This window comes from Homo sapiens, chromosome 2, assembly GCF_000001405.40.
Source record: "Homo sapiens chromosome 2, GRCh38.p14 Primary Assembly".
Lineage (NCBI taxonomy): Eukaryota > Metazoa > Chordata > Mammalia > Primates > Hominidae > Homo > Homo sapiens.
The window spans coordinates 219,310,733-219,854,875 of NC_000002.12; the positions used below are offsets into that span (position 1 = coordinate 219,310,733).

The 544,143-nt window shown below is 49.1% G+C and overlaps 13 protein-coding genes, 8 long non-coding RNA genes, 1 other non-coding gene and 3 pseudogenes across 135 annotated transcripts, besides 105 other annotated features; 14 read left to right on the forward strand and 11 right to left on the reverse strand.

The window, feature by feature from the left end:
* Positions 16,675-22,445, reverse strand: RESP18 (regulated endocrine specific protein 18). Of its 2 annotated transcripts, NM_001007089.4 has the most exons (7): positions 22,429-22,445; positions 21,792-22,006; positions 20,039-20,143; positions 18,905-19,032; positions 18,431-18,520; positions 18,192-18,276; positions 16,675-16,831 (listed from the first exon to the last, which is right to left on the reverse strand). In NM_001007089.4, the coding sequence occupies exons 1-7, from the start codon at positions 22,443-22,445 to the stop codon at positions 16,785-16,787; spliced, it is 687 nt and encodes a 228-aa protein (NP_001007090.3). In that variant the 3' UTR covers positions 16,675-16,784. The 2 variants fall into 2 exon arrangements, with proteins under 2 accessions (NP_001007090.3, NP_001428628.1); NM_001441699.1 differs by lacking the exon at positions 22,429-22,445 and having other exon boundaries at positions 21,792-22,012.
* Positions 23,991-25,190: an enhancer, noted in NCBI's record as "CDK7 strongly-dependent group 2 enhancer chr2:220199445-220200644 (GRCh37/hg19 assembly coordinates)". NCBI's record gives its function as "activates an origin of replication core promoter dependent on BRD2, BRD4, P300/CBP, MED14 and CDK7 cofactors, with strong dependence on CDK7, by STARR-seq in HCT116 cells {active_cell/tissue: HCT116}" and the evidence as "EXISTENCE:reporter gene assay evidence [ECO:0000049][PMID:35650434]".
* LOC107985835 (uncharacterized) lies at positions 39,935-44,433 on the reverse strand. Its single transcript, XR_001739232.1, has 3 exons — positions 44,274-44,433; positions 42,760-42,892; positions 39,935-40,085 (listed from the first exon to the last, which is right to left on the reverse strand). It is a non-coding gene; the product is annotated as an uncharacterized LOC107985835 (long non-coding RNA).
* Positions 41,765-41,974: an enhancer, noted in NCBI's record as "active region_17150". NCBI's record gives its function as "activates an Ori minimal core promoter by ATAC-STARR-seq in GM12878 lymphoblastoid cells {active_cell/tissue: GM12878}" and the evidence as "EXISTENCE:reporter gene assay evidence [ECO:0000049][PMID:35858748]".
* On the reverse strand, positions 51,770-59,320 carry LOC105373883 (uncharacterized). Its single transcript, XR_923917.3, has 2 exons — positions 57,619-59,320; positions 51,770-52,076 (listed from the first exon to the last, which is right to left on the reverse strand). It is a non-coding gene; the product is annotated as an uncharacterized LOC105373883 (long non-coding RNA).
* Positions 51,831-51,880: an enhancer, noted in NCBI's record as "active region_17151". NCBI's record gives its function as "activates an Ori minimal core promoter by ATAC-STARR-seq in GM12878 lymphoblastoid cells {active_cell/tissue: GM12878}" and the evidence as "EXISTENCE:reporter gene assay evidence [ECO:0000049][PMID:35858748]".
* A 1,990-nt stretch (positions 59,321-61,310) lies between the features above and the next one.
* On the reverse strand, positions 61,311-89,275 carry DNPEP (aspartyl aminopeptidase). 9 transcript variants are annotated; one of them, NM_001319121.2, is made up of 16 exons: positions 78,102-78,144; positions 77,970-78,016; positions 76,338-76,431; positions 76,160-76,216; positions 75,933-76,046; positions 75,554-75,679; positions 75,236-75,366; positions 74,899-74,974; positions 74,692-74,799; positions 73,634-73,711; positions 72,399-72,482; positions 71,247-71,407; positions 70,813-70,852; positions 70,603-70,704; positions 64,123-64,290; positions 61,311-63,610 (listed from the first exon to the last, which is right to left on the reverse strand). In NM_001319121.2, the coding sequence occupies exons 3-16, from the start codon at positions 76,338-76,340 to the stop codon at positions 63,560-63,562; spliced, it is 1,299 nt and encodes a 432-aa protein (NP_001306050.1). In that variant the 5' UTR covers positions 76,341-76,431; positions 77,970-78,016; positions 78,102-78,144; the 3' UTR covers positions 61,311-63,559. The 9 variants fall into 9 exon arrangements, 8 of the variants coding, with proteins under 8 accessions (NP_001306050.1, NP_001306045.1, NP_001306051.1 ...); NM_001319116.2 differs by lacking the exons at positions 77,970-78,016; positions 78,102-78,144 and adding an exon at positions 89,134-89,275 and having other exon boundaries at positions 76,160-76,248; NM_001319122.2 differs by lacking the exons at positions 77,970-78,016; positions 78,102-78,144 and adding an exon at positions 77,027-77,180.
* Positions 75,861-76,707: an enhancer, noted in NCBI's record as "H3K4me1 hESC enhancer chr2:220251315-220252161 (GRCh37/hg19 assembly coordinates)". NCBI's record gives its function as "activates a minimal SCP1, AML or CMV promoter by ChIP-STARR-seq in naive H9 embryonic stem cells {active_cell/tissue: H9 hESC(naive)}" and the evidence as "EXISTENCE:reporter gene assay evidence [ECO:0000049][PMID:30033119]".
* Positions 76,972-77,211: a silencer, noted in NCBI's record as "silent region_12354". NCBI's record gives its function as "represses an Ori minimal core promoter by ATAC-STARR-seq in GM12878 lymphoblastoid cells {active_cell/tissue: GM12878}" and the evidence as "EXISTENCE:reporter gene assay evidence [ECO:0000049][PMID:35858748]".
* Positions 77,232-77,751: a silencer, noted in NCBI's record as "silent region_12355". NCBI's record gives its function as "represses an Ori minimal core promoter by ATAC-STARR-seq in GM12878 lymphoblastoid cells {active_cell/tissue: GM12878}" and the evidence as "EXISTENCE:reporter gene assay evidence [ECO:0000049][PMID:35858748]".
* Positions 77,832-77,981: a silencer, noted in NCBI's record as "silent region_12356". NCBI's record gives its function as "represses an Ori minimal core promoter by ATAC-STARR-seq in GM12878 lymphoblastoid cells {active_cell/tissue: GM12878}" and the evidence as "EXISTENCE:reporter gene assay evidence [ECO:0000049][PMID:35858748]".
* On the forward strand, positions 77,838-92,900 carry DNPEP-AS1 (DNPEP antisense RNA 1). 2 transcript variants are annotated; one of them, NR_183823.1, is made up of 4 exons: positions 77,838-78,064; positions 78,155-78,316; positions 89,591-89,672; positions 91,857-92,900. It is a non-coding gene; the product is annotated as a DNPEP antisense RNA 1 (long non-coding RNA). The 2 variants fall into 2 exon arrangements; NR_183822.1 differs by lacking the exon at positions 89,591-89,672.
* Positions 88,977-107,681: a locus control region, noted in NCBI's record as "18.6DESbeta transgene fragment". NCBI's record gives the evidence for it as "EXISTENCE:transgenic organism evidence [ECO:0001131][PMID:16545539]".
* Positions 88,977-107,720: a biological region, named in NCBI's record as "desmin locus control region". NCBI's record gives its function as "regulatory_interactions: DES".
* Positions 89,675-90,285: a DNaseI hypersensitive site, noted in NCBI's record as "HS5; the nucleotide coordinates are approximate for this feature". NCBI's record gives the evidence for it as "EXISTENCE:in vivo cleavage assay evidence [ECO:0001075][PMID:16545539]".
* Positions 91,634-93,016: a DNaseI hypersensitive site, noted in NCBI's record as "HS4; the nucleotide coordinates are approximate for this feature". NCBI's record gives the evidence for it as "EXISTENCE:in vivo cleavage assay evidence [ECO:0001075][PMID:16545539]".
* Positions 92,358-92,457: an enhancer, noted in NCBI's record as "active region_17152". NCBI's record gives its function as "activates an Ori minimal core promoter by ATAC-STARR-seq in GM12878 lymphoblastoid cells {active_cell/tissue: GM12878}" and the evidence as "EXISTENCE:reporter gene assay evidence [ECO:0000049][PMID:35858748]".
* Positions 93,696-94,269: a DNaseI hypersensitive site, noted in NCBI's record as "HS3i; the nucleotide coordinates are approximate for this feature". NCBI's record gives the evidence for it as "EXISTENCE:in vivo cleavage assay evidence [ECO:0001075][PMID:16545539]".
* Positions 94,320-95,034: a DNaseI hypersensitive site, noted in NCBI's record as "HS3ii; the nucleotide coordinates are approximate for this feature". NCBI's record gives the evidence for it as "EXISTENCE:in vivo cleavage assay evidence [ECO:0001075][PMID:16545539]".
* Positions 96,081-96,675: a DNaseI hypersensitive site, noted in NCBI's record as "HS2; the nucleotide coordinates are approximate for this feature". NCBI's record gives the evidence for it as "EXISTENCE:in vivo cleavage assay evidence [ECO:0001075][PMID:16545539]".
* Positions 97,476-98,230: a DNaseI hypersensitive site, noted in NCBI's record as "HS1; the nucleotide coordinates are approximate for this feature". NCBI's record gives the evidence for it as "EXISTENCE:in vivo cleavage assay evidence [ECO:0001075][PMID:16545539]".
* Positions 97,674-98,174: an enhancer, noted in NCBI's record as "H3K4me1 hESC enhancer chr2:220273128-220273628 (GRCh37/hg19 assembly coordinates)". NCBI's record gives its function as "activates a minimal SCP1, AML or CMV promoter by ChIP-STARR-seq in primed H9 embryonic stem cells {active_cell/tissue: H9 hESC(primed)}" and the evidence as "EXISTENCE:reporter gene assay evidence [ECO:0000049][PMID:30033119]".
* Positions 106,664-106,782: an enhancer, noted in NCBI's record as "KpnI-HincII -973 to -848 fragment". NCBI's record gives its function as "enhancer in myotubes" and the evidence as "EXISTENCE:reporter gene assay evidence [ECO:0000049][PMID:8387519, PMID:8186686]".
* Positions 106,664-106,939: an enhancer, noted in NCBI's record as "KpnI-HindIII -973 to -693 fragment". NCBI's record gives its function as "enhancer in myotubes and myoblasts" and the evidence as "EXISTENCE:reporter gene assay evidence [ECO:0000049][PMID:2007603, PMID:8387519, PMID:8186686]".
* Positions 106,664-107,720: a transcriptional cis regulatory region, noted in NCBI's record as "1 kb region from Des1-nlacZ transgene; includes the -973 to -693 enhancer, the -693 to -228 silencer, and -228 to +75 DES promoter". NCBI's record gives its function as "drives developmental expression in skeletal but not cardiac muscle" and the evidence as "EXISTENCE:transgenic organism evidence [ECO:0001131][PMID:8186686, PMID:8325245]".
* Positions 106,710-106,738: a protein binding site, noted in NCBI's record as "Oligo 4 MEF2(des)-binding site". NCBI's record gives its function as "required for full enhancer activity in myotubes" and the evidence as "EXISTENCE:protein binding evidence [ECO:0000024][PMID:8387519]".
* Positions 106,737-106,743: a transcriptional cis regulatory region, noted in NCBI's record as "Mt (GGTATTT) site". NCBI's record gives its function as "required for full enhancer activity in skeletal muscle" and the evidence as "EXISTENCE:reporter gene assay evidence [ECO:0000049][PMID:9497371]".
* Positions 106,743-106,766: a protein binding site, noted in NCBI's record as "Oligo 1 MyoD1(des)-binding site (PMID:8387519)". NCBI's record gives its function as "required for full enhancer activity in myotubes and for MyoD1 or myogenin transactivation in fibroblasts" and the evidence as "EXISTENCE:chromatin immunoprecipitation evidence [ECO:0000226][PMID:20412780]" and "EXISTENCE:protein binding evidence [ECO:0000024][PMID:8387519]".
* Positions 106,783-106,939: an enhancer, noted in NCBI's record as "HincII-HindIII -849 to -693 fragment". NCBI's record gives its function as "enhancer in myoblasts" and the evidence as "EXISTENCE:reporter gene assay evidence [ECO:0000049][PMID:8387519, PMID:8186686]".
* Positions 106,815-106,836: a protein binding site, noted in NCBI's record as "Oligo 6 K1 Krox20/24-binding site". NCBI's record gives its function as "required for full enhancer activity in myoblasts" and the evidence as "EXISTENCE:protein binding evidence [ECO:0000024][PMID:8387519]".
* Positions 106,845-106,871: a protein binding site, noted in NCBI's record as "footprint 3 Krox20/24- and Sp1-binding sites". NCBI's record gives its function as "required for full enhancer activity in myoblasts" and the evidence as "EXISTENCE:protein binding evidence [ECO:0000024][PMID:8387519]".
* Positions 106,897-106,917: a protein binding site, noted in NCBI's record as "Oligo 8 K3 Krox20/24-binding site". NCBI's record gives its function as "required for full enhancer activity in myoblasts" and the evidence as "EXISTENCE:protein binding evidence [ECO:0000024][PMID:8387519]".
* Positions 106,940-107,415: a silencer, noted in NCBI's record as "HindIII-PstI -693 to -228 fragment". NCBI's record gives its function as "negatively regulates the DES promoter" and the evidence as "EXISTENCE:reporter gene assay evidence [ECO:0000049][PMID:2007603]".
* Positions 107,416-107,720: a promoter, noted in NCBI's record as "-228 (PstI site) to +75 promoter fragment". NCBI's record gives its function as "promoter for DES gene" and the evidence as "EXISTENCE:reporter gene assay evidence [ECO:0000049][PMID:2007603]".
* DES (desmin) lies at positions 107,645-116,002 on the forward strand. 7 transcript variants are annotated; one of them, NM_001927.4, is made up of 9 exons: positions 107,645-108,308; positions 109,363-109,423; positions 109,519-109,614; positions 109,763-109,924; positions 110,096-110,221; positions 110,608-110,828; positions 113,045-113,088; positions 114,931-115,013; positions 115,217-116,002. In NM_001927.4, exons 1-9 carry the CDS (start codon positions 107,731-107,733, stop codon positions 115,256-115,258), a joined length of 1,413 nt encoding a protein of 470 aa, NP_001918.3. In that variant the 5' UTR covers positions 107,645-107,730; the 3' UTR covers positions 115,259-116,002. The 7 variants fall into 7 exon arrangements, with proteins under 7 accessions (NP_001918.3, NP_001369641.1, NP_001369640.1 ...); NM_001382712.1 differs by having other exon boundaries at positions 115,821-116,002; NM_001382711.1 differs by having other exon boundaries at positions 110,629-110,828.
* Positions 118,418-121,507: an enhancer, noted in NCBI's record as "VISTA enhancer hs2169". NCBI's record gives its function as "enhancer in: heart[3/8]" and the evidence as "EXISTENCE:transgenic organism evidence [ECO:0001131][PMID:17130149]".
* On the forward strand, positions 124,111-182,897 carry SPEG (striated muscle enriched protein kinase). Of its 43 annotated transcripts, none has more exons than XM_005246239.3 (43): positions 131,311-131,351; positions 132,376-132,418; positions 133,293-133,327; positions 133,921-134,010; positions 134,093-134,252; positions 137,242-138,539; positions 140,404-140,547; positions 140,893-141,075; positions 151,150-151,325; positions 151,566-151,654; positions 153,701-153,876; positions 156,442-156,702; positions 157,846-158,004; positions 158,127-158,316; positions 158,424-158,647; positions 161,136-161,255; positions 161,495-161,599; positions 162,158-162,364; positions 162,772-162,895; positions 162,996-163,171; positions 166,138-166,250; positions 166,545-166,713; positions 166,957-167,053; positions 167,173-167,373; positions 168,412-168,469; positions 169,051-169,128; positions 169,230-169,408; positions 169,939-169,965; positions 170,572-170,724; positions 170,906-170,948; positions 172,052-172,120; positions 172,366-174,340; positions 174,614-174,745; positions 177,462-177,578; positions 177,766-177,933; positions 178,046-178,168; positions 178,322-178,489; positions 178,604-179,207; positions 179,677-179,916; positions 180,001-180,224; positions 181,062-181,137; positions 181,379-181,528; positions 181,862-182,897. In XM_005246239.3, exons 8-43 carry the CDS (start codon positions 141,012-141,014, stop codon positions 182,052-182,054), a joined length of 7,428 nt encoding a protein of 2,475 aa, XP_005246296.1. In that variant the 5' UTR covers positions 131,311-131,351; positions 132,376-132,418; positions 133,293-133,327; positions 133,921-134,010; positions 134,093-134,252; positions 137,242-138,539; positions 140,404-140,547; positions 140,893-141,011; the 3' UTR covers positions 182,055-182,897. The 43 variants fall into 43 exon arrangements, with proteins under 43 accessions (XP_047298847.1, XP_011508781.1, XP_047298848.1 ...); XM_047442898.1 differs by having other exon boundaries at positions 134,150-134,429; XM_005246237.3 differs by having other exon boundaries at positions 133,298-133,327; positions 134,093-134,429.
* Positions 138,392-138,999: an enhancer, noted in NCBI's record as "H3K27ac-H3K4me1 hESC enhancer chr2:220313846-220314453 (GRCh37/hg19 assembly coordinates)". NCBI's record gives its function as "activates a minimal SCP1, AML or CMV promoter by ChIP-STARR-seq in primed H9 embryonic stem cells {active_cell/tissue: H9 hESC(primed)}" and the evidence as "EXISTENCE:reporter gene assay evidence [ECO:0000049][PMID:30033119]".
* Positions 140,458-141,262: an enhancer, noted in NCBI's record as "H3K27ac-H3K4me1 hESC enhancer chr2:220315912-220316716 (GRCh37/hg19 assembly coordinates)". NCBI's record gives its function as "activates a minimal SCP1, AML or CMV promoter by ChIP-STARR-seq in naive H9 embryonic stem cells {active_cell/tissue: H9 hESC(naive)}" and the evidence as "EXISTENCE:reporter gene assay evidence [ECO:0000049][PMID:30033119]".
* Positions 141,263-142,066: an enhancer, noted in NCBI's record as "H3K27ac-H3K4me1 hESC enhancer chr2:220316717-220317520 (GRCh37/hg19 assembly coordinates)". NCBI's record gives its function as "activates a minimal SCP1, AML or CMV promoter by ChIP-STARR-seq in naive and primed H9 embryonic stem cells {active_cell/tissue: H9 hESC(naive and primed)}" and the evidence as "EXISTENCE:reporter gene assay evidence [ECO:0000049][PMID:30033119]".
* Positions 141,263-142,871: a biological region, named in NCBI's record as "P300/CBP strongly-dependent group 1 enhancer GRCh37_chr2:220317062-220318261".
* Positions 141,608-142,807: an enhancer, noted in NCBI's record as "P300/CBP strongly-dependent group 1 enhancer chr2:220317062-220318261 (GRCh37/hg19 assembly coordinates)". NCBI's record gives its function as "activates an origin of replication core promoter dependent on BRD2, BRD4, P300/CBP, MED14 and CDK7 cofactors, with strong dependence on P300/CBP, by STARR-seq in HCT116 cells {active_cell/tissue: HCT116}" and the evidence as "EXISTENCE:reporter gene assay evidence [ECO:0000049][PMID:35650434]".
* Positions 142,067-142,871: an enhancer, noted in NCBI's record as "H3K4me1 hESC enhancer chr2:220317521-220318325 (GRCh37/hg19 assembly coordinates)". NCBI's record gives its function as "activates a minimal SCP1, AML or CMV promoter by ChIP-STARR-seq in primed H9 embryonic stem cells {active_cell/tissue: H9 hESC(primed)}" and the evidence as "EXISTENCE:reporter gene assay evidence [ECO:0000049][PMID:30033119]".
* Positions 149,950-150,130: a silencer, noted in NCBI's record as "fragment chr2:220325404-220325584 (GRCh37/hg19 assembly coordinates)". NCBI's record gives its function as "represses an EF-1alpha promoter that drives an FKBP-Casp9 reporter gene in an ReSE screen in K562 erythroleukemia cells {active_cell/tissue: K562}" and the evidence as "EXISTENCE:reporter gene assay evidence [ECO:0000049][PMID:32094911]".
* Positions 154,407-155,074: an enhancer, noted in NCBI's record as "H3K27ac-H3K4me1 hESC enhancer chr2:220329861-220330528 (GRCh37/hg19 assembly coordinates)". NCBI's record gives its function as "activates a minimal SCP1, AML or CMV promoter by ChIP-STARR-seq in primed H9 embryonic stem cells {active_cell/tissue: H9 hESC(primed)}" and the evidence as "EXISTENCE:reporter gene assay evidence [ECO:0000049][PMID:30033119]".
* Positions 155,075-155,740: an enhancer, noted in NCBI's record as "H3K27ac-H3K4me1 hESC enhancer chr2:220330529-220331194 (GRCh37/hg19 assembly coordinates)". NCBI's record gives its function as "activates a minimal SCP1, AML or CMV promoter by ChIP-STARR-seq in primed H9 embryonic stem cells {active_cell/tissue: H9 hESC(primed)}" and the evidence as "EXISTENCE:reporter gene assay evidence [ECO:0000049][PMID:30033119]".
* Positions 155,988-156,530: an enhancer, noted in NCBI's record as "H3K4me1 hESC enhancer chr2:220331442-220331984 (GRCh37/hg19 assembly coordinates)". NCBI's record gives its function as "activates a minimal SCP1, AML or CMV promoter by ChIP-STARR-seq in primed H9 embryonic stem cells {active_cell/tissue: H9 hESC(primed)}" and the evidence as "EXISTENCE:reporter gene assay evidence [ECO:0000049][PMID:30033119]".
* Positions 164,518-165,225: an enhancer, noted in NCBI's record as "H3K4me1 hESC enhancer chr2:220339972-220340679 (GRCh37/hg19 assembly coordinates)". NCBI's record gives its function as "activates a minimal SCP1, AML or CMV promoter by ChIP-STARR-seq in primed H9 embryonic stem cells {active_cell/tissue: H9 hESC(primed)}" and the evidence as "EXISTENCE:reporter gene assay evidence [ECO:0000049][PMID:30033119]".
* Positions 165,555-165,849: a silencer, noted in NCBI's record as "tiled region #8597; K562 Repressive DNase unmatched - State 8:EnhW". NCBI's record gives its function as "represses a minimal TATA promoter and a strong SV40 promoter by Sharpr-MPRA in K562 cells {active_cell/tissue: K562}" and the evidence as "EXISTENCE:reporter gene assay evidence [ECO:0000049][PMID:27701403]".
* Positions 165,933-166,640: an enhancer, noted in NCBI's record as "H3K4me1 hESC enhancer chr2:220341387-220342094 (GRCh37/hg19 assembly coordinates)". NCBI's record gives its function as "activates a minimal SCP1, AML or CMV promoter by ChIP-STARR-seq in primed H9 embryonic stem cells {active_cell/tissue: H9 hESC(primed)}" and the evidence as "EXISTENCE:reporter gene assay evidence [ECO:0000049][PMID:30033119]".
* ASIC4-AS1 (ASIC4 antisense RNA 1) lies at positions 171,000-206,354 on the reverse strand. The gene is made up of 2 exons (XR_923921.2): positions 205,964-206,354; positions 171,000-171,677 (listed from the first exon to the last, which is right to left on the reverse strand). It is a non-coding gene; the product is annotated as an ASIC4 antisense RNA 1 (long non-coding RNA).
* Positions 173,527-174,328: an enhancer, noted in NCBI's record as "H3K27ac-H3K4me1 hESC enhancer chr2:220348981-220349782 (GRCh37/hg19 assembly coordinates)". NCBI's record gives its function as "activates a minimal SCP1, AML or CMV promoter by ChIP-STARR-seq in primed H9 embryonic stem cells {active_cell/tissue: H9 hESC(primed)}" and the evidence as "EXISTENCE:reporter gene assay evidence [ECO:0000049][PMID:30033119]".
* Positions 184,704-184,884: a silencer, noted in NCBI's record as "fragment chr2:220360158-220360338 (GRCh37/hg19 assembly coordinates)". NCBI's record gives its function as "represses an EF-1alpha promoter that drives an FKBP-Casp9 reporter gene in an ReSE screen in K562 erythroleukemia cells {active_cell/tissue: K562}" and the evidence as "EXISTENCE:reporter gene assay evidence [ECO:0000049][PMID:32094911]".
* Positions 184,704-185,580: a biological region, named in NCBI's record as "Sharpr-MPRA regulatory region 15624".
* Positions 184,735-185,029: an enhancer, noted in NCBI's record as "tiled region #15624; K562 Activating DNase unmatched - State 8:EnhW". NCBI's record gives its function as "activates a minimal TATA promoter and a strong SV40 promoter by Sharpr-MPRA in K562 cells {active_cell/tissue: K562}" and the evidence as "EXISTENCE:reporter gene assay evidence [ECO:0000049][PMID:27701403]".
* Positions 184,763-185,580: an enhancer, noted in NCBI's record as "H3K4me1 hESC enhancer chr2:220360217-220361034 (GRCh37/hg19 assembly coordinates)". NCBI's record gives its function as "activates a minimal SCP1, AML or CMV promoter by ChIP-STARR-seq in primed H9 embryonic stem cells {active_cell/tissue: H9 hESC(primed)}" and the evidence as "EXISTENCE:reporter gene assay evidence [ECO:0000049][PMID:30033119]".
* Positions 185,399-187,555, forward strand: SPEGNB (SPEG neighbor). Its single transcript, NM_001286811.2, has 5 exons — positions 185,399-185,485; positions 185,623-185,750; positions 186,077-186,384; positions 186,988-187,129; positions 187,319-187,555. The coding sequence occupies exons 2-5, from the start codon at positions 185,623-185,625 to the stop codon at positions 187,455-187,457; spliced, it is 717 nt and encodes a 238-aa protein (NP_001273740.1). The 5' UTR covers positions 185,399-185,485; the 3' UTR covers positions 187,458-187,555.
* Positions 185,581-186,398: an enhancer, noted in NCBI's record as "H3K27ac-H3K4me1 hESC enhancer chr2:220361035-220361852 (GRCh37/hg19 assembly coordinates)". NCBI's record gives its function as "activates a minimal SCP1, AML or CMV promoter by ChIP-STARR-seq in primed H9 embryonic stem cells {active_cell/tissue: H9 hESC(primed)}" and the evidence as "EXISTENCE:reporter gene assay evidence [ECO:0000049][PMID:30033119]".
* Positions 186,399-187,216: an enhancer, noted in NCBI's record as "H3K27ac-H3K4me1 hESC enhancer chr2:220361853-220362670 (GRCh37/hg19 assembly coordinates)". NCBI's record gives its function as "activates a minimal SCP1, AML or CMV promoter by ChIP-STARR-seq in naive H9 embryonic stem cells {active_cell/tissue: H9 hESC(naive)}" and the evidence as "EXISTENCE:reporter gene assay evidence [ECO:0000049][PMID:30033119]".
* Positions 187,129-187,208: a silencer, noted in NCBI's record as "silent region_12357". NCBI's record gives its function as "represses an Ori minimal core promoter by ATAC-STARR-seq in GM12878 lymphoblastoid cells {active_cell/tissue: GM12878}" and the evidence as "EXISTENCE:reporter gene assay evidence [ECO:0000049][PMID:35858748]".
* Positions 187,217-188,034: an enhancer, noted in NCBI's record as "H3K27ac-H3K4me1 hESC enhancer chr2:220362671-220363488 (GRCh37/hg19 assembly coordinates)". NCBI's record gives its function as "activates a minimal SCP1, AML or CMV promoter by ChIP-STARR-seq in naive H9 embryonic stem cells {active_cell/tissue: H9 hESC(naive)}" and the evidence as "EXISTENCE:reporter gene assay evidence [ECO:0000049][PMID:30033119]".
* Positions 188,039-188,228: an enhancer, noted in NCBI's record as "active region_17153". NCBI's record gives its function as "activates an Ori minimal core promoter by ATAC-STARR-seq in GM12878 lymphoblastoid cells {active_cell/tissue: GM12878}" and the evidence as "EXISTENCE:reporter gene assay evidence [ECO:0000049][PMID:35858748]".
* GMPPA (GDP-mannose pyrophosphorylase A) lies at positions 188,159-196,257 on the forward strand. Of its 15 annotated transcripts, XM_047444030.1 has the most exons (14): positions 188,159-188,206; positions 189,224-189,283; positions 189,389-189,486; positions 190,744-190,847; positions 191,119-191,305; positions 191,650-191,709; positions 193,351-193,481; positions 194,122-194,136; positions 194,496-194,630; positions 194,726-194,823; positions 194,983-195,029; positions 195,248-195,340; positions 195,522-195,690; positions 195,966-196,257. In XM_047444030.1, exons 2-14 carry the CDS (start codon positions 189,244-189,246, stop codon positions 196,064-196,066), a joined length of 1,278 nt encoding a protein of 425 aa, XP_047299986.1. In that variant the 5' UTR covers positions 188,159-188,206; positions 189,224-189,243; the 3' UTR covers positions 196,067-196,257. The 15 variants fall into 15 exon arrangements, with proteins under 15 accessions (XP_047299986.1, XP_047299982.1, NP_001361224.1 ...); XM_047444026.1 differs by having other exon boundaries at positions 188,159-188,522; positions 194,726-195,029; NM_001374295.1 differs by lacking the exon at positions 194,122-194,136 and having other exon boundaries at positions 188,159-188,522.
* On the forward strand, positions 196,361-228,040 carry ASIC4 (acid sensing ion channel subunit family member 4). Of its 6 annotated transcripts, none has more exons than NM_018674.6 (10): positions 203,750-204,574; positions 221,026-221,170; positions 221,269-221,396; positions 221,583-221,745; positions 222,151-222,207; positions 224,439-224,592; positions 226,334-226,425; positions 226,510-226,589; positions 226,900-227,004; positions 227,201-228,040. In NM_018674.6, exons 1-10 carry the CDS (start codon positions 203,993-203,995, stop codon positions 227,312-227,314), a joined length of 1,620 nt encoding a protein of 539 aa, NP_061144.4. In that variant the 5' UTR covers positions 203,750-203,992; the 3' UTR covers positions 227,315-228,040. The 6 variants fall into 6 exon arrangements, with proteins under 6 accessions (XP_047300873.1, NP_061144.4, NP_878267.3 ...); XM_017004439.2 differs by lacking the exon at positions 203,750-204,574 and adding an exon at positions 206,473-206,536; NM_182847.3 differs by lacking the exon at positions 222,151-222,207.
* Positions 199,228-199,277: an enhancer, noted in NCBI's record as "active region_17154". NCBI's record gives its function as "activates an Ori minimal core promoter by ATAC-STARR-seq in GM12878 lymphoblastoid cells {active_cell/tissue: GM12878}" and the evidence as "EXISTENCE:reporter gene assay evidence [ECO:0000049][PMID:35858748]".
* Positions 199,472-199,616: an enhancer, noted in NCBI's record as "145 bp enhancer 279/280 fragment used in the MPRA reporter construct; PK_construct_4319". NCBI's record gives its function as "activates an SV40 promoter by MPRA in K562 cells {active_cell/tissue: K562}" and the evidence as "EXISTENCE:reporter gene assay evidence [ECO:0000049][PMID:23512712]".
* Positions 199,535-199,552: a transcriptional cis regulatory region, noted in NCBI's record as "GATA motif; enhancer activity is reduced when this motif is scrambled". NCBI's record gives its function as "necessary for full MPRA enhancer 279/280 activity {active_cell/tissue: K562}" and the evidence as "EXISTENCE:site-directed mutagenesis evidence [ECO:0005528][PMID:23512712]".
* Positions 200,975-201,269: a silencer, noted in NCBI's record as "tiled region #4906; HepG2 Repressive non-DNase unmatched - State 20:ReprD". NCBI's record gives its function as "represses a minimal TATA promoter and a strong SV40 promoter by Sharpr-MPRA in HepG2 cells {active_cell/tissue: HepG2}" and the evidence as "EXISTENCE:reporter gene assay evidence [ECO:0000049][PMID:27701403]".
* Positions 201,747-202,388: an enhancer, noted in NCBI's record as "H3K27ac-H3K4me1 hESC enhancer chr2:220377201-220377842 (GRCh37/hg19 assembly coordinates)". NCBI's record gives its function as "activates a minimal SCP1, AML or CMV promoter by ChIP-STARR-seq in primed H9 embryonic stem cells {active_cell/tissue: H9 hESC(primed)}" and the evidence as "EXISTENCE:reporter gene assay evidence [ECO:0000049][PMID:30033119]".
* Positions 203,673-203,848: a silencer, noted in NCBI's record as "fragment chr2:220379127-220379302 (GRCh37/hg19 assembly coordinates)". NCBI's record gives its function as "represses an EF-1alpha promoter that drives an FKBP-Casp9 reporter gene in an ReSE screen in K562 erythroleukemia cells {active_cell/tissue: K562}" and the evidence as "EXISTENCE:reporter gene assay evidence [ECO:0000049][PMID:32094911]".
* Positions 212,178-212,678: an enhancer, noted in NCBI's record as "H3K4me1 hESC enhancer chr2:220387632-220388132 (GRCh37/hg19 assembly coordinates)". NCBI's record gives its function as "activates a minimal SCP1, AML or CMV promoter by ChIP-STARR-seq in naive H9 embryonic stem cells {active_cell/tissue: H9 hESC(naive)}" and the evidence as "EXISTENCE:reporter gene assay evidence [ECO:0000049][PMID:30033119]".
* Positions 212,679-213,179: an enhancer, noted in NCBI's record as "H3K4me1 hESC enhancer chr2:220388133-220388633 (GRCh37/hg19 assembly coordinates)". NCBI's record gives its function as "activates a minimal SCP1, AML or CMV promoter by ChIP-STARR-seq in naive H9 embryonic stem cells {active_cell/tissue: H9 hESC(naive)}" and the evidence as "EXISTENCE:reporter gene assay evidence [ECO:0000049][PMID:30033119]".
* Positions 221,511-222,108: an enhancer, noted in NCBI's record as "H3K4me1 hESC enhancer chr2:220396965-220397562 (GRCh37/hg19 assembly coordinates)". NCBI's record gives its function as "activates a minimal SCP1, AML or CMV promoter by ChIP-STARR-seq in primed H9 embryonic stem cells {active_cell/tissue: H9 hESC(primed)}" and the evidence as "EXISTENCE:reporter gene assay evidence [ECO:0000049][PMID:30033119]".
* Positions 226,932-227,486: an enhancer, noted in NCBI's record as "H3K4me1 hESC enhancer chr2:220402386-220402940 (GRCh37/hg19 assembly coordinates)". NCBI's record gives its function as "activates a minimal SCP1, AML or CMV promoter by ChIP-STARR-seq in naive H9 embryonic stem cells {active_cell/tissue: H9 hESC(naive)}" and the evidence as "EXISTENCE:reporter gene assay evidence [ECO:0000049][PMID:30033119]".
* Positions 227,487-228,042: an enhancer, noted in NCBI's record as "H3K4me1 hESC enhancer chr2:220402941-220403496 (GRCh37/hg19 assembly coordinates)". NCBI's record gives its function as "activates a minimal SCP1, AML or CMV promoter by ChIP-STARR-seq in naive H9 embryonic stem cells {active_cell/tissue: H9 hESC(naive)}" and the evidence as "EXISTENCE:reporter gene assay evidence [ECO:0000049][PMID:30033119]".
* Positions 228,222-233,077, reverse strand: CHPF (chondroitin polymerizing factor). Of its 3 annotated transcripts, none has more exons than NM_024536.6 (4): positions 232,493-233,077; positions 230,884-231,457; positions 230,214-230,393; positions 228,222-229,910 (listed from the first exon to the last, which is right to left on the reverse strand). In NM_024536.6, exons 1-4 carry the CDS (start codon positions 232,804-232,806, stop codon positions 228,651-228,653), a joined length of 2,328 nt encoding a protein of 775 aa, NP_078812.3. In that variant the 5' UTR covers positions 232,807-233,077; the 3' UTR covers positions 228,222-228,650. The 3 variants fall into 3 exon arrangements, with proteins under 3 accessions (NP_078812.3, NP_001182660.2, XP_011510140.1); NM_001195731.2 differs by lacking the exon at positions 232,493-233,077 and adding an exon at positions 232,181-232,365; XM_011511838.4 differs by lacking the exon at positions 232,493-233,077 and having other exon boundaries at positions 230,803-231,457.
* Positions 232,509-232,598: a silencer, noted in NCBI's record as "silent region_12358". NCBI's record gives its function as "represses an Ori minimal core promoter by ATAC-STARR-seq in GM12878 lymphoblastoid cells {active_cell/tissue: GM12878}" and the evidence as "EXISTENCE:reporter gene assay evidence [ECO:0000049][PMID:35858748]".
* Positions 232,609-233,318: a silencer, noted in NCBI's record as "silent region_12359". NCBI's record gives its function as "represses an Ori minimal core promoter by ATAC-STARR-seq in GM12878 lymphoblastoid cells {active_cell/tissue: GM12878}" and the evidence as "EXISTENCE:reporter gene assay evidence [ECO:0000049][PMID:35858748]".
* On the forward strand, positions 232,931-239,863 carry TMEM198 (transmembrane protein 198). 3 transcript variants are annotated; one of them, NM_001303098.2, is made up of 6 exons: positions 232,931-233,279; positions 233,414-233,645; positions 233,992-234,161; positions 236,774-237,349; positions 238,420-238,622; positions 238,985-239,863. In NM_001303098.2, the coding sequence occupies exons 3-6, from the start codon at positions 233,996-233,998 to the stop codon at positions 239,120-239,122; spliced, it is 1,083 nt and encodes a 360-aa protein (NP_001290027.1). In that variant the 5' UTR covers positions 232,931-233,279; positions 233,414-233,645; positions 233,992-233,995; the 3' UTR covers positions 239,123-239,863. The 3 variants fall into 3 exon arrangements, with proteins under 3 accessions (NP_001290027.1, NP_001005209.1, XP_016858856.1); NM_001005209.3 differs by lacking the exon at positions 232,931-233,279 and having other exon boundaries at positions 233,296-233,645; positions 233,957-234,161; XM_017003367.3 differs by lacking the exon at positions 232,931-233,279 and having other exon boundaries at positions 233,296-233,645.
* Positions 233,359-233,498: a silencer, noted in NCBI's record as "silent region_12360". NCBI's record gives its function as "represses an Ori minimal core promoter by ATAC-STARR-seq in GM12878 lymphoblastoid cells {active_cell/tissue: GM12878}" and the evidence as "EXISTENCE:reporter gene assay evidence [ECO:0000049][PMID:35858748]".
* On the reverse strand, positions 236,474-260,807 carry OBSL1 (obscurin like cytoskeletal adaptor 1). 15 transcript variants are annotated; one of them, XM_011510857.3, is made up of 21 exons: positions 259,489-260,807; positions 257,323-257,592; positions 256,986-257,237; positions 256,541-256,843; positions 256,098-256,394; positions 254,510-254,782; positions 252,623-252,895; positions 251,670-251,942; positions 248,493-248,765; positions 247,452-247,727; positions 247,091-247,378; positions 246,611-246,886; positions 245,722-245,991; positions 245,288-245,560; positions 243,742-244,008; positions 242,842-242,954; positions 242,136-242,292; positions 241,804-241,965; positions 241,380-241,484; positions 240,797-241,066; positions 236,474-238,789 (listed from the first exon to the last, which is right to left on the reverse strand). In XM_011510857.3, the coding sequence occupies exons 1-21, from the start codon at positions 260,498-260,500 to the stop codon at positions 238,716-238,718; spliced, it is 5,757 nt and encodes a 1,918-aa protein (XP_011509159.1). In that variant the 5' UTR covers positions 260,501-260,807; the 3' UTR covers positions 236,474-238,715. The 15 variants fall into 15 exon arrangements, with proteins under 15 accessions (XP_011509159.1, XP_016859188.1, XP_016859187.1 ...); NM_015311.3 differs by lacking the exon at positions 236,474-238,789 and adding an exon at positions 239,996-240,110; XM_017003697.3 differs by lacking the exon at positions 236,474-238,789 and adding an exon at positions 239,996-240,136.
* On the reverse strand, positions 238,341-238,415 carry MIR3132 (microRNA 3132). Its single transcript, NR_036082.1, has one exon. It is a non-coding gene; the product is annotated as a microRNA 3132 (primary transcript).
* Positions 241,644-241,803: a silencer, noted in NCBI's record as "silent region_12361". NCBI's record gives its function as "represses an Ori minimal core promoter by ATAC-STARR-seq in GM12878 lymphoblastoid cells {active_cell/tissue: GM12878}" and the evidence as "EXISTENCE:reporter gene assay evidence [ECO:0000049][PMID:35858748]".
* Positions 241,902-242,402: an enhancer, noted in NCBI's record as "H3K4me1 hESC enhancer chr2:220417356-220417856 (GRCh37/hg19 assembly coordinates)". NCBI's record gives its function as "activates a minimal SCP1, AML or CMV promoter by ChIP-STARR-seq in naive H9 embryonic stem cells {active_cell/tissue: H9 hESC(naive)}" and the evidence as "EXISTENCE:reporter gene assay evidence [ECO:0000049][PMID:30033119]".
* Positions 242,024-242,113: a silencer, noted in NCBI's record as "silent region_12362". NCBI's record gives its function as "represses an Ori minimal core promoter by ATAC-STARR-seq in GM12878 lymphoblastoid cells {active_cell/tissue: GM12878}" and the evidence as "EXISTENCE:reporter gene assay evidence [ECO:0000049][PMID:35858748]".
* Positions 242,403-242,903: an enhancer, noted in NCBI's record as "H3K4me1 hESC enhancer chr2:220417857-220418357 (GRCh37/hg19 assembly coordinates)". NCBI's record gives its function as "activates a minimal SCP1, AML or CMV promoter by ChIP-STARR-seq in naive H9 embryonic stem cells {active_cell/tissue: H9 hESC(naive)}" and the evidence as "EXISTENCE:reporter gene assay evidence [ECO:0000049][PMID:30033119]".
* Positions 246,957-247,147: a silencer, noted in NCBI's record as "fragment chr2:220422411-220422601 (GRCh37/hg19 assembly coordinates)". NCBI's record gives its function as "represses an EF-1alpha promoter that drives an FKBP-Casp9 reporter gene in an ReSE screen in K562 erythroleukemia cells {active_cell/tissue: K562}" and the evidence as "EXISTENCE:reporter gene assay evidence [ECO:0000049][PMID:32094911]".
* Positions 249,415-249,709: an enhancer, noted in NCBI's record as "tiled region #8831; K562 Activating non-DNase unmatched - State 13:Ctcf". NCBI's record gives its function as "activates a minimal TATA promoter and a strong SV40 promoter by Sharpr-MPRA in K562 cells {active_cell/tissue: K562}" and the evidence as "EXISTENCE:reporter gene assay evidence [ECO:0000049][PMID:27701403]".
* Positions 249,893-250,756: an enhancer, noted in NCBI's record as "H3K27ac-H3K4me1 hESC enhancer chr2:220425347-220426210 (GRCh37/hg19 assembly coordinates)". NCBI's record gives its function as "activates a minimal SCP1, AML or CMV promoter by ChIP-STARR-seq in naive H9 embryonic stem cells {active_cell/tissue: H9 hESC(naive)}" and the evidence as "EXISTENCE:reporter gene assay evidence [ECO:0000049][PMID:30033119]".
* Positions 254,205-255,066: an enhancer, noted in NCBI's record as "OCT4-H3K27ac-H3K4me1 hESC enhancer chr2:220429659-220430520 (GRCh37/hg19 assembly coordinates)". NCBI's record gives its function as "activates a minimal SCP1, AML or CMV promoter by ChIP-STARR-seq in naive and primed H9 embryonic stem cells {active_cell/tissue: H9 hESC(naive and primed)}" and the evidence as "EXISTENCE:reporter gene assay evidence [ECO:0000049][PMID:30033119]".
* Positions 255,067-255,928: an enhancer, noted in NCBI's record as "OCT4-H3K27ac-H3K4me1 hESC enhancer chr2:220430521-220431382 (GRCh37/hg19 assembly coordinates)". NCBI's record gives its function as "activates a minimal SCP1, AML or CMV promoter by ChIP-STARR-seq in naive H9 embryonic stem cells {active_cell/tissue: H9 hESC(naive)}" and the evidence as "EXISTENCE:reporter gene assay evidence [ECO:0000049][PMID:30033119]".
* Positions 255,929-256,790: an enhancer, noted in NCBI's record as "H3K27ac-H3K4me1 hESC enhancer chr2:220431383-220432244 (GRCh37/hg19 assembly coordinates)". NCBI's record gives its function as "activates a minimal SCP1, AML or CMV promoter by ChIP-STARR-seq in primed H9 embryonic stem cells {active_cell/tissue: H9 hESC(primed)}" and the evidence as "EXISTENCE:reporter gene assay evidence [ECO:0000049][PMID:30033119]".
* Positions 258,913-259,750: an enhancer, noted in NCBI's record as "H3K27ac-H3K4me1 hESC enhancer chr2:220434367-220435204 (GRCh37/hg19 assembly coordinates)". NCBI's record gives its function as "activates a minimal SCP1, AML or CMV promoter by ChIP-STARR-seq in primed H9 embryonic stem cells {active_cell/tissue: H9 hESC(primed)}" and the evidence as "EXISTENCE:reporter gene assay evidence [ECO:0000049][PMID:30033119]".
* Positions 259,751-260,588: an enhancer, noted in NCBI's record as "H3K27ac-H3K4me1 hESC enhancer chr2:220435205-220436042 (GRCh37/hg19 assembly coordinates)". NCBI's record gives its function as "activates a minimal SCP1, AML or CMV promoter by ChIP-STARR-seq in primed H9 embryonic stem cells {active_cell/tissue: H9 hESC(primed)}" and the evidence as "EXISTENCE:reporter gene assay evidence [ECO:0000049][PMID:30033119]".
* Positions 261,275-261,569: an enhancer, noted in NCBI's record as "tiled region #8639; K562 Activating DNase unmatched - State 1:Tss". NCBI's record gives its function as "activates a minimal TATA promoter and a strong SV40 promoter by Sharpr-MPRA in K562 cells {active_cell/tissue: K562}" and the evidence as "EXISTENCE:reporter gene assay evidence [ECO:0000049][PMID:27701403]".
* On the forward strand, positions 261,578-264,979 carry INHA (inhibin subunit alpha). Its single transcript, NM_002191.4, has 2 exons — positions 261,578-261,910; positions 263,962-264,979. Exons 1-2 carry the CDS (start codon positions 261,643-261,645, stop codon positions 264,792-264,794), a joined length of 1,101 nt encoding a protein of 366 aa, NP_002182.1. The 5' UTR covers positions 261,578-261,642; the 3' UTR covers positions 264,795-264,979.
* Positions 265,833-266,408: an enhancer, noted in NCBI's record as "H3K27ac-H3K4me1 hESC enhancer chr2:220441287-220441862 (GRCh37/hg19 assembly coordinates)". NCBI's record gives its function as "activates a minimal SCP1, AML or CMV promoter by ChIP-STARR-seq in naive H9 embryonic stem cells {active_cell/tissue: H9 hESC(naive)}" and the evidence as "EXISTENCE:reporter gene assay evidence [ECO:0000049][PMID:30033119]".
* Positions 279,955-280,252, reverse strand: RN7SKP213 (RN7SK pseudogene 213; annotated as a pseudogene).
* Positions 287,077-287,296: an enhancer, noted in NCBI's record as "active region_17155". NCBI's record gives its function as "activates an Ori minimal core promoter by ATAC-STARR-seq in GM12878 lymphoblastoid cells {active_cell/tissue: GM12878}" and the evidence as "EXISTENCE:reporter gene assay evidence [ECO:0000049][PMID:35858748]".
* STK11IP (serine/threonine kinase 11 interacting protein) lies at positions 287,125-305,719 on the forward strand. Of its 9 annotated transcripts, none has more exons than XM_011510526.2 (25): positions 287,125-287,191; positions 287,362-287,448; positions 290,503-290,708; positions 290,909-290,983; positions 291,256-291,351; positions 291,736-291,843; positions 291,973-292,044; positions 294,876-295,002; positions 295,224-295,327; positions 295,463-295,558; positions 295,744-295,785; positions 295,980-296,126; positions 296,321-296,405; positions 297,315-297,698; positions 297,851-298,056; positions 298,365-298,481; positions 298,631-298,808; positions 300,872-301,102; positions 301,223-301,326; positions 302,396-302,493; positions 303,020-303,198; positions 303,429-303,510; positions 303,744-303,814; positions 304,362-304,609; positions 304,975-305,719. In XM_011510526.2, exons 2-25 carry the CDS (start codon positions 287,388-287,390, stop codon positions 305,056-305,058), a joined length of 3,201 nt encoding a protein of 1,066 aa, XP_011508828.1. In that variant the 5' UTR covers positions 287,125-287,191; positions 287,362-287,387; the 3' UTR covers positions 305,059-305,719. The 9 variants fall into 9 exon arrangements, 7 of the variants coding, with proteins under 7 accessions (XP_011508828.1, NP_443134.3, XP_011508829.1 ...); NM_052902.4 differs by having other exon boundaries at positions 305,312-305,719; XM_011510527.4 differs by having other exon boundaries at positions 305,087-305,305.
* Positions 287,507-287,566: an enhancer, noted in NCBI's record as "active region_17156". NCBI's record gives its function as "activates an Ori minimal core promoter by ATAC-STARR-seq in GM12878 lymphoblastoid cells {active_cell/tissue: GM12878}" and the evidence as "EXISTENCE:reporter gene assay evidence [ECO:0000049][PMID:35858748]".
* Positions 294,330-295,529: an enhancer, noted in NCBI's record as "CDK7 strongly-dependent group 2 enhancer chr2:220469784-220470983 (GRCh37/hg19 assembly coordinates)". NCBI's record gives its function as "activates an origin of replication core promoter dependent on BRD2, BRD4, P300/CBP, MED14 and CDK7 cofactors, with strong dependence on CDK7, by STARR-seq in HCT116 cells {active_cell/tissue: HCT116}" and the evidence as "EXISTENCE:reporter gene assay evidence [ECO:0000049][PMID:35650434]".
* Positions 297,535-298,034: an enhancer, noted in NCBI's record as "H3K4me1 hESC enhancer chr2:220472989-220473488 (GRCh37/hg19 assembly coordinates)". NCBI's record gives its function as "activates a minimal SCP1, AML or CMV promoter by ChIP-STARR-seq in primed H9 embryonic stem cells {active_cell/tissue: H9 hESC(primed)}" and the evidence as "EXISTENCE:reporter gene assay evidence [ECO:0000049][PMID:30033119]".
* Positions 305,720-307,630: 1,911 nt separating the features above from the next.
* Positions 307,631-317,278, reverse strand: LOC124908064 (uncharacterized). Its single transcript, XR_007088701.1, has 2 exons — positions 317,208-317,278; positions 307,631-308,399 (listed from the first exon to the last, which is right to left on the reverse strand). It is a non-coding gene; the product is annotated as an uncharacterized LOC124908064 (long non-coding RNA).
* SLC4A3 (solute carrier family 4 member 3) lies at positions 316,898-331,239 on the forward strand. Of its 10 annotated transcripts, none has more exons than NR_048551.2 (23): positions 316,898-317,013; positions 317,168-317,311; positions 317,673-317,838; positions 318,412-318,689; positions 318,848-318,963; positions 319,421-319,620; positions 321,236-321,384; positions 321,530-321,710; positions 322,142-322,277; positions 322,542-322,725; positions 323,123-323,247; positions 323,688-323,872; positions 324,539-324,764; positions 324,941-325,159; positions 325,570-325,718; positions 325,948-326,142; positions 326,849-327,079; positions 327,432-327,521; positions 327,971-328,137; positions 328,750-329,003; positions 329,698-329,867; positions 330,057-330,230; positions 330,919-331,239. NR_048551.2 is itself a non-coding variant. In NM_001326559.2 (23 exons), the coding sequence occupies exons 2-23, from the start codon at positions 317,261-317,263 to the stop codon at positions 330,994-330,996; spliced, it is 3,780 nt and encodes a 1,259-aa protein (NP_001313488.2). In that variant the 5' UTR covers positions 316,898-317,013; positions 317,168-317,260; the 3' UTR covers positions 330,997-331,239. The 10 variants fall into 10 exon arrangements, 9 of the variants coding, with proteins under 9 accessions (NP_001313488.2, NP_005061.3, NP_963868.3 ...); NM_001326559.2 differs by having other exon boundaries at positions 319,340-319,620; positions 323,148-323,247; NM_005070.4 differs by having other exon boundaries at positions 323,148-323,247.
* Positions 317,401-318,103: an enhancer, noted in NCBI's record as "H3K4me1 hESC enhancer chr2:220492855-220493557 (GRCh37/hg19 assembly coordinates)". NCBI's record gives its function as "activates a minimal SCP1, AML or CMV promoter by ChIP-STARR-seq in naive H9 embryonic stem cells {active_cell/tissue: H9 hESC(naive)}" and the evidence as "EXISTENCE:reporter gene assay evidence [ECO:0000049][PMID:30033119]".
* Positions 318,104-318,805: an enhancer, noted in NCBI's record as "H3K4me1 hESC enhancer chr2:220493558-220494259 (GRCh37/hg19 assembly coordinates)". NCBI's record gives its function as "activates a minimal SCP1, AML or CMV promoter by ChIP-STARR-seq in primed H9 embryonic stem cells {active_cell/tissue: H9 hESC(primed)}" and the evidence as "EXISTENCE:reporter gene assay evidence [ECO:0000049][PMID:30033119]".
* Positions 332,066-332,115: an enhancer, noted in NCBI's record as "active region_17157". NCBI's record gives its function as "activates an Ori minimal core promoter by ATAC-STARR-seq in GM12878 lymphoblastoid cells {active_cell/tissue: GM12878}" and the evidence as "EXISTENCE:reporter gene assay evidence [ECO:0000049][PMID:35858748]".
* Positions 332,774-333,545: an enhancer, noted in NCBI's record as "H3K4me1 hESC enhancer chr2:220508228-220508999 (GRCh37/hg19 assembly coordinates)". NCBI's record gives its function as "activates a minimal SCP1, AML or CMV promoter by ChIP-STARR-seq in naive H9 embryonic stem cells {active_cell/tissue: H9 hESC(naive)}" and the evidence as "EXISTENCE:reporter gene assay evidence [ECO:0000049][PMID:30033119]".
* Positions 334,317-335,087: an enhancer, noted in NCBI's record as "H3K27ac-H3K4me1 hESC enhancer chr2:220509771-220510541 (GRCh37/hg19 assembly coordinates)". NCBI's record gives its function as "activates a minimal SCP1, AML or CMV promoter by ChIP-STARR-seq in naive H9 embryonic stem cells {active_cell/tissue: H9 hESC(naive)}" and the evidence as "EXISTENCE:reporter gene assay evidence [ECO:0000049][PMID:30033119]".
* Positions 335,088-335,857: an enhancer, noted in NCBI's record as "H3K4me1 hESC enhancer chr2:220510542-220511311 (GRCh37/hg19 assembly coordinates)". NCBI's record gives its function as "activates a minimal SCP1, AML or CMV promoter by ChIP-STARR-seq in naive H9 embryonic stem cells {active_cell/tissue: H9 hESC(naive)}" and the evidence as "EXISTENCE:reporter gene assay evidence [ECO:0000049][PMID:30033119]".
* Positions 351,295-351,462: a transcriptional cis regulatory region, noted in NCBI's record as "candidate enhancer chr2.6714 targeted for multiplex CRISPR interference". NCBI's record gives its function as "positively regulates CHPF gene expression with high confidence in K562 cells {active_cell/tissue: K562}" and the evidence as "EXISTENCE:mutant phenotype evidence [ECO:0000015][PMID:30612741]".
* Positions 352,554-353,087: an enhancer, noted in NCBI's record as "H3K27ac-H3K4me1 hESC enhancer chr2:220528008-220528541 (GRCh37/hg19 assembly coordinates)". NCBI's record gives its function as "activates a minimal SCP1, AML or CMV promoter by ChIP-STARR-seq in naive H9 embryonic stem cells {active_cell/tissue: H9 hESC(naive)}" and the evidence as "EXISTENCE:reporter gene assay evidence [ECO:0000049][PMID:30033119]".
* Positions 361,853-362,353: an enhancer, noted in NCBI's record as "H3K4me1 hESC enhancer chr2:220537307-220537807 (GRCh37/hg19 assembly coordinates)". NCBI's record gives its function as "activates a minimal SCP1, AML or CMV promoter by ChIP-STARR-seq in naive H9 embryonic stem cells {active_cell/tissue: H9 hESC(naive)}" and the evidence as "EXISTENCE:reporter gene assay evidence [ECO:0000049][PMID:30033119]".
* DNAJB6P3 (DNAJB6 pseudogene 3) lies at positions 373,174-374,301 on the reverse strand (annotated as a pseudogene). The gene is made up of 2 exons (XR_007088093.1): positions 374,001-374,301; positions 373,174-373,868 (listed from the first exon to the last, which is right to left on the reverse strand). The product of XR_007088093.1 is annotated as a DNAJB6 pseudogene 3 (transcript).
* Positions 373,279-374,478: an enhancer, noted in NCBI's record as "MED14-independent group 3 enhancer chr2:220548733-220549932 (GRCh37/hg19 assembly coordinates)". NCBI's record gives its function as "activates an origin of replication core promoter dependent on BRD2, BRD4, P300/CBP and CDK7 cofactors, and independent of MED14, by STARR-seq in HCT116 cells {active_cell/tissue: HCT116}" and the evidence as "EXISTENCE:reporter gene assay evidence [ECO:0000049][PMID:35650434]".
* Positions 373,615-374,178: an enhancer, noted in NCBI's record as "H3K27ac hESC enhancer chr2:220549069-220549632 (GRCh37/hg19 assembly coordinates)". NCBI's record gives its function as "activates a minimal SCP1, AML or CMV promoter by ChIP-STARR-seq in primed H9 embryonic stem cells {active_cell/tissue: H9 hESC(primed)}" and the evidence as "EXISTENCE:reporter gene assay evidence [ECO:0000049][PMID:30033119]".
* Positions 373,955-374,249: an enhancer, noted in NCBI's record as "tiled region #8386; HepG2 Activating non-DNase unmatched - State 4:PromP". NCBI's record gives its function as "activates a minimal TATA promoter and a strong SV40 promoter by Sharpr-MPRA in HepG2 cells {active_cell/tissue: HepG2}" and the evidence as "EXISTENCE:reporter gene assay evidence [ECO:0000049][PMID:27701403]".
* Positions 376,999-377,562: an enhancer, noted in NCBI's record as "H3K27ac-H3K4me1 hESC enhancer chr2:220552453-220553016 (GRCh37/hg19 assembly coordinates)". NCBI's record gives its function as "activates a minimal SCP1, AML or CMV promoter by ChIP-STARR-seq in primed H9 embryonic stem cells {active_cell/tissue: H9 hESC(primed)}" and the evidence as "EXISTENCE:reporter gene assay evidence [ECO:0000049][PMID:30033119]".
* Positions 376,999-378,442: a biological region, named in NCBI's record as "CDK7 strongly-dependent group 2 enhancer GRCh37_chr2:220552697-220553896".
* Positions 377,243-378,442: an enhancer, noted in NCBI's record as "CDK7 strongly-dependent group 2 enhancer chr2:220552697-220553896 (GRCh37/hg19 assembly coordinates)". NCBI's record gives its function as "activates an origin of replication core promoter dependent on BRD2, BRD4, P300/CBP, MED14 and CDK7 cofactors, with strong dependence on CDK7, by STARR-seq in HCT116 cells {active_cell/tissue: HCT116}" and the evidence as "EXISTENCE:reporter gene assay evidence [ECO:0000049][PMID:35650434]".
* Positions 377,563-378,126: an enhancer, noted in NCBI's record as "H3K27ac-H3K4me1 hESC enhancer chr2:220553017-220553580 (GRCh37/hg19 assembly coordinates)". NCBI's record gives its function as "activates a minimal SCP1, AML or CMV promoter by ChIP-STARR-seq in naive H9 embryonic stem cells {active_cell/tissue: H9 hESC(naive)}" and the evidence as "EXISTENCE:reporter gene assay evidence [ECO:0000049][PMID:30033119]".
* On the forward strand, positions 387,081-387,482 carry RPL23P4 (ribosomal protein L23 pseudogene 4; annotated as a pseudogene).
* Positions 387,710-388,909: an enhancer, noted in NCBI's record as "MED14-independent group 3 enhancer chr2:220563164-220564363 (GRCh37/hg19 assembly coordinates)". NCBI's record gives its function as "activates an origin of replication core promoter dependent on BRD2, BRD4, P300/CBP and CDK7 cofactors, and independent of MED14, by STARR-seq in HCT116 cells {active_cell/tissue: HCT116}" and the evidence as "EXISTENCE:reporter gene assay evidence [ECO:0000049][PMID:35650434]".
* Positions 392,178-392,678: an enhancer, noted in NCBI's record as "H3K4me1 hESC enhancer chr2:220567632-220568132 (GRCh37/hg19 assembly coordinates)". NCBI's record gives its function as "activates a minimal SCP1, AML or CMV promoter by ChIP-STARR-seq in naive H9 embryonic stem cells {active_cell/tissue: H9 hESC(naive)}" and the evidence as "EXISTENCE:reporter gene assay evidence [ECO:0000049][PMID:30033119]".
* Positions 396,491-397,259: an enhancer, noted in NCBI's record as "OCT4-NANOG-H3K4me1 hESC enhancer chr2:220571945-220572713 (GRCh37/hg19 assembly coordinates)". NCBI's record gives its function as "activates a minimal SCP1, AML or CMV promoter by ChIP-STARR-seq in primed H9 embryonic stem cells {active_cell/tissue: H9 hESC(primed)}" and the evidence as "EXISTENCE:reporter gene assay evidence [ECO:0000049][PMID:30033119]".
* Positions 419,261-427,196, forward strand: LINC02832 (long intergenic non-protein coding RNA 2832). Its single transcript, NR_185880.1, has 2 exons — positions 419,261-419,449; positions 426,722-427,196. It is a non-coding gene; the product is annotated as a long intergenic non-protein coding RNA 2832 (long non-coding RNA).
* An 870-nt stretch (positions 427,197-428,066) lies between these two features.
* On the forward strand, positions 428,067-434,444 carry LOC105373887 (uncharacterized). The gene is made up of 3 exons (XR_923923.2): positions 428,067-428,223; positions 432,222-432,267; positions 434,105-434,444. It is a non-coding gene; the product is annotated as an uncharacterized LOC105373887 (long non-coding RNA).
* A 46,417-nt stretch (positions 434,445-480,861) lies between these two features.
* Positions 480,862-483,810, forward strand: LOC105373888 (uncharacterized). Its single transcript, XR_923924.3, has 5 exons — positions 480,862-481,080; positions 481,645-481,730; positions 482,614-482,685; positions 483,339-483,438; positions 483,685-483,810. It is a non-coding gene; the product is annotated as an uncharacterized LOC105373888 (long non-coding RNA).
* Positions 538,415-541,847: an enhancer, noted in NCBI's record as "VISTA enhancer hs1507". NCBI's record gives its function as "enhancer in: limb[3/5]" and the evidence as "EXISTENCE:transgenic organism evidence [ECO:0001131][PMID:17130149]".

Consider the following 544,143-nt stretch of genomic DNA (forward strand, 5'->3'; position numbering starts at 1 on the left):
TCTTTTTAGTATTTAAACATGAATGATAGACATCATGACATTTCTCTTCTAAATATTTCATTATGCATCTCCAAGAAATAAGGACATTTTCCTGCATAACCTAAGTGCTGTTATGACACCTAAAAAAATTTACAATAATTCCTTAATATAATTTTTTAAATTTTTTTTTTTATTTTTTTGAGAAGGAGTCTTGCGCTCTTTTGCCCAGGCCAGACTGCAGTGGCACTATCTTGGCTCACTGCAAGCTCCCCCTCCCAGGTTCACGCCATTCTCCTGCCTCAGCCTCCTGAGTAGCTGGGATTACAGGTGCCTGCCACTGCACCCGGCTAATTTTTTGTATTTTTAGTAGAGACGGGGTTTCACCGTGTTAGCCAAGATGGTCTCGATCTCCTGACCTCGTGATGCACCCACCTCGGCCTCCCAAAGTGCTAGGATCACAGGCGTGAGCCACCGCGCCCGGGCATTCCTTAATATAATTTAATGCTCAGTTCATATTCAAATTTCTCAGATTGTTTCCCCAAAAATGCCTTTTCTTTTCAGGTGTTTTGTTCAAAATAACAGTCAATTAAGAACAACCACGGCCTTTGTTATGTTTCTTAATCTCTGTAAATTAGCATAGACACCATATCCTCTCTCCCCTCCCCCATTTTTGACATTGTCATGTTGATAGACCAGGTCAATTTTTCTTTAGAACTCTTCTTCTGGGTTTATCTGATTTTTTTCTTCATGTTGTATTTCCCTGTATTTCTCCAGTGTATAACCTGTATATCACCTGTATTTCCTGTAAACTAGAAGTTATATATGAAGTATTGACTGTATCAAATTAAAGAATTTTTAAAGCAAAATGCCTCTCATTGCATCATTTCAGGAAGTACATGATGTCTGACTGTTCTATTAGTGATGTTAAAATTGATCACTGGTTTAAGGTAGAGACAGCCAGATCTCTGTATGTAAAGCTGTGGTTTTCTAATGTGACCAGCATGTAATTCTTGGATGATACTTTGGCACTGTGAGACTATCTAGTTCCTCATCAACTTTTCACCTAATGGTTTCACTATTCACTGGTGATCCATCCTTGACTAAATGATTTCATTAGAGGTTGCAAAATGGTGATTTTTATAATCCTATCATTCAATTCACGTTTATCGCTTATTTTACTTTGTAAAGAAGGGCTTTCTCTCATCAACTGGGTTTAGTTTACACTAAAATGCAATTCCAACTGGAAAGGTAACATATATTCTCAGCTTTTTCTCTTTACCCTTCTGCAAAATAATGAGTCTGTGTAGTGTAGTGACCTCTAACAGTGACTAATACATTTTTAAACATTTATTTATTTATTTAGAGTCAGGGTCTCACTCTATCACCCAGTCTGGAGTGCAGTGACAAGATCATAGCTCACTGCAGCCTTCAACTCCTGGGCTCAAGCAATCCTTCTGCCCCAGCCTCCTGAGCAGCTACCATTGTGAGCAACCATGCCTGGCTAATTTTTTTTTTTTTTTTTGTAGAGGCCAAGCACAATGGCTCATGCCTGTGATCCCAGCACTTTGGAAGGCCGAGGCAGAAGGATCACGTGAGCCCAGGAGATTGAGACCAGCCCGGGCAACATGACGAATCCTTGTCTCTACAAAAAATACAAAAATTAGCTGGGCGTGGTAACACGTACCTGTAGTCCCAGCCAGGTGTGGTGGCTCATGCCTGTAATCCCAGCTACTCGGGAGGCTGAGGCAGCTGAATTGCTTGACCCTGAGAGGTGGGGGTTGCAGTGAGCCGAGATTGCGCTATTGCACTCCAGCCTGGGTAATAGAGAGAGACTCCGTATCAAAAAAAAAAATTTTTTTTAATCCATTTTTCTGCTGATGGACATTTGGGTTGTTTCAGGTTTGGTAGTATTATGCATAATGCTATTGAGAGGTGACAGCATGCTGGCAGCCCTCACAGCCCTCGCTCGCTCTCGGCGCCTCCTCGGCCTTGGCGCCCACTCTGGCCGAGCTTGAGGAGCCCTTCAGCCCGCCGCTGCACTGTGGCAGCCCCTTCCCCGGCTGGCCAAGGCCGGAGCCGGCTCCCTCAGATTGCGGGGAGGTGTGGAGGGAGAGGCGCGGGCGGGAACCGGGGCTGCGCGTGGCACTTGCGGGCTAGCGCGAGTTCCGGGTGGGCTTGGGCTCGGCGGGCCCCGCACTCGGAGCGGCCGGCCAGCCCCGCCGGCCCCGGGCAGTGAGGGGCTTAGCACCTGGGTCAGCAGCTGCTGTGCTCGACTTCTCGCCGGGCCTTAGCTGCCTCCCCGCGGGGCAGGGCTCGGGACCTGCAGCCCACCAGGCCTGAGTCTCCCCCTCCGCTGTAGGCTCCTGCACGGCCCTAGCCTCTCTGACGAGCGCCGCCCCCTTCTTCACGGCGCCCGGTCCCATCGACCACCCAAAGGCTGAGGAGTGCGGGCACATGGCTCGGGACTGGCAGGCAGCTCCACCTGCGGCCCCGGTGTGGGATCCACTGGGTGAAGCCAGCTGGCCTCCTGAGTCTGGTGGGGACTTGGAGAACTTTTATGTCTAGCTAATGGATTGTAAATACACCAATTGGCACTCTGTATCTAGCACAAGGTTTGTAAACACACCAATCAGCACCCTGTGTCTAGCTCAGGGTTTGTGAATGCACCAATCGACACTCTGTATCTAGCTAATCTGGTGGGGAGGTGGAGAACTTTCGTGTCTAGCTCAGGGATTGTAAATGCACCAATCAGCACCCTGTCAAAATGGACCAATCAGCTCTCTGTAAAACAGACCAATCAGCTCTCTCTAAAATGGACCAATCATCAGGATATGGGTGGGGCCAGATAAAGAATAAAAGCAGGCTGCCCCACCGGCAGTAGCGACTCACTCGGGTCCCCTTCCACGTGGGGGAGGATTTGTTTTTTTGCTCTTTGTATTAAGTTCCTGCTGTTCAGTTGTGGGGTCCACACTGCTTTCATGAGCTGTAACACTCACGATGATGGTCTGCAGCTTCGCTCCTGAAGCCAGCGAGACCACAAACCCACTGGGAGGAACGAGCAAGTCTAGACGCGCCACCTTAAGAGCTGTAACACTCACTGCGAAGGTCTGCAGTTTCACTCTTGAGCTAGCGAGACCAAGAACCCACCGGAAGGAAGAAACTCGGAACACATCTGAACATCAGAAGAAACAAACTCCAGACACGCTGCCTTTAACAACTGTAATACTCACTGCGAGGGTCCAGCACTTCATTCTTGAAGTCAGTGAGACCGAGAACCCACCAATTCTGGACACACTATTATGAATTTTTTTTTTTTTTTTGAGACGGAGTCTCACTGTCACCCAGGCTGGAGTGCAGTGGCACAATCTTGGCTCACTGCAACCTCTGCCTCGGGTTTAAGTGATTCTCCTGCATCAGCCTCCCCAGTAGCTGGGGTTACAGGTGTATGCCACCAGGCCTGACGAATTTTTGTATTTTTAGGAGAGGGGGCTTCACAAGGTTGGTCAGGTTGGTCTCTAACTTCTGACCTCGTGATCCTCCCGCCTTGGCCTCCCAAAATGCTGGGATGACAGGCGTCAGCCACCGTGCCCAGCTGCTATTATGAATATTCCTGTACACACGCCTCTTGTGTACATATGTGTGCATTTCTCTAAGCTAGTAGTTCTCGAACTGTGGCCTCTGGACCAGCAGTATCAGTATCTGAAAATTTCTTAGAAATGTAAATTCTTGGGTTCCTGAACTATTGAAGCAACAACTGTGAATGTGACTCTCTGACTTTAACAATCCCTCCAGGTGATTCTAATGCATGCTGAAATTTAAGAACCACGGTATACCTGGGAGTGAAATTGATGGGCCATAGTAAGTATATGTTCAACTTTAATGGCTAATATAAAACTGTTTTCTAAGTTAATTTTACCAATTGGCTGACCTAGCTAACATGGTGAAACCCGGTTTCTACTAAAAATACAAAAATTAGCCAGTCGTAGTGGCGTGCACCTGTAATTCTAGCTTCTCAGGAGGCCGAGGCAGGAGAATCACTTGAACCTGGGAGGCAGAGTTGAGGTGAGCCAAGATTGTGCCACTGCAGTCCAGGCTGGGCGGCAGAATGAGACTGTTAAAATAGAATAAAATAAAAGTAAAAAAATAAATAAATGTTACCAATTTATACTCAGGCCAGCAGTATGGAGCTTTAGTTAGTTAGTCCATATTGTTGCCAGACCTGGTATTGTAAGTTTCTAAAAAAATGTACCAATCCTGTTGGAATGAAATGTTATTTTGTGGTTTAAATTTGCATTTATTTGATGACTCATGATGTTGAATGCTTTTTTTTTTTTTTTTTTGAGATGGAGCCTCGCACTGTTCCCCAGGCTGGAGTGCAATGGCGTGATCTCGTCTTACAGCAATCTCCGCCTCCTGGGTTCACGCGATTCTCCTGCCTCAGTCTCCCAACTAGCTGGGATTACAGGCGCACACCACCACACTCGGCTAATTTTTTGTATTTTCAGTAGAGACGAGGTTTCACTATGTTAGCCAGACCGGTGTCGAGCTTCTGACCTCAGGTGATGCACCCGTCTTGGCCTCCCAAAATGCTGGGATTACAGGCATGAGCCATCGTGCCCCGCCGATGTTGAATACCTTTTATGAGTTTATAGATTATTTGAAGATCATGTTTTAAAGTACCTGTTCAAGTGTCTTGCCAATTTTTTATTGGGTTTAAAAAATATTTGTCTTACTGATTTGCAGGATTGTTTATATATTCTGGATACCAGCTTTTTGTAGGCATATAAGTAGGAAATATATTCTCCAATCTGTGGTTTCCTTTTTCACTCTCCTAATGGTATCTTTTGATGATGAGGTATTCTTTTTTTTTTTTTGAGATGGAGTCTCGCTCTGTCGCCCAGGCTGGAGTGCAGTGGCGCGATCTCGGCTCACTGCAAGCTCCGCCTCCCGGGTTCACGCCATTCTCCTGCCTCAGCCTCCCGAGTAGCTGGGACTACAGGCGCCCGCTACCACGCCCGGCTAATTTTTTGTATTTTTAGTAGAGACGGGGTTTCACCGTGTTAGCCAGGATGGTCTCGATCTCCTGACCTCGTGATCCGCCCGCCTCGGCCTCCCAAATGCTGGGATTACAGGCGTGAGCCACCGCGCCCGGCCGAGGTATTCTTAATTTAATGGGTCAAATGTACTATCTTTTCCTTAATTTTCTAGCACCTTTGTTCCCTCTTTAAGAAAACTTCACGACCTTTAATTTTGAGGTCATGAGGTTATTCTTACACTATCTTCTAAATTCTTCATTGTTGAATACTTGGTCTATAATCCATTAGATTCCATTTTTGTGTATGCTGTAAGCTACGGGTAAAGGTGAGTTTTTCTTCTACAAAGATACCTAATTGTTTCTGTACTCTTTTTTTTTTTAATTTATTTTTTTTATTTTTTTGAGACGGAGTCTTGCTCTGTCGCCCAGGCTGGAGTGCAGTGGCGTGATCTCGGCTCACTGCAAGCTCCGCCTCCCAGGTTCACGCCATTCTCCTGCCTCAGCCTCCCGAGAAGCTGGGACTACAGGCGCCCGCCACCACGCCTGGCTAATTTTTTGTATTTTTAGTAGAGACGGGGTTTCACCGTGTTAGCCAGGTTGGTCTCGATCTCCTGACCTTGTGATCCGCCTGCCTCGGCCTCCCAAAGTGCTGGGATTACAGGCGTGAGCCACTGTGCTCGGCTCTGTACTCTTTACTGAAAATATTACCCTCTCCTCTCTGTAGTGCCATCTTTAATATAAATCTATAAATCAAGTGTCCACATCATTGTGGGTCTATTTCTGAGCTCTTTATTTTTGTTTTGTTTTTGAGACAGGGTCTTGCTTTGTTGTCCAGGCTGGAGTGCAGTGGCATGGTAATGGCTCACTGCAGCCTCGACCATTTGGGCCCAACTGATCCTTCCACCTCGGCCTCTCCCGAGTAGCTGAGACTACAGGTGTGCACCACCATGCCCAGCTAATTTTTGTACTTTCTGTAGAGATGGAGTTTCACCATGTTGCCCAAGCTGGTTTATTTTGTCTTCTAGATCCACCTGACTGTCTTTACATCAATAGCACACTTTCTTAAATACTATGGCTTCATACTAAGTCTTGATATCAGGTAAAGCAAACCATCCATCTTTTCAAAAACATCTTTTATTCATCTTTCACATTTTTATTTTGAAAGGTTCTGTTATTTTGTTTTCTTAAGGCAGGTAGATATGATTTATTGTTGAAGTCCAATTTACATTCAGTATACAAACTTATGTTTACAGCTCTGTAATTATATACACATAGCATATATATAAAACCCTGTAACCACCACCTAGATCAATATGTAGGATATTTCCAGCATCCCAGAAGTATCCCTCATGCTCCTAACCAGTCAGTATACCCCTACATAGCACTATGCTGATGTCAATCAGATTAGCTTTGCTACTTTTTGAACTTGGTTTAAAAAGTGTGTACTCTTTTGTGTCTATGACATTTATATATGTTGCTGTGTCTATCGGTGTATAGTTTAATATTTCCTTATATGAATATACCACCGTTTACCCACTGATTGATGGACTTTGGGGTGATTTCCAGTTTGGAGATTATTGTATAAGATTACTAATAACATTTTTGCATATTGTTTAGTGTGTATTGTGTGTGTGTGTGAGTGTGAAAATAGTGCTCATTTCCATTAGGAATATACTAAGCGGTTGAAATGTTACCTATCTTCTGGTACCAATTCTCTTTCAGTAGTTAAGCCCATTAATGAATTACAAATTTTAGTTCTTGTATTTTTATTTTTTTGAGATGGAGTCTCACTCTGTTGCCCAGGCTGGAGTGCAGTGGCACGATCTCGGCTCACTGCAAGCTCCACCTCCTGGGTTCATGCCATTCTCCTGCCTCAGCCTCCCAAGTAGCTGGGACTACAGGTGCCCGCCACCACACCCTGCTAATTTTTTGTGTTTTTAGTAGAGACAGGGTTTCACGGTGTTAGTCAGGATAGTCTCAATCTCCTGACCTCATGATCCACCCACCTTGGCCTCTCAAAGTGCTGGAATTACAGGTGGTTCTTGTATTTTTAAGTTTTAGAATTTCTATTTAATTCTTTTTTTTTTTTCAAAGAACCAGCTTTTGAGTTTCATTGATTTTTTTCTATTATTTCCCTGTTGTAAATTTTATTGGTTTCTACCCTGATTTTTATTATTCATTTTCCTCCACTTGCTTTAGGCTTAAATTATTGTTTCTTTAGTTTCCTAAAATGTAAACTTAGTTTATTGATTTTATTTAATAATTAATGATAATAATTTTTTTTTTTTTAAAGAGATGAGGTATCACTATGTTAACCAGGTCTCGAATTCCTGGTCTCAAGTGATCCTTCCATCTCGGCTTCCCAAAGTGCTGGGATTACAGGCATGAGCCACCATGCCCATATTTTTTTATTATTATTATTATTATTATTATTATTATTATTATTTTGAGATGGAGTCTTACTCTCCAGCCCAGGCTGGAGAGCAGTGGTACAATCTTGGCTCACTGCAACCTCCGCCTCCCGGTTCAAGCAACTCACCTGCCTCAGCTTCCCGGTAGCTGGGATTTAAGGCCCACACCACCACGCCTGGCTAATTTTTTTGTATTTTTAGTAGAGATGGGGTTTCACCATGTTGGCCAGGCTGGTTTTGAACTCCTGACCTCAAGTGATCCGCCCACCTCGGCCTCCGAAAGTGCTGGGGTTGCAGGCATGAGCCACTGCACCCAACCAACGCCTGTATTTTTTTTGGGACAGGGTCTTTCTCTGTTGCTGACAATGGAGCACAGTGATGTGATTATGGCTCATTTCAGCCTCAAACTCCTGGGCTCAATAAAGCAATCCTTCTGCATAGCTGGGACTACAGGTGTGTGCCACTAAGCCCCGCTATTTTTCTTTCTTTCTTTCTTTTTTTTTTTTTTTTTTAGAAACTAGGTGTTACTATGTTGACAAGGCTGGTCTTGAACTCCTGGCCTCAAGTGATCCTCCCACTTAAGCCTCCCAAAGTGTTGGTATTACAGGTATAAGCCACTGCACCAGGCCAGTGTCATTGATTTTAGATTATTCTGATTTTCTAATATATGCATTCATCACTATACATTTCCCGTTAAGCAGTGCTTTTACTGCATCCCACAAATTGTGATAATTTGTATTTTCATTTTTGTCTAATTTAAAAATTTCTCTTGGGGTGGGGCACAGTGGCTCACACCTGTAATCCAAGCACTTTGGGAGGCTGAGGCTGGCAGATCACTTGAGGTCAGGAGTTTGAGACCAGCCTGGCCAACATGGCAAAACCCCATCTCTACTAAAAACACAAAAATTAATTGGGCATGGTGGCACATGCCTGTAATCCCAGCTACTCAGGTGGCTGAGGCACAAGAATCGCTTGAACTCGGGAGGTGAGGTGGAGGTTGCAGTGGGTCAAAATTGTACTACTGCACTCCAGCCTGGGTGACTGAACAAGACTGTCTCAAAAAGAGAAAAATAAAAATAAAATGAAATAAAATATCTCAACTTATTTGACCAACGGGTTATTTAGAAGGGTGTTGTTTTTCACATATTTGAGGATTTCAGATATTTGAGCTGTCTTTTTGTTACTGACTTCTCCAACCACAATGGAATTAAAGTAGAACATATTTTGTATAATTTCTATTCTTTTAAATTTGTAATGGCCAGGCGCGGTGGCTCACGCCTGTAATCCCAGCACTTTGGGTGGCTGAGGCAGGCGGATCACGAGGTCAGGCGATCGAGACCATCCTGGCTAACACGGTGAAACCCCGTCTCTACTAAAAAATACAAAAAATTAGCCGAGCGTGGTGGCAGGTGCCTGTAGTCTCAGCTACTCGGAAGGCTGAGGCAGGAGAATGGTGTGAGCCCAGGAGGCAGAGCTTGCAGTGAGCCGAGATCGTGCCACTGCACTCCAGCCTGGGCAACAGAGTGAGACTCCATCTCAAAAAAAAAAAAAAAATAAAAATAAAAATAAGTAAATTTGTAAAGGTGTGTTTTTATGGTGGTCTGTCTTGGTGAAAATTTGTGAGCTTGAGAAGACTATATTTTGGCTGGAAGCAGTGGTTCATGCTTATAATCTCAGCAATTTGGAAGACTGAGGCAGAAGGACCACTTGAGGCCAGGAGTTCAAGACCAACCTGGGCAACATAGCTAGACCCCATCTTTACAAAAATTTAAAAATTATCCAGGCATGGTGGCACACTCTATAGTCCTAGTTACTCAGGAGGCTGAGGCAGGAGGATCTTTTGAGCCCAGGAGTTCAAGGCTGTAGTGAGCTATGATCACACAACTGGACCCCAGCCTGGGTGACATAGTGAGACCCTGTCTCTAGAAGAAAAAGAATGTTATTTTGCAGTTTTGGGACGGTGTATTCTACATGTCAGTTAGGTCAAGTTGATTCACAGTTCTGTTCAGATCATTTATAGCCTTATAGATTTTCTGCTTGCTTCATCTATTACTGATAGAGTGGTGTTGACATCTCCAACCATAAAAGTGAATTTTTCTATTTCTCCTTTAAGTCCGATTAGTTTTTGCCACATGTATTTTGGCATATTTAGTTCTTTTAAAAAACTTTTTTTTTTTTTTTTGAGACCAAGTCTCACTCTGTTGCCCAGGCTGGATTGCAGTGGTGCAATCTCGGCTCACTGCAACCTCTGCTTCCTGGGTTCAAGCGATTCTCGTGCCTTAGCCTCTTGAGTAGCTGGGACTACAGGTATGAGCCACCACACCCAGCTAATTTTTGTTTTTGTATTTGTTTTTTTTTTGAGACGGAGTTTCGCTTTTGTTGCCCAGGCTGGAGTACGATGGCGTGATCTCGGCTCACCGCAACCTCTGCCTCCTGGGTTCAAGCGATTCTCCTGCCTCAGCTTCCCGAGTAGCTGGGATTACAGGCTTGCGCCACCACGCCTGGATAATTTTGTATTTTTAGTAGAGACAGGGTTTCTCCATGTTGGTCAGGCTGGTCTTGAACTCCTGACCTCAGGTGATCTGCATGCCTTGGCCTCCCAAAGTGCTGGGATTATAGGTGTGAGCCACCATGCCCAGCCTAATTTTTCTATTTTTTAAATAGAGATGGGGGTTTCACCGTGTTGGCCAGGCTGGTCTCGAACTCCTGACCTCAGGTGGTCCACCCGCCTTGGCCTTCCAGAGTGTTGGGATTACAGGCATACGCCACCATGCCTGGACACTGCACTCCAGCGTGGGCAACAGAGCTAGACTCCATCTCAAAAAAAAAAAAAACTTTGTGGTTTCTGGTTTCCTGTCAAAAATTATAGTTTGGTCTTTGTAGGTTTGAACATAGCAAGCACAGATGTTTTATGTTGGAACCAATGTTTTTCATTGAAATCACTGTGAGTCTGTTTTTGTTATCTATTGTGCAGAGCATAGTATTTGGAAAATTATCTGTAGAAATAATTTAAAGTTTTGATGGATTTTCATTTATGTCTGCAGGTGCCTGAAAGCACTAGCAATCTAATATAACCTTAATCCAATTTCACAGCCATACTGCAGACTGAGCAAGGGTTACTACTTATTTATTTATTTATTTATTTATTTATTTATTTATTTATTTATTTTTGAGACAGAGTTTCACTCTTGTTGCCCAGGCTGGAGTGCAATGGCACGATCTCAGCTTACTGCAACCTCCACCTCCTGGGTTCAAGTGATTCTTCTGCCTCAGCCTCCCAGAGTAGCTGGGATTACAGGCATGAACCACCATGCCCAGCTAATTTTACTTTTTTATCTTTATGCTTGGAGTTTGTTTCTTGTTCCCAGGCCAAAACACGGAGAAGTTTACTAGAATTCTTCCTTTCACAAGCCCTGGATTCTAACATCTACTCCTCTAGCTCCACAGGCTGTCTAAATCAGTCTTTTCTTGGCTTTTTCCCCCCACTGCCGAGAGAGGGTCTTGCTCTGTCACCCAGGCTGGAGTGCAGTGGTGCAACCTTGGCTTTCTTGCAGGCTTGACCTACCAGGCTCAATCAGTGTTCCTGCCTCAGCCTCTCAAGTAGCTAAGACTACCAGTGTGTGCTGCCCTGCCCCACTAATTTTATTTTTTGTTAAGACGAGGTCTCACTGCATTGCCCGGGCTGGTCATCTACCTCCTAAGAATGGAAAATTTCTCCATTGCAACCCTGAACATTGGATCTTCTATCTCTGGATTCTGTTCCTTTCTTGGATCTTCTTCTGTGTCAGTTTCTCCTCACTCTTGCTCGCTCCTTGATGGTTTAAAAAATATTTTGGTAATTTTTCACCCACATTTTTTTTTGAGGCAGGATTTCACCCTGTTGCCCAGGCTGGAATGCAGTGCTGTAATTTCAGCTCACTGCAACCTTGAACTCCTGGGCTCAGGTAATTCTTACTTCAACCTCCCAAGTAGCTAGGACTACAGGCACGCACCACCACGCCTAGCTAATTTTTACATATTTTTTTGAAATGTGATTTTGCTATGTTTCCCAGGCTGGTCTCAAACTCCTGAGCTCAAGCAATCTGCCTGCCTCGGGCTCCCAAATTGCTGGGATTACAGGTGTAAGCCACCTTTCCTGGCCTGAGTTATCTTTTAACTCCAGCCATTGCTGCAGCCACCTGCACTAAATCATTTGACACCACCTGCCTCACCTGCACTAAATATCTCTTGTTTTTGATTTGAGTCTGCTCTGCTACAACAGCATTAGGCACTCCTGGGAATCTGTTCAGTCATTCTCATCCATGAAAAACCTGGAAGTATGAGGAAATTAACATCCCATAGGTCAACTCTTGATCCAATGGCGGATGGAAACTAGATAAATACTTCTCTTTCCGAAGGACAATTGTAGGGTATATCTTGTACCTGATGCTTAAAGAGTCCCCAGAAGAACTGATTCCCAGTGGCCTACAACTCATTCTTGCACCCTTAAATTAGCTTTCCAAGCCCTCCTGTTTCGCTCTTTTCATTCTTCCACTCTTGATCTTGTGATATCTTCCCAAACTAAACAACCTCTATACAAGCCCTTATTTTGCAGTTTGACTTTGGGAGGAATCAGTCTAAGACAAGTTGTCTTCAGCAAGGGCCTGAGGAGTATGAGCTTGAGGTAATGACCTAGTGCATTATTACCAGAAGCAGAAATTGAGGAAAAAATAAATATGGGAGATATAACAACATGTGTTGATGAAAATGATCAGACATCCAAAAGGCTTGAGGTAATGACCTAGTGCATCATTACCAGAAGCAGAAATTCAGGAAAAAATAAATATAAAAGATATTACAGCATGTGTTGACAAAAATGATGAGACATCCAAAGAAAAGGTAATGAAGTAGGAAAGAGACCGGAGGACACAACTGTGTGATGTCCTTAAATGAGCTCCCAGCTTTAACTCTTAAGAGTAAATCAATTTTCCTTCTCCAACTAATTCTCCAGATATTCGTATTCTGTGAATGGCACTTTTATTCCATCAGTCACAAAATCTCTAAATTCAGGTAAGCCTCCTTTCTCAACAAAGCCCAGTCATCTGTAGTAGTTTGCTAGGGCTGCTGTAACAAAGTACCATAGACTGGGTGGCTTAAACAACAGAAATTTATGGTCTCACAGCTCTGGAGGCTAGAAATCTGAAACCAAGCTGTTGGCAGGGTTGATACCCTCTGAGAGCTGTGAGGGAGAATCTGTTTCAGAACTCTCTCCTTGCCTTGTAGATGGCTTCCATCTCCCTTTATCTTTTCACATCATCGTTGCTCTAGCTATGGCTGTCTTCAAATCCTGCCCCTGCTTTTTTTGAGATTGGGTCTCCCTCTGCTGCCTAGGATGGTCTCAAACTCCTGTGCTCAAGCGATTATCTAGCCTCAGCCTTTGAGTAGCTGGGACTACAAGCACTGGCCACTGTGTATTTCCTCTTTTTATAAGGATACCGTGATTGGTATTAGAGTCCGTCCTAATGACCTCATCTTAACCAACCACATCTGCAACAACCCTATTTCCAAATAACATCACATTTGGAAGTACTGGGGATTAGGACTTCAACATATGATTTTTTTTTTTTTTTTTTTTTTTTTTGGTGGGGGGACAGAATTCAACCTGTAACAGTTGCAAAGGCTTATTAACTCATCCTTCAAAATATCTCTCATACATGTCCTCTTTCAGTCCATTCAGGTCGTGTATGGGACACCCCCACCATTGCAACAGTCTTTCTAAAATGTTTCCACTTTCTCCTGCTCTCTAATCCATCCTTAAACAGAAATGTAAGGCTATGCTTAAGCACAACTTTCATTGTGTTCTCTTGCTCAAAAACATTTAGTGTCTCCTCATTACCTATCAGATACTACCCAAATCAGATAACCTGGTCCTCTGCAATAGGAACTGAACCTGCCTTCCTTTCTAAAAACTCCCCATCTTTCCTACCCATTCACCATGTCCCAGAATTATCAGATTATTTAATGTCCCCTATAGGTTTTATTTTTCCAGCCTCTGCAACTTTGCTCTGGGCATGGGGGTGATGTTACGAGGGTCAGGGAATGGACCACAGAGGAGAATTTAGATTTTTCAGGTAAGACTGACAAGGTGTGCTGGGGATGGGACACTTATATGCAGAGGGAACTGCTGATACAAGGGCCCAGGAGCATAAAACAGCTGGGTATGTTTGGGGAAATGCAAATAGGGCTGAATTGCTGGTGCACATAGGACAGCAGGATGGGGGAAACACTGCAGTTTTGAAGAGGTTGGTGAGACAAGAACTTGAATGCTCTGTGGGCCAGATAAATTGCTTAGATTCTGCCCTATACCCAGGCAGTTAGTCAATGATTTATGACCAAATCCATGCAGTGGATACTCTGACTTGTTCACAACTGTATCCCCAGGGCCTAGAAGAGTGTCTGGCACATAGTAGGCTTGGTCTGGGTGGACCCAAGAGCAGACTGAGACAAGAACTTGGGCTGGGCATGGTGACTCATGCTGGTAATCCCAGCACTTTGGGAGGCCAAGGCAGGAGGATTGCTTGAGCTCAAGAGTTTGGGACCAGCCTGGGGAACATAGTGAGACCTTGTCTCTACTAAAAAACAAAAAAAAATTAGCCAGGTGTGGTGGTGATCATCTGTAGTACCAGCTACTCAGGTTCAAGTGAGGTGGAGGAATTGGATTCTTCCAATTTTTCACAGCAGCCTCAGTCTCTCGGGCTCAAGTGAGGTGGAAGAATCCCAAGAGACTGAGGCTGCTGTGAGCTATGGTTGCACTACTGTACTCCAGCCTGGGTGACAGAGCGAGATCTGGGTCTCAAAAATGAATGAATGAATAATTTGGGTGCAGGTGGTTCCTGTGGGAGATGATTCCAGAAATCACAGATGAAGGACAGGGAAAGTAAGCCAAAGAAGGAAGAAAAGCCAATAATAAGTGTGTTGCTGAACAGGTTACCACTGTGGGCGACTAGGCTGAATCTCACTAGGCACCCTCTGAAGAATCATACTGAACATTTCTCACTAAGGGCTGGTGGAATCTGGGATATTTTTGCACTAAATTTGGCCCTTAACTGATTGAGAGTTGCCTCTAGGGGCATTACCTCCCAGGTGCTTCAGGGCTGCCTGGGGCACAGCTGGGCAGTCCCTTGGCATTCCAGAAAGCCTGCAGGATGAGAAGCAGAATCCCGGGGCATGAGGTGGGAAGGTTGACAGGTTCAAGAACTGTCCACCTGCAGCTGCAGGCAAATGGAGATGCAGGCCAGGAGATACGGGATGGGGCATCCACTGCATTCACTCCTTATAGATAACTGAATGACGCTATGTTATATGTGGCTTGCTTTCTTGACTTTTTTTTTTTAAACAGCCTCACTCTGTCACCCAGACTGGAGTGTAGTGGCACAATGATGGCTCACTGCAGCCTCAACCTCCTGGGCTCAAGTGATTCTCCCACCTCAGCCTCCCAGGTAGCTGGAACTACAGGTGCATGCCACCATGCCCAGCTAATTTTTGTATTTTTGTGGAGATGGGTTTTTGCCGTGTTGCCCAGGCTGGTCTCAAACTAGGTGGGCTCAAGTGATCTGCCTGCCTCAGCCTCCCAAAGTGCTGGGATTATGGGAATAAGCCACCGCACCCCACCCTGACTACTCTTAAAGGTCTTTGAGGGCAGGAACCAAATATGTGACTCAGCATAAAGGCCAGGCACAGTGAAGCACATGATTACATACATGTTTGAAAATGAGTGAGAAAGGAAGGCTTAAGAAGAAAAGAAGGATGAGTGGCAGGGGTTAATTGATTTGATGAGAACTAGGTACGAATGAGTATGACTGATCTAACGTTGGCTTTAGCTACGTTCTTGAACATAACAAGAAGGGAAAGGGCAACCACAGTAGCATGACTGAGAATCTGGATCATTAAGAACTAGTCGTGTAGTTTCTCTGGGTTGTTTAAATGGGGAAGATGTGGTGTGGCCAAGTTCCAATTCCTTAGAGAAACCCAGTTTGTTGTTGTTTTTGGTTTATTTTTTTGAGATGGAGTCTCACTGTTGACCAGGCTGCAGTGCAATAGTGTGATCTTGGCTCACTGCAACTCTGCCTCCCAGGTTCAAGCGATTCTCCTACCTCAGCCTCCTGAGTAGCGCGCCACCATGCCCGGCTAATTTTTGTTTGTTTGTTTGTTTATGATGGAATCTTGCTCTGTTGCCCAGGCTGGAGTGCAAGGGCGTGATCTCAGCTCACTGCAACCTCCACCTCCTGGGTGCAAGTGATTCTCCTGCCTCAGCCTCCTGAGTAGCTGGGATAGCAGGTGTGCACCACTACGCCCAGCTAATTTTTGTATTTTTAGTAGAGATGGGATTTCACCATGTTGGCCAGGCTGGTCTCGAACTCCTGAACTCAGGTGATCCCCTTGCCCTGCCTCCCAAAGTGTGGGATTATAGGCATGAGCCACCGTGCCCAGCCTAATTTTTGTATTTTTAGTAGAGATAGGGTCTTACCATGTTGGCCAGGCTGGTCTTGAACTCCTGATCTCAAATGATCCACCCGCCTTGGCCTCCCAAAGTGCTGGGATTACAGGTGTAAGCCACTGTGCACAGCCAAGAAACCCAGTCTTGATACCTGCCCATTTGCTTACACCTGTGAGCCTCCAACGTGTGTGAAAGTGCTTCAAAATGTATAAAGCTCTGCAAATAGGACATTCTAGTGTTTGGTTGTTGGCTGAACATAGGTGGTGAGATTACCAACTCCCTTTTAAGATTTTAAGCTACCAGGAGCAAACTAGCAAGAATGATCAGAATGTCCAGTGTGCGTACACTCTGACCTCAGCACTGATCTGTTGGTCCTTGTAGACAGGATGGGTGGGAAAGCCTGGTAGGGGCTATAATGCTGGAGGTGGGGACCCTCAAAAAACAGCAGGGTCCAGGCCTGTCTGGCATGAGGGGTAAAAGAAATGAATATGGAGTCCACCTCCCCGTAACGTGAAAGGATGGGCAACTAGACCACACAGTGTGGCTGGGATGTGGCTGGGTTAGGGGGGCTGCCATTCCAGCTGTGGTCTCACTCTCACTTTCCCCACTCCGGGAATTATCAGTGGAAGGAAAACAAGACAGAAGCCAGTCTTCCATCAGCCAAGAGTTGTGCTCCCCTCATCCCCACCCCATGTTTTGGTCCCACCTCCCTCTGTTTGGAGGCTCTGGCCAAGTTCAACCCCCACCCATCTTGCCTCAAGACAAACTCAGTGTTTGCATGAGAGTCTACTTTAATGATTCAAATCTGGGTCATCCAAGAACTGCTCCTCTGAAGGGCAATGGGAAGGGTGCTGGGGCAGGGAGGCTTCACATGAGGTCTCAATCAGCCACAGGGTTGCGGCCCACAGTAGGAAGTGGCCCAGAGAAGCCCTAAAACAAGAAGAAACAAGGGAGCTAGAGTCAGGATGTGAGACAGTGGCTCCTCCCTCATCTGCCCTCCTTCCACAAATACTGTAGTAACAGCCTGATTTGAGTAACCCTTCAGCATGGTGACAGCTCACCAACTGAGAGCCTGTCCCCTTGGGTCTCACATGTAGCCCTGTCTCTCCATGGTTTGCCCTTAAGCTTAGGTCTGGAGAAGAATGGCAGCTTCTTGTTTGCATTATTCCTGGGAGCACCAGGGCAACCAGTCCCCCACAGGTAGGTCTCTGTCACTTCTGTCACTGAGCTCTGATTATGTTGCCCCAGCAACCAATCCAGGCTTAGGAAGCCCAGCTGCCACATTATGGAAGTAGGAATCTGTTTCCTTGGAGAGCATGAGGAGCTGGAACCCCCTGTGGTGCAGGTTGCCTTTAGATGGAGGGTGCAGCCAGCCGGGGGTGCCCTGCTTCACTGCCACCACCCAAATTCAAGCCACCTCGGTCTCCCTGGACCAGGATGAGCCCCTCCTTACAGACCTCTCAGTTTTCACTTTTGCTCTCCTTACAGTTCATTCCCCAACATCACCAGGGTGGCCTTTTAAAATCATATCACGTTGTGACATTCCTTTCCTTAAAATTTCCCAGTTAAATTCCCACTGCACTTAGAATGAAATTCAAACCTTTTGCTATGATCTGTGAGCCCCTGTGTGGTCAGTCCTGGGCCTAATTCTCCACCCTCATCTTTGACCACTGACTTTTCTGTCTGTTCCTTAACATGACATGGTATGGGTGTCTCAGGACATTCGTAGTGGCAATGCTGTCTGCCTCAGATGCCCTTCCTTTACATCTTCCTCTGGTTGCCACCTTATAATTTAGGTCTTAGTCCAAAAAAAAAAAAACCTCTTTTTTCAGTGTGGAGGAGTCTGATGTTTGGAATGGCCAAATCCCACTGCAGTTCTTGAGTGGAAGGGCAGGGACTATGCAGGGGGAAAGAGCTGGAAATCAGGAGACCTGGGTCCAGTCTTGGCTCTGCCACAAACCCATGGTGTTGCCTTGAGTATGTCCCATGGCCTGGGCCCCAATTTCTCATCTATAAAGATGGATGGGAGTACTAGATGGGCGGTTTCCATTCTGGATTCTGAAGAGTTCAAAGATCCCAAGGAGATGTCTCAGAGCCTTGCCTGGGTGACTTGCCCAGGCCATAGAGTAGAGCAAGGGGGAGGCTGAATGTGAGGGTCTCTGAGCTGCACCTCCCATTCATCAAGGGAGTGTTGCTATCATGTGCTATATACAAGGGCATATATGGCAAAAAGGACGTTTAATTTTGAAAACTCTGCTGTTTCAATGCCTATTTTAAACTCAATACTTACGCATGATCTTATAGATAATTTCTTCCTTAGAGGGTCCCGGCGCCTGCATCATGTCCAGCCCCCCATATGAACACCTATAGGTAATCTGAGAGATACAGGAAATTAGAAGTACCTTTGATTAGGAATGGAAAAATCTTTTCTGCAGCGATCTGCCCTCACCTCAATGCCCATTCCCTTCTTCCTATCTGCCTCCCTCATTTAAACAGGTCCAACCTCCCTAGAAAAAGTGAGCCCCTCACCTTGACAGGGTTGGCCACCTCTTGTTTCAGGGCCTTAGAAACCACTTCGGAGGTAAAGCACTGATCCCTGTTCACCTTGGCCAGGGGGCTCTGTGAGGAGGGAAACCAGGAGTCAAGGAGGAGGCAGAAAAGGGTGAGAGGGCCCCACAGGAAAAGCAATTGGATACAAAGTCAGGGATTCACAATTCTTGAGAAGATACGTGAGTCTCACTGGGGAATAGGAGTTGAAGTTTCTCCTCTTGCTAGAAGAGACAGGGAATGACAAATTGGACCTAGGCTTGCCACACCCACCTCCCCTCCCTTTGCAGATATCACTAATGGATCATGAAATTCTTCTCTGCTGATTCCAAACAGGACCTCTGAATTCTCACAGTGCTCCTGGCAACTTCTACCTGCAGTTTTAGCACACATTCCTTCCCTGTTCCGTCTGTCTGCCAGAATGCTTGGAATGACCACAGGCCTCATGCACCTCACCTCAGTGGTTTTAGTGGGGAAAAGTGCCTTCCCATCCTTCAGGCATGGTTCTTGGGGATGCAGTCTGCTGGCATGCTCCATCTTTTGGATCATTGCATCCTGGGTGATGTCATCCTTCCAGAACAGACCTGCAGGATGAAAGGATGGGGGGTGAGTTGACACCTGAGACACTCGGATCCACTCCAGGGATCAGAGTAACCTTTCTCTCAAGTATATATTAGATTACATTTTACAGAGAATTAAACAAGATGATGTATTAAAGTTGCTTAGCATAGTGCCTAGCATATAATATTCAAATTAGGATTATGATTACAGTCTCTTTGCTGGTTCATTTGATGCTATTGTGAGGATTAAATGAGGTTAGGAATATAAAGAGTGCTTAGAAAATGCTAAGGCAGTGATTATCAAACTTTAGCATGTGCATCAGAATCTCCTGCAAGGTCTGTTAAAATACAGACTGCTGTTTCCCACCCCTAGGGCTTCTGATGCAGTAGGTCTGTGGTGAAGTTCAAAAATTCCCATTTCTAACAAGTTCCCTGGCGAGGTTGATGCTGCCAGTCCAGGGGTGCACTTTGAGAACTACTGCTCTAAGGCACTATGCACATATTAGTGTTAGCAGCAGTAATATGAACTCAAGGAAGATTTCCTAGCTGACTGTCTCCTCCCCAACATTCATGAAACTCTGCTGTGAGACAGGGTCAGCCACATGTTGCCAATGGACTCTCCACTCCCTTTCATTCCTCCCATCTGTTTGTCATACAATTTCCTACTCAGAGGCTGAAGTGTGTGTTTTCCTGTCTGAGAACTTGAAGAGTCCTGGCTTTGGAAAAGCTCATATAGTGCTGGGGTTGGGGGGAGACTAGTCTCAAGGAGTTGGATGCTGGCCGTTTTCAGTTTTGTTTTTTTTTTTCCCTAGAAGCCTTTACTGGGCTCTTCCAAGGTGTTCTAGTGCAAATAGTCCACCCATCCAGATCCCACTCCTACTCCTGTCTCATCCCCATGGGGGTAAATGTGACAAAGTTTTAAGTAGAGACATTTGGGGAACAGAAAGCCTACCCTCAGGTCGGATAGCCCCTCTTCCCCCCTCCCCATCTCTAACCAGGCCCCAACCTCTGTTCTCCAGCTTTTACTTACCTTGGGGTATAATCTGCTGGAGCACAACCTGTAAATGCTGGAAGACTGGGGTGGCAAATCCTTGGAGGGGCCAAAGCTGCCCCACTCCTACTTGGTCCTGACCATCTAAGGGCAAAATAGTGGTGTCAGCAAGGAACCTGGCCAGAGCCTTCCACATCCCAGTTGAAGAGAAGCAGCTTCCTTGTACTGTCACTCCTGGACCCCTGACCTCTGTTCCCACTACCAGGCCGCTTTGTCCACTTCAAGTCTTCTTTAATTTTTCCCTTCCTCCATCACCACTTGCCATATTCTTCAACCCCTGGGCCTCATTCACTCTTGGTACCAACTTACAGATAACCAGATTTACAAAGAGCAGCCTGTAGAAGTTCAGATGCGCAGAGGCTCAGAAAGCTGAGCACATGGGAATAGTAATCAGGTGGGTAGGTGGGGCATGGGGAAACAGGTGAGCTTCATCTTAGGGAAGTCATTGAAGCCTGGAAGTGTTAGGGAGGAGGCCTGGAATCATTAGAAAAGGTATTGGTTTGTTTAGGGTTTGAGGCTCTGGATCCTTTTCCTGAAGCCCACAGTTTGCCCAACTGTGCATGAGAGGAAGGACAGGGGTTGGGGAAGAGAACCCCTAATGCTATGCACACCTTCCTTCTTCCAGATCAGTGAGATAGGGCTGGAGGACAGTCTGTTTTTTGCTATAGTGTAGTTACCATGAGCCATTCTGGACAGGTCTTTAGAAAAGGGAATTCTCCTACCCAGTCAAATGGATGTCTAATAATTTCCTGGGGGTAAGCGTGACAAAGTTTTAAGTAGAGACATTTGGGGATGAGAAAGCCTCCTTAAGGAAGTAGTGGAACCTCCAACACCCTGAGGAGAAGGGAAAGAGCTTCGGGAAGGGGAGCTGATTCTCTGAGGCAGCGTTCCCAGGACTGGTGGGAAGGAGTGGTGACCCGCTCGGGCTCGGCGTGGACCCGGAGCGCGCCTGGCGCTGTCCGTGGTGCTGAGAGGTGGGGAGGCCAGCGTGGCGGCGGCGCTGGGCGGAATGTGGGCGAGACATCTCCGCAAGGCTTGGCGGTCCTTCCCCACGGCCCTCATCCTCTCATTGCCACCAGGCCTCCTCCCACAGCTGTTCCTGAATCCGCTGCATTGGCCTCTAAAACCAAAAATCAGGGAGAGGGGGCGACAGACTAGGAGTTTGCGCTCTCTTCCCCATGCGCTCTGCGCAGGAGTTCTCGAGTGTGCGCAGTCTGGCACGTGAGTCAGCGCGGGGTCTACGCGGATTGGTGCGGGGGAAGGGGAGAAGGATGGTCCCATTCCCCCTCCATCCTGCTTTCCCTCAGCGGTCCCCTTATTGGAAACCGGATCACAGCACGAGGAAGCCCTGGCTCGTCTCCTGGCCCAGCCTTCTCCCTGGAGCCAAGACCCCGATACCCGCAGCCCTGGTCAACTCTTTTTCTGGCCTTTCTTGCTTCTCCTGTGGCCACATAGGCCAGTTTTACCTCTCTCTGTTCATTTGTCTTTCTGACCTCTTCCCAAATCCCCAATTTTCACCTGAACCCACTTCTCGTGAGTCCAGACCCCATATGCCCAGCCTATCTGAAGCCTATGCCTCTTTCCGCTAGACGCTGTCTACCTTTTTCTCTTCTCACGTCCTTAAGCACATTCTTTTACTTCCAAGTTTCCTAGCCTTGAGGCCCCCTGCAGACCCCCACTTCTCAGGATCGCTTTCTTGGCCCTGCCCGCACCCCCCAGGGTTCCTCCTGACCGTGGGCACTAGTGTCGCTGCAGCCCCCCGGGCAGCTGTTCAGCAGCAGGAAGCAGACAAGCAGCTGGAGCCCCTCGGAGCTCCCAGGCCACAGTGGGTGCTGTATCCTCCCAGGCTCGGCGCGCTCACTCCCCGGCCAAGTCTCAGTGAAGGTAGCGGCCACGGCCGAGGGGCTGAGCGGGGCTGCAGCTTCCCACCAGCCCGCGACTCCGAATCTGTTTAACCCTCCTCGGCAGTTCAGCCAATCGTGAGCGGGCCCTGCCCCTGCGGTCGCCTCCCCAGCTCCTTCCCCTACCGCCTCCCCACCCTCATCTCTTGGAATTCCTGACCCGGCTCCTTTCGGGCATTAGCTGGGTCCCAAGAACCACCGCCTGTACTCCCAGTCCTAAGGCTGCAGAAACGGATGGCACGTAAGATACGGGTGCAAGTTGTACCTACTCAGGTTTGTTGTGAGAATCAAATATGAACAGCGATGAAACAGTAGGCACTCAAGGAATTTAGTTTATTTTATTATCCTTGACACTCTTTACTCTGGCCCACTTAAAACCCTTTAGAAATCATATAGGTTCGATCTGCTATATATATATATATAATATTATATATTATATATTATATATGGCACATCCATCCACTTTACTCCACATCCACTGCCATCGCCTTGGTCCAAACCACTGCACACTGTACTTTTTTTTTTTTTTTTTTTTGAGACAGTCTTGCAATTTCAGATCACCACAACCTCCGCTCGACCTCTACTCAACCTCAGGCTCCAGAGTAGCTGGGACTACAGGTGCACACTACCATGCCCAGCCAATTTTATTTATTTATTTATTTATTTTTGTAGAGACAGGGTTTTGCCATGTTTCCCAGGCTGATCTCAAACTCCTAGGCTCAAGCAATCCTCCCACCTTGGCCCCCCAAAGTGTTGGCATTACTGGCATGAGCCACCATGCCAGGCCTTGGACACTGTACTCTTTTAAATTGAGTTGTTGTAGTAACTAACTAGCTAACTGACCTCTTGCTTTCACTCTTGTGTACTTACAAGCTAGTTTGTGAGCTTTCTAACTCTTAGACTGGCATTTAAATTTTTTTTCATTAAGCTTAAAACATTTATTAAACTGGGCATGGTGGCTCATGCTTGTAATCTCAGCACTTTGGGAGGTCGAGATAGTGGATTACTTAAACCTAAGGGTTTGTATAGTGAACATTTGGGGTTGATACATTACAAAGGATCTGAATTATATTATTATCTTTAAAGGGTAATAGTTTGAGTTTGTTCTGGCAGGCAATTAAATTTTTGGTAAAAAGTCTTGATCCTGTGGCAGTCTGGTTAGGGAAGGAGTACTTCATCCTATTCTCAATTCTAGCCTGTATCTCTTAGTCCTGGGATATGGTGCTTATGGCTAAGGTGTGGTCCTTTTTGGATTTCAACATAACCCAAAGTCATTTACCAAAACTCTCTATTTTACGGGTCCTGAACTCCAAACTCAGTCACCCTAACACTGTGACAGCTGCCAAAATCTCTGTTCAGATATTTGACTTTTTCACTAGGTTCCTTGAAATCTCACCCTGCGCAAGTGCCATTTAGAAGATAGCTAAGAATTGGAGGGGAGTTAGGATGCAGATTTTGAGTTCCTCTCTCTGTAATTTATTCATTTTCTAAATTTCTTCCTCAATTTCCAGATGCTCTGGCATCTCTGTACTCCAAAAGCTGTTTCCTTAGTAAGACTGCCAGTTGCTGACAGAGCTGTTTCCCTGTGTACTGCAGTGAACTCTGAAGTATCTTCAGAGGAAAAGCCTATACATGTATAAGTCACTTGGTGGACTTCCTTTTTTTGAGGACTATACTCCCTGTAGGTTTCTAACTCTTGATCAGTCTCCATGCTTTCATACAGTTATTTTTATATTTTGCCTAGAGTATATACCCAATGTTAGGAGGATCCGACACAAGTTTCTGTCTTGTCACGCCAAAAACTAGAGGTTTATCTGGTTGTCACTGATTATGTACTGGACATGCTATTTTAAAATAAATTTATAGCAATAATTTGAGGCCTAAGAGCAAATGAACGTGAACCTGCTTTGTGAAGTATAATGCTCCTGGAAAAAGGGAAATATTGGTCTTTGGGTCGGCTGAACAAAGGTGAGTGTGCTCCTCTCTGTATTTTAAGATTTTAAACCACCAGGAGAATGGCTATCAAAATGATAAATGTACAGGAGCATTGATGCTGCTCTTCTTTTTACTGTTCATTGGAAGGGATTCTAATGCTAAGAGTAATACCCTCAGAAGACTTAGCAGGTTTTCAGGCCTATTGAACCAGGGGTTCGTAGGAAGGAACTTTCTTTCCCAAGAAGAAAGAAAGACTACCATAAAGTGTAGCTGGGGAGAGTGGGCGAAGGAAGATTGTAATTCAGCTGTGGTCCTACTCTGTCTTACATTCATGTTACAAATGATGTCCGGAAGGAGAAGGAGATCAGAAGCCTAGGCTCCATGTGTACCAAGGAGTTTTACTATTTCAATCCCCACCCCAAATGTCCTCTCTGTTCTGGCTTTACATATTTTAATTCAGAAGCTCTGGCTGAGGCCCACTGTCTTACTTGCAGACAAGCCTGCTTAAAGAATTTTCATGAAAACTCACTTTAAAAAATCCAGTAGCAAGTTGTCCTAAAACTGCCTCTCTGCAGGGTAATGGGGCTGGGAGAGGAGGAAGGCCTCAATCTGTGACAAAGTTTTGCTCAGAGAAGGAAACAGTTCAAAGAAGCTCTAAAATGGGAGGAAAATCGGATTTGGAATTTGTGTGTATATGTGCCAGGGGCTCCCCCTCCACAGTGTAAGCTCCCCTCACCCCACTATATAAGGGCCTCTAGTTGCAGTCTTGACTTGGGCAAGTCTTGAGGAATAGTGACTCAGCAACCACCTGACAGCTAGCCTCCCCTTGGCTCCGACGTCATGATCTTCTCTCTCTCCCTGATTTTCCCTTAGGTACAGAGCTAGTCAAGGACGCTGAGCCTGCAGAAGAAAGGCAGATTCTTGTTTGCATAATTGGTAGCACCATGACAACCAGTTCTTATTGTGAGGATCAGTCATTTAGTGCTGATGATGCCACTCCAGCGACCAATCCAGGTAGGAGAAGTGTAGCTGCCATGGTGACAGGAATCAAGAAGCAGTTTCCTTGGAAGCATAAGGATCTAGAGCCCCCTGAGGTTCAGGCTGCCTGTTGGGGCAGTGCAGGGCCAGATAGAGGTGCTAGGCTCCTGTGATTGCCTCGCCCAGGCCACCACAGTCTTTCTTGGACCAAGACAACACTTCCTAACTGATCTATTGATTCCACTCTTTCCCCTATCAATATATTCTCAAGTAGCCTTTTAAAATTATATATCACATAATTCTATTCCCTTCCTTAAAATCCCCAGTGATTTTTCCTCTGTACTTTGCATAAGATCTGGACGCTCTACTGTTGCCTACAGAGCTCTGTCTAGGCAATTTTGGACTTATTTCTCCAATCCCATCTCCTATCACTGGTTGTTCTGTTTGTTTTTCTAAAGTGCCATTTGAGAAATGAAAAAATATAATAACTAAAATAAAAACTCACTGGATGAGCTCCAAGCGGGATAGAAATGACAGAAGAGTCAGTCAACTTGAAGATGGGTCAACAGAAATAATCCAATCAGAACAAGAGAGAGAAAAAACATTGGGAAAAAAAAAGTTAACAGAACTTCAGGGACCTGTAGGGCAATATCAAAAGTCCAAAATTAATGTCATTGGAATTCCAGATTAAGAGGATAAAGTGCAGTACACACAAAAATTTTGAAGAAATAATTTCTGAAAAATTCCCAAATGTGTGAAAAGACATAAGCCTAAAGATTAAAGAAGCTTAAGGAATGCCAAATAGAATAAACTCAAAGAAGTCTATACTCTTGACACATTATAATCAAAAATTCTAAACACTGAAACAAAGAAAAAAATCTTAAACAACACACGACTAAAGAACAATGGGATTCAGAAAACTGAATTTTTCATTATAAACCATGTGGGCCAGAAGGAAGTGAAATAACATCTTTAAAGTTGTGAGAGAAATGAGCTGCCAACTGAGGATTCTATATCCAGCAAAAATATACTTTAAGAATGAAAGTGAAATAAGGATATTCTCAGATGAAGAAAAACTAAGATAATTAATTGCTAGTAGAAACATCAGGAATGAAGAAGAGGAACAGAAATGACAAGTGTCTGAATAAATATCATAGACTATTCTTCCCCTTGTGAGTTATGTAAAATATGTTTGGTTAAAAGCAAAAATTCCAGCCTGGGCAACATGGCAAAACCCTGTCTCTACCAAAAAAAACCCAAAAAACAAAAACACAAAAACAAAAAATTAGCCAGGCATGGTGTCACACACATGTAGTCCTACTTAGGAGGCTGAGGAAGGAGGATTATCTGAGCCCAGGGAGGTCAAGGCTGCAGTGAGCCATGATCGCACTACTGCATTCCAGCCTAGGCAACAGAGTGAGACCCTGTCTCAATAAATAAATAAATAAATAATAAGGTTGGGTACAGTGGCTCACACCTGTAATCCCAGTACTTTGAGAGGCTGAAGTAGGAGAATCACTTGAGCTCAGGAGTTGGAGACTAGCCTGGGAAACATAGCAAGACCTCGTCTCTACTAAAAATTAAAAAAATTCCAGCCTGGAAACATGGCGAAACCCTGTCTCTACAGAAAATACAAAAATTAGCTGGGTGTGGTGGTGTGTGCCTGTAGTCCCAGCTACTCAGGAGGCTGAGGCAGGAGGATTGCTTGAGCCTGGGAGGTGGAGGTTGCAGTGAGCTGAAATCATGCCATCGTACTCCAACGTGGGTCACAGTGTGAGACACTCCCCCCAAAAAAAAAAAAAAATTCACTGGGCTGGTTCTGATGGGACAGCATGCCTGTAGTCTTAGCTATTCAGAATGCTGAGGCAGGAAGATCACTTGAGCCCAGGAGATAGAGATTGCAGTGAGCTATGATCACACTACTGCACTCCAGCCTGGGCAACCTGTCAAAAAAAAAAAGCATAAATTATAACATTGATAGGATTTTCAATGTATGTAAATGTAATTGATTCTAATAGACAACTACAGCATAAATGGGGAAGGTAAAGAGATCTGTATGCTGGTAAGATTTCTATATTACATTTAAAACGGCAAAATAGTGATTAAAAGTAGACTTGGAAAAATTAAGTATGTACACTGTAATCCCTAGAGCATCCACTGAAAAAATTATACAAAGAAATATAGTAAAAAATTACAACAGATACATTAAAATAGAATATTTAAAAGTTTTCCAATAATCTAAAGAAGGAAAGGGGAGGAAAGGAACAACACAACAAAAAAAAGAGGAAACAAACAGAAAAGAAACAATAAAATGGTAGATGTAAATCCAAAGATACCAATAATTGTACATTGTCTAAACATATAGATTTAAAGACAAATGACCAGAATGGCTTTAAAAAATAACCCAACAACATGTTATCTACAAGAAATTCTCTTTAAATATAACTATGTATGTAGATAGGTTACAGGTAAACAAATGAGAAAAAGTATGATGTGTTAACATGAATCAAATAAAAACTGGAGTAGCTATATTAATGTTAGATTGACTTCAGCACAAAGAAAAATACCAGGGATAAAGAGGAACATTACATAATGATAAAAGGGTCAAGTCATCAAGAAGACATAGAACTCTTGATGTGTATGTACCTAACACCAGAGCCTCAAAATACATGATGCAAAAATGAACAATTATAAAAGGAGAAATAGACAAATCCATAATAATAATAATAATGATAATAATTATTATTTTGAGACAGAGTCTCGCTCTGTCACCCAAGCTGGAGTGCAGTGGCATGATCTCGGCTTACTGCAACCTCTGCCTCCCAGGTTCAAGCGATTTTCATGCCTCAGCCTCCTGAGTAGCTGGGATTACAGGTGACTGCCACCATGCCCAGCTAATTTTTGTATTTTTTAGTAGAGATGGGTTTTCGCCATGTTGGCCAGGCTGGTCTCAAACTCTTGACCTCAGGTGATCCACCTGCCTCGGCCTCCCAAAGTGCTGGGATTACAGGCATGAGCCACCTCACCTGTCCCAAATCCATAATTATATTTGGAGACTTCAACATTTCTCTCTCAGAAATCAAGAGAACTAGTAGACGTAAAAGCAGCAGGCTTACAAGAACTTAATCACACTACCAACTAGTAGATTCTAACATTTACAGAACACTCCACCCAACAACAGCAGAGTACACATTCTTTCCAAGTGCAGAATGGAATATACCCACATCCTGCATCATACCCTGGATCATAAAACAAACTTTACTAAATTTAAAATAATTGAAATTATACAGATTTGCCCTATGACCATAATGCAATTAAACTAAAAATAAATAACAAAAAATAACAGGTCTCCAAATACTTGAACATTAAAAACCACACTTCTAAGTAATACACAGGTCAAAAAGGAAGTCTTAAGGAAAATTAGAAAACATTTTGAACTGAACAAAAAGGAAAACATCAAATTTTGTGGGATGAAGCTAGAGGAATACTTAGAGCAAAGTTTATGGCATTATATGCTTGTATTGGGAAAGTCATCTAAAGGAAGAAACTAAAGATAAAAGCATAAACCAATAAAATTGAAAACAGAAAAAGAATCAACCAAACAGAAAGCTGCCTTATTGAACAGGTTGATAAAATATTTATCAGTAAGATAAACTTCTAGCAAGACTGACCAAAAAAAGACATAAATTACCATTATCAGGCATGAAAGATATCACAAATTGACCCCATAGACATTAAAAAGATAATAAAGGAATACTACAAACAACTCTTATGTACATATATTTCACAACTTAGTTGAAATGGACCAATTCCTTAAAAACCACAAACTACCAAAACTCATCCAAGATGAAACAGATAACTTAAATGATCTTACAACAAGAAATTGAATTCATGTTAAAACTTCCCCCCAAAGTAGTCTACAGACTAAGATGGTTTCTGCTATGGTTTGAATATATCCCCCAAATTACCATGTGTTGTAAACTCAATCCCCAAATTCATATGTTGATTGGAAGGGGGCCTTTGGGAGGTAATTAGGATTAGATATAGTCATCAGGGTAGGGCCCGCATGATGGGACTGGTGGCTTTATAAGAAGAAGAAGAAGAAGAAAGATCTGAGGGGACACAAACACTCTTGTCCTCTCATCATGTGATGCTGTCAGTCATGTTATGACACAGCATGAAGGCCCTCACCAGATGCCTGTCCCTCCATCATAGACTCCCCAGCTTCTAGAACCATATAAAATCAACTTCTTTATAAATTACCCAGTCTGTGGTATTCTGTTATAGAAATGTGAAATAGGGCTGGGCACGGTGGCTCAAGCCTGTAATCCCAACACTTTGGGAGGCCGAGGTGGGCAGATCACTTGAGGTCAGGAGTTCAAGACCAGCCTGGCCAACATGGTGAAACCCCATCTCTACTAAAAATACGAAAGTTAGCGGGGCTTGGTGGCACATGCTTGTAATCCCAGCTACTTGGGAGGCTGAGGCATGAGAATTGCTTGAACCTGGGAGGTGGAGGTTGCTTGCAGTGAGCCAAGATCATGCCACTGCACTCCAGCCTGGGTGACAGAGACTCCATCTCAAAAAAAAAAAATGCAAAACAGACACAGTTTCATTGGCAAATTCTACCCAATATTTCAAGAAGAAATAACACAATCTCTTCCAGAAATTCGGAAAGAATACTTCCCAATTCATTATATGTACTTACTATTGCCTTGATACCAAAATCAGAAAAAGACAATACAAGAATAGAAAATTGTAGGCTGACATCTTTTATGAACACGGGCACAAAACCACTCAAAAAATTAGCAAATTGAACCCAGCAATATATAAAAGGAATCCTGGGAGCATAAGGCGGGTTCAATATTTCAAAATCAATGTAGTCCACTATTTTCAACAGTTTAAGATGAAAAGCCACATGATCACATCAACGAATGCAAAAAAAGTATTTGATAAAATTCAACATTCATATTTAAAAACAAACAAATAGGCCAGGTGCAGTGGCACATGCCTATAATCCCAGCAGTTTGGGAGGCTGAGGCAGGTGGATCACCTGAGGTCAGGAGTTCAAGACCAGCCTGGCCAACATGATGAAACCCCATCTCTACTAAAAATACAAAAATTAACTGGGCATGGTGGTGGGTTCTTGTAATTCCAGCTACTCGGGAGGTTGAGGCAGAAGAATTGCTTGAACCCAGGAGGCGGAGGTTGCAGTGAGCCAAGATTGCGCCATTGCACTTCAGCCTGGGCGACAAGAATGAAACTCCGTCTCAAAAAAACAAAAACAAAACAAGCAAGCAAATAACAATAAATAAAACAAGCCTCTCAGCAAGGCTGAAATAGAAGGGAACTTCAATCTGATAAAAGGGCATCTACAAAAAAGCTACAGCTAATGTCATAGTTAATGATCAAAATACTTCCCCTGGCTGGTCATGGTGGTTCCTGCCTGTAATCCCAGCACTTTGGGAGTCCGAGGTGGGAAGATCACCTGAGGTCAGGAGTTTGAGACCAGCCTGACCAACATGGTGAAACTCTGTCTCTACTAAAAATACAAAAATTAGCTGGGCGTGGTGGTGGGCGACTTGTAATCCCAGCTACATGACAGGTTAGGGCATGAGAATCACTTAAACCCGGGAGGCAGAGGTTGCAGTGAGCTGAGATCGTGCCACTGCATGCCAGCCTGGACGACAGAGCAAGACTCTGTCTCAAAAAAAAAAACAAAAAAACTCCTTCCCCTAAGAGCAGAAAACAAAGGAAGTACAGTTTTCCCTCAGTATCTATAGGAGATTGGTTCCAGGACCTCCCGTCAAGGTCAAAATCCTCAGATGCTGAAGTCCCTGGTATAAAACGGTGTAGTATTTAACATATAACTTATGCACATCTTTCTGTATACTTTAAATCATCTCTAGATTGCTTATAATACTAATACAATATATGTGGTATGTAAATCATTGCTATATTGTATTGTGTAAGTAATAATGACAAGAAAAAGGATCTGTACATGTTCAGCACAGATGCAGTTTTTTTTTTTTCAAATATTTTTGATCCATGGTTGGTTGAATCCAAGGATGTGGAACCAGAGAGTGCAGAGGGCTGCATGACCCTCTTGCCACTCCAGTTCATCATAGCACTGGGAAATGATTCCATTCAGGATCCTCTTTTTCTGGTAAAAGAACACCCTATGGAATTTCTTCTAGTGAAAGTGTGTTGGCTGCAAGCTCTCACATGAAGATTTTCTGAAAATGTCGTTATTTCACTTTCATTTTTGGAAGATATGCCAGGTATAGAATTCTAGGTTGGGCCAGGCATGGTGGCTCATGCCTGTAATCCCAGCACTTTGGGATGCTGAGGCGGGCAGACCTGAGGTCAGGAGTTCAAGACCAGCCTGGCCAAATTGGCGAAAGCTGTCTCTACTAAAAATGCAAAAAAATTAGCCGGGATTAGTGGCAGACGCCTGTAATCCCAGCTACTTGGGAGGCTGAGGCAGGAGAATGGTTTGAACCCAAGAGGTGAAGGGTGGTGAGCCGAGAACGCCTTGCACTCCAGCCTGGGTGACAAGAGTGAAACTCTGATTCAAAAAAAAAAAAAAAAGAATTCTAGGTTGGTCATTGTCTCTTTTGGCACATTGAGGACATCAGTTTAGTATCTTTTGGGTGCCATTATTGCTATCGGCATAACTGTAACTTGTGTCTTAAAAGTAATCTTCTGGCCGGGTGCGGTGGCTCATGCCTGTAATCCCAGCACTTTGGGAGGCCGAGGTGGGCGGATCACAAGGTCAGGAGATCGAGACCATCCTGGCTAATATGGTAAAACCCTGTCGCTACTAAAAATATAAAAAATCAGCCAGGCGTGGTGGTGGGCACCTGTAGTCCCAGGTACTCCAGAGGCTGAGGCAGGAGAATGGTGTGAGCCCAGGAGGCAAAGCTTGCAGTGAGCCGAGGTTGCGCCACTGCACTCCAGCCTGGGCAGCAGAGCGAGACTCCATCTCAAAAAAAAAAAAAAAAATTAATCTCCCTCTGATCTATACCACAGCTGTTGTATTAGTCCATTTTCTGTTGCTTATAACGGAATAATTGAAAGTGGGTAATTTATAAAGAAAACGCATTTATTTCTTAAAATTTTCACAATTATTGAGACTGAGAAGTCCAGGGTTAAGGGGCTGCATCTGGTAATAGCTTTCTTATTGGTAAGGATGCTTTACAGAGTCTCGAGGTGCCACAAGACATTATATGGCAAGGGGGCTGAGCATGCTAGCTCAGCTCTGTCTTCTTCCTATAAAGTCACAGTCCCACTCCTGTGATAACACATTAATCCATAACCTATTAATTCAGAAATGGATTAATCCATTTATGAGGGCAGAGCCCTCATGACCCGATTATCTCTTAAAGACCCCCTCTCGATACTGTCACATGGGGATTAAATTTCAACATGAATTTTGGAGGGAACAAGTATCTAAACCATAGCAGTTGTATTTAAGATATTTCTCTGTGTCTTTGGTTTCCTACAGTCTCACTATAATGTTTCTAGGTATGGATTTCTTTTTTTTTTTTTTTTAATCCTGCATGTGTTTCTTTGGGATTTTTTTTTTTTTTTTTTTTTTTTTTTTTGAGACAGTAGAGTGACGCGATCTTGGCGCACTGCAACCTCCGCCTCCTGGGTTCAAGCGATTCTCCTGCCTCAGCCTTCCCAGTAGCTGGGATTACAGGCGACCGGCATAATGCCCGGCTAATTTTTGTATTTTTAGTAGAGACGGGGTTTTGCCATGTTGGCCAGACTAGTCTCGAACTCCTGACCTCAGGTGATCCGCCCACCTCAGCCTCCCAAAGTGCTGAGATTACAGGTGTGAGGCACCGCGCCTGGCCGGGAATTTTTACATTGAAGGCTTACATATGTTTTTGTAAAATTCTAAGCAATTAACTCTAAGTATTGTATCTCCCCATTCTGTCTCACCTTTCCTTTTCAGTCTTCAGTGAAGTGCATGTTAAACATTATTGCTCTATCCTATATACTTCTTCTTTTTTTTTTTTTTTTTTGATACAGGGTCTTGCTTTGTGTCACCCAGGCTAGAGGGCAGTGGCACAATCACAGCTCACAGCCTCAACCTCCTGGGCTCAAGTGATCCTCTTACTTCAGCTTCCTGAGTAGCTGGGATTACAGGCATGTGCCACCATGCCTGGCTAATTTTTGTATTTTTTGTAGAGGCAGGGTTTTGCCATGTTGCCCAGGCTGGTCTTGATCTCCTGGACTCCAGTGACCCATCCATCTCAGCCTCCCAAAGTGCTGGGATTACAGGCCTGAGCCATTGCCCCCAGCTCCTGTATAGTTCTTACCCTCACTTTTGCATTTTCAACAGCCTTCATCCAGTATTTTCTTCTTATTTGTACTCCAGTTTATGAATGAATTATCTATTCCACTGTTTTAATCTGTTATTAATCCTATCCCATGAATTTTTTAACTGGGGTAATGGAATTTTTTTATTTTATTTTTATTTTTTATTTTTTTATTTTATTTTTTTTGAGACAGAGTCTCGCTCTGTCGCCCAGGCTGGAGGGCAGTGGCAGTCTCGGCTCACTGCAAGCTCCGCCTCCCAGGTTCTTGCCATTCTCCAGCCTCAGCCTCCCAAGTACCTGGGACTATAGGTGCCCACCACAATACCCAGCTAATTTTTTGTATTTTTAGTAGAGACGGGGTCTCACCGTGTTAGTCAGGATGGTCTCAATCTCCTGACCTGGTGATCCGCCCATCTCGGCCTCCCAAAGTGCTGGGATTACAGGTGTGAGCCACCATGCCAGGCCTAGATTTTTAAATTCTAGAATTTTTCTTTGGTTCTTTTCCAAATTAGTTTTGAAATTTCTAATGGTTTTTAGTTCTGACAATATTTTCAAATTTGTCCTTTATCGCTATGAGCAGAGTAAGCCGTGTTTTTTCATCTGTATCTGGCGACACTGTGGTACTATTTTTGTTTTCTATTATTTTTACTGTTTCTCACTCAAATTGTCTCATTTCCTCTTGTGACTGTTTATCTTTGTGTGCTGGACACACTGTTTGACCAAAAACAAAACAAAACAAAAAAAAAGCAGAAATAATTTGAGACCTACCTGCACTACCAATCTAAAATCGCCTTAATGTAATTTTAGGATTCCTCAGATGAGTTGAAGCTTGACTGCTTTATGAACAAGAGCTAGTGTACCTCTGTTTCGCCCTTCTCGGGTGTAACTCTGCAGTCCTAAGAGAAAATGAAGAAGCTTTTTGTTCTTGTTGTTTTTTGTTTGTTTTAAACCAGAGAACTTCCTCTTCACAGGCTGTGAATTTCCACATTTGATTCTCTAGTCCCACAAGGCTGGCAGAATTCCAGCTCAGCCTCTCAGCTGCTTCTACCCAGTCAGCAAGCTTTCTTATCCCTCTGGATTCTGTCCCCTCCTGGATGCTGACTGGCCCCATTAATTTCTCATTATCTTGATAGTTCCTTGGTGCATTAAGAAGGCACGCTTTAGATTCTCATCCCTAATTTTTAGTTGTATGTTAGACACGGCTTGTGCTCCACCTCACATCCTCCCAGCCCATCTCTTTACTCCAGCCATTGTTGTAGAAGCCAGATGGCAGCAGATGTAGAATAAGAGCAACTTGCCTCTGCTGTGCAGCCAATCCCTAGCTTTCTGTCCTAAAACTTATCTGTCCCTGCGGTGACGGGTGCCTGCAAGAATCTACTCAGCCATCCTAATGCATGAACAAACCTCCTCTATATACAGATTTCCTTGACTTGGGCTATCCTTGACTAATCAGGGACAGAAGCTGGTCAATAAGCACTGCCCTCCCCTCAGTCTTAGGCAAAAAAATCACAGGCATATTCTCCTTGGCTCCTCAAGATTTGCCAGTGAGCTTGAATCTTAGTTGTCCACAGTGGTAAGTAGTTCAATTACACATGCTTAAATTGATTTTCCCTACTTTCCAGTTTTAATTTCTCACTCCCCCGACCAACACCTGTTCTTTAGGATCATAGCCAAAAATAAGGTACCTGCATTTAAGCCCAATTGTTGAACTCTTGGGGGAAGTTGGGGGCTAAACACAAACTAAGACAAGGTGTCTTCAGCAAGATTTGTTTAAATTATCAAGTCTACCATTGCCAGGAGCAGAAATCAAGTTTTCTGTTGTTCTTCTGTTTTTAATATTGGAGCTATTCCAGGATGTTTGTATGTTTATGGGAGGTGTCTAGAAATGAGGAGAAAATGATAAAGAAAAGAGAGGAGATAATTTCTTTCTTCTTCTTTTTTTTTTTTTTTGAGATACAGTCTCGCTGTGTTGCCCAGGCTGGAGTGCAATGGCACGATCTTAGCTCATTGCAACCCCCGCCTCCCAGGTTCAAGCAGTTCTCTTGCCTCAGCCTCCCAAGTAGCTGGGATTACAGGTGCCCGCCACCATGCCCGGCTAATTTTTGTATTTTTAGTAGAGACAGGGTTTCACCATGTTGGTCAGGCTGGTCTCAAACTCCTGACCTCAGGTGATCTACCCGCCTCGGCCTCCTAAAGTGCTGGGATTATAGGCGTGAGCCACTGCACCCGGCCAAGAGAGGAGAGAATTTCTAGAGTGATGATCCTGAATAGGCCTCTGGCTTGCCCCTCTCTCACTCCCCCGCCCCCTCCCCTCCTTTCCCCCTCCTTTCTCCTTTCTCCTTCTTCCCTTCCCTTCCTTTCTCTCTTTCTCTCTCTCTCTCTCTTTCTCTCTCTCTCTTTCTTTCTTTCTTCTTTTTACTTTTTCCCCCTAGAAATGGGGTCCTGCTCTGTCACCCAGGCTGGAGTGCAGTAGCATGATCATAGCTCACTATAACCTCGAACTCCTGGGCTTGAGGGATCCTCCCACCTCCGTCTCCCAAGTAGCTGGGACTACAGGCAGAGGCTACCACACCCGGCTATTTAAAAAATTTTTCGTATATATGGGGGTCTTACTATATTGTCTAGGCTGATCTTGAATGCCTGGCCTCAGGCAATCCTTCTACCTTGGCTTCCTGAGTCACTGGGATTACTGGCGTGAGCCACTGAGCCGGCCTCTGGCTTTAATTCTTAGGAGTAAACCAAATTTCTTTCTCAAATCCTTCCTCCTCCAGTCACCCCTTTTTCTGTAAGTAGCGTGATTATTTTCCCAGGCAATAGTTCTCTAAATTTAGGTGGCTTCTCTCTTTATCTCTTCACTGAAACCCAGATGCTAAGACCAGGTGGGTTGGGGAGACCCTAACCCAGTGGCGCTAGAGGAATTAAACACACACACACAGAAATATAGAGGTGTGAAGTGGGAAATCAGGGGTCTCACAGCCTTCAGAGCTGAGAGCCCCGAACAGAGATTTACCCACATATTTATTAACAGCAAACCAGTCATTAGCATTGTTTCTATAGATATTAAATTAACTAAAAGTATCTTTTATGGGAAATGAAGGGATGGGCTGAATTAAAGGAATAGGTTGGGCTGGTTAACTGCAGCAGGAGCATGTCCCTAAGGCACAGATCGTTCATGCTATTGCTTGTGGCTTAAGAATGCCTTTAAGTGGTTTTCCACCCCGGGCGGGCCAGGTGTTCCTTGCCCTCATTCCCATAAACCCACAACCTTCCAGCTTGGGCATTAGGGCCATTATGAACATGTTACAGTGCTGCAGAGATTTTGTTTATGGCCAGTTTTGGGGCCAGTTTATGGCCAGATTTTGGGGGGCCTGCTCCCAACACCCAGACAGTTGCCAAGGCCTCTCAACTCACTCTTCAGCACAACTCTCAAAGGTGTCTCCTTTCCATTTGCTCCATCTCTGCCCAATTTCAGGCCCTTAGAGCATATGTAAGTCATCATATCACTGTTCTAATTGGCTACCTCCTTTTCATATATTTCCCCCCCTCTCGCCTCCTGCATTCATCCTTCAAATATGTTATTTCTTTGACTACAAAATGTCAGTGCTCCCCATGGCCTCTTAAAAATGAGACCTAGGCCGGGCACAGTGGCTCACGCCTGTAATCCCAGCACTTTGGGAGGCCGAGGCGGGCGGATCACAAGGTCAGGAGATCGAGACCATCCTGGCTAACACAGTGAAACCCTGTCTCTACTAAATATATATATATATATAAAATTAGCCGGGCATGGTGGCGAGCATCTGTAGTCCCAGCTACTCAGGAGACTGAGGCAGGAGAATGGCGTGAACCCGGGAGGCGGAGCTTGCAGTGAGTCGAGATCGCGCCACTGCACTCCAGCCTGGGCGACAGAGCGAGACTCTGTCTCAAAAAAAAAAAAAAATAATGAGACCTAAATTATAAACTTGGCCCTCCATCATCAAGCCCAAACCTACTTTTCCAGACTTACCTCCAGCTGTTCCAGAATTACTCGTTCACCCACTAATCTTCCTGCTTTCCAACTTCTTTGTCTTGTATGCTATTGTCCATACTTTATCACCTCCTACTGAAATCCACCCCAGACCTCCAGGGCCAGCTCAAAAAGTTTCTTCCGTGCTGGGACCTTCCCATATCACCCAGTTGCATGTACAATCAAGGGTCACAGACTGTCAGAGTGGAGAGGTCCATTTGTAAGGACAGAATTCACCAATTTCATGGATGGCGCAGTACAGTCTTCCAGCTGTAGCTCTTTTTCTCCACTATATTTATTTAACTCTACTCCATAAATATGTGTTGAGTACCTGGGCTGTACCTAGGTACTATGCTAGGTACCCATGACACAGAGATGAGTCAGTCATATACAGTGACCCCAAGGAAAAGCAAGGTATACCTACTTACAAGGTATAAAGTTAAACATTGAGTTTGCATGGAGAAGAGTGTGATGAACTCGGGAGAAATGATTGGAAGGTCAGAGAAGGCACAATAGAAAAGGGGATATTAAGCTCATATTTTTAGGATAAGATGGATAAGGTGTGTTGGTGGGTACTTGGGGGTAGAGAGTACTGTGTGTATAAGGGCTGAGCAGTGTGAACTAGCAAGGCCCAATTTGAGAAACACGAGTGGGGGCTGAATTGCTGAAGCATCCACACAGGCAGAAAGGAGAATGCCTTTAAATGAGACAGGAGAGGCTGGCAGGAGACTGAGGGCCATGTGGACCATATAAGAAGCCTGGACTTTTTCCTGTGGGTTATAGCGTCGTTAAATAGCTCCAAGCTCATGGAAGCAAGGACTTTGTCTTGTTCACCACTATATCCCTAGTGCCTAGGACTGAGCCCAAAACATAATAGATCATCTTAGTTTGGATTCACCCAAAAGGAACCTTGAAAAGAGGATCGGGTGCAGGTGGTCTAGGTGGCAGGTCATCCCTGCAAGCACAAGTGAAGGAAGGGGAAAGTGAGAGAAGGAAAGGAGAAAAGCCAATACACAGAATGTTGGTGAGCAGGTTGTTGCTGTGGGCAATTGGGAATTGACCCTGCTGGGGATTCCCGAGGATCCCTGTGGAAGTTGTCTCAAATTTATCCCACCGAGGGGAGGATACATTGGAATATTTATCCAGTAACACAGCCTTTTTTTTTTTTTTTTTTTTTTTTTTGAGACAGAGTCTTGCTTTGTTGCCCAGGCTGGAGTGCAATGGCACGATCTTGGCTCACTGCATCCTCTGCCTCCCAGTTTCAAGAGATTCTCGTGCCTCAGCCTCCCAAGTAGCTGGGATTACAGGCTCCCACCACCATGTCCAGATAATTTTTGTAGTTTTAGAGATGGGGTTTCGCCATGTTGGCCAGGCTGGTCTTGAACTTCTGACCTCAGGTGATCCACCTGCCTCAGCCTCCCAAAGTGCTGAGATTACAGGCGTGAGCCACCACGCCCAGCTAACTCAGCCTTTAAAGTGTTGATGATTGCCCCTGAGGGTGTTAAGTCCCAGGCACTTCAGGGCTGTCTGGTGCACAGGTGTGCAAGTTCTCCTGGTGTTCCAGAAAACCCGCAGGACGAGAATCAGAGTGTTTCCAGGTTTCGAGGTGGGAAGCTGTCAGCACACAGACGTTGTCCACGTGCTTGCTGCAGGTAACCTCAGAGATGGGCCATTGGATATGAGGCAGGGCACCTGCCTGGTCTGCTGCACAGGTGTTCAATATCTGTTGCACAAGTACGTCGTATGTATGTCTTCCTTCCCTGCCTAGCCTTCAATTGCCTTGAGGCAGGAACTATGTATTGCAGAGGCCAGGCACAGTAAAGCACAAATCTTTACAAATGTGGGTTGCATAAAAGAAAGTAAAATGTTTGATGGGGAAAAGTAAAGTGGGTGGTAAGGGTCAACCTAGCTAATAAAAATAGGTATAAATAAATATGACTAGTTGAGCATCATATTTATCGATGTCCTTACAAGCAAAGCGGCAGGGGAGAGGACATATATTGGTGGCATCATTGAGCCTGTATACTAAAGGACTCTCTTGTAATTTCTCTGTATTCCATAGTGGAGGGGCTTGATATTTTCCCTTGTGCTCCCACTTATGAGGATTGAATGAGCTGACTACCCAATGAACACTGAAAATTAACAAAACAAAATAAATGAGCTGAGTGTGCAGGTGCTTTGAGAAACATAAAACTTGAAGCATGGGACCTGCTGGAGCTTGGTTGGGTTGAACATTGGTGGCTAGACTCCCCTTTCCCAGGGGAAAATTGACCATAGGTACCAAAAGTTAAATGTGCATAGCCTTTGGCTGTGGAATTGTTTGTGGATTCTTGGGGTGGGGCTGGTATGACTGCCGTTTAGGGGACCCTAATGCTGAACAGGTACCATGGACCTCTGAAGGCAGAGCAGGGCCCAGACCTGCTTGACCTGGGGTCTGGAGGGGGTGGATTTCCTTCTATCAGGGGAAAGAAGACCAGTAAGACACAACTGAAGGCTGCGTGGGGATGGCTGCCTTGCCACCCTGCCTTTCACCTGCTTTAGAAATGACCCATGGAAGGAAAAAGGCATCTGAAACAAGGCCTTCGGACAACCAGGGGCTGGCTGTCTGCACCCACTCCCCAGGCTTCCCTGCATTTGGCTCCCACCTCTCCCAGCTCTCACCTGGGAGGCTCTGGCTTGGTCCCCCGGCCACCAATTCTGCCTCCAGACAAGTCTGCTGAGTTTTTTTTGAAAATTGACTTTAATAATCCAGATTTGGTTCAGCCTGAAATTGTCCTTCCTGAGAGCATCAGGGGAAGTATGAGGAATGGGAAGCTTCCCATGTGGCCTTAATCAGCTACGAGGTTGTGACTCAGAGTAGGGAATGGCTCAAAGACGTCCTAAAATGGGAAGAAACAAGGGATTTTCAGTTAATGCACTCAGGCAGTGGTTGCCACTCCCCTCCCTCTCCCCTTCCCCCACCAAGTGCAGAACCAATCTCAATAGCAGTCTCAAGTCCCTTCCCTTGTTCCCCATCTCTAATCCCGTCTCCTTCCCAGGATTTTCCAAGAGACACATTAGGGGTTTCTCAGGTTGCCTGAGCCTGAGGCATAGCAGCTCCTTGTTTGCATACTTGACAGAACCATGGCAACCAGTCCCCATCATGGGGTCAGTCACAAGACTAATGATGTGGCCCAGCAGACAATCCAAGCAAAGGAGCCCTGCTGCCATGGTGATGGGGGGCGGGGACCACCAGTTTCCTTGAAGGGCTGAGGGGCTGGAGCACCTCTGAGATACAGGTTGCCCTAATGGAGCCCATCTAGAAGTTTCCCAGATCCACTGCCACGATCATAGTCCCAGGTCCCAGGATCCCACCTGGACAACCTGGTTGCCCCAAACAGGTCTACCTGTTTCCACTCTTGTCCATTTCAAAATCCATTTTCCAACAGCATCAGTGTGTCTTTATAAAATGCTTATCATATTGTCCTACTCTCTTCCTTAAAAATCCTCCAATGCCTTCCCACTACACTTTGAATAACACCCGACCCCCTGTCTATGGACTATAAGCTCCAAGTAGTCATGGGCCTATTTTCCAAGCTCATCTGCTGTCACAGGACTGTGTCTGTTCCCCCAACAAGCCCTGGAATCTCATCTAACAGCAGACGTATTTGAAAGCCTCTTTGCCTTGGAGACTCTTCCTCCAGATCTCCCCCGGGCTGCCTCCTTGTCATTTAGGTCTAAGTTTAAATGTCACCTCCTGAGGCCCTACTTAGCCTAAGGTGTGTGAAACAACCCAACCTTTACTGGGGTCGCTGAGAGGAAGGGTAGGGGCTGTGCAGGGGGACGGCTGGGAGTCAGGATACAGGGGCTAGTCCTGGCTCCACACTTGTCCAGGCTGGACCTGAGCTTCTTATCTATAAAGATGGCTGGAGGTACAAGACGGGTAGTTTTCTATTTGAGCTCCAAAGGGCTCAGTGGTCCCAAGGAGATGCCTGAGAGCCTTGCCCAGGTGACTTAGTCAACACCACAGAGATAAGCAAGGGGGTTGGAGGGCTGATGTGAGAGACTCTGGGCCCTCCTCTCTAACTCAGGGAGAGAAGTGCCCCCCACACGTACATACACATGCACATATATGTGTATACAGCATATGTATATGTAAGGGTGGGTAAGGTTAGGATTGGGGTCATGGCACACTTGGAATTCTCAGAAAAACAGCCCATATGTTTTTGTTGGGGGCGGGGTTGTGTTTTTTGTTTTTTGAGACAGGGTCTCACTCTGTCACCCAGGCTGGAGTGCAGTGGTGCAATCATAGCTCACAATAACCTTGAACTCTTGAGTTCAAGCTAATCTTCTTGCCTTAGCCTCCTGAGTAGCTATGACTACAGGTGTGTGCCAGCACACTTTTAAATTTTTGTAGAGACAGGGATCTTGTTATGTCACCCAGGCTGGTCTCGAACTCCCGGCCCTGAGTGATCCTCCCAATGTGCTGGGATTACAGGCATATGAACCACCACGACCAACCCACAGAGAGCCTATATGTTTTTTAAAAACATTGGAAAACCTCTGAAGCAGATTTCTGCAGACCCTTCAATTTCTGTGCACATGATTGATTGTACAGGACCAAGCCATCGGAAGCCCCAGTCCCTGCATCCTGAGTTGCGGCAATCTACGAAAGGGAGACTCTGAGAGACAGAGAAAGTGGGGGCGCCCTCCAGTGGGGAAATGAAGAATTTTCCTTCCATCCAGAACTGCTGACTGGCCTTTATTACATTGCCTCTAATTCTCACAGCAGCCAGGGAGGATGGCCATTATGACCACTCCACCGATGTGGAAGGAGGGCTTGTAGAGCTTCAGTAAGGTCATGACTGGGAAGCAGCAGTGCCAGGACTGGCCTGGGTCTGTCTGTGTGGAAAGCTGTGTTCCTTCCCATCCATCAGGCCCATGCTTCCAGAAGATTCTCCATGAGGCTCTGCCCTCAGTGAAGCCCTGTCAGTCCTCATGCTGCCAATGTCAATCCCCTCCATCACTCTGCCTCCCTCTTGAAATAGCCCTTGCTGGGCTCAGGCTTCCTGAACAAGGCCAGGCCCTTACCTGGAGCAGGGCCTTGGTGTGGCTGGTCACCTCTTGGTTCAGGACCTCTGAAACCGCTTCAGATTTAAAGCATTGCTCCCTGCTCACCCTGGTCATGGGGTTCTGATGGGAGGGGAGCCAGGAGCCAAGAGTGAGGAGAAAATGGTGAACAGGCCCAGAGGAAAAGAGAAGGGGCCGAAGTGAAGGATTTCAAAATCTCTGAGGGAAACTCACTTTAGGGGACAAGAGTCTCCTTGTGCTTGCTCCTAGAAAACCAAGATTAAGCAGGGATAACAAATGGGAACTGTACTTTCCAGCCCCTTCCCTCTGCAGACATCACTAATGGATCGTGGATTCCTTCTGGTGGAAATCAGATGGGAGCTCTTATTGTTCCATTCCCTGAGCTCCTGATGGCTCCTACCTGCAGCCCTGATAACTCATGCCCTTCCCAGCTACTCTGTCTACCGGCAGGTGCAGTGCGGACCAACCGTAGGCCCAACACACCTCACCCTGGTGACTCTGGTGGGAAAGGCTGCCTGTCCGCTCCTCAGATGGGCCTCTGGGGCATGGAGCCAGGGCGTGTGCTCTGTCTGCTGGGTCCTCACACCTTGAGTGATGTCATCCTTCCAGAACAATCCTGCAGAGTGAAAGGATGGGATGAATTGACACTTGGGGCACTCTGATTGGCCCATCCCAGAAACAAAAGTGTGATTAGAATTTTTCCTTTCCCCAAAATGCACAGGTACCACAATGCAGAGGGCCAGTGGAGGGGTCCGGAGACTGACTGGGGTACAGGAGTTTGCCTTCTGCCCACCGCCATGGCTTAAATCCTTGCTCTTGCTAGCTCTATGGCCATGAGAAACAGTTAAACTTGCTGAAGCTATTTTCTCGCTCATGAAGCGACGAACTTCATAGCATTAAGAGAATGAAAGGAGATAGTGCACACACATTTCCTAGCTTATTGTTTGGCAAGCAATAAGTGATCAAATGAGAACTGTATTTTACTTTTATTTTTAGCTACACCTGCTAGAAAGGGACAAATAGGAATTTTTAAATGATGCTGCTGTGAGAATCAAATAAGGTTGAAGATAGAAAGTGTGCTTCCAGGCCAGGCTTGGTGGCTTATGCCTGTAATCCCAGCACTTTGGGAGGCTGGGGCGGGTAGATCACTTGAGGTCAGGAGATCGAGACCAGCCTGGCCAACATGATAAAACCCTATCTCTACTAAAAATACAAAAGTTAGCCCGGTGTGGTTGTGCATGCCTGTAGTCGTAGCTGCTTGGGAGGGTGAGGTATGAGAATCACTTGAACCCGGGAAGCGGAGGTTGCAGTGAGCCAAGATAGTGCCACTGCACTCCAGCCTGGGTGACAGAGCGAGACCCTGTCTCAAAAAAAAAGAGTACTTCTAGAACCCTAGGACATTACACATTGTATACTATGATTATTAGTAGTAATTTGAACTCAAAGCGGATCTCCCTTCTGAAGCCTGAAGCCACACACTCTGCTTTCAGGGAAGGGTCAGATACTTTTCCCCAGGAAAAATATCCTTCCACCCTCCACTCTGGCCTTTCATGTCTTCCACTTGTCATACTCTCTGAACTGCCCACCTCCTTAATTCAGAGTCTGAAGTATGTGTGTGGGGGTGGGAGGGACCTGGTTCTGGCTGAGGACTGCAAGATTCCTAGCTCTGGAGCAGTCAGACAGCACCAGGGGTGGTGAGCCAGGCCCGAGGAGATAGATGCTGGCCTCTTCTGGGGACTTCCAGTGGCCTCTGCTGTGTTCCTCTAGAGTCCACGTGGGAACGACTCCCCAGCTTAGGTTGCACCATGACTTCTGTCTTGCCCCATCTCTAGCAGAGACTGGGCAGGTGAGGCTCCAGAGGCGGTATGATGAGAAAGTTTCAGGCAGGGAATTTTAAGGGAGGAGGTTTTAATGTCAAGTTGGAGATTCCCTCTATAGTATCTACCCCTATATTTGACCAAACCCAGTCCCTTTCCTCCAGCCCTCCCAGGTCTCACCTTGAGGCACCGGCTGCCGAGCACACCTTGCTAGTATCGGAAGACCACGTGGATGCTGTCTTCGAGGGGCGTGGCCTGCAGTACTCCCACCTGGGTCTGCCCCTCTAAGGGAATGAGAATGAAATGAGTAGGTACCTGGGCCAAAAGCCTTCAAAAGGCAGCATCCTCTCCATTGTCACTCCCATATCCCCACGTCTCCCTTCCTCTGCCGGTCTCCTCCCACTTCCGAGCTATCTATCCTCTCTCCCTCCCTGGCCACCCTCTTCATATTCTGGGTCTCATGCACTCTTGGTACAGACTTCTAGGTAAGAACAGAGTCTTCAGGCAAAGAGGCAGGCTGTGGAGGGACACTTGAACAGAGTCTCAGATGGCTACAAAAACTGAATGGACAGACAGGTGGGCAGGCTAGATAATGGGGGAAGTTCAGTTGCTTCCTGGGAGGAGTTCTGGAATCCTTGGAAGACTACAGCATGGAACCTAGCTTCAGACAGGGCTGGCGAGTCCAGATCATTTTCCTGGAAGCCACGGTATACCCAACTCACAATGAGGGGATGACCTTTCTATGATACAGACCCTCCTCCTGGATACGGATCATCTCCATCCAGGCAGATGGGGCCAGTTGGAAGAGAAGCCAGGCTTTTCCCATCCTAATTTTTCTCCTCCTCCAGTTCACAAGTAGATCCTAATAATGATGCCAAAAAAGGCGAGGGCCCCATGCAAAAAGACAAATAACCCAATTTAAAAATGGGGGCAAATCTGAACAGACATTCTTAAAAAGGATAAACAACTGGCCAATAAGCACATGGAAGGATGCTGAACTCCATGAGCCATCAGGGAAATGCAGATCAAAACCACAATTAGGCTGGGCGTGGTGACTTATGCCCGTAATCCTAGCACTTTGGGAGGCCGAGGCAAGTGGATCACTTGAGGTCAGGAGTTCGAGACCAGTCTGGCCAACATGGTGAAACTCCATCTCTACTAAAAACACAAAAATTAGCCAGGCATGGTGTCGTGTGCCTGTAATCCCAGCTACTCAGGAGGCTGAGGCAGGAGAATCACTAGAACCCAGGAGGTGGAGGTTGCAGTGAGCCGAGATCGCACCACTGCACTCCAGCCTAGGCGACAGAGCAAGACTCCATCTCAAAACAAAACAAAACAAACAACCACAATGAGACACCACTTCACACACACTAAAGTGGTTACAATCAACAGGATGGTTAATAACAAGCATTCGGGAGGATGTGCAGAAACTGGAATGTTTCTACACTGCTGCTGGGAATGTAAAGTGGTCCAGCTGCTGTGGAAATAGTCTGGCAGTTTCTCAAAATGTTAAACAGGCCAGGCACAGTGGCTCATGCCTGTAGCCCCAGCACTTTGGGAGGCTGAGACAGGTGGATCATCTGAGGTCAGGAGTTCAAGACCAGCCTGACCAACATGGTGAAACCCTGTCTCTACTAAAAATACAAAAATTAGCCAGGCATGGTGATGCACACCTGTAGTCCCAGCTGCTTGGGAGGCTGAGGCAGGAGAATCAATTGAATCTGGGAGGCGGTGGTTGCAGTGAGCCGAGATCGCACCATTGCACTCCAGCCTGAGCAACAGAGCCAGACTCCATCTCAAGGAAAAAAAAAAAAAGTTAAATAATAGAGTGACCATATGACCCAGCAATTTCACTCCTAGATGTATACTTAAGAGAAGTGAAAACAGATATCCACACAAAAACCTGTACATGGATTTCATAGCTGCATTATTCATAATAGCTACAAAGTGGAAACAACTCAAATGTCCATCAATTGATGAATGGAGAAACAAGATACAATGGGAATACTCTTCATCAATTACAAGAAAAGAAGTGCTGATACATGCTACAACATGGAAGAGCCCTGGAAATATTATGCTAAATGCAAGAAGCTAGTCACAAAAGGCCACAGGTTGTGTGACTCCATTTATATGAAATGTGCAGAATAGGGAAACCCATAGAGATAGGAAGTACATTGGTGGTTGCCTAGGGCTGAGGAGGGTGGTTGGGGGAGGGAATGGGAAGTGGCTGCTAATGGGCACAGTTTTCTTTTTGGGGTAATGAAAATGTTACAAAATCGATTGTGGTGATGGTTGTGCAACTCTGTGAATATACTAAAAGCCATTTTAAATGGCTGAATTATATGTCAATAACATTATTTAAAAATCACTAATAACTGGCCAGGCATAGTGGCTCATGCCTGTAATCCCAGCATTTTGGGAGGCCGAGGCGGGCAGATCACCTGAGGTCAGGAGTTTGAGACCAGCCTGATCAACATGGAGAAACCCTGTCTCTTACTAAAAATACAAAATTAGCCGGGCATGGTGGTGCATGCCTGTAATCCCAGCTACTCCGGAAGCTGAGACAGGAGAATCGCTTGAACCTGGGAGGTGGAGGTTGCAGTGAGCTGAGATCGCGCCATTGCGCTCCAGTTTGGGTAACAAGAGCGAAACTCTGTCTCAAACAAACAAACAAACAGACAAAGAACGACAAAAAAACACTAATAACTTTAACAAAATGGAAGCACAGCGTTCCCCAAACTTTAGTTATTTGAGAACCACCAACATGATTTTTGACTTATCTTTGTACCATTGTGCTATTACTGCCTTACTCTTCAAGTTGATGATTCATGCTTTTTATTTATGTGAAATTATTTTAAATTTATTATTTATTTAGAGACAGGGTCTTACTCTGTCTCCCAGGCTGGAGTGCAGTGGTGCAATCTTGGCTCACTGCAACCTCCGCTTCCCAGGTTCAAGCAATTCTCCTTCCTCAGCCACTCGAGCAACTGGGATTACAGGTGCGCACCACCAAGCCCAGCTAATTTTTGTATTTTTAGTAGAGATGGGATTTCACCGCGTTGGCCAGGCTGGTCTCTAACTCCTGACCTCAAGTGATCCACCCGCCTTGGTCTCCCAAAGTGCTGTGATTACAGCTGTGAGCCACCGCGCCCAGCCAAGTGAAATTATTTTAAAGGGCAACTTTGCTACTGTAAATGGAAAAAACCGTGTTTCTTGGCGTAAGTAGAAGCTAATTATAAAATATAAAGACAGACTCCAAAGAAAAAGAAGATATGTGTAGAGAGACCCCAGCACCCTACCCGTGAGGAGGGACTTCAGGACTGAGGCAGTAGTCCCAGGACTGATAAGTAAAGAGCGACCTTGGGCGCCCCCCCCCCGCTGTCATCAGCGCTGACGCCCTGGACCCACACAGCGGCGGGGTTTGGTTTGACGTGGCTCCCAAAGGCGAGGGCGGAGCTGGGGAAGGTGAGAGCACCCAGGCATCCGCACAGGCGTGACCCTCTGCCCACCAGGCACCCTGCCCACACAGCGCGCCGCAGGAAGCCCTCCGCATTGGTGTCCAAGCTCGAGCACCAGGTGGAGGAACCCGTGGCCATCGGGTGTGGGGTGTGCAGGGTGCGGAGAAGGCTAGGATTCCTCCCAATCCTCTGCTGCGCCCTCCCCCAGCCGCCTCCCCAGGTTGAGGGGAGGCCCCGGCCCAGGACTGGGCTCTTCCCGAGGTGGGGACTGGATGCCCGCGCTCCGGACTCCTGCCGGAGATGCCAACCCCCCAGCGCTGGGCACCTTGCCTTGACCCCTCAGCGCGTCTCACATGGCCCGGATCTCGGTCCCTTGGGCACTCCCTCTTGCCCAACTCCGAATTGGAGTTCTTGTAGTTCTAGTTTCCACCCCGTCTTCCGACGTTTAAGACCCCGCTTCCAAGACGCCCTCTGGCTTTCTCTTCCCATCCCGCACACTTCCCTAGCTTCTGAGCTGTGTGCACCCACCAACCCGCAGCCCTCCCTCAGGATCGCCCCTGCCCTTCCCCCAGGTTTCCTCCTGACGGTGGGGACTAATGGCGTCCCAGCCCCCCGGGCGGCTGCTCAGCAGCAGGAAGCAGAGAATCAGAGGCACCCCCGCTGGGCCCCGAGCCCCATGCGCGCGCAGGGGCCCCCGCATCTTGTTGGGCGCGCGCTGCCCCGCCTGCACCGCAGCGACCGCGGCCAGAGCCAGGCCAGGCGGCTCTGCGCGTCCCTCTCTCCGCAGCGCGGCCAGTCGGAGGCCGGCTGCAGCAAGGTCCCCAACCCCGGCTCTCCCGTGTCTTGGCGTCAGAGTCCTGCTTTTAAGAGTGGGGTGTTGCCTGAATATGGTCGACCCCTATCTAGAATCCCAACCCCCTACCCGCCTACACACACACACACACACACACACACACACACACACCCCCACACACCATATTGCCTCCCCCTCACTCCCACTTCTTATCACCAGGGATTAACGATGGGGGGGGGGGCTTGATAAAATCCAGAATTGCATATTGGCAAATGGCACTGGGTGTCCTTCTTGAGAAGCAGTGTCCCTTACTTGTTAAAATAGTGTGCTGGGACCGGGTGCGGTGGCTCACGCCTGTAATTCCAGTACTTCGGGAGGCTGAGGTGGGAGTATAGATTGAACCCAGGAGTTTGAGACCAGCCTGGGCAACATAGTTAGACCCCGTCTCTAAAAAAAAATTTAAAAATTAGCCGGGTGTGGTGGCAGGCACCTGTGGTCCCAGCTACTTGGGAGGCTGAGGTGGGAGGCTCATGTGAGTCCGGGAGGTCAAGGCTGCAGTGAATCGTGATCCTGTACTCCAGCCTGGGTGACAGAGCAAGACCCTGTCTCTCTCTTCCTACCCCTCTCCGGGCAAAAAAGACAGTGTGCTGGAGCCAAATCCAAATACCTGCAGGCAGTTTTTTGCTTCCTCTGTGCCCCAGTTCCCTCACCTGTAAAATGAGTTTGACAGTAGCGTCTAGCTTACAGTGTTCTTAGAAGGATTAATAAGTTTAACACCTTTGAAGGATTTAGAAATATGATGGGACCAGCACATCATAAGCATACATCAGAAGCACTCAATTAACGTTGGCTATTACTGTTCTTTTTGATGCTCCCTCTCTGTCAGTGGCACCTCCTATGCATTGTTCAGGTTTCTCCCTGCAAAAATTTTCTCTTACAGTTTACATTTTTCCCAGACCCAATGCCATTGCCCTTGTTCAAACCACCATCATCTTTCTTTTATTTTTATTTTTGTAAATGTTTAATAGAGACAAGATCTTATGTTGCCTAGGCTGGTTTCAAACTTCCAGGGTCAAGTGAACCTCCTGCCTCAGTCTTACAAAGTGCTGGGATTACAGGCGTGAGCCACCATGCCCAGCTGGCCATCGTCTTTCACCTGTTACAGAAATTGAATCTCATCTAGTTGCCTGGAGTAACTAATGACTTGGGGTGTGTTCTAGGAGTCTGGGATTGTGTCTGGTGTACTGTAGGTGCTCAGTCGTTCTTGTTGAATATTTGTTGTTCCACTCTTGCCTCCCTGTAATCTCTTAAGCACCAGGAGAAGCTTTCCAAAATATAAATTAAAGCATGTTATTCCCTTGCTTAACACCATCCAATGGATCACCTCATTTACACTTTTGAATAAACGCTAAATTCCCGACCATGGCCTATGAGCCCCAACGTGATCTAGCCTTGCCTTCCTCTCCAGCCTCATTTCCTTCTCTCATCTTGCTCTCTCTGTTCCCAGCCTCCTTTCCATTCTTTGAACACCTGAGTCCTTCTCAAAGGCCATTTCTGCTTCTCCCCACCCTCCATTGTTATCTCTTTGTTCTAGTATAACCCTCCCCACCAAGTAGTTTCTGGTCCCTAGGAATAATTGTCACTTCATTACCTTCATGACTCTTACCACTGTCCATGACTTCTTCGTTTTTTGTTGTTGTTGTTGTTGTTGTTTGTTTGTTTTGTTTGTTTTGAGATGGAGTTTTTGCTCTGTTGCCCAGGTTGGAGCGCAATGACGATCTTGGCTCACTGCAACCTCTGCCTCTTGGGTTCAAGCAATTCTCTTGCCTCAGCCTCCCAAGTAGCTGGGATTGTAGGCGCCTGCCACCACACCCAGCTAATTTTTGTATTTTTATTAGAGATGAGGTTTCACCATGTTGGCCAGGCTGGTCTTGAACTCTTGACCTCAGGTGATCTACCTGCCTTGGCCTCCCAAAGTTCTAGGATTACAGATATGAGCCACCGCGGCCGATGGACTTCTTCCTTTGTTTACTTGTTTATTTGCGTCTCCCCACTGGAGTGTAAATTTCAAGAGGACAGAAGACATGTCTGTTTGATTTGCTATCACATCCTCAGTGTCTGGCTCAGGACCTAGCTCAGCCTGGATGCTCCAAAATGAAACAGATTTTGGGTCCTGAGGCCCCAGATGAAACACCTCTGCCTCAGTGCTCTTATCTGTTAGATGGGCAGCTCATCAGGGTGACTGTGAAAATGAAATGAGATGATGGATATAAAGCAGCCTCGTGTTGCACAAATGCATTGTGAGTTGAATTCTAGTTCCTTTCAGCTTCAGCCTCTCTGGGTTTGTAGATTTCGGCTATGCCCCAAGGTTTCAAGGTGAAAGACCTTGAAACCCAGAAGGGCAGAGAGGCCTGGTCTGGTAGAGAATCAGGAGCAGAATCCAGGAGACCTGCCTTACAGCTCACCAGGGGGAAGGTGTGAGACAGCCCACCTGACCCCAGGGAACAAAGGCTGCCCACCTTGATAGGGAGAGGGTGGGCCACCATGCCTGTGCCTCTTCTTGGATAGCCAGTGGGGATGGTGCTATCATTGCACTGAGGCCTGCAAGACTCAGGCCACCACCCTTTGTCGGGAAACAAGGTCTTCCCTCAAGGACAGGATCACCTCTGGTGGGAATCTCCTAGAGAAGAGGCAGCTCCTCAGGCCAGGCACGGTGGCTCACGCCTGTAATCCCAGCACTTTGGGAGGCCGAGGCGGGTAGATCACAAGGTCAGGAGTTCAAGACCAGCCTGGCCAACATGGTGAAACCCCGTCTCTACTAAAAGTACAAAAATTAGCTGGCCATGGTGGCATGTGCCTGTAGTCCCAGCTACTCTGGAGGCTGAGGCAGAAGAATTGCTTGAACCCGGGAGGCAGAGGTTGCAGTGAGCAGAGATTGTGCCACTGCATTCCAGCCTGGGTGACAGAGCAAAACTCCATCTCAAAAAAAAAAAAAAAAAGAGAGAGAAGAGGCAGCTCCTCCGAGATGGGTCAGAGCTCTATGGGGAGCCCCAGGTGGGCATCTAGATGGTGAAGAGCCCAAAGACTCTAGAAGTGGGTTCTCGGGACTTGCGCATGCGTACATGTGTTTATATGTGTATACATGTGTTTATATGTTTGTGCATGGGTGTTGTGTCCATGTGTTTATATGTGTGTGCATGTGTTTGTATGAATCAATGTGTACTGTATGCATGTGTGTTTGTGTGTGCGTATGTAGGTTTGTATGTGTGGGAGATGTATTTGTGTATGTAGATGGGATGTGTGTGTCAATGTGTATATGTGTACATGTAGTGTACTTGTATTCATTGTCTATTACTTTTTTTAAAAATCCAGTTTTAGCAAAGAATATCTATGGCTTATTGCTACATGACAAATTACCCCAAAGCTTAGTCGCTTAAACTATAAACATCTATTTCACAGTTTCTGTGGACTGGGAATCTGAGAGAGGCTTAGCTGGGTATTTTTGGTTCAGGGTCTCTCTTGAAGTTGCAGTGAAGATGTTACTCAGGGTTGGCTGTAGTCTTCTGAAGGCTTGCGTGGGGCTAGAGGATCCACTTTCAAGATGACTCACCCTCCTGGCAAGACGATGCTGGCTGTTGGCAGGAGGTCTCAGTTCCCTACCACATCAGCCTCTCCATATGGCTGCTTGAGTGCCTCATGACACAGCAGCTGGCTTCCTCTGGAGTGAGTGACCTGAGAGAGAGAGAGAACCAGGCAAAAGCCACAGTGTTTTTAAAACCTAGCTTTGGAAGTCCCATGCCATCATTTCTGCCATATTATACTGGCCACAGAGACCAACCCTGATACACTGTGGGAGGGACTACACAAAGGCATGAATTCCAAGAGGTAAGGATCACTGGAGGTCATCTTGTAGGATGGCTATCACATGCAGTATGTGCGTGTGGGTATGTGGGGTGTGTGTTTGTGGGTGTGTACATAAAGATGTGTGTGTTTGTGTATATATGTGTATGTTTTTGCATATGTATATATGGATATATAGCAATATGTTTGTGTGACATGTATCTATGTATTGTCTGCATATGTGTATGCATGCATTTATGTATATGTATCTGTGTATTGCACATGTGTGTTTTTTGCGCACGAGTATGCATGCATGTATTATGCCTACATGCATGTCTCTGTGTTTGTATGTTGTGCATGTGTGCATATATGTGTATGCCTTTTTGTATGTATTTGTAGTATGTGAATGAGCATATGTATGCATGTGTGATGGGTTTGTATATGTATCCAGGTGTATATGTGTGTCTATGCCTGTGGCTGTATATGTTTGCAAACATTGTATGTGCATGTGCACCTGTGTTGTGTGTGTGCATGTATGCTTACATGTGTGTGTTTCTGTATAGATGTCCATGTGTAAGTCCGCATGTGTCTGTTTATGTGTGTGTAGGTGTATATATGTTACGTTTATGTATGTGTGTGAGGTGTATGTGTGTAGGTTTGAGAATATGTGTGTGCATTACTATGTACATATTGCACTTGTATATATAAATGTGTGCTGGCACATGCATACAAACTTAGGAATGTCACCTGCTGTGGGAGGAAAGCCTGGAGTCAGGAGTGGGGAGACTCAGGGAGGAGTCCCTATTATTCCTGGGGTAGCCCATGAGTGGAAGGCTCTGGAGCCTGGAGAGCAGGCTCTCCCTTGCATTTAGGATATGTGGATCCATGGTCCTCTGCATCTGGCTTTCCTTTGTCAAGGCTTTCTGTTGTTGTTCATTTTTGTTTGAACATTTCAGTCTTTCCTAAGCTGTCAAATAAAGCAGCAGAGAAAGGGTGGTCTCTATTGCCTGGAAGTTGAGAGTTCAGTGTAGACTAGTGCCCCTTTGGGGCTGGCCTGGGGAAAACAAGGGGATTTCCCTGGAGAGCACGGCTGACCCTCCCTCTCATCTCTTCTCGCCTAGGGCCACTCTGGGAGCTTCTGGAGTTTATTGGGCAAGAAGGGAGGGCATTTCTTTACTTCTAATAATCCAGTCATCTTAGGAGCCACTCTTTTCCTCTTTCCATTTAGAATATTTCTGACACCAACTTTTGTGTTTAGAAGCTTTTATGCTTTTTTTTAAAAAAAGTATTTTTACCTTTTGATTATGAAAGGTAATACATATGAACAGAAGTAGACAGAATGTAAAGATACAGCTCAACAGATTTTCAGAGTGAATAGCCATTTATACTATCCAATAAGAGGGTTCAGGACATGCCACCCAGAAACATGGCACACTGGCATGTTGAATATTTTAAGCTGGAAGGATCTGAGAAACAGCATGTGCAGGACAATCTCTCTGACTTCCCTGATCCTTCTCTCCTGAAGGGATCTCCCTGATCCTTTCCCCATGTGAAAGGTGTCCTTCCTCCAAAGATGGGGACACAGACAGGAATCTGAACACATGGGCCTTGTTAAGTCTTTTGGGTAAATAAAATTAGTTTTAAGATTGTTGGCAGGCTGGGCGCAGTGGCTCACACCCCTAATCCCAGTGCTTTGGGAGGCTGAGACAGGAGCATTACTTGCGCCCAGGAGTTTGAAACCAGCTTGGACAACATACTGAGACTTGGTCTTTACAAAAAGTTTAAAAAGTAGGCCGGGCTTAGGGGCTCACGCCTGTAATCCCCGCACTTTGGGAGGCCGAGGTGGGTGGATCACTTGAGGTCAGGAGTTCAAGATAAGCCTGGCCAACATGGTGAAACCCCGCCTCTACTAAAAATACAAAAAATTAGACTGGCGTGGTGGCAGGCGCCTGTAATCCCAGCTAGTTGGGAGGCTGAGGCAGGTGAATCCCTTGAGCTTAGAAGTTCAAGGCTGCAGTGAGCTGTGTTCACACCACTGCAATCCAGTCTGGGCAGCAGAGTGAGACCTTGTTTATATAGATTAAAAAAAAAAAAAGCCAGGTACAGTGGCTCACGCCTGTAATCCTAGCACTTTGGGAGGCCGAGGCAGGTTGATCACAAGGTCAGGAGTTCAAGACCAGCCTGACCAACATGGTGAAACTCCGCCTCTACTAAAAATACAAAAATTAGCTGGGCGTGGTGGTACACACCTGTAATCCCAGCTACTCAGGAGGCTGAGGCAGGAGAATCACTTGAACTCAGGAGGCGGAGGTTGCAGTAAGCCAAGATGGCTCCATTCCATTGCACTCCAGCCTGGGTGACAGAGCCAGGCTCTGTAAAAAAAAAAAAAAAAAAAAAAAAAAAAAAAAAAAAAAATTGTTGATAAAATAAAAGCAGAAATGTCTTTGGAGTTGTCAGCATTAAATAGAATGCAGAACTACAATTTTATTTTACCTGGGTTTACTGGTCAAACAATGTTATATCAACTAGATGTTTAAGGTTATAAAACTATAAATCTAAACTAAGAATAAAATATACAATAAAAATAAATTGCTTGATGCATATCAAGCATAGCAGTTTTTAAAAAAAGACAGAGAAGAACCATATATTTAAATTTTTAGGTTTTTTGCTTCTGTTATTTTTTTTTAAACAGGGTTTAGCTTTGTTGCCCAGGCTGGAGTACAATGGCATGATTATGGCTCATTGCAGCCTCAACCTCCCAGGCTCGAGCAATTCTTACCACCTCAGCCTCCCAAGTAGCTAAAACTTCAGGAGAATGCCACCATGGACAGACAATTTTTGTATAGATGGGGTTTGGCCATGTTGCCTAAGCTGGTCTCGAACTCCTGGGCTCAAGGGATCTGTCCACTTCGGCATGCCAAAGTGCTGGGATTATAGGCGTAAGCCACCATGCCTGGCCATTTTTTACACTTACCTGATTTGTCAACAAGAAAAATAACTTGAGATGATGGCTAGCTTTGTTTGATGTTACAGTATGTCTGCCTGAATCAGTTTCCAAATCTTATTTGGTAACTTGCAAACTTAAAGTTAGGTTAAATTAAGCAGTAGATATTCATTAAATGTCTGAACCATTTGTAAGTAAGATAAACTACTGAAACATTAACTACTAAGCATAAATTTAAGCGTATATACTTCTGGCATCTTATTTTTATATGATATAGAGAAGCTAAATATATTTGGGTCTACTAATAAGCATGTTCTTTGCCACACTGAAAGACTGTACTATATTAGGAAGCATATGTTCCTGAAATTATAAAATAGTATATTCATAAATTTACTAATCTACTACAAGATGCCGATATATGACAGGCAGTTCACAATTGCCTGCTTCCTAGTTTTCACAGCAAATTAGGGTCACTAAGGGTTAAAACTTATAATAAGTATACATAAATAAAACAATTAGACATCATAGGATGGAGGGAAACAACTTTGTATGCAAAGTATGCAAGGTATGAAGAAATTATTATTATTATTATTATTTGAGACCGAGTCTTGCTCTGTCACCCAAGCTGGAGTGCAGTGGCGCGATATCGGCCCACTGCAAACTCCACCTTCCGGGTTCAAGCGATTCTCCTGCCTCAGCCTCCCTAGTAGCTGGAATTACAGGCACATGCCACCATACCCAGCTAATTTTTGTATTTTTAGTAGAGATGGGGTTTCGCCATGTTGGCCAGTCTGGTCTCCAATTCCTGACCTCAGGTGATCCGCCCGCCTCGGCCTCCCAAAGTGCTGGGATTACAGGCGGGAGCCACTGTGCCTAGCCAGCCGTGGGTTTTTCATAGATGCCTTTATCAGGTTGAGCAAGCTCTTTTCTATTTCTGAATGTTGAATATTTTTATTATGAAAGGGTTTGGGATTGTACCAAATGCTTTTTCTGCATCAATTGAGATCATGTGGGTTTTGCTCTTTATTCTATAATATAATGTATTACATTAATTAATTTTAATATGTTGAAGTAAACCTGCATTCTTGGGATGTCCACTTTATTATAGTACATTACCAGCCTGGCCAACATGGCGAAACCCCATCTCTACTAAAAATACAAAAATTAGCTGGGCGTGGTGGTAGGTGCCTGTAATCACTGCTACTCAGGAGGCTGAGGCAGGAGAATTGCTTGAACCTAGGAGGCAGAGGTTGCTGTGAGCCAAGATTGCGCCACTGCACTCCAGCCTGGGCAACGAGTGAAACTCCATCTCAAAAACAAACAAACAAAAAAAAAACCAAATTGCCACCTTTGTCATAAACCAAGTATCAAATATTCATTTGTCTCTGTTCTATTGGTGAGTTTTATTCTTGAACCAAGAATATACTATCTTAATTTCTGTAGTTTTTATAATAAGCTTTGACAACAAATAAGGCAGTTGTCTTCTTCGATTCTTTTTTAAAAAAAATTTTTAAGATACGGGGTCTCACTATGTTTGTCAGACCGATCTCTAACTCCTGGGATCAAGCAATCATTTCATCTCAGCCTCCCAAGTAGACAGGACTACAGGCACGCACCACTACACCCAGCTCAAATCTTGGCTATAAAAAAGTATCAGCTTGTCAACTCCCACACAAAAAGAAGAAAAGCAAGGAGGAGGAGAGAAACTGTCGGTATTTTTATTAGAATTGCACTGAATCTATGTATCAATTTGGAGGATAACATATTTTACAATATTGAGTTTCACATCATGAATAAGAGATATCTTCCAAATCATTTGGACCTTCTTACATAAAATTTTCTCTATAGAGGCCGGGTGTGGTGGTTCACATCTGTAATCCCAGCACTTCGTGAGGCTAAGGCGGGCGGATCACCTGAGGTCAGGAGTTCAAGACCAGCCTGACCAACGTGGTGAAATCCCATCTCTACTAAAAATACAAAATTAGCTGGGCATGGTGGCACATGCCTGTAATCCCAGCTATTTGGGAGGCTGAGGCAGGAGAATCACTTGAACCTGGGAGGCGAGGGTTGCAGTGAGCCAAGATCACACCATTGCACTCCAGCCTGGGTGACAGAGCAAGACTCTGTCTCAAAAAACACACACACACACACACACACACACACACACACACACACACAAATTTTCTCTGTAGAGATCTTGCATAACTTTATTGACAGATACTTGATTTTTATGCTTGTAGAAGTAAACCTTTTAAAAATTTCGTTTTCTACCCATTTTTTATTGGTATGTAGAAATAAAATTGATATTTGTATGTTGATTTTTCAGCCAGCTGTATTGATAAACTCTCTCATTACGGCCGGGTGCAGTGGCTTACACCTGTAATCCCAGCACTTTTGGAGGCCGAGGCAGGCCGATCACGAGGCCAGGAGATCAAGACCATCCTGGCCAGCATGGTGAAACCCTGTCTCTACTAAAAGTACAAAAATTACCTGGGTGTGGTGGTGTGCACCTGTAGTCCCAGCTACTCGGGAGACTGAGGCAGGAGAATGGCTTGAACCTTGGAGGCAGAGGTTGAAGTGAACCAAGATCACACCACTGCACTCCAGCCTGGGTGACAGAGCGAGTCTCGGTCTCAAAAATAAATAAATAAATAACTTATTAATTCAAATAGTATAACTTTTGGATTTTCTACATAACAAATAATATAAAAAGAAAGTTTTATTCCTCCCTTTCCACCTTTCTTTCATTCCTTTTCTTGTTTTAGTACATAGCTAAAGACCTAGAGTAAAATGCTGAATCGTAATAGAATAGCAGACATCCTTATCTAAAAATCTCAGAAGAATTCTAACTTAGTTTCAGTTTTCCCAGAAGCAGACCCGGAGACAAGGATCTGTGTACAGGAATTTACTGGGAGGTGAAGGAAAACATTGGTTGGGGAGTGGGAAAGGGAGACAAGGAAGGGAAGGTGGCCAATAGAGGCATGTGTTATCAGGCTTATCTCTGGAGCAGAATTCTGCTGGGGGGACTCTGGGAGCCAGTGTAAACTACATGCCTCAGAGTTCTCTCACCCCAGATGGGAGGGAGCTGTGGTATTCAGACACAGAGTCTTGCCAGTTATTGTTTAGAGCTGCTGTGGGATGGAGCTTGAATTCCCCAGCACTTCCAACTGCCATGGGAGTGGAAAACTGTAGTCAAGCAGCAAAGAAAGCCCTCAGGCAAGAAGTGCAGATGCTGGCAGCTGAAAACGGTAGTGTGTACACTGAAATGGTAAAAGTGACGGATACAGGTAAGTTGCCAACAGTGTCTTCTACAAACCCCTTCAACATTTTACTGCATTAACAAGTAACATTTGCAGTCCCCATAGGATAACGGCAGCTGCATAAGTCCAGCCTTTCTAGACACGCTCCTAAAATCATTTTGTCAATGAAGAGAGAAAGAAGGGGAAGAATACACATAATTGCTGAGCATGGTGGCTCACACCTGTAATACCAGGCCAAGGTGGGGGGAATTGGTTGAGTCCAGGAGTTCAAGACCAGTCTGGGCAACATAGTGAGACCGTGTCTCTACTAAAAATTAAAAAAAATTAGCTGGGTGTGGGGGCGCATGCCTGTAGTCCCAGCTGCTCAGGGGGACTGAGGCAGGAGGATCACTTGAGCCTGGGAAGTTGAGGCCGCAGTGAGCCAAGATTGCATCACTGCACTCCAGCCTGGGCAACAGACCAAGACACTGTCTCAAAACAAACAAACAACACACACACACACACACACACACACACAATCCATGCTTACAGCATAATTAGGAGACAGAAAACACCACAAACTATGATGGTAAAATGTTGCCACCTGGCCACTGTTACTCTGAAGTCCTACTATCACCATTAACATCAGGGAGCTCAGTTCTCTGGTAGCATTCCCTACTGTGAACCCTGGCCTACAAAGGACAGCCACCACTCAGTCAAAGTCTAGTAACTGTCATACTACAGCATGCAGGGTTTACCACCACCACACTTAGCATTAACAAACAAATAAGAATCCTGGTACTTAGAAAATACACAGAATAGACTAAGTTAAGGAAAAAGGAGAATGGACAAATACAAGAGAAAGAAGGAGGAGGAGGAGGAAAAAAAAAGGAGAAAGAGGAAGAGAAGATAAAAGGGGCTGGGCGTGGTGGCTCACGCCTATAATCCCAGCACTTTGGGAGGCTGAGGTGGGCAGATCACCTGAGGTCAGGAGTTTGAGACCAGCCTGGCAAACATGATGAAACCCCGCCTCTACTAAAATACAAAAAAAAAAAGCTGGGCGTGGTGACACGCACCTGTAATCCCCACTACTCAGGAGGCTGAGGCAGGAGAATGGCTTGAACCCAGGAGGCAGAAGTTGCAGTGAGCCGAGATGGCGTCACTGCACTCCAGCCTGGGTGACAGAATGAGAGTCTGTCTCAGAAGAAAAAAGGAAAAGAAGAAAAGAAAATTCTAAAAAAGGTAAACTAATCTATAGTGACAGAAAGCAGATCAATGGTTGCTTGGACGTCAGGAGTGGAGAGAGAGATTGATTGCAAAGGGGTACAAGAGGATGATGGAAAGGTTCTGTATCTTGATTGTGGTGGTGGTTTCCCAGGTGTATATGGTATATCTGTCAAAATTCATAGAATTTTACACTTTAAGTGTATAATTTATTATATGGAAATAATACCCCAATTTTTTTTTTTTTTGAGATGGAGTTTCGCTTTTGTTGCCCAGGCTGCAGTGCAATGGCACAATCTTGTCTCACCACAACCTCTGCCTCCCGGGTTCAAGTGATTCTTCTGCCTCAGCCTCCCGAGTAGCTGGGATTACAGGCATGTGCCACCATGCCCGGCTAATTTTGTATTTTTAGTAGAGACAGGGTTCCTCCATGTTGGTCAGGCTGGTCTCAAACTCCGAACCTCAGGTGACACGCCCACCCCGGCCTCCCAAAGTGCTGGGATTACAGGCATGAGCCACTGCACCCAGCCTTCATGTATAACTTTTAACTCCCTGTAAACTTAATTACTGTTGACCAGAAGCTTTACTGATGACATAAACAGATTACCACATATGAAGTATATTCTATGTATTACACACTGTATTCTTACAATAAAATAAGCTAGAGAAAAGAAAATGTTATGCCTGTAATCCCAGTACTTTGGGATGCTGAGGCAGGAGGAATGCTTAGGCCAGGAGTTTAAGACCATCCTGGGAAATGTAGTGAGACCCTGTCTCTTTAAAAAATTAAAAAATTAGCTGGGTATGGTGGTGGGCACCTGTAGTCCCAGCTATTCAGGAGGCTGAGTGGGAGGATCGCTTGAACCTGGGAGGTGAAGGTTGCACTAAGCCAAGATCTTGCTACTGCACTCTAGCCTGGGCAACAGAGCAAGACACTGTCTGAAAAAAAAAAAAAAGGTGGGGGGGGGAGAGAATGTATTTACTATTCATTAAGTGGAAGTGGATCATCATAAAGTCTTCATCTTTGTCGTCTTCATGTTGAGTAGGCCAAGGAGGAGGAAGAGAAGGGTTGGTTGGGGCAACAGTGGGAGAAGAGGCGGAGGAGGTAGAATAGGGGGTAGCAGGGGTGGGGGTTCAGGAGAGCCAGGCATACTTGGTATAACTTTTTTTTTTTTCCAAGACGGAGTCTTGCTCTGTTGCCCAGGCTGGAGTGCAGTGGTGCGATCTCCGCTCACTGCAACCCCCGCCTCCCAGGTTCAAGCAGTTCTGTTGCCTCAGCCTCCCAAGTAGCTGGGATTACAGGCGCCCACCACCACAACCTGCTAAATTTTGTATTTTTAGTAGAGATGGGGTTTCACCATGTTGGCCAGGCTGGTCTCGAATTCCTGACCTCATGATCCGCCCACCTCAGCCTCCCAAAGTGCTGGGATTACAGGTGTGAGCCACCGCACCTGGCCGGTATAACTTTTATTGGGACAAATCCACATGTAAGTGGATGAATTTGAACTGCACAGGTCCATTTATATGTGGATTTTCTTCCACCTCTGGGGTAACATTTCTATCACCCTCTTAAAAGTTTTCTTGCACCCTTTTGCAACCAAACTCTCTCTCAATCCTTGACATTCAAGCAACCACTGGTCTGCTGTCACTATAGTTCAGCTGGCATTTTCTAGAATTTATCCCATGGGAAAAACCAAGGCAAATGTACAATGATATATGTACATTTATCTCAATGTTATTTAGAGTTGTCAACTGGAGAAAAACTTAAATGACCATTATTAACAGACTGAATAAATAATGACCATCTATACAATAAAATACTGTACGCCAATTGTAAGAGTAAATACAGTGTGAGGGTAAAATTTTTTACATAAGTAATACATGGTACATTCTGTTATACAAAAGGAAACCATTACAAAAAGGCTAAGGCCCTTTTGTCACTCCCAACCCAGAAGATCACTGTAAAAGTTTCAGGTGCATTTTTCCAGGCTTTTTCTATACATGTATACATCTACGTGCATATTTATATACACATAAAAATATATAATAATTTTTTTTTTGAGACGGAGTCTGGCTCTGTCGCCCAGGCTGGAGTGCAGTGGCTCAATCTTGGCTCACTGCAGCCTCTGCCTCCCTGGCTCAAGCTATTCTCCTGCCTCAGCCTCCCGAGTAGCTGGGATTACAGGCACCCACCACCACGCATGGCTAATTTTTTTTGTATTTTTAGTAGAGAGGTTTTCACCATGTTGGCCAGGCTGGTTTTGAACTCCTGACCTCAAGTGATCTGCCCACCTCGGCCTCCCAAAGTGCTGGGATTACAGGCATAAGCCACCGTGCCTGGCCATATAATGTTTTGAAGGTACTCCTTGTCCTGTGTCCAGTTCTGCAACCTGCCTTTTCTACTCAACAATGTCTTTGTAATCTCTTCATGTTAGTACACACACTATACAATTTATCTTTTTCTCAATAGCTACCTATAATGGACATTTCATAGTGTATTTGGGCTTGCCTTTACTGAGAAATCTTTAGATGAATTCTAACTTTTTGCCATTGCTAAATTAAATTTATATGTATTGATATAGAAATATCTCTATATTATATTAAGTTTTTTAGAAAGCTGAAGTGGAATATTTATATGGAAATAAACTTTTATATAGGTATCAAAAAGATTGGAAGGACACCAGTTTGCACAATTATTTTAGTGGAAGGAAGGAGGTTGGTTTATAAGCAGGCTTTGACTTTTTCTTTTTCTTTTTTTTTTTTTGAGAGAGTTTCACCCTTGTTGCCCAGGCTAGAGTGCAATGGCAGGATCTTGGCTCACCACAACCTCCGCCTCCTGGGTTCAAGCGATTCTCCTGCCTCAGCCTCCGGAGTGGCTGAGATTACAGGCATGTGCCACCACGCCCGGCTAATTTTGTATTTTTAGCAGGGACAGGGTTTCTCCATGTTGGTCAGGCTGGTCTTGAACTCCCGACCTCAGGTGATCCGCCCACCTCAGCCTCCTAAAGTGCTGGGACTACAGGCATGACCCATCACGCCTGGCCTTTTTTCTCTGAGACAGAGCCTTGCTCTGTTGCCCAGGCTGGAGTGTGGTGGCTCCATCTCAGCTCACTGCAACCTACGCCTCCTTGGTTCAAGCTATTCTCCTGCCTCAGTCTCCTGAATAGCTGAGATTACAGGTGTGTGCCACCATGCCTGGCTAATTTTTTTGTATTTTTTTTTAAGTAGAGATGGGTTTCACCATGTTGGCAAGGCTGGTCTTGAACTCTGACCTCAAGTGATCCACCTGCCTTGGCCTCCCAAAATGCTGGGAATACAGATGTGAGCCGCTGCACCCGGCCAGACTTTGACTTTTCCAATTTTTTCAATGATAATCTTTTTTCCTGATAATATGTTCACAATCAAGTAATACCAGGGACTGCTGAGAAGTGGATGATGAAGGGTGATAAGGTATAGACTGTGCCCTTCTCTTTGCAGCTCCTGAGAGGGGATGGGAAGGGATTTTGGGAGGGTGAGAAACAGCTTTGTCTGCCCAGAGCAGCTCTGAAGGTGGCCCAGTGCAGAACAGGATCTCTGAAGGCAGAGCGGGACACCCATTCTGGGGATGGAAAGAGGGAAGACCGTTGAGGCCATTTCCCAGGTGGAGGACTAGGGGTGGGAGAAGTGACCTTCTGCTTGAGGATCCAGTCCACCCTTCACCCACTTCAGACATGGACTTGAGACAGAGAAGAGATTTAAAACCAGATTTAAAACCATCAGCTCCCAGGAGTGTGGCCTCCTCCACCTGCTCCCCAACTTTTCTGGTTCCAAAGGTTCAAGCCAGGCTCAACTCCCACTCCTCTAGTCTCCAAATAAGCGTAGCACGGAGAGTCTGAGTGACAATCCACTTTAATAATCCAGCTTCAGCTCAGCTGAGAACTTCCCCTCTCAGGTGCAAAGGGATGGCAGAGAAGTCTTTCCAAGAGGGCTCAATCCACTAAGAGATTATGGCTTAGAGAAGGGAACAGCTCAAAGAAGCCCTATAATGGGAGGCAACATGGAGTTTGGAATTAGTGAGTGACCAGATGGAGATGTCCTGCCACCCACCTCCCACCAACATATGTTCCAGCAAGAGAAGCACCGAGGTTTCATCTGTTCTTGACAGCCACCCCAGTCTTCTCAGCCCTGATCCCCTCTTCCCATCCCCTCATTTTCCATTTCTTTGGGTCAGGGCCCCTGAGCCTTGAGAAGAATAAGGACCGTTGTTTTATCTCTTTTTTCTCTTTTGTAGAGACATGGACTTGCCATGTTGCTCAGGCTGGTCTCAAACTCCTGGCCTCAAGCAATCCTCCCACCTCCCCAAGTGTTGTCATTATAGCATGAGCCACTGTGGTTGGCCAGGACCCTTGTTTTCCTACATGGCCCCAGCATGACAACCAGCCCCCATTACTCAGGCCAGTCACTTTGTGATGGCGATGTTGTCCCAGCAACCAATCCAGGCACTAGAGGGGAAGCAGCCCAGCTGCCAGAGAGGGTCTGGGGTGGGTGTTACCTTGAAGAGGGTGAGGGTCTGGAGGACTCCTGTGGTGCAGGCCATCTCCCGGATAGAGTGCATGGCCAGTTGGGGGCTGCCTAAATCCAGCACCCGCAGCCCCAGCCGAGAAGCCAAGATAGGTCCAATGGTGGTTCCACAGGGGGTGTCATTCCGGACCATGAGATCCTAGGGAGAGCAGGAGACCCATGAGCAACATGCAGTGTGTGCTTATCAGAGCCAAGGAGGACGCCATCTTAGAATTGCAGGGTGGGAAGGGGCCTGGGAGATGGTCCATTCGGAGCATAAAATCAAAGCCAATGCTAAATGGCAGACCCCAAAGGACAATATATTCTGAATTGGTCCCATTCTATCTGCATTGCCACCACCCTAGTTCCAATCCATTCTCCACACAGCAGGAAGGGGGATTTTTAAAAGTATCCATCCTTGTCACCCTCTTGCTTAATATCCACACTCACAGAAAAAAATCACTCAGTGGTATCAGTGTCTTTAAAAATATTGCTACTGACATTTTGAAATGATTTTCTTTATATTATGGTAAAAAAATAAGAAAATGAAAATATGATGCTAGATATCAAGGTTTTCAGTGTAAGAGAAAACAGAATTACAAAATCAAATAGGTAGTAACTATTTAACTAAATAAGAATAATTTTATGAATAAGAATTACAGTATTAACTCATGATTTTTATTTAAAAATTTTTATTTTATTTTATTTATTTATTTTGAGATGGAGTCTCCCTGCGATGCCCAGGCTGGAGTGCAGTGGCGCAATCTCAGCTCGCTGCAACCTCTGCCTCCTGGGTTCAAGCGATTCTCCTGTCTCAGCCTCCCAAGTAGCTGGGATTACAGGCACGCACCACCACGTTCAGCTAATTATTGTATTTTCAGTAGAGACGAGATTTTGCCATATTGGCCAGGCTGTTCTCGAACTTCTGACTTCAAGTGATCCACTACCTCTCAAAGTGCTGGGATTACAGGCCTGAGCTACCACACCTGGCTTCATGATTTTTAAAATATGTACTTTTTTCTTGCTATGTCCATGGAAATGGACCCAAAGCACCGTCCCCTCCCCCAAGAACAATGAACACTTGCAGTGCCAGGCTATGGTCTCTAATACCACTGCTTGCCAAAAACTACCAAGTCTGGGGGGCGAAATGAACAAGACATGTCTACAATTTTTGTTGTGCCAAAAAGCAAGGAGACTTCCAAGAGTCAAAGGGCACAGGAGTTATGCTGAAGGGGCTCCCACTGGTCAAAGCCATGGCAATTCACAAATCAAATATAATAATTATAGAGGACACTGAATAAATGAAATTCCATGATTCTAAGATAGTCAGAAAGGGAAAAGCAGGCCAGGTGTGCTGGCTCACGCCTGTAATCCCAGCACTTTGGGAGGCCAAGGTGTGCAGATCACATGATTCCAGGAGTTCAAGACCAGCCTGGCCAACATGGTGAAACCCTGTATCTATTAAAAATACAAGAAACAGCCGGGCATGGTGGTGCATGCCTGTAATCCCAGCTACTCAGGTGGCTGAGGTATGAGACTCTCTTGCACCTGTGGGGAGGAGGTTGCAGTGAGCTGAGATTGCGACACTACACTCCAGCCTGGGCAACAGAGCGAGACCCTGTCTAAAAAAAAAAAAAGAAAAAGAAAAAAAAAGGAAAAGGAAAAATCTTTCTTTGTCACTATTTGAGACGACATTTCACCTTGAAAAGTGGATAACAGAAAGAATTAGCATTTATCCTGCTTTCCAATCAATAGGAATGATATTCCATGATAACCAAAGAACCCTAGTTGATTGGAGGGAAGAAGTTCCACTTCACAGAAGAATGGAAGACTGAAAGAATTCAGGGGAAGCGGGCATTTTTCGGTAAATTCTAATGAAATTACTGATTTAGACAAGGATTATTGTAAGTGTTAAAACCATTAGGTATCTGGTTAATAGGGAACTCATCACTTGTATGGGTCACTGTCAGGTCAATAGGGGAAAAGCACTATATAATGAAAGGATAAGAGGCCATTCCTGGTCCAGTGGTCAATCTTTGCAAGGCTAAGGGTGGCCCACCCAGATATCATGTGTGTGATGCCATATGAATACACCAGCCATGTCTTCTAGCCCAAAATGTTTAACTTGAGGCTAGGCACGGTGGCTCACACCTGTAATCCCAGCACTTTGGGAGGCTGAGGTGGGCGGACCACTTGAGGTCAGGAGTTCAAGACCAGTCTGGCCAATATGGTGAAACCCTGTCTCTACTAAAAATACAAAAATTAGCTGGGCATCGTGGTGCACACTTGTAATCCCAGCTACTTTGGAGGCTGAGACAGAAGGATCACTTGAACCAGGGAGGCGGAGGTTGCAATGAGCCGAGATCACGCCATTAGACTCCAGCCTGGGCGACAGAGTGAAACTCTCACTCTGTCAAAAAAAAAAAAAAAAAAAAAAAAAAAAGTTTAACTTGAATCCATCAAGTCTTTAGAAATTCCAGTTGATAGGAAATACGGGGCTTACAGACAAGCTAAATGACACCATGGGGCAGCAAGGAGACATATCCAGAAGTTTCTTGAATAAGCCAATGCTATTTAAAAAGGGGTGGGGGGAACTGTGCTACACTGGAAGACATTTAAGCAACATATCAGCCAAATATAACGCATTGTCCTGAGTTGGATACTAGGGTGGGCCAAATACCTGTAAAAAAAATATTTTGAGGATAACTGGGGAAAACGGAAAGTGATCTGTGCATTAGATGAGGTACAAGTTTACTGAAACAACAATTTCCTGAAATGGGGTTGGGAATGGTGGCTCATGCCTGTAATCCTAGCACTTTGGGAGGCCAAGGTGGGAGGACTGCTTGAAGCCAGGAGTTCAAGACCAGCCTGGGCAACATAGCAAGAACCCCATTTTTACTAAAAATAGAAAATTAGCCAGCATGGTGGCATGCATCTGTAGTCCCAGCTACTTGGGAGACTGAGGCAGGAAGATCTTCTGAGCTCAGGAGTTTGAGGGTGCAGTGAGCTATGATCATGCCACTGCACTCCAGCCTGGGAGACAAAGCAAGACCCTGTTTCTAATTTTAAAAAAACATTAAAAAAAAAAACCAAACTCAAATAGAAAGGTGAAGATGACTGAGTGAAAAGAGGCAACAAAAATATATCCAATATAATATCATTTTAAAAAAGTGTATATGAAGTTTATGCATAGAAAAAAATCTGGAAGACTATACCAAATTTCTGCAGATTAGTGTTTTATTTTCTCATCTCTATCTGTATTTTCTAATTTTCTAAAATACATGTGTCCTACTTCTGCTGTAAATTATTAAAGAAAAATCTCCCAATGTCTTCTCACTGCCTTAGAATAAAATTGAAATGTCCTTCCATGGCCTAGGTATTCCTGTATCATCACTGAGCTGGGCCTCTCCCCTAACCCTCTCCTGCTCTCATCCTGGCTCTACCATCCTGCCTTTCTCTCCTCCTAAAAGACGAGCTCATTCCTGGCCCCCCTTGGGGCCTTTCTACTTGTGCCCTCTGGCTGGGACCCTCCCATAGCTGCCTATTTCTCAGTGGTTAGGTCTCAGCTCAAATATCACGTCCTCAGAGAAGGCTTCCTGGGGGCAGAACAATTCAGCTTTCCGAAAGGAAGAGTGAACACTGTGCAGCAGAAAGAGCCCTGGGCTGGGAGTCAGGATACCACGGTTCTACACCTGCTATGATTGTCACTGGACCGCCCATGCCTGAGTCCCTGATATAGAGAGGTAGACAGATAAATATAGAAATAGACAGTCATGCACTACATGGTGACATTTCAGTCAAAGATAGACTACATATGACAGTGGTCCCGTAAGATTATAATGGAGCTGAAAAATTCCTGTCGCCTAGTGACATCACAGCTGTTGCGATGTTGTGGCATAATGCATGACTCACTTGTTTGTGGCGATGCCGGCGTAAATAAATCTACTGCCAGTCGTATAAAAGCATAACACGTGCAATTATGTACAGTATGCAATACCTAAGAATAATAAATGACTATGTTATGGTTTATGTGTTTACTATATTATGCTTTTTATTGTTATTTATTTATTTTGAGATGGAGTTTCACTCTTGTCGCCCAGGCTGGAGTGCAATGGCACCATCTTGGCTCCCTGCAACCTCTGCCTCTTGGGTTCAAGCGATTCTCCTGTCTCAGCCTCCTGAGTAGCTGGGATTACAGGCGCACACCACCATGCCCAGATAATTTTTGTATTTTCAGTAGAGACGGGGTTTCACCATGTTGGCCAGCTGGTTTTGAACTCCTGACCTCAAGTGATCCACCCGCCTCGGCCTCCCAAAGTGCTGGGATTACAGGCATGAGCCACGATGCCCAGCCTACTGTTATTTTAGAATGTACTCCTACTTATTAGAAAAAAAAAAAAAAGTTAACTGTAAAACAGCCTCAGGCAGGTCCTTTAGGAGCACATTGTTATCATGGTAGATAGCAGCTCCCTGCATGTCACTCTCCCTGAAGACCTTCCAGTGAGACAAGATGTGGAGGTGGAAGACAGGGACATTGATAATCCTGACCCTGTATAGGCCTAGGCTAATGTGTATGTTTGTGTCTTGGTTTTTAACCAAAAAGTTTAAAAATTTTAAAAATAACGAAAAATTTTAAAAATAGAAAAAAGCTTACAGAATAAGGATACAAAAAAGAAAATACTTTTGAATAGCTGTACTATGTGTTTGTGTTTTAAGCCAACTGTTGTTACAAAGGAGTCAAAAATTTTAAAAATGGAAGGTTATAAAGTAAAAAAGTTGGCCGGGTGCAGTGGCTCACACCTGTAATCCCAACACTTTGGGAGGCCGAGGCGGGCGGATCACAAGGTCAGGAGTTCGAGACCAGCCTGACCAACATGGTGAAACCCCGTCTCTACTAAAAATACAAAAATTAGCCAGGCATGGTGGTGCGTGCCTGTAATCCCAGCTATTCAGGAGGCTGAGGCAGAATCGCTTGAACCTGGGAGGCAGAGGTTGCAGTGAGCCGAGATCGTGCCACTGCACTCCAGCCTGGGTGACAGAGTGAGACTCCATCTCAAAAATAAATAAATAAATAAATAAATAAATAAAGTTAAAAAGTTACAGTAAACTAATTTATTGTTGAAGAAATACAATTTTCAAAATAAATGTAGTGTAGCCTAAGTGTCCGGCATTGATAAAGTCTGCAATAGTGTACAGTAATGTCCTAGGCCTTCACATTAACTCACCACTCACCCAGGGCAACTTCGAGTGCCGTAAGCTCCATTCCTAAGTGCCCTATACAGGTGGACCATTTTAAATCTTTTATACCATATGCTTCCTGTAACTTTTCTTTTTCTTTTCTTTTTTTTTTTTTTTTGGTTTTGTTTTTTTGGAGACAGGGTCTCACTCTGTCGCCCAGGCTGGAGTGCAATGGCACGATCTCGGCTCACTGCAACGTCCACCTCCCGGGCTCAAGAGATCCTTCCCAAGTAGGGAAGGCCTCCCAAGTAGCTGGGACTACAGGCATGCACCACTCCGCCTGCCTAATTTTTGTATTTTTTGGTAGGATGGGGTTTCACCATGTTGGCCAGGCTGGTTTTGAACTCCTGACCTCAAGTGATCTGCCTGTCTTGGCCTCCCAAAATGCTGGGATTACAGGTGTGAGCCAACACGCCTGGCCTTCTGTACCTTTTCTATGTTTAGATACACTGACCATTTTGTTACAGTTACCTACAGTTTTCAGCACAGTAAGAAGCCGTACAGGTTTGTAGCCTAGGAGCAATGGGCTACACCACACAACCTAGGTGTGCAGCAGGCTGTCCGTCTAGGTTTGTGTACATATACTCCATGATGCTCACACAATGACAAAATTGCCTAATGATGCCATTTCCCAGAATGTATCCCTGTTGTTAAGCAATGCATGACAGTATATATGTGTGTATATGTGTATACACAATACTGTCATGTGTTATATACATACATGTATACAACATATATATGTACACACACACACACACACACTGAGGAGAAAGGACTAGATGTCTAATTTCTCAGGCAAGAGAGAAAATGAGTAGTTGGAGTTCCATACTCCCCAGCCCTGAACTTTCCCTGTGGAAGCCCCCAGGGTGTGTAGGAGACACAGGGGAAGTGGGGGTGCTGCAGGGAAAGACAGGCCTACCATGTGCCAGGAGCACACTGTACCTTCAGTCTTCATAGAAATCCAGCAAAGTAGGCATCACTATCACCCCTATTCTACAGATGTGGAAACTGAGACTCAGAAAGGTTAGGAGACTAGTCCAAGGTCACACAGCTAGCACTGCAGCAGAGCCAGCATGGAATCCAGCTGTATCCAAAATCCCTGCTTTTCTCACTCTACTGGGACCCCCCTCCACTCAAGGCCATCTACCAGGTTCCCTGTTCATGGGGGGCCCATCTGTTTGTGCCCCCACCAAGCTCCCTCCATCACACCTTCCCAGGCAGGGCCCACCCTCACCTGCAGGGGGACCTTGACTTTGTTGGCCACCTCTCGGATCAGGGCCTCTGACACCGCGTTTGAAGCATAGCGTTGCTTGCTGTTCACCTTGATCACGGGGCCCTGGGGAGAGTCAAGGTGAGGCAGAGGTAATGACAGGCCCAAAGGGAATGAGTCGGCGCTCGGAACAGCCAGACCTCCAAGTCCCTAGGGAGAAATGGCACGTCTCACCTTGTGGAATAAAGGCCGGTGGTTCTCCTCATGCTTGTCCCTGTAAGAGACAGATAAGGGCCAGACATAGCAAACAGGAGCAGGCCTGTCGACACTCACCACCCTCCCATGGCAGACATCACTAATAGATCACCACTCTTTCCCGCCCAGCCCAGTGGGACTTCAGAGTCATTCCACACACAGGGTTCCGGGCAGCCTCTAGCAATAGATGGAAACAAGTTTGTAGACAAAGGTGTATTCCACACACCTGGGTTAGGCATTGCATGACTTTGACCAAGTTGGTCTCGCAGTAGTGAAAAGGAAGTGCCCGTGAACCTCCCGGCAGAATGAAGAAGGGAGAAAGGAAGAGGCTGGGGCCAAGGCAGAGCCTCAAGGCAGGTTATGCTTGGGTCTCCAGCTATGTGAAGACTGTGTGACTGGCACTAGAGACTCACAGGTAGTTGGGATGCACAGCATGGGCCATGTCTGCGCTGATCATGAAGGACTTGGGTATGGCTTCCTCGAAGGCTGTCGGGTGCTGGCACGAGGCTGAGATCCGCCGCAGCACCAGCTCTGTCAGCAGTGACTGTGCTCCCTGTGCACTCTCAGACCCCACCTGGCGACAGTAGAGTCCTGACTCTGGGAATCTGGGCTTAGGGGCCTGATCTTGGAAGCCAGTGAGAGGGGCCCATTGCCCAACTGGCCCAAAACCCCACTGAGTCACTGGGTGTTCTTAGCAACACCCCTAACCTGGGGTCGTCACTGAACACCAGACAGTGGGCTGAGACCAAACTAACTCACATTCTTAACAGTACTGGTGGGTTTCCTGCACTGCTCCCCTTCCTCCTCTCGTGACCCTCACATCTGGGGCTCAGCACAGGTGCCCCACCACACTGGTCAATTTTCTTTTATGTGTATGACAGAGACTGCTAACTGTCCATGATATCTTTTAGAACACCCAAGTTGTAGCTAAGCACTTAACTACCCAGCTAGAGATGACATTTCCAGGCTCCCCTGCAGCTAAGTTCTGTGGAATGTAAGCAGTGATGAATGTCACTTCTGGATCATGCCCTTAAAGCCAGGGGGTGTCTACTGCCCCTTTGCCCTCTCTTCCCTTCCTACTAACTCAGTGTAGACATGATGGCCAGAGCTGGAACGGCCACCCTGAATCCTGAAATGGAAGTCATGTGTTCAGGACGGCAGGGACCCCTCCTAAACTGCTAACTCTGACCTGGGTTGTTACATGAGAGAGCACTAGCTGTTCAAGCTCTGTTATGCAGCTGAGACTGCAGCCTCACACACGCAGGCATCATGAGGACCTACTCTGTGCTGAGCCCTGGGGCTACGAGGATGGGCTGGGTAGAGTCCCTGTCCTAAAGGAAGAAGCTCACCATGTGGCACAAAGAGAGATACAGGAGAGACGGTCACCCTCGAATAAGCAGATCTATGTTGAGTCAGAGGAGACACCAAGTGCTAAGGAGGCACAGGCAGCATCTCCCCTGTCTTGGGGCCCCCAGAAGAGCCCTGGCTCACGGTGGATGCCTGGCACAACAAGTTGGCTGTGGAAGACTCCGCAGAGGTGACCCTCCCCAGAACCCTCCACGTACCTCTTCGTTGTCATAGAGTGTGACCATGCGCACGTGAGGCTCTGTGGCCAGGGAGCCAGGGCCTGCACAGGAATCTATCAAGGCCTGGTTCAGGGAAGGAAATGAGAGCATCATCTCCAACCTGCTTCTGCTGGAACTCAGCCCACCAGCACCTTGGGTGTGCACGCTCCCCCATCCACCAGCACCTTGGGTGTGCACATTCCCCTGTCTGCCTTCCATGGCCATGACTTTTATCAATTAGGGCACTGCCTGGCAGAGGGTGTGGTGGGGACCTTTTTTTTCTTGCCAAATAAATAGCTACATAGGTAGAAACCTTTAAGGTGTGGTGAGGACCTTTTTTTTCTCTTTTTTTCTTTCTTTCTTTTTTTTTTTGGCCAGATCAATAGCTAGGTAGAAACCTTTTCAACTGGGACAGGAGACACCATCCTTTGGGTGTTGTTCTCTACCTTCCCATGCAAAAGGCAGTAGAAGATGTGGAGGACAGAGAGGAAGAGCTGAGAGTCCTGGAAAGCCAAAAGGCTACACACATCACATAAACTGATTGGCCTCAGGGAAAAGACTGAGGTTCAAAGAGGTGACAGACTCCATCAAGGTGACATGACTGGCTGGTTGCCTGCAGAAGTAGATGCAGGTCCCAGGTCCAGCTCTGGTCTCAATTACAGCCCAAAGCCTATCTCCAGCCACAGGATTACAGGGAAGGAAAGGCAGAAAAAGGCAGAGGGAGATCAAGGGCAAGAGGAGAGAAAGAAAGGGAACTGACTAGGGTGGAGAGAAGGTGGGGAATATCAAGGTGACTAGGAAGAGAGGCTACCTGACTGAGATCCCAAGAAACAGGGAGAAGGCTGGGGTCTTAAGCCTGGGGAGTGGCGTAGGAAGCAGAAGGAGGTGGATGATACTGCCTTGTGGATGATAAAGCCTTTCCCTGAGGCAGAGGTTGTTAACTTCAGGAAAAGCAGCAGGAGCAAGGCTAGGACAAGAGACCATGGTGCCTGAAACAACTTCTCCTCCTTCTTCTTGCCTCAACACCCTGATAGTGCAAGGGCAGAGACCAAAGGTGGCGATGCTGAGGCTGCAACATTTAGGGCCCCCTCCTGGTCCATCCAGCACCAGCAGACTGAGCGGGTAGACAATGGCCCTCTCTCACAACCTGCTGGGGCTTTAGGCAGCTCCCCCGACCCCAAACATACCACCTCTGCTGGTGGTTATGTGCTGCCTGGGGCGCCCCGGCTCCTCACCTGCAGGGCACAGAAGCAGCTGTGCAGATTGTCCAGCCGAGGAGCAAAGATGAACTCATCATAGGCACCACCCAAGACCTAGAGAGGTAAGACAGTCAGCCCGACCTTCAACCCTCCACCCCCACTCACCTTTCTTTTGCTCCCAAGGGTCTCCTTGGTTTCTTGCGCAACCTCTCCCTGACCCCTGGCTTAGGGCACTATTTTGTTTTTTCTTTTTTTTGAGATGAAGGTTCGCTCTTGTCGCCCAGTCTGAAGTGCAATGGCTCGATCTCGGCTCACTGCAACTTCCGCCTCCCGGGTTCAAAGGATTCTCGTGCCTCAGCCTCCTGAGTAGCTGGGATTACAGGCATGCACCACCAGGCCCAGCTAATTTTTGTATTTTTATTAGAGACAGGGTTTCACCATGGTGGTCAGGCTAGTCTCGAACTCCTGACCTCATGTGATTCCCCCCGCCTCAGCCTCCCAAAGTGCTGGGATTCCTTGCTAGGCAGGACCAAGCAGAGATTGGAGAAGGGGGCTGGGTTGGTGCTGAGGAACAAAAGGGTGGAGGCCAATAGCTCTTGACCTCTTCCTGTGGGTCAAGAAAAGGAAGGGCTGAATTGTCATCAAAAAGGCCAAAGAAGTAAACAGAGGAAACCAGCCAAAAAACAGAAACTTAGTACGTGTTCAAGCAGGACACAGCATCCAAAGATTTAGCAATCTCTGACCATCAGCAACCGGGAGACAGAGAACAGATGGCCACATCCAGGCCTCTTTCCCTAAGCAGTTCAGTGTCAGTGTGGGTCAAAGCAGACAGGGCCCACCTGTAGAAGAAACTCTTTGGGAATCTGTAAAAAGGGCCAATTCCCAGATAGTCCTAGTGGGCAGGTCTGGGGTAGGGAACTTGTCTTTTTGAGAACCACCGCCCTAGAAGCAGTGGGGGATGTGTCTACTGGGAAAAACGGGGATGAGAGTTACTGAGGGCTTGGTGGAGGTGATGGGTGCTTCAGCAGGACGGGCTAGGGGTGGCCAGGATCCTGGAGGCCCTTCACCCACAGGTTCCTACAGCCAGTCCTCACCGCAGGCTGGGTGTCTGCAAGGCAGAGCTCCATCTCCACTATGTCCTTGGGGCTCAGCCCCAGATGGGCACAGAGCAGGGACATGAGGACCGAATGGTGCCGCTCATCCTGAAGAGCAGAAAGATGCTGGGAAGAGTCCATTCCTCCTCTCCTCCCCACTTCTCAGGGGACTCTGCCGCCCTCCCCATGATCAGGAGACTCTCTTACCACAGCATTGAGAGGCCCTGGCTCAGGAGTCCCCTTCTCCAGCTCCTCCTGGATGGCTGTGGCAAGAATGGGGACTCTGTGGGGAGACGTGGGTTGTGGGGGGATTGCGAGGAGGGCACAGCTGAGTGCGGCATCCATAAGTTCAGGTGCCTCCTGATGGGCAACTGCCTCTGCCCTTCAATTCCCAGCCCACTCCCCAAATCACAAGGCTGTGAGGACCCTTAGAAATTAACTGGGTCCCAAGAGTAAAATGTGACCTAATGGCTACCATTAGGTAATAATCACCTGGTACCATTCTCCATCCCTCCCAGCCACCGCAGCCCTGCCCCAGTCTCACAGATGCATCTCTGTGTTGGGCCCAAAGTTCTCGTTGATATTTCGCTGCAGATGGATGGCCAGGTGTGGGATGCGAAGAATGGGCCGCTCCACGTGCACCAGCTGCTGCTCCAGCCGACCTGAGGTAGGGCACTGCAGCCAGCCAGGCCAGGTCAGCCCAGGGTGCCTCCTACCCCAGTGGTCAGTCTTTACTTCACTCAGACTAAGCAGGGTGGTCCTCTGACCAGACTGCCCCCACCCCTCTTCCCCACGGGTACCCTGAGGAGTGTGGCAGTCAGTCTTCTGAGGAGGCTCCGCCATCCCCAACCTCGGTTCCCACCTTGACAATGACGCGTCCAGCCAGAGTCAGGTCACGGTCAAACCAGGTGCTCCAGATCCCACCACCATAGGTCTCCACACCGACTTGCTGGAAGCCCACCTGGCTGCGGCGAGACCGACGTTTCACCTGAGTGTAAAGATGGAGAAGTCAGAGAAGGCTTCATGACGATATGTGGAGATGAGACTTTGGCTACTCATAAGTAACAGACAGCGAATATTAGTGTCACATGAAAGGCTCAAGGTGTGAAGGAAGGGGCCAACAAGTTTACCTTCTCCCTTACTCCAGGGGATAGAGGCCCCAGTTTGTACCTCCTAGTTCTCTTTTGCCCTGTACTCCCTCTGACATCTCCTCCCACCCCAACACCGTCCGAGTTCCTTACCCGGAGGCAGGGGCTGTCCGTGTGGGCCCCGATGAGGCTGAAGCCATTGCCAGGAACGTACTGGCCCCCTACAGCAAAAGCTATGATGGTGGAGGAGTTCCTGGTCATGAAGTACTGAGGAGAAGGGGAGGAAAGACAGGGGTGTGAGTTGCATTACTCAGCTGGCACACAGGGCTTGGAGACCAGCCTAGGGACCTGCCTTTCCACCCCCACCCCACCCCCAGTACCTTGCTCTCGGGCTTAATATTCCATTTCTCAGTCTCCTTGAGTTCACTGAAGCCAGCCTGGAGAAGGCGGTTGCGGCATTCAGCCACAGCTGTGGGAAAAGCACCCTCTCACAGCGATGGAAGCTGGTGAAGGGCGCATCAGCCTCCACCCTCCTCCCTTGCCCTGGCCACCGCTTACCATGGAAAGGAGAGGGACTCCGGTTCACGAACTTGAGGAGTTCCTTAGCCGCAGTCTGCACCGCCTCTTTGCGGGCCTTACCGTTCATGGCCACCTAGGGGAGGGGGATGCTCAGACTTTTACAAGGTCTGGGACCCCTGACCTTTCACCCAGGTTCCGAGGATTCTCCCATCCCCACCCCCAGAAGTGACCACTCTAAGGCACAGACCTCTGCTTCCGCCCGTCCCCACCGAGAGACCCAAACCCAGGGCTGAAACTCCGTTGAAAGCTTCAGCCCGCCGGCCCAGGATCATGAGCCAGGCCCGCCCCTTAATCCGAACTTTAGCCCGACTCCCTAAGTCCCGCCCCCATGTCCCTGCCCAGCTAGGAAATCCTGTTCTGCTCCCAAACTCCGGGATCCCAAGCGGGCCCCATACTCTGAGGCGGCCTGCATCACGTGCGCGTACCCAGCCCGGAGCCAAAGCCCTGTACCCCAAGGAGCACCCTGACTCCTCTCTCGCACCCACCTAGTCTCTCGCAGGACTCCCCCTTCCAGTCCCGGGAAAGTCGTCAGGTCACCCTCCGCGGGGCTTTCGGTTTCGCTTTGGGTCAGGCGGCCCCACTGCAGCACCGCGCTAAGCTTGGGCCCCGGAGGGCGCCGGACCCGGTCTGGGATCGAAATTCAAGTGGGGCCGTCGGGAGCCACTTACCTGCATGGCCCCGCGCGTGGGGCTGTGTCCGCTCATCTGGCCTCCGGGCTCGGCCCGCCCCCACCGCGCCGCCTGCCCCGCCCCTCACTAGCTTTGCAGGTCCCCCGCGTGCCCCTTCAGGCCGCGCCGCACTCGTAGGCCTTCATCACGCTTCCCCGGCCGCGCCGCCCCGCCCCATGTTTGGCCTCCCCGCCCACCTCTCCCCGCCCCTCGGCATCCGCCCCGCCCACCTCGGTCAGCCCCGCCCCTCGGCGGGCTTACCCTGTCCGCTCCGCCCCTCGCTGGGCACCACCACCCGCCTTGCCCCGCCCTTGCCCCGCCCCTAGCTTGGCCGCACCGCCCGCCCCGCCCCGCCCCTCGCCAGGAAGCACCGCCCGCCCTGCCCCTCGCAGGGCTGCACCGCCCGCCCCGCCCCTCGTCAAGCTTCCTCGTCCGCCCCGCCTCTCGCCAGGCTGCACCGCCCTCCCCGCTTTGTCCCGCCCCTCACCAGGTTTCCCCCATCCGCTCCGGCCCTCGCTGTACCCCACTACTCGCCCTGCCCCCGCCCTTGCTCCGCCCCGCCCTTCGTCAGGCCTCCTTGCGCTCCCCGCCCCTTGTCAGGCCGTGCCGCCCACCCCGCCCCGCTCCTCGCCAGGCTGCTCCACCCGCCCCGCCGCTCGTCACGCTTCCTCGTCCGCCCCGCCCCTCGCTAGGCTGCACCGCCCGCCCCGCTTCCGCCCCATCCCTCTCCAGGCCGCGCCTCCGCCTCCGGCCCGCCCTCGTCTCCGCCCCTGCGGGGGCTGCTCGTTAGGCCCCGCCCTGCACCCCCGTCACCCACGCCGCGCGACCCGCAGCCGCCGCCAGGGCCCTCTGCTGCCGCGGAGGTGCTAGGACAGCCGCGGACGGCCCGCCTCCCCGTGCCCCGGGCCTCGAGGCCAATAAAAAGCTCGCCCCTCCAGCTCACCGGGTCCGACGGGTACGGTACAAAGTGCTGTCTCTCGCCACAGCCACCTTTGTGACAATAAAAGCAATAAGGCTAATGTCCATGGGGCGCTCACGGTGAGCTTTAGCTTTATGATAAAGATTGGCCTGTTACCTCGTTTAATCTTCACAACTGCCCCATCAACTATGTACTCTTACTGTCCCCAGTTTATGCATGAACAGAGAAAGCTGAGATACGGAGACTAGTGATCCGTCGAGGTAATAAACGGCACAGGTGGGGTTTGAACTCCATCAGTTTGATTGCAGAGGCCTGGAACAACCCTACAGCCTTCTCTCAGATCTTTTCTGGACCTTTTTCTATGCGCTTTGGTAAGTGTTATGTTACACGGGAGGTCCACAAGGGACACAGAAGTTGACTTGCCCAAGATCACATAGCTGTTTGGGTGGATCTGGGATTTGACTCTGATATCTGTGCCCTTTCCATTTGTTAAAAACAACAGAAAAACAAATTCCACATTATTGGCAGTTCCAGTATTCCCATGTCAGGAGTAGTGAGTAGCACGTTTAAACCCCATGCACCTTCCTAGCTGCAGGAACTGATCAGGACTCTTGGTGGCCTCTAGATCCAAAACAGGGCCCAGCTACCAGGGGTTCAAACAAAATTCCAGAGATCACAGGTTTATGGAGCAACCTGCCGTTTATATACCTGGGGTGGGGAGTGACAGGGTGGGATGGGGAGAGGCTGGAAAGGTCCTGCAGCCCTCACTTCAAACTAGTAGATATGGCAGGGGAGTTTTCAAGAATTCACCCACTAGGTGCTGGCTTAAATTCATGGCATTCCCTAACCGTTTGTTGAAATACCATTATGGGCCTGGCGCAGTGGCTCACGCCTGTAATCCCAGCACTTTGGGAGGCCGAGGCGGGTAGATCACTTGAGGTCAGGAGTTCGTGACCAGTCTGACCAACATGGTGAAACCCCGTCTCTACAAAAAATACAAAAATTAGCCGGGTGTAGTGGCACGTGCCTGTAATCCCAGCAGCTACTTGGGAGGCTGAGGCAAGAGAATCGCTTGAACCCGGGAGGTGGAGGTTGCAGTGAGCTGAGATCGTGCCACTGCACTCCAGCCTGGGCGACAGAGTGAGATTCTGTCTCAATAAATAAATAAATAAAATTATGTATAAAGCTCAATGCTGAGCAGGACATGGAGAGAGCATTCTTGTCCTCTACCTCCTGGGGAGGGGACACATTCAAGGAGGACAGTGAAAGGGCCGAAACAAGGCTACAATGTATAAGGGAAGGAGACAACCTGAATAAGGAACCACCTTTAATGTTCTTTCTGATCACAGAAAAGAGTACATGCTTGAGTAAGAGATTCAAACATCACCAAAATGCATAACTTAGAAAGTGAGCCGGGAGTGGTGGCTCACGCCTGTCATCCCAGCATTTTGGGAGGGAAATACAGAAGTGTTCCTATTCAAATCAGAAGTGAGACATTGATGAGCTATTACTGCTGCTAGACAATGTGGAGCTGTAGTCAGAGCCAGTACCACAAAACAAAATTAACAATTCTATATGTGCAAAAGTAAAATTGGTCATTATTTATAGATTATATGATTATCTAGAATCCCCAAGAAAATAAACGATCAAGCTATTATTAGAACTGGTAGGAAGGGTAGCCTAATTTAAAAAACACTGACTTTCTTGTACAATAATCACCTAGAAAATATAAAAGTAAAAAGGTTCTTATTGACCATTTTTGGTTTGGGTAAAAAAGAAAAAAGTAAAAGGGCTATATTTACAAGAGCAAGAAATATTGTTAAATTTCTAGTCATGAACATATGAGACACCTAATCTCACTTTAAACAGGAAAATGCAAGTTAAAAATGAGATAACAGTTGGGCGTGGTGGCTCATGCCTGTAATCCCAGCACTTTGGGAGGCAAAGGCGGGTGGATCACGAGGTCAGGAGTTTGAGACTAGCCTGGCTAAAAATACAAAAAATTAGCTGGACATGGTGGTGTGCACTTGTAATCCCAGCTACTCAGGAGACTGAGGCAGGAGAACTGCTTGAACCCGGGAGGCAGAGGTTGCAGTGAGCCGAGATCGTGCCATTGCACTCCAGCCCAGGCAACAAGTGCGAGACTCCAACTCAAAAAAAAAATTAATAAATAATAAAAATGAGATACTTTTTCTTTTTATTGAGCAGATTAACAAAAATGGAAAAGATGGGTAATATCAAGTGTTGGAGAAGGCTTGGGGTAATGCAAGCATTTTCTGGAGGCTAAAGCAACTCCATCTGGGAAGCTAATCTGCCATGTTGACTTTTCAACAACCTGTTCCAGGAATGACTCTAAGTTTTCTACTTTACCTACTATTACCATAAATCCTGCGCTTAGACAGATTCACATAGCATTCATGACTTTGCCTGAGGGGTCAACTTCAATTGTTTGACACATTGTTTCCCTATGGTATGTAAGCCCTGGGTTTGCAGGGTAATCCACCATTTCATCTCTGAAACTATGGCCTCTATTCATAAGTCCCTATGAAATGTTTCTTTCTGAGAGACTGTATATGTCAGCCTCTTTCGTCGGCTTTTCAGCTTCCCTGAACTTTGGGGGTATGTTTGCACAGACCTTTATACCCAAATTTCTGTGGTGTAAATGTTCCCCGTGGCCGATTTCAAGCTGTCGAGATGATGTCACTGAAGGGAGTTGGGAAGAGCTGTGCGGAAGCATGCCATTATGTAGATTTCCACCATGCAGACACAATGGATAGAAATAACATCAACAGCATAGATTTAAGAAGGCAGTAAAATGTTTGGAAAGGTGATGGATTTTTGGTTTTCATTATCTGTAATATAATTTATTTAATTGTAAGTGTATATAATTTAGTTTTTTTTAATGATTGCTGTGTTTAACAACAAGCTCACCAAATTCCTGGAAATTTGACAATCAGTTCTCATGAGCTTGTCCAAGTTGGCCCCAGCACACTATTCCACCCGTACTGTACATCTTTGCTACTAAATGTGTGATCTGTTGACCAGCAATGTCAATAACATCTGGGAGCTTTTTAGAAATGCAGAACCTCAGGGCTTACCCTAGAGTTATAGAATCAGCATCTGCATGTTAACAAGATTCCTAGATGATTTGAATGCTTGAGACACAGTATTTTAAAGTGCTGTGTAGCAGTTCATAAAAAAAAAAAAAAGGTCAGTCTTTAGGAATTGTTACAGAAAAGAATTCCAAATATACTGTTGAGTGAAAAAAAAAAGCAATTTCTAGAATGTAAGGTGAGGGCCTTTAGATAAAACTCACACAATGAGCTAAATTTATATTTCTAGATGTTATATAAATACATATGTAAATGGATAGAAACAGGTTTGGAAGGATAATGGTCACCTCTGGGTAAGGGAATGGTGATGGATTTGGAGTTCAGGTGGCAAAGTCAAGGGATGACTAGGGATCAAGAAAGAAAAAGTTTCTGAGAATCGTTCTTGCCCTTGGCCTTCTGAGAAAATCTTCCCTGGAAGATCTCGGCTGATGTTTACAATGCTACCATTATTCATTCATCTTTTTGGTTTAACACATATTAAAGTGCAAATACTTTTGCGTGAACATAGAAGTCAGTTACATACACTTCAGTGTGAGTTTATAAGATACATATGTCTTTTTTTTTTTTTTTTATTGAGACGGAGTCTCGCTCTGTTGCCCAAGCTAGAGGGCAGTGGCAACCATCTCAGCTCACTGCAATCTCCGCCTCCTGGGTTCAAGTGATTCTCCTGCCTCAGCCTCCCATGTAGCTGGGATTATAGGTGCCCTCTACCACACCCAGTTAAATTTTTTTTTTTGAGATGGAGTCTCACTCTGTTGTCCAGGCTGGAGTGCAGTGGCGCTATTTTGGCTTACTGCAACCTTCATTTCCTGGGTTCCAGAGATTCTCCTGCCTCAGCCTCCTGAGTAGCTGGGATTACAAGCACGCATCACCATGCCTGGCTCATTTTTTGTATTTTTAGTAGAGACAGGGTTTCACCATGTTGGCCAGGCTGGTCTTGAACTCCTGACCTCAGGTGATCCACCCACCTTGGCCTCCCAAAGTGCTGGGATTACACGTGTGAACCACCGCGTCCAGCCTAGAACTACAAACTATTGATCCTACCTTTCCCTATTCCTCACTCCTGTCTTCATGACTCTCCTACCTAGGATGAGCCATACATTCCACTGTTGTGCTCACTCCCTCGCACACACCTTCAAGTTCCTGCTCTAGATTTGCGGACTTGCCTGGCAAAACCCCAACCCTGACTGCAACCAGCTCCTCCCCTGCTCCAACCTGTGTGGCTGGAGAAACATCCAAGCCGCGCTGCCTGGTCTCACTTTAAACCAGTGGTGTCCGGTCTTTTGGCTTCCCTGGGCCACATTGGAAGAAGTAGAATAGTCTTGGGCCACAAATAAAATACACGAACCCTAACAATAACTGATGAGCTAAAAACCTTTCAAAAAAATCTCATAATGTTTTAAGAAAGTTTACAAATATGTGTTGGGCTGCATTCAAAGCTGTCCTGGGCTGCATGTGGTCCATAGGTGGTGGGTTGGACAAGCTTACTTTTTTTTTTAGTTTTTTTGAGACAGAGTCTTGCTCTGTTGCCCAGGCTGGAGTGCAGTGGCATGATCTCAGTTCACCACAACCTCTGCCTCCTGGGTTCAAGCGATTCTTCTGCCTCAGCCTCTCAAGTAGCTGTGATTACAAGCATGAGCCACCATGCCTGGCTAATTTCTGTATTTTTAGTAGAGACAGGGTTTCACCATGTTGGCCAGGCTGGTCTCGACCTCCTGACCTCAAGTGATCCATCTGCCTTGGCCTCCCAAAGTGCTGGGATTACAGGTGTGAGCCACCACACCCAGCTGGACAAGCTTGCTTTAAACTCAACCACTAACCTAAGTGTGTTCTTTGTACTGCCCAGAGGTCCTATTGCATCTCCTGGGCCATTTGCTTCTTTGCTTTCCTGGAGGAGAGTTTCATCCAGTGTCTTCCTCCATCCCCACTCTCAGCCGAGGACCATGGTTCCCATTTTACTGTGAAAATAGAAGCCTTCAAAAGAGAATTTCCGCAAGTTTTAAGCTGCCACGCCTAGGCTCCTACCAGGATCTGAGCTCCATATTCTGCTGTCCTCATTTCTGTGGGTGAACCATCTGTGCTCCTATCCAAGGCCACCCTCTCCACTTGTGCACAAGATTCCACCCCTCTTGCTTACGTAAGGGCACCATATCAACTCTTCTTCCCTTTCTCCTGCATTATCAATCTCCACAGTTCTGGCGGGTCAAGCTGATTAGCATATACATGTGCTATAATTTCTCCCAAGAAAAAATAATCCTCCCTTAACCCCCAGTCTCCCTCCAGCAGTGGCCTCATTTTCCTTCTCCTCTTTATGTAAATCTCTTTTAAAAAGAACTATCTAGTCTTATGTTTTCCCGATTCCTCTCCTCCCATTCTCTTGTAAATCCTCTAGAATGAGGTTTTACCGCTGTCATTCCACCGCAACTTTTCTTGTCAAGGTCAAAAGCAACCTCCACAATGCTGAACCCAATGGTCGATTTTCAGTCCCCATTGTCGTTGACCCATGGGTCCTATTTGACATAGCCGTTTGCTCTCCTGGGAACACTCTCTTCACTTGGCCTTCCAGACACTTACTACCCTCACCACCACTCCTTTGGGTCTCTTCTGGCTCCTCCTCATCTCCCATCTTTAATGTTGTTATTATTTTATTATATTCATGTTTTTAAAATAGAGATGAGGTCTCACTTTGTTGGCCAGGCTGGCCTCCAACTTTGACCTCAAGCGATACTCTTACCTGGGGCTCCCAAACTGCTGGGATTACAGGCATGAGCCACGGTGCCTGGCCTCATCTCCCATCTTTAAATGGAAGGCCTCAGGGCTCAGTGCTTAGAAATCTCTCTACCCTCACTCCCTTGCTAATGTCCAATCTCATGACTTTAAATAGTATCCATACCCTGACAATTGTCAAATTTATGTATCCCTAGCCCAGATATCTCTTCTGAACTATATATATTCTCATATATCCAATTGTTTTTGCACAGTCTCCATATGTGTGCCTAATAGGAATCTCCAGTGTAATATGTCTTAATCTGAACTCCTTGTTCCCCAAACCTATTCCATCCACATTCTTCCCATCTCAGTGTTGTGCTGAACCCCTGTCCACTCCAATAAGGAAGGCCCCAGGTTCAAGAGGCCAAAGAAGAGACCCAGAGCCAGCAAACAAGACAAGGTTTTTTTTTTTTTGAGAGGGAGTCTCACTCTGTTGCCCAGGCTGGAGTGCAGTGGTGCGATCTCGGTTCACTGCAACCTCCACCTCCTGTGTTCAAGTGATTCTCCTGCCTCAGCCTCCTGAGGATTACAGACATGCACCACCATGCCCAGCTAATTTTGTATTTTTAGTAGAGACAGGGTTTCACTATGTTGGCCAGGCTGGTCTCGAACTCCTGACCTCAAGCAATCTGCCCTCCTCAGCCTCCCGAAGTGCTGGGATCACAGGCGTGAGCCACTGGGCCCGGCCGACGTGGGGTCTATTGAGGAGAACTTACATACAAGATGGTCCAGTGGTGGCGAGCTGGACAGTAGAACCACTGTCACCTGCAGAAAGCACGCATTTTCACTCAACACCTGCTCCCTAACAACCTCTACCTGGCAACCTTCATTTAACCCAAAACAAAGCGCCTTGATCCCCTGTATGGCCCTTGTTCCACAGGATGGGAAGGGGGCTCAGAGGTTCCTCATAGATGAGGATCTCTAGGTTGCCCACTCCAGGATTTCTTAGCTCAGAACTCCAAACACACATCAAGTATATCTGCCATTCAGGGTCATTCTCAGGGTGTGCTTCAGTTATTGCTGTCAGGTGCATCTGCCATACATTCAGTAAATGGCAACTTTGTCCTTCCAGTTTCAGGTCATAACTCTTGGCGTTAGCCTTGGTGCATCTCTTTCTCTTGCACCCCATGTCAGATCCATCAGCAAACCCTGCCTCCCAAGCTCCTTCACAAAGCCTTCCCTAGCATCTCCAGAGGGAAGTGCTTAGGGAGGCCAATCCTCCTCTCCTAGCGCCAGTGTCATCTCCTGTCTTAGGATCCACAGGAAGAAGTCTCTGTCAACTGGAAGTAACCTGCTGGCCTGTGACATGTAATCAATTTTACTTTGCTGCTGCAATCCTCAGTGCCTGGCAGGTAGTGGATATACAATAAACACTTACTGAATTAAAGAAATTTTGAAAAATAATTGTTCTTTGTGAAAAAGGGCCCTCATGGGATAATACTCAGCGATAAAAAGGAACGAGTGGTTGCTAAATGCAACGCTGTGGATGGATCTCAGGTGCCTTATGCTGAGTGAAAAAAATGACAAAATTATAGAGATGGAGAACAGATTAGTGGTTGCTCAGGGCTAGGGAGGATTTGGGGAGGGATGTGTGACTATGAAGGAGTAGCTCAGGAATATCTTGATGGTGATGGATAGTTCTATGTCTTGATTATAATGGTGGTTATGACTCTAACCATGATAAAGTTAGGGTTGCCAAATGAAATACAGAATGCCCAGTTTAATTTGAATTTAAGATAAACAAGGGCTGGGCGTGGGTGGCTTACACCTCTAATCCCAGCACTTTGGGAGGCCAAGGCAGGCGGATCACTTGAGGTCAGGAGTTCGAGACCAGCCTTACCAACATGGTGAAGCCCCATCTCTACTAAAAATACAAAAATTAGCCAGGCATGGTAGCGGGCACCTGTAATCCCAGCTACTAGGGAGGCTGAGGCAGGAGAATCGCATGAACTTGGGAGGTGGAGGTTGAAGTGAGCTGAGATCGTACCACTACACTCTAGCCTGGGCAACAGAGCAAGACTCCATCTCAAAAAAAAAGAAAAAAAAAGATAAGGAATAATCTTTTCAGTATAAGTATGTCCCAAATATTGCATGGGATATGCTTATACTAAAAACAAAATTTAACTGAGTTTCCTGTATTTTCATTTGCTAAATCTGGCAAACCTAGAAAAAAATAGCATCAAACCCTACGCACACACATTTTACCTGTGTCACTTTCCTGAGTGTAATACTGTGCTGTGCTTATCTAAGATGTAACCATCTGGGGAAACTGAGTGGAGGGCACACAGACCTCCATGTACAATTTCTGCAACCTCTTGGGAAGGTAAAATTATTTCCAAATAAAAAGGTTTTCAGAATGGCCCTCAAAGGAAAACCAACTGCTCCTGTTAGTGATGAAAACAAAGAGGTATAGGAAAGTGCTGGTTACTAACCTTGCAAGTTTTATGGAACACTGTAAAACTGGCACTTCACAAAGGTCTTAAGATGTATCCCCCTTGAATGTCAATGCTCTTGTATAGTTAGTGACAGTATAACAAAGTGGTTATGAGCGTGGGCTCAGGATCCACACACCGGGCTCACATCCTGGCTCCTGCATTTATTAGCTGTGGGTCGTATTTGCCGTGTTGTGCCAGAGCCAGCCCCCCTCCCCTCCCCTCCCACCCCCGTCTCTTTCCTGTTCCACATTCAGAGACATCAGACAGGAAGCTTGAGACAGGCCTGCAAGTATTTACACCACTGAGACTGGCAAACACTACAAATCAGGGCATTTTTTTTTTCTTCCAGAGAGCTAATTGGTTTTTTGTTTTGTTTTGTTTTATTTTTTGAGACAGAGTTTTGCTCTGTTGCCCAGGCTGGAGTACAGTGGCGTGATCTTGGCTCACTGCAACTTCAGCCTCCTGGATTCAAGTGATTCTCGTGCTTCAGCCTTCCAAGTAGCCTCCATATGATCAAGAATGTGGGTGGAATAGGTTTGGGGAACAAGGAGTTCAGATTAAGACATTACACTGGAGATTCCTATTAGGCCCACACGGACACTGTGCAAAAACAATTGGATATGTGAGATTATATATAGTTCAGAAGAGATATCTGGGCTGGGGGTATGTAAATTTGACAATTATCGGGGTACAGATGCTATTTAAAGTCATGAGATTGGAGATTAGCAAGGGTTACAGGCATGTGCCACCATGCCTGGCTAATTTTTGTATTTTTAGTAGAGACAAGGTTTTGCCATGTTGGCCAGGCTGTTCTTAAACTCCTGACCTCAAGTGATTCACCCGCCTCGGCCTCCCAAAGTGCTGGGATTACAGGCATGAGCCACTGTGCCTGGATGCTTTTCTTTTTTTTTTAATTTTTAATTTTAGATGGAGTTTCAGTATGTTGCCCGCACTGGCGGCAAACACCTGGGCTCAAGCAGTCCTCCCATCTTGGCCTCCCAAAGTGTTAGGATTACAGTTGTGAGCCATCACACCTGGCCCAGAGAGCTAGCTGTTAAACATCTACCATCACACCACAGACTTAGAGCCTTAGCTTCCTCATCTGTAAACCGGTGGAAGATAGTCATAACCTCATAATGTTATGAGGAGTAAATGGGATAATGCACGTAGGGTGCTCATCACTGAGTTCTTCAAATAGTTAAGTGGGCAGTACTTGTGAGCTAGTATTATCTCTCATTTTGAACCGTGAGCAACTTAAGGGCAGGTCGCTGCGCTAATCATCTTGATATCTTTAGTGCCTGGCCTGACATGTAGTAGGTTCTCAATGAATGTTTACTAAATTAGTGAATAAATGGCAAATAATAGTAACTTGGGGCCGGGCGCGTTGGCTCACGCCTGTAATCCCAGCACTCTGGGAGGCCAAGGCGGGTGGATCACCTGAGGTCAGGGGTTCGAGGCCAGTCTGGCCAACATGGTGAAACCCTGTCTCTACTAAAAATACAAAAATGAGCTGGGTGTGGTGGTACATGCCTGTAATCCTAGCTACTTGGGAGGATGAGGCAGGAGAATCGCTTGAACCCAGGAGATGGAGGTTGCAGTGAGCCGAGATTGCACCACTGCACTCCAGCCTGGGCGACAGAGCAAGACTCCATCTCAAAAAAAAAAAAAGTAACTAGGGTAATATGTCTCTAGAAAACCTGGACTTTTTCAGAAGACTTTTAGGACATACTTCTTAATCTTTAAACATGAGGGTTTTCAGGCCCTGTGGCAGGATGCCAGGGGGGTCTGGGGTGCACTCCTACCACCCAAGGGTAATGTCTGCCCTTGCAGGCCCACCTCTGAGCCCCCAAGGAATGCAGCTTCTGATGCACCCCCTCCAGGTGGCAGGCACAGGCCCTCGCCTTCCTCTGGGAGCCAAGATGGGGCATTTCTGGCTCTCAACCTGACTAGAGGTCATTTAATCCTCGCTGGATTTGTCTTGTTTATTTTAGTGAACAGGGCTGTTTACTTTCAGTTCGTATTTCTAGGGAAGCTTACTCATTTTGCTTCCCGTTTATTTACTCCTTGCAAGCACTTAAGTTTGAGTAAATATGTCTATGAAGTTCCAGGGACTGGGTGATTCTGTGTCTGCTATTTTAATGGCCTTTAAACAGTGTCTGCCCAGGTAGGCATTTTATAGATGGGTTGAAAAGATAGGCAATTCTGTTCTCAGTGGCCTCTGACTCCTTTCCAAGCTGACAGCTGGCCACCAGCAGCTTATGAATCATGGCTTTTCATCAGTAATAAAAATATCAAAGGCCAACACCTATCTCAAACAGAAACCGACCCACCCTGGTCCACCAGGCATGGGGCTTGGAAACTGGCAGGTGTTTAAACTCTAAGGCAGTGTTTAGGGTGCGAATCCCCCGGAGTGCTATTTAAAATGCAGATTCATGAGCCCCATACCTGAAACTCCTGATTTGGAAGATTTGGGCTGAGGCCCAGGGATCTCCACTTTTAACAGGTGCTGCAAGTAATTTTGCCATCTTTAGATCACCCTGAGAAACACTAATCTAAATTATCAAAAAACACTTGTGCCGATGGGTGGGCTGCCCTTGAACTCAGTTGTTGGGCAACGTGGAGAGAATAGGGCACCAGACAGGGTTGTTTGGAAAGATTAAATCCTCCAAAGTTAGCCAAGATGATGATGAGTATTATTCTGTTAAGCCACTTGCTCGAGGTCTGGTTTGTTAGCAGACTGAGAGCAGGGGACCCTATTTCATTCATCTCTTTATCCCCATAATGCCTAAGCCAGTGCGTGGCTCATGGAAGGCTGGTGCCTAGGAACGTGTCTGCACTGGCTGGCCACAGAACTAGACAGGCCCCGGTTACCTTGTGGTAGCCATTGAGCCAGCTGTTGGGGACGAACATGATGGAGAGGCTCCGAGCCATGGTGACCTGCTCACCTCCTCCCAAGGCTGGAGTGGACAGGCCTGAACCGTGTGCCTTTTTTGCCGGATCCTTCCCCTGCCTTGGGCCCCAACTTGCAGGGCTCTCCGACATCCCTAGAGCCCATTATGACATCACCAGTGCAATTTGAAGCAGTAACATCCTCAGGGCACCCCAAGCCACAGGCTGACGTATGGTGGCCAACGTCTAAATGTTGACACCTGACCTGGGGGAGGGGTGTCTTGTATTCTGGGAGGCTAAGAATAGAGACTTTCTTCTTTCCTTGAAGAACTCCTCCCTCATTCTCTATTTTGGCCCCTTTGTTTGCTTCCTGCCAGCCAGTGCTCTAATTATTTCACTTATCCGTGTTTACTTTTTTATTATCTGTCTCTCCCATCAGAATGTGAGCTCCAGGAGGACACGACCCTCCCTGTTTCCTTGTTCCCTGCTGTGTCCCAGTACCAAGCACAGTGTCTGATATAGTAAGTGCTCGATAAAGACTTTCTGGGGCATGAAGACATGAACGAGAGGCTTCACTCACTCTGGTCATCCATTCATTTATTCATTCGAAATGCATGCCTGGTGCATCTGTTGTGGGCCAGGCTCTTGTCCACCTGAATAACTCCCATTTCTGCCCTGAGAAAGCTGCCAGCCTGGTGGCGGGTTGCTGGAGACACATCCTTTGTGTCATGCACTCTGACAGGGGCTATCTCTGAGCTCTAACAGAGATGGGGTTGCTTGGAGGAGCACGCTGTGGCAATGACAGGCTCTTAAACCAGAGCAATGGTATCTCATCTAGCAGGATTTCCCCCGCCTGATTCAGGGAGCCCCATCTGCCCCGAGGCCTCTGCCTGTGCTGACAACCACTGCTGCTTGTTTCTGCTAATATTGCAGCAGGGTGCTTCTATAGAAGCAATCTATAAAACACCATTTACAGCCATAACTGAACCACAAAAATCAATCCCGAACGCTCACTCCCATCAACAAACATGCTTTGAGGGCCTCCTGGGTGTGGGGCACAGTTTGATGGTGCCCTGGGAGTCAGAGGGATGAGCAAAATGAGGACTCTGCCCCTGGGGGAGGAGGGGTTTCGAATCTCCCAAGGGAGACAGGCCACATGGGAATGGGATAATTACTGGACTCGGCAAAATCGTGGATGCCAAGTAGAGAATGAAGGCTCTAGAACTGTGCTGGCTAGTACAGCAGCCACCAGCTATGCAGGGCTATTGAGCCCTTGACATGTGGCTACACCTTCAAGTACCTCTCACATTGAGAAATGCTATACCTATAAAACAATGTGCCACTGGATTATGTACAAAATGTATGAAATATCTCCATTTTAAGATATTGCTTACAGGTTAAAATGATAGCATTTTGGATACATTGTTAAATATACTATCATTGCTATATTAGTAACATTAATTTCACCTGTTTTTATTACTTTTTTTTTTTTGATACAAAGTCTCGCTCTGTCACCCAGGCTGGAGTGCAGTGGCACCATCTTGGCTCACTGCAATCTTCCCCTCCTGGGTTCAAGCAATTCCCCTGCCTCAGCCTCCTGAGTAGCTGGGATTATAGGTGCCTGCCACCACGCTTGGCTAATTTTTGCATTTCTAGTAGAGATGAGGTTTCTCCATGTTGGCCAGGCTGGTCTCGAACTCCTGACCTCAAGTGATCCACCCGCCTCGGCCTCCCAAAGCGCTGGGATTACAGGCGTGAGCCACTGCGCCCGACCTGTTTTTATTACGTTTTAAAATTGCAGCTACTAGAACATTCAAAATGACATACATGGCTTCCATTGTATTTCTGTGAGACAGCACTGGTCTAGGAGTAGAGGACCCAGCAGGGCACCAATAGCCTGTGTGACTGCAGCTGCAAGAATTCTGAGGAAATGGGACAATGAGGAACCTGCAAGGGGAAACTGAAGATGGGTGTGGGGAGGACAGTTGAAAAGTTTGATCATGAAGGGAAGGAGGGAGGCGGCAGTTCCGGGAGGCCACCAGGGTCCCAGGGACAATCAGTAATAGATGTTCACCAGGTCTTCCTCTCCCTCCTGCCATCTTCCAGAAAGATAGACCCTGGGCACTTGCAGACACCCCCCCACCACCCACCCCCTGCACACCCCTGGCAGTGCTCTAGAGTGAGCCTCCTTCATTTCAGTCCTTGGCAAGGGGGAGTGAGCCAGAGATGGCATTAAGCTGCATGTGGCTGCTAAGTCATGGTAAGTAACAGCCTTGGCCAGGCCATCCATTGCAAGGTGGGTTAAAAACACATCTCTCCTCCCTGACTGCCAGCTCTGGGCTCTGGGTAAAGGGCAATGGTGGGGAAGGAGAGATCAGGGATTCTGATATAGATGCAGCTGGGAGTTTGGTCAGTGTTTGAGATCAGGGAGGATTTTTCAGAGCAGCAGTGTGGCCCAGGAGGAGGAAGTCAGTTCCCTGACCTAGCCAGAGAAAGCTCCCATTATGGACACGTTTGGTCGGGGGAAATCAGGCAGCCTGGATCTGATGTTCATTTCTCTGCCTGTGCCCTCCCCCTCAGCCACACAGAGAAGCTGTAAACACTCGAATACAAGGATTAACTCTGCGTGTGGTGTCTGGGACATTATGAACAACTCTTGGTGGCTGTGTTTGTGTCTGTGTTAAATTGATCTTTTTAACCCCCAGCACCTAGGACGTGAGGCTGCCAAGCTTGGTATTCAATAAATATTGATGGATGAAGGAACAATGGAAGAAAGGAGTGCATGGGTAAACAAATGACAAATATGTCAAAGCACGGATGCAGATTCTTAGAATGGGCTAATGCTGTTTTCTGCTGGATTTTTGGATGTGTACAAACGAGTTCTCTCACAATACAGATCCACAGTGTCTGGGTCAGAGGAGAACTGATGCTCCGCATGGCATTTTACCATCCTGCCTGCCTGCCTGGGGCCCTGGGCCCACAGGCTTTGGGGAGAGTGTATGGCCAGGCTGCAGCCTTCCTGGGATAAAGCTCTGCCTTTTAGTCTCTTATCCTACTTTTTAGAAGCCCTTTAAGGTCTTTGTTAAAGGAAATCTAATGTGAAGAATTCCAGGAGAACTGGATAAGCCTGACTATGGGTGGGCGTGACTGAATTACTTCCCGGGCTGGCTAAGGAAGGCCTCCCCCGAAGTGCATCGGAAGCCTGCAGCTTCTCCTTATGGCCACTGGAGGGCACTTGGACCATGAAATACCAGATCGTCTCGGCGTCCCAGGTCTTTGGAAATGTGTGATTCAATTCAGCAAACGTTTCAAAATCATCACTATAAAGATAGCGCTTTTGTGTTGAACATCCAATATGGCGCTAAACACCTTATATATATGTGTGCGTGTATATATGAACTTGCTTAATATTAACTACAATTGTTGTGAGTTACTTAGGCTATTTAGGAAAAAAAAATCAAGGCTTAAAGAAGTCAAAGTACTTACCCAAGATTGCTTAGCTAAATAAAATTTGGGAGTAAGGACTTGAACTCAAGCCCTTGGGCACCAACCATAAGCAATAGGTGCACACAAAGCTGAAATGAGGACTCTCTTATAAGCAGGAAGACGCACACACCACACAAATATTATTGTTCCTCAACAATTTACACATTCTGAAATTGGAAGATGACTTACAATTTGTACATTACATGGTAATGTTTCTTTTTTCCCTTGAAATGATGTTATTAAATAAATGAAGTGTCTCACAATTCATGGTGTCTTAACTTGGAGGAAATAAAGTCATAGTAATACAAGGCAGGGAAAGATAATTTTCATTTAACATTTAAATAGCACTTACTATGTCCCCAGAACTATTCAAAGCACTTTACATCAAGGAACTCAATGAATCCTCACAGGCACCCTCTGAGAAATGCATTATCACCCTCATTTACAGATGAGGAAATGGAGGCACAAGGAGGAAGGCAATTTGTCCAAGGTCACACAGTGAGGAAGAGCTGGGATCAGGGTCTCTGGTAGTCTGTTTCCAGTCTGGGCTCCAAACCACTCTGGGCTCTGAGAAGAACTTGGGAAATGAGGCTGGAGCTGGCCGTGAGAGGGAGACGGTAAGTGTTGCACTGTGGTAAGAAATGCCCTGTGGAGGTGAGGGTGTTCCAGGCAGGGGAAAAGCATGAGCAGGCCAGGCGCGGTGGCTCACGCCTGTGATCCTAGCACTTTGGGAGGCAGAGGCAGGCTGATCATCTAAGGTCAGGAGTTCGAGACCAGCCTGGCCAGCATGGCAAAACTCCGTCTCTACAAAAATATAAAAATTAGCTGGACGTGGGTGGCAGTAATCCCTACTACTAGGTAGCCTGAGGCAGGAGAATTGCTTGAACCCGGGAGGCAGAGGTTGCAGTGAGCTGAGATTGCGCCCCTGCACTCCAGCCTGGGCAATAGAGCGAGACTCCATCTTGAAAAAAAATAAGAAATGCCCTGTGAAGGTGAGGGTGTTCCAGGCACAGGAAAAGCTCAGCAAAGGCTGGGAAGCGGGAAAGCACCAGGTGAGGATTTGGGCTGGGCTTGGAAATGGGGGCTCGGGCCTCAGGCCTGGGCTACTTAGAGGCCGGGACAGCAGAACAGAGTCTTGCAGAGCCAGAGCGCCCTGGGGCCTCCTAGGGGTGGGGAAAAAGAGAGGAGTAGAATGTTGGGGCAGGAGGGTGGGGGTGCTTCAGTCCAGGGAAGAGCTGAGGCCACTCTGCCCCAGCCACTCTCCAGGGAAGGGCCATTTGGGAAGTGCAGCGTGTGCTCAGGAAATGGCCGGATTGGGTTACTGGCAAGATTAAAGGAGCTAAATCGGGCCTGGGCTTGGGAGAGGTGTCCAAGAAGGGAACTGCCCAGGACCAGCAGCTGGAAGACCAGGAGAAGCAGCCTGGGACCTAGGGGTGGGGGCAGGGATCCTAGTCCAGGCCGGAAGCCCTCTCAACACCAAAAAGCTAGAATGTGGGGTCACCAAATAAGGGCCTCCTCACTTAGACGGGGCTGGGGCTGGGGTGGAGCCCCAGAGGAGAAAAGGAGAGCTTGGGAGAAGTTGGAGCCTAGATTCAGCCCAATTCTGAGCTGGTGTCTGGAGCTCCAAGCCCTTTTCTGGCTGGGGAGTGGGGGGCACTCTTGCTTGTAGGGTGTTGGTGGGAGAGCTCACTGCACAGCACAGAGGAGCTGCTGGAAACAGCCTGGGGCCCTCCAGCGCCCTCTCAGTCCCAGCACCAGCCTGTCCGCTCCTCTCTGCCCGATCCCTCTCCCAGCCTGAGTGGCAGCACCGGCTGTGGCCCCTCCCAGCCCCAAGGGCAGGCGGTCAGTGGTCTATTCTGGTATCCAGGGTGGCTGGGGCACCTGGGAGAGGGCAGAGGGAGCACCTGCCCCATCTCTTTGAGGCCGGATGAGGTGGGGGCATTAGGAGGGCCCTTTGGGATGGTTGGGGTATACCGTTCTGACTGCTGTGGGTGGGAAGAAAGAAGGCCAGCACTCTGCTTTCAGCAAATTGTAACTCTGGGGATCTTTAGTTGGGAAGGGAAATGTATCTGGGACACTCCTGATGCGCTCTGGGAGCATCTGGCACTCACGAGCTTGGGCAGTGGGAATCCCCAGGGGCTGGCAGTGGACCCCGGAATCTTTTTGGAAACTTGAGGCCACAGATCAAGCCTGGACTTTGGTCTCAGTCCTCCTGGCAGCCTCTCCAGGACAGAGGTGTGGATGCTGCTACGCGAGGCTGCTCCCAGGCCGGTTGGGGGCAGTCTGGGGCCAGGGTGGACTGAGGGGAGCCTCTGCAGCCTGTGAGGAGCCCCGTGCCTGGCTGGCCTGTGAGTGGCATGGGGCAGAAGGGCCCCCACTGGATTCTTTATCCTTCAGATGAAAAATTTCCAGTGTCCTCCCCACCCGCCTTTCCTGTAGGCTAAAGTTCGGACTCCTCTGTCAGTGGGGCCTGACTCCCTGACAGCCTCCCCCTCCATGCCTAGACCGTTTCTGGAGGGCAAGGGTTTTGGGAAGAGGAGCAGAGCAGAATGTTAGGAGGGACTTGTCCAATGCTGGACAAGGGGCTTTTTCCATGGAGAGTCCCCGATGGGGCCGAGTTAAAAGGGGATGAGCCGAGGGCTGTGTCTGCCAAATCAATATGTGGTAAGGCCTTGGAGACCACACAGAGAAATAAGCAGGACTTCTAGGAGACACTGACTAGGGTTAATCCAGGCTTTGCTTTTTACTTGCTGTGCAACCTTAGGAAACTTACCTAACCTCTCTGAGGCTAGTATCCACCGCTGTAAAATGGGGATAAGAGTTACTTCAGTGTTGTAAGGATTAGAGATACAGTGATTCCATGTGGTAGCTATCCATAATACTGTGCCTGGTATACAGTAGATGCTCAGTGAGTGGTGGCTGTGTTATTCTCAGAGGCACCATAGCCCATAGGAAGAGCTAGTGCTTTGGAGTCAGGCAGTCCTGGCTCTCAATCTTGGCCTTGACCTGCTGACCTGAAGCAAGGACTTGAGCAAGTCCTTGGCTCCCACTGAACCAGTTTCCTTATTGGTCAAAAGGGGATACAAAAAATACTCATGATGGCTGGCACTTACTGAGCACTCGAAGTGTGCTGGGCACTGTGCTAAGTGCTTTGCAGACAAGTTTCTCGTTTAATCTTCCCAACAACCCTATGCTGTAATTACCATTTCACAGGTGAGGAAACAGGCTCAGAGAGGTGAGGAAACTAACCCAAGAGTGGGAGATCCAGGATCTGAACTCTGGCCATGGCCTATCAGATGCTTCTCAAATTCCTCCCCTTGCCCACACCTCTGCAGAGTCCAGTGGAATTGAGGTCATGGGCTGCCTATCTGGCAGACGTGAGAAGACAGAAGGATGATGGGCTGGGCTATAAGAACATACAATGCTGAGGGCCCAAAAAAGGGTGTTGTGTAGAACCCAACACTCATCTTCATTGTGTACTTGGATGGTTCAGAGAATAAAGCATCCAGCACAGCGGCAAGAACAGTTCAGGGTGCCGTGGTGGACTGGGATCTGGAGTGGCAGAGAAGGCCCTGGGGTCTGAGTGGACCCCAAGCTGACCGTGACTCAGCTGGTTGGAGGAAGAGGAGGATGAGCCTATAAGGCTATAAATAGAAGCTGTGCATAGTGGCCCTGTGAGGTCATTGCCAGCCTGCTCAGGCCCTGTTTAAAGCCTCACAGCCTCAGAGGGATGTAGGAAACCTGGAAGGGGCCCAGGAGGGCAGGGATCTGACCAAACTGGAGAGGCTGAACCAAAAAAGCCTATGAGGCAAGATGAAAGGAATGGGGATGAATCAGGAAGAAGAGAGAATGGAGTGATGGCACTGAGATCCCAACAGAGAATTCCAAGGAAGGGGTGCAACCCCTTTTCTTCATCTAGGTTGAAATATAAAAAAGAAAGAAGGGGCCCAGGTGCAGTGGCTCACGCCTGTAATCCCAGCACTTTGGGAGGCCGAGGCAGGTAGATCACTTGAGGTCAGGAGTTCCAGACCAGCCTGGCCAACATGGTGAAACCCTGTCTCCACTAAAATATAAAAATTAGCCGGGTGTGGTGAGGGGGCACCTGTAATCCCAGCTACTTGGGAGGCTGAGGCAAGAGAATCGCTTGAACCTGGGAGGTGGAGGTTGCAGTGAGCGGAGATTGCAACATTGAACTCCAGCCTGGGCAACAAGAGTGAAACTTTGTCTCAGGAAAAAAAGGGAAAAAAAAAAAAAGAAAACAGACCTCTTTCACCCCTCTCTTTGGGGTCAGAGTAGGGAGGTATGTCCAAGGATATTTCACTTTAAGCAAGGATAAACCCAGACCCAGAACGGGGAGGTGACCAGTCCAATGTCACACAGCTTGTCTCAGAGCTGGTCCAGGACAGGTCCCCAGTTCAGCCATGTGCTCCCAATGCATCCGGAAGCCTTCCCTGAGGTGTTTTCTTTTTTTTCTTTTAGAGACAGGATCTTTCTCTGTCACTCAGGCTGGAGAGCAGTGGCTCAGTCATAGCTCGCTGCAGCCTTGACCTTCTGGGCTCAGGCAATCCTCCTGCCTCAGCCTCCCTTGTGCAGTGGACTCCAGGTATGCAGCACCATACCTGGTTAATTGTTTTAAAAAAATTTGTAGAGACAAGGTCTCACTTTGTTGCCCAAGCTGATCTTGAACTCTTGGGCTCAAGCAATGTTTCTGCCTCAACCTCCCAAAGTGCTGGGATTACAGGCATGAGCCACTGTGCTGTCCTGGGACCTTTCTTAATGCTACCAAAGCCCCCTTCCCTTCCGTCCACCCTTCCGTCCCATCCTCTCCTCCCTGTCATCTCTTACTGGGTGAATAACACCTGAAGTTTACAGGGTACTGAGAGTCCACAAAGCCCTTTCATCTCCATCATCTCATGAGCTCTTCCCCCTTGAGGCCCAGCCTCCTTCTCCTCCTAGCCTCCTTCCTGGGCTGAGCTGTCCTATTTGGTGGGAGAAGTTGGGGGCTGGGGAGGAGGTGAGATTAGCCCCAGACTTGTCCTACTTTGGCAGAAAGTCCACAGCACTCTGTGTCTGTAAAAGGAGCGTGGGGCAGGAGGGGCAGGAGTCGGGGCTGTGGGGCCCTCCTTGGAGAAGGAGCAAGGTCGGGGTGTGGGGGTGACGAGGACGATGAAGGAGGGGTTGATGAGAATTGGGGTGGGGGTGCCAGTGAAGGAAGGGGCCCAGGAGAGGGTCTGGGGGCTGGAGGTGGAAAAAGTTAGGAGAGGGAAGATATGGCCCGAATGTCTTAAGCCAAAGAGATGTGGAGCGTGGCCGATGGGAGGGGGGTGGATTGCTGGCTGAGCCTGGGGAGGAGGCAGCGCAGCAGGAGAGGGATGAGTTTCAGGGAGAATCCTGACGCCATCCCGGCTGGGCCCCCAACTCTCCAGCCTCCCCCCGGGTGATATCAGGGAGAAACAGCCGCCTCTGGACATTCCTTCCCTTTTACAGTCACTCCAGCTCCTCAGCAGCCTGTGGAGGTCAAGCAGCTGCTCCAGCTGGGGGAAGGTGGATGGAGGGGATGGGGATGCATGGGAGGGGGCTGCTGGAGGGAGGGGCTCTGGACAGGGAGGCCAGGGGACATTAGACAGTGAGTCCCAGGAAAAAACTCAGCTGAGACCACCCCCTGCTGGGGCCCAGAGTCTCAGGCTGTCAGAAGTTGAGGGGACTCCAGAGGTGACTTGGCCTTGTCCCCTCACACTGGGATCACAACAGGGCCGAGGCCAGGGACTTGCCCAGGTAGCCCAGGTGGTCAGCTGGTGAATCCCCAGGGTGTCCACCTGTATCTTCGCCTCCAATTGACCACTCTACCCCCAACCCCTAAGCTTGTGCCTTTTGCCACCACCTTCTCACCCCCCTGTCAATGACCCAGTGCTACAGTTGATGATGAGGGCCTAGGTCCCCAGAGTTCATCCTTGCCATGCTGTTCCCAAGGCTCTCTCATGCAATGGCTGCCTCCTGGCCCAACCCAGCTCAGGGTGGAAGCATGAGGTCCCCAGCTGGAAAAAAAGAGAGAGAAGAGGGGCCCTGGAAGGAGTGGAAGGTGCCCCTGTGGGTGGGTATTAGTCCACGGAGGGAGGGTGCACCGCAGGAGGAATTAACACTGCCTCATACCTGGAATCCCAGGGCAAGTGAGGCTCTCTCAGACCGGGTAAAGGGCCAGTTCTCTCCTTTTTGAGTTCTTTCAGTTTTTCCTAATCCAAATGCCCTATGCTGGCCAAGCCACCTCAGCTATCCGCCCATACTAGCCACCTGTCCTCCATCCATGCCATTCATGAAATCTGGGGGCTCCTAGGTAGAGCCAGGGCCCTTATTTTCCAGAGAGCCCTCTGTGAGGTTCAGAGATCTGCCGGGGCATCCTGAAGCCCTCCAGACATTGCGCTCGGGGGACAGCAGGGAACAGCAAAGGCCAAGGTCTGGAGGCTGGAGAGAGCTGGGCAGCCTCACCCAACAGAAAGGAGGCTGAAGCAAGGGGAGTCTGAAGGAGAGGTGAGTGACCTGCAGTTGACGAGGTGGGCAGGGCCAGTCCTGTGGGGCCCTCAGAGGCCATGACAAGTTTGGGTCTTGCTGGTTCAATAGGTCAGGGAAAGGAGAGAAGCTGGGAGTGGCAAAACAGGCAACGTTCCAAAAGGCATGAACACTGCCCCCAAATGTTTGCAGGGTAGATCTGTGAAAGGGGGGTTCTTGCTCTGCTTGGCTCCCAGGTTAGAATATGTGGCATAGCAGAGACATGTCATCTGGCTTTGAGTATCAGGAAACGTTTTCTTTCTTTTCTTTTCTTTTCTTTTTTTTTTTTAATTTTGACACAGAGTTTTGCTGTTTAGCCCAGGATGGAGTGAAGTGGTGTGATCTCGGCTCTCTGCAACCTCCACCCGCCAGGTTCAAGTGATTCTCCTGCCTCAGCTTCTCAAGTAGCTGGGATTACAGGCCCGTGCCACTACACCTGGCTAATTTTTGTATTTTTAGTAGAGACGGGGTTTTGCCATGTTGGCCAGGCTGGTCTCAAACTCCTGACTTCAGGTGATCCGCCCTCCTCGGCCTCCCAAAGTGTCAGGTTTACAGGTGTGAGCCACCGCACCCGGCCAAGGAAAGGTTTTCTAACAGCAGAGCTGCGGTGCAGACATGTTAGGTACTCAGGGACTCTTCGGGAATGGAATGTGCTGCCCAGAGACAGTAAGTTCCCAGGGACTGGAGGGATTCAAGCTGATCAAGTGCTTGCTGGAGCCACAGTAAAGAAGACTTCGGACTTCAGTGAGAAGTGGGAGCATGAGACTGGTCAGCCTCATGACCTGCTGAGGTCCAACTGTAAGCTTCTAAAACTCTGAGGTTTGAATAATCTGGAAATATTTCTTTTTTGTTTTTTGGTTTTTTTTTTTGAGACGGAGTCTCGCTCTGTCACCCAGACTGGAGTGCAGTGGCGCAATCTCGGCTCACTGCAAGCTCAGCCTCGCGGGTTCATGCCATTCTCCTGTCTCAGCCTCGCGAGTAGCTGGGACTACAGGTGCCCACCACCATGTCTGGCTAATTTTTTTATTTTTAGTAGACACGGGGATTCACTGTGTTAGCCAGGATGGTCTTGAGCTCCTGACCTCGTGATCCGCCTGCCTCGGCCTCCCAAAGTGCTGGGATTACAGGCGTGAGCCACCACGCCCGGCTTAATCTGGAAATATTTCAAACGGAGAGCAGGACTAACTTATTTCCTTAATTCATTTAACAAAAGTTATTGTCAGTACCCACTGTGCAAGGCACCATCCCACATACACAAATTTATAAATTGTCCCCTTTTCTGGTAAATGCTGAATGAAATCATCTGTCCTGGTGGACCTTTCCATTTCCAATATCAATTAAGGAAGAGGCCTGACTACTAAATACTGTGACTTTTATGTTTTTTTTTTAAAAAAGTGGCCGGGCATGGTGGCTCACGCCTACAATCCCAGCACTTTGGGAGGCTGAGGCAGGTGGATCACCTGAGGTCGGGAGTTCAAGACCAGCCTGACCAACATGGAGAAACCCCATCTCTACTAAAAATACAAAATTAGCCGGGCGTGATGGCGCATGCCTGTATTCCCAGCTACTCAGGAGGCTGAGGCAGGAGAATCGCTTGAACCTGGGAGGCAGAGGTTGTGGTAAGCCGAGATCGCACATTACACTCCAGACTGGGCAACAAGAGCAAAACCCGTCTCAAAAAAAAAAAGTACCAAAATTTGTGTTCAAAGGTGTCCTGAAGATGTTCACAGCAGCATTGCTTATAATAGCAAAACACTGGAACAACATAAATGTCTATCAATAAGGAACTGGCCAAATAAATTATACCAAGTCTATACAGTGAAATACAAAGACACTAAGAAAAATGACTCAAAACCCCACAACAAAGAAAAGTGCAGGACCAGATGGCTTAACTGGTGAGTTCTAAGAAACAAAGAACTAACACCAGGCTGGGCATGGTGGCTCACACCTGTAATCCCAACAGTTTGAAAAGCCAAGGTGGGAGGATCACTTGAGCCCAAGAGTTTGAGATCAGCCTGGGGCAACATAGGGAGACTCCCTGTCTACAAAAAAATTACAAAGTTTGCCAGGTATGGTGGCACACGCCTCTGGTCCCAGCTACTAGGGAGGCTGAGGTGGGAGGGTGAGAGGGTTACTTGAGCCCCGGAGGTTGAGACTACAGTAAGCCATGATCACACCACTGCACTTCAGCCTGGGTGACAGAGTGAGACACTGTCTCAAAACAAACAAACAAACAAACAAAAAACCTAACACCAGTCCTCAAACTCTTCCAAAAATTAGAAGAGAAAGGAATACTTTCTAGCTCATTCTTTTTTTTTTTTTTTTGAGACAGAGTCTCGCCCTGTCGCCCAGGCTGGAATGCAGTGGTACGATCTCAGCTCACTGCAACCTCCGCCTCCCGGGTTCAAGTGATTCTCCTGCCCCAGTCTCCCAAGTAGCTGGGATTACAGGCGTGTGCCACTACACCCAGCTAATTTTTGTATTTTTAGTAGAGATGGGGTTTCACTATGTTGGTCAGGCTGGTCTCGAACTCTTGACCTCCTGATCTGCCTCCCTCGGCCTCCCAAAGTGCTGGGTTTACAGGCATGAGCTACTGTGCCCAGCCACTTTCTAGCTCATTCTATGAGGCCAACATTATCCTCATACCAAAGCCAAACAAAGACACTACAGGAAAACTACAGACCAATATCCCTTATAAATATTGATGTAAAACTCATAACAAAATACTAGCAAACCAAATTCAGCAGCAAATTTAAAGGATTACACACTATAATCAGGTGGGATTTATTCCTGGAATGCAAGGATAGTTCAATATATAAAAGTCAATCAGTGTCATACTTCACATTGACAGAATGAAGAAAAACCCCACATGATCATCTCAATGATAAATGAAAACAACTGCATTTATAATAGCATTAAAAATAATAAAATACTTAGCAATAAACATAAATAATGAGGCACAAGACTTGTACACTGAAAATTATAAAATATTATTGAAATAAATCAAAGAAGACAAAAATAAATGGAAAGACATCTCATGTTCATGAACTGGAACACTTAATATTGTTAAGAATACCATTACTACTCAAAGTGATCTATAGATTCAGTATAATGCCTATCAAAATCTCACCAACATTTTTGCAGAAATAGAAAAATCCATCCTAAAATTCATAAGGAATTTCAAGAGACCTCAAATAGCCACAAATTTTTGAAAAAGAACAAAGATGGAGAACTCACATTTTCTGAGCTCAAAATTTACTACAAAGGTACAGTTATCAAAACAGTGTGTGGTACCAGCATAAAGACAGACATACAGACCAACAGAATATAATAGAGAGCCCAGAAATAAACCCTCACACGTGGTTAAATTATTTTCATCCCAGGTGCCCAGACCATTCAGTGGGGGAAAGGGTAGTCTTTTCAACAAATGGTGCTGAGAAACTGGATATCCACATGCAAAAAAACAAAGCTGGACTCTTACCTTATACCATACATAGAAATTAACTCAAAATGGATAAAACAGCCAGGCCCACATTGGCTCATGCCTGTAATTTTGGCACTTTGGGAGACCGAGGTGGAAGGATCGCTTGATCCCAGGAGTTTGAGGTTGCAGTGAGCTATGATGGCACCACTGTAATCCAGCCTGGGTAACAGAGCAAGACCCTGTTTCAACAACAACAACAACAACAAACAGACATGATACCTAAACATAAGAGCTAAAATATAAAATTCTTAGAAGAAAACAAAGAGGAAAATCTTCATGACATTGGATTTGGCGATGATTTATTGAATATGACACCAAAAGCATAGGCAATAAAATAAAAAATAGATAAATAGGACTTGATCACAATTACAAACTTTTGTTCATCAAAGGACATTATCAACAGAGTGAAAAGGCAAACCACAGAATGGGAGAAAATATTTGCAAATCATATATCTGATAAGGGATTAATATCCAGAGTATATAAAGAACTCCTGCAACTCAACAACAAAAAATCCCCAAACAACCCAATTCAAAAATGGGCAAAGGATTTGAAGACATTTTGCCAAAGAAGATATACAGATTACCAGTAAGCGCATGAAAAGATGCTCAACATCACTGATCATTAGGGAAACGCAAATCAAAACCACAATGAGCAGCCAGGTGTGGTGGCTTGCTTCCATAATCCCAGCACTTTAGGAGACTGAGGCAGGAAGATCGCTTGAGACCAGGAGTTTAAGTCCTCAGTGAGGTATGATCATGCCATTGCACTCCAGCCTGGGCAACAGAGTGAGACCCTATCTTTAAAAAATGAAATAAGGCTGGGTGTGGAGGCTTACAACTATAATCCCAGCACTGTGAGAGGCTGAGGTGGAAACATCACTTGACCCCAGGAATTTGAGACCAGCCTGGGCAACATAGGTTTGGAGACCTCATCTCTATGGAAAAGTAAAAAAACTAGCCAGGTATGGTGGCTTGCACCTGTAGTCCTAGGTACTTGGGAGGCTGAGGCAGGAGGATCACTTCAGTCCAGGAATTTGAGGCTGCAGTGAGTGATGATCGTGCCATTGCACTCCAGCCTGCGTGACAGAGGCCCTGTCTCTAAAAAACAAAACAAAACAAACAAACCACAATGAGGTACCACCTCACATCCATTAGGAAGGCTACTATTAATATTATAAAACAAATAAACAAATAGAAAATAGCAAGTGTTAGCCAGGATGTGGAGAAATTGGAACCCATGTTCACTGCTGGTAGCAATGTAAAACAGTGCAGCTGCTGCGGAAAACAGCATGGCAGTTCCTCAAAAATTTAGACATAGCATTACCATATAACATAGCAGTTCCACTTCTGAGTATCTACAGAAAAGAACTGAACATAAGTATTTGAACAGATATTTGTACACCAAAGTTCATAGCGACATTATTCACAATAACCAAAAGTTGGAAACAACCCAAATATTCATCAACAGATAAACAAAGTGTGGTGTATACATACAATGGAATATTATTTAGCCTTAAAAAGAAAGGAAATTCTGACCCATGTCACAACATGGATGAACCTTGAAGACGTTATGCTAAGGGAAGTAAGCCAGTCACAAAAGGACAAATATGGTATGATTCCACTTGCATGAAGTACCTAGAGTCAAATTCGTAGAAACGGAAAGTAGAATGATGTTTACCAGGGGCTGGGAGGAGGGGAAGGTGGAGGGTTATTTTTAATACATATGGAGTTTCAGCTTGGGACAATGAAAAAGTTCTGCAGATGGATGGTGGGGATAGTTGTACAACAATGTGAATGTACTTGACGCCACTGAACTGTATACTTAAAAAATGGCTCAAATGGTGAATTTTATTTTATGTATATTTTATCACAATGTAAAAGTGACTCAGCTGTCAATGTACTAAAATGGAACCATCTCTAAGCTGTATGTCATTGAAAAAAGATTGATTCAGAAGTGGGGGCTCCACATAAGAAAATGTGGTTGTGTGTACATGAAGTATCTCTGAAAGGAACCGATAACAACCAAAACCTGGTTGTCTCTGAAGCAGTGTTTGGGGTGGCTGGGTGTCAAAGTGGGAAGGAGACTTACTTTTCATTTTATGCCTTTTTGCACATCTTGAATTTTGTACCATATACACTACCCATCCAAATAAATTGTCGGTATTTTTAGTGTGTCCCATCCTGAGTGGTCCTCTCGGGAGGCTGAACTCTCCCTCCAGCGGTGCTGCCCAGCTCACAGCATGTTTTGGAGTGCTCCTCTTTCACCTGCCTTCCAAGCCTCGGGGTGTTGATTTGCAGCCCTCCATGGTAGCAAATCCTCAGGGGTGGAACTGAATTTTGAAAACAGTCCCAAGTGGTTCGGGGCCAAGTCTGGTGGTTGTTGATTTTGACTAGAGAATAGATGGCATGATTTATTTGTCTTCTGCCTCTTTTCACCAAGGAACTGAGGACTTGGGCTGGTCCAAAGGCCAATTTCCTTATGTGGTCTGGAGATCATTCACAGAGAAGAGCTCCAGAAATGTTGTCCCAGTAGCATCATAGAAATAGGTGTAGAGTCCCCTTCAGGAAGATTAATCTGGTTCTTTGGGCTGTAAGTGATCAAAGCAATACCAAGTGCCTTAAATTAAAAAAAAAAAAAAAAAAAAAAACGGAAAGTTTGTTGGCCCAAGGCCAGGAAGGACAGTGTGGGAGCTCAACTCACAAAGTTGAGGGAAGCACTGCAGGAACCAAGGGGCTGGCCTGCTCCTCCTCTCCAGCCTCCTCTGCTTCTTACATATTGACCTCTCTTTCTTCCTACTCCCCCAGGGGGCAGGAAACATGGCTTCCACAGGTTCCAGTTGAAGAATCCCAGTTCCGTCTATAAATTCCAGGGAAGGTCTCTGATTGGCCCTGCTCATTCCCAGGCCCATTCCTTGACCCAGTCACTGAAGTCAGGGAGATGCAGTAATAAGACTGGCTGGAATCAGGGTCTTTAGGGGTGGAGGGATGGGGAGGAGGCACAGCATGTCATCAAAATAAGGAAATTGCAAAAGAAAGCTTGCAGGCTACTTTGAATGACAATGAGAAAGACGGTGCTGCCTGAGTGTGTTAAGGATCCACATGGTCTCCAAAATCCTCCAGGAGCATACAGTCTAGTCTGGGAGATGAGACACAAAAATAACCAGAACACAACAGCTTGCACTGACTCGAGGGCTGGATAAGAATATCTGGAACTCCCCCATCTATTTCAGAAGCTTGTCTCTTGGATGAAAATTAGACACTTAATGGGAAAGGGCTTTGAAAAGAGTGCAGTAACAAAGCCCCCTTTACAATTTACCCGGCACATTCACACCCATCCTGAGGCCAAAGCCACAGGCTGTGAGGTCTCACTGTCTCAGCTTCCTGAGCTATAAAATGGGAATGATGCTAGTGTCTACCTCCTAGGGTTGGAGAATTGGGGGTCATGGGTGTGAAGTGCTCAGCAGCTTGGCCCACACTAGGTGGTCAGTACATGTAAGGTATTATTGTTGCTACATACATTAGTAGGGCCTGGGCCTCTTTAAACCTTTATAGGGTAGCATGGCAAGGCTAACCATCCTCACTTTATATCTGACAAGCTGGGGCTCAGAGAGGACGTGCCTGAGCTGGGGCTCAGACAAGGACACACCTACTAGTAACCCCTCCAGCTGGTGATGGCAGGTCTAGGGTAGGACCAGTGACTGGCTCCTAATCGAGCACTCTATTTTCAGGGTTTGCATTCCAAAAGGGTCAGGTCCAAGAGGGACCTGGAGTGCCAAGTGGAGGTGTAGAGGCACGGCCAGTACCCATGGAGAATGGTGGATGTCCTTAGGGGTTAGCAAGTGCCGTGTGCTAAGGAGGGGGCTTTGGAGGTTGGGCAGGCCCTCTGTGGGGCTCCATTTTTGTGGGGGTGGGGGCTGGAGCATTATAGGGGGTGGGAAGTGATTGGGGCTGTCACCCTAGCCTTCCTTATCTGACGCCCACCCATGCCTCCTCAGGTACCCCCTGCCCCCCACAGCTCCTCTCCTGTGCCTTGTTTCCCAGCCATGCGTTCTCCTCTATAAATACCCGCTCTGGTATTTGGGGTTGGCAGCTGTTGCTGCCAGGGAGATGGTTGGGTTGACATGCGGCTCCTGACAAAACACAAACCCCTGGTGTGTGTGGGCGTGGGTGGTGTGAGTAGGGGGATGAATCAGGGAGGGGGCGGGGGACCCAGGGGGCAGGAGCCACACAAAGTCTGTGCGGGGGTGGGAGCGCACATAGCAATTGGAAACTGAAAGCTTATCAGACCCTTTCTGGAAATCAGCCCACTGTTTATAAACTTGAGGCCCCACCCTCGACAGTACCGGGGAGGAAGAGGGCCTGCACTAGTCCAGAGGGAAACTGAGGCTCAGGGCTAGCTCGCCCATAGACATACATGGCAGGCAGGCTTTGGCCAGGATCCCTCCGCCTGCCAGGCGTCTCCCTGCCCTCCCTTCCTGCCTAGAGACCCCCACCCTCAAGCCTGGCTGGTCTTTGCCTGAGACCCAAACCTCTTCGACTTCAAGAGAATATTTAGGAACAAGGTGGTTTAGGGCCTTTCCTGGGAACAGGCCTTGACCCTTTAAGAAATGACCCAAAGTCTCTCCTTGACCAAAAAGGGGACCCTCAAACTAAAGGGAAGCCTCTCTTCTGCTGTCTCCCCTGACCCCACTCCCCCCCACCCCAGGACGAGGAGATAACCAGGGCTGAAAGAGGCCCGCCTGGGGGCTGCAGACATGCTTGCTGCCTGCCCTGGCGAAGGATTGGCAGGCTTGCCCGTCACAGGACCCCCGCTGGCTGACTCAGGGGCGCAGGCCTCTTGCGGGGGAGCTGGCCTCCCCGCCCCCACGGCCACGGGCCGCCCTTTCCTGGCAGGACAGCGGGATCTTGCAGCTGTCAGGGGAGGGGAGGCGGGGGCTGATGTCAGGAGGGATACAAATAGTGCCGACGGCTGGGGGCCCTGTCTCCCCTCGCCGCATCCACTCTCCGGCCGGCCGCCTGCCCGCCGCCTCCTCCGTGCGCCCGCCAGCCTCGCCCGCGCCGTCACCATGAGCCAGGCCTACTCGTCCAGCCAGCGCGTGTCCTCCTACCGCCGCACCTTCGGCGGGGCCCCGGGCTTCCCACTCGGCTCCCCGCTGAGTTCGCCCGTGTTCCCGCGGGCGGGTTTCGGCTCTAAGGGCTCCTCCAGCTCGGTGACGTCCCGCGTGTACCAGGTGTCGCGCACGTCGGGCGGGGCCGGGGGCCTGGGGTCGCTGCGGGCCAGCCGGCTGGGGACCACCCGCACGCCCTCCTCCTACGGCGCAGGCGAGCTGCTGGACTTCTCACTGGCCGACGCGGTGAACCAGGAGTTTCTGACCACGCGCACCAACGAGAAGGTGGAGCTGCAGGAGCTCAATGACCGCTTCGCCAACTACATCGAGAAGGTGCGCTTCCTGGAGCAGCAGAACGCGGCGCTCGCCGCCGAAGTGAACCGGCTCAAGGGCCGCGAGCCGACGCGAGTGGCCGAGCTCTACGAGGAGGAGCTGCGGGAGCTGCGGCGCCAGGTGGAGGTGCTCACTAACCAGCGCGCGCGCGTCGACGTCGAGCGCGACAACCTGCTCGACGACCTGCAGCGGCTCAAGGCCAAGTGAGGGCCCGGCACCCCAGACTCCTCTTTCTGCGGGCAGGGCACAGGAGGCTAGGCCTGGGGTCTGGGGTCCCGCTGTCAGCACCTGCCTTCTCCCGGGGCCCGGGACCCTCTCCTGCCCCATGTGGAGAAAGGGTCCTCCACCTGTGTGTTTCAAGGGGCCGTGACCTCCAGGTCTCTCCCCCTGCGATCCCATCTTGCACAGGAGTTTTCTTGGGGACATAGATCAGGGGGTGGATATGGGAGAATTTAGGGGACCCGGTGCCCTGTGGACAGCCCCGTTAAAAAGCATTTTAAGATGCTGGGGCGATATTTATGGGGTCAGGTAGTTGATGGGCAGAGGAAGGGCTGCAGGAGGCCCAGAGGGCAGTGTAGCCAGAGGGAGAAGGGAGGCTGATAGGAGACAGGGAAAGCAGGGCAAGGGCCCAGAGTCCAAGCAACAGCTCTCAGCTCAGCTGTGATGAGGCCCTGGGGGAGGTGGGGGGAGGGGGGAGCTTGGCCCTGGGGCCTTGCCGAGACTGTGTCTTTTTACAAGGTGAATGGACAGGCTGGAGAAAAAGGGAGTAGGTGGGGGTCACAGCTCTCAGAGAGCTTGGGAGGACCTGACTGTAGACTTCACCAGGCTCCAAGAACGAAAAGGGCAGCAAGTGTAGCATATTTGTTGGTCCCACTTCTGACAGGCCAAGTGAGCACAGTCACCCTCCTGCCACCAAAGTCATAAATATTAATTGAGCAGCTATATTGGCCAGGCTGGAGCTGGGAACCAGAAACACAGAGGTGGATAAAATAGACACAGTTTCTAACCCCAGGGAGGTCACACAGTCTGGTGGGGACATAGACTTCAAGGGTGTGGCTCCTGGGCAGAGATTGGGCCACTTCCTGTGCCCTCCCTGGGTGGGTGGGGCCTCTCCACTCCCTGTCTCTCCTGCCTCTACCCAGCAGCCAGGCCCTCCCGCTCTGTCCTGGACCCACCCCCTGGTCAGCCCCCGGCCAGTCGTTTCCACTGCCAGCTTTATCACCCGCAACTGTCTGTCTTTCTGTCTGTCCCACCCAGGCTGCAGGAGGAGATTCAGTTGAAGGAAGAAGCAGAGAACAATTTGGCTGCCTTCCGAGCGGTGAGTGCCCTTCTTTTCCCCTTGCATGGCCTCTGGCCTTGCTCTGCCCCACCTGGGTGGCGGTGACCATGTCCTTCTCGCTTGGCCTCTCCCAGGACGTGGATGCAGCTACTCTAGCTCGCATTGACCTGGAGCGCAGAATTGAATCTCTCAACGAGGAGATCGCGTTCCTTAAGAAAGTGCATGAAGAGGTATACCTTGGCCCCTCTTCCTGGGGTCACTGGGCCATGGGGAAAGCAGCCGGAAAGTGGGGTTGGGGTGAGGCTCTGGCTGGGAATAGGGGTGTGAGGGTGCTGTGTGGGCCCTGAGAGGGGACTGAAGCCCAGTCATGCCCTACAGGAGATCCGTGAGTTGCAGGCTCAGCTTCAGGAACAGCAGGTCCAGGTGGAGATGGACATGTCTAAGCCAGACCTCACTGCCGCCCTCAGGGACATCCGGGCTCAGTATGAGACCATCGCGGCTAAGAACATTTCTGAAGCTGAGGAGTGGTACAAGTCGAAGGTGGGTGGCCTCGCCCGGGGACTGGCATCTCCGTCCCCCTGAATCCCAGCTTGGATGTGCTGCCTGTGGTACCATCCATGGGAGGAGAGCCCAGAGGCTTCATGCTCCCTTGCTCATCCCTACCCGTGCCCTGCATCCTTCTCATTTTTGGGCCCCTTTCTCTGCCCTTAGGTGTCAGACCTGACCCAGGCAGCCAACAAGAACAACGACGCCCTGCGCCAGGCCAAGCAGGAGATGATGGAATACCGACACCAGATCCAGTCCTACACCTGCGAGATTGACGCCCTGAAGGGCACTGTGAGTCCCTGCCCACCTGGCCAGGCCCTGCCCCTTCCTGTCTGCAGTTCACACCCTCACTTTGTGACCTTGGGCCCATCATAGATCCTCTCTGGGCCTTCATCTACTTAAATCTACAATAGGGGTAAAACCAGACAAGTGGATTCCAGTTGGATGCTAAGGAATCAGGGGTTCCTGGGCATCTACCTATGTGGGGACTGTGAGGCTGAATGCAATGTTCCTTTGTATCTATTTTATTCTGAGTGTTCACATATAGACTTAATTTGAGTTCAGGGTTCAACATGGCCTGGACCTGACCATCTGGAGTTGCCTGCCAGCCCCAAAGCTTTCTTTGGGCTGCTAGTGTCCTCTTCCCTTCCTTGACCTGGGTTCCCCCTCTCCTGCAGAACGATTCCCTGATGAGGCAGATGCGGGAATTGGAGGACCGATTTGCCAGTGAGGCCAGTGGCTACCAGGACAACATTGCGCGCCTGGAGGAGGAAATCCGGCACCTCAAGGATGAGATGGCCCGCCATCTGCGCGAGTACCAGGACCTGCTCAACGTGAAGATGGCCCTGGATGTGGAGATTGCCACCTACCGGAAGCTGCTGGAGGGAGAGGAGAGCCGGTGAGGGGCCAGGCAGGAGCCCGAGTGGGAGGTGCGGGGTGCTGGGTGGTCCATTTCTGTCCCCAGGAGGCTCGAGATTACTGATTACCTCAACAAGACCTGGAAACAATTTTTTTTTTTTTTGAGATGGAGTTTCGCTCTTGTCGCCCAGTCTGGAGTGCAATGGCACCATCTTGGCTCACTGCAACCTCCGCCTCCTGGGTTCAAGCAATTCTCCTGCCTCAGCTTCCCGAGCAGCTGGGATTACAGGCGCCTACCACCACGCCTGGCTAATTTTTGTATTTTTAGTAGAGACGGGGTTTCACTATGTTGGGCAGCTGGTCTCGAACTCCTGACCTCAGGTGATCTGCCTACCTCAGCCTCCCAAAGTACTGGGATTACAGGCGTGAGCCACCGCACCCGGCGTGGAAACAATTTTATACAAGAGGCCACTGCTCTATTAATTGCAGAGAATTAACCAAGGCCACCTGGGTAAAAAGCAATTTAATTAACAGCATTTATAAAAAGAGAAATATAAGTATTCCCTTATCCACCTTCAGAATTAAGAACCAGCAGCAAAAAAAACCATATTCAGCAACCAATAATAAAATATTACTGCCAGTCAAGGGAGAGATGAAAGCAGAATGGGGAGTGATGAGGAGGGAAACGGAGGGAGCAGATAGAGGCAAATAGAGAGAGGGAGGGAGAGAAGCCTTGCACAGGGATAGGCTAAGAGAAGGTAAAGAGATGCATACAGAAGGCATGAGTTTGCACACACATGCACACATGTCAGCATATGCACATGTTCGGAGGAAAAGACACAGACGTCATGCTCAGAGCAACCCACCTCTAGACACAGAAAACAACATACAACTGGAAAGGGACACCAGGGAACCTTGTGGGATAACAGAAATGTTCTATATCTTTTTTTTTTTTTTTTTTTGAGACAGAGTCTTGCTCTGTCACCCAGGCTGGAGTGCAGTGGTGTGATCTCAGCTCACTGCAACCTCTGCCTCCCAGGCTCAAGCGGTTCTCCTGTCTCAGCCTCCCTAGTAGCTGGGATTACAGGCGTGTGCCAACACACTCAGCTGATTTTTTGTATTTTTAGTAGAGATGAGGTTTCACCATGTTGGTCAGGCTGGACTCTAACTCCTGACCTCAAGTAATTCGCCTGCCTCAGCCTCCCAAAGTGCTGGGATTATAGGCATGAGCCACTGTGCCTGGCCTAGAAATGTTCTATATCTTGATTTGGACTGGTAGTTACACAGACGTGGACATTGATCAAAACTCATTGAATTGTACATTAAAGATCTGTGCATTTCACTGTATGTAAATTTAACCTCAATTTAAAACAGATCAGTTACTCCAAAAACTGGTACCCCTTGATACTCATAAAAATAATATCTGAAATTTTTAAAAAGGAGCAGACATGTTTAGATACAGGTACAAACATAAAGAGAAACTTCAGATTTTGTAAAATCACGTCTACATATGATGGCCTTTGAAGGTAGCTAAAGGCATGTTGCATTTTCCCAGCATTAGGCCTAAATAGTAAGCTCTCAGAACTGGCCTGGCTGGAGGGTGGGCATGAGCAATGGATATCACCCACAGCTGCTACTAGTACCAACTTCAGTGCCAGGAGCAAGAAGGAAATCCTGGTGCTCTGGAGGGCGCGGTGGGGTTGCACATCCTAGTGTCGTGCCAGCAGTTCACAGTTGAAATAATGATCCTTCCAGAAGAGACTATTCCTGGGACAGCTCTAGCTGGCCTTCGACCCCATTCCTTGAGCAGTATGGGTGGTGGGAGTGCTGGGGTCCGTGGGACTGGGACAGCTGAGGATGGTGTTTAGAAAGGACCAGGGTGAGCCTTGATGGGCGGTCTCAGGGAAAGATGGGAGGGTTCTTTTTTTTTTTTTTTTGAGACAGGGTCTTGTTCTGTCCCCCAGGCTGGAGTGCAGTGGTGCAATCTCCGCTCACTGCAAGCTCCACCTCCTGGGTTCGCACCATTCTCCTGCCTCACCCTCCTGAGTATCTGGAACTACAGGTGCCCGCCACCATGCCCGGCTAATTTTTTGTATTTTTAGTAGAGACGGGGTTTCACTGTGTTAGCCAGGATGGTCTCGATCTCCTGACCTGGTGATCCGCCCGCCTCGGCCTTTCAAAGTGCTGGGATTACAGCTGGGCCCGGCCGATGGGAGGGTTCTTAACTCTTAGGAGGTTTTGTCTCTTCCCTTTTAGGATCAATCTCCCCATCCAGACCTACTCTGCCCTCAACTTCCGAGGTGAGTGTCTGCTGGCAGGCGGAGGCTGGAGTTGCAGGGGCCAGGAGTCCAGCATGGGCACTGCCCAAGGCCAGCCAGGAGGGAGGATGGGACCCTGGGGCTAGGGACAGACCTGGAGTCTGGGGAAGAAAAAGGGGACCACTGCGGGTAGGTGGGGGAGTTTAGGTAGAGGTGGATGAGGCAACTTATGACAGAGAGAGCTTTTTATGTGATTATATTGTATTGTATTTACCATGTCCCCTGCACCTTCTTGGAGTATTGGGCCTCAGGAAGCAGCCTCTGTTCTGAATCCCAAACTCTGAAAGCAGGAGTGTCCTTGGGGACCTGGCTTCAGGAGCATCTCATACCACCTGCCCTCTAAGACACCCACAGCCCATTGTCTGTTTGGCACATTGCCAAGCCCCACCTTGGCTGCTTGTCGAACACCTCCAGTTTGCTGGAGCAAGATGTTGGATGCACGTTTGGAAAAAAATGCCAAATCTTAGCAAAGCCAAACAATGAAAAGAACGAGCTCTTAGGGCACTCTGCCATTTTGACATTAGTAATACGCAGATCGGGTGGCTTTCCAACCCCAGAGAGCAGAGAAACACACGATAATGATGCATTAGGAAAGCAAGTCGGAGTCCTTGGCAGCTTCTCCTTTCCTAGATCAAACCTTTTCTATCTTCGATGTACATTTCCATCAGGAAAAAAAACACGCTGCGCTCCAGCGAGTCACAACATTCATCACAGGCTGGTTGCTAGCTAAGGAAATTCGTAAGCACCAAACTCATAATACCAAGGACCTCCATTTGACCTTTCCTACACAACTCAGAGCCTCTCTTTTCAGTTAGTTGTTTATACAGACACCAAGTATGAGTCTTGCATTTAAAACTTCATAGTACAAAAAACTCCACCCACATTGCACAGTGCTTTTCCAAATCAATAGCTTTGTGGCCATGATAAGGTTGGTACCACTTCACTCCGTGTCCTCAGTGAGGAAACTGAGGCACAGAATGGCAAGTGACTGAGCATCAGCACAATGAGTCAGTGCCTTATTCCTGCTCTGTCTCACTTTAAGACATCAAGTTGCTCATCTGAATTTTTTTTTTCTTTTGAAACGGAGTCTCGCTCTGTCGCCCAGGCTGGAGTGCAGTGGTGCAATCTCGGCTCACCGCAACCTCCGCCTCCCAGGTTCAAGCAATTCTCCTGCCTCAGCCTCCTGAGTAGCTGGGATTACAGGCATGTGCCACCACGCCCCCCTAATTTTTGTATTTTTAGTAGAGACGGGGTTTCACCATGTTGGTCAGGGTGGTCTGGAACTCCTGGCCTCATGATCCACCTGCCTCGGTCTCCCAAACTACTGGGATTACAGATGTGAGCCACCGCACCTGGCCCTGAAATCTTAAAGGGAGATAGGTACTGTAAGGTCCTCTAAAGAGTGTCTTGAGACTGGGCTTTGGGGTTCTATCTTGAAGAAGGGGAGTCCCAGGAGACAAATGTGTGCAGGGCTCTCCTGGGGCCTGGGGGTGGAGAGGAACTAGGAGGGATGGGGAATGTCAGTGCTGTGCAGCCTGGGCCTCAGGTGTCCCCTACCCTCCTGCACCATCCTGCACATGGAGCAAATCTGTTGGCTCCTGAGACCATCTAAACTATGGGACAGGCGCTGGGGACTGCAGAACCACCTGCTGGGTGCTGGGCTGAAGGAAAGGTGTTAAAGTCTTGAAGAAGTAACAAGCCTGTCTTGAGGGGGGTTGGGGTCTGCTAGGGCTCTGCCCAATGTGGCCCCAGATGGACTCCCAGCCCCTGGTATAGCCCAGCCTGGACTTGGTCAGGCTGAGTGTGCGATGGACCCTGTTACAGAAACCAGCCCTGAGCAAAGGGGTTCTGAGGTCCATACCAAGAAGACGGTGATGATCAAGACCATCGAGACACGGGATGGGGAGGTAAGTGGTCTGTCTGGGCTCCTTACCCTTGGTGGGGGCTATGGATGTGTCTGGGGGGACTGTCTTCCACCCAGCTGTGCTGGTCTAGGTCCCTGGCTAGTGGGGCAAGAGAGATCCTGCGGCCCTGGGGTGGGGATGGCTCAGGGCTGAGGCTCCATTCTCTGGCTAGCACATGGTTGGACTGGGCTTCTCTTCCTCCCCAGGTCGTCAGTGAGGCCACACAGCAGCAGCATGAAGTGCTCTAAAGACAGAGACCCTCTGCCACCAGAGACCGTCCTCACCCCTGTCCTCACTGCTCCCTGAAGCCAGCCTTCTTCCATCCCAGGACACCACACCCAGCCTCAGTCCTCCCCTCACAGCCTCTGACCCCTCCTCACTGGCCATCCCTCGTGGTCCCCAACAGCGACATAGCCCATCCCTGCCTGGTCACAGGGCATGCCCCGGCCACCTCTGCGGACCCCAGCTGTGAGCCTTGGCTGTTGGCAGTGAGTGAGCCTGGCTCTTGTGCTGGATGGAGCCCAGGCGGGAGCGGTGGCCCTGTCCCTCCCACCTCTGTGACCTCAGGCACTAGCCTTTGGCTCTGGAGACAGCCCCAGAGCAGGGTGTTGGGATACTGCAGGGCCAGGACTGAGCCCCGCAGACCTCCCCAGCCCCTAGCCCAGGAGAGAGAAAGCCAGGCAGGTAGCCAGGGGGACTAGCCCCTGTGGAGACTGGGGGGCTTGAAATTGTCCCCGTGGTCTCTTACTTTCCTTTCCCCAGCCCAGGGTGGACTTAGAAAGCAGGGGCTACAAGAGGGAATCCCCGAAGGTGCTGGAGGTGGGAGCAGGAGATTGAGAAGGAGAGAAAGTGGGTGAGATGCTGGAGAAGAGAGGAGAGGAGAGAGGCAGAGAGCGGTCTCAGGCTGGTGGGAGGGGCGCCCACCTCCCCACGCCCTCCCCTCCCCTGCTGCAGGGGCTCTGGAGAGAAACAATAAAGAGATTCACACACAAGCCAAGCTGGCCCCTGTTGTCTTGACTGCCAGGTCTCCTGTGGGGCCCCTGGGGCCCTGTGATACAACCTGTCACCCTGAGATGGACTATACTGACCTTCTACCCAGCCAGACTTTCCCCAGGGCCTCGCGCCCACTTCTGTTCCCAGAGCCACCTGGCCTTGATGTCTGTATGCAGTGTATGGGGCAGGGAGGGCTGGACAGGGCTTTTGTTGGGGAACCACAAATACCTCTCGTTAGGCCCCAGTTCCAGGACTGCACCCCTTGTGCTCTCTACTACACCTTCAGGTCAGCCAGGCTGGGGGACACCACCTGCTATTCCTTTTGAAGGATGTAGCTGCTCCCCACTGACTGGCTCTGAAGTAGGGCTCCCCCAGTCCCTTCTTCAAAGATGCCAACAGCCCCTTTTTTTTCTCTCTCTCTTTTTTTCTTTTTGAGATGGAGTCTTGCTGTGTCACCCAGGCTGGAGTGCAGCAGTGTGATCACGGCTTACTGCAGCCTGGACTTCCTGAGCTCAAGCGATCCTCCCACCTCAGCCTCCCAAGTAGCTGGGACCACAGGTTCACACCACCATGCCTGGCTAGCTTTTTATTTTTTGTAGAGACAAGGTCTTTCTGTGTTGCTGAGGCTGGTCTTGAATTTCTGGGCTCAATTGCTCCTCCTGCTACCTCAGCCTCCCAAAGTGTTGGGATTACAGATGTGAGCCAATGGCCTCTTTCTATTAACTCCTTCCAATACTATTTTTATACACAGGAGCCAATTCAGGAAAAATAATGTTTGGAAAAATGGAAAGATCTGTTCTGTGCTTCGATAAGAAGGTTCAATACTCTGAAGAGAAGTCAATTCATTTTCCATTCATCTATAATTTCAATGCCATGCAATCTCAATTAAAATACCAAATAAAAATTTTAAGAGAATTGGAGAAGATGGGAGGGGAGTGTAAGACGTATGAAAAAAATTAGGAGGCTGGGCACAGTGACTCCACCTGTAATCCCAGCACTTTTGGAGGCTGAGGTGGGAGGATCTCTTGAGCCCAGGAGTTTGAGACCAGCTTGGGCAATGTAACGAGACCCTGACTCTACAAAAAATAAAAAATTAGCCTGGCATGGTGGTATGAGCCTGTAGTTCCAGCTACTTGGGAGGCTGTGGTGGGAGGATAGCTTGAGCCCAGGAGGTCGAGGCTTCAGTGAGCTGAGATTGTACCACTAACTCCAGCCTGGGTGACAGAGTGAGACTCTGTCTCAAAAAAAGAAAAAGGAAAAAAATTAGGAAATCATAGAAAGAACATCAAAATATATTAGAAGGCTATGATAATTAACAGATTTGTTAATGAAGAGGAAATATACAAATATTAATGAACAAAATAGTGTGTTTAGAACAAGACTCACATACAGGAGACATACACATGTTAAAGGAGGCATTTTGAATTTGTGGGGAAAACTTAATGATTCAGTATAGGGTTTGGAGCACTTTGATAGCTAAGAGGTGGGGTAGGGGGCAGAGTGAAGGCTGTCTCTCTTTTACTCCTTCTAAAAATATTCCAGTGGATCAAAGATGTAGGAAACGATGGATCCATGTAGGCCTCAGCCTTCAAGTTTCTCCTCTGAGATTTCAGGGATTATCCTTTAAAGGAGTCAGGAAGAGGGTAGAGATCACAAAGATAATAAGCTCAGACAGTTTGTATGTTAAATAAACCTCAGGAGGTTTTAGTCTTAAGGTCCTTAATCTGACCTTCCAAACTGACTTTTCCAGAAACTTCCAAAAGCCTCTCTGGTGTCTCTTTCTTCCCCTCCTTTAATGTGGCCCTGGCTCACAAGTCACCCCTCTCTCTAAGAAGTCCCCTTCTCTGTTTTATTCTTCAGCTTTGCCCCAGGAGGACCTGGGGTGTAGCCCCATGTCCCCTCCCTCTGCCACTGGTGACTCATGGTCATTTCATTCCCCTCAGTCCTCAAATAGGGTGAACCCTACAGGCCCCAGAACTACCCCAGTCAACCTGTAGAGAAACTCCACAATGACCCTCACAGGAAATGAAATTGAAAGTCCCATTTCCAATGTCTTTGTACTGGGATGGAGGAGGAGGGATGGGTAAGGGGCTTCTTATCCTTGAGTCTGTTGGGGGCCCTGGAGTCTGAGCCAGCTTCTCTGTGTTGGAAACACCTGGACAGGGCTGGGCTCAGGTGGATTAGAGGGGGTGTGTATATCTGTGAGTAGTTTCTGGAATCCTTCTTTCCCCTGAATGAGTTATGTGCACTTATCTGTCCCACAAAGGATAAAGGGACACATGGGTTAGGGGAGGTTTTGGAGGCAGTTCCCCTCCCACCCCCCAGCCCACCAAATGCTTAGGTATAGACTAGTCACTAAGGTGGAAGGAATGTAGGAATCTCAGGCTCTCAGAGTCAGACCTCAGAAGGCTCCCAGGCAATGATCCTTGAGGTGCAGAAACCCCCTTCTCAGCCCTGCCCCACATCCTTCATGAGCATTCCTCAAACTCTGCCTGAATGTCTCCAGAGCCCGAGAACTCACCGCTTCTTTGGTGGCCCCTTCCAGCTGGGGACAGTTCTGAAATAAAGCTCTTCCTTCTCAGCACACCTGTCTCCTGTGACTGCTACCCACTTGTCCCCAGAGAAGAAAGAAGGCCCAGAGCCACCCTCTATCCCCCAGGTGGGGAAGGATTCTTTGAGCACAGCCTGCCTGGAACTAGAAATTCTGGTTCTAATCTTTGCCTCTCTTCATAAGAGCTGAGCTGTGACCAAGGGAACCCAGAGAATGGGCAAATACAAACCAAAACAGATTTGGGTTTCCACCGGCTGCAGTGGCTCACATCTATAATCCCAGCACTTTGGGAGGCCAAGGTGGGAGGATCACTTGAGCCCAGGAGTTTGAGACCAGCCTGGGAAACTGCAAGACCCGATCTCTACAAAACAAAACAAAAACCCAACAACAGGGGCGGGGCACGGTGGCTCACACCTGTAATCCCAGCACTTTGGGAGGCTGAGGCGTGTGGATCACAAGGTCAGGAGTTCAAGACCAGCCTGGCTAACACAGTGAAACCCCTCTCTACTGAAAATACAAAAAAAAAAAAAAAAAAAAATTAGCCGGGCGTGGTGGTGGGTGCCTGTAGTCCCAGCTACTCAGGAGGCTGAGGCAGGAGAATGGCATGAACCCGGGAGGCGGAGCTTGCAGTGAGCCGAGATCGCGCCACTGCACTCCAGCCTGGGCAACAGAGGGAGACTCTGTCTCAAAAAAAAAAAAAAAAAAAACACCTCCACGGCAAAGCCTCTTCCTGCTCCTTGGGCTCTGGGGTCTTAACCTTCAAGACTCTGAACATCAAGAAGTAACAGGGCTCATAGAATGCTGATCGGCTTCCCACCGGACCCAAAGGATCAGGCCCAGACCAGCTCTGACCCCAGCAGACAGGGTGTAATGGAAGGGATCATGGAGGCAGGCACCATATGCCAGGACTGATGGATCAGCAGACATTTTCCTGCCTGTCTGTCCACTCCAGGTATATTTTCACCCCCGTCCCTTGAGGCCCCTGTCCTATTCTACTCATTCACCCCCTCCCTCCTTCCTCTCACCACAAGCTCACCCAAGGCACATCTGCAAATGCTTCAATAACCTTCGATTTAACACCTAAAACGTCAGCTACCTAAGGGTAGAATTTTAATCCATTTTATTCACTATTGTATCCCAAGTGCCCAGAAGAATGCCTGGAAGAATAGTAGGTACTCATTAAATATTTAAATACTTAATGAATGAATACCTACTGCGCACTTTTACTTACTTTTCTCTAAATTAAATATTCACCAGGAAGGGCTGATGGCCCCCACTTTATTCACTGATTCAATGAACACTTACTGAGATTTTTCCCATGTGCCAGGCATGTGGTACATCATTATGGCTTAAGAAGTGCCCAGTGGCACCTCCAGAGAGGTAGGGTGACCTGCAAAGGTCACACAGCAGTCTGTAGCAAAGGAGGACTGGGCTCCAGGCTCCCTGGCCTCTGGAGCTCAGATCTCTTTCCATGACACCAGAGGCTTGTGATCGCAAGACAGGGCAGACTGGCAGCACACACACCCAGCTAGGCGCCAGGCTGCAGGGCACTGTGGGGCCCATGCTGAGGGACAGACGAGTGACTTGCAGCCAGCTGTCCCAAGTGCCTGGCCTGGCCTGGCCAGAGCCTGACGGCTTCCAGCTGTCACAGCTAGTGTGGGCTCCTCCCAGAAGAGGGCACCAGTGACTTGCATGGACTTGTGCCCTCCCTACCCAGGCCCACAGACTCCTGCACGCAAATCAACGAATGCCCCAATTATGGATCTAGGAAGGCAGAAGGCAAGTCATGTTCCAGGCTCTGTGCCAGGCCCTTTTAAATAGTTAATCTTCATTTGAATATTTAATATAATAATTTAATGTCATTACTACAACGTAAGTCAGATCATGTAATTCTTCTGCTCAAAGCCCTAAGATGACTTCTCATTTCACCAGGAACAAAAGCGCCATGGCCTGCAAAATTCTAGGCCATCTGGCTTCTGCTGCCTGTCTGACCCATTTCCTTCCACTCTCCCCTTGCTCCCTCCATCCTCTCTGGCCTTCGTCTTGGAGCCCACCAGGCATATTCCCACCTCTGCCAGAAGCAGCCCTCCCCAGACATTTGCATCATTTGCTTTCTTACTCAAGATTGGCTCAAATGTTCCCAGTGGGGCCAACTCCAGCCACACCCTATTTGAAAGTGCAATCTCCCACCACACTCACATTTGCCTTAAGCTTTGTCCACAGTGCTTACCTCCTTGTAACAATCTTTACAGGTTCTTTCTTTTCCTTCCTTCCTTCCTTCCTTCCTTCCTTCCTTCCTTCCTTCCTTCCTTCCTTCCTTCCTTTCTCTTTCTTATCTTTCTTTCTTATTGAGATGGAGTCTCACTCTGTTGCCCAGGTTGGAGTGCAGTGGTGCCATCTCGGCTCACTGCAACCTCTGCCACCCGGGTTCAAGCAATTCTCCTGCTTTAGCCTCCCAAGTAGCTGAGATTACAGGTGTGTGCCACCAGGCCTGGCTAATTTTTGTATTTTTAGTAGAGATGAGGTTTCACCATGTTGGCCAGGCTGGTCTTGAACTTCTGACCTCAGGTGATCCTCCTGCCTCAGCCTCCCAAAGTGCTGGGATTACAGGCGTGAGCCACCGTGCGCAGCCTATTTCTTTGTATTTGTTGTTCATCTCTCTTCTCAAGTAAAAGCAGCATGGGAGCAGAAATCTTTGTCTGTTCACTGCTATATCCCTAGTCCCTAGCACAGTGCCAGTACATAGTAGAAACTCAAAAATATTTGTGGATGAATAAATAAAAAAATTATGGATGAATAAATAATTAAAACCCTGAGTTGTGCTACCTCCATTCTATAGATGAGGAAACCGAGGCTTAGAGATGCTAGGTAACTTGCTTGAGATCGCATCGTTCATTTATTCAACCAACTTACTAACCAGCCAACATTTACAGTCTACCCACTGCATTCCACACACATTTAGAGGCACAGTGTTGGGTGGCTTTGGGTTATTTGTTTTTCGAAATACTCTCTATTCCTTTTTTCTTGATGTACCATCTGTTTGCAATGACTTCCCCCATATTGTCACCTTCTAGAATTCAATTTACACTTTAGAATTCGATTCATCATCAGTGGTTGCCAGAGGTTGGTGGAGGGGGTCTATGGTAGAGTCTATGACTCCGAAGGGGGTACATGAGCTAGTATTTGGGGTGATGGAATTGTTTGCTCTGTATGGTCCTGGAGTGGCAGATACATGATTCTATGCATTTGTCAAAACCCAGAGAACTGCACCTCATAAAAAAATAAACTTTAGGCCAGGCACGGTGGCTCACACCTGTAATCCCAGTGCTTTAGGAGGCTGAGGCAGGCAGATCACCTGAGGTCGGGAGTTCGAGACCAGCCCGACCAAAATGGAGAAACCCCGTCTCTACTAAAAATACAAAATTAGCTGGGTGTGGTGGTGCATGCCTGTAATCCCAGCTACTCGGGAGGCTGAGGCAGGAGAATTGCTCGAACCCGGGAGGAGGAGGTTGTGGTGAGCCGAGATCACACCATTGCACTCCGGCCTGGGCAACAAGAGTGAAACTCCGTCTCAAAAAAAAAAAAAACTTTAATGTATGCAAACTGTAAAAAAAATTATTCCTCAAGGTTCTTAACCTCTATGGATGTAATTCAGTGTTTAAATGGTTCCTCCTATACCTTTTACACACTGTCTCTCGCGCTCTCTCTCTTTCTCTTTGACTTCAGTATCCCAGAATGAGGATGGGGAAGAGGAGGCAAGGGTAAGAGTAACATTCTCTGCCTCTGAATACTCATGGCTCCTCTCAGCCCTTCCTGGGTTTCATCCCTCAGGGCTCAAGGTCAGGCCTGGGTCTCCTACTTGGACTTCTTAAAAAATTTTTTACTTTATGATAACTGTAGATTCACAGGCAATTATAAGAAATAATGCAGAGAGATCCTGAATTACCTTCACTTGGTTTCCTCCTAGGGTAACATCTTGTATGACTATAGTACAGCATCACAACCAGGAAAGGGGCATTGGTATAATCCACCTACCTTCTGCAAGTTTTACCAGTGTTACATGTACTGTTAGTGTTGCGTACAAGTGCAAATGCACATTTAGTTCTATGCAACTTTATCACTTGTGTAGATCCACATAACCACCACCATTACCACTGTCAAGATACAGAACTGTTCTGTTTTTGTTTTGTTTTGTTTTTTGAGACAGAGTCTCACTCTGTTGCCCAGGCTGCAGTGCAGTGGTGCCATCTAGGCTCACTGCAACCTCCACCTCCCAGGTTCAAGCGATTCTCCTGCCTCAGCCTCCTGAGTAGCTGGGACTACAGGCATGAGCCACTACACCTGGCTAATTTTTTGTATTTTTAGTAGAGACAGGTTTCACCATGTTGGCCAGGCTGGTGTTGAATTCCTGAGTTCAAGTGATCCACCCACCTCGGCCTCCCAAAGTGCTGGAATTACAGGTGTTAGCCACCGCGCCCAGCCAAGATACAGAACTGTTCTATCACAAAGGTCTCATCTGGACTCTTGATGTTTCTCAACGTGCAACACTTAGGCACATCAGAATCAGTTGAGTCATTTGTTAAATGTGCAGATTCCTCCCAGCTCAGCTGCTGAACCAGTGTGGGGCAAGGAGGCTGGGAATCTGGCCTTTACTTGAACTGGCCGTCATTTCTATCCATCCTCCACTTTGTGGCCGCCAAGAGGATCCTCCTAAGACACAGCTCCCACCGTGTTTTTTCTGCCGCTTAAAGCTGTGTAGTGGCGCCCCCTGCTTTCAGGGTAGAGAAACCAAAGCCTTAGCAAACAAAGCCTTCTCCAGGCCCCACCTCCCTTCTTCCACTCACCCCACCCACTACGCTTCAATCCCTCCAAACCTCTCTAATTCCCAGGACGCCTTTGTTTTCATCAGGCTCATTTTGTTCATGCCGTTCCCTCTGCCTGGAATGTCCTGCCCACTCTTTTCTGCCTATTGCAACCCTATTCCACCACCCATTCTTACAGATGAGGACTTGGAGGTTGAGAGAGGTTTGGTGTCACCCAGCAAGTAAGGGCAGGGCGCAGTGGAGGCCCCAATCCACCTGACTCCCAGGCTCCTGGTCTTACTGTTCGCCAGCTGTAATGGAGGCGCTGGGGGAGGCCATGGTCCCTCTTCGGAGCTGTCTGCTCACCTCCACTTGGGCCTGCCTCCCCATCCACCTCTCAGGCATCTCACCAGGACCGTTCCTCTTCTTCCCCTCCCAGCGAAGCCGGGCAGGGATGAGGGGTCTGAGATGAGGGAGGAAGGGAAATGGGATTGAGCCCAGGGGTAACCTGACTCCCTGCAGTGGGTCGTGTGGGGGCCAGGCACACTACGGAGGGGAAAGCCTGGAACAAATACCGAGGGACTCCCTTAAGCCGGGCCGGCGATGGGGGCTCCTGGAGGGAGAGAAGGAGCCAAGTGGAGTCAAGTCCCTCCCCTGCTGCCCCCTCCCTCCACGGCTCCCTCGCAACCCGAGCCGGGGGGCCTAAAAATAGCCCCCAGGCGCAATCGCCGGCCGCCCCGGTGACCTTCTGGGTAGCACAGGCCGAAGGCGGGCGGGCAGCAGGAAGGCAGGCCGCCGGCCCCCCAGACTTGTCTCCTAGGGCACCGTCCCGCGGGTGCCCCCGTGGCCGCCCAGTTCCGGCGTCCCCCCAGCCCAGCTCTCAGTGGCCATGCAGAAAGCCCGGGGCACGCGAGGCGAGGATGCGGGCACGAGGGCACCCCCCAGCCCCGGAGTGCCCCCGAAAAGGGCCAAGGTGGGGGCCGGCGGCGGGGCTCCTGTGGCCGTGGCCGGGGCGCCAGTCTTCCTGCGGCCCCTGAAGAACGCGGCGGTGTGCGCGGGCAGCGACGTGCGGCTGCGGGTGGTGGTGAGCGGGACGCCCCAGCCCAGCCTCCGCTGGTTCCGGGATGGGCAGCTCCTGCCCGCGCCGGCCCCCGAGCCCAGCTGCCTGTGGCTGCGGCGCTGCGGGGCGCAGGACGCCGGCGTGTACAGCTGCATGGCCCAGAACGAGCGGGGCCGGGCCTCCTGCGAGGCGGTGCTCACAGTGCTGGAGGTCGGAGGTAAAGGGCAGGTGGGGGCCGCGCCCGGCAGGGGCGGGGTGCTCAGAGGTAGAAAAGGGCTGCCCAGGCCACGCGGGTAAGGTACTGGATACTGGTTCCGCCGCCTTCTTCCCAGGTGCCCTGGCTTCTCGGCTGCCCGGCCCCAGAAGTGAGACGAAGAGCCAAGTGCAGGGAATGGGGTGTCAAGGTAGAGAGGCTCCCCACAGGAAGGTCAGAGGTCAAGGGGCAGCAAGCGGTTGATAAGCCAAGCCTGAGACCCACTCCCACCTCTCAGGGAATTCTGGGGTGGAAGTTCTTCTCCTCCTGTGGAGAAAAGCCTCCTGGGGGAAAGGGTGTCCTTCAGTTCCATGATTTAAACTTGAGATTGACACTCCGATCAGCTCCTTAACAGGGGAGTCCATGTCCGAAGGAGGGGGCCAGCTCCTCTGGTCCAGGCTGCACTGTTGAAGGGATGGCTCAGAGCTCCCTGCAGGCCATTGCCGTGGCAGGGTTGATGTGGTCAGCTCTAGGTGGGGTGTGGAAGAGGCCTATGGTTGGCCACGTGTGAACAGGGTCCAGGGTAGGAGGAGGTGGAGCCCGAGCCAGGGCCCCATGGGCATGAATGGAGGTGAGTGCTTGAGAATCCACATGCAGGTGTGTGCCTGCATGGGTGCTGTGGAGGGCCCTGGATTCTGTGTGGTGGTGCAAACAGGTGAGGTATGGGCACGTGGAGCTGGAATGGGAAGCTCCTGGACCATGTCTACCTGAGCTTCCAGAGTGGATGTTTCCAGAGCATGGAAGGGGGATGCTATGGACCAGTGCTTGTCCCCCGCCCATAGATTTCCAGGTGCAGTGTGAAGAAAAGGCTGAGGGTCTGAGGCAGAAGGGGAGGGCAAGAGGCTGGGCCCAGTGCTCATGGTCCAGCTGGGGCTACCATGGAGGCCAGGCCAGGGCCGTTAGCCTTGGATCCATTTGGGGGCTTCCTTTTTGATTTCCTCAGTCCTTGAGTAAGCCAAGTGGTACTTCTCTAGCCAAAGGCAGAGCCTTGGGCAGGCTGCGCCTTGAGAAACAGAATTCTGAGGAAGTAGGCTACAGCTGGGAGAGATGGCAAGGAGCTGGGGGTTCACTCCCTTGGACGTTTCTAAGAGGGACATGTCACTCCCCTGGGTGCTGCTGTGTAGGGGTAAATCCTTGGAGGCTGGGGAGGAGGCACAGGGAGGAAAGCCCTCAGCAGCAGGTGGGCAAGAAGTCTCTAGGACACAGCCAAGTCAGGAGAGGGAGCCGGGCTGGCCTCCCTCCATCGGCATCTCCTCCCCCCAGCCCTGCTCTGCCCACCTTCCTGGAGTCTCTGTGGCCAGGCCTGGGCCAGAGAGGGCCAAGGCTGGCGTCTCCTGGTTGGCCTAGCACCTGGACAAGTACAGGCCTCCCGAGCCTGGGATCAGGGGATGGGGTGCATTCTAGCAGACTTCGGAGCTGGGGAAGGTGTGGACTCCTTGGGGATCTCAGCTCTGGTCCCCCCAGGGGCAAAGAGGGCTGAAAATAGAACATAGATCAAAGGGTAAGATAGATGAGTTGATGAGAATATGACTGGGGGAGAGATTAGGGAAGGGAACGAAAGAGCTGACAAGGAGAGTAACAGTCATAATATAAGTTAAGGTTGGAAAGGACCACAGAGAACTGCAGCTCCAAACACATCCTTTCACAGGCAAGGACACTGTGGGCCAAAGATCAGGGAGCTCTGCCTAAGACGTACTAGTCTAGTTAGAGACATAGCTAGTTATGGCCATCCCAGAACTAAGAACCCAGTCCTCCTGGTTTTGGTTCTGGGGGCCTTGTACTCCTCAAGAAGTTCTGGAGAGAGAGGAAAGAGCGAGAGAGGGAGGGAGAGTACTGGGAAAGTAGCTGTCACATGATTGGCCCAGGCCTGGCATTTCTCAAGATGGATGTCTCCTGGCCTGCCTTGGTCCCTCAAAGTGGTAAGTGGTGATGAGGTGTGAGAGCCCCCAGCAGGGCTGTTTGCTCAGCCTCTCTGCAGTCTTGGTGGTGTGGTCAGCAGCGCTGAGCCTGGCTGGGCGTACCTAGACAGAGGCCAGGCTGACAGTGTGCAGGCTGGGCTGCTCTGGTGGAACAGCAGGCTTGAGAGGCTTGGGGTAAGAAAAGGGCCCTGGGTGTTGTGGGGCTGGATCAGGGGCCCTTTGACATTCATATGAGAATAGGAAGAGGACTGGGCTGCAGCAAATAACCTTTGAGAACATGTCCTGATTGTGTAGATAGAAGGTGGCAGAACAGGTGGAGGCCTCAGTCTGTCCCACTGCAAAGAACCATGTGTGTAACTATTACACCTATCCCACATGCTTTGGAGGAGGGAGGGGCTTTGCTTTGGTGATGCTGGGGGACTGACTGGGTGAATCTGGCTTCCTATCCCTTCTGTTGCCCACCCCCACCAGCCCCTGCCCAGTGATAGCTCCTGCTCCAGGGCAGCCGGGCAAGCAGCTCGGCATTGCTCAGACTTACTCATGGAAAACTTTCTTGGTTGGAAACAACAGCAGGAGGACTTCAGGGTACTCGAGGAAGCCAAGCAAGGACCTGGCTGCAGACGGAAGGACATGCTTTCCTGGCTGGGATTGCTGGCTCAATAAGACAAAGTGATGCTAGGTTCCTGGCACTCCTGAAGCCGGATATGTTAGCTCAAGGATGGAAGGATTTGGGCATGGCTCTGGAAAGTTGGGGTCATGAGAAGGCAAGTGGGCTACAGCCTGGAAAATTTGGAGGATGGGAAACTGGGGGTGGTGGTGCTGAGATTTGGGGGATGTAGAAATGAGGGAAGAATCGGAAACAAAGGAGGTGAAGATAGCAGAAATGCAGGATACTTGTAGAATCCTTAACATGCGTAAGTACCCTGTCTCATTTAATTATTTAATCTTCCAAACCCTAGGTTACTGTTATGACCATTATTCATATAGAAAAACTGGGGTTCAAAGAGGAAATTTACCTAAGTTCCCATGGCTAGTGAGGTGCCAGAGCCAGGTCTGAAAGCCAGGTATCTGAGTCTGGGTCCATACTGCTTGTCCACAGAAAGAGAAGTGTGGGAAGACTGTCAAGGATTTGTCATCGTCACCATCTTTCTCCGTCAATATCTCCAAATCCATCTCTGGCCTAGTCTCCAAGATAGGCAGGCATTCTTCTTTTTCAAAATATCAGGCTCCCACTTGCACAGGCTGAGGAGCCACATGCAAATCCAGAGACCACAGCAAGTGCTACCCTCAAAGCTGTGGGTGTGCGTGTGTGGCTGAAGAGCAGACCTGCACTAAAGGGCAGAGGGGAAGCAGGAGAAGGCACAGCCGAGAGAAGAGGTGAGCTGATGATGCTCACATGGTGTGTTAGTTGGAGCTTCATAGCTAGGGTCTGGAAGATTCTGGTGTTAATCAGAAGGGCCAAAGATCAAAACATGGTAATGAACCATCCTGGGGACTCAAAGGCTTGGAGAGGAGAGCTTAGAGATAGGGAGAGAGGGCCAACTTAGGCAAGGAAAGGGTAGAGGAATGTACCAGAACCTGTGTTGAGGAATATTCTGCAGTTATTCTTTTTCACCTGGAATTTAGAATGTCTGGCTAGAGAAGCCAGGTGGAAAGTAGTATGGAGCTGGGAATGGGTATGGGGAGTGTCAACATGCATGCATGCCAAGTGCTGACCAGTGAGCGGAGGAGAGGCCAGAGTGGGAGCAGAGAGGAGCTCTGGGACCCTCTCCAGGGGAATCCTGAGTGGAATGAGAGATGGTCACTTTTCTGGCTAAAGACCTCTGGGGACAGAATATGGGTTAGGACAGAGAAGGGGGAAGGCTGGATGAGTGGAAGCCGTTGCAGGAAGATTTACTGTCCCCGTTCCCATCACTGCTTACCCTCTCCACCTGCAGCTCTGCCACCCCCTCCCATATTTATTGAGTGCCTACTATGTGCTTTTGATACACGAGTCAGGGGGTTGAGGGAGACCAAAATTTATGTCCTCCAGGGGATAACTTTCTAGTGAGGGGAGACAGACAATACACAATAAACATAGTAAATAGGTAAATTACACAGTATGTCAGAAATACAGAGCAGGGTCGTAAATGAGAGAAGGGAGAAACTGAACTGAGGCAGGAAAGAGGAGACAAAAGGGAGGTGGGGTGGGAGCTTGTGGCATAGGATGGAGATTTGGATTTTCTCTGGTTGGAGGGAAATGCTGGCAGTGCAGAAATTGGAAGTCTGGGTTTGGGGGAGTGGCAGGGAGACACAGCTGCCCAGCTATGGGAGAAAAATGGGGCAATCTGGGGCCAGCTGGGGAGGCCCACCCAGAGAGCATGTTCCAGGCCAGCCCTTCAGGAGTGAGCAGTGCCGACCCAGAGCAGGAACACAGAATCCTGCCGGCCCCTCCTGGGCCCAGCTGTCCCGTCACTCACGCCCGCTGCCCATTGGTTATTTTTGCTACGGAATGTGCCAGCCCCTTGGATTCTCCTGGGGAACAGGGGCTCAAGTTACCCCCTCTCATCACTCAGCTCCCCATCTGTGAGTGGGTGTGTTTAGGGGTGTACATGGAAAGTGCCCATGGGTGTCCAGGGTCCTCTGGCTGGAACGAGTGTGGACACACATATGTGCCCTCTCAGCACACGTCCCTGTGCATGTGTCTGTACTTGTAATTTGCTTTGATGCTCTAGGAAACAAGAACACCTGTATGCACCCAGAATGTACAAGACATGACCTAAACTTTAGAATAAAAGAGCAGCCAGGTGCGGTGGCTCATGCCTATCATCCCAGCATTTTGGAATGCCGAGGCAGGAGAATAGCTTGAGCCCAGGAGTTCGAGACCAGCTTGTGTAAGATAATAAGACTTCATCTCTACTTAATATTTTTTTAAAAATTAGCTGGGCATGATGGCATGCACCTGTAGTCTCAGGTACAAGGGGGGCTGAGGTGGGGGGAATCTCTTGAGCCCAGGTGGTCAAGGTTGCAGTGAGCCATGATGGCACCGCTGCACTCTAGCCTGGACAACAGAGTGAGACCTAGTCTCTAAAACAATAAAGAAATCTAAAATAAGATAAAGGGGCCACAGACTCAAATAACTGCAGGGGTCAAGTAGAAACTGAAAATGAGGGAGGTGCGCTGAGCTCAGGCATGATTGCTCCAGCCCAAACATTGTGCAGGCTGAACAAAACTCATCAGTCTGTCCCTGTATTTATTTTATTTTATTTATTTATTTATTTATTTATTTATTTATTTATTTATTTAAAGCAGAGTCTTGCTCTGTCACCCAGGTTGGAGTACAGTGGTGCGATCTCTGCTCACTACAACCTCGCCTCCTGGGCATAAGTGATTCTCATGCATCTGCCTAGGTTGGAATTCTGGCTCCCTCAATTTATTGGCCATGTGACCTTGGGCAAGTAACCTCTCTGTGTCTCAGTCTTCCTCTTGTCGTGAGGATTAAATGAGCTCATTCACATAGAGTGCTTAGCACAATGCCTGGTACATACCAAACACGCAATAACTGTTAATAGTTACTTAGTAGTCACAGCTCAGAAATCAGGATTGGCACTACCTGTGCTCACTGGGATGATAATTCCCATCTCCAGGACACATGGAGTCCTAGAACCTGTATGGCTTTGACTAAGTGATAGGACTTCTCTGAGACTCAGTCACTTGTCAGTTAAATGGGTATAGGATTATTCATAAGGGTTTCCAGCTCATGGGGTTATTGTAAATGAGGTAACATTTGTAAAGTGCCTGGCACTTAGTAACTGCTAAACAAACATAGCTATAATGGTCATGGGGAGGATAGAATTTTGTGTATGCAAAGTGTGCATAGTGCTGAATAGGGCAGGGATCGGGTGGAACACACAAAATATTTGGTGAGTGTGCTTCCCTGTGATTGAGAACACTGGCCAACTTTGTGAATAATGGGGGTACCTCTGTGCACCTTTGCTTGTGTGTGTGAATGTACGGGGGTAGGGGGCCGCGCATGGGACAATCGCGAGGTAAGGCAAGATAAAGCCCTCTCTGGCTTTCTTGAGAAGCCTTAGGGTTTTCACAGTCTGAGTCCATGTTAACACGCAGTCCACACCCGCCAGGACCCTTGCCCTGCGTTTGACCTAGGCGCCCCCACCCGGCGCTGTGCCCTTCGGCGAGTTCGGTTCTGCCTGGCACAGTGTGTGTGCGCGCATGTTTGTGGAATGAGCAAGTCGAGATGCTGCTGACCTTCCAGAGAGGCCCCGCGGGAGGAGGTGAGGGTGGGAGGAGGCTGCGCTGGGCTGCCAGAAAGTGGCCTGAGCTAGAGGCCATTGCACCCCTTTCTGTGCCTCAGTTTCCTCATGTGCCTAGGGCTCCGGAGGCAGATGCAGGGTGGGGGTCCGTGGCTCTCGGCGTTAGGAGGTGACCGGTGGTCGTGTAGGGAGGCAGGTGAGGGCCTCCCCGGGGGAAGTAGGGGGACAGGACAAGGAAGGGGCCCCAGGTGGGGTGCAGGCTGGCGAGGGAGGGGCGGACTCCAGCGCCGCCGCCGCCGCTGCTGCCGCCGCCGTCGCCGCCTTACCCCCACCCGGCTCCCGAGGCCCCAGGCTCCTTCCGCCACCCGCGCCGGCTCCCGCCCGCTCCCCAGCTCGCCCCCGGCCCCGCCTCCGACTCCGCCCCGCCCCCGCCCGTCCCCTCCTCGCCCGGCCGCCGGCCCGGCCCCCTCCCCCGCCATGAAGAAGCTGTGGGTGAAGAAGCGTTTCCAGGTGAGGGCTCCGGGGGCGGGCGGCGCCGGGAGGGGGCAGGGAGGCCTGGGCGCCCCGGAGGGAGGGCGGGTCACCGCAGCTGGGCCCGGTGGAGGGGGCGCTGGATCGGCGCCTGCCCCACCCGAGCCCCGCCGAGGGCGGCGGGCCGGGCGCGATCTAGGGGCGCCCGGGTCTGTGTCCTGAGCGCGCAGGCCCCTCCCCGCGCTGAAGGGCAGATCCCCCGCTCCCCGATCGCCCGCAATCCCCGCGACCACCGGGGAAGGCCCCCGCTGCAGCGTTCGGCGTGGAGCGCCCACTTGCTTCTTTGCCACATCTTCTCTCTCCTCTGTCCAACCTCAACCCCGGGCCCCGGCCCCCCGCCCGGCCTGCCCCAGCCCCCCACTCTGAAGCTTTCCATCTTCCGGAGCTCCTGAAAGCAACGCACACGGATCCGCGCTGAGCTCAATACATTCCCCAAGCCCTGCCCTGTCCTCCGCGCACCTGGGCCTCCTGCATTCGTGAGGCTCTGGCCCTCTGCCCCCATCATCCCTCCCCCACCCCCTTGACACCTACCCAGGTTTCTGTCCTCCCCCCAGCAGGAATCTGTGCCCTCGTTCCTCCATCTCCCAGTCACTCAAGCACCCCGCCCCCCGCATCCCCATCTTCTCCTTCTCCTCACTGAGCCTGACTACCTCGTCTTCTATCCTCTTTCTCTCGGGCTGTTGCCCTGGTCCCGGGCTGTTGCCCTGGTCCCGGGCTGTGAGCCTCTGTCCAGTGGGATGTTCCAGCTTCCACCTGCAGCCTGCAGTTCTCTCCTTCCTCCCCTGCTCCTCCCAAGAGCCCAGCTGGGTACCCTGGAAGAAGGCAGGGGAGTCATTCCCTACAGGGGAAGCTGGTCACTCTGGGTCTCTGCCCACCTCCCCTCTCACACACACACTGGCCAGGGAATGAGTTTCTGCTTGATGTTGCAGGTCTGGATGGGAGGCACAGGGACCTTAGGAACAAGCCTCCCCCTCAACTACTCATTCTGGCTTTTCTCTTTCAGAAAACCGGCCATTCCCGCCGGGCCTTTGGCCGACTCACCCATGGTGCGTGGACCGTGGGCGTCCTTGCTCTAGCCCATGCCTACTCCTCCTCTTGGTCCCTGTCCCTCTGTGAGGCATCGAGTTCCTGAAGACAGCCCATGAGATGTGGAACCCTCCCACTCACCCCCACACTTATCTACCACCCACCCGACCAGGCCCCCTGTGCCCTACAGCTGAGAGAGGACCCAGCAGAAGGGAGGGCGGCTCACTAGCACACCCCTGCATGGACTGGGTGCCCTGTTCTCCATGTGAGGCCTAATGGGAAGGAGTTCATTGCCATGCTTTGGCAACCAGTACGTGGCTCCTGCTTGTCATGGCAGCCAGAGGGAAACTGAGGCACAGAACCTGCTAGAATCTGGGAAAGTTGAAAATACTCCCAGGAACCTTTTCTCCTAACCTAACCACTGGGCATTTTTGAGGACGATTCAACAGTAGAAGGGAGGGACCTTGAGGAAGGTGCCTGTCACATCATGATGCAGACAGATAAGGGGTTGGTTTGCAAAGAGGGGTCAAAGCACAATGCAAATATTGTAATAGAGGGTGGGCCTGACTCCTAATGGGAGGCCCAGGTCTGCGGCTGGACTGGACACAAGCAGGTGTGTGTGTGTGTGTGTGCATGTGTGTGTGTGGCCAGTGGCAGCACCAGTAAGTGCCAAGGATACCAGAACCACTGGGGCAGCTGGAATAACAAGCCCAAGTATGGGGGTCCCCAGTGCTGGGCACATCCCAGGTATCTCCCTCCCCACCCATTGCCACAGGACACCTCTGGGGACTGGGTGCCTCACGCCCCTTCTGTCTTGACTGCCCTCCATGCCCTGCCCCACAAACGCTCTGATAACAGTCTGTCCCTGTCTCTCTCCTGCTGCTCCTATGGAAGCGAAGTTTTCCGCTCCTGCAGAAAGCAAAGTTACGGTAGGAAACTGGCTCCTGCTCTAGCCCCCCGCATCCCCCCCTTTCCCACCCGGCCCCGGCCTCTCCTCACCCTGCCTCAGCTGCACCCGATGCCTTGCAGCTGGTTTGGGGTAGAGGACAGGCTGGCCCCGCGGTTGGTCGAGTGCCCTGGCAGTACGACTCTGAGGTGACTCCTCTTTGTTCCTGGGGTACTGGAACCCAGACTTTAGAGCCTTGGAACCTAGGACCTGATGATTTTGGGGCTGCACAGGGGCTTAAGCTTTCACTGACAAGGGGAGGAGGGAGAAGGGAGGAGGCTCTGATAATCCATTAAGATATTGGCAGGCGGGGAGGGGGTGGCAGTTTGGAGGGCCCTACGGAGGTAAACGTGAGTAACCAGGGGCCCAGAGATGGAGCCAGGGCACTGGCATGGGAGGGGTTATCCTGAGCAGCCCAGGCTGGGCAGGGGATGTGGGGAGCAAAAGAGAGGAGGTGCTGGCAGCCCTGCCAGTGATAAGATGGAGCCTGCTGTTGGCAGGGAGGCAGAAGGCAATAGGGAAGAGTTGGAGGCAGAGGGAGGAGGGCCCTGCCCACACAGACCCCTTCTTCTCCAGACTCAGAGACGGCTGAGGATGACATCAGCGATGTGCAGGGAACCCAGCGCCTGGAGCTTCGGGATGACGGGGCCTTCAGCACCCCCACGGGTGAGCTCCTGGGGTGTACAAAGAGCAGGCAGGCGGGTTTTCCATAAGGGGTGCCTCAGTCTCACGGTGCTCCTTTCTCTAGGGGGTTCTGACACCCTGGTGGGCACCTCCCTGGACACACCCCCGACCTCCGTGACAGGCACCTCAGAGGAGCAAGTGAGCTGGTGGGGCAGCGGGCAGACGGTCCTGGAGCAGGAAGCGGGCAGTGGGGGTGGCACCCGCCGCCTCCCGGGCAGCCCAAGGCAAGCACAGGCAACCGGGGCCGGGCCACGGCACCTGGGGGTGGAGCCGCTGGTGCGGGCATCTCGAGCTAATCTGGTGGGCGCAAGCTGGGGGTCAGAGGATAGCCTTTCCGTGGCCAGTGACCTGTACGGCAGCGCATTCAGCCTGTACAGAGGACGGGCGCTCTCTATCCACGTGTAAGTAACGGCCTTACCTGGGCCTGAACTGCCCCATCTCACCACGCTGTCCTGCGCTGCCCTCACTGCTCAGTCAGCCTCCACCCATCACCCTGCCCCATCCATCTCTCTGTGCATTTCTTCACCCCCTGCTGCCACTCCATCTTCCCACACTGCTCCCTCCTCCTCCTGAGCCATCACCGCCCACATCCCCCTGCTCCCACCTGTCCTGGCTCACCATGCCATCTCCATGGTCTCCTGGACCCTGCTGTCCCTTCCTTGTCTCCTCCAAGATCTCCAGTTTCTCAGGGGCCCTCTTTTGCCTCACCCATTTGGGCTCCAGTTGTCCCCAGGATCCCTCCCCCGACCCGGGGGCCCCCTTGGTGCCTGCTGTCTCAGCAGCTGCTGCCTTTTCATCTCTCTGCACATTCCTGTTCCCATGTGGGCCTTTTTCTGGGAGGAACAGAACCTTTCCACACGGCAGCTCCCGGGAGAGCAGGAGAGAGCAGGGGAACAAGCCAGCAAGCAGGAGAGAGAAGAGAGTGAGGTGGCCAGGGGCAGATGGGGCAAGGGGCCTGTGAAAGCAGGAGGCCATGGGCTGGGGGTGGCAGGGGGCTGGGAAAGGGAGGGGCTGGAAATGGGGCCAGGCCAGAGGGAGAGGGCGGGAGTGATGGTGGCAGGGGGCTTGCAATGATTTCTCTCATGGGAAACCCCTAAGTCCCTGAGGGTGGGATTCAAGGTTGTCCCAGGAGGGGGTGTGAGGAGCGGAGGTGTTGGAGGCACTGGAGCCATTTTTGGAGATTTGGGGCTCGCAGATACAGGAGGGAGTGCTATAGTGGAAGAGGGGAGTGGCTGAGAATAGAGGGACTAGGGCATTTGGGGAGCTGAGGGGGGCCTGGTTTGTGATGGGTATGGGTGTGGGGGCAGCTACCACCGTGCAGGAGAAAGAAGGGGCCTGGTGGGGGAGGCTGCTTTGAGGGTGGTTAGAGCAGGGCTAGCGGTGGGCAGGGGAGAGGGCCAGGGCTGGGCCACGGCCAGGGGGAGGCTCCCTTGGCTTATCTTCTTGGCCTTACCCGGTGTTCCTGTGCCCTGGACTTGCCTTTCCCTTCCTGCCTTTCTTTACCAGGCCCCAGCCAGAGCCTGGAGTTGCTATGGCAACTTCGGAGGAACCCATTTCCTTAGTGATGTCTATGGTACAGAGACTGGCCTGGAGCTCAGAGCTGCCGGCAAGAGGCCTCCTCTGCTGTCCTCAATTTCTCTCCAGGCCTCACCCACTTCCCAGAGGCTCTTCCCTGGGGACTCTGCGGCCCTTCCCCCAGAGAAGACACTTCCTCCCTGCAGGTGGCTGGCTGGGGTTTCTGTCTCTCAGGCCACTCTGCATTGCCACCACCCCTTTTAGCCCCAGTCAGAGGTGGGTCTGTCATGTGGGTGGCTGACTCAGGTAGGCTAAAACATCCTTAACTCGGGACCCCTAGAACTGCTCATGGCTGGCACCCTACTACTTGTCCTCCCTTCTGTGCCCCTGGAAACCCAGACACTTTGGAGGAAATAAGGGCTCAGGATTCTGACTGCCTGGGTTTCAATCCTAGCACCAATCATTTCCCAGCTGTGTCACCTTGGTAAGGCATTTAATCTTTTTTATGCCTCAGTTTCTTCATCTGTAAATGGGGGTGATCACAGTTCTTACCTCACAGGGCTGTTGTGAGTATTAAATGACTCAATGCATTTTAAGCACTTGGTACAAGCCTGGCACTCAGGAAATATTCAATGAGCCATTTTACAGATTTTTATTAAGCTCTCTCTGATGTGTCAGGTATGATAATACATTTAATTCCTTTTTTTTTTTTTTTTGCTTATCTTTATGTGTGATGTGCCCCCTCACCCACCCCCTCCTCCCCGCAAGGGTCCAGATGGGGAAAACTGAGACCCAGCTCTTGGGCACCAAAGCTCTGTTAAGTGAAAGGGATACTCTGGGGTGACCGGCTCCTTCCCTCCTCCTTTTCTCCCACACTCCCTATTCAGGCCCACTTAGTAGCTATTTCTGAGCTGAGTTATTTCAGAGCATATCCCTGTGGGGGGGGGCCTTCTGTACTTCTCAGGGGGGATTTCTAAGGACTCAAGGTAGCTTTGCCAGGGGAAGCACAAGTCAAAGGCCTATCGGGGGGCAGACTGAGCAAGGAGAGTAGGAGCCTGGGCATCCCGTTGCCACCTGCTGTGTCCCATCAGTGCTCGGGGTGGCGGCAGGTATAGGCTCAGGTCTACACAGCAGCTAGGGAATCCTAGGGATGGGGCACTGCCCCCCAAAAGGCTTGTGCCTGGTCCAGGAGGCTGTTGCTTGGCTTCCAGGGACCACTAGGAAGGGGTGTGCCCTGCTGATGATGGGCAGGGGTGTGGGGGCCAGCTGGGGGCTGGAATGAGTGGGTGGCTGCATTCCTGAGAACGCCCCTCCCCACCCCACCCTCTTGTCTTCCCTCCCCACTTCATCCTTTGGGTCCTAAGCCTCATTCTTTTCTCTCCCTCATGCTCAGTTCTGTTTCCGCTGTTTCTCGGCTTCCAGGGCTGGGGGGAGGAGGCTGGCCCGAGTCCTGGGGCTGAGTCTGTACCAAGACCCAGCCATTAGCCCAATCTTGTGGTTCCAGAGCCGCCGGCCTCTCCCCAGCACCTGCTCTGGCTGTGCGCTCCTCGTGGGGGTGGGGGTGGGGGGCAGGAGGATCTGGCCCATGTCACCCCCAAGCCTGCCCAGCATGCCCACCACCCAATTCCTGTCACAAGCTAAGGGTCTAGGAGAGGAGGCCCCCTGAATCCTCTACCCTTCTCCATCTTGGTTCTGCAGCAGCGTCCCTCAGAGCGGGTTGCGCAGGGAGGAGCCCGACCTTCAGCCTCAACTGGCCAGCGAAGCCCCACGCCGCCCTGCCCAGCCGCCTCCTTCCAAATCCGCGCTGCTCCCCCCACCGTCCCCTCGGGTCGGGAAGCGGTCCCCGCCGGGACCCCCGGCCCAGCCCGCGGCCACCCCCACGTCGCCCCACCGTCGCACTCAGGAGCCTGTGCTGCCCGAGGACACCACCACCGAAGAGAAGCGAGGGAAGAAGTCCAAGTCGTCCGGGCCCTCCCTGGCGGGCACCGCGGAATCCCGACCCCAGACGCCACTGAGCGAGGCCTCAGGCCGCCTGTCGGCGTTGGGCCGATCGCCTAGGCTGGTGCGCGCCGGCTCCCGCATCCTGGACAAGCTGCAGTTCTTCGAGGAGCGACGGCGCAGCCTGGAGCGCAGCGACTCGCCGCCGGCGCCCCTGCGGCCCTGGGTGCCCCTGCGCAAGGCCCGCTCTCTGGAGCAGCCCAAGTCGGAGCGCGGCGCACCGTGGGGCACCCCCGGGGCCTCGCAGGAAGAACTGCGGGCGCCAGGCAGCGTGGCCGAGCGGCGCCGCCTGTTCCAGCAGAAAGCGGCCTCGCTGGACGAGCGCACGCGTCAGCGCAGCCCGGCCTCAGACCTCGAGCTGCGCTTCGCCCAGGAGCTGGGCCGCATCCGCCGCTCCACGTCGCGGGAGGAGCTGGTGCGCTCGCACGAGTCCCTGCGCGCCACGCTGCAGCGTGCCCCATCCCCTCGAGAGCCCGGCGAGCCCCCGCTCTTCTCTCGGCCCTCCACCCCCAAGACATCGCGGGCCGTGAGCCCCGCCGCCGCCCAGCCGCCCTCTCCGAGCAGCGCGGAGAAGCCGGGGGACGAGCCTGGGAGGCCCAGGAGCCGCGGGCCGGCGGGCAGGACAGAGCCGGGGGAAGGCCCGCAGCAGGAGGTTAGGCGTCGGGACCAATTCCCGCTGACCCGGAGCAGAGCCATCCAGGAGTGCAGGAGCCCTGTGCCGCCCCCCGCCGCCGATCCCCCAGAGGCCAGGACGAAAGCACCCCCCGGTCGGAAGCGGGAGCCCCCGGCGCAGGCCGTGCGCTTCCTGCCCTGGGCCACGCCGGGCCTGGAGGGCGCTGCTGTACCCCAGACCTTGGAGAAGAACAGGGCGGGGCCTGAGGCAGAGAAGAGGCTTCGCAGAGGGCCGGAGGAGGACGGTCCCTGGGGGCCCTGGGACCGCCGAGGGGCCCGCAGCCAGGGCAAAGGTCGCCGGGCCCGGCCCACCTCCCCTGAGCTCGGTAAGGCCTCAGGGAGGGCTGACAAGGTGCCTGAACCCCCGTCGGGGGGCGTTTGTGGAGAGCAAGACTGCTCAGCAGGAGCCGGGGGGTCGGGGGTTTCGCCTGGGGCTGCTAGCCAGCTGCAAGGGTGGGTTTGCCAAAGAAGGCACAGACACAGGCTCGACTTTGAGTGAAGGATTGTCAAAGTCCTTGTGCTAGGACTGCTACTGGTGAGGCAGAGCGTGAGTGTTGTGATGGAGGCTAGGTGAGGCTGAGATGTGAGCTAAGACTGGTGCCCAGATGCCCGCCATAGCTCCCCTGGGTCCAGTGGCCTGCTAGGCTGTTGGATCAAGAACCACTACTGGGGGGATGCACTGGTGGGAACCTAAGGACCCCCCTCCATACCCCCAATCCCTCTGTTGGGGAGAGATGGTAGATGGTCTGAAATAATTTTCAAATCCCTGTTACAGACACGCTTTGTGCCAGATAACTCTTTACTCTGCCTCTCCCACCCGGGCACCATCCCCTGACCCATGTGTGGCCACCCAGCCTGCCCTTCTAGCCTCCTCACCTCAGGCTTACACCCCGCATGGCTGAGCTCACTGTGGTCCCTACACAATGCCTGCCTGTGTGTTGTCTCCCAACCTTCCCATGGATGATGACCAACACCACCAACAGGAGAATGGCTCTGCACCCCACCCCTCATCCTGCACATCAACTCGAGGCCCACTCCTGGAGAGAGGCAGAGGAAGGCGTCCTTGACCCACTTCCACTGCTCCTCCAGAATAGATGCCTCTACCTGCTGCTCCTGGGAGACCCTGCCAGGATCTCTTTCATTGCACTTACCATACTGTATTTTTCTTCATCAAAATTATTTTGCATTTAAGTATTACCACCTTAGAATCTTTAGAGATAATTAGGCCCCTGTCCATCATCCTCCTGGACACCATTATTGCAAACACACAACTATGTGCCAGCATTGTGTTAACTAGGCCCTTACAGATGTTATTTCATTTCAGCCTATATGTCAGTTTCAGAGGGTCTTTTCCCCTCCATCTTACAGATAACAAAACTGAGGCTCAGAGAGGCTAATTTGCCCAAGGTTTTGTAGCTAGGAAACAGCAGAATTGGGATTTTCACTGCTTTTTTGGCTATGTACATTGTCCTTTATCTAGCTTATGGAATGTCAGAGTTGGAGAATGCCCAGAGACCCATGACAGTGGAGTTTGTCATCTCTCTGTATGTATGAGCTTCCTGTAAGCAGGGACCACTGGTCCTTCCTCTAGTGTTCTTGGTACCCATACAGTACTCAGTATGCCGGGAGTACAGGGTCACTATTTGGTGAACGGATGAAATCAAATCTGATCTTCGTAGGCCTCTCAGACTGCCTACCATTCACTCTTTTGAATCTGACGGCTTCACACATTTGACAATTCACCTCGTGTTGCTCTGTGACACCGCTGTTATTGCTTAAGTCTTGGGTTGCTTTTAGCTTGTTCTTTGTCTGTTTGAAAGCTTGTGCCCCTCCAGGTGCCTTGCATGGGGCCTGGTACGCCATACATGATGGCTGACGTGTTAAAGACATACACAGTGCAGTCCTGTCTTTCTCCAGAAGCCAACGCTCTAATTGTGGATGAAGTTGAGGAACGGCCACACTAACATGGAGTCAAGGCTGCCCTGACCTGTTTCGAGAATGCTCCTTCTGACTTCCTTTTTTCCCTAAGGACATTCAGGAGGCAGACCCTCTTCTCCCCAAGTCCCTGCTTTCTAGAAGCCCCTCTGTCTGGGTTTGGCTTTCTAGGATGCAGGCCACCAGGACTCTCTCTCCCGCTGTCATCCCTGCAGGGATCATGGCCCCTTACCCCGTTATTCCTGTGTCCGGCAGAGTCTTCGGATGACTCCTACGTGTCCGCTGGAGAAGAGCCCCTAGAGGCCCCTGTGTTTGAGATCCCCCTGCAGAATGTGGTGGTGGCACCAGGGGCAGATGTGCTGCTCAAGTGTATCATCACTGCCAACCCCCCGCCCCAAGGTGAGCTCCAGCACTGGGCCAAGGTGCGGTCGAGGTTGGGAGGGGGTGTGTGAGAAGGGAAGGGGAGGTTCCCCCGGACTCCTCCAAGGGAGGGGTGGGAAAGAGGGGAATTATCCCCTCCACGGGGGCTGCCCTGACTTGGGTGTGTGTTCAGGGACATTTCTCAGGACCCCCGAGAGAAGGGAGGGCAACCTGAGCTTCCCAAAATGAGGGCGGACTCTTCCAGATTCCCTGGGGTGCTGAGAGGAGAGGTTTGGTCTCCTGTGTGGTGTGTGGGGTAGGAGTAGAGATTCTCAGTGGGCGCCTGTGGGCCGTGGCGAGCCGGGTCCCTGTGCCTCCCCACAGTGTCCTGGCACAAGGATGGGTCAGCGCTGCGCAGCGAGGGCCGCCTCCTCCTCCGGGCTGAGGGTGAGCGGCACACCCTGCTGCTCAGGGAGGCCAGGGCAGCAGATGCCGGGAGCTATATGGCCACCGCCACCAACGAGCTGGGCCAGGCCACCTGTGCCGCCTCACTGACCGTGAGACCCGGTAGGGAGCCCATCAACCCTGGGGCTGGGTGGGGGCAAGCCGTGACTCTCCCCTGGCCCAGGCCCCAGTCCACCTCCCTTCCCACTCTCAGCCTTGAGCTTGGGCACCCCGCCAGCATACTTAGTCCATGCAGTCCCTTCTGGGTGTCGGCAGCTTTGGTGAAAGCGTTTTAAATGGCCCTGGCCTCAGGGCAGGGGCCAAATCCCCAAGGCGCACAGAAGGCTGGCCAATTCATGAAGTCAGTGAAATTTGTGTTTAGCCATCCTCTAAATGCCATCCTCCCATGGCATTTCCCTGAACAGGGTCCTGTGGGGAAAGCAAATTGTCCTTGAGTTTCCGAGAAGAAGAATCTCTCCGCTCACAGGGTTTAAGAGCCACCACAAGCCTTCTGAAGTCATTTCCCCTGTAAGACAGTCCCCCCTCCCAGTAAAAAGAGATGCTTTCGAGTGCCACAAGCCACTTCCCCCCTACTTTTCTTGAACCCAAAGTTGTAAAAAGGGTACAGCCAAGAGCACTTCTTGGGCTGGCAGTGCCGAGGCTGCCTTGTTTTCTATTTTTGTGAAAGCCCTTACTTGGTGTCAGACTACTTTCTTTGGGATTCAGCCCAGTTTCTTTCTGGTTCAGCTGGATCAGTGTCGGTGTACATGGCCAGTTCAGCTCATTCAGCTTGCGGGGCCTGACAATGCACTGACCCCGGGCCTGGGGTTCGGGGAGGTGAGGATGGTCAGGGGGTATTACAGAAGGAAAACACACTCAACCCTCAAGGGGGTTCCCACTGGGTGACCAGACCTGGATCAGAGGACCTAGGTTGGGGGACAGTGCGGAGCAGATGGATCTAGTGCCGAGGACATCCGAGCCGTTGCTTAGTGTTCTGGGATGCCTGCGCTGAGAGACGTTGGTGCCCTGAAGGAGGCTGGGATTTTAGACCGGCACGGGGAAGGCGGGACATGCCAAGAGGGGGAACAGCACATGGTGTTCTGTCCCTTCCTTCCATGAAGTGCTGCAGGAGACAAGATGGCAGAGCCTGTGTGCCCATCCCAGGGCCTCAGCACCTGAGCAGTGAGGGAGTTCTTGATGCATCTGATCATAGTCTCGTGCTCCAGTAGAGCCTTTGGTTGCACGGTCTGGCTTGTGCCACTGCAGGTCTTCATCCTCCTTAGCTGCATATCCCTCCCGGGGCCCATTTTCCAGGCTTTCTCCTCCTCCTACCCCTCCTACCCCGCTGAATCATGCCCGTCCCTCCACCACATGCTTCTGTCCTTCCATCACCTCCGGGATCTGGCTTCTGACTCAGCTCCCAGCTCCCCTGAGGGGGCCCAGGCCTGGCTCCAGGACCCCAGTCAATACCTGGCTTGGGCTGAAATTTGGCGAGGGGTGGGATGGGGGTGCCCCGATACTGGCTCAGGGCCATTTGGGAGCCTTTTATGGTTGGAAAGGCAGCTTGGGGCGAGGCAGTTGTCAGCCCTTGACTGAGAGTTCTGTATTTGCGGCATAGAACCTCCTGAGCTTCAGTTTCCTCATTTGTAAACCGGAGATAATGACACCGTCCTCACGGATGAAAGCGAATGTGTGAACGAGCTTTATGAACTGTAAAGCTGTAGACAAATGTTAGTTGTTAGCGTTATTAACGGGTGCTGTTGTGTAGAAGAGCTCAGGTTTCTACAAGGATCTGGGAAGTGCCTTATCCTTCTCTGTCCCTTTCTTCAGCCCATCTGTGCCTTAGGGACTCCACCTCTCCCCTTGGAAGGCCCATATCCTGCAGACCCTCTGTATTTCCCAGCCCCTGTGTCCTCAGCTCATCACAGCATCTCGGCACCTCTGCCCTGGGGAGCCAGAAAGCCTTCATTGCATTAGTCTGTTGCATCAGGCATTACAGCAAGACAGCCACCTCCTTAAGTCAGGCTGGCTCGGGGGCCCCAGGGCCTGGGGGGCAGGCATGTGGGTCCAGACTTGGCTCTGGCTGTTGTGGAGCAAGCTGACTTTCTTACCCTACAAGGCACTGTTTAGTCCAGAGTGGCTGGATGGGGGCCAGTGGACTTGAGAGCAGCAAAAGTGGGTGGAACCTGGGGATGGCACAGACATCTGGCAAGGGGTGGTCCCAGGCCTGGAGTCTGCAGGCAGTGAGGGGTGGGGCCAGGGGAGGGAGTCCAGCAGTTTGCCCGTAGGCCTGGTGGGGAGCAGGTAGAGGGAGGCAGTGGGCAGTGTATTGTGGGAAGAGGCCTGCGTGCAGCCACCGCCCTCTCTTGCTCCTTCCCCTCCCCCTCTTGCTCTTCATGCTGCCCCTGCCCAGTGCTATGGTAACCAGGGCTGGCTGCCCAGTTCCCTCTTGGGGTCCACCCCAACAGGGCCTGCTTTTGAGGACCCACAGATCTCAATTCCTGGTTGGGAGCCATGGTAACCAGGGAATGGATAACTAGAGAATGCGGCCCCATGGACCATGGTTTAGGGGCAGGGTCTGTGCGGAAAGGAGCTGGTCCTCACCAGCTCCCCTGGTCCCTCCCACCCTTTCCACCCCACTGAATCATTCTGTTGAGACCACAGCCATTCTCCCAAAGCGGATGTGTGGATGGGGGCAGGTGGCTTGGGAGTGTGAGAAGTGTGCTTAACCAAAGCATTCCCCACCGCTGCCCACATCCATCACACAAGTATTTATTGAGTGCCAACCAGGTGCCAAGTGCTACAGCTCTCTAAACAGTTTCTTCTGTTTGGACAGTGTCATAGACTTTCCCAAGCCCTTTCACGTCTCTTCCCTGGCGATAACATTGTGCCATACATATCCCTTGGAGGGACGTGTGGCAGGTGGGGACATTCCCATTTTATGGATGAGAAGACAAAAATGTGAATTGAAAAGTGAGGTAGAGCTAGCACCAGGCCAGCAGCCTTTATTTAGCACTTGCCATCTGCCTAGGGATGTTTTCAGCAACAACTGATTTAGGGTGATGGAAATAACTGCCCATGAAGCAAATAAACTTAGTGTGGGGTGCAAATAAAAGTAACATGACTGGGCTGAGTGTGGTGAATCACACTTGTAATCCCAGCACTTTGGGAGGCTGAGGTGGGTGGATCACCTGAGGTCAGGAGTTCGAGACCAGCCTGGCCAACATGGCAAAACCTTGTCTCTACTAAAAATACAAAAATTAGCCAGGCGTGGTGGCATATGCCTATAATCCCAGCTACTCTGGGGGCTGAAACAGGAGAATCACTTGAACCCAGGAGGCCGAGGTTGCAGTAAGCCGAGATCGTGCCACTGCACTCCAGCCTGGGTGATAAAGTGAGACTCTGTCTCAAAATAAATAAATAAATAAATAAATAAAAAATACATGACCAGGTAGCACTTATTGAGTGCTTCATATATACCAGGCCCTGTGTTGATTGGATTATTTTGTTTAATCCAGCCTTATGAGGTAGGTTCTATTATTATGCCTATGTTACGAATGAGGAAACTGAGACTTGGAAAACTTTAGCCAATTGCTCTCTGGACACAGTGGCTGACACCTGTAATCCCAGCAGTTTTGTCTGGAGCAGCATTGATCAATAGACATTTCTGTGATGATGGAGATGCTCTATATGTGTGTGGTCCAGTATGGTAGCCCTAGCTACATGTGGTTAGTGAGCACTTGAAATGCAGCTGCGGTGACTGAGGAACTGCATTTTAAATTTAATTTCATTTTAATAACTGCTTTTAAATAGTCTCAGGTGGCTAGTGGCTGCCTTCTTGGGATGGTCAGCTCTAGGAGCTTAGGGCCAGCTGGAGGCTGGAGCTATGATTTGAAACCCTGTCTCGGTCTCTCAAGCCTACACTCCTAACCATGACACTATCCCACCCCCCTTTCCTGTTGCTCTGAAGAAGTTCGAGGTTGAGGTAGAACTGAGCTCATGAGCTCACTGGGAGGGCACTGGTGATGCCCTCTGTGGGTGGGTCCGACTGGGGGCTTTCTCTTCTTCCTCTATTGACTCCCCACCTCCAGCACAGCTGTGGTCCTTCTGTTTCCTTGCATGCCTGATGTGAGCACACCCAGCTTCCCCACCGTGCGCCCCGAGAGGAGGCCCTCTGGGTGCTGGGCAGGAGGAAGTGGGAGTATGGGAGGCCCCATGGGCCTGGGCCTCATCCTCCCCACCTCCAGTCCTTCCCTCAACTACAGGTCTCCTATATTTGAGCCCAGGATTCTTGCATTTTCCAGCCAAGACCTTGGCCTCTTCATTGTACCTTAGCTGGTCATGGTTTTCTTGGCTGTAAAGTGAGGATCTTCACACCAGCCAGGCCACCTACTTGGTGAGATTCCTGAGGGTCTGTGAGGAGGGCAAGTTGGACACTTGGGACAGAGGATATATAGCTCATCGAAGCCCATTCTGGTCCCACTCATAGAATCAACATGACCACAGCAGAAAATAGGTTGTTTATTGGGGGCCATGAAAACAAAAACAAGGAAGAAAACCTTAGCATCCATGTCAGTCCCTGTCTTCTCTTGCCCCTGGTCTCTGGCCACCTGTGGCATAGTTGCAGATTCTCCCTTGTGATGGCAGTGGCTGCCGTTGGGGAGGATGCCACATGGCCCCCATCGTCAGTCCTCGATGGGGGTTTGGACAACACCAGACAAAGCAGTGTGGCATGGTCCCCTTGCCCAAACTCAGCCCTTCCTCTACCCTCCTGTCTGCCAGAAACAGGCCTGCCTGACAGGTGGCCTCCCCGAAGCTGGTACCTAGAACGGGGGCCATCACTCACAGCCTGTCAGAAGAATTGAGAGCTCATTTACTGTTGTTGCAGCCACTTTTCCTCACCTGGAGCAAACTAACATAGTCATATATAAGAAATTCATCATGACCGGGTGCGGTGGCTCACGCCTGTAATCCCAGCACTTTGGGAGGCCAAGCAGGGTGGATCATGAGGTCAGGAGTATGAGACCAGCCTGACCAACATAGTGAAACCCTGTCTCTACCAAAAATACAAAAAATTAGCCGGGTGTGGTGATGGACGTCTCTAATTCCAGCTACTTGGGAGGCTGAGACAGGAGAATCACTTGAATCTGGGAGGCAGAGGTCTCAGTGAGCTGAGATCATAACATTGCACTCCGGCCTGGGCGACAGTGCGAGACTCTGTCTCAAAAAAAAAAAAAAAAGAAAAGAAAAAGAAAAAAAAGAAAAGAAAAAAGAAAAATTAATCACTTCTGGGGCTAGGTCAGGCTGACCATGTGAAATGATCTGTTGGCTTGTACATTTTGAACTAAGCCTGAAACATTCTCAGTCCAAGGGGAAACATTCATGTCAGCACCCTGTGGAAATGCCCACCTCCTGGCCAGCCGTGTCCTCCCTTTCCCTGACTTTTCCGCAGTGGGGTTACCACAGCAGACATTTCAAGAACTGCCTGTGGAGGACCTACTGAAACAGCACATGTGGAGGGCCAGCTGGGAAGGGCCAAGCCACAGGCAAATGCTTGCTAACCTGCAGCCTATCACTCCCTTCCTCAAGAATCATAAGGAGGAAAAACCGTTTATGGACTGGGTGCCGTGGCTCACACCTGTAATCCTAGCACTTTGGGAGGCCAAGGCAGGTGGAACACTTGAGACCAGGAGTTTGAGACCAGCCTGGCCAACATAATGAAACCCCGTCTCTACTAAGAATACAAAAATTAGCCAGGTGTGGTTGTGGGAGCCTGTAATCCCAGCTACTGAGGGAGGCCGAGCCAGGAGAATCGCTTGAACTTCGGAGGTGGAGGTTGCAGTGAGCTGAGATTACACCAGTGCTTTCCAGCCTGGATGACAGACTGAGACTGTCTCAAAACAAAAGCAAAAACAAACAAACAAAAGAATTGTAAAGAGTCCGCCTTGCCTACAGAGTAAAGGCTGCACACCTTTGTGTGGCCTCTACCATCTGCACCCATAGGGCAAAAGGAGCCAGAGGCCTGAGGCTGGCCCTCGGGTGGCAGTGGGAGGCACCTGCTTGAACAGTGGATGCTCCACTCCTTACTTCTTTACCCAGTTTATAGACAGACAGTTGAGCTATAGTCCTCTGCACACATGGCTTTTGCTTCAAACTTTTCCGCATGCACTTTCCTCTGCCTGGAATACTTTTCCCTTTTTCCTGCAAACTGCAATTCCAATACTGCCTCTTCCTTCAGTTCTCTCTTTTTCCCTGGGCCAAAAGTCATCTCCCGCCTTCTATACTCCCACGCCCCTTACCTGCTGCTCTCTTGCTACCTCATACTTCCTGCTTGCTCTTGTAGTCACTTGTGTATCTGGTTTGTCTTCCCCACCACCCAGAAGGCTCCTGAGGACATGACCATGTCTTTGCCACTCCTTAGCACTGGCAGCTGTGCCTGGGGGCCCTCCTGGACAGTTAGGGGCTGTGTGGACTGCAGAGCTGTATGTGAGGTGGCAGTGAGTAGGCAGAGAGCCCCATGACTTTTCAAGCCCTTGAGCAACGTGGGTGACACACAGAGGTGAGGCTAGGCATGACACCCAGCCACAAGGGTCATGAGGCTCTGCCTATGAGGGGAGCTTGGCAAAGAGACCATGGAGCGGTGGTCCTCAGAGTGAGGCCCCCAGACCAGCAGCATCAGCATCACCTGAGTATGTGTTAGAAATGCAGTTTCTTTTTTTTTTTTTCCCAATAAGCGTTTTGCACTCTTAAGAAATGCAGATTATTGGCCCCAGCCCCGACCTACTGAATCGGAAATTCCGTGGGTGGGGCCCAGCACTCTATGGTCTAAGGAGCCCTCCAGGTGATTCCGATGCACAGAAAACCTTGAGAACCACTGCCATAGAGTTAGAGATTGTGCCCAAGATGGGAGACCAGGTCATGCCAGGGGAAGCACATGGGCTGTGTAGCCAAACCTCCTAGGTTCAAAGCTCTGCTCTGAGGTTGAATGGCCCAGTGAAGGGGGCTTAGTGATACCACCTCTTAGGGCTGTCCTCCTCCCATAAAGATCAGCAGTGGTCCCTAAGCTTTCATGTGCCTAAGAGTCATCTGGGGTGCTTTTTAAAATGCAGTTTCCTGACATCTCATTTCAGAAAATCTAATTCTGCAGGCTGGAGTAAGGTTGAGGAATCTATATTTTAAATAAGCCCGAGGTGGTCCTGATGTGAGTAGGTCAAGTAACATTCTGAGAAGCCCTGAAGCAAAGGGCTGTGTGCGACACCTTTTATGTACTAGATAATTCGCAGTGGTGGCTGCAACTCTGTCTATTGTGAGAACACATCAGGGGACGCTGAAACAGTTGGGGTCGGTGGATGTGCTGGTCTGAGGAGAGGGAGTTCCCTGTGTGCTTCCTAACGCCAGTATTTTCATCAAATGAGTTTGACCTGAGAGTGATGTTGAAAGGGCAGACATGAGCATGGGGTCAGCGTGGGGGATTGGGAGCCAGTGTGAAGGGGCGGTACTTCCGTGGTGGGTTGTTCGGGGCCATTGAGTGTATGTGCCTATTAGGTTTAGGGGGGCACCTGCCCCCTCCTTCCTGGCTGGTGTAACTGTGTTTGCCACAGTGAGAGTTGGGCTTGTGGGTGCAGCAGGGCTGGGATGTCAGGGACTGGTTCCAAAGATGGTTTTTGCTATGTGGCCAGGGAAAAAACTAGGTGGCACCGGATTCTGGTATGGAGCCTCAGGAATCCTCGATCAGCTTCCTTGGTCACTCACTTTTGGAGGTATGGAGGGGCAGAGGCTACTGCCTTGTCTGGAAGAGGCCTGGGCTGCTCTGACAGTCTGTCTCTCCAAGGGGCTTGAGGATGGGGGTCTGCTTCATGGCTAGATGCCCTCCAGCATGCTGTTCCCCTGGGCACCACCAGGGGTCTCTGAGGCTCCCTGCAAACCTTGACCATCTGGCCTTCAGCTCTGCTTCCGTTCCCAGTCCCTGGGCCCGTGAGCCTCCTCAGTACTGTCCAGCCTGGAGGTGACCCTGGGGCAGGACTCCAGGCTCCATAGAGGGGTAGGACCGCCCACCTGCGGAGCCATGCCTGTGATCTCAGCATCAAATGCCTTAAGCACCAAATGCCATTCTGACTTCCCTCCCCAACCCTACCTCAAGACAGCCAGCCTGAACCGTGGGCCCCTCCTCTGCCCGGCCCCCAGCCCTCCTTCCTTACTGGCCATGCTGGGAAACACAGGTCATGGCTTGGGAATGTGGCCCCGGGTTGCGGGGTGAGGTGATAGGAAGAGGGAGAAGGACATGTGACCCCTGCTCAACAGCCCCCTTCTCTCAGGTTCTGTGTCCAAACCCTTTCCCCATCCCAGATACAAATGGGTTCTCATGATAAGGGGCCATTTGGGGGAGGCAGCCCCCGCTGTCCTCTTTAGCGGGGCTAAGGTGGGTGGCGGGCAAGTTGCCAACAGGTGCCCTGGCGGTTTGGGTAGGAAGGCTGGATGTGGGCTTAGGCCCTGTGGTGGCTGCTGGCCAGACCTTCCATGGCAGGGATGAGGGGGCAGAGGTGGGATTCTGGGCCCCCTCAGATTCTTCCCCCACCTCTGTGAAGGAGGGCAAAGATCTTGACAGTTCTCCGATTTTCGGGGCCAAAGAAAACAGGTATGCCCTGGCTCTGTAGTATTTGAGGCTCGTTAGCGCATTCCCCGGTCAGGGATCTTGGTGGTTCCGTCAGAGCAAGGGGCAACACAGGGAACATTTCCCACGGGCACCTTCTTTGGTGGACGTGTCAGAACAAATGGGTCAGGGCAAGTGTCCCTATTGGCACAGCGCAGTGCCACCCCTCCCCTGTCTTGCTCGGGGACGGAGGCCCCACACCTTGAGTCAAGGCACCGCAGAGCGGGCTTTGCTCTTGTCAGGGTCTGAAGCTGTAAGGAGAAGAAAGGCAGATCCCGCGGCTTGGGAGTGAGCAGAGTGGCTAAATCCAGACGGCCGCGCTCCGCCCTCCCTCCCCTCTCCCCTCTCCTCCCCCTCCACACCAGGGCCCAGGCTGCCTGTGGTCTCGGCAGGCACCACCTTCCTAGCCAGCTGCCTGCCGGCCTGCCATCCAACCTCCTCCTTCCCCTCCTCAGGCGCCTTCCCCTCCCCCAGGGCCTTCTCCGTGCAGGGCCTCAGCTGGGTCAGCCGAGTGAGTGGGGCTGGGCAGGCTGGACAGGCTGGGCTCCTGCTCCCTGGGGAGCCACGCTGGGGTGGGCAGTGGGCAGGCAGCAGGAGGGCCTGGTGCCAGGGCAGAGCCTTCAGGACAGGCACAGGCTGGGGTCTGTGTGCAGAGCCTCGGGGTGAGTTGGGGTACAGCCCTGCTGGGGGCTTGGGGTGGGGGGACCCTGGGGAGAACCTAGGGGGCTGTGGCAGTTTCATGTCTGTATTTGGCAGTCGGATAGGAGCCAGCTCAGCGAGACTGGGACCCTGGCCAGTTGCAGGGGAGGGCGTCAGGGCCCTGGGGACACCCCTCCCCCAAGGCTGACTCTGGTGCCCCCCTCCTCTTCCCCCAGGCTGAGCTGCCCTTTTTGGTGGATGACTCCAGCTCTGCTTTCCTATCCCTCGAGCGTTTGGGGGTGCAAGCTGTAGGGCTGTGGCCAACAGGTGCCCCTGGGGTTTGCACGGCAGGAAGCTGAGAAGGGAAAGGGGGAGGGGCAGGCTAGATAGTGCCGCCTCATTGGCCCTGGACCGAGGTCGGGATGTGACTTGTCTGCGGTGTGTGTTCCTCTGCACCAGGCCCAGCTCACCCAAGAAATGGGCGTCCTAGCCATGCTGCTCCAGGGTTCCATAGACCTGCTTCCCCTGCTTTTGGAGCCTGCAGTTGGTAGTTTAGGTCTCTAGTCCATGTCAGGAATGTGGGTGCCCTGCTCCAGTGGAATTCTCCCACCAGGCCCAGGAGTGGCCCCTCTGCTGCCCGAACCCTTTGCCCCAGGCCTTTCCCTATGGTGTCCCCTCCTGGGAGGATCAGCAGGGTCGGTGTTGGCAGAGCCAGTGGCAGAGGAGGTTCCAGGGGCTCAGGGAGGGGAAGAAGCTGGGCGAGGTCGCAGGAGCCTGGGGGTGAAGTCAGGGCAGGGCCGGCCTGCGGGGAGCTGCCGCAACTCCTGGGCTCTGGGCGACATTCCAGCCAGCTCTCCCAGGCTCTCTGCTCGCCTTCCTCCCTGGTAGCTATCTCTGTCTCTCTCCAGGTGGGTCTACATCCCCTTTCAGCAGCCCCATCACCTCCGACGAGGAATACCTGAGCCCCCCAGAGGAGTTCCCAGAGCCTGGGGAGACCTGGCCGCGAACCCCCACCATGAAGCCCAGTCCCAGCCAGAACCGCCGTTCTTCTGACACTGGCTCCAAGGCACCCCCCACCTTCAAGGTCAGACCCCTGAGGCTGGGGCCTAGCCTCCTGTGTGCCCCCGTTCCTTTGGGTGCCCCCTTGTTCTTGGGGCCATGCCTAGGCAACATCAAGACCTGGAACTTTGCTCCCATTCAAACCCTCTTACCCAGAGCCAGTCTCAGCCTGGCTGTGGAAGAGTCCTCCGTCTCAGATTCCACAGCCCCCAGGACCCAAGGCTCTGCCCTGTCTTCCCCTGACACTTTGGGGTACCCCCTTCAGGTCTCACTTATGGACCAGTCAGTAAGAGAAGGCCAAGATGTCATCATGAGCATCCGCGTGCAGGGGGAGCCCAAGCCTGTGGTCTCCTGGTGAGTAGCCGCACTTTCCACCACCCACCAGCGACTCTATGCCAGGCCTGGCTCTGGGAGGTCTGGCTTTGGGTGGAAGGAAATGGAATCTTGGTGGGCTTCCCCATGATCTGCCTCAGGGGCCTCATCTCAGGGACAGCAGTGTACTCCCCCCGGCACCCTGTCCCTTGCCCCATGTTCCAGGCTTATTTAGGGCTTCCCCTTCTGGGGAGGGGTTTGGGTCTCATGTCTGTCCATTTGGGATAAATGACTGGGTGCGGTGGCTCACGCCTGTAATCCCAGCATTTTGAGAGGTGAGGCGAATGGATCACTTGAGGCCAGGAGTTTGAGACCAGCCTGGCCAGCATGGCGAAGCCCTGTCTCTACTAAAAATACAAAAAAATTAGCCAGATGTGGTGGTGCATGCTTGTAATCCCAGCTACTTGGGAGGCTGAGGCAAGAAGATTACTTGACCCTGGGAGGTGGAAGCTGTAGTGAGCTGAGATCACACCATTGCACTCCAGCCTGGGTGACAGAGTGAGACCCTGTCTCAAAAATAAAAATACCCCCTTCCCAAAATTAGCAAGGAGCAAGACATTTCAGAGGCCAAGGAAGGAGGATTGCTTGAGCCAAGGAGTTGAAGACCAGCTTGGGCAACATAGTGAGACTCTGTCTCTACAAAAACTTTTTTTAAATTAGCTGGACGTGGTAGTACATGCCTGTAGACCCAGCTACTTATGAGGGTGAGGAGGAGGATCACTGGAGCCCAGGAGTTTGAGGTTGCAGTGAGCTATGATCATACCACTGCACTCCAGCCTGGACAATATAGCAAGACCCTATTGCTGAAAAAAAAAAGACATGCAACAATTTGTTTCTGAGCTGCCAGCAGCCCCGAGTTAAATGTGGGTCTAAGCAGAGGGGCCTCGCTCATCCCAGGTGCCTGGAAGATGGATTACTCAGCTTGCTAATTTTTTATGGTTTGAATTCTGTTTTTCATTTTTAATTGATTGTCTGGTCCCCACTGTGATTTTTTTTTTTTTTTTTTTTTTTTTTTTTTTTTTTTTTAGCTGGAGTTTCACTCTTTGTCGCCCAGGCTGGAGTGCAGTGGTGCGATCTGGGCTCACTGCAACCTCCGCCTCCTGGGTTCAAGGGATTCTCCTGCCTCAGCCTCCTGAGTAGCTGGGATTACAGGCATGTGCCACCACACCCAGCTAATTTTGTATTTTTTGTAGAGGCAGGGTTTCTGGTCAGGCTGGTCTCGAACTCCTGACCTCAGGTGATCCACCCACCTCGGCCTCCCAAAGTGCTGGGATTACAGGCATGAACCACCGTGCCCAGCCCCCACTGTGATTTTTTTTTTTAACATTGTAAGTTTTTTCATATCCCTTTTGGGAAGTGGGAAAGCTATCTGTCCATTATAAATAAATAAAAATAAGACATGGGGAAGTTTAAGAATTATTAAGAGCTAAATAGGGTCAGGCATGAGGGCTCAATGTCTGTAATCCCAGCACTTTGGGAAGCCAAGAGAGGAGGATCATTTGAGCCCAGAAGTTCAAGACCAGCGTGGACAACATGGTGAAACCCTGTATCTACAAAAAATACAAAAATTAGCTGGGCATGGTGGCGTGTGCCTGTAGTCCCAGCTACTCAGGAGGCTGAGATGGGGAGATCGCTTGAGCCTGGGGAGGTAGAAGCTGCAGTGAGCTGTGATTGTGCCACTGCACTCCAGCCTGGGTGACAGAGGGAAACCCTGTTTAAAAAAAAAAAAAAAAGACAAGAAAAAAGAGCTAAATAGCACGGCTCCACTCTGAATGCAGCAGGGTTCCGAGAAGGGAGAGCTGCAGGCAGTTAGAAGTGACCTGGAAGCTCCTAGAGGTGGGTGGGATGGCAGAGTGGGGGTAAAAACCTAGCCCTGGAAACCAGGGATGCCCACGGTCAGTGGGACAGATCTGGGGACTGGGCAAACTGCACAGGGAAGGAGAGGCCTGCACAGTGCTGCAGCCCCAGTTCCTGTGCACGCACATCAGGCCCCTGGGCCCTGGGACTGAGTTCTTGCCCCTCTGACAGGCTGAGAAACCGCCAGCCCGTGCGCCCAGACCAGCGGCGCTTTGCGGAGGAGGCTGAGGGTGGGCTGTGCCGGCTGCGGATCCTGGCTGCAGAGCGTGGCGATGCTGGTTTCTACACTTGCAAAGCGGTCAATGAGTATGGTGCTCGGCAGTGCGAGGCCCGCTTGGAGGTCCGAGGTGAGTACCTGATTTCTCCATGAATGCCCACCTGGCCCTGGCCCCTTCCTTCCCCCACTGTCTGCTCTCACACAGCCTCAGTTAGAGGATGCCACCACTGAAAGGGCCTTAAGGGGCCCCTAGTCCAGCTGCTTATATTATTGTTGAGTGAACCAAAGCCCAGAGACAGGAAGTGACCTGCCCAAAGCTGCACAGCACATTGTTCCGTGCTCAGCTTACTACACAACACCACCTTCCCTGTTGCTCCATCACGGAGCCCTGGCGGCAGCCAGAGACCCTGCACCTGCCACTGGCCAAGCTCTCTCTACACTCTTCTGAGCCTTTGTCACCCTGCTCTGCCCAGGACCCTCCCTCATCCCCCTCCCCCTCTCCTCTCGCCCCTTTGCCCACCCTCCCATCCCATTGCTGTGCAGAAGCTACTGTGAGGTAGCGGTGGGGAGAGTCTGGTGGCTGGACCCGTTCGGAGGGGCCCTTGGGGTGGCTTAGGCTTGGAGCATCACAGGGACCCTAGGGTGCCAGGGTGAGCACAGCTGTGACGTGTGAAGAGGCCTGGGCCCCCAGAGCCTGGGGCATATGTGCAGGGGCCCTCTCAGGCAGCAGAAATGCCAGGCCCTGGCTAGGGGGCCCTCGAGGGCCATGGGTTTTCCTCCCCAAAGGCCACAACCGTTTATCTTGCCTTCCACCTCACCCTTCGCCTCAATGGCTCCTCGCTTCCTCTCCTCGCTTCTCACTCAGCCCCCAGCCCCTGACCTTCCCCAAGGCTCAGAGCTCAGACCCTGACAGTCATGGTCCCTCTGCTGGCCCCCCTGCCTCAGTTCCCCTCCTCTGTGCCTGCCGTTCCTGTAGTTGCCACTTCCTTGGTCTCCAGATTCTTCAGCCCTCCTCCCCGGCCTGCTTTCTCTCCAGGGCCTGGCTCTGCCTCGCTTCTCTGTATTAACCCATGTCTTGGTGCTTCTTTCTCTTGGGGATTCCTTCCGACACCCCCAGGCTTTGGGGTGCTCCTGATCCCATGAATGCCTGGTTGCCCGGGGTCTCTGCCTGCCCAGGAACCCCGAGGAACCAGTCTCTGGCTAGCTGCCGGCCCTCGCAGCCCAGAGCTGTCCTTGGGGGAGCCAAGAGTGGCAGTGCTGCCCTGACGGTGTGAGAGGCAGCCCTCTATGCAGAAGGGCCCTAGCCAGGTCTGCGTGCCTGTGCGTGCATGTGTGCGTGTGCGTGCGCATGCGTGCGTGTATGTGCATGCATGTGTGTGCATGTGTGTGCGTGTGTGCGTGCGTGTGCATGTGTGCGTATGGGTGTGTGCATGCGTGTGTGTGTGCGCGCGTGTGCGTGCACGTGTGCGTGCATGTGTGCGTGTGCATGCGTGTGTGTGCATGTGTGTGTGTGCGCGTGCGTGCGCGTATGCTGCACTAACCTGCCGCTTGCTGACTGAGGTTTTTGTCTGTACACAGGCGAGTGAGCTCAGGGGGCCACCTGTGCTCCCCCCGCTACCCTCCGAGCCGCGCCCCTGTCTCAGGCACCTCTCGGACCTCGCTGTGTTTCACTGCCTCCTGCCCACAGACCCAGGCCTGCCGGCCCGGACCCGTCCCAGCCTCCCCTCCCCACCCCATGCAGCCCCCAGGGGGATAGCCCATGGGCCCCTGTGGACCCTCCCTCCCCAAGTGGACACATGGCTGTGCAGGCCAGGAGGCCCACAGATGGACTGAGTGCTGGGAAGGGGCGGCTGCGAGGGGTATCAACCCCCCGAGTCTCTCCCTGAAGGGGAGCACCGGGCGAGTGCATGTGCTACTGCTGCTACAGGCCTGTCTATCTGTTTGTCTGTCTGTGTGTCTGTGACAGTCAGGGAAGGATGCCTCGGAGCTGAGGTGGGGTGAGACAGAGTGGGAGAGATTACGGCATGGCATGGAGGGGCCCAAGGAGCAGGGGCTGTTGACAAAGGCCTTACCAGGAAGGGTTAGGACACTGACCATTCTAGAAATGGGTTTCGAATGGCACAACACTTTCTATTTCACAAAAGACCAAAAGCCAGAGGCCCCAGGCTCTGTGCTGATGAACAGCCTGGCTGAGCCCTGGCCCTGGCAGGTTTAGGGCCCATTTGGGGCCCCCTCCTTCTCTGTCAGGGCTGGGGTGCTCTGTCTGGGAATGAGGGAGTTAACCAAGTTTGGTGCAGGAGCAGGGGCAGGGGGCCACTGTAGTGAGCGTGGAGAAATTTGGAAACACCTATTTCTTAACTCAAATAAAGTCCAGTTTGTACCTATCTGGTGTGTTGTGTTTTTTTTTCCCCCGCCGATGTCTCTGCCACCACGTGGCCCTCTCAGTTTCCCCTCCCTCAGTTCCCTCTTGCCTCCATGAATCACCCTCCCTGGCCCAGCTTGGATTGCCATCTCAAAGCCAGGTCTGGGCATGCCTTGCTGTCCTGGCCAGGTGGGTGGGCTTTCCCCATCTCCAGAGAACAAAATGCATCTCTCTCTCTGTGTCTGTCTGTCTCTCTGTGCGTGCGTATGTGTGTCTCCCTCACCCTGTGTGTCTCTGCTCTGTGCGTGGCCCCCGTGGCTGCTTTCCCCTCAGCACACCCTGAAAGCCGGTCCCTGGCCGTGCTGGCCCCCCTGCAGGACGTGGACGTGGGGGCCGGGGAGATGGCGCTGTTTGAGTGCCTGGTGGCGGGGCCCACTGACGTGGAGGTGGATTGGCTGTGCCGTGGCCGCCTGCTGCAGCCTGCACTGCTCAAATGCAAGATGCATTTCGATGGCCGCAAATGCAAGCTGCTACTTACATCTGTACATGAGGACGACAGTGGCGTCTACACCTGCAAGCTCAGCACGGCCAAAGGTAACTCCCCACTCAGGCATTGGGCTGCCGTGGGTGCCCAAGAGCTGGAGGGAGGGGACTGGGGGTGTACAGTAAGATGCCTGGGAAACAGAGCTCCAACCCCGAGGGGAAGCGGGGGAGGGTGGGAGCTAGTACATTGCCTTGGCCTCAATAAAATAAGCACTTAGAATAGTGCATAGCACAAAGGAAAGGCCGCAACAGGGTTAACTGTTCCTAGGAGGGAGTGCATCTGCTGAGGTGAACGTGGGTTCCCACGCCTGCCCTGCAAGTCACCAGCCATATAACTTTGAACAAGTCACTTCATCTCTCTGAGCTTTAGCCTGTTCATCTGTAGAACAGGGATGGTGATCATTCCTCCTCTGTAGAGGGATTGGCAGGATTAATGAGATAGTTTATGTGAAGAACAAAGCACAGGGCCTGTCAAAGGGCCTTTCCAGGAGAGGGTAGGGCACTGAGCATTCCAGAAATGGGTTTCAAATGGCACACCTGCCTAATAAATGCCAGCCATTGTTACCACTGATGCTATCTCTGACCTGGGCCTGCCCACATGGAAGGGCAGAGATTATGGCACCTGCCTTGCTACGTTGTGGGTGATGAAGACCTAAGCGGAAGCTGGAGGGGCTTTAGAAGCAGGAGGGTGCATCGGGTCAACATAAGGGACCCTTATCTCCTCCAGAAGCTTCTTTGAGGGTTGGTAGGTGGGGCCAAGGGGCATCTGCTCTGGGTCTGGGGAAGGTGGCTAGGAGCATGGGCATGACCCCAGCACAGAGGAGAATTCTGAGAAGTAGATGGAGGAGGGGTGGGCTTGGCTTCTAGGACCCTATCAGAGCTGGGCTGTGCTTCATCCAGGGTGGGCAGGGTGAGGGGAGGAGGGGGGAGCTGGGGCCAGGCCCTGGGCTCAGGCCCTGGGCTCCTATGGAGTCCCCAGCCCACCATGGCAGTCTGCACCCACCCTTGCTGACCTCCACCCTCTCGAGGTCTAGTCTCTGGATCTGTGCCCACTTCCTCCCCTGAGTACCCAGAGCCTTTGCTGGGCTCTGCCCAGGCTCCAGCTTCCTGCTCAGCCTTAGGTCAGGAGTGGTGGGTTGGGATGCCTGGGCCTCCTTAGCCTTCCCTATCTCTGAGCTGCCCCCTGCCCCACAGATGAGCTGACCTGCAGTGCCCGGCTGACCGTGCGGCCCTCGTTGGCACCCCTGTTCACACGGCTGCTGGAAGATGTGGAGGTGTTGGAGGGCCGAGCTGCCCGTTTCGACTGCAAGATCAGTGGCACCCCGCCCCCTGTTGTTACCTGGACTCATTTTGGTACGGCCCCTGTGCTGCAGGTGTTGAGGGCCCCCCCAAGGGCCCAGGCGGCGATGGGGTGCACCCAGAGGGCAGGGCCCCTCACTGTGCCTGCTCTGCATTCCCACCCCTCCTTTCTGCAGGCTGCCCCATGGAGGAGAGTGAGAACTTGCGGCTGCGGCAGGACGGGGGTCTGCACTCACTGCACATTGCCCATGTGGGCAGCGAGGACGAGGGGCTCTATGCGGTCAGTGCTGTTAACACCCATGGCCAGGCCCACTGCTCAGCCCAGCTGTATGTAGAAGAGCCCCGGACAGCCGCCTCAGGCCCCAGGTACCACCGGGGCCCCAAATGATGCTGGGGCTGCCTGTGAGGGGCCAGCCCAGCCCTGGGGTGGGAGGCACGGCCCTGGGCCTGTGGGCAGCTGTGTGGTCTTGCAGCTCGAAGCTGGAGAAGATGCCATCCATTCCCGAGGAGCCAGAGCAGGGTGAGCTGGAGCGGCTGTCCATTCCTGACTTCCTGCGGCCACTGCAGGACCTGGAGGTGGGACTGGCCAAGGAGGCCATGCTAGAGTGCCAGGTGACCGGCCTGCCCTACCCCACCATCAGCTGGTTCCACAATGGCCACCGCATCCAGAGCAGCGACGACCGGCGCATGACACAGTGTACGTGTCTGGGAAGTTCCCCGGGAGTGTCCCCTGCAGCACCCACTTGGCTTGCAATGCCCTGCCCCTCTCCCCAGCTCTCCCCAGGCCTTTCCTCTGTAGCCTGACCAGGGACAGGGTGCCTGGGGGAAGGGAACCCGGAGGGACTGTGAGGTCATTGCCTCCCCTGCAAGCCCACACAGCACTCATCTGCTGAGTCACCCCTCAGTGCCCGTTAGCACTGACTGGGCAGGCAGTACTGCCTGCTACTAACCCGCATCGGGCCCATGAGCAAGTTACAGAAGCCCTCTGTGCCTCAGTTTCTCATCTGTAATTGGGTTGTTACGAGACTAAATCAGTTAATGCATATAAGCCCCAGAGCAGGGCCTGGCACCTGGCAAGCAGCTGGGAGGTGTGAAGTCTCAGTATTCTTGTTTTAGTAGCCATTATCATCAGCGGTGGTACTTCCTGGAGACATTGCAATGAAAAAGCAGGTGTGGGCAGTGTCTGGCATGGAAGGGATGCTCTGTCCAGGGTTGCTAACAAATAGCAAATAACGAAGAAGGGGCCAGGGGAGACACAGAGGAACGTATTTGGGTTGGTGTCCTCTTAGCCTGGGATACTTTCTTATGGGAGCATCTCAGTTCCATCCTTGAAGGAATCTGAGTCTTGTGTGAGAAGGTCTGCCCCCCTCCCATAAGACAGTGCCCACTCTTTGACCCACGATGATTTCCTCTTATGGCTGCAACATGACAAAGATCACTTTCATTAAGTGCTTTCTAAGTGCCAGGTCCTGAGAGCTAAAGGTATGACAAGGACCATCTTACCTTGCCACAGGCCTATAAGGCGGATACTATTAGCCCCATTTACAGATGGGGAAACTGAGGCTTAGAGAGATACAGGAAGCTGCCAAGAGGCAAGAAAGGACTGTCTGACCCTGGTGCCCAGCTCTTAACCAGGATGTCCCTGTCACCCATGCTGCATCCTCCCTGCCCACCCGCCTGCCCATCTCCAGTGATGCCACCCCGGCTCCAACCCCTGCCCACAGCCTCCCATGACTGTCATTCTCAGCAGCAGGCCTCCCTGTCTCCCAGTCTGCTCTGAGGCCCTGGGTGAGTGTCTGTCTCAGGATCTAAGCTGGCGTCTCCGCTTCTGCCTGTATCTGGGGTCACTGGCAGCCCTTGGCTTCTCTTCTCTTATAAATAGTGTCAGCAGAGATAAATGAATGGGTGACTGTTCTATGCAGAGATAACTGCAAAGAGAAGGGAAGGGTGTCTAGGGACAGCCCTGACATGAAGGAGGACAGTGCAGGCCTCCTCTCTGTGTCTTCGCCAGAGACAGCCTCCTTATCATCCAGGGAGCAGGGAGTAGGGAAAGAGCTTTGGAATCACATGGTACCAAGGTCAAACTATCATTTATTAGCCGTGGGACCTTGAACAAGTCAATATCTCTGACCTCATTGGTAAAATGGGGATAATTTTGTAGAGTTGTTGCAAGGATTCACGAGGGGGAAAGCATGTCAGGTACCTGGTATAGGCTGGGCACAGAGCAGGCAACTCTTGTAATATATCATAGAATGTATTTGGTACTTACTGTGTGTGAGGTTCTGGGTCTGGTGGGACAAGCAGATCTGACAACGTCAGCCCTCTCTTTAAGGAGCTTGCAGACCAGGTCAGGAGCTATGACTGATGCAAGAGGAAGAGCCCCCGCCCATGAAAAGCAGCGTGGGCCAGTGCCCATCGATGTGCAGGCGAGAGGGTTGGGGTCCTGGGAGGAGTCAGAGGATGAGGGGTAGAGAGCGGGCCAGGGGCAGGGGGGCTTCATGGGCTGTACCCACTTAAACTATGTCTTGAAGGACAAGGAAGCCTTAGGTAAGAGGAGAGCATTCCCCAAGGGAGGAATGTTGTGAGCAATGACCTGCAGATGGAACTCGGTGTCTCGTTCAGGGGCCTGATAGTTAGCCAGCATCAAGATGCAGAGGAGCAACAGAGACGTGGCTGGCAGGGAGTTTGGGTTGAGGGCTTTGCTGTCCTCCTGGAGGGCTTCCCTGCAGCTGTGCTGGAGACAGAATGGCAGTGGCCTTGGGGATGGAGAAGAAGGGCTTAGGGGAGGGGCCTTGGGAACAAAGCTTTGTTCGAGTTTTGACATAGAGGTTGTGACCATGCAGAGGTGGGAAGACGAGGGGCCAGTCAACAGAGGCAGGGACCCCAGAGGGTGGCCCAGTGTAGGAGGAAGAGAAGATGATAAGTTGCCTGGCCTGACACACTGGAGGGACAGACCAGAGGGGCCAGGGCAGATGTAGACTTGGAAGCCAGCCCGGGCCCAGACCCAGACTTTGCTGCACCATGGATGCACTTCTTGCTGCCTGCCCCATCCTTGCCCCATCCTTGCCCACTCGCCTCCTCCCTGCAGTGGATGGGGGTGAGGGACCAGGCCCGGGATGGCATGGGCCTACCCCTCAAGGTATCCTCCGGGCTCAGGCCCAGTGTCACTGTCCCTCCCCTCCCAGACAGGGATGTCCATCGCTTGGTGTTCCCTGCCGTGGGGCCTCAGCACGCCGGTGTCTACAAGAGCGTCATTGCCAACAAGCTGGGCAAAGCTGCCTGCTATGCCCACCTGTATGTCACAGGTGAGGCAGGCACCCTCGTGGTCAGCTGCACGCACAGCCTGGCCTCTGGCACTACGTGGGGGCTCAGGGAAAGGGGCCTCCACCCAGCTCCCTTCCCCTCCATCCCCTGGGGACCCTCTTGCCTTGCCCCTGCCCCTGCGGCTGAGCCCCCAGGCCCTAGCCTCCTGCCCTGAGGCTCGGTGATCCTGTGGGGCTGTTGGGCCCTTGGACCCAGCAGACATTCGAACTGCGGCTTTCAGATGTGGTCCCAGGCCCTCCAGATGGCGCCCCGCAGGTGGTGGCTGTGACGGGGAGGATGGTCACACTCACATGGAACCCCCCCAGGAGTCTGGACATGGCCATCGGTGGGTCAGGGCTGCACAGGGCCATGGGTGGGGAAGGGGTGTGGAGAAGGCAGGCTCAGGCAGGACACCATGGGGGCCAGGCCCCAGAAGCGGATGGGCAGGGGCAGGAGCTGATGGAATGCTGGTGGGACCAGCTTTGCCCGTCTTCTCTCCACGTTGCATGGGGCTCTTGCTCTGGGTGAGGAGAGGAGGCACGGGGCACTGCCACATTCCCTTCCCATCCTCAGAGTGGGTGCCTGGGTCAGGACTTGCAAATGCCCTCTCCTCGTCTTGTCCAGGATCTCCTCCCGCTCTGCCTCAGTTTCCCTACCTCAGGTATCAAGGAATTAGAGTTCAATTCCAGCCCCATCTGTGCCTGTACTGGTACCTTGTTGGCTCTTAACCTCCCAGGGAAGTGGCTGGGCAAGAGCAGATGGGGGGACAGGCAGGAAGCAACAGCAGAGACTGAGGCACGTCATCAGAGCAGACTAATGATGAGTTCCAGGGTCCCGGGCCAGCTGGATGGGGAGGGGTTACTGCTCCTGCAACAGCAGCCTCTAGTAGCTCCTCTCCCGCCAGACCCGGACTCCCTGACGTACACAGTGCAGCACCAGGTGCTGGGCTCGGACCAGTGGACGGCACTGGTCACAGGCCTGCGGGAGCCAGGGTGGGCAGCCACAGGGCTGCGTAAGGGGGTCCAGCACATCTTCCGGGTCCTCAGCACCACTGTCAAGAGCAGCAGCAAGCCCTCACCCCCTTCTGAGCCTGTGCAGCTGCTGGAGCACGGTGAGCCTGGGTGCTCCTGTCGGGTGGGGGTGGGAGCTGCTGGGATGGGGAATGGGGGCCCTGTGGTGGAGGCTCAAGGGATGGCCTGGACATGGTAACTGGCAGGAGCAGCCTAGCCGGGCGGGACCTTGGCCCATCTGTACACTTCCTTCTCCCTCCTGAAAGCAGCAGGGCACGGTGGCTGAAGCTCAGGCTTTGGGATCGGGCCTGCTGGGGTCCAACCCCACAACCTCAGCTTTGCTGCTCTCTGGCTGTGTTCCCCTGACAAATCGCTAAACCTCTCTGAGCTTCAGCTTTCCCATCTGTAAAAACGGAACTCAAGTGTTGATGAGGGGTGTTAGAGGAGTGGTGGGTGCTGAGGACCTGATGTCAAGCCCAGCACAGAGCCTGCGCTCTCCTCCTCCCAGGCCCAACCCTGGAGGAGGCCCCTGCCATGCTGGACAAACCAGACATCGTGTATGTGGTGGAGGGACAGCCTGCCAGCGTCACCGTCACATTCAACCATGTGGAGGCCCAGGTCGTCTGGAGGAGGTGGGCCCCTTTCCCACATGTGGCAGCCCAGGTCTGGCCCAGCCTGGCCGGAATGCCCTGGGGCAAGATCTGGGTGACCTCCCTGTCATGTGTCCCCTAGCTGCCGAGGGGCCCTCCTAGAGGCACGGGCCGGTGTGTACGAGCTGAGCCAGCCAGATGATGACCAGTACTGTCTTCGGATCTGCCGGGTGAGCCGCCGGGACATGGGGGCCCTCACCTGCACCGCCCGAAACCGTCACGGCACACAGACCTGCTCGGTCACATTGGAGCTGGCAGGTGGGTGACAGCGGGCCTTCTTCCTAGCCTCCCTCCAAGGCCCAAAGCTCTCTACTCACACCCCCAGGTACACAACCTGCCTGACACTGCTGCAGATCCAAACCCATGTCCTCTGGTCAGGCCTGTCCATGTCATGGCTATACAAATACCATATTAGTAATAATGACAACAATCATACTAACAAGATTTATTGGCCAGACGCGGTGGCTCACACCTGTAATCTCAGCACTTTGGGAGGCCGACACAGGTGGATTACCTGAGGTCAGGAGTTCGTGACCAGCCTCGCCAACATGGTGAAACCCCATCTCTACTAAAAATACAAAAATTAGCTGGGTGTGGCGGCAGGTGCCTGTAGTCCCAGCTACTTGGGAGGCTGAGGCAGGAGAATCACTTGAACCTGGGAGGCAGAGGTTGCAGTGAGCCGAGATTGCTCCATTGCACGCTAGCCTGGGCAACAAGAGCAAAACTCTGTCTCAAAAAAAAAAAAAAAAAAAGATGTATTGAGCCTAGTATGTGCCAGTCTCAGTACTAAGCACTTTACATGTATTGCCTCATTTAATGTTTACATCAGCCTTGTGAGTTGGGGTTGGTTATTATCCCCATTTTACAGATGAGGAGACTGAGGCCGAGGCTAAGAGTAACTGGCCCAAGTTCACAGAACCTAATAAGTACAGGAGCTGGGTTCAAGTGTGGCTGCCTGACTCCTAGCTCCTGTGTTAAACATAATAGGAAATAGTATCTCAGATATAACAAACATGGGAAGACCAAGTTGGTTTTTAAAGAAACCCATGGGCACATCTTATCACCGAACTGCCAGCCCTGAGAATCCTGGCCGCCCTTCGGCACAAGCCTGTTTGACAGAGCCTCCCAATGTTTGCAGCAGCAAGGATTCTTTTTTTTTTTTTTTTTTTTGAGACAGTCATCTCACTCTGTCACCCACACCATCTCGGCTCACTGCAACCTCCACCTCCCAGGTTCGAGTGATTCTTGTGCCTCAGGCTGCCAAGTAGCTGGGACTACAGGCTTGCACAACCACGCCCAGCAAATTTTTTGTATTTTTTAGTAGAGATGGGGTTTTGCTATGTTGGCCAGGCTGGTCTGGAACTCCTGGCCTCAAGTAATCCGTCCACCTCGGCTTCCCAAAGTGCTGAGATTATAGATGTGAGCCACCGCCTCGGGCCTTAGGATTCTTTTTATAATTTTTCCTTTAAAGATGTAGTTTCTCAAACTAGTTACTACCTAATGCATTAGGTAGTAACTGTTTGGTTTTCTAATTTGTTAATTAACTCTAGACATATGTAACCGCCACTCAGAACTCCTGATCAACATGGGCTAAACAGGGTTACCTGCTGAGTAAATACAATTCCAACCAAAAGCAAAGAAAGTGACATTTTACTTAGCACAGGCAATCTTATCATGGGTAAATGGACATTTTCTGGTGCTTTCAAAAAACCATTGAAGCTCACTTGAAACTTTCCGGTGCTTTGACCTTCATAGACTGCCCCCACCACCTCCCAGCCCATGGGGGACAGGATTCCTAGAGGCGAGGGGAGGCGTCTGTGAAGTGGAAGATAAGTGGCAATAGGGTGTGTAACAAAGAGACAGGGAACGCTTCTGGCCGTGCTGTGAAGATGGTGGGGGTGCTGGGCGCTCTTTTAAGTGTCTCCCTCCTTGCCTGCCCTGTCCCTAGCACTCTCCACTCAGTCACCACTTTACTCCTTGACAGTCCATCTTCAGGACTCACCTTTCTTCCCAGATATAGGAGGAGCCCTGAAGTTTGGGGAGCCCCTGGCCCTGAGAGCCCTGCAGCACAGCCTAGCTGGAACAGTGACCGATGGAGCCCCATTTGAGCCCAGCCAGTCAGGGCTCTGATGGGGCTGGGGCTTGCACTGACACCCCTATTCCACTAGACCCCACCCAGCCACACCCAGACAGGGCAAGTGGAGTGGTGGCCCCCCTTCCTCCACGTCAACCTCACTGCAGTGTCTTCCCCACCCCCGGGATGGCCTCCCCCGTTGTCTGTGTGCCTGTGAAGGGTGGGGGTCCACACCCGGCCGCCCTGCCTTCCCAAGTGCCTGACTCATCCTACTTCTCCTCAGTCTGAGATGCTCAAACACGCTGGGGTGGGGGGTGGGGGCTGGCGGGGGACACCTGGAAGTCACAGGCTCCTTTGCAAAGCACATTGCAATGTGTATTTAATTCCATCATGAGAATTAGAAGCTGCTTTACCAGGAAATCATATGACCATGTGATATGTATGGAGAATGAAATCACAACCACATGTGGGAGATACTGAGAGTCCATTTCTAGATGGTTTGGTTAGTATTTGGGGGTTGTTTGTTCATCTTGCCATCTCCCAGATGCTATTAATAGAAGCCCCTCTAAACATTTTTCAAAGATTCAGTGAAAAAACTTCAAGGTAGAGGCAATGCCATCCATGAGCTTAATTCAGGGTCACAGGCTGAGCCACCTGCAGGGGCCAAGTTCAGGTAGTCAGAAGCCAGCGGGTGGCCCTGTGAAGAAGGGCGGCCACCCACAGGGGGCAGCATTGGGCCACTCCTCTCCCGCGGATTCATGCAGCGAGGGGAGCGACTCAGGATGGCCAGTCCTGATTTTTCAAGAGAGGCAGGAAATCCAGATTTCTTTTGTGTGTGAAAATCTCCTAATTTCAAAGCTGCCAAATTAATACAGAAGGTCAAACAAAGCAAGCCTGCACCTTGTGCCAGGTTTCCTCAGATTTGGAGAACATCACGTTTGGATTTACGGGGCGGGGCGGGGCTTGGTCCAGGCAGGGAACTCTGTTGTCCCAGTTGGTGGGGGTGGGGGGTGGTGGCTTGCAGGGAGGCGGGGGTCTAGCGTTCTGACTGAGCCAGTCACTGATGGGGGATCTTGGGAGGGGCTGAGGAGGCAGGGTAAAGCCAGCCCCTAGCCCCTTCTCTTCCCACCCCTATCCCCATGTGTTTCAGAGGCCCCTCGGTTTGAGTCCATCATGGAGGACGTGGAGGTGGGGGCTGGGGAAACTGCTCGCTTTGCGGTGGTGGTCGAGGGAAAACCACTGCCGGACATCATGTGGTACAAGGTCAGAGTGTGCTGCTGGCTGAGCCTGGGGGAGGGAGGAGGGGCTCCCTGGGGGCGTGGGAGGGTCCTGGAAGGCCTTAGGAGGGCGGAGCCCGGGCAGAGGCGTGGTTAGGAGGAGGAAAGGGGCTGCAGAGGACTGACTAGCTGAGGGGTGCAGGGCTTTCTGTGGGAGATAAGGGAGGAGCTGACTCTGGGTCCTGGTGAGAGATGCGCTGCCCAGAGTAGGAGATGAGGCCCTGGCCCCAAGGTAGAGATGAGGCCAGGCCCAGGCTGAAGGTGAGACCCCACTCTGCAGGACGAGGTGCTGCTGACCGAGAGCAGCCATGTGAGCTTCGTGTACGAGGAGAATGAGTGCTCCCTGGTGGTGCTCAGCACGGGGGCCCAGGATGGAGGCGTCTACACCTGCACCGCCCAGAACCTGGCGGGTGAGGTCTCCTGCAAAGCAGAGTTGGCTGTGCATTCAGGTAGGCAGGAGTTCCGGAGAAAGGTAAAGCGCACACCCCCTGGAATCTGATGTGACCCTCCATGCTCTGCCCAGGAAGCAGCCAGCCCTGGACTCGAGCCACCACACCCCCAGCCCAGCACCCCGCCTTGAGCCCCCAACATTCTTGCACCTCTTCTCTCTTCTTCTTCTGTCCACCTGTCCCAGTCTCTGGCCTGCTTGCTTTCTTCCCCTCCCACCTAACACCATGACATCTCTGCCCCAGCTCAGACAGCTATGGAGGTCGAGGGGGTCGGGGAGGATGAGGACCATCGAGGAAGGAGACTCAGCGACTTTTATGACATCCACCAGGAGATCGGCAGGTGTGGGGCTAGGAGGGAAGCCAGTGGGGGCCGAGAGAGGCTGCTGGGTCTGAGGGTTGGGAGGGGTGGAGAGGGCCACAGTGATGGCTGATCTCTGACCCCCTCCCTGTGTCAACCAGGGGTGCTTTCTCCTACTTGCGGCGCATAGTGGAGCGTAGCTCCGGCCTGGAGTTTGCGGCCAAGTTCATCCCCAGCCAGGCCAAGCCAAAGGCATCAGCGCGTCGGGAGGCCCGGCTGCTGGCCAGGCTCCAGCACGACTGTGTCCTCTACTTCCATGAGGCCTTCGAGAGGCGCCGGGGACTGGTCATTGTCACCGAGCTGTATCCTGGGACAGGCTGGGGGCTAGGGGGATCCATGCCTAAATGACTGGTCCTTGTAACATCCAATAGGCAACATGTTTTACAGTTTACAAAGTAGTCCCAATTGACAATTGGGAGGGATACATCTGGAGACTTCTATGAAAACCAACAGTTTTAAGCCCATTGTTAGCTTAAATTTTCATAGCATTTAATGTGTGTGCCTGGCAGTGTTCTAAGAGTTTTACAAATATTAACCTATTTAATCCCATATATTCCTATCTCCTGGAATTTTATTATTAACTTGTATTATCCCCATTTTACAGATGAAGAGACAGGCATGGAGAGGTTAAATAACTTGCCCAAGGTCACAGAGCTAGCACATGGCCTATGCTTTTCATCATGAAATGCAGTACAATGCATCTGCATATTTGTAGTGACCCCATTTCAGATCAATACTTGGCTTTATTTAGAGGCTGTTTTCATAAGGAACAGATTTTACCCTTTCATGAAGGCTGTGGTTAAGCAAAGGCACATTGAGGTAAGGATGCTGGGTGATTGGCTCATCACCCCAGTAGCAGGGTGACCGTAACCTGCACATGAGCCTCCTGCCTGCACTGTTTGAATTCAAACCTCAGCAAAATGACAAATTATTCCATGTCATGGATCTTCTAGGTCATTCTCAAATAGAGTCAAGAAGTTCCATCCACAGTCAACAAAATTCTGCTGTAATTTGATCCCTATAAATGCTTTACAGGGTGGGCAGGAAAGGAAATGTTATTCCCATATTACTCCTGGGAGAACCTAGGCTCAGAGAAGTGAAGTGACTTGTCTGAGATCCCATAGAAAGTGGGAGTTCAAGCAGGGATGACCCACCTGTGCCCTCAGAGGACAGGAGGTGGGGAGGGGGTACACGTGGAGGAGCGGAGAGGCAGTCTCTGGCTAGTATCAAGCATTCTGTAAGGGGAAGGAGAACCCCGTGCTGAGCTGGGACCTGCCCTGAGCGCTGGGCTGGGCCGGGCAGTTGGCACTGGGCACTGTTCTCCTTGATCTGGGATGTAGCTGCACAGAGGAGCTGCTGGAGCGAATCGCCAGGAAACCCACCGTGTGTGAGTCTGAGGTGAGGGCAGTGGGTGGCAGGGGCCAGGTTGGGCACCAGCCTTCACCCACCTGAGCTTTGAGAACCAACAAATGGGTCCTGAGTGTGCCATCTGTGCCCACAGGAAGCCAGGGGTGGAGGTGGAGAGCACTGTTAGGTAGGCAGCAGAGTCCCCACCCAATGATACCAGACCCCCATCTATCTGAGACTTGTGCTATTCTCTCTAAATCTCAGCAAACCCACCCCAGCTCCTAACTGTTGTTTCCCACTCTTCATCACATAAACATCCCCCAAACATTTCTCCTGGAAGGAGCCCCACCTAGATTTTATTGATCTCACTGCAGTCCTGCCACGTCAGGCTGTACATGTTGTGCACTGCACAATTCTACTTATTACCACGCAATGGCTCCTCCCTATAATTGTGCTGTACCCTCCGGTGCATATGGTAGCCTTGGATCTTTGCAACCCCAAACCTGTTTCAGCCCCTTCCACGAGCCATCTGAAGGCTACTCCACAGGCACAGCCGGACCGCTTGCCGCCCTGGAGGTGTTCAGACATACACCACCCTTCCCCCTCAGACTCTGGGCCCACTATTTCCACAGATCCGGGCCTATATGCGGCAGGTGCTAGAGGGAATACACTACCTGCACCAGAGCCACGTGCTGCACCTCGATGTCAAGGTGAGGTGGGGACTGGAGAGCAGACAGCCCCTGTGGGAGCCAGGAGGTGAAGCATCCTTCCTTGTTCATTTGGCCCGCACACCTCGCCTTGTGTCTTCCAGCCTGAGAACCTGCTGGTGTGGGATGGTGCTGCGGGCGAGCAGCAGGTGCGGATCTGTGACTTTGGGAATGCCCAGGAGCTGACTCCAGGAGAGCCCCAGTACTGCCAGTATGGCACACCTGAGTTTGTAGCACCCGAGATTGTCAATCAGAGCCCCGTGTCTGGAGTCACTGACATCTGGTAAGGCTGGCATGCTGGGCTGGGCCGACCAGGGCAGCTGCCCTTGGGGCTGTGCTGGGGACGCGCTCACTGGCAGGGAGATTTACCGAGCCTGAATTCCTCCTGAAGGTGGGCTGGAGGCATTGTTTGCAGGGTCTCCTGCCCATGTTACTCCTTGCCCCTTGTGAGTCAGGGCTGCCCCATTCTCTCAAGGCCTCAGCCCTGTTAGTCCTTGACTCCTTGTCTCCCCTGGAAGCCGGGCCTTCCCCTCAGCATTCAGCCTGCCTCCTCCAGTAAGGCAGGCATGGTCCCATTGGTTCCCAGGCTTCCCTGGGCTTCCTGGGCCAGCCCTGCCATGACCCTGGACTTCTCCAGGCATATCTGGACCTGTAGGTTCAGGGTCCTCCCTGAAGAAGCCACTCCTGTGCCCATTGTCCATGGCAGTGTTCCCAGGGAGGTAACAGCTCACTCAGGTCAGCAGTAGCAAAGAACTGCTCCCTTCCAGTCAGAGAGGGGCGGTCCTCTTACCTATCACTCTCCTTTTCCCACAGGCCTGTGGGTGTTGTTGCCTTCCTCTGGTAAGGACCCCTCTGCAATGTCCCAGCAGTCTCCTGGCAGGTCTACCCCTAACCTTTGCAGGGCTGCAGCCCACCCCCTTCTCTTCCGCACCCCCCACTCCTTCTTGCACTGCAAGGAGCCTCATGTGCATGAAGGTGGACACCCCTGTCTGCATGCCCACACTCTGCCTGTCCCCACACCCCTCCATAAGAGGTGGGCACCCTAGATGGAGAGAGCCCAGCGCAGGCTCAGGGCCATGGAGGCAGGGAACTCCTTGGCTCTGAGTGTCCAAAACTTGGACTAGATGGGAGTGGAGCTCAGGGTGGGCACATCCCCTTGGCACAGACTCTTCACTCATGGAGAGGCCACACTGGAGGAGGGATGGAACAGGTCCTCTAAAGCACAGGCCACTAGGCCCCAAGGCAGCACCACCTCCCTGCCCATCAGGGGGGCTGGGGAGGGGACAGGGCAGGAGAGAGTCCGCAGCCTCACCTCTTACCCACATTTGCCCAGCCTCTGTCATCCTCACAACCCCAGAGCCTCCATCTGTCCCCAGCCCTGTGCCCCCACTGACATTCCCCTTTGTCCCCGCCTGCCCCTCATGACAGCCCTCTTCACCCCTGCAGTCTGACAGGAATCTCCCCGTTTGTTGGGGAAAATGACCGGACAACATTGATGAACATCCGAAACTACAACGTGGCCTTCGAGGAGACCACATTCCTGAGCCTGAGCAGGGAGGCCCGGGGCTTCCTCATCAAAGTGTTGGTGCAGGACCGGCTGTGAGTACAAGGCCCTGGGAGCCCCCACCTGCAGGGTCACCCTCATACCACCTGCCTGCTACTCCCAAACTCCTGCCCCTCGACATGCAAGCCCCCAACTCCTTAGGAGCCCTGTTTGCTCAGTTATTGACTCACTGATGACTGAACGATAAATCCCTTCTTAATCCTCATTCATTCACAGGAGACCTACCGCAGAAGAGACCCTAGAACATCCTTGGTTCAAAGTGAGTCTAGTCTGCAAAGTGGTGGCACAAAAGGTGGAGGGAGAGAGAATGTTACTAACAGCTCTATTTATTGAGTACCTACTGTGTGCAGTAACCACGTTAGGCATTGTATGTACATATGACGTATTAGCCTCACAATAGCTTTGCAAAGGAAGGCATTATTAGTCCCATTTTGTTGACAAGGAAACAGGCTCTAATCAGTGATGGAGTTGGGGGTATACATACTGGACTCCAGGGCATACGTCTGGACCTCTCCATCCTGGGCGTCCTCAGTGGAGTTCTCCCCCATGCTTGAGACCAGACCCTGGTCTTCCTGACTTCTGTCTGTCCATCTCTGTCCTGCACTGGTCCCACACAATAGCGTTGGGGGTGACCAGGCAGTCTCAGCCCCTTGGTTATGAGCTTCATGTGAGCAGGTTCTCGGTTCTCACTCATTCATCTTCAAACCCCAGTGCCTCAGGGCACAGTGCCAGGCATTGATGGGGTCTTGGGGATTTGGGAGGGGGGGTTCAGCAAATGAGTCTGGAAAGAGCGCCTGAATAAACTGTTCATGGAGGGTTGTGCCAGGTCACTTGAAGGCTGAGGTCATTCGGGTATCAGGAGTTGAATTAAGAGCCTTCTTTCTCAGACCGGAAATGAGCTCCAGAAGAGAGAGCCTGGGTGGGTAGCTGAGGGAAGCATCCGTCTTGGTCTGGACCACCAAGGCTCCAGATGTCTGGGGTGTTGGCCCTACATGGAGACAGAGGGGAGCTGGGGAGCCAGGACCCGGGTAAAGGGCCTAAGATCACAGGCCTCCCAGGGCAGCTGGTTTACCAGGACAGGGCCATGAGCCCTGGTGGAAGCTCAGAAGCCTACCTAGGGGAGCCACCAGTTTCCTGCCTCTCCCCTGGGGGGTTCAGGGGATTTGTCTTTAGGTGTGCATCTTGGCTGTAGGCATTGTCCTGACAGACCCAGGGGGAAGGGGACCCCCAGGAGCCCAGACTCAGTGCTGCTCGATCCACTCTCTCCTGCCACCCCGCCCCATGGACTTTGTCTCTCTGTTGCCAAACCTGGAGGGTCTAGGTTGACAGCTTTCCCTCAAGCCCTCTTTCCTGGGTTTGCAGACTCAGGCAAAGGGCGCAGAGGTGAGCACGGATCACCTGAAGCTATTCCTCTCCCGGCGGAGGTGGCAGGTAAGTGTGGCAGGCCAGCCTCTGTGCTTTCCACCTTCTCCTTTTCTCTAGCACTGCCTTCCCCCTCCCGTGGGCCTTCATCTCCTGCTCCTGTCTTCTCGCTTTCACTGGCTCCATGCCTAGCTTCCTGCCTGTTCCCTGACCCTCTGCATGCTCAGGCCTCTTCCCCAGGGCTGAGGTGGGCCTGGGGGGGACAATCCTGCCCCAGGGGTCCCTCAGGTCTGACTCCAGTACCCTGTCTCCAGCGCTCCCAGATCAGCTACAAATGCCACCTGGTGCTGCGCCCCATCCCCGAGCTGCTGCGGGCCCCCCCAGAGCGGGTGTGGGTGACCATGCCCAGAAGGCCACCCCCCAGTGGGGGGCTCTCATCCTCCTCGGATTCTGAAGAGGAAGAGCTGGAAGAGCTGCCCTCAGTGCCCCGCCCACTGCAGCCCGAGTTCTCTGGCTCCCGGGTGTCCCTCACAGACATTCCCACTGAGGATGAGGCCCTGGGGACCCCAGAGACTGGGGCTGCCACCCCCATGGACTGGCAGGAGCAGGGAAGGGCTCCCTCTCAGGACCAGGAGGCTCCCAGCCCAGAGGCCCTCCCCTCCCCAGGCCAGGAGCCCGCAGCTGGGGCTAGCCCCAGGCGGGGAGAGCTCCGCAGGGGCAGCTCGGCTGAGAGCGCCCTGCCCCGGGCCGGGCCGCGGGAGCTGGGCCGGGGCCTGCACAAGGCGGCGTCTGTGGAGCTGCCGCAGCGCCGGAGCCCCAGCCCGGGAGCCACCCGCCTGGCCCGGGGAGGCCTGGGTGAGGGCGAGTATGCCCAGAGGCTGCAGGCCCTGCGCCAGCGGCTGCTGCGGGGAGGCCCCGAGGATGGCAAGGTCAGCGGCCTCAGGGGTCCCCTGCTGGAGAGCCTGGGGGGCCGTGCTCGGGACCCCCGGATGGCACGAGCTGCCTCCAGCGAGGCAGCGCCCCACCACCAGCCCCCACTCGAGAACCGGGGCCTGCAAAAGAGCAGCAGCTTCTCCCAGGGTGAGGCGGAGCCCCGGGGCCGGCACCGCCGAGCGGGGGCGCCCCTCGAGATCCCCGTGGCCAGGCTTGGGGCCCGTAGGCTACAGGAGTCTCCTTCCCTGTCTGCCCTCAGCGAGGCCCAGCCATCCAGCCCTGCACGGCCCAGCGCCCCCAAACCCAGTACCCCTAAGTCTGCAGAACCTTCTGCCACCACACCTAGTGATGCTCCGCAGCCCCCCGCACCCCAGCCTGCCCAAGACAAGGCTCCAGAGCCCAGGCCAGAACCAGTCCGAGCCTCCAAGCCTGCACCACCCCCCCAGGCCCTGCAAACCCTAGCGCTGCCCCTCACACCCTATGCTCAGATCATTCAGTCCCTCCAGCTGTCAGGCCACGCCCAGGGCCCCTCGCAGGGCCCTGCCGCGCCGCCTTCAGAGCCCAAGCCCCACGCTGCTGTCTTTGCCAGGGTGGCCTCCCCACCTCCGGGAGCCCCCGAGAAGCGCGTGCCCTCAGCCGGGGGTCCCCCGGTGCTAGCCGAGAAAGCCCGAGTTCCCACGGTGCCCCCCAGGCCAGGCAGCAGTCTCAGTAGCAGCATCGAAAACTTGGAGTCGGAGGCCGTGTTCGAGGCCAAGTTCAAGCGCAGCCGCGAGTCGCCCCTGTCGCTGGGGCTGCGGCTGCTGAGCCGTTCGCGCTCGGAGGAGCGCGGCCCCTTCCGTGGGGCCGAGGAGGAGGATGGCATATACCGGCCCAGCCCGGCGGGGACCCCGCTGGAGCTGGTGCGACGGCCTGAGCGCTCACGCTCGGTGCAGGACCTCAGGGCTGTCGGAGAGCCTGGCCTCGTCCGCCGCCTCTCGCTGTCACTGTCCCAGCGGCTGCGGCGGACCCCTCCCGCGCAGCGCCACCCGGCCTGGGAGGCCCGCGGCGGGGACGGAGAGAGCTCGGAGGGCGGGAGCTCGGCGCGGGGCTCCCCGGTGCTGGCGATGCGCAGGCGGCTGAGCTTCACCCTGGAGCGGCTGTCCAGCCGATTGCAGCGCAGTGGCAGCAGCGAGGACTCGGGGGGCGCGTCGGGCCGCAGCACGCCGCTGTTCGGACGGCTTCGCAGGGCCACGTCCGAGGGCGAGAGTCTGCGGCGCCTTGGCCTTCCGCACAACCAGTTGGCCGCCCAGGCCGGCGCCACCACGCCTTCCGCCGAGTCCCTGGGCTCCGAGGCCAGCGCCACGTCGGGCTCCTCAGGTGAGGAGGGGCAGGGGTAGGGCAGCAGGTGCAGAGGAGGGTGGGGTGCGCTGGAGAGAGGCTGTGGGAGGAGCAGAGGGCTGGGGACACCCACCAGGGGCAGGCTGAGGCCCCGAGGGTGGAATCAGCAGGGCTGGAGGGGAGGAAAGCAGGAATGGCGGCAGGGCTGGGTGGGCTAGGGGTTCCTTCTGGTTCTCTGGGCTGAGGGCTGCAGAGAGGTGGGAACTTGCTGGTACTGACTGAACAAATACTCACGGGCCTGAGTCTTCACAGCCCCAGGGGAAAGCCGAAGCCGGCTCCGCTGGGGCTTCTCTCGGCCGCGGAAGGACAAGGGGTTATCGCCACCAAACCTCTCTGCCAGCGTCCAGGAGGAGTTGGGTCACCAGTACGTGCGCAGTGAGTCAGGTAATAAGAGGCCTGCTGGGTGAGGACCCTCCTCCCCTCCTGCCCTCCCCTACCCCCATCAGGGAGCAGTCATGGCTGGTGAGAGGTGGGCCACCTTGACAAACCTAGTGGAAGGGGTCTGCTCAGACAACTATAACAATAGCAGTAGCTGACATTCATTAGATAAGCTGAGTGTTCTATTAAACACTTTACAAGCACTGCCTCATTCAATCCTGCAGCACTGTTTGGGAAATATTAGTATCATTGTCTCTACTGTACAGGTGAGGAAACGGGCTTAGTGATGCTAAGGATCTGTCCAAGTCACAGGGCTAGTAAGTGGAGCAGCTGAAGTTGGACTGTGTGACCTTCTGCAGCCAGGTCCCTGAAACGGCTTCAGGACACCACTTACGTCTGTCGGGCTGGCCTCCTCTCTCCTGGGAGACCCTAGAATGTTTCTGTAACTGGCTGTACTTTTCAAGGAGCTCAAGATATAGGGCCCTCCTGCCTCCACAGTCCCCCTTTAGATGTGTGTGTGCTTGGGTGTGTACCCAAAGACACTCACTTTCTCTCCAGCCTAGAGGACCACGACCTGGATTGTGCCCCCTAAGTCTCCATTGCTCTGCAGCTCCGAACACCTGACTGCCCCTCCCTGACCCTTCTGCACAGAAAAGCAGCCTTTGGAGCTCTTTGCTAGCTCTTTGCCCTCTTCTGTTTCTCTGCCTGAGTGTCCTGGAGCTCCAGATAGGGAGGCATTCCCCATGTGGGGTCACCCCATCCCCCCTGAAAAAGGGGCATTACTCAAGGACGACAAGCAAAGGCTTCGGGAGGTTGGGTTTTCCAGGCCAGCATGCAGGAAGGGAGCGAGTCCATGAAGCCAGGCTGTGTGCAGGATCTTGACGAGCCACCAGTCCTGTTCTTCCCCCATTTCCTGGTAAAACTCAGAATAGAGTGGCTGTCGAGTCTTGCCTCAGCTGGGCTTATAGGGATTGTGTCCAGCCTTGGCCAGGGCAAAGGGGGCTGCAGTGAGAGAAAAGGATGGAGGGAAGGGCTGCTGGTGGGGAGGGGAGGGTGGAGAGTGAGGGGGAAAGAAAGCGATCAGCCAGCAGAGAGGCCTGGGGACAGCTGATCCCTTCCCACCTGGGGCCTCCCTCCCGGCCCAGTTTTGCTTATGCAGCTGATTTCCTGCTGAGGCAGTGTCCCCTTACCTCATCCGCTCCCCGTTCCCTGCAGAAACAAGGCTGTCCCAGGCTACTTTAACAACCAGGGCTGGCACCTAGGAATGGGGGTGGGGCTGGCGGGGCTGGCAGGGCTGGGCCCGGGTCACTTTCACCTCTGAGAGAGGTGGCCTCTCTCTCTCTCTCCCTGCTACCCAGTACCCTCACTTGGCCTGGAGGCAGCCATTGAGAAACTGTGTTCACATTGCCTTGTTGGAACCTCAGTGTGGGACCCCTCCTTGGGGAGCAGTGGGGTACAGCGGGAAGGGGGCACACTGCCATCCTGATCACCACACCTGCTGAGTACTCCTCTTCTGCCTGGCTCATCCCCACTCCCAGTCCCCCACAATTCTTCAGACAGGCAGCAGCTGGGGCTCACAAGGCTCCTCAGCTTTCTCTTCCCAGGTGAATAAAATCCACCCCCAAGTCCTCCCCTATCCCCACCCTTCACCCACCACCCCCATGGCCCAGCTGGGATTCTTCTAAAGGGACATTCCCAGGGATCATGCACTCAAATCCTCAGGGCACTAAAGAGGCACAGGCTGGCTACATTGGAGGAAGGAAAACTGGTCGCATCCCTAGCCCTGCATGTGCACAGCCACCAGCTAGCTGTGAAGGCAGCTTCTCTGCTTTGCTGGAACAGCCTTTCTCTGGGGGTCTGTCTGCTCCAGGCTTCTCTGCTGGCCATATTATTGAGAAAATGATAACAACAAGAGAAGTTAGTATTTATGATCAGTTACTCTATGGCAGACACTTTACATGCCTCGTAATTGTCACAGCAAGCATCCTGTGGGCGTGGGATTATTTTCCTTGATTTACAGATTAGAAATGGAGCTTCTGAGAGAGTAAATGACTTGCCCAAGGTCAGGCAGATACTGTCTCTTGCCCCTTCAAAAGCTCTCACCACTTAATTGACCTGAAGGAGTATACAGAAGACCTACGACCCTGTCCCCCGATGGCAGGTGGGAAGAGGGGCCAGGAAGCCGACACGCTTCCAGGGTCTGCCCACAGTTTTCCTAGACTGCAGCTCTTTTGAGACTGCACATTCTGATAGAACATTCCTCATTTGGTCCCATCTCAGCTCGGGTCACTAACTCATCTCAATTCTCTTCTCACTTGCCCTGTGGTGCCCCAGAGAGGGTAGGTCTTGCAGGATCTTAACCATTATAGTTTTTCAGTATTTGTTTGCTTTTATTTTATTTAACAAATGCTTATAGACCACTTACTTAGTGCCAGGCCCTGCTCTAAGTGATTTACAAACCCATGACATAAGTAGCATTGTCAGCAGTCAGTGCAAGGAAAAAGCAGTTCTGCACACAGTGAGGGCCTGGGGAAAGTGATGCTTGCCCCAAAGAAAATTATCGAAGGCATGGCGTGGGGTTCCACTTTCCACATCTGCCTGGGAAGAGACAAAGTTTCATGCTGCTTCCTGATGGCTGTTTGCAGGCCTTCTCCACCCCTCCCTCAGCAGTAAGTGGGCCAGGGTCCCTACAGATAGATGGCTGTCTCTGCTTTTCCTCCAGACTTCCCCCCAGTCTTCCACATCAAACTCAAGGACCAGGTGCTGCTGGAGGGGGAGGCAGCCACCCTGCTCTGCCTGCCAGCGGCCTGCCCTGCACCGCACATCTCCTGGATGAAAGGTAAGGAGACTCTGTCTCCCACAGAGAGGGAGGCCAGCAAGTGGCCCTGAGCCCAGGGGATGGGAGGGGCTAGGCCGGAGTGGGGACTGAGCACGGTTAGGGGGGATGCTGGAGTGGGGAGTGAGTGAGGGGGCCTGGACATGTGCTGCCTCACTCAGCAGCAACTCCTGCTCCTCCCTGTCCCCAGACAAGAAGTCCTTGAGGTCAGAGCCCTCAGTGATCATCGTGTCCTGCAAAGATGGGCGGCAGCTGCTCAGCATCCCCCGGGCGGGCAAGCGGCACGCCGGTCTCTATGAGTGCTCGGCCACCAACGTACTGGGCAGCATCACCAGCTCCTGTACCGTGGCTGTGGCCCGTGAGCCTGGGGCAGGGCCCCAGGGGGGTAGTGATGGGGATGGTGGGACAGGGCTTGAGGGGTTCTTAGCTAGGGTATAGGGGCTCACTGGGACTCTTCTTTCTCTTGCCAGGAGTCCCAGGAAAGCTAGCTCCTCCAGAGGTACCCCAGACCTACCAGGACACGGCGCTGGTGCTGTGGAAGCCGGGAGACAGCCGGGCACCTTGCACGTATACGCTGGAGCGGCGAGTGGATGGTGAGGATGGGGCAGCTGGAGGGTTGGGGGAGCGGCAGGGGGAGGGTAGAGGAGTCTGGTAAGGCCAGTGCCCTCCCAGGCTCCACAGATAGCACCGTGGGAGCTGGGGCCACCGCTTCTGTGACCTCAGCCCCTCCCCCATACTGCCTATAGGGGAGTCTGTGTGGCACCCTGTGAGCTCAGGCATCCCCGACTGTTACTACAACGTGACCCACCTGCCAGTTGGCGTGACTGTGAGGTTCCGTGTGGCCTGTGCCAACCGTGCTGGGCAGGGGCCCTTCAGCAACTCTTCTGAGAAGGTCTTTGTCAGGGGTACTCAAGGTCAGTGCAATGGTATGGGGTGGGAGGAGGAAGGGGGCTCTGAGCCTAGGGTTCTTGTGGAGCACCATGGCCTTGCCCCAAGGCACCACGGTGATGATTTTCTCTCTCTCTTAGATTCTTCAGCTGTGCCATCTGCTGCCCACCAAGAGGCCCCTGTCACCTCAAGGCCAGCCAGGGCCCGGCCTCCTGACTCTCCTACCTCACTGGCCCCACCCCTAGCTCCTGCTGCCCCCACACCCCCGTCAGTCACTGTCAGCCCCTCATCTCCCCCCACACCTCCTAGCCAGGCCTTGTCCTCGCTCAAGGCTGTGGGTCCACCACCCCAAACCCCTCCACGAAGACACAGGGGCCTGCAGGCTGCCCGGCCAGCGGAGCCCACCCTACCCAGTACCCACGTCACCCCAAGTGAGCCCAAGCCTTTCGTCCTTGACACTGGGACCCCGATCCCAGCCTCCACTCCTCAAGGGGTTAAACCAGTGTCTTCCTCTACTCCTGTGTATGTGGTGACTTCCTTTGTGTCTGCACCACCAGCCCCTGAGCCCCCAGCCCCTGAGCCCCCTCCTGAGCCTACCAAGGTGACTGTGCAGAGCCTCAGCCCGGCCAAGGAGGTGGTCAGCTCCCCTGGGAGCAGTCCCCGAAGCTCTCCCAGGCCTGAGGGTACCACTCTTCGACAGGGTCCCCCTCAGAAACCCTACACCTTCCTGGAGGAGAAAGCCAGGCAAGCAGGGCTGGGGAAGGGAAGAGGACAGAGGGGAGTGGGCCAAATGTCTGGAGCACATGGCTTCGGAGAGAAGACCAGACTGTCCTGGCTGGGGTGGGGGGAGGTGCTGAGACCTGGGTTATTAGAATGATTGCGTTCAAATGTGCCAGACACTGCACTGCGTGCTTTAGCCATATGATCTCATCAAATCTTCACAACTCTGAGAGACACTGCGCTATTAGCATCACCCATTTCACAGGTGGCAAAGCTGAGGTTAGAGAAGCTATGGGATTTACCTAAGGTACAGAGCCAGTGAGTGGCGAAGGTGGGACTCGAACCCTGGTTTCTAGGATTGAACTCTGGAGCCCACACTGGAACCACTGCATTCTTGCCCCTAGGGGTCCCTGCTCTCCTCCGTTAGCCCTCACTATGGAAGTGTCCCCCTCCTCTCCTCTGAGCCGGTGGTGTCCCTCCCCCCGACACACAGGGGCCGCTTTGGTGTTGTGCGAGCGTGCCGGGAGAATGCCACGGGGCGAACGTTCGTGGCCAAGATCGTGCCCTATGCTGCCGAGGGCAAGCGGCGGGTCCTGCAGGAGTACGAGGTGCTGCGGACCCTGCACCACGAGCGGATCATGTCCCTGCACGAGGCCTACATCACCCCTCGGTACCTCGTGCTCATTGCTGAGAGCTGTGGCAACCGGGAACTCCTCTGTGGGCTCAGTGACAGGTAGCTGGGAATTCTAGGGGAGTAGGGAGGAAGAGGTAGGGGAGGCTGGGCCGGGTATCATCTGCTCCATCCCTGCCCTCCCAGGTTCCGGTATTCTGAGGATGACGTGGCCACTTACATGGTGCAGCTGCTACAAGGCCTGGACTACCTCCACGGCCACCACGTGCTCCACCTAGACATCAAGCCAGACAACCTGCTGCTGGCCCCTGACAATGCCCTCAAGATTGTGGACTTTGGCAGTGCCCAGCCCTACAACCCCCAGGCCCTTAGGCCCCTTGGCCACCGCACGGGCACGCTGGAGTTCATGGGTGAGGGGACCAGCTGCCAGCCAGGGTGGGGACAGGGCCCTGCCAGAGAGGCAGCAGCCAGGGCTCACCCCACTTCACTTACATATGTGCCACTTATTGAGTGATTACTGTATTCAAGCAATGAACGAAGTATGTGGATTGATCTTTACAATAACCCTGGAGTGTGGCATAATATTAGCCCCCTTTTACAGATGAGGAAACTGAGGGGTACTGATGTTAGGGATTTGTGCAATCAGACAATTATAAATGCTAGAGGCAGGATTCACTACAGCCAAAAAGACAGGAGAATCAATTATTATTTTATTTAAATAAGGAGAACCAGCTACCATCGAGCACCCTGCTAAATGCTTGACGTTCATGATCTCTCTTCCTTGGTGTGGTTCTACAGGCCACACTTTACGGATGAGGCTGTGGAGAGCCAGGCAGGTTTAGTAAATCGCCCAGGGTCCCATAGCTAGAAGGGGCAGGTCTGGGATTAGAGCCAGCCAGGCTGATTTTGAAGGCTTTTAATCTTGGTGTCAGCCACACTCTTTGTGAATGGGAGCCATACCTTGGAGCCGATCCAAGGGAGCTTGTCACCCTGCTTCTCAGCCCCTCTGGAGTTCTGGGGACCCCGCCATTTTGTGCCTGGGTTAATTCCTCAGGTGACCCATATGTCTCTTGGGGTATGCCACCACCTCTGTCCTGCCTACTGGCCTTCAGGGCCTGCCACTCTGGACATTCCCATGGTCTGGTGACCAGGACATTGTCCTGCTGCTCAAGCACCCAGGGACCTCCCCCGCCCCCACTTCCCTGCCACCAGGAAGCTGGGTCAGCTTGGCCTCTGTCTCCTGTCAGCTCCGGAGATGGTGAAGGGAGAACCCATCGGCTCTGCCACGGACATCTGGGGAGCGGGTGTGCTCACTTACATTATGTGAGTGTCCCCTACCCCACCGCAGCCCTCTCTGCCCATACAGTGAGCTCCCGGACTCACCTTCTGCCAACACCCTCTCCCCCGTGCCCCACCTCCCCTGTACACACATCCACACTGCACACTCACACTCAGGTGCACAGTAGCATGGCCCTGAGCACTGTGCACCTGACACTAATGTCCTTCTGGGTCTGGGTGTTGGCCTCCGGTCTGCATACGTCAATCAAGCTATCTTCCCCAACAGGCTCAGTGGACGCTCCCCGTTCTATGAGCCAGACCCCCAGGAAACGGAGGCTCGGATTGTGGGGGGCCGCTTTGATGCCTTCCAGCTGTACCCCAATACATCCCAGAGCGCCACCCTCTTCTTGCGAAAGGTTCTCTCTGTACATCCCTGGTGAGTGAGCCCCACACCTGCTATCCCCCAGTGTTACCTGCCCCTGGCCTGGCCTGTGCCAGAGATCTCCCAGCTCCTCCCCTGCTCCTAGGAAGAAGTCTGCTGCTTCTACTAAATGGTCATACTACCCACCATTTAAAGCCTGAGGCAGCCCCGTGCAAGGCAGACTCACTGTCCCCATTCCGGAGACTGGGGAACTGAGCTCTTGAGCTGCCCAAGATCACACATGTAGGGGTGGGATCCAGGACTGGGACATGGGTCTGCGGGAGGACAGAGCCCCGGCAGCTCCCAGAGCTTCCTTCCAGGTTCATCATCCCTGGCTCTGCCTGGCAGGAGCCGGCCCTCCCTGCAGGACTGCCTGGCCCACCCATGGTTGCAGGACGCCTACCTGATGAAGCTGCGCCGCCAGACGCTCACCTTCACCACCAACCGGCTCAAGGAGTTCCTGGGCGAGCAGCGGCGGCGCCGGGCTGAGGCTGCCACCCGCCACAAGGTGCTGCTGCGCTCCTACCCTGGCGGCCCCTAGAGGCACGGACCACAGCCAGGCCTCGGGCTTCAACTGGGGTTCCCACCAATGCCACGGGACATTCCAGGGCCCACGCTGAGCCAGGCGGGCCTGGGGCTTCGGTTACCACCAGCAGCAACATCTGGCTGGGCTCTTACCTCATAGACCTTCAAGGACAGAGACCCCAGGGCCTGGACCTGATGCCACCCCAGGCCAAAGCCAGAGTGGGAGACCCATTGGTCAGGCTCAGCAGGGTGGGAACAGGCAGAGGGACAAGAGGGGAATGGAGAAGTGGAGAGGAAAAGGAATCGAGGGACAGGAAGGGGGAGGCTCTAGGAAGGTTCTGGGTTGGGGGTCAGTGCATCTCAGGGAGAACCAAGGAAGGTGGGCATGGCTGGAGAGGAGGAAAAGGAAGGAGCCCCAGGTGTCAGGGCAGTAGGCTGGGAGTCAGTGTGGCAAAGCGGGGGCAGGACACAGATACAGTGGCAGGGGCCCAGGGCTGGGACATGAGAGAAGGCAGCGAGGCGGCAGAGGGAGAAGAGAGGACTCAGGTGGAGGTGGGGTGGGTCAGCTGTCAGCATCCCTCAGAGGAGAAATGTGGAGAGCTGGAGGCCAGCAGTCACTCACACTCGCTCTGTCCTCCTGTCCAGTGGATACAGCCCTGGGCGCTCTGCTGGCCCAAGGATGTCCCCACTGCCCCTCCATGGCCTCTGGCCTTCTTCCCATTCATATTTATTTATTTATTGACTTTTATGAAGTTTCCCCTTCCATCCGATCCCTACTGCCCATGTTGTCCTGACCATCCCTCCCAGCCATCCAGCTGTCTGTCTGTCTGCCACAAGGAAATAAAAATGGCAAGCAGCATAACCTGTGTGTCTATTGGGAGGGATGGCTGGAGGGGAAGATGGCTGGTGAGGGGTGAGTCCGGGACAGGGGCATTTAGCCCTCTCTGGGTATTCCCCAACACACACATTCAGGAATATACCAGCTAGCACTTTGGGTCCTTCCAACCCCCTCCCGTGACCCTCCTGGCCCCTCACCTCTCCTTATTCCTGGAGGGAGGGGAGACTGTGGTCTGCTTCTCCCCTTGCAGTTTCCGGAATGTTGGCAGATCCACTGAACCCCTGCAACCAGGCTCTAGTAGCCCCCACCTCTTGTCACGTGTTCCCTCATCACAATGTGGGGGATGCTGGGCTCTGAAATAGGCCAGCCCTCACCCCAATCCTGGCTCAGCCTTGTTCACTCTCCCCAGAAGACAGGCAGGAGCTCTGGTCCTGACCCCTGGAGCAGAGTGGGTTTCATCCTGATGGTTGGTGAGAGTAGGTAGTGTGAGGAGCTGCAGAAGAAACCAGGACAGGGAGGCTAAGGTGGCTGGATCACCTGAGGTCAGGAGTTCAAGACCAGCCTAGCCAACATGATGAAACCCCGTCTCTACTAAAAATACAAAAATTAGCCAGGCGTGGTGGTGCACACCTGTGATCTCAGCTACTCAGGAGGCTGAGGCAGGAGAATCGCTTAAACCTGGGAGGTGAAGGTTGCAATGAGCCAAGATTGCACCACTGCGCTCCAGCCTGGATGACAGAGTGAGACTCCATCTCAAAAAGAAACACTAGGACAGGCTCACACCCCTTGCCCTCCATGTCACAGCACATATCAGAGCACATGGAGAGCACCAGCTGGGAGTGCTCTAGTCTGCTGTGTCCAGCATTTTCCTAGGGCTGAGGGACACACCAGCCTGGACCTTCTTGTCCACATGGCAAGTTAGGAGGTCTGCTGGGTGCTAAAGCACCTCAATTCTAGCCACACCCGTGCCATAGAATGGTCACTGGGACCTAGGACTGAGCTGCTCTGCCCTGAGGTTGGGGACGAGGGATTGGGGGGTTGGCAGGGACCCAGACCTCCTTGTCTCCAGAGGAAATGTTTCCCTCATCCCCACCTTCAAAATTCTGTTCTTGGCAAAGTAAAAGGAACAAAGCCTCTGACCAGGGTAGACAGAGTTGTCACTGCTGTGTTGCTGATGGAGGTTGAGGGCCCCTTGGCTCCAGCCCAGACAACCCTTTTGCCCAGCCCAGCCCAGCCTCTCTAGCTTCTCAGGACCCCAGGGAAGAGGCAAGCCCCATCATCATAAAATAACAGGATGTTAAAGCCAGCTGGAAGGGACCAGAACGACACCTTGCCTACCTGTCATTTTAGCGATGAAGATATACAGTTTGCCTGTAAGAATCTCCAATCCCCTACACACTGCAAGTGTTTTGTATAAAAATGAGGTGCCTGAACTCATATCTTGATAAATGGTAAAATTCCTCTCCCGTCCCCGCTCTGATCTTGAGCTCCCTTCCCATCTCCATTGGAAATGGCATGTGAACTGCTTGTTCCAAACCCGGAGGAGCAAAGGTAATTTATGTCAGCAGAGCTATGTCAAAATTGCTCTGATCAAAACGTGACAGTGCCCCCACACTAGGGCGGGTAGTTCCAATGAATGGAAGCAATGCTTCTGCCCGGTGCCCGGCCTGGGCAGACTGGCCTCCAGGCAATCCCCAGAGGGGTTAACTGAACCCCTTCACCCCAGGTGGTCTGATGCCCCTATGCACCAATTTATGCCCCCAAAAAGGAATTGGGCAGACCTAGGGTTGGGGCCAGTAGTGGTGCTAATCTCCAAGGACAGTGCAGTCTAAACAGCCCCCACCATGTGACATCGAGGGGAGTGAGTGGGGATGGGGAAGGCATGGAGGGGCTGCTATTCTCAAAAATCTTTCCCGTCCCCTCCCGGTTTATCTCAGTTTACCGCCAGGGGGCACAGTGTGGAAGTGACAACCCTGGACTCCTGGGGTTGGGGGTAGGGGAAGAGTAAGGAGCTTCTGGATTGGTCTTGACAGCCACGTGGCCCTGTTGCCGTTAGCTGTAGGGGCCCTGAGGACCAAGTCCGATGCTACTCTGGCTGTATTCAGGGAAACCCCAGAAACACTCAAACCCCTTAACCAACAGGGTGTGTTGTCTGACTATCCAGAGCCCAACCTGATTGAAAAGCTGCCCCAGCAGGAAGCTGGATCTCTTGTCAGCTAGGGGCTGAATCTGGTCCTCCTGGGAGTGGGATGGATACCCCCTGCCCTGGGAGGGGACAGGGCAGCATCCAGCTGTCCAGCTGTCCAGGTGCTGACGCAAGGTGCACCTCAGAGCTGCTCGGGTTTCTCCCCACGGGCCTAGCCCAGCGGCTGAGCCAGCATCCCAGGCATCCACAGGCTAAATAAAGAGCCTGCCTGAGTCAGAGGGAGGCGGATGGGGCCCCGGGGGGCTTGGGGCAACCACGCCAAACAAGGCAAGGAGGGGAGCGATGTATAAAACCGGGCCCAGGGCTGAGCACCTGCCTGCACCCCTACTGTGCCATCCAGAAGGGCTCTGTGCTGCCTGCAATCCAGCCAGTCGACTCAAGTCCCTAGGTCAACCCCTCCACGGTGAGTCTGATCCTCAGAGAAGCCGCAGACACCCCCATTCCTCCATCTCCCTGAATGTTCTGACCAGGGAGGAAAAGGGCTGAAGGTGGGAGCCTCTGTCTCAACCTGGACCCCCATATTTGTCGCCCACTCCCCAGATGTCTAAAGCAGCTCCTGCCAAAAAGCCAGTGGCTGTGGCCCCAGCTCCTGGATGTACCCTGGACATCAATGACCCACAGGTCCAGAGTGCGGCCATTCGTATCCAGGCCTCTTACCGGGGCCACAGGTGAGAGGGAACCCCGGAGCCCTGTGGAGGAAGGGAGCTGCAGAGAGCGCACTCTTGAGTAGGGTTTGAGTAAGCGCTGAGCAGCGTCAGGAGCCTTTAGAATGAGTGGTCTCAGGGGAGGGTCGTTACTGAGGTATGGGGGAGTGGCCGGGAGGAATGCATCATCCTATCAGGGCAGCAGTTCAGGAGCAGTCCTCTTCCCTACCAAGCCACACGTTTAGGGGTCTGGCCGGTCCAGGGGGCAGGTAGGAGATGGTGCGCTCGCGGTAAGGGCTGTGGCCGGGCCTGTCTTAGGAACTCTGGGCCCTGACTCGGCCCGCGGGTAGGTCCCGGAAGGAGCTGCGCGAGAAGGGGCCGCCGCGGGTGCTGGAGCCGCTGAAGGACGTGGTGCTGATCGAAGGCAGCGCGGCCAAGCTCACTTGCCGCATTTCGGCTTTCCCGGACCCATTCATCCGCTGGAGTAAGGACGGCAAGGAGCTACGTGACGGTCCCAAGTACCGCTACGTCTTCGAGGACCCTGACGTGGTGGCACTGGTGGTGCGCGACGGCGAGCTGGCAGACCTGGGCCAGTACAGCATCAACGTCACCAACCCCTTCGGCCAGTGCTCCGACTCGGCGCGCATCCTCGTGGAAGGTACGCGCGCCCCGGGCGCAGCGCCAGGGCGCAGACCAGCACCACTCAGCCAGAGCCCGCAGCCCGGTCCAGCTGCGCGTGTTTACCTCTGGGCCTAGCTACAGGGTCCCCGCCAGCCCAGCTCTGGGCACGGCCTGGGGCGCATCGCCGCGCCAGCCAAGTGCGTCCTTCCCTACCTCGGGATCCAGCTCCACCCGGGCTGAGCAGTCAGCTGTGGACTTCCATCACGCGGCTCCGGGTCCCCAAGGTCACACAGCAAGCCAGAGGCAGAGCCAGGGTTGGACCCGGGTCTTCTGGCTCCCAACTCTGGCAATTTCCACTACCCGGAGCGGTCTCTGAGGCACCGCGAGATGTGTGAACATTCAGGGGCTTTCGCCCGCCTTATCTCTCTTGATCCTCTATTCGACCCCGAGAAGTAGGAGAGGCAGGGATAAGTCCCTTTAACAGCCAAGGAGATGAAACCAGAGAGGCTAATGATTTGCTCAACGTCACACTGCGAGTTTAAATGCATCTGTATTTAGTGCCGGGTATTAGCCGGTGAGGTGATGCCCTGCCTCATCTCCGGGTCCTTCACGGGGTTTCGCTCCCCTTTCCTTCCGCTAGTCCCGACGAAGATTCAAAAGGGACCCGACAACACTAAGGCGCGCAAAGGCACCACCGTGACGCTGACTGCGGAGATCCTGGGAGAGCCTGCGCCCGACGTAGGCTGGACCAAGGACGGGGAGGACATCGAGGAGGATGACAGGCGAGGGCCGGGACCTGCGGCACGGCCAGGGCCTGGGGCTGGAACCTGGGTGGGACTGAGCCCAGAAATCTGGCTGGAGTGACGGGGGCGGGGACTGGGCAGCGAGGAACAGAGCTGGCTAAGGAGCCCCGCCCAGTGCGCCCGTGTACTGACCACGGCTCCGCCCTCCTCCCCGCCGCCCTTCCGCAGGGTGTTCTTCGAGATCGGCAGCACCACCACGACGCTGACCATTCGCCGGGCCACGCCTCAGGACAGCGGCAAGTACGAGGTGTACGTGGAGAACAGCCTGGGCATGGACCAGAGCTTCGCTCGCGTCGACGTGGCCTGAACGGCACCCCCGGACCTTCCGCCCTGGCGCCGAGCCCGGGGGTGGTGGGACCCACAGCCCTCCACCAGCTTGCTTAATAAAGCTGCTCTCTGACCCTCCGCGTCTGTCCTGCTCTTCCGCGTCGCCATTCCCTCTCCCCCGCACCAGCGCCCACACGTATTCCAGACCCCCACGCCAAGGTCACAGCCTGTTGGAGTCACAGGGAGGTCTGGAGAGCGCCTAGCGCCGTGCTGCATTTCAGACAGTCAAACTGATAAGAGTTGCCCTCGCCGTCCAAGGCGCCCTCACTTCCCAGCGGTACCGCCGGCTGGGCCTGGGACTCCGCCTTCTCCGCTTTTGAGCGCCTCCAGCCCCAGCCCCTTGTGGCTGTTTGCCCCTGGCCCCGCCCCTTCCAGGGCTGGCCACACACCCCTGCTGTCCTTAGTCCCGTTTTCCTGTGGGACCCAGTTCCTCACTTCGGCTGCTGCCCCGAGGCCGATTCCCCAACAGCTCGGGTCCCAGTCTTAAGTTCCAGGCTGGGCTTCTCAGGCCCCACCCTTCTTCGCATTTAACCCCGCCCCGCGATCCCTTGGTCACACCCCTGGACTTCAGCACCTCTTTCCTCTCCCATAAAGTTAGAAAGCGGGTAAAGGGTCAGACTACAATTCCCGGCAGACCCTGCGAATGAGTTCTCGCGACTTGCGAGAAGACACGTGCGCGGAAGGAGCTTGCAGTAGCGGGCGGCAGAGCTGGAGTGAAGGGAGCTAGTGGTAAAGGGAGCTGGTGGAGGGGTGGCGGCAGGGGTAAGGGGCAGGGGACACCCTCTAGACGGAGAGCGGGCTCCGAGGTCCTGGCTGGCCCTCGGTGCGCCCGCCCCTGTGTTGGTCCCACAATCCCTGGCAATGAGAGGCCAGGGTTTATTGGACAGAGTCAGTTGTGGGGTTCAGAGGGTCAGCAATCAATCAATCCTCCGAATCCAGAGATTTAGACCCAGTCGTCCGTATTAGGACTGGAGGGGGGTCAATAGGTTCAGTGTTTGAGATGCCAAGGGAACCTGTCTTTTGATTTGGGGTTCAACATACAGAGGTTAGTTTTAGGATTCATGTTTAGCATATAGAGGATTTTTGCTGGGATTAGGGGTTCTTCAAATTCAGATCAGTGTTAGTTCAGTACTTGGGGATTACGTTCAGGATTTAAGTTAAATATCTGAGGCTCACTCAGGGTTTGCTGTCCAATATTCAGGGTTCACTATTGGGGTTCAGGGCTTAATATCTAGAATGAAGACGCAACACTTTGGGAATTTGAGGCTTCAGTATTTTGAGGTTTGGGTCTGAGAAGGGAGTCTCTGCCAGGTTTCTGAATTTGCAGAATTTGTTCATGGCCAGAGGGAAGTCTTTTAGAGATCAAATTGTGGGGTGTGAATTTCAGAATTTGGGAGGAATCACTGTGAGGTTTGAAGGCCGACTGGAATCTGGGTTGGGATTTGAGATGTGTGGGATTTGTGAGGTTCTGTCCAGGCAGGGACTATATTGAGCTTTGGGTTTACATCTTGGGGGAGGGCTAAGTGCTGCTATTTGGGGTTTGGGGTTTGGTTGGGGTGTGAGATCTGAGCTTGATTTCTCTGCTGGGATTTGAGATGTGTGGGATTTGTGAGGTGTTGGGTCCAGGCAGAGACTATATTGAGCTTTGGGTTTACATCTTGGGAGAGGGCTAAGTGTTGCTATTTGGGTTTTGGGGCTTGGTTGGGGTAGGAGATCTGAGCTTGATTTCTCTGTTGGAATTTGAAGTTTAGGTAGCAGTCACCATTATGCTCAAAGCGGTGATCCTGATTGGAGGCCCTCAAAAGGGTGAGGTGCCAGGGGAATGGGGGGAGGAGGTTGGGCTGGAGTGGTAGGCGGGATGGGGGCAGAGGAAGGCAGGAGGCCGAAATGTTCTCCTCTCTCCTCTCCCAGGAACTCGCTTCAGACCTTTGTCTTTTGAGGTGCCCAAACCATTGTTTCCTGTGGCAGGGGTCCCTATGATCCAACACCATATTGAAGCCTGTGCCCAGGTAACCTCAGGGGCTCCCCTCTCTCACCTCACTTCCTGCTTATCTTCATGCTGTTTCCCCCTTTCCCAACCATGAACTCTTCCCACCAGGCATAACTCCAAGGACCATCATTCACAGATGACAATGTGAATGGCGCCCCCTCAAGTTATGCTGTGCAGCTGCCCTGCTGTCTTCCCCTAATCTAGTTTCTCATCTGGCCTCTTCCTGCTCAGATTTCACTCCTATTTTTAAAGTGTGGAATGTGAGATCAGGCAAGGATCTTGGAGACAATGTAAAGCCGTAGCATGGAGACTCTTAATGATAACCAAGCACAAATTCATATCCTTGATCACATTGTTGCTCATTTCTTTATTGCTTTTCGTATTGAGCCAGGCAAGGTTTTGGTTTGAATTCAGTCTCTGCCTGCTGTGAGGTCTGCAACAAATAACACACCCTCTCTGACACTCAGTTTCCTTATGTGTAAAATGGGGGTGATTAGACCTACCTTGTTGGGTGGTGAAGCTTAGAAATGATATTTGTAAAATGCCTAGTACAACGCAGACCCTTGATAAATGGTACCCTTACCTCATGCTGATCTCAAGCTTAGGCTGACAGATAATAAAAATGGCCGGGGGGGAGGGGGCGGGGTGGAAATGGATTAATGCAGCTTGGTAGGCAAAGTCTTTCTTAGAGTGAGTCCCAGTTCAGGTTGGTGGGGGTAATAATTGATTGAAAGATCAGGCCTGGCATGGTAGCTCATGTCTGTAATCCCAACGCTTTTTGAGGCCGAGTCAGGAGGATCGCTTGAGGCCAGGAGTTCTAGCCTAGCTTTGGCAACATCAAGAGACCCCTTCTCTACAAAAAGTTTAAAAATTAGCTAGATGTGATGGCCTGGCTGTAGTCCTAGCTGCTCTAGAGGCTGAGGCAGGTGGTGACATGGCTGTAGTCTTCAATACTCAGGAGGCTGAGGTGGGAGGATCGCTTGAGCCCAGGACGTGGAGGCTGCAGTGAGCCAAAATCATGCCACTGCACTCCAGCCTGGGCAACAGAGCGAGACCCTTTTTCACAAAAATAAAACAAAACGAAAAAAGATCAGGCCTCCGACTTCCTCCAAATTCCTCATTGTCCAGAGGAGAAAATAGCCCAGAGTGGTGAGTGCCCTGGGGCCCCACAGCTGAGACTGAAACTGGTTTCTGGACTTTGGGCCAGCACCAAGGATTTCCCCAACATCCCCTCCTATTAGATATTCTTCATCCCAGCCTCTTCCCTTGTCCTCAGGTCCCTGGAATGCAGGAGATTCTGCTCATTGGCTTCTACCAACCTGATGAGCCCCTCACCCAGTTCCTAGAAGCCGCCCAGCAGGAGTTTAACCTTCCAGTCAGGTGTTTGTGCACACACTCGTATATGGGGGGGTGGGGATGCCCTAGGCCTCTGAGTTCTTGGAAGTGGGTTGAGTCAGCATTTGCTGGAGTTCATCCTCGCCTACTAGAAGGATTCTTGTTTGGACATCAATGAATCTCTGAGTATATAGAGTTTCTCTGTGGGCCTTGGGCAGGAGTAGTCCTGGGAGCAAGCGGTGGCGGTCAGGTGCCCTGGCTCATGGTATCTGTTTCCTAAGATCCACTGAGCTGGCTCTCGGGTCCCTGGGGACAGGTACCTGCAGGAATTTGCCCCCCTAGGCACAGGGGGTGGTCTTTACCATTTTCGAGACCAGATCCTGGCTGGGAGCCCCGAGGCATTCTTCGTGCTCAATGCTGATGTCTGCTCCGACTTCCCCTTGAGTGCTATGTTGGAAGCCCACCGACGCCAGCGTCACCCTTTCTTACTCCTTGGCACTACGGTGAGGGGGTCAGGAGGGCTGGAGGGTGTAGAGGAGGTGATCCCAAGAGCTTCCCGGAATTCAGGGTGTTGGGGAGGCAGGGGCGCCCCGGGAGTTGGTGTGGGAGCTGGCGTCAGGAGGGAGATGCGCTGCTCTGGCAGCATGGAGGTGTTAGTGGAGACCCCGAGCCCTCTGGCTGTTCAGAAGTAGGGAGGGGGAGGGCAGCTGTCAGTTTCCACCCTTGCTGAAGGCCTGTCAGTGGCAGAGCTGCATGCCAGGTGCTGTAGCGGAGGGAAAGAAAGAAAAAACAGACGTGGCTGCCCTGGAGCAGGCGGGTCACTGTCTCGGGTGTGTCTGTCTTTCAGGCTAACAGGACGCAATCCCTCAACTACGGCTGCATCGTTGAGAATCCACAGACACACGAGGTGAGAGCAGAGTGGGGGCTGGGTGGGTGCCTACTCTGTGTCATCATCCCCTCTACCTCAGGCCTCTAGAGAATGCTGGCACAGTATGGGGTGGGCTCTAGTCTTGTCAGACAGGTGAGACACTCCCGATTAATCATCTTATATCCCTTTAAGAGAGATTGACCAGGGGGAGGGGGGGAATGGTTAATTTCCCTGGGGGTGGTGCTGTAATAAATGTATGCACAGTGCATGATGGGAACACCAAGGGGGCCCCAACCCAGCCTTGCTGGGGTGGGAGTAGAGAGGGCTTCCTGGAGGAAGCAAGGTCTGAGCAGAGTCCCATTTGTCTAGATGACAAAGGAGACAGGAAGGTACTACAGGCAGAGGGAATGGCAGGTATAAAGGCCTGGAGGCAGGAAGTAACATACCAGAAGCAGGAGCATGATAGGCAGGGCAGCAGGGCTCTGTCCTGTTTTGTGAAACTCCCTTCTCCTAAGCCCCTTGACTTTCACATAACCCTCCCTCCTTTATTTATTTATGTATGTATGTGTTTATTTATTTATTTTGAGACAGAGTCTCACTTTGTCTTCCAGGCTGGAGTGCAGTGGCATGATCTTGGGTCACTGCATCCTCGACCTCCCAGGTTTAAGCCATCCTCCCACTTCAGCCCCTCAAGTAGCTGGGACTATAGGCATGAGCCACCATGCCCAGCTGATTTTTTTTTTTTTTTGAGACAGAGTCTCACTCTGTTGCCCAGGCTGGAGTGCAGTGGTGCGATCTTGGCTCACTGCAGCCTCTGCCTCCTGGGTTCATGCCGTTCTCCTGCCTCAGCCTCCTGAGTAGCTGGGATTACAGGCAGGTGCCAGGCTAATTTTTGTATTTTTAGTAGAGACAGGCTTTCGTCATACTGCCCAGGCTGGTCTCGAACTCCGGAGCTCAAGTGATCCACCTACTTCAGCCTTCCAAAGTGCTAGGATTATAGGCATGAGCCACCACCATACCTGGCGTCACATACTCCTTTTATTTGTTCGTGCTTTAATATAAAACATACATATAAACACGCACACACACATGCATGTACACACCTACACACATATAGTTTTGTGCTCAGCACCAGGTAGCTGTGAGAGAAACAGAGCCAAATGGGTGCAGTCCCTGCCTCTTGGTTACTGTGAGTCTAATAGGAGTGACAGAATCAAAAGGCAACCTTTGCAAATGATACAATGCCATGGGTGAGGCGTGGCCAGAGTTCAGGAGTGCCCAGGCATGAACAGCTAACTCGGGCCAGCAAGAGAGGACGCACAGAGAGAGTGACAGTGTCAACTGGGTTTGGAAAGGTGGGCTTTCCAGATGAAGAGATGAGAAAGGCCATTCCAGGCACAGGCATGCAGTCGGGTGGAAATGCGTCTGAGAGGTAGGTGGTGGGGAGGATCAGGCAGGGAAAGCCATGGACTTTGGATTTATCTGAAGCTGAATCAGGTGAAGGGCAGTCATCTCAGGGTTTAAAGCCAGGCAGCAGTAGGATGCGGATGCGCACTGCATTTTAGCCAGGCCACCCTGGCAGCAGGGAGGAGAGGCAAGAAGGGCCTAGAAATCAGAGGGTCTTAGGGGACTGTGGCGGTAGTCCCTTCTTCTACTGAACCCAGCCTGCTCTGTCCTCAGGTATTGCACTATGTGGAGAAACCCAGCACATTTATCAGTGACATCATCAACTGCGGCATCTACCTCTTTTCTCCTGAAGCCTTGAAGCCTCTTCGGGATGTCTTCCAGCGTAATCAGCAGGATGGGCAATTGTGAGGCAGGCCCCATAGCCCTGTGACCCCAAGTACCCCCAGTCACGGACCCCAACACATACCAGTCTCTGCAGGCTCCATCTCAACTTGCTCACCTTCCTCCTCCCCTCTCCCTTCTCCACTTGCCATCTCCAGCAGAGCCTCCTGAGTCCCTCCCCTTCTAACCTCATTCTGTCCCTCTTCCTTATCCATCCCAGTTCCTCCTCTGTCACTGCCTGCCCACTCCCCTTCTGGTCCATTTCTCCTAAGCCCTGAGTGTCCCAGAGACGTCTTTCAGAACAGACAGCAACACACAGTTGGGCGCACACATGCTCGGGTGCAGACGTGTGCACGTGCACACACAGACAGACATGCATACTCTCAGGCTGAGGCTCCCCTTGGAACATAGCACCAGAGCCCTGCTCACCAGTCCCAGGGTCTTCCCTCCTGGGGCTAGAAGCTGTTCCCTTCTAGGGATCCTTGCCTTAACCCCCCACCGCCCCATCTAAGGCCTCCTCTGCTCATAGCCATTTCTCACTCCCACCCGTGTCTCTGCTTCCCTCTCCATCTCTCCTGGCCTCTCTGTCTCTGTCTCTGCTGAGCTGGCATCTCTACCATCTCTCTCTCCCTTTCTTTCTGTGACTGTCTCTGCCCTCACCAGCTGCCTTGCTCTGGGGTGAGTCTGTCTGTGTTTCATTCCATCCAATGAGGGGGAGGGTAACTTGGAGGGGGTAAAGGGCTGAATGGGGATGAGAATGTGAAAATGGGGGGAACTCCTTATGGAAATGGGGCAGGGATGGGAAGCAGGCCTCTGCCTGGGGCTCCCTTGTGATAGCACCCACCCAAGTGGGGGCTGGGTGGGAGAGGTTCCTGGGATGTGAGCAGCCACATCCCAGAGAGGGCCGAACCAGACCTGGAGAGAGGGGCTTAGAGAGGTGGTGGGAATCCTCCTACTCCTGTCCCTGGGAGACTGTGTTAGCCCCACAGTCGGGGCTCAGCTGGGGGACTAATGTCAGCATTCTTCCTCTCTGCCAGGGAGGACTCACCAGGCTTGTGGCCAGGGGCAGGTACCATCCGCCTAGAGCAGGATGTGTTTTCAGCCCTGGCAGGGCAGGGCCAGATATACGTGCATCTCACTGATGGTATCTGGAGTCAGATCAAGTCCGCAGGGTATGGAAGGCTGGGTCCCCTGGGGATTGAAATTTTGGGGTGGTGGGCACAGGCCCTGCTGACCCCTGAGCCCCTGTCCCCCTTGCGGTCCCCAGTTCAGCCCTCTACGCCTCCCGCCTCTACCTGAGCCGATACCAGGACACTCACCCAGAACGGCTGGCCAAGCACACCCCAGGGGGCCCATGGATCCGAGGTACCCAGCCTGCCCCAATTCCTAACCTTTGGCTTCCACCCCAGCCCTCTGAACCAGGATTCTTGACCTCGAGTCCAGAGTTAAAGCCTCAATCCCTGCCCCTTCCTGATCAAATTCGGTTTGGGATATTTGCCCCCAGGGCCTCTCTTCTGCTTCTAGGGAATGTGTACATCCACCCGACCGCCAAGGTGGCCCCCTCGGCTGTGGTGAGCACTGGTCCCAGCCCCAGGGAGGGAAGGGTGGTGGTCGGATGGATGGAGGGTGCCCACGCTGCCTGAGTTCTGGGTGCCGGTTTCTTCACTTTGTCACAGCCTATTGTGTGTCCTCGAGCAGGTCACTTATGCCTTATCTGTTCTAGAAGGGAGTTGGGTTTGGGGATCCTCCAAGTCCCTCCAGGGCTTATGGTGTGTGCTTCTCTCCACAGCTGGGCCCCAACGTCTCCATCGGGAAGGGGGTGACCGTGGGTGAGGGTGTGCGGCTCCGGGAGAGCATCGTCCTCCATGGAGCCACTTTGCAGGTAGGTACCAGCATACACAGCAGCATGTGACACCCCAAGAGGCTGCGGGGAGGGCCCAGGCATCCCCCCAAGAACAGAGAAGGGTGAACGCCGTGGGCTCTGCATCTGGCCACACCTCACACCCTCCGGTTCCTGCTGCCTCCTGCCTCTTCCCCTTACCTTTCACTGTCCTCTTTGGCAGGAGCACACGTGTGTTCTGCATAGCATCGTGGGCTGGGGGAGCACCGTGGGACGCTGGGCCCGCGTGGAGGGTACCCCCAGTGACCCTAACCCCAACGATCCCCGAGCCCGCATGGACAGTGAGAGCCTCTTCAAGGACGGGAAGCTGCTGCCTGCTATCACCATCCTGGGTATGGCTTCCTGGGGGCCAGGGCTGGGGGAACCCCTCAGCTGATGGCCAGTGGCCCCGGGGAGCATTCGTTCCTCTGTGTGCACGCGTGTTTCTTCTTTTAGCAAACAGTTACCAAGGGCCTGCTGTGTGCCAGGCCCTGTGTGAGTCACCGGGGGCATGAGACCAGGGGCACAGATGGGCAGGAGGGCTCCCTCCCTGCTGGCAGTGGCCCCCAGCTCCCTGCCCCTGTCTCCCCTCCCATGACCTCCCCTGGTGCCCTCATCCATGCTGCAGGCTGCCGAGTCCGGATCCCTGCCGAGGTGCTCATCCTGAACTCGATTGTTCTGCCACACAAGGAGCTGAGCCGAAGCTTCACCAACCAGATCATCCTCTGAGTAGGGCTGCCAGAAGGCCCCCAGCTCCTACCCACTCCCCTTGAGGCTGCTGCCTGCTTGGCCAGCCTCTGTCCAGAAAGGACCAGAGAAAGCCAGGCTGGATCGTCACATGCCGGGGAGCAATGTGGATGGCCTGGGGACTCCTGGGTTTTCTCCCTCCCGACTCCCTAATAAACCCCGTGAACCTTGGAGCCAGCACAGACTGTACTTATGTCTGGGCTGGGGGTGGGGGCGGAAGCGGGGCAGCTGAGTCAGGCCCCCCCACATTAGCATTTAAATTGGAGTCGTTGCTGTGGGCTCATGAATAATGAATCTGGAGCCCTGGTAAATCTCCCCCTCCCACTGCCTCAGCCTCGTGCTGCTCGGGAGGAAGGCCCTCTAGGCTCCCCTGCCAGCCTGGTCCCCCCCTTCACCCCTGCCTCCCTGCCTCCCTGTTCCTCCTCACCGGGCCTGGCTCAGGCCCCCATGTGCAAGGATTCCGAAGGGAAGGGTGAAGGATTTTGGTTGGGCAGCAGGCAGAGGAACTGGGGCCACAGGCCTAGAGGCTGATCCCCACAGCCCGCTCTGCTCGGTTCCCGCTGAGCCCAGCCCTGGCCGGTTTTCCGCTTTGCCAGCTCCATCTGCTCCCAGCTTGGCTTTTGGCAGGGTGGGGGTTTTGCCTCTGCCCGAGGCCTCATGTCTCTGTCTTCTACTCCCCTGGCAGGCTGGGTGGGCCTGAGCTGGTGCCATTCTCTTCGGAAGCACAGTGGGAGGTACCCTGTTCTGGGAAGGCCCTCACCACCTCCTGTCCCCCTGGCCCTGCCCTTTGGTAGGTCTCAGCCCTCCTCTCCCAGCCATCTCTCATGTTTGCCCATGACCCCCATGTGCCCCTCTTGGTGCCCCCCTTCCCCAGCTGTGGGTGTGGAGCTGTGTTGCCAGATGAGCTGGTAATGATCGTAATCTGCTAATTGAGAGGAATCTAATTACCCGAAGAGAATGGGGGGTGCAGGGCATGGGTGGGAGAAAGGAGGGGGTCCTGGCAGCAGGCAGGGGTGGCAGGCAGCAGGGTGCTGGGGCCTTGTTATCAGCACCAGGCTCTGGGACAGAGCCCAGGGTTTCATAGCTTCATAGCCTGGCAGTTAGGAAGCTGCGCCTTCTCAGGAGCTGGACTGAGGTTGACTTGGGGATTGGGCCAAATGTGACCTCCCAGGCCCCTCAGGTCCCGTGGGCTGTGTGCCAGCATGTAGGGAACGATCTACACAGTGTGGGGTTTAGCAGTCCTGACCTATAAGCTGTCCCTAGTTCCTCAGTTCCTCCTGTCCTGGCCTCCAGCCCAGACCTTCATTATCTCTCTTCATGGGAGTGGGAGGGGGCTGCAGGTCCCCACTCTGGGCTGGGGTCATCACCCCAAGGAAGGGGCTGGGAGAGGGTGGGCCATAGGACCAGGGGCTAGGTCCCTTCCCTCTCCTCCCCCCTAGTCCTGACCCTTCTGTTCCGAGTGGTTGGCAGAGGCCATGGCAGCTCCATCATAAATATGATAATTTAATTATTTTCTCAGCAAAACACCGTGAAATCCAATAAGTCTGTGTCAGGCCCTGGCCCCCGGGATCCCCCTCCTAGACCCAGTGGGGGTGGGGACATGGTGGGGAGAGGCAGTGGAAGGGGAAAGGGTCAGTGTTTGAAGGGGGGTGCCGCTAGCAAAGCTGAGGTCTTTGTAACATGCCCCCCAGAGGTCTTTGTAACATGCCCCCGAGATTGAAGGAGTCACCATTGTTGGGGGGGGTCTAAGAAGGACATGCCCCCCCCACTCCTCCCCAACCCACTTCTGTGCTGGGAGGGACCTAAAGTCCCATCCATCTCTGAGAGACCCAAGATGGAGCACCTGCCCCTGGACGGGGTGCAGGGGGCCCCTTTGTCCACCGCTGCTGGGACCCTGTGCCCAACCATCATTGGCTGTTTAGGGGTAGGAGGGCGCCAGCCCGGGGAGGGTCTGGGAAGGGAGAAACAAGAGGGAACTGGGGTGGGAAGTGGGGGATGAGCGGGGGAGGGATGCGGGGGAGGGGTGCGCTCCTGCCATTAGTGCTTTTTTCAGTTTCCATAAAAAGATTATTCTGTAAAATCAGCGAGGGGGAGCAAGCTGGGGGCCGGGGAGGGGGGTGGGTCCCTGGCACCAAGCTGGATAGGGCGACAGGGGAGGAGAGCCGGGGACAGGGACCGAGTGTGGAGAGAAATTTGGATGGGCTTCAGGAGCCAGCCGAGGGGGAAAGGCTGAGCCAAGAACACAGACTTGGGGGAGGCTGGCCAGGACAGGGTGGGGTGGGGGCAGAGCCCTCATCTCCCTCCAGTCCCCTAGGCCAGGCTGCCAGGGGGCCCAGTCCCACCTCCATCTCAATCCCCTCCCCCTGGCACTTAGCAGCCATTATCGGGGGAGCAGATTGCAGCCCCCTCCCCCTCTCTGGGAAGCAGGCACAGCTGGGGCCCCACCACATCTGCTGCATCCGCACGGAGCACAGCTGGGTGTGCCCAGAGCTGCACTCCCCAAAACACAAAGGGGGTGGAAAGGGGTGGGTGGGGGCCAAGGAGAGCCCAGACCCCTGAGACAGACACACTGACACCTCTGCCAACAGACACATACTCTTTGAGGCGAAGCTACACCCACTGACACACGCTCCCTCGTGTGCAGAGACGGGAGAACTGGCAAACATGCAATTACCCGGCCCCGCCTGCCACCCCCGCTCCCCTTCCCCAGCCCCTCCTGCTCCCCTTCCTTCCCTGAGGCTCCCCTCTGCCGCCATGGCCACCTCTGAACTGCCCTGGGCTCTGGTGTGGAGGGAGTGGGGGACCTCACACACCCCAAGTACATCCTGGGAGGCTCAGAGAGCAGGAGGGCAGGGGGTGGTGAGGGGTGTCTGAGTTCAAGGGGTGATCTCTGGGAAGCCATCTGCCCTCCTTCCAAGCCCACACCCCTCCCCATGAAGAAGCCCCCTCTGAAATTGATCTTTGCCACAGCCTGGGCACTACAAGGTCTCGGTGCCAGCGCTGATCGCTGCGGCACCCTTGTGCTCCACTGGCCACCTCAAGGGGGTGCTGTGTGTTCTCAGTCTAGCCTTCAGCTCAGCTGCTAGGGTTGGCCCCTGCCACTGCCCCCACCCCCAAATCCGCCCGTTCTCGATCCTCGGTAGTGCGTCCCTCTGCTGCCCCTGACATGCATGGGGTGTGGGGGGCGGGGGCTCTGTCAATGGCAGAAAAGTCCCCCTCTCCTAGGACAGAGGAGAGAAGGATCAGGAATTCCTTCTCTCCTCTCCCCGTCGATGACCACCTCTTGGCCCCTGATGAAACCCTGCCGTCTTCACAGCCCTCACTTTTCCCACTTATCTCCTTGGCCCTAGTGTCTTGCCCTCAACCTTCTCCTCCCTGCCCCACCCCCCAATTCCCACACCGCTCCCCACATGCCCCTCGGAGCTCTAATCCCTCCTGCTGCTGTGCCGCCTTATCTGCTCCCAGCAGCTTTCGCTGCTGCAAAGCCCTCTCCCCCTCCTTCCTCAGCTCTCTCCGCTCTCTGACCAGCACCCCCTCCCGGCCAGCCTGTCTCTGCCACTCAGGCCCCCGCTGTGGCTACTGGCTGACACCGCCTCTGTACCCCATGCCCTTTGCCCTCTGCAGCCTCAGCTCCGAGGTTGTCGGCTGCACACCCACTCCCACGATGGCTGCGTCCATCCCAGCCCTCCCCCGCAGGCCCCACAGACTTTGTTAGTTTCTGGCCAGCCAGGATTTTTCATCTTCCTGCCCTCCCTTTCCTGGTGTCTTCCCCACTTCCTCCTGATGCCCCCATCCCATCTTGGACCTGGTGTCCTTATAGTCCCAGGGACCCGTTGCCTTGGCTTGGGAGTACCCGAAAGGAGATGGGAAGTGTTGGTATGAAACTCGGGAGAAGGTGCTGGGCTGGGTTGGCCCTAGAAAGATGGGGTGGGGGTGCAAGGAGTACTGGCGGACAGTGGGGGCAGGGCCTGGCGGTGGGACGCTAACCCTCTTCAGTCGCCTCAGATCACGTTCGGGACTCCCCACCCCCCTTCTCTGGGACTCTCATTAACCGCTTCTCCTGCCTCGTCCGCGGCATAAATAACCCAGATAAATCAGCCGCCGTCCGCCCCCCGCCCCTCGGCCCCTGCACAGCCCGTTTGTCACCGCTGTGTGCTCACCAGCCAGGCCTGGACCAGCCCAGCCCCAGCCCCCCCATCCTTGTCCCTTACCGCCCACATCTGTCCCACACTGGCTCATCACTTGGTCCGCACCAGGGCCAGGTGTCTGGGCTGGGGAGGGTGTCCTCTGGGTGCAGGGGGAGGGAGGCTGGGCATCTTTTGGAGAATGCTGTCTAGGAGTTCAGGGGGTCACAGCATTTTTGAATGGGGCCAGCCAGGCAAGGAATCTGGGCATCAGCTTGGGGGTTCCTGTGCTTTGAGAAAGCACCCTTGGAACCCCCCAGGTTGGATCCTGGGAGGTCTCTGGGTCTGCCTTTGGGGCACTTTGCCCAAACAAAATCTCCATGCCTCCTCCCAGGAACCTTGAGCCAGAAACCCACTGCTCTCCCTGTCTCTCCCCCCGACTGCATGCACTGCCCCCCCCCCACATTCTGCCCTGTTACCAAACCTCGTCCCAGTCCATCTACCACTCATTCTCACTGTCAGGAAGCTCATCCCCTGGGGGGCGGAGGCAGGTGAATTGGACTGGGAATAAATCTGAGGAATGGGGACAACCAGAGAGCAAAGGAACCTGGGATGAGGCTTCACATTCTGACCCCGCAACACCCAGCTCCCCGGCACTCCCAGTCCAGGGTCCCTAACAGCCCTGCCCCCTTTGCTCACACCCAGCTCAGGGCCTGGCCAGCCACACTTGTCCCTGATGCCTCACTGCAAGGGGCAGCTGGTCCCCCGGGAGTGGGTGGGGGAAGCAGGGAGGGGTGGGGGAGCTTGGGCGCAGGGCCGGGGTGGGGGTGGGGAAGAAGCTGGGCCGGGCCCCAGGGACCAGCTGGGCAATGAGCCGGGGAAGCAGCCGGGAGGCTAAATGAGGGAGATTATCACCCAACTGCAGCCGGGCAGAGAGGGAGGCAGGCAGGGAAGCGGGGAGAGGGAGGAGAGAGGGGACGGGGCCAGAGGCAAAGGGGGTATAGAGAGACAGGGAGGGGGCCAGAGGGCCTGGTGAGAAGCGGAGGGAAAGGTCAAGAGATGAGCTGGAAGTATGGGGGCACTCCCTCAGAACATCACCAGATTCCTGGAGATCTGGGAGACTGGAGGCTGGGGGCTTGGGGACAATTGGAGACAGCTGGCTGTGGGGCAGTGGTGGGGGTGTGCATGCAGCTAATTGCTGCTCCACTTCCTGGCAGCCTGGAGCTCCCCTCACAGCACCCCCCGCATGCCCCTTATACCCAGTTACCACCCGATTTCTTTCCTTATAGAGGTTGAAGGCATCCTGCCTACCCTCAGGAGGAAAGAGGATGTGATTTGTCTCATGATGGAGGCCAGTATGTTGTCGGGGAAGTGTGACCCCAAGATCTCAATAGATGGTGGGTGAATTTAGAGATATGTATGCACTCCAGGGTAGCAACGAGTGCTGCGGAGAGTTTGGGGGGCAGTTTCCCGCTTTCTTGGCAAAGCCCCAGACTAAAGTAACCTTAAAAAGCAATTAAATCACCTTTTAAAAAAAACAGTAAAGAAAAATCAATATTAGGAGAAAGGAGAAGAGAGAGAAGGATGGGGAGGAACAGTGGGGGGAGTTCTGGAAAGGTTTGGAAGTCTACCAGGGAGGGGAGAGCATAGGAGGCGGCTGCCTGGGCATGGGACAGAGAGAGGGGGCTGTCTGTGGTCACTTGGCCACTTTCAGTGCTAACTCAGCGGCTTTGTCCAATGCCAATCCCACTTTCCCTTCTGGGACACTATGTCCCAGCCAGATGCATCACCCTGCCCCAGGGGTCTTATCTTCCCAGCTTGGGGAACCAGCTGACCCAGACTCATTGGAGGCTTGTGGGGAAGCCCAGCTGTGGGGTCCCTGGGGAAGCCACTTTGCCTAAAGGCTAGGGACAACCTAAGCAGGGCACCACGCATGGTCAGGGCTGGGTGTGTGGGCAGGCTCCATGCTGGGGTGACCCTGATGGGGCCTGACCTGGCCTTGCAGCCAGGGTGGGCAAAGTGGCTTCCAGCTGCTAAGGGAGCCATCCCTAGGCCCCTCCCCTGGGGCCAGGCAGAGGCTGCGGGGCCAGGCCTGACGCAGGGGGCGGGGTGGCCGTTGGGCAGCGGGTGGACCTCGGGCTCTAATCCCCAGCAGCTGCCGTTTCCCTCAGATCGATTCCTTTCTCACTTTTTTTCTCAGCTGCTGGTTCTGCGGCTTGGATCGATGGAGCCACCTCCCCCCGCCCGTCCACGCTTCCTCTCCCTGCTGCTCATTAGCGCCCCGATTAATCAGCCCCCCTTTCCTCCCGGGGACAAGGGCTTCCTCCCCCGTGAGGGCACATGCTGTCGGATGGGGCCCCAGAGCACAAGCACTGATTCTTGCCACCCCCACCCTGGGGGCATGGATGCATCCCCTCCTGGCCAGTCAACTGAGGCTCCCACCCCCACCTATGATGATGGCCCACATGCCTGTTCCCCTCCACGAGAACACAGCAGACCCCTTAGGGCTCTCCTGCCCCACTCTGCCAGGCACCCCTCAAACCCCTTTCTTTAGGAGAGCATTCGCTCCCATTGACGCCCAGCACATCTTCCTGCTCCCTTCCACGCCCCCACTGGGGCTCTTCCTCTCCCTCCATTGCATGCCCTGTCCCCCTACATATAGAGCACCCCGGAAGCACACCTCCCCTTTGCTCCCTGGCTTGCTTACCCAACAGCCCTCCCCCGAAGCCTGGTTGTGGCAAGGGATTTGGGGAACATTTGGGGAAGCAAAGTGGCCACAGATATGCAAGCTGGCCAGGGTGCTGTCTGTCCCAGACATATGAATGACTGAGATTGGGGTTGGGGGCAAAATGAGGGTGAGGGCAGCCAGCCTCCCAGAGGGGGCAGGGGCATGGTGGGTGTTGAAGTCTGGAGCAAAGCTCCAGGGAAGCTGAGAATCTTGAAGTCACAGTTGTCCCCTGGTCTGTCTAGCCTGCCCTCCTCTGCCCCCCTCCCTCCGTCATTCAAACAAGTGGCTCTCTCAAGGAGTTTCTGGAAGCTGCTGTGAGTCGGGTAGTGGGATCAGGTGGTGGCTGGGTGCTGGAGTCAGGAGTCTCAGAGGCCAGGAGGTGGGGGGATAGAGTTGGCTGACCCTTCATGGGGTGTGGGCCAGGAAAGTGGCAAAGAATGAGCTGAGGACCCTGGGCACGGCACCCTTCCCTGGGTGGCCAGGAAGTGGGGAGATCTGGGGACCCAGTGAGCGGCTAGGGTGCAGCAGGAGTTTGGGGGATAGCCCCAGTCTTGGGATCTCTGTCCTGGGCTGGGGACTGCCCCCTCCCCTGGCCTGGCTCCTGACGCCCGTGCTGCCGGTGAAACGCTGTTGACATGTCCTGAATTATTAAGCGTGGGGAGGGCTCCGGAGCACATGCTGAGCGGAGCGGCTGGGGCTGCGCGGCGTGGCGGAGCAGCGCTCGCTCCCTCGCTCACTCGCTCGCTCGCAGGGACACACGCAGGGGCTGACAGCTGTGCTGGTGCTGATAAGGGAAGCCACAAGGAGACGATCGAGGAGAGAGACAAGCGGCAGCAGAGGCAGCAGCGGCAGAGGCAGCACCAGGGCTGCGGAGCTGCTGGGAGTGGGAGTGACTCCCCCACCTCGGGCCCCCACCCTGTCCCTGTCCTCTTCCCGCTTGCCCTGAGTTTAGAAGAGCAGCCGCTGCCACCACTGCCACTCGGGAGGGCACCAGGGCTGCTGGCTAGGGAGGGACAGGGCAGGGAGGCTCTGGCCAGTCCCAGCAGCCGGGGACAGATGCCGATCGAGATTGTGTGCAAAATCAAATTTGCTGAGGAGGATGCGAAACCCAAGGAGAAGGAGGCAGGGGATGAGCAGAGCCTCCTCGGGGCTGTTGCCCCTGGAGCAGCCCCCCGAGACCTGGCCACCTTTGCCAGCACCAGCACCCTGCATGGACTGGGCCGGGCCTGTGGCCCAGGCCCCCACGGACTGCGCAGAACCCTGTGGGCACTGGCCCTACTCACCTCGCTGGCTGCCTTCCTGTACCAGGCGGCTGGCCTGGCCCGGGGCTACCTGACCCGGCCTCACCTGGTGGCAATGGACCCCGCTGCCCCAGCCCCAGTGGCGGGCTTCCCGGCTGTCACCCTCTGCAATATCAACCGCTTCCGGCATTCGGCACTCAGCGATGCCGACATCTTCCACCTGGCCAATCTGACAGGGCTGCCCCCCAAAGACCGGGATGGGCACCGTGCGGCTGGCCTGCGCTACCCAGAGCCTGACATGGTAGACATCCTCAACCGCACTGGCCACCAGCTCGCCGACATGCTTAAGAGCTGCAACTTCAGTGGGCATCACTGCTCCGCCAGCAACTTCTCTGTGGTGAGTTCTGCCAGCTGGGCTGCCTGGCCTTGGATGGCCGGAGGCTGGGGAGTGGGGAGGAGTGGTGGCAGTGGTGTACAGGGGCATCCTCAACAGGGCTTCCCTTCATTCCACCACCAGAGGCTGGCCTCGTGTTTCCCCAAGCCTGGCGTCTCCCTCTGGCTTCCCAGCCATGGAGCAGTGGCCGCTCATAGGGGCTTACCCTGGGGCGCCTGCTGCTCCTCTTCTTGGTTTTGCTGCTGCTGCAGTGCCCAGGTCTGGGAGTTGGGGTGGGGGTTCCTAGGCATGGGCCCAGGTGTCCTGGAGCTGGCTGGCTTGCAGGGAACGCACGCACCATCCCAAGGCCAGACCAACTGACTCTCACTTTTCTCTTGCTCCCTTTTTCTTCTGAGGCTACTGGATTCTTCCCACCAAACGAAGGAGATAGGGAGGGGAGGTTTGGGGGGCTCCATCTAGGGAAGGACCCCGGGTGGCCTCCTGGGGAGCTGGCCTGGTGGGCAGGCTGGAGAGACCCGGTCTTCAGGACACTGGGTGCCAGTGTCTCTTCTGGATCTCTGTGTGTCTCTCACATGCCTGCCTCACAGACTCCCTCACACATCCCTCTTTCATTCTGCCCTCCAGCCCTCCTGGGGTCCAGTCCCCCTCTGTCTCCTGTTCTAGCGGCTCCCATGCCCAGCTCTGGCTCTTACACTGGGAATCACTGGTTCACTCTTATGTGCATAACTCACCCTCACTGCTGCCCCAGCACGGGTGCATGCACACATGCACACGCACACACGCACACGCACTGCTGGGGGACACAGTTTCCTGCACACTCCCTCTCTCACTCACTGTCCCTGTCACTACACTCACATGCACACCTGCACACCCACACCCAGAGAGCTACTCATCTCCATGTCTAGCTCCCAGCTCTCGCTTAGCTGCCAAGGACAGGGTCCCACTGTGGATGCCATCCCTTCTCATGACACCCCCACCCCCATCTATCCCAACCGCTGCTCCCCATTTGGAGACTGCTGGCGCCATCTGTCACCTACGTGTGAGCACAAACACAAGCACCCTCTCCGGGAGAGGGGTGTGAGCTTGGGCTGCTCTGCCATGCACGCCTCCCACAGTCAGGTATGTGAGGGGGTGGGCGTGTCTTGTACACTGCCTGTCTGTCAGGGCTCCATTCACCCATAGTCACAGGGTATCTAGTATTCATGGCGCTCGAGATGCTTGTCCCTAGTCCACAGTTTGCTCCCAGCATTGTGTGTGCATGCGTGTATGTTTCATCCTCGTTGCCACTGCCCAGTGCATATGCAAATGTTTGGCGTCAACATGGTGCCCACTCCAGCCCAGCCTCCAGCAGCCAGCCCCAGTGATAGGGACCCCCGCCAGGTTCTCACTCACCCGCTGCCTCAGGATCACCAGGAAACATGCTCCAGCCAACGAGGTTCCTGGCCCCCACCATGCCTGCAGTGTCTGGGGCCTCCCGCCATTGGGCAGGGGAGTTAGGTAGAAATAGAGGGACAGGAGCAGGAGCATTGTGCAGGGAGAAGAGTCGGGGGCATTGGCCTGTTGTCCGGCTGTACACCCCCTTTCCTAGGGAAAAGCACTGCTCCCCAAAGCAAGGGTTGGTAGAGTCCCCGAGGAGGAGGTGGGATATGGAGGGTGAGTGTGGCCTTTGGGATCCATAGGGCTCTGCTGTCCTCAATCCTCACCACTCCGTATTGGGAGCTGGGCAGAGCTCAGTCTTAGCAGGTGCTGTTGGGACAGAAATCAATGGGATCTTTGTGTCCCCGAGCGGGAGTTGGGGGTGGGCAGGAAAGGGGAAGGGTGATGAGACCTCAGTGAGAGGAAAGGAGAGGAAGAGCTGGAGGGGGTGAGGAAGTAAGGGGAGGGAGGCAGAGGGTTCTGCTTGGTCTCCAGGCTAGGAGGCGGTGCCTGGAGGATACAGGAACGGGGATCCTCTGATCAAGGCTGGTGAGTCCCCGGAATCCTGGGGATGGCCTGGAGGAGTGTGGGTGGATTTCCCACAGGCCCTCTGGTACCCTGGGGCTGGAGAAAGGAGGATGGTAGAAGTCCGTGGGCTGAGGTTCTGGCCCTGGTGCAGGACAGTGGGGGTAGAGGGCATAGCTAGCATTGGGGGACAGGAATTCCCCTTTGGGATTTCCATTTCCCCTGTCTCCAGCCCAGCCTCCTACTCTTCTGCACATACTGCATCCCCCGTCTGCTGAGTGTAACTCTGTCTTGGGTCTGGCATTCAAGGGCTGAGTCTGCTGCAGATTCACCAGGGTCTGGAATTACAGATTGGGCTGGGGGCCCATGATCCATGGTAGTGGGGAAGATGGGGTGTATTACAGGGGAAAGACTGGAGAATGGGCATGGAGATGAAGATATGGGGTCTCCAAAAAGGACGTGAGGTCCATAATCAGCTCTGTGGTGAGGACCTGGAGTCAATGATGGGGATTTGGGGTCTATGGTGGGGAGATGGGTATGTGAGCTGGTTGGTGGGGAGCCTGCCGGGGTATGGGTGGTGAGATGGTCAGAGACAGGGACAGGCTTCACCAAGGGGCTGTTATGTGTTTTCTGTTGCTTTCCCTGTTTCCTCCTTCCCACTCCCCACTCTGCTGTGACCTTTCCTCTGGAATCCAAGTTAATAAATGTCACATTTTCCAGCCTATTTTTACTCCGGGTAATGTGCCCTCCCCCAGTCCCCTCTGCTGCTGCTCTTGCTTCTGTTACCACTGCAATCGCTCTCCCCCCACGCTCCCTAATATCCCTTCATGCACTCCCAATCAGTCAGTCAATCAATCAACATGGAGTTCTGGGTGCCTACTATGTGTTGGGCTCCCTGCTCAGAGCTGTGGAGGACAGCAAAGATGGGAAGCCCTGTCCCCAGTCCCTGTCCTCAAGCAGCCTATAGTCTCGTAGAGTGGGGACAGGGACACTCAGAAGTTTAAGCAACCATGCAAGAGTTAATCAGCCATGCAAGTGGTGTCATAAGGTGCCAGGATCAATTGCCAGACGAGGTGCATGGGTAGTAAGAGGTCGAGTTCAGAGAAGGAGAGGCCATTCTGGGTGGAGGAGAGCTGGGAGGGCCTAGGGGATGAGGCAGGCTGGGCAGTTTGGAGAAGAGGGAAGAGAGGAAAGAGGAGAGGGCCCTGGGAGGTGGGCCCCGTATGTTTGCTCTGCATGGTGGCTAGCTCCAGCTAGTTTACCTCTGCTCCTCTCTTCTCCCTCCCCTCTTCACTCAGTCTCATACCATCTCACTCCCGCCCATTCTACCACCTGTATGTCCCCCACCCCCAGCCTTGTAGACAGCTCTCCCTTCCTCCCTGATTCCTGCCGCCATCTGCTACCCACACCCCCTTCCTCCAAGCCCCAGTTCTACCTTCCCCACTGCGGCCTGCTCTCAGCCTGCCCTCTTACTAAAAGGCAGAAATCACTCTTTCTCCCTAGGCTTCATTTCTTGAGCTGTAAAATGCAAGGGTGGCTCTAAAATTCAGCATCTCCTCTCACCTGGGGACCACCAGGATTCGAACCTCGGCTCTACGCATTAAGCTGTGTGGCCGTGGGGAAGCCAAAAAGCTTCTGTGAGCATCGGTTTGTGTATTCTTTTTTTTGTTTGTTTTTTTGAGACAGAGTCTCGTTGTTGCCCAGGCTGGAGTGCAGCGGCGCGATCTCGGCTCACTACAGGCTCCGCCCCCCGGGGTTCATGCCATTCTCTTGCCTCAGCCTCCTGAGTAGCTGGGACTACAGGTGCCCGCCACCTCGCCCGGCTAATTTTTTGTAATTTTAGTACAGATGGGGTTTCACTGTGTTAGCCAGGATGGTCTCGATCTCCTGACCTCGTGATCCGCCCGCCTTGGCCTCCCAAAGTGCTGGGTGTATTCTTTAAATAGGATATTAGAACCTAAAAATTGGGGGTTGTTGTGAGGATTAAAGAGATGCTCCTAAAGAGCTTAGCACACTACCTGGCACACACATCGTATACTCTGTGTAAGCGTCAGCTGTTATAAATGCCGCCACCCCAACTGCTGGCTATCTTTAACCTGACTGTTGTCAGCACCACCTACTGGTTTCCGACCCATGTGCTGGCATCTTCATTACTCTCCATTACCTAGTCATCGCCCCGCTTTTGACCCTCTGGCCCACACCCTCCTCTGCCCTGTACTAGCATTTCCATTCTATCCAGCCCTCCAAAATATGCATGCACGTGTGCATAGGTGCAGGAGTGCGCACACACTGTCTAGATCAGTGCTGCCAATAGAACATTCTGTGGTGATGGACACGCTCTGCACCTGTGCTTGTCCAACTTGGTAGTCACTAGCCACATGTGGCTGTTGAGCACTTGAAATGCGATTAGTGCGACAGAGAAAATGAATTTTACATTCAAATAGCCATACGTGGCTATAGGCTGCCGTGTTGGACAGCGCAGCTCTGGATGGCCCTAGGAATGAGATTGTCTGGGTAGGGCAGGGCTGGGATTACAACTGGGACCACAGGATATAAAGGGTAGCTGCGGGCTGTGACTGGAAGTCGGGCCATCTACTCTGTGGGCTGTGATCTCAGGTGGAGCTGAGGATAGGGCCTGTGTCTGGGGGCTGGGGGCTGGGGGCAGTGGGGTGTCTGGAGACACCACGTGAGCAAAGGTGCTTTCTTCCCAGGTGCAGGACATGACCTTGGTCTTTTCCACGCTACTGTCTGGAAAATTGAGGCTGGGGGAGGCGAAGAAACCCTGAGGAGGCATGGGTAGGAGCCAGCCCCACTCCTCAGGGTCCTCAAGGGTCCAGGCAGCCCCGGGGGGCCAGGAGCCTGGGGCCCTGTGGGCGCCTCACTATCTCCATCCCCTATGGGCTCTCCGGTCTCCCTCCCCCTCCCGACCCTCCTTCTCCACATGCTGGTGACTGCCATGACTATTAATCACTCGCCCTGTTCTCTTCCTCTCTACTAATCAGGCACAATTAGACAAGGCCTCTTCCAGCTGGGCAGTCCCTCCCCTGCCCTCCTCTCTCCTCTCCCTGCCCCACCCAGCCGCCAGCCAGGACAGCTCTGAGGCACAGAAAGCATGCAAGCCCTCTCTCTCTCTGGCTGTCCCAGGACCCAGTTTCGGGCTCCTTAGCACCCACTCCTTCTGTCCCAGCGACCTCCTTAGCTCCTTCTCTTCCCAGTGTGTGGTCAGGCCACTACTGACAGTCTCTGCCCTCCACCCCCTACACTTGGCCCTGGGAGGAGCTACTCCACACTCCATCCCAACTCTACATCTTTGCCACTGGGTTGGAGGTTCCAAGGGCTGCCCCTTGCCCCGTTGGCTGTGGAAGGGAGAGGGTGCCCACTGAGGTGGGTTCAAGCCTCTTATCTACCGCACAGGCTTGCCTCTGACTCCCCCTGCCTGTCCAGCCCTCTGTTCCCTGTGGTCCCAGCTTCTCCTGAGGCATGAGCCTTAAGCACATTTAGTTCAACATCTGGTTCAGGGCTGATCCTGCCCTCAGGAGCCAGGCAGGTCAGGTTGGGGTGGGGGGATACAGTAGGGAAGGGTGGGGTCTGAGGAGAACTGAAGACCACTTAGTCTTGAAGGACGCAGCTGCTTCTCAGCCCTAGCTAACTGTTGCCCTGTGTGAGGAGCCCAGCATGGCTGGGTCTTCCAGTCTGTCAAAAGCAGCTCCAAATCGTGATTATTTTAATAGAACAGTAACTGATTTAAAAAATACTGAGGGCTGCCAACCCCTCAGATTGCAGAACCAGGTGCACCCACCCTCCCCACCTTCCACCCCACACCAGCTGCGGCTCAGACCCTCCTGGAGGGGTGCTGTCAGCCTGCCTGCTTGGGCAGTGGAGTGGGTGGAGGGGATGTAAGTGGTGTGGCCTGGCAGGGAAGGGCAGTGACTGTTACTGTCTCAGAGGGCTGGTCTTCAAGGGCAGTGGGAGGGCCATGAGGGACATGCCCCACCCAGCCCCACTCAGCAGCCCCGTGGCCTCTTCATTAATCAGGAATCAGCCCCGAGCTGGGCTCATTATCAGCTCAGCTTCTCAGACACTGCCGGAAGATGCTGATTAGCGTTTGAAGAAATGGCCCCACGTCCTGTCCCCCTCTGATCCTCCCTCTGTCTCCCCTGCCCGCACTCCTTCCTGGACCCCCACCCCTGCCCTTCTGCTTCTTGGGAGGAATCTGCTCCCTCTTGTGGCTGGCGGCAGGGCTGCCTCTGCTAGGTCCAGGCAGGGGGCAGGAAGGATCAGGAATGGAGAGGCAGGGGCACCCAGGAAGCACTACAGGGAGCATTGGAATGCCAAGACCCAAGCTACTCAGTCCCCGAGTCGTCAGTGGGTCCCATGGGCAGGCAGGAGGGAGTGAAGGGGGTGGAGCCTGAGGTGGTCCAGGAGAGATGGACAGCCACCCTGCAGGAGGGGACAGAGGCCGGCCTCAGGCTGCCTCTGAGTTATAAGTTATAAGTATTCCTGAGTTATAAGTATTCCTTGCCCTTCCAGGCTGGCCCTGCAGCCCACCTCCTTTGAGCAGCTGGGAAGAGGAGGTGGGAACGGCCAGCACTGGGGGCAGGAGGCCCGAGGGGAGAAGATCTGCCACGTTTGTTTGTTTTTTAATTTTTTTGCAAATCATGGTGGAAACTTAGGGTCTTCAGAAGGATGAGTGAGGATGGGAAGGCAGGAGGAGGACAGAGGGGCAGAGATCCTGAGAGTGGAGATGGGAAGGTTCAGTGGTGTGTTTTCTAGGAAGAGGTGGGCAGGGGTCTGCACTTCTTCCCCTGGCTCCTAGGCTGGGGCTGGCAGCGCTGGAAATCCAACCCACCCCTCAAATGCTCACCATGCCCTTGGGACACCCGTGGGTGTTGGGTTGGAGGGGGAGCAGTTCCAGAGAGATAGGCACGGGCTGCAGCAGCCGAGGCGGCAGCAAGAGTTCAGAGAGGAGCCACGGGATGATTAAGGGGAAATGGAGGATTGATTTAGGAGGAAAGATTAAAGGAGCTAAATCCGTGGCGCTTGGCTCAGCGGTGACTAAGCGTGGACAGGATAATAGCTTACAAATGTGTGGAAGGTGTAAATACCAAACGGGGGGAGGGGAGGCGGCTCGGCGGGCCCGGAGGGTGGGGTGGGGGCTGGGCAGGTCCCCGGGGAGGGCTGGGAACCCCTGGGCGACTGCCCGGTGGGGTCGGCCCCTCCCCAGTGGGGGCTCACGGGGGAAGGAAACGGGACGTTGGGGAGCCCCAGGTTCCCAGTAGGGGTTCCGTTTCTGGTCGCAGCCTCCCGGGCCTCGTGCTGATCATGTCTCACTCCCGCCTGGCTGGGGATCTGAGGTCGCGGGTTCAAATCCCACCCGAGCACCCAAGTCCCTCAGTGCCCCCGGCCCCGGGCCTTTTGGCCGCTTCAGGCCCGCCAGCCAGGCCCAGCTCCGCATCCATCTCCTCGGGACCCCCGCCCCCGTCGCCCCCTCCCCGGCCGCCGCGGGGGCGGGCGGCGGTGTTTCCCTCCGCGGTGGAAGCCTCTGGCGCTGCTGTGTGCGGAGGTCACTTTGCCGAGGAGCCGGGAGCCGGGGGAATGCAAATGAGGCAGACCCAGGGAGGAGAGCGGAGGAGCCCGCAGGAGATGGGAGGGAGGGCGCTCGGGAGCCGTGATGGATGCCTGGCCCGCGGGAGGGAGCGGAGGGCGGCGAGGCGCGCGAGCCGGTGGGTGCGGCCCTCTGGGTGCGGGTGGGCCAGGCCTGGGCGGCCAGGCTGTGTGTGCGGGAGAGGGCGGGGGGCCAGGGATCCTGGCAGGCGCACACCCACCCACCCACCGTCCCCGCCGCCTCTTTCTGTCTTGTCTCCTGAACTCCCGCCTGGCTGTGGGAGTGTGCTCCACTGTATAAGCAAAACTCTTGACGAGGAACTTTGCATCGAGGGGCGGGAATGTCAGGGAAGGACTTACTTACCAATTCACCAATTAAAAACTGACTTTCTAGGGTGTAAGGCCTAAGCGGTCGCTGCCTGGGGAATGGTTTTGACCGTTTACCTGGGTCCCGGAGGCCTTCATCCTCCCGTTCTCCTCTCCCGTGGAAGCGCGGCGCCCGCCGGGGACCACAGCCTTCTTCCACGGCCCCCAGCCCTCCCTGGCTCCTAGGGCTCCCCTGTCCCTTCCACCACAGCTCACACATTTACATTTGAACAAACACCTCAGCCATTGCCTCCTAGATCCACTGTAGGGAGGAAGTGGCCCTGAAAAGCTCATGGGTGGCGGTGGAGGTGGGGGGTCCCTGTATGCACGTGTAGAACTAAGCCTGCTGAGGGCGCTGTGTCTTCCTCTTTCTTGAGTGTGGCATTGTCTGATGCCCCTCCTGGGTGAGCCAGGTGGCTTGTTTAGAGAAGTTTTTCCTGACCCTGCAAGCCAAATTGAGCTCCTGTTCCACCGTGGTGACCTTGGCTAGGTCACCCCATCACTACAAGGATCACAACTAGTAACAATTTATCCATTTGTGTGACTGGTGGATTTGTGAACATGCCTGGTGCAGTTCAAAGTGTTTATGTTGTAAGTGCCCCATAAGCACTTTTTTTTTTTTTTGAGACAGGGTCACGCTCTGTTGCCCAGGCTGGAGTGCAGTGGTGCCATCACGGTGGCTCCCTGCAGCCTCAACCTCCCAGACTCAAGAGATCCTCCCACCTCAGCCTCCTGAGTAGCTGGGACTACATGTGTGAGCCACCATGCCTGGCTAATTTATTATTATTTGTAGAGACGAGGTCTCGCTATGTTGCCTAGATTGGTCTCAAATTCTTGGGCTCAATCGATCCTCCTACCTTGGCCTCCTAAAGTGCCGGGATTACAAGTGTGAGCCACCGTGCCTAGCCCATAAGTACTTTGAATGAATGAATGTCTCTGCAGCCAGACAGCAAGCTCCTTGAGGGCAGAGGCTGTCTGTTTTGTTCTCTGTTGCATGTCCAGCACCAAGCACACAGTGCCTGACACTGTTGAGCACAGGCTCAATGAATAGTGTTGGACAAAGTAAGTGTTGTTTGAACATTCACCAGTTCTTGAGCGCCTACTATTTGTAGGTACTGTGTGCCAAGTGTATGTCACACAGTGGCTATGGGTGGACTCCAGGGCCAGACTGCCTGGTCCCCTGTCAGCTTCCTTATCCTCTCTGTACCTCCGTTACCCTGTCTGTAAAATGAAAACGATAGGACTACTGCCATATAGGAGTTTTGTGAGGGTTAAGGGGTTAATCTATATAAAGTGCTTAGAACTGTGCCTGGCACAGAGGTAAGCACTAAGTAAATATTAGTGGTTGCTATGATTTACGTACATTCTGTCTTTCCTCATAACACCTTTGAAGGGCGCCTGTTGTTACTGCCATTTTACAGATGAAAAATGGAGGATCAGAGAGGTTAATTGATTGAATCTGAATCCCACAGACTTAACTAAGGGCAAGGCCCAGATGTAAACTAGGTTGGGCTTTCCATCTGGTAGGAGAGCCATATCTCAGAGCCTGGGGGTTTCGCTGTGACAGAGCTCCATCCTCTAAGCCGCTCCCAAATTGCAGAGAGAGCCTGCAAGGTGCTTGATGCCCTGTGAGGTTGCGCCCAGTGGGGATCCAAGATCAAAATGGCTGCACTGTCCTGGCAGGAAGCTCCATTCCCCAAAGGGCCTCACCCCTCCCTTGAGCACCTGCCAGGAATCACTGAATTGATCTCTAATCCTCTCATGTAACTTTAGGAGGAGGAATTACCATTCCCCTTTTACAGATGAGCAAACCGAGGCTCAGAGAGGTTTAATCACACATCTGAGGTTGTTTGTCCAAAGTTGGTGGGAGAGGCTGGATTTGAACCCTGTTCTGTCAGCCTACAAAATATATGCCCCTTTCCCCATGTTATGAGCCTCCTGTGTATCCATTTCCAGCACCACATAGTGATCAATCTCTGCCCTAGCTTGGTTCATGCTGGTCTCTACAAAACCTTTATTACTGGTGCACGTATATGACTGCACTTTGCAAATGCCTTTCACATACTTCCTCTCTTTTGAGATGTACAACTAATCTGTGAAATAAGCAGGGATTTCTGTCTCTACTTGACACATGAAGAAACTGAGGCCCAGAGAAGTTGATAAATCACTTTACTAACCTAAGTCACACAGGCTATCTGTGATGGAGCTGGAGCTGAAACCAGGGCCTGCTGACTCCCAGGGAGGTGATGTTGGCCCGTGAACCTGGGGTCCACTTCTGAATCTGCACCTGTTTTCTGCATGCCCTTGGATCTGAACCTTGCCGTCTCTAGGCTTGTTTCTGCCTTTGTACAATGAGTGATTGGACTGAGTGACCTCGAAGTTCTGAGCAGCGCAGACACCTCAGGCATTTTGGTTGGTGCCATCTTCCTTCCTCTGCACCTGGAAAGGATAGGGAAGGAAGAGGCTTTGAACCTGGATACTGGGCCACCCCTGAATAAAGCTAGGCCCTGGGAGCTGTTCCACCCCAGGGTGCTGGTCACAGTCCAGGGCAGATGAAGATGCACCCCATTCCACTGGCCCTCTCTGGACCTAGGGGCAGAAGAATTCATTCCAGGGGTACCTAAGAGAGAGGCATGGGGGTGGACCCCATCAAGGGGAGAGCTGATAGAATTTGGGGGAAGGGATACCATGGAAGAATGTCAGGGGAAGTGCCGGGACCAGAGGCAGGGTGCCCAGAAGGCAGTGGAGATAAAGCCCAGGCCGAAGATTAGCTCTGGGATTAGCCTGGCCTCAGCATCTCCTGGCTGCTTCTTATCTCCTGGAGGCCCAGGGCCCTCCCCCTGCCACAGCTCTGAGCCCTGGCCCCGCTAATTGCCTGTTAACCCTGTGGGCTCTGCGAGGGAGGGAGGATGCAAGCAAGCCAGCCAGGGAGAGAGCTTTCTGGAGAAACGGAAGCTGTGAATAGATAGAGTTCCGAGGGCTGAGAGAAGCCACTGCTCTCAGGAGGAGCAAGCTCTGGACAACTCTCTCCCAACCCCTCATCACTGTCTCAGGCAGACCCTGAGAGAGAGGGGCCAGGGAGAAGGAGGTGGAGGGCACCTGGAGAGGGGTTCCTGGCATGTTGGGTCAGGGTGGGGAGCCTCAGGCCCAGGGAAAAGTCTAGGAGGAAGACAAGAGGCTGAGACTCGACAGCCAGACTAAGGGATGGATAGAGAAGAAAGCAAATAGGATAGAGAGTGCAGTGGGCAAGGGACAAAAAGGTCAGGGGGCATCCAGGACAATGGGAGAGAAAGAGGCCAAGGGGATGGACAGGTCAACAGAGGGCAGGGGCAGAGAAACAGAGTCCAAGTGGATAACTGATCAGGGGCAGGGACAGACGGGTCAGGCGGATAGAGAAGGACTCGAGAGACAGACTGAGATCAGGAAACAGAGGCTAGCGAGGCAGACAGACCCAGGCTGGGGTTCAGGCCAACACTAAAGGGGAGGTGATCAGAGAAGGACAGGCAGGTGCTGGCCAGAAGGAAGGTGGGGGAGGGGACCTGAGTGTCAGTGTACAGCACAGACATAGTCCTGTCTAGGAGCTGTCAGCCAAGGCCGGGAGGGGCTTTGGGAGGACACATGCCCCAGCTAGGGCCAGGAGCGTGGACCTGGAGCTAAGGCAGAGAGAGAGGGAGGGCCAGACCAAAGGAGGACATGGGGGTCTGAGATGGGGACACGGCCCAGAGGCTGAGAGCTGGTGATCTGGAGATAGCCCCTCTGCCATCAGGACACTCCCTGGCCCACGACCTTCCCCTTTCCGTGACCGGACCCTGGACTCTCAACTCCTTTGCATACTGCCCCCTCTTCCTGGGCCAGTCCATGGGGAGGGAGCAGTGGACAACCTGTGGGACCTTGTGGCAGAGCTGCCGTGCCGTCTCCATGGAAGAAGCTGTGGGCTGTGCTGCCACCAGAGTTCTGCCACTTAGGAGCTGATGGCTCCACCCACCCCTGCCTGCCTGGCCCAGGGACTGTCTCCTGGGCAACGCTGTGCTCTGACCAGCAGTCAGGACTGACCCGGGCTGTGCAGGTGGCCTCCTCCTGCCAGTCTGGCCAGTCCGTTCCCTGCAGAGTATCCCTGAGACCCAGACAACTTCCACCCATCTCCCTTTGTCACCCCGACTCTGCACAGCCACCTTGAGGGTTTGTGTGCCAAGGAACCACCACCCTCGCCAGCTGGGCATTCGTTCTGCCCTGTGTAGGGTGGGCTCGGTTCCATGTAGCATGTGTCTGTGTGTGTCTGTTGGAGGTACCAGGTAGGGACGCTGCCCCAGCCCCTCCGAGAGTCAGGAGCCTCCAAGAGCCATTCATTCACTGAACACCCACCAGGTGTTCTATAAGCACCTACTGTGCTTTGACCTGGGGTTCAGTTCTGTTTGAATCTCGGCTGTCATTTATTTGCTGTGTGCCCTTAGCCAAGTCACTTTCCTTCTCTGAGCTTCAGGTACCTAATCATTAAATGGGGGCAAAAATACTTAGCTCATATGGGTTTCTTGGAGACTCAAAGGAGAAAATAGATCAAAAGCACCTATCACAGGACTTGGTACAAAGTCGGGATGTTTGATAGTGTTTGCTTTCCTTCCTCCCACCTCATACCTCCTTCTGCAAATCTCGCTGGGCTCTGGGGATGCCAAGAGGGAAACAGGACTCCTGGTCACATGGAGTTCATGGTCCCATGGGTGAGGCTGAGCTTCAGAGACACCACAACGGTGCCTGGCAGTCAGGGCTCCGCCGAGGTGGTGCTGAATGCTGAGGGACATGAGTGAGGAGCTCATAACGTGGGTACCCCACGTCGCCCATGCCTTCTTTAGCCTTTCAACTGGAGCATATACGCAAAACTGGCTGTGTCAGCAAGAGCTGATTCTAGCATCTTCTTGGTTTGAAATAGGAAGAGGTTGAGTACTTTCAGATTTCTACAAATACTAATATATGCCTCCCATCAGCATTTCCCACACCACCAGGACCCAGGAATTTTGTTTTTCTGTTTTTTTGAGACAGAGTCCTGCTCTGTCACCCAGGCTGGAGTGCAGTGGCGTGATCTCAGCTCACTGCAACCTCTGCCTCCTGGGTTCAAGCGATTCTCCTATCTCAGCCCCCTGAGTAGCTGGAACTACAGGAGCCCGCCACCACACCCAGCTTATTTTTGTATTTTTAGTAGAGACGGGAGTTTCACCATATTGGCCAGGCTGGTCTCAAACTCCTGACCTTGTGATCTGCCCTCCTCAGCCTCCCAAGTGTTAGTGTTGGGATTACATGCGTGAGTCCTGGGGTCTGGACTTTTTGTTGTTGTTGTTGTTGTTGTTTTTTGAGATGGAGTCTCACTCTGTTGCCCAGGCTGGAGTGCGGTGGTGTGATCTCAGCTCACTGCAACCTCCACCTCCTGAGTTGAAGCGATTCTCCTACCTCAGCCTCCTGAGTAGCTGGGATTACAGGTGCCCACCATGACACCCAGCTAATTTTTGTATTTTTAGTAGAGATGTGGTTTCACCATGTTGGTCAGGCTGGTCTTGAACTCCTGACCTCAAGTGTTCTGCCCTCCTTGGTCTCCCAAAGTGCTGGGATTACAGGTGTGAGCCACTGCACCTGGATGGGATAGAGGAATCTTGCACCAGGCCCATTTCAGAGTTCCTCCACCTCCAGTGACTTGCGATAAGAGCACAGGTCTAGAGTCGGGCTGTCTTGCTGGGTTCTCCTCCTTTACCTAGTGCCTTTCTACTCACAGTGTGGCCCATGGACTCTCAGCCTTGTCCAGCTCCCTCCCCACATCTGTTCTACCAGACTCTGCACTTTAAAAAGATCCCCCTGATTTGTGTGCACAATAGTGTTTAAGCCCTGGGCTTGAAAATCTTGGGAAACCAGTTGAATTCTCTGAGCCTCCATTTCTTTCTCTGTAGAATGGGGAGATAATAGTACCCACCTCACAGGGTAGTTGTGAGGATTCATCCAGATAGAACATGTGAAGCGTTTAGCACAGTGCATGGGGCATACTGAGTGCTCCTGAGCTGTCCATGACACCCACTCCTGCCCCACAGATGGATACATAGCAGGGAGGAGGGCAGGGGTGATACCTGTGGGGTCAAGGACTTGAATCTGGGAGCTGGTAAAGGTGTGTGGGGGATGTTGAGGGAAGGAGAGGACTTGGGGGACAGGAAAGGAATTGAAGAGAAGCCGATATGGAGAAGAAAGGGTGAGGAAGGTACAGAGGAACGATGCAGGAGGGAACGAGGAATGGGAGAAGAGAAAGGGACGGGACTGGGGCCCATTCCTGTCTCATCTACCTGGATGGGGCTGGGGCAGGAGCTGGATCCCGAGGTAGGCTAGGCTTGGAGTGGGGGGTGCCAGCAATGGTTTGCAGGAGCAGCTGGAGCCTCGCCCCTCGATGAGGTGCACCTCTCCTTCTTCCCAGCTGTGTGACTTTGGACGTCACTTCACTTCTCTGAGCTGTGATGTCCTCATCTGAAGTAGTTGGGATAACTACACCTAGCTGGTACTGAGGGGATGTGTGCAACGGTAGACGGCACTGTGTTCTGTAAACTCAGGGTGCTTTGTTTGTGGTGCACACGTTTTTGTTTCGGGAACGGGAGGCAGGGTGGTTGGGTGGTAGAAGAACTGTGGGAGAGGGGAGGATCAGGGCTGCGACTCCCAGAGCACTGCAGCAGGGTGGTCTACTTCTCAGGCATGGGGACTTCACCCTGCCCCCTAGGAGGTCTCAGGAGGACTCTCAGTTGGTTCGCTGCCCTCCACCCAGCCTCTCTCCCTTCTGCACTCCCCCTGTGTAGCCAGGCATTCAGGATCTCTTTTTCCTTCCACACCGCTTCCTGCCATTTCTTCCAGCTTTTACCAGTGGGAAATGTTCCCAAGGAGAGGGGAGGGGGAGCGGGAGAGAGTGATTGAGTGCGCCGACCCCTTGCCCTCAGGGAAGGTGCTGCCTGTGATGGGTTTGACCCAGGGGCTCGGCTCTGTTAGGGAAGCCTGGCAGGGGGGAACTAGAACCCGCCTCTCCCTCAGCCTGTTCTCCACCCCTGCCGCTGCGCAGCTCCTGGTGGCAGCTAAATCCCCAGCGGGAGCCTGGGCTTCCATCTCCGGGGCGCCAGCGCCATCTGCTGTCCATGCAGGAGAACTCTCCGCAGAGGAAAAGGGAGCCGGGCTTCTGTGCGGCAGAGACTGCTCATTCAAGTGTCCCTTGTGCCCTGCACTGGGCCAGAGGCTGGGGACACCAGACAGGCTCCTGCTCCTGTGCGGCATACATGCTCATTGAGGGAGATGGACAATGGACAGGAGACAAGTAGATGAACAAGATCATCTCAGGTCTTGATAAGTACCTTGAGCAAACCAACAGACATGTGGATGCATGGACGGTGACACTGAATGTGGCCGTGTGATGTAGGAGTGTGACATGCTGAGGCTTCAGTGATGGGCAGCTAGCCATACCATGAGTGTGTGTGCGGGGGCATTCCAGGAGAGGGGACAACAACAACAAAAGCCCGAGGAGAAAAGGAGTCCAGGTGTCTGAACTTGTCACAGACATGTGGGGGAGGTGGTGGGAGAGGCAGGCAAGGGCCACATCACATGGGCACTTTTGGGTTAGGGAAGGAGCATGACTTCATTATGTGGGAAATGGGAAGCTATTGTTGGGTAAGTCAGTTAGTGGTTTCATTGGATCTGAGCACTGTGGACTGGGCACCATGGCTTCCGGTAGGGAGGGGCAAGGGTGGACCAAGGTGGGAGAGCAGTTAGGAGGAGATGGCAAAATGAGGGTTGCTGGAGAAGGAAGGAAAGTGGATGGATTCTAAATGTATTTCAGAAGTGGGCTGGAGGCTGGATGTGGTGGCTCATGCTTGTAATCCCAGCACTTTGGGAAGCCAAAGCAGAAGGATTGCTTGGGCCCAAGAGTTCAAGACCAGCCTGGGCAACATAGAAAGACCCTGTCTCTACAAAAATAAAATAAAAAGTAAAAAAAAAAAAATTAGCTGGGCTTGGTGGCATATGCTTGTAATCCCAGCTGCTTGTCAGGCTGAAGCAGGAGGATGGCTTGAGTCTGGAAGGTTGAGGCTGCTGTGAGCCGAGATCGTGCCACTGCACACCAGCCTGGGCAACAGAGCAAGACCATATCTCAAAAAAAAAAGAAGAGAAAGAAGTGTCCCAGGACTAGCTGTTGGCTTGGATGCAGGAGTGATGGAAGGGGAGATTTCAGAAATTCCGACTTGAGAAACTGGGTGGATATAGTGGGGTGGTTTACTAGGGTGGAGGAAAACGGTGGGGGGAAGGCAGGGTTTGGGAAGGTGTTGATGTGCTGTTGGGTTGGAGATGCTTTCTAATCATCTAAGGGAGGCCATCAGTAGAAAAGTTGGCGCTGATTGGAGAGGCTGGGCTGTACATTGCTTGCTAGGATACGGGACTGGAGTGTCCAAGCAGATCTGGTGGCCCTCAGCAGGGAGCAGGGAACTTCGGAGTTGCCTTGGCCACTCCTTTCATCTCCCCTCCTGCTCTCTCACCCCACCTCCCAGGTCTATACTCGCTATGGGAAGTGTTACACCTTCAACGCGGACCCGCGGAGCTCGCTGCCCAGCCGGGCAGGGGGCATGGGCAGTGGCCTGGAGATCATGCTGGACATCCAGCAGGAGGAGTACCTGCCCATCTGGAGGGAGACAAGTACGCAGGCCGGAAAGGGACAAGGGCCACCTTGGGGACTGGGGCCTGGGCCCTCTGCCTGGGATGGGTTTCCAAAGGTCCCCATCTCTGCTGTGCAGATGAGACGTCGTTTGAGGCAGGTATTCGGGTGCAGATCCACAGCCAGGAGGAGCCGCCCTACATCCACCAGCTGGGGTTCGGGGTGTCCCCAGGCTTCCAGACCTTTGTGTCCTGCCAGGAACAGCGGGTGAGCATCTCCTGCTAGGCCCTGGATTGGGCACAGGGCTCGCCTTTGGGCTCAGAGGGGATGTGGAGCAAACCTGCCCTCTAGAAGCTCAGAGCCTGCCAGCTGTGTTGACTTTGCTGGGGCTGTGGGCACTGGAGGACTGGGTGGGATTCCTGAGCATGACCTCATCATGCCCCACCTCTGCAGCTGACCTACCTGCCCCAGCCCTGGGGCAACTGCCGCGCAGAGAGTGAGCTCAGGGAGCCTGAGCTTCAGGGCTACTCGGCCTACAGTGTGTCTGCCTGCCGGCTGCGCTGTGAAAAGGAGGCCGTGCTTCAGCGCTGCCACTGCCGGATGGTGCACATGCCAGGTGGGCACCCCACCCCCAGCCAGCCCTCCATGCCACCCTGCTAGGCTCCAGAGCCTCCCGGGGCAAGGCACTGCTCATGTGCACAGGCAGGTGCATGTATACAACATGTGTATGTGTCTGTACCCGTGTGAGTGTGAGTGTTTGGGATTTTTAAACATGGTTTCACATATGCATGTGGGAATGCCGGCATGCAGATGCCTGTGTGCATGTTAATATGTATTTGTGTACGTGCATGCTCATTTATATCCGTGGTTGCGTATTTGTGGGGGTTGTGTGTGTGGTGTTCAAGCACATTTATGCAAATGTGTGCATATGTGTGTGCATGCATGTATGTGCTTACATTTGGGCGTGTGGGGGACAGGGGAAGTGATCGTAGATTCCAGGAATAATCTTCTCTCCTTTCAGGCAATGAGACCATCTGCCCACCAAATATCTACATCGAGTGTGCAGACCACACACTGGGTCCGTGCTGCCTACCCTTTCCTACCTCTCCATCAGCCTCTTCATGTCTCTGTCCACTCTTCTCCTCACTGTCTTGGATCCTCCCCTCCCAATCTCTTCCTGGAGGGTTCTTCCTGGGGGTTGAGCCTTAGCCCATACTTCAGTGGGGTTGGGGAGAGGTCTGCGGACCTCTGCAGGTACAGACACTTGGGTAAGTGGAGGCAGCAGGGTGGGGGGTTGCAGAGAAGCCAGGACTGGGAGTGAAGGTCTGGGCTTCTCATCTTGGTTCAGCCAATGAGCTCACCCACTTTGAGAAAGTGAAATGACTTCTCTCTTGGTCTCAGGAAAAATGCATTGCTGGCTATCGGTGTGGGTAAGGCAAACCCCATCTGTCCACAGATCTTGCCTGATCTGCAGTTCATCCATCTATCCATCCATTCATCGATTCGCGCATTCTCCAGACCTTTACAGCCTGTGCTGGGTACTGGAGGTGAGAGTGGGGGCGACAGCCCTGCCCTTGGAGAGCTTACACCCCGGCAGGGCTGTGGACAGCCATTCCCACACAGCCCGTCAACTCCTGGAGAGGGGAGCCTCGGGTGTGCTGCAAGGCCCCAAGGAGGGGTGTGCAGCCCTAGCCTGGGAAGGTAGGGAGGATTCCTAGAGGAAGGGACACATTAGCTGAGGCTTGATGGGTGTATAAGAGTCAGGTGCAAAGGGGGACATACACTGAAGACCTGTGGCCAGAAAGAGCATGCTGTGTCCGGGGCACTGAAAGGTCTGTGTGGCTGCAGGGCAGAGAACAGGGGAGGGAGTAGAAAGAGTAGAGGAGGGAGGCCAGGCACGGTGGCTCACAAGTGTAGACCCAGCACTTTGGGAGGCCAGGGTCTGTGGATCACTTGAGCCCAGTAGTTCAAGACCAGCCTGGGCAACATGGTGAGACCCTGTCTCTGCAAAAAATAAAAAAGTGAACTGGGTGTGGTGGTGCACATCTATAGTCCCACCTATTCGGGAGGCTGAGGCAAGAGGATAGGCTTGAGCCTGGGAGGTTGAGGCTGCGGTGAGCTGGGATCACACCATTGCACTCTAGTCTGAGCTACAGAGTTACCCTGTCTCAAAAAAAAAAAAAAAAAAAAAAAAAAAGAGGAGGGAGGCTCTAGGAAGCCAACAAAGGCCTGTGGCAAGGCAGGAATGCCAGGTGAGTCCAATGAGATAGGAGGGGAGGAGACTCAAAGCCAGGGACTGGCGAAGCTGGCTGCAGTAATCCAGACACCTGGGGCCTTGGGGCTGGGTTTGAGACACTGGGCAGCCACACACATCCAGCCCTTCTCTGTCCCCCACACCACCTGCATCTGTCACAGGGGTGATTGGAGATGTTTAGTGAAGGAACAGATATGTGATCAGGAGTAAGGTGCCTGCAAGGCACAGCGGTAGACCACAGAGCTAGCAACATGGGGAGCCTTCATTCCCACCAGGCCTGCAGGAGGAGAGAGAGACCTGTGGCTGTCCGAGAGGGCTGACTGACAGCAGCATGGCTGGAGGAGCACAGCCTCTGCCACCTACGGCCTGGCAGTGAGAAAGCCAGGCGGGAGAAATACCCTGGCATCTCTTCCCTCTCACCTTCTGTTTCTGCTGGGGCCTCCTGTTGGCCAAACTGAACCCAAAGCCAGAGGACAAGGGAGTTTAGTTGATGCATTTGGGGGAGATCAGCCTCATAGGGTGCAGAGCAAGGTTGAAGAGTGGAGAGTGGATCTGAAGGGGCAGGCAGAGAAAGCCCAGCACATTGATCCTGGGAAGCTTGTCGGTCTATTTGTTCTTCTGTTCGCCCATCCGTCGATCTGGCCATCTGCCATCCATCCATCCATCCATCCATCCATCCATCCATCCATCCATCCATGCATGCATCCCAGCATCCTCTCCACACCTCCTTGTGTGTCTGAGGCCTCACATAGTTGATTAGCTCTGGTGGATGGGCTGTGTTCTCCCTCTGGGCCACGAGGACCCCCCCCCAGTCCCAGGGGGTTGGGAGGGTGCTGGGGGGTTCTGCTTATATCTGCTCTCTGGAGCAGTCTGAAGCTGGTTCAGGCGGGGACCTGCAGCCAGTCCCCTCTAGGAAGCACTGGGGCTGGCCAGTAAAGGCCCTCAGTGTGGGTGTGCCTGCCTCAGGACGGCCCCTGGGCCTCCTCTCTGCAGCTGGTGGGCCACTGGACCACCCTTCTCCAACTCCCACTGTAGCTGCTACCTCTGTGTTGCAGACTCCCTGGGTGGGGGCCCTGAGGGCCCGTGCTTCTGCCCCACCCCCTGCAACCTGACACGCTATGGGAAAGAGATCTCCATGGTCAGGATCCCCAACAGGGGCTCAGCCCGGTACCTGGCGAGGAAGTACAACCGCAACGAGACCTACATACGGTATGTGTGTGTGTGTGTGGGGGGTGGCTGTGTGACTCTGTGTGTACGTGTGTGTGGGGGGTGGCTGTGTGACTCTGTGTGTACGTGTGTGTGAGTGTATGTGTGTATGTGTTTGTGTGTATGTGGGTGTGGGTGTGTATGTGTGTGGGGTGTATGTGGGTGTGTACATGCATGTGTGTGTGTGTCTGTGTGGGGGGCATGTATGTGTGTCTTGTGGGTGTGTGAGTGTGTGATGTGTGTGTGCATGCACACTTATGAGTGTATGTATCTGTGAATGGGTATGTGTGTGAGAGAATGTGTCTATGTCTGTGTGGGTCTGTGTGCGTGTGTGTGTGTGGTGGAGGCTGCCCTCAACAGGCGCTGGGCATGGTGGAGGCAGGGAGTGGGCCGCATCTCTATGATGAGTCTTCTACCGGGAATGCCCTTCATAGCTCTATTCTTCTCCTTCTTTTTTTTTTTTTTTTTTGAGACAGAGTCTTGCTCTGTCGCCCAGGCTGGAGTGCAGTGGCACAATCTTGGCTCACTGCAACCTCGACCTCCCAGGTTCAAGCGATTCTTCTCCCTCAGCCTCCCAAATAGCTGGGATTATAGGCACCCACAGCCATACCCAGCTAATTTTTGTCTTTTTAGTAGAGATGGGGTTTCACCATGTTGGCCAGGCTGGTCTTAAACTCCTGACCTCAAGTGATCTGCCGTCCTTGGTCTCCCAAAGTGCTGGGATTACAGGTGTGAGCCACCTTGCCTGGCCACAGCCCTTCTCTTCTAAGTAGCCCCACTCATTGCTCAAGTCACGTTCAGTGTCTCCACCTCCAGGGAAGTGCTTCCAGGTCCAAACACCTTTCATCTGAGTTCCCAGCACCCGTACAGATCTCTGTCATTACACATATGCCACATTTCAGAGTGCTTTGCTTATGCATCTTTCTTCCCTGCACGGAGGGAGAGGGACAGGATGAGACAGGAGAGGAACACAGTACCCTGCAGGGGGAGGCAGGAGGGACCGCCCTGAGGCTTGGGTCTGGTCCCCTCCAGCCAGTCTACACTTGTGGAGCGTGGTCTGGGTGCCAGGCTCAGTGCTGGGTTCTGTGGGGACAGATGATTATGACACAAAACTCATGCCACAATTTGTCAATGAGCCCACGTTTGATCATGTAGGACTGATTCTCAGGCCCCAGTCGGGGAGTGAAGCTGGGGAGGCGTGAGCCGGCCTCTGAGGGCCCTGGGTTTGGGGTCTGAGAGAGGAGGCAATGGGGAGGCGTCCAGTGACAGGACGTGGGGCGGTGGGGTGGTGTGGCGGGGAGCCTGAGCCATAGGCAGCTGTGTGGAGGAAGCAGAAAAGACGGCGGCTGGGGAGGAAGGTGCCGGGGACAGGCCACCGGCTGCCCAGGACACCGAGAAGGGGCATTGTGGAGTGGACTGACGGGCAACAGGGGTCACTGAAGGGTCCGCAGAGGCGTAAGGAGGAGGCAAAGGCAACACCACTGGCTGCTTTAGAGGAGGGAGGAGTGTTTCCTTCAGGTCCAGGAGTTGTGTTTTGCTCTCCCAGGCCCTTTGCTACCCCTCAAAAGATGAAGCTAACACACATCCGGGACTGCCTCCCCTCACAGCCTTGGGGAGTCCGGGGGGTAGTCACTGACTTCCCCATGTAGTGATCTCTGATCAGGATCTGCTGGATCCAGGATGCCCCTGCCAGCCTTCTCAGGAAGAGAGGCCCACACGGATACCCTGCTTCCTGTCTCCACAGGGAGAACTTCCTGGTCCTAGATGTCTTCTTTGAGGCCCTGACCTCTGAAGCCATGGAGCAGCGAGCAGCCTATGGCCTGTCAGCCCTGCTGGGTGAGACTGGTGTCCCTGCCCCCAGCTTGTGTGGGGGTGGATCGGCCCGGCCGCTCCCTCTGACACTGCTCTCCTGCTTCCCAGGAGACCTCGGGGGACAGATGGGCCTGTTCATTGGGGCCAGCATCCTCACGTTGCTGGAGATCCTCGACTACATCTATGAGGCAAGGGCCCTGGAGAAGGCAGGGTGGGAGTGGGGGCCGTGGGCAAAGCAGAAGGGGGCAGTGCGGGGTGCCTGGTGGAGCTGGCCTGGCTGGAAAGTCAGGTTCAGGGTTCTCTGCCAGGGTCCCCTGACTGGCTGGCAGGCCTGAGGGCTCAGAGTCAGGAGAAGGGGATGGGTGAGGAGGAGGAGGGTGTCCTACTGGGAGTTTGCTGTGGCAGTAAGTCCTGTGGGCAGCTGGGCATGGTAAGGCTCACGCTTCTCCTCAACCAAATTTCCTGAGCCCACTGCTGTCCCCGACCCTGAACCCCAAGGTGTCCTGGGATCGACTGAAGCGGGTATGGAGGCGTCCCAAGACCCCCCTGCGGACCTCCACTGGGGGCATCTCCACTTTGGGGCTTCAGGAGCTGAAGGAACAGGTGAGGACAAGCTCTAAATGCCTGCAGCATGCAGCCACACCTCCCCAGGACTGAATACATCCATTGTTTCTGAACCAGCCTGTGGAGGGGGCCCTGGAGCCTCTGCCCGAGGTGACAAGGAAAGGCTGGCGGTGTGAGCCCTGGGGGCACCACTTGAGCTCTCCCGGTCCCACTCTCTCTTTTCTTTCTCCTGCAGAGTCCCTGCCCGAGCCGGGGCCGAGTGGAGGGTGGGGGGGTCAGCAGTCTGCTCCCCAATCACCACCACCCCCACGGTCCCCCAGGAGGTCTCTTTGAAGATTTTGCTTGCTAGGACGGTGCTGTGACTGAAAGGACCCAGGAGTCTGGGACCCCTCCTGGGATCCCCAGCACATTCTCCTGCTCCTGGGAGAGGCCTGGGGGCGGTGCTCACTGGGAGGGCCAGGACTCAGTTCCTGCTCTCATCCTCCCCTGCCCTGATGTCAGCTGCTTTGCACAAAGGTCCTTCTTGTCCACACCCCTTATCCCCAGGCTGGTGCCCCGGGAGGGCTGGAGACCAGGCCATGGGCCCTCACGGAGAGGAAGGGAAGGAAGGAGAGGGAGGGGGAGGATAGAGCCCATCCCAGCCGGGGAGGGGGAGCCCTCTGTACATTTGTAAATATTTAGGGAAAGCCGGGTGGGGGGAGGGGATACAGATGTAGAAGGTGGGTAGGGCTACAGGGGTGGGTGATTTAGGGACAGCCAGGGTCCCAGCCCCAATGTCAGCAGGATAGGGAGAGCCCCAGGACTCAGGAGTGCTGGGCTGGTCCTACTTCCTGCCCCTCTCCAGGCCCAGCTCCCCTCTTGGCAGGGGGAGAGGATGGCCCAGCAGGCCTGGCCCAGCTCCCAGTTCCCCCTGCACCAGCCCCACCCCTAGAGTCCCTTCTATAGGGAGGGGGCAGGAGACCTTCCAGACTTCGGCTGAGCTTGGAGGGTGGGAAGGGAGCCTTCTCAGTCCTCTCTCCCTCCAGTCTGATTTTATAAAGTGCTGACGAGATTGGGAATAAAGAGGCATAAAGAATTCTCTGTGTGTATGTGTGACCAAGCACGCACTGGGGGCCGGGGTGAGGCTGGGCACATGCATGACTTGGTCCCGGGTGAAAGGAAAGGCAGGCCCCAGCAGGGGCAGGGGAGCCTGTGGTGCTCAGCCAGTCCTCCCTCCCCCACGCCTGCCTACCTTTTCAAAACCTCTGAATCACAAGTCCACACTTGGCCAGTTTATTAAAGGCAGGGAGCTTCGGCAGGGTCCAAAAGGGAGAAGTTGGGAGATGCCCCCTCCTCAGCTCCCTCCTTCCCCAACAACTCTTCTACAGCCCAGCCCCCAGGGCCCAGAGGCAGGGCTGGCGTCAGGCAGACTGTACTGCATAAATACGTGGAGGCCACAGCCCGAATCAGCAGCGTCAGGGGGCAGGGAAACTGGGTTTGGGATGAGAAGTGGGTGGCTCTGGGGGCACGTCCCCCAGTGCTTGTCCAGAGCCCAGGGACCCACAGAGCCAGAGAGGGGACCAGTGGGCCAGCTTGGGGTCTGGCTACGGCCAGCCCTGCCCAGCGAGGCTGGCAGGTGGCTCTGGTTTTGGGGGAGAAGTGGGGTGGGGTGTGGCCATGCCACGGCCCACGGGGACAGGGTGGGGTCAGGTGCTGTTGCCCTGCTCCTGTTCAAAGAGTAGCATGGCCAGCTGGGTTCGGGAGCCGAGGCCCTCAAGCACGCTCTGGAGGCAGCGGTGGTACAGGTCCTCACTGAGCCTCGCGCTGCACGTCTGGGCCCGGTAGCGCTGCAGCAGCGCCGGCTCCACCGCCCGCAGCACATGCAGACTGGAGAAGTGGAGGAACAGCTCGTACACATCCAGGCTCTCCAGCAGCTCCTCTTCTTGTTCTGAGGCTGCCGCCAGGCGCCCACGGGCTGCCACATAGTCGGAGTTGTAGAAGCAGGCCTCGCTGGCTGCCTGGCGATCAAAGCGGCCAGTGTCACGGCCCAGCTCTGGGGGCCCAGGCCCTTGTGGTGGGGCCACAGCTGGGTGGAAGGCTTGGAAATGCATGGGAAAGAAGGCCTGCCAGCCGGAGATGGCATGCATGCGGCAGCGGTTCAGGAAGTCAGGCGTGAGCACCGTGTCTGGCCCGGCCAGCAGGAACAGTGTGTCCAGCGGGTGCTTCTTGGAGAGTAGATCCATGAGGCGCAGTGGTGAGGGTGCGGCTGTCTGCACACTGAGCCATGGCACCCGGGCACCGGGGAAACGCCGCTCCAGCTCTGCCACGTGGGCCTTGACAGGTGCGAAGACATCTGCATGGGCCACGCGCTGGGCCTGGCGCGGCTCATACAGTAGCAGCAGGGTCAGGGCTGCCGCAGCATCACCAGGCTCCAGTGCTGCAGTGGCAAAGGCCTCCAAGAAGCCAGGGGCCAGGTCACGCTCAGCCGCAGCTAGAGGCAGCAGCACAGTGAGACGTGAGGCCTCAGTGACATAGGGCACAGGCAAGATCTCCACGCGGCTCAGCGGCCGGAGCAGCTGCACTCGGCGAGTGAGGGGCCGGCGGCCTCCCTGGGGGGTCAGTGCCTCCAGCTGCAAGTCCAGCGTGTATTCCATACCCCGGGCCGGATCAAAGCGTCGGTAGCCATTCACCAGCTGCTGCTTCTGGAGCCGCAAGGCCGGGTGGTAGCGGCGGTTCAGCTCCTCTAGAGCTGTCCCCAGAACATCGGCCACATCAGCCCGGTCAGCCCCACGCAGTGGGCAGCGGGGTGAGCCATCGGCGCAGGAGAAAGCGTGCTGCTCCGTGAAGTAGTCCCAGCGCAGCACCTCAAAGCGGGAGGCCGGGCGGGATGGTGCTGGAATACCCACGGGCCAAGCAGCTGCCTGGTCCCCATCAACGGCCAGATGGCTGGTATTCTGGATCTCCCACTGGATCAGAGAAACAGGCCATCAGCAAGGGACAGATTACAGGGAGCAGCACACAGCTGGGGGACTGGGTAGGCAGTAGGTGCCACTCAGGATGGGCCCCTCATCCCCTGCCAACCTCTGCCCATACCTATCATTTCCCCAGCATAGACAGCCAAGAGGCTCATCAGAGAATGTAGAAACAGGCAGGGGCTGGGAAGTAGTTTTGTTCTGTGATTCTAGTGCTAACTTGTCATTTCTCTGGGCTCTCTGTGACTTCTCAGATCCTGTCCCCGTCACTCTGCCACCCCCAGACCTAGACCATACCTGTAACTCCTGGATCTCCTGGTACGTGCGTTCCAGTTCAGCTCGGGCGAAAGCTTTGTGCAGCTGGTACATGTGCACAGGGTCACGCACAGGGTGGGCTGTCAGGGCACTTCGGAAATGAGGGTCCCCCTCCTGCACTGGCTCCCCAGGGCTCAGCTCCAGATGGCTATAGTGCACCCCCTGGGGAGAGGAAGGGAAGGGATCTGTGATGAGCTGGCATTGTCTTCCGTTGTCTCATAGTAAGTGTCTCATCTCCTCAGCCTATGACCTGTTGTGGACTTGCAGTCTGAGGGTTTAAGTCTACCTTGACCAGTTGTGAGTCTGTGTGACCTTCAGCATGCCTCCGCTAGCTCATCTGCGAAATGGGCATGCGTCCTGTCTCAGAGCTGTCCAAGGGCTAAAATAATAACTAACATCAAATGCCTATTATGTACAAGGCTCCCTGATTTTTTCTAATCCTTGTAACAACCCCGAGCAATAATTATTTCCATTGGCACAAAGGAAGATACTGAAGCCCAGGATATTTAGTAATTTACTGGGGGTCACAGAGATAGAAAATAAATGTCCGAATTGGCATGGAAAAGCAGACCTGTATCTCCAACATCCCTTTGCCTCTCAGAGGGATTTGAACATGACAAGGAGGTATCAGTGGGATAGCTTATCATCCCACCTCGTGGTCACCAGTGCAGCCCACCCCGGTGGCATCGAGAATGCAGCGACCCAGCCACTCGTCAGGGCGCGCACTGACGATGTCGTTGCGGCAGCCTTCCAGGTGGGGGCGCAGTTGTTGCAGCAGCATGCGCGACAGCAGCACCCCAAAGCCTCCGTGGCAGTAGCGGCCGGGGGTGGGCTCTCCGCCGATGAAGTCCTGGGGCCGGCCCAGGTACAGGTGGGCGGCGGAGGCCAGGCTGAGGTGGCCAGTTAGGCGTGCCAGGCCGTGCGCCTCGGTGTAGGTGGTGTCAGGCACCAGGAAGAACCAGTCAAAGTCGTCGCCGTGCTGCTCCAGCAGGTGGCGCAGCGCCAGGTGCAGGTGTCCAATGGGTCGCTCCTCGCCTAGCGTCACCACTGCCATGCCAGGTGGGGCCCGGCGGCCCCGTGCGCCCGTCAGGAACACCACACGCTCCAGCCGGTGCCCCAGCGTGCGGTTCACGGCCACGCCCAGCGTGGGCAGCGTGGTCTGAGAGGTCAGCACCGCCACCAGCAGCCTCTGCCTGATGCCCAGCTCCGTGCTGATGTAGCGGGTCCTAGGGGAGGAGATGGCACAAGCTTATCAAAAGGACAACGGGGCGGGGGGTGGGGGGGAGGTGGTCAGCACAGACCCTGGCAGGTCACGTCTTCTCTGTATCTGTTCTCTCACCTATGAATAGGTTAAAAATAAACCCTCTCTCCCAGGGGTCATGAGGATTTAAACGAAATGGTCTTAAACAGGTAGTGCTTTGCATTTGGGAGATGGCAATACCCACCCAGATAGGAGAGAGATATTGTGGGTCTGACTCCGGGGTTCGCTACTTAGTAGTTATGTCCTTGAGCATGTTATTTAACCTGAGCCATCTGTAAAATGGGACTGATTATATCTGTTTAAAGCACCCAGCCAAACGCTGGACACACCATGTATCTACTCATTTCTATATAAATATGCCATTATGCCACAAATGCCTCACATAAATGACATAAAGGAACGTTTGGCATAGGGGTGTACTGAGTGTTTTTGCGGGGAGGGGCAAACTGCACTCAGGGGCTCTAGGAACTTACCTTTTGGTAAGGCAGAAGGTAAATTGCAGAACCAGCATTTGAACCCAATGTTACTTAGAAGTTATTTCAACTCATCAGCAGAGACATTAATGAGATAGGTACATTCCTCCCTCCCCCATCTCACCCTGAGGTGGCCCTTGTAACCCACTCAGGAACAAGAGATCCAGGTAAATCCTAGTTCTCTCCTTTCTCTTCCCCTGTCTCTATACACTCACCCTATATATAAGTCATTTCTCTAACACCAGCAGCCCAGCCAGGGAGCTAGTAGGATCTCTGGGGCGCCATCGGGTCGAGCCGGTTTAGGACACAGTCCAGTAAGTTCAGCCCAGGCCGGGATAGGGCCCAGAGAAAGTCTCGGACTGGCCCCACGGCTCTCGGGAAGGCAGGGCCATCGGAAGTTATCGGGGCCCAAAGACTTCCTGGCTCGCCAGCCCCTTCCTTCCGGAGCCTGACCCGGGCCCGGGCGACCTCCCCGCGCGCTTCCCGGCCGCTGCCCAGGGGGTAGAGCGGGCGCAGCCGATCACTACCTGACGGCCTTTTTGGCGGCCTGGCCGGGCTGTGCAGGGTGGTAGGGCAAGACGCGCGGCTCCCAATTCTCCCCGGCGCCTTCGCCGGCCCCGGGCTTCTCGCGCTCCGCTCCGGGCTGCACCGAGTTGGGCCGGCGCGCCGCGTTGGTGTTGCCGCGCGGCGGCAGCTCAGAGTCTCCAGGTTGGGGCGGGCCTGGGCCGCACGGCTCCTCCACCCAGGTGACGCTGAGCAGGCTCAGGGTGAAGCCCAGGGAGATGCCCACGGCCACGGGCCCTGCGGGCCGCAGCACCGACAGCAGCAGCGATGCCCGCATGGCGCCCGGACCGCGGGTCCCCGGCCCCGGCGAACCCCCAGAGCAGCCAGAGGAGTCTCCGAGGGGGCGGGACCGGGGAGGGGGCGGATCCGGAGGGCTCGGGCCCCGCGGGCGGGCCCGCTCCCTCCCCGCAGAGCAGAGCCAGCGGCCCGAGCCGAATCCCCGGAGCCGCGCCTCGATTCCCCTCCAGCAGCTGCTCTGGGCTGCGCAGGGTTCTTGCGCTCGGCACTGGAGCCTCAGCCGCGGCCGCAGCTGTCCGACGTGTCACTGCAAGGGCCCCGCCCCCGGGGTGGGGTCTCGGGCTCTCGCTACCGGAGAGGGAGGAGAAGGGGGAGGTTAAAGGGGAAGGACCCCCGGAAGTGCCCCCTCCTCAGTGCGGGAGAGGGAGACGCCGGGGGCGGAGTCCCCTGCCTCCCGCGGCGTGGTTGGTGCGTCCCATGTGACGTCAGAAGCAGCCCGCCCCTGCCTGGATGGTGCGCCCTGAGTGACGTCAGGAGCAGAGGCCGGAGCTGTCCATCAGCACCAAAGGCCGCGGGCGGGCTCAGGGCATGGGGCCGCGGTTCTGGGGCGGCCCGAGCCCCGGCTCCTGCGCCTTCCCCTTCCTCAGGCCCAGCCCGAGTTCCCGGACGCCGCGGGACTGGAGTGCCAGCCGGTGTTGGACGTGGAGCGGCGCCGCCACCGCGCCGACACCATTCTCTCCGGCCCAGCAGCCCCCTTCCTCGCACGACGGACTTTCCCTGGACCCCAGTCAGTTGGAGCCTCTGGCGCCCCGCAACCCCGGCCCCTCGGGCCTCTGCACAGCCTCTTTCACTCAGAAGCTCAGGTCGCCTCCAGCCCAGGTAAATCTTGGACAATCCCATATTGAGCCGCCCACAGATGAATCTCTTGGCTGCCTCCTTCTCACTGGCAGCACGCTCCCTTCATCCCCCCGACTCCCGTCCCTCTTTTAACTTCATCCCAGCCTCCACTAGCCAGGCACTTTTGTTTCCCTTTGTCTTTGCTCCCCACTCCAGAGATGCTTCCGGAGCTGCACAAATGTGGATACTATTCCTTTGTCCACTGTCCTTGCTGAGTTCTCCCAATCCCTCTCCCACCCCCATCCTGGTGGGGACCCAGGACTCCTCCGTGACCCCAACTTTCCCTCTGTCAGGTTAACTTGGGAGGGTGACTCCCTTCTATTCCCAGCACTATGCCGGGGACTGTGGCAACACTGCGGTTCCAGCTGCTGCCCCCTGAGCCAGATGATGCCTTCTGGGGTGCACCTTGTGAACAGCCCCTGGAGCGCAGGTACCAGGCACTGCCGGCCCTCGTCTGCATCATGTGCTGTTTGTTTGGAGTCGTCTACTGCTTCTTCGGTGAGATCCCCATCTCATCCCTCACCTGGGCTCCCCAGTGTTTCCCCGAGTTCTTTTTCTGGGCCCCCAAGTCTTCTCTGAATCCCTCTACCATCATGAATAATTCTTCCTTTTCTTTCATCCCACACATTTATAGATTGTCTAGACTCTAGATTATAGGAAAAACAGGTTTTTGGATTAGGCACACCTGAGTGTGAATTTACTTAGCTTTGCAGTTACTAATTGTGATGTCTTGGGCACATTAATCTGTCTGAGCCTCAGTTTTCTCATCTGAACAATGATCACAATATTTGTCTCATGTAGTGTTGTAAGAATTAGTAAGCATTCAATAAATTGTAGCTATTGTGAGGATGTGTTTGGCTAACTGTGCTAGGTAGCCACTGAAAACACTTAGCAGGGTTATTACACATGGTCCCTTACCACAGGGCATATTGTCTGACAGGGAGGAGACTCCCTGGAGCATTTACACCTGGGATACATATTAGAGTGGGCTGGATGGTGGTCACACACATCCATCCAGCCTACAAGGCAGGCTCCGGTAATCAGAGCTGCTGTGAATACTTGTACAGGACGGGTACTAAATAAGGGAGCTCAGCTGAGTGGGCAAGTGGGGGCTAAAGTCCAGCTCATGCTCTGACAAACTCTGGGCCTTGGCACAAAGCTGCTTTGCCTAGAGAAAGGCACACCTTTTTCTAATATGCATAAAGGTGCCAGATGGGCTAGTGGCCCAGTATAATGGGAGTAAGTGACCAGTGGCTTTGCAGCAAGAGTTACAGAACTTCAGAGAGGAGAGTGAGCTCTATGGGCTGGGGGCCCAAAGAAAGCCTCCAGGAGAATTGTAGGTGAGTGGGACCAGTGGGGGCAAATGAGTCTTGGGGGCTGGGGTTCCAGGTTGAGCAGAGGTAGTGCAAGACTTGTGTTCTGCAGCCTCCCCCTGCAATGGGTGGGTAGACAGGGTTGGGAGCCAGATGGTCCCTCCCATTCCTCCCCCAAACTCTGGGCTGAACAACTGAAGAGTAGGCAGGAGGAAGTGCCCCCCGCAAGGGTTCAGGACACGTTCTGGGCCTCCAAGGATTCTGTATCACCTCACCCCCTCCATATCTGTACCCACTCCCTCTGCATGTTGCTCAATGCAGCCTCATATTCCCTCTCCTGGGCTTCCTGACATCCTACCCCTCTTGGATGTCACTACGCCCAGGCTCATGGACTCTGAGCCCTTGTCCACGCCCTACTCCTCTCTCTGATCACGAGCCTCCTGGACTCTCATACTTCCCCCCACTCCTGGAAGTGACTCTCCTCTGTTATCTTTCTTTTTGGCTCTCTCTGACTCCTTGACCCCCATCTCTGATTTCCATCTTTCCAACTATTCAGAATCTCCACTTCCCTCACCCTTTCAAGTATCTCTAATGGGCCTAATGGCCCTATAACCTCCTTATTTCTGAAACTCCACAAACACTGTTTCCTTCTCTTTGATTCTGTGTGACCTCATGTAAGCCTTAGTGACCTCCACCTCCTCTCACCTCCAGTTATGTCATTACCTTCCATCCCTCTGACCCCCTCTATTACTCCTAGTCTTGATCCCTGGTTACTCCTCTCTAATTCCCATAACCTCATTATCTGATCACCCCTCCCCATACTGTGATCCCAGTAATTCCTTGTTTTGGTCTCAGTGTTCCTCTCTCTTGGAAATCGTTTTATACTCTCGATGATTCTATTTCTGTCAATCTCCCTAACCTACAAATACCTCATTTTCTGGGACAACTCCCCAGTAATGCTGCTACTCTGTCCTCTTTGTAACCTTTCAGTGGTGCCATTATCTCTGAAGCCCTGTGACCCCCAAAGACTCATCTTTCTGAACCTGTGTGACCCTCACCTCTCAAGTTTCTTTTTTTTTTTTTTTTTGAGACAAGAGTCTCGCTCTGTCACCCAGGCTGGAATGCAATGGTGCGATCTTGGTGCACTGCAACCTCTGCCTCCTGGGTTCAAGCGATTCTCCTGCCTCAGCCTCCTGAGTAGCTGGGATTACAGGTGCGTGCCACCATGCCCGGCTAATTTTTCGTATTTTTAGTAGAGACGGGGTTTCACCGCGTTGGTCAGGCTGGTCTCAAACTCCTGACCTCATGATTCACCCGCCTTGGCCTCCCATAGTGCTGCCACCACGCCCGGCCCTCGAGTTTATTATGATTTCCAAATACCTCATCTCTGTGAGCAATCCCTTCTCAAAGACCCCAATGACTCTTTTTCTGATCCCCTTGGGACCCCAGTGACTTCTCTCTCTGACTCCTATGATCCCAAAGACACCAATGCACGAATTCACTCTTGACTCAAAAGATTTATCCTAACTCCTGTGATCCTCAAATACATCAACCCTCATGATCTCAATGGTTATGTTTGCCTTCCCATTGACCACCAACAGCCATATCTCTCTAACCTCCCCTGACCTCAATGGCCCCATCACTGATGCCGTCATGACTCCAGTGACCCTCAATTCTCTGATCTTAGTGTCTTTGTCTCTGGTTCCCCTGGGATCCCATGTCCTTGACCCCTTGGACCTGCTCCCTCCAGCCTGGTGCCCTCATCTTGGCCCCTCACTAGCCCCTGTTCCCCTCCAGGTTACCGCTGCTTCAAGGCAGTGCTCTTTCTCACTGGGTTGCTGTTTGGCTCGGTGGTCATCTTCCTCCTCTGCTACCGAGAGCGGGTGCTAGAGACACAGCTGAGTGCTGGGGCGAGCGCGGGCATCGCTCTGGGCATCGGGCTGCTCTGCGGGCTGGTGGCCATGCTAGTGCGCAGCGTGGGCCTCTTCCTGGTGGGGCTGCTGCTCGGCCTGCTGCTCGCAGCTGCTGCCCTGCTGGGCTCCGCACCCTACTACCAGCCAGGCTCCGTGTGGGGTCCACTGGGGCTGTTGCTGGGGGGCGGCCTGCTCTGTGCCCTGCTCACTCTGCGCTGGCCCCGCCCACTCACCACCCTGGCCACCGCCGTGACTGGTGCTGCGCTGATCGCCACTGCCGCTGACTACTTCGCCGAGCTGCTACTGCTGGGGCGCTACGTGGTGGAGCGACTCCGGGCTGCTCCTGTGCCCCCACTCTGCTGGCGAAGCTGGGCCCTGCTGGCACTCTGGCCCCTGCTCAGCCTGATGGGCGTTCTGGTGCAGTGGAGGGTGACAGCTGAGGGGGACTCCCACACGGAAGGTAAGGGGGCACAGGCCAAGGTGGACATGAGAGGAGTGGGTGGCCAGGGATGGGTTGGGGGCCAAGTGACTGGGGAGTGGGGGACAGCAGCAGAAGGCCTCGATGGCGGTAGAGAGCTGACTTGCTCAGGGTCTGGGAGGATAGCACCCAGGTGCCATCATTCATTCCACAACAACATATGGAGTGCTGGCTCCGCACCAACCCCATTCCAGGCACCAGGGATACAGCAGAGATAACACAGACAAGGTTCCTGTCCTTATGGATTCAAGGCAGGCAGGAGACAGATAACAGAGATGCAAACAAACATGATTCCAGTTGTGTAGAGTGATATGACAGAGACATTGTGCAGGATAATGTGAAAGAATGACCTATGGAAGCTATTAGAGTTAGGGTGGTCAGGGAAGGCTGCTTGAAGGAGGTGATATGTAAGCAGGCACTTGAAGGCTAAGGGGCCAGCCATGCAAAGAGCTAGAGAAGAGGGAACAGCAAGGGCGAGGGCCCTGAGAAGGAATGAGCTCAGCTTGCTTGAGGAAGTGGGGCAGGAGTATGGGAGGTGAGGTGTGGGAGCCAGAGTGATTGCGTGGACCCTCTGGGTCATAAGAAGCACTCCACATTTTATTAGAAGGGCAATAAGACTTTAAACCACTGGAGAGTTTAAAGTAGGGGAGGATAGAATCTAATTTAGCTTTTGGGATGCTCATTCTGCTGCCGAGTGTAGAAAGCATTGGAGGGAGCAAGTGTAGGGGGAAACCAGTGAAGAAGCAGCTGTGATTGTCCAGTGGAAAGATGATGATGGCTGGCCTAGGTGATTGGGAGAGGGATGACAGCCTGGAAGGGGGTACCTGGAAGCCTAGCAACCTTCCATAAAGACCTATGGAAGAAAAGAACAACAGCGGGAAGTCTCCTCTGAGAGGTAGGAGACCAGGAAAGGAAGTGACAGGGTGGGAGTAAGGGGTTATGGACAAGAGGAATCTGGAAGCCTAGAGCCACAGGTGGGATGAGAGAGGGAGGGCTCAAGGGAAACAAGGCGCACCGTCCTCTGAGCTCCTTCTCTACCCATCCCACCACAGTGGTCATCAGCCGGCAGCGCCGACGCGTGCAACTGATGCGGATTCGGCAGCAGGAAGATCGCAAGGAGAAAAGGCGGAAAAAGAGACCTCCTCGGGCTCCCCTCAGAGGTCCCCGGGCTCCTCCCAGGCCTGGGCCACCAGACCCTGCTTATCGGCGCAGGCCAGTGCCCATCAAACGCTTCAATGGAGACGTCCTCTCCCCGGTGAGCTCCCTGAGCCCATCCAGCCAGAATGAGAAGGAAGTGTGGAAACTCTTTCCAAACAGGACTGGGCTTTCCCCACGGGCTGGTTGCTATCTAGAAGGCCTGTTTGTCCATGAACTGTTTGTCCATGCATCGGAGCCCATGCACCAGGGGCTTGGCGGGTCCAGCTGGTGGGGGAATTGGGGGAAAGGTTCCTGAGTATGGGTTTTAAGTGGGATATGGTATGTGGTGGGGTCTCAGGGCTGTGGACTCTGGGTCTATGGCAGTCTATAGAAGTGTCAGGCTTGTGGGAATTCAGGAAGAGGTGGCTTTTAGGGCAGGATTCTGCGGTGGGACTCACACCTATGTTTGCTCCCCCACAGAGCTATATCCAGAGCTTCCGAGACCGGCAGACCGGGAGCTCCCTGAGCTCCTTCATGGCCTCACCCACAGATGCGGACTATGAGTATGGGTCCCGGGGACCTCTGACAGCCTGCTCAGGCCCCCCAGTGCGGGTATAGCCATATCTGTCTGTCTAGACTCTGCAGTCACCAGCTCTGCCAGCTCGAGGAGGCCTGCTAGGCTGCCACTCAGCCTCCTGGCTTTGGCTGTCCCTCTCCCCAGCCTGGAGAGGGCTGGCCTGGTCACTAGAAGGGAGGATTGTCTCAGGCGAGTCTTGGCCTGAGAGGAAAGCCCCCTCCCAAGCTCCCAAGAGGCTCCTGAGGAACTCGGGGTGTGAACCCCATTGGGGTGTGCTCAGGGTTGTGAGTGTGTTGCCCGTGTGTCTGTGTGTATGTGTGTGGGGGTGGGCAGGCTTGGAGGGGACGCTGGGACCCTTGCCTTAGATTTCTGACTGGTAGGGTTTCTCCAGGCTCAGCCCCACCTCTTCACTCCCTGCCAAGGTCCCATGGGCCACCTCCTGCATGTCTCCGCGGAGGGGCTACCTTCCTTCCCATCGCCCTGCCTCGCAGCCAGACTCATCTAAGGGTTCTTGTCCTTGTCTATGGGGCAAACTGTAGCATCCCTCACCCTGGTCCCCTGGCCTCTGTAAAGCCACCAGCCTGAGGGCAGTGGCAGGAGATGGGGGTGGGGGGGTGCTGCTCTGGGCTGGGTTGGGAAGGGAGTTGGGGAGGGGTTTAAATGCACGGTGCATGTCTGGTGTCTGTCATGCCAACCTAGACACCTCATGCTTCTGTCTCCCCCACCCCACTCTGTTTTACATCTTTTATAAATGTGCCAAACTGTGTGGCCTCTGCCAGGAATGGTGGTCTTTGGTGGCTGGCACTTTCATGGGCCAGGTACAAGCACTACAGCCCTCGGTCCCCAGTGTCGCTCACTGCACAGGGGCTCCAGGCAAGGTCTGCCCCCCCACATCACTCAGAGAGGCAAGGAAATGAGCTGTAGCACTTTTATTGTTCCTTGTCTCTCTACCCCTGCCCAGGGTAAGGGCAAACGCCTTCCAAGCTGTCCAAGGGCACCCGCCTGGCCTGGTTAGGTTCTCCTAGTTGCCTGCAGAGGAATGACTCCACATGGGGCTGGGGAGAGAAGGGGGTACCACCTTCCTCTCCCCTGGCAGAGCCTGGACACCAGTACACAAAGAGCTGGGCCCCCAGGTTCTGCCCTACCCTTTCTGGGCCTTGGTTAGGGCTGTCTTGGCGGCAGGAAGGTGGGGGTCAGCTAGGGGTGGGGCACAGCGCGGCACCTGAAGGGAATGCTGGGATTTGGGATAGAAGGTGGGATGTCTCTTATGGGGAAGAGGAAAGAAAGAGGCTTCTGCCAAGGCTGACATGGAACTTGCTGAGATGGGCAGAGGCAAGCTGGGCAGAGGGCAGGAAGGAGGAGGGACAGGCTGGAGGAAGGCAGTGTTGGTGAAGTGGGGAGGAAAGGAACTGGTAGAAACAGGGCTGTTCAAGAGAGACAAACATGGTCCAGTGGCAGGAGAGAGGAGAAGCCTGGCAAGAAGGGGCGTAGAAAGGTGGGAACAGCTGACCAGGAGCAGCTGATCTGAGCCAAGCAGTTCCAGGGCTTTCCAGCCCTGGGTGTGCTCTACCCCTCCCCTCCCCCATCCCCACCTCCTACGTATCCCAGGACCCGTTGCCACCCCAAGTTCTGGAAAGCCTCCCATAGGTGTGGCTTAACCCATCAGCTCCCAGGCGCCCTCACCCTCCTGCCGCTGCCCAGTTGGCTTTACTCACCCTCTACCAGCAGCCGTGTGTGGGTGCTGTCCTGGCCGGCCTGGCAGCAGTAAGTGCCTTGGTCCTCAGGTCGAACGTCATGGATGACCAGGCTGTGGGTGGGGCCGTGGCTGCGCATCTCATACTTATCTCCCGGGCACAGCTCGGCCCCCTCCCGCAGCCAGCACACGTGGCCCCCCGAGCGGGACACAGTCACCTCCAGCACCGCCCGGCGGCCCACCAGAACGGTCTTCTCGCGAGGGGGGTGGCGGCACATCTGGAGAGGCAATGCTGGGGGTAGGGGGCGGGGGCTTAAGTTAATAGGGACACGCATGGCCCCCAGGAGGAGAGATGCATCTTCCCTCCCTGAAGTCTCCACTCCTGGCCTTAGCCCTCTATGCCACCAGTCCGTTCCCTTGCACCTCAGACCCAAAGTCTCCTCTTGCCGGGGAAACGCGCTGCCCTCTGTGACCCGGCCCAGGAGAGCCCCTCGGGGGGAAGGGAAGAGAGAGGCAGCGTTCTTGGGGCCAGCCCCAAGTCCGTCAGTCCCATGGCAGGAGAGACAGGATGTACACTCTCTGTCGCTCCCACCCCAGGTGCTTACCCTCCACTTCCAGTAGAGCCAGGGACTGGGCGGGCCCCGCCTGGAAGCGGACTTCACCGGCGTCCTCGGCGCGCAGCTCGCTAAGCACCAGAATGTGTTTCTTCCCTGGGGGTGAGGGGGTCGCTAGCGAGGCCGGAGCCACCTCTGAGGAGCGTTGGGGACGAAGGTGGGGGCCCAGCAGGCCCCTGGGTCGGTTCGGACGCCGTTAGTGTATGCTAGGGTGGGCGGAACAGGGATGCGGAGCGGGAAGCCTAGAGGTCCGGGACTAGGGGCTGGGGGCGGGGGAAAGAACAGGGACGAGGCTCACAGGGCCGTGGGGCGGGGCCCGTCGGAGCCAGGGGCGGGGCTTGTCCCGGTGGGGCGGGATCTGTTCGAGCCTGGGCGGGGCAGCGAGGGGCCCGAAAGGGTAACCAGGCGGGCAGACCTTCCTGTCGGATGCGGACGCGGGCTCCGGGTCTCAGCGGGCGGCCTCCGAGCTCCCAGCGCCCCGTGGTCTCGACCTCCGACACGGTGCACTCGAACGTAGCGCCGTCGCCTTCGCGGGCGCTCACCGACCGCAGCTCGGAGAGTACCGCCACAGTACGCTCTGGGGCGGAGCCCGGGGCGTGAGCGGGGCGGGGCAGAGGGCAGTTACCGGTCACGCCCCCTCCACGCCCCCTTTCTAGAAGCACGCGCGGTCATCAGGGTCCGGGGAAGACAGCTCCGCAAGTCTCGCGCCCAAAGCAGTGCCCAGCCTCCACATCACCCCGTACCCACCGCGCACGGTCAGGCGGACCGGTCCGGCGCGGGCCGTCCCCACCGCGCAGCTGTAGGTCCCGGCGTCCGAGGGGCCGCAGCGTCGCAGCTGGAGAAGGCGGCGCGTGCCGAGGGCCTGGAGCCGGAGCCGCGGGCTAGGCGTAAGCGCGTTCCCGTCCTAGGGGCGGGAGTTGCAGAGGGTCGGGGCGAGCCCGGCTGGGCACAGGCGACCCCGGCCCTGGCAGGCGGCGCACCCTTTGTTGATGCCAAGCGGTCTCGAGGCGCGTTTATGCGTGTCTCGTGTTCCCAGGCTGGGGTCGGACTGTCCCCAAGCCTTTGGGGTCGTGCCAGGAGCCTCTTTGAAAAAGCGTCACCCTTTGGGGACCTTAGGGCCGCCAAGGCACTCGGGAAGCCCAGAGCCAGGTATCGATCACAGGGGACATGGGCACGGATTCTGGAGTTAGGCAAACCTGGATTCGAATATGGGCTCTACCTGTTGTCTGCCCTTGGGTAGGTAATTTTTCCCACTGAGCATCAGTTTCCTGATAGGTATTACAGTGACAAGACCTACCTCCTAGAGTTGTCCTTGGAGTAAGGGATTAAATATAATGCAAATCTTAGCACAGTGCCAGGCACATCCGCTCAAGGAATATTAGCTGTTTCTGTCTGGGGCATTATTATCGTTGGTGTTACACTGAAGTGGGCTTGGCTGGGGCTGGGATCTGACCTTCTCCCAGGTAACATCAGCCAAAGCTTGGGAAAGCTCGCACTCGAACGTAGCTGTGTCGCCCTCGGTCACCTCTAGGTCGTGTGGCCCCCGCACGATGGTCACTGGGACCTCTGGGGGTGGGAGAGGGAGGACAGTGCAGAGGGAGCAGGATGGGGACCCATCTTGCAGGGACAAGGAGGACATACACTTGGGCACAACAGGCAGTAGAGGACACTAGCGAGTGGGGTTCGAGCTGGGACAAGTGGTCCAAGAAGGATCTGTCAGTGGTGGGGGTGGGGGGGATGTAGGTGGGCAGGGCCACAGGGCCAATGGGTTAGGAGTGGCCAACTGGGAGTCACACTTTAAGGTGGTCAGTGGGGGAGAAGCTGGGGGCCAGAGGGCAATGGGGAAACAAGCAGAGATGCCAGTGGAGTGGTCAGTGGGAACATCCTGGGACTGGAAGTAAAAATGGGGGACACTCAAGCAGACTTGCTAGTGATGTCGCCCGTAGGCAGTCAGTGGATTCAAGGGACTGGAGTGGTCACGGGGCCCACACTTAGGCGGGCAGAGGGAGCCACGGCAGACAGTGTAGCCAGTAGGGTCACAGTTAGAGTGGTCAGTGGGGTGGTGTGCAGGCGGGCAGACAGCAGTGACCACAATGGCAAAGGCATGCTCTTGGTAGCAGAGTCAGTGGTTGGCTGAGCCTTGGGCAGTCAGGGGCCACACCCAGGCAGAGGACTCTGGGGCCACACAGGGCCTATGAGTCAGGGGGATCACACTCTGGCAGGGATGTCAATGAGGGCCACACTGAGACAGGCATGGTCAGTGGGGGTCACACGAGTTGGGGGTCAGTATTCATGCCTGGGGTAAGTAGGGCCACACAGGTCAGCAGGCAGGCTGTGGTCCTGGAGGCCACACCTCTCACAATGAGTCTGGCTGCGCAGCGCAGGGAATCCGCTGTGAAGGAGACACAGCCTGAGTCGGCCAGGCCCAGGCCATTGAGTACCAGTCGGTGACGGTGGCCGTCCGAGTGGATGTGACACTTGGGTCCTGGATACAGCTGTACTCCACCCCGGGCCCACTCCCCGGTCACACCTTCCTGGGACAGCTCCAGCTGGAAGGTGGCACTGCCCCCCTCACTGATGGTCACGTCCTCCAGAGGCCGCAGCACCCTCAGCTGCCTCGCTGGCCGGGGGAGATGGAGAGAGGGAGGATGAGGCCTCCAGCTCTGGGCAGGGGTTGCAGTCAATCCTCATCCCTTGGCCCTGCCTACACCCCTGAACACCCAACCTAAGGTCCTGACCAAAAAAGTTCGGAACCAGGGTGCAGGAAGAAAGGAGCACGGTGGACAGATTTGGCGGGGGGAGGGCTGTATCAGGGTTAGGAGATGAGGGCACAGGAAGGGGGAGAAGTGTGGTTAGGGGGTCGTGGAGTCTGGGTGAGGGGTGCTGTGACACTTGAAGGAGCACGGAATTTGGAGTCAGACACACTAGGAATGGAACCTCGCTCTACCACATAGTTTGTGTGCTATGTGATCTTTGGCAAATGGCCTGACCTCTCTGGACCCCAGTTGCCCCAGCTGTACAAGGTGAATAACATTGGGACACAGGTTTATTGTGATGATTTCTTGAATGAAATAAGTTAGAAGAGATGTGTCACAAATGACAACCATTCACCAAGCTCTGTGTAAGAATTTTCATGTTATCTCAGTTAATGTTCCCAGAGACACTTGAGACGGGGATCAACCCCATTTTTAAAATTTGAGACAGGGTCTTGCTGTCACCCAGGCTGGAATGCCGTGACATGATCATAGCTCACTATAGCCTCAACCTCCTGGGTTCAAGCAATCCTTCTGCCTCAGCCTCCCTAGTAACTACCATGCCCGGCTAATTTTTATTTTTTTTTGTGGAGATGGGTTCTTGCTATGTTGCCCAGGATGGCCTCGAACTCCTGGCCTCAAGGGATCCTCCTGCCTTGGCCTCCCAAAGTGTTAGGATTATAGGCGTGAGCCACTGCACCTGGTCTCAGCCCCATTTTTAAGGAGACTTGGCTCAAAGAGGTTAACTTGCATGAGGTCACATAGGAAACAGAGGGCTCCAGCTTTGGGTGGGAGGTGTGGGGTGCTGTTTGACAGCCATCCCTGCTACTTAAGTGGGTATGTGTATCCCTAGAATACATGCCTGAAGGATGCCCATGGCAAGTCTTTCTGGAGAATATTTGTGTTTATAGCAAAGCCGACTTGGAAATATGCAATGGAATGCAAAATCCACATGGACTTCTAAGGTAAATAAAAAATATTAGAAAAAGAAAAGTTTTGCTTTGGGCAAGCTGCTGCTGGGACGGCCATGGGTGACTTTTCTCAGCGATGAGGGGCACTTTGGTGGGGGCCTGAGGGACTCCAGGACAGCCAGAAAAGGCTGTGGTGTAGGGTGGGTAATGCATTAAGAGAGGACGGGGCACTCACGCCTCACGCTGAGCCTGGCCAGGGTGCGATCGTGGTGGCTCTCGCAGCCGTAGGTGCCCTGGTCGGCCAGTATGACACCATGGATGAAGAGGCGGTGGATGTGCCCATCCTGGGCCATGGACAGGCGAGAGTCGTGGGGCAGGGGCTGCCCACCTCGCACCCAGCGCACGGCCCCCGCTGCACCCACTCGGCCTGTCTCCACTTCGAGACACACATCCTGGCCTTCCTCTGCCCGCACATCCTGCAACCGCCGTAGGAACAGCAGCTCTGTCTCTGGTGGGGAAGAAGGAGGCCATGGAGTCTGGTGGGGTTGGAGGCTGGCCCCTTGCTCCATCCCACTGGTCTGTCCCTAGGTGGAGAGGCAAGGCTGCTGGAATCCTGGTTGGGAGTACAGGCACGGGACACAGAGTATCTCATCCTCATCAGGACCTAACCTCGAACATGGAGCCGGGCACTTGTGGCCGTGCTCCCTGCCCGCAAAGTCACGGTCCCTGCATCCCCCAGTTGGCAGCCTCGCAAGGTTAAGATGCGGCTTGAACCATTCTGGGCCATCTCCACCTGGGGCCCTGGAGTGACGACGGCCCCATTGCGCAGCCAGGTGACATCGGCATCTGGTGGGGAGACTTCACACCGGAACGTGGCATCATCGCCCTCGTGGACAGTGAGTGGTGTCAGCTCCGAGACCAGCTTCACCAGCAGTGGCTCTAAGGGGCACGGTAAGGCAGTGAGCTGGGCTGAGTCTTTTCTTCTCTCTCCTTTTCATCCCCTCCTCAGGATGCAGGCCCTCGTCCCCAGTCATTTAACAGACCTTCTGTGAGGACCTACTATGTATCGACCACACCGATGGCCCAAAGGACAAGATGCCAGCTCCCTGCCACTCCTTTTAGTCAGTTCCTCATAATCCTAGCCTAGCACCCCACCTTGGTGGCACCCTAATAATATCAATTACCAGGGACCCTATTTACAGCATTTACTTGTCACAACAGGCCTATAAGAAAAGCACTATCCCCTCTTTTCAGAGCCGGGGCTCAGACAGGTTGAACAACTTGGCCAATGTCACACAGCTACTGGGGCACAGAATCTAGGCTGGAACCTGGCTGGGTGGACTCTAGAGCCCCTGCTTTTAACCACTGGTTTATGCTGCTCTCAACATGAGGGTTTCTGGAAAGAGGAGCCCTGAGCCCCTATCCAAGTGATGGTCATGCACGCACTGGTTGGAGCCAGAAGCAGCAAAGCGGGGGTGGAGGAGTAAGGGGGCCCTAGAAAGTGGCAGATGGTCCTTGGGGTGCCACAGCCCACAGGGTGTGAGGGGTACACTGTTACCTTCCACGCTGACAAGGAAGATGCGGCTGTCCTGGGGCGCATCGCACAGGTACTCCCCAGCGTCCCCGCTCCGTGCCCCCTGCACCCGCAGCACCTGCCTGGCCCCGGCCTGCTCCAGCTGCACCCGCCCCTGGCTTGCCAGTCGCTCCCCGTCCTTGTACCAGCGTACAGGGCCCCCTGGCCCGGAGAGGTGCACCACCAGCTCTAGGTCCCCGCCTGGGGTGCTCCGAACCCTCGTCTGGGCTGCCTCGGGAGCTACCACCCGCACAGGGGGCTCTGTGGAGTCAGAGCTGGAGGTCACTGGGAGGGAGAGGCTCAGGGCTTTGAGGAGGGCACGGGGAGGCATGACGGGGAAGGTACTGAGAGAAGTGGGGCCAGGGATGGGCAAGGCATGCTGGAAAAGCAGGAATCCCGCAGAGTTTGGGGTGCCACTCTCAGGCTTGGTGCCACTCTCAGGCTTAATGCCCAGGCTGTACTCACCAGCCACCTGGACGGTGAAGCTGAGGCTTGGGGCTCCGGGGGCTGCTCCAGACTGGCAGGTGTAGAGCCCTGCATGGGCTGGGCCTGCAGCCTGGATGCAGAGGACTCGGCGGGGGCCCTCGGCATGGAGCTCTAGGCCCTCGCCCTCCTGCACGGGCCTCCCATTGTGGCTCCAGACCACGGGGGCGCCAGCCCGGGACAGTTCACAGCTCAGCACCACTGGCTCCCCAGGGGCCACACAGAGCGGGCTTGGAGTTGTCTCTAGAGCAAGGAACTGCACTGGAGGCTCTGGAGAAGAGAGGAAGGTGTCATCCCATGCTTGCCCTTGCCTCCCTGCCCTGGGTTGGCCAGGAGCACCCACCAGCCAGGATGACATTGAAGGTGATGGCCTCATGCCGGGTCTCACACACATACTCCCCGGCGTCCTCAGGCTGGGCGTGGGGCAGGGTCAGGGTGCGGGTGGGCCCCTCGGCACCCAGCTGCAGGGCATCTGATGCCTCCACTTCCAGCCCGTCCTTGTACCAGCGCACCTGAGACCCAGCTGGGGCCACCTCACAGCGCAGCTCCACGCGCCCTGGAGCCCCAAAATGCAGATCCAGGGAGCGGGCTGCCGGGTGCACAATCCTCTCTGGTGGGGCTGGTGGGTGGGCATGGAGAGGGGCACATAGGCTTGGCCAGCAGGCCTCTCCTGCCTCACCCGCCAGATCCTCAGCCCTCCCCACTGGCAGCACAGCTCTTGAGAACAGTGCCAGCTGCAGTCCATGGAGCAGCTGCTGTGTGCCAGGCACTGTCCTAAGAACCCTGTGTTTTTTCAATCAGTTACTCTGACCACCCTCAAGAGGTGCACAGCTGCTGGCTGCACTTCATGGCTGAGGACCTGAGGCCTCTTTAGAAGAAACTGACTTGCCTAAGGTCACACAGACAGAAAGAGGCAGATCTAGACTCACACCCAGATCTACACACCCCACTCCACACCCATCCCCACTTCCTATCCCCTTTCCCTGCCTTGCCTCTGATGCACTTGTTACCACCTGACAAACCATCTCTTTTATTTTTTGTCTGTCCACCCTCACCAGAGTTTAAACTCTGTGAAGACAAGAGGTTTAGTCTTATTGGTTCACTGCTGTATCCCCAGCATCTAAAACAGTGCCAAGCACATAGTAGTTGCTCAATGAGTATTGAACGAATGGATGAATGAACGAATGGTTCTAATTGCTGGGCACCCTCCCACCAGGCCTCTGGTCCTGACCTGATGTGGCTAAGCAGGATTCTGATGGCCAAACATGAGGAAGCTGGATAAGGGGAAGGCTGGGGATGGGGTGGGGGAGGTGGGGCTAGGTGGGTGTCTGTCCCTTAGCCCCCTACCTCTCTACCTCCTCTCTGTGCTGCAGAGACTGCCCACCTGTGACAGTGACAGTGAAGAAGGCCGAGTCATCTCCAGCATCACATACAAACTCGCCCCCGTCCTCGGGCTGAGCAGCAGGTAGCACCAGGCGGCAGCGTGGCCCATCCCTCTCCAGCACCAGGGCCTCGCTCTCCTCCACTTCCAGCCCATCCTTGTACCAGCGCACAGGGGCATCCTCCCGAGACAGTTCACACATCAGCACCACACACTCCAAGGTCACGGCGATCAAGGTCACCTCATCGCGAGGGTATATGATCCGCACTGGGGGTTCTGCAGGGTGGGGACAACCACAGCCTGTCACAAGCTCACCGTCAGCCTCTCTGGAGCCATTCGGCAGCATGAAGTCCCTATCACCCACATAATAATGAGAATAATAAGTAAAATAATAATAAGCAATAATAGGTCCACAGTTTGTTCTCTGAAATCCCTGGGGCCAGAGGGTGTTACAGAATCCAGAATGCTTTGGATTCCAGAAATGATGCGTTTCTCATCTATCACATACCTTCCTCAGCCCCCACGGGAGCCTCCCCCTTCATCGGTCACGTTAACATGTCTGTGGTATAACACATACTACATTCACCCTAAGCAGGATAGATTGAAAGATACAGAATCTTACAGATACAAGCATATATCTATAAGACACTCATATCTTATAGATATACAGCTATAGCTATATTCACCCTCAGCAGGATAATTAAAGCATAGAAATAGCTTCAGAGCAATCAAGCTCAGGTTTTCCTGAAATGACTTGGAATACAAAACTTACAAAAAGCCTTTTGATTTTGAGAGTTTTGGAATTTTGGAACCATGGATAAGGGATGGTGGATCTACAATAGCAAACATTGATATGACACTTCCTAAGGTCCAGGAACAGTCCCAAGCACTTGAAACATTTAACTCTCACGGCAATCCTAAGAGGAAGGTAGTGTTTTGTCCCCATTTTCCATATAAGGGACTGGGCACAGAGTGATTATACAACTTCCTTAAGGTCACAGCTGGCTACACCCACTCTGGGGCAGGAGGAGGAAATACCCTCTGTTAAAGGGAGGCTCAGACCCCACAGGTAGTGGCAGGAATTCCAAGCCAAGGCTTGCAGGAACTCAGTAATGCTTTTTGCATTCAACGTCTGTCTGAGAGTTCCCCAGGGGTGCTAAATGCTGATTCTGGGAGCTCATCTCCAAGTTCTGGTCACTCCTCTGCAGAAAGGGAACCATGTCAATATTAGAGGTGACCAGCGCATGGAGCCCAGGCCTGCCCACACCCCTGCTGCCCCCAGGTCCCCCCAGAATCTTCAAGTTTTGGGGCGACTACTGCTCCATTAGCCTCTGGCCCCCTGGTGGCTGGGCTGAGGAACTGCTAGCTTCCCAATCAGGGGCCAGGGTTGGGGGGGTGGGGGCTGGGGGTGGTTTATAGGGGCATGCATGGGCCGAGGTAACCACAAGCTCCCACTCAGCCCCCCAGCCTCCACGGAGACTCCTGCCTTGAGCCACACAACCCACCTCCCCCATGGGCTTGCTTGCTCTAAGGGTCTGGGGGATGCAGGCTGGTCCTCTGGGGCCGAGCAAGGCCAGGAGAGACCAGAATGCAGCTGCCTGAGGAGTGGGGAAGGTGATGAGGGCAGTGGGGTGAGGACAGGGTGCAGTGATGGGACCGGGTGGCTGCCCAGCCCCGGGACCTCAGCTTGGTGTCAGACTTGATTCGCTCTGGCCTAGAGCAGAGGTGGTGTTTGTGTGAACTTCCCTGTGAAGAGACTGGTGTTTGTGGGGAGCCTGAGCATGGGCTGGAGTTTGTGTGGCTGTGGCCATTCTGTCTGGCCATGGCTGGGTGGGAGAGGGTGAAGATGATTACGACAGGGCAGAATATGTGCAGAAGGCCTCTTAGGCATTGTGGGCTTGTGTGTGTAGAGTGCATTAGCTGGGGTGCAAGGAGCAGGGGGGCCCTAAACAGCTCTGCATGGGGCGTGACTTTCAGGGCAGGGCTGGGAGAGGACAGGACTGTGGCCGCAGTAGGATGGGGGCTCCAGTGCAGCCACTGGGGTTCTGTGCCCCCCAGAGCTGCCTAGCCCTATGGACCCCCAGCCCCAGACACACACTGGGCTGGGCGCTGTGAGCCGTCACCCCGAGGTCTCCGGCACTGAACCTCCGTCACTTCCACAGTTGTCCTGTGCTTCTCCCGCTTTGAATATTCCCCCACACCCCACCCCACTTAGCTCCAGTATCAGCTTTGAAAGCACTTCCTGTTGCCTGGCCAGGGTGGTGGCTCCCAGCCCCAGGGTCCCTAGACTGGCCCTCAACAACCCATGCTCTAAGATCCTGGAATGCGTCTGGCTTTCCTGCCAGGCTGTGCAGTCCTAGAGGGAAGCGGCCGTGTCTGCGTGCTGCTGGCTCCCGTGTGTGGAAGGGTGACTTTCTCCCAGGCCTCCCTGACCCTCCTGCTCTGTGCTCTTGAGCCCTCTGCCCTTGGCCCTCACAGTACTTATCACCAGGTGTCACTGTACATTTATTTGCATGTTTATTGGTTTAACACAGGGGTCGCAAACTCAAATGCCCACAGGGGCCAGGTTAGGTTAGCGGCTGAAGCAGTCTGGGGAGAGGCAAAAAGCAATGGCAGGGAGGTGGGACAGAGGAATGTGGGCCCCAAACTATGGGGGCAGCTGCTACTCAGTGCCAGCTGTTCGTCGCCATGGGGGGAAGCGGGACCAGAGCCGCCGGGTCTTCGGCTTTTTCAAGAGGACGCATAACTCCGGATTGTTATTTGAACTGTCCTGACTTTGGTAAGACTCTGCAGACCAAACAAAGCACATGTGTGGAATGCGCAGGGCCCCAGGACTACCCGTTTGCGACCCCTGGTTAACAGCTGCCTCCTCACCTAGCCTGGCAGCTCATTCAGAATAGGGACCGTATTTGCATTACTCACCTGCTACTCCCAGTGCCTGATTCAGGGAAAGTGCTCAGTAAATGAGCTGTGGAGCAGAGCTAGGCCTGGCCTTGGGCACCGGGGAGGGGCTTGTTTCCTTGAATAGGGGCCCTGGGCTCATCTCAGCAAGAACCCTGGCACATGCACCTGCAGCCCACACCTCCCTCCTCCCCGGGGTGCTAGCTGGGGCTATGTGGCCAGCTCCTCCAGGGCTCAGGGCTGTCTCTGTGACCCCGGGGAGCTGGGCTGGGCCCACACCTGTGACGGTGACAGTGAAGGAGGCCGACTCATCGTCAATTTCACACAAGTACTCGCCGGAGTCCTCGAGCTGGACAGCGGGCAGCACCAGGCGGCGGACAGTGTCTTCCTTCTGCAGGAGCAGCGCGGGGCTCTCCACCACCTCCTCTCCATCCTTGGTCCAGCGCACCTCTGCCCAGGGCCGGCATAGCTCACAGGTCAGCACCACACGCTCCAGGCGCACGGCTGCCACATACACCTTGCCGCTGGGATACACGATCCACGAGGAGACGTCTGGAGGACAGGGACAGCCACTGCCGGGCATGAGGGGTGTGCCCTGCCGTCCTCCCTGACCCCGTTGTGTTCCCTACCCCTGGAAAGTAGGCCATGTGTTGAAGAGGGACCTTCCTGAGACCAAATCTCACAGCAGCTGACAGTTACTCACAGCTAGAGACACACGAATACAGCTGTCACAAAAGCACAGCAGACTTTCTGCTGCGCAGGAGCTGCACAGAGGGGACCACGGGGTCAGCCTCGGCTGTAGAAACGCTCCACATTCTCTGGGTTGGGACAGGGACGGTATGAAGGGTGGAACTGATGAGAGGAGGGTTGGGGGGAGGAGCTGGGGGTCTCCTCCTCCAAGATGTTTTTGCCCCCCTAGTGCCTGAGACCACCAGCCCTAGACTCTGCCCTACCCTGCAATAGACTCACTGTCCCCAGAGATTTCCCTTGGTACAGGTTTTCAGGAGAATAGAGAAAGCCAGGCTTCCTTAGCCAAGACCAATGTGCTTATGATAACACGTTTCCTGAATGTGACTAGACCATAGCTTGAGGAGAAAGGGAGGAGGTCCGATCTGCCAGGGGGAGGGCAGTAGGGGCGGGGAACAGTGGCCTGGGAGTGAAGGTGTGGCAGCTGTTCCAGTGGGAGCAGGGGCACCTTCCCCTGTGCCTCCGAGGCCCACCTGGCCCCCCACCTGTGATGGTGACAGTGAAGTAGGCACACTCATCTCCAGCGACGCACTGAAACTCGCCCCCGTCTGAGGGCTGGGTGGCGGGCAGCACCAGGCGGCGATGGGGCCCCTCATTCTCCAGCACCACGAAGTCACTCTCCTCCACCTCCTGCCCGTCCTTGTACCAACGCACAGGGGCGTCCTCTCGGTCCACCTCACAGGCCAGCATGACACACTCGGAAGTTATGGCATGCACGAACACATGTTCTCGGGGGTCCACGATGTGCACGGGAGGATCTGGGTGGGAAGCAGAGATGGCATTGCACAGACACCCCCGCACAATGAGTCCAAACTAGCTGTGTGGCCAGGAGACACTGTTTCTGCACAAGAGGACACTGGAGGAGGGCTAAGGTCCTGCTGTGTAGGGACTCAGGGACAATGACAAGGAATGCTGAGGGCATGGCAGGTGAGGCATGGCAGGAGATCATGTGGCACCAGAGTGCTCTGTAGGTCCCCAAAGGATCAGAGGTGGCGGGGTGAGTACATAGAGAGAAGGAAGCACAGAGAGTTCACAGAGTGGCAGCCACCATTTGTCTAGGCTGAAGGGAGGTCACTGTCACAAGTCACATCAGGGCCATGCTTACTGCCTCTATTACGAGAAAGACCCCAGGGTGGGCAGGAGGTGAAGGATGATCCAACAAGTGGCAACAGTGAGACAGCCACTCTCCAGGTAGTGGGTTCCCTGTCACTGGGTGCATTCAGGCAGGGGCCACAGTGTGGAAAACAGGACTCCCACTCAGTGAGATGAGTGGGATCCATGGTTCCCAAGCTGCTCTCTCAGAGAGTCTGCACTTGTTAGGAAAGGATCTTCAGGCTCCACCCTGGATACTGGGGCTCTGGACAGTCCAGGGATTTATAACCAGCTTCCAGGAGCTTCCTAAAGCAGCCAGCCTACGGACTGCCTTGTGAGAACCACGGGGTGACTGCACTCGATGCTTCTGTTTGACTCTATCTGAGGCAGCAGGAACAGAACAATCCTGTGTGTGTCGCCAAGCTATGGTGTGACGGAGGTCACATAACCTCTTACAGCCTCCATTTCTTTGCCTGTGAACTGGAGATATATTGCCCCTCATCGAGTTGTGAAGATTAAATGAAAGAGTGTATATTGAAAATACTTAGCATAGTGCTTGGCTCAGAGTAAGTGTCCAAAAAGTGTTTGCTCCCATCTCTCCTCCCCTTAATTGCATTTTGTTCCCCCACCCAACCCAGCAGAGGCTATGTGGACAGCGAGACAGTGTTAGTGTATCAGGGGTTTAGGAGGCAAAGGCACGCTGTGCGTGGCACACACCTATAATCCCAGCTGCTCAGGAGGCTGAGGAAGGAGGATCGTTTGAGCACAGGAGTTCAAGGCCAGCCTGGGCAACAGTGAGACCCTCATCTTAAAAAAAGAAAGAAAGAAAGAAAGCCAGGCATGGTGGCTCATACCTATAATCCCAGCATTTTAGAAGGCTGAGGCGGGCAGATCATTTGAGGTCAGGGGTGACCTAACCAACATAGTGAAACCGTCTCTACCAAATAATAAAAAAATTAGCTGGGCGTGGTGGCGCGCACCTGTAGTCCCAGCTACTTGGGAGGCTGAGGTGAGAGAATCGCTTTAACCCAGGAGGCGGAGGTTGCAATGAGCTGAGATCACGCCACTGCCCTCCAGCCAGGGCAACAGAGTGAGAGCCTGTCTCCAAAAAAAACAAGAAACAAAAAAGCAAGTGCAGAGTTATCTGAAACATGTCCCCTGGGCCACTGGACTCTCCCTGTAAAGGACTCCCCCAAGTAGGCAGCAGACCAGAGGGCATGGCTTATGCGGCCCCACAATCAGCCTTGGCTGGAGGAGCCCAGGCTGGCATGCTTCCTGACCTTGGACAGTGACGCCGAAGAAGGCCGAGACCCCTTCTGTCCTGCACTCAAACTCGCCACTGTCCTGGACTTTGGCCTCAGGCAGGATCAGACGGTGTTTGCGCCCATCCATCTTCACCACCAGCAACTCGCTCTCCTCCACCTTCTGCCCATCCTTGTACCAGGTTGCCGGGAAGTCCACCCTTGAGAGCTCACAAGTCAGCACCACCCGCTCTGAGGTTGTGAAGGTCAACGACACCCTGTCCTGGGGGCTCAGGATGTGCACCGGGCTCTCTGTGTGGGGAGAAGTACAGATAAGCACCCCTCCCTCCGGTGCATGGGCTCAGTGTCGGATGCATCAGAGGGAACAACTGCTGTTGTTGGGGTTTTTAAAAATAGGCTTAGGCTTCCACACCAACCCTTAAGAGCAGTGCTTTGGCTGTGCATAAGAATTCCTAGGGAGCCTGCTAAAAATGCAGAATTCTTGGATTCCCAAGCACGCAGGGGCCAGGAAATCTGCATTATAAACCAGCCCTCCAGGTGGTTCTGATGTCAGTGAACTGGGATCCCATTTTGGAAATGCTGCTCTGGTTGCTGGTCAGGTCTCACCTGGCCCCTCTGCCTGCGATGCTGACAGTGAATCACCCCAAGACCCCGTGCATGGGTGCCGACAGATTCCTTGATTGGTCTTACAAACTCCAGCAATGGTGACATGGCAAATGCTAGCGTGATCCTTGAACTTTGAGCGCCCCACCTCCAGCTGTTCTCCTCAGGGATGCCTCATTCCCCTCCTTCCCCCTTTCAACAGGTGGCACAGTGTGATCAGGAGCCCGACTGCCTGGGTTCATAATTCAGCACCTGTGCTCATTAGCTCCGTACTTTGAGCAAGTCACTTAACGTATCTGCCTGTTTCCCCAGCTATAAAATGGGAATGTCAAAAGAACCTATCTTAAGTTTGAGATAAGCCTGGCCAACATGGCGAAGCCCCATCTCTACTAAAATACAAAAACAAGCCGGGCATGGTGATGCATGTCTGTAGTCCCAGCTACTCGGGAGGCTGAGGCAGGAGAATCTCTTGAACCCACAAGGTGGAGGTTGCAGTGAGCCGAGATCGCGCCATTGCACTCCAGCCTGGGCGACAGAGTGAGACTCTATCTCAAAAAAAAAAAAAGAACCTATCTTATAGGGCCATTGAGAAGATTGTGTTAATGTATGTAAGGTGATTAGGACTGCGCCTGGCACGTAGAAAGTTGCGATGACAATGTCAACAATTAGACAACATGGCAGGAGGCAGGCAGGGACTAGCAGCCAGGGTCTGTGTCTTTCAAATGAGATGACAAATCTGACAGGATTCTGTAAACCACAAAGCACTCCAGAGAATTGGGATATGATGCTGACATATATCAAGATAACAAGGGGTGCCCTGGATGTTGCATGTGGGTTGAAATTGGCCTTCCGGACCTCTGAGCCCTCAACCTCAGCCCATCATGGATGCTCCTTGCTCTCCTGGCCCAGATACAAGAAATAAAAACAGCATCTGCCTCGTTTTGCCAACAGGACTTCTGTGTCTTGACCCTTTCTGCCCACTCAGGTCCCCACTGGCACCAACCTTGGATTGTGAGGGCAGCTGAGTCCTGCACGCCGGGGCAGCTGAAGCCGACCAGGGCACCGCTGTCCTGGTGCTTGACGGCATGCAGGATGAGTCTGTGCTGCAGACCCTTCTGCTCTATACGGTACCGCAGGGCCCCAGGTTCCACCTGGCCCTCCGGCTCGTTACTCTTGAGCTCTTCCCCATTAAGGAACCAGGTACCCTGGATGATGGTGGAGAGATCGAGGGAGAAGACGGCATCTTCCCCGTCGTATACCTGCACATCCTCCAGACCTGCCACCAGGCGAGCTGTGGGCACTGAGGCAGGGACAGAGTGCAGCTGTCAGAACTAGAAGGTGTGGCAGAGGGCAGAGGCTGGCGGATGGCAAGCCTGTGAGAGGACCAGCACTGAGGGCTGGGGAAGGGAGGAGAAGTGATGGGTGGGTCTGGCAGGACCAACTCACCAAGGTGAGCAGAACCGTGGAACACCACGTGGGGACTACGGCCATGTCCGCTGACTGTGCAGATGCGGAAGCGGTAGTCACCCTCGGAGGGCACACAGTCGCCCGGCACCTCCACGGCTCCGGCTTTCTCGATGCTGAAGCACTGAATCCAGTCTTCAGAGCCCACTTCCTGCCGCTCCAGCCGGTAGATGAATGGGGTCTCGGGAGCTGGCTCGGGAGGCTTCCAGGTCAACAGGACCGTGTTCTTGTGGCCCTTGAACATCTCTGCCAATATGGGGGGTCCTGGGGGACTGTGCTTGACACCTGAGACCAAGGCAGGGATGTGTTCCGGCCTTGCTTGGGCCTCCACAGCCCTTCCACCTTAAATCTACTTCACCAACCCAGCTCCGGCATCTGGCCAACCTCCTGCCCTGCCTCGCCTGTCCAGAGGCCTTCCTGCCCTCACATTTTACTCTGAGAAGCGTAGTGGTACGGGAGTTGCCCAGGCTAAAGGTGACCTCGCCAGCATCCTCTCGGGTGACCCCTGGAAGGACCAGGGCATGCATGTGGCCTGAGCTGCTCTGGCAGATGACCGGCAGCTCCTCCCCATCACGGCTCCAGCGTCCCTCGACCCCGGCCTCTAGAGTTTCCACTAGCAGCACAGCATTCTCTCCTTCCAGGACGTCGAGCTTCCGGGGCAGGCGCTTCAGGATGGGCCCTGAGATGCGGACAGGAATCCATCAACCTGGAATCTGAGCACCTGCCTGCCTCCGCCTCAGCCTCTTCCCCACGGGCCAGCTGACCTTTGACTGTGACGTTGGCCACGGTGCGCACCCGGCCCCGCATCTCGCACAGGTAGATACCATCATCGTCTGCCTTCAGCCTGTGGATGATGAGGCGCCGGACAGTGCCCTCTTCGATCTGCTCGTACTTGCGGCAGGGCAGCAGCCGCTGGTCCTCACGGAACCAGGCCGTGGGGATGCGGGAGTTGGGTACTTTACATTCCAGCACGGCAATCCCGTGCTCACGGCCCTCCACGTCCTGCAGGGGCCGTGTGAACCGGAGGCGGGGCTCTGTGGAGAGGGGAGAGAGAGACAAGAGAGGGCTCTGGAGAAGGCCCAGACTAGGAGTAGGATACCTAGAAGCGCATTAGCTCATGCTGTGTGCTCTTCATGCAGAGCCAGCGGGCACTGTGGAATCACAGAAAACTACCAGAAGGGAAGTGGTGGTTCCTAAGATGACCTGAGTTCTCATCCAGCCCTGACACTAGCCACATCACCTTAAGCAAGTCCATTTCAATGCTTCTGGGCCTCAGTCTCCTTACTTGTAAAATGGGGAAAGGGAGAGAAGGGGTTGGACCAGATTGATGATTTCCAAACTGTTCCCTGGGGTCCTCCAGGCCCTAGATTGGTGATTTCCAAACTGTTCCCTGGCTCCCCCCGCCCCAGTCATTTCACATATTCTGCAAGGGTCTGAGTAGAATTTAAAATATTTTAACTCTTTTTTTTTTTGAGATGGAGTCTCGCTCTGTTGCCCAGGCTGGAGTGCAGTCGCGCAATCTCGGCTCACTGCAACCTCCACCTCCTGGGTTCAAGCAATTCTGGTGCCTCAGCCTCTCAAGTAGAGCTGGGATTACAGGCAGGCGCCACCACGCCTGGCTAATGATTTTGTATTTTTAGTAGAGATGGGGTTTTGCCATGTTGGCCAGGCTGTTCTCGAACTCCTGACCTCAAATGATCCGCCCACCTTAGTCTCCCAAAGTGCTGGGATTACAGGGTGAGCCACTGTGCCTAGCTATTTTAACCCTTTTCAAAAGTGTATTTCAAAAAAAAAAAAAGAAAAGAAAAGAAAACAGGATGTTGGAAATCAGAGGATTAACTAGGGCTGCTGGAGAAGCAAGTTTTTGTGTGCGTGTGTGTATGCAACTCGGGGAAGCTCCTCTAGCCTTCCCTCCGGGCTTTTCTTTCCTGATGGAGGTCCAGATCAGCACCAACCTGATGAATCTGTGAGCATTGAACTGTAACAGTGAGGCCACCACCGCAGCCTGGGGGCAACATGCTTGACTGCATGCTAGGAAGGACTCAGGAGAATTTACCAACTTTTTTTCCTCTAAGAGAAAAAACTGGACAATAACTAGTGAAGGTGTACTCTTTTGCGTTGTGATGAAATCCTATTATGGGGAGCGTTACCTTCTGGTGAGTTTGGGGTGTGCTTTTTTTTCCTTTGGAATTTTCTGTTTATGAGAATGTAACCATTTATTGGATATTGTTGGTGATTCAACTTTGAAATATAAACCTTCTCTCCTTCACCTTCCTCTTCTTGCAAACGTGGGGAGCAGTTTAATCAAAGAATAGTAAAAACACGCAGGACATTTGTCCTCCCTCAAGTCTAGCTTTCCACTGAATCACTTGTTTCTCAAGGTGACAGATGCAGCCAGGCCGTCCCCACAGGGTTCAGAGCCTGGTCTCATGAATGCAGCCTTTAATTCAAATTCCTGTATTCAATAAAATAGCCTCCTTATTCTCACTGATGGTTTAGAAGTACCTGTTATATACGTAGACTCAGCAATTTACGCCCATAAACTACTCCTTTATCTGTCTCATATATTGGGGCTCTGGTTGTGAATTCAGTGGGGGAAGGAGGAGTAAAATAACAAAGACGTTGAAAACCACTAGGGAAGAAGAGTTCTAGGGCCCTCCGGATTTGTACATCAATCACTCCTTAGTGGTGTTCCACCATCTGCCTCGGAATCATTTAAGGAGTTTGCTAAGAAGTTCCTGAGTACCCTGGAGACCTACTAAATCCGAATCCCTGGGGAGTGAGAGGCGGGCGGGTTTGGTATTTTAATATTCCCGCGGACCACCTCTCCTCCAGTCTTGGGGGCAGCGCTGGGCACCGAGGAGGGCTGGAGTTCGGAGGGCCTCGGAGGACACTCGAGGCCCCTCCCTAGGTCCCGGGCTCCGCCGTACCTTTCACGTGCAGCTGCACGGCACTGAGCGTCTGGCCCGCCGAGTTGCGCGCGGCGCAGACGTAGAGCCCACGATCCTTGGCCTGGCAGTAAAGCACCTTGAGCACGAAGCCGCCGTCGCGGTCGCGGTACATGAGGCGGCGGCGGTCCGGGAGCAGCGGGCGGCCCTCCCAGTGCCATTCGATCTCGGGCTCGGGCTTGCCCATCACGTAGCAGCGGAACTTGGCGTGCTTGCCCTCGTTCACCCAGAAGGTCTTAGGCGCGCACTTGAGCGGCTCCACCACCGGCGCGGGGGCCTCGTCGGGGTCCGCGGGCGGGCTCTCGGGGGGCTGGTGCACCTGGAGCAGCGCCCCCGCCTGCGCGTGGCCGTGCGCGTTGCGGGCGTGGCACACGTAGACGCCGGAATCCGGCAGCCGAGCCGCCAGGATGCGCAGTGCCAGGCTCGCGCCGGGGCCGTCCTCGGCGCGGCCCGGCTGGAGCGCGAAGTGGCTGCTGTCCCACACTTCGTCCAGGGCCATCCCGTCCTTCTCCCAGTACAGTGTGGGCTCGGGGAGGCCCCCCGCCCGGCACGTCAGCACCACCTCCGCCCCCCGCAGCACCCACTGGGATCGAGGCCCCGTGAGGAAGACCGGGGCGCCCTCCCCGGACCCCGGCGATGGCAGCGGGCGCTCGGCGGGCTGCAGCTCGGGGTCGGAGGCCGGCGGCTCCAGCACGGTGACGGCGGCCGCCGCGTAGGCCTCGCCGGCCGCGTTGCGGGCGCGGCACACGTAGACCCCCGCGTCGGTGGGCAGTGCGGCGGTCAGCAGCAGGCCGTGCTCCGCGCCGTCCGCCGGGAAGCTCAGGCGTTCCGAGGCCGCCAGCTGCTGCCCGCCCTTCTCCCACACCACTACAGGCGGCGGCTCCCCCAGGACCACGCACTTGAGCTCGGCCTCGGCGCCACTTACCACCCGCACAGGCCGCGGGAAGCGCAGGAAGCACGGGGGGCTCCCCTGATCCCCCGAGCTCGCCTTCATCGCGGCGGCCGACCGCCTGCAGCGGCGAACGGTGGGGGGGCAGGGGGGGGTGCGGAGGGCGAGCCGAGGCCCGGGGCGGCGGGGTCGGGGCGCGGCTGGGGACTGGGCGCGGGGACCCGCGGAGCTCTCCCGGGCCTCCCGCTCCCGGCTCGCCTCCTTACCCTCGGCCCCGAGCTGCAGCTCTGCGGCGGCGGCGGCGGCGATTCCCGGGCCCGAAGCCTGGCGCTCAGGGGGCAGTCCTTCCTGTTTGCCTCTCCAGCGAGTGGCCCCGCAGCCTCCCCTGCCCGCTGCCTGGCTTCCTGCTCTTAGGAGCCTCTCTTCCCAGCCCCCTCCCACAGCTTGGGCCTCTTCCCCCTCCTCCCTCCCACCTCCAGCCGCCAGGTCCCCAGCCGCCCGCCAGGCTTGGGCCTGAGTGGCAGAGGCGCCTGCAGCTGCCAATCCCAAAAATATTCTCTGATGACACAGCTGGAGGACAAGAGCCCAGACTGGCTCCACTGGTCTAAGTATAGAGCAGGCAGGACCACCTGCCCCCGGCCCTAGCCCCGGTTCTAGCCCCGGTTCCAGCCCTGCCCCCAAGGGCTGGCCGGCCAGCAGCTGCTTATTGAAAGGGGCCCCAGAAGGTCTGAGGGGTGATGCACTTTGTCTCCCTGACAAATAACACTTTCTGGGGCTGGCCGGCTACAGCTCCCAGGCTCCTGTCCCACCTGATGTCACCTCTGGATGTGTCTGTGTGTGTGTGTGTGAGAGAGTGTGTGTGTGTGAGAATTTGTGTGTGTGTGAGTGTGTGTGTGAGTGTGTGTGTGAGTGTGTGTGTGTGTAGGGAGAAGGTGTTGTATGTTTGCATGTGTGAGTCAGGTCGCTTGAGGCGAAATCCTTCCCAGCCCCTCCCCCACATCCCTGGCGGGAGTGGGAGATAAGGCTCATGGCCACAGACATCTGCGTCAGAGATAGGAGGTCTCAATGCCACGGGCAGGGGCAACTCGGACTGTGGGGCGTGGAAAGGACTGGGGAAGACTGGATGAGAAGGGTAGAAGAGGGTGGGTGTGGGATGGGGAGGGGAGAGTGGAAAGGCCCTGGGCAGACCCTGGCAGAAGGGGCACGGGGCAGGGTGTGAGTTCCCCACTAGCAGGGCCAGGTGAGCTATGGTGCTGCACCTACTGCTCTTCTTGCTGCTGACCCCACAGGGTGGGCACAGCTGCCAGGGGCTGGAGCTGGCCCGGGAACTTGTTCTGGCCAAGGTGAGGGCCCTGTTCTTGGATGCCTTGGGGCCCCCCGCGGTGACCAGGGAAGGTGGGGACCCTGGAGTCAGGCGGCTGCCCCGAAGACATGCCCTGGGGGGCTTCACACACAGGGGCTCTGAGCCCGAGGAAGAGGAGGATGTCTCCCAAGCCATCCTTTTCCCAGCCACAGGTAACGAGGGTGGGGGAACCGGCAGGATGACTTTGAGAAAAAGCAAGGCACAGCATGGGTTTGCAGGCCAGGCGGACCTGGGTTTGAATCCTAGTCCTGCTACTCAGTTGCTTTGCAGCAATAGGCCAGTTACTAAACTTCCTTATGCTTCTGTCTCCCCATCTGTAAAATGGGCTAATGCCCACCTCTCAGGATTAAGTGAGAGGCTGTACCTAGAGTGCATGGCAGGTGGGAGGCATTTGGGAAGTATGCGCTGGGAGACCGGGGGTCTCTAAAGATGGAGATATTTGGGCTTGAGCCCCTTCCTGCCACCTTTCCTCCTATCTCTGCCTCTGCTCGCTGCTCCAAACCCTGTTTCTTTACTCCCAGGTAGCTGACACTGAGAAGCTATCAGAGATACAGGCAAAAGATTAGTTGGGAAACTTTTCTGGAAAACTAGTCTATCTTCTCTTGAGTTCCTGTCTCAACATATATGTGCCCCCTTGTTCCACTGACTGAATGGATAAGCCCTCCTGTGGGTGGGCTTTCTTGTCATCTGGTCCACCTTTCTCTTAGAGAGGACCCCTGCCTCCCTCACTTCAGTCCGTTCGCAGCACAGTGGGGAGAAGGATGGCTTTGGGATCAGGCAAAATCCAAGCCTGGCCACTTAGTCGTTGAACGTCATTTCACCTCTCTAAGCCTCAGTTTCCTTATCTGCAAAATGGACCAATTGTGACTAGATAATGAGAGAAGCCATGTAACAGTATAGTTCCAATTGCCAGTCCATGAACGAGTGCTGCTCCAGGATGATTAGTATAGTCTATGAGTGTGTCAGTGTGAGGATGCTAACTACACATTCTTGAAAGGACTGCCCTCTGTTCTGAGTTACAGCCCTCCTCCTTCTCTTCCCCCTCTTCCTTGTTCTCCATTTTCTTCCCTTTCCCACTTGCCTTTCCCTCCTTCTTCTTTTTTTTTTTTTTTTGGTGTAAACCTGTCTTTTAAAAATGGAATTATTTTAAAGAATTTATCCTACAATATTCCTGACATGCCAAAGATATAAAGAGTAATATAGGCCGGGCGCGGTGGCTCACGTCTGTACTCCCAGCACTTTGGGAGGCCAAGGCAGGAGGATCACAAGGTCAAGAGATCGAGACTATCCTGGCTAACATGGTGAACCCCGTCTCTACTAAAAATACAAAAAATTAGCCAGGCATGGTGGCACCAGCTACTCGGGAAGCTGAGGCAGGAGAATTGCTTGAACGTGGGAGGCGGAGCGGAAGGCAGAGGTTGCAGTGAGCCGAGATGGCGCCACTGCACTCCAGCCTGGGCGACAGAGCTAGACTCCATCTCAAAAAAAAAAAAAAAATGGTAATATGGCTGGGTGTGATGGCTCACGCCTATAATCCCAGCACTTTGGAAGGTGAAGGCAGGCAGATTGCTTGAGCTCAGGAGTTTGAGATCAGCCTGGGCAACATAGCGAGACCCTGTCTCTACAAAACCCACAAAAGTTAGCTAGGTGTGGTAGCACACGCCTGTGGTCTCAGTTACTCAGGAGGCTGAGGTGGGAGGATTGCTTGAGCCCAGGAGGTAGACGCTGCAGTGAGCCGTGATCATGCCACTGCACTCCAGCCTGGGTGACACAGTAAGACTCTGTCTCAAAAAAAAAAAAAAAAAAGAATATAACAACCATCCATGTAGACACCATTCAGGATACTGTTTCACACTATCTGGTGAGTAAGCATTGAAGTCTAATACAAAGTCTTAGTGCTGGTGAAGTGGAGAGAGGGCCTCTTACACACTGCTGATGGGCATGTTAATTGGTAAAACCACTTCAGAGAGAAGTTGGCAATGTCTTCTATTTTTTTAAGTCCCTTCATGATGAAATTAAAAAATGGGAAGCCTACAGAAGCTCTCCCAAAACTCAGGAGAGTCCCCACGTCCCGGAGGGCGTGGAGCAGAGTGCAGCCCATCATTGGCTCATGACTGGTGGCCACATCCCTCCTGCTGAAGAGGAGGGGTGCCAGGTCCTGCCAGTCAGGGCTGCCCTCTCCCTTTTCTTCTGTCTCCTGCAGATGCCAGCTGTGAGGACAAGTCAGCTGCCAGAGGGCTGGCCCAGGAGGCTGAGGAGGGCCTCTTCAGATACATGTTCCGGCCATCCCAGCATACACGCAGCCGCCAGGTGACTTCAGCCCAGCTGTGGTTCCACACCGGGCTGGACAGGCAGGGCACAGCAGCCTCCAATAGCTCTGAGCCCCTGCTAGGCCTGCTGGCACTGTCACCGGGAGGACCCGTGGCTGTGCCCATGTCTTTGGGCCATGCTCCCCCTCACTGGGCCGTGCTGCACCTGGCCACCTCTGCTCTCTCTCTGCTGACCCACCCCGTCCTGGTGCTGCTGCTGCGCTGTCCCCTCTGTACCTGCTCAGCCCGGCCTGAGGCCACGCCCTTCCTGGTGGCCCACACTCGGACCAGACCACCCAGTGGAGGGGAGAGAGCCCGACGCTCAACTCCCCTGATGTCCTGGCCTTGGTCTCCCTCTGCTCTGCGCCTGCTGCAGAGGCCTCCGGAGGAACCGGCTGCCCATGCCAACTGCCACAGAGTAGCACTGAACATCTCCTTCCAGGAGCTGGGCTGGGAACGGTGGATCGTGTACCCTCCCAGTTTCATCTTCCACTACTGTCATGGTGGTTGTGGGCTGCACATCCCACCAAACCTGTCCCTTCCAGTCCCTGGGGCTCCCCCTACCCCAGCCCAGCCCTACTCCTTGCTGCCAGGGGCCCAGCCCTGCTGTGCTGCTCTCCCAGGGACCATGAGGCCCCTACATGTCCGCACCACCTCGGATGGAGGTTACTCTTTCAAGTATGAGACAGTGCCCAACCTTCTCACGCAGCACTGTGCTTGTATCTAAGGGTGGGGGGTCTTCCTTCTTAATCCCATGGCTGGTGGCCACGCCCCCACCATCATCAGCTGGGAGGAAAGGCAGAGTTGGGAAATAGATGGCTCCCACTCCTCCCTCCTTTCACTTCTCTGCCTATGGGCTACCCTCCCCACCCCACTTCTATCTCAATAAAGAACACAGTGCATATGACTTGACATATGTTCTCCAGCTTCTCTGATATGGAGTTGGGCCCCCAGGAGCATGGGACTGTCAGATCTCAGGTCACTCAGCCACACTTGACCTCAGAGACATGAAGTTCAAGAGCTATAACTGGATGTGTATTGGTTGGGAATCTACAACGCTTGGGGGTGACATAATAGTGCTCCAAGCTCCTTGGAGAGCCACCTTGGAGACAGAGCTGGACGCATGCAAGCTGAACCAGACATGTCAATCAGGTTGCCTGCCCTGCACACCTAAGGGAGACTGCTGCACTCACATGACCACATCCAAGGCAGCCATAAGTCCCCTCCCCTGCCATTCTCTGCCACAGCTGATGGGCACTTAGCCCGAGGTCAGGTGATTTGTAGCCTGGCCAGAGACTGTGGCCTTTGGAGTCCCACTGAGACAATTGTCCAGAGTTGGCCAGACCTTGGAGTTACTTGGGAAGCTTGGGTGGGATGTAAGGGAGAGATATATGTGTTGGCAGCATCAGAAAGAAATTAACAAGGGCAAAGAGGTGGTGTTGTGTTAAGGTCAGACAGATCACCTGACCAAAGACCTGAGGATTTCCTTTTGCCAAAGGCCCTTCTTTGAATCCGTCACTGACTCTTGCTGTAGACTCCGTGAGGCCTCCTGCAGTAGGATTCTAGTTCATGAACTCTTTGTCTCCCTTGATGTCACCTGTACATGTTTACATAATCCCTTAACTCAGCCCTTAGCATCAGAAGAGTGGAAAGACTGAGGCTATTGCCAGAAAATAGAAAAGCTCTTTTGTGAATTTGTGCATGCAGGACATGGTGCAAAACAGCACTTTTCTTTTTTCATTGCGTTTCCTATCAGTCCATTCTGCCTCCGGATTTGGGCATGGGGAAGCCCCTCTCCGCTGGCCTTCCTCCCTGCTTTTTTCACTCTCCTTGTTATCCCCCTGGGTCTCGTTATCCTTGTGCTCCACCCCAGGGTCCCTGCTATCAGCCACTGGTTCCATCCAGTCTCCAACACGTGTGTGTGTGTGTGTGTGTGTGTGTGTGTTTGTGTGTGTGTGTTTAGGGGAAGGGCTGGGATGTTCAGGTCCATCAGACTGGAACTTGAGAGCACTTTCTGATATTGACTGCACAACTACAGTGTGTATTTATCTAACCAGAGTCTTTTACTGGTCAAAGACTCCTTTCTACCAGCCTGGCTTGATGGGGTGGAAGGGTAAGCGCCTGCTCCAGTGAGCGGTGCAGCGGGAAAGAATCCTATCCCGTCACAGTTACACCAACACCCCTCCCCCACCGGAGCTAACCTGAATGAGCCACTGTTCCCTGCAGCACAGGAGCCTTCAGAGCCATGTACGTGCTCCTGTACACGCCCCAGTCTCTGTTGACACTGAGTCCCCCAGAAGGCTGTCACTGTTCTGGAGGGGGAAACCTGCTTGTTTGCAGTCCCCAGCCTCTCCCAGGACCTTCGTGTTGACTCAGCATTGGAAGCGCTCTGTGCTCAGAGCTCTGTGCATCCCTATTCAGGCAGTGGGCTGGGGAGACAGCTGCTTGGGCTCTGCCAGTGGTGGGAAGGGGAGGTTTTTTCCAAGCCTGTCTATGTTCTACGTGCTCCCTGCCTGGCTTCTCTGGCTAGATCCTCCCTTCCCAAACAGTGAGGTCTTTCCCTGGGATCTTCAATTTTCCTACTAGGCTTCAGCTCTTCATTCTTCCTGCTGGGGCCCCCTAGAACCCTGTGTTATCCAGATGCTCCCTGTCCCAGGGATGAGGATGGGCGCTGAGGGCTGGGGGCAGATTACTGAGGGGTACAGGATTCTCCACGAGGCCAGTTAGCAGATTGGTATTGCAAGTGAAAAGCGTGCACATGTCTGAGACAAAATGAGAAAAATGAGTATGAGGGAGTCTTTCACAAAGCCAAATATATTCATTTTATAAAGGCTATCTTTCAATGCTACCCATTACCTTTTCTGCTTGTGGGTGTGTGACAGTGTTAGCTCTTTCATGATGTTATGAAGAGGGTAGAAAGTAGTGGTTTTGTTTGTTTGCATTTCTACCCAACAAAATTTAAACTTGGCAATTCCAGTTTGGAATGTAAGATTTTTCTTTGGAATTTTGTTGCCCTGTGAAATCTGTGAGATCCCAATGTCTGACAGTCACTGTTCGGAGCCACTCCTTCTAAGGTCTCTAATACCTAGATTCTGCTAACGCAGCAAATTAGGAAAGATGTTCACAGATCCCTAAGAGGGGCTCCACAGTGGCTACGGACATCGTTTTGTTTTCTATCCTCATCAAGACACCAGCCCAAGAGCAGTGAATTTCAAAGATGATCCCTGTTCCCAATGCTAATCATTAGGGACGTACTGTGAATACTCTTAGTTTGGAGTCAGTTTAAACAGAAAACCCAGCTCCAACTGGATTAGATCAAAAAGTGTATTTAAGCCAGGCGCGGTGGCTCACGCCTGTAATCCCAGCACTTTGGGAGGCTGAGGTGGGCGGATCACCTGAGGTTAGGAGTTCTGACTCCATCTCTACAGAAAATATGAAAATTAGCCGGGCATGGTGGCACTTGCCTATAATCCCAGCTACTTGGGAGGATGAGGCAGGAGAATCACTTGAACTCAGGAGGCGGAGCTTGCTTGCAGTGAGCAGAGTTCGCGCTACTGCACTCCAGCCTGGGTGACAGACTGAGACTTCCTCTCAAAAAAAAAAAAAAAAGTTTTTAAAACTCACCAGCACTGGCTCATTGGCTCATGATAAATCCACAGGCACAGCTAGCTAAGGTATGGCTCAATTCTGGGCTCAAAAGATGCTACTAGGATCCATCTATAGGCTCTAGTTCCCCCCAGATCAGCTCCATCCTGGGTCCATGGCAACTCCAGGCAGCACAGGCTCCCATCATTATGCAGCTTGGTCCGGCAGGAGGGAGTTCACTTACAAAAGTCCTGGGACAAAGATAGGCACAGTGGCTCATGCTTGTAATCCCAGCACTTTGGGGGGCCAAGGCAGGAGAATTGTATGAGGCCGGGAATTTAAGACCAGCCTGGGCAACAAAGCGAGACCTTGTCTCTATTTAAAACAATGCAAAACAAAACAAAAGTCCTAGGACAGGTCTTGATGGCCTGATTAGATTTATTAATGTCATGTGCTACTCCAGGAAAGGTGGCCTGCGTTAATGCCTTAGCCTAGGTCACTTGTCCTCCCCATAGAGCCTCGAGCCTAAAGCATAAGGGCTAAAAGTGAAAAAAGGTGATGTCCCCAAAGCAGGGGACAGTTACCACAAAAAGGTGGGGTAGATACTGAGAAGCAAGTATTGTTTGTTGTTCCTCCTAAGTATCTTTCAAATCAACCGCTTTGTCTCTCCTTACGTAGACACTATTTTGCAATTCTTGATTGGGCAATTTAGCAGCCTCCTAAACCAGTCACTCCCTGCCCTCCATCCACCCTCAACATGGCTGACACAGGATTTTTCTGATGTGATCATGTTACTTAGGGTGGCTTAAAAAATTGTCTCCACAAAGTTCAGCCTCCTTCATGTGGTCGGAAAGCCCTTGATAACCAACTCTAACCCTTTCCTTGCAGCCTGATCTACCCAGTCCTCCTTTCCTCTCCCCACCCAACACATCACCCAAACTCTGGTGACACAAATTCCAGATACAAAATGTTCTTCTCAAGGGCCCATGTCTTTAGCAACACCTCTTTTTTTTCTGTTTTGTTTTGTTTCAAGACAGGGTCTGGCTCTGTCACCCAGGCTGGAATGCAGTGGCATGATCTTGGCTCACTGCAGCTCTGACCTCCTGGAACTCAAGCAATCTTCACATCTCAACTTCCGAAGTGCTGGGATTACAGGCATGAGCGGCTGTGCTCCTACCTCAGTGCTTCCTTTAAGATCCAATTCTGATGTCACGTTTTCTGTGATCCTCCCCTTCACTCCCAGATGGCAAAGCTCTTCACCCCTTCTTCACTACTTCCTGGGCACTTTGTTTTTTAATTTTTTTTTGAGACAGAGTCTCGTTCTGTCACCCAGGCTGGAGTACAATGGCGCAATCCCGGCTCACTGCAACCTCCGCCTCCCAGGTCAAGCGATTTTCCTGCCTCAGCCTCTTGAGTAGCTGGGATTACAGGTGCGTGCCATCACGCCCGGCTAAGTTTTGTATTTTTAGTAGAGATGAGGTTTCACCATGTTGGTCAGGCTGGTCTCGAACTCCTGACCTCATGATCTGCCCGCCTCGGCCTCCCAAAGTGCTGGGATTACAGACCTGAGCCACTGCACCTGGCCTGTTTTAAAATTTTTATTTCAAAAAATTACTTGTTCTTGATTTCATAAGCCACAAAGAGATACATTCTCACAGTGGATATTCAAATATTAAAGATAAAACTGAAGTTCCCCTTGATCGTTATTTCCAATTCTAGTCCCCTCCACAGAGGCAGGTATCCTTCTAGACACATTTCCATGAGTTGACACCCATGTGCGTATCTGGTAGAAAAAGTCTTTTCTCCCCCCACGAATGGTGTCATGCCATGTGTATGGGGCTGCCACTATTTTACTTTATATTCTACGAGTTTGTTTTGACCTTATTTTCCAGTCTATTAGCTTTATTTTCTTAGCAATTATATTCCTCCGCTTGAAAGAAATAAGATTCTATTATTTAATTTTATTTATTAATTTTTTTTTTGTAGAGATGGGCTTGTTATATTGCCCAGGCTGGTCTTGAATTCATAGTCTCAAATGATGCTCCTTCCTTGACCTCCCAAAGTTCTGAGATTACAGGCGTGAGTCACCAAACCCAGCCAGAAATAAGATCCTTTTGTTAATTTTATTATTATTATTATTGTTATTATTATTTGAGATGGAGTCTCACTCTGTCATGCAGGCTGGAGTGCAGTGGCGCAAGCTTGGCTCACTGCAACCTCTGCCTCCCGGGTTCAAGTGATTCTCCTGCCTCAGCTTCCTGAGTAGCTGGGATTACAGGCACACGCCACCAGGCCCGGCTAATTTTTGTATTTTTAGTAGAGACAGGGTTTCACCATATTGGTCAGGCTGGTCTCGATCTCCTGACCTCATGATCTGCCTGCCTCTGCCTCCCAAAGTGCTGGGATTACAGGTGTGAGCCACCGTGCCCAGCAATTTTATTATTTATATACTGAACACTTATACAGCACTATGTGCCTTATGCATGTTAGAACTAAAAGCTCATGCAATCCTTGTAACAACCATTTGAGGTAGGCACTCATATTATACCTATTGCACAGTAGAGGAAACTGAGGCACAGAGAGATAAAATAACCTAGCTGGGAGCAGTGGCTCACTCCTATAATCCCAGCACTTTGGGAGGCTGAGGTGGGCAGATCATGAGGTCAGGAGATCGAGACCATCCTGGCCAACATGGTGAAACCCCGTCTCTACTAAAAATACAAAAATTAGCTGGGCGTGGTGGCACATGCCTGTAATCCCAGCTACTCGGGAGGTTGAGGCAGGAGAATCGCTTGGACTAGGGAGTCAGAGGTTGCAGTGAGCCAAGATTGTGCCATTGCACTCCAGCCTGGGCGACGGGGCGAGACTCCATCTCAAAACAAAAACAAAAATGAAAAAACCTATCCAGAGTCACATCCCTAGTAAGTGATGGAGCCAGGATTTGGACTCCACAAGTCTGGTATAAGAATCCATGTATCCACCACTATATCATATTACCTCTCCTCCACTCCTCAAGCATACTTCCTGAGGAGACAAAATTATTTCTGTTGGCCAGGTGCAGTGGCTCACACCTATAATCCCAGCATTTGGGGGAGGCTAAGGGAGGTTGCTTGAGCCCAGGAATTCAAGACCAGTCTGGGCAACATGCCAAGATCCTGTTTCTGCATAAAAATTTAAAAAATTAGCCAGGCATGGTGGTGCATGCCTGTAGTCCCAGCTACTTGGGAGGCTGAGGTGGGATGATTGCTTAAGCCAGGGAGGTCGAGACTACAGTGAGCCTGATGGCACCACTGCACTCCAGCCTGATTACATTGTTGAGGTGGCAGCCATCCCGTATCATGGGTTCCAGTCTGGTGGTGACTATTACTGCACCTTTCAAAACATAGAGGTGTGGCTGGGTGCGGTGGCTCATGCCTGTAATCCCAGCACTTTGGGAGGCTGAGGCAGGTGGATCATGAGGTCAGGAGATCGAGACCATCCTGGCTAACACGGTGAAACCCTGTCTCTACTAAAAATACAAAAAATTAGCCGGGTGTGGTGGCACGCACCTGTAGTCCCAGCTACTTGGGAGGCTGAGGCAGGAGAATGGCTTGAACCCAGGAGGCAGAGGTTGCAGTGAGCCAAGATCGTGCCACTGCACTCTAGCCTGGGCGACAGAGTGAGACTCCGTCTCAAAAACAAACAAACAAACAAACAAAAAACACAGAGGCACTTTGCTCAATACCTGCACTTGAACAGCTGTCATTTGCCCAAGTTCATCAAGTATAGCATAACCTAAAGTTGGGATGGAGTTTAGCTGTTTCCTAATTAGATTAAAAAGGTGCCTTCTTGTCTCTCCACAGGAGGGGAAGGGGCTATGGCCTGTGTGGCTATGATACATGGGAAAAGAGGGACTACGTTTATAATATTCAGTTTCCCAATCATAATAAAATCTCCATAAATTTGGTTGGCCGGTTGAATATGCCAGGGCAATCTGGAAGCGGAAGGAAGGGGCAATTCTCCACGTACCCAACAGTTGGTCTGATTATGTAGAGGCTAAAGCCTGTGCCCACTCGATAAATAAGTTACTCTGCGTGATTCCAACTTGTACTCAAAAGCAGAATGCCAATCCATATCCTTACGTTACCCAGCCCTTTCTTTTCTTCTGAACAGGAGCCAGAGGTCACTGGTTGGCTCACAGGAATAAGTGGGATCAGTCTCTTGTGTTCTGTCAGCCTGTGGGACTTTATAAGAGACAGGTTTAATTTGAGATAAATGGCCCCAGCTGTTTATTCCCATTTAACTGCAGTTGGGGTGCTAAGGAGAGCTTGATAGGGTCCCTTCCATTTTGGGAAAAGTTGATCTGCTGGGGATCCTTCCTTCCAAGTGTTTATAGAACCCAATCTCCTGGCTGGGTTGTAACTAGAGTCTCTTCCTTAGTGGGGGAAGGGAGTCTTTGATTTCCATATTGAAGGAGTGCATTTTGCACTTGTCCTAAGTTGATTACATAATTTTGTAGCTTGAAAGTATCTATGTCTATTAGGAGGTCTGTAGTTAAGAAAGGCCTTCTATATGTTATTTCAATATGGCTGAGCTGCAACTTTCCCTTGGGGGCTGCTGGAATCTGTAACAAGGCTATGGGAAATAAAGATAGCCAGGTTTATGATGTTTCTTGGCATAGTTTAGGAAGAGTCCTTTTTAGAGTTTGATTGGCTCTTTCTACTGTCCCTGAAGATTGTGGCCTCCATGCCAAGTGAAGGCGGTACTGAATTACTAGGGCTGAAGATATGTTTGGGTAATCATTGCTGTGAAAGATGGATCATTATCCCTCTGCAAGCTCTTAGGCAGCCCAAATTTAGGAATTATTTCCTTTAATAGGAATTTAGAAACCTCAATTGCCTTTTCGGACCTCATAGGAAAAGCCTCAATCCAACCAGTAAAGGTGTCAATGAATACTAATAAATATTTAAACCTTTTACATGGGGGCATCTTAGTATAATCTCTTTGCCAATCTTCACCAGGGTACATTCCCTTATGCTGAACAGGCCTTACTAAAGAAGGAGATAAAGATTGGTTATTTGGGTTATTCCAGGCACATAGTTCACAGGCCTCAGTTACCTGCTTTACTGTTTTAAGTAAGTCTTTTCCAGGGGTATGGGACACCAGGCCTAAGTTGGATGTAAACTGGGGGAACATTTAACGTTTTGCCTGGAATCTTAGTGTCTCATAGTATAGGATTTACTTGGGGGGTTACTTCAATAGGTAAAGTAGATAAGTCCCCTATTGCTTTTCCTCCTTTATCACAGGAAAGGAGAAAGAGCAATCCCTTGTCTGCCTGGTGGTTTCCAAAAGATACCATTGTGGCCGGGCATGGTGGCTCATACCTGTAATCCCAGCACTTTGGGAGGCCAAGGCAGGTGGATCACCTGAGGTCAGGAGTTTGAGACCAGCTTGGCCAACATGGTGAAACCCTGTCTCTACTAAAAGTATAAAAATTAGCCAGGCATGGTGGTGCTCACCTGTAGTCCCAGCTACTTGGGAGGCTGAGGCAGGAGAATCGCTTGAACCTGGGAGGTGGAGGTTGCAGTGAGCTGAGATGGCGCCACTGCACTCCAGCCTGGGCAACAGAGTAAGGCTCTGTCTCAAACAAACAAACAAAAAAACCAAAAGATACCACTGCTGCTGAGTAAACAAATCCCTTCCCAACAAGCGGGTGGGGCATGAAAAGAAAAGTATATGAGAAAACCAAAGTCCCTGAAGAGCAGCTTAAAGGATAGGTAAAATGGTGTCTATAAGCTTGTCCGTCTATCCCCATGACCATACAGTTTTGGGGTGACAGAGGCCCGTTACAATGGGTCAAAACAGAGTAAGCAGCCCCCATATCCAAAAGGAAGTTAATATTCTTACCTGCCACGTCAAGGGTTACCCAAGGCTCCTCTGGAGATATATGTAGTTGTCCGACAGGGGCTGTGGCAGAAGGTCCCCGGTCCCGTCACTCTTGAGCTGGTCTGGCTGTTCCAGCCATCATTGTTTCAGGTGCCGACGGCTCCCGTCGAAGCACTTGGCAGTTCTTCTTCCAATGGCCAGTTTTCTTACAGTGTGCACACTGATTTACACCCAAGGCACGGTGACTCGGACACCCAGCTTTGGGCTTCCCACCTTTCAGCTTCCCTTGTTCAGGCCAACAGCCAGGAGGGCAACCCCATGTGGAAGGTGAGCTTAGGGCTACAGCCAGGAACTGCACCTTGTGGGAGGTACTTCCTGCTCTTTCTGCTTCCTCTGCTTTGTCCCTGTTATTAAAAACTAAAAAATGCCACATCCAAAAGCTGTTCCATAGGAGTCTGGGGACCCATAGCTGTTTTTTGTAGTTTCCTACGGATATCAGGGGCAGACTGGCCTATAAAATGTACTCCCAAAAGGGTTTATCCTTCCTTGGAGGCAGGATCAGTGTTAGTATATTTTCTAATTGCCTCAATGAAACACCCTTGAAACAAAGCTGGATTCTCATCTTTACCCTGACAAACTTCCTTAACCTTTTATTTTTTATTTTATTTTACTTATTTATTATTTATTTATTTTTAATTTTACTTTAAGTTCTGGGATACATGTGCAGAATGTGCAGGTTTGTTACACAGGTATACACGTGCCATGGTGGTTTGCTGCACCTATCAACCTGTCATCCAGGTTTTAAGCCCCACATGCATTAGGTATTTGTCCTAATCCTCTCCCTCCCCACGTCACCCCTGACAGGCCCTGGTGTCCTTTTCACAGTTAACGGGCTTTTTTATACATTTCTTCATCCCTTCCAACAAACAAGTAACCATATGATCTCTCCTCCCCAAGTCCTCACTGCTCCTTTGATAGTTCCATTCTGGATCTTTTTTTTTTTTTTTTTTTTTTTTTTTTTGAGACAGAATCTCACTCTGTCACCCAGGCTGGAGTGCAATGGCATGATCTCAGCCCACTGCAACCTCCATCTCCTGGGTTCAAGCAATTCTCCTGCCTCAGCCTCTCAAGTAGCTGGGATTACAGGTGCCCACACCACGCCCAGCTAATTTTTTTGTATTTTTAGTAGAGATGGGGTTTTGCCATGTTGGCCAGGCTGGTCTTGAACTCCTGATCTCAGGTGATCTGCCCACCTCGGCCTCCCAAAGTGCTGGGATTACAGGCGTGAGCCACCGTGCCCAGCCGCATTCTGGATCTTGATCTGGAACTGCTATACCTCCTGCCTGATATACATTATGGTTCGGGTTTGGAGCCAATACCTCATCCACATGAGTCCTAGCTGTCCCCACAATGGATTTTCTTCCACTGTGCAACACAGAGACAACGAAACATGCTCCTGCTAAGTTACACCATAGGTCGAAGTTAGTTTCTCAAACGCATCTAGGAATTTTCTTGAATCTTCAGAGAAATGACCAAACTTCTCTTTACATAGAGCCAATTCAGACATAGAAAAGGAGACATATCCTCTCACACAGTGCCTTCTTCCCCATTTGCCACCTCTCTAAGGGGAAAAGGTTTCCCTTCAGAGGTTGATAAGAGGCTCCACTACGAGTAGTACTCGAGGGGCCAAATTCCTCAGGGAGTGGTGGGTATAGAGTGGGACTAGGCAGGTCAGGAGGAGGGGACCAAGGGTTCTGAATAGAACTTTCAGGTGGACTAGAGGGAGAAAGGACGGACAAAACCTGAACCTTCAGAGCTGATAGAAGGGGATTCTGCTCCACCCAAAAATGCCCACTGAACTGGGGATAGGGCTTATGTCAAAGGATCATCAAATATGTCTAGTTCTTTTTCTTCCTTTCCTCTCATCGAACACGCATGCACCCGCTGCAGGGTTTCATCCTGATTGAGCAGCAAAAATGCTTGAACATATGGTATTTCATCCCATTTTCCCTCCCGCTTACATAACAAATCGAGTTGAAGTATAGTTTTAAAGGCCATAGTACCAGTAGGAGGCCATTTCTCTTGTTTTTCCAAATAACACCAAGGTCAAACAGTATTACATAGAAACACCAGTTTTCTCTTCTTAAGCCCATTTAGTTTAAACTGGTCCCAATGTTCAAGAATACATCCTAGTGGGGAGTCCTTTGGGATGGATGCCGTGGTGCCCATGTAAGAGGCAGGTGATGTTGAAAGAAAAGTTCCAAACCTGCAGGATTGTATTGCCACTGGCTGAGTTCCACTAAAAAGGATAACAGAGGTTTTTAAAGCCAGCCCCATTAATGAGGGGATCCCTGCCAAAAATTGAATTCTCTTATTTAACTATCCAGATAATATAAGTGAGCTGAGCCATGAATCTTAGATAAACCACAACATGGACTCTGACGAAAGAAATGTTGAACAAGGCAAAGGAAATAAAGAGGATTTCGATGGGAATGACCAGAGCAAGCAGGTTCTGGGCAATAGTGGCAGTGTGGATTGGACAAGCAAAGCTGGTTTGGCCAAATCCAAGAAAGCAAAGAAGTGTTTTTTTAGTGTGCAAAATGAAACAAAACAGCAAGGAGAAAAGTCCCCTGATTTCCATCCTAGTGCTTCTAGATCACACCTAGTAGGCATAGCGGCATTAAAACATAACCACATCTGTCTAATCTTACTGCTCATAGCTATTAAATACCCAGTCTCAATCAGGAATTTTAGAGATGGAGGCTTCAATGCTTTCTTGTTCCCAATGTTTCACAAGCAAACGAACGGATATTGGGAGGCACGGAGGGGAAGAGTATGTTAAAATCCCTAAGACCAGTTAAATAAAGTCTCCTGAAAATGACAGTGAAACAGAGACAGCACCAATAAATTGATTCATGCAGTGAATAGGACAAGGCAGATTAATACAAAGAGCATGGCAGTTAACATCCTGTGGTGCCAAACCCATTCTTCGCCAAGAGGGACGTTACTGAGAGGGACCTCTAACCCCTTCAATTTTAGAAGGGACTTTAACCTTCCTAAGTTGGGCCTCTAACCCAAAGTTGGTCAAGTGTCCTTCCCTTTTATTAAGAGGGCCTTCTAGCCCATTCTGTCTTAGGAGAGATTCTAATTCCCCTAAGTTGGGCCTCTAACCCAATCCCATCCTTTACCCAGGTATATGAACTCCACTTACCTAAAGTCAGTCAATTGGTGCACAGATGATTTTCCTTTGGGCCAGGTATCTCTTCAGTATTGCCCCTTCCATGGTTTGCCAGAAAGATGTCACAGGAAAGGGGCCCTGATCCAGACCTTTAAGAGAGGGTTCTTGGATCTCATGCAAAAAAGAATTCAGGGCAAGGCCATAGTGCAAACCAAAATAAGTTTATTAAGAAAGTAAAGTGGTGGCTGGGCACAGTGGCTCACACCTGTAATCCTAACACTTTGCGATGCTGAAGGGAGTGGATCAGTTGAGGCCGGGAGTTCGAGACCAGACTGGCCAACATGGTGAAACCCCATCTCTACTAAAAATACAAAAATTAGCTGGGTGTGCACCTGCAATCTTAGCTACTCGGGAGGCTGAGGCAGGAGAATCACTTGAACCTAGGAGGTGGAGGTTGCAGTGAGTCGAGATCGTGCCACTGCACTCCAGCCTGGGCGACCCTGTCTCAATAAAAAGAGCAAGAGAGTACGGATCCTTCATAGACAGAGTCGGGCATTCCCAAAAGTAAGAGGAGGAATGTGTCCACCCTAGGTACATTAGTTGTTTATATACAGGATAAAAAAGATCATGGAGAGATGTGCTCTGCTACAAGGGTTTTTGATAAAGGATTAATTTTCTTAATCAACATATTTTGCAAGAATCAATGTTATTATTTTTAAAGCAAAATTAGAAATGCTTCTGTTCTCAAAACATCAGGATGAGGCCAGGCGTGGTGGCTCACGCCTGTAATCCCAGCACTTTGGGAGGCTGAGGCGGGCAGATCACAAGGTCAGGAGATCGGGACCATCCTGGTTAACATGCTGAAACCCCATCTCTACTAAAAATACAAAAATTAGCTGGGCGTGGTGGTGGGTGCCTGTAGCCCCAGCTACTTGGGAGGCTGAGGCAGAAGAATGGCATGAACCTGGGAGGCAGAGCTTGCAGTGAGCCAAGATCCCGCCACTGCACTCCAGCCTGGGTGACAGAGTGAGACTCTGTCTCAAAAAAAAAAAAAAAAAAAATCAGGATATTAGGACACTCCCACATCTGGGTCTGTTTAGTAAACATCTAGAGGCTAGGAGTACCTAAGTTTCTGGAAATGCAGCCCAGCAAGTCCCAGCCTCATTTTCTTCGCCCTCACCAAAGATGGAGTCGCTCAGGTTCGAACACCATGACAGTTTCAGTTACTCGTGGTCAACTGTGGTCTGAAAATAGGTGAGCATAGTACAATTAGGTAATCTGAGAGAGAGACCACATCCACATAACTTTTATTACAGCATATGGTTATAATTGTTCTATTTTACTGTTAGTTATTGTTGTTAATCTTTTACTGTGTCTATTTATATTTATATTTTTATGTATTTATTTATTTTTGAGACAGTGTCTCACCCTGTCACCAGGCTGGAGTGCAGTGGCGCGATCTTGGCTTACTGCAACTTCTGCCTCCCAGGTTCAAACGATTCTCCTGCCTCAGCCTCCTGAGTAGCTGGGATTATCGGTGCCTGCCACCACAGCTGGCTAATTTTGTATTTTTAGTAGAGACGGGTTTCTCCACGTTGGTCAGGCTGGTCTCGAACTCCCAACCTCAGGTGATCCGCCCGCCTAGGCCTCCCAAAGTGCTGGGATTACGGGACTGAGCCACCGCGCCCAGCCTACTGTGCCTAATTTATAAAGTAAGCTTTATCATAGTCTCTATGTGTAGGGCAAGCTTGTCTGACCCACGGCCCATGGGCCATATGTGGCCCAGGATGACTTTGAAAGCAACCTAACACAAATTCATAAACTTTCTTAATACATTAGGAGGGACGGGCGCGGTGGCTCACACCTGTAATCCCAGCACTTTGGGAGGCCAAGGCGGGCAGATCACTTGAGGTCAGGAGTTCAAGACCAGCCTGGCTAACATGGTGAAACCCCGTCTCTACTAAAAATCCAAAATTAGCCGGGTGTGGTGGTGCACGCCTGTAATCCCAGATACTCAGGAGGCTGAGGCAGGAGAATTGCTTGAACCCGGGAGGCAGAGGTTGAAGTGAGCAGTGATCATGCCATTGCACTCCAGCCTGGGCAACAGAGTGAGACTCTGTGTCCAAAAAAAAAAAAAAAAAGAAATTTTTTTTAAAGTTCATCAATTATTGTTAGTGTATTTTATGTGTGGCCCAAGACAATTCTTCTTCTTCCAATGTGGCCCAGGGAAGCCAAAAGACTGGACACCTTGGTGTAGGGAAAACATGGTATATAGAGAGTTTGGTACTATCTGTGGTTTCAGGCACCAATTGGTGGTGGAGGAGGTCTTAGAAAGTAACCCTCTGAGGGTAAGGTGGGACTACTATTTCTAAGCATTTGGGATGGGAGGGAGAGGCTCTGACAGGTATTCAGCTTGCAGTCTTGGACTGGAACCATCTCCTACAGTGCTCTCTCTACCATAACTTGCCCCATGTTTGTGATAGGCAGGAAAATGGCTCCCCTCCCAAAGATGCCTATATCCGAATCTCCAGAGCCTGTGAATATGTTATGTTACGTGGCAATGGAGAATTACAGATGGAATTAAGGCTGCTAATCAGCTGACCTTAAAATCATTTTCTTTCTTTCTTTCTTTTTTTTTTCAGACAAGGTCTTACTCTGTCGCCCAGGTTGGATGCAATGGTGCAGTCATGGCTCACTTTAGCCTTGACCTCCCAGGCTCAAGCAATCCTTCCACCTCAGCCTCCCAAGTAGCTGGGACTGTAGGTGCATACCACCATGCTTGGCTAATTTTTGTAGTTTTCATAGAGACGGGGTTTCCCCATGTTAACCAGGCCGGTCTCAAACTCCTGGGCTCAAGTGATCCACCTGCCTTGGCCTCCCAAAGTGCTGAGATTACAGATCTGAGCCACTGCACCTGGCCTGACCATAAAGTAGGGACATTATCCTGGATTATCCAGGTGGGCCCAGTGTAATCACAAGGGTCCTTAAATGTTGAGAGGGGCAAGAGAGTTAGTGTCAGAGTGATGTGATGTGAGAAAGACTCAGGCAGCCATTGCTGGCTTTGGAGATGGAAGGGGGTCACAGGCAAGGGAAGACGGCAGCCTCTTGAAGCTGGAAAAGACAAGAATACAGATTCTCTGGCCAGGCATGGTGGCTCACACCTGTAATCTCAGCACTTTGAAAGCCTGAGACAGGAGGATCACTTCAGGCCAGGAGTTCAACACCAGCATAGGCAGCATAGCAAGAAGCCATCTCTACAAAAGATCAAAGGATAAAAAATTAGCTGGGCATGGTGGTGCACACCTGTGGTCCTAGCTACTTGGGAGCTTGTTTGGAGGTTCTAGCAGGGGTGCACAGTACTCGTATACCCTTGACCAAAGACCAGTCCTCCTCTATCGGGGACGGTCATCTTCTTCAACTGAGCGCACAGCTTCAGGAGGGACGCCTATGGAGAGGTGAGGGAGGAAGGAGACACCCGCCTAGCCAGCCAGATTAGCCGAATCAACCTTGGTGATCAATGGGGTGACAGAAGTTGCAGTCATATTACCCTTACATCCAGTCCTAGCTGCTTGGGAGGCTGAGGCAGGAGGATCTGTTGAGACTGGGAGATTGGGGCTGCAGTGGGCCATGATCACACTACTGCACTCCAGCCTAGCCAACAAAGCGAGACCCTGTCTTAAAAAAAAAAAAAAAAAAAAAGAATACAGGCTCTCCCCTGGCGAGAAAGAAGGAACACAGCCCTGCTGACACCTTAATTTTAACCCAGTGTGACCCATTTTGGACTTCTGACCTTCAGAAATGTAAAGATAATAAATTTTGTCATTTTAAGCAACCAAATTTGGGGTAACCTGTTGCAGCAGCAGAAGGAAGCTGATACAATGTAACATGACTGGTGGTGTCTGCTCTTCCACCACTTGGCTAGCTTCTTGAGAACAAGAACACCTTTGTCTCCTGTATTTACCTAGAATCCTTTTTTTTTTTTGAGACAGAGTTTCGCTCTTGTCACCCAGGCTGCAGTGTAATGGCGTGATCTCAGCTCACTGCAACCTCCACCTCCTGGGATGAAGTGATTCTCCTGCCTCAGCCTCCTGAGTAGCTGGGATTACAGGCGTGCACCACCATGTCTGGCTAATTTTGTATTTTTAGTAGAGATGGGCTTTCATCATGTTGGCCAGGCGGGGCTCGAACTCCTGACCTCAGGTGATCTGCCCTTCTCGGCCTCCCAACAAGTGCTGGGATTACAGGCATGAGCCACCACACCTGGCCTATTCACCCAGAATCTAACACAGGATCTGGCACACAGTCAGGGCTCAGTAAATACCTGTTGAATGAACAAAAGACCGAAATACAGCTCCAGCTTTGTGGTTCTCCAGAGGTTTTGAGCGTCCAAAGCAGCCTCTACGCTTACCCTAGTCCTGGAGACCCTAAGCCATGTGATCTCAGTTTTCTCGTTTCCTTTCCCCCATTGGCCCATGCTTAACACTGCAAGGCTGGCTGCTATTCTTTTGTTTGTTTGTTTGTTTTGAGACAGAGTCTCCCTCTGTCACCAGGCTGGAGTGCAGTGGCATGATCTCAGCTCACTGCAACATCCGCCTCCCGGGTTCAAGTGATTCTCCCGCTTCAGCCTCCCAAGTAGCTGGGACTACAGGCGTGCACCACCATGCCCAGCTAATTTTTGTATTTTTAGTAGAGATGGGGTTTCACCATGTTGGCCAGGATGGTCTCAATCTCTTGACCTCGTGATCTGCCCGCCTTGGCCTCCCAAAGTGTTGGGATTATAGGCGTGAGCCACCGCGCTCGGCTGACTGCTATTCTATGTGCAGTTTCCTCCCTTGCTGTGGATCATTCCCCTCCTCTCTCTGGCCATGTGTGTAGGGAGCACTGAGATGGAAGACACTTGTCACATACTATAGGTGATTTTGCCAACCAGCCTTCTGCGGGTTATGCCTGAAACAGCAGGTTGTGTTTTCCTTCCTGTCTCGGATTCTGTCCGCTTTCCTCTCTTCTCCATAGCCACCTCTATCCATATTTTCTATCAGGTTTCTGTCCTTTGAAGACCAATTCTTTTCTTTTTTTTTTTTTTTTTTTTTTTTTTTTTTACTTATTTACAATATTCTTCGGGTCTTCATCTCTCCATTTCCTGTGTCCTGAATGAAGCGCATAGTTCTGGTCTTTCTTATAGCCCTTCTTAACCCCCTTCTCAAATGGTTCCATGGCTTTCCGGGATAGACAATGAAAATAATTAAAGACACTCTCATATAACGTCGGGTTTACTGCAGAGCTCCTCATGGAAGCACTCAGTTTATTTTATGCAGAATGGTCAACTCCTCTCATAAGGGGAGAGTGGAGCGGCTGCTGGGTCACTGGAATATTGTTATTCTGTTGCTTTCTTTTCAGTCAGTCATTCTCAGGCCCCAGCTTCTCTGATTTCTCGGTGAGCTTAGTTTCTGCCTCCCCAGCTTTCCCTCTGTGTGCCTCAAATTAAATCTCTTCCGGAACCAGGCTCTGATGAGCGTGCCTGGTCATGGTCTAACTCGGAGTTCTCATGCCAGACCTCCTCCAGTGTGGCTGATGTGTCCTGTATGTTTTTGACTTTGGTAACTGAGTTAATTCCTGGGCCAGTCTTTTGTGGCCAAGTCTAGTAGCAGAGCCAAGGTTACTTATAGAAAGAACTACCTCCGGCCACTCATCCTGGGGCTGTGGCTACTAGGCATACGGATTCCTCTCTGGTACAAACTCTTTTTACCAAAACTATATTTGGAGGTAATCATACCTTTTCATTCTCTTCCATCCTTCCCCCTTTCCTACTACACAAAGATAGCAAGTTTTTTCACCTTGTTGCCCAGGCTGGAGTGCAGTGGTGTGATCACAACTCACTGCAACCTTGAACTCCTGGGCTCAAGCAATCCTCTCGCCTCAGCCTCCTGAATAGCTGGGACTACATACACCCACCACCATGCCCAGCTAAAGATAGCAAGATGATGAAACAAATAGATCATCCAATTTCACCCCCCTTCACCCCCAACCCAAGTGTAACATTTTCATTTTGGTGGAATCCGTAGGTCTCAGTTATCTGATCTTCTGTTGGGGGCTGCAGCATCAGAACAGGGAGGTCTAGACCCAGGACAATGGCTTGTATCCTAAAGGTGAAATATGACTTCTGTTCCCCTGTAGGCAAGGATCCTGGGTCTCGCATGGTTCAAGGTATCAGAAATAAGCAGGATCTGAGATCTATATTATGCGGCTGGCAGTCATTCTTCATTCTTGTATGAAGATACTCTCTTCTCCCTTCTTTTTTCCTTTTCTTTCTTTTTTTTTTGAGATGGAGTCTCAGTCTGTCTCCCAGGCTGGAGTGCAGTAGTGTGATCTCAGCTCACCGCAACCTCCGCCTCCTGGGTTCAAGCGATTCTCCTGCCTCAGCCTCCTGAATAGCTGGGACTACAGATGCACACTACCACGCCTGGCTAATTTTTGTAGAGACAGGATTTTGCCATGTTGGCCAGGCTGGTCTTGAGCTCCTGACCTCAAGTGATCCACCTGCCTTGGCCTCTCAAAGTGCTGGGATTAGAGTCATGAGCCATCACGCCCGGCCTTCTCCCTTCTTTTCATCCCCGAAACCTAAGCTAGTAACCAGCACACCTTTCCTTACCCTCTTTTATCATCAGCACTTTGCACAGCCTACTCCAGGAAACTCGGGGTGGTAGGGAAGCTACCAGCAGCAGCTCTCTCTCCACACAATAACATGGGCGTGGAGCCCCAGGCAGATGAGTAGTGCCTCCCTAGTACCAGAGTGCTAGGAATTCTTTGTCATGTGCAGCTGGTGTTGGTGCTTAGAAGAACCAACTGGACATTTCTGATTTTAGGTGGAGTACCAGTCCTGGAGACTAAAACTTAGAAGAGTGTTTGCAAGTTAACAGAGTGATATCATAGCATGTCTTCGAGAAACACAGACTCATTGATGATAGTATGAAATTATGTAATAGCAGCCCATACATGTTATGCTACTTTACAGCAACATGAATTTTTGAAATGGCATTGCATACTTTTTTTTTTTTTGAGATGGTGTCTTGCTCTGTCACCCAGGCTGGAGTGCAGTGGTGCGATCTCGGCTCACTGCAAGCTCCGCCTCCTGGGTTCACGCCATTCTCCTGTCTCAGCCTCCCGAGTAGCTGGGACTACAGGCACCCACCACCACGCCCGGCTAAATTTTTGTATTTTTAGTAGAGACGGGGTTTCACCGTGTTAGCCAGGATTGTCTTGATCTCCTTACCTCGTGATCTGCCCGCCTCGGCCTTCCAAAGTGCTGGGATTACAGGCGTGAGCCACCGTGCCAGGCTGCACACCATTTTAATAAAGAGAATTTTTTTTTTTTTTTTTTTTTTGAGAAGGAGTTTTGCTTTTGCTGCCCAGGCTGGAGTGCAATGGCGCCATCTCAGCTCACTGCAACCTCTGCCTCCCTGGTTCAAGTGATTCTCCTGCTTCAGCCTCCAGAGTAGCTGGGATTACAGGTGCCTGCGACCACGCCTGGCTAATTTTTGTACTTTTAGTAGAGACAGGGTTTCACCATGTTGGCCAGGCTGATCTCGAACTCCTAACCTCAAGTGATTCACTTGCCTTGGCCTCCCAAAGTGCTGGGATTTTGGGTGTGAGCCACTGTGCCTGGCTGGGTCATTTTTAATGTCCTAAAGTTCTCTTGTTCTCTTCACATAGATCTGGCATATTTCTCAAAATATTATAAGCATGTGTGTATTTGTATTTATATCTATAATTTATTGATTTTTTGGCTGCTATGATGAATGGGAATTTTTTTCCCTTTTAGATTTGCTAATCTAGACTTCATTTTGTAAAGGTTTTGTCTTAGTTGAAGTTCTTATGGTAGCAATTTACAGAAATACATTCAGATTAACTTAGGCCAAAAAAAAAAAAAAAAAAAAGCGGGGGAGAATTCTCTGGAAGGCAGCCAAGGCCTCCCCTACAGGCCAAGGGTAGAAAGGAGAGTGGGCCTCACAAGGGGGAGGGAAACAAGAACTACGGAGTCTCCTGTTGCTTTCCCTTAGTAGATCTATTTTTCTCTCCCTCTGTAGTTCAGCTTTCTTTGCTTCTCCCTTTGTCCACTTCCATGTTTCTGAGAAGCAAAGGGATATAGAGCAAACCTGGCTACAGGGGCTACCCATGTGGGTGGAGCAATTCTCAGAAAATAACTATGGGTTGAAAAGGCACGGCTGAAACAGATTTCAAGACACTGCAATGTCAGTGACTTGAAAAGAATCTGTTTCTTGCCTAAGAGGGGTAGAGTTGGCAGTTACTGTTTGGGAGAATCTGCCCTTCTAAGTTCCAGATGATTAATAAACAGGGACTGACAATCGTCAGGTTATGGGATTAATAATTCAACAAAATATACTGAGCTCTTACTCTGACTTTATATTTGCATACTAGTTAGCTGTTGTAGGGGCTGAAAAGTTGTGATGCCTTTCTTCCTCATCATAAGGGTCAGAGCTCGTATAACAAGATAGGTTAAGAGAAAAATCTAAAATAAACTAAGAAGTTTATTTAATCAAAGTTTTACATGACATGGGAGCCTTCAGAAATGGCTACCCAAAGAGCCAGGGAAAACTTGTTTTTAATGCTTAGATTCTATGAAAAATGGACAGCCTGCAGTAATGTGGTTGGGCAAAAAGTGTGCCACTTAATAGTAACAGACAGCAGGTGGAAACCCAACGAGGTCTTTCTGTGTAGCATTCCTTCCTCCCAGGTATGAGGCAGGATCTCTTCCAGAATGAGGGTCTTACGGCCTATCAGACAAGGTAGGCCAGAGAAGTTCTTTACGGCCAGCTTGTTTTTTGGACTGAGTTTCCCTCCTGTTGCCCAGGCTGGAGTGCAATGGCGTGATCTCGGCTCACAGCAACCTCTGTCTCCCGGGTTCAAGCGATTCTCCTGCCTCAGCCTCCCGAATAGCTGGGATTACAGGCATGCACTACCATGCCCGGCTAATTTTGTATTTTTAGAAGACACAGGGTTTCTCCATGTTGGTTGGGCTGGTCTCGAACTCCCGACCTCTGGTGATCTGCTGGCCTCGGCCTCCCAAAGTGCTGGGATTACAGGCGTGAGCCACCGCGCCAGGCCACGGCCAGCTCTTACATAGAAAGGTGGGGGGAAGTTTAGGTTTTATGGCTGGCTTTGGGGGAGAGGGCTTCTAGTTTCTGTGACTCATCTTGGGGAAGAGGAATTCTGGTTTCTATGGCTTGCCTTGGGGAAGAAAGAAGGCTGGGAGACAGGAGGGCAGGAAAAGGTCGGAGAGACTGTGCCTGAGGCCTTCCAGTCTCTTTTAGTTCAAAATAGTCAGCATACCAAAGCGCCGTATTTTGGGGTATTGTTTTTCTGAGCTCAACACTGCTGCTTCGGATGTATCTCCACTTACTTTATTTAACCTAAAAGGCTTTCAGCTCAGAGCACAAGTAGTATGCCATGAATGCGAAATTGTGTGGTTCAAATATTCAAAATATTTGAAATATTTGCCATTTCAAATATTTTGTCTTGAGAAAATAAAATCTTTCAAATCTGGCAACTTGGGATAAAGATGACTATGATCCTATCCCTCCTTTCAACTGGCTTAGGATTCATTTTGATTTTCCTCTGTAGAAATGGGGCGCTTCATGAAAGAAACTCTCTCTGAAAACCAGGAATTCTGTTAAAAGACCTTTTTGCTAATCTAGTTCAGTAGTTGACGTTAGCATTTGACGGGGAGCCTGGTGAAAGCTACCATGAGAATTCGGAAGCAAGAAACTGGCAGTCCTGGCGCTACTGGTTACTAATTGAACGACCTTCGCAAGTAACCTAGCCTCTGTGAACCTGTTCTCATTTTCAAACGCGGTTGAATAACTACTTTTCAACTAGGATGTTATGAAAGGTAATAGGGTAAAGACAAAGGACTAGGTTCGCGTGGAGCCCAGTACTGCTGAAGGAAAGATACACGAGTTTGGAGGGAGTCTAAGGAAAAGGAGGCAAAGGACCCCGGAGGTTATATCCTCGGTGGCCTCAGCTTTTACACGATCTAAGTCCATCCTACGGCGGATACGCTCTCCTTTCACTGGAAAATGACTGTTTGCGTTGAAAAAATTTTTATCTAACAAAGCTCCATTTCTCTAAACTTTGCTTCCCCGCCCAGTTTGCAAACGAGTCAGGGTTTCCTCACCGGCGCGGTAGGCTCGCCGAAAGCCAAGCGGGAGCCCCAGGCTGCGCAGGGCGGGGGAATAATGGGTGCCCAGCTCCGGGCCAGGAAGCCCAGGGAACCACTGCAGCCACCACCGCGGTCAGGAGACAGCCCCCGCACCGCCCCTTTTCGATTCGTTTGCATGATCTACGGCGCGGTTTCCGGCGGCAGAGACATGTTTTCCGGTCGTCCCTTGGCTCGATTTTCTTCCGGGGCGGGACTTCCTTTCCATCATTGATAGGCGCCGGGCAGCTGAGCTGGTAGGAGGACCAGACGGGGAGGTTCGGTATGTCTGACCAGGACTTATGTTCCTCGAAAGGGCGGCCAGGAGGATGCTCTTCCTCTCTTTTCTTTCTCGCCTTTTTCTCCGCATGACGCCTCGGTTTGCGCGGACGCCCTGGGCTTTTGGCACTACCGCCCACCTGAGGCTCTTCCGCTTCCTCTTTCCCCCCCCAGGCTCCGCCCCCCAGCGTCCCGTGGCCATGACGACCGCTCAGAGGGACTCCCTGTTGTGGAAGCTCGCGGGGTTGCTGCGGGAGTCCGGTGAGTGGACTTCCGGTTGGGCTGGGCCTCGGACCTCGGACGAGGTGGGGGTGGTGCTTTCTGGAGACACGCCCTGAGAGTCATGGAGTTACGACTGGTAGGGTCACCAGGTGTCAGAGTTCAATTTCTTTACTTTTCCCAGGTTTGTTCGCCCTTACAGTGTCCTTTGCCTGTGATAGCCTAAACTCTAGCCGTCCTTTGAGGCCAAAGGGCGGTATCCCTCCCTCCGTGCCTTCTCTGACACTGTCAGAAGGAAGTGATCATTACCTGACTAAAAGCCCCTCAGGACCAGGGACTGATCTCGGTCATAATCATTATTGTGTAGCAAGGTACTAAATACAGTAGATAGAAGCACGAGATTTGGAGTCGGACCCACTTGGGTTGGAATATCAACCCTCTTTCAAACTTGCCATACTGTTTCCTGAGGCTCAGTTTTCCTCACAGATTGGCATAGTGATTGTACTTAACATTTGTGGGGATTCGTTTTAATTCATGTATTTAGTACAATGCCTGCAAGTATAGTAACTGCTTACAGTTGGGAGCTATTGTTATTGTAATGATTTCCCTGATGCTTGGCACTGTGCCTGGGCATAATGGAGCCACAGTAGTTGTTGAATACTTGGTTGGCATTAGTTGTGGTAGAAAAAGCCTTGGCTTTGAGATCAGATAGGAGAAGTAACTTCCTACCAATTATATGATCTCCATCAAGATTTTTCACTTTTTTGAACCTCAATTTTCATATCTGTAAGATGGGGTTAATAGTGCTTCTCTTTGAGAGATTCTGAGAAGGTTTGAATGAGATACCAAAGTCATCTGGTACATACTACAGTTAATGTTAGCTGTCCTCCATCACTCCATGCTCCTATTGACGATATCTGTGGAAGCTCTCTTTATAGCAGTTTTCTTTTCTTTCTTTTCTTTTTTTTGAGACAGAGTCTTGCTGTGTCACCCAGGCTGGAGTGCAGTGGCGCAATCTCAGCTCACTGCAACCTCCACCTCCTGGGACGAAGTGATTCTCCTGCCTCAGCCTCCTGAGTAGCTGGGACTACAGGTGTGCACCACCATGACCGGCTAATTTTTGTATTTTTAGTAGAGACGGGGTTTCACCATGTTGGCCAGGTTGGTCTTGAACTCCTGACCTCAAGTGATTAACCTGCCTTGGCCTCCCAAAGTGCTAGGATTAAAGTCGTGAGCCACAGCACCTGGCCAGTAGCAGTTTCATTTCCTGGCTTGTATTGATAACTTTGCAAATGTCTTATATCCTTCTCTGGGAGGAGACAACTAGGAGGCCCTTTGAACGTGGGAAGAGTCCTTGAACCATGTCTGTATCTATCCTCAGTGTCTAGTACATACAGAATCCTTCATGTCAGGTTGTAGGACTTGTTAATTTATTCAGTGATGAATGGTGGGTGTGTGAATGTGTGACTACAAGGAGGTAGCAGGAGAAGAGCTTTGTGGCAGCAGAATAGTTTTGTATCTTGATTGCGTGGCTGCAGGAATTTATATAAACAGCATATAGCTATATATACATATTGTACCAACATCAGTGTCCTGAATTTTTTTTTTTTTTTGAGATGGAGTCTCGCTCTGTCACCCAGGCTGGAGTGCAGTGGTATGATCTCGGCTCACTGCAACCCCTGCCTCCCTCCCAGGTTGAAGTGATTCTTCTGCCTCAGCCTCCCGAGTAGCTGGGACTACAGGCATGCACCACCATGCCCTACTAATTTTTGTATTTTTAGTAGAGACGGGGTTTCACCATATTGGCCAGGCTGGTCTTTAACTCCGGACCTCGTGATCCACCCGCCTTGGCCTCCCAAAGTGCTGGGATTACAGGCGTGAGCCACCACGCCTGCCCTTTGTGTTTTTTTTTTTGTTTTTGTTTTTTTTTTTTTTTTTTTTTGAGATGGAGTCTACCTCTGTCACCCAGGCTGGAGTGCAATGGCTCAATTTCGGCTCACTGCAACCTCTGCCTCCTGGCTTCCAGCTGTTCTCTGGCCTCAGCCCCTCGAGTAGCTGGGATTACAGGCGCATGTCGCAATGCCCAGCTGAGAATATTTGTATTTTTAGTAGAGACGAGGTTAGAGTCGTAGAATAATTTTTTGTGTTTTTAGTGGAGACGGGGTTTCACCATGTTGGCCAGGTTGGTCCTGAACTCCTGACCTCAAGTGCCTTGCTCCCAAAGTGCTGGGATTACAGGCCTGAGCCACGGCAACCAGCTCAGTGTCCTGACTTTGATATTGTACTATAGCTATATAAAATGTAACCATTAGGGAAAACTGGGTAAAGGATACAGGGGACCTTTCTGTATTATTTCTGCAGCATTCTTTGACTCCATACTTATTATATTTTTTAAGCCAAAAAAGCATTCCTTCATGCCTAGCTTGTAGCTGCACTTTTTTAGGTGCAGTGATGAATACCAGAGTGATCAAAAGATGCCCTCAAGGATGAAAGTCTCATTAGAGAGAGCAGTTTTAACAGACAGCAATAACAATGCCTTAGTGCTATAATGAATAGTTATTCTATGACATACTTTTTAGTATTGTTTGAAAGTTTCTACAGATGTGCTTTGCAATCAGAAAAAGAAAGAAAGATAAAACTTCCAATTAACTTTTGTGTAATAATGAGTGACTGCAATATGAAAATTCAGCAGTATTACTTCTTGAGGCGGCTTCCTGGAGGAGGCTGGTCTCAAGCTGGGCGGTGGAAGGGGGTGTCTCATAACAAGAGAGAACTGTGAACCAAGCTGGCTGTATTTCCAGCACTGTCAGTAGATGAGGCTCTTTTGAGCAGAAGGTGAAAGAAAATTTGGAAGAGTTGGTTGGAGTTGTGTAGCCAAGCAGTCTCATCAGGCTGAATGAAATGTTAGGACTTTTTTTGAAGATGAGGGGAGCCATTGAATGCTTTTGAGCTGAGAAGGAGATAGAAAATTTGATCCTGCAATAGAAGATCTACAATATGGATTGGAGTGGGTATATTTTGGCATCATAGAGCCTTAGAATAAAGAGAAAAATCTTTTCACTGTGTCTTCCCTCCTGTTTGCCCCTTTTTCTGCAGGGGATGTGGTCCTGTCTGGCTGTAGCACCCTGAGCCTGCTGACTCCCACACTGCAACAGCTGAACCACGTATTTGAGCTGCACCTGGGGCCATGGGGCCCTGGCCAGACAGGCTTTGTGGCTCTGCCCTCCCATCCTGCCGACTCCCCTGTTATTCTTCAGCTTCAGTTTCTCTTCGATGTGCTGCAGAAAACACTTTCACTCAAGGTTCTGGGTGTGGGGAAGAGGCAGGATGTGCAAGGAGCCCAAGAGAATGATGGAAGTTGGGGATAGGGTAGGGGTGCAGAAGTCTGCAGTGCCAGGATCCAGAGGGTGTCAGAGGTACCAGTGGTTGTGCTAAGGAAGGAATGTTGAGGGCAGGAAGATCTGCTGTGCCTCAGTAAATTGAGTTTTTTTTTTTTTTTCAGCTGGTCCATGTTGCTGGTCCTGGCCCCACAGGGCCCATCAAGATTTTCCCCTTCAAATCCCTTCGGCACCTGGAGGTATGGGGACACGGGGGGATGTTGGTGCACAGCACCCAACTTGAGGCAGCCCCTTGGGGATGGGAAAGAGAAGAGCCTCTTTGGTGAGGAGGCCAGGCCTGAGTATACCCATTGCTCTGCAGTCATGTGATATCCACTGTCTTTCCATTTACTGCTTCCCTAAATCATAGCTGGGCTTTGTGGTCTTCTCCCTCCTCCCAACTAGGGGATGGGGATGAGGTCTTTGTCTTCTGTGGGGTTCTGCCTTCCTCCCTCCTCTTTCCTTGTCCCAGCTCCGAGGTGTTCCCCTCCACTGTCTGCATGGCCTCCGAGGCATCTACTCCCAGCTGGAGACCCTGATTTGCAGCAGGAGCCTCCAGGCATTAGAGGTAAGGAGAGTGAGGGGTGAGCTCAGACACCTCAACTTGAGAGATGTAGAAGACCAAGCTCTGATGTTCTCCCCTCTCTGCAGCTCTCCCTGCCTCCTGCTTCCCTCTAGACAGTGTCCTCACTCCCTCTCTGTGTTCCCGCAGCACTCTGTAACTGCCTGTATATTTATAGTCGTACCTACCATATTATATTACATATTCTAGTGTCTACCTTCCCACTGTCCCTACAGTGAGTTCTTGGGTCAGGGACCTGGGCTTTAAGCCTGTATCTTCAGATGGAGTTCAGTGTATAAAAAATGAATGAGTGACTGGGTGGTAGAGCTTGGCCTTGGCATAGGGAGGAAGGGGAGGGTGGGGTAATGAAGCACCCATCTGTCTGCTCAGGAGCTCCTCTCAGCCTGCGGCGGCGACTTCTGCTCTGCCCTCCCTTGGCTGGCTCTGCTTTCTGCCAACTTCAGCTACAATGCACTGACCGCCTTAGACAGCTCCCTGGTGAGTGCCTCAGAGGGAAGAGGGTTTCGAGGAAGGGCAAGGCCAGGCCTTTGGGGAGGAGGGCCAGCTGGTTGACCAGATAGTATTGTAGTGAACATCGATTCTCTGCCTCCTCCCCGTCTCTCTCAGCGCCTCTTGTCAGCTCTGCGTTTCTTGAACCTAAGCCACAATCAAGTCCAGGACTGTCAGGGATTCCTGATGGTGAGTATGGGCAGTTTGGCAGCTGGCACACCATGGGTCTTTGATTGCTCTGCTCTCACTCTCTCTCCTTGACCAGCTTTTACTCCCACCTTGCTCTTGCCATGAGGGTGGAGCTGCATTCTGGGAGATAGCACTGCTTAGACACTAGCATCAGACAAACCAGAGTTCATATCTCAACTTCTAATACCTGTGCAACTTTGAGCAAGTTAGTTACCTCTTGGTTTCTTTACCTGTAAAGTAGAAATCACAAGAGTACCTGGTTTTTTTTTTTTTTTTTTTTTTTGAGATGGAGTCTCGCTCTGTCACCCAGGCTGGAGTGCAGTGGCGCAATCTCAGCTCACTGCAACCTCTGCCTCCCAGGTTCAAGCAATTCTCCTGCTTCAGCCTCCCAAGTAGCTGGGATTACAGGCACGTGTCAACACACCTGGCTAATTTTTGTATTTTTAGTAGAGATGGGGTTTCACCATGTTGGTCAGGCTGGTCTTGAACTGCTGACCTCAAGCAATTCACCTGCCTTGGCCTCCCAAAATGCTGGGATTACAGGCATGAGCCACCACGCCCGGCTGAATACCTGCTTTTATAGTATTAAAATGATTGTGAAGAAGTACCCAATGTTGCTTAGTCTAGTGCCTAGCTCAGAAACTGGTAGCTTTTGTGATTATGATGAAGAACCTTTCTTCTGGGTCCTCCCATCCACCTGTCAGAGATAAAGCCGAACTAGTTAAAGTGGTAAGGACAGATTTTTTTTTTCTTTTTTTTTTTGAGGCAGAGTCTTGCTCTGTCACCCAGGCTAGAGTGCAGTGGTGTGATCTTGGCTCACTGCAAACTCAACCTCCTGGGTTCAAGCAGTTCTCCTGCCTCAGTCTCCCGAGTAGCTGGGATTACAGGTGCCCGCCACCATGCCCAGCTAATTTTTGTATTTTTTAGTAGAGATGGGGTTTCACCATCTTAGCCAGGCTGGTCTTGAACTCCTGACCTCATGATCCGCCCACCTCAGCCTCCCAAAATGCTGGGATTACAGGTGTGAGCCACCGTGCCCGACCAAGTAAGGACAGATTTTTTATCAGTGATAAACTATTGCAGCGGGGAAGAGGGTGCAACCTGAACTGAACGCCACTTCAATTTGTGCAGAGGTGGCTGGGCATTTTAAAAGGAGAGTGAGGGAATAGGAAGGGGAACTGTGAGGGCTTGAGCAGAGTAAGGGAAGTGGAAATGTACGAAAAGCAGAAGTGGAGGTTGATTCACATGAAGCCCTTCTGGGTTTGCTAAAAGTTAGGCTCCTACCTTCCCACAGAGACTGGGAGATGGGAGCCCTGTCATCAGGTGTTGGCTAGAACAAATGGGAAATTCTTTTGGCAGCCTTGACTTTTCCCAGGCAGGAGCTTAAGGGGGCTAGAGTCACCATTCTAGGGATGCATCCTTGAGATATTAGAACTTTGCTGTTTTTGTTCAGGTTTTTTACTGTGGGGGTTGGAGGAGTCAACAAAAATAATTTGTGTTGAATTTTGTTGAACTTGTGCTGAACAAGTCTGCAGTTCTTAACAGGCCAAAGTTGAGGCCTAGTCAAAAAGAAGGCCCAGAGGAGCCTGAGTAGGGTTTGATCAAGGTGAGAACCTCCTCTAATTCAGGGAAAGAAGAGACACTCCTCTTTCCCCTGAACAATATAAATCCTTTTCTTCCTTGATCACCTTTTGTTCACTAAAAACCAACTGAGCCATTTATTGGGACTTGGTAGTGGATGAATTTTGCTGGATGGTGAGAGTGACCAGGCATTTAATGGGGGACATTTCTATGGAAACAAAAAGGGAAACAAAGATGAATGGTTGGAGCAGACTATAAATCCATTTTCTGAGTCCAGAGGGCAGCCAGTTGAGATTTCTAGGTGTTGAGCTCTATGTTTCTTTAGATGGTGGAATGAGGATAGCAGTGGCAACCGATGGATTTCTTCGTTTGTAGTTTGAATGTTTGTGGTGATAGCATAGACAGTGTTGCAGTCACGGTTATTTCCCTGAACAGAGCCTGGAAGATACAGAAGTGTCAGTGGACTTTTTTCCTTTTTTTTTTTTTAATGAGACAGAGTTTCGCTCTTGTTGCCCAGGCTGGAGTGCAATGGCACGATCTTGGCTCACCGTAACCTCTGCCTCCCGGGTTCAAGCGATTCTCCTGCCTCAGCCTCCCAAGTAGCTGGGATTACAAGTGTGTGCCACCACGCCCAGCTAATTTTTGTATTTTTAGTAGAGACGGGGTTTCACAATGTTGGCCAGGTGAGTCTCGAACTCCTGGCCTCAAGTGATCCCCCCTCTTTGGCCTCCCAGAGTGCTGGGATTACAGGCATGAGCCACTGCACCTGGCCGGCTGGGCATTTTAAAAGAGGGCGGCGGGGAGTGGGCAGGGGAATGGTAGGGCCTTGAGCAGAGCTGGGGGAGTGGAAATCAGGTTGGTCCACATGAAACCCATCTGAGTTTGCTAACTAACTGGCACTTACCAAAATAAGGCCCTTACCCTTTCACAGAGACTGGGAGACGGGGCCCTATCTTCAGGAGTTGGCTGAAACAAATGGGAAATTCTTTTGGCAGCTTTGACTTTTCCCAGGCAGGAATTTAAGGGGCTTGGAGTTGCCATGCTCAGGGTGTGGCCTTGAACTGTTAGGAACAGTGCTGGTGTTGTTCAAGTCTTTTAACGTGGGAGTAGGGGTGGATGAAATCATTTGTGCTGAGTGTGTGCAGTTTTATATAGGCCAAGGTTGAGGCCTAGTCCAGAAGAGGTCTCAGAGGACCCTGGCTAGAGTTTGGTCAACGAGATAATCTTTTTCTCCCCTGTACCCCTGCCAGGATTTGTGTGAGCTCCACCATCTGGACATCTCCTATAATCGCCTGCATTTGGTGCCAAGAATGGGACCCTCAGGGGCTGCTCTGGGGGTCCTGATACTGCGAGGCAATGAGCTTCGGAGCCTGCATGGTGAGTGGGGGTGTGTGATGGGGCAAGCATGGAGGGGAAGGGGGAGAGTGAGGCTGGGGCTGGCCTGGGGACCATGTGCCTCTAGAGCCTTGAGAGGGCTTATGGGGAGTGCAGGGGTGCTCTGGCCGGTCTTTCTGCTGCAACCTCCCCCAGTGCATGCACCACACTCACTTGCGTGTACTCATCCACATGCTCTTCCTTCCTTCTTGCGTCCACCCCAGGCCTAGAGCAGCTGAGGAATCTGCGGCACCTGGATTTGGCATACAACCTGCTGGAAGGACACCGGGAGCTGTCACCACTGTGGCTGCTGGCTGAGCTCCGCAAGGTGAGATGGGAATGCATCAGGGGCCTGGGAACCACCCTTGCACGTACCCCCCCATGCTGGTTTGGTCAGTGCCTTCTTCACACAGGGAGGGCCAGGGCCCCAGGCCCTCCTCATTCTCCCCTTCCTGCCCCTCAGCTCTACCTGGAGGGGAACCCTCTTTGGTTCCACCCTGAGCACCGAGCAGCCACTGCCCAGTACTTGTCACCCCGGGCCAGGGATGCTGCTACTGGCGTGAGTGATCGTCCTGTGTCCACTCTTCTTCCCCTTTCCTGCCCAGTCCTCCCCCACCTTGCACCCTCTTGCCATCCCTGGGTGAGGGGCCAAGGACCTGGACCCTGCTTACTGTGTTCTTAATACCTGGAGCTCAGCAGGATGGGCCTACCACATACTCCCTCCCCCTTTTTGTCTTTGCTCAGTTCCTTCTCGATGGCAAGGTCTTGTCACTGACAGATTTTCAGGTCGGTGTGGTTGGGGGGCGAGGACTGTTGGGGGAAGACACGAAGGGAGGGCGCTGGGGAGAGAACAGAGGGCTGGCTGGTGACAGGGTCTTCCTGGTCAGTGGAAAGTAGGGTCCCGCCTTTTGGCTGGCTTGGGCAAGGCAGAGGTGCTCCCAGGCTCCAACCTCTCTCTCCTTCCTGTCGTCACGTGCCAGACTCACACATCCTTGGGGCTCAGCCCCATGGGCCCACCTTTGCCCTGGCCAGTGGGGAGTACTCCTGAAACCTCAGGTGGCCCTGACCTGAGTGACAGCCTCTCCTCAGGGGGTGTTGTGACCCAGCCCCTGCTTCATAAGGTTAAGGTAAGCAGCGTCCTCCGCTGCCTTGTGCCTGCGGTTGGGTGTCTCTCCGGGGACTCTGGGCTACAGTGGGCAGGGAATGGTAGGAACTGTGCTTGCACGTGGTCAAGGTTTCTTTGATAGGTTGGATGGCCAGCCGTGGATGGCAGGGCTGGAGGCTTGGCTTTCACAGAACTTCTTCCCTCCACCAACCTCAGAGCCGAGTCCGTGTGAGGCGGGCAAGCATCTCTGAACCCAGTGATACGGACCCGGAGCCCCGAACTCTGAACCCCTCTCCGGCTGGTAAGTCAGCTTCATCCCACTAACCTCTCTCGTCCCCAGCGAGCTCACTCTAATTTTTAAGTTACAGTGAAGATCTGCTGGAAGAAATGTTATTTTTTGTTGGGGTAGAGTATTATAGAGGGCTTCTTAGTCTTTTTTCTTTTCTTTTAGTTTAGGGAAAGGAGAAGACTGCTTCTGGGAGCATTTTGAAAACTTTTCGAGGAACATTAATTTTGTGGGGTGTCAAGAGATCATGTAGGCCAGGTGCAGTGGCTTACATCTGTAATCCCAGCACTTTGGGAGGCTGAGGTGGGAGGATTGCCTGAGCCCAGGAGTTTGAGACCAGCCTGGGCAACATAGAGAGATGTCCATTTCTACAAAAAAATTTTTAAATTAGCCTGACGTGGTGGTGTGCGCCTGTAGTCCTAGCTACTTGGGAGGCTGAGGCAGGAGGATCGCCAGAGCCTGATAGTTCAAGGTTGCAGTGAGCTATGATCATGCCACTGCACTCTAACCTGGTGACAGAGTAAGACCTTATCTCTTAAAAAAAAAAGTAAAAAACCCCAAAACAAAAGAAAGTGTATATGTATATATATAAAATAATAGGATTGTGGCCAGAGAAGTTTGAGAAATGTGAGGTTGAAGAGAAATAGGTGTGTCAGCTGCCGGCCGTCTCGGGCCCTTCAGGATGCTATCATGTATGCTGAGTCTCTGGAAGTAGCATAGGATGCGCAGCTTGGATTGCATGTGACCACAGGGTTCCATAGGACACGCTTTAGTACATGCCGCGGAGGGGACGCCTGTAGCCTCCCTTGCCCGTGTCCCCATACACAGCCCATCGCCCCCTCATCGCTGAGGAGCACCGTTGAAGGATTTGGGGCCATCTGTGTGGGGCAGGCTTGCTCAGTTCTGGGTTCCCCTCCTGCCTAGGATGGTTCGTGCAGCAGCACCCGGAGCTGGAGCTCATGAGCAGCTTCCGGGAACGGTTCGGCCGCAACTGGCTGCAGTACAGGAGTCACCTGGAGCCCTCCGGAAACCCTCTGCCGGCCACCCCCACTACTTCTGCACCCAGTGCACCTCCAGCCAGCTCCCAGGGCCCCGACACTGCACCCAGACCTTCACCCCCGCAGGAGGAAGCCAGAGGCCCCCAGGAGTCACCACAGAAAATGTCAGAGGAGGTCAGGGCGGAGCCACAGGAGGAGGAAGAGGAGAAGGAGGGGAAGGAGGAGAAGGAGGAGGGGGAGATGGTGGAACAGGGAGAAGAGGAGGCAGGAGAGGAGGAAGAAGAGGAGCAGGACCAGAAGGAAGTGGAAGGTGAGCCCTTTGTGGGCTGGGGCGAGCTGAGGCCAGGGGCCCTTGGGATGTTTGTGAGTGGTGGGGCCTGGCGGGTGGAGGGCCAGTTCGGGGGAGGGCAGAGTGTGGGTACTTTCCCTCCCTGCAGGCCTTTTCTCTTGGTCTCTCCACAGCGGAACTCTGTCGCCCCTTGTTGGTGTGTCCCCTGGAGGGGCCTGAGGGCGTACGGGGCAGGGAATGCTTTCTCAGGGTCACTTCTGCCCACCTGTTTGAGGTGGAACTCCAAGCAGCTCGCACCTTGGAGCGACTGGAGCTCCAGAGTCTGGAGGCAGCTGAGATAGAGCCGGAGGCCCAGGCCCAGAGGTCGCCCAGGCCCACGGTGAGTGGGGCGTGGCAGGGTCTCTGGAGGAGCCAGTTATGGGAACATGGCTGTTGTGTGCCCTGCACTGGGCTGGGCATTTCTTTCAGTCTCTCCTTGGCACTAGGAGCCGAGGAGGGGAGCCTCAGAGGTTGCAAGCACTCGGGAAGCTGGGCTGAGGAGCAGGGATTCTGTGCTGGAGCTTGGACGTCAGTACAGGCCTTTGACAGGCTTCAGAGGTCCTGCCATCCTCCATGCTCTCAGCATCCCCTCATCCCTCTGATCACCGCCCCTGCTGTTTTTCACCCGGTCCCCCTCTTGCTGCGCAGGGCTCAGATCTGCTCCCTGGAGCCCCCATCCTCAGTCTGCGCTTCTCCTACATCTGCCCTGACCGGCAGTTGCGTCGCTATTTGGTGCTGGAGCCTGATGCCCACGCAGCTGTCCAGGTGATGGCGCCCAGAGTGGGGGCCCAGGAGGCTGTGGGGATTAAGAGAGCCAGAGGGAAGTGGCAGCAGGCCTGAGGGCCGGGGGCCTGTGGGAGGTGTCCGTCTGGGGTCCGCCTGCTCACAGCTGCCTCTGATCCACCCTCTGTCAGGAGCTGCTTGCCGTGTTGACCCCAGTCACCAATGTGGCTCGGGAACAGCTTGGGGAGGCCAGGGACCTCCTGCTGGGTAGATTCCAGTGTCTACGCTGTGGCCATGAGTTCAAGCCAGAGGAGCCCAGGATGGGATTAGACAGTGAGGAAGGCTGGAGGCCTCTGTTCCAAAAGACAGGTACAAGTCCTGCCCTTGACCTCTCTGCCCACACGCCTCCCCTGTTCCAGGGAAAGTGGCTCTGTGTAGGGGAGTGTGAAGGGGGAGCCCTAGGGAGAAGGGGCTAGAGTGGAGAGCAGTTGTTCTGCCTGGAGGAAAAAGAAAACCGTCTGCCTGCTGCATTTACAAAAAGGAAAACAGAAAAAAAGAAGAAACTATATCCTGTTTTTTTTTTTTTTTTAACTCTAAAAGTCAGGAAATGCAATCTCTGTAACTGTGCTTAAACATACTCATTATTTTTTCATAACTTGAAGGCTTGTTGTGTTGGGGATTTTTTGGCTGATATTTCAGACACTACATAAAACCTAATGAGCCCTCACTGCAGTATTGGATTGTGGTGCTGCCTCTGCCAGCAAGTGTAGCTGTTGAGTGAGATGCTTGGGGAGTTGGCTTGGTTTATCCTTCCCGGCTGACCTTGGAAGGTACATAATGTCCTGTGGCATTTCTTCATGCGCTAGTCCTTAAAACAAGAATTGTTTCCATTGTAGACCAGTCAGCACTATCTTTGAAGAAGACATTGAAGAAGAAATAAATATTCTTGATAACAGCTCTGTGGAAATGCCAGAATTTTATTAGACGGTTTTCTCTTCTTGGCGGCAGCTGGAGCAGGGGTTTAGATTTTATTCAGAAAATGGAGCCCTGCTCCATTCCCCACTGTGAACTGGCCTGGGCATGCAGCCTTAGTGACACAGCGCAAACAGAAACAGCCCCCAGCCCCTCCCGGACCCTGGCTGTACACCATGAGGTGCTGTGGTCTCTGGAGCCTCTTCCATGGTGGCGTTATTAATGAACATTACTGTGGGCTCTGTTCTCCTTTAATTTTTTTTTTTCTTTTTTTTTTGAGACGGAGTCTCGCTCTGTTGCCCAGGCTGGAGTGCAGTGGCACAACCTTGGCTCACTGCAAGCTCTGCCTTCCGGGTTCACGCCATTCTCCTGCCTCAGCCTCGCAAGTAGCTGGGACTACAGGCGCCCACCACCACACCCAGCTAATTTTTTGTATTTTTAGTAGAGATGGGGTTTCACCGTGTTAGCCAGGATGGTCTGTCTCCTGACCTCGGATCTGCCCACCTTGGCCTCCCAAAGTGCTGGGATTACAGGCGTGAGCCACCACGCCCGGCCAACCATTCTCCTTTCACTTGCACCTCAGTTACCTCCTCTGAACAAAGAAGGGAATGAACTCACCCCATGGTGCTGTTACGCTATTTAAATGTGACAGTAAGGCACCAAGCAGAGGGCCTGGCACAACACAAAGGTCTCCTGTAAATGGTAGCTGCTGCCGTTGTCCCCAGCTGTATGGTCCTGGGCAGCATGTGTAAATGATTTAATATTTTCTTTCTTCTTTGCAAAATGGGATAGGGAGAGTTTCTCTGGTGATGAAATGCGATCATAGTGGCATAGGAGGTAGCGCATGCCCATCACGGTGTAGCTGCTCAGAGTGCTGCCTCTCTCATTGCTGATCCATGTCCTGATTCCTTCCCAGCTTCCTGACACTAAGGATGAGTATAAGATAGATGCTATTGTCATCCCTGTTTTATAGACGAGGAACCAGGCTCACAGAGCTTAGATGACTTGCCCATGATTACAGAGCCATTAATTGATGGAGCCTGGAATTGGACCGAAATTTGGCAACAGAGTTCTCTGCCTTTCCAGACCTGTTGATTTTGGTCTTTCAGACGTTGCTAGGAGAGCCCTGAAGTACTTGATCAGCCCAAGTCTGTAAGAGGGCATAAGAGCAGGTCCTGGTTGTGTTTGGCCCAGTCTGAGAGGGCCTAGAGTTAGAAGGTAGAGTGCACTTTGAGGAGTTTGTGGGCCAGGGTTAGCTCATCCCTCCCTGGGGTGGGGAGTGATCAGTTGGCAGCTGTGCCGGGAGAGGGAGCTGGTGGCCTGGGGCGCGGTGGTTGTGTATGAAGCTGGAGGCTTGGGCTCAGGGGAGACCTGAGCATGGGGAAGGAGCATCGTGAGCATGGTGGGAGTTGTGGCACTGTGGGGGGGGCTCATGGGGACCGTGTCCATCCTCCCTCCAGAATCTCCTGCTGTGTGTCCTAACTGTGGTAGTGACCACGTGGTTCTCCTCGCTGTGTCTCGGGGAACCCCCAACAGGGAGCGGAAACAGGGAGAGCAGTCTCTGGCTCCTTCTCCGTCTGCCAGCCCTGTCTGCCACCCTCCTGGCCATGGTGACCACCTTGACAGGGCCAAGAACAGCCCACCTCAGGCACCGAGCACCCGTGACCATGGTAGTTGGAGCCTCAGTCCCCGTGAGTATAGGCAAAACAAGACATAGATGAGTTTGGGGAAGGGAAGGGGCACTGATGGGGAGGTGGAGATGGAGCCCAGGGGCTGCCATGGGCAGGCTGATGCCCCCTCATTGCCCTCAGCCCCTGAGCGCTGTGGCCTCCGCTCTGTGGACCACCGACTCCGGCTCTTCCTGGATGTTGAGGTGTTCAGCGATGCCCAGGAGGAGTTCCAGTGCTGCCTCAAGGTCTGTGCTCCCTGACACTGCCCATGCCCCCAGCTGTCCAGGGTGCCCACTCGTTTCCATCACAGCCAACTGAGTCAGATCAAGCACTCTAGAGACCTGATCTGGCTTCTGGTTTCAACCCCAGCAGCTTCTTGCTGTGTGGCCGTGGACACATTCCCTGGTATTTGAGTCCCAGTTGTTGCCTGTCTGCAATGGAGATAACGATGCCTCCCTTACACAGTGGCGTGCGTCAGGGCTCATGTTGAAGCTGCCCAGCCCAGCACCTGGCACTCATCAATGGGGCCTCCTAGCATTATTATAAACACATGATGTCGTTAGGCCTTTGTTGAGCACCTGTTGTGCTAGACATTGAGGATCTACAGATCAATCTTGCCCTTGATCTTACAGTCTGGTGTGAGAAGCTGACAATGATTATGCAATATGCAAATGCTGTAATCGGGCTAAGGCCCTTGAAGGGGTGTCTAGTCCAGCTTGAGTGGGTCAAGGAACCTTCCTGGGAGGTGATGTCTAAGCTCAGTCTTGAAGGGTAAGTTAAGGAGTAGGGAGGAAAAGAATGTCTTAGGTAAAGGAAGCCGCAAATGCATGGAGGCCCGAGAGTGTCGCTGGTGGGGAGAACTGCCCAGGATGAGGGCACCTGGACATGCAGGGCGAGGGGCAGGGGTCCTGAGAGGACTCTGGGGGGCCGGCAGGGGCCAGGTCAGGAGCTGCCTCCTGTGTCTGCCAAGGAGTTTGGACTTGTTTCTGAGGGCCACTGGGAGCCACTGAAGGATTTGAAATGGGGCAGTGATGGTCAGTTTTGTGCCTTAGAATAGTTAGTCTGGCGGAGCGTGGAGGGGGTGAGGCGACAGGCAGGGAAGCCAGCTGCTGAGGCTCTGAGCGGGCAGGGGCTGCAAGGCAGAGAGCGGTGGTGGATGAAGAGGCTGTCGAGTGTGAGGGAAGCTCCATAGACTGGTGGGTGGGCAGTGGGAGGGTCAGGCCGAGGGTGCTGTCACCAGGAACTCGGCTTTCAGTCTGGCCCCACCTCCCCAGGCCTCTCATCAGGTTTCTCACCAACTTCCTCTTCCCCCAGGTGCCAGTGGCATTGGCAGGCCACACTGGGGAGTTCATGTGCCTTGTGGTTGTGTCTGACCGCAGGCTGTACCTGTTGAAGGTGACTGGGGAGATGCGGTGAGTGAGAGGGGAGATGCAGTGAGTAAGGGGGGAGATGGGGTGAGTTGGGGGGAGATGGGGGAGTGAGGGGGAAGATGGGGTGAGGGGGGAGATGGGGTGAGTGAGGGGGGAGATGGGGTGTTAAGGGGGGAGATGGGGTGAGTGAGGGGGGAGATGGGGTGAGAGAAGGGGGAGATTGGGTGAGTGAGGGGGAGGTGGGGTGAGTGAGGGGGGAGGTGGGGTGAGTGGGGGGGAGGTGGGGTGAGTGGGGGGGACGTGGGGTGAGTGAAGGGGGAGATGGGGTGAGTGGGGGGCGGAGATGGGGTGAGTGGGGGGCGGAGATGGGGTGAGTGAGGGGGGAGATGGGGTGAGTGAGGGGGAGATGGGGTGAGTGAGGGAGGAGATGGAATGAGGGGGAAGATGGGGTGTGGTGAGCGCACGGGGGTGATGCAGTGAGTGAGGCAGGTGCAGCTGGGGCAGGGCCTCTCTGGGACTCTCACTCCACTCTCATGCTTCTCCATTGCTCTGTCCCCTCTCTCCACAGTGAGCCTCCAGCTAGCTGGCTGCAGCTGACCCTGGCTGTTCCCCTGCAGGATCTGAGTGGCATAGAGCTGGGCCTGGCAGGCCAGAGCCTGCGGCTAGAGTGGGCAGCTGGGGCGGGCCGCTGTGTGCTGCTGCCCCGAGATGCCAGGCATTGCCGGGCCTTCCTAGAGGAGCTCCTTGGTGAGAGAGGGGAGGGGAAGGCAGGAGGGTGGGCAGGAGGGTGGGCAGGGCCTTGGGGCCAGGCTCCCCACCTGGTACCCAGTAGCGGAGACAGAGAGGTAACAGGACTTGTCCCTTGTAGAAGTTTCTGAAATCCAGAAATGTGGAGAATAGGAAGGGATTGAGAGGTGGTGAGTTTAGGCTGGAGGAGAGCAGAGCCTTCTAAAGTTCCCTGGCCTGCCTCTGTCTAGATGTCTTGCAGTCTCTGCCCCCTGCCTGGAGGAACTGTGTCAGTGCCACAGAGGAGGAGGTCACCCCCCAGCACCGGCTCTGGTGAGTCGATAGGAGGCAGAGGCTGGGGTTGCTGCCCAATCCTCTTTCCACAGAGCCCCAGACATGGCCCTGTGCTGAGTAGGTCCTGGGCAGCCACCTGTCCTCATGCCATGCCCCTTATGGGCCCCTAGTGTCTCCTCCCAACCCCCTGCAGGGCTTTCTTCCCACTCCCCTCTCTTCAAGTCCTTCCCACCCGCTAGCTGATCTTCCTGTGCCTGCCATATTCCCTCTAGGCCATTGCTGGAAAAAGACTCATCCTTGGAGGCTCGCCAGTTCTTCTACCTTCGGGCGTTCCTGGTTGAAGGTGAAGCCTCTGTGCAGCTGATGCTTCCCTGGTCTCTGTACCCTACCTTGTCACAGGCACTGGCCCACGCGCAGCACCTGTACAGTGCCCTTGCAGCAACTGTCAGTTCCTGGAACCTGGAGAACCTCTCACTTGAGGGCATAGCTGAGTAACAGCCTCAGTGTGCCCTGACCCTCTGGGTGGGGTTAGGAGGCACCCAGGATCCTCAGTTACCCAGAGCCTTTGCTCTCGGGCCCAGGCTTTCTATGAAGTGGAGCAGCGTGGCTGAGTCGGCCCTGCCTCATCAGTCACAGAAGGAGAGGGTGGAGCCTTGTTTCTGAGTAGGGTGGGTGTGGGGCAGTGGGGGGCGGTAGGCCTCAGAGGTATTCCAGAGTAGAGATTCATGGAGCTTGGGAAAGGGAGGGTCTTGGCCCCAGGGGCACAGGCTGCTTTGTGACCCACCTCAGAGTGTGGTTCACACCTCTTCTCCCCAGCAGCACTGGGACGCTGGCCCCAGGGATCTGGGCCCCTCCATGACCTTCCACACTGGATGCCTCTTTCCCTGCAGGCCCTTCCACCTGCCTCGTATCCCTGTTGCTGACTCCGTCCACCCTGTTCCTGTTAGATGAGGATGCTGCAGGGTCCCCGGCAGAGCCCTCTCCTCCAGCAGCATCTGGCGAAGCCTCTGAGAAGGTGCCTCCCTCGGGGCCGGGCCCTGCTGTGCGTGTCAGGGAGCAGCAGCCACTCAGCAGCCTGAGCTCCGTGCTGCTCTACCGCTCAGCCCCTGAGGACTTGCGGCTGCTCTTCTACGATGAGGTGTGTATGTGTATCTCCAGTGAGAGGGAGGGAGGGGAGATGGTGAGCACAGGTTGGGGCCATGAGGGCAGGGTGGGAAATGGGTCTAGGAACCCTGGGCATTGGTGGCAGGATGGCACTTACAGATGAGAGAACTAGGGTTGGAGGAACTGGGGGACTCTAGGCTTGGATGAATATCAAGTCAGGGAGGCAGCTGTAGGCAGGGGAGACACCTGGACTGGGAGCCCAGCCATTTAGCTGGGCCACGAGGCTTTCAGTGAGGTTTCCGGCAGCTTTGAGTTGGCAGGATTGGGCCGGTTGTATGCCAGCCGTTTGGCCTTTGTGACCACCACCTGAGGAGATACGGTTACTGGTCCTATTTACAGGTGAGGAAGCTGAGGCTTGGGGATGTTAACCAGTTTGCCCAGTCCAAAGTGGTGGAGCCGGGAATTGAATCCACAGTTCCCTGAAATTGAGCCCGCATCTTCTGTACAACAGGGAAGATGAAAAAGACAGGTCCTCTGGAGGCTTTCAGTAAACGTCGGCTGGATTCTGTTTACAAAGCTCAGAGTCAGGATCTTTTATGGGGAGTGACATGGGCCTGGGGAAGGGGAGAGGCACTGAGCCAAGGTGGAGACAGTGAGGCCTTCGCAGAGACCTCCCTTGTACCCACCCTGGTGTGGTCCCCATGAGCCTCGCCTTGCTAACTGCTCGGTCTGCCAGGTGTCCCGGCTGGAGAGCTTTTGGGCACTCCGTGTGGTGTGTCAGGAGCAGCTGACAGCCCTGCTTGCCTGGATCCGGGAACCATGGGAGGAGCTGTTTTCCATCGGACTCCGGACAGTGATCCAAGAGGCGCTGGCCCTTGACCGATGAGGGTCCCACGCTGACCTTGGCCCTGACCTCAGGAGCCACGCTGTAGACATTCCCTCTCCTGGTCTCTGGGTCTGGCTTCCAGGCTCTGGCTGTGGATGTCTTCAGCCTCTGGGTGCTGGCCAGTGAGGTCCCAAATGACCCAGGGCTTAAGGGAGAGGCGAGAGAATGATCTGGCCTCAGGGGACAGGCCACCTGGTCAGGAGGAATATTTTTCCTGCACTTTTTCTCAGGTATCAATAAAGTTGTTTCCAACTCATAGGTCATGTGTGGTACTTAGAGTCACTCATAAGGCCTGCAGTTCCCCTAACCTCTTCTGACAGAAGCTATCCCACCCATCACCTTTCCTGAATGGGCAGCTCCAAGCAGCCTTGTTTGTGCCATGAGACCCCATCTCCAACCCAACTGTGGTCCCAGCATGGGAGATCAAGTAGAGCTCCTGACCCACAGGCACACAGCCCCAAGCTGGCAGTGACTTGTCATGTGGCCCGGCATGGAATTGCTGCCAAACAAGTAGCTGGGCCAGATACGGTCCTGCTCTCTTGAACTTTACATGGAAAGTAGTGAGGACTTCAGGCCATCGCAGAGGGTGTCTGGGGAGAGGGTGTGTGGAGTTGAGTGGTGACCTCTGGTGCTTCCTGCCATTGCCTTCTCAGCACCGCCTCACTCAGCCTGGAGGCCTGGATGGTCAGCCCCACTCCCTCACCTCTTGTCTCCAAGTCTGGCCCCAGTGATTGGTTCAGGAATCCTCATGTGAATTCGTTTGGCTTATGAAGCCCCAGCGCAGGCATTTGACTAGAGCAACCAAGAAGGAGGCAAGTTTCCTCTCAGGGTTGCTGTGAGGATAAGCCTGGAGCTGCTGGCTGTGGGGAGGCGCTTTCCTAAAGTGGAACCATGAGAGAGAGGAAGATGGCCCAGATGGAGAGAGCAGGGCCAGACTCTGGGGATATCTTTGAAGCCCCTGGGTCTAGTTGTGCCCGAAGACAGAAACCCCTGTGACTTTAGGTAACATGATCTAAAAAAGAAGCCCTCCCCTCCCTGTTTCTATGGCTTAAGCTAATTCGAAGCAAGTATGAGCCACCAAGAGTCCCAACTAAACAAACCCCGACTCCAACTTGAGCTGGGCTGAGATCTGTTTCTTGTACCCAAGAATGAACACAATGGAGATCATTACAGCCACACAGTTGTGCAGAGAGGCTCTGGTTCTTGGTTCCGATTCTGAAGTGAGGCAGAATGATTAATCCAGCTCACTTTTTGTGTCAGGTCTATGGCCTTGACCACTTTGTGACCCGACTGCTTGGTGGGAACAGCAGTACTGGGGCTGTGTCACTGGGGCCTTCTACCTGGAAAGGATGTGGGAAGGGTTGCCTGGCCTAACCAGCCCACTACATCTCTAAATCCATGGGGCGAACTTTTTAAAAATGAAAAAGGGTCATTGAAAATCCTGTACTTTTACATTTATTTAAAATTATTTAAAATGTATTTAAAAGAATGTATACAGGAAAAAAATGTATACTGTACTTAAGAATGTAGAGTGAGTTGCTCTCATATGCCTGACCCCCTAACTCTAGATTCAAGCATTCTTACCCAATTTTTGTGTATCTGCTTAAAATCTCAGTGCATGTACACAATTTTCCCCAGAAAAGGGTAATTAAGCCATTCACTTCCATTTAGAAAAAAGATTGGCCGGGTGCACTGGCTCACGCCTGTAATCCCAACACTTTGGGAGGCTGAGGCGGGCGGATCACGAGGTCAGGAGATGGAGACCTTCCTGGCTAACATAGTGAAACCCTGTCTTTACTAAAAATACAAAAAATTAGTGGTGGAGGTGGGCGCCTGTAGTCCCAGCTACTCTGGAGGCTAAGGCAGGAGAATGATGTGAACCCGGGAGGCGGAGCTTGCAGTGAGCCAAGATGGTGCCACTGCACTCCAGCCTGGGCGACAGAGCAAGACTCCGTCTCAAAGAAAGAAAAAAGATGATTTCTAAGATTAGTTTCTCCCTGGCAGGTCTGGCCTGCTTTGGCGGGAGAGTAGGGGGGGAATGGTAGGAGTCATGGAACCGGCTAGTTGGGAAATGCTGGCTGGGGTAGAGGCCTCTTGGAAACAGCTGCAGAGGCTGAGGGCCCAGAAAGATCTGTGCAGAGGCCCAGAAAATAAATTCACCTACTTCTGTTTTGCTCAGAACTGCCCTCAATTTTTAATTGAAGCAAATTAAAACTTCCCAAAAATATTAGTCCACTTTCTTGGCAAGGTACACAGCCCCTTCTCAGTCAGTGATTTTGGACCATCTGCAAACAGGAGCTGGTACTGGTCCTGAGGAAGGCCTTTCCCTGGCCAGAGGCTGCCCTTCACACCAGGCCTGTTTGCAGGCACTTCCCCAGAAGCCGGGTCAAATCAGGCCATGGTGCAGATGGGGCAGAATAATCTCCAGTCATTCAAGGTGATTGGTAGAGAAGTGCGAGGCAGGGAGTTGGAAGAGGAGTTCCTTCCATTTCTTTGTGCTTACCATCTCTGTGAACACCTTGTTTTCTAGAACAGTGCAGTGGAGTCTTCTGCAGTGTTTATGCAAAAGTGCTCTTTTTTTGGTGACGCAGAAGACAGAGGTCAAGTGTGAGGTCATCACCACTCCTGGAGGTGTCTGTCCCTTTAGTTCTGCACCTCACTAGGAGCAGATGAACCAGGTGCACCTGCCCCTCTGACCCTTCCGCCCTCTGAGCAAAGGTGACTGCTTTCCCACTGGTGCTCAGCACAGGTGTCAGTAGGAGGCCCTTGACCCTGGACAACTCCCAGAGATGGATTCCTCCATTCAGTCTGGCCTTTTCCCTCCAGCAAGTGCTTATTGATTGCCTGGCCTCTGTTTGGCCTTGGGCTTGCTGGCATGAAGGACGCAGACCTCTGGCTCCTGGAAAGCAGTGGAGAGAAGGGATCCTCTCACCTGAAACTAAATCCAAGGGAGAAGCAGGAAATCAGTGGTGGGGAATGAAGATGAGGATGAGGAGGAAGGGGCACAGAGGTGGTATTGAGGGTTTTTTTTTTTTTGTACTTAGAAAAATTAAAAACCCTCTGTATTATAAATTCAAAAATTATATTTAAAAATTTATATAAGGCCCTAGGGGGGTTAGTGACTTAACTAAGTGATAGAAAAATCAATGACTAAGACTTCAGAAGCAGGGAGCAGGCCAGCTCGACAGACCTGTCTCTTTTTCTCTGTAGGAAAGGGTCTGTCTTTGCCACGTGGAGGCGACATCCTCCACCCTTGTCAAGATGCTGCGGTAGCTTCTGAAGAGACCCTACCCAGATTGTTTGGCTGTGGTTGAAAATTCAGCTATGGTTCTGTGTGTTATGTTTTGCCCATCACTGAGCACATGCATTATTTCACATCTATCTATTCATCTACTCAAGGGGTGGTGTGGTGTGGTGGTATAGGAAAAGAGATGGTGGATTTAGCTCTAAAACATCCAGGGTTATGCCTTAGTTTTGTGGCTCCATATTTAATCACAAAAGTGCTCACCCTTGTTCCCTCATCTACTGCATGGGGATGAGACTGATCAGTAACTTACCTAGTTCACAAAATTGTTGTGTGTAATCATGTATATGGAAGTACTATGTGGTCCATAAAACATGAAATAAGTGCTGGTTAAAAACCTGCCTAGGCCGGGTGCGGTGGCTCACGCCTGTAATCCCAGCACTTTGGGAGGCTGAGGCAGGTGGATTGCCTGAGGTCAGGAGCTCAAGACCAGCCTGGCCAACATGGTGAAACCCTGTCTCTACCAAAAATACAAAAAATTAGCTGGGCATGGTGATGGGTGCCTGTAATCCCAGCTACTTGGGAGGCTGAGGCAGGGAGAATTGCTTGAACCCGGGAGACAGAGGTTGCAGTGAGCTGAGATCGTGCCATTGCACTCCAGCATGGACAACAGAGCGAGACTCCGTCTCAAAAAACAAAGAAACAAACAAAAACCTGCCTATTACTTATCACAAGCTGCTTTGTTGCCTGGAAATACTATTTGTAATCAAAAGAGGGAAGGGCCAGGCATGGTGGCTCACGCCTGTAATCCCAGCACTTTGGGAGGCTGAGGCGGGTGAATCACCTGAGGTCAGGAGTTTGAGACCAGCCTGACCAAGATGGTGAAACCCCATCTCTAAAAATACAAAAATTAGCTGGGCCTGGTGGCAGGTACCTGAAATCCCAGCTACTCAAGAGGCTGAGGCAGGAGAATTGCTTGAACCCGGGAAGTGGGTTGCAGTGAGCTGAGATCATGCCATTGCACTCCAGCCTGGGCAACAGAGCAAGACTCCATCTCAAAAAAAAAAAAAAAAAAAAGCCTGCATTTTATTGCCCATGTGTTTCTAAGGGGATATGTCTTCAGACGCTTCTGGGGAAAGGAGTGAACCATAGCATAGTTGTTGTTCTTTTGGCCCATCTTTGTCATTTGATTGTTTTGGACTCAGTGACTTTTCCATTCTCCACAAAAACATTCTTCAGTTTATTAGTTACTATAATTACTTGTGCACTTGCTTTCAATTCCACAGACATTTATTGAGCTCTTAGAACGTGCCAGGATGTATGTGAGAAGATGGGGGCAGGGATCCAAGGATGAATCAGATGTGCTCCTGCCTCCAAGGAGCTTATGGTCCAGGGAGGAAACGGGGAAAGGTGCCCTGGTGGTGGTCGCGAAGGCTGGGTAAGGTTACAGTAGGAGAATACTGCGATAGTGACTGTTTCTGATCACCTGCTCTAATAATTTTGTTCACGTTATTTCACTCAGTACGACCACCCTGAATGAAAAGTGTGATCTCTATTTCACAGGTGAGGAAGCTGAGGCTCAGGTTAAATACAGGGAATCTCACCAAGGGGATACTAGATGTCAAACTTGGGCCATCTGTCTGGAATCTGTGCTCTTTCCTCTCAACTGTGTTGCCTCTCAGGCCTTCCAGAGTGCCCACCCTACTTCCCCCTTCAGTCCCTTTCCTTTTTTTTGACTGGAGTCTCATTCTGTTGCCCAGGCTGGAGTGCAGTGGCACAACCTTGGCTCACTGCAACCTCCGCTTCTAGGGTTCAAGCGATTCTCCTGCCTCAGCCTCCCGAGTAGCTGGTATTACAGGCATGTGCCACCAGGCCCAGCTAATTTTTGTATTTTTAGTAGAGATGGGGTTTTGCCATGTTGGTCAGGCTGGTCTTGAACTCCTGACCTCAGGTGATCCACCTGCCTTGGCCTCCCAAAGTGGTGGGATTATAGGCGTGAGCCACCATGCCTGACCTTCAGTTCTTTTCTATGCATCTCCTTGTGGCACCAACTTCCAGGGAAACCACATTCTTCCAGAAAAACACAAACCAGATCATCTAAATATCCAGGCAGACTGTTCTTTCCTGCCATAGGGCCTTTCCAGGCTCTTCCTTCTGCCTAGAATGTTCTTCTCTCCCCACTTCTCCAACTCACCCTTCATGGCATGGCCAGTTCTTTCGTTCCCTTCAGGTTTTTCCTCCTTGTCACCTTCTTACAGAGGATGACCCTAATCCTACTTCCTGAATGTTCACTGTAACTGTCCTTTCCCTTCATGGCCTTTGCCATGTTTTTTAATTATAAGTTGTGTTTGCTTGTTTGTTGTCTTTAAGGTACCCAAGAACAGGGACCAGGATTTTTTCACCAATATATACGCAACCTGGCATGGAGTTCTGAGTGAGTGTGTGAGCTTCAGTTTACACACTGGGTGCGTGAAATGTTACTTCATAACACTGGCAAAACAGCCTGATTTTATTTCAAGCCCCCATCCCACAGGGTTAGCAGGACTCACTGACTTCACTTTCTCCCCTCTCTGCATCTTGGGGACCCTCCTGCTTTGCTGATGGGGAAGGTCAAAGGGTCTGCTCCTCCACTCCTTCCCCATCTTCCAGCCAAGACACTGTCTCTCTTGCTAACCCTCTTCCTCTTTCTTCCTTCACAAACCTCCCTTGGTTCCCTAAAGCATTGTCTCTGGAAGAACAAAAGGCAGAAGGGCTCGTAGGCGATTTCTGCTTTCTGTCCTACCCATTCGCCCCAAATAACAAAACTCGAAGCAGGTTACCTGCTTGGGTAGGGGCAGAAGAGGAGCATGCAAGGACATAGATCTGTATCTCAAAATTCTATGTTAGCCAAATACATCAGTAAAGACGGGAGCTGGAAGGTGGATTCTGCAGGGGTGGGAGAAACTTCAGGGACATTGGTGCTGTCCTGAGATTGGATTTATTTCAAAGTTGAGTCCAAATTTACCAAGCAACCCATGAATTATGATGGGATAAACCACCGCAGAGTAACAACGATAGTAAATAATAAGAATGTCATTTATTGAGCACCTATTTTGTGCCAAGCATTCAACTGGCATTTTACATATAGCATCTCTAACTCCAGAGTCTGAGCTCTTTCTCAATGCCATGTTATCTCTTGTGTAAAAATAAGATCTTACTCACCACCAGGCCAGTCAGCAGCAAATGGCACTGGGTGCTCTGCTGTGGGGAGTGGGGAGATACTTTTGGCAAGAGTCTAAGTGAAACTGGGGCTAGCTCAACCCATACCCTGCTCTATTCCAGAAACTCTCCAGCCTGCCAAGTTAGGTTTTCCAAGGCAAAGATTGGTCCATGACCAAAGAGTGTCACAATCTACCCTGGTGGGGATAAAAGTCATTCTGGATGTCCCCACCTTCTTAGAGTTTGCAATTGTCATATTTAATATGGCTCTTAGAATTATTGCTCTGGTAAGGACAAGCTTTTGCTTATTTTACGTGTGTACATTTCACCATTTTTTCACAGTGCAAGTTATTTGAGGACTTTTTGGTATTTTTGTCTCTTAGATTTGTAGTAGTATTGAAACTAGCTAACAGTGTTGAGCACTTACTATAGGCCAGTCACCCTTTTATACAAATGAACTCATTTCATCCTCTCAACAACCCTGTTATTATTGCCATTTTACAGATAGGCAATCTGAGACCCAGAGAGGGCAAATAACTTGATCAAAGTCACACAACTGTCAAGTGGCAGAACTGTGCTATGAACTCAGGCGGCTTGGCTCTAGAGGTCTCACATTTAACTATTCCCCTATACAGACGCTAGTCACAAAGATGCAGTCTCCTTGAAAAGTCGATCTGGGAAGTTAGTGGTCTATTTCAGTTTGTGCCCATGGCATGGAAGGTCTAACAGTTGTGGGAGGGCATCAAGACATGGTGGGGGAGGCTGGGCATGGTGGCTCATGCCTGTAATCACAGCACTCTGAGAGGTCGAAATGGGTGGATCACTTGAGGTCAGGAGCTCGAGACCAGCCTGGCCAACATGGTGAAACCCCATCTCTACTAAAATTGCAAAAATTATCTGGGTGTGGTGCCCGTCTATAGTCCCAGATACTTGGGAGGCTGAAGCAGGAGAATCGCTTGAGCCCGGGAGGCAGAGGTTGCAGTGAGCCAAGATTGTGCCATTGCACTCCAGCCTGGGTGACAGAGCGAGACTCTGTCTCAAAAAAAAAAAAAAAAAAAAAAAAGACATGGTGCGGGGAGGTACTGTGGTATGTGATATATGAGGATAAATATAGGACATAAAGCCAGAAGCCCTTGCATCTGCTTCTGGCCATGTTGCCTATGAGCCTTAGACCTTGGGCAAGCCAATTAAACTTACCAAGCCTCATTTTTCTCACTTGTCAAATGGGGTTAAGATGCTCTACCACAGAGGGTTGTTGTGAGGAACCAATGAGAATATGAATATTAAAGTGGCTTGTAAGCTGGAAAGCACTACCTGCATTTAAAATAATGAAGTTATCATTGTTGTTATCCTTAAGAGCACTGGATGGAGATGATGGCGAATGACACAGTAATCATAAGACAGGCAGGGGCTACCCAGGCCTGTTAACAGGAGGGCCATTCCCTCACATCCTCTCTGCCAGCTCCTTGATGTTGGCATCACTAATGTCTGGTGCCTGCTCATCCCATGACCTAGACTTAGAGCCCATTCCCCTGATTCTAGCAGTCAGGATGACTAGTTGGAAATAACAGCCACTTTAAGCTGGAAGGGAATTTACTAAAAAATAATGAGGATTAGAGGGTATTCTCGGGAGGAATAGAGAGCAAGGACTTAATGACCAGCTATAACATGAGAACTTCTCTGCCTTCCATGCCTGCAGAAGTCTGAGTCTCCTGTGCACAATGCTCACTTCTAAATTCAGGTCTTGCACAGGTGAGTCTGACTGGTGGAACCGAGGTCAGTATCTGTGCCCTGGCTGCAATGGTTTTCTGGCTTCTATCTTGGCAAGAGAAGACTTATGAGAAATGACCAAAATGTAAAAGTGGGTTTTCAAAGATCTGGGTGGCCACAGATGACAGATATCTGCCATACTGGTCTAGTTCCCAGCACGCTGGACCCGCAGAGTGATTTCAGGGAACAGAATCAGAGGAATCCACCCGAGGGCTTCTGGCCCATTCATGGGGAGCCCAGAGAACGGTGTGCTTTGCCTCCAAATCTGGGTGGTGTGGCGGGATGGCTCCTGCTCCTTCGGACCTAAGGGACAGGCTGTGGTGCTGCTGCATGTGCAGACAAGTGTCCTATGCTGCCAGCATGCAGGGTGGGGACATTCCTGTGAGACTGGACTGTGAGGAAGGGTGTGACAGTTGGCTACTGCTCTAAGCTGGCCTGTCGCTGGCTTCAGCCTTTGCTGTCACCTTTCCTGTCACCATTTCAGTGTCTACAGGCTGTAAGCTAGAAGCTGACACATACCCAGAGTGGCCATCCTTTGTGCATGCAAGGAGTGCTCTTTTGTCACAGAAATGAAGACCCCATCGGGAACACACTGTAGGGGACTGACAATTACAGGTGCGCCGCAGGCAGGATGTCAAAGACGAGAGCGGGCCTAATGAAAGCATGCGTTTATGTCTAATAGGATGAGTTGGTGGGTGTCAGCATCATCTTACTCCCCCCAGCCTGGAAAGAAAGAGATAAACATGGGTGTCTAAAGGCTCTTCAAGGGGAGATTTTACTCCATCATCTCAGAGGGGTGGAGGAGAGAGGAAGGTCTGTAAGGGTAGAGAACGAAGCCTCAGACTCTGGGTGGGGTGCGGGTCTCCAACTGAAAGAATGGGGGTCTGGGGCTACCAAAAGTTGAGGGCCTGTGCTCAGCATCCTCTCTGGGGTGGATGGAACCTCAGAGGGACAAGTCCTGTGACACCCTTATGGCATCTTGGTGTGCAGGATGTACATGGCCTGGTACACCAGGGGTCCCTGGTTGGCAAGACCCTTCTCAGGCTGTCTCAGTATTAAAGTAACTGCTGTCTGACTTTACAGACTAGAGGAGCGGGGCTGGGAACACAATGTCGAGGTGGATTGAAGACCAGAGCCCCTGTGCAATGCCGACCAGGAAAGGTTCCAAGGCTCTTGAGTGTCTCTAAGGACGTGAAGGCCCTACCAAAACAAAATTCAAGGTAGGGACTTGGAACCACATTGCCTGGCTCAGAGGAATAAAGAATTGGGATAGCTCTGGTTTGCTAGGGCTACTGTAACACAGTATCATAAACCCAGTGGCTTAAACAATGGAAATCTACTGTCTTACAGATCTGGAGGCTAGAAGCCAGACATCGAGGTGTCTGCAGGGCTAGGCTCTCTCTGAAGGGACTAGGGAAGGATCTGTTCCAGGCCTCTCTCCTAGCTTTGGTAGTTCCTTGGCTTGTGGCAGCATAACTCCAGTCTTCACAAAGCGTTCTCTGAATGCACGTCTCTTTGTCCAAATTTCCCCCATATATATATATACATATATTTTTTTTTTTTGAGATGGAGTCTTGCTCTGTCACCCAGGCTGGAGTGCACTGGCACGATCCCTGCTCACTGCAACCTCTGCCTCCTGGGTTCAAGCAATTCTCCTGCCTCAGCCTCCTGAGTAGCTGGGATTACAGGCGTGTGCCACCACGCCCAGCTAATTCTTAGTAGAGACAGGGTTTTACCATGTTGGCCAGGCTGGTCTCGAACTCCTGATCTCACGTGATCCACCCGCCTTGGCCTCCCAAAGTGCTGGGATTACAGGTGTGAGCCACCGCACCTGGCCAATTTCCCCTTTTCACTGGAACACCAGTCATAATGGATGAGTCCACCCTTATCTTAACATCTGCAAGAACGTTATTGCCAAATAAGGGCACACTCTGATGTACCAGGGGTTAGGACTTCAACGTATAAATTTTGGGGGACACTACTCAACTCCCAACAGCTGGGTCTCCCATTCTGAGTTTTGGGGCACAGCTGTGCTCTGCCTAGGCATAGCTGATTCCCACCCTAGGAATTCCCACCTTGGGACTCACCATGTGAGACTTAGGAGGACAGTTCATCTCTTTCAGTTAAAAATTTTGTTTGTGGCTTGGAGAGTCACTTCAATACATGGATAATGATGCCCAAACCTGTCGGCAGCCTGCTTTCCAGCTGTGACCATGGCAGGTAACGAGCCTCCCTGAGTCTCCACTGTCCTCTGCCGACCAAATGGGAATCATAACAGCTCCTCTTATTATTATGCCTGAGACGAGGCAGCCAGTCTGGAGAGGGCCAACCTAGCACAGGACTGTGAGCACACACAAGACAATGTGGGCGTCCAACAGATCCTAGCTCCCTTCCCCTTGGAAGGCTATGCACACAGAAAATCTTTCCTTGGGTTGAGCTGAGATCTAGATGAGGCCAGGGGTCAGACGCGGTGAAGTACCAAGGTCACAGGGCTGTTATGGCATCGCACTGTGTAGAAGTCCAGTTTCATTGATCTCGGGATAGGGGCCGATTGGGGTCCAGTGGCTCCTTCGAAAGACCTTTTGCCCTTGGAAAATGAGATGTGACCTCAGGGATAGGGGGAGAAGGGAGAGGAAATGTGGAAACGGAGCCACACAGTCTTAGAGTTGCATAGAACTTTGGAACACCCCTATTGCAGGCCCCTCTCGCTACAGCTGGGGAAGCTGAGGCGGGAGGAGGGGAGGTACTGTGTCAAGGTCAAACGTTGGGTGGTGCCAGGCGACAGAAGCCAGGCCTTTGAGAGGCAAGGCTGTGGTAGAAATGAAAGGGGAGGTGGTGGGTGCTTCCAGGGGTCTGTGAGCTCCGTTCCCAAGACTGGAGGGGCCTGTGTCTGCGGAGGGGGTGGCTTCCTGGGCTCTGGAGGGGAGGGGAGGCTAAAAGCAGGGTTGGGGAGCGAATCTGGGGGATTGTGGGAATATCGGGCCGCGCCCCAGCCCCCAGCGATGCGTGGGGCGCCTGGAGAAGGGGCGCACGGGCAGGTGGGGTGCTGCGGGGCCCGCGCGTGGGGGCCGCGCCGGCCGGGGCGGGGTGAGTCACGGCCCGCCCGCTCCCATTGTGCGGCCCGGCGGCGGCGGCGGCGGCGGCGGCGGCGGCGGAGGTGCGGAGCGGAGCGCGAGGAGGTGGAGCCGCGGGCTGCGGGCTCCGGCGCCTGCGTCCGCCCGGCCAGCCCGGCTCTGCGCTGCGAGAGGCCGGACGGCAGTCGCGGCTGCGCTCGGGAGAGAGCGCGGGGGACATGGGGCGCGGCGGCCCGCCTGGGCCTCGCAGGCTCCGGAGCCCCGAGGTACCGCGGGGCGGGGCACGCCGGGCAGGGCGGGGGACCCGGGCTGTCCCGGGCGTGGCTGGGCCTCGGAGGGGCGCTTGGGCCGGGAGCGTGCATCCGGCTCCCGGGTGGGGGGCGCCAGCGCAAGGAACCTGACCCCGCCCTCCTCCCCCAGGGCTCCCCGCTAGGCCCCCTCAGTGGCCCCTCCTTCTCACCTGGGTCTCGGGTCCCCTAGTGAGCGAGAGCGTCCCCAGCCGCCTACCTGGCCATGGCCAACGGAGTGATCCCGCCGCCCGGGGGCGCCTCCCCCCTACCCCAGGTGATCGGCGCGCGCGGGGGCGGGGGAGAGATGGGGGAGGAGAGGGGAGGGACCTTAGGGTGGGCAGAGGAGTCCTCTGGCCGACCCCGGGACCCCCCAGATCCAGGGATGAGCTGGGCTGGGGGTTACGGAGAAAGAGGGGGGTTTTTGATATTTTCCAGATCCGTAGCCCTCTCTCTTTACAAGCTCTGGGAGCCCAGAGAGGGTGGTTTCTGGGATGCTGACACAGGCCTGGGAGCAAGGGGAGGGGGCCCGATGGTGTGAGAGCCTGCTGAGCTCCCCCAACTAGGGCTTGGAGTTGGGGTGGGTGTGGGGCCTTCATGGGTCAGGGGTCCTTAGCAGAGGCCGTCTGGGCCTGCAGGTCCGGGTGCCCTTGGAGGAGCCCCCTCTAAGTCCAGACGTGGAGGAGGAGGACGATGACTTGGGCAAGACCTTGGCTGTGAGCAGGTTTGGGGACCTCATCAGCAAGCCCCCGGCCTGGGACCCCGAGAAGCCCAGCCGCAGCTACAGCGAGCGGGACTTTGAGTGTGGGTAGCCTGGGGACCCCTAGTGCGGCCGCCCTCGCCACCATCACCTTCATCGCCACCATCACCGCGCTCACCTCCGGCTTGGTCACCCAGTGCCATCCTGTGCCGGACACTGTGCTGGACTCTGTGCTGGGCCACATGCCGTGTTCAGTCATCCTGCCTCCCCCACCCATCGCCTGTCCGCCTGCCTGGGGAGGTGGGCCCCAGACCAGGGGAGATCTAGGGAGCTGGGCCTGGGCCCTTCCACGGTGACCTTCCCCTTCCCCTTCGTCCCCACTCACTCCCTCCTTGTCCCACCTCGGCTAGTCCAACTCCGCCTTTCCCCTCCTTGCTGTATCACGTCTCCCCTCCCAGCCCCCTTCATGACCTTCCCTGTCCATCCACCCTCTCCTCCCACTCCACCAGACCTCATCAATGACAGGCACGTGGACACAGGTGTTGGGGGGTCATGGCCCTGGAGGAAGGACTAGGGTGCCCTTGTTTGCGGCCTTGAGCTGGAAGGTGTGTGCCCTCGGGTGGGGAGGGCCCCTGTTTCTGCTGTGGGGGCCTCAACCGGATCTCCTGCACCCCCAGTTCACCGGCACACATCCCACCACACCCACCACCCGCTCTCAGCGCGCCTGCCTCCACCCCACAAGCTGCGGCGGCTGCCCCCCACCTCTGCCCGGCACACCAGGAGAAAGAGGAAGAAGGAGAAAACCTCTGCTCCTCCCTCCGAGGGGACCCCTCCCATCCAGGAGGAGGGGGGAGCTGGAGTGGATGAGGAAGAGGAGGAAGAGGAGGAAGAGGAAGGAGAATCTGAGGCAGAACCTGTGGAGCCCCCCCACTCAGGGACCCCACAGAAGGCAAAGGTAGGGGCTTCCCTTTGGAGGGGTGGCAGGTCAGGGGTCAGGGAGGGGTACAGAGAGGAGGAGAGGAGTGCGTGTTGGGGGCCTGTGTGAGGCTGGGTAGGGTTGGGGGCTGTATGGTAGGTCGGGGCAAGGCCCCAGGGCACATTCTATGTCTGCAGTTCTCCATTGGAAGTGACGAGGATGACAGTCCAGGCCTCCCTGGGAGGGCTGCTGTCACCAAGCCCCTGCCCTCGGTGGGCCCACACACTGACAAGAGCCCCCAGCACTCCAGCAGGTACTGGCTGCAGCCTCTACTCAGCAGGGCCCAGCCCAGAGCCACAGGGTCCAGAGCTCCTGGCAGTCACCTCCTTCCTGACCCTGGGGAGTGTCCCCAGCTCTGACCCTGAGAAAAGAGGAGCAGGGTGTGGGAGGGGGGTGGGGATCCTTCTCTGTCCTCATGATTTACAAGGAGGAGAGAACAAGGGGGGGGGGAGAAAAACAGAGAAGAGCAGAGTGAAGAGGTTAGGAGTTCCCCAGGAGAGAGTGACAGAGTAGAGAGGGTGAGGAGAAAGGTGGAGGAAAGGGGGAGCCACGGGATGGGGAGGGGGCCTGGGTCAGCATCCTTTGCTGCCCAGGAGGGGCCTGGGTCTCATGCTCAGGGTCTACTCCAGGCCGTGCTCTGAGCTGAGGGACGGTGATGGAACCACCGACCTGGCCCTGTCAAGTCCAAGGCTGCTGTGTTGCCTCCCCAGCTCCCCCAGCCCCCGGGCCCGGGCCTCCCGACTCGCTGGGGAGAAAAGCCGGCCCTGGAGCCCATCGGCCAGTTATGACCTGCGGGAGCGACTGTGCCCAGGCAGTGCCCTGGGCAACCCAGGTGGTCCAGAGCAGCAGGTGCCCACAGATGAGGCGGAGGCCCAGATGCTGGGTTCTGCAGACCTGGACGACATGAAGAGTGAGTGAGACCTTGTGGCAGCCCCCATGGTCCACTGCGACGGACTCCCAGCCTGCGAGTGACCTTGGAGAGGCTCTGAGCTGTCCCCTGCTAAGGGCTGAGTCCTCTCTGAATCCCTGTCTGCTGGGATGTGGCCAGTGATGGGGACCTCACTACCTCACCCAGCCACCCTCTCTGACGGCCAGAGCTGAGATTTCCTTTCCTGACACCTCACGCCTCAGTCCTGATTCTGTCCTCTGAGTCACCCCTAGAAAAAGGCAGCTCTCTTTTTCACATTACTGTATCCCTCCCCAAGGCCCCTCTTCTCGGGGTGAACTCTCTGTCTCCTCTTTGATCCCCTCCAAACCAGGCCCTGAGTCTGAGCCATTGCTCCGGACCCCTGCCTCTCCCTGTGTCAGGACCCTTCACTCCCATCCCACTACCCTTGGGGGGGGCCTGGCTGTGATCTCGGCACATTCCTTCCATCTTATCAGTGCCCTGGTTTCTGTGCCACCTGTCATCACCCGTGGGGCTCTGTGCCCAGGCCAGGGGCATCACTGATCCCTCCCCCTCCTCCGAGCCACAGTGTGTGGGTGGGGTGGGGGGAAGGGTAGGGCTTTGAGCTCAATACGTCATGGAAAGTTGCCAGGGCCTGAGGACAGGGACAGGAACAATCCGATGGCAGCAGTAGCAGCAGGATGGGGGGTGGGGGAGGGCGTGTTTACAGACCCAGGGTGGGGGCTGGATGCCGCAGGGAGCAGGCTTGTGGACTTGGGGAGTTGGGGTCGGGAGGCTGTGCCACCTTCAGCTCTGGTTGGACAGAAGCCACCCCGTCCAGGCTCCCACCTTGTAGGAGAGCCGAGGGGTCTGGTAGGGAGCGGAGGCCGAGGTCTCGGCCACCGGGAGAATGACGAGCCCACTGGAGAAGGACCCTGAGCCCAATGGGGCACTGAGCCCTGGGCCTGGGGATACCAATAGCTGGGGCTTTGGGAGGGATCCAGCCCCCAGTCCTCGAGACTCACTGGCCCCGGAAGACTTAGAGATGTTTGTGCTGGACTTTGAGGATGGTGACCTGTGGGAGTCCATCAGGGGCCAGCTGGGCCCCATGGCAGGGCCACCAACTTGTGAGTAACGGGGCTGCTGGCCTTTCCCCGACTGCTGCTGGCCTGGGTGGGGCAGACAGGAGGAAGGGAGCGAAGCCCTGCCTGAGTCTACTGGGCTGTGTACCTTCGGGGAGGGGACGTGGGTGTTGAGATAGGGTGCACGGAAAATGTTGGGGGCTCAGTGCCTGGGGACTCTGACTCAGTGCCTGTCATGGGACCCAGATGGAGAAGGAGGGGCAGTGGCCATGGCAGGGGCTGGAGGGTCTGGCTGGGGCTGTGGACTGAGCTGGGTCTACCTTTGGATTGCATCTTGGCCGGTGGTCCCAGGTGACCATGGGGAGGTCCTTCCCTCTTTCTGAGCTTCAGTCTTCTTATCAATGAAATGGCCACATGGGATTATGTGGTTCCCGTCGGCATGGCCTGTTGGTGACTGTAGAGCTCACCAAGTAGATGGGTTGGGCAGAAGGAGCTGGGCCGTGACCCCGAGGGCCCCAGCTGGACCTGTGGGACCCCCAAGCCCATCTTCTCTGCAGGTCACCGACTGGAGGACAACCCTGGTGTGCGGCGACACTTAGTGAAAAAGCCCTCCCGGACGCAGGGCGGGAGGGGCAGTCCCAGCGGCCTGGCCCCCATCCTTCGCAGGAAGAAGAAGAAGAAAAAGCTGGACCGGAGGCCTCATGAGGTCAGGATGCTGACTGGGTGGGCCTGTGGCTTCCTCATGCCCCTCGGCCCCGGAGCCCTCCTCTCTTTGCCCCCCTGCCTTGCCCCATCACGGTGTTCCCCACACCTGTTGGCCCCTGGGCCCTCACCTTTGGCACGCCCCCCAGGTGTTCGTGGAGCTGAACGAGCTGATGCTGGACCGCAGCCAGGAGCCCCACTGGCGGGAGACGGCCCGCTGGATCAAGTTTGAGGAGGACGTGGAGGAGGAGACGGAGCGCTGGGGGAAGCCCCATGTTGCCTCGCTCTCCTTCCGTAGCCTTCTGGAGCTCAGGAGGACCATCGCCCATGGTAGGGACCCCCAGGCCTGGCCCGAGGCTGCAAGCCCTCTTCAGTCTGTGCCAGGCTGCTCAGTTCCCAGGAACACTCTCTAGAGTCCTGGGCACAGGCAAGATCCAACTGCCACCTGGGACCGTGGGGGTCCATTTGCCTGGGCAGCCCGTGAGCCCCGAGGGGCAGGGCTGTATCTGGTGCATGCAGTCAGTCAACAAATGGCTTCCCCTTCCTTGGTGGGGAGGGGCCGTGCCCTCGTTTCCATGCTCCATTTTCACGGCCCCTCTCTGACTGGCCTGTGGCAATATGGAGCTGTGTATCCATCTGGGTACATTGGGCGCTTTGCCCTTCCAGCACATTCGCATGCTTTTGGGGGGCAAGGCAGAGTGGGAGGAGATTTTTCCTGTCTGATGGGACTGTGCCCTCTCTGTGCCTGACTGTCCCCCTAGGAGCTGCCCTCCTGGACCTGGAGCAAACCACCCTGCCAGGCATTGCACACCTCGTGGTGGAGACCATGATTGTGTCTGACCAGATCCGGCCGGAGGACAGGGCCAGCGTCCTACGTACCCTGCTACTGAAGCACAGGTGCCGGGGTGGGTCCCTGGGAGGGGCCTGTCCAGCTCAGCTGCCCTTCCAGGAGCACATCCTCTTCCAAGTGGCTCCCAGCCTCTGCTTGAATGCCACAAGTGACAGAGAGCTCATTTCTATCTTTTGACACTTTCAATCATTATAAAGTTTCTTTTTACACTGAGGCAGAGGGATGGAGGTCCTGACCCTCCACTACTCACCTCATGACCTCAGTCTACCATGAGCCTCTCCTCCTCACCTGCCTCACCCTGCCCCTTCCAGCCATCCCAACGATGACAAGGACAGTGGCTTCTTTCCCCGAAACCCATCGAGCTCCAGCATGAACTCGGTTCTGGGGAATCATCACCCAACTCCCAGCCATGGCCCTGATGGGGCGGTGCCTACCATGGCTGATGACCTGGGGGAGCCAGCCCCACTCTGGCCACATGACCCTGACGCCAAGGAGGTCAGTGCCCTTGCTTTGGCTTGGGCCAGGGGACTGAGAGGGTGTCCAGTTTCAGTCGAGGTCATCGACGACTTCACTGAGTGGGTTGGGAAGGTTGGATTGCTGGCATCATGCTGGGCATTCGGGGACCTAGAGGAGACCCGCATGAGGGGTCCCTGCCCTGAGACGCAGGAGTTTTGAATGTGATGATGTGGCAGACCCACAGGAGCTGTTTAAACAAGATAAGGCTGAGGTGGTAGTTGGGGACATCGAGGCAGGGTCCACATCCCAGCTGGTGGCTCCCAGTGTGGGGCCACAGTGCAGTACCTGCCTACTCTGGGAGGGAGAAGCAGGTCTCAGAGCCAGGGCTGGAGCCAGGGCTGGGAGGGCCTGCCACGGCCTCCGGTCTGGGTCCCAGCCCTATTCCAGTTCTGCGTCCTCAGAAGCCCCTCCACATGCCTGGGGGAGATGGTCACCGGGGGAAAAGCCTGAAGCTGCTGGAGAAGATCCCTGAAGATGCTGAGGCCACGGTTGTGCTTGTGGGTGAGGAGGGCCGGGCGCCGGGGGCAGGGTCTGCAGTGTGTGTGTGCCTCTCCTGGGGGCCTGCTTGTCTGAGCTCTGGCCTCGAGGCCGCCTCTTCCATCTCCCTCCAGGCTCCCACCTGGTCCCTGCTCTTCCTCACAACCTGTCTTAGCCCAGCCCTTTCTTTCGTAGTCCCCTGCCTGCTTCCTGTCCAGTTTTCTGCTATCTTGGAGTTGGAATTAGAAAAAAAAGCAACACTTCTTTAATACCCTGAGTTTCCATCTGTTGGCGAATTGTAATCAATGTGTAGACACATAAGCGAATAGTGCCCTTTTAGACTGGGGTTTCTTTGCGCAGTTTACAACCTGCTCAACTGTCCATGATAGCCCTAGATAGCTGCCCCAGGGCCTGCCTTGACTGCTTCTCTTTGCCCAGCGCCCTGTGCTTTCCTCTTCCCCTAGGTTGTGTGCCTTTCTTGGAGCAGCCTGCAGCAGCCTTCGTGCGTCTGAATGAGGCTGTACTCCTGGAGTCTGTGCTTGAGGTCCCTGTCCCGGTCCGCTTCCTCTTCGTGATGCTGGGGCCCAGCCACACCAGCACTGACTATCACGAGCTTGGGCGCTCCATTGCCACCCTTATGTCTGACAAGGTTGGGCGCGTGCTGGCTCTCAAGGCCTCTTCTCCTAGGCCCTGCTTACCCCTGTCCCTCATTGTCCACAGTGGTGCCCATAGAGGCAAGGGTGCTAGAGGCCCCTGGGTGGAGGCCATGCCCTGGAGGGTGGTGGGGGGAGCTGTTGGCCCAGGGGAGAAGAGAGAGCCTTGGGCTGTGGCTGTGGGAGGGTCTGGTGACATAAGGGGAAAAGCCCAGACCCCAGAGCTTTGGATGTGATGTGAGACTTGATCAGGAGGGCTGGATGCGCTGGTCTTTGCTGTGGCTTCTCCTGGGATTAGATAGGAGGGTCCTTTAGCCAGGGGCAACGTTCACAATATTTATCAGCCTGTAAGGTGTAGCTGATCCAATTGGAATGGCTCTGGAAGCCCCTGCTCTGCCAGGTGTTATCCCTTTAGTTGCTGCATGTGGAAGTCTGGCATCTCCTGGGGGAATGGAGGGCACCTGGGGCTTTGGGGCAGTGGCTTGCTGGCCTGCAGGGATGGGTGTCAGTGTTCCAACAGCCAACACTGTTGGACTGGCCCAGTATCTACGACTGAATGTCCACCCTGCCTGTAGCTCAGTGACCCAACACCCGCCTCAAGTCTCCCTCCTGGAGGCTCCCTTGGCTGTCCCTGAGGGTCCTGGCCCTCTCATTGCCCCCAGCTGTTTCATGAGGCTGCCTACCAGGCAGATGACCGGCAAGACCTCCTAAGTGCCATCAGCGAGTTCCTGGATGGCAGCATTGTGATCCCCCCGTCCGAGGTGGAGGGCCGTGACCTGCTGCGCTCCGTGGCTGCTTTCCAGCGAGAGCTGCTTAGGAAGCGGCGAGAGCGTGAACAGACCAAAGTCGAGATGACCACACGGGGTGGCTACACGGCCCCTGGGAAAGGTCAGACCCTTGGAGGCTGAGTGCCCCCAATACACACTCCCCCATCCCAGGGCCCTAAGGCTGTGACCCCAGCCCCGTCCTGACTCCTGGAGTCCTTTGCATCCCTGATCCCAACAGCCCGGGGCCTCCGAGCCAGAGGGAGTGGTCTGTGCCCCAGCAGCCCCTTGTTCCCCCAGAACTGTCTTTGGAGTTGGGGGGCTCTGAGGCAACCCCTGAAGATGACCCCTTGCTGCGGACGGGCTCGGTATTTGGGGGGCTTGTGCGGGATGTGAGGCGCCGGTACCCGCACTACCCCAGTGACCTGCGAGATGCGCTGCACTCCCAGTGTGTGGCCGCTGTGCTCTTCATCTACTTCGCAGCCCTCAGCCCTGCCATCACCTTCGGGGGGCTGCTGGGTAAGGGACTGGGGCTTGGGGAGTTGAGGGGCTCCTCTAGTCACTTCTGGTCCCAGTGTCACTTGCAGGATTCTGGGTCTGGGTGTGATCACATTAGGGGGCCAATGGTTAGATGTGCTAGCAAAGGTGTAAGCACCTTACAGAGATGCTGGATCAGGGAATCCCAGCGATCACCTTTGGGGAGCTATAAAGTGAGGGTGTGGGAGAGGTGTAAGGGATGAGGGATCCTGTGATCACCATTGGGGGCTAGTGGGGAGGGTTTGGGAGCAATGGGGTATGGAAGGGGCCCTGTGTGTCACTCTAAGGGGCTGCTCTGCTTTTGTTGGGGGCCCCAGTTTAGGACAAGCTAGATGAAGAAGGGGGCAGATAGACAGAGCCAGGCTAGGGCCATCCTACCCGTGCTATGGCAGGAGAGAAGACCGAGGGGCTGATGGGCGTGTCCGAGCTGATCGTGTCCACCGCTGTGCTCGGCGTCCTCTTCTCTCTGCTGGGAGCTCAGCCGCTGCTTGTGGTTGGCTTCTCTGGGCCGCTGCTTGTGTTTGAGGAAGCCTTCTTCAAGGTGAGGCGAAGCCTTGCCCTGCTCCATCCATCCTGCCCCACACTCTTCCTTACCTACATCCTGCCCCACACTCTTCCTTACCTACATCCTGCCCCACACTCTTCCTTACCTAGGGGATGGGTCCCTGCATTCTCCCTCTTCCTCGGAGTTCATCCGCTGCCTATTCCAGGGGGCATTGACACCCAGGGCAGTCCACCTGTGGGTAACGACCGCTCCTACCCCCACCTAGTTCTGCCGAGCCCAGGACCTGGAGTACCTCACTGGCCGGGTGTGGGTTGGTCTCTGGCTGGTGGTCTTCGTCCTTGCCCTGGTGGCCGCCGAAGGCAGCTTCCTGGTCCGCTACATCTCGCCTTTCACCCAGGAGATCTTTGCCTTTCTCATCTCACTCATTTTCATCTACGAGACCTTCTACAAGCTCTACAAGGTGGAGGTCCAGCGAGGTCTTGGGGGTGGCAGAGATGGAGGTGGACATTGCCCTGGGGAGGACAGCATGGGAGGGGGAGGTATGGAGAACTAGGGGACAAGGAGAGGGACTGTGTTGGGAGTGAGGGGTTCTAGGGACACCCTAGGCTAGGTCTGAGCTGAAGGGGAGGGAGTCAGACCCAGGGGGTGGGTGCCAGGTCACGACTCCAAGCACCTGGTTGGAGGCTTAGTAATAAGGACTCACTTGCACAGGTATGTGATGGGGAGGGAGCTGTCAGTGCTAAGGGGCTGGGTGTCCTTGGGTCACCTTTTGTAGAGGAGTGTGTGTGTGTGTGTGGGTGTGGGTGTGGTGTGAGTATGGTGTGTTGTGTGTGATGTATGTGTTGTGTGTGTGTGCGTGTGTGTGCCTGTGTGTGCATGTTGTGTGTGTTGTGTGTATGTATGTTGTGTGTGTGGTGTGTATGTGGTATGTTGTGTTTTTTTTGTGTTGTATGTGTTATGTGTGTGTTGTTACGTGTTGTGTGTGTTGTATGTGTGTGTTCTGTGTGTTCTGTGTGTTGTGTGTGTGGTGCAGCTGGATGTCCGTGCATTACTGTTGTCTGACCAGGTATTGAGGGGCCACCCTCTCTCTCACAGGTGTACTGATGACGATGAAGTCAGGTCACCTGCCAGGTGAGTGACAAGGCATCCTTGTTATCCACACACAGGTGTTCACAGAGCACCCACTGCTGCCGTTCTACCCCCCTGAGGGGGCCCTGGAGGGGTCCCTGGATGCTGGTCTGGAGCCAAATGGCAGTGCCCTGCCCCCCACCGAGGGCCCCCCCAGCCCGAGGAACCAGCCCAATACGGCACTGCTCTCACTCATCCTCATGCTCGGGACCTTCTTCATAGCCTTCTTCCTGCGCAAGTTCAGGAACAGCCGCTTCCTGGGGGGCAAGGTGCGTGGCTGCTGGGTGTGGAGCCCCCAAGAGTCCCACAATTCCTGCTGTAGGAGCTCCCCAGAGAGGCTGCACCCCTTCCCCGGTCAGCCCATGGACCAAAACCCAGCTCGGGCAGCCCCTCACCCCTTCGGAAGCCTCTTCCCTGGGTGTCTTCTTGCCCTTTGCTCAGAGAAGTCTAATCAAGACAACAGCCTCCCAGGCTGCGCTGGCACCTGTGGGGTTGAGAGGCACGTGGGGGGCCTTCTGGCTCCAGCTTGGACCCAGGCAGGGCCAGAGATGGCAAGCCCCGTGTTAGTCTGCTGACCTTGCCTCCACCTTTTGCTCCCTTCCCCAACTGGCCCCTCTCAAGGCTCGTCGCATCATCGGGGACTTTGGCATCCCCATCTCCATCCTGGTGATGGTCCTGGTGGATTACTCCATCACAGACACCTACACGCAGGTGAGGGAGCCCCAGCCTGTGGCAGCTGCTGTCACCCCCAGGCCAGGAGAGGGAGCCCACAACACACTTCCATGGGCCCTGGGATTGGGATCAGGCCTGAACTCAACTTTCCCAGTGGAGTGGCCGCCCTGGGGGCTGAGGGCCTTCCCCAGGGAGCCTGAGTGATGAATCCGGGAGAAGCAGGTGTGGGGCTGGGAGCAGAATGACAGTATCCCACACAGGTCCCCTGAAGCTCTGGGGCTCAGGGAGGAGGCGCTTCATTTCCCTGCCCTCTATTGGATCCTTGAAAGGACAGTGACTTCTGGAGGATGCAAAACTAATTTTCCCCTGACCTGTTCACACCCCAGCTCCCTGAAGTCCTGGACTGGGGACGCAGCTTAGTGGGCTGCTTGGTGGGCTTTCTAGCATGGGGAGGCTGTGTCCCTGAACCCTGTTTTCCTGCCATGCAGAAGCTGACAGTGCCTACAGGGCTCTCAGTGACCTCTCCCGATAAGCGCTCGTGGTTCATCCCACCCCTGGGCAGTGCCCGTCCTTTCCCGCCGTGGATGATGGTGGCAGCCGCTGTTCCCGCCCTCCTCGTCCTCATCCTGATCTTCATGGAGACACAGATCACGGCGTGAGAGAGATGGGAGGAGGAGGTGGGAGGGACGAGGCCAAGCTCCTTGGCTCCTTGGCTTGGTTTCAGGGTTATAGCAGGGACATCATTATCAGTATCAGGGTGCTGGGTGGTGGGAGCTGGTGGCAATCCTTGAGGAAGAGAGTGTGTGTGGAGGAGCTGGCAGGGGTGAGGAGGAGGTGGGGGAGGAGCAGAGAGCAGTGGCATCCGGGGCAGGGGCATGGTTTCCCCGTGATGGTTTGACATGACATCTATCTGTTGCCACCACTCTTTGCAGGGTGGCACTTGACAGTGCTCAGAACACTCTAGCAGTCTAAGCTTGCACCCAGGGATGCTCACATGTATCTAATTTTGGTTAAACCACAATAACGTGGTAAGATCTGGCATCTGGCTTTTGTGGTGTTTTAAATATTCACAGTATGAGAATTTGTCTCACATTTGCTTCAATGTGAGAACTTCAATTTGGGAACTTGAAAGAAGAAGCTGGCAGTCCTAGGGAGAACTGTTGTCTGCACGTCCTCCCCCCACCATCTCGTCTCTGTGTGCGTGCCTGTCTTTGTCCCCTGCCCCTGCCAGGCCAGCCACACCCCGCTCCCCACCTTCTCCCTGCAGGCTTATCGTCAGCCAGAAGGCGCGGAGGCTGCTCAAGGGCTCCGGTTTCCACCTGGACCTGCTCCTCATTGGCTCCCTGGGGGGGCTCTGTGGGCTGTTTGGGTTGCCCTGGCTCACGGCTGCCACGGTCCGCTCCGTCACCCATGTCAATGCGTTGACAGTGATGCGTACTGCCATCGCGCCTGGTGACAAGCCCCAGATCCAGGAGGTGCGGGAGCAGCGGGTCACTGGTGTGCTCATCGCCAGCCTCGTGGGTGAGAGCCCGCCTCCACCCTGCACACCCCCTTCCTTGGGCCCCACGGTCTTACATCTTCACTATCCCAGGCTTGACCCTGAATCTCCCAATGTGCTGTGTGTTGCCCTCAATCTGACCCCCAAACCTGCTTCCCAGCACTCCCCTAGCCCTTTACTCCTGGAGTCCTTTTCTGGCTCTCTGTCCTGCCCCCTCTTCTCTCTCTTTTTTTTTGAGACGGAGTCTCGCTCTGTCACCCAGGCTGGAGTGCAGTGGCGCGATCTCGGCTCACTGCAAGCTCCGCCTCCCAGGTTCACCCATTCTCCTGCCTCCGCCTCCCGAGTAGCTGGGACTACAGGCGCCCGCCACCACGCCCAGCTAATTTTTTGTATTTTTAGTAGAGACAGGGGTTTCACCGTGTTAGCCATGATGGTCTTGATCTCCTGACCTCGTGATCCACCCACCTCGGCCTCCCAAAGTGCTGGGATTACAGGCGTGAGCCAATGTGTCTGCCCCCCCCCCCGCCCCTCCTTCTCTTGTTCAGGGTGATAAGGCCAAGTTGATTGGTCCAGTGGGTCCATGTCGCCTCCCCCCAGGCCTCTCCATCCTCACGGGGGCTGTCTGAGGGTCAGGCAGATCTGTGTCACCTCTTCCAGGCCTGTCCATCCTCACGGGGGCTGTCTGAGGGTCAGGCGGGTCTGTGTCACCTCCTCCAGGCCTGTCCATCGTCATGGGGGCTGTGCTGCGTCGGATCCCATTGGCTGTGCTCTTTGGGATCTTCCTGTACATGGGGGTCACGTCCCTGTCTGGTATCCAGCTGTCCCAGCGTTTGTTGCTCATCCTCATGCCGGCAAAACACCATCCTGAGCAGCCCTATGTGACCAAGGTAGGGCCGGGAAGCATGGGGGTAGGGCAGTGGGGTGACGGGAAGGGGATCCAGAGGGATCTGGGAGCATTGATGGATGGGATGAATATGAAGGAGAAGCTGTGACCTGGGAGCCAAATTCCCCACGATGTGGGTGGGTGGGAGCAGGCCGGGACGCTGTGCACTGGGGCCCACTGGCTGCTCCCCTAGGTGAAGACGTGGCGGATGCATCTGTTCACCTGCATCCAGCTGGGCTGCATCGCACTGCTCTGGGTGGTCAAGTCCACGGCGGCCTCACTCGCCTTTCCCTTCCTGCTGCTGCTCACGGTGCCTCTGAGGCATTGCCTTCTGCCCCGGCTCTTCCAGGACAGGGAGCTGCAGGCGGTAAGGGGGTGGTGGTCTGGGGAAACAGTGTTAGGGCAAATGGGCACTGGGTTCCAATCTCTGTTTGGCCACCCACTAGTTGTGTTAGTTGTGAAACTTGTGTAACTTGTGTTGCAAGTTATCTCACCTTCCGAAATCTTATTTTCACCTGTATAATAGGGGTGATCATAGACCCTACCTTATAGGACTGTTGGGAGGGTCAAGTGCTAGTCCAGGTAAAGGCCTTAGGATGGTGGTTTTGTAAGGGAGTTGGCACGGGGCTGCTGCACACAGCTGTGCAGGTGGTGCCTGACCAAAAACACCCGGCTGAGAGGCTACAGGGTTGATGTGGCACTGGTGTCCACCCTGAGCCCTGTTTTTGTCAACTAGAGGAAAAGACATCTTTTTGCAATTTATCCATACTCAAACATGGTGTACAAAGGTACCATAGCAACTAGAAGTGGCCTCAGGAAAGAGCTTCATAATAATAATCATTATTATTATCACCAGGAGGGGCCAGGTATCTGGTCTGGGAGGTGACCTGAAGGCTTTGGCCAAGGGCAGTGCTGCCACCCAGGGTCATGGTACTTGCAGAGAGGCCCAGGAAAGGTCAGGGAGCAGGGAGGGCTGCAGGTTGGAGGAGGAGCTGGAGAATGGGAGGGGACGAGCATGCTTCCCTGCCTTCCCCAACCTTCTGTTCCCTCTGCAGCTGGACTCGGAAGATGCTGAACCAAACTTCGATGAGGATGGCCAGGATGAGTACAATGAGCTGCACATGCCAGTGTGACCCTTGAAGACAGTGCCCCTCAGAGACCCCAAGACCTTAGGGATTGACACCTGGGCCTCAGGCAGAGCCCAGCCCTGGGCTGGGGGGCTCCTCAGGACCCAGAGATGTGCCTGGAACCACTCCTGATGCCATGGCTAGAGTGGCCCCCCTGACTTCTGCCCGGGGTGTTGACCTCGCCTCACCTTTCACAGACCAGACCGGCACAGGCTTTGAGCTCATTATAACCACACTCCTTGTCTCGTGTCTGCCTCACTTTCTTGGTTTCATCTTTGGTTTCTCAGGTCATACTTATCCATTTGGAATTGGAAGAATTCTATTTTCAGGGTTATCAAAACCAGGGAGAGGTTTGAGTCAAGGAGAGTCCTTGGGAGAAAAAGAGAGAATCGAGACTACAGAAGGCCAGAGCTGGGCCTTATCATCATCCCCCAGGCCCCCTCAAGTGCAGCCGAGGAGCGGGCGGTAGGGGTGGGGGCACTCAAGCTCTGCTCAAGATCACATGCCCATGAATCCAACCCCTGCTTAGCAAGACGGAAGAACCGGGGAGGGGAGAGGGAGAAAGTTGCTCCATTGTAGCTACTGGAGAAATCAGAGGCTGTGGGGCCACAGAGGGAATGGAAAATGTCTCTCTTCTTTTCTTGATCTCTGGCCTTCCCAGGAGCAGAGATAGCAGCCCAATCCCTTAGACGCCAGGGTGATGCCGGATTTGGGGACCCTGGACCATTTTAGATTCTGCTGGCTTAGAGAGGCAGTTCTGGGATTCCTGAGGCCACTCCTTGTGCAACAGTCTCAGTTTTGCCAGAAATAACCTGGGGGACTTGAGGGGAGCGGGAGCCCATTGCGTCATAGTTGCTAGGCAACCCCCAGCCTGAAGGAGCGCATCGTCCCCCGTTGCCCTCCGGTGGCCGCTCTCGCATGCTGCAGGCTCTGTCCCGACTGAGGAATAGCAGCACTGCCACCTGGTGGATCCGCGGCGCTCAGAGAGCCCATTCAAGCGCATCCAGTTCCTCCCGCGGAGACCAAGCCCGGTCAGGCAAGTTCCGTGTTCTGCAGCTCTGGGCAGCTCAGAGCTTCTGAGGCTGGGGATCCCTCAGCTCCACGTTAGCGGTTTCCTCCGGAGCTGGTGCTGCTGCTTTCTTCTCTTTTTCCAATTTTGCTCCCCAATGTGCTGAACTCCTATGAACTCCAGTGGGGAAGGCACCAGGCTCAAGAGGTGGAAGAAGAGACCCAGACTGGCAAACGAGACATGGGGTTTTACTGGGGCTTACATACAGGGGAGAGAGTCCGCTGGTGGTGAGCGGGGGCAGGAGAAACCACAACCGGTTGCAAAAAGCAGTTTCTATAGCATTTCCACTTAGCACCTTCACCCTAACAACCTCCACCTGGGGATCTTCATTCAACCCAGACTTGGGCCTGGACCTTTCCCTTTATGTCCCGTGTTCCACAGCCTGGGGCCTCAGATGTTTCTCATAGACAAGGAAGGACTCTCCAGGTTGGCGACTCCTGGATTCCCTAGCTTGGAAGATACATTCAGGTGTGCCTGCCACACAGGGCCATTCTCAGGCTGTGCTTAAGTTCCTGCGGTCAGGTGCGGTTACCATACACTCCTAGGTGTTCAGGCCAACAGCTGGTGCCCCGAAACTGGTCAGGAGAGAAGGGACAGGCCACCGTGAGGCTGTTTGTTGTGTTCCTAAGGAAGAGAAGAGCCCTCCAGCTGCCCTGGATTATTGTCCGGGTGTAAGTATTTTATTCCAGTCCACCTTGGCTCCCTGGGTCTCTGGTGCCATGTGGCCTCTAACTACATTTAGCCTCTCCTTTGTATGTGTATGTGAGGACAAGATTCCTTTTCCTTTAGATTGGCCAAGGCTGGGTGGAATTTCAAAAGAACTTTGCCAAGGAACAAAGTCAAGGTCAAACGCAAAACCTAGAAGGGACATGTGCAGAGAAGATTCCAAACAGAGATGTCAGGGGCCTCTCAGACAAGTTTGGTTGAGAGGCTTTGCATATGAGAACCCTGGTTCCTTCCTAGAGTCCTGCTTCTCCTTGCGGGCCCGGATGCAGGAAAGGCTCCCCTGTTTGGTCTCGGGGATTCCTAGACCCCACAGGAAGGAACTGCACTTTTTCCAGCCCCTGCAAGGAAATGTCTGTGTGGGCCCAGAAGGTGGATTCCTCATTGGGCACAGTTGGTGTCAGTCATCTCGCGGCTTGGCAAATAGCCGGGAACTGTGGGTGTTCCTCCACGGCAAAATGAAAAGAGGGGCGGGGCCTTCTGACAAGGGGAATGAGTCCTGGTCCCGGTTGGTGGGTCAGGGTGGACTCCAGCAAAGCTAGGCCTTGAGGCCTCAGAGCAGTAGGCGAAAAAGCTTCAGTGACAGCCAGTGATAACCGCTTGTCACCCTGGCAGCCTTACTCATTTAAAGACGACCCATCTATGGCAAGGGAGGGCGGCCGTAGTTTAGGAAGGGCAGGAGGCGAGGGTTAGCTAACATTCTGAGCTCACCCAACACACCCAGCACACTCAGGGGGACCATGGAGGGTTGAGAAGACCCAGGACGCTGCAGCAACCAAAATGGCTGCCAGGGATGGAGACCCAGAGGGATAGGAGAGGAAAGAGAGACCCAGCTTGGCTGTGTGACACAGGGGATGAGCTCCATTGTAGCTACTGGAGAAATCAGAGGCTGTGGGGCCACAGAGGGAATGGAAAACGTCTCTCTTCTTTTCTTGATCTCTGGCCTTCCGAGGAGCAGAGATAGCAGCCCAATCCCTTAGACGCCAGGGTGATGCCGGATTTGGGGACCCTGGACCATTTTAGATTCTGCTGGCTTAGAGAGGCAGTTCTGGGATTCCCGAGGCCACTCCTTGTGCAACAGTCTCAGTTTTGCCAGAAATAACCTGGCGGACAAGATACACGGCAAACCCACAGAAAGGCAACCGGGACTGGCCTGGGGCCTGGCTGGCCAGAGAGCGTGTCATATGGGGACATTCAGAGTTTGTCCTGAAGCCCTTTGTAGCCCCGGTGTTTCCTCTGACTTTCTCTTTACCGGGCCTCTGAGCTTCTCCTCTCGGAGTGCTGGGGCCCTCAACTCAGGCCCTCTTCAAGGTGCAGAGGAGAGTTAGTGGAGGGGAGCCCCAGCCGGCCCTGATGGCCCAGCTCTGGGGGGTAGGACAGGACAGTTACTAAAAAGGGGACAAAGGCCATTGTATTTTCGAACATCCGGCCTCTCTGCCATCTGCTCTGGACTGGAAGCGGCTTTGGGAACGTGCACGTGCACCAGCCCTTCAGTAAGGACATCCGGCCTGTCGCTATTTCCCCCGCCCCTTACTGCTTTCCGAGTGGGGTTATGGCCACATCTTGGGTAGCTGCCCAAAGCTTTCATTATCCCCGGACAAGTGCAGGCCCACTTCAGGCCCTGAGGAGTGCTAGCTCATTCTTTTACTTTGGGCAAAGAGGGCGGCTGTCACTTTCTTGTTCATGCTGAGGATTCGGCTCACTCAAGATATCTGATGCCCTTGTGACAGCGTCTGGCTGTCAGAGCTCATAGACCATCTGCTGGGACTGCCCTAGGCCCCTCCTTTAGGGCACAGAACGTGGCAATAATGTGTCCCATTTGGCAGCCTGTGTGACATTTCTTCTTGTATCTTATCAGGTGACTCAAATAATGATCATGCCTGTTGACACTTGGAGCTCTCAAAGGGAATTCTGAGCAGCAAAGGAAAGGTGACACAGAACTCAAGGGCACTGGCGCTGAGCGCTGCCCATGCAGCTGGCAATTAAGCCATTGCCGAAAACAACAATAAAACAGATTTTGGGCAAGTAGGGAATGGTGGATTGAATCCAGTGTGGCAAAAAAGGAAATGCAAAGTGAGGAATGTAGTTTCCAGATAAATAAATTATATAATTGTGATTCACCACTTGTGCAAAGAGCAGACTCCAGTGTTTGTAGGATTTATGTTCTGGAAGGAAGATTTAATATTTGAGCCTACTGCTGAGATTATTTTTAATTTTGTTGGAACTGTTTCTTTTTACTGAACAATGCTTTATTAAGTGCTGACTAAGCGGACAGCCACTGGGTTGTTCTCTGGATGGTGGATGAGTCACAGTTGGGTTTGGGAGATGAGGGGAGGAGCAGGGAGCTCTTTAATGCCAGCAATTCCAGGGACAAGGCTTAGGACCATGGGAGAGGAGGGACAAAGAGGGGGTGGGGCACAGCTGGAGATGAGGAAGGGGCTGGGAGCAAGGGCTCAGAGCTGGTGGGAAGGTGGGGGTGAGGGGAGCGTGGAGGAGGGTGCAAAACCAGACTTTCATTCGTGAGTCCCTGAGCATCCCCTGCCACGCCTCCTCTCTCACTGCACGCCCATTGCGTGTTCTTGTCTGTCTCCCTATAGGCTGTGAGATGGGCAGAGACCTGGCCTGAGTCACCTTTGTACTCGTAATGCCTCCCACAGTGCCTGGCCACAGGGGTGCATGGAGGGTAAGGGGGTGAGCAGTTGGCAGAGAAAGAAGGACCAAGAGGTCACAGTCTCCACCACATTTAGATCCAGTGAGCAGTGCGTCCTTGTCTGTGACAACTGGTTATCATAAGAGAGACCATAGCGGTCCTTGCGCTCTAGGGCCACCAGGGAGCTCATGCAGCTTTTCTAGGCTTGGGAGAGAGAAGGTGGGTTGGGGGAGCTTAGGAAGGACACACTCTCAGGAAGTGGTGTCTCTTCCAGGGACATCCAGCCTAGACTATAAGGTCCGGAGCAGCTGGTCAGGATATCAGGCTCTTGAGATAGGTGGATTTGTTCTACGAATGTGGCCCACACAGCAAACAATATTTTAAACTTAATTTTTAAAATTATTTTTACTTCAATAGGTTTTGGGGAACAGGTGGTGTTTGGTTACATGGATAACTTCTTGAGAGGTGATTCCTGAGCTTTTGGTGCACCCATCACCCGAGCCGTATACACTGTACCCAATCAGCAAACAACATTTTAAAATAACTAAGTTGTGTCAACAAATATAAAGCAGCAAGTCCTCAAAACTACTGAAAAGAGCCCAGAAGTGGGGAACATTTCTCTGAGATCAGAGGAGTCCTTAGGCAATATTTCCCCAAGTGGGGAAGGATACCAGTAGTGGTGTGTGAGATGATTTTAGGTGTGGTTTTGATAGTTTAGCTGTCACAGTTATATATTTTCATGTGTTTTAGAAAAAAATACAATGAGTACTTGAGCCCCATAATTTTGCAGACAGTATTGTGTAGGATAAGTCTAAATACATATGTTAAAACTAGTGAATTGATTTAAAGGAAAAGTACTAACTTTATAACTGTACAGTTAGTAGGCATATGATATGGTTTGGATCTGTGTTCCTGCCCAAATCTCATGTTGAACTGCAATCCCCAGTGTTGGAGGTGGGGCCTAGTGAGAGGTGATTGGATGATGAGGACAGATTCCCCCTTGGTGCTTTTGTGATAGTGAGTGAGGTTTCATGAGATCTGGTCATTTAAAAGTGTGTCGCACCTCCCCCCTCTCTCTCTTACCCCTGCTCTGGCCATCTAAGACATGTCTGCTTCTCCTTCACCTTCTGCTATGATTGTAAGTTTCCTGAGGTCTCCCCAGAAGCAGAGCCACTGTGTTTCCTGTACAACCTGCAGAACCACGAGCCAATTAAACCTCTTTTCTTTATAAATTACCCAGTTCCAGGAATTTCTTTTTTTTCTTTTCTTTTCTTTCTTTCTTTTTTTTTTTTCAAGACAGAGTCTCACTCTGTCACCCAGGCTGGAGTGCAGTGGTGCCATCTTGGCTCACTGCAACCTCTACCTCCCGGGTTCAAGCAATTCTCATGTCTCAGCCTCCAGAGTAGCTGGGATTACAGGTGTGCGCCACCATGCCGGGCTAATTTTTGTATTTTTAGTAGAGATGGGGTTTTGCCATGTTGGCCAGACTGGTTTCGAACTCCTGACCTCAAGTGATCCACCCACCTTGGCCTCCCAAAGTGCTAGGATTACAGGCGTGAGCCACTGCACCTGGCCCCAGTTTCAGGTATTTCTTTATAGCAGTGCAAGAATGGACTAATACAGCATACACAGCAAGAAATTGTGACAATGCCAGGGAAAGGACTAAAATGTCAGAAATCATTGCTTCAAGTCGGAGGATCTTAGCTCTGGTTAAGCGCTGGAATCACCTGGAGTGTTTCAAAACATATCAGTGTCTGAGCCTCATCTCTACAGGTTCACACTGGCATTAAATTACATTAATTAATTTTTATTTTTTGTAGAAATAGGGTCTCACTATGTTGTCCAGGCTGGTCTTGAACTGAGCTCAACTGATTCTCCAGCCTTGGCCTCCCAAAGTGCAGGGATTACAGGTGTGAGCCACCATGTCAGGCTCACACTGGTATTTTATTAAACATTCCCCTCCCCCGACATCCCCTCAAAACCCCAGAGATTCTAATATGGAGTCAGGTTTAAGAACCATTGTCCTAAACCAATATATTCTTTCCTATGGTTGATTTCCACTACAATTTCCACTGTGGTTGAAAGTTATTTCTTATTATTGCTTCTCCTTGGTATGAAAATGCAAATACACAGTATGCATATTTATTTTAGAAAGTAAGCTTGAGGGCAGGACCCATGCCTATTTCTATTCTGTTTATCAAGCAACAGAAAGGGCTGCACATAAACGCATGGACTTAGGAAGGGGAACAATACACATCAGGGCCTGTTGGGTTGGTGGTGGGTGAGGGGAGGGAGAGCATCAGGACAAATAGCTAATGCATTAGGTGATGGGTTGATAGGTGCAGCAGACTACCATGACACACGTATACCTATATAACAAACCTGCATGTTCTGCACATGTATTCTGAAACTTAAAGTTAAAAAAAAAAAAAAAGAAAGGGCTGAACGTAGCACGTTCTAATGTTTAGGCTGCTTGGTTGGGACTGTGATCTGTGAGCACCTCTCTTGCTCTGCTGGCTTTGCTGTTGTTGATGGCATTACAGTTGAGTGGCCAGAACATGGGGACTGGCAGTCAGGAATCCTCGGCTTTGGCCTCACCTCAGGCACTAGCTGGACTTTGGTTAAGTGGCCTCATCTTTCTGAGAGATTAGGAATTTGGCTCCAGCACCTCCTTCATAGACCATATTCTTTCAACAGACCCTGATCACTGCAGTGGTTTTGCTCAGGAAGCAGGGGGTTCAGGAGGGGGGAAGCAGTGGCTGTAGTGCTATAGGAATCCCCAAATAATCTCTCAGCAGAGTTACTAGGCTTAGGAACTTTCTTCTTTAGTTTCGCCACGTCAAAAGGTGTGTAGATCCTGGGGGAGTCCATTTTTGCATTCCTAGGGGAGTCAGAAACTCAGAGACCACAGAGGGTGGGATGGGTAGGGTGAGGGGGTGGGGGTGAGCAGTGACTTGGAGAATGATCTCAGGATATTGGACAAAGCTGTGACGTCACTAGAATTCAATTAGGTGACGTTTAAACATCTATAAGAGGTGTGTGGTCCTATGAGATAAGAAGCACATGAAAAGGATGCAGGATTCTGTAGAGATAGATGGACAAATATGTAGTTATAAGCCTTAATGGTCACATAAATACACAATCAGGTATAGAACCTGGATAGGGAGTTATGGACTACACTCTGGCTTGACCTTTAGTAACTGATCACTTGTAATCAAGGGACTAGTCTACTCAGCCACCTCCATCTTTAAGTTAGAAAGTTAAAAACTGGAAATAGGGCTCTACAGGTCCATAGAGTCAGCAGCTAAGATGCAGTCGGCATCCCACCCAGAATCTCTGGTTGATTAGCAACCTCAGGTGGCTGAGAAGGGAATACCTCTCTTGTGGATAGACATTTTACTAGCCCTGGGAAAATTTATTTTCATCTCGTTTAATTTTTTTAGCCCTGGGAAAATTTAAAATTAAGCACACAAATGTTTAGGGGAATCAAAACTATAGTTTTCATGTTTTCAAGTTAAAGAATTTGTGCATATATAATATTTGTGTAGGCATAATTTTAGAGAATTCGGCCTACTGGAATATTAGACCACCTTCAATATTTCATTTTAATGTATGTACTTGAATAATTGATTGAAATTTGTGATAAGTTGAAATATTTCCAAGTTTACATATAGTTTGGACATTGAAGAGAATTTAAGGTTCACTCTGTCTTGTATGCTGAATTTATTAAATCTGTAAGAATTACTTTTGTACTTGGGAAGTTTTATCAGTCAGATGAAATACTTAAAAAGGAATTGAATTTATTAAATTTATTAAGTGCCATTTAAAATGTTAAAGACTTTTAATTAACTAAGTGTGTAAATGGGGCTAAGCATTAATCAAAACCCTCTCAAAGTGATTGTTAATATTTGCTAGACTTATAAATAGGACAATAAGATTCCTAAGGTGATTTTAAAAGCGTTAAGGAAGAGCTATAAATTTCTAAATCTATAAATTTAATAAATTGAATACTGATTTTCAAAACCCCAGTAAATCTCAGAGTGGTCTTTTCAGTGCGCAAAAGCCACCCTCAAGGACATAAGACATAAAATATTTTCCTAACCAGTGAGTCTTCAGCAGTGCAGGGGGAGAGAACGGAAGTGGGAAAGGGAGAAAGGAAAGTAAGATTTTAGTGTCATTGGATTGTCTTGTTCCCAAGGTCAGGCTAGATGGTATATTCTGCACCATGCCAAATTGCTCATCTCACAGGAGACTGTAATTAAACACACGCTTACTGTGCGGGGGATCAGAATTGCTGAGGAGGGTATTTGGCAACTAAGAAAGCAGGTTAAATCGTGATGGCTTTGGGGTCTTAGCAGTCCCTCTCAGTAAGCCCTTCTAAGTTACATTCTACTGTTCTGTTTGCTGTTAATTATTCCTCAGATAATTTCCCCTGAGCAAGAATAAGGACATTCTGTGGTAGAGGCTGAGGTTTTTGTTTCCCAGGGGGTTTGCTGCTGAGAGCCAGTGGGAATGTGTATCAGTCAAAATTCTTATTTGCACCAAACAGAAGCCAGCTCCAGCTAATTTAAGCAGAAACAGGGCTGTTGAAAAGCCATTCACAGACACTGGGAAGGTAGGAGACTCCAACTCAGAACCATGGTCACAGACATGCCACAGAAAACATCCGGTGGCAATGTGGCTGTTGCTGTGGAACGTGAGATGCCACAGTTGCGCCCCTGGTGGGGGATATCACCCCTGGAACGGCCACCAGGAGGATTCTGCACTGCCCCTCTTCTCTGCATCCATCACTAATACCTGCATCCATCACAAGGTCTCAGGTGGATGTTCCTGACTGGCTTATGTCATGTGCCTGTGTCGAAGTTGCTAGAAGGCTGGGAAAGAGGCTTTTGGCATTTCAGCTTCTGTGGTGGGAGGCAGCTCTGGCTCTGACACTCAGTAGTGATGTGTTGGAGCTAGCTTACAAGAGCTGCTTGTAAAAATTTCAGGGACTTGTGAACTGGTTGTTAAACATAGTCATTATTAAAAAGTAAATTATAGTAGATATACTGTTTCTATTCCTCTTGCAAAGTATAAAAGAAATATAAGTCTCTGAATGGAGGCAAGAAGAAGGCAGACCAGCTAGGGACCTTGGGACCCAAGGAATAATACATTACTGAGTTCCTTGTATTTTCTTTTTGTGTCATATATCCCAGACTTGGAGCTGAAGAAGCTGGCAATGCAGAAATGCCAATAGGTGTAGGCAAAAAAGCCCCAACCAAAGTCTGCTCTCTCTAGTCAAAGGGGTAGGAAAGAAGAAACAGAGCAAGACAGAAAACTTTCAGACAGTAACAGCCAAATGCAGCAGAAAAATCTGTGATCTCCCCATCCCAACTCAGGCTAACAAAGGCTAAATTGGCAGCTTATACTTCCAACCTTGAGAAACTGTCAAGGCACCTCAGTACTCACGATGAAGTGATGTCATAGGAGACCAAGTAGAGCCTGGACTTCCAGCCCCATCTAGCAGTAATAAGGCACTCTTCCTCCTTCCCACTGTGTTGGGAGCAAGCCCCCCAAAATCTGGCCATAAACTGGTCCCAAAACTGGCCATAAATAAAATCTCTGCAGCACTGTAGCATGTCCATAATGGCCCTAACGCCCAAGCTGGAAGGTTCTGGGTTTACGTGAATGAGGGCAAGGAATACCTGGCCCGCCTAGGGCGGAAAACCGCTTAAAGGCATTCCTAAGCCACAAACAAAAGCATGAGCCATCTGTGTCTTAAGGTGTGTTCCTGCTGAAATTAATTCGGCCCATCCCTTCATTTCCCATAAGGGATACTTTTAGTTAATTTAATATCTATAGAAACCATGCTAATGACTGGTTTACTGTTAAGAAATATGTGGGTAAATCTCTGTTCGGGGCTCTCAGCTCTGAAGGCTGTGAGACCCCTGATTTCCCACTTCACACCTCTATATTTCTGTGTGTGTTTCTTTAATTCCTCTAGCGCCGCTAGGTTAGGGTCTCCCTGACCCAGCTGGTCTCGGCACCACTGGATGGTGTCAGAGGATGCCTAGTGGGGAGTCAGAACCTTTGTAATCATTCAGCAGTAAGAGACAGAGAGGGATACTATGTAATGATAAAATAGTCAATTCACCAAGAAGACATAGCAATCCTAAATGTACATGTACCAAACAACAGAGCTGCAAAATAGGAGAAGCAAAACCCAATTGAACTGAAAAGAGAAACAGACAAATCACAGTTGTAACTGGAGACTTCAACACCCCTCTCTCAACAATTGCTAGAACAATTGATAGCTAAAGTCAGCAAGGATATAGAAGAACTCAACATCAACTGAGAGGATTTAATTGACATTTATAGAACACTAAGACTAAACCATCAGAATACAAATTCTTTTTGCATGTTCATGGAACATATACCAAGATAGACCCTATTCTGGGCTATAAAACACATTGCAACAAACTTAAGAGAATTAAAATAATATAGAGTTTTCTGACCACAATGGAATTAAACTAGAATAACAGAAAAATAATAGGAAAATCTCCAAACACTTGGAAACTAAACCAACATATTTTAAGTAATTAATGAGTCAAAAGGGAAGACTCAAGGAAAATTTAAAAAATTATTGAACTAAATGAAAACTAAAATATAGCACATCAAAATTTGTGGGACACAGCCAAAGCAATGCTGAGAGGGAAATATATAGCATTAAATGTGTACATTAGAAAAGAGGAGAAGTTTCAAACTAATAATCTAAGCTCCCACCTGAAGAACCTAGAAAAGATAAGCAAACTAAACCCAAAGTGAACGGAAGGAAGGAAATAATAAAGATAAGAGTAGATATAAGCAAAATTGAAAACAGAAAAACAATAGAGAAAATCAATGAAACAAAGAATTTGTTCTTTGAAAAGGTCAATAAAATTGACAAATCTCTAGCAAGACTGACAAAAAGGAGGACACATATTACCAACATCAAGAATGAAACAGGCCGGGTGCAGTGGCTCACGCCTGTAATCCCAGCACTTTGGGAGGCCGAGGCAGGTGGATCACCTGAGGTCAGGAGTTTGAGACCAGCCTGGCCAACGTGGTGAAACCCCATCTCTACTAACAATACAAAAATTAGCTGGGCGTGGTAGTGCATGCCTGTAATCCCAGCTACTCGGGAGGCTGAGGCACGAGAATTCCTTGAACTTGGGACACAGAGGTTTCAGTGACAGAGTGAGACTCCGTCTCAAAAAAAAAAAAAAAAAAGAAATGGGATATCACTGAAGACCTTGCAGCAGACATCAAAGACTGATAAGTGAATACTATGAATAAGTTTGCACACATAAATTTAGCGACCTAGATGAAATAGACCATTTCTCAAAAAACCACAAATGACCACAACTCACTCTATATAAAAGAGCTAATTTGAAGCTGGGCACCATGGCTTGTGCCTGTAATCCCTGCTGCTCAGGAGGCTGAGATGGGAGGATCACTGCAGTCTAGGAAGTCTAGGAGTTTAAGGCTGCAGTGAGCTGTGATCAAGCCACTGCACTCTAGTCTGAGTGACAGAGTGAGACCCTGTCTCTTAAAAAAAAGAGACAATAGCCCTGTAATGAATAGCCTCTAATGAATAGCCCTGTAATGATTAACAAAGCTAATTTCTTAAATTAAAACTCCTCCTCACCTACCCCACCTCCAAATTTCCAGGCCAAGATGGTTTGACTGAAGAATGTTACTAAATATTTAAATAAGAATTGCTACCAATTTTACACAACCTCTTCCAGAAATAGAAGAGGAGGTAATACTTCCTAATGAACTTTATGAAGCTAGTATTCCTCTGATATCAAGACCAGACAAAAATAATCCCCAAAAAAGAAATCTAAAGACTAGCATCTCTCCTGAATATAGATGCAAGAAATCTTTAACAAAATATTAGCAAATATAATTCATCAATATAGAAAAAAATTATATATCATGATCATGTGGAATTTATTAGAGATGAAAAGCTGTTTCAGTATTTAAAAATCAATTATGGTAATCCACCATGTTAACAAGTTAAAAAAATCACATGATCCTATCAATTGACACAGAAAATGCATCTGACAAAATTCAACATCCATTTATGTTAATAACTCTTAGGAAAATAGAAGTGGAGGGGGGCTTCCTCAACTTGACAAAGGGTGTCTACACAAAATCTACAGCTAATATTGTACTTAATGGTGAGAGAGTGAATGCACTTCCCCTAAGATTGGGAACAAGGTAAGGATATCCTCTCTTACCACTCTTATTCAATCCAGTGCTGGAAGTTCTAGCTAGTGCAACACGCAAGAAAAAGAAACAAAAGACATACAGGTCAGAAAAAAAATTGTCCCTGTTTGCAGATAACATAACTGTCTACATAGAAAATCCTAAGACATCTATAAAAATGAAAACAAAACAAAAAAACTTTTGGAACAAGTGATTTAGTTCAACAAGAATCATAGGATACAAGATAAATATACAAAAATCCATTGCATTTCTATATATTAGCAGTAAACACATGTATACCAAAATTAACAGTACAATACCATATGCAGCCCACTCAAAAGTGAAATACTTTTTTATAAATCTAATAAAAATTTACAGAATCTACATGCTGAAAACTTCTGTATTAGTCTATTTTGTGTTGCTATAAAGAAATACCTGAAACTGGATAATTTATAAAGAAAAGAGGTTTGTTTGGCTCATGATGCTGCAGGCTGTGCAACAAGCATGTGCCAGCATCTGCTTCTGGTGAAGCCCTCAGGAACCTTACAATCATAGTGGAAGGGAAGGGAGGAGCAGGCGTGTCATAAGGTGATAGAGAAAGCAAGGGGGTGGGGAGGTGCCACACTGTTTAAAAACCAGATCTTGTGGTAACTAATAAAGTGAGAACTCACTCATTACCATGAGGATGGCACCAACCCATTCTTGAGGTATCCACCCCCAGGACCCAAACACCTCCCACTAATCCCCACCTCTAACGTTGAGGTGACATGAGATTTGAAGAGGACAAATATCCAAACTATATTAACTACTCAAGGTTGATGAAAGAAATCAATGAAGATCTAAATAAATGGAGAGACATACTACGTTCCTGGATTGGAAGATTCAGCATTGTAAAGTTGTCAATTTGTCCTAAACTAATATATATAGGTTTAATGCAATTTTTATTGAAATCTAAGCAAAGCTTTTTTGTAGATATAGACAAAATTATTTTAGAATTTATATGGAAAGGCATAGAAACCAGAATAGCTAAAATAATTTTGTAAAAGGAGAATAAAGTGGGATGAATCAGTTTACCTGATTTTAAGACTTATTATATAGTTACAGTAATCAAGACTGTGTGGTATTGGTGGAGGGATAGTTGCAAAGACTGATAGAACAGAATTTAAAAACCTAGAAATAGACCAACATAAATATACCCAACCAATTTTTGACAAAAGGTGCAAAAGTAATTCATTGAAGAAAAAATACCCTTTTCAACAAATGGTGATGGAGCAAAAGGACATCCATTGGCAAACACAAACAAACAAAACTCTGATATAAATCTCATACCTTATGCAATAATTAACTCAAAATAGATCATAGAATTAAATGTAAAACTTGAAACTATAAACATTTTTAGAAGAAAACAGGAGAACATCTTTGGGTTTAGGGTTAGGCAAAGAGTTCTTTGACTTGACAACAAAAGCATAAAAGGAAAGAAAAAATTGATTAAATAGACTTCACTAAAATTTTAAAATTTTATGCTGCAAAAGACCTTGTTAAGAGGATGAAAAAACAAAGTACAGAGTGGGAGAAAATATTTGCAAACCACATATCTAATAAAGGACTAGTGTCTTGACTATATAAAGAATTCCTCAGGGCCAGGCATGGTGGCTCATGCCTGTAATCCCAGCACTTTGGGAGGCTGAGGCGGGTGGATCACGTGGTCAGGAGATCGAGATCATCCTGACTCACACAGTGAAACCCCATCTCTACTAAAAATACAAAAATTAGCCAGGTGTGGTGGCATGTGCCTGTAATCCTAGCTACTCGGGAGGCTGAGGCAGGAGAATCGTTTGAATCCGGGAGGCAGAGGTTGCAGTGAGCCAAGATCATGCCACTGCACTCCAGCCTGGGTAACAGAGCAAGAGTCTGTCTCAAAAAAAAAAAAAAAAAAAAAAAAAAAAAAAAAAAAAAAAAAAAATTCCTCAATCTCAACATCAAAAAACCAAACCATCCACTTAAAAAATGGGCAAAAGACATGAAGAAAAATTTTACTGAAGAGAATATGCAGATGGCAAATAAGCACATGAGAAGGTGTTCAATCTTATTAGCTATTAGGGAAATGCAAATTAAAACCATAATGAGGTATCACCATACACCTATCAGGATGTGAGAGAGAGAAAGAGAGAGAGACAGAGAGAGACAGAGAAACATGAAAAATAGTGATATCATCAAATGCTGGCCAGGATGTGGAGAAACTGGATTACTCATACATTACCAGTGGAAAGGTAAAATGGGACAACCACTCTGGAAAACAGTTTGGCAGTTTCTTAAAAACCTAAACATACAACTACCATATGACTCAGCAATTGCACTCTTGGGCATTTATCACAAAGAAAGGAAGACTTATATTCACACAATAAACTAAACAAATGTTTATAGCAGTTTTATTTGCAATAGCCAAAAACTGAGACAATGCAGATGTCCTTTAATGGGTGAATGGTGAATGGTGCAGTGATAAAGAATAAGCTTTTGACGCACACAACACAGTAAACTGTGTATCTCCAGAGAATAGCACTGAGTTGAAAAAGCCATTCTCAAAAGGCTACACAATGTATGATTCCATTTATACAATATTCTTACAGTGACAGTGTTGCAGAAATAGAGAACGGGTTAGTGGTTTCCAGAGGTTAGGGAGGGGACAGCTACAAAAAGGCAACTTGGGGGACCATTATTGTGATTGAAATGTTCTCTAATTTTGCCCCGTCCATGTCAATATTTTGGTTGTGACACTAATCTTAAAATAAAATGTATAATTAAAAAATAAATACATTATATTCAAACACAGGTAAATACATTATATTAAAAATAAAGGTACTAAACACTCAAAATTCATGACTTCCCAATTATTTTGTTACTTTTACTATTGTCTATATTCTGGAAGTTATTTATGTCTGTTATATCTGTATGGTGGAAATATTCTATAGTGATGTGCTATGGCACATTTCTTCCCAATTCTGCATTCAGTGATGTCACACTAATAGTTTGAAATTGGCCATTGTGGGAGTATTTACACCAGAGAAATCAGCAGACACTACAAATTAGGTCCTCCCCTCCTTTTTTTCGTAGATGGTTGTTAAACTTTTACCGGGACTGCTTTTAAGTTAGGGAATTTCTCATGCATAGGAAGTGGGTTTAGATGCTGGATGACTCCACCTCCCAAATAGCAAATGTCAATCAAAAAATGGATAATGTCTCAGATCAGTTATAGAGGAGGAAGAAGCTGGCTCTTCCTAAGGCTATTTCCTCTCTACCTCATTGCTTCCCTCATTTTATAAAAGGCTGTTGTGGACTGTGGTTGAAGCAGATGCTGGAGGAATGGAATCCTGGCTGTTTATAATCTCATTTCTTTAATATCCAGCATAGAGATGGCAGGATGGTAAAACTACAAAAAAATGGAGTTTTATGAATGCTCAGATCTCTTTTACACTTTTCCCTAGGCACTGCTGTTTCTAATCTTTCTCCATCAAAGTCAAATCCTTTTGTTAGCATTTTGATCTAGGGACCATGTAGCTAGTTATCAGCTTTGCTCTTCTGCAAGCTTTTCCATTCCTTGTGTGTCTAATTGGCCATAAATGAGATGGAAGCGGGAAGAGATGGGCCTGTGGATCTGATGAACCATCCTAGTCTATATTACAGCTATGGTGAAAGGTCCAAAGGCCAGGTCTGTATAGACAAGGGGCCACATGGTCATTGGTTTTAAGGAGTTCTCTTCACCCACTAGAGTTACGAAACTGGCACTGGCAGCATCCGTGGTCCTTGCCTCACAGAGAGGGGGGACCTCTCTGTAGCCACAGTGTGGCCAACACAGAACCGGGCAGAGATAAGAGACAGACAGACAGACAGAATCTTTTTTGGGCTGAGTCCCTGGGAACCTTTAAGTTCCTGGTCCCTGCAGCTTGTCCTCCCTAGCTAAATTCCATTTTCGGTTTAGGCAAATTCTAGTTGAGTTGTTTGGCACAAGCAGCTGAAAAAATTCCAGATAAACACATTCCCTACAGAGCACCCCTCATCCATATAGCCTCTCTTTCCTCCTCTGGCTCCACTCTGGAAACTATAAATGTGATCTAAAACTTCCAGTCGCAACCTAAAACCATGGGACACCTTTCCACCTAGAGATTTGGTTAACTTTGAAAGATAGGCTTCAGAGGTCCCCTGAGAAGCTGCCTTTCTCCTCTGTGCTGCATCCAGCCACAGAGTTGAGTCAGAGGCAGGGAAACAGCATGATTCTGCTGTTTTACAGCCTGAAAGAAACATCTGGACGGGAATGCACTTTTTTCTTTTTCAGAATACAAGAAACCTCCAAAAATCAAGCCGAATGTTTTTGAGAAACATTTTGTGGTGGTAAACGGATTGGGTGCAAAGACACCTCCGTCTTTGATTCCCATAGTCCCTGATTTATTTTGGCATGGGAGTGTCTGTAGTGCTACCATTCAGCCACATGTTAATTTTTTGTCTACGCAAGGTTGTAAACTGCATATGGTTTATTTCAATTAGCTTAATTGTTTTTGGTATTTAATAGCTAATTGTCTTAATTAGCTTCCAAAGCACAACAATGCTAAGAACGGTAATGACTACATCTTATCCATATGGTTACAGAAGACAGATGACTCAATTTCCCATCCTCAGGCTGTGTGAGTCTCAGGAGGACAGGGCAGATGTGCAAGGAAGAAGATGGATGTCCTCAAGAGAGCTGGCCCGGCCTTGAATGCAAAAACCTGAATATTAAGAATAAATGAGGAGGTGATGGACAGGGAAATAAAGCAGGAGAATGAAGGATTTATGGAGGACTCAAGTCATCTATTTCCTTAATGTAGATACCATGCAGTGATGCTGGGTGAATAATAATAAGAATAACAACAAATTTCACAGTGCCAGCAGGCTATATTGGCTCTGATCTGAAGAGGCAATGTTTGAAGACCAAATTGTGGGACATTGAGAGTGAGAAATGCCCTGTGGTGCAATCAGTCTTAGGAATAGCTGGTACCAGTCAAAGCCTGGGTGACATTTCTCTGGCAAATCTGGATCAGAAGTAGTTCATACCTAGTGCCTGGCATATATTAGGAGCTTAATATATGCTTTAATCAGCATCTGCCAGGAAATCCTGGGGGCTCAACCTTCAAAATCTATCTCTAACCTGACACTTAGCATCTCCTTTACTGCTGCATCCTGGTCTGATCCACCACTGTCTTTCACCTGGCTGCCTCTCCCAGCCTCCCAACTGGTCTCTTTCCATCTACCCTCAGCCCCTCTGTGTTTACTCTCAAAGCATAGCTAAAGGAATCCTTTAAAAGCAGAAATCATATCATATCCCTGCTCTTCTCAGAACCCTCCAATGGCTCCCATCTCACTTGGGATAAAAGCCAGAGTCCTTGCAATGACCAATAAAGTCCTTCTCCATCCTGTTGTGCCTTTCTGAGTTCATCTCCCACCATTCCCCAGCCCCCTCCGCTGTGCCACACTTAATTCCTTCACCTGTTCATGCTTTAGGGCTGTACTGCTTGAGTCATTTCCACTAGCCACATGCAGCTACTTAACATCAACTAAAATTAAAAGTTGAGGCTGGGCGTGGTGGCTCACCTCTGTAATCCCAGGTGAAGGAAAGAGATTTAATTGACTCACAGTTCCGTGTGGCTGGGGAGGCCTCAGGAAACTTACAATCATGGTGGAAGGTGAAGGAGAAGCAAGCACCTTCTTTACATGGCGTCAGGAAAAAGAGAGTGAGGGGGCACCTGCTAAACACTTTTAAACCATCAGATCTCGTGAGAACTCACTCAATCACTATCACGAGAACAGCGTGGGGGAAACCACCCCCATGATCCGATCACCTCCCACCAGGTCCCTCTCTTGACACATGGGGATTACAATTCTAGATGAGATTTAGGTGGGGACACAGAGCCAAACCATATCAGCAAGACCCTGTCTCTACAAAAAATTTAAAAATTAGCTGAGTGTGGTGGTGTGTGCCTGTGGTCCTAGCTACTGTGAGTCAATTAAACCTCTTTTCCTCATAAAGGTAGGAGGAGAGACTGAGGTGGGAGAATCACTTGAGCCCAGTAATTTGAGGCTGCATGAGCCATGATTGTGCCACTGCATTCTAGCATTTCTCAAAAGAAAGGAAGAAGGAAGGAAAGAAAGAAAGAAAGAAAGAAAGAAAGAAAGAAAGAAAGAAAGAAAAAAGTTGAGTCCCTTAGTTGCACTAGCCACGTTTCAAGTGCTCAATTGCCACAGGTGGCCTGTAGCTATTGTATTGCACAGCACAGGTAGAAAGCATCATTCCAGAAAGTTCCATTGCACAGTGCTGCCTTAAGGACTTTAAACTGTCTGGAGAGCTCTTTCCAAAGATATCCACTTGGCAAACTCCCTCAACTCCTGAATCTTTGCTCATATGTCACTATTTCCATGAGGCCCACACTGACCACTCAATTTAAAATCTCAACCCACAGCCCAGCTCCCCACTGCAAGCATTCCTGCTCCCTTGCTCTGCTCACTTTTTTTCTATAGCACTTAACACCTTATAGTGTCTTATACAATATAATCATTTATCACACTCCCTGGTTACTATCAGGCTCCCCCCATGAAAATGTATTCTCCACTAACTGAGGGTTTTTTGGGTCAATTTTGTCCACTGTTGTATCCCCAGCACCTAGAAGAGTTCCTGGCACAGAGTGAGCACTCACCAAATATTGTCAGAAGAGTTAGTTAATGGATCAACACATTTATTGGGCACCTGCTATCTTCCAAGCTCTTTGCTAGACACTGGGTATTGCAGAAAATCAGGAGGGCAAGAGAGACCTCAGGGTACACAGGAGGATCTTTTATTAAGTGTCCTCAGACCCAGTGGACTCAACGTCCAAAGACTGGACCCTGAACAAAGACAAGGTTTTGCTTATATACCCACTCCTAAGTGGCACGAACACGAATGTACAGAGGCAAGACAAAGGCCATTAATCAAACTAAGGCAGGCTCATAACTCAGGTTCAGTATACTCCTTACTATGCAGCCCAGATGGTCATTATCTGGTTAGTTCAAAGGAGTTTCACAAAGACTCATCTTGCAACCCCCACCATGGTGTCTAGCTGGCTGCAAGCTAGACCTGCTCAGGCATGTCTGGTAACCTTTGCTATACTGCTTAGGTGAAGAAGCAGGAACCTACAATCATTAACTATGGGAAAAACAGGAACTCATAAAATTTACAGAGCAAGGAGCAAGGTATAGTCACATAGTAGAGGGGATGGGATTCGAGGGGAAGTTTACTTACACTAAAGGGGAGCTAGGAAAACTTATCTCTTCACATCGTTATGTTGAGGGAGAACTAGGAGAGTCTTCAGAGCACATTCCTTTGAGCTCTGGCCCTTAGATAACATTATCAAAACGTTGCCTGTTACTGCCTTTGAAATGAGTCAGCCTAATACAGGCAGCTTGTTTTTTCTCTTTTTTAATTTCTATTTTTCTTTCTTTCTTTAATTTTTCCCACCTCACGGGGATTCACAGAAAAATTATAGAGAAATTGTTCCCACCTTTATGGAGTTTCTATTCTAGGGGGAGAAACAAGTAAACAAGTACCTCATGCAAATTCTGGAAAGTCCTACGAAAGAAACAAATAAGGAGCAGAAGTAGAGAAGTGTGTGTGTGTGTGTGTGTGTGTGTGGAGTGAGGGTGCTGGGTAGGGAGGCTGTGATGAAGTCAGGCAAGCTTTGTAAGGAAGTACAAGTATTGAAGAGTATTCCAGAGGAAATACTCTCTGTGTGGAGACTCTGATGCCAGCAGGAATGCATGCATGGGTGAGGGAATGCTGCTCAGAGGTGACTGGTGAATCAGAATCATCATAGATCAGTCACCAAGTGGGGGCTGCCTTCTGTGGCAGTGCTACCTGAACTGTAGTCTTGAACCAGAAGCATTGCATCATCTGGGATCTTGTTAGAAATGCAAATTCATAAGCCAATTCTAGCCCTGAGAATCTGTGTTTTCCCAAGCCCTCCAGGTAATTCTGATGTGCCCTGTTCTAGAGCACTGTATCCCTCTATAGAATATAGGCACATGGTGAGTACCCCATAACCATTGCTTGAAGGAATGAATGAATGAATAAAGGAAAGGACAAATATAAACCCCCTCCCTGCCACTCTCCCCCATGCCTGTTCTCCTTCATGTTCTCATACTTTGGTGGAAGCTCAGATGATCATTAGCATGAACACAAAGCCATGCTTTCTTTGTTGAGCCAGAGGGCAATCATTAAGTGCAAGAATGAAGAAGGAAATACCTGAGTGTCACAGGAATTCAGAGATCTAGATTTAGAAAGGAGGATGAAAGGCATTCCTGATGGGGGAAAGCAATGGCTTGAGGCTGGGAGGAGCATGGCTTGACCTGGGGAGAGAAAGAGGTGCCCAGCCAGAATGGGCAGTTTGTGTGAGAGGAAGTGGGGAGTATGCTGGAAGGTGGAGTAGGTCCTGCCTGGGACAGGTCTCTACTGCTGGTGTAGGAAATGCACAGTAGGCAAGGGGAGCTGGTCTCTGAATGCTTTTAAGGAAGATATTGTTACCACTTGCAAGCTATTGGAGTGACAAAATATACAGTGGGCTTGGCATTGTGTAAAGCTGCGGTCCCCAACCTTTTTGGCACCAGCGAACAGTTTTGTGGAAGACAATTTTTCCATGGATGGGCGAATGGTTTCTGGATGAAACTGTTCCACCTCAGATAGTCAGGTATTAGTTAGATTCTCATAAGGAGCATGCAACCTAGATCCCTCGCATGCACAGTTCACAATAGGGTTTACGCTCCTAGGAGAATCTAATGTTGCTGCTGATCTGACAGGAGGTGGAGCTCAGGCGGTAATGCTCGCTGGGCCTGCTGCTCGCCTCCTGCTGTGCAGCCAGGTTCCCAACAGGCCACGGACTGGTGCTAGTCCTCGGCCTGGGGGTTGGGGATCCCTGTTGTAAAGAATACCTTAGCTGTGCATTTCATGTTTGATAAAGCAGGAAGGTACTGTCACCCGCTAGTGCTTTCTATGTGTCACACACTGGTCTAAGCATTTTATATGCACAACGCTCATCTGATCCTCAGAATCCAATGAAACACCTACTCTTTATTACTTGGCCAAGAAGGGGACTGTGGCACAGAGAGGTCAAGTAACTTGCCTAAGATCACCCAGCCAATAAGCGGTAGAGCCCATATTGAACCCCAGCAGTCTGGTTGCTCTACACAAGGCTGCCTCGGCTATCCTGAGTCTAAAAGACCTTGGAAGGCAGTTCTCCACCTTGCTCCTCACCTGTCCCCTTGGAGGCCTTCATGGCTCTTCCTTCCTGGCTCTTTCTTTCTCTTCTCTGGCTCTGTCCTCTTCATGGGTCCCATCACTCCTTCCTTTACCTTATGGTTTCTGTGGTTAGTGTGTCAACCAGTTAGTGTCGGTAGGTGTATTAACCTGTTTTCATGCTGCTGACAAAGACATATCCAAGACTGGGAAGAAAAAGAGGTTTAATTGGATTTACAGTTCCACATGGCTGGGGAGGCCTCAGAATCATGGCAGGAGGTGAAAGGCACTTCTTACTTGGCGGTGGCAAGAGAGAATGAGGAGGAAGCAAAAGCAGAAAACCCTGATAAACCCATCAGATCTCATGAGACTTATCCACTATCATGAGAATAGCACGGGAAAGACAGGCCCCCATGATTCAATTACCTCCCCTTGGGTCCCTCCTACAACAAGTGGGAATTCTGGGAGATACAATTCAAGTTGAGATTTTGGTGGCGACACAGGCTAACCGTATCAGCAGGGAAAATTCTGTTGTGCAAAAGGAGGAGGGAGCTATGGGCGCGGTCCCAGGTCTGGCAGGGGTAGATTTGAATTTTGTGGAGCCTGAAGTTTATACTTAGAGGTCTTCTTTGAGAAAAAGCATACAAAAATGTCTTATTTCTGCAAATTTTACAAAACCATTGACCAGGTGAGTCATGCCTTACCCTACCCAGAGCTCAGGAGGGGCCCTCATTAGCTTCTCAGGAAACCTAACCTTCTTCTGGGCCTGGGACTGGCTTTTCTAGCCACTCAAGGGGGGAAATTCTACAAGATAAGCATCTTTCTCTTGCTAACCCTGAGATCCCCTCAGAGCAAAAGTCAAGTGCATTAGGCCGGGCGCAGTGGCTCATACTTGTAATCCCAGCACTTTGGGAGGCCAAGGTGGGTGGATCACTTGAGGTCAGGAGTTTGAGACCAGCCTGGCCAACATGGTGAAACCCCGCCTTTACTAAAAATACAAAAGTTAGCTGGGTGCGGTGGTGCACGTCTGTAATCCCAGATACTTGGGAGGCTGAGGCACGAGAATCGTTTGAACATGTGGGGTGGAGGTTACAGTGAGCCAAGATCACACCAGCCTGGGTGACAGAGCAAGACTCTGTGTCAAAAAAAAAAGAAAAAACAAAAAAAGCCTAACGCATTAATATGCTCCTGGAATTTCTTTTTGCCACCCCACCAAAGCCTTGGGGTGGCCCTTCTATCACTGTAGCTTGGAAAGGGCAAGAAAACTCCATCTGCCTCATTTAGGAAAGTAGTGGTTTACTAAAGGGCAAGGTGGTAGGGAGAGGGCTCTGCAGTGTTTGAGTCCAGTTAGGACCCCACTGCTGTAAATTGAGATGTGTGAACTGCCTGCTGAAAGAGGAGCTGGTGTTTTCCTGGCTGGGCTCCAGAGGACAGGCTGTCATCGGCTGCAGTGAATGCTCCCAGCTCCTTTCCCTTTGCTGGCTTCGTACTTATTTTAGCCTGTTCTGCACGCATTTTGTAAATACGGTCCAATCAGGGAGTGACCTGGCTTCTGCCTCAGCAAAGCCCTGGATTTTTTTTTTTTTTTAAATGTAAGTAATTTATCAGGTTCAAAGCTAAATAAGAGCTTCTATAAACAGGTCTTTTCCCAGATCACCATTTGGGCTGGCAGGGCCAACCTGCCAGAAATGGGTTCTGGCCTGTCCTTAAGAGGGGGCACAATCAGGGTGGCTTTAGAAATATTAATTGAGAGGTTTCAATAGGATGGCTCCAGCCAGGAGGGGCAGAGAGACAAACCAGTTGGTGGAGGAGAGACCTGAGGATGAGTGGATGAGGGTGAAGTGGGGGAGTTATGGGTGGGGAGAGGGGACTCAAGCCCATGTATTTTCTACCATCATGACCCCCTAGGTGTTTTTTTTTTTTTTTTTTTGAGATGGAGTCTCGCTCTGTCACCCAGTCTGGAGTGCAGTGGCGTGATCTTGGCTCACTGCAACCTCTGCCTCTCGGGTTCAAGCGATTCACCTGCCTCAGCTCCTGAATAGCTGGGTCTACAGGTATGTGCCACCACGCCTAGCTAGTTTTTGTATTTTTAGTAGAGACAGGGTTTCACCATATTGGCCAGGCTGGTCTCGAACTCCTGACCTTGTGATCCGCCTGCCTCGGCCTCCCAAAGTGCTGGGATTACAGGCGTGAGCCACTGCGCCCAGCTGACCCCCTAGGTTTTGAGGAATGAATGTGCCACTCCAAAGAGGGTGACGTATGGTCCCAGCCTGTCTACTGTCAGCTTCACTGTGTGGTCGTCAACTTGTACTGTCAACTTCACCAGGATTCTCCAGGGGCTAACATAGGCATTAAAAGCACTCACTTGATATTCAAATATTCCCTCTTTCCATTTTCTTCTCCCTCTGCCTCAGAGGAAATTGACTGTAAATGGCAACTTCACAGACCGTCCTGAGCTGCACGTTGAAGCTAAGCCAGCAGCCCTGGGATTTACAATCATAACCTCTTGGAATTGAACTATTAACTAATCCAAACACGAGTATATTAAGTCACCAACCCTGGCTTGAGCAATTACCGAAGTCTCTTCAGTCAATAGTTCTAAAATGGTTGGAACTGCTGCCTCTTTAATCAGATCTCAAGCTTCGAGAGGCTGCGTCTCCCTTTTTCCTGAAGGAATTGCAGGGGCCTGAGTGAGATGTTTCCCTCGCTCCTCCCGCCCCAGGAACAATGTGATTAGTTTGAAGCCTGAAGATGGTGAGGCTGAAAATTAAGTGTTAAATGTTCAGGTTTCTTGAAGTCTGTCCAGTTGTTTTAAGAAGTACCATGTTGGCCGGGTGTGGTGTCACACACCTGTAATCCCAGCACTTGAGGAGTCTGAGGCAGGAGGATTGCTTGGGCCCAGGAGTTCAAGACCAGCTTGGGCAATAGAGTGAGACTTTATTTCTACAATTTTTTTTTAATTAGCCGGGCATGTTGGTGTGTGTCTATAGTCCCAGCTACTTGGGAGGCTGAGGCTGAGGTGGGAGGATGGCTTGAGCCCGGGAGGTTGAGGTTGCAGTGAGCTGTGATCACGCCACTGCACTCCAGCCTGGATGATAGAGTGAGACCTTGTCTAAAAAAAAAAAAAGGACCATATTATTTGAACAACAGGAAGCAGAGCAACAGGCAGAGCTCACCTAGAAACAGAGATGATAAGTGAGTTGTAAAGGAAATACTTGTTGAAGGTAACAAGTTAATAAGGCAGATAGGCCTTGAGAGCAGGATTTGTTCTGATCCAGGTCACGGTGCAGTGAATAGTAGTCCTGACTCTGAATGTGTGAGCTTGGCCTGACACATCTCCCTTCTGACTGAGGCTGCTCTTGATCATTGGTTGCTGAAGAGTTGGGGTGGGGGTTGCAGGTGATACATGCACAACGTTAAGCAACATCATGAGAAAGGGATTAATTTTTTTTTTTTAATGCAGGGTCTCGCTCTGTCTCCCAGGCTGGAGTGCAGTGGCTCGATCTCAGCTCACTGCAACCCCCGCCTCCTGGATTCAAGTAATTCTCCTGCCTTAGCCTCCCGAGTAGCTGGGATTCTAGGCGCCTGCCACCAAGCCCGGCTAATTTTTGTATTTTTAGTAGAGACGGGTTTCACCATGTTGGCCAGGATGGTCTCGAACTCCTGGGCTCGAGTGATCCGCCCACCTCAGCCTCAGCCTCCCAAGTAGCTGGTATTACAGATGTGAGCCACCATGCCCGGCCAAAGGATTCTGTTTGGTGCCAGACTGGCTGGGTTGGAATCCTGGCCTTACCATTTAGTATGTAAGTGACCATGAGCAAGTTACTTAATCTCTCCGTGCCTCAGTTTCCACATTTCTCAAGGTAATAAGATTGATACCTGCCTTTTGGTGTTGTCACGAGAGCTGTGCCTGGCACAGTTTTGTGTAAGTGTTTCCTGTTATAATGATGAATTTACTTTTAATTCTGATTTAATAAAGAGAAGATCTCAGTTTGGTGCTAATATGTTTTCAACAACCTCTCTTAGCACTTGCTAATCTCCTTTTAACAGAGAGCAGGGATTAATTTGTGAGAGTTTTTCATTACATTTATTTTTATGGTTATCTCACATTTTGCACTTATATGGCAAGAGAAATTGGTTTTCCCTTTTATAACAGTGACATAAAGTTTTTTTTAGAAAGTAACTTTATTTAAATACAGTGTGAGTTGACTTAAGCAAAAAGTATTAAGAAAATTATAAATCTAAGTGTGATGTGACGAAGGCAAAAATTCTGAAGGTGGGACCCAGGTGACAGAAGTTTGGGAAGCAGTAGACTCCCAATCTCACCTGAAGGAACTTCCAGCGCAAACATCTTTCTTGTTTTTTTTTTGAGACGGAGTCTTGCTCTGTTGCCTGGGCTGGAGTGCAGTGTCGCAATCTCGGCTCACTGCAACCTGCGCCTCCCAGGTTCAAGCTATTCTCCTGCCTCAGCATCCTAAGTAGCTGGGACTACAGGCGCCCGCCACCACGCCCAGCTAATTTTTTGTATTTTTAGTAGAGATGGGGTTTCACCGTGTTAGCCAGGATGGTCTCGATCTCCTGACCTTGTGATCCACCCGCCTCGGCCTTCCAAAGCACTGGGGTTACAGGCGTGAGCTTCCGCGCCCGGCAAAGCATTTTTCGAATGAGGATACCTCTGGGCATTTTTATATTCAGGAAGAAGCTTCAGCAGGAAGCGTCCTCTGGCTTCCGCCCGGCTTCCTTTTGCTCTTCCATCTGTGCACGGCCACAGAGACGAGTCACTGGGTCAGTTGAGTGACTGCCCCATCCCATGGCCGTACGATCCCTGCCCCGTGATACTGCAACCCTCTGACTCTGGGATGGGGGTTCCCAGAAGAAACAGGCAGACTCTTAATCAGTGCATGGCATCTGGGGAGTCACACAACATCAGAGCAATTTAGATCATTTACACCAGTTGTACGCAACGGATGCAGTTTGGTTAAGCCTGAACCCACGACTGGCTTCCCTTCCCAGGCATCAGATACCTTCATGCCTCCTGAATGAGAAAGAAAGCAGGTCTGCCAAGTCTCAGGAAGGCAAAGCGAATGTCAGTAGCTATTTCTATGGAGGGAGGAGACCGGGTGAAATTAGATGAGAGCATAAAGACCGGAGAATGTGTTTTTAAGCACCATGGGCAAATAAATTGAAAAAGATGGAAATGTTAAATTCTGAAAATTTTAATCTGAGTAATTACAGAGAAACAGGTTTGGGGCCCATGTAAGGAAGATTTGGGTAGCATAAGCCAGAAATTAATGGATCATATTGGTGGTTGAAATATAGGCCTTTAATGAGACCCCCAACTGGAGAATCTGTTTCTACAGTTCGGTATCTTGGACCTCCAATTTCAGCTCTCCAAGGGAAACCATCCTGGAGCGGTTTGTGCCAGCTCTGAACAAGTCCTCTCTGAGGACAGGTAGGCTGCGGTCTCCACCAGAATGTCCTTCTTTCCTCCAATGTCCCTATTTGCACCTTTGGTATTCCTGTTACATTGGTCCCTGGGTGAGAAACCTTTGGGGCCACAGTTCAATTTCCCTTCTCTTTCTTTTCTCCACCCAGACAGTTATCAAGTCCTCAAATATTTTCTGTGCGATTACTAATATTACTAAATATTTTCTGTTCTCCATTCACACTGCCCTCTTCTTCAACCAACCCTTCATTCAGTAAATATCAAGTGCCTGATATGTGTTGGAACTCGACTTGTGTCACCTCATGCCTGAATCCTTGATCTGGAGTCCCCATAGAGTTAAGCATAATCAGTGCTCAGGAAGTATTTACTGAATTGATATAAGGGTGTCTCAGTCTTCTCTGTCCTGCTGCAGATGTTTTTTGTTGGCTTAGTGGGGAGATCAAAGCTCTCATGAAACCCTAGTCTAGCGGGAATCCCTAGAACTTCCCTGAAATTGACATCCTCACGGGCCTCAGGCCTGGGGATCCACCCCTAGCCCTTCCCTGTCTTCCCAAAACATCCTAAACTGGGAGTATGAGAGGAGGGCTGGACAGCTGTGGACTTTAATTCATTGAGTGCCCAGATGGTCAAATAAATGAAGGTATGAGTCTGCAAGCAGCTGAGGAGTGGAGTTATCGGTTGCTCACCCAAGATGCTTTGTCTTACCTCTTTGATTTCCAAGCTAATCTATCCCCTGCTTTTTTTCTTTAATCAGTTGACTGTTCAGAGATTCTTTTTGCATTGGGAGGATCTAAGTACATTTATTACTAAAGGTAATTAACAAATCATATGGAAATATTTATGTATTCAAATTCAATCCCTGTGTGAAGAAATACCTTGATGTAAACAGGGTGCTTTATTCTAGATAGACATATTTGTTCCTTGTTCATTGACTACATAATCAGACAATAATGCTGTGGGTGCACATTTGAGTTAGGGGGAAGAAGCCTCTTAACTTTCCATGGTACAATTCTCAGTAGAATCCCCTCCTGGTAAATATTTTTATTCTGGAATAATATGCCATAGTGTTTATAGAAAGATTTCTTATTCAACAGTAAAATGGTTGTATTATTTTGATTGCATTCTTAGTCCTTGGTAATTGTCTCATTTTTCTTTCATAAAAGGAACTCAGACACCTAACACAATTGTACTTCAACACCAATTCAGCTCATTATGAAGAATTCTGCCGATAGAATTCTGTGAGTTGTGAATATCTTCTTTGCCCACATTTAGTTTTCTCAAATCGTCTGTAATTCATGGGTAGCACAGATGTTTCCAGCTGTTGGAAAATGAAGCTTGAAGTTCATGCCGATAAGGAGAAAAATATCTAATTCAAATTCCAAGAATTGTTTGACCTAAATCAATTTCAACTTGAGAAAACGGGGTCAACTCTCTGTACCCCACAAGAATCACCCTGGTGATTAAAAAGTAAATCTTGAAGAATTAAATTATGTTGCTGTTCAGCTTTCATATGCACACTTAGGAAAAAAAACAGAGCATCAAAGGCTGTTGGAATAACTCAATTTAGTGATGATGGCAGAGCGTTGCTGAAAAAGAGCTTTCTAGGCAGCGAGCTTTGCTCGGGGGAACTGCTGCAAACTTCAGTTGGTATCTGAGAGAAAAGGAGAGGTCTTTCAGATGAATAATTTTATGACTTTCAACCACACACATACAGCTTGAATATCAAATTATTTTAAATGAGAACTTCAAAAAGATCCACCTGTCAAATGAATAAAAAGCCCCAAACAGTTGCCTAACAGAACAAAGAGATTTGGATTCAAATGCCAAACAGAGATGGGACGAGGCGAGACTTTATTGTGCCGGCATCCCCAAGACACATGTATGAGTTAGAGTTCACCCTCCGATGGATGTGGGGGTCTCTTCATCCACTTGGGTTGCTATGACAAGATTCTTTGGGATGCGTAATCTATAAACAACAGAAATTTATTTTTCACAGTTCCGGAGGTTGAGAGATCTGAGATCAACAGAAGGGGTGAACAGCTTCCTTATACCTCTTTTATAAGGCCACTAATCCCACCCATGAGAGCTTAATCACCCCCTAAACAGGCCCCATGTCTTAACACATCACATCGTTGATTAGCTTTCAACCTATGAATTTTGCAAGGACACATTCAGGCTATAGTGGGGGGCATTGAGCCTCAGGATTTCAAAGATCATCAAATCCATCCCTCCTTGTTTCGAGAGTGAAAACACAGAGGCCAGAACACAGGTGTCCTGCCAGCTGCAACCCCACCCCACTCAGTGAGTCTAGACACGTTCCACGTTAGCGTTCTCTTGAGTAGCATGGAGAAAAATTAGTGATTGATAAAGTGCTCTGGTCTGTGGGACTAATGAAAGACAATGATTTATGTGTCACTCTTCCTAGATGATATTTGCATTTTAAAGGAGGGCTTCAATACCTTCGGCTCAAAGGAATGAGCTAAGGCAAGGATTTTCAGGCAACTGAATCAGAATGAGAGATTCCTCTCCTATCTTCCCCTCATATGTTTCATATCAAACAAACGAGTATGCATATATCAAGGTATCTACTGAGTGTTGTGGAGAAAGAACTGCCATGGATTGCAAGATTCTAATTCTTGTCCTGCTCTCATTTAAAACAACTTGAATATGATTCACCCATGTAATCCAAAACCACTTGTACCCCTAATGCTACTGAAATACAATTTTTAAAAAACCAATTTGATATTCAAGCAGGATGTATACACTTGAAAACCTTAAAATTATTCCTTTGAAAAGGTCTGCCACCCAAGGACCCACATGTGACCCGGGTATCTGATGTGGTTTTGCTGTGTCCGCACCCAAATCTCATCTCGAATTGTAATCCCCACTTGTCAGGGGGAGGTACTTGATCAGGGAGGTGATTGGATCATGGGGGCAGATTTTCCCCATGCTGTTCTCGTGATAGTGAGTAAGTTCTTATGAGATTTGATGGTTTAAAAGTGTGGCACTTCCCCGCTTGCTCTGTCTCTCCTGCCGCCTTGTGAAAAAGGTGCCTGCTTCCCCTTTGCCTTCCTCCATGATTGTAAGTTTTCTGGGGCCTCCCTAGCCAGGCGGAACTGTGAGTCAATTAAACCTCTTTTCTTTATAAATTACCCAGTTTCAGGTAGTTTTTTATAGCAGTGTGGGAATGGACTAATACAAAATCCAAGTTGATCTTCAGGAAGCTAGGCACAGGGATATTTGCCCTGGATTTCTTCTCTCTCAGGGAAGTTGTGAGCAAGATATAGGCTCATGAAAGTGCAAATGCTCTGTAAATTGGGATCTGAGATGGGGGTTCTGATTTTCATCAGCTGGGATGGAGTGCTGCTTTTGCCAACAGCAATGTCTCTGCCGCCCAGTGGCCACCTTGGCTGGCTTACTCAGTCTCCAGTCTGCCCCTAAATTTTGGCGGCCTGGAGTGCAACATGACCCCAGGGGAGGAGGGGTGCCTAAGGGATTCATGGTGGCCATGCAGGTCAGTTCCTCCCCACTAGCGCCCAGACCATGGGTCCTCTGGGAAAGCACCTGAAGCCCCCCCACTCTCACTGGCCCAAGAAAAATGACAGGTTTTGTCTTTCTGCCTCTCTTCCATGCTTCTCTTTTATCTGATTCCTCTGATCTCTATTCTCCAGTACTGTATGTCTATTCTCCCATTCTGCCTTATCATTTGCTGGTCTTTAAAAATTTATATAAGGTCCTCATTAGAATTTAAAAATGTTTCTGCTGGGTGTGGTGGCACACACCTGTAATCCCAGCACTTTGGGAGGCAGAGGTGGGTGAATTGCTTGAGCCCAGGAGTTCGAGACCAGCCTGGGCAACATGGCAAAACCAAAAAATACAAAAATTACCTGGGCATGGTGGCATGCACATATAGTATAGTCCTAGCTATGCAGGAGGCTGAGGTGGGAGGATCACTTGAGCCTGGGTAGTAAAGGCTGCAGTGAGCTGAGATCATGCCTCTGCATTCCAGCCTGGGCAATAAAGTAAGACCCTGTCTAGGAGAAAAAAAAAAATTAAACATTTTTTCTTCATGTAGATTCCGTACATTTCTTATTAGGTGTATCTGTATGTAGCCTTTTTGTTTGTTTTTACTTTTTTGAATTGCTACCTTTTTTTTTTGAGACAGTGTCTTGCTTTGTTGCCCAGGCTGGAGTGCAGTGGTGCGATCTTTGCTCACTGCATCCTCCACCTCCTGTGTTCAAGCGATTCTCGTGCCTCAGCTTTTCGAGTAGCTGGGATTACAGGTGTCTGCCACCACGCCCAGCTAATTTTTGTATTTTTAGTAGAGACAGGGTTTTGTCATGTTGGCCAGGCTGGTCTTGAACTCCTGACCTCAGGTGATCCGCCCACCTCAGCCTCCCAAAGTGCTGGGATTACAGGTGTGAGCCACAGCTCCCAGCTGATTGCGGCTTTTTAAATGGGATTTTTTTCTTTCATTTTATTTTCCAATCAGTTGTGTGTATGTAGCAAGCTATTGACTCTCATACATACATTTTTATAGCTAGCCATCTTATCGAATTATCCTATTGATTTTAACAGTTTTGTTTTTGTTTTTGTTTTAACTCTATTCTCTTTGGTTTTCCAGGTGTAGAGTCAAAACTAGTTGCAAATAATTATAATATTATCTTCTCTGTTATGTTTATGACTTTTATTCTCCCATGGCAATGGTGAGTTTCAGTGCTGAACATGGACATTTCCTGTCTTCTTGGGTTTTCCATTTGGTTTCTTCTGAGAATTCTGCTTCTCTGATTTTGTTTATGATTTGGGATATTGAACCTGAGTTCTGACCTGGGCTCTCACTGGTTCTGGGGAGTGAAGGTCAGGGGCTCAGAGGATCCTTAGAATTGGGGGTCCACAAGGCTGGTGGACTGTTTAATCCTCTCCTCCACGTCCACAACTCATATCCCTGTCCCATCGTCCCTCCTCCTTCCTGGTGCTTCCTCCAGCTTGACTTGTAGTCTTGGGAGCTTAGCAAGTTGATTTTAGGGAAAGGAAAACCAAGAAAGGAATGGTTACAAAACTCTAGGATTATTTCAATGGATGGATTTTATAATTAGAGAAATACACTGTGGATGTATTTCTAAGTATATTTTTGCATTAAAAAATACAACTCAAGCACTATTAGGTGCCATGAACAGAAATCAAACTCAAGCCAGCTTACATTTGGAAAAGGCAAATTCATTGACTCCTATCACCAAGCTGCAGGAAGCCTGGGTTGTTGCTTAACTTACTCTCATCCCTGCTTCCTTTGAGGACTGACTTAACTCTCAGGCTGGCCAGTACCCTAAAGTTGGTACCACGGTGTGGGCAGCTCTGGGGCTGCCATCTTAATTCTAAGCACCTGAATTGCTTATCTCATTTAATCCATGACATGAACCTATGAGGTGGGTCTTGTTATCCCCATTTTACAGATGAAGAAATGGAGCCTCAGTGAGGACCCTTCCCAAGTTCACAAAGCTGGTAAAGAACTTTGGGATCTGGAGTCAACTCTGATTGAAGAGCTTGGGCTTTTAGCCCTGTGCATTCTCCTGCCCCTCCTCTTGAGAGCAGAGAGAAAAGAGCTCTTCCCACTCACTCCAGTTGGGCTGGAATGGGCTCAGATTGGCCTGGTCGTTTGCCTATCCCTGGGCCAATTACTGATGTCAAAGGGATCAGTCTCTAGGATTAGCCCAGCCAGGGCTATAGAGAACCAAATGGAAGTAGAGCTCTTTCCCAAATGAAGCGGGGGTGTTGTTCTGGGAAGGCGAAATAATAAATGGCCCCTACAACTCCCAAGCCCAAACCCTCCACTCTAGGTAGACCAGCTATTTCAATGCTCTGGGAACAAGTCAGGCACATTCCTGCCTCCCCATCTTTGTGCCTGTCATTCCTTCTCTCCGAAATGCCCTTTTCTCCTACATCCTGGGTCGAATGTCCCTTCTTTTTGTGTGTCATACCTTTCTTTAGGTAGCATCAAGCTTCCTCCTTTCTCCTGAGTTTTGGGGAGTAGCTCTACAGATTTTTCCCACTATTTGATTGATGAAAAGGTAGTTTTATTTTCCAAAGGTAAAAAAGGAACAGCTTCCTCTACTGACTTTTCTATGATCTTGCTCTCCCCTTCGAACTTTCCAGCTGATGGAACTTTGCTGGGAAAAAAAAGCAGCTCAAGGTGCCTGTGCCAAGATATTAGCATATACTGCCCCAGGCAAAGACACCGCTGGCATGCTCCATCTGTTTTTGCCAAGTTCTGTTATGTAAGTGACAGCTGAGGGTATCTTTTAAGAAGCGTAGTGTTTGTGAATGATGTGTCTTAATAGAGGAACAATGAGACACACTGGCATGCACAGCGTGCTTTGTGGGAGCAGGTTTTTTGCTGGAGGGTAATTTGGAGGGGAAAAGATGTTCAGGAGGAATAGCAGTTAAGGTGGGGTGGTGGGTAATAGTGACAAGAGGGTTCTTTTCATTTGTGAAGGGCTGCCTGTGGGCTGAGCCTCCTCTGGGCATCTCTCTTGGGGCAGGGCAAACACACTCTTGAGAATCAACTGTGAGGAGTTTGCTGGAGTCCCCAGCACCTGCTCTTCTCCCACCCAAGTTAGAGACCAGTCCATGTTTAGCCCCCTGGGGACTCTAGATATTATCTCTAAGCTTGGAAGCAAGGAATTCACTTGGCCAGTGTGGTGGTTGTAAAACATAGCTCCTAGATTCTTTGGCACTTTTCCTATCTGGGATGGAGTCTATGACCTTTCCTCTTGATTCTGCTTTGGCCAATAGAGTATGGTGGAAGGGCTAAGACTGAAAAGGCCATGTGGCTTCCCCTTGGTGCTCTGATAGTGTTTGCTTTCTAGAGACCCCTTCTCAGAAAGCCTTCTCTCTAACTCAACTGCCATGTTGTGAAAAGCCGAATCCACGTGGAGAGGCCATGTATAGGTGTTCTGGCTAGTCCTTAGGCCATCCCAGCCCAGGCACTAGACCTGTGAGTGCAGAAGCCACCTTGGAAGCCCCAGACATCGTGGAGAAGAGAAGAACCATCCCCACTGTACCTGAATCCCCACAGGAATTAGGAACAAAATAAAATGGTGGTTGTTTTCTGTCACAAAGTCTTGGGGATACAACAAAGATGACGGAAACAGTCAGAGTCTCTTGATGTCAGCTATAACCGAGGGTCCCAGAACCCCCTTCAGCTTTCTAGTGCCAGAGAGTCAGGAGTTGTGTGATGTTCTGGGTAGAGTGGGGTTCTTTGCAGGGAACTGGGATCCCGGGACATCTGATATTATTTCGTAAGGGCTTCTAATGCATATAAAAACGATGCCATCTTGTCCAGGAGCGTTTTCCCAGCTTGGAGTCTGCTTCGCTTCCCATGACATTTGGGCACTCTGCCGTACCCTATCAGCCTTGATGGAAAATTCCAATGGACCTTTTTCTCTACAGATGTATTTATTCTCTAAGAAGCAAGTTCCAGCACCCCATGCACAGGGTTTGCCAACCATCTGGAAGGTTTGATCTCAATACCTTTCTTCCTCCTGCCATATTGTTTATCTCCTGGTCACTGAGTGTGATACTGAGTTTACGGAAGCTTGAGGGATTTCTGCCAGCCAGGGAATCAATAAGTAGTGGTTGAGTGATTATGCTTTCTAAAGGCTTGTGGAGGAAAGGAAGAACTATATGACTCAGTCCATTCTCTCAAGAGCCACAAACATGTAAAGTAAAATAGTACAAAGATTATAATATTTCCAGCATTTATATAGCACTCTTATCTAAGAGAGTGGGTAGCAGGTACTCTTCATTTTCTGTGTGTGTCTGTCTGTTGGAGTTTAGGGACCTCTTTTTTTTTTTTGAGACAGAGTCTCACTTTGTCGCCCAGGCTGGAGTGCAGTGGTGTGATCTTGGCTTTCTGCAACCTCTGCCTCCTGGGTTCAAGCAATTCTCTGCCTCAGCTTCCTGAGTAGCTGGGATTACAGGCGCCTGCTCCCATGCCCGGCTATTTTTTTAATATTTTTAGTAGAGACGGGGTTTCACCATCTTGGCCAGGCTGGTATTGAACTCCTGACCTTGTGATCCGCCTGCCTTGGCCTCCCAAAGTGCTGGGATTACAGGCGTGAGCCACCGAGCCTGGCCAGGGACCTCTTTTTATAATACATAAGATTATAAAGGAAGCTGATCATATTGTAATATGGCTGTCCAAACACTAAAAAACCAAACAAAATCAAATTTGTGAATGTAGTAACAGTTTATCTTTTGTATTAGCCCATTAAATAATAAAACCTAGCAATAGTTTTATAATCACCCTAATATTGAAGTAGTTATGAGTATAAACTATATATTTTAGACACTGCAACAACTGTAGTGTGACATGAAATATCTGTGGTTCTGTTGGTGACAAAGTCACAGGTATGTTAATACCTCCATGTGAGTGCCTACATTCTAATTGAGAGAAATGCTAAATTTTAATTAGAGGTTAATGCAGGCAGAAAGGGGTCCATGGTTTGTAATAAATTTAAAAACAATGAAAAAATTGAAGTTGGTCTTGCCGTCTTTTATTTTTTATTTTTTTGAGACAGAGTCTCACTTTGTCACCTAGGCTGGAGTGCAATGGTGCAATCTCGGCTCGCTGCAACCTCAGCCTCTCAGGCTTAAGTGACCTTCCCACCTCAGCCTTCCGAGTAGCTGGAACTACAGGCACATGCGACCATGCCTAGCTAATTTTTGTAATTTTTGTAGAGACAGGGTTTCACCATGTTGCCCAGGCTGGTTTCAAACTCCTGGGCTCAAGTGATCCTTCTGCTTAGCCTTTGAAAGTGCTGGGATTACAGGTGTGATCCACCACATCTGGCCAGTCTTGATTTTATTATCACTATGTACCATTGGCTTTCAAGATTGTCAGTGGCCAGGCGCAGGGGCTTATGCCTGTAATTCCAGCACTTTGGGAGATGGAGGCTGGCGGATCACCTGAGGTTGGGAGTTCGAGACCAGCCTGACCATCATGGAGAAACCCCGTCTGCACTAAAAATACAAAATTAGCTGGGTGTGGTGGCGCATGCCTGTAATCCCAGCTACTTAGGAGGCTGAGACAGGAGAATCACTTGAACCCAGGAGGCGGAGATTCAACAAGATCGGGCAACAAGAGTGAAACTCCACAAAAAAAAAAAAAAAAAAAAAAAACAACAAAAAAGATTGTCAGTGACAAAATACATCCCTGCAGGGGGCCAAAGGTTCCCATTGCTTGTCTTCCTCACCCCCATATGCCACTGAATAGAGATGTAATTCTGGTATCGTTGTTTCCCCATCTAAGTTCAAAGACACCTAAATCCTATCCATGGACTCCAGGTTACAAACTCTTGTTGTATGGTGTGTCATGGTATGGGGGGTGGGCTTTAGAATCAGACAGGTCTGAGTTTGAGCCAGCTGTGTTATTCATTAGTTATATGACCTTGAGAAAATTGCTTAACCTCTCTGAGAATCGGTTTCCTTCTCTGGATAACAGGGTATAATAATGGTGCCCTTCCCATCATTGTTGGGAGGATTCCCTGAGATTCTAAAGTGAATGACATGGTGAGCACTGTGTTCGGCCCTTGGAGAGGGCTCCATCAATGGTGGTGGAGCTGACCGTCATTGTAATGGTTGATCTTCCCATTGGCGCTGTGCAAAGGTACTATTGCCTTGGTTTATCAGCTGAGAAAACCAGTCTTCAAGTCTGCCGAGGTGTTCTGATGGGGCAGGAGATGCCTGCTGTCCTGCTGTCACCCAACTGCCAAAGAGAACCTGATTTGCTCTTTCTCTCCACCATCCTGCCCTCCTGCCATGGTGGGCACCAAGTTGCAGACTCCAGGACCAGCTACCAGGAGCCCTGCTCGGGCCAGAACTGACCTAGGATAGGAAGGGTTTCCCTGGATCAGTGGGAGCATGTAGGTAGGTTCTACTGCCCAGCGGGAAGGCTATGCTGGCATTCCAAAGCCCTGCCCTAACCCTCCCCTCATATGAAGTTCCTTGACTTTGGAGATCACTCCCTCTTAGAACCCTTAAAGCCCTCCTGGCTGTGCCACTCATCTGGCACTTGATGTACATGCGGATGTGGTCATTTTTCTTACGCCAGCTGCTCTCCTCAGTTAGATCATAAATGGATTGAGGGCAGGGAATGGCAAGATAATTCCTGTGGATGGAAGGAATTCTGTCTTCCTCCCTCTCTAGCTGAAAGCCTTGGACATAATAAGTGCTTAGTGAATGCTTATTGAATGAATAAAGAAAATCAATGGTGAAAGGATGAATCACAGAATCATGGCTCCTGGGTGCACTTCTTAGAGCTGGTTTTGTACTTTGCTGCCCGGGTCCCGGGCCTGTCTGTGTTGTCATATATCACTGAGCCTCACAGGATGTTTGCAAACACCTTGGGAAGTGGGCAGGGCAGCTAGTGAGGCTCAGAGCCAGAATGCCACTCCAGAGGCCTGACTCCAGGGAAGGTGTCTTTTCCACTTTACCTGGATGCCTTTGTCCCTTAGGGCTGCTATAACAAAATACCATAGACTTGGTAGCTTATAAACAACAGGAATTGATTTCTCACTGTTCTGAAGGCTGGGAAGTCCAAGAACAAGGCAGATTTGTATCTGGTGAGGACTCACCTTCTGGATCATAGATGGTGCCTTCTCGCTGTGTCCTCACATGGTACAAGGGGTGGAGGAGCTCTCTGGAGCCTCTTTCATGAGGGTACTAGTTCCATTCAAGAAGGCTCTGCCCTCATGACCTAATCACCTTCCAAAGGCCCCACCTTGTAAAACCATCACACTGGGGATTAGGTTTCAACACAGGAATTTTGAGAGACACAAGGATTCAGACCACAGCACCAGAATGCGGCTGAGAGCTTAAAGTCTCGGCAAGCACTGGCCCTGTACCCAGAGGTTAAGATTTAATTGTCTGAGTGGGGTCCCTAAAACTTGCCAGGTGGTTGTATCCCACCACCCCTGACTGAGAACCACTGCCCTACTCCAACATGGAGGTGGACCAGGCAGCATGGGGGCTTTCATGGGCATGAGTCCCAGCTCTCCTACCCACTATCTGTGTGATCCTGTAAGTGACTTGACCTCTTTGAGCCTCAGTTTCCTCATCTGTAAAATGGGGACAATGATAGCGCCCAGCCTCTAGGTAGGTTGAGGAAATTGAATGAGACAATGTGTGAACTGCTCTTAACATGTCATAAGTACTCAACAAATGGTAACTGCCATTATTATTATTATTATTATTATTATTATTATTATTATTATTCTGTTGACATGCATGAGTGAAGGTGGAGGAGAGCCTCTGGCCATAAAGCTGTCCCTGTCTTGTGTTTCATGTAGGTCTGGACCCAACATCCCAGCACACATGAGCACCTTGTGCCCAGGAGAGGGCTGCTTGGCTGTCTCCAGCCCCTGTACCCAGCAGGCCATGGAAGTTTGAAACTGTAACAAATCATTTATTATCCAGGAAGGAGGGATGTAAAGGGAGAGACTTCTGCATTTAAAGCATTTTTACTTTATTAAGAGTCTTTCTGATGTAAAATATGCTCACACAGTCACTTTCCACGGCAACTACATTACCATTATTTTCAGCACTCTGAGGAGAAAATGAGATTAGGTGTGGGGAAGCGGCTGGAGTAGGGTGAGCATTCGAGGGCTGGATTTAAATCCAATTCTGCAGGTTGAGTCTGTGTTAATGCAATATTATAGGATTTGGAGGCAAGGGCCTCTGTGGCTTAATCCAAGGTTCTCCAACATCTGGGTCATTGGCAATGTCACTGCTGCTTTTATTCTAACTATATCGAGAGAATAGTCAGGGTGAGAGCTAATTCTGAATTCCCACAATTGGTTGCCTTTAAGGCACCAAATAGGCACTCCTGCCAGCAGAGCTTTCTTGATCACAAGAGACCTGAAATAGAAATGGTTTAACCCTTTCTGGATGATTAGACAAGGCAGGGGAGTCCACATCCCCAGTATCTTTCCACTCCTTTCAGATGAATTTCAAACAGGAGAGCTTAGAGATCAAAGAAGGATGCACATTTAATTACCCCACTGCAGCCACAATCTGCTCAAACTGCCAGGAGGCCCCATGAACATGAGCAAGTAGCAGCGCCACAGTCACCAGGCATAGATTTATCAAAGTCTCATGTGCTGGGCTCTCTGAAGGGTGTAGTGATTGAGAACTCAGCCCCTTCCCAGAGGGAGCTCAGATTTTAGTAAGCAAAAAACTGTAATAAAAGATACAACTGTGACCAGGGCCTTGAGCAAGCAGGGCAGTGACTATTCTTAGGCTGACCTAATAGCCGTTCCCTATCTCCTTCTTATTTTCCTTGTCTACTCTAGGGGACTTAAATCCTCATTTCCTGCCCTCTGTTGCAACTAGTCAGTGATGATGTGGTTTGGGGTCATGAATTTTAAGTGGAAGTCTGCTAGTGGGTTCCAGGAAAACTTCTGTTCTCCGGATTAAAAAGGAGGAAGCAACTGGTCCTCCTACTTCTCCTTTATTCTTGCCTGGAAAGCAAATATGATGCCTGGATGTGTGGCAGCCATCTTGCAACCGTGAGGCTGAGAAACGGGTTCACCAATAACCAGTCACAAGAGAGGACCCCCAGTGCTTGGAGGACGGCAAAGACTATCACTATGCCAACCACCATGACTAGGATTCTGAACACTTCTGCCCATTGCATTGCGGGCTGTAGTTTTACCAATTGCCTGAGTCCCGTGAGATAGAACAGACTCACATGCAACAAGTTACAGGAAATGGATTTATTACTCAGCAATAGTCAGCAAGGGACAAAGAAGACTGGGAGCCACTGTGAGCCAGTCCCCTAAGGAGTGTGAATGTGTTCAAGAAAGCTGCCCAGGGTGGATGGAGTTTCCACTGCTTGTGCCCTACTTTCATGGCAGCTGAGGGCCCCTAAAAGATAGCTCATTTCCAGTTAAAAGCCTCAGGGGCTCCATGACTCACCGAGCAAAGCTCGGAAGGACATCCTACTTCCAGGGAAGAGAGGAACAAAGTGTGGGCTGTCCTGAACAGTTCCCTCTAACTCAAGATCTTACATTCCCCAGGAGAAACAGGAAAAGAGCCAAGCTCTTTCAGGCAGTCCTATCTCAGGATGTTGCATTCCAGCACATTCTAAAGTTATCCTGAGAACTACATGCAGAAAGGAAGGGGCTAGGAACTGGGTCTTCCAAGTCCATCTGGGGACTGTACCAGATAAAGGCCACTGTGGAGATGCTGTCCCTGATATTGTCAGGCCCCCAAAGCAAAGTTGGCAGCTGCCTTCCATGAGACGACCTCTTATGTGAGGAAAAGAAATCCCTATTTATCTAAGCTTCTGTAGTTTTGTGTGCCCTGAGGCTCAATGTAATCCTGATACAGACACGGAAAAGTACAGATTAAGTGTCAGGGGGCTGTCCAGGTGGGACAGGGGAGTTGGCACAGGAGAGGTAAGGAAAGACTTCATGGGGGAGGTCGTGGCATTTGAGTGGAGACTTAAAAGACTTCAGGGTTAAATATGTAGAGATGGGAGGAGAGTAAGCCATGGCGTGGGCAGAGGCTGATGTGGGAAGCAAGAACCGCTGGGGAAAAGAGGTGAGCAGGTTGCAGAAATGAAACCCAAGCCTGAGTGAACAACAAATACTCGTGTGATTGGGAAGCCCAAGGCTGGACTCACTTCAGACATGTTTGTATCCAAGAACATACATTTTATCGTTGGGAGTTTGTTGCCTTTTCAGCTCTTCTTTCTGCCTTTGTCCTTGAAGAGCTGCCTTTGAGCAGCAGATAGGATGACCAGTAGTCGTGTCAGACCCACATTCTTCCAGCTTAGGAACGTGTGTGGAACGAGAAGGTTGGACTTCTTTTTTGTTTGTTTTTAATGCATCAAACGCATTCACATTTATTTTCGTTTTTTAAAGCAAATAATAAAGACCCAGTTTACTGGCTTTACTTTTTTAAACCTAAGCTTAACATGACATACATAAACAATTGTCAAAACGAAGTCATCAGCATTCATGCACAATTGAAAAACATCCTTAATGTGTATTAAATCAGAAAGTATTACCATTAAAGCATGAATATCTTTCACTACTAAATACCGAATAAAATCGAAATGATTTCTGTAAGAGATTCATCCTGGCAATGTTAATGTCATAGCAGGCTGATACTACTTGACTCACATTTCAGACACAACGGAAAAGCAGGTCCATGCTGGTATCAGTGTATGATCTTGTCCTACCACTAAAGAGTCAAGGCTCACCTTGGAGTAAGTTTAATAAAAAAGCAAAGTGCAAACAGAGATTTACAACAATTTTAAAGACCAAAAAAAAATGGTCTCTGTTATGGTTTGGCTCTGTGTCCCCACCGAAATCTCATCTTTTAGCTCCCATAATTCCCACATGTTGTGGGAGGGACCTGCTGGGAGATGATTGAATCATGAGGGCAGGTCTTTCCTGTGCTGTTCTTGTGATAGTGAATGGAACTCATGAGATCTGATGGTTTTAAAAACAGGGGTCTCCCTGCACAAGCTCTCTCTCTCTTTGCCTACCTTCCATGTAAGATGTGACTTGCTCCTCCTTGACTTCCACCATGATTGTGAGGCTTCCTCAGCCACATGGAACTGTAAGTCCAATTAAACCTCTTTTTTTTCTTTCTTTTGTAAATTGCCCAGTCTCAGGTAAGTCTTTATCAGTAGCATGAAAACGGACTAATACAGTCTCAAATAAACTCAAAAGTCTATGACAAATAGGGGCTCTGATGAGCTGTTTTTAAATACTTTAGATTAGGTGCAACTATACTGAAAGGCAAGTTTGTTTGAAATCGTCAAAAAATTGTTCCTGTTAATCTTCAAATGGTGCTTGTTGTAGTTGAACATTTCTGTTAAATGTGTGCATTGAATTGCTTGTTATCCAAGCTCAGCTGCTGCCTGCCCCTCACCATGTATTGTTAAAGACTTTATTTAACTGGCCATCATTTAACTGGCTGTCATCTTCAACTTCTACTCTTTCTTGACAATTCTCTTTGTTGTGGTTTTTCTGCTGTTAACCATTTTAGTAGAAGTTGATATCAATTTGAAGTTGCCCATCCCACTACCACCAAATGACATGGAAGAGAATGAAGTGAGGCCCCTGTGACCTAGTGACCTGATTGAAATAAATCCTGTATCAAAAGAAGAAAATCCACTTCCAAAAGATGGAAATCCAGTGAAGGCAGAGAAAAATGACCACATCCCTCGGCCTCTGCTTCCTCGGGGATCCCCTCCAATTCCCAAAAAAGTCCTCAAATGAATCTTCAAAGGAGTTGAATGAAAATGGGTCCCTTCCACCAAATAGTTCCCTGAAGACATCACCTGGGTTATGGAATGTGAAGCCAAGCTCACACGGACTGACAAAATGACTTCTATCTCCTACCTCCCTCATTTAATACTTCTTGGCTGTAATTGTCACTTTTTTTTTTTTGCTGTGGATGTCTTTTTTTTTAAAAAAAGCATCTGGTAGCACCTCATATGGCTCAGTCACTTGTTTGAATTTTCTCTCTGCTTCTTTCCTCTCAGGGTATTTTTTTTTTCTGGGTGCCAATTCAGGGCCAGTTTCCAATATGCCTTTTTAATGTCCTCAGGTGAGGCATGTCTCTGCATGCCTGGAACTTCTTGGTAATCCACCCTGTTTTAGCAGATTGCTGGAAAGAGGAGGCAGGGAGACAGCCCAGGTCTCCTCTGGGCTCCCGCACACTGTGCTGGTGGTGGCGGTGGCAGCCCCTTGTGCTCTCCTTTCTCTTTCGCCTCTTATCCATGTATCTGGCCTTGACAAGATCACCATTGGCCTGGGTTGGCTGATTCCCGATCAATTCACCACAGACAGAGAGATCTGGGGACCTCTGAATCACAAGTGTGGGCAGGGTCTCCACCTGAAACGTCACCAAGTGTTTGATAGCCTCAAGGGGCCACAAAGAGTGAGGGTGAGTTCCCCAAAGGGTCAGGAGAAGACAGTGGGTAAAGCATCCTGGGTAGACTAAACCACAGTCTTCTATAAGCAGGTAATTTAGGTGCAGCTGAGACAGACAGGTAGTCAGGGCTCGCCGGAGCGGCTCGGATCCACCTACGCACTGGGAGGAGGGTGGAGCCACGGAAGCTCGCACTATTTGCAGTGGGGAGGAGCTTGGCCTCTCCTGTTCTGGGTTGGTACCCTGGGGATTCAATCTGTGAGGCAGGAAGCCAGCTAGTAGGACTTTCACTTTGTTGGGAGTTCCTATTTCCTTTTTTTCCTCTTTGCCCAATAAATTCAATTTTTCTCACCCTTCAAAGTGCCTGTGAGCCTAATCTCTCCTGGCTATGTGACAAGGACCCCGTTTTTAGCTGAACTAAGGAGAAAGTCCTACAACATAACTAGATGAGGTTACGGCAGGCACTAAATCTGCCCCGAGTGCTTGACTCAGCCTCACTTGATCCGCTGCAACAGCCTCCCCTCTGGACTGAGATGGTGAGCATCAGCCAAGGCAGGACTCGGCACACGGTGCAGTCAGCAGCCTCTCCAGGGACATGCCAAGGTTTCCAGGAGGCCAGTCTTTGCTGGAAATTTCTCAGTGACCACTTTTCCCCCTTTCTTTCTTTCTTTTCTTTCTTTCTTTTTTTTTTTTTTTTTTTGAGGTGGAGTCTCACTCTGTTGCCCAGGCTGGAATGCAGTGGCGTGATCTCGGCTCACTGCAACCTCCACCTCCCTGGTTCGAGCAATTCCCCTGCCTCAGCCTCCGGAGTAGCTGGGATTACAGGCGCACGCCACCACGCACAGCTAATTTTTTTTTTTTTTTTTTTGTATTTTTAGTAGAGACAGGGTTTTGCCACGTTGGCCAGACTGGTCTCAAACTCCTGACCTCAGGCTAACTGCCTGCCTCGGCCTCCCAAAGTGCTGGGATTACAGGCGTGAGCCACCGTGCCTGGCCTTCCCCCTTTCTTTACCTGCCTTCCTGTTGGATGGATACATGGCTATTTTCTTACTGTTAGAGACACATTCTCTCTCTCTCTCTCTCTCTCTCTCTCTCTCTCTCTGTCCATCTCTCCTCTCCCTTTGTCTCTCTCATTAAAGCAAATAACATAGCAGGAGGAATGGGAAAAGTAGCAAATCCCAGGCTAGTCTCATCATTTCTGGGCTGAAATGGAACCACTTGTGGTGTGTGGAATCGTGGCATCCGGCATGCCACATTCCCTGCTCCCTGTTGTCCTGCCCTGTCTGTCTGCTACAATCACCTGGAGCCCCTCCCTCAACCAAGACATCAACAACAGAAACAAAACTGCTTCCTCTGACCAGCAGGAAATTTCCAGGTGAACACACTCTGGCTTAAGTAATTAGGCAAAGAATGTGGCTTTGTGCAGTTGTGGAGAGACTCAACTTGCTCTTAGAGTCTTTGTTTCTGTTCAGTCCCTGGAGTGCCCCTGCTTTCACTGCTGTCCTTTGCCACTAGACCGGGCAGAAATCCGCCTTTTTCCTGCATTCCTTCCACTGTTGTTGATTCAGCTCATTTTACATACCAAGGCACCTTTCCTGATTCCATTCTTTGGCCAAAGACTCCCTCAGAACTTTAAGAACTTTAAGCCACCAAATGCAGCAGGCACTTTTTTTTTTTTTTTTGAGATGGAGTCTCGCTCTGTTGTCCTGGCTCACTGCAACCTCCACCTCCTGGGTTCAAGTAATTCTTCTGCCTCAGCCTCCCAAGTAGCTGGGGCTATAGGCGAGCGCCACCACACCCGGCTAATTTTTGTATTTTTAGTAGAGATAGGGTTTCACCATATTGGCCAGGCTGGTCTCGAACTCCTGACCTCGTGATCCGCCTGCCTTGGCCTCCCAAAGTGCTGGGATTACAGGCGTGAGCCACGGCGCCTGGCCAGCAGGCACCTCTTATGCTTGCTTTGAAAATATACTTATGAGGTTAGTGCCCATCTTCCTGTCTTATGATTCGAATCCTTTCCTTCTTTCTTCCCTAATTCCTGTTCTTTTTCTCTCATGACCCCTGGCTACCCATTAGCCTTTGGAAAAATTCTATTATGTTTGCCTGTTTGTTTTTTTCTTTTTAATGTATATGTTACCAGAAAGGGGTCCCAATCCAGACCCCAAGAGAAGGATCTTGGATCTCACACAACAAAGAATTTCAGGCGAATCCACAGAGTAAAGTGAAAGCAAGTTTGTAAGAAAGTAAAAGAATAAAAGAATGGCTACTCCATAGACAAAGCAGACCCGAGGGCTGCTGGCTGGCTATTTTTATGGTTACTTCTTGATCATATGCTAAACAAGGGGTGGATTATTCATGAGTTTTCTGGGAAAGGCGGGGGGTGGGAGGATTTCCTAGAACTAAGGATTCCTTTCCTTTTAGACCATATAGGGTAACTTCCAGAGTTTGCCATGGCATTTATAAGCTGTCATGGTGCTGGTGGGAGTGTCTTTTAGCATGCTTATGTATAAGTAGTGTACAATGAGCAGTGATGATGACCAGAGGCCACTTTTGTCACCATCTTGATTTTGGCAGGTTTTGTCCAGCTTCTTTACTGCATCCTGTTTTATCAGTAGGGTTTTTGTGACCTGTATCTTGTGATAATGGTCCTGCCAACCTCCTGTCTTTTTTTTTTTTTTTTTTTGAGACGGAGTCTTGCACTGTTGTCCAGACTACTGGAGTGCAGTGGCGCAATCTCGGCTCACTGCAAGCTCCGCCTCCTGGGTTCATGCCATTCTCTTGCCTCAGCCTCCCGAGTAGCTGGGACTACAGGCGCCCGCCACCATGCCCAGCTAATTTTTTGTACTTTTAGTAGAGACGAGGTTTCACCGTGTTAGCCAGGATGGTCTCGATCTTCTGACCTCGTGATCCGCCCACCTCGGCTTTCCAAAGTGCTGGGGTTACAGGTGTGAGCCACCGCGCCCGGCGTAACCTCCTATCTCATCCTGTGACTAAGATTACCTAACCTCTTGGGAATGCAGCCCAGCAGGTCTCAGCCTCATTTCACCCAGCCACTGTTCAAAATGGAGTCACTCTGGTTCGAATGCCTCTGATGTGTACAAATCTATTGTGCTCATTGAAGCTTGCCTTTTTATACACTTCTTGGCTCAGAGAAATACTTTTTTTGGAGGCAGCAAATGTAGCAGAAAGAACAGGCAATTCTGAAGCAAGAAGAGTGATATGGTTAGGCTTTGTGTCCCCACCTAAATCTCATCTTGAATTGCAAACCCCGTCATCCTCACAGGTCAAGAGAGAGACCAGGTGGAGGTAATTAAACCACGGAGTGGTTTCCCCCATGCTGTTCTCGTGACAGGGAGTGAGTTCTCACGAGATCTGATGGTTTCATAAGGGGCTCTTCCCCCTTCATTCGGCCCTTCTTCCTCCCACCTTGTGAAGAAGGTGCCTTGCTTCCCCCTCACCTTCTGCCGTGATTGTAAATTTCCAGAGGCCTCCCCAGCCATGCTGCACGGTGAGTCAATTAAACCTCCTTCCTTTATAAATTACTCATTCTCGGGAAGTTCTTTATAGCAGTATGAAAACAGACTAATACAAAGAGTTTTCTGTGTTAACTCCCGGCACCGTCACTCACTGTTGTGACCTTGGGCAAGTTGCTTAAGCTCTCTGTGTCTGTTTCTTAATCTGTACAGTGGGTATGATATTAATACCTATCTCATAGGTATTTTTTTTTTTTGGTCTTAAATGATTCATGGGAAAAGTATGATGTATGCTGAGAAGCAGCACAAAGACATTTCATGTGTGCGGACCTCATGTACGTGGACCATGTGGAAGGCAGCTTTAGTCCTGACTGCAGAAAAGCGATGTTCACATGCGCGTTGGGAACTGGCCTGCGCACCCAGATTCCCAGATCCAGGAAAGCCCTTCATTTCCAGTGCTTTCCATCCTCGCTCCAGCGGCAGATGTTAGAAGCTGACTGAGATGTTTTCTGGATTAATTGCCCCCAAACATTCAGGGTTTTATGTTTTAGAATGTCTGAACAGGTTGGAATTTGAATCTCCCTTCTGCCACTCCTTGTCTTATTTTGGAAATGAACTTAAAGTCACATTTTTGAGATTCCGACTATGTGACGCATTGAGCTATTTGGAGCGTTGGTTTGCGGCTGTTTCTAAGCCTGGACTCTTGACACGGCTTTGCCTGCAGCTCTGGACTCTCCCTCAGGCTCCAGGGCTCCCTGTGCCCTTGCGGTGCTCCGGCCTCTTGGCTTCTGAGTTAGATTGGGCATCTCTCAGATTCCTTGGCTACTGAGTCTGTACATCCCATGACTCCCGTCCTCCCTCTCCTTCCACAAGCCGGTCGGTGACCACGCAGCCTTCTAGGTGGTCCAAACTTTCTGGAGCTTTCCACTGGGAAGATCCTAATAGCCCTAATCCCTCCTTTAACATCAAGCAGAGCTGCCCTCAATCTTTTAATAGAAGCAGGTGAACTCCGACTAGATTTTTTGTGCACTAGTGAGGCTTGCTGTGTTTACTGGTATATAGGATACATTCCCCGCTTTTCCCAAATGATGGATTATATATGCAAAATAAAATTTTATACTTTATATATGAATAATGTATATGTTACAACATAAGATATATTACGTATTACATAATACTATACACATAACATATATCAAATATATGGCATTGTACGATATCTAATCGTTTATTATATACACAAGTTTTCTTGTCAGTCTTACGCTTTGGTATCAGGCACAGCTGGAAGGCTGAGAAAGAGGTAAAATAATGGGGCATGCTACCCCCTAGTGGCAGAAGATGGCAACATACATTTTGCAAATGTGAGCGCTTTTCATCCCCTTATCAAAAAACAAAACAAAAACCAGAGACCACACAGATGAATATGGAATTTGAGTAACTCCCCTATGTTATGAATTTAAGTATTTTTTCACTGCAACTCATATTCCTAAATACCAAGATATTTCTTTTTAGCTCTGTGATTTTATTCTTGTTTTTAGGGATACTAGACTGTGTATCAAAACCGTACTATTTTTTAATGGAGTCACAATCCTGTGTACTATATTTATAGGAATAAAATATTTCCCTTACAGCTTAGTCTTTATTTTTCCAAAAAACTTTCTGAAAAATTGAGATGTATCTGATATCCCCGCGCATTTCACATGTTGGCAAACATGGCATTTTACTGCCTCTGGTGCACAAAAAGCCCTTGAGCGCTCACCTAATGCTTCTGTGAAGTCAAGGGTTCCGAGCACGCTGACTCCATGTTGCTAGGGAGCCTCTCTAGGAGGCCAGCAGGCCGCTGGGCGGCCCCGACTGGGATCTGCTGTGGTATGTGGCCCTCTTTGCTAGTGCAGGAGCTTCCTCCGGTCACTTTACCTGCATTCCTTTGAGCCTGGGGCCCAGGCGGGGGACCCTAGCAAGAGGCTTACTTACGTGGTCCCCTGATACCAGGCATGGGAATGGTAGCACTTGCTGATTGTGTGGGTCTCTGGCCACAATGGAAATATTTAACACACAACACCTTAGAGTGGAGGTGGGCAGATTTTTCTCTGAAAAGGACCAGAAAGTAAATATTTGATTAAATTAATTAATCAATTTATTTAGAGACAGAGTCTGGCTTTGTTGCCCAGGCTGGAGTGCAGTGGTGCAATCTTGGCTCACTGCAACCTCCACCTCCCAAGCAATTCTGCTGCCTCAACCTCCCAAGTAGTTGGGACTACAGGCGTGCGCCAGCACTCCTGGCCAATTTTTGATTTTTAGTAGAGATGGGATTTCTCCATGTTGGCCAGGCTGGTCTCGAACTCCTGACCTCAGGTGATCCGCCCACCAGGGCCTCCCAAAGTGCTGGGATTAGAGGCGTGAGTCACCATGCCCTGTTTAGAAAGTAAATATTTTAGACTTGTGGCTCAATACAGTCTCTGTCGCAGCTCCTCAGTTCTGTTGTCTTGGTGCAAAAGCGAAAGGATGTGACTGTGTTCCAATAAAATTTCATGAACATGAATATAATTTTCATGTGTCTTGAAATAGTACTCTCCTTTTGAGTTTTTTCAACCGCTTTGAAATGGAAAATCATTCTTAACTTGCTGACAGTATAAAAACAGACAACAGGCTGGAAGTGGCCCGAGGGCCATCGTTTGCTGACCCTCGTCTGAGTATCCCGTTATTCCTTTCTAGCTATGGCAGTCTTTTCTAACAGTCACAAACAGCTGAATTCACGACTCTATTCTATCCAGTTTCCTGGATAAAACATAGTTCATAACCGGTTAAAATTTCTGGTCAATTCCAAACAGGCGCATATTTATTTAGATGTTTAGAACTGCTCTGTGGAGCCCAGCCCTTTATTTCCTCCAAAGAATTTGTTGATCTACTGAAAATTTTCTTTCAAAAACAACCTTATGGATGTGTTTTGTAAAAGTCTCATTTAGAACCTTTGGGGCCTCACTCAGTCACCCCTGAATCCTCATCTTTTCATGTACACACCTCTGTCCGTTTTCTCCTCTTTTCTTCCTAATTAGCTGCCTGTATAATTAAACCTTTCCTCATTTAGAGGTTCTGAGCCCTCACTGATACACTAATCACCCTGTGGCCCTCCTGTTGCCTCGTCTATTTCCTTTTGAGATGGAGGGCCCAGCACTGAACGGCAGTCAAGGTCGGGCCGCCCGCATTTGTATTACACACTAGTTCGCCATTACCATGGTGTTCGCTCCTTAATACAGACTAATAGCTCATTCTCCTTCATGACCTCCAGTGAGCACTGTGCAGCCATATTCAGTGCTGGCTTTGTGATAATTTCAAGATTTTTTTCTTTAGGAAGTTATAACTAATTCAGGGCCCATCAACGATCATAAATAGTTTAAATTGCTCTTTCGAGTGTGAACTGCCTCCCATGGGCCATTTAATTTACTGAATGTCCCCTGGCTGTGCTTGTTCTGTGACCAGCCCCTGTCCCTGCCCTTATTAACTCTGTTTCTGTATCTCACTTTGGTCCAGTCGGGAGAGGTGGCACTTATATTTGGGAATGAGCTTGTGCTTGCTATTGACCTACCTAGCAATGCATTAAAGATGGATTTGATCTGATTTAAAGTTTTATAAGCCCAAGGGGGTTGCCTCTGGAGGATTTTTGGAGGCCAAACTGATCCTGGAATTGTGCTTATAGGTGGTTTGCATTTGCTCAGAGAAAATCTAGGAATTTTACTTTACCTGAAACTTTTCTGGTTTTGCGGTTTTACTGGGTTTTAATAATTTGCCACCTCTGGAAAACTTCAGAGACAAGGTGTTGCCTAGTTGGCTAGACTAAGTATTTTAGCTGTCTCCAATTGGTAACTGTTTAAGAGGTTTAAAGACACAAATTAAGTTGGTAAAATTTGAATATGTGAATCCGGGTGAAGGATATATGGTGGTTTGGTGACACTATTTTTGCAGCTTTTCTGTTGGTTTGAAGTTCGTTGAAAATGAAAAGGTCCATTAATTAAGAAGGTGGGTCAACGTTCTGTCACAGCAGCACCTGCCATTTGCACACTGCTGGCCTGGCCCGCCTTCCCCCATGGGAACTTTGGTGTGTACTTGGATTTACGTCAGCCCTGTCCCAGTGAATGCTCCTGCTCTTTTGGTCCCTGTCCCCACTTGCCTGCCCCATCTCAGTCAAGAAGTAATCAAATATGAGCTGAGCACCAGTATGACAGGGGAGTGGGGAGTAAGCAGACATTGTCCCTATCCTCAGTACGCTACCATCTAACAGAGAAGACAGAAACTAAGCAGAGAAGCACAAAAGGCTGTAAAGGAGAAGTGCAGGTTGTGGAAGGGTCTAACCCACTGGGGAAGCAGGGAACCCTTCTTGGGAGAAGTGGTGTATTAGTCTGTTCTCACACTGCTAATAAAGATAAACCCGAGACTGGCTAATTTTTTTTTTTTTTTTTTTTTTTGAGATGGAATTTTGCTCTTGTTGCCCAGGCTGGAGTACAGTGGCGTGATCTCAGCTCACGGCAACCTCCGCCTCCTGGGTTCAAGCGATTCTCCTGCCTCAGCCTCCCGAGTAGCTGGGATTACAGGCATATGCCACCACGCCTGGCTAATTTTGTATTTTTAGTAGAGACAGGGTTTTTCCAGGTTGGTCAGGCTGGTCTTGAACTCCCGACCTCAGGTGATCTGCCCTCCTTGGCATCCCAAAGTGCTGGGATTACAGGAGTGAGCCTGTGAGACTCACGCCTGGTGAGACTGGCTAATTTATAAAGAAAAATAGGTTTAATGAACTCACAGTTCCATGTGACTGGTGGGGGAGACCTCACAATCGTGGTGGAATGCAAACCAGGAGCAAAGTCACATCTTACATGGTGGCAGGCAAGAGAGAGAGTCTGTGCAGGGGAACTCCCCTTTATAAAACCATCAGATCTCATGAGACTTATTCACTATATGAGAACAACATGAGAAAGACCCGCCCCCATGATTCAATTACCTCCAACCCGGTCCCTTTCATGACACGTGGGAATTATGGGAACTACAATTTGAGATTTGAGTGAGGACACAGCCAAATCATATCAAGTGGTGTTTGAGCCCAGAACTGTAGGATGGTGGGGTTTAGCTTGGCAAAGAGAGGGTGCAGGTGTGCTGTAGGTCAAGAGACTAGCATGTGTGTGGGATTCCGGGGCATGTCAGAGGTGTTGACAGAAGCCCAGCCTGGCTGGAGCAGAGAGTGCAGGGGCCTGGACAGATGAGTTAGAATAGGCAGGCAGGGTCTTGCAGACTGCTTTGATAGCTTATTTTTCTTTATTCTGAGAGCCAGGGGAAGGAGTAGGCAGTGATGTTATAATGAGATTTGCATTTTTGAAAATAAGCCCTCTTGCTGCAATGTAGAAAATGAATTGGAAAAAGTGGCAGTGGTGACAGGAAGAGAAGCAAGGAGTCTATTGCAGCATCTGGCAAGCAGTGATGCTCTCCTGGTCCTGATGGTGGCTGGGCCAATAGAGAAAATTGGGTAGATTTCAGAGTTGTGTAGGAGGTGGACTCACAGACTTGGTGATTAATTGAACTATCTATTATGGTATTTTTTTATTGAAAAATTTCTGTTTTTCCTTTTGCTTTGTAGATCTGGTTGAAAAATACTTTTCCCAAAAAGCATTTGCAAATATACCCATTTACATGGCACTGACTAATTGTCTTGCTTGTGTATGCCCAAGATGAATATTCCTCATGCAAAGATGATGGTTTATCTCATTCAATAAGATTGTGCTAATTAGAAATTAGGACCTATCCATCTCACATGTTCTGGAAATTTAAGCTGTAGGAGATGAAAATTAATGTAGTTTTTAAGCAATCTATTGAATTTATTAAATTGCAATTAGATGATAGAGTTTGTATTGGAAGATATGAGTTTTGACAGGAAAGAGGCCCTGCATGATACAATCACAATACTGACAAATAAATGCCATTGTACTTTTCCATGACAAGGATGATTTACAATTATAGTAGTACATGGTTCTCTTTGATTTATGGCATCCTGTTAGCCATGGAATTACTTAGCAAAATCAGTTTGACTTGATATAAGATTTTTTCCTTGCCTAGAAAAAAGTTTAGCCTGAGGAAAAGTTGACATTAATTTAGGAATAGTGGAGTTATCATTGAGTTATCAAAATAAATCCGAGGACATAAATCAATTCTACTGCATGGAGAATGCTAAATCGATAAGTCCAGAAAGACTTTATTGATTCTACGGCCATCACTCAAGCCTTCTTCATTAGATTCCTCAGCCATATGTTTAATTGAAATGATAAGGTAGATAACTTCTGGTAAATCTACACATCCTGACTTTGATATGGGGTTGTTCAAGGTAATAAAAATGATTTGGCCAGGCTGGCTCTCTCCTTTAGAGTCAGGAGGGTACACATGGGAAGACTTCACATCTTCTTTCTGTCTCCTATAACTTCCACTCCAGGCAGATGCTAGCTTAACAGTCTTAAGCCACTCCTTCTAAATTCAATTTAAAAACTGTATGAAAAAACTGATCATAATATTAAGAGAACATTTAAAAAATTACTCATAGTTAATACCACCCTGAACCTATTGGCAACTTCTGTGCTGAACTGTATTATCTATTTCTATGTCTTGTCTCTCTCACTTAAATGATTGTGAGCAGTTGAGGGCAAGAGGCATTTAGCTCAGTATCCCTTCAATCTTGTTTCATTGCATAAGTATCTTTATATAGCTGCAGTCAGAACTGTATCAGTTAGCTGTTGCTGCAAAAAAAAAAAAACCCTCAAATTTAGTGGCTTATAACAAGAAACATTTTATTTGTTCATGATTCTTGGAGTCTGGTAGGTGGTTCTTCTGTTCTGGCCAGCTAAGCTGGTACTGGATAGTCTAGGATGGCCTCACTCACATGTGTGGCAGCTGATGTGATGACAGCTGGGATGATGACCACCTGCCTCCCATTATCCAACGGGCCAGTCACATGACAGCAGAAGTGTTCCCATCAGCAAGAAGGGAAGTAATTCTCAAGAACTTGTGCAAGTACTTATCAAGTCTTTGCTTGTGTCACATTTGCTAATATTCCACTGGCCAAAGCCAGTTACATGCCAAGCCCGTATTTGAGGATTGGATAAACGGATTTTGCCACTTGATGAGAGAAGTTGCAAAACATTGTGGCCATTTTTCCCGATATACTACAGAAATGTAAATAAATTTGTATTCTTCTGCTTTTAAAAAAACAACTATAGGTGCTTCCTCTTTTTCCATTTTTTAAAGCGAATATATTATATATTTACAACTTACTAGAGGCTTTAAATATAATCTGCAGATGACTCTAAAATGTAAGTAAAACGATTATTCCCATGTTACCATTAAGGAAGCTCACTGAAGGTCACACAGCTAGTAAGTGGGGAAGCAGAGATTTTAACCTTGATCTCTCTGGCTCTACTTACTCTTAGCAGACTTTTCATCATGATGCTTCTTTCCCTCTTGTTGGGTGTTCAGATGTTCATATTCTTTGAAAATGTAGGAAATATCAGGAGAATTTCCCCAAGTTGTGTGCAACTAGCTCTCTACTTCAACGCTTTTCTGACCCAAGGGTGATTGGACCTTACAGGAGAACCATGTCAACTTTCAAGTGCACCAAATAAGATACCTCTGACTTTAGGTAATTTTGATGTTTGCATTTCCCCTAAGCCATGGGGGCAAAGGAGTGGTAGCAAGATTTCACCAAACACTAAATTAAGGATCTGGGTACCAACCCATGTGACTGCTCACCGTCTCCTCCCTCTTCTCACCAGGCATATTATTGCATTCAAACCTGGTCCAGCAATCTTTCTTTTCCTGCCTCCTCTTCCTAGATCAAGTATCTTCCAGATGATTATCGTGAAATTATTCAGGTATCCTTCAGCCTTCCCCTGGCCAGTCATCTTCCTGTGATTTATCAGCTGACGGTTGGTTCCTGGTGGAACCAAGCTGATCAGACTTCAGGCTCAGGATGTGCTTTGGAGAAGGCTGTGCTAGGTTTGGTAACCTTACTTGTCAAATGGGTGATATTCAGAACAAAACAAAATAGGTATAATTAGTTGGACTGGAAAGATCATACATGAAGATTAACAGTGACATCTAGGAGGAGCTGTCAAAGCTTGGCCAGGAGCTTGGCCAGGAGCTCAGATGGGCTTCTCCACATCCTAACCACCACTTCAAGAACTTAGGCTCAAAATTAGGCAACTTCCCTAAAATCTAAAACCCAGGTATGTGAATGCCTCAAATGCTCAGCCTCTCAAAAATTCCCAGCCAACACAGGTGTGTTTTGGGCATTTTCCTGTGGTGTCCTGGAGTGGCTCATACCAGCTCATGAGAGCTGATTGTCAAATTTTCAGGAAATTTTCAAGCCAATTGTTAAACACAGCCATTCTTAAAAATTAAATTGTGTAAATTTACAATTAAGTAAATTACATGAAAAAGGCAATAAATTCTCGAAACTCATTACTTCCTATTTATTCTACTACCTTTTTACTGTTCTCTATGATTGTGAGGTTATTTCTACCCATTTTTTCAGTATGGTGGAAACAGTATATCACGGTGTGCTATTGCACATTTCTTCCCAATTCTGTAGTCCATGACATCAAAATGGTAGCTTGGAATCAACCCTGGTGGGAATATTTGCACCTTGGAAATCTGCAAATGGTACAAATCAGGGCTTGATTTATTGTCTCGTTGATTGCCTAGACTTAAGAAAGTGATGGAGAAGATGTGAATATTGCATATTAAACTTAAACGTGTGTCATGTCCATAACTATTACATTGTGAATAGTAAAAAAAGGCTTAGGAAATTCTCCCGGTATTTGAAACTATCATCTGATACAGCAAGCAATCACTCATGTCATTGAAGAGCAAGTGAAAATACTGACATACATCTTTATTAACTCACTTTCTTTTTTCTTGTTAATGTAAAGGAAAATATCAACCAACATTCATGTTGTAACCACACTCATTTATCTATTCCAACCCTAGATTGAGTACAGATAGAAGAATTTTGCAAAAATCAACAAAGCCTTGTGTGAGGATCTATTGGCTATATGGAGTTTATCATAAAGAGTATAATTTGTTATTATCTGTAAATTGGGTACTATAGATCCTTTATATTGGTAAGATTTGTATCAAACATCTACATGCAGTATATCTATATATGCATTCATTTTTCCCCAGAGAGCAATTATTAAATATTTACCAATGCTCTTTCTGAAGATGTTGAAGTGTGAGGATGTGGTGGGTCCTTCTATGTGAAATTCAGGGTTTCCCTGGGTCTTCTGGTAGGAAATGTGATCAAGTGTGTTGACCACACAGGAGTGAAAAATCTGTAGTCATCTCTGTGAATGAGATCAAGCGACAGCGAAACTTTCTGCTGGTGTGGGTAACGTGGTGATGGCCATGGTCAGTAAGGCGAGCCAGAGCTCAGAAGGAAGGTGCATCCAGCAGTGGTCATGTGACAACAGAAGTCATGCCAGAGAAAAGATGGCTTGTTTCTTTATTTTGAAGATAATGCCAGGGTTGTAGTAAGTAATAAACGTGTGATGAAAAGTTCTGTCATCACAGGGCCAGTTGCAAAGGAGTATGCAGCCATGTGGCCCAGGCTGACGTCCAATGCTGGCAGCACTGCCTGAATCTTTAGCGTATTTGTAAAAAATTAAAAAAAAAAACATTAAACTCTGCCCCCGCCTCCCAAAACACCCACCAAAAACGATTTACCCCCACACTGTTGGCATATTCCCACTACTCTCTTACTGGTCACATAGAAGTTGGTGGATTTTCCTCCTCGATCTGCGTACTTGAGAATACCATTTTTCCTTTTATCCTTGGCTCCCCTCAGTCACAGAGGGCCCTATAAATGAGCACATTCCGCCAGCTGGGGATGTCCAAAGTAAAAAAAAAAAAAAAGACTTCCCTGCAATCTGAGGCTTTCATAGGAAGAACTGAAACCTGAGCAGGTAGAGGACAGCATTAGCAGTTCCTGGGTCTCATTTTAGGTCTCCTGTAAGTGAATGTCTTGTTCATCACTAAGGGCATTTGAGAATGTTTGCATTTACATTTACCAAAGTAACAGGGACAACAAACATTTATCTGCTTTATCATTTACAAAGCACATCTACATTTCTTAGCTTATTTTGTTTACTTCTAAAGATTTCTGTTTCTAGCATTTCACACGCAGCTGGAGAGGGGGCTAGTTACCATAGACACTGGCTCACTCTCCAGGGTGTAGCGGCCTTTCGGACATGGTATTAAAGGAGTTTACTTGCCCTTTTCTACTCTCTTTATTATACTCAATCTGCAGTGAATTCAGGGCAGGAAACAAAACCCCGGAAAGGGGTTATTAATGGTTCCAATAGAGAGTAATCCCACTTGCCAAAAGTAAGTAGGATGTGGTTACCTTTGATTTTGTTTCTCTCCCCAGGGGTCATGGGTGTGGAAGGAGAGCCGTAGTACATCAAGGGCAGAAACCGGTTGCTTCAAGTGTTATGGAGCGAGTTTCTTAGCATTTCCTAAATACTGTACCTGCCGTAGCTTTCTTCATGTGGTAAATTAAAAAACACATTGATATTACAACAAAGGAAAATACCACCCGACCGGGTTATTTTGTTTTGTTGTTGTGATCCACATCATAGCATGTAATGTTTGCCTTGGAAAAGTCTTCATAGAGTAAGGAATGAATGAAGACAAAAGTCCGTGGTGACTCATTGGTAATAGTTCAAACCTGTTAAAAACAACTGGGAGAGGTCTTTACCGTACACAGGGCTTTGGGAGTTTGCCTATTTTCCAGTTAACGTGATTGATTTTTCAGAGCTATGTGGGATCCCCTCGGACCCACAAATGGTCATTTGCGACTAAAAGAACTGATTTGATGGCCTCCAATGGTCAAACGAAACCAGATTGTTATCAAATCTTAACTCTATGCTGCATGAGCTTGGATTGTCTACAGTGGCATCCTTGGTGCACTTTAGAATGAAAAAAATTCAATTTCAAAAGTAAACACAGAGAACAAAAATAGTTCAGAGGACAGCCTACACAGATAACAAAGCCAGCAAATACAACCGAAGGATGCCGCACTGAAGCGGTATTTTATATAGCCAAGGATTGCCAAATATGTTTTTTCACCGAGATCTGCTTTTTTTTCTCTTTAGTTATTGATTAGCTTTGCGAAGGAGAGAATATTGACATGTGCAGAAGAGCGTAACACGTTGAAATAGTTTTAGATAGAGTATCTGTGGCAGGTCTTCGTGTTTAGATTTAAGTGGGAACCACTGTGGGTTCTGAAATAGCTTCTATAACCAGTTTCATCACAGACCTAATCATCCAAGACATCATTCCCTGTAATTTGACTGAAAAGCAGTGAGACAGCAAAAGCTTCAATTCTTGAAAAGGATTTAGCGGCCAGCCATCTTATGGTTATTAAAGACGTTCTTGTGCCGTCTCCTCCCCTCTCTCTTTACTCCAGCCATGACTAAATAAATCCAGAGGCTTGAATCAAACATGGAAAAGGGGAGCGACAAGCAAAGGACCAGAACAGACTCCTGGGGAAACAATTTGGTTAAAAAAATATTAAACAAGGCTTTACTGTCCTACAGAAGTTCTAGTCTCAAATGATCGAGAACCTCAAAAGTGAAATATTAAAAATTTTTTTTTTTCAGAGGACAAGTAAGGACACTCTTAGGCCAGACTATAGCTGAAAGAACCCAGCATTAGTTAAATGAAGACCTGGCTCTTGGAGCTTCATCTCCACTGCGTGACCTTGAATGAGACTCTTAACCTCTCTTAGCCTTGATCCCTGGTTTGAGGCTATGTTTGCCTTCAGCTCCTTTCACTCCCTGGATTCTAAAGCTTTCCCTTTTTAAGATTAAGATCCTTTGAGTACTTTGCTCTCACATCAGGTCGTCTTAATTCTTATGCTATGGATTTTTAGCAAACTTTATGGTATTTAGAAACTATATAGGCGATATTTGGGAAGGTCAGACATTTTTGGAATGTATAAACCAAAATGTAAGGACAGTACCCCCCTTCAGGTAAGCCTATGTCATCAAAAACTAGCCTTCATTTCAATTATGTACATTATAGCATTAATTTTTTTTGTACTTAAATCTGACTTCTTTTTAAAAATTATTGGGGCTGGGCGTGGTGGCTCACACCTGTAATCCCAGCACTTCGGGAGGCCGAGGTGGGAGATCGAGACCATCCTGGCTAACACGGTGAAACCCCGTCTGTACTAAAAATACAAAAAAATTAGCCGGGCGTGGTGGCAGGCACCTGTAGTCCCAGCTACTTGGGAGGCTGAGGCGGGAGAATGGCATGAACCCGGGAGGCAGAGCTTGCAGTGAGCTGAGATCGTGCCACTGCACTCTAGCCTGGGTGACAGAGTGGGACTCCGTCTCAAAAAAAAAAAATTTTTTTTATATTCAAGAGGTAGATGTGCAGGTTTCCTACATGAGTATATTGAGTGATGATGCTGAGGTTTGAGCTTCTGTTGATTCTGTCACCCAAATAGTGAACATGGCATCCAATAGTTTTTCAACCCTTGTCTCCCTCCCTTCCTCCCTCCCTACCCCTTTTTGGAGTCCCCATTGTCTATTGTTCCCATCTTTATATCCATGTGTACCCAATGTTTAGCTCCCACTTATAAGTAAGAACATGTGGTATTTGGTTTTTTGTTCCTGCATTCATTCACTTGGGATAATGGCCTCAAGCTGCAGCCATGTTGCTGCAAAGGACATGATTTTGTGTTTTTTTTATGGCTGGGTAGTATTCCATGGTGTCTGTGTACAACATTTTCTTTATTCAGTCCACATTGATGGGCACCTAGGTTGATTCCATGTCTTTATGGCAATAAATTTTTTAAAAAGCAGAAAGAAAGCTAGATGTATACATGTTACCCAAGTGTCTGCCTTCTCCCTTTGAGGGTCACCTTCCTCTAGGATATAGTTCTTCTGCTGTGCCTGTGTTGACCTGTGTCCCTGCCTTTGTCTCCATTGTCATTCTCTCCTCACCTTCATGCCGTCTCCTGGGACTGCCTTCACTTCTTACTTACCTGCTTTCCCCTCTGTTAGAAACCACCAGTCCTCATTCTTCCAATACAGTAATGATAAGGCCCAGGCAGAGCAGGTCTCACTAAAAGCCTGGAGATATTAGAGGGTGGTTATGGAGCAGGACAGGGGAAAAATTCAATTCAAACATTACTGTTAGAAATTTATCAGCCAACCCCACTGTAATGGGCTTGTGGTAATGTGGGAAATAGAATAACTAAATGGAACACTTAATAGTTTCCCTTTCTTTCCCTCTCTCTTCTTAGGTCTGGAATAGGATCTTTAGGACAGAGAGGGAGAGAGCATTTCAGGACAAGCAAAGGGAAGGGTGGGAGCTGCAGAGAGCAAGTTGCCACTTCACAGTTTGCCTGCAGCTGGCTCTACTAGCAACCATCCCCCACCTAGATGAATGTCTTTAAACAGTCCTTTGGCTCGCGGCCTCTGGGCAAGCTGACTACACTGCAACGCAAAGTCTGCTTGCCGAAGCTGGCCAAGTTCCGCATTATTCTCTGTTAGCTCTCTTACAGGTCTGTCTTTGTGAACGCTCTTTGGGGTGTTCAACCTCCTAGTGACAGATATGGAGTCTTAACACTTTTTAGGCCCCTTGATTTTCTTGGGGGATAAAAAGACTCTTCCGTCAACTCCTCTGATCCAACTTGTCTGCAGATCATGTTGAAACTCCTTTTTGTCACATCCTCCAGATCACAATGAAAAGGCAGATTAACGTGATTACTGAGGTCCATCAACTCATGGCTCTTGGTTAAATGATACCTACCATGAACCACAGGACAGAGCTCTGCAGACTTAGCTGGCTGCCTCATTACAATGACTTCATTTAATAAACTTGCTGTCAGCAGCTTAATCCTCAGTCAAGAAGAAGTATGAGAATCCTTGTTAGCCATGATTAGGCAACATTGAGGGTTAACAAAATTTTCTCATGCCCCAGCATTCATTTTCATTAAAAGTATAAATGAATTTAAAAAAAAATTGCAAAAAGAGCACCTGATTGGCAGCGACTTTTTGGGTTTTCACCATGAAGTCCTGTTGCGAGTAAGCCATTTTAATCGTTCAGCTTGATTTCACATTTGGGTTTTTGCTGGGAAGTGTTTCCTATATGGTTTCTAATCCTTCAGGCTCCTCTTCTGCCTTACCTGTCCTTGGGTCCTGTCAATCAAGCTGGCTAGGTGTTCTTCACAACTGTCATTCTGTTAGGGGTGTGAAATATTTCCCAGAGGTGGCAGTGTAAGGAAGGGTTTTCTATCTTTCCTCCTGTTAGAGTCTGAGATGGAGCCATGCTGAGTTCTTGGCAGTGCCCAGGGCACTGTTCAGACTGGTAGATTCTGACCTGACTTTGAGCTCCTATCCCCAACCTGCCTCTTCTGGAAGCACCACCTTAGTACTCTCCCATCCCCCACCCCAGTGCTGGGAGTTCCTGAAGCTCTCCACAGACGTTTCAGAAATGAAAGAATAAGGGGCTAGAGGGTCCCAGGTTCCAAATGCACAACTGTTGTCTCTCTTTTCTGGACAGCTGTGTTTATCTGGGTCCTTGGAGAAGCAGAGGTCAAGACAGGATTAGACATGCAAGGATTTTATTAGAGGAAATTCCTATGTGAGGGAAAATGGGGAGAGAGCTGGGAAAAGGTCTGGGAGCTTTCAGAGTGTGATGCAAGAGTGACTCCGCACCCCAGTGCAGGAGGGAGCGGGGAGGGAAGGCTGGGTGGCAGCATCATAGAGTGCTTTGCAAATAAAGCAAGGTTAAGCAAGGCTGCTGTGGAGTCTCAGAACCGAAGTCGTCCACCAGCCTCAGACTGACCTGCCTTGGCATCTGGGCTTCGTGCAGTCATTGGCCTCAGTGCAAAGGTGACATAGCTCTCAGAATGCAGCTCTGGGGCCCTTGGGGAATGATCCACGTAGAGTTGGAGGCATGTGAGGTGAGGTGACTTCCCATGGCTGTCGCACAGCCAGTGGTGAGAGCTGAGCCAGATGCACTGCAAAAAGCAGCACAGCAAAAGGGATATGATTATAGTTAAAATGAAGAACAAAACAATGCAAGGAGCACCCTGACCCTGAGCCCTCACCCTAACCCTAACCCTACCAGTGAGGAAGCACGAAGGAGTATTTGTATTGCCTGGGCCTGTGAGCTTCACTCCAGCAAGGAACTCCCAGCAAGGGACATTCCAGCAGTTGGAACTCCCAGTTCCAACTCTTGTATCTGGTGGTTTGCCATCCTTTTGGGGGACTGTTTCTTGCTGTCCTTACACACTAGCTCTGAGCTCAGTTCTCTGATTATTTCTCTGACCAAGGGAAGACATAGATCTTTCCTTAGAGCACAGCTGAGACCAGGCTGCTGTGTGGTTCTGATGTTTCCACAGGCTTGTTGGGGGAACAGCAAAGGGGTCTTCAATAGCATTAGCTGGAGGGGTTTCTTCCAAAAGGCCCTTGCCTTCCCAGGGACCAAAGAAAGGTATAAATAACCACAGCTGAACAGAGTTGGTTTTAAACAAAATAATCATTCTAAGTAGTTTAGCTGGTGCTGGCGGAGGAGAGGGAGACAGGAGTTACCAGGGTTCTGGCCAGTCCTAGGCGGGACTGTCCAGACAGTATCTCCTAGGAGGGGTGTCCTGGGCAGAAGGGACAAGGATGAGGGCCTGATGGCATGTCTGGAAGTGACAGATGGGGAAAGTGATACAGGTGCTCCCTTTCACTCATCATTGGAACCCAATGACTGCAGTGTCTTCCTAACCCATCCCTCTGCTTCCTTCTCCCCTCCACACTGCCCTCCCCCAGGCAATCCATCCTGACTGCTACAGTTATTTTTCTTGCACACAAATCTGATCATAATGCTCTTTCTGCTAAAACCTCTTCAATGGCCTCCCAGGCCTTCTGGACTCCTAGCATAGCATTCAAACGCAGCCCTCTCCCCACTCCTTGACTCTCACCAGCAGAACTCCCGGTTCCAACACTTCTCTGGAGGTTTGTCATCCTCTTGGGGGACTGTTTACTGCTGTCCTCACTCACTAGCTCTGAACTTGGTTCTCTGATTACTGCTCTGGCCAAGGGAAGACATAGATCTTTCCCTAGAGCACAGCTGAGACCAGGCTGGTGTGTGCTTCTGACATTTCTGCAGGCTTGCTGGGGGAACTGCAAAGGGGGCTCCCCACAGATAAGCTAGTGAGTATGGGCAGCCAGCTGTGGCTGCAATGGGAACAGCTCTGTCCCTGGGGCCTCTCTTGGCAGCCCCCAGCTTGTGGCCCTCATCAAAGACAATTTTTCCATCTCATTGCCCAGGGGTATCTTGAGAATCTCTATATACTTAGAGTCCAGTTTAGGAGAGCTATGTCCAGGAAGAGGAAGTCCCCACCTCTTATCTCAAGCCTGCCCACCATGTTTTAATGTCCTGATCTAGGACAACTGGCTTTGGGAAGAACCTGCCCTTTAGGTAGGCCACCCACACTGTCACTCACAGTATTGTGGCCTCCCACTGTGGCCAATGATCCAATGACCTCCGGCATGGACATCTGCAGGAGATCTTTTGTCTACAGCATCATCATCTCCTTTTGTGTCCCTTGTGTGCTTACGCTTCAGCCTGAGCCTGTTTAAATGCTCATTGCTGGGTTTTGCTCCTAGCAATCCTGATTTGGTGGGTCTGAGGGGCGCTATGGCTGATTCTAATGCAGCTTCCACCTCCAATGCAGCTTCTCTAAGCTTGTGTGTCCAACTCTGTGCTTGTATTAATATTTAGAAGAATGGAATGGGCTCAACAGTGCACAGAGCTCAGCTTCCAAAGAGAAATGTAGATGCCAAGGTCAGGTGCAAAGGACAATTGCAGATAGGAAAGTGAGACTGCGGAGTGACATCCAAGTTCAGGGAACTTGGGCAGATCTTGTTACCCACTTATAGCTACCACTTGGGTATCATTTTTCCCATTTGAAATCTAAGTCTGTCAAATACATTTTTAGTGGAGAGAAGAAGGAGATGGAGTGATTTGGGGAATCAAAAGTCAAATCTAGGTTTTTGGGTTTTGCACCAAATTTGATATTGCCTGCATTGAAAAGAACCCCTCTTCTTGGATTAGATTGAATTTATTTGGTGCAAACCCACGCTCTATAAATACTAGTATATTTTTACTTTTTAATACCCTGCATGAAAGTCCAACGATGATCAGAAACGGCAGCTATTAACCTTGTAATCTCCTTAATGCAATTAATTAATTAGTAAATTGCTACCAATTTGAACTGAGACATGCATCCATAGTCAGTGTAAATATAAAGCTGATGAAATAAAAAATTTACTGTTTTCACATTGGCATTTAACAATGAAGTTTTTAATAAAAGGCAAATTGCTTTATGTAGAACATTTACTTAATTGTATTTGCTCTAGTGGGATTTTATCTGAATTATCTGGCATGTGAAGGAAATGAACTTAGTTCTAACTGAAGAAAAACGAATCATAGGGAGATTTACTACAATAATTTTCAAGGACTGCATCGAGAGGACTCATCAATTTTATTCTGTATCCACTATAGAGGGAACTAAAAAACAGAAAATAAATGTACCCTGTAAATGTAGCAGTGTGCTCTACTGGAGATTAAATCTGTATCTTCCCTCTGTTCTAGCAAGAAAGGTTTGGAAAGATATCTTGTTTCCCCCTGCTTTTTTTTTTTTTTTTTTTTTTTTTTTTGAGACAGGGTCTCACTCCTGTCACCCAGGCTGGAGGGCAGTGGCAATCTAAGCTCACTGCAGCTTTGGCCTCCCAGGCTCAAGTGACCCTCCCACCTCTGCCTCCTACAGGCACATGCTGCCAGCCTGGCTAATTTTTAAATTTTTTGTAGAGATGGGGTCTCACTCTGTTTCCCAGGCTGGTCTTGAACTTCTGGGTTCAAGTGATCCTCCTGCCTCAGCCTCCCAACGTGCTGAGATTACAGGCATGAGTCACCATGCCCGACGATATCTTATTTCTTAGGGAGAATAAATCTTTGAATGACTGAAAGTACACTGTCTCCTGCTCCTATGTAGAGGTCTGAGACTCCTGGAGACATGGAGAAAGATTACAGGTAGTTTTATTTTTTAGAAAAAGAGGTGTGAGCAGACATTTTGGGACCAGGGTCTGGGTGGAGAGACTAATAATTCTCCAGAGGATGCTTGGAGCAGAGATGGTGCCTGGGGCCCTGGGGCCATGAGGCAGTGAAAGCTGAGCCCACCTGGATCCTGCATTCTAGGGTTGGCTTGCAGTCCACAAAGTGGGGGAGGAAGGGAGCACAGAGAAATAGCTGTGAAGACTGGCATCCTGCCAGCACCTGAGGCAAGAGTGGGGCAGAGGACCCACCTGGCCTGGCCTGGTGTGTGCCCGTGTCCCTCGTTCTTGGCTTGTCCGTCCTACCCACTGAGGCTCTGCTCCAGGGTTCTCTTGGGGGCTCCTGCAGGCAGTGACACCCACTAACCCAGTCAGGGAGAGGGGCTCCAGTGCCCACACTTTGAAGGGTGTCTGAAGCATGCAAGTGCCCCCTGGGGAAATGTGGATGAGTCAGAAGCGCTGGACATCTCAGTTACATAGGGCTTAGTTGTGAGGCAGAGTTTTCTGATAATGAGGTGTGTTAGTCACTGGGATGAAGACCAAGTGGGCTTTCCTTAGGGACCTTTGAAATAGGCAAGTCTCATCCATTTGGGGGTGGATTTTGGATTTCGTGTGGTCTTGCCTAGTAGGGAATGGGGGATAGGGGATGGAGAAGGAAAGGCAGTCAAGGATAACAAAACAAGTTTACTTCTCACACTAGGGGTATCTGCTTACTCAGTTGCTGAAATCCGGATGGGTCCCATCATTGTTCCTGCTTCTGGTTTGTTAGAACTTCCCCAGGGCACATTAAAACAAATACAGAAATCAGGTGCATTATCTTTTATGCTTGGTTTCATAAAAATTAATTGCAGAAAAAATATATGCTGTGACATATGCTTTCTATCCCACCAAGAGAGGAATCAATGTAGCACTTTCTCTTGTGAATAGAACTCAATAGTTCTCCTTTGTGTTGTAAAATGGTATTATAGTCATGCCAGAGAGTGGCATTGCATGTAATTACAAACCTGTTGAGTTCTGTGTTTAAGCCCAGTTTGAGGGAATGTGGCGCTCAGGGTTTTTAATCACACAGGATTAAACTTGGCTTTCAAGTTTTGTATAAAGCTAGTGTAGCTGGTAAATGTGCATTCTGACTACCAGTGTGAAGAAAAATTAATTCCATTCAGGGAACTCGGCCTACATGCACTGGTGCTGTTGGATCCGTTTTGTGGAAAGGGACAGTGTCCTTCCTGCTACAGAGCTCATGCTTGATTGGTCTGTATTAGTGTCATCCTGGCTGTCAAAATATTTTGAATATTTCTTCTGACTTACATCTGCACTCCTTTTTTCACATGTAGGTTGGATTACCAAGCTGTAACCCAAGATGAGCTGTCCAACCATGAAAATAAACACCACTGACATGTCTAAAATTTATGGGCAACTGATGAAATGCAGTAGATTTACAAGGAGCTACCCCCCAGGCTTCATCAAATGAGGCAACTGAGTGCTGTTGAAATAATTGTTTTATTTACAGTTCCTTAAACTTCCAGTGGGCAGACTACCAAACCAGGGTTGATCATACCTGGGACCGTAGGTCAGTAACATCCCTTACTTGTAACCATTTCTCCCTAGAGTCCAGACTAGTGGACATGCTCATCTGGTCCAACCATGTTCTGGCCTCCATGACTCTGATGGTTCAGCTTACTAGGTCAGCTCTCATGGAGTTGTACATATGCTTTCCTGCAAGATCAAGAAAGTTGATCCCCTGGTCACCTTGAATCCCTAGTCCTGAATGTTGTATTCTACACTGAATTTCTCAGATGCATCACTCTGTCTGGAAGGGCTGAGAATGGGGAGGAAGATGGGAAAAGGTAAAAAGCTTTGGGAGTTATGTAACAATGTTGAAGTTGGAGATTGTATTTCTCTCGTTCATTTTTCCTGGGCCATTGTAAATACTTCTTGCATAAGCACAGCCAGTCATATGTGGTAGGCCAGTCCTGACCTACTATTCCAAACATATAATTATGACTTATAATAATAATAATAAGTAGGACTATAATTATCATGTAGTGATGGAGCGGCCATGTGCTGAACACAGGGCTAGATGGTTTCACATACATTATCTCATTTAGATTTTATTTATTTATTTTTGAGACAGGGTCTTGCGCTGTGGCCCATGCTGCAGTGTGGTGACACCGTTATAGCTCACTGCAGCCTCAAACTCCTGGGCTCAAGTGATCTTCCTGCTTTAGCTTCCTGTGTAGCTAGGACTACAAGTGTGTGCCACCATGCCTAATTTTTTTTTTTTTAATTTTTTTAGAGATGGGGTTTTGCTATGTTGCACAGGCTAGTCTTGAACTCCTGGCCTCAAGCAATCCTCCCATCTCAGCTTCCTCAAGTGCTGGGATTATAGACATAATCCACTGCATCCAGCCTCATTTAGTTTTTAGAACAATAATCCTGCAAATAGGCATTTCCCATCTTTTATAGATAAATAACCTGAGGCTCTGAGAGACTTATAACTCACTCATTTACTTAGCCCAGCTCGGTCTAGCACCAAAGCCATCTATCCTTCCCACTTTGTGGCCTCCCAAGGAAACCCAGTGGTCCCACCTGTCCAATGCATTTTCTGAAATCAGGTCTGAGTAAGTATTTCACGTGCTCCAACTTCATATGCAAACTTCACGTATCTTTAAAATTCCCTTGCTCACTCCTCTAGTCAAGGTTATCTTGGGCACAGAGAGTTCTTTAAATATTCCAGCCACCTGTCACCCAAGGAATGTTCTGAACCCTGACAGTCTCTGAAGTGTTCCTGCCCTTGCATGAAAATGACTCTATCTGGTTTATAATTAGAAGTGAAATGATTTTAAATGGCTTCCACATGGCTTAGTTTTCCAAGCAGTTCCAGTTACATAGAACTTCATATAAACAGATAATGAGAGGCTAGAGTTGGAGAGCACAGTTCCTGCTTCCAAATTGGCTTGAAGTGGGGACATCTGCTCTGCATGAAGCCTGGGTCAGGCTGCCCCTCTCATCTGTGACCTCCTGTGGTCGGGAGGGACTTGCTCTGGATTATATAAAGGCTTCACAAGAGTACTGGAAGCGGGGACGGAATCAACTTGAGCAAAAAACCTAATTGGCTTGAATCTTTCCTTGACCATCAGTAATTATTTTGAGATTGATAGCCTATCTTATAATAAAATAACTGTTTCCTTTCCAAAGAAGGATTTCTTGCCTTGGTTGCAAGTCCAAACAATTTCATGTAACAGGCTTTCACAAAGATGGCCTGATATGAGTCTAATGACTTTTCTTACAATGAATTACGCAGATTGGAGGATATTTACTCAACAAATTTACTTCCAACCTTCCCCTCCATATTCTCAACACATACACATAGCCTTTTATTACTATTATTATTATTTTCTTGAGACAGAGTCTTGCTCTGTCGCCCGGGCTGGAGTGCAATGGTGTGATCTCGGCTCACTGCAAGCTCCGCCTCCCGGGTTCACGTCATTCTCCTGCCTCAGCCTCCCGAGTAGCTGGGACTACAGGCTCCTGCCACCACGCCTGGCTTATTTTTTTTTGTATTTTTAGTAGAGACGGGGTTTCACCATGTTAGCCAGGATGGTCTCGATCTCCTGACCTCGTGATCCACCTGTCTCGGCCTCCCGAAGTGCTGGGATTACAGGCGTGAGCCACCACGCCCGGCCTATTATTATTATTTTTAATTCCAAAACTGGATGGAGAATGTGGGAATCGAAAAATTGTGCACGTTGTAGAGCCTGGGTCTGAGGTTTCCCTTGAAACTGTCATTGGTCTTCCAGAAGACCAGCTATCCCAGATATATTAATAGTAGAATCGAAGGGCCCTGAGATACCTGACTTCAGAAATTCTTGAGTTCCCAAAGCCTGCATAAAGCTGGAGGCTCCCATGCATGAAGCTTGGAGGGCCGGTATGTGCTCATGAGAGAGGCAGAGGGAGAGTGTTTTCCAGAATATCAATCTAGGGTCCTAGCAACCCCTGCTCAACAGTGTTTCTTCCTTTCCTCAGCAAATCCAAGTGGATCCCTTCTTTGTATGATGGTTTTGGGGTCTGTCTTTTCCATAGATTCTTTCTGCCAAGTCTGGTCTTCACTGATGCAGTTAATTAATAAATCTCATCTATTTTAATTTAATGCTTGAATGAGTGGCTACTCATGCGAGGTATTGGTCTAGGTATGCTCGGTAGGGCTGCAAAGATGAACCAAATTTAGATTCTTCCCCAAGAAGTTTACAGTCTACCAGGAGAGAAGTCAAGTATAGCTGGGGATGGGAAGGGATGCAAATAGACACACCGTTACTATAGGGTGTGTTAAGATAGAAGGAGACAAAATGTAATGAAAGAAGACAGGAGGAAATGGCCCCAGTGACTCCTTCTCATAAGGGGCAGAGAACCCCTGAAAAGGCAGTTTCTAGTTTGAAAGTTCTCTGAGATACGTAATGTCTTCTTGAGCCAGGATAAATCTGCTTTGGGCTTTTATTTCTATTTCTTTCCTAGCTTCTGGAAAAAGGGCTATCATGGAGGATGTTGACAGCAGGTTTAAAATGGGGGGGCATGGTTTGGGGGTTTGGTGAGCCCCACCCATAGATGTGAAGCCAGAAGGAGGAAGCCCAGTGCTGGTATGGCTTCCTGCTCAAGAAGATGCCAGAGCCTCTGAGCAGGAGTCATGGTCCAAGGAGGCTTGTGACTCTCTTGTTTAACTTACAGCTTTAAAGGAAATAACGTCTTTGTAGCAAAAGTCCACCAGGATTTGCATTTGTATTTCTAAAAACAGAGGAAGAATACACAAAAACCTGTTGACAAATATTGATAGCAGCTTCATTTGTAATAGCCAAAGACTGGGAATAAGCTAGATGTTTCTCAGTGGGCGAATGGTTAAATAAACTATGGTACATCTATATCACTGAATACTGCTCAGCCATAAACAGGAATGAGTTACTGGTGCATGGGACAACTTGGATGAATCTCAAGGGAAATGTGCTGAGTGAAAAAGTCAATCCAAAGGATTACATATTGTATGATTTCATTTATATAAACAATAACACATGGTAGAGATGGAGAGCAGATTAGAGATGGATGGGGTTAGCAATGGGAGTGTGGGGTGGGAGTGAGGTGGATGCATGTAGGTAGTTATAAAAGGGTAACAGGAGAAGGAAGCCTTGGAATGGTTCTGTATCTTCACTGTAGTAGTGGATATGCTAATCTACACATGTAATAAAACTGCAGAAGCCCAGACGTACACACACATGAGCACACATAAAAATGAGGAAATCCAGGCTGGGCACGGTGGCTCACGTCTGTAATCCCAGCACTTTGGGAGGCTGAATCACGAGGTCAGGTTTTCCAGACCAGCCTGACCAACATGGTGAAACCCCGTCTCTACTAAAAATACAAAGAAAATTCGCCAGGCTTGGTGGCATGTGCATGTAATCTCAGGTACTCAGGAGGCTGAGGCAGGAGAATCGCTTGAACCCGGGAGGTGGAGGTTGCAGTGAGCTGAGCTTGCGCCAGCCTGGGTGACAGAGCAAGACTCCGTCTCAAAAAAAAAAAAAAAAAGAAATTTGAATACAATTGGTGGATTGTATCAATGTCATTTTTCTGGCTTTGATATTGTACTATGTGTACTATGGTTTTGAAATATGGTGTGATTAGCAAAACTGGGTAAAGGGTACAGGAGATGTCTTTGTACTATTTCTTACAAGTGCATGTGAATCTATAATGATTTCAAATAAAAAAGTTTAATTTAAAAAGAAGAAAAAGAGGCTTGTGAGCTTCCTTAAGCCTGTGACTTGCCTAACATTTATCATGTTTGTTACCTTCCCTGACACAAGCAGGAGGTGAGCACTGGGGAGGTTCTGAGGATAGAAAATTACTCCTGGCTTAGGGGTAGACTGGCTCCATGGAGGAGGCTGAATGGCATCTGAACACTGAAAGACTGTCCAGAATTGGACACATAAAGTCTAAAGGGAGAGTGTATAGGTAAAGACAGAGGGCAGGACAGAATGGGATGAGAATGTGAAATGAGACGTAATTGGATCTGGTTGGGAAAGGAGGGAAGGAGTGGGGGTAAGAGTGGAAAAGAAGGTGGGGGACAAATCATGGTAGTTGAGAAGACTGGGCAATGGGGAGGTCATTGAAGACTCTGTCAGGGTGCTGAGCTGTGCTTCAGGGAGATCAGTCTGGCAGCAGTGTAGGCAGAGAGGTCAGATGGGGATACAGACGGAGAGAAATTAGGAACCCATTCCTGTAATCTGGGAAACAGAGAGGTGATTAGTCAAGATTAATTTCCTCTGCCTGTACTAGGAACGTTTACAAGTTAAGTTTATTTCTCTCTCATATAAAAGAAGTTATGGTAAGAAGTCCAAAATTGATGTGTAGGCACCACAAAGTTAACAGGGATCTAGTCCTTTTCTAGCTCTCTGCTGTGCCATCCCTAGGGTGCTGCAGTCATTCTCAAGGTCATTCCAGCAGCAAAGTTGAGGAATGGGGTAGAAAAGCATGTTTTTATAGAACAACTTCCCAGAAGTCCCACATAACATGCTTGCCTACTTCCCATTGGCTAGAATTTAGTCACATGGCCACATCTAACTGGAGGGGAGTCTGGGAAATGTAGTCTTTTAGCTGGGTCGCCATGTGCCTGGCTAAAATGGAGAGTTCATTCATTAAGGAGAAAGGGGAGAAGGGATGTTGGGGAAGGCAAATGGTAGGTTATGCCTCAGAGTCTGAATTCAACTAGTGGTGAAGAGAATGGAGAGGAGAGGGAGAATATGTGAGATATGCAGGTACATAATGACTGGGCTTGACAAGTGATTAGAAATGGGTTGGAAATAAGAGAGGTTTGGAGCCTGAGTAAAGTGAAGTGGTGGAAACCATAGTTAATGTGTGCCAGGCACTGGTCTAAATGTTTTTGCACGTATTTCACATTGATTTCTCATGACACCACTATGAGGTAGGTCCTGCTATTATTATCTCAATTTTGCAGATGAAGGAAATGGGACATTGAGGTAATTTGCTTGCCCAAGTGTCACAGTTAGTAGCAGAACCAGAATTTGAACCTGGGCAGCTGGTTCCAGAGCCTGTACCCTTAAGCACTACTGTAAACTGAATCTTTCTGTCCCCTCAAAATTTGTATGTTGAAACTTAATCTCCAGTGTGATGGTATTTGGAAGTGGGAAGGTCCTTGGGAGGTGATTAGATCATGAGAGTGGAGTCCTCATGAAGGAAATTAGTGCCCTTATAAAAAAGACCCCAGAAAGCTCCCTACCCCTTCTGCCATATGAGGTCTCAGTGAGAAGACAGCCATCCGTGAGCCAGGAGGAGGGCCTGATATGGTTTGGATCTTTGTCCCTGCCCATATATCATGTTGAAATGTAATCCCCAGTGTTAGAGGTGGGGCCTGGTAAGAGGTGATTGGCTCATGGGGGTGGTTTCTCACAGTTTAACACCATCAGCCTTGATGCTGTTATCATGATAGTAAGTTCTTGTGAGATCTGGCTGTTTAAAAGTGTGTGGCACCCCTCTCCTCTCTCTTTTCCTGCTGTTCCAGCCATTTGAAGTGCTGTCTGCTCCTTGGCCTTCTGGCATGATTGTAAGCTTCCTGAGGCCTCCCTAGAGGATGAGTACATGGCAGCATCATGCTTCCTGTACAGGCCGCAGAACTGTGAGTCAATTAAAATTCTTCTTTATAAACTACTCAGTCCCAGGTATTTATTTATTTATAGCAATGCAAAAACAATCTAATACAAGGCCTTATCAGACACTGAATCTGCTCATGCCTTGATCTTGGACTTCTCAGCCTCCAGAACTGTGAGAAATAAAGGCTTGAGCCACTCGTCTATGATATTTTAGTTATAGCAATCAAAATGGACTAAGACAACCACTATGCCTGTGGTGGCACTGTGAATAGAGAGAGAGGGAACAGGGAAATATCTAGATCTGTGTGCTGATACCACTTTTTTTCTCCACATTATTCTCCTTTTTCCTTGATTATATTTAACTTCTGTGGTGCTCAGTTGTAGGTGGTATAGAAAACTTGTTGAGTTGACTTTCCCATGTGGGCTTGGAAGAGTACACAAAGTGCTGACAACCTGTCCTTTGTTTTGGTCATTGACAATTTCAAGCCTTGGCCTGGGGTGGGCACTGAGCATTGGCAATGCCTTGTGGGGTCTGGGGGTGGTTCTGGGGGCTGCATTCCAGATGTCCCAGTTGGTCAGGAAGTAGATTGCCCAGAACCTATATTACCAGGTCCAAATGGGACAAGAGAGGAAGGAAAAGCCAAGAGGCAAGCTAGTGGGACCCAGAGCCTTGGGAAGCTCATGCCTCGGAAAGCCTGGGTGGGGAGCTAGGCTTAATATGGTTTCTGGGGAGCAGTAGGCAGCTCTGCTCTCCAAGGGCTGGGGATGTAGCTCTAGAAAGGACAGAAGGGATTTGTTCTGTGGCCAAATGTAACTTGGAAACAATATTCTGTCTGCCATTTCTGTTTTGCAAAAAGTGTGATAGAGGCCAAATCCATGCCAGGGCTGAAGACCAAGAATGGAGTAATGTCTGCAGAGAGAAGGGTAATTAGCAAATTCCTTAATTAGAGTTGGGTTCCTGTTTTCCCAGTCAATTCTAATCATTTGCTAGATTTTAACACAGCTTCTTTGGCCTGCAGGGTACAGCCATAGAGTTCAGAAAACCAGGATCCAGTGATCTTGGATAAAGTAAGTAAGACCTGGTTTCCTCTTCCGTAAAAAGACTATCACAACATTTATTTCTTGAAGCTGTAAGAATCCAAAAAGTAATATGTAAAATGTTGGCAAGCTCTCAAGGTTAGTTATTTATTACATTAGTGATAATGATGCCTTATTAGCTGCTAATGTCTGTTAGTGAATGCTTCTGTGTTTAAATTTCATGCTTCATTGAATCCCACTGATTTCCTTTTCTCACCAAGGTGCCATTCTGCACTGACACCTGTAATCAAAGCTTGAAGATTTACTTAGGCACCAAAAGATTAATCTTGATAAAATTCATGAAGTTTCTGTTCACTAGACATTAGCCATCACCCCTGATATGTGACATCCTTCTCTTATTCTGATTTCTAAACATATATTTAAATATAGGTTAAGAAAGTATCATTTCAGAGCCAGTAAGTTAACTGGGGAAAAAAATGGGCTTTCTTTGAATAAGAATCTCACACTGGATTGAACCTCAATGTTTTGATATATGGTGCCTCTATTCTAGTTGTTACTAAATACTTTCATTTTCCATTCCAGTTCTTTTTCTTTTTCTTCAACCAAGATTTAATTGCTGGAGACCAAGCTCATTTGTAATTATTCCGTGGTAAAAATATAGACAGGAATAAGATGTAGTCCTGTCCTCAATAAGCTCATAGTCTGGGAGAGAAGACAAACTTGAAAATAAATAATTGCAGTACATGAGACAAATGCCATTGAATAAATATATACAGGGTACAGAGGTGGCATCTCAAGAAGAAGGAACAAAAATGCCTTGGCATTTCAACTGGGAGGACAAAATACGTGTTGGTATCATCACTGTCTAAATGTGTAACCTCAGAATTCACCAATCACTTGACAAAACTGGATTCTTTCTTGCATGTAATGTTAGTTGAATCTTTTGAATTCCAGAGATTGAGAAGTAATTTGGGTTTTTATTAGTTCTAGTCTCTTCCTTCTTTCATCTCATTGTACTTCTTAATCCCTAATTTATATACTTATAATGTAAAATGCATTTGGTCATCTATTCTGCCCTCAATCTCTCCAACAATTTTTCTATGTCTGGTTTTTATTTTTCCATCATAAATCTTTAATGTGCATAGCTGTGTTCCTTTCCTTGAAATCCAAACTTGCCCCATCATATTTGCAAAAATTTGAAAGCTTGACAATACACTCATTGGCAAGGCTATAGGGAAACAGCTATTCTTATCCATTGTTGGTGGGAATGAAAAATGGCATAATTTTTATGGAGGGGAATTTGGTAATAGCTAATGAAACTATATGTGCATTTATCCTTTGACCCAGCAATTAAACTAATAGTAATTTATTCTGAAGATGTACTTCTAATAATACAAAAAAACCCAAATGCACAAAGTTATTAATTATAGTTGGAAACCACCTTAATGTCCAAGGATAGGAAACTGACTAAATTATGGGTACTCACACACAATGAAGTACTATGCAGCTGTAAACAAGAATGAGTGGCTAGGTAGGTGGCTCACACCTGTAATCCTAGCACTTTGGGAGGCTGAAGTGGGTGGATTGCTTGAGCCCAGGGATTCAAGACCAGCTTAGGCAATGTTGTAAAACCTTGTCTTTATAAAAAAAAAATAGAAAAATTAGTCAGAAGTGGTGGCACATCACTGTAGTCACAACTGCTTGGAAGGCTGAAGTGGGAAGATTGCTTGAGCCTGGGAGGTGAATGTTGCCATGAGCTGAGATCACACCACTGCACTCCAGCCTGGGTGATAGAGTGAGACACTGTCTCAACAACAGCAATAACAACAACAACAACAACAACAACAAAGAATGAGGAAGCTATCTATGAACTGATGTGGAATTATTTCTAAGAGATATTGTTAAGAGAAAAAAAGCAAAGTGCAAAATAATATATATGGTATGCTATCATTTATGTAAGAGAGAAGGAAAAATGAGAAAACATATATTTGTTTATCTCTACAAAAGAAACAAAGGATAAATCAGGAAGCATTAAAGTTGGTGAAGGAAATAGGGCAGAAAAAATATGGAAGGAGGAATACTTCTCTGAATAGATCTTTTTGCATAGTTTTGACCTTCAGAAGCATGTTAATATTTTATATATTCTAAAGTAAAATTAATAAGGATGGAAAAGGGCAAAAATCCCTAAAACTGAATGCAAACTGAAACAAATTAGTCAATTGTTTTGCAAATGAATACCATAACCACCTTGAAGAGAAAAAAAGAAAGGACTAATCCTAGTAACTTATGAACATAGTATTTGACTATATACCCTCAGTCTTAGGTGAAGGAATACATAGAATTGTGCATAAATTCTGAACTTTTTTTTAAGTAGACTTGTTTTTTGTAGTGATAGAGGAAAGTAATTCTTTTTTTTCTTCTTTTTTTTTTTTTGATGGTGTTTTGCTCTGTTGCCCAGGCTGGAGTGCAGTGGTGCGATCTCGGCTCACTGCAACCTCCGCCTCCTGGGTTCTACCGATTCTCGTGCCTCAGCCTCCTGAGTAGCAGGGACTACAGGCACATGGCACCATACCTGGCTAATTTTTTGTATTTTTGGTACAGATGGGGTTTCGCCATGTTGGCCAGGCTGGTCTCAAACTCCTGACCTCAGGTGATCCGCCAACCTCGGGCTCCCAAAGTGCTGGGATTACAGGTGTGAGCCACTGCATCCTGCCGAGAAAAAGCAATTCTGAAACAACTTTATATTTGTGAAAGTTGTCACAATCAAAAGGAAGTCACTTGTGTTGAAATCCTGACAAATGAAGCCAGGGAAGGTTATGAAGGGCGGGTTCTCATAAATGTATGCCTGATAGTAAGAACTTTCGCAAAACACTGCAAAAACCACAACCTTGCACAAAGGCCACTGTAACTTTACATAGAAAATACTTTCACAAGGATGTCTGTTCAGCAACTGCCCATCCAACCTCAGACTGACACCACCCTTGTTACTGATCCTTGTAGCCAAGGATAATTGACTCAAAGCAAATTATGTAATCCCCCTCATTTTTCCTTTAAAAACTTCCATTTGTCTCAACCTCCCTGAATAGGCACATAGTTTACTATGGCATGTGCATTCCCATTGCAATGCTACTCCTTAATAAATATCATTTTCTTTTAGAGAGTCTCCCACTCTGTCTGTTATTTAGGTTTGACATATGTATTATAGGAGTGAGCAAATAAGTAAATGTGTTACTATTGGGAAGCAGGGTTCTCATTAAGGAAAAAGTGACAATATATGGAATGGGGAGAAAGCAAGAAAGAGCCCTGTTGAGATGGATTGAAATTTGGGGTATCACTGTGTATTATATTTCTAAAATGCATATGTATGTGTGCATGTAAATTTGCATGAATATGTACTTATAAATATATATACCTGTGTGTATTACCTAGTTTTGTCTGCTGAAAGGGCCAAGAAACAATAACACCTCAGTGGCCAATGGACACATCTTGTGCCCAGATCTTGGTCTCTAATTCCATTCCCCACCAAAAGGACTCAGGGCTCTCGGGAGAACCAACTGATTCCAGGCTAGGGCAGGACTGTTAACAGGTGAGCCTGGAACTTTCTTAATTTCTAGTATAACAGAATGTTCTGTTATGCTGATACTAGAAATTAAGAATGAGCTCAAAAAGAGATGGGACCATGTCACAAGGACACAGGAGCCAGCCTGAAAGAACTCCCACTGGCTAAATCTGGGACAATTTAAGTAATTAAGTATAATGATGAATTATAAACTATTAAAAATCAGAATTTATGAGTCCCTATTGATAATAAATGGGTTAAATATTTATATGAGGAAAAGCAAGGGCTCTTGCTTACAGTGAAATGCTGAATGCCAACTTATAAATTGGGAGGAAGGGCTGGAGCTGATAAGTTAGCATTTTAGAACCATTACAGCAAAGATCAGCAAGAATCATCAAGCAAGAATCATCAATGGATGCAAAAACTAGGGAGGAATTTAGATAAGGAGGAGGATATTTGTTTGGTCTAAAAATATCTCCCTACATACTATTAGTTGCAAGGGAAACCAAAATAGCAATTATACTGTAGAGAAATTTGACAGCTTGACTGGGTTTTCAAAATCTGCAATGAGGGCAGATGGATGTTGTGTGCCTCCTGATGTGATGCCTTGGGAAGGACACAGTGGCACCTCTGTCGTATTCCAGCCAAGAATGTATAACCCGAGTCATGAGGAAATATTAGACAAACTATAAATGAGAAACATTCTGTTAAAAACGGGGCAGGGCTCTAGACTTGGAAAATGTCATCATGGAGGACAAAGAAAGGGTCTGGAAGTGCTCCAGATCAATGAAGGATGGAGACAGCTGAACTCAATCCCTGACCCTAGACTGGATTCCATTCTGGAGGGGGAAATGCTATAAAGACATTATTGGGTCAATTGACAAAAATGGGACAGTAGATTAGATAAAAGTAATGTTTCATTGTTAAATTTACTGAAGTTGAGGATGATACTCTGGCTATATGAGAATGTATGCACGTACACACGTACAGTGATTATTTTTTTGGAGACGGAGTCTCACTCTGTTGCCCAGGCTGGAGTGCAGTGGCATGATCTCGGCTCACTGCAAGCTCCGCCTCTTGGGTTCGACCGATTCTCCTGCCTCAGCCTCCTGAGTAGCTAGGACTACAGGTGCCCGCCACCATGCCCAGCTAATTTTTGTATTTTTTTAGTAGAGATGGGGTTTCACCATGTTGGCCAGGATGGTCTTGATCTCTTGACTTCGTGATCTGCCCACCTCGGCCTCCCAAAGTGTTGGAATTACAGGCGTGAGCCACTGCGCCCGGCCAACATGTACAGTGATTCTTGAACAGTGTAGGGGTTATGGACACTGAATCCTCCCATGGTAAAAAATCCTCATATAATTTTTAACTCCTTTGAAACTTAACTACTAATTGCCTACTGTTGATCAGAAGCCCTATTGATAAGATAAGCAGTTAATGAGCATGTATTTTGTATGTTATCTGTATCATATACTGTATTCTTATGAAGTAAGCTAGAGAAAAGAAAATGTTATTAAGAATATCATAAAGACCGGGCGCGGTGGCTCACGCCTGTAATCCCAGCACTTTGGGAGGCTGAGGCGGGCGGATCACGAGGTCAGGAGATCGAGACCATCCTGGCTAACACGGTGAAACCCCGTCTCTACTAAAAAATACAAAAAAATAGCCGGGCGTGGTGGCGGGCACCTGTAGTGCTAGCTATCTAGGAGGCTGAGGCAGGAGAATGGCGCGAACCCGGGAGGCGGAGCTTGCAGTGAGCCGGGATCACGCCACTGCACTCCAGCCTGGGTGACAGAGCGAGACTCCGTCTCAAAAAAAAAAAAAAAAAAAAAAAAAGAATATCATAAAAAAGAGAAAATACATTTGCAGTACCGTACTGTATTTATTGATGCTGTAAGTTTGCGTCATCTGTTTACAAGATGAATCGTCCACCTGAAATGATGGCAACCGCAGCTGCAGACCTCAATCTATCGTACATATCAAGCAATTTAACTTTTTCTTGTAATGTCATGACTTTTCTCTGCTTCTTGGGAGCACTTCCAGCATCACTTGTGGCACTTGATATGGGTCCCATGGTGTTATTCAAAGTTTACAGTGTTGCAGTAAACACGATGAAAAATACACGAGAACCGCCAGAGATCACATTTTACTGTGATGAAGGAGTTACTGGAGAGACCAACTGCTCACGTGGAGATGATTAGTGTTGCTCAGCATCTACTCACATCATTTGTGCCCACTGCAATAACAGTAGGCGGTAGCTATGAAATTATTACAGTAATGCAGTATGTACTGCAGTGAACTTTATGCAGTGACAATTTCAAACTACATCTTTATGTGTGTTTACATTTCTCTCCACTGTGAATGATACCACGTTTGGTCTGGAAGTATTTGTGTGTGTATGCTTTGATAAATATCATCTTTTAATAATAGATTTGTGTATATTTTATGGTTGTAAATGACAAAATAGACTAGTATCTACATATATTTTCATAACATACCTAATTTTTTCTTAATTTTTAAAGCTATGTGGTTAAAATAGCTTCATCTAGGGTATTTTAGGCTATGCGCTTTATCTGCAAGTTTTTTCAAATTGTTGTAAATCTCCAAAAAATTTCCAATGTATTTATTGAAAAAAATCCAGGTATATGTGGACCAGTGCAGTTCAAACCTGTGTTATTCAAGGATCAACTATACATCTAGAAAAAGAGAGAGAGAGAGAGAGAGAGAGAGGAAGAACAAATAATAAAACAAATGGGTTAACTGTTAATGGGTGGATCTTGGTAAAAGAAATACAGGCATTCTTTTTTATTCTTTTTTTTTTTTTTGAGACCGAGTCTCGCTCTGTTGCCAGGCTGGAGTGCAGTGGCGCGATCTCGGTTCACTGCAATCTCCGCCTCCCGGGTTCAAGCAGTTCCCCTGCCTCAGCCTCCTGAGTAATTGGGACCACAGGCATGCATCACCATGCCTGGCTAATTTTTTTTTTTGTATTTTAGTAGAGACGAGGTTTCACCATGTTGGCCAGGATGGTCTTGAACTCCTGACCTCAGGTGATCTGCCCGCCTCGGTCTCCCAAAATGCTGGGATTACAGGCATGAGCCACTGCACCCAGCCTAGAAATACAGGCATTCTTTTGCTATTTTTATTCTTACAGTTTTTCTCTTAAGTTTAAAATTATATTCAAATAAAAAATATTCAGTCCTGCATATCCTGCTTTGGTTCAGGAACATTTGTCTTCCTACTATGCCGTATGTTGGTTTTGGTTCTGGGGATCCTGTTGATGTCTGACCACGTCTTAGAATAGATAACACCAGTAACTTAAAAAACTTTTATTCTGGGTAGTGAAGCACTTTCTTTGCAAATGAAATCTTATGTGGGGCATCAAGCTGCAGAGGAGATGACAGAAGCCGCTCTAAGAGAAGCATGTGTGCGCTTGTTGGGTGTTGTATCAGAGTCCTGCCCACTGTGCCTCCCTCTCCTCTGCCCGCTGGGCAGCTCTGAGGCACCTCCAGGGAATGTTTGACAACCACTGCTCGAAATTAAACTGGCCACGGTCCAACTGACCTTAGCAACCCCTGAATGAGAATGACTGTTCTTGATTGGGTGAAAACCTCAGAATGACTTCAGAGCAGTTGACTTGTGCTTTGTGAACATGGCCTCATGCGTGCTTTCAGTAATAAATGTCCAGTTTTTTTTCCTGCCTCTCCATGAGGTTACTCTGCCCTTGGCCTGTGGTTCACACTTGACAACTATTCAGCCACAGGGCCCTGCAGGTCAAGCCCAGCGTGTGATGGTTTCAGAGTCGAGTCCTTTCTGAAGAAGCGTGTATAGATCAGACTTACGTAAATAGAATCACATTTCCCCACAGCTGCTTCATGGTCATTTGGGATTCATTTTCAAATGGCCATGGTATCTTGCTGCAGGTAGAATTTATATTTATCTATCTTCCTCCTTTCCTTTTCTGTCAGGTAGTTAAGAGTCTTTGACACGTTTGGTGGAGGGGAGCTTGGCATTTAAAGCCCTTTTGAAAGTGACTTAACCCCCCAAGTTAACTGCTCTGAAAGTTGGAACCTCCAAAAATTTATATCTACTTTATAGCTCAAACCTGAGTCAACCTAAAACGTAAGAGTATTATTTATTCAAGGAGCCTTGGAAGATTGTACATAACAAATTCATTTTGTTGAAGAGGATGCAGCCATCTTCTTAATGATTTACCTCAAGTTTCCATAAAGCTTTTTGCAGGGCCCAAGACTGCAAGACCCTTAATGGCCACCCACCCCATTGTAATGGTAGTAACTTCCTGGAGTCCTATGTTGAAAAGCTTTCTGGGGTAGCATCTGGGCTTGGTGAGAATGAGGGTCATGATCGATTTGTGATGTCTACTTGGGTGTGGAATGGGGACATTATCCGGGTGTTTGAAGCATAAGTGATGTTCCTGGCCTAAAAATAACTCTCAGGAGCTCTGTTTGTTTGGAAAGAACATGCCTCTTCATTGGCCATGAGCACTGGTCTATTTTATGTGCTTTCTTACTAACAAGGAACCCTGGCTGTGATGCCCTAGATTAGATATGGGAGGAACAAGAGAACACTTGTTGAGGCTTTGGGTGTTTTTCCTGCACAAGTATTTCCAACCCATTGCAACAAAGGAGCCCTTAGTACAGAGTATGGCAGAATGAAGTGCACCCCCACCCCCAGCCTGTACCTTGTTTGGGTTCAGCTGGTTGGCATGTCCATATTGAAATTTTAGAATCGGGCTGGGCGCGGTGGCTCAGTCTGTAATCCCAGCACTTTGGGAGGCCGAGGTGGGCGGATCATGAAGTCAGGAGATCGAGACCTTCCTGGCTGACATGCTGAAACCCCGTCTCTACTAAAAAATACAAAAAAATTAGCCGGGCGTGGTGGCAGGCGCCTGTAGTCCCAGCTATCTAGGAGGCTGAGGCAGGAGAATGGCGTGAACCCTGGAGGCGGAGCTGGCAGTGAGCTGAGATGGTGCCACTGCACTCCAGCCCGGGCCACAGAGCGAGACTCTGTCTCAAAAAAAAAAAAAAAAAAATTTCTTTTTAAAATTTCAGAACCTTGAAATTTCTTGTAGTTGCACGAACTCTGTGATGTTTCCTTGTAATTTAAGTGCCAAGAAAATTTGAACCTGGCAGACCCAACCTCTCTCGACACCTACCTCAATACTGAGGCATAAGAAGCAGAATAGAATTTAGAGAAAATTCTTCTGTGAAGCTATGCCTGATACTCACAGATGGATTCAAGGGGGGATTTTCCTCCCTCGAATCCCACAGCATTTTTAACCTCTTAGGTTAACTATGAAGTGCTGTTTGGCTTTTTTTTTCAGTAGGTTCCCCTTCATCCACCTCCTGCCTTGTAGATGATGAAAATCTTCTAATGTTTAATCAGCAAAAATGTTTCAAGGATGATTATTATGTTTTACTTTTCTTTGTCTTCTCGTCACTCCTGGCAGTGTTGCAAAGACCCCTTCAAAGACTCTTCTAAGACCCTAGTATGTGTTTGCGAAGTGACTTATTTCAAAGACACTTGTTTTTGAAAGTATTCTCAGGGTAAGAATAAAAAGGCTGGCTGAGCCATGTTAACCTAGGCAATTTGTGATGGAATTGTGCCTTCCATCTCTCTGCCTTTTCCCCCTTCTCCAGGAGTTCGGATTTGAGTTGCTTTTGGAAATCCTCAAAGATCAACTTTCTGAAGCTGAATAGCTGGAGATGTTCTTATTGGGAGGCAGCATATTAAAGGCAGCACTCAGAAGGATTCAGTGCTTGTTGTATTCACAAACAGCCCTGACTAAGGAAGACTGTGTGAATGTCGTCATATTTCCCAATAACACATGCTTGCCTTAGCCAGTGTGGCCCTCCCTTCTCTGAAGCAGAACACAGGTCCTTATCTATGCAATCCTTTCAGGTCAGACCTTGTTTACATGGACACTTGCCTGCATATGTCCTAACTTTGGGGCCAGATAAATAAACAGGAGGCTGAAGGCAAAAATACCTCCATTGAAAGAAGTCATGGCTAGAAGTGGGGCCCCAGAGAGGAGCAGAAATAGGTGCAAGGAACTAAGAAAGAGCAGCTTAAGCCATACTATTTAGAGTAGAAAAGGAGGGCCCACATTTCTATTTTGAAACTTGTATAAAATGGCTCTATCTTACCTCTCCTCCTCTCATATTCTCCTTCCTTCACAGAGGAATCTGTGAAGATCTTGTAATTAAAAAGTTGAAACTAGAAAAAAAAATAGAAAATGACACCTCTAGATATGCTTTGTTTTTTGATTCAGAGAAACTGAAAACACATTAAAATCAGAGTTTCAGATAATTTTTATGTGACTCTCCTTCAACATAGTGTCCCAGTTTCATTCTATCCAAGTGGATGGTCTTGACATGACCATGGTTTGAGATACTTTGAAGAGTCAAAGATAATAATTTTTTTGTTTATGGAAGATGCTAAAAAAACCCGAGGCATTTTGTAATTTTGAATCTGGGTAGCTTACTGATAATGACCAACTGGACCCTGAATTCCAACAGATAATCTAAGACTCACGTACCTAAATATACACATCAGCACTCCTGCCTGTCTCCCCAAACTCACCTCCAGTTTGCCCCTGCCTCACCAGGCTCCAGGCCCGTTTCTGCTTCAAGGTTGCCTCAGGGTGCTGTTCTCTGTCCTGGAAGAATATTCTCCTTCCTTTCCTACTGCAGGCAGGTGGCCTTTCCTAATCACCCTGATCACTGAGAGTAATCAACAAGAACTTCTTATTCTTTATTTTAGCCTCCTTTTTGTTTCCTTCAAAGCGTTCATCAAAATTCATACATATTTTATTTGTTTGTTTACTAGTTTTTGGATTCCCTAAAATTAACCTCTTTGAACGCTGGGACTATGTCTCCCTGCTTTACCATAGGGTTTCCAGTCGCAAAGGACTGGTTGAATGAATGAATAAACTGGTGAGTTGGGTAAAAGTGGAGTTGGCAGGAAGGAAACACACTAAGCCATTTGCTGGTAGAGTCACTCCCTGGCATCAAGAAGGTTTTTATCAGCAACCTTGCTGCCCCTGCCAAAGGCCAGGTGGGGACTTCAGGAGGCATCAGTGTAGAAAATGCAGTAAGAAAAGTGGAGCTCCTTTCAATGCCTGATCATTGGAAGAGGTAGTGTGCTCTTGGTAATTCAGTGGTATTTATTACTGGAAAGGGATCCCAATCCAGACCCCAAAAGAGGGTTCTTGGATCTCTCACAAGAGAGAAGTCGAGGCAAGTCCACAGAGTAAAGTGAAATCAAGTTTATTGAGAAAGTGGAGGAATAAAGAATGGCTACTCCATAGGCAGAGCATCGCCAAGGGCTGCTGGTTAGCTATTTTTTTGGTTATTTCTCCATCATATGCTAAATAAGGGGTGGATTATTCATGAGTTTTCCAGGAAAGGGGCAAGGATTTCCTGGAACTGAGGATTCCTCTTCCTTTTAGTCCATATAGAGTAACTTCTTGACATTGCCATGGCATTTGTAAACTGTCATGGTGCTGGTGGGAGTGTCTTTTGGCATGCTAATGTATTATAACTAGTGTAAAATGAGCAGGGAGGACGACCAGAGATCACTTTTGTCACCATCTTGATTTTGGCAGGTTTTGGCCAGTTTCTTGACTGCATCCTGTTTTATCAGTGGGGTCTTTGTGATCTGTGTCTGGCGCTGACCTCCCATCTTATTCTGTGACTAAGAACGCCTAACTTCCTGGCAATGCAGCCCAGTAGGTCTCAGCCTTATTTTACTCAGCCCCAATTCAAGATGGAATTGCTGTGGTTCAAATGCCTCTGACAGTGGTGAGGTCACGAGAGTCAGCCTCAGCCTAGGCATGAGTTTGAGGCTGTGTTGTTTTTTTGGCAAAAGGAGGGGATTTGGGTCATAGTTACTACGTTTAATATTATAAAGAAGGACCACTTGGAGTTTTTCCTGGAAAAAATGTGGCTTTTTAATATCAGACATTCAGTAAACCCTGAAGACATCTTCTCAGCCAGGGTGGTGGTGGAGTCGGGAGGCACAGGGATGGGGACAAGGGACTCACTGTCAAGGGAAAACTGATGCATAAGTAATCATAGCACAGAGTGACAAGTGCTACTGCAGAGGGAAAGGCAGGTACTCTGGGGAAGGCTGGAGGGGCCAGGGTGTTTGTGGAAGGGAGGTCACCTAAGACTTTCCAGAAGGGACAACCTCAGCTTGCTTCCCCTTGCTCGTTCCTTAAAAGAGGATTTGGTGACCTCTGCTGGGGGATGAGACCTCCAGCCTCAACTAGATGGGGGTGCAAAGAGAATGAAGATTTGCATAGAACCAAGACTTTCTAAAGTAAAATACTGGCTTTAACAGAGAATCTTGAGGGAGATTCAATAAAAGGTGGAGGGACACGGATCAACAACAGCTAGAAAATACTTCACAAGAGCTAGGGAGTGGAGAAAGCTGGAGGGGCTTAGGGTAGGGAAATGAGAAGGAAAAGCAGTGCCCCTGGATGGTAAATAGAAAGGGAAGCCCACCTAAGTGGGTTCAGTTGGCTTCTGGGATTTGGAGTGAGTGCTTCCACTTCCAAAAATTTATTCTAAGAAACCAATCAGATGTATGTGCAAAGATTCTATTCCTTTACTGATGGTAAACACTAGAATAGCTAAACACGGGGTTCGGTTAAATAGTTTGTGGTCTACTTAGAATATGGCAATACCATTAAAAATAATGATCTTGTTTTATTTATACTGAGATTAAAAGACATTTGAGAAATGTTGATGAGTTAAAAAAAAAAACAAGTTACAAAGTGACATTAAAAACATATTAAGGCCTAGAAGTAAATACAAAATGCTCACAGCAGGGGGATTAAGAACAATTAGTTTTCTCTTTACACTTCTATGTAGTCCCCCCACCCAGCCATGAGTAGGCATTAAATTTTCAACCAGAAAATCAGTAAAGTTATTTCCGTTTTGAAAGGAAAAGTCCACGGGGTTTTTAAAAGTGATGATTAGGGCCAGAATCCTAATTGAGTAACTGTTAGGAAATACTGTGTTACTCATTCCACATCCTCCATGGAGATCCTCCCAGTATGTACGGGGCTTAGGGGGCTTGTAGCTTTGACTCTGGGTAGAGAGATAAACACTTTCTTGGGTTTACTGCTTAACACTGACCTGGGAGTGGGGCTGTGCTCCCTCTTGTATACTCTAGAATACGCTTAGGAGCAGGAATCCCCTTCCCCTGCTCCCTGAGCTAGCGGCTCTCCATGCTGGCTGCACGTCAGAATTTGTAGGAGAGCTGAAAGCAGTACTCACCTCTCAGACAAATGTGACTGTACTCCCTGGGGATGAGGCCCAGGGAGTGGGCCCGGGTGATGCTATTCTGCAGCCAAGGTTGAGTCCCTCCTGATTTGAAGATAATGAATGAAAAATCAACAGACAGCGTCATAAATCTGGACCAGCATTTTTAAGGCATGCCAGACCTGAGCATAGATCTTTGGAAAAAAAGTGGATTCCTTGGTCAAATACTTCTGTCCCTCCCTCTAGGAAAGTCTCAAAGTACATGAGAAAATAAAGACTCTGGGAAGTCGTGCGGCAAAGAAATTTATTTGATTGATTTCAGATGGATTTCCCAGTAATTTCTGATTGTGGAAAGCGTTGTCTGGGGTAACCCTTTATCTTGGGTTAGCAGCATCTGGCCAGTGCCTGGAGTCTCTCTTGCATGCCACAATTTGGCCACCCTGTGGGGACACTTCTCCACAAGGACCCTAGGACATTGGTAAGATCAAAGCAGATCCCTGGACAGACAGCAAAGTGAAGGGGAGAAGCTCCACATCTGGAACTGGGGGTAAGACTATTGCTTGATAGAGCACCTTGACCTGGGGCAATGTGGAGGGGACACCCTGGCTACGGAATCTGGGGTACACAGGAGGAAAATGAGGTCCAAAGAGGTAATTAAGCACCTCGTTCCACATCAGGAAGCTGGGCAGGGGCCCAGCAGAGACTAAAACCTAGACTTTCTGCGTCTCAGTCAGGCCCCTTTCCCTCCCTCACCAAGACAAAGCTGTGATTTCAAGCATTTTATGATCTTGGAATAAAGGAACACTGCCATGATTAATGGGAAGTTCCTGCCTTCTTATCCCATTTTGTGTTCTTATCTCCATCTGCCAAGAAGACACCCAAAGCTCTAACTATCGTTCGGTTGTAAGGAATGTTTAGAATTGAAGAGCTGCTTTGACACAATTAAAAGCTTCCAGAAGGCTGTTACGGCACCAATTATTTACTTAGCGATAGCGAGCTATTTAAATTTCATTATGGAGTAGAAAATAGGGAGATAAGAACAAAATATGGTCAGGCTGACTGTGACCTCAAAACCTCTGCTCCTTTTGCTCATAAAAGATAGCAGAAGCAGAACATTCTGATTCAAGGATCATTTTGCGAAACTGCATTCTCTTAAACAGAATTGTTTCTTAATCTCTTCGTGGGCTGCTAATGGGCCGTTTATCAGGGTGTTCCAAGGCAAAGTGAATCCGGAAGAAATAGGGCTACTGACTTTGGGACGAGTCTCCCTGTGTTGCAGGTGGTTGGACAATGACTCAGTGACTTCCACTTTAAGCTAAATAAGATTCACTATTGTAAAGTCATAGACATGCATCCCAAAGCAAACGGAGGAATGAACATGCTCTCCATTTTCCTGACTGTTTTCTAGACATCATTTTAATTGTTGAAACTCTCCTTTTTCTCCTCTGGTTCCCATTCCAGGTTGTTTTCTGTAGTTATGTTAACCATAACATTTCCAATGACACAACTTCTCATTTTGTTCTTTGCATAGGGAGCAGGGAGGGGCACTAGGGTATGGCAGGGTGGAGGATGTGGTTTGGGGCATTGTCAAAAGGAGCACTTACCTGATGTGTGTATATATTATCTATTTAAGTGAGGTATAATTTACATACAGTAAAACCCACTCTTCTTAGAGTATACTTTTATGAGTTTTGACATGTAAATTCAGCTGTATGACTACCACCGAAATCAAGGTATAGAACAGGTCCGTCACTCTAAAGTGTTCTCTTCTGCTTCTTTGTTGTCAATTCCTCTCTTCTACCTCCAACCCCTGGCAACCTAGTGGCTCAGTTTCTTGTCTCCATGGTTCTGCCTTTTCCAGGAAGTCATATACAAGGAATCACACAATGTGTAGTCTTTTGAGTCTGGATTTACTCACTCAGCATAACGCATTTGAGGTTCATCCATGTGGTGGTATGTTTGTTGCTTTGTTGTTGTTGTATGTTTGTTGTCATTTGTTGTTTTGTGTTGCCGAGCAGGGTTCTGTTGTATACTGCAGTATGTTTTGCTCTTCACCAGTTAAAGGACATGGGGATTTTTTCCAGTTCTTGGCAATTATAAATAAAGCTGCTTTAAACATTCATATACAGGTTTTTGTGTGGCTCTATGCTTTCATTTCTTTCTTTTTTTTTTTTTTTGAGACAGAATCTTGCTCTGTCACCCAGGCTGGAGTGCAGTGGTGTGATGTCAGCTCACTGCAAGCTCTGCCTCCCAGGTTCACACCATTCTCCTGCCTCAGCCTCCCGAGTAGCTGGGACTACAGGTGCCCACTGCCATGCCTGGCTAATTTTTTGTATTTTTTAGTAGAGACGGGGTTTCACCGTGTTAGCCAGGATGGTCTTGATCTCCTGACCTCGTGATCTGCCCGCCTTGGCCTCCCAAAGTGCTGAGATTACAGGCATGAGCCACCGCGCCCGGCCATGTTTTCATTTCTTTTGAGTAAATATCTAGGAGTGGTATTGTTTGGTCATGTGGTAAGTTTATGTATAACTTTATAAGAACGTCATGTTTAATTTCACAAGAAATTTATTTATGTTTGTCTTTCTAAATAATATATGAATTTGATTTTGTTTTTAGTTTTTTACAAGGGTATCATGCTGAGGTAATCTTTTAGTAATTAACATTTTTTTCACTTAGAATCATGATGTTAAGATTTATCCATATTGTGACATAGTTTATTCATTCCTCTCTCTTCTTGATGGGCATTTGGTTGTTTCCAGGATTTTGTTATTGTTTTGTTTTACTACTGACAGTCTTATATATGTCTCTTGTATTAGTTATCTATGTCTGCATAAGAATATAACCCTTTTTTTTTTTTAAGTAGAGACAGGATTTCACCATGTTGGCCAGGCTGGTCTTGAACTCCTGACCTCAAGTGATCCACCCACTTCGGCCTCCCAAAGTGTTGGAATTACAGGTGTGAGCCACTGCACTTGGCCAATATAACCCAACACTTAGTTACTTAGATAACATACATTTGTTACCTCACAGTTTCTGTGAGTCAGGAGTCTGGGCAGGGCTTAGCTTGGTCCTCTGCTTCAAGTCCTCACAAGTCTGCAGTCAAAGTGTTGGCCAGGGCTGTGCTCTAATCTCAAGGCTTGACTGGGGAAGATTCACTTTCAAGTGCATGTGGTTGTTGGCAGGATTCGGGTTCTTGCAGTTTGCCAGGCCAGGGCTTCATTTTCTTGCTGGCTGTCGGCAGAGGGCACCCTCAGTTTCTTGTCATGTGGGCCTCCCCAGAGTGATCACCTGCTTCATTAAAACCGGCAAGGGAGAGGGTCTGCAGGCATGACAAACATTATATTCTTAGGTAAAATAATCACAAGACATATCATCCATCAACATGACCATATTCTCTTGGTTAGAAGCAATTCACCAGTCTTGCCCACAGTCAAAGGAAGGAGATTGCACGTATAAATACCAGAAGGAAGGGATAGTTGGTGATCATTTTAGATTCTATCTGCCTCAATTGCTACACATGTGTATGATTTTCTCTGTGCTTATACCTGGGAGCAAATTGCTGTGTCCAAGGGCATTCTTTTCTTAATAATGCTCTTTACTTAAAGGCTATGTTTTGTGGAATGAATATAGCTAGGTCAGCTTTCTTCTGATTAATATTTATGTACTATGTCTTTTTCCATTCTTTTGCTTTCAGTCTTTGCATATCTGTATGTTTGAGGTACGTTTTTTTGTAAATAGCATGTGTCAAAATTTTACAAATGAATCTAATCTGTCACACCTTATGTTTTAAGTGGTGAGCTCAATCCATCTACCTTTATTATAATAAATTACATACATGGACCAATTTTTATCATTCTGACTTGTTATTTCAGCTGTGCTACTTTTTCAATGCTTTCTTCTATTTTTCTTACTTTTATTTTTAATAATATATTTTTATCTCCCTAATTCTTCTTAATGAAGTAAAAATCTAAGATTCCTGGCTCCCTCCCCTGCCCTGTTATGTTGATATAACCTAGGCTTCTAATTCTGCGTTGTTACAGATATATTTTCTCCTTTTCATTGGTCTTAGCTTGCTTTTTGCTTTTTAAGCAATAAGAGTTTATCAAGGTGTTTGATCACCGTTGTTCCACAAATCTCTTGCAGTCTCCTGGATTTTTCTCTCTCATACATAGTACTTTAGCCAAAACAGTTTACAATGCACATCTTTCTGCAGCAAATCTTCTATGCCTGAGAATATTTTTATTTGACCTTAATATTTGAATGACAGTTTGGTTGACTATAAAATAATAGGTTCTAAATTCTATTTCCTTCAATTCTGTCAAAACGTTACTCCATTTTTTTTTTGCATCCAATATCGTTGATGCCAATCTGATTCTCGTTCTTTTGTATGTGGTCTCCTCTTTTTATGACAGCTTTTAGAACTTTTTTTTGTTTTATAAAAATCTTAAGTTTTATTATAGTATACCTAGGTATGAGTTTTTCCTTTATTTCTCTCTCATGTGTGTGTGTGTTTGTGTGTATTCTGCTCTCACTTTCTCTCTCTATAGATGTGGCAGAATAATTGATCTTTGTTATGTCCTCAAATCTTCTTCCCCTCTATTTTTTTTCTTTTTTAAATAGAACTCCTACTGTCTGGATGTTAGTACCTCTGCATCTGTTCTCCTTATCTCTTAGCTTTTCTTTTTATTAGTATATTGTCTATTTCCTTGTCCTTTTCATCTACCTTCTGATATATGTTTTTTCAATCTGATATACCAAATCACTAATTTGTTCTTCAGTAGCATCAATTCTGCTCTTTATTTGTATTTTTATATTTTTATTACTAGTATTTCTGCTTGATTCTCTTTATATATTTTTTTGCTTCTTATTAATTTTCCTTCTATCTTTTAATATATTTACCAGGATGATTAAAAATACTTGATCCATCTGTCCTAATATTTCTGCTTCTGTTGGAATTTGTCATCCAGGAGGCCCTCTTCCTTTAGAGATGTCTGTGCTCCTCAAATGTCCTGTTATTTTGTTTTGTGTGCTCATTTTTTCCCTAGGGCACTGACTCCACAGGCAGTACAAGTTGAGAAAGGCAGGTCCAGGCGTGTTAGCTCCAGTGAACTCAGGGGATGGGGCTAGATGAGCCCCAGGGTGGAGAGCTCTGAAAATTATATTCCGTTGCTCCTTATCTCACAAAATAAGCTTTTAGCTCAGGCCTTCATCTTTTGTCCCTCAGAGAGAAGCAGATTTGCAGGAGACAGTCAGAATTCAGTGGTTTTAAATCTTGGCTGCACATTCAAATGACCTGGGAAGCCTCTACAAATCTGGATGCCTGGGTCATGCTCCAGAGCAATTTCAATGGAATCTCTAGAGGTGGAATCCAAGTACTTTCAAGCTCCCCACATGATTTGTATCTTCAGCCAAGTTTGAGGCCCACCATCAAGACCAGATTGTCACTTTCCAGCCCTGGGAGTTTGAAGGGGAAGAGACATAGAAATAACTTCCAGATTATTTCTTCTGAGGATCCTCAGTTTCTTCTGAGGATATCTGAGCTTGGCAGGTGAGGTGCAGGCACTGTTTGCCCCAAGGAGATATGGGGTTGGTGAGAGCAGAATTCCACCAGTTTTTCTATTTTCTCTTCCCACAACCCTGCTGGGCTGCTTCCTGCCTTGGGACAAAGCCACCACTTCACAACCTCATTTGAAATAACATCCCCAGTCAACTCAAGAGCTTCTCACAGTGTTCTCTTCTTTACTTTTCTGGCTCCTGTGGGGTTAATAGGGGTGAGAGGTGGGATGGACATCCAGCAGCCTCGCTAGTTCAGCATCTTGGCCTGAACTGGAGCTACTTAGGGTATGATGAAGGGACCGGAAGCATCAGCATCTCTTAACAGCTTGCTAGAGATGCAGAATCCCAGGCCCCACCCTGAGCCTACAGAGGCAAAATCTGCATTGAATAAGATTGCCAAGAGATTCCCGAGCACATGAAAGTTTGATAAGCACTTCTTTACATAGCATAGATGCTGAACAAATATATTTAAATTGAATCAAGCACCTTTTTGACCACTACCTCAGAGTTTGCTCGGTCATGTTGTTCCTATAAAATGTTGATTTTAGTTCTTTGATTTGAGCTATTTCTGCCCTAGGCCAGAATTCAACAATGCTGGATTTTCCCACTATGCAGATGGATTTTAAAAACACAATTCTTTAAGAAAAACAATGCTCCCGTAGCACCATCTACCTCTCAGTGGTAGCACTCATCACTATTGTAATTTTATATTTAAAATTGTGGATGGTTGATTGATGTCTGGCATGATATTATAAGCTCCAGAAGGACCAGAAGGAAATCTGACTTTATTAGAGTTGTCTCCCTAATGCCCGGCGCAGTGCATGGCATACAGCAGGTGCTTAATATTAATCAAATGAGAGAAATGACTTAGGCCTTTGTAGTGACTTACTTAACTGATGGTTGTCTATCGAATGCTAATATGAATGATTACACCTGTAAGGTCACCTTTTTCTAAGAAATACATATGGTTTCAGGAATATGTTTCTTCCATCTTTACTGTTTCTTGTCATTAATATTAGATACAATTACTTGAATTTTTAGGGTCTTATGTTAATTTTTTAAAAACTCGATGCATACTGGCATTTAAATAAATATGAACATTTAGAATTGATTAATTTCTTAATTCATTGTCTACTTTTTTAATAAAACAAAAGGAAGCAAAAACATTGCCTTCAAGGAAGAATACATCTCCTTGATATTCTGAGGAAAGAATGAATACGTTTATGATATTAGAGGAAAAAGCAAGGGAGTGAAGAGGTCATGGCAAGTGCTGGGAATGAGTCCTGTTTGACCTGTTTTCACTCCTATTCTTTTCTCCTCCCCACCCACCCCAGTTTAGGCCCAGGCAGGAACCCAACCAATAAACGTTAAATCTACTCTTTCCCCTTTCTCTGTCCTCTCTGCCCAATTTCCAAAAAGGTGTTGACGATGAAATAGTCTGTTGTGTCATCAGGCTGAGGGAAGTGGGAAGGAAGCGTGCACTAGCTTAAGCAAAGCATCTGACAAAGATACAATTCTTTTATTATGTAGGACATATAAACAGGTATTTAAAGAAACACTCTATTTAAGTTGATTTATTAAATTTTTTTGGTAAAGATAGAGCATGGGTTCCATTACAGTGGATACTGATGTCTTTTATAGTCATGACTCCCAAAGGACATACGGTTTCCCAAAAGTGTAATCCAGCTTCTATAACTCTGAATGATATTCCAAGTCTGCTTTCCTGTGTGTCCCCTCTTCACTCCCTCCCTTGATGAGCCTAATTACACACACAGAAGAATTACATGTGCACCAGCATCACACAATTAAAAAGCTAGATTTAAAAGGATCTTGCCCAGCTTTTCTATGGAAAACTTGAAATTAGGTATTTTGCTTTAAACTTGGCAAAGCTAAAGACCAAAGTGATGTCTAGAATCAGGGAAAGTCTGACTAATAACTGAATGCTGTTGGAGGGCCAGTGGCACAACACATGTTTTTTGCTCGTCAAAAGGCGATGAAAGACACGCAAAGGAGTGAAATCAAGCAATGTAATGAGAACGACAAAGAAGTGATTTTGTTCTGAGCATTGCTGAGTTTTAAAGCGATGTAATGTATTTCCCATTCTTCATAAAACATTCAATTGTAAAATGTAGAGATTGTTTGAAAGTGTTTTTAATATTTTAATTCCTAAAATGTGGATTTATCCAACGAATACTTGTAGACCTTAATGAGACATTTGGGGGCTGGACTTTCATTTATTCTAAGTAGTTCTCATATTTAAAAAGCAGTTGCAGATTCTTCATTTCATTAGTGAAATATCAAAAAAGAAAAAGGAAAATAAAGCAAATTATTCAGTTCCAAATGAAAGCATTTCTTCATTTTTTTCTAGAGAATGATTATTAAACACTATAAAACCTAGTCGAATCTCATTTCTACACATCATTAAAGAGTTCATGTGCCAAACAAACAATGACCTTTTGTTGATGAGATTGTAGAAATTATTAGTGGGGAAAAATGATCATTTGTTCCTGGAGGACATTGTTACATTTCTACCTCCTCCCACTTTATTCACTTTTTTCTTCACAGAGTTGGAGAAAATAATGAGATACAAACTCATTTCCCCAGCAGAGGTCACCCTTTCTCCTTTATCGTTCCCAATAAATGCCTTCTTAGTTGTGGTTCCTTAGTCCAAGGAAATGCAGGAGTTTTCAGCTTGAAGCACAGCCAGAGGGCTGGTGGAAACATATGCATCATTCACACCCTCTGTGTCTTCTTACGTATGCACTGTTTAAACGTATTACCCTACCTGGACTCTTAAATGGATAACTCACATACATATAATAAGAACCACTAGGTTATGTATTGATAATCCTATCTTTTAGTTAATCCACTTCATCAAGCATTAGTTTAATGCTTGCCAGTGCTGGCTCAAATTCTACCCAATTCTCTGCCCCATGGGCCAAAAAATAGGTTTTCATAACACCCTGGAAGTGACTGGCATAAGCCTTTAGAGAGAATCCCCTGGTGAATTTCTGCAGGGGAGAAAGACAAAAATGTATGGAACATTGGCCAAGTGGAGAGCTCAGGGCTGGGTACTGAAGGGTAAGCTAGGGAGGTATAAGCCCCAGTCTCAGCTTTTGCATTTGGTTTGGTTTTGGAAACAAAAATGTATGTTTGTATTTTATTTGAGACACACTGGATCACAGAATGAAGTTCTAAATGAATTATACGTGAGTGTGCAGAGTATAGGTCAGTCAAGAGGTGTCATCTACAGAAGGTCAGGGGTAGATGGGTGATGGAATTGCTCGGGTCCTGTTGCTATCTGCTGGGGAAAAGCATTCAGCACGTGTCTGGCCAAATCCAAACATGGATTTTGGAAACTCCTTTTCTCTTCCTCACTTTATGGAGGAAACCATTGGCATTTTCTTGGGGTCCCTGGGGAAGTGGGGCTCATTGGTTTTACAATGGTTAGTGAAGATCTTTTCTAAATAAAATTCCCTTCCTTCCCTTTGTTTTCTTTATTCTGTAAACTAAAGTTCTTGTGGACATGTTGGAAGTTTAAGACTGCGGTGGATTTGGGGTATTCTCTGTGGCTGCTGCTCTTCCCTTGGACTGCAGATGGCACAATCACAGTGTGCAGGGGATAAGGTAGTGCATCCCAAAGAACAGAAATGTGCTTCTCCCTTCCAGGAAGTGGGACAGCTGGATGACCATGACATTGGACCTCCAGTAGTGCTCGTGAAGCGATGCATCTTGGAAAGGAGGATCTGCCTGCGTTCCTGACATCACCCTTGGGATTTCTCCTCTGCTCTCCAGGCCTCTGGCTCTCCCTGCTGGTTCTGTGCTGGGTCACCTGCCACTGCTCAGCCTGCATGCCCTGCAGAAGTTGGCTGGAGCCAGCTGGTGGTGACTTGCCAGAGACTCTGGTTAAATAGGAATTTTGCAAGCTGGTTGTTAAACCATTGGTAGCTTGAAATCAGCCTTGGTGGGAGTATTTATAACCCAGAAATTGGCAAATACTACAAATCAAGTCTTGCCTCCAGCAGCTTACCAGTAGTCCACAGCTTACCTGCTCCTCTTAGTACCAATGAAAACACCTACATCACCTCGTTTTAATAGCGACAAACTTGAGAATTTTTGATACAAATATTTACTAGGAAAAAAAGAAAAGAAATAGCTTCACTTCTCCTCCTTCAAAAGCTTTGGAACAGAAGTCCTTTATCAAGTACAGATTTCTACTCTTAATGTTAACCAGAGGTTTGTTCAAAACAGGCAAGTTGTCCCAGCTTTTGGGGGCAGTTCAATTCCTTTCCCTAAGCCCATGCTTAGCTGAGATATTTACCCCCAAATTTCCTTTTAAAATTCCCTCATTTTCCCCATCCCAGCACCTCCAGCTTCCTGAAGGCAGCTGTCTCCTGACACCATCCCTAGTGTAAGGCATCAGTCTCTTCTTTGGTTCTTTTTGACTCGAGAAGCCATTCCAGGCCAGGTGCGGTGGTTCACACCTGTAATCCCAGCACTTTGGGAGGCCGAGGCAGGCCGATCACTTGAGCCCAGGAGTTCGAGACCAACCTGGCCAACATGGTGAAACCCCATCTCTACTAAAAATAGAAAAATTACTTGGGTGTAGTGGTGTATGCTTTTAATCCCAGCTACTGGGCAGGTTGAGACATGAGAATCACTTGAACCCAGGAGGTGGGTGTTGCAGTAAGCCGAGATTGCGCCACTGCACTCCAGCCTAGACAAAAGAGTGAGACTGTCTACAAAGAAAAAAAAAAAATCCCTTCCTGGTGTACAGGGGCACACTGCCTGCCCCTGTTGGGTTTGTTTGTGAGGGACAATGGCTGTTTCCCATTTCTCTACAGCATCATCCTCTTATTTCTTGACAGGTCGAATCTGGACCCCTTAGCCGAGCGTGGTGGTGGGTGCCTGTAATCCCAGCTATCTGGGAGGAGGCTGAGGCAAGAAACTCACTTGAACCTGGGAGGCAGAGGTTGCAGTGAGCCAAGATGGCACCACTGCACTCCAGCCTGGGTGATAGAGTGAGACTCCAAGAAAAAAAAAAAAGGATGGCTGAGTAGGCCTGGAGGTGGTATGTTCAAAAAAAGGACATGGATTCTGGAACCAATGGGTCAGAGTGTTGTGAGGAGATTGCCGGACTCCTGACGGGGATGCTGCCGTGTTTTCTGCCGGTAAACCCAGTGCCTTACATTAATGACTTTATTTAACTTTAATTACCTTCCTAAAGGCCCAGTATCCAAATGCTGCCCCTCTGGAGATTACAGCTTCAACACATGAATGGTGTGTGTGTGTGGGGGGGGTGCGGTTACACATTTCAGCCCATCACAAATGGGACAGATTCTGTTTAAAAAATATTTACAAAAAAAGAAATCTCCCAATCTCCTCTAATTCTCTCTTTCAGTTTCAACAACTCTCCTTTAGGAAAGTCTTCCACGTGGTCTAAATTCTGCTCCATGCATGGTGACTCCAGTTTTTCTTCTGGCTTCAGTGAGGAAGGCGGAGAGCTAATTCCAGTTCTGCATATCTGTGGTTTCCTTCTGTGTAGCTACACGTATCCCTCTAAGTCTCCCCACTCAAAATTAATTTTTATTCATTCAAGTTTATAAACATGTGCAGTAATTTAAGGAGAGTTTCATGTAGCCAAATCAAACAAAATGTGATGGGGCTTTACAACTTTAAAAAGTGAGAACTTTTATTCCTAAATACACTCGTAAGACAATGGGTATGCAAATCACCATTACGTTACCCCTTATCCTTTTCTTCTTTTCCAACCAATTCCTCTTCCAATTCCTATTTCTTTCCCTAGTTGTGGGAGGGCATAAAATAAATCAGGGTGGAAGTCAGATAGCATGACTATTTGTTTTCTCCCTCTTCCTATCTAGTTTTTTTTTTTTTTTCTCCATAAATTTAGGTTTCTGCCTTTCTCTTGGTGGGAGAGTTCTTGTGTTTGCCAGAGGTCTTTGCTCTGGACTCAGGCTGCTGGGGAGTAGTGAGGGGAGCTGGTACATGTTAGTGAAAGGGTGGCATTGGAAAAAGAAGTCCAAGGCTGAGTACATGTGACTCTTCTGTGTATATTTGCATTTAACAGGAAACTTCTGGAAGTAAGATGCCTGAATGCAAAGAATCGAAGTGCCTGTGATGAGGATTTTAGGCAGGTCTGTGAGCGAGATAGTTGGAGGGTGTGCGGGGACTCCCTTTCAACCACACCATCTAGACAAGCATCTGCCTCTTTGCCATCCATCTCAGAGTGGCCCAGAGAGCTGGGGGCCAGGGAGGAGGCAGGGCTGGGACTCAGCCGTGGAGAAGTGTTGGGGCCGTGACTGTGTTCATGACACACACGTCCCCTCATCTCCGTGTGGTTATATCTGGACTGGGGGTTACTCTGCCCACATGAAGCCTCAGGTGCACAGGCTTGAAAGGAACTGGGCCTGGGCCATGCCAGGGGCGGGGCTGGCAGTTGGCAACCCTGGGCAGTAGCCACCCTTCCCCCAGCGGAATCCTGAATCTCAGGACTTCAGAGGTGGGAGGCACCTTACAAGTGCAGCGAGTGCAAGTCTTTCGTTTCGCAGAGGAAGTCACTGAGGCCCTGGGGGCTCCACCCTCTTTCTGGGCTTGTCAGAGGCATTTAAGAAATACACGTTGACTTGACATGACCCATGTGAAACGGGCGTAACGAGACTCCCTGCATGGCTGCTGGATTAGGCTGCCAGCAGCTGGGAATGATTCTCCCTCTGTGGGTCTGAGCCTAAATGGTGGGCGCAGCAGAGGGGCACCCGGGTAGCTTTTTCAGGCTTGGGATGGGACAAGGTGAGCAGAGATTGAAAGCCTCCTTTCACAAATAAACTTGAGTTTAACAGAATGTCAGGGCTGGAAGGGACCTTACAAATCATTAGGATCAACCTGCCCTGAGGTTACAGATGAATAAACTGAGGCCCAGAGATGGGAGGTGATCGGGCTGGTGAGTTGTTGGTTGACCTGGGCCTTGAACCCAGCAAGCAGCTTCCAAATTTATGCTCTCCCTGCTGTGCCATGGGGCCTCTCTTGGCAGCAAGTTGCAAACCTGAGATTGATTGAATTGTTTGGATTCAGGGAGCATGTGAAGCATAAAGAAAATGAGGAGCAGGGAGGGATGCAAGCTGGATGTGATGAGACACAGCCTGGTTTTCCTTTATGCCGCCATTTTGTGACTTGAAGTGGAGCGAGAATTATTGTCCCACCAGTGAGACAGAACCATATAAATTAAAACTGCAATGAACTGTCTGCTGAAGGTGTGAACAAGGCAGATAAATCCCTGGGAGCTTAGAAAACATCTGCTCCTTACCTTGAAGGCAGAAACTTCACCGTAAAGCAGAAAAATCCAGGACTGGAATCTTTCACTTTCTCTGACGGGATATGTGAAGGCTGGGCCCCACCTTCAGATATACTCCACATGGAGGGCGACTGTGAACAATCAGCTAAGGCTTCTCCCTTTCTCCTTGATGACTCTTGAATTCTCCTACTTTTTCCCTGCCTATCTCAGTTCTTCAGTGCCCTTGTGCCATTATGCATGCATAGAGGGTAGTCTTGAGCTGGTCAAGGTACTTCCTGCTGAGCTCCAGTGATGGGGAGTTAAATCAGGGGGAAGAATGACAAGAAGGCTGCCAGGAGGAATCAGGAGTTGGGGCAGGTCACCAAGGCTGGGTCAGAATCCCTGGTTGGTAGGAGGGGGTTTGGGGGACTGGCAATTGAGAAGAGGCAGAGAGCAACCAAGAATTGAGGTCAAGAGTCCAGGCCATCAAATTGGACTGTTAGTCTGAAATCAGGAATCTTGAACTCAGAGGAATATGAAGAAGCACCCAGATTTATGCCTAACATGTGAAACAGACTTCTGGTAAGAGGAAATGGCCTTAAACACAAGGTTGGCAAATAGGTGGCATTTTGCTTGTGATCCCAAGTGAGGGGTGGTGGCTGCGTGAAGCGTGGTATCCAGCGTGGAGGATCAGAATTTTTCACTGGATTAAAGGGTGCTGTGATCCACTGATGATGTCTGCTTGGACAGGACAAGGCAGAGTCCATATTCTAATATTCCTTATTCCACCTAACCCTGGTTTGTAGCTTATGGCTGTGTGCCCTGTCTACCCATAATCTCTCAGTGTTCTGAACAGGTGCTATGCTTCCCTGCCTGTTCACATCATGGAGCTGCCTTAGAGATGAGCAACCTCCTTTAATTTACTCTCTGGGGTAGAGTCTAAGACTTGTTTTCTTTATACAATACTGTGTTCAGTAGGAAGAGTATTATGTGTATGAAATCCCTTAAACAGGAAATAATAGGTAGTTTCAAAACCTAGAGGCTGTGTTGAACATGGACTATTGTTTTTGTTCCTGTTGCCATGAGGTCCCATCTCTCATGCTGTATCAGAGGAGAGTGAGCATCATTAGGGAGGATGCAAGGTGGTCTATGCCAGGCTGCTTGCTCCAGCCTGATGGACTCTTACTTTTCCAGACTAATAAAAAGCAAACATTTAATGAACTGTTGCTAAGTGAAATGAGCTTTCCTAGGCACAGCAGACCATCATGAGTCCCTTCCCATAAGGGGCTTCTTTTTTTTTTTTTTTTTTTTTTGACAGAGTCTTGCTCTGTCGCCCAGGCTGGAGTGCAACGGCGCGATCTTGGCTCACTGCAACCTCCACCTCGTGGGTTCGAGCAATTCTCCTGCCTCAGCCTCCCGAGCAGCTGGGACTACCGGTGTATGCCATCACGCCCAGCTAATTTTTGTATTTTCAGTAGAGACGGGGTTTCACCACATTGGCCAGGCTGGTCTCAAACTCCTGACCTCACAATCCACCCACTTTGGCCTCCCAAAGTGCTGGGATTACAGGCGTGAGCCACTGTACCTGGCCGAGGGGCTTCTACTCCAGGGAGTGCACATGGCATTTGGATGAGGGAGGAAGGGTCACAGTAATTGTTTAGCTCTTAAGTGATCCTTAAGTGGCTGGTGAGAAGGACCAGTGTAATGGACAGTTTAGTTCTTTTGGTCATATACGCGTGGACACAGTTGTACTTAGTTACGGTGGGGGATAAGGGAGGGAAAATCCATATTTCTTCCCCTTACAGATAAATGTGTTCCATTTTATCTGCACACATGAGATTGATCAGAGTTGCAGCTTTGAACTTTTTGATATCTCTCTAGGGCCAGGTGTGAAAATCTATTCATCCAGGAAACAGTATGTGTCAAGGTGAGCACCTGGGAGTTAGGAAGTCCGGATGGGACTTGGGAGTTCTCTAATTGCTTCACAGAATCACAGAATGATGTTGGGCAAATAACTTGATCTCTTTGAGCTTCAGCTTTTTTTTTTTTTTTAATCTATAAGGTAGGGTAATAATGCCTACTTTACCATCTAATAGGATTAAGAAATATTGACATGTGTGAATGTGTTTTGTAAATTTTAAAGTACTATAAAAATGCCAGGGTTTATTACTATGACATTAAACATGAATAATTCTTAGGTATATATGCATACTTATTATATTAAATTTGAAAAATAGGGCCTCTTTTGAATGGGATATTCACTCCATATTCTATTCACCAACCTAGAATCCACAGTAGCCTTGTCTTCTTTCCATTTTTGATATGACAAGATCCCAGTCTATCACTTGCAAAAACCCATGAGCTGTTTTAGCGAAGGTAGAGAATTTTTTCCCTCACCCTCCGCAGGCTGGTTGCTCCCAGGGGAGAAGGAGCTTGCATTTTAAATGGGTGAATGACCAAGTGAGGGGTGCAGTCTTGGACTGAAAACCCCAGCAGAGCTAACTGACCCACAGAAGCCTTGATTTCTTGGTTAGCTCATGTAAGCCACTTGGGCCGACTGGCTCAAGGAATGGGCAGGTAATTCCAGACAAGAAGTGAGACAAGCTATTTGGAGCTTGCTTTATGCCAGCACTCAACTCTATTCCCTGCAGCTTTGCCAGGACTCAGTTTTTGTCACTAGCATACACTAGATTAGTAAGTTTCACTGCAACTTATTTTTAGCTCATTTGGGCAGAAGAAGGCATTGTCCCAACTGAGTTCAAGGCTCTGCAATTTGGAGCAAGTGCACTTTGAGCTCAGAAGATCAAATGCTGTGCTGGCAACTTGTTTTAGTGTTCAATTCCTATAGTTAGTAGGAAAGAAGATTTCAAATGTCATTTGCTGTAATGATTAGCTCCAGTGAGGGATTCTATCTACAATTATTTGCTTCAAAGCTTTAGTTGGCTGAAGCCTGTATATTTGATCATTAACAAAATAGTCTCCTCTTTTCTACCATGTTAATAATCTTGTTTAATAGAAATGCAGCTTTGATTTCTTCCTGAGCTAGGTTGCTATTATTCTGGCATGGAGAAGTGTTGGTTTAAGATTTTGCCACATCTGAGACATGGTAAAATTCCATTTTGGAAAGCTCTGAGCTTGGAGTTGCTCAAAAAGATGAGACTGGAAAGAATATTCTTGGCACAGCTGTGGGAAGCAGTTTGTTTAAATCAGAGCAAACCAAAGAAGTTGGCTCATGTGGAAACTTTATACCTGTTCCACATGTTTTAGACACTTCTGAAAAAACAAACAGCTCCATACTTGCAATTGTAGGGTCAAAAAGTCACATGTCGGCCCCAGTGCCAATTTAGCTAACTGAGTCCTCAAGCAGTCGGCACTGATGTTGTTAAATAAGAGTATGTTGTGGCCGCTTAACCAATCTCCACACCTGGAAAAAATAAAAATTAAAACAGGAAAGAAAGCAAAGTGAATTTGAAACTGGAGAGCAGGCTACAGTGACAATGTTCAGATTCTGAGCTCCTAAGCTGTCTCTACATTCCAGACTCGGAGGAATATTTGAAAAGCATGCATCTTTATGGGCAGAATCTCCCTAATCCATATCTCAGGGGCAAGATTAACACTGTGCAATACCCCACATGGACCTGGATTTCTGGAAATATGTTCTCATGAAAAGTGTCCCATTGACCGTGTCATCTTTTTCTTCCTCTTCTGTCTTAAGCCAGCTGGTTTATCTCCTGAAATTCAATACACTCCCCCTCTTTTTTCAGTTACATCAGTGCACAAAAGAGGCTCATGAAAAGAAACAGCTGCACCGATACCAGCAGGAGCTGCTGCAGCTACAGATTTTAGGCATGCACCTGCATGGAGTTGGGTGACTGGAGATTTTTCAGGGAAGCGAATATCATGAAACATCAGGACTCTAAAGCCAGATGAATGGATGGCTCCGGGGGTGGCAAACAGGATACCCCACTGCTCACCTGGAGGTCACAGGATCACACCTGACTTGAATTAGTCAAAAGAATTCCAGGATGAGGGCTAGTTGGTGGTTTATGAATGAAATGATTAGCTGGCTATAACAGTTCCTAATAAACAGATTGTCCATGTCAATGACATCTATTCATTGAGCTGCGAGCAAGTGGCATCTCTGTAGCCCTCATGGCAGAAGAGGGCAGGATTGATGAGACTTAAAAGCATCCTGTTAAGATTTTGCATAGAAGTGAGTGTGCTGGAAGCCACCGGAGGTTTTGAGCAGAGGGGTGACTTGATCTGATGTGTTTTAATAGATTTACTCTGACTGCTGTGTTGAGGATAGACAGTAAGGGAGCAAGGTAACATAATCAAAGTAAAAAAATGATGGTGACTTAGAGTATGGGAGTATTGCTGAAGGTAGTGAGAAGTTGTTGGATTCTGGTTATATTTTGAAGACAGAGCCAAATAGAATGTTCTGATTAGAATCAGAGTGTGAAAGAAAGGAGGAAAGAATGCATTTGAGGTTTGGGGCTTGAGCAGCAGGAAGGGCTGAGTTTCCAGCAGTTGGGTTGGGAAAGGCTTTACAGAGGAACAGATTTTGGGGTGGAGAGTATCAGGATGTTTACACAGGTTGGGAAGGATGAGAAGACATTGGATATATGAGTCTGGAGTTGAGACAGAGGTTCTAGCTGGAGATAGAAATTTGAGAATCATCAGTGGACATATGGAATTTAAAACCAAGGAACTGGATGAGAACACCAGGGGAGTGGGGAATGCAGTGAAGACCCAAATGCTGAGCCATGGGCCCTCCAGAATGAGGAGGTTGGGGAGATCAGGAGGCTCTAATATGGACTCAGGAGGAGTCCATAAATGAGAATGAGAAGGAATGGCCATGAGATAAGAAGGAAAGCTGGAAGAGTATGGTAGCCTGAAAACCAAGTGATGCAAGCGTTTCAAGGAGAAGGAAGAGAGCAACCATGTCCAGTGATATATAGGATGAACACGGAGCATTAGGAGTTGGTTGTAGCTGTGTGGATGTTTCTGGTGACTTTGCCAAGAGTAATTCTGGTGGAGTGATGGGGGTAATCACCTGACTGAAGGGAATATAAAAGAGAAATGAGAAAAGAGGATTTGGCAAAGCAGTATTGACAACTCTTGCAAGGAGTTTTATCATATGGGGGAGCAGACAAATGGAGTGGTAATTGGAGGGAAAGTAGAGTGAGAAAAGGTTTGTTTTTGTTTTAGGTGGGAGAAATAACTTGCCAAGGGGAATAATCTGCTAGAGCAGGAAAATTTTGATAATGTAAGAGAGGAGGAAGGTTGCTGGGGTCATGTCCTTGAGTGGGAGCAGGTGGAATCCAGTGTATAGGTGAAGAGGCCGACCTTCTTCAGCAGCAAGGATGGTCTCTCCATAGGAAGGGGGGAAGATAGAGTCGATGGGAACAGATGCTGGTGGGTGGCAGAAGTGGGGTGGGAGACTGTGGCAGTTCTTTTCTAAGAACTTCTATCTTCTCAGTGAGGTAGGAAGCCAGGTGAGGTGCTGAGAGAGAGAATGGGAGAAGAGGACCTGGAGGATGGGAGATGGTGGTTGTCTTGGAAGGTAGCAGGCCCAGGATGAAGTACAATGACCAGCATATGGACCCAGTCAAGATCATGGAAGCAAATTACAGGAAGACCAGTGGGTGTGGTTGTATGACTTCAGCCATGTTCAGTTGTGGGTGCAGGTACATAGTGGGTGGAGACTTGGATTTCAGGGGTTGCTAATGTAGCTCTACAAAACAGGGGAGGAGCACCCTGAAGATTTCTTCTTCATAGACACATTTTGTTTTCATTTTCTCAGGACAAAAATATTGGTTATGGACTTACTAAACTACTTAAACTTAATGAGTTGTGACTCACAGTTTGGAAGTCACTGGTCTAAATGGTATAGTCATTTTTCTTTCCTCTTAGCTTCTTAATGTAGAAATAACCTCAGTGCAGATTTCCCTGAAAATCCATCAGGCATTTGTTGAGTGCCCACAATGTGCCTGGCACTGTTTTCAGTGCTGTGAGGGGAGGCAGAAGAGAGCTAAGGTACAGCTCCTGCCTTCAGGGTGATGAATTGGTGGGGACCTGAGTTAGGCACAAACTTGAGAGTCCTATCTCATGGCACCTGGGACAGACTTTACTACTCAAAGATGGCACCACCCTAAGGTACTCTATTACCCGAAAGGATGCCAAGGGCCCAAACACCACAGATGTCCACCCTAATGTCAGTCTTAGAATACCTGTTCTGTACATGTGGCCAGATCACTTGAGCAAAGACTGTTATCTCCTTTAAGTCAAGAGGTAAACTCTATTAATGCATACTAAGATGGTATTGACCTTTTAGGGAACCTTGTCAAATTGTTGGCTTACACTGAATTTGTGGCCAAACTCTATCCTATGAGACATTAAAAAAAATCCTCTGGTCTCATCAATTCTTTATTTATACAGTATTCTGTAGGTATCCTTGGGGGATTGGTTCCAGGAGCCCCCTTAGATATCAAAATCCACAGGTGCTCAAGTCCCTTATATAAAATGGCCTAGTATTTGCATATAACCTACACACATCCTCCTGTATACTTTAAACCATCTCTAGGTTACTTACAATACCTGATACAATGTAAATGCTATACACATAATTGTTATACTATATTGTTGTTTTGTATTTTTTTATTGTTGTATTGTCATTTTTTATTTTTTCCAAATATTTTCAATCCACAATTAGTTGAATCCACTATTATGGGAACACATGGATACAGAAGGCCAACTGTACACCTGATTTTTTTCTTTGAATATTTTAATAGAATGCCCTGCCCTGCCCTTTCCTTTCCTTTCCTTTCTTTCCCTTCCTTTCCCTGCCCTCCCCTCCCCTCCCCTCCCCTCCCTTCCCTTCCCTTCCCTTCCTTCTTTTTTTTTTTTTTTTTTGACACGGGGTCTTGCTTTGTTGCCCAGGCTGGAGTGCAGTGGTGCAATCTCGGCTCACTGCAACCTCTGCTTCCCGGGTTCAAGTGATTCTTGTGCCTCAGCCTCTCGAGTAGCTGGGACTGCAGGTGTGCACCACCATGTCTGGCTAATTTTTGTATTTTTAGTAGAAATGCCATGTTGGCCAGGCAGGTCTTGAATTCCTGGCCTCAAGTGATCTGCCCACCTCAGCCTCCTAAAGTGTTGGGATTACAGGTGTGAGCCACAATGCCCGGCCTCAGCTAATTTTTAATTTTTTTTTTGTAGAGACAGGGTCCTGCTGTGTTGCCCAGGGTGGTCTTGAACTCCTGGGCTCAAGCAAAACTCCTGCCTCAGCCTCCCAAAGTGCTGGGGTTATAGGCATGAGCCACTGCCTGGTCAAAATGCCCTTTCTATTGGAGGGTGGGGACTGTGTGTTTCGAAGCTGTAGATACATACTTACCACGTAAGGATAAAATCATGGTGCTGGTGCCCTAAAATTTTGGTTAATCTCAAAACACGAGACCCTTCAGGAAGCAGTATGCAAGAGTTTTTGATGCAAAGAGAAATATACTTAATTGCTTCATCTTTTGGTTACTGTTTTTGGTCTTTGATTCAAAGGGGGAATGAGTTAGGACAAAGGTGGGGTATTCAAACTTATCTTCTAATCATATTTTAACTCAGTATAAAGGAGTTCATGTCTCTCTGCGATATTCAGTGTTTACAGTCCCAGACATGGCATTTTCGTTCTCTGTTTATGGTTGGATGCTTTGTGCTAATATATTTGCCACGGATGCAGTTGGGTTTGCCTTTCCAGGCAACAGTTAAACCAGCAGGAGACCACTTGTGTGCAATTTGTTGGAATGAAATCTACATTTTGGGATTAGATTACTTAGTAGTGTCATTTTGCATTGAGTTGACTTTGTGGGTGGTCTCCAATAAACCCTGCACGTACAGCAAGTGTCAGCCCTGATTATCTCCAAGCAAGCTTGTAATGACTGCACAGCTTGGTATTTACAAGAAAAAAACAGCTTCTCTTACTTTTAATTCAGGGAATGCAGGGGCATGGATGAACCCCCACAGAAGGGTGGCAAAAGGCCCATTCAAGGGGTTGTTCTTGGAATGGTCTAACTTAATTTTCTGTCCTTTCTGGAGATTAGGACAATAGCCACAATGTCACTTGGAGCTCACCAATTAGGACATTTGTTTTGAACAATGCCTGAAGGAGTTGTTTGAGCTCAGAATATATAAGGACTAAAGGATTAGCTGAGGAGGACAGAGCTAACATTGTGGAGTGTACTATATGGTTGGCTTAAGCCTGAATGTGAATAGTAAGTAACAAACAGCATTCCAGGGCCACTGCCATGTCATTCTGGTGGTAGCAATTCTCTAGAGCAGTGGCCCTCAGCCAGGAGTGATTTGGCTCTCCAGGGGATATTTGGCAATGTTTGGAGACATTTTTGGTGATCACAGCTAGGTGGCTTGCTACTGCATCTGTGGGGAAAGACCAGGGATGCTTCCAACTATCCTGCAATGCACAGACCTCTCCCCTTCACCTGCAACAAAGAATTATTGTGCCCAAAACATCAGAAGTGCTGAGGTTGAGAGACCTTGCTCCAGGGTATTCGTGAACTCTTGGCCTTCCCAATCCTCTCCTTATTTTCTCTCAATGTCCTCTGGTCCACTTAGAGTCCCTCTAACATTCCTTCTTGTTTGAAACCCACATGGTACTGGAGCTCAAATATTAGAGTCTTGTAATAGAGAGAGCATCGTCTTTGGAGCCAGACAGATGTGGGTTAAATCCCAGCCTACTGCTTTCAGATTGGGTGATTTTGGGGAAAATTACTTAATCTCTCTGAGCTTCAATTAAAAAAAAAAAATCTGGAACAATGGGAACTCCCATCCTTACCTGGCTGAGTGGTAGTAAGGATGAAATTTATGTAAATTTATCAGTGTTTGGTTTGCTTATTGGATGCTTCAAAACATTTTTTATCATTGCATGTTCCTTGCTCGTTAACTACCAATGTTCAGTTTTCCCACATTTAAAGAGTATTCCAGCAATTTCTTTTTATTGTAGAAAATTGAGAAAAAAGATAAGCAAGCAGGAAGAAAAAAAATGAAATCACCTGTTTTCTTATTCCTCAGAGATAATCACTGTGAACGCTTTCTGTATATGTATTTCCAGACCTTTTCTCTCTCTCTGTGTGTGGGTGTTCCTGCTGCGGACAGTTTAGCGCTTGCTTTTTAAACTTAATGATGTATTAGGAACATCTCTCTATGTCAATACATATAGATCTACATCATCTATACCATCGTTTTAAAAAGCTGCCTAATGTTTTATTGTATTGATGAGCTATAATTTATTCAGTCAATCCCTTTTATTCTTGGACATTTAGATCACCAGGGTAAGACTTCAAAGTCCAGAGAATGTCTTGCCTAGGTTGTACGAGGTTTATTATTTGGAGTTCTAGAAAGTCAGCCCTTTTTTTAAAAAATTTATTTTCTTTTTATTTTTTTATTTTTATTTTTATTAATTTTTTTTAGTATTTATTGATCATTCTTGGGTGTTTCTTGGAGAGGGGGATTTGGCAGGGTCATAGGACAACAGTGGAGGGAAGGTCAGCAGATAAACATATGAACAAAGGTCTCTGGTTTTCCTAGGCAGAGGGCCCTGCCGCCTTCCGCAGTGTTTGTGTCCCTGGGTACTTGAGATTAGGGAGTGGTGATGACTCTTAAGGAGCATGCTGCCTTCAAGCATCTGTTTAACAAAGCACATCTTGCACCACCCTTAATCCATTTAACCCTTAGTGGACACAGCACATGTTTCAGAGAGCACCGGGTTGGGGGTAAGGTTATAGATTAACAGCATCCCAAGGCAGAAGAATTTTTCTTAGTACAGAACAAAATGAAGTCTCCTATGTCTACTTCTTTCTACACAGACATAGTAACAATCTGATCTCTTTCTTTTCCCCACATTTCCCCCTTTTCTATTTGATAAAACTGCCATCGTCATCATGGCCCGTTCTCAATGAGCTGTTGGGTACACCTCCCAGATGGGGCGGCGGCTGGGCAGAGGGGCTCCTCACTTCCCAGACGGGGTGGCCGGGCAGAGGCGGCCCCCACCTCCCGGACGGGGCGGCCCCCCACCTCCCTGACGGGGCGGCTGGCCGGGCAGGGGCTGCTCCCCACCTCCCGGACGGGCGGCTGCAGGGCGGAGACGCTCCTCACTTCCCAGACGGGGCGGCTGCCGGGCGGAGGGGCTCCTCACTTCTCAGACAGGGCGGCCGGTCAGAGACGCTCCTCACCTCCTAGACAGGGTGGCGGCCGGGCAGAGACACTCCTCAGTTCCCAGACCGGGTCGCGGCCGGGCAGAGGCGCTCTTCACATCTCAGACTGGGCGGCGGGGCAGAGGCGCTCCCCACATCCCAGACGATGGGTGGCCGGGCAGAGACGCTCCTCACTTCCTAGATGGGATGACGGCCGGCTGGGAAGAGGCGCTCCTTACTTCCCAGACTGGGCGGCCGGGCAGAGGGGCTCCTCACATCCCAGATGATGGGCGGCCAGGCAGAGACGCTCCTCACTTCCTAGACGGGGTGGCGGCTGGGCAGAGGCTGCAATCTCGGCACTTTGGGAGGCCAAGGCAGGCGGCTGGGAGGTGGAGGTTTTAACGAGCTGAGATCAGGCCGCTGCACTCCAGCCTGGGCAACATTGAGCACTGAGCGAGAGAGACTCCGTCTGCAATCCCCGCACCTCAGGAGGCCGAGGCTGGCAGATCACTCGCCATCAGGAGCTGGAGACCAGCCCGGCCAACACTACGAAACCCCGTCTCCACCAAAAGATACGAAAACCAGTCAGGCTTGGCGGCGCGTGCCTGCAATCGCAGGCACTGGGCAGGCTGAGGCAAGAGAATCAGGCAGGGAGGTTGCAGTGAGTCGAGATGGCGGCAGTACAGTCCAGCCTCGGCTCGGCATCAGAGGGAGACCGTGCAGAGAGGGGGAGGGGGAGAGGGAGAGGGAGAGCTGTTTTTTTTTTTTAAATTAAGAAAAAATTTCTGCGTACGTGGTAGGTATACATATTTCTGGGGTACATGAGATATTTGAGTCAGGTGAACAATGTGTAATAATCACATCAGGGTAATGGGTTATCCATCATCTCAAGCACTTATCATTTCTTTAGGTTATAAACATTCCTGCTATAATCTTTTAGTTATTTTAAAATATACAACAAATGACTGTTGACTGTGGTCACACTGTTGTGCTATCAAATACTAAATCTTGTTCATTCTATCTAACTACATTTGTATGCCCATTAACCACTCCCACTTCCTACTTTCCTGCTACCCTTCCCAGCCTCTAATAACCATCACTCCACCGTCTATCTCCATGAGTTCAATTGTTTTAATTTTTAGCTCCCACAAACCAGTGAGAACATGCAAAGTTTGTCTTCTGTGCCTAAAGCCAGCCCTTTCTGGGCCCACTTGCTACTGCACAAACACACTCCACATAGTTAATTAAGAGGGACAGCTCTCTCCACAGAATACATGTTCTCTGCTTCCACTTTCTGGACAGCCTGCTCATGCTGTGTGGGGCAGACGGTAGAGTTAGCACTCTTTTCTTTTTATCACACAATATAATGTAGTGGTTCTGAGTGTAGGCTCTGGGGTTAGGCTGACTAGTTTCAAATCCCAGCTCTTTTGCTTGGGTGCATAACCTCACCTACTTGAGCCTCAGTTTCTAGCTCTGTGAAATGGGGATGCCAATAGTGCCTGCATCATAGAGTTGTTCTGAGAATTAAATGAGGAAGTGTGTGTCAGGTACATAATGTTAGGTCTGGTATATTTTAACTTGTATAAGGCAGAAACAAATACCCGACGATCTGAGTGCTTCCTGGAAGTCTGTCTCCTGTTACTCAGAAGTCCACATTGCTATGTGCAAAATCACTGCCTGACACTATCAAGTGCCCCAGCCCTGAAGCAGCTGCAGCTGTGGTTTAAAGCTCTCTACTTGCTGCCTTCCTGGGGCATTTTTTTTTTTTTGAAGAGATACCTGTACTCCCATGTTTATTGCAGCACTATTTGCAATAGCCAAGATTTAATAATCCATTTTAGTGGATCCAGTTTTTCTGGGGACTCAAAACTGATACATTTAGTGGGTTCTTTAAGAAAAATAATATAGACATTATGGATATAGAAGTAGGTAGGAAAATAAATATTTTAAGAAGGAAAGGATATAACAAAAACTGTGAGTTATAAGAAGTTGACAAATATAAACATTATGATAATTTTAAATGTATGTAACCACAAAAGCAGCTTTTGTTTTTAATTTCCACACATTACTTTCTTATAGTTGCTCTAACAAAGAACCACAAATATAGTTGCTTAATACAGCACAAATTTATAATCTTACAGTTCTATGGGTCAGAATTCCAAAATCAGTTTTCTTGGGCTTAAATCAAGATGTTGGCAGGGTTGTGTTGCTTCTTAAGGCTCTAGGGAGAATTCATTTTCTTGCCTTTTCCAGCTTTTTAGAGGCTGGTTGTGGGCCCACATGGCTCTAACTTCTGTTTCTATTGTCACATCTCCTTATTTGACTCTCACCCCTCTTGCCTCACTCTTATAAGGACACTGTGATTACACTGGGCCAAGTAGATAATCCAGGACAGTCTCTCCATTTCAATGTCTATGGCCTTAATTACATCTTCAAAGTCCCTTTTGCCATGTATGTTTCCTGGGATTAGGTGGTGGACATCTTTGGGGGCCCATTCTTCAGCCTGCTGCGTGCCTTCTTCACACCACTTTCATTACTCACCCTTTTGAACTCAGACATTGCTGGTAGCTCAGGCTCTGGGTACACCTGACAAGTATGCACACACTTGACAGGTATTTGAGAGCTGGGATCCTTTCTTGAGATCAAGTTTAGCATCTGACTAGCACCTCTGCTGCAGGTGGGAGTGGGAAGCTCAAGACAACATTGCGCCAGAGAGCCATCAGATGCCTGGGAATTGGGCTTGTCCAGACCTCAGCTTCTCTTCTTGACTTCTGATATGGTTTGGCTGTGTCCCCATCCAAATCTTGTCTTGAATTGTAATTCCCATAATCCTCACATGTCATGGGAGGAAGCTAGTGGAAGGTAATTAAATCATGGTGGCAGTTACCCCCATGCTGCTGTTCTTATGATTGCGAGTGAGTTCTCACAAGATGATCGTTTTATAAGGGGCTTTTTCCCCTCCTTTTCTCTGCACTTCTCCTTGCTGCTGCCATGTGAAGAAGGACATGTTGCTTCCCTTTCTTCCATGATTGTAAGTTTCCTGAAGCCTCTCCAGTCTTGCAGAACTGTGAGTCAATTAAACCTCTTTCCTTTATAAATTACCCAATCTTGGGTATGTCTTTATTAACAGCGTGAGAATGGACCAATACAACCTCCATAGTGCTTGGTAGTCCAGGAGTCTTTCCAATTCATGCTCTGCTGGCTGCCAAGCACTTCCTCCTCCTAGGGCCTGCCACACTTCTCATTCTTGGCCAGCCTCCCAATGGCCTGGAATAAGCCCACCTCCTTTACCCTCCCTCCATACTGCCTGACTCTGAGCACCCCAGAGTCCCACTCTCCGCAATGAATTCCCGGCCGAGTACCTCCAGGCTGCTTTCTTGGCCAAAATGTCATTAGGGGAACCCTGCTCACTGTCACATGTTCATCTTGCCTCCCTGAACAGAAACACTCTCAACAGCCCCTCTTCCAGCCTGTTCTCCTGTCCACCCAGCTTCAAATGTTCTATGTGTTCAGCGTGCTCCCTGGAGTCACTCCACCACCTGGCTAGTCCACAAGGTCTCTCTGGGCTCACCAGTCCTAAGAACCATAGCTCAGGCAGGGTACTGTGTCTTTTCATGCCATTGCTGGACCACTGGATGTAGGTGCTCTGAGGGAAGGGGTACAAGTGCCTCATACACAAAGTGGGGCTGGCCTGCCAGTAAGATACCCTGGGCCTTTGGCTGGTGCGTTTCTTCCATTGCCATCTTCTTGCTATAAACCCTCATAGACAACATTCTGGGATGTGACCTTGGGTAAATGGGCTCTATTCAGGGTCCTCCCTACTAGTCCTTCTTCTCAGTTTTCTCAGTTCCCATCCACACCCAGCTAAAAGCTCTGATCTCTTCTTGTTTTCCTGCCACAATTAATGAGGATGTAGTCACCCTTTAGATTAGGGCCTACAAACGGAGTGTTTATGCTCCCCACCTTCAAATTCATATGTTAAAATCCTAACCCCAAGGTGATGGTGTTAGAAGGTGAGGTATCTTGGTAGGCTGTGCCCTTATGAATAGAATTAATGTCCTATAAAAGAGACCCCAGAGAGATTCCTTGTCCCTTCTACCATATGAGGACACAGCATGATGGTGCCACCTATAAGATAGAAAGTGGTCCATCACCAGATACCAAATCTGTTGGCACCTTGACCTTGGACTTCCTAGCCTCCAGAACTGTGAGAAATGTTTGCTGCTTATAAGCCACTCGGTTTATGGTGTTTTGGTGATAGTAACCTGGATGAACTAAGACAGAGCCCAAAACCTTCAGTAACTGATATGGTTTGCCTGTGTCCCCACCCAAATCTCATCTTGAATTGTTGTTCCCATAATCTCCATGTGTTGTAGGAGGGACCAGGTGGAGATGGAGATAACTGAATCATGGGGGTGGTTTCTCCCATCCTGTTCTCATGATAGTGAGTGAGTTCTCACAAGAGCTGATGGTTTTATAAGGGGCTTTCCCCCATTTTGCTCTGCACTTCTCCTTGCTGCCGCGATGTGAAGAAGGACATGTTTGCTTCCTCTCTGCCATGACTGTAAGTTTCCTGAGGTTTCCTCAGCCCTATGGAATTTTGAATCAATTAAAACTCTTTCCTTTTTAAATTACCCAGTCTTGGGTATGTCCTTATAGCGTGTGAGAATGGACTAATACAGTAACATAAGTCTTGTCTTCCCCAAATAGGGCATAGTTGGCCACTCAGATGCATGATGCATTATCTTCTAAGCAGCAAAAACCACATTGCATTTTGAGATAAAAAACAGCTTGACTATTCCTATCCTAATTTATAGATCCCACTTTCTCACCCTCAGGAAAATGAGGATGAATGACTATCCTCTCTCACTTCCACACATTCTTAAGGCTGTTCTTTATTTTAGTGTGTAAAAATTTGCTCAGCATTATATAATCATTAACCAAATATAACGAGAGGAAAAATTCACTCATGACACCACTATCATCCCTGACAAATTAAACTATGTTGATTTTTTCCCATGTTCCCTTCCAGTTTTGTCCCCATGAACATATAATTTAAAGAGTTTTAATCATAGTGTAGCTATCATTTTGTGTTCTGCATTTTCCACTTAGCATTAATTATATCATAAGCATTTTTTCATGTTGCTGCAAAGTCATCGTAATTATCATTTTTAATGACTGTATAAGAATTCATCAAGAGGGGAGTAGATTTTTTAACCCTTGTCCTGCTGTGGGGCCCTTTGTGACTCTTTTGATCTGTTTCTCCTTTGGGGTTGGCCTCGATGTCATCTCTACCTGCTTTCCCTGGGTGAGGGAGAGGGGGAGCCCAAGCAGCCAACAGGGTGGGGCTAGGGAGGAGAAGAAAAACCACAGAGGAAGGAGCAAGCAAAGAGCATGGAAGGAAACCTGCTGTGTACACATTCACAGTTAAGCCTCCTAAAAGCAATAACTAGAAGGAAACCTGGCCTTTACCTGGTTAAGCCCCTTCACTAATCATTATTTTTGAGAAGACAGTTCTTTGGAGGGACCTTCCACACCTGGTAGAAAGGTAGCTGTTGGAAACTGTTTGCAAAAATAAGTTTATTATATCAGTTTTAACTTTCCTAGCCATCAGAATCAACTCCCAGATGCTATTCTAAATTCCATAAACATAGGTACAATTTTTGTTAATCAAATGTTTAGTGCTGATTAGAGCTTATGTGATAACTTGAGAGGATTTAAATGGTGACAGTATCTCTTAAAGTTCTGTGAACACCAGGTCCACAAGATGCTCTACAAAACAAGGGCTGCTTTGAGAAACAATGTTTGGAAATAGTGATGCTTCCTGCTTGATCCCCCTCTTCGATATCCACAATGCCCCTTCATATATTCAATGCTCTGAGAAGTTCCGCAGGAAGGAAAACTGCTTAACTTTGGTTGACCTTTTGTTTCCCAAGGCTGCAGGGCCCTTCCTTCATAGGGTAGCTCCACTGGTCAGAATCTGCTCAGGAAAATAGAAGGCTTCTAAGAAATTCAGATTGAAGACAGAGATCTAGTTTAAAAAGTTGGTGTGATCTAGAGATTCACAATGACAGTAAGTAGCCAAAGCGTGGACATGGAGTTACAGAACCTGGAAACACACTTGTTTCTGCAATCCTGGGGGTAATTCACAGGGTGCTGAGACCAAAAAGAGAGATGCAGAGTGTGGTGGGACCCAGCAGATGGTGGGGCAACTGGGGAGGTGCTAAGCCTAGTGCTGGGATGCAGAAAGAGGCTTGAGCAATGTGTCCTGGATCTATGGGAGGCCCCTGGACCCCACAGCCCTCTGCTACTCCTGGAGGGGTGTTGCTGTCTGTGGTAGGCAGAGTTTTGGCCCCCATGATCTCTGCCCTCTGGTATTATGACCATGAATACATCATGCTACTTGGAGAAAAGGGCCTTGCAGATGTAATTAAGGTCACTAGTCAACTGGCCTTATGATTGGGAGAATATCCTGGCTGATCTGGTGTGGGCACAACATACGTAATCATACGAGCCCTTCAAAGTGAAAAAGCAAAGCAGAGCAGGGAGTCAGAGAGGTTCACAGCATAACAGGATTCAATATGCCATAGCTGGCTTCAAAGACAGAGGAAGGGGCCATGAGCCATGGAAAGTGGGCAGCCTCTAGAAGCTGAGAAGAATCACCAGCTGACAGCAGCAAGTAAATTCAGGGACCTCAGTCCTATAACCTCAGGAAACTGAATTCTGCCCACAACCTACCAGAAGAGGTGGAAGTAGATTCTCCCACAGAGCCTTCAGGTGGGAGCCCAGGCTGTCCAACACCTTGATTTTGGCCGTGTGAGACCCAAAGCTGAGTACCCAACTGAGCCCACTGGACTTCTACAGAACAGTGAGATAATAACTACATGTTGTTTTAAGCCACTGAGTTTGTGGTAGATTGTTCCAGCACAATAGAAAATTAATCCATCCTACCATCTAATCACCCATCATATTAGTCCATTCTCATGCTGCTATAAAGAACTTCCTGACACTTGGTAGTTTATAAAGGAAAGAGGTTTAATTGACTCACAGTTCTGCATGGCTGAGAGGCCTCAGGAAACTTACAATCATGATGGAAGGGGAAGCAAACATGTCCTTCTTCACAGGATGGCAGGAAGGAGAAGTGCTGAGCAAAGGGGGAAAAGCCCCTTATAAAACCATCAGATCTCTTGAGAACTCACTGTCATGAGAACAGCATGGAGGTAACCACCCTCATGATTCAATTACCTCTCACTGGGTCCCTCCTGTGATGTATAGGGATTATGGGAAGTACAATTCAAGATGAGATTGTGTGGGGACATAGCCACACCATATCACTCGCCATTCCCCACCCTCATATAATCCAACTGGAAGCCCACTGGCAAGAGGGTCTGGGAAATGTAGTTTATGGGGTCCCAGATCCTCCATAATTCAGTACAGAAGGGTGGGAGTAAAGGCTAAAAGCACATGGGCGGGTCTCTTGGACAGCATCTGTTAGCATTTGGTGGATGAATATTAGGAAAACTATTTTGGGGGATTCTGCCTTATGATATAGTAGAGTTGGGCTTTTTAAATGGATACTTTGAGACCTTCCATAAAATGCATGAAGATGATATATTTATGCCCCTTTTTATAAGATGGCCAAAGGGGTGCAGTAAGATGTAGGGGAGAGAACACCACAGACTGGAGGTCAGATCCTGGCTCTGCTACTAACTCATTGGGTGGCTCTGAGTCCCTCACCTGCCCAGGGCTTCTGGTTCTGCTTGTGTGGAGTGCAGGGAGCTGACTAAAGCACCTTCCAGGCAAGCTCTAAAGTTCTGCAGCTTGGGGAATAATTTTACTCTTTTGAATGATGTGTGTTCTATTTAAGTGATTGTAGTCATGGCTATGACTATTTGATGCTGAATTCTTGATGAGAACAGAACTCCCAATCATGAGATTGTTGCTAAGGGAAAATATCAGTTGGCAGTCATCTGCTTGCCATTATGGGAAAAAAGGATAGTGTCAATAATGATCGTCTCTGGTCCCAAGCGACTTGAGGGGCCCCCAATGTGGGCTGGCATAAGATCAATTTTCCTTGATAGACAACTGGTGTCCATGCTGTGTAACCTCTGTGCTGCTTGCTGTCGGGGAAATTAGAGCAAGGAATTGTATAATCCTAGGCTTCAAGGAGCTTCTCATCTCATTGAGGAGACAAGATGAACATCAGGAAATGACTGGATAATGATAGAAATGAATAGAGCCCCATTTTAAATTATATCACAGCTTTATGTCCACTTCCTGTTCCTGCCATCACTGGGCTTTTTACAAAGGAGGGCTTTCCTTTTATCTGTCTAGATTACAGAAAGAGGCACAGATCTCTGAGCAGCAGTGGTTCAGAGCTGGGTTTTACTGGCCTTTGCATTCTTCCTTAGTTCTTACTGGGAACTTCTTGGTGAAGATATGAACATCTTTCATGATAGTTTCCCATAGCGTGTGAAACATAGCTTGCCACCCACCTTGAGCAGATTGCTTTTTTTTTTTTTTGAGGCATTTGAAAGTAAAACAAAGTACCCTGCCATTAATGGAAAGCTAGAATTATTTTCTATCTGCTTGTACTTCTGACAGGTTGGTTGATGCTGTCACTGGCTGAGTGTACTTTTTCAAAATGCATCTATTTAGCTCGTTACTCCTGGGTGGATAAATTCCTAATGCTCCTCTTTGACATGTTCTTTGCTGGTGCCAACAAAGCAATGATGCCGTGCTCTCTATACAGCCTTATTCTGGGGGTGTTGCCCACAGTGTAGAAGTAACAGCCCTGCCTTCCAAGAACTTGCACATCTGCCCAGGTGGCTGAAACTTTCATTTTGCACCTGGATTTCTAGGGGTCACAGAGATATGGCCTCTGAGTTTCAGGCTTCTTTGATGTTAGAAGCGCTGTTACATACTGCACATTCAATGTTTCCTTTTCTTTCCTGGGAGACTGTGTGGTTTTGGAAACTTTCAAAATAGGGCATGGAACAAATTTTGTCTTAACTCTCAGAGGGCCACTGGTTCTCTATGATAGTGTGGAATAATAGTACGGAATTGGGGGGTGCTACCTGGCATTGAGTTCTGATTCCAATATTTCTTTGGTCAAGTTTGTTAACTTCTCTAGGACTCAGTTTTCCCATATGTGAAGTGGGAGGACAAACAACCTGATAGTGTTGTTATGAGGATTAAATTAAATGATGCACCTTAAATAATGCAGCTTAACCCAGTGCCTGGTATATGATAAGTGCTTAATACATGTTATTTTTCAATATTATCATCTTCACGATCATGATCATCATCACCAGGGCCATCATTGCCATTATCACTATGTCCACGCGTCATCACCAAGATCACCATCATCATCATTGCCACCATCAACTTTATTTCATCACCATCATCCTCACCAACACCATTGCACCAGCAGCAGCACCCTGCCCTCCCAGATCCTCTTTCTAGGCAGCCGATATGTAGCCATATCTGGCAATGAGGCAGATCCCAGGCTCCTGCTTTGCCCTAGCCTTTGCTGTAGCCACTGTACCTGTGCGGAGGAGTGTGAATCCCTTCCTTCCTCCAGCCATGATGCATGGCCCCTTCTTTGCTCTCCCTCTTTTCATCGTTCTCTATTTGTCTGGGGTCCACACATTCTGCCTGACATTGGCCAGCTCCTCTTGAGAGGCTGGATCCTTCCATGGTCCAGTTGCTGGTCAGGCTGTGGCTGGAGGGTGGTCCTCTGAGCCTTGCTGCTGCTGCCTGTTGAACTCTGAGAACTGGCTGCTTCCTAGACTCATATCATTGTGGATTTAGGCCATGCCTGTGCAGATTTCACTCTTTGAGAACCTGGTTTTAGGGAGTTTGAGGGATTCTGGGGCTGATCAAGAAAGGAAAAAGATATGACTGCCACGTGGTAGTGGCACATGCAAGCTTTATTCGGGTGACACCCTGACAGGCTGGCATGCAGGGGAAGTCCCTCGCAGCATGAGACTTTGCCCAGAGGCTATGGTTTAGGGTCATTCCTCAGAAGGGTATGAGGGCAAGGGAGCTTCCAGAGGAATGGGGACTTGGAGAGGGGTCTTAGATGTCTACATGAAGTTTCTCAGCAGTCTGGAGGGGAATCTTTGGGTCAGAGACCTCCAAAGGGTGGCAGTGACTAGGGGTCTTCATAGCCCTGGGGTTTATCTTATGTATGGCTAGCAGATACTGGGTGCAGTTTTGCAGGGCATGCAAAGCAGTCAGACTGTAAATGGCTATAGATATGGTTATTTGGGTTATGTTGAAAACAACTGAATGTGTAAAAATTTGAGTTTCTTATCAGTAGGCTTTTGAGCTAACAAGTCTTAGCTTCTGTAAAGAAGTCAACAACCTAGGGGCCAATATACAGAGGCCCTCTTTGGCTTGTTTAGGTAACACTGGCTCATTGGCCTGCCCCCTGGTAGAGCTCAGGCTCTGTGTCCCACCTGCTCCCTGGCCATCCTCATCCACTCCAGTCTCCTCTCCTTAAAAACAATTATTAGGCTGGACATGGACATGGTGGCTCATGACTATAATCCCAGCATTTTGGGAGGCTGAGGAGGGAGGATCACTTGAACTCAGGAGTTGGAGACCAGCCTGGGCAGCAGAGTGAGGTCCCATTTCTCCAAAAATTAAAAAATTAGCTGGGAGTGGTAGCACATGCCTATAATCCCAGCTACTCAGGAGTCTGAGGTGGGAGGATCGCTTGAGCCCGGGAGGTAGAGGCTGCAGTGAGCCTTGATGGCATCATTGCAGTCCAGCCTGGGTGACAGAGAGAGACTGTCTCAAAAAGAAGAAAAAAAAAACAGCTTAAAAATCATATGACAGATAATATACTATGTACTTCAAGTATATCATCTTATTTAATCCTTTCAATCCTATGAAGCAGATACTCCTATTATACCTATTTTAGGCATAAGGAAATGGAATCTTAGAGAAATTCAGTGATTTGCACAAGGCCTGTTATTGGAAAGCACAGTGACTCAAGCTGCTTAATTTTGTGGGGTCATAGGACACAGCATGAAGATGTCTGATAACTGTACTCCATGTAAACTGGTGTTCTCCCAGGAGTTTTCCTACATAATCCTGGAGGTACAAAGGCATCACATTCAGTTATCAGCCATGTTTTCTTATTGTTGCCATTACATGTTATATAAGACTCCAGTCCCTTGCAGGTATTTATGAAAGTTTTGGAGAAGTTGACAAAGGCAGCTTTGTTTACAAGACTGATGAGCTGTGGTGGAATGGTGACCCCAGTAAGGTGCTCTGCTTTTGCTGGGAACCATCACTCCTGCCAGGCTTGTCTTATTTTGGGGTATCAGGAACACTTCTACTTGCTACTCCAGCTCCTGCTGGGCATGTCTCCACTTCCTCCATCCCCTGCCTTGTATTGAAGTTGTCACAGGTATCTTGGAGCCCTAGAGATGCTCAAGGTATGGGGAGGCCCAGGAAGGCTTGGATGGTAAATCCAGTGTCAGACCAGGAGGGATGCCTGATGGCCTCTCTCTGGGGCTTTGTTCTTGGCTGAGCATGGCATGATGGACTTCCTCTGAGCCCATCCCTGTAGGTCCACAGCATCACCTGCAAATGAGTTTCTTGCAGGAGTTTGCAAGAGGAGAAAGATTTTGGTACAAAAAACATTGCACTATTCAGGCTGACCACCTTCCTGCTGTGACAACGGCGAAAGGCAACACATTAAGATTCGGCACCAAGAAAGAGTATGCTGACATATGCCTATTAAGTTAGCCTGATCCACCCTGCCACCGAGGCTTATCTACCAGTAAAGGATCTATGGAAATGGCAAGATCGTCTGACCGTCTTCACTTGGTCTGAACCTGCTCTGCCTTCAAACTGTTCCACTCTGTATTTTGCCCTGGACCCCTGGGCCCCTCCACTTGCTCTCTCTCTCTCTCTCTCTTTTTTTTTTTTGAGACAGAGTCTCACTCTGTTGCCCAGGCTGGAGCGCAGTGGTGAGATCTTGGTTCACTGCAACCTCTGCCTCCTTGGTTCAAGTGATTCTTCTGCCTCAGCCTCCTGAGTAGATGGGATTACAGGTGCCCACCACCACACCCAGCTAATTTTTGTATTTTTAGTAGAGACAGCGTTTCATCATATTGGCCAGGCTGGTCTCAAACTCCTGACCTCAGGTGATCTGCCTGCCTCGGCCCTGCAAACTGCTGGGATTACAGGTGTGAGCCACTGCGCCGGGCCCCGTCGACGTGCTTTTGATACCCACTGTCTCTGAAGGAAGTGGGTCTAGGCCTGTTCTCCTCATTGACCCTATGGGCCAAACTGGTCCTCTCAATGTAGAGAGGGCATTTGGATGAACACCCAGGGTATATCTGCTGTGTATTAGTTTGCCAGGGCTGCTGTAAAAAAGCACCACAGGGTGGGGGGCTGAAACAGCAGGAGTTTATTTCCTCCCAGTTCTGGAGGCTGGAGTTCCAAGATCAAGGTGTCAGCAGGGCTGTTTCTTCTGAGACCTCTCTCCTTGGTGTGTAGATGGCCATGGACTGCATAGCATCCCCCTAAATTCATATGTTGAAGCGCTAGCCATCAGTGTGATGATATTGGGAGATGAGGCCTTTGGGAGGTGATTAGGTTTAGAAGAGGTCATGAGAGTGGAGCCCCCCATGATGAGCTTAGCTCCCTTATAGGAAGAGACACCAGAGAGCTCTCTCTCCCGGCCATGTGCCCCATCCATCTGCCTGCACCTGGGGCTATGTGAAGGCACAACCAGAAGGCAGCCTTCTGCAAACCAAGGAGAGAGCCCTCACCAGATACAGACCCTGCTGGACTTCCAGTTTCCAGAACTGTGAGAAATAAATCCCTGTTGGTTAAGTGCCTGGTCTATGACATTTTGTTGGAGCAGTCCAAGCTGTCTTCTCCCTGTATCTCCACATGGTCTTCCATTGGTGCATGCTTATTCATGTCCTAATCTCTTTTTATAAGGACATGGGTCATATTGGATTAAGGCCCACCCCAATGTCCTCATTTAACCTTCATTACCCCTTTAAAAATCTCATCTTCAAACACAGTCTCATTCTGAAGTCCCGGGGTTTAGGACTGCAGCATATGAATTTTGAGAGGACACAGCTCAGCCCATAACCCTGCCATATGCTTTGGCCAGGTTCACCGGGAGGTCTCCAGTGCCAGGCCCCTGGTCATGGATGAGGGCCCATGGCTCCTTTCTCTTAACACAGAAGCTGGAGTGGTCCTGTTTAAACCTGAGTCAGATCACATTACTCCTCTGTCCAGTGTTTTCCCATCTCATTTAGGGTAAAAACCAGAGTCTCGCAGTGGTCTTTGGGGCTTTATGTGGTTCTCCTCCTCCTCTACCTTAACCTTACTTCCTTCTCTTCTCCACCTGATCACTTTGCCCTGGCCATGTGGGCCTCCTCACTGTGGCTGCAGCACATCAGGCCTGAGGCTGCCCAAGGGCCTTTGCACTTCTGGTTTCTTTTGCCCTGAATACTTTCCCCCCATTCATCTGTACCTGGCTCTTTTCTCCTTCTCCCCTCAGGTCTTTCCTCAAAAAACTTGAAGACTTTCTTTTCTATCACATTTAACTCACTCTCCCCTCCTCTAAAATTTCATTTCTTTCCTGCTTTACTTTTTTCTCCTCCCTTTTACTGCCATCAAACATGCAAAACATTTATTTCACTTATGTATCAAGTTTCTTGTCTGTCTCCCCACTCAGAATGCCAATTCCATGGGGCAGGGACTTGGATTTATCCATAGTGGTATCTCCAGCACCTGGAATAGTGCCTGGTGCCTGGTGTGTAGTCAACACTCAGTAGATACTGGTTACATGAATGAATAAATTCACACAGAGTGTGAGGGACATTACAACATGGCTAGCATTCTTCCTTGTGCCATCATAATTCTTGGGATTGTGGGGGTTTTTGACGGGGAGGGACCCCAGTCATCATCTCAGTTGTTAAAAGAAAAACTTCAGCAGAATTAAATTTAAAGAAGTTTAATTGAACAATGAATGATTTGTGAATCGGGCAGCCCTCAGGATCACAGCAGATTCAGAGAGACTCCAGGGATGCCTCATGGTCAGAACAAATTTGTAGACAAACAAAGGGAAGTGAAGTGATGTACAGAAACCGGAAGTGAGGTACAGAAACAGCTGGATTGGTGACAGCTTGGCGTTGCCTCATTTGAACACAGTTTGAACACTCAGCAATGTGTGAGTGGTTGAAGCATGGCTGCTGGGATTGGCCAACACTCAGCCATTGTTACAGACACATACTCCTAAGTTAGGTTTTCAATCTTGTCTACCTATTAAGTTAGGTTACTGTTCATCCAAAAAGACTCAAATACTGAAGTACTGAGTCCTTCTCAGGACATTTTTAGTTTGCTTTAACACAGTTGTCTCATTCAATTCCTCTATTTTCCAGAAAACGATCTGGTGTCTAGGAAGAGGAAGTGACTTGTCTGAGTTCACAGGGGGTTTCCCTTGCACCCTCCACCTCCCTTCCACTCCTTCTGTAGAGCTTTTCCATCCCACTGTCAAACTCTGGAAGGGTCTTTCTTCTAAGTCTTCTCATTTTCAGAAAAGAATTTTTTTCTCTTGAGCTCTAACACAAAATTTCTTATCCCCATTGGAGACGATAAATGGAAATATATTTTGAAAAGTGAAGAGCATTATACCAACGGAGTAATCATTTTTAGTACTATTTGAAAGGTTAACTCCTAGCTAATCACAAACAGTTTCCAATATTAGGTTTTCTTAAAATGCAGCCAAATGATGACTTTCCCCGTCTTCCTCTAAACAGCCTCTCCACTGAACAATGTCAAAGAACGCCAGCCGCCACAGTAAAACCCACACCCCAGGTCCCCTCCCCTTCTGTCTGGCAAGAGGCAGGGGGAAATCACATATGTCAAGCAGGGTCTAGACATTTGAGCTGCTTTCCCTCAACTTTTGGGAGGGCTTCTTTGGGATGACAGGGGGACAAAGGGTTGCTGTGTAAATTACCATGCAAATTGCCACAGTGTTTGAACTTAAGACACCTTTGCCTGCATTAGCTCAATGAATTCGAGTTTCTGCAACTCCCACGGTAGAGAAGATGTGAGTGCCTACCAGAGCTGAGCCGCTAACCCCCTAAACAGCCCCGTATACTTGTCTCCATTGAGCTCCTAGAAATACACTTGAGGGTTGCTAAAATATGACGACCCAAATAGGGCATGCCTAAAACCATGTTTCCCTACCTTTCAGCAGGTTTCCTCTTTCAAAGCCAGTCCTAGTAGGACAGTGAGGAACAGTTCCATGGTGTGATGCTATGAGTGTGTCTGGAGGCACAAGTGAAGTCCACCATATTTAGGTAGGGAACATAGCTGCTGTGCGTTTCTTTCTTTTTCCTCCCTGTCTCCCGCCCTTTCATCTCATTCATTGGGTCAGCGCTCATGTGGGAAGTCACCTTCATCTTTGAGACTGGCACGCTTGGTATGTCAGTCCTGTCCCTGAGCCTGTGACCGAGAGGTGTGACCTCAGGGTATCTCCTTGTGGGCAGACATCTCTGACTTTTGTTTGCTGGCTTGTTGCCTCCATTCCTTCCCATGGTGACATCTGTGATGGTGAAGCCTGCTGTCCGCATGCTGAGGTGGTGGCTGTGGTTTCTGATGAGGGTTGACAGCCACTGATTGTTGGCTTGCTCAGAGCACTCAGTTCATCTTTTATTTGTAGGAAGTGACTCTATGAGGGCACAGCCCTATTTTCAGGACAAACAGGGGACCATAGAAAGTGCCCTGAGGCATGTCTATTGTTGTTGGGAGGTTCCTAAAGAGTGATTCAAGGTAGGTAGGTTTGGTCCTGCTCTTCACAACTAACTCAATGAACTCAATGGCCATTGTGGCATAACAGCAATTCACATTCAGAGGCTTTTCTTTTTTTTTTTTTTTAGTTTTAAAAAAAGCACAACACTGACAGTTAATATTTATTGACCTTTATGTGCTGGACACTGAGATGAACACTCTGCATGTTTTATCTCATTTAAACTGGACTACAGAACTTCAAGGTAGGTGTATTAGGGTTCTCCAGAGAAGCAGAAGCAATAGGACTGTGTGTGTGCATGTGTGTGGGTGGGTGTGTGGGTGTCTGTTTGTGTATTTTAATTTTTTTAAAAGAGTAATCGGCTCATGTAATTGTTGGGGCTAGCAAGTTTGAAATCAGCAGGACAGGCCCGCAGCCTGGAGATCCAGGGAAGAGTTGAAGTTGCTGCTTGAGTCTGAAGGCAACCTGGAGGCAAAATCCCTTCTTTCTTGGGCACAAGGGACAGAAGCAGGGAGACAGGAAAAAGAAAGAAAAACGAAGCAGCTATAATATGTCCGCTACCTAAATATGGTGAACGTTGCTTGTACCTCCATATATGCTCATAGCATCGTGCCATGGAACTGTTCCTCATTGTCTTACCAGGGCTGAGACACATCAGTCTTTTTTCTCAAAAGGCCTTCAACTGACAGAGTGATGCCCATTATATCATGGAAGATAATCTGCTTTACTCGAAGACTGCTGATTTAAATGCCAATTTCATCTAAAAAATACCCTCATGACCACATTTAGACTGGTATTTAACCACATATCTAGGCACTGTGCATAGCCAAGTTGACATGTAACAGGAACTATTAGAGTAGGTATCATTTTCTTTGTATAGGTGAGGAAAACAAGTCTCAGAGAAATAAATTCACTTGCAATGGTAGTTTGGATAATGGTTCCAAATATGGCCACGTTGTACTCCCCAGAACATGTAAATATTACCTTCTATGGCAAAAAGGATTCTGTAGATGTGGCTAAAGTAAGGATCTTGAGATAGGGGATGATCCCAGATTATATTGGTAAGCCCGATGTAGTCAAGTGGCCCTTCCAGGAAGGATGAAGGAGGGTCAGAGTCAGTGGAGGTGGTGTGATGGTGGAGGTAGAGACTGGAGCCATGGACTTTGAAGATGGAAGAGGGGGACACAGGCCAAGGAACACAGGTGGCCACTAGAAGCTGGAAAAGGGGAGGAAATGGATTCTCCCCAAGAGTGTTCAGAAGGAGCCAGCCCTGCCAACACCTTGCTTTCAGTGAGACTGATTTTGGACTTATTGCCTCCAGAGAGAGATAATAAGTAAGAGAATACATTTGAGTTGTATTAAGCCACTGAGTTTGCTGCAATTTGTTACAGCAGCCATAGTGAGCTAATACACTTGCCTAAGGCCATGTAGTTGGTAAATGGTAGAGGTGGGATTTGAAAGCAGGTGTGGCTGATTGGCTGACTCCGTGGCCTGAAACATGGAATGCTTTTATCATCACCAGTGCTGTTGACCTCTCTCAAACAGTAGTTCCTGAGCTCCTCTCTCCTCTCTCCTCCCATAATTCCTGTCTAGACTTTAGCCAAATGACCACAACTTTATGTATATTAACCTTATATAAAGAGGGTCAATTAGTGGTATAGGAGAGAGGGACTGGCAATAGGAGGCCAAAGGGTAATGAGGACATGATCCTCTACTTATTGGGATCCCACTGTGTAGCTGACACTGTATAAACGCTGTGTGTCATTCTCCCAGCCTCCCTGGAGGTCAGGTGCTACTGTCATCTCTACATCATAGTTGAGGAAACTGAGACCAAGAGAGGTTAAGTAACTTGCCCAAGGTCACACAGCTGTGTAGCAGAGCTGAGGCTTAAAACTAGATCAGCTTGAGCCGACACTTTCTGATCCTCTCCTCCTGGAGAGTCCTTATCATAGTGCAGCAGGAGGAGCAGCAGCAGGAGAGAAAAATGTTGGCAAAAAACTAGAGCGAGCTGAAGACCCAGCCTCCCTGGGTTCTTGCTCCCCTTCCAGAAAGCTCCATCTCAGGTGCACAGGTTCCAGTCCAGGGCCGGGGATTCCTATAGTGTCTTCCGCACCCTTAAGTGGCCTTGTTACTCCGGTCATGGAGAAACCTATTTAGGTTTCCCTCCTCTCTGCCTTCTCGCCTTTCATTTCCCCTCTGGCTCCTTGGCTGCCCTTAGCATCTGCTGAGGTAGTGTTGGCTCCCTCCCTCCCTTCTCCTCCCCCTGCTTCTTTTTCATTTTCCATTATCATTGCTGCTCTTTTCCTTTTATTCTTCAATTTTGATCGCCTACGGGGGAGGACGGGGAGCTGAGGGTGAGTGCTGCTTTCTGCAGAGATCTGGCCTGACTTCTTTTGCCTGTCGAGAGTTAATGTGCAAGCTCCCGGAGGCAGGCAGGCCTCGGTCCATCACCCCAGGGAGCTGGACAGCCCGTGCACTGCAGATGATCCCTGGCAACCAGCGGGAACTGGAGCTGTGCTGTTGCGTCTTAGCTGAGCTTATGACATCGCAGAATAGGTTATCAACGACACTGGGCTAAAAATACCGTATTTATTTTTGAAATAACTTGTTTTGGCAGTTATAAATACTCTATGAAGTCAGCTTAGAATGTAGTCTAGCAGCTCTCAGACAACTGAATAATATTTCAGATGTGCACATTATTTTCTATGCAGAATTCAGCATGCAATTTCCAGCCAATTCTTTGCTATCCTGAGTAATGGAGGGCAGATTGGGTGCAGACCAAACCAGTGAATCATCAGCTTAGTGCAGGGTTACAGCCTAGGCTTCCAAACTGAGAATTTTACTTTGGAGTAGATGTTACTAGAAGAAACGTTCAAGAAAGTTTTCTTTGCTTGCTAGGGACCCCTTTACCTTTGGGTAGCAGAGAGCTGAAGCGAGTCATCATAACTCCTTCCCTTCTTCTCTTTCTCTTTCTGTCTTCCCTACCCCTCCCTCCTCTCTCCCTAGTTAAGGGCTATTAAAAAAAGCCACAATACCATTGTCACACTTAAAAAATTAATAATTCCTTAATATCAGGCTTCATCTAGTTTAAAAAACTATTTGAATCAGGATCCTATTAAGATCCACACAGTGCCATTGATTGATATATCTCTTAAGTCTCCTTTAACCCATACGTTCTCCTTCCATTTCTCTCTCCCTCTCTCTTTGAAATTAATTCGTTGAAAAGGTCTACATTTTTACTTGCTGCATAGTATTCCCCAGTGGGGATCTATCATTTCTCCCCCATTCTCCTATTGATGGGCATTTTAGGTTGTTCTTTTTTCTTTTCTTTTTTGAGACGATCTCACTTTGTTGCCCACGCTGGAGTTCAGTGGCACGATCGCAGCTCACTGCAGCCTCCATCTCCTGGGCCCTAGTGATCCTCCCACCTTAGCCTCTCAGGTAGCTGGAACTACAGGCCTGGGCCACCATGCCTGGCTAATTTTTGTTTTTGTTTTTTCTGGAGAGACACAGGTCTCACTGTGTTGCCCAGGCTGGTCTTGTACTCCTGGGCTCAAGCAATCCTTCCATTTCAGTCTCCCAAAGCGTTGGGGTTACAGGTGTGAGCCACTGCACCTGGCCTGGTTGTTTTCAAACTCTTACTGGCACCCATGTGCTACTGTGTGAGATCTTTGTGCACATGTGCCAACATTTCTCTAGGGTAGCTACAAAGACACAAATATGGAAAATTGAAGGGCAAGCACACTGTATTCGGTTGAACCATATGAAATTTTTGTAGGCCAAAGACAGTTGATTATTGGCAATTTCAAATGGTTCAGCCTAATACATTTTCATTAAAATTGCTAAATTGCCTATAAACATATTGTAGGAATTTGCTTTCCTCCCACCAATTTATAAGGGTTCCCATTTCCCCATACCATTGCCACTGTTAAAATGATCATTGTTTTACATGTTCTGTGAATCTGATGGGTGAAGAACAGTTTTCACTGTGCTTGCCAATGACTCTCAAGAGCTGTGGTACATGCAGTGAGCAGGTCCTTCTTCTGGTAGGAGCCAGATCTCCTCAGCATGACCCATACAAGATGGGCAGTACTGCTGCTGGGCTGTGCCCAGATAAAGCAGGTGACCCGTCAGGTGGGCTAACTGCAGACAGAGAGAGGGGATTGGCTACATTTTCAGGTAGCTGCTGCTTCTCCTTCTCCTTCTTCTTTTTAACAGAGATGGGATCTTGCTACGTTAGTCAAGATGGCCTCGAACTCCTGGCCTCATGCAGTCTTCCTACCTCTTGCTCTCAAAGTGCTGGGATTACAGGTGTCAGCTACCACACGCCTGGCTATGTGAATTCTTTTCACTCCCTAGACTGAGCCGTGACCCCTAAGATAAGCTTATACCTGGCTGAAATAGGAAGCCGTTCAGCTGAAGCCTGTTGGCTTCATAGTTTGTGGCTACATAGGTAGCCTTCATCTCTGCTAAGGTACCTGCATTGGCTAGTGAGGAGTGACAATGGGCTGAATGGGAGTGAATACCCAAGGGCTCAAATATCCCTGGAAGGATATCTGGGCATTGCAAGGGCTGGGTCCCTGCTGTACCACCAGCTTTGCCCATTCAGGGCCTGAGAGGTTTCTTGCACTTGCTTCCCTAGTTAAGAGACCTAGTATGGAGGGAGGGGCATGGGAGGAAGTGATGGTGGTGGAAGGGACACTGGACTAGAGATTAAGAGACCTAATTTTGAGAACTTGTTTTGTCCATTAAAGCAATGTGACTGGGCCATTCCCTTCTTCAGTCTATCCCCAGGTGTCCCAACTGGAAAATGGGGGCATAAGGGCCTGTGTACCCCCTCTCTCCCCTACCAGTGTTATCACAGTGTTGCCGAGTCTGCAAAAGCATTTTGAAGGCATCTGTGTGCTCTGCAAAAGCAAGGCTTAATGTTCAAAACCCACAGACTCTGCAAGCTAGAGAAATGCCCCCTTTCCTGGTAATTATTCAGTAATTATTCACATAAGAAGGATTTCATTGTTATATTTCATATATTCGTTGTAGTTGATGGCCTTTTAATAGTGACATTGAGTTTGTGTACAGAAAGGTTATTCATTTTAAGATTTCTGGGCCTTAATTGTTATTTGTTTTGCTTGGTTCCAGTGTGCTATAAATTAGTGATATCGACAGAACGTATTTGTCTTGGCACCATGATGTATTGTCTGTAGAGAGTGCTGTTTGGCCTGGCATCGGCCTGGATTTCCCCATCTGTTTCTGATGTTTACATTGTTAAAGATACGATAGACACATAGGACATGGCCACATGCAGAGAGGGAACTTTTATCCACTCCAGTGCATCAAACAAGGTCTGAGCCTGCAATAAGCACAGCCCTAAATTACACTTGAGGCTGCTTAACGTCCAGGCCCAGCCCCTGCAATGGCGGATTGATTGCTCGAGCCCTGGGGTATTCACTCTCAGGAACGTTTTTAGCGGGCTCAACAGCTCAATCTTGACAAACTCATTTTTGCCTTGCATTTGAAAAGGGAGAACTGCACAAGCACAGGCTGCATTCCAATGTATTCCTGAGAAGCTCCAGAAAACCAGGGGTAGGAAGGATAAGGCATCAGTCTCAAGAGAATACCAGCGCCCTGTCCTTGGGGCAAATCTCTCCTGGAGGTCAGGGACCTGCAAGGGACTGGTGCTTGTTGTCAGTTCTGCTTCTGCAAGGCCCATCTCTCTGCAGCAGTGGGAGAAAAGATATCCTGTGGCTGGGCTGGTCCTAGGCCTCATAGAATTCTCCCACACATTGCCCACAATCTGCTAAAGTAGGGGCCCACATCTTTTTGTGAAGAGGCGATCTTAAAGTTTCCTCATTGTACGACCACAGGAGGGGAAGAAAGGAGGAAGGGGGTGTAGTCAGTTGGGTAGCGGAAAGGCATTGGAGTCTGTTGAGAGCAAAGGCTTTTTCCTCTTTAAACTCCCCAAATAAATGTGTGTGCATGCGTGATTGTGTGTGCATGCATGTGTGCATAAGGGGAGGTGGGAGGGAGAGGGAGATTGATTGCACGAGGTACAGGCATTGCTGATGGAGGCAGCCAGCAGCCTTTTGATTAGCTTGAGGCAAGACTTTGACATCTGCTGTCACTTCATTACTGTCAGCCTGGAAACCCTCCTCTGTACCCACTTCACACGTTGCTCTGGAGTCAGAGCAAGACCTGTCTTTCATTGTTGCTGAACTGTGATCTCCTTTCAATTCCCTGAAATGAAGGAGCTGGGAGGTTGGTTTCTTGAGCTTTCCCCCCTGCATCCAAGAGGGCACAGAGGTCTGGGTTTTGGAGCTTGGAGAGGAGAAAACATCTTCACATACTCACTTCGGTTGGAGTGGAAACCAAGTCTACTTTTCCCACTTGCCTTATGCTTTTCTCCTTTTCTAACCTGGTGTCCTATTTGGGTAGGTACAGCTCCCGGTGGGGAAGACCAGAGTGGCAAATTATGTGGAATCATTCGACGTTGCAGGCCTGTTCAAATATCTGCTCACTGGTCACAGAAAAGTGCTTAAATTCCCTAATCCAGGCCTTCCATCTTGTGCCCAGAAGCACTGTTTTTTAAACAATTCCCCTATTCCTCTCCCCAATCTCTCCTCTATCCTGCAGTCCAGATAAACTTTCCAGGACATTCATGGAAGGGTGATATATTGAAAGAGTCGTTAGTGTTTTATTTTGCTATATTTTTCCCTGTCACTATGACTCCTGCGCTCTGAAGGAGGTATCCAGACTTTGTATTTAACCCCAGGAGAGGCTTATGTTTTCTGGGGAGAAAGCAGAAGTTAACTGAAGAGAAGGAACACTCTTCTTAGCTTTGTTTCCTGAAAGCCCAAACTTCTTGAGAGGATTATGCTAGCAAGGATCACGGAAGAGGAGGAAAGGAGGACCGCCAGGGGCCTAACCTGCTCAGGGTTATACTCCATCCTTTCTGGCCCGCCACTTGCTCTTCTGGAAACGCTCAAATAACCCCCACCGGTCTTTACAACTCAGCTCAGGTGTGAGCATAAGAACTCATGTCTGACTCCTTCCTGGGAACTGCCCATGCTCCTGTGAACACCCATGCCACCCTCTATCTCTCTCATCACAGCCCTGATCACAATGGGTTTGAGTTGCCTATAAGATGCCGGTCTGGTTGGGTGCAGTGGCTCACTCCTGTAATCCCAGCACTTTGGGAGGCTGAGGTGGGTGGATCACCTGAGGTCAGGAGTTCGAGACCAGCCTGGCCAACATGGTGAAACCCCATCTCTACCAAAAACACAAAAAGTAGCTGGGTGTGGTGGCACACGCTTGTAATCCCACCTACTTGGGAAGCTGAGGCAGGAGAATGGCTTGAACTCAGGAGGCAGAGGTTGCAGTGAGCCGAGATAGTGCCACGGCACTCCAGCCTGGGCAACAGAGCGAGACTCTGTCTCAAAAAAAAAAAAAAAAAAAAAAAGATGCCTGTCTTCTCCAGGGCTGGTGCTGGGCAACAGGGGCCAGACCGTGTTTGCTGAGTGGCTGGCTGGTCTCTGAGGGCCGCTCCTGTGATTCCTTCTGTCTATGGCACCCTTTTCTGGGCTGGCCCTGGTCCTCTTGCCCCGCTGGTCTGTTATATTGAGGAAGATCCCTTCACTCTCCTGTCCAGTGAGGGGGCAGGGCTGGATAATCCCCCAAATGCTTCCCAGTGCTAATATACCCAGGGAAGGAGACCATGGGACCTCAAACAAATAAAGGTGGCCACACTCATTGTTCTTTTTTAACACCACCATCTCCCCCACCATAGCTGTGGCTTTGGCTGAGGTGACATGGTCAGGGAAGGGCATGCATGAACCTATCCCCCAGAGATCCAGAACCTTCCCTTTTAAACTGGGTGTCCCCCAGCCATTTGTTTCTTAGTAAACAGCATCACCGCCCATCTGGTTCTGGAAGGCAGAAGCCCAGGAGCCATCTCTCAACACCTTGCTTGTCTTCACCGCAGTCCCCATCCAATCCACTACTTGGTCCTGGAGAGCTTCTAAACATCTCTTGAATCCAAGCACATCTCTCCATTTCCATCCCCAGCCCCGCAACCAGCACTCTGCCAAGACTACCCCCTCATCTTTCTCCTGCATCCACCATTCTGCACCTGGACTACTGCAGATCCTACCTGACTGGTCTTTGCACACCAGCTCTATCCCCCACCCTCCCATTGAGACTCCACACTGCAGCCAGAGTGATCTTGAAATTCAAATCTGAGTCTGATTCTCTCTCTCTCTGTTTTTTTTTATTTTTTTTTGAGATGGAATCTTGCTCTGTCGCCCAGACTGGCGTGCAGTGGCGTGATCTCGGCTCACTGCAAGCTCCACCTCCCGGGTTCACGCCATTCTCCTGCCTCAGCCTCCCGAGTATCTGGGACTACAGGTGCCCACCACGACGCCTGGCTAATTTTTTGTATTTTTTTTTAGTAGAGACGAGGTTTCACCATGTTAGCAAGGATGGTCTCGATCTCCTGACCTGGTGATCTGCCTGCCTCAGCCTCCCAAAGTGCTGGGATTACAGGCATGAGTCACCGCGCCCAGCCTGATTCTCTCTCTTTTGAATAACTTCCCATTGTTCTTAGGGGAAAGAGAAAAGTCCAGCCATAACCTACAAGTCCCTACCTGCCTCTTCTAGTTCTTCTCACACCAGGTCTCTCCTGTGGCTTGCTTATCCAATCAGTCTTGCCTTTCGTCCTTTCATTGCATGCCCCAGGATACCTTCTGTCACAGGTCCTGTGTGCATGCCTATCACCTGTCACAGTTGCAGTTTTATAGTTGTGAATGAAATTGTTTGATTAATATCTGTTTCCTTTAGACTGCTAGACCCAGGAAGGCAAGACCATGCCTAGTTTTGATCATCATCATATCTCTTTGCCTATCATGGTGTTTGGCACTCAATAAACTTTCGTTGAATAAATTAATTTAAAAAGGAAGGGTGGGACCAGGTGCAGTGGATCATGCCTGTAATCCCAGCATTTTGGGAGGCCAAGGCAGGTAGATCACTTGAAGTCAGGCGTTTGAGACCAGCTTGGCCAACATGGTGAAATCCCGTCTCTACTAAAAATACAAAAATTAGCCAGGTGTGGTGGTGCATACCTGTAATCCCAGCTACTCAGGAGGCTGAGGCAGGAGAATCACTTGAACCTGGGAGGCAGAGGGTAAAAAGGAAGAGATGGCAAATATAGACACAACTTGGTCAACATTTGATCAACGAAAGGTCAACATTTGTATACTTACTTGATTGGAACATATCCAGTTTTTGATACTAGTTGGTAACTATAAACATTAAAGAATAAGAAATGTTACTGGAGAAACCCTGTTTTCTGCCTTTTATTCATCAAGTCTTAATATAGTAAAGAGAATAAAGATTTGCTCCATTGTAAAAGGTCCCATATGGCCTTAAGAATTTGTTCTAATAAAATGATGAATGGCTCTTCACTCCATTAACAAATGATCATTAATTTTAATTCAAATGTCTGACATCTGTTCCTGATCTTTGTCCTTTCAAGTGTAATTAAAATAATTGTAAATATGCAATTCATCATTGAAAGTTACAGGTGATTGTACTATGTGGTATCTACTCTCCAGCCAGTGAGACTGTATTTCCTTGAGGGTGGAATTCATTCCAGCCATCAGCATGGGGGAACTGCTTAGGGTTATGGGGGAACAGAAGCGGAGTTTGTCTGTGTGGGAGGTGGCCATTTAAAGAGATGGCTTAAAAATGAACTTCCTGGCTGGGCACAGTGGATCATGCCTGTAATCCCAGCACTTTGGGAGGCCGAGGTGGGCAGATCACAAGGTCAGGAGTTCGAGACCATCCTGACCAACATGGTGAAACGCTGTCTCTACTAAAAATACAAAAATTAGCTGGGCGTGGTGGTGCGCACCTGTAATCCCAGATACTCAGGAGGCTGAGGCAGGAGAATCGCTTGAACCTGGGAGGCAGAGGTTGCAGTGAGCTGAGATTGCACCACTGCACTCCAGCCTGGGCAACAGAGCAAGACTCCGTCTCAAAAAAAAATAATAACTTCCCTCTGATATGACCGAGAAGCAGTTCTCCAAAGGGCAGCTCCATGGCTGTGGCCTTTTTGCTTTTGGGGTCATGTTTTTTTAGGTATCCACCCAGAATATGGTGGGATTTCAAGGAGCTGGAAAAGTCTTCCTTCTCACTCACACCCCCAGAATAATCTAATCAAATATGCCTGATTCCTATAAGAAACAAAATGTTCCTTCTCACACTTAGAAGGGCTGTAAATTAAAGTGCCTTTGGAAGTGGAGATATTTTAATTCCCACTAAAGTAGCAATGACTGATATAAGCTCATTTCCTAAGAGGAAGCTTTAACATGGGAAGGATCCTAGGTGCCTAGAATAAGGAAAAGGACATAGAAAGGGAGGCTTACCAATACTCTCTTGCCTAGGCATTTCCAGAACTCTTAGATTTCATACCTTGCTCTGCCCTTGTCAGAGTAACAGGAGACGCCTGGAGCAGACAGCATGTGGAAGGGATTACCTCTGGGGTGAGGAGCTTGGTGCTGAAGCTGTCTGTAGGCTCAGTTCTAGGCTGTCTCAGGGAAACACAGAAATGGTGACTTTCTCAATGCCTGTAGGAATCTCTGGTCCCTGGATAGGAGAAAACTGGCCTCGATCAACTGGGTCAGCAACTACCACAGAGCCACTCCCTTACTAAACCTCTCATATCTCTTTCTGGGAGAAAACAGGCTCTATTGTGGATGAAATAAAACTTTTACTACACTGCGGAAAACTGTGCAAGTGAAGTGTTTTCCATATACCTGGGTCTGAATTGTTATAGGGAAATTTTGTTGTAATAGGGCCTATGATCTCAGAAACCAGGTTTTTATCCGGAGGCTATTCTACTTTTATAACCATATCAAATCAGTGGAACATATGAGCTTGTGATGATTTTGTTTCTTAGATCTGTCGTGTTTGTGAAACCAATTTCTGCTCCTGACACAGGTTCAGCCAGGACATTGTATCAGGAGAAAGGAATGGGTATCTTTCTTCCTCCCTCCGTCCTTCCCTCCCTTCTTTCCTGTTTTCCTCCTGACTCCCTCCTACCCCTTCCTCCCTCACTCTCTTTCCTTCTGATCCCTCTTTCTAACCAAAGGAAGGGTTTAAGACTTTTCTGGGGATCTGTTTTCCCCCATTAAACCCAGGAGAGTAGGTGTTGATGATGCCAGTCCTGGGATCAGGGAGGAGAAAACTCCTGAACTCCTGTCACTTATCCATCTTCCATTCTCCCCATGCTTTTAGGAGGTGGGAGTGAAACGGAGAAATGTCTCCCCTGGTAACAGCCTGCATGCAAGCAGAAGAGGTGCCTATGAGGTTGTAATAACTGTGAAGTTCAGATTTGCTGCGGAGGAGTAGGTTTGAATGATAAGAAGCCATAAGCATCTCTTCTATTTTCTCCTGGGGTCTCTTCCCTGTTGAAAACAAGGAAGCTGTAACTTTCCTTGAGTTAAACTAGCTATTCCCAAGTAAATGTCTCAGCTATTTCAGTCTTCCAAGGTGGGACTTTCGCCATCAATTAGTTTGCAAATCTTTAATCCTAATGCTTAAAATATTACCTCTGGACATTCTACGCATGCTGTGTTTGACGGAAAGGGACAATTATTTCTGGCCTTAAAATAGACTGAATCTGAAGCTGTATTTGAATCTTCCTCTCACATCAACACCTTGTAATCGATGGGGTACATTTTTTATAGTTGGTGAGAGGAAATATAATTCTATATGTAGAAATTTGGATGGCTAGGTGAAAAAATAACTATATTTTTCTTTGCAAAAATGTAGTACAATGCATTTAGCTGTATGTCCTAGAAAAAGGAAAATAGTTTTTCCAGGAAAGCTCAAGTGGGAGGAACATACCACCCAGAGCTGACCCACTGTTGATATTCTTGCAGATTTTCCCTAAGCAAGTATCTGTATATTTTTTCCAAAAATCATCTCATATTACACTTACTATTGTTTCATTAGCTGCTTTTTTTTAACTTACCAATATTCTGTCAATTTATTTCTATGAAAATACATAAAAATCTACACCCTATTTTTTAAATGGCTGCATAGAATCTAGTTGTATGGATACGGATTAATTTACTTAATAGCTTTTCTATTGATATATATTGAAGTTGTTTTTTATTTTTCACTGTTATAAATAACTCTGAGATAAACATCATTTTTATACCTTTAAAAAATTATCCAATTATGTTTATAGAATGAATCTTAGAATTCCTGAGTGAAATGTATATGAATATATGCCTGTTATAAAAATTCAAGAAAGTGCTCCTCCAACTACAGCCCCCCTCTTCCCCATAGAAGATGTGGTATATTTGCATGTGTTTTGTGAAGCTGTGGGACACAAGATTAGTGTGACACAAGAAAGATAATGGTTCATGAAACAGTAACAACAACAACAAGAAGAAGAAACAATTCCTATTAGAAATTTTTCTTCTGACTTCTCCTATTTCCCCACTCCTTCCCCCCTTGTATCATTCAGCTACTCCCTTGAGTCTCTTTTACCTCCTTTATTATGGGTAGAATGTTTCCTCTTCGGTGTGAAAAGTCAACATTTCATTCATTCAATCAAAAAATACCCATTAAGTGCTACCATGTCTTGTCCTGTTCTATGTTTAGGGGTTCAGAAGGGAACCAAAGAGAACTGGTCCTCCAGCAGCTTACCAACAAAAGAGAGAGAGGGGAGATTGAGAGAGAGAAAGAGAGAGAGACAGAGAGAGAGAGAGAGAGACTTGCACTAAGATAATGAGATCTATTTTTTTATTTGTTTATTCTTGAACCTTTACTATATTGTTTAACTTATTGTACCTTTATGGTATATTTTAATATGAGCAGGGCAAGACCCTTAGAACTATTTTTAAGGGAATCAGTTAAACAGAGATACAGGGCCAGGCATGGTGGCTCGTGCCTGTAATCCCAGCACTTTGGGAAGCTGAGGCGGGCGGATCACCTGATATCAGGAGTTCGAGACCATCCTGACCAACATGGTGAAACCCTGTCTCTACTAGAAATACAAAAATTAGCTGGGCGTGGTGGCGGGTGGCTGTAATACCAGCTACTCGGGAGGCTGAGGCAGGAGAATTGCTTGAACCCGGGAGGCGGAGGATGCAGTGAGCCAAGATCGCACCAATGCACTCCAGCCTGAGTAACAGAACGAGACACCATCTCAAAACAAAACAAAACAAAAAAACGAGATACAGGGCAAATATCAGGAGAAAGGGGGGAATCTAGAGGGATTTCTAGAGGGACTAGGAAACTCCCTTCTGATTAAAAATATTTTGGTACCCAGAGAATTTTGCCTACTTCCTGGGAGGGAGCAATGCTGACTTCACATGTAGGAAGCCTGGGGCATCCTCAGGTTCAGTCAAAGCAATTTGCTTCCCTCTCATATCTAAAAAGAATCGAGCAGGCAACAGTAATGTTCCTGTGACTGAAATGATCAGTCCCTGGAGTGGAGCAATGACTTTAGCCAGCATAATAATCAAACTGAATTGCAACATCCTCAGTGCAGTTCATTGATGCAAAATTGATCATGATGAGAGAAAGAAATAATCAATTTACTCAAGCCATGGCTAACCTGGTTCCCTTGAATGTAACCCAAGTGTAAAATGCTCACATTTCTTAAGCAGATTTTTCTTTTATTTTGATTTCTAGCAATTCTATTTCCTTTTAAAATTCAAATAAATATCAACTTTTTACGGTTGTTGACGAATAACTTGTGATGCAGATTTTTCCCATATTTGAGTTTTAACTGACTACTGTACTCCCCAGACTAAGTAGAAATTGATTTTAGAAAGTCAAAGGATACAATTCTGTCGAATGGTTTTCATTTTACGATGATAGTGTAGTAGCAAATGAGGACATTAGAATAAACATCATGAAGTCTGAGCTGTGAGCATCAATAGTGTTTTTCTTTCTTAAATAGCTATTAGAGTTATTGAGTTATCCATTTTATAATATTATTTGTGATTATGCTAGAGTCAGAAGAAAAGAGGAAGCTCTGGTAATGTAGATTATTTTCTAATGCTTTAAGAAGGCATATTGGATAGAGAATCCAAGATTTTGGTTTTTGATCTAGCCCTAAGTCCATACTAGCCTTAGTATGCCATTTTTCTTCTGTGAATCTCAGTTGTACCATAGGTAAAATGGGAAAAATAAGACTTGCTTTACCCATATTTTGGATTGTTGAATGCACTGAAAAAGATAATGCATAGCAGGCTACTTTATAAAAGGCAAATCATGATCAATCTTAAGATACTGTTCAGGGATTGTGCCTATAAAATGCCAAGCAAATATCTAGGAACAGAAAATGTTGGCCAAATTCCCTCTTGAGTGGTACATTGTAAATAACCCATTTACCCATGAATTAATTTTTGGATCTGATTGAAACAGTCCCAGTGCACGCTATCATTTTTAGTGATGGTCATTTTTTGAGCAAATCTAGGGGCTCTCTCTCTCTCCGGCACGCTCTCTCTCTCTCTCTCTCTCTCTCTCTGTGTGTGTGTGTGTGTGTGTGTGTGTGTGTGTTTGTGTGGCGGGGGTCGGGAGGGGGTGGGGGGTATTTTCTTTCCCTAAGAACAATTACTCTTTGGTACCTGAGCATGGAGGACCAGATGGTATGGATTAGTGGTTCCTAAACCCAGATCTCCATTAGACTCTCAGAGAACTTAAAAAAAATTCTGATTCCAAGTTCTTACTCCAGATCTACTGAATCAGAATTCTCAGAGGCTGGGTCCCCCAAATCTGTGTTTTCAACCAGAATTTTTTTTTTTTTTTTTTTTTTTTTTTGAGACGGAGTCTCACTCTGGTGCCAGGCTGGAGTGCAATGGCATAGTATTGGCTCACTGCAACCTCCACCTCCCAGGTTCAAGTGATTCTCCTGCCTCAGCCTCCAGAGGAGCTGGGATTACAGGCACCCACCACCATGCCCAGCTAATTTTTGTATTTTTAGTAGAGACAGTGTTTCACCATGTTGGCCGGGATGGTCTCGATCTCTTGACCTTGTGATCTGCCCACCTCGGCCTCCCAAAGTGCTGGGATTACAGGCATGATCCACCGTGCCCGGCCCAGATTTGTGTTTTTACCAGTGCTTCAGATGCATGACCAGGTTTAGGGCCATGAATGGTAGTAGATTTCAGGAGGCGAAGGTTCTACCTCTTGCTCTGTTGTATTCACGGAGTCTCTCTGGGCCTCACTTTCCTCATCAGTAAAATGTCTGCGTTTTTAAGCTGCAATCAAAATCCAAGGGCAGAGGAGCTTCAGATACTTTGTAAATAGTGAAGCATTTAAAGCTAATCTGAAGATTTAAACTGTCCTAAGAACCCCTCATTGCTTTTATTTCTTTAATATTCCGGGATTTTGAAAGCCTCTGTTTGAAAAGAATTCTATGTCTAAGGAAGTTTAGGGCCCACTAAGAATCTATGACCTCTGTATTACCTTCTACCTCTGACAATCTTTGGTTATATAGCCACTCTTAAACTGCTCTCAGAGAAAGGTGGCATAAAACTTCTTTCTTTTGTTTCATGTTCTGGTTATTAAAAGTCAGTGCAAATTTCAGCCACGTTGAGAGACCAGCTCTGAGGATAATTTAGATCTTCAAAGAACACTCCTCTGGCACCTTGAAAAAGTTGTCTTAAAGCAATTAAATGTTATTTGAAAGAAGGAAAAAGCACAAGCTGACTACTGAATTACAGAAATAGTATTAAAAACCAAAACAATCCTTACCCTGGGATCAAAGCCAGGGAGAGGCAGAGCGATCATGTGCAGAGGATCAGGGGAGAGGGGAAGAAAGGGAGGTGTTAAAATGGCTTTGGTTCAATTAAAGATGTGAATGTGCAATTTGGGGATAGTCTTCTGAATGTGGAACAATAGCTGGCAACAGAAACATGAATGGCCCCACGAGAACTCGCAATGCAAGAAACGCTGGATTATGCGTCTCTGTTCAGACAAGGGGCCAAGTAAAGGAACAAAACAAACAAGTGGACATAATTGTTTGCCATACAAGGGAGCCACAGACCACTCAGCATATGGTATGTGGAGATTTTGGAATGCATGGGAAATCTCATTTGGAATGACTATTCTGGTTTCAGAGACCTGGGAGCCAGATGGGAATGGGCCTGACTGGAAGATGAGGTGAATTGTACTCTACATTTTGTATGCAAAACAGTATTTCTCAGTTTCATCGCCCACGTTATTCACAAAACTTGGCTCCAGAAGACTTTTATTGCTTCCCAAACTCAAATCTTTCCACAAAGTACAAAGATATGCCATTAGTGAGGATATTTGGGAAACACACTGCAGACTCTGGAGAAAATTCCTAAAAAAGGAGACACAAAACTCTTTTGAGTAACATAGGGACTAAGTGCATTGAGTTCCCAGGTATCTAGTGAGGATTGGCCTCGCTGGGTACGGGAGGCTGATGCTTGGTGCTTTTTGTGCCCTGTTTACGGAGCTTTCAGAAAATGAAGAAGACTGGGCTGCAGACCTGTGGGGCCTGGTGAGAGGTAGCTGCGTTGCAGTCTGTGGGACATTGCAACTTAGATGCAAGAATTCACAAAGCACCAAGTATAGGGAATCTATGTCCTGGCAAGACATAGATATGAAAAAAAAAAAAAAACCCAACTCTACAAGTCTATGCATGCTAAGGATGTTAGGTCATTGGTTCTGAGCCAGTTATAAGAAGGGGCAGAAAGAGAAATTCTTAGAGCAAATACATCTGGGACAGTTTAAGTAAAATGGATTTTTTAAAAAAATTCAGGACTTCTCATAGCTTTTGCTATTCTAGGGAAGGGATATTGTATGCAGCATTTTCCAAGTGTATTTGCTCATGGAACCATTTATTTGCATGACATCTCCTGGGACTAATGTTCTGTGGAACACAAAGGAAAGAAACCAGGTCAAACAATCTTAGGGACCTTAGTCTTTCCTCATCTTAGAAATCAGGTTATAGGCTCCAAGAAGGAAAATGATTTTCCCAAGAGCACACAGGTGGTTTTTGGCTCACTCTGGATGAGAAGCCAGTGCGTGACATGCGAGATAACAGGTCTTAGCTATCCAGGCGTCTCTTTCTACTACATCCTACTGGATTTGTCATCGTTGCTTTGTGTGCCTCTGAGGAAGGGGCTCGATGCTATTCTACAGTAACTCAGAACAGGAGAAGGGTATTCAGGGGTCAAATTTTAAGGGGGCTTGAATGCCAGGCATGTTTGGATTTTATCCTGTTGCATTATTCTTCCATTTTGGTGCTTATGACATTGCATCATCATTGTCTCTCAGTGGCAGATGCTGTTGAAACAGGAGAGTTCCCTGATCCCCCTCGCAGGACATGTGACAGGGGTGTGGGTTGCTTGTTCAGTCACCACCACTGCTCAAACCCCTGACAGGAGGGGGAGCACACAGACGGGCAGGTGCAGGAGCCCAAGTGGGCATGTGTGACAGTGTGCCCTTTTAGCCTTGCCGTCTGCGGATGGCTTGAGTGTTAACCAGCTCAGTGGACCCTCTGCCTTTCTGCAAGGGCAGAGGGCTGGTGTGACAGCTTTCTGTACCCCGAGTTCTTGTTCAGCATCCTGGAAGGATTGGGTCACACACAGACTTGAAGGATGAATGCAGGGTTTTACTGAGTGGTGGGGGTGGTGCTCAGTGGGATGGATGGGAGCTGGAAAGGTATGGAGTGGGAGATGATCTTCCTCTGGAATTGGGCCATCCAGCAGCTGAATTGCTCTCCAATCGCCCCCAGCTGAACTCCTCTTGGTGTTCATATGTTCCTCCTCTTCTCTCTTTCCTGCAGTGTCATTCTGCTGTTCATCTGCTTGTCTCCTCGTCTCCTCATCTGCTCATCTGCTACTGGAGCCTAGGGTTTGGGGTTTGTATGGGTACAAGATAGGGGGCATGGCAGGCCAAAAGACAACTTTTTGGGTGCAAAAACAGGAATCCCTGTCCCTGTTTAGGGCCGTGGGTCTCCAGCCTTGAGGATGGGGTCTTTGTCGGGGAACCGTCCTTTTCTATTTCTTTGTCTGCTGTCCATATCAGTTACTTTGCTCACAGTTCTTGCTTCTTGTACCACCCTTGCCGTGCTGGATGGAGTGCACTTTCTCACCCCATTGATGTTGGGTTGAGCCATGTGTTATGGGCTCAAGTGCATACCCCTCAAATTCTTATGCTGAAGTCCTATCACCCAGGACCTTAGAATGTGACTGTATTTGGAGATAGGATTTTTAAAAACTAATTAAGTTAAAAGAGGTCAATAATCTGTGCCCTAATCCAATATGACTGGTGTCCTTACAAGTAGAGGAAATTTGGACACAGACTCTTACAGAGGAAAGACCAGGTCTTTCTGTAGTAGGCAGACATTTACAAGCCAGGGAGAGAGGTCTCAGAAGAAACCAAACCTGCTGACACCTTGATTTTGGACTTGGAGCTTGCAGAACTGTGAGGAAATAAATTTCTGTCATTTAAGTCACCCAGTGTGTGGTACCTTGTAGTGGCAGCCCTAGTAGATTAATACACCATGTGACTTGCTTTGGTCCAAGGCACGTGGGTGGAAGTGCCTGTGAACCAGCTCTGAGTGCAGCCCTTCAGAGGCATTGCTTGTTTCCACTTGCCCCTCTTGTGCTTCTGCCACATCTTCTAAGAAGAGCATGCCCTGGACAGCGGCTGACCCCAGAAAGAGCCATGGGGAGCAGAGTAGACCCAAATCCAACTTGTAGCTTCAAGCAGAGCCACCCAGCCAGTATACAGACCTGTGAGGAAGAAAAATAAACCACTGAAATTCTGGGGTTGTTCCTCATGCAGCATTTTTGAGCAACAGTTGACTCATTCATTCCTCCACTTTACTGTAAGCTCATTAAGGGCAAGACTCACTTGTGCTTGGTTGTATTCCCAGCTCCTAGCACTGTGCCTGGCACACAGTAGGTGCTCAGTAAATGCTTTTATAATTTATGCACAAAGAGGGATGAGCCCAGGAAGATTTTTGAGCAGTTAGATGATGTGAGTTTTGAGCAGCTTAATTTGGCAGTGATATATAGAACAGATTAGAGGGATGGTGACCAATTAGGATATCGTTGTCTAGGGAAGAAGTAATGAAGACTTGGACCAGAGAGTGGGGTGCATTCAGGTCCTGTGGAGTCTGAAGCTTAGATCATTTTGGAGGCTGTCTTTGGAGGTCAATGAATACAAACTTATGAGTATAAAATTAAGGACAGGCCCTTGGAAGGGTCCCTTGGAAGTTAGGTGCCCTGAAGCTTAAGTGTTATTAGATTCACGGTAAATCCAGCTCTACCAGAGGGCCATAGTAGCAGACACCGTCTGAGTAAAAATTATTTGTACAGCACTGTGCTGTGTGCTTTATATGTATTATCTTATTTGTTTTAGTTAATGAAATGCTGGCTTCTGTAAGAAATAAACCACAAAATGTCAGGGACCTAACACATGACATCTGTTGTGGGTTCAATCTCCTCAAAATTCATGTTGAAGTCCTAACCCCCAGTACCCCAGATTGTGACCTGTTTTGGAAATAGGGTTGTTGCAGATGAGGACATCAGAGTGGTCCCTAATCCAATAAGACTGGTCTCCTTATAAAAAGGAGAAACTTGCATGTACACACACACACACACACACACACACACAGAGAGAGAGAACACTATGTGAAGATAAAGGCAAGAAACTGGGTGATGCTTCTACAAGCCAAGAAATGCTAAATATTGCCAGCAAACCATCCAAGGTTAGAGGAGAGCTGTGGAGCAGATTCTCCTTCACAACCCTCAGAAGGAACCAACCCTGCCAATACCTTGATCTTGGACTTCTAACTTCCAGAACCATGAGACAACAAATTTCTGTTGTTTAATCCACTCCATGTGTGTATGTTGTTATGGCAGCCCTAGCAAACTAATACAACATCCAAAAGAGTGTTCATGATTGGTAGGTGGCTGTCATCCGGGAGTTATCAGGGACCTAGGCTTTTCCCATCTTATGGTTCTACCATCTTCAACACATGACTTCCAAGATCCTTGGGCTGGTCTACCAGAAGATGATGGAGGATGGAGAGCACGGAGGATCACAAGAGAATGGTGTTATGGGCCACATCTGGAAGCAGTAGACACCATTTCCACTGACATTCTACTGGTTGGAACACAGTCACATTGTCACACCTAAAGCAAAGGATGCTGGGAAGTGTGGTCTGACTATGCACCCAGGAAGAAGAGGAAATGGATGTGGAGATTAGACAGCTTGTCTTAGCCTTATCTCATAATGTTGCTCCCAAAGCCAGGCCATTGTGGAGACTGGAGCGCAAGCCCTATGTGGCAGATCCCTATGGCCTCATCTGCAGGATCACCCACCTGCCAAGGTGGTTTGACTGACTTGAGCTAGGTGAAGAATCATTCTGGTGTGCAGATAAACAATGGTGTGAAGGGTATGTCTCTTCCCTGATACAAAAGTTACCTTCTCTGCCCTGCAGGTGCTTTGGTTGAGAAACTGCACTGATTTCTAGACAGAGAACCTACTGGCTCTTTCATCTCTGACCTGTGTTTATTTGGTAATGATTGACTAAGCCCCAGACATGGTTAAGAGGTTAGAAAAGCATCAGATCATTATGGCTAAAATAAGTTGAATATTGGCTAAAGGAAAAACCTAAACACATACTCAGAAAAAGTGGTTATTCTTATTTTTAATGTTAGTAGCCTGGATTAATTTTATTTGCTGAATAAAAACATGACTTTAACAATAGCTCCACCTTTGCTATGACACTGGTCTTTTGACTCCTTTGCTTTTCCCCTTATATTGAAAAATGTTGATTCTAACTCAGCTCCATTTGAGCCTAGGGCAATTTAGGATTTTATTTTCTCATTTAACAAAGAGGTAAATTTAGTTGGATTATTTTCAAGTCATCTCTAAAGGGGAGTATTTGTGCTAAGCATAGGAATACCCTCTGGTTTTGCTATCCCTGACATTTGGTAACACCTTTGTTTTGTGCTATACAATTCTCCTGAGTGTCTCTTATCTCCCAGGAACACCCACCTTGTTCAAGTGGTATTGCCTTTTTAGAAAATAGGTTTTAATTTTCTTAAGGTGAAACATTTCCCTCGTTTACTTTTCATTCATTCAACAAACACTGAATGCCTTGCAGTGCCAGATCCCCAGAGTACTAAAGTGAATAAGACAGTCTCTGCCCTCCAAAAACCTAGTGTCTAGTGGGGTTGGTCCCATTGTCCCAGGAACTTGTACTGTGTGTTGTGGAAAGCCTGGTTTTCATATTCTATGTTCCAGGGGACAGTTTAACACATTGACTGAAAAGATTGAACACAATTTTGATATTCTTAAAATCCTACAAGTTATATGCCTAGACATAGGCATAAATAGAAATAATTTTCCTTATTTTGTAGTCAAGCAGAATGTGAACATGGTATCTCTGAAAAATTGTATATTGCTTAAAAATAATGAGAAGTGAGTCATTGACTTTTACTTTATTAGATAGCAGCTCCCTTTTAAATGAATTATTGAAATATATTAGGAAAGAACCTGATGTGGTTTGGCTGTGTCCCCACCCAAATCTCATCTTGAACTGTAGCTCCCATAATTCCCACATGTTGTGGGAGGGACCCAGTGGGAGATAATTGAATCATGGGGCGGTATCCTCCATACTCTTCTTGTGGTAGTGAATAAGTCTCACTAGATCTGATGATTTCATAAGGGGAAACCTCTTTCCCTTGGTTTTCATTCTCTTTCGTCTGCAGCCATGTAAGATGTGCCTTTCACCTTCTGCCATGATTGTGAGGACTCCCTAGCCACATGGAACAGCAAGTCCATTCAACCTGTTTTCCTTTATAAATTACCCAGTCTTGAGTATGTCTTTATCAGCAGCATGAAAATGGACTAATACAGAACATGATAGGAAATAGTTTATATTATTTTCTTTCCTTCCCTCTTTTTCTCTCTTTCTCCCTTTTCCTTCTTCCCTTCCTCTTTTCCTTCCTTCCTCCTTCCCTCCCCACTCTCTCTTCTTCTTTTTTTCTTAATAATTTAACATTTATTGAGAGATCTCATGAGGGAGGGCATGGGGATACAGGGATGTGTAGGCCCAGCCCTATTATAGTCTAACAGGAGACATGAGGAGGAAATCTAAGTCTCTGTCATTAAGGCATATTTTGGTGGAGTGAACATCACATTCCTCATCAACTTTTCCCAGCCAGTCTTCTAAGAAGGGTATAAAACATGAGAGATTACTTCATCCACTTGATTTTGTCTCTTGTGTTACATTTTGACATAACACATTTATGTTCAGAACAGCCCTTCTTGACAATATGTTGCTCAATAATTGGATTTTTGTTGATTTGATAAAATCAAATCGCTTGACTCATTGGGAGAATTTCTGACTTCTTCTGCTGTACATTGTGGGCATCAGCAAACTATGGCCATCTGTTTTTGTATGGCCTGTGGTCTAAGAAAAGATTTAAAATGTTTAAATGGTTGAAAAAAAGTCAAAGAAAGAATATTTTGTGACATGAGAAAATTATATGAAATGCAGCTTTCTGTGTCCACAAATAAAATTTTATTGGAACACAGCCATGCTCATTAATTTATGTATTGTTCATGGCTCCTTTTGCTACAGTGGCAGATTGAGGAGTTGTGATCAAGGCCATATGGCCCAGAAATGAAGCTGAAAATGTTTCCTATCTGGCCCTTTAAGAAGGCTTGCTAATCCCTGATAATATATTGTTTTATTTGCTAGTGGAGAAGTGTTAACAAAAAAGGCATCTCAACTCCTGGCTCCAGAATCTCTTGAAGGGAGGAAATTATTTTCGTTTAGAAAAATCTGGCTGGGCATGGTGGCTCACACCTGTAATCTCAGCACTTTGGGAGGCCGAGGCGGGTGGATCACTTGAGGTCAGGAGTTTGAGACCAGCCTGGCCAACATGGTGAAACCCGTCTCTACTGAAAATACAAAAATTAGCCGGGCGTGGTGGCAAATGCCTATATTCCCAACTACTTGGGAGGCTGAGGTATGAGAATCACTTGAACCCAGAAGACGGAGGTTGCAGTGAGCTGAGATTGCACCACTGCACTCCAGTCTGGGTGACAGAGTGAGACTCCATTTAAAAAAAAAAAAAAAGAAAAATCTTTGGATTGGCCATTTGATTCTGAAAGGACAGGGCGAAGGCGGGTTGGGAGCAGCACCCAGCTGTTCTGCCTGTTCCTTGTCAAGGTGGAAAGATGGCATTTATGATAAGACATACACAGGTTTGAATCCCAGCTCTGTGTAACTTTGGGCCAGTCATTTAACATTTCTGAGCTTATTTATCATAAGGGAACAAAAATAGAGTTTATCTCTCAGGTTTGTGTGAAGATAAAATGAATTAAAGTCTATAAAGCACTTAGCATAGGGCCTGGCATATGGCAAGCTTGCAATCTCTATAGTTATGAGTTATTACTATTATTACCATTATTATATTTCTAGGATATAGGAGAATTAAGTGAAATAATGTGTGTGAAGTGCTTAGAATACTGGCTAGCAAAATCTCTTTCATGATCCAGTGGAAGATCCCATGATACTCAATCCTCCTCGGACCCAGGTCTGTGATCCAGTCTTATCCGCAATGTCAGACAGGTACAGATGTGCATCTGAAGCTGGAACTGATAACAGGGACACCTGAAGAGACTAGGTCATGTGGCCGTTGGGTGTGAAGGCTGAGGGTGATAAATGGTGGGATTTTAACACAGCAGTATCATTGCATAGAGCTGACTGTGATTACAGCGGTCATCTCCTTAGCGGTTTGAGCAGGAAGACGTGATTATTGGTGTGGTACGAGATGCAATATTTAGAAAGAATCTAGTGATAGTGATAATGAAGGCTGTTAGATTAATTTGCCAAGAAAGTAAGGAATTCCTAGGAAATGGAATTATTTTGCCTCAAACAACAGAGGCTAGGAGACGCTGAGGAGTATTTTGTGATGATGCTGAGTAGTTTAGAGATTTTATCCTCAGCAAGTTTCCCATCAGCTATTCATTTAGAATGAACACTATTGGCTGGCTTATACACTGCTTTTGAACCACGTGTTAAATTACATGAATGGACACCTTTCTCTGTGTGTGAGTAGTTGTTAAGAGCTTGGTTTTTGAAGCCAAAATGACCAACGAGATTCAGATCTTGGCTCTGCCATTTATTAACAGCGACTTTGGGCAAGTGACTTCACCTGTCTGTGCCTCATCTGTAAATCAGGAACAATAATAACACCAATTCATAGCCAGCCTGGCTTGCCACAGTCCACCTACTGGTATTCACACCCACGTGTTGTTCCCTGCTATGTAGTACCAGGTATTTTTGTGTGACCCGTAGAACACAGCAGAAGTGGTGGTGTGCCACTTCTGATATTAGGTTATAAAAGATATTGCATCTTCAATTTTGTTCTCTTTCTTTCTTCTTTGTCTTTCTGTCCTTTATCTTTTTTTTCCCTCTCTCTCTCTTTCTGATCACTTGCTTTAAGGGAAGCCAGATGTCATGTGTGGCGAGGCAGCCTAGAGAGAGGTCCCTATGGTGAGAAACTGGGGCCCCGCTAACAGCCACCTAAGTGAGCTTGGAAGTGGATCCTCTAGCACCTTAGGACTGCAGCCCTGGCCAGTAGTTTGACTGTCTCCTCATGAGAGAACCTATGCCAGAATCACCAACTAAGCCTTTCCCAAATTCCTGACCCACAGAAACTGTGAACTGGTAAATCTTTGCTGTTCTAAGTGACTATATGTCAGGGTAATTTGTTACACAGCCTAGAAAACTCATATAGTACCTGTGTGGTTGTTGCTTTTTTTTTTTGTTGAAACGGAGTCTCACTCTGTTGCCAGGCTGGAGTGCAGTGGCGTGATCTTGGCTCACTGCAACCTCCACCTCCCGGGTTCAAGTGATTCTCCTGCCTCAGCCTCCCGAGTAGCTGGCATTACAGGCACCTACCACCACACCCAGCTAATTTTTGTATTTTTAGTACAGACGGGATTTCACCATGGTGGCCAGGATGGTCTTAATCTCTTGACCTCGTGATCTGCCCATCTCAGCCTCCCAAAGTGCTGGGATTACAGGCGTGAGCTGCTGTGCTTGGCCAATTGTTGCTGTTTTTAAAGCTCTGGGGCAATTTTTGCCTCATAGGAAACATCATATAATTACATGTAAATACATCCATAACTGGGAGATTAGGGTAGGGGAAGGCAGCCCTTCCCAGGTAGCCCTTGACCAGATAGTCAAGTCTTGGCTGTTCCAAAATCAAAGGCTTCTGTTTTCTTTAAGGCCATCTTGCCTGTTTTCATAAAAGTCTGAAATACGGAGGAGACCCTGATTTATATTTTCCATAGAAGAGAAGAGAGATTGAGATGGTAAGTACCAAAAAAATTAAAAGTCATTTTGGTTTTTCAATTCATTACTTCTGGAAAAAAAATTCAAGCCCATCATCATTACTAGCGCTCTGTTTTAATGCTGATGATAATTGCAAAGGCAGTATTTTAAATTAGAATGTATAAGACCACATGTAATTAACCTATACAGAAGGGCTGAGACTTCATATTAGACTATTAAATCAATCCCAGCAGAATCACTAACGCTGAGCAATTGATTTGGAAATACTGTATGGGCAGAGTAAAGAAGCGGGATGCTAATTACCATCAACGAGAATTTAGTACACTCCTCAGATGCTGTTAGAGTGGCAGGCTTTTTCTTCTGGCCCTTAACCCACTTAAAGCTGAGAATTCAAATTAGTTCAGATAGAATACTTAAAACAACCTTTACGTTGTTTAAGGCAAGAGAGGATTTTCTGAGCGTGGCAATCACAAGGGGACTCTCAGACCGTCTGGTGCGGTGACTCTCAGTGGACTCAGCTTGTGTGAGATGCTGATGAGAAGTCCCAGGAAGGGTCTGGCTGTAGTGTTTCCTCACGGCGGACATGGGTTGCCCCCTCTAACTCTGGCACTGTGTGTACCTCCCTTTACACAGCGCTCTCCATTGTCACTCATTCTCGTTTCTTGTTGTTTCTGCCCTGCAACATCCATTTTCTTTCTTTATTCTTTCTTATTTCCACTGAATCCTTCAAGCATCCAGCAAGTACCCACTGGCTATCTAACAAGAAAAAATAGCCACAATAGTTTGTGTTTATTGAGTACTAGGGCAGATAATGGAAGCTCTCTATGAGAATCTAGTCCCTGCTTCCCCTAGAGTAATGTGATTGTAACCAGACACAAGGCTAAACTATTATACATTTCTCAGACTCTCTTGCAGTGAGGTATGGCGTGTCCTCTCCATGACAATGTGAGGGAAAGTGATGTATGCCACTTCCAGGTGAGGCCTTCAAAAGAATGGATGTGTATCCTCTGATTTTTCCCCACTCTCTCTTTTTTTTTTTTGCTGATTGAAGAAAGGCCCTAGAGACACAAGATGGAGTGGGAATGGGCCCTTGAATCACCATGTAGAGTAAGGACAACGTCAACCAGGTTCACATTCCTGGGCCTATCATGCAAACAGGAAATATTTTGTTTGAGGTGTTCTACCTTTAGGGTTCATTTTTGTATCCCTTTAGCTTACCCCTATAATGTTTATATGCATTATCTCATTTTTTTCCTCCTAACAACCCTACGAAGGGTGCTATTATTTTTTTACTTTACACGAGAAGCAACAAAGGCTTAGAAGCTTAAGTAACTTACCCGAGGGCACCCAGATAGTAAATGACAGACCTGGGATATTATTTTAACTTGGCACTTGGGAAGTGATAAGGAAGTTTAAGATGTTGTCTTTGAGCTCTGGGAAACTTCAGGTTATAAATGGACATCTTTGATCAAGAACAATTAGAGAACCATAAGATACTGATTGTTTATAGCTGTTGTCTATTCTAATTTTAGTGCCTATGCCAGGCTATTGTTAAACGTTTTTGACTATTACACTTGCTTAAGGCAAAGCATGGTAACTGGTGTCTTCTTTTCTCTGTGACTTTTAAGGTTCTATGGAACCCTGGAATGAAGAGGATGCCAACCTTGAAAAGCTATTCTAGTTCTTTCAATGTGCCATAATGGTATAGGAGCAAATGTTTCTGCTGAGGTAAATCTTTTTTTCTTTTTTTTGGGAGGGGGTGGTGGGGCAGGGTGGAGGTAGGAGGGTGCCATGGTCTGAATGTTGGTGTCCTTCCAAAATTCACGTTTTGGAACCTAATACCCAATGTGATAGAATTAAGAGGTGGGGCCTTTTGGGAAGTGATTATGTCATGAGGGTTCTGTTCTCATAAGTGGGATTAGTGCCCTTATAAAGATGTTGAAGGGAGCTGTCTTCCCCCTTCTGCCACACAAGGACACAGCAACGAAGCACCAATTTTCACTGAGGTTCCTCACCAAACACTGAATCCGCAAGTGCCTTGATATTGAACTTTCCAGCCTCCAGAACTATAAGAAATAAATTTCTGTTATTTATGAATTACCCAGTCTCAGCTATTTTATTGTAGCAGCCCCAATGGGCTAAGATGGAGGGATAGTAGAGTCAGTCTTATGCTAATTATGGTTTGAGGTTACTTAGGCCTTATTAGGCTAAAGTCAAACCAGAAATGAACATGGGCACATTCCTCACAGCTCAGGTCCTGCTCCTAGTCCTGAGATGAGGGTTTGTGTGTAGTGATAATGAAGGGTGGGCTCTCAGGGGAGATAACAAAGGGAGTGGGAAGCAGGACAAGGGAGAACAAGCAGGAAGCTAAGCAGGGTGAGATTTCAGGTGATGTTTCTAGCCTCAGCCTCATCTGTGAAGTGATCTGCAGCATAAATCACCCCACAGAGTTTGTACCAACTAAGGTGAAGGTTCTGGGCTTTCATATTCCTTCACTAATCTGGTGTTGGCTATGAGTAACCCCCTGTAAGCTCCCAGGTACTTCTGGGTCTCCAAATGTTGTGATCAAAATAGCACTAGAAACCCATGGGCTGTCACCTGCAGGGGCAGCCAACCAAAGCACATGGGAGCTGGGGAGGAGCACACAGAACCTACATGACATCTGAGGGGATCTGGGTGAGGCACTGGCAGGTGCTATTATAGGAGGAGAGCCCTTGTCCATAGAAGCTTGGGGCCCATCTAATTTATCTCTTGACTAATATCCCCCTCTTTTCTGTGCCTATCTGTGCTTCAGTCAAAGGCATTGCTGTACTATTATCTACTTATATCTTCCCTTTTATCCTTTTATACTTTTAGTCTGTTTGCTTGGAATGACTCCCCCATCCCCCTCTTCTCTAACTCAAAGACTGTGCATCTTTTCTTTGCCTGTTTGTAGGTCAACTTTGCAAGAATGCCCCCTTTTTTATACCTCCTCAGTCAGAGGCATCTTCCCATCTGTACTCCTCAGAAATTTGTGCATTCTAGTGGCATCACTATCTACTGCAATGCAGTGACTACATGCTCCCTGCCCTCCCTCTTATCATTCACACAGCAATAAGTTTCATAGGAACATGAGAAACTAGAAAGTAGATGGCAATGGATGGTGGAAATCTCTGAGAGAGAGCTGAGCACCCTGGATTGCTAGCCTTTGTAGTACCTTGGTACAAATTAGGCAAAACAACCTCTCTGCATGGATGTTGCTCTGAGCCAGGTGCATGACTAGACAAGGGCACACAACTTGGCTGGTTGCCTTTGTGCAGTGTACAACCTTTACAACTGTACACTGTGGTGCTACCTGGTACATTCCTCCTTGAGCTGGGTCCAGGGAGGGGATCAGGGATATATGCGATTGAATTGTAGAAGAAAGGAACTGTTGCCTGGTTCCCAGACATGGCCAGGAGATTTTTAGATAGTACACAGGAGGAAGGGTGGCATTGACTAAGAAAGATGCAACCCAGGCCAGCTCTGTCCTCAGCATTGGTGCAATCACTTCTGATAGCACTGTAGCAGATTTAAAAGCTTGCCACAAACTCTTTGATGCTTCTCAAATTGAGACATGGACACATTCCTCTCCCCTTGAATCTCAGTGGCTTCAGCGACCCATTTGTAGCCATCAGATTGCAGTGAAAGTGGCAAACATGACTTCTGAGGTTAGGTAAGAAGAGGCTGTATATCTTCTGCTTTTGTTTCGTGAAACACTTACTCTTGGGAAGCTTCATTTCAGAACCCAGCTACCATGCTGTGAGAAATCCAAACCACATAGAGGGGCCATGTGTAGGTGCTTGCTGCAGGCAATGGCCCCAGCTGAGCTCCCAGCCAACAGCCAGCACCAACTGCCAGCCATGGGAGTACACCATCTTAGATATCCAGCCCAGTTGGGCCTTCTGATGACTGCAGCCCCAGCTACCATCTGACTGCAACTGATGAAAAGTCTTGAGCTGATCCTTTCCCCAATTCATGATCCACAAGATCATGAGCAAAAGATCTTACTGGTTGTTTTAAGCCACTAAGTTTTGGGGGGTTTGTTATGCAGAATAGGTGCTTAAAGTTGCCTTTTTGCAAACCTTTGCATCAATAAGTTAAAATCTGAGCCTTGATTTAGGATTTTAGGGGGATAGAGAGAATCCGCTTTATGCTGCTTTGATTGAAGGCTTACTTAGGACTAATTAATTTGGGAAAATGATGCACTCAACATGAGGAGTTTAGCGTGAAAATCTCAGGTCATAATAAAATGTTACTTTACTTTGCCAATAGTGTTTTGTGTTGAGGTCTGGATAGAGAGAATATACATTTTCAACAAAGCTCCCCAAAGTTTCCTCACTGGTTTCCCCATGTTTTTGCCTAGACGTTTTCTTGTTTATATTTTTTGTGGCATTTCACAAATACTTGGGGCTGGGAAGGCTCAGATGTAATGGGTTAAATTCAGAGGTCACTTGCTTGCATTTTCAATAAGAACAGCAGCTCTTTAAATAAGATTTAAAATGCTTTTCAGTTATTTGCAGTTGGTTAAAGCCATCTGAGGAATGTTGTATAGCAATGCCATGTTAAAGAGAAAAAGTAAGTAAAGAAAAATAATTCCTAGATTCTTTAATAGAGTCTGACGTTATTGTTTTTAAAAATTCTTGGCCAAGATACTGCTGGGTTGTGCTACATGGAGTTGGTGCCATATTAATTTATCAACCAGAAACCTTCCATGGAATTTGGAGATTTGGAGAAAGACAAAAGAGAATCCCATCTGAAGCCTTTAGTTGGCTCAAAGTTGCCAAAATATTTGGGGTTTGAAGTTGAGTAATTTCACTTTCTTCCTTCATTTGTTGGAGACTGATAACTAAAAGTGGGATTTAAGGATTCAAAGAGATTATTACCCAAACAGAATTTCCATCCAGCTTTTTACAAACAAGCACGCTTCAGGAAATTAATGAAACCTGTTGAATCTTAATATTCTGTGGGCCCATAGATTTATTTGGAATAGTTCTCACATCGGAGGCATGGTTATTACCATGTTCTAACTGGCTGCTAAATTAGGTAGCTTGTTGATAGCTGGATGATTTAACATGTCCTCTGTTGGGGTGTCCACTGGTCACTGCAGATCCAGTATTTGGGCTTAGAGACATGAGTCTGATTCAGAGCTTGTCTCAAATAGATTCATTGAGCCCCATTCTTCAATTTCCAGGTTGCACTGTGGTTTTACACATGTTTCAGAAGACCAGTCCTCCTGCATATTAATCCATGCATGTGGGAATGAAGCAGGGAAGTAGGATGTAAACACAAAGTTCCTTTTTTTTTTTGAGTTCTTTAGCTCCCCAGGGCAGCTGGGGGTACAGGTAACAAGCTGATTTAATGAGTTTGTTTTCTAACCCTTTTAATAATCAATTGATGCCTTTTTTTCCTTTAATCTTTCATGTTTTCTTCCCTTCTTCCCATCCCACTGGGTCAGTCTCACGGAGGTCTGGCTTTAAGAATGGACACTTAGACCAGGCACGGTGGCTCACACCTGTATTCCCAGCACTTTGGGAGGCAGAAGCGGGCGCATCACTTGAGGTCAGAAGTTTGAAACCAGCCTGTCCAACGTGGTAAAACTCCTTCTCTACTAAAAATACAAAAATTAGCCAGCCATGATGGTGCACGCCTGTTGTCCCAGCTAATTGGGAGGCTGAGGCAGGAGAATTGCTTGAACCTGGGAGGTGGAGGTTGCAGTGAGCCAAGATTGTGCCATTACATTCTAGCCTGGGTGACAGAGTGAGACTCTGTCTCAAAAAAAAAAAAAAAAAAAAAAAAGACACTTAGATATCCTTTGTGCAAATTATACTTTACAGCCTTGAGCTTAAAGGATAAAGCAAAAGAGACGGGCTGACATCAGGTTGGGTTCCACCATAAGAGAGGTAATCAGATGGTGATGAGGGTTACCAGCCTATCCACGTGGAGATGCCACAAGCTGGCAGAAGCTCTGAAGCTGGGCTTTCCCAGATTCCTGGGCTCTCATCAACATTTCTATGAAATTCTAGCCTTGCAAAAACTTTCTTTAGCAAACTATGTTACCCGGGATTTATTATTATGACTCTGGGTACCCATGCTATGTGAAGAGTGCCATATTCTTGCATTAGTCATAGGTTATGCTGTAAGTATTAATAGAAGGCACATATGCCAGGTAGCATTGTGATTACATAATGATGTTTGGTCTGTTAGCACACCCAATTATTTACTCATGTTGGCACGAAACTGGGAGGACTGTGCCCCATAGGCCTGGCATTGGCATACCACACAGTCCTATCTTCTCCTACCCAGTTGTCAGCATCTTCTCTGGAGAAGAATCTTTATTGTTTTTTCATGAAATTAACAACATTCATGAAGAACCTATTATGCCCCAGGCACCATGCTGGGCATAGGTGAAGGATGGGTGAGCAAGATGAATGTAATCTCTTTCCTCAAGGAGTTTAGAGTTGAGGGGAGAGTAGATACTTACACCCAGAGTGTGGCCCAGCACAGAGGGGTATGAAGGACATGCACAAGTAGCTGTGATCAAGATTCACAGGCCTCTCTGAGCCGGTGGCATTTAACCTCCAGCCTGAAGGATAAGAAGGTTCTGTCTTTGAGAGAAGGCAGCGTGGGAAGAAGCAGAAGACAATCTCAGTGAGGAGTGGTTTACGCTTCACAGTGAATGGTCTGAGGGAGGTTTATGACATCTCCTTGGTGGATTGACCACCTGAGTCTTGGCTCTCATAGGGGGACGAAAGGCTGTGTCTCATCTGAAGAGATTTCCAGGCCCAGTGGAGTTGGGGAAGACTTTTTTTTGGTGGCCGAGGGCACTTGCTCTCATCTTTACAGGCAGGTTGAACTTGGGGTAGTCTCCCAGGAGTTCTTCAAGTATAGCCCAGGTTCCCAAATGCCAGCTTTTTTTCAATGTAGGCTGACTGTGATTCTGTAGGAGAAAAGAGCCAAGAAGCTTTGGGGCCAACAGGTCTGTGCAGGACACTGAGGCTGGAGGGGCTCCCCCTGGGGCCATTCTGCCATCCCAGAGCTTGGTGGAAGGGGGTGTAGGCCTCAAGCCTGTAGAGAACCCTGAGGAAGCAGGGCTTTCTAACCCCATTGCTGGCTCTGGTCTCACTAAAACCACCTATTCCTTTTCCTTGAGTCCCATATATGAAGGTGGGGCAAGCCACCCCACCACCAAGAAAAAGGGGTGTGGCCCATGTGCACACACATGCGTGCATGCACACCCATTAATCCAGCCATGGTGGGACAGAGATATTGCCTACAAACTCTCTAAGCTCATTTAAAATTAAGAAAATTCCTCAAAGTCTTATTTATCTATTAGAAGGTCAGTTTCATTCAGAGTTGCTCTATGTCAAGGTTATTTACATAGAATTTGCTGGAGGATAATGCTTTTTCTTCTCAAGAGCTTTTGACACAACTCGGCATCCATCTTCTTGGAATCTGGTTCTGGGCTCTGTGCCTCATGTCCTGATTACGGTGGCCTTTCACCCATGGCTCACCCAAATCCCTCATGTCCTGGGTTAAGCAAGTTTTTGCTTGTCAGTCTATCAACTGGGGACTCACAGGAGATCTTATTGTAAATAATGTCAGATGAGATTTAGGGAGTCTCACCATCTATAAATCAATGCCTGGAGGCTTTGGGATTATTCCTTCTTGTTTTTTTTTTCTCTTGGAATTAGGCAGTTTAGTCCCTGTGGGTATGGTTTAGCAAGGTCTCAAAGTCAGAATTTATTGAAAATAATTGCCATCACAAGCCCAGACTTTCTTGAATATCTCTATTAGTATAAAATGTAGTATTTTCCCTCTCCAGTAAATAAACACACCATCCAGTTCTCCTTTCCACCCCAGTTTGGGAAAGAAGAAAGTGTTACAGCCCTGGATTGGGATCATGTTTGTTTGTCACCGCAAGTTCCTGAGATGCATGGAGTCATGGTTTAACTTCACAGGATGTGCTGAGCACCTCCTCTGTGCCATGCCCTGTGCTATGCATGGGGTGTGTAATGCTGTTCAAGATACAGCATCTACCTTGGGGAAACTAAGGTTTGCCTTCAGTGACACACAGGCAGAGAATTAATCATAGAATGAAATGACAAGGGCTATAAGGGAGATACTTAAATATTAGTTATATATACTCTAGGAATGAAAAGGTAGAAGAGGAAATCCTTCTGCTGGTTGGGGTGGTGGAGATGAGGCCGGTAGGGGAGGGATTTTGGCTTTTAAAGGATATTTGGCAATGTCTGGAGACATTTTTGGTTATTTCAACTAGGGGAATCGAATTTGTTACTGGCATCTAGAGGCCAGGGATGCTGCTCAATAACCTGAAATGCGTGCGCAGCCTCCTACAAGAAAAACTTACATGGTCCCAAATGTCATGAATGTCAAGGTTGAGAAAGAGTGCTATAGGATGATGGTTGAGTTGAACCTTGAAGATGACTGGAGTCTGCTAGGCAGCAACTTGGGAAGGCCATTTTGCTCAAACGCTTCATTCCACCACTAGCTTTGTGGACCAGAGAGGAAACAACACCAAGAAGAGATGATGCTCTGGTTTGGAGGTTCAGCTCACAGTGATGGTGTTCCTGAGTGGTTCAGAGTTGGATTCTGAAGAGGATGGGTGGCCAGTGTGCCAGGAAAGGTATACAAGAAAGAGCAGAGAAGACATCTCCCATAATAAGTAAATTAATTTGAGCCTGTGGCTTGCAACAGTATATGAAGTGGCCAGATCATTACATATGAACACTGAGAGGTAGAGACTTAGGTGCCAGTCATTAAACCTGTTCTACCCCAAAATCTGGAATGGAAGGACTAAGCTGTACCATTGACTCTGCAAAAAATATCTTTGGATTACTATCAGAAAATGTTCTTAAGTGAAGTGCAACATTATCTAAATGGACCCTCTCAATAACCCTGTGAGTTTGGCTGATAAAGGCAATAGCACATTGAAGTATAATAGTACAATGAAGGAAACAAACCCAGGGCAACTGAGGGTGCTGCTCTGTCCAGAAGTGTTACTGATTGGGAGGGTAGAAGGTCAGAGTCCTGGTCTGGCTGGTGGACCAAGTTGAGCTCTTTGCTGGGATTGTCTCTAGTCCTGGGCCAGTCCTGCCGTTTATCCACTGGACTGTTCCTCTCACCCAAGCTGGCTTTTATTTGTTATTTTTCTGTTTTCCCCCACATCTTAGTTTTCTGCTGTTATAACTGAATACATGAGACTGGGTAATTTATAAACAATAGAAGCTTATTTAGCTTAAGGTTCTGGAGGCTGGGAAGTCCAAGAATGAGGGGCTGCTTCTTGTAAGGGCTTTCTTGCTGCATCATAACCTGGAGGAAGACATCACCTGGTGAACATATGAGATCAGGAGAGGAAATCAGGCAAAACTCATCTTTTTTATCAGGACCCCACTCCTGAGATAACTAACCCACTCCCTCAAAAATGGCATTAATCCATTTGTGAAGGTGGAGCTCTTATGACCTAATCGCCTCTTAAAGGTCCTATTTTTGAATACTGTCACAATGGCCATTACATTTCAACATGAGTTTTGGAGGACACATTCAAACCATAGCACCCCAACATTCATTAATCGTCACAATAAGAACATTATAAAGTGTAAGGAGAAGCAGATCTCCCACAATACCTCTCCCTAGGACAGTTGTTTGGTTTTATTTCCTGCTATTATCCACACAGATCCATAGTGACAAAAATAATGTAATTGCCATTGAGTTCTTTTTCACATAATAGGATGTGCTTGTTCATGTTCTCACATAGACCCCCATGAATCATTTCAGTGAACCCATATCATCCATCAAGGTCATGTGCCATCACTTACCTATCAATTCTCCTTTTGGTCACTGTGGAGGTTTTCAGAGTTTCAGTATCACAAATAACATTGTAGTGAGCGTCTTTGTATAAATAGATTTTTTTGCTTCCTTTCAAAGGTTTCTTTAGGATACATTTCCAACAGCGGGATTAATGTGTCAAAGGGTATGAATATCTTCATGGATCCATATATATATTGTCAAATTGCTTTCCAGCAGAGTGTAGCAATTTATATACCTGACATGAATAAATGAATGTAGCAGGCTGGCAAAATATTGCCAGCATTGGATGTTATTATTTTATTTTCAAACTTCTTTTGGTGGTTTAATAAGTATAAAATGATACCAATTACACATAGGTAACATGCCTAACAATGTGCTTGGCACTAGTTGTTTTTGCTAATGTTTCCCTGCAGCTTATGATACCTGTCCTGATCCTTGGACTACACCCTAGACTTTCTGTGTGTCTTACATGGCTCCCAGCCTGACCTTGATTGCCATCAATCTCCAGTGAGCACTTGGCCTTGGCTTGACCCAGTTTAATGATGACATTGAGTGTCTAGATTTAGCCCGCAAATAAGTAGCATCGTGGGTTAAAGGATGCCCATATTTATCTCGTGGCTCCCCAGTTTATAAGCTGTGTCACCTTTGGTAAATTACTTCATTTCTCTAAACCTGGGATTAATTGAGATTGTGTATGTTAAGCAAGTAACACTGTGCCTGATACACAGTAAGTCATGTTAGTCTTAATAATAGTAATAGTAATAATAATAATCTATTTTAATAACTCACAACCTTTGAGATAGGTGCTGACATTATCCTCATTTTAAAGGTGGACAACTGAGGCTCCAAGAGGTTAAGCACTTTGCCCAGTATGTGCAGTCTAATGCAGTGTGACTTCTGCCCTCTGCCCCCAGTTTTGCCGCATGGGTGAGTGGTCCCAGTGAGTAGCAGGTGTATTCATGAAAACCATTTCTGTACCAGGACAGCCAGCGCTAACTTACCTATACACGAAAGTGACTACAGATTGCATACATATAGCCCTCCAAACTCAAACTAAAAATGAATCCTTATCTAGATTCCCAAAATTCTAGCAGCCACTCCAGTACTCTGCAGTCTGAGGGGAAGTAAGCTGGAGGAAAAGTTACAATGGAAAGAGAGGTGAGTCATAACCAATTGTGGTTAAAATGTCTTGCTGCTAAAAAACTTACAAAAACCTATGATCATGTGAACTTATTTCTTGGGGCCCTGAAGCTGGAGCCTCATTAGCTTCATGGTAAACTGGACACTGGCCTGAACTCATGACTAGCAGTCAACCAGGAATGGGATGGCTTAGTTACTTTTGATTGCTTGTTGCTTTTTTTCTGAATTAAAACTTCGTTATTAGCATAGTTCAGTCTGAGAGTTACTGCCAGGGTGGAATTACTCTAATTAAGAGGAAAAGAAAAATATGTTGCTAGTCATTAATTTTTCTTGATTAGAGGGTGACCCAGTTTGAGGTTAAACGAAGAGGACTGAGGTAGTAATTTAGCACTCTGGGAGGTTTGCGGAGATTTTTGTGAGCTGAGAAGCAACAGCTGGATCCTGGGATTGCCACCTGATTTGAATTCGTAACTAGTTGTAAAAAGATGTGTAAGAAATCTTCAGGAATGTCGTGCTCATTTTTAAAATGAACGAAAACAACGATGGGATCGGGGCACATCGGAGCACAGCACTATAATTTAAATGCTACCAGTGCTGCATCTGTGTCTCAATAAATGTATGAAAGCTTTTTCTGTCTTAAATGTGAAAATATTATATTATGTAGATTTGAGGATCCTGGCTTTGACTTGTCAAATTCTGGGGTAGCAAGAAACTTTACCTTTGGCATATGCCCGTAACACTGAATATCTATTAAAATAGGTACAATATTTCACTCACTTAAGTACACATTATTTGAGGTTTCTGTGATGAAAGCAAAGCACCCTTTAGTGCAAAGAGCACAGACTTGGAGCCAGAAGACCAGAATGTGAGTCCTGCCTTTGCTAGCCCAGTGACTTTGAGGTAATCTTTTTGAGCCTCTGAACTAGTTTCCATATCGTAAATTGTAAGTATCATCACTCATATATTATACACCTAGTTTAATAAAACATATGGAAAAGTAAAGTGATACACAAATGTTATTATGATATCATTGAGTTCTCATATCACTGTTAAGTTGGGACTTTAGATAGTATCTTTGAGGAGGGCAGGGGAGGAAAGAGTGAAAACCTTGGAAAACCTTGGGTTGGCTTCAAGGTTATAGGGGACCATTCTTTTTTTTTTTTTTTGAGATGGAGTTTCACTCTTGTTACCCAGGCTGGAGTGCAATGGTGCAATCTCGGCTCACCACAACCTCCATCTGCCTCGTGGGTTCAAGTGATTCTCCTGCCTCAGCCTCCTGAGTACAGGCATGTGCCCCACGCCCAGCTAATTTTGTATTTTTAGTAGAGACGGGGTTTCTCCATATTGGTCAGGCTGGTCTCGAACTCCCGACCTCAGGTGATCTGCCTGCCTCGGCCACCCAAAGTTCTGGAATTACAAGCATGAGCCACCACACATGACCTTTTTTTTTTAAAGAAAAGTTTTATTGAAATATAATTGACAAAAATATATATTCAAGGTGTACAATATAATGTTTTGATATACATATATACTGTGAAATGATATTCATAATGAAGCTAATTGACATATTCATATACTTAAGATCTACTGCCTTAGGGAATTTCAAGTATTTAATACAGTATTATTAACTATAGTCGCCATGCTGTACATTAGGTATCCAGAAGTTACTCAGCTCATAACTGCAACTTTCTACCCTTTGACAAACATTTCCCTTACCCTGCAACCCTTGGTAACAACCATTCTATTCTCTGCCTCTATGGGTCAACTTTTTTAGATTCCACATATAAGTGAGATCATGCAATATTTGTCTTTCTGTGTTTGGCTTATTTCACTTAGCATAATGTCCTCCAGGTTTATACATATTGTCACAAATGGCAAGATTTACTTCTTTTGAAAGGCTGAATCGTATTTTGTTTATAATATATATATTATATATACATGTATATGTATGTGTGCATATGTATGTATACACATATGTATGTATATGTATATGTATGTATGGATGAATACAGAATATATATATATATATATATAGCAATTTCTGTATTCATCCATTCATTGACGAACAATTAGGTTGTTTCCATATCTTATAATGCTGCAGCAAATATGGGAGTGCAGTTATCCCCTCGACATACTATTTCATTTGCTTTGGATATCATACCCAGAAGTGAAATTGGTGGATTATATGATAGTACTATTTTTAATTTTTTGAGGAACATTCTTACTGTTTTCCATAGTGGCTGCACCAATTTACATTCTCACGAACAGTGCACAGGGGTTCTCTTTTCTCTATATCATCACCAATACTTGTTATCTTTTGACTTTTTGATAATAGCTCTTCTTTTTATTATATTTTTTTTTTTTATTTTTCATTTTTGTGGATATGTAGTAGGTATATACGTTTGTGGGGTACATGAGATGTTCTGATACAGGCATGCCATGCATAATAGTTACATTATGAAAAATGGAGTATCCATCCCCTCAAGTATTTACCAAGTTGTATAGTTTGTATCCCCTTTGTGTTACAAACAATCCAATTACACTTTTATTTAAAAATATACAATTAAATTATTACTGACGATAGTCACCATCTTGTGCTATCAAGTACTAGGTCTTATTCATTCTTCCTATATTTTTTGTACCCTTTAACCATACCCACCTCTTTCCCACTTCCCACTACCCTTCTCAGCCTCTGGTAACCATCCTTCTATCTTCTGTCTTCATGAGTGACATCAGTTGTTTTGATTTTTAGATCCTACAAATAAGTGAGATCATGCGATGTTTGTCTTTTGGTGCCTGGCTTATTTCACTTAGCCTAATGACCTCCAGTTTCATCCATGTTGTTGCAAATGATAGGATCACATTCTTTTTTATGGCTGAATAGTACTCCACTGTGCATATGTACCATGTTTTCTTTATTCATTCATCTGTTAGGTTGCTTCCAAATCTTGGCTATTATGAATAGTGCTGCAATAAAGATGGTAGTGCAGATATCTCTTCTTTGATAATAGCTATTTTAATGGGTGTGAGGTGATATAGTTTTAACTTGCATTTCCCTGATGAGTGGTGATGTCGAACATTTTTTCATATATTTGTTGGCTGTTTGTATATCCTCTTTGAAAAATGTCCATTTGGATCCTTTGCCCTTTTAAAAATTGGTTTGTTTATTTACTTATTTTTGCTCTTGAGTTGTGAGTTCCTTATGTATTTTGGATATTAAGCCCTTATTGGATATACAGTCTGCAAGTATTTTCTCCCATTTCATGAGGTGCTTCTCATTTGGTTGATGGTTTCCTTTGCTGTGCAGAAATATTGTAGTTTGATGTAGTCTCCTGTGTTTATTTTTGCTTTTGTTGTTTGTACTTTTGGTGTCATATCCAAAAATATCATTGCCAAGACCAATATCATGAAGCTTTTTTCACTTTTGTTTTCTTCTAGAAGTTTTGTAGTTTTAGGTATTATGTTTAAATCTTTAATTCATTTCAAGTTGATTTTTGTGTATAGTATAAGGACCCAATTTCCCTTTTTTTGGCATGTGAATATTCAGTTTCCCAACACTATTTATTGAAGAGACTATCCTTTCCCTGTTGTGTATTCATGGTACCTTTGTCAAAGATTAGAACACTGGGTGTGAATGGGTTTATTTCTGTCCCATTGGTTTATGTTAGTATCATATTGTTTTGATTACTATAGATTTGTAATATAATTTAAAATAAGGAAGTATGATGCCTCAAATTGCTTTAGCTATTAAGTGTCTTTTGTTAGTTCCAAATGAACTTCATGATTGGTTTTCTGTTTCTGTGCAAAACACCGCAGAAATTTTGATCTGTAGATTGCTTTGGGTAGTATGGACTTTTTGACAATATTGATTCTTCCAATCTACAAACATAGAATACCTTTCCATTTCTTTGTGTCTTCTTCAATTTCTTTCCTCAATGTTTTTCTTTATAGTTTTCATGTACAGATCTGTCACGTGCTTGTTTAAATTTTTTTTCCCAGGAATTTAATTTTTTGACGCTATTATAAGTGAGACTATTTCCTTAATTTCTTTTTTGGATTGTTTGTTTTTAATGTATTGAAATGCAACTGGTTTTAGTACGTTGGTTTTATACTTTGCAAGTTTACTGAATTCATTTATTTAAATTGTTTTTTGGTGGAGTCTTTAGGGTTTTATATATATAAAAGATCGTGCCATATGTAAACAGAGACAGTTTTACTTTTTCCTTTCCAATTTGGGTCTTTTATTCCTTTTTCTTGCCTAATTGCTCTGGCTAGGAGTTCTAGCACTACACTGAGTAGAAATGGCAAGAGTGTGCATTCTTGTTATGTTCCTGATCTTAGAGGAAAAGCTTCCAACTTTTTATTATTGAATATAACGTTAGCTATGGGCTTGTCTTATATGATCTTTATTGTGTTGAGGTACATTGCTTCTATAACTAGTTTGTTGAGAATTCTTATCATGAAAGGATTTTGAATTTTGTCAAGTGCTTTTTCTGTATCTATTGAGGTGATTGTATCATTTTCATTCTTCATTCTGTTCATGTAGTATATCACATATTTTGATTGGCATATATAGAATTATCCTTTCATCTCACCTGGTGATTTTGAATGATCCTTTTAGTGTGCTGTTAAATTCAGTTTGCTAGTATTTTGTTTAGAACTTTTGCATCTATTTTCCTCAGGGATATTGACCTGTAATTTTATTATTATTTTTAGTGTCCATATCTGGATCTGGTATTAGAGTAATCTGGTCTCCAAAATGAGTCTGCAAGTATTCCATGCTCTTCAGTTTTTTGACAGAGTTAGAGAGGTTGATATTAATTCTTTAAATGTTTAGTAGAATTAATCAGTGAAGCCATCAGGTCCTGGGCTTTTCTTTCTTTGCTTAAAAATTTTAAAAAAAGGCCAGGCACAGTGGCTTACGCCTGTAATCCCACCACTTTGGGAGGCCGAGGCAGGCAGATCACGAGATCAGGAGATTGAGATCATCCTGGCTAACACGGTGAAACCCTGTCTCTACTAAAAATACAAAAAATTAGCCAGGTGTGGTGGCAGGTGCCTGTAGTCCCAGCTACTCGGGAGGCTGAGGCAGGAGAATGGTGTGAACCCAGGAGGCAGAGCTTGCAGTGAGCTGAGATAGCGCCACTGCACTCCAGCCTGGGCAACAGAGCGAGACTGTGCCTCAAAAAAAATTAAAAAAAAATTATTGATACATAATTGTACATATTTGGGGGTACATGGTGATATTGCAATACATATAATGTATAGTGATCAGATTGGGGGTAATTAGTATATCCATCATCTAAAACATTTTTCATTTATTTGCTAAATATCCTCTAACATTCAATCTCCTCTATCTAGCTATTTGAAACACGTATTATTGTTAACTATCATCATCCTATAGTGTTATAACACATTAAAATGAGATTTTCTTTGATGGAAAATTTTTGAATACTGATTCAGTCTCCTTGCTCATTATTGTTCTGTTCAGATTTTCTCTTTCTCCATGATTCAGTCTTGGTAGTTTGTGTATTTCTAGGAGCTGATCTCTTTTTTTCTAAGTTATCCAATTTGTAGATATATAAGCATTCATAGTAGTCTCTTATGATCCTTTGCACTTCTGTGCTATCAGTTACAATGCTACCTCTTTCATTTCTGATTTTATTTGAGTCTTCTCTATTTTTTCTTAGTCTTGCTAAAGATTTGTCAATTTTATTTATCTTTAAAAAACTCTCAGTTTCATTGATCTTTTCTGTTGTTTTTTACTCTCTATTTTATTTATTTTTGCTGTGATCTTTGTTATTTTCTCCCTTCTACTAACTTTGGGCTTAGTTCTTTTTTTTTTTTTAGTTCATTGAGCATAACATTATTAGGTTGTTTGAGATCTTTACTCTTTTTAATGCAGGCATTTTCACTATAAATTTCCTTTGTAGAACTTTTTTTGCTGGGGGCATGGTGATATGTGTCTGTAGTCTCAGCTACTCAGGAGACTGAGACAGGAGGGTTGCTGGAGCCCAGGAGTTCAAGTACAGCTTGCACAACATAGTGAAACCCAGTATCTAATTTTTTTACAAGTCCTCTTTAGGAAAAAAGCCTGGAGAACTGTTTTGCTGGATCACATAAGTTTTAGTATGTTGTGTCTCCATTTTTATTTGTCTCAGGATACTTTTAAATTTCCCTTTTGATTTCTTCTTTGACCCATTGGTTGTTCAGGAGTATGTTAATTTCCACATATTGGTGAATTTTCCAGGTTTTCTCCTGTTAATGATTTCTAGTTTCATATAATTGTGGTCAGAAAAGATACTTGATATAATTTAAATCTAAAACATGTTTGGACTTGTTTTGTGGCCTAGCAAATAATCTATCCTGGAGAATATTCATGTGTACTTTAGAAGAATGTGCATTTTGCTGCTGTTGGATGGAACGCTTTGTATATGTCTGTTCCATCCATTTTATCTATAGTGTTGTTCACATCCTGTATTTCCTTATTGATTTTTTGTCCAGATGATTCATTGATTGTTGAAAATGGGATACTGTACTTCCCTACAATTATTGTATTGCTGCTTATCTCTCCCTTCCTATCTATTAATATTTGCTTCAGCTAGTTAGGTGCTGCAATGTTGAATGCATATATATTTCCAATTGTTATGTCCTCTTGATGAATTGACTCCTTTATAATTATATAATGACCTTCCTTGTCTCTTTTTCGTTTTTGAATTAGTCAAGTTTGTGTAAGTATAGCTACCTCTGCCCTCTTTTGGTTTTCTTTGCATAAAGTATCATTTTTCATTCCTTTACTTTCAGTGTATGTATGTCCTTAAAGCTGAAGTGAGTCTTTTGTAGGCAGCATATAATTGTATTTTTTATATATATATATTTAACAATTCAGCCACTCTATGTCTTTTGATTGGATAATTTAATTCATTTACTTTAAAAGTAACTATTGATAGGTAATAACTTATTGTTGCCATTAAAAACTGTTTTCTGGCAGTTGTATAGATCTTTTGTTCCTTCCATCTTCTCTTATCGTATTCTGTTGTGATTTGATGATTTTCTGCACTGTTATGCTTTGATTCCCTGTACTGGTATGTTTTGATTTCTTTTTTTTTCTCTTTTGTGTATCTACTGGATTTAGCTTCGTGGTAACCATGAGACTGACATATAATACCTTATAGTTATAACTGTATTTTAAGCCGATAACAACTCAACTTTGATTGATAGAACTCTACACTTTCACTCCCCTTTTCCATATTTTATGTTTTTTATGTCACAATTTACTCTTTTTACATAATCTGTCAAATAGAAAATTATTGTCACTATAATAATTTTCAATAGTTTTGCTTTTAACTTTTATATTGGAGACATAAATGATTTACATACCACTATTACAGTATCTGAGTATTCTAAATTTTACTAAATATTTACTTTTACCAGTTAATTTAATACTTTTATATGTTTTTATGAAACATATTATATATATTTCATAAACATATGCTACTAACTAGCATGCTTTTGTTTCAGCTTGAAAAATTTCCTTAGTATTTCTTGTAAGGCATGTCTAGTGTTGATGAACTCCTTTAGTTTTTGCTTGTCTGGGAAAGTCTATTTCTCCTTCATTTCTGAAGGATAGTTTTGCTAGATAAAGTATTCTTTGTTGGCAGATTTTTTTTTTCTTTCAGGGCTTAAATTGAAAATATCATTCCAGTTTTTCCTGGCCTGCAAAGTTTCTGCTAAGAAGTCTGCTAGTAGCCTTATGGAGGATCCTTTATATGTGAGGAATTTCTTTTCTCTTGCTGTTTTCAAGATTCTGTTTGTCTTTGATGTTTGACAATTTGGTTGTAATATGCCTTGGTGAAGTCTTCTTTGGGTTGGACATTATTGGAGACCTTTGAGCTTTGTATACCTGGATGTTAATATTTTTCTTCAGGGGGAGTTTTCATCCATTATTTTTTAAAATAAGCTTTCTTTTTTTTTCTCTGTCTCTTCTCTTTCTAAAATTCCTATAGTGCAATGTTAGCTCTCTATGGTGTCTCATACATTCTGCAGGCTTTCTTCTTTCCTTTTGGTTCTTTTTTCTTTTTTATCCTCTGAATGAACATTTTAAAATGCCCTGTCTTTTCTTTCTTTTGCTCAATCAAGCCTGCTATTGATGCTGTTTGTTTTATTTTTTATTTTTATTAATTTATTCATTGTTTTTGAGACGGAACCTCACTCTGCCACCAGGCTGGAGTGCAGTGGCGAGATCTCAGCTCACTGCAACCTCTGCCCCCCGGGTTCAAGCAATTCTCCTGTCTCAGCTTTCTGAGTAGCTGGTACTACAGGCGTGCACCATCACACCCAGCTAATTTTTGTATTTTTAGTAGAGACGAGGTTTCACCATGTTGGCCAGGATGGTCTCCATTTCTTGACCTCATGATCTGCCTGCCTTGGCCTCCCAAAGTGCTGGGATTACAGGCATGAGCCACAGAGGCCACCCTATTTTTTGTTTCATTGTATGCTTTAGCTCCTGAATTTCTATTTGGTTCTTTTTAATTATTTTTTAAAAATCTCTGTTGAACTTCTAGTTTTGTTCATGTATTGTTTTCCTGATTTTTTTTGACGTTGTCTGTCAGTGTTTTCTTGTAGCTTGCTGAACTTTCCTAAAGCAATTAGTTTGAATTCTTTGTGTATTTCTGTTTCTTTGGTGTTGGTTACTGGAAAATTATTGTGTTTCTTTGGTGGTGACATGTTTCCTTAGTTTTTCATAGCTTGTTGCCTTGCACTGATGTCTGTGCATTTGATGAAGCAGTCACCTCTTCCAGATACTACGGACTAGTTTCAGTGGGGAAAGAACTTCACCAATGGGTGAATAGGAGAGCACTGGCTGGGTGGGTTTCCACTCCATATAGGTAGAGTGGCATAGTGTTCATGCAGCTCTGTCAGATGAAGTTGTGTTTGGCAAAGAGTCCAAAGACCCTCAGTGGCCAAGGCTGTGGTGGGTATCCACAGCTATAGTGAGGGTTATTGGGGTCTCCAGCATTAAAGGCTGCTGTAGATTTTTTGGTATATTTTTCTCACATTGGGAAAGTTGTGGCTGAGGGGATCCCTCTTGGCATTGAGCCTGGCTCATGGTGGGCTCATGGTATGGGAGCCCATGGTACTGGCATCTGAAGCTCTGTGCCCACAGAGCAGCCACAGAGCCAGAGTCTGGAGTGTGTGCTCATGTGGAACTGACTGTGGCTCCAGGGTCTGGAGTGTGGGCATGTGCAGAGCTACCACTCCTTCAGAGATCAGGGAAGCGGTTGCTATGGTGCTACAGTTGTTGCTATTGCATCTGCAGTGCTGGTGCTCATACAGCAGCTACAGAATCAGGGTCTGGAATGCTGGTACACATGGACTGATAGTGGCTCCAGGGTCTGAGGCCAGGCTAGCCCACAGTCATGGTGACTCTTGTGTCTGAGCTTCAGGTGTGCATGGTACAGCCATGGATTTGGGGTCTGGAATGCGGGCATGCATGGTACAGCCATGGATTTGGGGTTTGGAGTGTGGGTATGCATGGACCAACTGCAGTTCTGGGGTCTAAGGTTCAGGCAGGGTTGGGGAGTGGTGACCCCAGTTCCAGGGTGGCACAACATGGCTTTTTCTTGGTAGGAGTATGCAGCAGTGTCTCCCTATCCCAGAAGTTCTCAGTGGCGATAGCTCTTGGTTACTTCAGTGGTGAAGGCTGCCATTGTCCTCTGCAGAGCAGGCCACTGGGGACCAAGGTGGCACCTGCCATATGGCTGATATTGATAGCCCCTATCCTTCTTCTTTGTTCCTAGCTATCTCCAGATGTCTCAAGTATGTCTATCACCCCAGCGATTCTTTCTGTGTGGCAATTCTTTATTTTTTGCTCCACTGTGTTTCTGCAGGTTCTTGTTTGAAACCTTGAGCCCTCCCAGGACTATTTTCACTTGTGGACAGCTGTCTAATTTTTTTTTTTTAGGAGGATTAGGGCTGGTATCTCCTACTCTGCCATCTTGCTGACATCCTTCTCAAGGACCATTAATCTTTTTTTTTTGCCTACTTTATTTTATTTTTTATTTTCATTTTTTAAAAATTTTATTATTATTATACTTTAAGTTTGAGGGTACATGTGCACAATGTGCAGGTTTGTTACATATGTATACATGTGCCATATTGGTGTGCTGCGCCCATTAACTTGTCATTTAGCATTAGGTATATCTCCTAATGCTATCCCTCCCCCATCCCCCCACCCCACAATAGTCCCCGGTGCGTGATGTTCCCCTTCCTGTGTCCATGCATTCTCATTGTTCAATTCCCACCTATGAGTGAGAACATGCGGTGTTTGGTTTTTTGTCCTTGCGATAGTTTGCTGAGAATGATGGTTTCCAGTTTCATCCATGTCCCTACAAAGGACATGAACTCATCATTTTTTATGGCTACATAGTATTCCATGGTGTATATGTGCCACATTTTCTTAATCCAGTCTATCATTGTGGGACATTTAGGTTGGTTCCAAGTCTTTGCTATTGTGAATAGTGCTGCTATAAACATATGTGTGCATGTGTCTTTATACCAGCATGATTTATAATCCTTTGGGTATATACCCAGTAATGGGATGGCTGGGTCAAATGGTATTTCTAGTTCTAGATCCCTGAGGAATCGCCACACTGACTTCCACAATGGTTGAACTAGTTTACAGTCCCACCAACAGTGTAAAAGTGTTCCTATTTCTCCACATCCTCTCCAGCACCTGTTGTTTCCTGATGTTTTAATGATTGCCATTCTAACTGCTGTGAGATGGTATCTCATAGTGGTTTTGATTTGCATTTCTCTGATGGCCAGTGATGATGAGCATTTTTTCATGTGTTTTTTGGCTGCATAAATGTCTTCTTTTGAGAAGTGTCTGTTCATAACCTTCGCCCACTTTTTGATGGGGTTGTTTGTTTTTTTCTTGTAAATTTGTTTGTGTTCATTGTAGATTCTGGATATTAGCCCTTTGTCAGATGAGTAGATTGCAAAACTTTTCTCCCATTTTGTAGGTTGCCTGTTCACTCTGATGGTAGTTTCTTTTGCTGTGCAGAAGCTCTTTAGTTTAATTAGATCCCATTTGTCAATTTTGGCTTTTGCTGCCATTGCTTTTGGTGTTTTAGACATGAAGTCCTTGCCGATGCCTATGTCCTGAATGGTAATGCCTAGGTTTTCTTCTAGGGTTTTTATGGTTTTAGGTCTCACATTTAAGTCTTTAATCCATCTTGAATTAATTTTTGTATAAGGTGTAAGGAAGGGATCCAGTTTCAGCTTTCTACATATGGCTAGCCAGTTTTCCCAGCACCAGTTCTTAAATAGGGAATCCTTTCCCCATTGCTTGTTTTTCTCAGGTTTGTCAAAGATCAGATAGTTGTAGATATGTGGCATTAATTCTGAGGGCTCTGTTCTGTTCCATTGGTCTATATCTCTGTTTTGGTACCGGTACCATGCTGTTTTGGTTACTGTAGCCTTGTAGTATAGTTTGAAGTCAGGTAGCGTGATGCCTCCAGCTTTGTTCTTTTGGCTTAGGATTGACTTGGCAAGGCGGGCTCTTTTTTGGTTCCATATGAACTTTAAAGTAGTTTTTTCCAATTCTGTGAAGAAAGTCATTGGTAGCTTGATGGGGATGGCATTGAATCTATAAATTACCTTGGGCAGTATGGCCATTTTCACGATATTGATTCTTCCTACCCATGAGCATGGAATGTTCTTCCATTTCTTTGTATCCTCTTTAATTTCATTGAGCAGTGGTTTGTAGTTCTCCTTGAAGAGGTCCTTCACATCCCTTGTAAGTTGGATTCCTAGGTATTTTATTCTCTTTGAAGCAGTTGTGAATGGGAGTTCACTCATGATTTGGCTCTCTGTTTGTCTGTTATTGGTGTATAAGAATGCTTGTGATTTTTGTACATTGATTTTGTATCCTGAGACTTTGCTGAACTTGCTTATCAGCTTGAGGAGATTTGGGGCTGAGACGATGGGGTTTTCTAGATACACAATCATGTCATCTGCAAACAGGGACAATTTGACTTTCTCTTTTCCTAATTGAATACCCTTTATTTCCTTCTCCTGCCTGATTGCCCTGGCCAGAACTTCCAACACTATGTTGAATAGGAGCGGTGAGAGAGGGCATCCCTGTCTTGTGCCAGTTTTCAAAGGGAGTGCTTCCAGTTTTTGCCCATTCAGTATGATATTGGCTGTGGGTTTGTCATAGATAGCGCTTATTATTTTGAGATACGTCCCATCAATACCTAATTTATTGAGAGTTTTTAGCATGAAGGTTGTTGAATTTTGTCAAAGGCCTTTTCTGCATCTATTGAGATAATCATGTGGTTTTTGTCTTTGGTTCTGTTTATATGCTGGATTACATTTATTGATTTACATATGTTGAACCAGCCTTGCATCCCAGGGATGAAGCCCACTTGATCATGGTGGATAAGCTTTTTGATGTGCTGCTGGATTTGGTCTGCCAGTATTTTATTGAGGATTTTTACATCGATGTTCATCAAGGATATTGGTCTAAATTTCTCCTTTTTGGTTGTGTCTCTGCCAGGCTTTGGTATCAGGATGATGCTGGCCTCATAAAATGAGTTAGGGAGGATTCCCTCTTTTTCTATTGATTGGAATAGTTTCAGAAGGAATGGTACCAGCTCCTCTTTGTAACTCTGGTAGAATTCGGCTGTGAATCCATCTGGTCCCGGACTTTTTTTGGTTGGTAAGCTATTGATTATTGCCTCAATTTCAGAGCCTGTTATTGGTCTGTTCAGAGATTCAACTTCTTCCTGGTTTAGTCTTGGGAGGATGTATGTGTCGAGGAATTTATCCATTTCTTCTAGATTTGCTAGTTTATTTGCATAGAGGTGTTTATAGTATTCTCTGATGGTAGTTTGTATTTCTGTGGGATCGGTGGTGATATCCCCTTTATCATTTTTTATTGCATCTATTTGATTCTTCTCTCTTTTCTTCTTTATTAGTCTTGCTAGCGGTCTATCAATTTTGTTGATCTTTTCAAAAAACGAGCTCCTGGATTCATTAATTTTTTGAAGGGTTTTTTGTGTCTCTATTTCCTTCAGTTCTGCTCTGATCTTAGTTATTTCTTGCCTTCTGCTAGCTTTTTAATGTGTTTGCTCTTGCTTTTCTAGTTCTTTTAATTGTGGTGTTAGGGTGTCAATTTTAGATCTTTCATGCTTTCTCTTGTGGGCATTTAGTGCTATAAATTTCCCTCTACACTTTGCTTTGAATGTGTTCCAGAGATTCTGGTATGTTGTGTCTTTGTTCTCGTTGGTTTCAAAGAACATCTTTATTTCTGCCTTCATTTCGTTATTTACCCAGTAGTCATTCAGGAGCAGGTTGTTCAGTTTCCATGTAGTTGAGCAGTTTTGAGTGAGTTTCTTAATTCTGAGTTCTAGTTTGATTGCACTGTGATCTCAGAGACAGTTTGTTATAATTTCTGTTCTTTTACATTTGCTGAGGAGTGCTTTACTTCCAACTACATGGTCAGTTTTGGAGTAGGTGTGGTGTGGTGCTGAAAGGAATGTATATTCTGTTGATTTGGGGTGGAGAGTTCTGTAGATGTCTATTAGGTCCACTTGGTGCGGAGCTGAGTTCAATTCCTGGATATCCTTGTTAACTTTCTGTCTCGTTGATCTAATGTTGACAGTGGGGTGTTAAAGTCTCCCATTATTATTGTGTGGGAGTGTAAGCCTCTTTGTAGGTCACTAAGGACTTGCTTTATGAATCTGGGTGCTCCTGTATTGAGTGCACATATATTTAGGATAGTTAGCTCTTCTTGTTGAATTGATCCCTTTACCATTATGTAATGGCCTTCTTTGTCTCTTTTGATCTTTGTTGGTTTAAAGTCTGTTTTATCAGAGACTAGGATTGCAACCCCTGCCGTTTTTTGTTTTCCATTTGCTTGGTAGATCTTCCTCCATCCCTTTATTTTGAGCCTATATGTGTCTCTGCACGTGAGATGGGTTTCCTGAATACAGCACACTGATGGGTCTTGACTCTTTATCCAATTTGCCAGTCTGTGTCTTTTAATTGGAGCATTTAGCCCATTTACATTTAAAGTTAATATTGTTATGTGTGAATTTGATCCTGTCATTATGATGTTAGCTTGTTATTTTGCTCGTTAGTTGATCCAGTTTCTTCCTAGCCTTGATGGTCTTTACAATTTGGCATGTTTTTGCAGTGGCTGGTACCGGTTTTTCCTTTCCATGTTTACTGCTTCCTTCAGGAGCTCTTTTAGGGCAGGCCTGGTGGTGACAAAATCTCTCAGCATTTGCTTGTCTGTAAAGTATTTTATTTCTCCTTCACTTATGAAGCTTAGTTTGGCTGGATATGAAATTCTGGGCTGAAAATTCTTTTCTTTAAGAATGTTGAATATTTGTTCCCACTCTCTTCTGGCTTGTAGAGTTTCTGCTGAGAGATCAGCTGTTAGTCTGATGAGCTTCCCTTTGTGGGTAACCCGACCTTTCTCTCTGACTGCCCTTAACATTTTTTCCTTCATTTCAACTTTGGTGAATCTGACAATTATGTGTCTTGGAGTTGCTCTTCTCGAGGAGTATCTTTATGGCATTCTCTGTATTTCCTGAATTTGAATGTTTGCCTGCCTTGCTAGATTGGGGAAGTTCTCCTGGATAATATCCTGCAGCGTGTTTTCCAACTTGGTTCCATTCTCCCCGTCACTTTCAGGTACACCAATCAGACGTAGATTTGGTCTTTTCACATAGTCCCATATTTCTTGGAGGCTTTGTTTGTTTCTTTTTATGCTTTTTTCTCTAAACTTCTCTTCTCGCTTCATTTCATTCATTTCATCTTCCATCACTGATACCCTTTCTTCCAGTTGATTGCATTGGCTACTGAGGCTTCTGCATTCGTCACGTAGCTCTTGTTCCTTGGTTTTCAGCTCCATCAGGTTCTTTAAGGACTTCTCTGCATTGATCATTCTAGTTATCCATTCGTCTAATCTTTTTTCAAAGCTTTTAACTTCTTTGCCATTGGTTCGAATTTCCTCCTGTAGCTCGGAGTAGTTTGATCATCTGAAACCTTCTTCTCTCAACTCGTCAAAGTCATTCTCCATCCAGCTTTGTTCCATTGCTGGTGAGGAGCTGCATTCCTTTGGAGGAGAGGCGCTCTGATTTTTAGGGTTTCCAGTTTTTCTGCTCTGCTTTTTTCCCATCTTTGCGGTTTTATCTACCTCTGGTCTTTGATGATGGTGACGTACAGATGGGTTTTTGGTGTGGATGTCCTTTCCGTTTGTTAGTTTTCCTTCTAACAGACAGGACCCTCAGCTGCAGGTCTGTTGGAGTTTGCTAGAGGTCCACTCCAGACCCTGTTTGCCTGGGTATCAGCAGCAGTGGCTGCAGAACAGCGGATATTGGTGAACCGCGAATGCTGCTGCCTGATTTTTCCTCTGGAAGTCTTGTCTCAGAGGAGTACCCGGCCGTGTGAGGTGTCAGTCCGCCCCTACTGGGGGGTGCCTCCCAGTTAGGCTACTTGGGGGTCAGGGACCCACTTGAGGAGGCAGTCTGCCTGTTCTCATATCTCAAGCTGCATGCTGGGAGAACCACTACTCTCTTCAAAGCTGTCAGACAGGGACATTTAAGTCTGCAGAGGTTACTGCTGTCTTTTTGTTTGTCTGGGCCCTGCCCCTAGAGGTGGAGCCTACAGAGGCAGGCAGGCCTCCTTGAGCTGTGGTGGGCTCCACCCAGTTCAAGCTTCCCGGCCGCTTTGTTTACCTAATCAAACAACTAACTCGGCAATGGCGGGCGCCCCTCCCCCAGCCTCGCTGCTGCCTTGCAGTTTGATCTTGGACTGCTGTGCTAGCAATGAGCGAGACTCTGTGGGCATAGGACCCTCCGAGCCAGGTGCAGGATATAATCTCCTGGTGTGCCGTTTTTTAAGCCCGTTGGAAAAGCGCAGTATTAGGGTGGGATTGTCCCAATTTTCTAGGTGCTGTCTGTCACCCCTTTCTTTGACTAGGAAAGGGAATTTCCTGACCCCTTGTGCCTCCCGGGTGAGGTGATGCCTCGCCCCGCTTCGGCTCATGCATGGTGTGCTGCACCCACTGTTCTGCACCTACTGTCTGGCACTCCCCAGTGAGATGAATCCCATACCTCAGTTGGAAATGCAGAAATCACCCATCTTCTGCATCGCCCATGGTGGGAGCTGTAGACTGGAGCTGTTTCTATTTGGCCATCTTGGCTCCTCCCCCCACCATTAATCTTTAGTTAATGCAGAAGAACCTCTTTTTTACTACAGTTGGGTTGCATGCAGCATCTCTGTACTGGTTTCCTGTTGGTTTTATTAATGTCTCCTCATTATTCTATTTATCCTTTTTTTTTGAATTGCAGTGTCCAATTTCCCAAAGAATAACTATTGTTTCTCTACATTAAGTGGTTCCAGAGACATTGCCTCTAGTCTTGACCATAGCAGTGGACATAAAATTCAAACCTGGTCAATTACAATGTTTACCATGGGATGGCAAAAGTGAGCCAATCAGAATACTTCTCAGGGACTTATATGGGACTTATATGGATACTAGGCAGGAGAGCCCTTTCTTTCTTCTAGGACCGATAAACTGAAGTATCATATGCCACACAACACAAAGAGAAAAATAGACGACACGTTTTGAGATCCTGCTGTCTCTGTGAACCAGCTCTATCCATTACCAAGAGTTAAAGAGTGCAAAGAGAGATTTGGTTTTGGGAACAGGGATCTCTTTTGCTCGTTAAATCATATGATATTGTGGGTGGCTTCTGAAAAGAGGCCACAGAAATTTCCCAGCACCCCACATCATGCTGTGTTCTTCATATGGACTCTTTCCGTACACACAAGAACAAATGGGACAAAAAAAACAAAAACAAAAAAACCTGGTAGAAAATAAGGAATTGGTGGCCTGATCCAGACTTACTGCCTCATTTAAGTCCATTCGTGTTATACCACATCAGAAGTGCCATAAGAGGCCACAGAATAATGAAGGAAACCTATGTTTTAAACAGGTTCTTCATGTGATTATTAATGAAATAAATGTTTACTGAATGCCTGCTGTGTTCAGGTCTTTCTCCAAGGACTGAAGCTACTGCAGTGAATAAAACGGATAAACACCCCTGCCCTCAGGAGCTTATGATTGGGGGTGGGAGACAGGGAGGGTCTATGTGTGTGCATGTGTGTGTGTGTGTGCGCATGTGTGTGTATGGGCGGGGTTTGGAGGGTTGCAGTTTTAAATGGGGCAGTCAGAGAATGCCTCACTGAGAGGGTGACAATTGTGTAAAGACTTAGAAGAGATGAGCAACGGGCCCACCTGGCATCAGGGAAGAGTGTGCAGAGGAACAGCCAACACAAAGGCCCTAAAGCAGAAATGTGCCTGGTGTGTTCTGGGAATGGGAGCAGAGCAAGGCAGGGAGATGTCAGGGAGGTCGGCAATGGGCAAATGGTGCACAACCTCATGGGCCTACTGTGAACGTTTGAGCTTTGGCTCTGAGTGAGGTGAGAAGCCTGTGGCAGCTGCCAGGCTGAGGTTTTATCAGGCTCATGCTGGGCTTCTCTGTCGAAGGTATTCTGAAGCCGTGGCCATCTGCAGCCCCTGCTAATCTAAGCTGCCTCCCATATATAGCCAAGGGGATGTGAAATAAGCCAGTATATGGGAAGTCCCCAGCATGGAAGTGATTGGCTTCAGGTACCCTCTTCAAAGCAGGGTTGAGGGGGCAGGGAGAGAAAGAGAATTTGTCATTGAAAAGAGGGAGGGAGAGAGAGAAAAAGCAGCCCCAAGAGTAAGTGGAGGTTGGGCTGTTCCCTACCTATCCCAGATTTTCTAAGGGCTGGTCCAAGAGGCTGCTCAGATCTTCATGCTACTCGGAAGTCCTTATGCTATATGCAATATTGCCTGGCACAGAATAGATCTTGATAAATCAGTGTTGAAAGAATGAATGAATGCAATCCAATTTTGCAGTTTACTTATGAGCCTCCAGTCACACCAAGCACCCATCCCCTCCCCTGAACCACTGAGTCACTAACTCAGTTAACTCAAGGATGGCTGGAAGAAGAGTGAGGTCTCCAAGATTGCATCTGAGTACTAGGAGCGCATGGTAATGGTTATTATGCCCATGTTCACTTTGAATCTGAATATCTGTTGCTGTTAGCTTCTAAGTTTCATTTTAAGGGCAAAACTGCAGGAGTTACGAGATGTGGAGGCATCTCTGAGCTGCAGGAATAGGCTGCCCAGGCCCCCTGGGACCACACACCTTCCTCTTTGATCTGCGAAGTCTACCTTGGCCCCGGAGATTGTGCACATTTTGGAGAGATGTAACTTCATAATCTTTTTATGGTCTTTGGCTGAGCTTAAAGAAGAGGTAGTGGCTTGTAAAATTCTTTTATTTATGACATAATTTTCGGGATTCAGTGCTCACAAATACTGGCAAGGTTGAATTTATGAAAGCGGAGGCTATTTTAATGTTATCCTCTTAGTTCATAAAATGTTGCCCCTGAAGGGGATGTTAGAATTTGGATGCAGTGAATAGCATCGTGGGAGCTGCTTGTCCTCAATAAGCATGTTCCTGAATTTGTATTATGACCTGCAGTTGAAAGGCTAAACAGTATACATTCAACTAGTAATTCACATATAGATTTCCATTTGGCTGAAGAAAGTTTTGTTTTCCTGGGTCTGTTCTTAATTAATAATTCGATTCAAGTTTAATTAACATTGTCTAGTGATTGTTTTTGCTTCCTTAGCATTCTTCAAACTATTAGCTTTGAAATTTGAAGTAGCTATCTCAAGTGGATAAAGAACAGTCTTTTTTCTTAAAGACAATTTCTTCAGTAGGAAAGATTGTAATTCAGTTATTTGCAATTGGTATCAATTGGTGGAGCAGAGACTAGGGGTTGCGGCAGAGGCCATGATAGTAGGAGCTGCACCCGTCCCCTGAGACCCCTGCTGCCCACGTGCCTGCTGGGTAAACACAGGTTGGACCGACTCACAACCAAAATCTTGATCCAGTGTGTGGACGTAAAAATCTTCCTGGCATATTTTTGAAACCTGATTGCAAAGGAGATTTTTTTTTTTTTGGAAAGCCTGAGTATCTAAGAGGCATGAAAATAACGCATCATTTTAGAGAGATTCTATGTGACAAGAGAAATAAATAATGTCATGACTTCAACTTTTTTTAAAAACGCTTTTCAGAAATGTGTAGAGAAACCCAATTATGGAAACAATTGATAATTGCTAGAACTGATGTTCTTTAGAATGGAGAATATTCAGAAAGAGAAACCTAGGAAAAAATTCATTAGCTCGATCCACAATGTAGCAAAAGTGTTGGAAGAAAAGCAAATCCCAAATGGAAGGTAACAGGCTGTCCCAGTTGTCTATTGCCCCCTAGGGACTATTCCCAGAGGCTTTCCTTCAGGAAGTAGAGGATGACAATATACATTTGAGCCCAGGCCCAAACAGCTGCCCCGTTGATGCCTTTTTTTTTTTTTTTTTTTGAGACAGAGTCTTGCTCTGTCACCCAGGCTGGAGTGCAGTGGCATGGTCTTGGCTCACTGCAACCTCTGCCTCCCGGGTTCAGGCAAGTCTCCTGCCTCAGCCTCCCGAGTAGCTGGGACTATAGTCATGTGCCACCACACCCAGCTAAATGTTTTGTATTTTTTGGCTAGAGATGGGGTTTCACCATGTTGGCCAGGCTGGTCTCAAACTCCTGGCCTCAAGTGATCTGCCTGCCTCGGCCTTCCAAAGTACCCTTTGATGACTCTTTTGTGGCAGGTCTTGTAATTTAGTGGTAAAGAGCTCAGATCTGAGCTGGAATCCTGGCTTCACCACCGACAGGTCATACCATATTTGACGAATCACTTAATCTCTGAATCTGCAAAATGGGGATAGCAATCATGCATAGCTCGTGAGTGGTTATGGAGGGTTAAATGAGATAATGTGTGTTAAGTGCCATAGGCTGTAGCTACCTCCTAGTTTTAGCCACTGAGAGCATAACTGGTCGACCTCTCATTTAGAAAGAGAAGCAGGGTTATTCTCAAGAGAGATGGGATAAATCAGCCTGCTTTAGAGAGCCTTGTACTTCACTTGGAGATGTTCTCCTTTTGGCAGAGGCTGGCATCTTGTGATCACCCACCAGCAAGGAGAGGCTCGGGCTAGGACTTAGTGTAGCATCTTGGCATTTGGATTCCTCCTCTGCGTCTCAGATGAATGGCCCAGCAGATAAATACTCATGATTCCCTAGGGCCTGAGAGGTGAACTGGGAAAGTGAAGTATTCTGAGAGCAGAAGTATACAAGAGGTCACCTGGTTCCTAGGCAGCTCATTCTGGCAGCGGATATAATGTGGCTTAATCCAGCTGTTGCTTTTGCACCAGGGCCAAATAGAGATGAACACTCCTCTGAGTCTCACTGAGCTGTGTGTCTTGTCTTCCTCGATTCTGAGCAAGGCCTGCATTTTTACAGATTAGAAACTCTCTTAGGGGGCTGGGCGTGGTGGCTCATGCCTGTAATTCCAGCACTTTGGGAGGCCGGGGCAGACGGATCACCTGAGGTCAGGAGTTTGAGACCAGCCTGGCCAACATGGTGAAGCCCCATCTCTACTAAAAAATACAAAATTAGCTGGGCATGGTGGCGGTCACCTGTAGTCCTAGCTAGTCGGAAGGCTGAGGCAGGAGAATGGCTTGAACCCGGGAGGCAGAGGTGGCAGTGAGCCGAGATCACGCCACTGTACTCTAGCCTGGGTGACAGAGCAAGACTCCGTCTCAAAAAAAAAAAAAACTCTTTTGAGGGGTTTTATAAATTCTCTCTAGTGGATGTGTGATTACCACATGTCCTAGCCTTGCCGATGCTTTAATGTCAATTTCCTGGCTTTAGAGTGTGAGAAGCAAAGAAAAAAAGATTCAAATATCTAAAGGCTTAATTTCTAATTATTTTTATAACCCAGAAGTAGATGATTCTGTGTACATCGTTGAGTGCTGGTTTGATTTTCCTCTGTGTTCTTCCTTCTTCACTCCTACTGGGAAGTAGAAGCAAACAACTTTTGGGGACTCTTCCTACTTCTTTTCTGATCTCATCTCTCCATGTATTTAGTTTTTTCTTTCTAAAAGCAAGTGATGAATCTGAGATAAGCTACCATCATATTGTGTGTGTGTGTGTGTGTGTGTAGAGATTCTATACATGTCTTTTCTTCCCCACAAAATGGGTAAAAATGGAAGTGCCAACCCAGGTTCCACTATTGTAAACACCAAAAAGGGCAAACTGAATGAAAGATCAAAAGCAAGTTCTTCATTGCTCTTTCCTTTCCACCTCTGCCCTGGAATGTCCCAATTTCCAAGAAGCACTCTGGGGGACAGTGAATCACAGCTGTCGCCATCCTATTCCACAAAATAACAAGTGAAAGGAAAAGAGCAAATACAAGGTTAGCACAACGAGAGCCGCCTGATTGGCTCATGTCACTCTGCCGACCATATCTCATTCCTCTAGTTCTAGGAGGGCTTTCCTGAGGCCTGGGCAGTGGGGAGTATGAGATGCACCATGCTTGAAGCCTTTATGTTAAAAAGCTTAGCTTTTTCCTTTGAAGGTGGGAAATGGTTTCAAAAGAAATCACATTTTTGTCAGGATCAGACTGGAGAGACTGCAACCTTAACAGAACTTTAGAATTTCAGAGTCGGATGGATCTTGTCCAGTTTCATTTTTCAAAGGAGGAATGGGAGGCCAGGCATATTAAATGTCTTCCTGCATGTCCCACTACACCCACCTTATGCTAAATCTGGCTTCGAGGGAGTGCAGAGACAGTGAGGACCCAAAGTGCTTGCTGTGAAGAATAAAAAGTAGGCATGCTCTTGACTAGAGCTCTTTGTTCCTTGATAAGGAGACGATTGCCACTGTTTCATTCACACAGTATCTTGTCTGTGGAAAAAAGTTTCTAAAAGCCAAATCTGAGCATACATTGCTGAATATTCATTACCTACCTAGTGGATACCTACTGTCAATATGGTACCATAGAAAAAGTTCTGGGGTCCGGGTATGGTGGCTCATGCCTGTAAGCCCAGCACTTTGGGAGGCCGAGGTGGGCAGATCAGTTAAGGCTAGGAGTTCGAGACCAGCCTGGACAACATGGCGAAACCCCCTCTCTACTGAAATTACAAAAATTAGCTGGGCGTAATGGCACATGCCTGTATTCCCAGCTTCTCAGGAGACTGAAGCACGAGAATCGCTGTATCTGGGAGGTGGAGGTTGCAGTGAGCCGAGGTCGCACCACTGCATTCCAGCCTGGGTGACAGAGTGAGGCTCTGTCTCAAAAAAAAAAAAAAAGTCCTGGGGTCTGGGAATAGGTAGGGAGGGGTCAGAAGACCTGGTCTAGTCCCGTATATGTAATGGGACAGTCACTTCTCTCTTCTGGGTCACAAAATCCTCATTCGTACTGTGCAGGGTTGGACTGGATAATTTCTAAATTATAACACTAAAGTTCTGGAACTTTATGATTGTACAAGCAGTATTTGTTAGGACATAGTTTCTGCAGTGTGTGACAGAAATAAAAAATAACAGTGGTTTCAAACAAGGTAGACCTGGATTTCTCTCCCATGTAAAAGGTAAAACTAATACTGTGGGTCTGGTCTCTGTGGTCACCAGGGGACAGGACTTCTGTGTTGCTGCTCCGCCAACCTTCGTGTCCTCTCATCTCCACAGTCCAAGATGTTTGTTCACCATATTCCATGTTCTAAGCAGCAGAATGAAGGAAGGAGAAAGAGAAGAGGGAGAGCCCCATTCCTTTTTGAGCATAGCTCAAATGTATTCAATCACTTCTGTTTAAACCCTGCTGGCCAGAACTTAGTTAAATGGCCACACCAAGATGCAAAGGGGCTAAGAGGGGTAATCTTTATTCTGGCTGGCCATGTGCCTAACTATGAGTTCTAATTCTACAGAAGAGGAAATGGATATTGGGGACAACTATCAGTCTTTGCATGCAAATCATGCTTAAGATGATATAGATTCACAGGATGATCTACTGCCTCCCCTCTGCTAAGGATGGGAGGCCTAAATGGGGCAGTGTCTCTGATAGCCAGGATAAATGCCCAATTTGGAGGAATAATGGTGGGTCTTGGAGAACCTGCTGCTGAAACTCTATTATTCAAGTAAGTGGGTAGCAGTGGTAAGCCCTTTTGGGGAATCTGTCCAGTTCCTGATGTTCCCTGTTCTCTGAGCTCTACTTCTCATTCTCCAATATGGTGGTTAATGGCAGCCATGTTTGTCCCCCACCCATCAGTGGCCAGAGACAGAAACAGGTGTGGACACCTGACCACCTGCTAGGCTATCACATCCTCTCTCCTGGGCATTTGGAGCTGTGGCTGAGAGAGTCACGTGGATTTGGGGCCATTTGCTGGAATATGGGTATTATTATAATACTCAACTCAAAAGTGGTGGGGTGCCATGTTTTGTCACGAGTATGGGAAATCAGAGAAAGCTGGTTCTGGGACAGAGAGGGATGAAGCAGGTGTTCAGAGAGAGCAGCCCCCAAACACTGCAGGGCCTGAGAAAAAGGGGAGGGGGCTGCCTTGTTCCTGATGGCTCTGCCAACCACGATTCAGTTTCCCTTAAGGCTAAGATGCGTTTAGATTTATTAAAGCTCTCTTAAAAATATACCATGTAATATAGAGAAAGCTTTTTCTTTTTTAAAAAGGATTCCTAAACAGTTGAGTTTTTTTTCTTATTAAAACAAATCTTAAAATCTCATGTACCATCTTGACAGCTAATGGCTTGCAAATTTCAATTTTCTGCTTGTCACTAAAAGTGACAACTCAGAGGAGACTATAGAAATTGATTCACCTAGCCAAACTTATCCAAAGTGGGGAAGCTAAATAGGTCAGTCAATGGAGACCAAAACCACAGCTTCTTTTCCCAAATAAAACAGCAAGAAATCCACATGGGAAGGGATGAAATGCAATGCAATGGTTCAGAAGGGATATTGAAAACAGCTCATCTTTATTTTAAAATATCTTCCTCTAACTTAAATGAACATGTGAATTTGAAAAAGATCATAAGTTGGTATTAGAAGATAGCACTCACTATACATTTATAAGTTGACTTCAAAGGAAAAAATAGGCAAGTCATCCAATTTCTTAAATAAAATTTAGGAGTGGAGATTCTAATGAGAAAGAGTTCATGCTGTGAATCTCCCTGTATGAAATATGAAATCTACTAATAGAAATATATTAGAGTAACATTTCAATTAACTGGAACCCAATTCATCAGAGCTTTCAATTATTATTATTATTCTTAAGCCCACTTAAATCATGGATGTAATAAAACAAATCAAGTCCTAGGGATTGTCCTAGCTTTAGGTCTTTGCAATTTTTTTTAACCTCTGACACGTATCTAGAACCAGATAGAATTGGCTAAATAATTGGGTTTTAGAACTAGTAAGACTTGAGGGCCATCTAGTATAATGGTTTTCAACCTTAGTCACACATTATGGTCACCTGGGGAGACTGAAAAAAATCCCGATGTCCAGGCTGCACCCAACACCAATTAAAGCAGAATCTCTGGGAGGCGGGACCGACCTGTATTTAAAAAAATTTCCAGATGATTCCAAAGTGCAGTCAAATTTGAAAACCAGGGTTCTTCTGCAGCTGTCCCAAGAAGTGAAGTGAGTGACCCAGATAGCCAGCTGGTAACAGAACCAGGCCTGTAATCTGGGACTTTCCAAATCAGTCCAATCTCTTCCCCCATTATACTACTCACAGTTGGCCCCTAAGCTACACTGGGCCAACATGCACCACCCCACACTGACGGATGAGCCTGTGCTATTCTAACTTTGACGTGTGCCCCACTCATCTGGAGATCTTGTTAAAGGCAGCTTCTGATTAGCAGCGCCTGCATTTCTAACAAGCTCTCAGGCGGGGCTGATGCTGCTGATCCAAGGACTGTACACACTTTGAGAATCTCTGTTCTAAGCTGCAGTAGGGCTCTCCCTTCACCCACAGCACACCTGCCTAGCACCCGGAGGTAGATCTGAACTCTTCTCATCCTGGTTCAAGGACACCACTGCTGTTTCTTGAGGCATCTCCTTATTTCTCCAAAAGCCACTCTGTTCACTCAGAAGCTCAGAATCATCCACAGCTGCATTTTCTTATCTGTGGGATTCTCCAGCCGTTGTGCTTTGCTGAATAGCAACATTTGGCTGCATCATTCCTGAGCAGGGTTTTTTTTTTTTTTTTTTTTGCTTAGCTTCCCCGAGAGAGTAAAAGATGTGCTTCATAATGGGCAACATGAAGGAGGTTAAAGTTCACTGACAAGGACCATTCGTTAGGTGGGATGAGTGTCTAGCTCTGCTTATCAGCCTGCGCATGTGGCTAAAGATGGAAAAACTGACAGGCAGTAGAATGAAACCCAGGCACCTGAGGAAATCCAGGCCTAATCCCCTCCCATAAAACAAAGTGGAAACAGTTGAAATCTGAAAGCAGATGGTTGAGTTCCTCCATATTGGGCTATAAAGGGGGACTTTTGTGATAGGGTATTTATGGATTTGGGGAAACCTGACAAGGTGTTGCTATAAATGCCAAGAAGTACACAGCACAGTGATTTTGTTATTGGAATACATCTCATGAAGACTATAGTGAGGATGGGGAAAGATAGCTGCTGTGTGTGTATGTGTGTACATATTTGCATGCGTGTAGGTGGGAGGTGCATTCACTTGGCTCATGCTGCTTTGAGCAAGACTGATTTGGTGGTTGTAGGGAAAGGGCTGTAAAGGGAGACCCCTACAAGGGCATATGCAGGGACAAGATGAGCATTTGGTCATGGAACGGCTGTATGTGGGGTTTGAAAGTGGGAGCTGGAGAGTTTGGGCGCATAGCTTTAGTGTTCAACTTGAAAAGCTGCTCAAAACAAAATTGGGTCCCCAAAGAGCTGCAGAATGAAACAGGTATAAGTTTAACTGGCCCCTCCTGTCCCAGGCGCTTCCATTACCCTATGCGGCCACAATCTTGCCTTATGCATTTTACAGCAATGCTGCCTTCTGTGTCTAGGTATTGAGCTGTGATGACTATCTTTCACTGGTCAGTCAGTTATTCCTCATCTTTAAAGTTTCTAACCTTGTTCCTGGTCTGATCCAGAGAATATCTGTGATAGATTAAAAAAAAATTCTTTAATATACAAAGGATTAGCTAGCCGGATCTTTGAAAGTTATACTGTCTGTAAAAAAAAAAAAAAGTACCATATGGACTATTTAGAAATCCACTTTTAAAATCGAAAGAGCCCTTTCGAATTGCAGTCCTGAAACAATCCTGCAGAGTCGTATGGTTTGGGGGACGGGGTGGCCCTTTTGTCTCCAACTCTGAGGAACACGTGCTCTCTCTGTTTCAAAGTGGATGAATCAAGCGGGAAGATTTTCGATTGTAGTTTAAACTAAGTGGACCCTTCGGACTTTCCTGGAGCTTGTCGAAATTCTATTTCTGGGAAACTACATTGTGATAGAGAAAGACAAGAGGCGGGATAGGAGAATCAGAATGAGAAACACGCAAAGGGAAAACAGATGTCTCGAAGTCACATGCAGAGCTCTTATTTGCAGTTTTCGGGTAAACAGAGCCCAGTCTGGAGAAGCAGCTTTGGACATGAACAGTAAACATAAACAAGAAGGGAGCAGTGGCCCTGGAGCCCCACCGTGGGATCACTCCACACCTGCCAAATCTGAGTCCTCAGACAGCAACAGTAGGCTGCTCCCATGCCGGGAGCTTGCTCGCAGTGTGGCCTCCTGGCAGGGAAAAGAAGCAGAGGTCTCCCTACTTCCTACCTGATACCGCAGTGCGTTCCTCCTCCCTCAAGTTGGCTGGTGCAGGTTGGGTCCTTGAGCGTCATGAGGTGAGCTGGAGCAGCACCTTCCCTCAGTCTACCTTTCTTGGCATCCACTGTCGAAATTTACAGCACCAGCGTCAATATTTAGGAGCAATATTCACAGCAAATATTGCTCCTTAAAGTCTGTGTGGGTGATTCTCAAACTCCAGGAGGAATCATCAGAAAGTCTGTTAAATCTCAAGGTGCCGGGCCCCACCCCCAGAGCTTCTGGCTCAGTAGATCTGTGGTGAGGCCTGAGAATTTCCACTTCTGCAAGTCCCTGCAGTATCTGCCCATGCCAAATGGCAGAAACCAGTTCAGTGAAACCATCGGAGTCTATCAGTATGGGCTAGTGGTTCTCAAACTGTGGTCCCTGAGCAGCAGCATCAGCACCACCTGGGAACTCGCAGAAGTGGAAATTCTCGGGCCTCACTTCAGATCTACTGGGTCAGAAGGTCTGGGGGTGGGGCCCAGCACCTTGAGATTTAACAGACCTTCTGATGATTCCTCCTGGATTTCGAGAACCACCTATACAGATTTTTAGGAGCAATATTTGCTGTGAAACAGAGGAAATCATCTAAGGGCAGAGATGAATTTCCTGGTGGGAATTTGGGCATTGCAGCAAGTCAGTGGAGGAGATAAAATTTAGGGGAGCAGCTGAGTGAGAGGGCTCCCCAGGGAGCAGGTTGCACTGCTCACCCACAGCCAATGCTCCTTCCTGTCACTCCTCCTAATTCTCCAGCATGACTTGAATGTGTCCCCTCTTGGAGCTGCCTTCTTTGAAATTGTTCTCACTCCTACCCTCACATGTCTCCAAATGTGCAAATGCACCACACCATACATACAAGTACCACATACCAAATACACACACACTCTCTCTTGCACATTCTTACCCTCATGCACACGCTCTTCCACTTGCTCTCACACACACGTTCTCTTATACACTGTCTTCACCTACTTACTTTCTTATACATACTCTCTTGCCCTGTCCTTCTTACACACTCACAGTCTCTTACACACACATATGCAATGCCAAGGACACAGAGGGCATTCTGCATGCTTTTACTTTCTTTTCTCCTGGGAAATAAGCCCAAGAGAAGTAGGCAGCAGAGTTTCTTTGATGAAAACCCTGTGAAATGTTGCTCACAGAGCTGCTTTCCACATGTTTTGGCCATAGCATTTGCAGTCGCAGATTAAATAGTGTATGTGTCTACTTAAATTTATCCTCCTTGCCCTCCATCCTCAAGTCAACCATGCTGTGTTACTGGTTTCCCCTGCTTGCTGCCTGGATGATGATGGGTGATTTAACGTGACATATTTAGCAGGGTCTTTGGCCTGGACACCTGTCATCCACGGTGCTCTCTCTTTCCTTGGAACTCACGGTTTGAGTCTGGCTTTTTGGTTGCAAGGGCCAAATTCCTCTTGGGTCCTCATACATCCTGGGCCTTTTTCTAAGTGTCACTGGAAGAAAATTAAATCCTGACCTTTCTAGAATGATCCATTGTGGTAACCAAGGGCAGCCATGTAAAGATAGGAAGTCCCCTTTCCTCTTGAGTTTGGCTCCCAAGATGGAGCTGAGAAGAAACCCTCCTGCATTTCTTTTTGGATGATGCTGGGGAAAGATTAAGTTATTAAGAACTTAAATTGGTCCTTTCTTGTGTCATATTTCCTTTTGCAACTTGTCCTAACTCTTCAATAAAGAACCTCACAAATCCCTGCCCAGCCTTATAGAGGTTTTTAGGAGAGAGAGAGGACAGAGTGTGAAGGGGCAGGAAGGCTCCCCACCTCATCACCTTGGAGACTTCAGTGGGGAGGGGGCAGGAAAAAAGCATAGGACCCTCAAGTGGTGGCCCACTGAGTCCTGGGGTGAGAAAGTCTCAGGTGGAGAGGAGAGGTCCTGGAGGGAGCTCCAGAAGGGCAGTCAAGGTGACCTCATGCATCATGGATATCTTGGTATTTAAGGGACGATGTCATGGGAACCCAGGCAGGGACCAAAGAGCCAGGCCTTGAGAAGAGCAGGATTGGAGATGGAGCTCAGAGCCCTGAAGGTGTTTATAAGCATTTGTAAACACGGACCTGTGCACCATCATTTTGGGGACTCTGTTCCTCGCACCGTCTGCTCATTTAGTGGCTCTCTTTGTTCGCTTGAATAACTTCATTTAGCCCTCCAGATCCACCTTTCACCTTTCCCTTCCTGCTCTGTGCCTGGGAGGTTGGACCATGTAAAACAACGACCATTAGAAGCCAAGATATGCAAATTGAGTTGATTAACTTGCCAGACAAAGGAATACACACCAGTGAATAAATCCACTGAGTTGTTCTCAGAGGTTGAAGAGTCAAGTGTTTTTTTTTTTTTGACTTCGGAAGAGGGTTTCAGGGTGGTTATCTCAATTAAGGATGGAAAACTACCACTCTTGTTAGGTGTGGGCCCGATTGGTTAAAACAAGTCCCATTGTTCATTGGTGAAGAAGGAACCTGTAGAAGGGTCCAGGAAGGGCCTGGCTTACCTGAGTCATTCAAAATTCACAGTCGATTCTCCGTTTCAGCTCATCAGAACCAGTTGCAATACAACTCAAGCCCAGTTTTGCTATCTCCTCTGCAAAGTGCCACTATAAGGAGGACGCACTTGAATGGATTGTCCACTGGCTCTGGTTTGGTTTGACCAATAGAGGCAGGGCAGGAGAAAAGGAGGCAGGAGGAGGGTAAGGTTGAGGTGGCATTCCCCCAGCTCCTTTCCTGCGGGGTTGCTGTGGGTAAGCTGCAGCCCTCTGCCTAAGGCAGCTCTCTGAGTTCAGCTCCTCTCTCATGGTTCTGATACTCTTCCCTGCCTGGCCCCTCAGGCCCAGGGGTGGTAACAGACCTTGCTGTGACTAGCTCTCAAGTACTGCATCCTCCTTTATTAGTTCCCCTAAACCCTGCCCCTTGCTCTGAACATGAGCTCTTCATCTAACCTTTCTCAATTACTTGGTTTGAGTGTGCAGTCCTTTGCCTGCCAGGACCTTGACAGGTAGGTTGACAGGTACAACCTACAGTGGTTAATTTTTTTCTGCCTTCTTATTAATACTTTTTATATCCTCCAAAATTTAGCTTGCACATGGTCTGTCATGGTCCTGTCTTCTGCATTATGACTTTTCAGCTTTAGCTACTACTACTAAGGACCTCCATTCCTTTGCATTTCCAGTTAAATTTTTTGAGCAAGTATCAGATGGGCCCTGCATTAGTCGGGGTTCTCTAGAGGGACAGAACTAATAGGAGATATATGTGTATACATATGTATATATAAAGAGGAGTTTATTAAGTAGTATTAACTCACACAATCACAAGATTCCACAATAGGCTGTTTGCAAGCTGAGGGGCAAGGAAGCCAGTCTGAGTCCCAAAGCTGAAAAACTTGGGAGTCCAACGTTCGAGGACAGGAAGAATTCAGCATGGGAGAAAGATGTGGGTTCCGAGGCTAAGCCAGTCTAGCTTTTTCACATTTTCTCTGCCTGCTTTATATTTGCTGGCAGCTGATTAGATGGTGTCCACCCAGATTAAGGGTGGGTCTGCCTTCCTCAGCCCACTGACTCAAATGTTATTCTCCTTTGGCAACACCCTCACAGACATACCCAGGATCAATACTTTGCATCTTTAAATCCAATCAAGTTGACACTCAATATTAACCATCACAAGCTCAGAGCCTGCTCTTACATTTGGGCCACGTCATACAAGCCTTGTACACCTATAAATTGGCTCATTTGTTCAACACTCTTGGTTTCATCTCTTATGGCTAGGGGTGGTGGAAGTAACATAGCACAAAATGTGTGAGGTGGGGGCTGTGTGAGGGAGTGGTCTTGGCAAACGCTGTAGTGGACATATACCTTTTAAAAATTGTCCTAAAATATGTATAACATGAAAGTTACCATTTTAGCCATTTCCTCCTAGCTTCATTAAGGTATAATTGACAATTTAAAATTGTATATATTTATGGCATAAAACATGATGTTTTGTTATATGTATACATTGTGAAATAATGAATTCAAACTAATGAACATATCCAGGACCTCAAATACCAATCATTTCTTTGTGGTGAGAGCATTTAAGATCTACTCTCCTGGGAATTTTGTAGCATATAAAAATAGATTGTAGTATATAAAATCTACATGCCTGTAGATTACAGGCATGAGAACTTATTCATCCTGTCTAACTGAATGTTTGTACCCTTCTTTGACCAACGTTTCCCCAATCCTCCCCCCATCTCCCACCCCCTTTACCTCTGGTAGCTACCGTTCTACTCTGCTTCCATGAGTTCAACTTTTTTTGGTTCTACATGTAAGTAAATCATGCAGTATTTGCTTTTCTGTGCCTGACTTATTTTACTTTGCACAACATTCTCCAGTTTCATCCATGTTGTTGCAAATTACAGGATTTCCTTCTTTTTAAAGGCTGAATAGTATTCCATTGTGTGTGTGTGGGTGTGTGTGTGTGTATGTTTGTGTGTGTGCATGTGTAGTCTACATTTTCTTTACTCATTCATTTGTCAACGAACACTTAAATTGATTTCATATCTTGACTATTGCTAATAATACTGCAATATACATGAGAGTGCAGGTATCTCTTCAAGATAGTGATTTTATTTTCTTTGGATATGTACCCGAAATTGGGATTGCTGGATCACATGATAGCTCTATTTTTAATTTGTGAGGCACCTCCATATGTTTTCTATAATGTCTGTACTAACTTGCATTCCCACCAATAGTGTACGAGGATTCCCTTTTCTCCACATCCTTGCCAACATTTGTTATCTTTTGACATTTTGATAATAACCATTCTAACAGGTGTAAAATGATAGCTCATTGTGGTTTTGATTTGCATTTCCATGATGATTGATAATGTTGAGCATATTTTCATATGCCCATTGGCCATTTGTATGTCATCTTTTGAGAAATGTCTATGCAGGTCCTTTTGCCCATTTTTAAATTGGGTTATTTGTTTTCTTCCTATTGAATTGTCTGAGTTTTTAAAATATATTTTGGATATTAACCCTTTATCAGATGTATGATTTGCAAATATCTTCTCCCATTCTGCAGATTGTCTCTTCACTGTGTTGATTGTTTGCTGTGCAGAAACATTTTAGTTTGACGCAACCCCATGTTTGTTTTTGCTTTTACTGCCCGAGCTTTTGAGTCATATCCAAAAAAATCATTTCCTAGATCAATGTCAAGTGGCTTTTTCTTGGCCAGGAATGGTGGCTCAGGCCTATAATTCCAACACTTTGGGAGGCCAAGGCAGGAGGATTGCCTGACGCCAGGAGTTTGAGATCAGCCTGGGCAACATAGCAATACCCTGCCTCTTCAAAAATGTTTTAAAAAATAGCCAGGTGTGATGGTGCATGCCTGTAGTTCCAGCTACGTGGGAAGCTGAGGCAGAAGAATTGCTTAAGCCCAGGAGTTAGAGGTTACAGTGAGCTATGATTGTGACACTGTACTTTGGCCTGAGTGACAGAGTGAAACTCTGTTTCAAAAAAAAAAGTGAGGGTTCGGTTTTATTTTTCTGCATGTGGATAAATTTTTTTCAATATTATTTATTGAAGAGTCTGTTTTTTCCCATTGTGTGTTCCTGGAAACTTTGTAGAAGATCAGTTGACTGTAAAAGTGTGGATTTATTTCTGGGCTCACTATTCTGCTCCATTGATCTATATTTCCACTTTCATGCTAGTACCATCCTGTTTTGATTACTGTAGCTTTACAGTATATATTGAAATCAGGTTGTATGATGTCTTCAGCTTTGTTCTTTTGGCTCAATATTGCTTTGGCTATTTGAGATTCACACGAATGTTTGTGGTCCCACACAAATTTTGGGATCATTTTCTTTTTTTTCTTTTCTTTTTTTTTTTTAGACAGAGTCTCACTCTGTTGCCCAGGCTGGAGTGCAGTGGTGCAATCTTGGCTCACTGCAAGCTCTGCCTCCTGGGTTCATGCCGTTCTCCTGCCTCAGCCTCCCGAGTAGCTGGGACTACAGGCACCTGCCACCACACCCAGCTACTTTTCTTTATTTTTAGTAGAGACAGGGTTTCACTGTGTTAGCCAAGATGGTCTCAATCTCCTGATCTCCTGATCCGCCCACCTTGGCCTCCCAAAGTGCTGGATTACAGGCGTGAGCCACCGCACCTGGCCCCAGGATTATTTTCTTTTAAATAATTTTTTAAGTGTATAAATTCAGTGTTATTAAATACATTTACAGTGTGTGCATGTGCAACCATCACTGCTATCCATTTTCAGAACTTTTTTATCTTCCCAAACAGAAACTTTGCACCCTTAGAGGGTTTAATACAATAATTCCTCATTCTTCCTCTTCCTAGACCCTGGTATCCTCTATTTTATTTATGAATTTGCCTGTTCTAAGTAACTCACGCAAGTGAAATCATACAATAATTGTCCTTTTGTGCTTGGCTTATTTCACTTAACATAATGTCCTCAAAGCTTGACCACGTTTTAGCATGTATCAGAATTTCATTCCTTTTTAGGGTTAAAGAATATTTCATTGCACATATATGCAACATTCTGTCTCTTCATTCATCTGTTCATGGACATTTGTGTTGCTGCCACCTTTCGGCAATTGTGAATAGTGCTTCTACAAACATTGGTGTACAAAACATATAACATTAAACAAATTTAAAAAGCTGTTTTGTAGAGATGGGATCTTGCTATGTTGCCCAGGCTGGTCTTGAACTCTTGGCCTTCACTGATCCTCCTGCCCTGGCCTCCCAAAGTGCAGGTATTACAGGCATAAGCCACTGTGCTCGGCCAAACAAATAACTTTTAATCCATATCTATTTCCTTTTCCTGACTTACTTGTAGTCTCCTTGGGGGACAGAACCACTTCTTGACTATGCTTGTATCCACAAAAGTGCTTAGCCCAGTTCTTTGCCCATAGGTTTCCATGGAGTCTGGGTGAAGTAGGGGGCCCTTTGTAGAGACCCTCCCCTTCCCTGAGGATCGGCCGGCTGTCCAGTTCAGTTACAAAGGGGGAGGAATGGCTTTGGAAACTGTCTATTCACATTAGCTTTTCACTTTCTGAAATGCCTCAATCATCTTTCTCAGGGTTGGATCCAATTTCTCTTCACTCTGAGGTAATTGTCTTTCTGCTCAGCCTTGCTGCAGTGAGCAGGTGAGCTGACAGGGCCAGAGTAGGCTGGAGAGCTTGTCTGCCTTGTTATTGTTCCAGGTGTCCTTGTACCAGACATGAGGTCGGGGAGAATAGAGTTCATGTTTTCTCTGTGCCAGCCTTGAGCCCTTGCTAACGACTTTCTTCATGAAAAGAGAAGTAGCTGACCATTACTCAGCACCTACTTGGCTTCGAGCACTTTCCTAGCATTCTACCTATGACTTTAATCTTCCCCACACCCCCATGATATAGGTATTATTCTATTTTACAGATGAAGAAACCGAGGCCCAGACACATTAAGTATCGTGCCAAAATCCAGTGGCATGGCCAGGACTTGGACTCCCATTCAAGCCCTTGCCATTTCTACTCAGCCACGTTTACAAACACCTAGGGTTTGAATGGCGATGTCCGATGGCAGGCTGACCCTCCACTGCCCATCTGCAAGGGGCCTCTAGGAGCTACCAGCTGCCTCTCTTTCACCCGGATTTCACTGGATAATTTTGGAGTCACCTGACTGAGGGACCTGTCATAAGCATTCCCCCGCCCCCACATACCCTGTAGTGCTCTACACATAGTAGGCCCTCAATGAGTTCACAGAAAATTGAGTTGCAAATGAAAACAATTGGAAGTAGTTTTGATTAGGTGATTTCTTTTGGATGGGGACCAAGGTGGAGGAGAAATGGCTATAAAATAATTTGCCCTGGCGATCATGCTGACATTGTTTCTTTTCATCTCTTTGTCAGAGCCTTATAAGAGTAGATGTTCGCTGGTCCCCATAAGTTGGAATCCAATCAAAGCACAGCAAAACTTAGCCCTTTGATATCCTCTGTCAGCAGACTATAATTTTGAGAATTGCTTTTTTGATTGGCTATTGTGGCTGGGTAAGAAGAGGCTGGTGCTCAGGTAGGGCAGCAGAAATGCTTCTGGAATTCCAGTGGAGATCTGCTTTGAATGCTTGGTACTTATTCATGAGAACTCTTTTACACAGAATCGCACTTTCCTCACAAATGAAAATATTTATATGATGGTATTCATGCAATTTGAAAAAAATTGCAGCAGGCAATGCTTCCCTTTCCTCTGTGCCTGGCATCTCAGAGTGTTTTCTTTCCTCCCCCAATATTAATGAAAAAGAAATCAAACTTTTGCAGGCTTCACTTAGTTGCTGCCTTTCAATCAGATAAATTTGCGACCTGAATATTTCCTTCTCCTCTTTCAGTATTCATGAAGGTCGCTTGCGGCTGGACTGGTGGATTTAAGCACTTGTGTAGTTCAGGAAAGACAGATTTATTCCCTGGGAGTTGCGTGTAACTTACAACCTACATATTTCTGGCCCCTCCCCTGCTTTCCCCATCCTTTTTTCTGTCTTTGGATTTAGAAGGCATCATGATTTTCCCCCCCTGGTTTGCTGGTAGTACAACGTTAAGGAGCTTGGGTTTAAAATATTGATCTAGCTTCTCCCACAAAGACTTTGGTTGTTGAGTTTTGCAGCTTGGTATGGCTGACTGAAAGTGGTCTGGGTTGAAGTGGTCTGGGTTGAATTTGCTTAATAGGATGTTTCACTCCCCACGAGTCAATTTTTATCCACTTTATCAAGTTACTTATTGATTACAGCTCTTGTCATGTGCACATTGGTTTGCTGGGAAACTTACATGTTTTGTTTCTTGCTTAGAGTAGGCTAGGAATGTCGCGAAGTCTAGTTCACCTGGCACCCCAGATTCCCTCATGTTTAAAGAGGACTCCATTCTGTCTTAGGCACTTGGCTCAGAATTGCAAGAACGACATTGGTCGTCTTGAGTAGGAACACAAATAAGAAGTTTGTGGGTTTCTTTTTTTTTTTCCATTTATTTTACTTTCTGGTAATGTGTAGAGGCAATCTCATTCTTTCTTTCTTTCTTTTTTTTTTGAGACAGAGTCTTGCTCTGTCACCCAGGCTGGAGTGCAGTGGCATGATCTCGGCTCACTGAAACCTCCGCCTCCTGGGTTCAAGCGATTCTCGTGCCTTGGCCTCCTGAGAGGCTGGGATTGCAGGTGTGTGCCACCATGCCGGGCTAATTTTTGTATCGTTTGTAGTGATGGGGTTTCACCATGTTGGACAGGCTGAGGCAATCTCATTCTTGAGTAAAGGAAATAAAAGGAATGTACTGGAGCCGAAATTTTGGACTGGACAAGGGGAATAGAACAGAAACAAGTAAAGCTAACTGGTCAAGTTCAGGAGAGGATGGGGCTGGGTGTTTCATGCCTAAGAAGAAAGTGAGTTGGAGAAAGGAAGGATAATAAGCTTTCTGCTTTTGTACCTTAGGCCTGGCCAGCTTTTCAAACATCTTCACTGTCTTTAATTTGCTATCAGATATGGAAAAGTCCATCATGAAAGCAGTGGACTCTAATGAGCTTGATTTAGAAGATTTGGAATGCCTCAGTAGGTAATGTATTTCCCCAATTATTGGGGTTATTGCTGCCAAAGGAACAAAGAGCACCTAGGAACACACTAAAAATGGAAACATATATTTCTCTTGAATCTCAGCTTTGTATGTGCGAATGTTATTTCTAAGCCCAAGTCCAAGCAGAATAGTAAAGTTGTCTTTAGTGCTATCTTATCTCCATTTCTTTACATAACTCAAAGTAGTGAATGATGTTACCCAGAATGTACATAATTTGACATTTATTTATATTAAATTGAGAAAACTTTATTATTATTACTATTTGAGACAGAGTTTTTCTCTCGTTGCCCAGGCTGGAGTGCAATGGCACGATCTCGGCTCACTGCAACCTCCACTTGCTGGTTTCAAGTGATTCTCCTGCCTCAGCCTCCCGAGTAGCTAGGATTACAGGTGTCTGCCACCACCCCCGGCTATTTTTTTTTTGTTTTTAGTAGAGATGGGGTTTCACCATGTTGGCCAGGCTGGTCTAGAACTCCTGACCTCAGGTGATCCACCCGCCTCAGCCTCCCAAAGTGCTGGGATTACAGGTGTGAGCCACCGCACCCGGCCAGAGAAAACATTATTTTATGTTATTAGTGTTTTCTTCTCTCAAAGTGTCAGCAACTAGAGGGCAGGCTTTGTACCTAGGAGGTACCAGCAATGAATATTCACTGTTACAGGCTGTCCAGTCTCAACACCTTTCTTTGTTTTGGAGAAATCCAAGTACACTAGCCAGCCTCTGAGAAAGCCGACACTGACCCCTGTCCCTTGTCTTCATGCTCTTGTATTGCCCCTTCTCACGTTGTGCCAGGGTTATTCTGTGTGACCAATAGCAAATGGCAGAAGTGAGGGTATGTGAGTATGAGGCTAGGTTATAGAAGACATTGTGGCTTCTGCTTTGCTGTCTCGGATCCCTTGCTCTGAGGAAAACCAGCTGCCGTGTTATGAGTGCACCCCAGCAGCTTGCTGGACAGGTCTACACGGTGAGGCACCAAGGCCTTCTCCCAACAACTAGCTGACCATGTGAGTGAACCACCTGGGAAGTGCATCCTTCAGCCTCTGTAAGCTTCTAGATGACCACAGCCCCGCCCAGCTTCTTATCTGCAACTTCATGAGAGACTCTGAGCCAGAACTATCTAGCCAAACTGCTCCCAGAGTCCCAGTTTTCAGAAACTGTGTAGGAGAATGCATATTTATTGTTTTAAGCTGCTAAATTTTGGGGTGATTTGTTGCATAGCAATAGATAGTTAATACATGAAGGAAGGCATGTCCCATCTCCCACAGTGCAAGCCAGAGGATGGTAGAAATTTTCTCTCCCAGCTTGGCACTAACTGGGACTAACTGGCAGTTCTTGGGCATGCAACCTTAGCTAAGCCAATTAGATATTTACGCTTGGGTTTGTAATCTATGGTGGGCCAATCAAATGCTTGTTTTTGAGACTGACTCAGAGTCATAATAAAACAGAGGCCAGTTTAGAATTATCTCCTCCAGCAGCAGCAATAGCAGCAAATGGTGTCTCTAGTTGGTGGGGCCCTTGCGTGGTGCACGGTGTCTGTAGCCTGATTTTGCCATGGCATAATTTTGGATGTTGTTCTGCCTGTTTAGCCTCTGTTTGTTTCCCCCTGTTTTCAGAGTTGCATTATCTAGCCTTCCTAGTAATCCCTCCAATCCCTCCAATGAACTCATTTTTATTTAAGTTAAACCAAATTAGTTTATATTTTATGCAACCAGGAACCGTGACTACGGCAGCATAGACGTACATTTTTATAACGATGGTGGGATCTTCTTTCTCAATGCGTCCATTGCACTGAACGCATGCTAGGCACACAGTGGGTGATGGGTAGATCTTTGTGGATTGTAGATCTAGTTAGTGAGTGTCTTTTTTTGTGTGTGTGACTCTATGATTTATTAGCAGCTTTGTGGAAATGGCAATGTAGTACTTGCTTTAAAGGAGTTTATAATCTAGACTAGAGATTGCTCACCGCCTGTAGCAATCTGGCCCAGGGATGTGGTGAGAAGAGGTCTCTCTCTCTGGAGGCTGAGCCACTCCACCTATTAGCTGTACAATTCGGGAAAAGTTTGACATCTCAGAGTTTCATTTATCTCACTGGCAATATCGCAACCCTTACCACACTGGCTTGCTGTGAGATTAGATCAGGTAACGTGTGAAAAGAGCACACTGCAGTCAAGGAAGGTCATTACTGAGCACTTACTGCTAAGCTCTGGTTCAGGGCTGGGCTGCCTTGCTCTGATAAATGAATGGTGAAATCTTGATCATCACTCACCTTTACTTCTGCTCAGTTTCCTTATCTGAAAGATGAGCAAGTGGGATTGGAACTGTGGTTTTCAAACCTTTGTTTGTTTCTTCTCTTGAAAAACAAAATCGTATATCGACTTCAACATGAAATAAATGGTATTTTATTAGCATGGATTTTAAAAATTAATTTGTCTATTGTAAACTCAGTCATGGAGAACAATGGGGGCTATTTTGATGAATGTAAACATTTGAAATTAGGATGCTGGATAACATTTGCAATCCAGGCTTACATATTAAATTTAATTCTGCAAATTATTTTGGATGTACATCAATAAGAAACTCCTGTTTTATCTACATATGTAGTTGCAAATGGTAATTGTTTTCAATAGCACATTTTGTAGTCTCAGTCTAGTTAAACAGAGAAGGCAGGAGAAGCTTTGGTATGAAGACTGCACGAACAGGAGCTCCTGGAAGTACATGGTGATGTGCAGTGGGTTTAAGTGTGGTCTCCACCCCACGTAGGTGTGTTTGTGGAATCCTAGGGGAAGTAATTTACAACCTCCTGGAAAATAGATGATGCTATGGCTCATTTCAGCTCCCAGGTTTAGTGGATCTAAGGATTGACACAAGGTTGATATCTACGTAACACCAGTCAGTCATCTCTTTAACTTACAAAAGTAGTACGCGAACATATGCTCACTGCAAACAATTCAAACAACACAGAAGCATAAAGAATGAAAAGAATTTAACCCATGTGACCACTTCCCCTTATGTCTAGTTCCTTTCCCTTTTCTCTGGATCTTGTTGGTTGCTGTGCATTCACACACATACACACATAGGCTGTTTCTATTCACATAAATGGGATCATACTATATGTGTTATTCTGTGACCTTCTTCTCTCTCTCTCCCAACAACATCTCTTGGCAGGCATTCTATGAGAAAAGCTCTACCTTATCTTTTGAATCTCTTATTTAATATTTTATGATACAAATATTCATAATTCATTGTTCTATTAACAAATATTTAAAATATTTCCTATTTTTGTTATTATAAGCCGTGTTCTAATAATCACCCTTGTGTAGATATCTTTGCTGGTCTCTCAGTAGAATAAGTTCTGAAAATTGGAATTGCTCCATCAAAAGGAATGTACATATATTTTAAAATTTGATATATGGTCCAATTGCCCTTCCAAAAATCTGTGCCAATTTATACTCCACCAAGGATACACGAGAGGGCTTTTTGCCTACACTTCTGTCAGCATTGAATATTTTTCCTCTTATTAATTTCTGCCCATTTGATGGGTAAAAAAATCTTATTTTTGGGGGGCAGAGTCTTGCTGTATTGCCCAGGCTGGAGTGAAGTGGTGCAATCTTGGCTCACTGCAACCTCCACCTCTTGGGTTCAAGCGAGTTCTCATGCCTCAGCCTCCCAAGTAGCTAGGATTACAGGCACACGCCACCACACCTGGCTAATTTTTGTATTTTTGGTAGAGAGATGGTTTTGCCACATATTGGTCAGGCTGGTCTGAAACTCCTGACCTCGAGTGATCTGCCAGCCTTGGCCTCCTGAAGTGCTGGGATTACAGACGTGAGCCAACGTGCCTGGCCCCATATCTCATTTTAATTTACCTTTCTCTTGTTCCTAGTGAAGCTGAGCATCTTTCCATGCTTACTAGCAATGTATGGTTTTATTTTGATGCATTGCCTATGACTTTTGTTTCCCATTTTCCATTGGGATATAATAGCTTTTCAAATTCCTAATTGGTATCTCATGTCTTTTAATCAGTATTTGATATACAAAACTATTCCAGAGAACCAACAAATCTGAATGGATTTCTTGGAATTTGATGCAGCAGCAATTGATCATATAAGTAAAATGTTTCTATTCATTCGTTAGTTTACTCAATGAACATTAAACCGTTATTATTATGTGCTACATATTAGAAAAACTAAAATACCAAAGACAGCCTCCTTAAACTCAAGGTGCCCACAATTGACCTGAAGATAGATACTTTATCAATTATAATATTCTGTGATAAATACTCTGACAAGTATATCTGGGGAACTGTGGGAGTACCAGGTGCACCAGGTGTGGGTTATATGCACAGCATCATACCCTATTAACCCTGAAATTGAGCAGTGGAGGTAGCCATACATTTTTTTATATTAATATTTTTTAGGGAATACATTTTAGAAAGCTGAAATTTCAATAAATGCTTGAAAAGCTGGAGAGGGGGGCTTAGCAGCCTTAGGAAAAAAGAAAGAAAATGGCATGAGAGAAAGCCTTGAGTCTATGATGGGAAAGTTACTTGAGTAAGGGAGTGAGTAGGAGAGATTGGGAGGAATAAAAGGGAAAGTGAGAAAGAAAAAGAAAAGATGATGAATAGTTCCTGAAGTTAAGAGGATCTTAATATAGATATTTATGGAGTTTAGGGGCAAGGAATTATAATGTCAAACAAGTCAAGGAAGAAGACTTCATAACTGCCACTGAAGATTTATGAATGCGGACCATTGCGGGAGGAGGCTGAGTCCCTGAGGGGAATTATATCAGCTTTCCTGGGAAGCAGTCAAGAGCGTGGCTAAAGAATTGAGTTTCAGGGCCAGGGAGAAATAAGCACTTACATTTTTTTTTAAGAGGTGAAAAGGCAACATTTAGTGTTAGAAAGTGGTAGCATAAGGATTAAAGCTGGGAATCATGATAATGGTTGTCTTAGCCTAGAGTTCTCTGAAAGAAGAGCCTGAGGCAAGCAAGGGCTAAAGTGCTGACACTATTTGGGAGGTTCAGGCTTAGGGCTGTGAGGATGAGGAAAAAAAGGAAGTGAGGCAAGATGTGAAACGCCAGTATGCAAAGCATGATTACACTGGTCATTGCTTCTCAATGAACCTCAACAAAACACAGATGCGGCAGGTCACTCAGCAGGTGTGTTTGCTTGGTAGTGGGACTTTTTGGGGAAGGACTGGAAAGAGAAACCACGTATTAAGGAGAAACTACATCTCAGAGTCGTCCACAAAAGAAATAAAGGGTGAAGAGTTTAATGGCCAGCCTCTTTCTTCCTCCTATTTTTCTTGTATCAAATTTCACTCCATGGGCAGTCGATTGCCCTGTGCTCCAGGTTGTGACATTCAGCATTTTATCTGTGTCCAGAAGTTAAAGTGCTGACCAAGAAATGAAGGAGGCAGTTGAGGCAGGATGAGGAGGAGGGCAAGGTGGGTTTTTGTCCTGGCTAATTCTCAGGCTCTGGTCTCCAAATCCCTTAACTGTCATGAACGTTACTCATGTATGTCAGATCGGGACAATGGCAGACCTGGACTCTCATCCCAGTTTGCCACTGACTGGCTGTGTGGCCTTCAGGAGGTGACTTGCTCCTGCTGGTCTCAGCCTCCTTGTCTATAGAATGGGGAAGATGGAGTAGAGGGCCTCTAAGATTCCTCCAACTGTCAATGTTCTTGGTATATCCTTTCTGGTCTTGCCTTGTAGAAGATAGCCAGGTACATTGAAGAGAACCTTGCATTCGTAGGGAGAAAGCCTTGCTTTGAGGCTTGGTTCTGTCAAATACTAGCCATGTGACCTTGGGCAGGTCATTCAGTTTCTTTGGGCTTCAGTTCTCTCATCTGTAAAATGGAAAATTAATACTTGTTCTGCAGCATTGCTGTGACAATGAGTGTACGAGCATATTAACATGTACAGGCATAGTAGACACTCGATAAATATTGGTACAAAGTTTCATAGTGCTGTGAAGGTAACAGTAGGTGATAATGCAAAAGGAATTTATACATTAAAAGCTAAATTCAAATGCAAGTTACTACTTTACTATTAAATGGACAGAATTAAATACGGAGCAGTGGGAAAAATAGTCTAAGCCTGGATATGCAGAAAGCCAAAAGGATTTAATTAAACCAGTGGTAAACTTCAAACCAGACTATGCCACATGAATTTGCCAAGCTCTGGAGTGAACTGAAATAATGAAATGTTGCATTTGTTTGTTGTTGTTATCAAGCTGCTGTGCACTAATTTTTTTTTTGATTTCCAGTAATTCTTGACACACACACACACACACTATATATATATATATAAATGAATTGGTCACATGACTGTGGAGGCTGAGAAGTCCCAGGATCTGCTGTCTGCAAGCTGGAGACCCAGGAAAGCCAGTGGTGTGGTTCAATCTAAGTCTGAAGGCCTGAGAACCAGGAAAGCTGATGGAATAAGTCTCAGTCCAAGCATAGGAGAAGACCAATGTCCCAGCTCAACAGTCACACAGAAGGGGTAAATTCTCCCTTCCTCTGCCTTTTGTTCTATTCAGGCCCTCATGGGGTTGCATAATGCTTGCTCAAACTGGGAAGACAATCTGCTTTACTGAGTTCAAATCTTAATTCTATTCAAATGTCAATCTCTTCCAGAAACACTCTCATAGACACACCCAGAATAGTGTTTAATTAAATATCTGGGCACTTGTTGATCTAGTCAAGTTGACACATAAAATTGACCATCACACCTTGTGAAAACACAGGGAGATGATGGCTATCTTCAAGCCAAGGAGCTAATGTCTCAGAAGAAACCAACCCTACCTTGATCTGGCACATCTAGCCTCCAGAACTGTGAGAAAATAAATTTCTGTTGTTTAAGCCACCCAGTCTGTGATACTTTATAACGAAAGGCCAAACAAACTAGTACAGAGCCTCATTTCCTCAAGACAGAAATCTGAAAAGTAATTTTCCTACTTCCTTCGCAGCTAGAGCACAGGCAGGTGACCTCAGTTCTATCCATTAGAGGCCACGGAGGTAGACTTTGGCTCAGACATGAGCAGTGTGAGAACACAGGCTTAGTGTGGATTCCATTGGTCTGGGGAGGGTGGCAGTGGCTGCATGTCAAACTTGCAGAGCAGATGTGGGTGGCTTTCACCCAGGCAGGGGATGGTCTGTCACAGTCATATATGCACTCAGGACTTGGTGGTATCAGTGTGGGAGGCACACGCTTTTTTTTTTTTTTTTTTTTTTTAACCAGGTAAATCCTGTATCATTGTGCATGGTGTTAAATGTCATTTCTGAAAGCTTAGCCTAGAGCTGTTTCTCCAACCTACCCAAAGAGTTTATAAGCTGTCCAATACCCTTTTAATAAACTCCTTTTGCTTAATCCACCAGAGTCAGCTTCTGTTGCTTGCAATGAGTGACTCTGACAGATCCATATTCTGACGACCTGATGGGTCCCATCTCCATAGCTTGCCTCTTCTCATACTTGATTCAGTCTGTAGTTGCTGGGACCAGTGGTGTCCTTACGAAATTTAATTAGCTCAGGTGGTTCACCATCAAATTGGCCATTCTTCCAGCTAGTCCCTCTCTGATCACAGGCTCTGCTTGTGGTAAGTTCATTTCTAGCCGTTTCGTAATTAAGTCTCTATCCTGTACTCCATGGTTGGTTCTATGTCTTATCCCTACATCCCTTCCTTACATTCTGGGTGAGATTTACAAGGAAGTAGATTTGAAATTGATATAACTCAACCCCAAACTGGGCCTCATGTGGTCCAGCCTTGGCAGAGAATTGCACTCCAAGGAACACAAGTCCAGCAACCAAAAGCAATTAAATTAAATGAAAACTATACTGATATCTCTGGAAAGAATATCAAGGGAAGTAAATATATTTTTTAATGTACAGTAAGACTTAAACATTTCCCCATCTCTGATATTCTCTATATTCCTCAACCCATCAAACTTTTCTCTCTTTCACTTTGATTCTAAACCCAGAGTTGCTTCCATCACCCTGATTTTGTGGGCTCCTTTTTTCCCTCTTCCACCTTTTCTTCTACATTAATCATTTTTATTTTTATCATTTGAGAAAGAATTGGTTAATAATTAGAACTGCTCAGGGACATTGTGGTAGGGTTCTTGCTCTGGGCAGTGTTGGATCAGATGATTTAGAAGCTCCCACTATATCTTAGATCTCAGGTTTAGGGTTGTGCCTCTGTTTTAAACTGGACCACAGTATTGGGTTGAGTTAACATTAACTTTTCCCCTCTTTAGAAATCTCTATGCCAGCGACAGGAAGCCCTGGATCCTGAGCTTGATCTAACTCTTGTCTTGGTTTCAATTTCTTTGAGAAAAGTTGATCTTTTCAACATTCCTGCCCTTTCTGCTATAATCAGTGAGCACAAGGACATGTGTGTTCAAATGCCTCAGGTGCCCCATCAGGGTGTCAACTTCACAACCTAGCTGTGCCAGGCCCTCGCTCGAGGACTCTTTGTTTTGCTCTGAGACAGCATTTTCCAGGGAAGGGATGGGCACTGGCAGATGCTGGAGTAGAGGGAGGCAGTAGCCAGGAGTGTGGATTTCCCAGGTGAGGGGATGGAGCAGGATGGTGGGCTTGCCTGGCCCACCATGCTCCGGGGCAGCAGTGTTGGGGGAGAGGGAGTGCATGTGCTTAGGGGAAGGTGGCTGTGGTCTGAATCTGCTGCTCACACACGAGGAATATTAGTTGGGACCTGTTGGGTTGCAAGTGACAGAATTCAAACTGGTTTGAAAAAAATTTCAAAGGGGAGAGGGATTTCTTGGCTCCCCAAACTGGGAAGAGCAGCCATTGCTGTGTTCAAGAACTCAAGGGACTTGTGAAGCCTTTCTTGCCTCTGCCTCAGTCTCTTTCTGTCTCCCTACCCTTAGCACCTCCTATGTTACTTCATTTTCAATCCCAGTGGGAAGAAATCTTCTTTCTGAGTAGCTTGAACTAAATTCTCAGATTTGAATCTCACTGGCCTGGGTGGAATCACATATTCGCCCCTAAACCAGTCTTGGTGGCTGTGGGATAGAGTATGCCGGGTGGCCACTTTTCCCAAAGGAAAAGTGAAATTTTGTTACCCAAGACAGGGAAATGGATCCTGGACTGACAGAAACAGCTCACATCCACTACAATGTAATATTAGCAGTTAGTGATGTCTCTGAGCCCAGTTTCTTCCTGGGTAAAATTCCCACTTCATAGCGCTGTGGGGAAGACTGTAAATAATAAATGCATAGCAACTGTCACATAGCAGGCCTTCGATAATTAGTAGCAATTCTTATTGTTAGGTGCAGAGAACCAGCTGGCAGGAGGGAGAATTTTACCCAATGGGAAGATGTAAGTGTGTGTGTGTGTGTGCATGTGTTTGTGCACATTTGTGTGTCCATGTGTGCACTCCTGTGTTAGCTATCAGGAGGAGCAGGTGAATAAGCCTTGGTTTCTACCATCACAACCTTTCTTTTCCTTCCCCCTTTGCTCACTCACTGTTTTTCTGTCTTTCCTTCCCACCTATCCTCTCCCTCCCCACCTTCTTTTTCCTTTCATTAGCCATATATACATTCATATATATATATATAAAACAACATGGTAGTTTCTTATTATTTGTGACACGAATTAAATTTTTTTTTACATACTGACTTTATAAAATGATTTGAGATATACACACACATATATGCCATAGAATAATATAAATAGCTGCAGAAATTGGAATGGAGGGAATAAAGAGAAAGTTAAATTAGAAAACAAAGTATATGCCACCCTATCTTATATAGTTGCTACAGGTGGGCTCTATTTACTGAAAATAAAGCTTCATGTTCTCTAGTCATAATTTAAAAATGGAGCAAGTTGCAAATTTTCTATTTTCTCCAAAACAAGCCAAGCAATAAAGTCAGTTGTACGTGGCTGTGCATGTGTGGCTTTTGATCTCGTCCATGGGACAGTGGCTCTTGATAGTAAAAAGGTCCCACCCTAGTTTATAGGGACCAGAGAGAGTATTAAAGACAAATCAAGATGGGGGGCTAACCAACCTCCAGGTAGGCAGGAGAAAGGAAATAGCAAATATCTCTTCTGAGGTCCATAGACTTTTAGAGAGGAAAGAGATTAGTACAATGGAGGTATCTGTGGGAAGGAAAATGCAGGTAAAGATGAAGAGGAAAATCTGCCTTGTTAAAGCCCAGCTCCCCAAAGTATTAGACACATGAATTTGCTTCTGTGCTGAGGCCATCTGTGGCCGTCAGGCTAGCTGTTTTCTGGCTGATACTTTTTGGGAATGTTATTGTTGCTGAGAAAGATAGTTCCATGTCAGAGCTATCAACAGAATGTGGCCATCTGGACAACCATGTATAAACCAACTTATTGCTTCTTGAATGCCACCTACAAACATGACTACCTGTCCTTTCTTGTTTGAAGGGGCACTAACAATACTTGGGAAGATGGAAAGTGAACTGGACATTAAGGCAGAGATGAGGAATTCTGCCTTGCTTCCTGCACTCCATGGAAAAGGGAGGAGGAACACTAGCTGGGAAAGCTGTTGAGCTTGAGCTATGGATGGTCTGATGGGAAGAGGATGTGCACAGACAAGAAGCAGGAAGAGAGGTTTGGGTATAAGTTTAAGCCATAGGTTACCAGATTGCAAAGAACCCTAGCCCGACTCTAAACATGGTGCCAGAGCCCATGAGAGTGCATGAAGGTATATGCTTTTTATCTACTGTCATGTCGTCACAGGAGAGTGAAAGAAGGCTCTATCGATCTCAAAACTCACCCGACCCCTCGTGCCCTGGCTGAGTCTGGGGGATCTTCTCTGGGCCTTGTCCTCCTCTTCTGTAAGTGGGGATCCTAATCCTTGCCTCAAGTCCTTCGTGGGGCTGTTGTGGGAATTCCTTTATTTGGAAAGAATTCACCAAGCTCCGACCACACATTCAGCACTGGGTCAGACACTTCGGGGAATAGGGAACAAGGTTAATTCTCAGCCTTCATCCTTAAAGAACTAACAGATGTGAAGGGACTTTCAAGAGTGGTTAGGGGCCGGGTGTGGTGGGTCACGCCTGTAATCCCAGTACTTTGGGACGCCAAGGCAGTTGGATCACCTGAGGTCAGGAGTTCGAGACCAGCCTGGCCAACATGGTGAACCTACCACCCCCCCGCCCCCACCCGCCAACCTTTACTAAAAATAAAAAATTAGCCACCGGTGGTGGCGGGTGCCTGTAATCCCAGCTATTAGGAAGGCTGAGGCAGAAGAATCGCTTGAACCTGGGAGGTGGAGGTTGCTTGTGAGCCAAGATCGCACCACTGCACCCCAGCCTGGGTGACAGAGTGAGACTCCGTTTCAAAAAAAAAAAAAAAAAAAAAAAAAAAATAGAAAAGAGTGGTTAGGGGTGTTTGTAGACGAGTTATGCAGACTGAGGTAGGTAACCCACCCCACCAGGCCTGGACTCAGTCCTGCTCTGCCCCTCACTGGCCGGGCTGGGAACCTCCTTTCTCCGCCTCACAGACAAAACGAATCAGTGGGAGTAGTTGCTGTAGGGGGTCTCTTCAAGGTCCGGACTATGCTAATCTGACCATTCAAATCCTTGTGAGGTGCAGAGTAGGAACAAAAGCTAACACCTGGAGGTGCTAGGTTTTTAACTATGGCAAAGCCGGGTCATCTTCCCCACCCCAAAACCAAAGGTTCTTCAAAGTGCTGTGACCTTCCAAGTTGGAGCTGTGTGAAAGCAGCCTGGTGGTCTAACCCTGGCTGCCTGCGTCTGGTGCTGGGGGTGGGGGTGGGGGTGGGGGTGGGGGTGGGGGTGGGGGTGGGGGTCGGGGCGGGGGCGGGGGGCGCTGGTCTGTCCTGATTAGGGAAGGTGTGAGCCTGACCTGCTGGCTTCGCTTGCAGGGGGACAGGGGAACTGGCTAGTGTCCTGGTATCAGGTGCAGGGTGTGTCGCCGTGGGCAGTGGGTGCCTCTGCCTTTGGCACAGGCGCCATCTTTGTTGTTTTTCTCTTTAAGGGTCTGATCAAGGCAGCTGGAGACTCAGGGAGACTTTCCACAGCCAAGTGTTTTCGTTTTTGTCTTGGCTGGGCTCCTGGTGCTGTCACTCTCAGTGGCTGCGGGCAGGCCGGTGTTCCAGGAATGTTCTGCGTACCCGGCGGGTCTTCTCCAAGAGCCACCTAAGGGGAGAGTTGAGGGCATTCCCCAAACTGGCGCCCACACTGCCGCTGACCCACAAGCCAGAGGCAAATTCCCGCACCTCGCCCTTCTCACAGCTTGTGCAGTCCGCCTAAAGCAGAAGCTCCCCAGGCGTCCCAGCTTTAAGACAGTGTAAAGAAAAACAGGTGCCCACTGGTCTAGTCACATCCCCTATAAAACGGTTGGAGTCTCTGTGTTTTGTGGGGAAACAGCAGAGGGGGGTTGGACTAATTAGTTTCCTCCCAGGAATCTGATTAAGGGAAGGTTAAGCAGTGTGGGAAAGAAAAGGGAACCGCTATGAAGAACTGTCACCGAGGAGAGGGTTTGAAAGTTAATGGCAGCCCGGAGGCGGAGGAGCGTCCTGACTCAGGCAGTGTTCCAGTAGGGGCCGGAGGCCACCTTGGGGAGGAACGTGCACAGAGGTGACTAATCAACTCGGCAGAGGTTGGAGTAAAAAACCTAGAAAGTTGGCATTGACTCTGAAATTGTTGCAAAGCTGAGATCCAGGAGAGAGGGCAGCTTTTCCTCCCATCTCTACTCTCGTTATTAGCCAGACACAAGATTTGACTCTTATAAATGCCTCTCTACTCCTTTCTTAAAAACATTTTTGTAAATGTGGTAAAATACACATAACGTAAAAGTTGACATTTTAACCACTTTTAAGTGTACAGTTCAGTGGCATTAAGTACATTCACGTTGCTGTGCAATCACCACCATCTATCTCCGGAACGTTTTCATCTTCCCAAGCCGAAACTCTATACTCGTTAATTACTCCGCGTTCTCCCCTCTTCAGCCTCCCTTACTTTTGTTTCCATGAGTTTGACCACTCTAGGTACCTCGTGTAAGTGGAATCATGCAGTATTTATCCTTTTGCAGCTGGCTTATCTCACTTACACAGCATCTTCAGGGCTCATGCATGTGGTAGCCCGTGCCAGAATTTCCTTCCTTCTGAAGACGGAAGAGTATTTCATTATGTGCCTATAGCACACTTTGTTTATCCACTCGTCTGTTATTGGGCATTTAGATTGTTCCCGCTTTTTGGCTATTGTGAATCATGCTCTTGGGAACATAGGTGTACAAATATCTGTTTGAGTCCCTGCTTTTAATGATTTTGAGTATATACCCAGAATTGGAATAGCTCGATCACATGGTAATTCTATGTTTAATTTTTTGAGGCGCTGCCGTGCTGTTTTCCACAGCAGCTGCACCATTGTACACTCCCACCAGCAACACACCAGGGTTCAGTGCCTCTCCTCTTAATGAGCCACCTTCTTTTCAGTACCCTAACACTCAGAGGAAGTCTGACAAGAGATGCCCCGTTGTATTTGCCTCTGCCTGGGCCATCAAAAGAGAGACAGAAGGGCAGTCAGCTCTGTCTGGCCTCAAATGCCAGGAAGCTGGAAGGTAAATAACCCTGGAAGATGCCAATTCCTGTTAGTAGTTGGATGCATTAAACATTTTACAGGAAGAGCCCAGTCACCATCACAAAGGTAGAAGAAAAGAGACGTGGGTCTTCTTTATTTCTATTCTAAGGAGCACCTGTGGCTCTTTAATGCAAGGTTTATTAATTTCATATGTCTCTTTCAGGGCAGGTATCAGTATTTGTGCTTTTTTTTTTTTTTTTTTTTTCCTCTTATAGGCCCTAATGGAGCCAAACACATCTTCAGGACCCAACATTTATTGAACACTTACTATGCACCAGGCATTGTAGAAGTACTTTAAGTTCACCTCCTCCTGAATCCTCTTTACCTTTTGGAAAGCGTGTGTCCCGAGAGTCACCGGAATCAAAAATACCTCTGTAGCCTAACCTCCCTCCCCCATAAAATGCAGTAGAGTATGACCAAAGATTCAAGTGAGCACTGAAGACCCTTAATGAGAATTTCTAAGAATGTGACAATAGGAGGACAATAAACTTCCCTGTAGATTTGGAGGCTGAACTTTTGGACTCTGTCTGACCTTAGGCTGTGTGCCTTTTATTTTCCTGCTTAATCAGTCTTCACTGATTATCTTGCTTCTGCAATGACTCAAGGTTATGTCAATTAGCTGTTTCCTAGCCTGGGTCTTCTGCCTAATTGTCAACTCAACTTAAGACAAAGATCTAAGCAGTGAGTTTATTCTTATTCCTCTCTGGAGTCAGAAACGGGTTATGGAGCTGCCTTCCTGGACCCAGAAGGGAAAAGCATTTCTCTCTGCTTTCTGGACAGGTAGGTCCATCTCTGGCACCCTTGATTTAGTAGATGTGGTTTGTATTCGCTCTTCCTCCCTGGCTCTGACCTTTACCCTCTCTCTTTGCCTGTGTCTCCCAAGGGCACCTAAAATCTGTCTTCCTAAGCATCTGGCATCTCCTGTGTCCATGGTCACTAGGGGCATCCTGGCCTCCCAAGCCTTCAACCTTGGAGTCACCTTTGACTGCTTCCTCTCTCAGACTGTTCCTTTCAGAATGGGCTGGCAATTCTATCTCTGGGATCTGACCTTCTCCAGCCAATGACACAGCCAAGCCTCCCACAGAGTCCAGGCTCTGATCTCCTCACATGCTGATTTCTGGAGCAGCCGCCTTCCTAGAGAGTGTTTTCACCTGCAGCCTCACCCCTCCTGGTACATTCTATAACCAACAGCTAGGCTAATTTTCTCTGAGTGCTATTTTGATTTTGTCACTCGTCCATTCAGAAATCGGCAGGAGCTCCCATTTGCCTCCTACCTTTAATTTAAACTCCTCAGCATGTGTTTGAAGACCTTTGTAAACTTACATTTAACTACCCTCATCTTCTGCAACCTTCTGGCTTCTCATCTTGGCTCATAGGACGTAGGTTGCTAGCTTTGGGGCACGGCTCTCCCCTTGCCCCTCCAAGTCCTGTCTATCCCTATT

Excerpts from the sequence above, each read along its gene's own strand:
- RESP18 (NM_001007089.4), bottom strand. Across the intron at positions 19,033-20,038 it reads CCAGCAGATTATACCCCAAG|GTCTGTTCTGGAAGGATGAC; the intron begins GTAAGTAAAAGC and ends TTCATCCTGCAG. Across the intron at positions 16,832-18,191 it reads AATTATCTATAAGATCATGC|GGCTTCTCTGGGCCACTTCC; the intron begins GTAAGTATTGAG and ends TTCTTGTTTTAG.
- STK11IP (NM_052902.4), top strand. The coding sequence starts at position 287,388 with ATGACGACCGCTCAGAGGGACTCCCTGTTGTGGAAGCTCGCGGGGTTG. Across the intron at positions 287,449-290,502 it reads GGGGTTGCTGCGGGAGTCCG|GGGATGTGGTCCTGTCTGGC; the intron begins GTGAGTGGACTT and ends CTTTTTCTGCAG. Across the intron at positions 298,057-298,364 it reads AGAGGTCGCCCAGGCCCACG|GGCTCAGATCTGCTCCCTGG; the intron begins GTGAGTGGGGCG and ends CTTGCTGCGCAG.
- OBSL1 (XM_011510857.3), bottom strand. The coding sequence starts at position 260,500 with ATGAAGGCGAGCTCGGGGGATCAGGGGAGCCCCCCGTGCTTCCTGCGC. Across the intron at positions 257,593-259,488 it reads CGTGCAGCTGCACGTGAAAG|AGCCCCGCCTCCGGTTCACA; the intron begins GTACGGCGGAGC and ends CCCTCTCCACAG. Across the intron at positions 242,955-243,741 it reads AGCCAGACTCATTGTGAGAG|AGGTCCCAGTGACCATCGTG; the intron begins GTGTGGCCTCCA and ends TCCCACCCCCAG.
- DNPEP (NM_001319116.2), bottom strand. The coding sequence starts at position 89,193 with ATGGCTCGGAGCCTCTCCATCATGTTCGTCCCCAACAGCTGGCTCAAT. Across the intron at positions 74,975-75,235 it reads CCCAACACAGAGATGCATCT|AGTCCCCATTCTTGCCACAG; the intron begins GTGAGACTGGGG and ends GTCTCCCCACAG. Across the intron at positions 63,611-64,122 it reads AGACCCTCACCCTCTTCAAG|GGCTTCTTTGAGCTGTTCCC; the intron begins GTAACACCCACC and ends CTCCCATTATAG.
- DES (NM_001927.4), top strand. The coding sequence starts at position 107,731 with ATGAGCCAGGCCTACTCGTCCAGCCAGCGCGTGTCCTCCTACCGCCGC. Across the intron at positions 109,615-109,762 it reads TTAAGAAAGTGCATGAAGAG|GAGATCCGTGAGTTGCAGGC; the intron begins GTATACCTTGGC and ends CATGCCCTACAG. Across the intron at positions 115,014-115,216 it reads TCGAGACACGGGATGGGGAG|GTCGTCAGTGAGGCCACACA; the intron begins GTAAGTGGTCTG and ends CTTCCTCCCCAG.
- CHPF (NM_024536.6), bottom strand. The coding sequence starts at position 232,806 with ATGCGGGCATCGCTGCTGCTGTCGGTGCTGCGGCCCGCAGGGCCCGTG. Across the intron at positions 231,458-232,492 it reads GCCGCCAAAAAGGCCGTCAG|GACCCGCTACATCAGCACGG; the intron begins GTAGTGATCGGC and ends CTCCTCCCCTAG. Across the intron at positions 229,911-230,213 it reads AGGAGATCCAGGAGTTACAG|TGGGAGATCCAGAATACCAG; the intron begins GTATGGTCTAGG and ends TCTCTGATCCAG.
- ASIC4 (NM_018674.6), top strand. The coding sequence starts at position 203,993 with ATGCCGATCGAGATTGTGTGCAAAATCAAATTTGCTGAGGAGGATGCG. Across the intron at positions 204,575-221,025 it reads CCGCCAGCAACTTCTCTGTG|GTCTATACTCGCTATGGGAA; the intron begins GTGAGTTCTGCC and ends CCCACCTCCCAG. Across the intron at positions 221,171-221,268 it reads GCCCATCTGGAGGGAGACAA|ATGAGACGTCGTTTGAGGCA; the intron begins GTACGCAGGCCG and ends TCTGCTGTGCAG.
- SLC4A3 (NM_001326559.2), top strand. The coding sequence starts at position 317,261 with ATGGCCAACGGAGTGATCCCGCCGCCCGGGGGCGCCTCCCCCCTACCC. Across the intron at positions 323,248-323,687 it reads GGCCACGGTTGTGCTTGTGG|GTTGTGTGCCTTTCTTGGAG; the intron begins GTGAGGAGGGCC and ends CTCTTCCCCTAG. Across the intron at positions 329,868-330,056 it reads AGCAGCCCTATGTGACCAAG|GTGAAGACGTGGCGGATGCA; the intron begins GTAGGGCCGGGA and ends CTGCTCCCCTAG.
- SPEGNB (NM_001286811.2), top strand. The coding sequence starts at position 185,623 with ATGTCTAAAGCAGCTCCTGCCAAAAAGCCAGTGGCTGTGGCCCCAGCT. Across the intron at positions 185,751-186,076 it reads GCCTCTTACCGGGGCCACAG|GTCCCGGAAGGAGCTGCGCG; the intron begins GTGAGAGGGAAC and ends GCCCGCGGGTAG. Across the intron at positions 187,130-187,318 it reads GACATCGAGGAGGATGACAG|GGTGTTCTTCGAGATCGGCA; the intron begins GCGAGGGCCGGG and ends GCCCTTCCGCAG.
- INHA (NM_002191.4), top strand. The coding sequence starts at position 261,643 with ATGGTGCTGCACCTACTGCTCTTCTTGCTGCTGACCCCACAGGGTGGG. Across the intron at positions 261,911-263,961 it reads CATCCTTTTCCCAGCCACAG|ATGCCAGCTGTGAGGACAAG; the intron begins GTAACGAGGGTG and ends TGTCTCCTGCAG.
- TMEM198 (NM_001303098.2), top strand. The coding sequence starts at position 233,996 with ATGCCGGGGACTGTGGCAACACTGCGGTTCCAGCTGCTGCCCCCTGAG. Across the intron at positions 234,162-236,773 it reads AGTCGTCTACTGCTTCTTCG|GTTACCGCTGCTTCAAGGCA; the intron begins GTGAGATCCCCA and ends GTTCCCCTCCAG. Across the intron at positions 237,350-238,419 it reads GGGGGACTCCCACACGGAAG|TGGTCATCAGCCGGCAGCGC; the intron begins GTAAGGGGGCAC and ends ATCCCACCACAG.
- GMPPA (XM_047444026.1), top strand. The coding sequence starts at position 189,244 with ATGCTCAAAGCGGTGATCCTGATTGGAGGCCCTCAAAAGG. Across the intron at positions 191,306-191,649 it reads TCTTACTCCTTGGCACTACG|GCTAACAGGACGCAATCCCT; the intron begins GTGAGGGGGTCA and ends TCTGTCTTTCAG. Across the intron at positions 195,341-195,521 it reads TCCATGGAGCCACTTTGCAG|GAGCACACGTGTGTTCTGCA; the intron begins GTAGGTACCAGC and ends CCTCTTTGGCAG.
- SPEG (XM_011510479.3), top strand. The coding sequence starts at position 124,246 with ATGCAGAAAGCCCGGGGCACGCGAGGCGAGGATGCGGGCACGAGGGCA. Across the intron at positions 133,328-133,920 it reads CTGCAGAAAGCAAAGTTACG|ACTCAGAGACGGCTGAGGAT; the intron begins GTAGGAAACTGG and ends CTTCTTCTCCAG. Across the intron at positions 158,005-158,126 it reads TGTTACCTGGACTCATTTTG|GCTGCCCCATGGAGGAGAGT; the intron begins GTACGGCCCCTG and ends TCCTTTCTGCAG.